Source organism: Cryptomeria japonica, chromosome 10 (genome assembly GCF_030272615.1).
Source record: "Cryptomeria japonica chromosome 10, Sugi_1.0, whole genome shotgun sequence".
Taxonomy (NCBI): Eukaryota; Viridiplantae; Streptophyta; class Pinopsida; order Cupressales; family Cupressaceae; genus Cryptomeria; species Cryptomeria japonica.
In genome coordinates, this window is record NC_081414.1 from 381,372,510 (window position 1) to 381,949,225 (window position 576,716).

Consider the following 576,716-nt stretch of genomic DNA (forward strand, 5'->3'; position numbering starts at 1 on the left):
TATTAGACATTGGATCTCCTCAAGTTGTTAAACTTCTACAAAAAGAGGACTATTCTCTGATACCAATTGTTAGGTCTGGGAGACAACTGAGAGGGGGGGTGAATCAATTGTCAAATAAATTCAAACCAAAAACAACTTAACCAACCTTAATGCTTAATACCAGTAAACCAAACTTTATGCCGGTAGACAGTTTATCAGTTAATTGCAGTACCGAAAAAGATTAATGCATGAAACAGAAAGACAATAACATCCACAACACATATCACCAATATTTGTATGTGAAAACCCTATAAGGGGAAAAACCATGGTGGGAAACCTTACCCACAATCAGATGATACTACTGCAGATAGTATGTGTATACAAACGGGGTCTGCACATGCAGAAAGGCCAAGCGCCTAGAGCTCACTACTCAAACACAAATAGGAGTCACACTAACTACAATTGGATGGTTAGATCTAATAATGATGTACTGCTCAAAATAGCATCTTCATATGCTGGATTCAGTACTGGTGTAGTTCTGATATGCCTTCACAAAAACCTTGCTTCACCTTCAAATGATGTCTATGTGTATAGCTCTGCTTATTCTCGCATATACCTTCTTACAATTCCTTTTCCCAATCACATATCGTTCTTACAAATAAGATCTTACATATATACCATAACCTAAGACCAATTTTAGTAGGTCGGCTCTAAAAGATATTACAATAAAATCAATTACAAGTAAATCAATAACTGATACAATATCCAATTCAACATGTCATCTTAATGCATTTACAATAACAACAAAATCATTTCCAAAGCATGTCATGCTGATCTGGAATAGATAAGCCTGTCGGTGCTTATTTTGGACCTATTTGCTGGTAACAACAAATATGAAAACACAAATATACCAATTAACAAATCTCCAAGACAAAGTGTCCAATCGATGTCTTCATCTTAACCAAGAGTTTTCCATGTCATTCCAAGTGCCGGTGAATAATATATCCTACCGGTGTACCAGATACCGGAGACTGTGCATAAGTCGCTTGCCAGTGAACATTGCCAATCCTCCAAAGTGCCAGAGTTGATAAGTGTTAATAGGTGTTGACATCAATGAGAAAACCATATCAACATAACCAAAATACCAACAGTCATTACATACTATCACCAACAATAAAGGATATCCTAGAACCCAGTCTCGACATTTGTGATACACATGTAGAACCATCTCAACCTTTGAGGAAATCAAGGGAGTTTGGTTTATCTGGTTACCAAATCATCCTGTACCTCATCCCAAGTATATACAAGTACTCCAAGCCATGAGAGGGGTACCACAACATTAATTATTATCTTATTAAGATGGATTACAACTACCCATCCCCCTAAGATTAATTTATTAGATTATCAATTGATTAACAATAATAAACTCCCAATGAGCTATCCAATGATCTAGACTTGACTCCTATCACAATGAATCTTATCAATCCATTCCTCATGACCTTATAAGACTCATGGAAGCCCACTCTCCCTAATCATTATCCTAGGGCTTAGGGAAACAACATGCTCAAATAAGAACAAGGGATCTGAAACATAACCTGGATAACCAAGGTTTCTAATCACATAATGAGTATCAATAAATGCATAATAGTGCCATTGACACAACCACATAGGCACCATCCATAAATAAAATAGCATCACAAATGAAAAATATATCAAAGAGCCCAAATATTGTAGCAAGGTATCAACAATCTTTCTCTACACATAATAGTGCAATATTCAAATTCCAATTAACAAAGAAGTCTTGGATCACCAAGAACACTCAAAGAACACAAACTAAGCCTCTGGACAGTCAAATACCAAAATTGGAAATCAAGAAATGACTCAAAAAGTCAAAAAATGAAACAAAAAACTCAATAAGACAGCCTAGCACATTTAATCCATAGACTAGCGCTTTTGACAAATAGAATGCCTTCACATATTAGTTTAGCACATACAATAGTCAAAATAACACATACATTAAATTCTGTAGCGCATATGCCTAACAAAATAACACATATGTTAAGAAGAATAACGCTTATGACTTCCAGTATAGTGCTTTTGAGCCATTCTGTAGCGCATGAGCCTAGTTTATCAGCGCATATGGATAATTATGTAGCGCTTTCAATAAGAACACCAATGCATCTGAACATAGTTACAACACATACATAGAATTAGTGCTTCCATAATGGAGTTCAACACTTTTGTAGATCAACTTAGAAAAGGAAAGCAAGAAACTTACAATTCAAACTAAAATATATTTGGGGCATCAATACAACATCAAACTGACTTAGGAATGGCACAAGAATTCATATAAACTTGAGGAATACACAATAGTTGAAATAATCAATCCTCGACCTGAGCTTCACATACACACACAAAATACTTCCGACAATGCACAGAGAATGCATAACAAGCTCTTCACAACAAAACCAAAAAAGATAGACAGAGTAAACCATAAATCCCAATGCGACATAAGTATCTTAAAATCTATAAATAATCTTGCAACACTATCAACTCCTAGCCCCACAAACAATTTTTACCAAGCATAGAGTAGACAATATTTTCAAAACAAAATATGAAGATGCACAAAATATCCAACCTGGAAAATAAGGAGTGATGGTAAATGAATTCGATGAAGCACAACAATTCCAACAACCAAAATCCAAGCCAAGACGAATCTCCACAATCCAAATCTTCAATCAATCACCAAAAATCATTTAGGAAGTTAACCCCGACAAATACATAGAAAATTCAATAAATAGAAAAATAATTAAAAAACTATAGAATAGGTCAGTCAATCAAATAATCTATTAAAATATATTTCATACCAAGGTAAGAATATTAAATATTACTTAATTACCTTACCCCAATATTCTCAACCAATATCAAAATAGGGTAGGTACACAATATAATATTTAATTAACCCAAATGGATAAAAAGGGAAATAATAATATAAAACCAATCAATTAATTAGACCAAGACACAATAAAATATAAAATCCCAATAATAAAATAGTCGAGGGTAATATAAATAAATACCCAAATTAAAGCCACAACTATTAATAATAAAAATAGTTAAACAATAAATAATAAATAACCCAAGTAAACATTAAATCAATAAATAAATATGAAGCACCAATAAATCAAAGCTCAATAAATATTAATCCACAACAATAAATTACTAAATAATAATTAAATATCAAACCATACATTAAATTAATTTAAACATTAATAAACTATATGAGCCAATATTAATTAATGAAATAATAAAAAACTCACAATGCCACAAGGCAACCCAACATAGAGTGAAACATCACAAGATACCAACATGGTGACTATGTGTGTGAAAAGTGGAATAAGAGTCTATAAGCTATAAGACACAACACTTAAATTAAGTCATTACATGTATGGTTAGATAGATATAAGCATGACTAATAAAACCATCAAAAATTGACCAATTGCCTTCTAAAAGATGCGAGTATAGACTTACTCTCAGAGTTGTATAAGCAATGCCAGTGACCAGACTACACCAAGACAAAATATTTAATCTATATGAGCATGATATTAAGCTAAATGGATGCAAGATGGATGAATAGTAAGCTATATGAATTCAAGAAATCATAAGTAAAATAAATATGCAAAAAGCTAAACTAAGATGCAATAATCTCAAAAAGCAAGCACAATATCTTCAATGACTCTAGACCAAAAACTGTATAATAACAATAAATCTCTAGGGTCTTTTGAATGAGAGTTGAGGGCTGAATTTATAAAAATTCAAGAGAGATCAAGAAAAAAGCACAATTTAGGATTAATTGAAATAATTGAGAAATCAAATTCAGTTAATGTTGAGATAGATTTCAATTATAACCTGATTGAGATGCATTCAGATTATAAGTTTGAGTTGCATTGGTGATAAGAATTAATTAATTCCATGGATTTCAGAGCTTGGGAAGATGTTGGCTGGGATGATCCACCACATGTGTCACAGTGGGTGTTTTCCAAGGGCCGATGGGAAGATAGGGCTCCGCTTCTGGGAAGGCAATGCAGGGATCTTCGCCTGGTATCCAAATACTTTCAGGGTTTTTTCAAGGGTCTTCCATGGCGTAGGATGGGGAGTTCTATTTGGCATGATCCGAATAATAATGTGAGTAAGAATAACAGGGGTAAGTAGTCACCCATTTTTGTTTCTGCAAATAGATCTTTTGCTGAAGTGGTAGCCAAGGGAACCAATGTTGCTCCTATAGCATCTGGGCTTGTAAAACAAATGTCGATTGTTGGTTTGACTGGTCCTAGGGCATTCGGGTCTGTTAAATAGGTGGTGATCGAGGATATTGTTGGTAAAGATGCAGGAAGCTCATGTAGTAAAGCTTAGTTTGCAAATGGTAACATGGCTCATTCTGTTCCTTCGAAGGAGCTTTGGTTTTCGTGACCCTTTTTTGATTTCTCTGCTTCTGTTGTGGTTGATATGGCTACCAAGTTACACTTTGTGGCTATTTTAGGAGAAATTTGGGGCCCTCTGACCAACTTATCTAAATTGCATTCTAAATTTCGTAAACATTGGTCTGCATTGGTTTGTTTTCAATTGTTATCTTCTTATTCTTGTGTTTTGGTCTTCGAATCCCCTCGTTGTAAGGATGATGTCCTTGCAAATTCATTTAATTGGTTTGGTAATGTTTTAGTTAGGGTTTCTACTTGGCAACCTTTTTTGGTTCCGGAATGGGTCAAACCTAAATCTCTTCCAGTTTGGTTTGGCTTGCCACAACTCCCCTTTGAATTCATGGATCTAGAGGTGCTAAAATCCATAGGGGATAATTTTGGGAACTTTTTGACTTCAAAATTTGTTCTTGAGGAAGGGAAGGTTCTAGTAAAAATATGCGTTCTGGTTTCTCCTTCATCAGTTTTCCCAATTTCATGTAATCTTAAATCAAATGATGGCATTTGCAAACAACCCATTATGAAGATGAATGATGATCTATGTCAAAATCTGATTATTGCGGATGCTCCCCTGTTTTTTAATTTTCGAACTAGAAAAACTGGTATTAACTGTAAGGAGGAATAGAATGTCCCCTTAAATCCTACCTTTGCTAAAGACTCCTCTTAGGTCTTGGTAGGGTCTGTTTGTCAATCCAAGGAGGTTCTTAATAATGTCACTCAAATTAAGCAGAATACTACTGCTAAAGAATCTTTACAGGACTTGGTTGGGTTTGTTTGTCAATCCAAGGAGGATCTTAACAATACTGCTCCTCTTAATCATAATTTTGCCACTGTTGTGCCAGATAATGACAAAAACATTTTACCTCAGGCTTTGTTGGAAGTTTCCAAGACTGGTGGCCATGGTTAAGTTGGCTTTCCTAATCTAGGTAGCTTCTCATGTCTCCCTCCATTACAAGACTCAAATGTTTGCCCTGTTCCACCTGTTCCGAAGGAGGGGCTTGGTGTTAAGTTAGGGGTTGAGGTTCCTAAATCTTTACAATGATCATCTGATCCTTATATAGAATCTGAGGTAATTGCTCCGGTTGTGTCTATTCCTTGTAACCATGATGAGGATGCTTTAATTCAACAAGTGAAAGAGTTACTCCATAATGAGCCTTTTAGGGAGTGTGCCATGCCTTAGTCTCTGCATATTGCAACTGATGAACACACGGCTCAACAAGTTGAGTTGTTGCTTAAAGCTAATAAGGATTTCATGGAAGAAGAGGTCTCTGAAAAGGTTCTGTGCTCTTTGGGAAATGACCTGGATTTAATTTATAAGAGTTTGCCAATTCCCCCTTCTTTTGGATTTAATTCATAAGAGTTTGCCAATTTCCCCTTCTTTAAATCCTTCTAAGGTCCCTATCAATTCCTCTTAGGATGTTTCAAATCGAGTGCTTCTTCAGGAAGTGGCTCTGCCTCTTCATTCATCTCCAATTAAAATTCCCATTAGATCATCCATTACTCAGGTTCAACTGAATTTCCCTAATGTTATTGTGTCCCCGGGCAGGGGTAGACCTCCAAAGAATCGTAAAACTCGGCTAGAAATTGATGCGGGTATTCAACAAGTTTTGTCATCTTCCCCTGGGTCCAAGAAGGCTGCTAAATTGTCGTTTGGGATTGGAAAAAGTAGTGGTTCCTTTAAAAAGAAAAAAATGTGTGTTATCAGTCCTCCGGTGACTAGATCTGTTGCGGTCAAGCGAAGCTTACATAAAAGCTTTGGGGAGAATTGTTCATCTCCCTTTAGTGAAAAGAGGGGAGTGTCGACCTCCCCTCAAGACCAATGAAGTTTATCTCATGGAATGTTAGGGGCTTAAATGCCCCTAACAAGAGATGCTTGATCAAGTCTTAGTTAGACTTGGTTAAGTGGGATCTAGGTTTGTTCCAGGAGACTAAACTCTCGTTAGAGAATTCGGATCTAGTTTTTTCTTATTGGAAAAAGTGGAAGTTTTTATCATGTCTGGCTACTAGGGCATCGGGAGGCCATGCTGTGTTATGGAATGATTTTGTAGTTGATGTGAAGTTGGTTGCGTCTGAGCCAAATTGGATGTTGTCTTTAGTTTCCCATAGAGCTTCTAGGTTTAAGGTATGGTTGTTTAACATTTATGCCCCCTAGGTACCTTGGCTAAATATGATCTTTGGCAAGTACTCATTAGGGTGTCATCCCCCCTTAGGGATCATTCTTTTGTCATTTTTGGGGTAGATTTTAATGCTATTTTGGATGTTAGTAAAAAATCGGGGGGGGATTTTTCCAAATAAGAAGTCTATGGATGATTTTAATGCATTCATTTTTGACATGTCTCTTTTTGACTGCAAGCCTAATAATGGTCTATTCACATGGACTAACATGAGGAAAAATTTCTCTCAGATTGCGGAAAGGTTGGATAGATTTTTGCTCTCTTCCAATTGGTTTGATTCAGACATTGAGTTTTTTTCTTCCATCCTTCCCCTGTCTGGGTCAAATCATTTCCCAGTTTCTCTGATTGTTGTCAGGGATAGATCTTCATTCAAACTTCCTTTTAAGTTTGTTCCAATGTGATTTAGGGATTCCTCTTTTCTTCCCCTCCTCTGTCAATGGTGGGGAGAGGCTCCATTTTTTAGAGGGTCTAGAATGTTTCAGTTGGTCAAGAAGTTTAGTTTTCTAAAAAAAATAATTAGCGGTTGGAACTCCCTTCATTTCAAGAATATTTTTGAAGAAAAACAAAGGATTTTAGATATGTTAGAAGTCCTGAATAGGAATGTCTTGCAACATGGTCTGGGTTGTAATGTATTAGATGAAATCAGGTCTCTTAGGAGTGAATTAGATCAAATCTTGGCTAGAGAAGAGGTTTATTGAAGACAAAAATCTCGGGAGTTATGGTTAGCTAATGGTGATAAGAATACAACTTTTTTCCATGCTAGCACTAAAATGAAAAGGGTCAAGAGTAGGATTTCCTATATCTAGGACTGTTAGGGGAATATTCTCTCAGAAGATGGGGATATCTCTAGGGAAGCAGTTAAGTTTTGTAAGAATCTTCTTTCATCTGAGAATATCGATGATTCTAACAATATTTCATCTTACATTCCCTCTCTTGTCTCTCCTGAGGATAATAAAATGTTAATGTCTCCTTTTTCAATAGAAGAGGTTAAGAGGGTTGTGTTTGCTATGAATCTAGATAAGGCTTCCAGGCCTGATGGTTTTACTCCTTTGTTTTTCCAGAAATGTTGGGATTTTGTGGGTCAGGAAGTTCTTTTGGCTTTAGAGGAAGCTAGGAGAAATAGGACTATTCTTAAAGAATTGAACACTACCTTAATAGTCATTTTACCTAAGAAGGAGGACACTAAAACCTTTGCAGATTTTTGTCCTATAGCTTTATGTAACACTATTTATAAGATATTTTCCAAAGTAATTGCTATGAGGTTGGCCATTCTTTTACCAAGAATTATCTCCCTGGAGCAAGGAGCTTTTGTTCCTCATAGGGAAACTCCTGAAGGGGCTATAGTTGCTCATGAGGTCTTACATTCGATCTTTGCTAGGAAATATCCTTCCATGATCCTTAAGTTAGATGTGATGAAAGCCTATGATAGGGTTGAATGGAAGGCATTAAAAATAGTTCTGGTTAGGCTGGGTTTCTCCTTGGCCTGGATAAAATGGATTATGGCTTGTATTTCTTCGGCAAGATTCTTGGTTCTTATTAATGGGTCCCCTTGTGGTTTCTTCCACTCTTCTAGGGGTTTAAGGCAAGGGGACTCACTCTCACCTTTTTTATTTATCTTATTAGCTGGAGCTCTGAGTCGAGCAATTGGCTCAGCCCATGAGAATGAGTTATGGAAGGGTATCAAAATTCAGAATTTTGATCAGAGGATTTCCCATTGTCTTTTTGCTGATGACACCCTCTTATTTGGTTGTGCAACCTTGAAGGAGGCTCGAGTTATAGATCAAGTGATCAGGAATTATGTAGCTTTTTCGGGCCAGAAGGTCAATAAGGAGAAATCTAAGATCTTTTTCTTAAATACTCACTCTCTGCTTCAAGATAAGCTTCAAAAATTTTGGGGTTTCCAACAGGGGGATCTCCCTTGCACCTATCTAGGAGTTCCCTTTTTTGCTAATAAGGTCAAGGTAAGTTTTTGGGATAAAGTAGTTTTAGGGGTGTCTAAGAAAATTTTGGCATGGAACCACAAATGGTTCACCGTGGCTGGGAAAATTGTGTTGATTAAGTTTGTTTTGAATGCGGTGCCAATTTACTTAATGTCAATTCTAAAAACCCCAAAGGTTGTTATTGTTAGTTTAAAGGATACTCTGAGGTCTTTTCTTTGGAATAATAATAGGGATGGGAAATCTAGGATCCCCTTGTTAGCTTGGGATAAGGTTTGTCTTCCTAAAGAACTTGGGGGGGCTGGCATTCGTAGTTTGGATAGTCAAAATTTGGCTCTTGGGGCCAAATTAGTGTGGAAATTGTATGCTAATCTGCTTTCCCTTTGGGCTAGAATCATGTTTGCTAAGTGTCTTTCTAATGGTTCTAGGGAGACTATTTTTAGGGCCTTGACTCTGCCTAAGGGGTCAGCTATTCGGAACTTCATGGGTAAATGTAGAAATGTCTTGTTGTCATATCTTTCTTGGGTTGTGCATAATGGTTCGAAAGTTAGATTTTGGGATGATGCTTGGAATGGTTATTGTCCTATGGATTCTATTAGGGATTGGTCTCCCTTGAAATCAATACTTCTCGATAAATGGGGGTTTTTCTATCGGACTACTTTAATGTAGTTCAATTTGGAAACATGGTGTTGGCTAAATGGAAATCGATTGAGTTTCTTCCTGTTAGCCCTAGCCTGAAGGTAGATTTTAATTCGACTCTTAAAGATAGAATTATCATCTTGTCTAAGAAGGATGATGAGCTGATTTGGTCTAAGAATTCTTCTGGAAAATACTCAATGAAAGATGGTTATAATTCTCTTATGCCGGCTAAGGTTCTCTCTTCTTGACCTTACAAATTATTTTGGCATCCAACATGTCTGCCAAAGGCCGAAGATTTTGCTTGGCTTGCTGTTCAAGATAGGATTCTTACTAGAATGAGATTGGATAGAATGGATTTAACTATTGTTTTCCCTTGTGTTTTGTGTAAGCAGAAATTGGAATTGTCATCTCATCTTTTTCTTCATTATGATTTTTCTCTAGGATGTTGGAATTGGTTTTTTGAGAAGCTAAGCCTATCTTTTGTTACTAGTGGGGACCTTCTCTCTCACTTTAGAGCTTGGCCTTTTTTGTTTTCCTCTTCCTTTTATGCCTGTCTTTGGAACATTTGGTTAGAGAGAAATAATAGGATCTTTAAAAAGTCATCCTCTTCGCTCTTTGATATCTTAGTCAAGATAGAGGCTTCTATCTCAAAGGTGGCCTTGTCATATATTCATAAAAATTTAGAAAATCTGACATCTTTTTCCCATTGGGAGGGCATGATCACTAGGACATGGAAATCTCTATCTTGCATCCCTTCTCATGGGTCAGTTGCAAAGGGTTTGGTTTTTAAATCGAAGAGAATTGTGGCAAACTGGGCTCCTCCTCCTCCAGGCCATTTCAAACTCCATTTTGATGGTGCTTCGAGGGGGAATCCGGGTCTGGCTAGGGTTGGTATAGCCATTTTTTATCATAATGTTGTCCTCATTGTTGCTCAATGTCATGCCCTTGGGTCTCAATCAAACAATTTTGTTGAATGTCAAGCTTTGTCACTTGGGATTGATTTGGTTATTTCCCTTAGTATCAAACACCTTTCCATCTAGGGGGATTCAATGGTAGCTATCCAAAGTGTGTTGAACTGCAAAATTAATTGTTGGCATTTGAAGTATTTAATTGATCACATTTTGGAGAAATTATCCTTTTTTGATACTTATGTATTATCTCATTGTTTTCATGAGTTAAATAAATTGGCAGATTTCCTGGCTAATTTGGCTATTGACTCGGCTGTTATTCATAAGAATATAGTAGTTGGCGACATTCCTCAAAATGTCCTCCTTGGGTATATGCCTCATCCCTAAGATTAAGTTATCTATTTTGAGTTATTTTTCTTCATTCTTGTTGAAATATATATATTATCCTCTTCTTAGTTTAGTATGTATCTGTTCATCATGTGTTAATAGGAGGTTGTTTATTCCTATCTGCATATGGAGTATTTTTAGACTTTTGCAATTGGTTAGAGGTTAATGTATGTATTTCTAGAGGATTGGAGAGGGGTTTTTTCTGGTGGCAATATATGTTAAAATCTTATGTTCTTATCTTCATTTCTTACTGAAGTATTCATATTATCTTCTTCTTAGTTCAGTATTGTATTTGTTCTTCATGTATTGATAGAAGGCTTTATTTCTATCTACATTTGGAGTATTTATACACTTCTACATATCGGTTAGATGTTAATGTGTGTATTTTTTAAGGATTAGAGAGATATTTTCAGGTGGAAGTATATTTTATCAGCTTGCTCTTAATATGGTTTACACACTTTCTAATCGGCGTACTTATATGGGCATGAAATTTATGGACATTATTTGGTTAAGATGTTTTTTCCTCAAATATGGCTTATGTCTTTTGTTCACATTTGGTGCACATTGATTCAAGCTACAGGATGGGATGTATATCCCGAGCACTTCGAGTTAAATGGTTTTATTTGGTAATTTTTGGATGTCTTCTCTAATGCTTCAAATGTTTTTCTATCTCAGATCGGAGTCAGATTTCCTTAGGTTTTGCTTTCTGATTTTGATTTGATTTTAAGTCTTGTCAGTATTATTGTCATTTATAACGAGTTCAGGCTATGGCATGTGTGTATTGTGCAATCATTATCCTTCAGTCCTTCATTCTTTTTTGCATGCTTCATCTCCTCAAGCCGCTGGTACGTTCCTAAGGTTTTATCTTCCGATGATTAATATCTATTTGCCGGCCGCCTTGTGCTTGTCCAGGTCTGACAGATTTGGCTTATAGATTATTTATTTTGGTTGTTGGTACCCTTACTTGTGGGAGAGTCACTTATGGTTTTTATTGGAAGGATTTAAATTCATACAAATTGTTGCAAGCATGATGGTATTGATTTTTTCAGTATCTTTTTGGGAAATTCAGCAGTTTTTCTCCTTCAAATACTCTTCTTTTCTGTCATTCATAAAAGCAGTTTTTTGTGTTTTTCTTTTTGGTTTTTCAGTCCCTTCATCCTACAAATGCCATCCTTTCTTCCATGTGGAGTGTATAGAGTGGGGTTAGAAGCTCGATCATTGGGGGAAGAAGATGCAATTGAGGACAATTATGTTAAACTTGGCAAGGTTTTCAATCTGTTTACTCCCGCAGTGGACTTTGAGCTTCGCAAGCTTTTGGGATGTCGGTGGTTACAGGTTGATCACCAAATTTCTTATGATGAGCTTCTCTCTCATTTTATTACTATTTTTTTTTATGTTCTTCTTGATATGGATTTGGTTTGCCTCTTGGTATCCTCGTTTGTCTTTCCGACAGTGTGCAATTGGGAGTTGGTCTCTTCTGCATTGGATAGTTATCGGTTTGATATGGGCTCTTTTTATTACGGGGATTTTCTTCCTCACCGTGAGCTTTTGGCTAATGGCTGGTCTGGTCATTTGCTTCATCAGTTAGGAATGGGATTGATATGCGATTCCTTGGAAACTACTAGAGCCTCTATGGATTTTTTGTTGTATTTGGCTCCTGACCATTTTGTGGATAAAGCATGGGTTGTTTTTCAGGCTCTACATTCATTAATCTCTTTGGATTTTTTGTTCTTTTCTCCTGCTTGTGTGGCATTCCCTCTAAGGGTGATTTCACCTCCGTTCTCTTCTCATCTACCACCAGAAGAGAGCTCTAGTTCCTGGTTCCTGGATATCTAACATATTGTCTTTGGTGTAGCTGGTGGTTTTGGTTTTTTGCAGGGTTGTAGGCAACATGGCTCCTTTTTTATTCGAAATGGTTAGCATTGGTTCTAAAAGAATATTTTCCCTCATTCATCTGTCGTGTATTTCTTCAAGTTCATCTCTTCTTCGGTTGGAGTTATTCTGGTTTGAAGTTGTCCAATAGGACTTTTTGTAGAAATTAGTAGTAGTAGGAGGGTGGGGATTTTCGTCAGCATATAATTTGTTGTAAGGGCTCTATATATCTTTGTTATAAGTTTTAAAATGGCTACAACTGAAGGTTTTCTTGCGGGTTCTTTCCTACTGGTATGCCATGTTTGAACCCGATGTAAACTTTCCTTTTAATTAATATAAGTTTAGTGGATTTTCCACTTTTATAAAAATTAAAAAAATAGGTGATTCCATGCAATTCTTTGCTTTATTCAAGAAAAGAGTCTTTTCAATGCAACTGAACTTCTTTTTCTCAAAAGCTTTGAGTTCTAATTTTGGAGAATGATTAATAATTCAATTTAATTGTTTTTCTAATTTCAAGTTATCTCAATTTAGAAGAAGAAATAATATCTCAAGTTTGATTTCTCTCAATTATTTTCTTTTATTCTATTTTCAATTTAACTCTTGCTTTGTGATTAATTCCTCTTTTGTAATAAATTAATTCCTTTTTGCATGATTAAATGGCAAATTTATTAATTAATTAAATATGCTAGGATATTTAATAAATTAAATAGGATAATTGATCAAAATGATATTCTTGGAGTGATTCAATTAATTAAATAAATATTTAATTAATATAGAGTAATTGATTTGCCATGTGACATTAATGATTGAAGAATTAATTATGTGTGCTCAAGATTGATTTAATTGCCTTTGGTTAGAACCTTGGTGATGTTTTCGAGATTAGGGACCCATGGTTTAGTGACTCACGCCACGACACTCAAACTAACAAGGGTGACAATCTAAGCCTAGAGTGTGTAGAAGGAACTCATGCCATCTCCGATAAACTTGCCATTAGGATAAAGACACGCTTAGACCTGTGAGACTAGGTGGAGTTGATGTCTAGTACCTGTGAGAACTCAGACAATTGTAAATGTAGAGGATATAGATGAAGATAGACGATGCATACAGCTAGAGGATAATACTTAAAATTATCGAGTTTCCTAGTTCTCTGTGTAAGGCCTTTTGTATATACCCAGTTTTGGAAATTGTCAACCCTTGTTTCAGTGTTATCTCTTCGAGGCAATTTCATCTATCTACATTTTGTCACTCTTGTTGGGGTTTTTCTAGGTAATCATTTATTGCAATTTCAGTTATACTCGAGGAGTTTGTAAATATAGTATGGTATGTTATTTTTAGAATTATCTTTCTCTAGTAGTTCATATTTCATATAAATAGTTCAAATTCAAGAAAAATATTTGCTCTCAGGTAGTCATGTAAGAACATTTTTTGTAAACTTTCTCTACCTTATTTAATATAATTTCAGGCAATCTTCCTTTTACCTTACAAAAAATAATAATCAAATGAAATGAATTAAAGAAAAATGAGCTCCATTGCCAATTCCATGCATGTAGCTTCCGTTGTCCTTCATCTCTTGGTGTTGTATGATGGCTCTCAGAATCATAGTACAAAAACCTACAATATTGATGCATAAGAATACAAACATAGTGGTTGTAATGATTGATAATTGATGTTGATTTCATAGGTTTTCTAAATTTGGATTGATGGTTAGGATTGAAATTTTAGCAAAAGTTCAACAAATAGGAATGATTGAGACAAGTTGGTTGGAGATAATTAAGATGTGAAATTGATTGCATGATTCAGTTAGATTGAATTGATTGAGAGTTAAAAGGATTGATTGAATTGTTAATTGATTTGATTGATTCAAAGAATAAATTGATTCATTAGTTAGAAAAAGGTGATTCATGACTCACTAGTGTGAATTGAGAGTTAGTGGTAGTTACTCATTTTCAATATGTGATATACGAAATTGAAGTGAAGTAGCATTAAGATTGGATTTGAATTTTTGAAATGTGAAATTGAAATTGAAATAAAAGGGAAATATAATTAATTTGAATTTTGGAGGGAAATGAGATCAAATAAATTAAGAAATAAATTTAATTGAAAGTAGATAATTAGCTAATTAAATAATTTAAAATAAACATTTAACTATGGGAAGATATAAATTGAATTTAATTAAATAATAAATATTATTTAATTAAAGGGATGTGGTGAAATAATTTTTTTTCCTTTTTGCTAGGTAATAGGAATATGCTGAGATATATTGGAGACCAAAAAAAGAGATGCATCTAATCTGTGCTTACGACTGAGCCATGCTCCAGGCCATAATGGAAAACTACCTGGGAGTCTGATCAACCACCCTACCTATGCATTTCCTCCACAAACCAGAAAATGGAGGAAGCTATAACATATTAAAACTAGCCTCTAATACAAATATCAACTGATTACATACATATAGCTGTATCTGCAACCAAAATGTCTAGAGAAGACTAACCCCAAGAGAGGAAAATATTGAGGAACATAAAGAAAAACTCCACCTAACTATAAGACTTATTATTCTTATCATGCTTCTCATATCTATCATACTTATCAAATGTATCATGTCTTTCATGCTTGTCATAGCTAGACATTCTCTCAAGGTGCCTAGAAGTGAAGTGTCCTATCTTATTACAAGAAAAAAATTTCAAGGGTAAGTTTCCATCATACTTACTGACTCCCTTAGGCAATCTCTGAATAATAAGGGCTTCAAGCTCGTCCAATTATCTTTCTTTCTCTTCCATCTCTCTCTTTTCTCTTTCAAATCTGGATACCCAACATGAACTTTCTCCCATATCATACTTCTGCTTCCTGAATATAGAGGCTCTAAATGTAGTCTCAGATTTACCATGTGATTCTCCAAATTTTCTCAACTCAAATGCAGTAAGATTTCCAACCAACATGTCTCTAGTCACTATAGTCACACTCTGAATCTCATCAATAGCAGCTACTTTATGTTTGTAAGTAGGAGGTAATTATCTCAGAACCTTAGCAACAATCTCATCTTCTTCAAGGGTTCCACTGGCATATCTGATATTCATGACACGATCATTCACCTTAGCCATAAAGGTTGATATATTTCCATCTTCTCCCATCTTTAATGCTTCATATTTCCCTTTCAAACTCTATAACTTAGCAACTTTAACTTGCGCATCTCCTTCATACAAGGTCTCTAGCTTCTTATAGTTCTCATGTGTAGTCTAAAAACCCATCACATTAGTCATCTCTAAATTAGTCAAGGAACTCAACAAATCTTCCTTAGCTCTTATGTTATGTTCAATGTCCTTGATCTCAACAGCAGTAACCGGTCCATTCTGAGGAACATTGTAAATACTCTTTATAATCTTCCAATATTCATCTCCAAGACATTTCAAATGAACTTCCATCCGGTCCTTCCAGACAGTGTAATTGCTTCCATCAAATCTAGGACTCTCCTTCTTGAACACATAAGTTTCCATCTTGGATCACCTCAAGTGGTCAAGCTTCTTCCAGAGGATCTAGCTCTGATACCAATTGATAGAAGCAACTAAGAGGGGCGAGGGTGAATCAGTTTTCACCAGATTAATAAAATTAAGCACAATCTCATATCTAAACAATTGCAACAAGAATAGAGATAAACACACTAGCACCAACACACATAACACCAAGATTTTGACATGGAAAACCCAGTTAAGGGAAAAACCATGGTGGGAACCTACCCACAATAAGATGATACTCTGCAGCAATATGTGAAATATTACAATGGAGAATGCACATGCATTCAGGCACATTGCCTAGATCTCAATGCTCAAAATAAGATGACCCAAAAGGCTCCAACCCTTAGGGAAGGCTCACTACCTTACAATAAGATTTGGACTACAATCCAAATTACATGAATTGCAAATATAACATCTCCTTATGCTTGATGATAGTTCCAGTTAAGCACATTTGTCTGTGCTGCAACTATCTCTACTTAATACACCACGTCAAAGGATAAATTCACTTATGAACACATAAACCACTCTCTGATAATGCAGATACCATATGACACCAAAAATACATGACTATACCACCTATTTATAAAATTCATCAACCTTGACTAAAATGTCGGCCAAACCCTCAACCCTCAATTACAAAATTATATCACACGATACATAAATAAACCATTAGACCAATACAATGATATACATGACATAACATGGACCTAAATCAAATTTCCAAACATGCATCACCACTAGAAGTTTCTCCAAGATCAACTGTAACATGCTAGACCACCAAGAACATGCACAAGGATCAATGCTGACCATCAAGGAAAATAGGACACAATAAGGAAACACCAAAAACCACATTAGAACCATCCACAATAGCTACACCAACACCACTTATCCAAATCTTCATAGATCAACACGCTGACTCTTGGGGACAGTCAACAACCGCAATTCAGACTAGAAAGATAACTTTTAGAGCACCAAATCAGGAACCATCTAAAATGAAGATACACATGAACATCCAAAACATTTTCCAAAATTTGCAACCAAAGATATAATCATACCAGAGCTCACCGAACCAAACACCAAACTCTTCCAACCACTAAATAGAAATACTGAACTACAAACCAAATCAAATAATATGATCAAGCAATCTTCCAAATTACTCAAACCAATAAGGAATGAAGTAATCCAACATCCCAAATAGATAAACTAGACATAACAACTCAATGCAATCACTAGAGCACCAAGCAGCTCTTTACAACACCAGAATACATGAATATGTTGAAATCAATGACAACAACATATCCTAGTAGCAACAATATCCAATAACTTTGACAACAATTAATGCATGGTAGTCTCCATGTGTTGGTGCTAATTTTCAAATCTATGTCTTGAAAAATAGAGTTGAGGCTCAACTGGGTTGTCAAAACCTTGTTGGAGTCAGACAAGGGTTTCAAAATCTCAATCCATTTCTACTTTATCATCTTATTCTTTCTCTTATCTCTTTATTTCTTTCTTATTTTCACTATTGCAAGCCTTTGGAGAAAATAAGGTTTTGAGTTATGTGTCGGCTATCAACATGGTTGTGGAAACCTAGTTGGTGTTCAAAAGGGTTATCAAAGCTCACAAAAATATTGGCATTGAAAACATCCTTTTCATCTCTTATTTGGCTTGAAAATTTTGAAGTTATTGGTTATATATCAGAACCCAACAAGGTTGTGAGAAACTTGTCGACTTCTAATGATGGTTTCAAAACCATGCGAGCAACTTACTCTTGAAGAAAACTTAAGTACTTTGAAGCCTTTGAAGAAAAATGTTTGGAAAGTTGCCAAGTTATGAAAACATTAGCTTCCCTTAAAGAGATTTTGAAAACCTACACTATGCTTGACACTTTGAGAAACAAATGATCTTTAGGAGCTTTGACAACTTAAGAAAGAAAAGATTTTGTTGGGCTCAAAGTGGGTTGTGAGGACATCACAAGTACTTGATAGTGATTACAAAACCTACTTAAAGGATCATATTTTAAGAATTAAACATCTTAGTCTTTTCAAAAATATGGCGAATACAAAGCTTTTTTAGGGTTAAGATAGGTTGTGCGAACCCGTCAAAACCTGATGGTTAAAAAACCTAAGAAAAAGTCCAATTTCGAGCAAAATAACTAAATCTTAAATGATTAGAAATGACTTAATAGAATTTTGACATTCTGAGATGTCTTTATAAGACCTCTAGATATAGAATTAGCCACTAAATGAACAAAATAAAGGCTTTTAAAATGGAGTGCCAAAAAACAAGGTAACACAATTTATTCCTTTATGAAATAATAGGTAATTTTTGCTTTGAGAGTGCTATCCTTGAGCCCTCAACTAGGGTTTTTACCCCTAGACCCCGACCATAGGCACCACCCCTGAGCCCCATAGGAGGGGCTCCGCCCCCTAGGCTCCCCCATTAATTGATATGGTGGAGAAAATGATTTTTAAATTCACCAAAATTTAAGCTTGACAACATGATTAATCACCACATCCCAACAATCCCCCACATGGAGATTGATCAGGATCTACACCAAACAATGTGCCCCCTTTGTGGTGACGTTTTTTCATGATCCCCCCTGAAGAGTGGTTGTAAATCCATCTATTGTAATTTTGGTGGTCTATGAATCACCCAATATAAAACAACTTTCTAGTCAATTGAACTCATATGACTCACCTTGATCACTTAGCATAACATAGCTTTCTAGTTTGTAATCTTTTTTTATTTACACCCCTTGAGGATTCGCTCATCTATGTATCACCCAACATAACATAACTTGTTGTCTAGTAGAATTAATATGACAACAATACACATTCACATAGCATAATGAAGCTTGCTGGTTTGTGATCTATTTTTATACTCCATGAAGTGTTCCTCAATGATGATAAGCTAGCATCACAACTTGCTAAACCCATGGGAGCTTTGTAATATGCACAATGCCTAGTGATAGAGAAAAGTTGTGTCAGACTCATGTGCCCTTGCATGTTTTCACTAATTGAGTTCTTGTATGTGTTTTTTTTATTTCTTTCATATGTTTATGTTCTTGTATATGTTTTTTATTAAGTTATTTGTTATATGCATTGAATAATTTCCTCTATGTATTTTTTTATTCTAAGGATGATTCTTGGTGGTGAGACATTTTTTTATATCAAGGTCTCCTTACCTTGCTGACTTGGAACCTTTCTTTTCTTACACTATCATTATAGCTTCATGATTATCCAGTGTGAGCTATGTGTTCTCATTGCATCTTGCATGCCTTATGTATTTTATCCATTCCTTGTGTGTCTTATGTGTTAGTCTTTTTTTTCCCCTTTTGTGTTTGGTGTGTGCCTTACATGTTTGTTTTGTGTCTTATGTGTTTTCTTCATTACTATTTTCAACATAATTTTTTCATGTATATTGCATGTTCACTTTGTACTTGTTCTATATTTGTTCTATACTTTTTTGTATGTGATTGATTTATTGGCATTGTACACTCAGATGAGAATGGTTGATGTTTTCATTGATGGCAACCAACTGGTAACAGGGTTCAAAGGTTCTATTGGCAACATAATTCACCCACTGACACCAACAATCACTACAGTGGTTATTCACATTGGCATCCATCTACACTGATAATAGATTATACCGGCAGTCCAAGCCGACTTGGAAATAATATTATTTATGTGAAATGTATTGTAATGTAATATTATATTTGTATGGCCAACATGATATATTGTAAAGACTCATATATGTATGAGATCTTGTAAGTCATTTGAATATATGATATGTAATGTAAGGATGTGGTAATATGTGATAGGTTATGTTAGTGAATAATTGTATATGCATTTTGATGTATTTATCTTGTGAGCGAATAAGATCAGAGTAGAGAAAAGACTACTATGTGTAATCAGAATCATTCACCAGCAAGGTTTTGGTAGAGGTATCAGACAAATCTTATACTGGTATTGAATCCAGCATTGCAGATGCTATTTTGAAGCAGTACATTGTTATTGGATTTGACAATCCAATTGTAGTTAGTGGGACTCCATTTTGTGTTGAACAGTGAGCTCTAGGCAATTGGCCTTCCTACATGTGCAGACCTCTATTGTACTAAGTAATATTTATTCGTATTGGCCAGTGAGTAAATATTGTGGGTCACAAATCCCATTGAGGTTTTTCCCTTACCGAGTTTCCTTGCCAAAAATATCTGTGTTATGGTGTGCATTGATGCTCATTCTTTTGTTTTTCTTTACTATATTATTATTTGCTTACCAGTATATTAATTTTAGTTATAAGTTGCAAATAAGTTTAAATCTTTCATCTACCGGTTAGACACTGATTCACCCCCCCCCTCTCAATGTCTTTGGGGTTAACCAAATATCTAACAATTGGTATCAGAGCCTAGTCCTCTATTTGCAGAATCCTAACAGCTTGAGGAAGATTCTGAAACCGGTACTGATGGAAAGTTTGAGACAACAGTTGGAAGGAGCTCTTGAAGATTTTGATGCAGAAAAATGAAAAAATATCAAACTGGAAGATGAACTCAGAACTGCTCAGGAATTCATCAAAGCACTTCATGAAAACTTGGTCATAACAAAGAATAAGAGAAAAGAATTACATGTGCAACTACAAAACCAAGATGATGAAGAAAAAGAAACTCTCAAAGATATTGCAAAGAAACAAAGACAAGAGAATAGTAACATGAGGAATGAGATTCAAGATATAACCATGAGACTATGTAAGGATATTGAAGATAGAAAGAGGAATGAGGAAGATTTGGCCAGAAGACTTAATGAAAGATCAGATGAATCTCTAAGGCTTAGTTATGAAAATGATATGCTTAAAATAGATTTGATTCACATGCAACATGACAAAGAGGAAGTTATGAGACAAGTTAGTACTTTGGAAAGTGAGTTGGTCACTGCAAATGAATACAGAGACAAATTCAAGAAGAGTCCAAACAAGCTTGATGATATGCTGAAAAGTCAAAAAATTGATGGAGAAACAGTTGGACTTGGATTTGAACATGGAGAAAGTTTTGGAACTGCAAACAATCATGATCACAACAAACTGGTAAGGCAACCTAATGCTTATAAATTTAATGGCAAATGTTTTAATTGCAACAAATTTGGTCATAGAGAAAATCACTACAGATTTAGGAATAGTCAGAATACAAACTTACCCACCGGTCAATGTTCCAAATACAATAAAAATGTTCATAACTCAGAAAATTGTAGAATGGATGTGAAATGATATGTTTGTGGTAGATTTGGACATCTATCTAATCAATGCAGAACTCAAACTAGTCAAGGTTATGGAAAAGCTATTCAAAGAAACAATGTAACCTGTTATGCATGTAACAAGATTGGGCATATTGCAAAATTTTATAGAAGAAAGAATGTACTGACAAACAAAAAAGGATCTAATGACAAAGGCAAAGAAAAGGTGAATGAAATCAAGCAAGAATTCACTAAAAAATGGGTCAAGAAGAGAGATCAGAGGAATGATGAATCTATCTCTGCACCAACTAAACATAGCAATCCTGCACCAATAAGAGATTATTCATCTATCTAAGGAATAATCCTTAGGGGTAAGGCAACTAATTGAAGATCATGCATTTACCCTCAGTTGGTGGTAAGAAGTCATACTTCATCTTTACTGACACATATGTTGAGTAATTCACTTCACCGATGAAGCATATATTGCAGTTGTAAGTTAACTTTTTGGTTATAAAGCACTTGAATTTCTCATTTCGACTCACCAAGCATTCAAGCATTTGAAGAGTGCAAAACTTGAGCACCGACATTCTAGAGGCAAAGCAGCAAAGGTTTTTTAGGGCATCCAAGGTTTTCACTTGCATTCGACAATCAAAGGTATTTATCTTATGAAATGACTTCTTCATCCTCCATTCCTGAATTCATTGCAAACCCTACTATTGTGGAAAATTTCAAGCATCCTAGACCTATCTTCAAGATGATCCCTAAGACAGCAAAGTTGGATGACTCCATCGGTGCATTTTTGAAAATTTCGAATGGAGTCGCATTTGTTGAAGACCCTAGGGCATACATTCACTGTAACATTGAAGATTTAGGGTCCGAGGATCTAAAGAACATATTCATGAATGTTATCACTAACAAACAAGGTATAGTCAAACCGGAACACAAGGTTGTTGAAGATTTAGGGTTCATTGACATCCTTCACATGCTTGAATTTTCAGATGAGATTGTCCATTATGTTCTTAGCAGAGTTCATGGTGAATTTTTGTGGCTAGACTCAGTTTTTAAAATCACTAAGGAAGCAATTAGGGTTGTTACTGGTTTACCTTCTACCGACACTAGGCCTGATAAGAAAAATAAAATTCCAAACAAAGAGGTTATGAACTTAACCGGTTCAACATCAAATAATAGATCAATTAGGGTTAGCGATATAACCGATAACAATGTTAAATATGCAAGTATGGTTATTGGATACAAAGTTGCTCATACTAATAGGCTTAATTTTGTTTCAAGTTTATGTATTCATAGTGCCTATGAGATAGTTATGAATAATGCTAAAATTAACATTTGTGAATGGCTGAAAGATGAACTGTTAGAAAATTTGGATAAAATTAAAGGTGATAAGAAGGGAACATTCAAGTTTGGGAATTTGATTGTATGCTTAATGCTATATTTTTCTAAGGAGATTCCTGGTATTGGACACAAGGACTTTGCCTATAATATTTCTATTGGAAAACAAATTAAGGAGGCAATTACCGACATAGGTTCAGATGGTGACAAACAGGTAAAAGAATACTTCAAGGACTTTCAAGCTAAAATGAGGCAAAGGGAAAGAATCCCTCAAAGCATTATTGATAAATATGACAAACAAATATGCTTTGTTGTTAAAAGAGATGAAGTATGGATGGAGGCAGTTAGACCTAGAACTGTCTGGATAACTGAGATGGGTTATGAAGTTGATTCAAACATTTTAGAATCTTATGCCAAGATACTCCTAGATGCTGCACTGGAACCGACAAAAAAGATCTTTGGAAATGTTGATACTATTGAAAAAGGTGTTGAAATGCAGAAGTAGAGGAAGAAAAGAGACAAAGTAATAAAAGATGCTTCGAAGTTTGTTGAAGTTGTTAAAAAGGGCTTGTTGAAACATGATCCAATGAGGGGTGTTGCTACACAAGAAAGAAAATCAGAACAACAACCAGTAGCACATATTTCTCTTGTGGCTACCTCATCCGATTCTGATAGTGATAAGGCTGCTAAATTCAAAAGGGTGGACAGATTGAAAAGAAAACCCTCACCGGCACCTACTTTATCACCGAAGAAATCAAGAACACTTAGAAAGAAACAATAGGCTGTGAGAGAGCCCAGTGGTCAGAAGAATAAAGTCACACCAAAGAAGCAACCAGAACAAAAGGAACCTGACACTCTTTCACCGGAAGAGTTGATAAATGAAATAACTCAGGAAGGAAATCTCAGTAATGTTAGTAAGTTCTATCATTCTTTTATTGATTATGATAAGGATACTATTGAGGAGAGTATAATTTTGTATCAGGATATATATAAGAAGCTTCTTATTGAGGTTATAGACGTTCTTCCTAATGAACTATACTTGAGACTCGAAGCAAAGAGAATGTCCATTATGGAGTTAGATAAGAAACTGAAGGTTGAGGCTCTATTAGCAGTTCATCCTGGTAAGTCTAAGAAAGAAATAGATGATTTAATATCTGAAGCTAACATGACTATTTTTAGGAGTGGTCACTGGCAAGTTCGTCTTATGGCTGGTAGAGTAAAAGAGATTGCAGATGAAACAGTAGATAAGTGGGATATATTCTTTGTTGAGAAGGAGAAAAGGGAAGAGAAAGATAGACAAAAACTTGATAAATAATTTACTAAAGTATATCAGAAAGAAGACAAGGGTAAGAGTAAGGTTGGTAGTGTACTTGACATCATAGTTAAGGACAACTTACCTCCACTGGCACAGGACACCCCACCGGTAGTAGCAGAGGCACCGACATAAATGCAAAATGAGCCTAAAAGATATCAGAGGAAGTGAAAGAAGATGATATTGATACCGAGTCAAACATTCTATTCACAATGAATGTTGACAGTCAGGACACCAATATTGTAATGGATAAGGAAATTGTAGAGGAAAATAAATCTGAAGCTATAAATGTTGAGATCTCTGAATCACCGATCAAGACCGTTGACACTCAGCAGAATATTGAGATACCAACAGAAGCAGAAAAAGAACCAGAATAGGTACAATCTGAATTGACAAAGAATAAGAATGGGAATAAGAGTGAAAATAAGGAAGAGAAAGTGGATAAAGAAGAGGTTACGGTAACTGAACAGGTATCTAGAGAAGAAAAGAAAATTATTGTAGAACCTAGCACTCCTCCCAGTACTTCTACTGTGGATTATAGACTGATAAATGTCATTGATGTATTATTAGATTCCATTAAGAAGATAACAAAATGCAATGCCTTAGAATTTAAGGTTATTGATGATTCTTTACCAATTTTGTAGATGATTGCACTGGCGTGCAAGGTTGATCACATTGTTGGGTCTATAGGTAAATTGGACACATTGTCCAAATTCATTTCTTCTAACAAATCAAACTATAGATAAGATAAATGAGGAAACCATTCAGGAAAGAGTTAATAAGGAGAAGGATGAATTCTTTGACAAAAAAATAATGGATTGTACAAAACATATTGATTCATTGTTACCGGCACTAAATTCCACCATTTTGGAATACAAGGAATTGTACAGGGAAGCATGCAACCTCACCATCTAATAGAAGATATTGATGAGAAAATAAGGAAAACACAGAAAGAGATTGATGACATTGTTGACAATATGATTGGTTCTTTGGAACTCGCATCAGTTTTGGATCAAGAGATGGCTATTTATGAAGAGAAGATTGAGAAATTGGAAAGAGAGAAAGCAAGGTTGAAGATGAAAACCCAGGAGTCAAAGAACAAACTTGGTCCTAGATTGGATAATTTGTTAACACACCGGATTGAGCTATCTAAGGCAACTATTCAAGGGAACATATCACCGGAGCAACAAATGCATTATCTCACCAAGATGATCCGACAGACAGAGACTGCAATTTTTGATAGTACAAAGTTTTTGCAAAGTCTTAACTTGGTTTTGGTAGATATTTTTCATATTGTACATAACCGGCTATAGGTTTCTAAGTAATTTTTGAATTTTTTATACTTTTTTACATCCTTTGTCATTGATGTCAAAGGGAGAGTGGTGTAATGAGAAAAATGTAAAAAAGGAGATCACTTACTCTGGGGGAGCACTCTTAGTTTTTGGACTTCAAATTTTGGATATCAGTTAGGATTTTTCTCATGAGTGTTGCCATCAATGCCAAAGAGAGAGATTGTTGGTATTATACACTTAGATGAGAATGGTTGATGGTGTCATTGATGGCAACCAACTGGTAATAGTGTTCAAAGGTTCTACTAGCAATAGACTTCACCTACTGGCACTTGCAGTCACTACAAGGGTTATTCACATCGGCATCTGTCTACACCAGTAGAAGATTACACCAACAGTCCAAGCCAACTTGGAAATAATATTGTTTATGCGAAATGTATTGTAATGTAATATTATATTTGTATGGCCAACATGATGTATTGTAAACACTCATATATGTATGAGATCTTTTCTAAATCATTTAAATATATGATATGTAATGTAAGGAAGTGGTAATATGTGATAGGTTTTGTTAGTGAATAATTGTAAATGCATTTTGATGTGTTTATCTTGTGAGTGAATAAGAGAAGAGCAGAGTGAAGACTATTCTGTGTAAGCAGAATCATTCACTAGCAAGGTTTTGGCAGAGGTATCAGACAAAGCTTAAACTGGTACTAAATCCAACATTGAAGATGCTATTTTGAAGCAGTACATTGTTATTGGATTTAACCATCCAATTGTAGTTAGTGGGACTCCATTTTGTATTGAGCAGTGAGCTCTAGGAAATTGGCCTTCTTGCATGTGCAGGCCCCTATTGTACTAAGTAATATTTATTCATATTGGCGAGTGAGTAAATATTGTGGGTCACAAATCTCATCGAGGTTTTTCCCTTACCGAGTTTCCTCGCCAAAAATATCTATGTTATGGTGTGCATTGATGCTCATTCTTTTGTTTCTCTTTGCTGCATTATTATTTGCTTACCAGTATATTAATTTCAGTTATAAAGTTGCAAACAAGTTTAAATCTTTCATCTACTAGTTAGACACTGATTCACCCCCCCCCCCTCTCAATGTCTTTGGGGTTAACCAAATATCTAACATGATCATGTCGAAATGTGCATATCTTGGGCTTGTCCTAGGTCCAAATTAGTAATGTTGTTCACACCCCCTAGTGCTTAGCCCTTTGTGTATCCAAAAAGGGCTAGACACTAGAACCTAGTGCTATTGTCCTTCTAATTTGGCTCCAAATTTGAAATCTCAAATGCCAGCTTTAGGGCCTTAACATTTGCAACCCTATTTTCAACCTATTTCAAATTATTGTTTGCAAAAAGGTTTTAGTTGAATAGACAAGAAATTTTCTTTCTCATTTGCAACTCTCTTCTAATAATCTCTCTCAAATCCTAGGAATTCAAGATCAATAAAGATCAGAGGTCTTAAGGCATTATAAAGTATACAGTGATCTACTATCAAGTATCATCTTTTGTTTGTTTGTTATTGTTATTAATATTTTTTACTAACATATAGTAGTACTTCTTGAAGGCAAGTCATTGTCACCTTACATGAGATTCAAGCAAGGGTTTCATATCTAATGAGGGCAGACCCCGAGACTTAGAAAAACATAGCAAAAGAGAAAACAAAAGATTTATATATTATTGATTGAAATTTATTTTCACTACTGTAATGGTGGAAAAATGGTGAATGATAGATCAAGAGGAAAACTACCCTTTCCCTCAAAGAGAGATGAGAGTTTCACTAATGACTACCCTTCAAACACTTTTCAACATTTTACATTAGGAAGAGGAGAGGATAATTCACTAGATTCAATCTCTCCACATGAAGATGGTAGATTGAATTATGAATGAATTGGGACTGATAAGTTGATCCCCTCTTGTTTGAAATGGAAAGGAATTGATTGAATTATGTAGTGCAGAAGTGACAAAGAATTGATTATAACTTGATATCAAAATATGGGATGAAGTAGTGCACCTGGAGCTGGTAGTAATATGTCAAGATGAAGTTGCCCCATGAATTTGAGGAAAAGTTGCCTGGACCATGGTGGGAATGTACACGGTCCTCTGAAAAATCTGTGAAACGAAAAGGGTTTTTCTACCTCTACAAATGGAGCCCAAATCCGAAAGTATAGTTGTGACAACCTACACATAGAAAAGAGAGAAAAATGAGTTGGGATTGGAGGTTTACCTTTAGGTCAAACCCCAGTTTTGGAATTAACCAAGTAATGAAAGAAAGTACTTGCAAGTAGATGTAAATGAAAGACTGAACTGTAAATCACCTCAAGGGAGGTTGTGATACTAATGTTGATAGAAGTGCTTGTGTGGAATTGAATGTTGAAATCAATCTCCTCTTCAATGGTTGAATCCTTGACTTGAATGCAACACCTAGCCTTGAAGGGATACTTGAGAATGGTCAACGTTGAAAAAGAATGCTTGAATGCTTGATCGATTATGCAACTTGACACACTCCAATCTTAAAAAACTTCAGCTTATGCAAATGAGAGGACAAATGCCCCTTAAATACATGTTAGTGGATTTTATTTTCATCATAGACCGACATCAGGGGAGTTTCTCGCTCAATGCACAACCAACAATGCAACCCTAGGAAGGATCCTACCCCAAAATAGGGCAAGTATAGGGGCACCATGCACCTGTCCTGGGAGGACAAGGGTGCCATGACCTTTTCCAAGGGGGGCCAATGGCACCATGCCCTTGTCCTACCCCTTTCTCCAGGGAAGAGTGTGGATGGGGTGATGTAGAGGCCAAGGAAGAAGCTATTTTTGAGGGCTAAGCAATCTCTGGTCTCCGATTAGGATAGAGGATTCAATCTCACATGCGTGAGGACCCTAATGCAGTAAAAAATTGCTAGGGTCACAATTTTATGACACTACATTTACCCCCACTTTAGTGGGAGTATAAGCATACGTCAATGTTGTCGGTAAAGTACAAGGAAACAAGATTGAAAGACTTTTACTGCATCAAGGAGGCAAGATGTGCCAAGGCCCCAATGGATTTAGGATCTTACAACTTTGATTGACAAATTAAAAAGGGAAGATCGAGAAGGGGCGAACCATGACTACAAGTAGAAAAGTTCCCTTCACTATGATTCATGAAAGAAAGGATACCAAAGATTACAAAGAAAAACAAAGTACACTAATTAACTCTAAGTATCACAAGAAGGGAAATATGAGCGGAGTGTATGCCCCCATGTTAAAGCGATCGCACGCGCCTTATTGAGAGATATTTCTTTAAGGTAGGATACACCCAAGAGAGAGAGAAGAAAGGGAGCACGTTATCGCAAGGATTTAGCCCCCAATTGAGGAATAAACCCAAGGATAATGAACACAAAACATGAGGTAGTGTCACTTTCCTCAGGGTCAGTATGTTGTATGATAACTCATGTATATCATGTATGTATATGCATATAATAATCGTCATTCCCCAAAGAAGGACACTACCTTAGAAGAAAGGGAAGAGAGGATGTCTTTTGAGTCAACATGAAAGAGACCAAGAAAAGATCTCAATGCTTTGCATCATCCCCAAGTAGACATTAAGGGAGCAATAGAAGAACAAGGATACATATAGAAGAATGGTCACAAAAGAGAAAGAAAGGATAGAGAGAAAGATTTGTAGTGCTAATATTGCTAATCTAGCACGACATCTGCCTCCTGATCTTGATTATCACTATTTTAGGAAGGCAAGCAACATGCCAAAGGAGTGACATCGAGCACAATACATTGAGCTATCACAAGATCCAAACAAGGACTATGCTCATGTTGTAAGTCACTTTGTTCGATTCTAGGAGCTAGGATTAGGGTTTGTGAAAACTCATCCAATAAATGCTTGTCCACATACTCATACTCACTATCAGAAACATTAGGAGTTGTATTGCCATTATGAATAACATTTTCACCCATTTCTTCATCAAAGTTTAGAGAAAGAGGAGAAAGAACACAAATAGGAGTAAAACCATCACATGTTTTATACAACTTATGATGTGGAGATGTTGGTTGAACATCTTGCTTAGGAGAAAAGGGAATCATGTCAACTATCAGAGTCTGAGGAGATTGGGTATTTTGAGGGATAGCTTCATGAACTCGAACACAACATCTTCATTGGCATTCTCTCACAAAATGATTCCATCGAGTCTTAGTGGAAGGCTGAGAAGAAGGAGGAACACTTTAAAAAGTAGGAATATTTCTCTCCTTGATAGTGGAAGATTTAGGTTGAGGTCTTTTTGGTTGAACAATAGGAGAAGCAGGCCTCTTCCCTCAATAAGAGGAAGGAGGTGGAACTGCACCATAGAAAGGAGGAATATTAGGTGTAGGAAGGAGATCAGGTCCATCATGAGGAGGAGGTATAGGTCTAACCTTAGGAAGAATATTGTTGTTCTCCTTAAGAGAAGCTAAAGTCACATTCATAGGTATAGGTGGACGATCTTCCTTAGGAGGGAGATTAGTTCTATTCGAGAGGGGAAGAACCTCATCTTGAAGAATAATAGGAATGTTAAGTGTTGGAGATCTAGATTGACTTAAGGATAATATCATATCGTTCTTCTCTTTTTAATAAGATTGAAAAAGAGCATCGTTCCTTAATGGAAGAGATTGAAATTGTTTAGGCCAAAGAAATCAATAGGAACACCGAGGCTTCTTTCGGATGGACAAAATAAGCTATGGTTCATAATTATGATTTCTCCATTGTGAGGAAATTTAAAACACCTGTAAATTGGAGAAGAAATAGCCTTCATGGAAGATAGCCAAGGATAGCCCAACTTCACATGGAATTTCTTAGAAGAAGGTATGATAACAAAGTCAACATCCAAGGATTTAGTATGAACTTCAACAGGACGAGTGATAGAACCAATTGTAGGACAAGAGAAGCCATCAAATAACTTCACAACCACATTAGGAGAATCATATAGTTGTTTATGCAATCGTAAAGTGAAAAGATACTCTTCAGTTATGACATTAACCATACAATAGGGATCAATCAGAGCACCACATAAAAGGATATCCTTAACCTTTGCAACTATGTATAAAGGGCCATCAAGTGTTCTAATGGTCTCACTAGGGGAAAATTTAATACAAGGATCTTTAGGAATATCATGTGTTTCTACCATATTAACCAAGTTTGGAGCCATAGAGGTGAATTCTTTAGAAGAGAGAGAATTAGGCACAATCTCAATAACGTTAGAGGTATGAGATGGTAAGGGATTAGTGAAAATATTAATATTTTGATTAGGAGGAGCTACTGATTTATTCCCTTTATCATTCACACCTGCCATAGATATAGTATTCTTATCAATCAAGTCTTGAATCTTATTCTTCAATGGAAAACATTTCTCAGTATCATGATTAGGTTGACGATGAAATTGGCAAAAGGAGTTGTTATCAAAATAAGGGGATGCAAGTTTAGAAGGATCAATTTGTTTTATAGGAGGAAGTTTGATAACATTTATGTGCAACAATTGAGGCATAATACTATGTAAAGACTCATTCAAGGAAGTAAATTGTCGTTCTCTTTGGAAAAATTTAGAAATAGACGGCACACTTGTTGTAACATACACATTGTTATTGTTGATTGGATCATTGAACTTGATGAATCTTTTTGTTTGTTTGAACTTCACAAATAGTTGTTGAACACTCTCCCCCTTATCACTTGAAGCCACAGGAGTGGATTTCTCGATTTGACTCACAACCAGTTGATAATTGTGGATTGTTGCGCACAACTGCAGAAAGGATATAAACTCAGACAAAAGAAGCTTTTCCCTGATATCTTTTTGCAAATTAGTGTTGGCATATGGACACTCCAATGAGACATTGTGTGTGATTGAAGGTTTTTTCATTGATGGAAACCTTTCAATCCTATGGCACCGGTAAGACATTCTACTGGCAAAGCATTATTCAAGCAAGACAGTGTACCGACATCACCAAGACCACTTTACACTGGCACCGGCACCGGCACAGAAGAAAAGATGTATACCAGCACAGAGGCTGATAGGATTTTTGATATGCAATGTTTATTATTATAAGCCAACTTGGAAAATTGTAAAATGACTCTTGTATATAAAAGAGATCATTGTAGACATTTGAAAATGTAAGGTAAGTGAGCATAAAGAAAATTATTAGACAGACCTAATGTGCGAATTATAGGTCAAGGGTATATGTAAAGAATAGAGCAAGAACCGGTACTGAATCTGGCATTGGAGATGCTATTATAAAGCAGTAGAGAATATTGGATTAGTATAATCCTCATTGTAAGTCAGTGTGACTTCTCACTGAGCAGTGTGCTCTAGGCAATTGGCCTTCCTGCATGTGCAGGCCCCTATTGTAAGTAATATTCTCTTATTAGCCAGTAAGAGAATATTGTGGGTCACAAATCCCACTGAGGTTTTTCCCACATCGGGTTTCCTCGTTAAACATCTTGTGTTATGGTGTTCTTTTCATGTGGATGTTTTTTATTCTATTTATTACATTAATTCTTGCATACCGGTACACTGTTACTTTATGTTTTGCATGTTTTATCTTAAGAAAATTTGAATACCAGTCAAATACTAATTCACCCCCCCCTCTCAGTATCTGTGGGAACCCTAACAATTGGTATCAGAGCCTGGTCCTCTATTTTTAGTAGCCTAACAGCTTGAGGAAGATCTTGACACTAGTAAAGATGGAAAATTTGATGAAGCAACTTGAAGGAGCTCTTACTAACTATGATGCAAAGAAGTTGAAAAATATCAAATTAGAAGATGATTTAAAAGCAGCTCAGGATATCATTCAGGCACTTCAAGAAAATCTTACTGTTACAAGAAATAAGAGAAGAGAACTTTGTGAAAAATTGCAAAATGAGAATGATGAAAAGGAATCACTTAATGATATGATAAGCAAGTTGAAACAAGAGATCATGACAACAAAAAATGAAATGTAGGATATGACTATGAGATTTTGCAAAGAGATTAAGGACAGAAAGAAGAAAGAAGAAGAATTGACTAGAAGACTAAGTGATGCAGCAAATGAGAACACAAGACTTAGCTATGAAAATGACATGTTGAAGACAGATCTGATGCATACTCAGAATGACTCGAATGAACTAATGAGACAAAAATAAATCTTGGAAAGGGAATTGGAAACTGCAAATCAACATAAAGAAAAATTCAAGAAAAGCTCAGAAGAACTTGGTACCTTATTGAAGAATCAAAAACCCAAAGGTGACATTTCTGGAATTGGATTTGAAGTTGGAGAAAGTTCTAGTACTGCAAATACTCAGGATCACAGCAAACTAGTCAGACCACCTAATACTTATAAATTCAATGGAAAATGCTTTAACTGTAATAAATATGGTCATAGGGCAAACGAATGTAGATCTAGGAATTATCAGAATATCAATCCTCCTACCAGTCAATGCTCCAAATGCAACAAAGTTGGTCATAACTCTGAAAACTACAGAATGAATGTAAGATGTTATGTTTGTGGAAGATTTGGACATTTATCAAATCAATGCAGAACACAAACCGGCATAGGTTATGGGAAAGCTATTCAAAAAAATAATGTAACTTGTTATGCATGTAACAAGATTGGGCATATTGCTTAATTTTGTAGAAGGTACACTGGTAGACAATAGAAGTACTAGCTTGAAAGGTAAAGAAAAGGTTGAAGAGGTTAAGCAAGAATTCTCAAAGCAATGGATTAGAAAAGATGATCTAAACATTGGGAATACTTCTCCACTGGTAGAACCAACAAATGTTTCACCAGCAGGACAATGTGATTCTCCACTGGCAGGACAGAGCAGTGCTCCACTGACAGGAAGTTCTTCATCTAATTGAAGAAAATTATCTTGAGGGTTTGGTAATCTAATGACACATGTGCTATTATTCCCTCGGTTAGACAAAAGAAGTTAAAAATCACTTATTACCAGCAAATAAAGTTAAGTGAATACATTACCGACATGCAATTAATGTGGTAGGTAGTGAAAAAGACTTTATAAAATAAGGTTTTGGCTCCATTTCATTTCACTGTGATTTCAAACTTTCAGAGAGCGCGAAGGTTTCCGAGCTAAGGCATTTCGAGCAAGAAGCAAGAACACTCCAAGAAATCATTCATCCAAGATAGAAAAAGGTATTTTATCATGGCCTCCACCTCTGTAATTGAATACATAGTGAACCCTACTGTTGTGGAAGTAATTAAAAGACCTAGGCCCATATTTCAGTTGGTCCCCGAAATAGCAAAGAAAGATGATACCATAGGTGCATTCTCTCAAATCCCCAAAGGTGTTGTATATGTTGAAGACCCTAGAATGTATATTCACTACAATATTGAAGAGCTAGGAGACAAGGAAATCAAAACCATGTACAAAACCAAGATATGTGATGATACCGGCAATATCAAAGCTGAACACAAAATCATTGAAACCCTAGGATTCACAAAAATCCTTAGTATTCCTGAATTTCCTAAGGATGTGATTAGGATAGTGTTAAGCAGAGTTCATGGAGAATTTTTTTGGTTAGATGCAATTCATAAGATCACCAAGCAAGCAGTAAAGGCTATCATAGGGTTACCGGCCACCGGCAAAAGACCAGATAAAAACAAGAAAGTTTCAAATGATTTAGTCATTGACCTAACAAGTGCAACATCTGATAAAAGATCTTTAAGGGTTAATGATGTAAAGGATACAAATGTGAGATTCATAAGCATGATATTAGGTTACAAAGCCACTCATGCCAATAGACTCAACTTAGTTTCAAGTTTATGCATTAAGAGTGCTTATGACATAATAACCAAAAATGCAAAAATTGACATCTGTGAATGGCTAAAGGATGAACTGATAGACAACCTTGGAAAGATAAAGAAGGATAAGAAAGGAACCTTTAGATTTGAAAATTTGTTAGTGTGTCTAATGCTTTATATAACAAAACAAGTTCCCGGTATAGGATATAAAGAATTTAGATATGACATATCGGTAGGAAAGCAACTGATAGAACTGTTCAATACCATGGGCGAGAATAAGGAAAACAACATTCATGACTTTTTCCAAGCACTAAAGATGAGAATGAAGAAAAGGACAAGGTTATCATAGAAGATTGTGGACAAATACAAAGATGATATATGCTTTGTTATCAAAAAGGATGAAATATGGATGGAAGCAGTCATCCCCAGGACATTCTGGGTAATAGAAATGGGCTATGAAACAGATGACCACATAGTTGAAACTTATGCCAAAGCACTTCTGGAAGGCCCCAATGAACCTAAAGAAGAAATATTTGGTAGTGCTGAAACCATAGAAAGCCAAATTCAATCAAAGAAAAGAGTGAAAAAGGTTGAGGCAGTTGTGAGGAAAGGATCCAGACAAGCAAAAGCCATTAAAGAAGATGTATTAAAGAAAACCGGCATAACTGAAGATGAGTTGGCAGCCCCACAACCTAAAGCTCATCTATCATTGGTAGGTACTTCTTTAGAAGGAGATATGCCAGCAACCTTTAAAAGAGTTGTTAGGAAAAGAGTTCCCTCACTGGCAACCACTCCTTCACCTAGAAGGACAAGGAAAAAGCAACAAGCTGTGAGATCTCCGGTCAGAAAGGTCACACCTAAAAGGAAGTTGACTCCTAAGAAAAAGAAAAAGGCAAAAACTGACTTGGCACCTCTAGACATTTTGTTAAATGAGATCACAGAGGAAGGAAAACTGAAGAATATAAAGAAAATTTATGACACTCTATTGGCTGATGAGAAAGGGCAAGTTGAGGAGAGTGTAATACTACACATGGACATGTTTAAAAAGGTTTTGATGGAGGTCATAAATGAAATTCCTAATGACTTATACAAAAGACTTGAGGCCCGAAGGCAAGGAGTAATTAAACTGGACAAGAAAATAAAAATAGAAAAACTACTTGCTGTATATCTGGTAAACTCCCCAAAAGAAATTGATGATCTGATAGCTCAGGCCAACTGGACAATTTTTTCCACTGCACACCAGCATATTTCACTGATGGCAGGTAGAGTTATAGAGGTTTCAGAGGAAACAAAAGATGATTGGGACATATTTTTGGTTGAAAAAGAAAAACAAGAAGAATATAGGAATCCTAAGCCTATTAAGGTATATCAGAAGGATAAGGACAAAGGGAAAGGGAAAGTTGGTGGACCTCCAAGCATAAAGGTTAAAGATAACCTACCTCCACCTATAAAAATTGCAATCCCCTAAAAAACCAACCGGCAGCCAAAAGCATGGATGTAGAGGATAGCAATACAAATCCTGAAGTCCTATTCACTGTAAATGTTGATACCCAAAAGATCAACATAAGAGTTGATAAAGACCAAAGTGAAAAATCAGATATGGCCAAAGAGCCTTCGGTAACAGGAAATACAGAGCAACCGGCAGTGGATACAGGGAAAAAGATGGAATCTGAAGCACAAACAGAGAAACCGATAGAGCTAAAGGCTCCAGAACAGATGCCACTGGTAAGCAATGAAGTAGGAAAACTAGTGCTAAAGGAAATGCAGACACAAACTGACCTGCCAGAGGTCAATACAAGCATGGTCACTTCCACCGATACTCAGTTTGCTAGGTCACCATCAAAGTCAACAAATGTGACTGAGGTATTACTTGAATCCATCAAGAAAATAACTGACTATAGTTCACAAGCTTACAAAGCAATAGATGATTCAATACCAATTTTGAAAACAATCGCTCCTAATTGTAATATAGATAATAAAGATTCTTTAGGACAATTGGATACACTATGTAAATACATTTCTGGAAATATTGAGCAAATAAAGGTAGAATCTGTAAAGGACATTGTAGAAAAGGAGAAACAAAAATTCTTTGAGGAAGAAATTAAGAAGTGTAACAGAGATTTTGACACACTTCTACCGGAACTGTGTAGTTTGTTAAAAGAGTACAAAAACCTGTACAAATACACATGCAAAACAAACTTCCTAACTATAGATATAGATAAGAAAATAAGCAAGACATAGGAAGAGATAAACAAGCTTGCAGACAATTTTGTCAACTCATCGGATTCATTATCTATTTTTGAAGATAAGTTAGCAAATTTTGAGACATAATTACTTAAACAGGAGAAAGAGAAAGAGACAAAAATAAATAAGGAAAAACACTTGAGATCTAAACTGAGTCCAAGATTGGACTATCTAGCATCTCTACAGAAGGAAATCTCAGAGGCATTAACACCGGGAAGTAAAACACTGGTAGAACAATTGCAGCATCTCACCGACACTGCGAAGAGGACTGAAACAACAATAAAAGATAGCAAAAAGTTTATGGATAGTATAAACTTAATTTTGGGTGATCTTTTTCAGATAATAACTACCCAACTACAAGGTTGAGGTTATGGACCGGTATAACTACAAACTCTACTAACATGTTGACAACCTTTGTCATTGATGCCAAAGGGGGAGTAGTAGGATGAGAAAATTCAAAACACAGGGATCATATGCTCAGGGGGAGCCCCTCATTTTTTTTGGTAATTTTTTGGTCTACACATTTTTGGACATCTTTTTGGAATTTCTCATGAGTGTTGCCATCAATGCCAAAGGGGGAGATTGTTGGCATATGGACACTCCAATGAGACATTGTGTGTGATTGAAGGTTTTGTCATTGATGGAAACCTTGCAATTCTATGGCACCAGCAAGACATTCTACCGGCAAAGCATTATTCAAGCAAGACAGTGCACCAGCATCAGCAAGACCACTTTACACCGGCACCCGCACTGGCATAGAAGAAAAGATGTATACCAGCACAGAGGCTGATAGGATTTTTGATATGCAATATTTTGTTTATTATTATAAGCTGACTTGGCAAATTGTAAAATGACTCTTGTATATAAAAGAGATCATTGTAGACATTTGAAAGTGTAAGGTAAGCGAGCATAAAGAAAATTATTAGACAGACCTAATGTGCGAATTATAGGTCAAGGGTATATGTAAAGAATAGACCAAGAACCAGTACTAAATCTGGCATTGGAGATGCTATTATAAAGTAGTATAGAATATTGGATTAGTATAATCCTCATTGTAAGTTAGTGTGACTTCTCATTGAGCAGTGTGCTCTAGGCAATTGGCCTTCCTGCATGTGCAGGCCCCTATTGTAAGTAATATTCTCTTATTGGCTAGTAAGTGAATATTGTGGGTCACAAATCCCACTGAGGTTTTTCCCACACCAGGTTTCCTTGTTAAACATCTTGTGTTATGGTGTTCTTTTCATGTGGATGTTTTTGATTCTGTTTATTACATTAATTCTTGCATACCAGTACACTGTTACTTTATGTTTTGCATGTTTTATCTTAAGAAAATTTGAATACCGGTCAGATACTAATTCACCCCCCCCTCTCAGTATCTGTGGGAACCCTAACAATTAGAAATAAAAATTCTTTGAATATCATTATCAGGTACATGAAAAGAAATTTGAGCACACAAATTCTTATATCTACCAATGAAATCAGTCACTTTTTCTTTAACACTTTATTTACAATGTATTAAATAAGTCAAAGTCATTTTAGGACCAATGTTGTTTTGAAATTGTTAGATGAAAGCATTTGCGAGTTGTTGAAAAGGAGTGATATAATAACAATGTAAATAGAAATGCCATTGTAAAGCCTTATCTCTTAGTGTTCTTGTAAATAATTTTGCAAGCAATCATTGATCATAAGAAAAATTAGTACACAAGGTTTGGAATGTTTTAACATGTGTAAGAGGATCAAATATTCTATTATAGAGTTCCAATTGAGGGATCTCAACATGTTTAGGTGGTATGAATTTAACAATATCAAGAGAAAGTGGACTCGCAACATCAAAGGTGGGCACACTAAACTTGGATTGACTCATGGAAGCAATTTGTTGTTGTAAGGAAGACACGGTTTGAGAAAGAATGTTAATTGTTATTTCGGTAGAAGAATTGATGTTAGACATAGGTGATTGGGACGGTGGTGTGATGTTATTGAAAGAAGGCATGGACTAAGAATAAGGTGGTGGTACATTATGATAAGTCGGTATTGGTGATGATTGGGTAGGAAAAGGGACACTTAAAGGAGGAATAAAGTTGTTGAAGGAATTGCCCCCTTGTGTCACATTGATTGGTTGAGGAATACTAGGAATATTCATGGAAGACATAGGTAACGATGGAGGATTAAATGAAGAAGAGGGATTTCCCCCATGACCAATTGTTGTAGGGATGACATTTTGGGTTGAAGTAGCCATGATGTTGGATGTGATTTAGGAATACTAGGCATAGAAGCAGTCAAAGGAATTGAAGGATTGACTTGTGTTGAAGGTTGTGAATAACCTAGGGTTTCGGCACAACTATTGATAGGCATGACATTAGAATCAACAATATGTGCAATGCCACACAAAATATCAATTCCATTCTTATCACTTTGAATCATGTGCTTAAGGCCTTCAATTAATGGAAGAGTTTCACTATTAGGGTATTCATGGGACATCCATTGTTGAAAGCTATCAAATTGATCGTCCAATGTGGAAAGTTGATCTAAAGAAACCCTAGTTAAAGCTTCTTCTTCATCATGAGATTCATTAATGGGGTGTGTTGGCATATGCTGAAGTGGTGACAAAGTATGTTGTCATTGATGTCAATATGTGCTCAAGTAGGTACACCAGTATGCACCGGTATGAAGAGTGGAAGCGGTTTTGGTCAGCCAGGATGGAGTGGACCAGTGTCGAGGTTCACTAAGTATAACTACTAGTTGATAGTCTCTATTCAGTTTTAGGGTTTCTGGTATGATCTGTGTAGTGCAACCGATGGTGTTTTGTGAATGTTAAGGGTAAGGATCAGGATGCCACATCAGCTATGTGCACGTGAAGGATTTCCTTGAGGATTTTGTGCGTGGAGATCGAATGCATTGAATGCCTACCTCTAGAATGTTTGATTTTCTGAGCAGTGTATGAAGAGCACGTGATGGGTTACCATTTTCCAGATGTGATGAAGATTGGACGATGCATAGTGACTTGAGATCTGTTTAGATCATTTCATTCTATGTAATGTGTTTGGACGGTCAGATTTGGATTGCTTGAAATTATAACCTAAAATACTTAGGGTTTAGGGTTTATGTTACCGACCTAATTCTTGTCTATAAGGTTGATGAGTTTTGATATTGTTGTGGTTGGAAAATGTTGTTGTTGTGTCAGCATATTGAGATACTTGCCGAACCAAAGTGTGAAACCTATAGAGGAGAGGAGTTGAAAAGGATCTCCCTTAGCAAGCAGTACTATTATTAGATCAAAGCTTTACCTGTTGACTTCTAACCATTTCAACAGAAGGAAAATCCCTTGATCGGGTAGCTTTAATAGGCTTGTTGTAAATCCTCTAACTAGGTGACTCAAGTTCATTGAGCTCTTTAAATCCTCTAGCGAGGTAACCTTTAACAAGGTTTTAACCTTTAACAGGGTATATAGCCATCCCTTAACCGGGTGATCTTTAACAAGATCAGCTCCTAACAGAATCTTATTGTAAAGTCTTTAACCGGACTAGGCTCCTAACAGAGCGGACTTCAAAAGAGTTCAAAAAAAAGCTTGTGGGTATTCATCCCCACCGTGGTTTTTTCCATTTGGGTTTCCATGTGAAAAATTTTTGTGTCATGAGTTGTGCATTTTTCACTCCTTGTTTAAGTGATTATGCATGCAGAGCTAATGGTTATGGTATTACTGATACAACACATGCATGTGTATATGGGTGAAGTAGTTATTAAGTGTTGTATGATATTTGAAGTATTCAATTTTACCAGTTTAAGTTGTCTGAAGTCTTACTGTGTTTAACCGATATTGCCATGGTTAAGTTTAGTAATGAAGACAACCGGTTAGCATTGTTTTAACTTGATAAGTTGTTGAGAAGTTTTTGTATGTGCTAATTCACCCCCCCCCCTCTAAGTACCAATTAGGGTATTTGTTGTTCATCATTATTCATCAATTGGTATCAGAGCTACTCTAGGTGCTCAGTGATATAAGCTTAACTGCTTGAGGCAAAAGATCCTTCTTTAATGATGAAGAGGGAAGGTCCTAAGTTCAATAGGGATAACTTCAAAATATGGAAGGACAAAATGAAGATTTATATCAAGAGTTTGGGTCCTCAACACTGGAGATATGTTGAGAATGTCTATGTAATCCCCACTGGTACTCTAACCGATGATCAGAAAAGAGAGATTCAAGAAAATGGTCAAGTCATGGAAGTCCTTATTAGCAGTCTATCCAATATTGAGTATTGATATACAAGATAAGGACACTCCTGAGGATGTATGGGACACACTAGAAACCATTTATGGCAGTGATGAGCATGTCAAGGAGGCTAAGGAAGAAAGCCTTAGAGGAAAATTTGAAGACATGAGGATGGTTGATGGTGAGACCATTCAGCAATATGGCATAAGGATCAAGACTGTGGTTGGAGATATCAAGAGCACTGGTGGAATAATTGAAGATGCAACCATTGTCAGTAAAGTTTTGAGATCATTTTTACCGGTCTATGCAATCAGAGTTGCTGCTATTCAGGAGCTAAGGTCTATTGACAAAACCAAGGTATCCTTAGACTCTATCATTGCAAAGTTGATTGCATATGAGTTGAATAGCTATGATGGCAGTGTTCAGAAGACTGAGTCAGCCTTTAGAGGATCTGTTGTACCAACCAGAAAAGGAAAAGAAGTAAGTACCAGTTATGAATCCAGGAAATGTAGAGATATGGATGATGAAGAGATTCTGATGGAGTTTGAATCTCTTCTTGCCAAGAAACTTCCAAAAGGCATCGGAAAGTACAGAGGTAAGATTCCTCTAAAATGTTTTTGCTGCAATATGATAGGACATATAGTTGTTAACTATCCTAACAATGACAATAAGGATAAACCAGAGAGGTTTAGAAAGTATAGAGGAAATAGAAGAAGTTGTCTTGTTGTAGTGGATGAAGGTGTTACTGATGAAGAGAATGAGGACAACTCTAATGAGTGGATTATTGATAGTGGTTGTTCTCACCACATGACTGGTGATCGGGGAAAGTTTCTATCTCTAGAATAATATGATGGAGGTGTTGTCCGGTTTGGGAACGATGCACCATGCTTGGTGAAAGGAAACGGATCCATCTCACTGAATCGAAAAATCAGTGCTGATGATGTCTACTAGGTGGAAGGTCTTAGGCACAACCTTTTGAGTGTTGCTCAGCTAAATGACAAAGGACTCATTCTAGAGTTCAAAGATGGAGTCTACTGTATAATTGGAAAAGTGGTGAGCTTATTGCCACCAGTAAGCAGACCAGAGGTAACTTGTTTCAGCTGAATGCCAAGATTAGTCAATGCCTCATGGTGAAGTTTGATGACAGTTGGATATGACATAGGAGACTTTGTCATATGAATTTTGATAATATTGTAAAAGCTAGTAAGATCAAGCCAATAAGAGGATTGCCTTTGTTGAGCAACCAAGAGAATGCTTTATGCAGAGAATGTCAACTTGGGAAGATGTCTTCCTCAACATTCAAAGGTAAGTCTTTTTCACAGAGAACTTACTTGATCGCGTGTATATTGATCTGTGTGGTCCTATGAAAACAAGAAGTATAAAGGGAGATCGATATTTCATGATTCTTACTGATGATTGCTCAAGAATGATGTGGGTCACATTCTTGAAAGACAAGTCTGAGGAATTTGGAAAGTTCAAAGCCTTTAGAGCATTAGTAGAGAAAGAAAGTGGTCAAAGGATAAAATGCCCAAGAACTGATCAAGGAGGTGAATTCACTTCTGATGAATTCAACAAGTACTATGAAGAGAACGGTATTAAGAGGTAGTTGTCTTCCCCAAGGACACCACAATAGAATGGCATAGCAAAAAGGAATAGCAGGACTGTAGTTGAAGCGACCAAAACTATGTTGATCCAAGGAAAGCTAGCTCACACTTTTTGGAGAGAAGCGGTGTGCACTGCAGTCTATACTATGAACCGGGTACTCATCAAGAAAGGTAAAGTTAAAACCCCTTATGAGTATTGGACCGGGAAGACTCCCACTATGAGTTATTTTAAAGTATTTGGTAGTAAGTGTTACATGAAGAGAGGTGAGCATCTAAGCAAGTTTGATGCTAAATGTGATGAAGGAATATTTCTGGGATATTCCACTAAAAGCAAAGCTCTCAAGTGCTACAATAATAGGACACATAAAATTGTTGAGAGTATCAATGCCAAGGTTGATGAATCCCCTAAGGAGCCTAAGGAAACCTGCAGCGAACAAGTAGAAAATGAACTGGGTGTAGCCTTCTGGGAACCGGTTAAGAAAGAATCAAGAAAAGACCTTAGTGTTCTTGTACTGGTAGAAGCTACAATAGGTGAAGAAGAAGATGGAGAAGAAGAAGAAGAGGAAAAGAAAGCAGAACTAGCTAGAGTCATTCCTAGATATGTGAAACTACATAATGATCCGAAGCAGATCATAGGAGATAAAGATGCAGGGATACTCACAAGAAGAAAGGTGAAAGAGAACTCTTGCATGATTTCTAAATTTGAGAGTAAGACTACTAGGGAGGCACTTACCGATGAAGACTAGATAAAGGTAATGGAAGAGGAGCTGGACCAGCTAGAAAAGAATGCAACATGGTCCTTGGTACCTAGACTGGAACACAAGAATGTAATAGGTACCAAATGGGTCTTCAGGAATAAGTTGAATGAAGAAGGCACAGTGGTTAGGAATAAGGCAAGACTTGTATGCAAGGGATATGCTCAGGAAGAGGGGGAAGACTATGGAGAAATCTTTTCCCGAGTGGCTAGACTGGAAGGTGTCCAAATGCTACTTGCATTTGCAGCATTCAAGGGATTTAAGGTATACCAGATGGATGTGAAGTTTGCATTCCTGAATGGAATCCTAGAAGAAGTGTATATTGAGCAACCAGATGGATTTTCTTTGTCAAAAGATAGTAACATGGTGTGTAGATTGCACAAGGCTCTGTATGGATTGAAACAAACACCAAGGGCATGGTATCAATGATTACACTCTCATCTTGTGAAAATAGGATTTCAGAGAACAAGTGAGGATAGCAACATATACCTGAAATATGAAGGTGATCAGATACTAATTTGTGAAGTATTTGTAGATGACATAATCTTTGGAGGAGATGAGTCATACATTTGCAAATGAAATGAAGAAAGAGTTTGAGATGTCTCTCATTGGAGAGATAAAGTTCTTCATTGGTCTACAGATTCAGTAGATGAAAGAAGGAATCTTCATTACCCAATCCAAGTATGTCAAAGAGGTATTGAAGACCTTTGGCATGGAGGAGAGAAAATTGGTTGGTACACTGATGGTGACTAGTTGTAAATTAACTAAGGAAGATGATTTAGCGTTGGTGAATGAGAAGGAGTACTGGTCAATGATCGGTAAGCTGCATTATGTGGTACACAGCAGACCGAACATTGCTCATGCAGTGGGCATAGTAGCTCATTTTTAGAAGAGTCCAAGAGAATCTCACTTGGTAGCAATAAAGAGGAAACTTAGATACCTGAAAGGGACTGTTGACTATGGATTGTGGTATCCATACAATGGTGACTTTGATCTCAAAGTGTTTACCGATGCAGATTGGGCAGGTAATGTGGATGACCAAAAGAGCACAACCGATGGAGCGTTCTTCCTTAGTGGAAGATTAGTCTCCTGGATGAGAAAGGAGCAGAGCTATATTTCTCAGTCTACAATTGAAGCAGAATATGTGGCAGCATTTATGAACTACACTCAGATAATCTAGATGAAGCATGTACTGAATGGCTTCAAAGTGCATATATTTGAAGTGGTGAGTATTTTATGTGATAATACTAGTGCAATCAATATTTCCAAAAATCCGGTATTGCATGCTAGGACAAAGTACATTGAACTCAAGTATCATTTCTTGAGAGAAAAGGTTCAAAATAAAGAGGCTTTATTAGAACATGTTTCCAGTAAGGAGCAACTAGTAGACATATTCACTAAGCCCTTACCAAAGACTACATTTACCTATTTGAGAGGTGAATTAGGGGTTCTGCCCCTTCATGAAGTAAACTAAAGTTGTGTGCTCCACATCAGTTAGGTACCACAATGACAAATCCTACAAGGTTGATGTGTTGAAGGATGCTACTCCATAGGGGGGAGCAGCATAGTGGAGTATGGAAGCTTGTCCCTCCACCTTGGCATTGTTTTCAAAGGGGGAGAAGATATACGATAGGGGAAAAGATATCTGGTGTATGGGGGAGAAGATATATGATAGAGTACACACTTACTAGTCCAAATGGTGGTGGTTGTGATCTTTGAACCGGTATATGAAAACTGGTATATGCTATTGAGCATAGTACAAATACTGAGCAATGATACATTGAGTATTGCCATCAATGCCAAAGAGGGAGATCGTTGGCATAGGATGAAGTGGTGACAAAGTATGTTGTCATTGATGTCAATATCTGCTCAAGCAAGTACACCAGTATGCACTGGTATGAAGAGTGGAAATGGTTTTGGTCAACTGAGATGGAGTGGACCGGTGTCGGGGTTCACTAATTATAACTACCAGTTGGTAGTCTCTGTTTAGTTTTAGGGTTTTCGATATGATCTGTGCGGTGCAACCGATGGTGTTTTGAGAACGTTAAGGATAAGGATCAAGATGCCATGTTAACTATGTGCACATGAAGGATTTCCTTGAGGATTTTGCACATGGAGATCGAATGCATTGAATGCCTACCTCAGGAATGTGTGATTTTCTAAGCGGTGTATGAAGACTGCGTGATGGGTTACTGTTTTCCAGATGCGGTGAAGATCGGATGATGCTGAGTGACTTGAGATCTGTTTAGATCATTTCATTCTATGTAATGTGTTTGGATGGTCAAATTTGGACTACTTGAAATTGAAAACCTAAAATACTTAGGGTTTAGGGTTTATGTTACTGACCTAATTCTTGTCTATAAGGTCGATGAGTTTTGATATTGTTGCGGTTGTCAAATGTTGTTGTTGTGTCAGCATATTGAGATACTTGCCAAACCAAAGTGTGAAACCTACAAAGTGTGATTGCAGAGGAGAGGTGATGAAAAGGATCTGCCTTAACAAGCAGTGTTGTTATCAGATCAAAGCTTTACCTTTGACTTCTAACCATTTCAAGAGAAGGAAAATCCCTTGGCCAGGTAGCTTTAATAGGCTTGTTGTAAATCCTCTAACCAGGTGACTCAAGTTCATTGAGATCTTTAAATCCTCTAGAGAGGTAACTATTGGGACTCATAAAATTTGAGTCAATTTGAGAGGCCCATTTTGAAATTTTGCTATTGCACTTTCAAATGACCACCTAATCTCATTCAGATGACCTAGTTTTGAAGAAGTGTAAAATGGAGCCAATTGATTATTAAGTGGTAAAGCCTTGGAATCTTACTGTACACCTTTCATTTGGCCTATGAAGTGTCTTGCAACTTTAAGATTTCAGTTTGTATTAGTTTATCAAGTACCCATTTAAGGGGGTGAGCTGAAAGTGCATCATAGGTGCAAATGCATATTTTATTAAGTGGCCTACTTTGAGTGCCTATAACTTTTTCCTAGTTGATCTTTATATTGAAATTCAAAGTGCATTGAATTATATGCATATAGGTGAGTCCACATGCCAAATTTCAAGTCCTTGTGAATCCATTTTCTCAGTTTGGTAAGTCCAATATGTTTGCAATTTGTATTATCTGCATAAATCCTTGTTTCAACAGCTAGTCAGAGCACTACTTTGCACATGTGTAAAAGTTGCCTCGGTGAATTTCATGTCAAAATGTTTACTTTGGGCTATTTCTGGTATAAAAGACAAGCTATGTTTCCAGTTTGAAGCCCCTGCCAATCCGTTTAATTAGTTTTCCACGATAATTTCTTGAGCCACTTTATTGAGTTTTCTGCACTTTTTGTTGCATCAGTTAAAGTTGCTATTTTCATGAGCTCGCTATTTCCACCCTATTGGCTTCCTAGTCGAACTAAACATTCCACAGTCTTTCTTGTACTTCAAAGTATCTATGCCCCAAATTTGGGGGTCTATAGGAGATCGTTTGATATTTTTAAGAAAGGCATTTTGAGGTCTCTGCACATTGTTTTATCAGGTTCACGGTGTTGACAAAGCCATTTGGTCATCTTTGACCATTAATATTTCTTCACTTGGGATTCATCTTGAGAAACGGTTTGGTAGAGAGAATGCTTATATATCAGACAGTACACCTGTCAGTTTGTGAAGTCTAGAAAGGTGTTTTGACTAGTTTGAAAATTGCATCTTTGGGTTTAAATGCAAAAATGTGGTGCAAGTGCCTGAAAGTTGCAAAACTCAGTTCAGTGATTAGAAAATAGTGCTGAGCAAATCCAGAGGCATGTTCAAGGTGCCTGAGGCATTTCAAAGGTTAGTTTCATGAAAACAAAATTCTTTTTAGTCGAACCCACTTTGGGGCTCAACCAAGCTCATGCCCATGCATTAATTTTATGGTGAAGTGTGTTTTCCCCCATGTTGGCGTGGTGTGAACAAGTTAAAAACTTCAACAATTTAAATTGGTAGGTGTTTGGCCAACACTATGGGTTAAAGGCCATGGAAACTTCCAAACAAATGCAATTGGCCTGTGTAATGCATTTATTTTATTTGGGCTCCAAAATGGGGTTTTGAAGGGCTAGAAGAAATTTTCATGCAAATGAAATTGGCAGGCATTTAAGCCAAATCCAACGTAGTGTGGTGTGAAGATTATTAGAAACTTCAAAAAAAGGTGTATTGCTAGCATCCTTCACGTGCGGGGTTTGTAAAGCCATATTAACTTTAGGAAATTTTCCTGGAAGGCGTAGGGCCATTCTCCTAGTGCAACATTGAAAAAGACATTTGAAACTCCAACCAAATGCAGTTGACATGTGTTGTAGGAAGGCATTGCAGACAAAGAGTTTTATAAAACATCTAGCAAATGCCATTGGTAGGTATAAAGTATTAATTCCATGACCTTTACCAAATCCCCCTACCATGAGATGGAGGGTGATGGAAGAAGCTTTCTGCAAATTCCTTTGGCTGGCGTAGAAGCTTCCAAGCAAATGGAGAAGGCATTAAAACTTAAGCAATACGATTTGCAGGTGCAAAATCAAATCAATGCCCCTTGCCTGCATCTTCTTTCTGTGCATGGTGTTGAAGGTTTTCAGAAATTTTTAGCTAATGAAATGCCAAATCCTACCTATCGTTAGAATGGCAAGTTGAAAAGGCATTAAAGGTTTTCAACAAATGCATTTGGCAGGTGTGTGCCAAATTCCATGCCCTCTGCCAACGTCCTCCTTGCACTATGGAGTGGCAACTAAAAACTCTAGCGAATACAGTGGCAAGCATTAGAGCCCAACTCCTCCCTATATGTTGACAAGAGTATATTAAATTTCAAAAAAATGCAGTTTAGCAGGTGTAAGGCGAGCTTTGTAGACATGGCCAGCAGAATCTTCCAGGCGAATGAGCAGAATAGGGGAATAGTCAAAGGCATACATCCCATATTAGTTGTGGAGACGGATGTTTTTGTATTTAAATACAAAAGCACATGTATCTATAATGTCTAAAGCATAAAGGATTTTGACAGAAGATTAGCTTAGTGACCAGGTGGACCCCATGCGTGTGCATGATTACCAAGGTAAGAAAATTTTGCAGTAACAAGGCTAATTAAAGATCGAGCAGGTTGAGGAAGATCGGACATTGGTCATTGAGTCACAAAGAGAAGGTGCACGCCAGTTAACCATCATGAACCAATGACAAAGCACGTGCAGAAAAGGCAGATTAAAGATCGAGCATCTTGAGGATGATCAGACAACTGTCGTTGATTCGATATGCAAAGGTGCATGAAAGTTACCCTTTATGAACCAGCAACCGATGAGCTGGCAGGTCTAGGTGGCAGGTGAGCTGGTGGCTTCGAGTGAGGTGGCGATGAGATGGAGATGAGTTGGCAGGTCTAGTGGCAGTCCAGTGGCGGACAGGTGGCGGTCCACTAGGCGGTGAAGTGGTACATAGGTGAGGTGTCATCCTAGGTGGTGCCACAAGCGAATCACAGGCTACCAGGTGGCAGGGCGGAAGTAAAAAATGGACAGAAAAATCAAAGTTAAATATATAGTCCCGACTATAGATAGAAATTCAAAAAATTTAAATGATGGGTCTGCATTCAAGATTAATTTGCCTAGGGGGTATTTTCTACCCAAATATAGACATATGATATACCGTCGGAAAGCTCTCGGGATGAGAAAGGACAAGGAATCCAGTTTTACAATTAGTTTTAACAAATCTTAGATATTTTGAGATAAGTTTCCATGGGAAGGATGAAGGAAATATTTTTCAGTTGGGGAAAGAGGACACATGGCAATTTCTGATGCAATCTGGTCTTTTACCCATTCTTTATATTCTCAATTCTTCTCAATTGTAAGGGTTCCAATTTTTAAAAAATTCTCTATGGGAGATTTCCAAGAGGGGTTCCAATCTTATGCATTTTAATTTTCTAGGTTGTAATGGTTGATGTTCTCATTCTTCTATCATTGAATAGATACATTTAGCTATAAATTCTTAGTTGCAGGTCATATATATGTAAGGCATATATACATTTCCATTGGATTGTCTTCAGGTATTTTTCAATTTCAATAAATTCAGTCTTCAAGGTATTTTGAATTTATCCTCTCCAAGGGAAAATGTAATTCCTGTTCTTAGGCATCTTTTACAAAAAGTATTTAAATTCTATGAGCTGAAATTATGAAACTGAATTAATGTTTGGATATGTATGATCTTTTGATTTGAAGTTTAGAATGTATTAATGTCAGGCATTAATACATGGATATTTTTTAGTGAATCTGATTTGTAGTTTGGATTTCATTTGTGGCCATTTGTGTTGACTCTATGCCTAGATGAAGGCATTGATCTGTTACAATTAGATGTTATTTGCATAAGAAATTTAAAATAAAAAATCAGAATATCTTTTTTTTTCTATTCTGTGGTAGTGTTCCACCTATCTCATGATTCAAACATTGCTGAGTTTTAAGTGTAGATCTAGCCCATCTACAGTACCCTCCTTGTTTTTTGAACCTTTTGAGATTCATCTTCTTTTGTTGATGTTGTCTTGTGTGTAATGGGTCTGATTCAATGCATCAAAGGTACACCCACCAAGGTTTTGCAGAGCCCGAAGAGTAGAAGGATTTTGATCCTTGTTATGTTTTCCAAGTCCTGAAGCTCTTCATAGATTGAAATTGGCTATTTCATAGACAAATTGCAGGTGAACTTGGGTTAGCTAGTTTTGGTGAACAACAATAACCTTTAACAGGGTATATAGCCATCCCTTAATTAGGTGATCTTTAACAAGATCAGTTCCTAGCAAAACCTTATTGTAAAGTCTTTAACCGGACTAGGCTCCTAATAGAGCGGACTTCAAAAGAGATCAAAAACAAGATTGTGGGTATTCATCCCCACCGTGGTTTTTCCCATTTGGGTTTCCACATGAAAAATATGTTTCATGAGTTGTGCATTTTTCATGTGATGATTGTGTAGTCCTTGTTTAAGTGATTATGCATGCAGAGCTAATGGTTATGGTATTACTGATCGAACACATGCATATTTATATGGGTGAAGTAGTTATCAAGTGTTGAATGATATTTGAAGTATTGAGTTTTACCGATTTAAGTTGTCTGAAGTCTTATTGTGTTTAACCGGTATTGCCATGGTTAAGTTCAGTAATGAAGACAACCGGTTAGCATTGTTTTAACTTGATAAGTTGTCGAGAAGTTTTTGTATGTACTAATTCACCCCCTCCCCCCCCTCTCAGTACCAGTTAGGGTATTTGTTGTTTATCATTATTCATCATCCTCATTAAAGAAGTCACCCAAATTAGGCTCCATCTCCTTGGTAATTAAATCTTGGGAAGCCTTAATTCTAATGCTTCGTTTAACGAGGATAGGATAGGTAGGACTAATAGTGGTAAAACTCATGCACTAGAGGGAAAATTTGAATTTCAAATTGTGGAACAAAGCTTACAGAATTGAGTAATGCAAAATTTAAGAAAATAATGATTACATAGTTTGAACTTTGTTGGAAGAAGGGAATGACACAATTTCCAAAAATGAAAGAAAATTAAAATTTTAAAATTAGGGCCAAGGGAATATCACTTAATTTTAAATTCAGAATTTTAAAAATCAAGGTAGACTATAATTAACCTCTTAATTTTTAAAAAATTCTTGAAATTTAAAATGTTTGAATTTTGGAGGTATTTCCAATTCTAGAGGGATCAAAAATCAAAAAAATTAGCCAATCCTCTAGATTTAGGCTATTAAATACAATCATAACAGTCTCTCAAAATTTCGGGAAAAAAACCAAGGACCTTGGTATGAACGCACATGGTCTAACCAACTTTTTTGAAAATTTTCAGGGATGGATATTATGATGATTTTAGAGCTAACCCCCCAAAATTGGCAAATTTTACGATCTCTAGATGGATGAAATGAAGGCTCAAATATGAAAATAGGACCCTATTAGGGTTTTGAAGAAAAAGAGGAATTGAATTGCAATTTTGAAAAGGGTCAAACCTAATGGATAGGGACACCTTGGAAGATGTTTAGAAATCTGAATTGAAATGAAATTGATTTGAAATTTGCACAAAATCCAGTTAATTTTGAAAATTAGGGTTTTATGACCTAACCACTTAATTTTAAAACTTGAATTTTGGGAAAAAGGGGGGAAATTGAAATTTTGAATTGTAGGAATGAAGACAAATCTAAGAACAATCAGAAATCTAAAAATCAAATGGAAATCCAATTTTTGCACAAGTTCAAGATGATTTTTGAAAATTAAGGTTTTAACAAGTAACCTCTTAATTTTGTAAATTTTATTTGCAAATTGAACAAGACAACAAGGAAATTGAATTTGACAAATAGAGCAATTTTCAAATCTAAGATTACCACAAGCAATTTTTACAAATTACAAGTGCAATTTTAAAATGAAAAACTAGGGTTTTTAATGGTTTAACCACTAAGTTTGCATAAATTTGAAACTTGTAAATGAAAAATATGCAATTTTGTTCAAAGGAAATCATGCAAGATGTCGGGTTCACCAAAATGTAATGATGGAAAAATGGTGAATGATAGATCAAGAGGAAAACTACCCTTTCCCTCAAAGAGAGATGAGAGTTTCACTATTGATTACCCTTCAAACACTTTTTACCATGTTACATTAGGAAGAGGAGAGGATAATTCACTAGATTCAATCTCTCCACATGAAGATGGTAGATTGAATTCTGAATGAATTGGGAATGATTTTTTTCATCCCCTCTTCCTTGTTTGAAATGGAAAGGAATTTATTGAATTATGTAGTGCAAAAGTGACAAAGAACTGATTATAACTTGAGATCAAAATATGGGATGAAGTTGTGCACCTAGATCTAGCAATAATATGTCAAGATTGTTAGGTCCTAGAGACAACTGAGAAGGGGGGGGGGTGGGGGGTGGTGAATCAGTTGTCAAATAAATTCAAACCAAAAAACAACTTAACCAACTTAATGCTTAATACCGGTAACTAGTCTAATATGTCGGTAGACAGTTTTAACAGTTAATTCCAATACCGGTAAGGATTAATGCATGAAACAAAAGGACAAAGTCATCCACAACACATAACACCAATATTTGTACATGGAAACCCTATAAGGGGAAAAACCATGCTGGGAAACCTTACCCACAATCAGATGATACTACTACAGATAGTAAGTGTATACAAATGGGGTCTGCACATGCAGAAAGGCCAAGCACCTAGAGCTCACTGCTCAATCACAAAATGGGAGTCACACTGACTACAGTTGGATGGTTAAATCCAATAAGAATGTACTACACAAAATAGCATCTTCATATGCTGGATTCAATACTTGTGTAGTTCTGATTGTCTTCTCAAAAACCCTCCTTCAATCTTCAAATGATGTCTGCGTGTATAGCTCTTCTTATTCTCACATATACCTTCACACAATCCTTTTTCGCATTCCACATTTGATCTTACAAATAAGATCTTACATTTATACCATAACCTAGGACTGATTTTAGTAGGTCGGCTCTAAAGGATAATACAATAAAATTAATTTACAAATTAATTAATACCTGATGCAATAACTGATTCAATATGTCAGCTTAATGCATTTACAACAATAATAAGTCATCTTCATAGCATGCCATGCTGATCTAGAAAAGATAAACCTGTTGGTGTAACCTAGACCTATTTGCCGATAACAACAAATATGCAAATACGAATATACCAATAAACAAAACTCCAAGACAAGGTGACCACATGATGTCTTCAACATAACCAAGTGTTTTTCATATCATTCCAAGTGCCGATGATCATTATATCCTGTTGATGTACCAGATACTGGTGACTGTGCATAAGTCACTTGCTTGCCAGTGAATGTTGCTAATTCTCCAAAGTGCCAGAGTTGATAAGTGTTTAGTAGGTGTTGACATCAATGACAAAACCATAACAAAATACCAACAATCTCCCCCTTTGGCATTGATGGCAACACAAGATGGAAAAACCATCAAAGTGCCAAAACAAAAATGCCAAATACCAAAAATCAACAATCTCCAAAAAAAGAGATCATAACCAGAAATCAAAATACAAATACAAAGATTAAAAATCTCTCCCAAATAACAATCTCTCCCCCTAGGAGCAACATGTGTTTTCCTTGTGTTTTTCCATACCAATCTCTCCCCCTTTGACATCAAATGCCAAAGTTATTACCAACCCAAGTTCATATACAAAATACCAATCAATTTAGTATACCAACTACTCCCCCTGAGAAGTAGCTTCCTCATCAAAGCCGAAGTAAAAGATTTCTCTATTAATTCAGCCGGTTGATGACAAACATCAGCTTCCTAAGTCTCTACCGGTGGGGGTATGACCCCAAGCTGATCTCTGAGACATTCAAAAGTCTCCTTAGGTAGAGGTTTAGTAAAGATATCTGCAATCTGCTCTTTAGTATTCACATAAACCAGTTTTATTTCCTTTGCTTCAACATTTTTCCTTAGAAAATTTAGTTTGATAGAAACATGTTTGGTTTTAGAATGTAATACTGGATTCTTAGATATATCAATTGCTGTAGTGTTATCACAATAGATAGTAATATGTTCCTTGCATTTTATCTTTATGTCCTTCAACATTTGCTTAAGCCATAGTACCTATGTACAGTTAGTTGCTACTGCAACATATTCTGATTCTGCTGTTTATAAAGATGTACAACTTTGTTTCTTACTCAACCAAGAAATTAGTCTGTTTCCAAGAAAGAATGCTCCACCGGTGGTGCTTTTTGTATCATCCACATCTCCTGCCCAATTTGCATCTATGTATGCACATAATTCAAAGTTTTTATCTCTAGGATATTATAATCCAAGATTTATAGTGCCTTGTAAGTACCAAAAAATCCTTTTTACTGTTGATTCATGATTTTCTCTAGGATTACTCTAAAATCTTGAAACAATACATACTGCATTCATAATATTAGGTCTGGTTTGTGTCAAATATAGTAAACCTCCTATCATATATTTGTATCTAGTTGGATTAACAGCTGTAGATTCATCCCTTAGTGATAGTTTGTCATTTGTAGTCATAGGTGTGCTTACTGGTTTAGAGTTCTCCATCTCAAATTTCTTTAGTAACTCTTTTAAGTACTTGGATTGAATCAAGAATATACCTTTATCAGTTTGTGAAATCTGCAATCCTAAAAAGAATTTTATTTCTCCAATCATAGACATTTTAAATTCTTGTTGTATTTTGATAGAAAATTCTTTACATAATCCATCTCCTCCTCCAAAGATTATATCATCAACAAAAACTTCTATAACCAAGATGTCATCATTAGTAACTTTATAATATAAATTGCTATTTGCATTACCTTTAGAAAAACCAATCTTCAAAAGATACTTATCCTATCTTGCATACCAAGCTCTTGGAGCTTGCTTCAACCCATACAAAGCTTTTCTTAACCTGCAAACCATATCTTTGTTATCTGTCAAAGAAAATCCATCAGGTTGTTGAATGTAAACTTCTTCTTCAAGATCTCCATTCAAAAATGCACATTTAATATCCATTTGATATACTTTGTAGTTCTTTATGTGCTACAAAAGCCAAAAATAATTTGACTACCTCAATTCTAGCTACCGGTGCAAAGGTTTCATTGTAATCAATTCCTTCTTTATAAGAATTTCCTTTACACATTAGTCTTGCTTTATTTCTGATAACCTTACCATCTTCATTGAGTTTGTTTCTAAATACCCATTTGGTTCCAATTAAATTTTTATCTTTAGGCCGGGGAACTAATGTCCAAGTGTTATTCTTCTCAATTTGTTCTAATTCTTGTTCCATAGCTTTAATCCAATATTTATCTTCACATGCCTCATTAACTGATGATGATTCAATTTGAGAAATAAGACATACCTCTTCATTTACCAATCTTCCTCTTGTCATAACTCCTTTGTACTTGTTTCCAATTATCTGATCTTCAGAATGATTCAGTCTTACATACCGAGGTGTCTTTGTTTGTTGTTGTTCCTCAGTTACTGTGGAATTTTCAGATGATACCAGGGTAACTGGATCTTCATTCTGTACTGATGGATTCATTGTAGGTTCATTTGTCAAGATTTCTGTTGTCGGTTTAGAGTCTGTATACCTTGAAGTTCCTCTGAATTGTTCATCAATCTTTACATTTGTAATTTCAACAATTTTCTGCAATCTTTTGTTAAAACATCTATATGCCTTGCTCTTAGATGAATAACCAAGAAATATTCCTTCATCACTTCTATGATCAAATTTTCCAATATACTCATCTCTTCTGATATAGCATTTTCTTCCAAAATTTCTAAAATATTTAAGAGTAGGAGTAATATCAAACCATAGTTCATGAGGGGTCTTACCGATTTCACCTTTGATGTGAACTTTGTGGAATGTATAGACTGTTGTACTTACTACCTCTCTCCAATATACATGTGGTAGGTTTGTTTCTGATAACATACTTCTTGCTGCATCCAAGATAGTTCTATTTTCCCTTTCAACAACTCCATTCTATTGTGGTGTCCAAGGTGCTGATAGCTGTCTTCTAATTCCATTTACTTCATAGAATGTATTAAATTCTTTAGATGTAAATTCTCCTCCTTAATCTGATCTTAGAAATTTGATTTTCTTACTGGTTTCATTTTCTACCATGGCTTTGAATAGTTTGAACTTTCCAAGTGCTTCTGATTTTTCTCTGAGAAAAGTAACCCAACACATTCTAGAATAGTCATCAATGATTACCATGAAATATCTATCACCTTGTAAGCTTTTAATTCTAGCTGGACCACATAAATCAGTATGAATTAAATCAAGAGCATTATTGGATTTTTCTAGAATACTTTTGAAACTAGCTCTAACTTGTTTTTTGAATTGACATTCCTTACACACTGTATTGTGAGGTTTGACAATTTTAGGTAAATCTCTAAATGCCTTAATAATACTGATTTTCGACATGCAATTAAAGTTTACATGACAGAGTCTTTTATGCCATAGCCAACTTTCATCAATATGTGCAATTAAGCATGTCTTTTCACTGTTATTCAAATGAAAGATATTACCTCTAGTCTGATTACCGATTGCAATTTCCAAACCAGTTCTATTCATGATTTTGCATTTTCCATTTTTCAATTGTAACTAAAATCCTTTCTCAACTAATTGACCAACACTCAAAAGATTATGCTCTAATCCTTCAACATAGTAAACATTGTCAGTGTTATGCTTACCATCAAGAGATGTTGTACCCTTACCTTTGATCAAACAAGCTTTATCATCTCCAAATCTTACTAAGCCTCCATTGTATTCTTGAAAGTTCAAGAATTTACCTTTATCTCCTGTCATATGATGTGAGCATCCTGAATCAATGATCCACTCATCCTTTACTTCAACTTTAGCTGCCAAGGCCTGTTCTATCAGTTGAGCAGTAGGTACTGGTTGATCTTCTGTAATAGCAACAAAAATCCATCAATTGTCTGCTGGCTCATCAGAATCATCAGTCACTCCTTCATGAGTAATGTAACAAGATTTGTCTTTATTCTTCTTAAATCTGTATCTTTGATATTCAGGGTTAGGCTTGTATATTCTTCTAGCTTCTTCTGTTAGTCTAGCATGTCTATCAGGGCATCTTGAAGCCATGTGTCCAATCTTATTGTAGTTAAAACATTTAAAGGGTGCTTTACCTTCATACTTACTTCCAACTGGACCTTTAGGCATTTTCCTTGCAAATAGTGCTTCAAATTCTTCATTTTCTTTCCTACTTTCTTCAAGTTCTCTTGCATAAAAGGCTTTCCAATCAGATTTGTCAAATGATGGTGCAGATGATGTTGATGCTTTAAAGGCTAAATCTGTCTTTATAGTAGCAACATGACCAAATTCTTCAATTTCAAAAGCTGAACGTTTTCCAATCAATGTGTCCCTAGTTACTAATGTATTAGGCATTGTTCTTAACTCATTTATAGCAATGACTTTCATTTTATATGCCGATGGAAATCCTCTTAAAACTTTTGAAACAATTTCATCCTCACTTAAGGTTCCTCCACAACATTTAATACCCAAAACAATCTCATTTACTCTTTCCATAAAAGTAGAAATCCTTTCATCTTCTTCCATTTTTAGATGTTCATACCTGACCCGGAAGCTTTCAAGTTTTTCAATTTTGACTATGGAATCTCCTTTATTCAGTTTTTCCAAATGATCCCAAATAGCTTTAGCAGTAGACCTATCTGATAGTCCCATGATTTGCTAATTAGATAATGTGCTCAAAAGTGCTTCTCTTGCTTTGCAATTATTTTCCTCATCTTTAGTCAAGTTGGGTGGATTGGGCCGACTCTGAGTAGGAGCAGTATAACCATTCTTTGTAACATCCCAAATGTCCTTTCCAATGCAATTTAAATGTGTCTCCATTCTGATCTTCTAAATGCCATAGTTGGTTCCATCAAGTTTAGGATTGTCCTTCCTGAAATAGTTAGTAGACATTGGATCTCCTCAAGCTATTAAACTTCTGCAAAAGAGGACTAAGCTCTGATACCAATTGTTAGGTCCCGGAGACAACTGAGAGGAGGGGGGGGGTGAATCAGTTGTCAAATAAATTCAAACCAAAAACAACTTAACCAACTTAATGCTTAATACCGGTAACTGGTCTAATATGTCGGTAGACAGTTTTAACAGTTAATTCCAATACCGGTAAGGATTAATGCATGAAACAAAAGGACAAAGTCATCCACAACACATAACACCAATATTTGTACATGGAAACCCTGTAAGAGGAAAAATCACAGTGGGAAACCTTACCCACAATCAAATGATACTACTGCAGATAGTAAGTGTATACAAATGGGGTCTGCACATGCAAAAAGGCCAAGCGCCTAGAGCTCACTGCTCAATCACAAAATGGGAGTCACACTGACTACAGTTGGATGGTTAAATCCAATAAGAATGTACTGCACAAAATAGCATCTTCGTATGCTGGATTCAGTACTAGTGTAGTTCTAATTATCTTCTCAAAAACCCTCCTTCAATCTTCAAATGATGTCTGCATGTATAGCTCTGCTTATTCTCGCATATACCTTCACACAATCCTTTTCCGCATTCCACATTTGATCTTACAAATAAGATCTTACATTTATACCATAACCTAGGACCAATTTTAGTAGGTCAACTCTAAAGGATAATACAATAAAATTAATTTACAAATTAATTAATACCCGATGTGATAACTGATTCAATATGTCGGCTTAATTCATTTACAACGATAATAAGTCATCTTCATAGTGTTCCATGCCGATCTAGAAAAGATAAACCTGCCAGTGTAACCTGGACCTATTTGCCAGTAACAACAAATATGTAAATACGAATATACCAATAAACAAAACTCCAAGACAAGGTGTCCACACAATGTCTTCAACATAACCAAGTGTTTTCCATATCATTCCAAGCACTGGTGATCATTATATCCTGTCGGTGTACCAGATACCGGTGACTGTGCATAAGTCACTTGCTTGCCAGTGAATGTTGTTGATTCTCCAAAGTGCCAGAGTTGATAAGTGTTTAGTAGGTGTTGACATCAATGACAAAACCATACCGAAATATGAACAGAGATGAAGTCACCCTATGAATTTGAGGAAAAGTTGTCCAGACCATGGCGGGAATGTACATGGTCCTCTGAAAAATCCACAAAATGAAAAGGGTTTTTCCGCCTCTACAAAGGGAGCCTGAATCTGAAAGTACAACTGCACACCTACAACCTACACACACAAAAAAGAGGAAAATGGGTTGGAATTGGGGGTTTGCCTTTAGGTCAAACCCCAGTTTTGGAATTAACCAAGTAATGAAAGAAAGTACTTGCAAGTAGATGTAAATGAAAGACTAAATTGTAAATCACCTCAAGGGAGGTTGTGATAGTAATGTTGATAGAAGTGCTTATATGGAATTGAATGTTGAAATAAATCTCCTCTTCAATGGTTGAATCCTTGACTTGAGAATGCTCAATGCTGGAAAAGAATGCTTGAATGCTCTTAAATGCTTGATTGCTTATGCAACTTGATGCACTCCAATCTTATCCAACTTCAACTTATGGAAATGAGAGGATTAATGCCCCTTAAATACATGTTAATGGATTTTATTTTTGTCCTAGGATGACATCGGGGGAGTTTCCCACCTGATGTACAACCAACAATGCAACCTTAGGAAGGGTCCTGCCCCAAAATAGGGTAGGGAAATGGGTGCCACGCCCCTTTCCTAGGAGGAAAAGGGTGAAATGCCCCTGTCCAAGGGGGGACAGTGGCACCACTCCCCTATCCTACCCCTTTCTCTAGGACAGAGTGTGGACAGGGTGATGTAGAGGCCAATGAAGAAGTTGTTTCTAAGGATTGAGCAATCTCTGGTCTCCGATCAGGCTAGAGGATTCAATCTCGCATGCGTGAGGACCCTAATGTAGTCTAAAACTTCTAGGGTCACAATTTTATAACACTACAACTACATGCATTACAAACAAGAGGAATAAATCCTCACAGGCTGCAACACATTACAACTTACAAAACTTTCTAGAAAAACCTTTCCCACAATCTAAAATTTTTCAACCCAAAACTAAATCCAAAAACTAACTTACAAGTTTCCTAAATAGCCTTATCAATTTTGGAATGAAAATTACAATTTAAAAATTAAAATTTTGTGGTCTAGCACCAAAACATGCAATTTAAATTTCGAAATTGAGCTAAATTTAAAAACTGGAAACTTTCTGAAAAATTGTCCAACTTTCGATAGCCATAATTTTTTATTCAATAATCAAATTGATGCGTCATTTGAACCGTCAAAAATCTCTCTGAGTGAAGAATATGCTAAGAATCCACTCTATTGATTCCCACCATTTTCGAGGTCCTTCGAGGCCATTTAATGCCTCAAATTTGACTCAGAAGAATTTTTTCAAATTTTTGGGAAACTAAAACTTGAATAACTTTCAAATAGTTAACGATTTTAACCTTATTATTTCACCAATGTGCTTATTTTTCCCTTCTAAAGCTTCCTACAAATTTTGGGCTCCATCTGTGCTCCACCCGCCTTCAAATTAAAACTTTTTAAAAATAGAAAATTAGATAGAAAAACAACAAAACAATTTTGAAAGTTGGAATCTCTTATTCACCCAAATGGGTATCCAAAAATACCAAAAACATTAAAGAAAACTGGCAAAAAGGAAATATTTTTGGGTGATATAGGATTGCCCTTACACCATCGGATGCTCCCGCATCAATGTCAAAGTTAACATTTATCATTTATGTCTTTTTTTTTTTTTTGCCTCTACTCACAAGGGAGCATGTGATTTGTTATCATCATCATAATTGTTGTTGTGGAGGTGGGAACACCAACATCATGTTTGACTAAGGCAAGCCCCTATACAACACAACCTTTTCCCCTCTTTCATATGTTTATGTTCAGATATGAAGATTGACAATGATCAAAATACTTTATAGAATGACAGACCAAATAGTGATGAATAGTTTTAGTCTTTGCAGAAACCAAAACCTTAGGACAACATTTTCCAACACTAGTGTCCTATCAATTTTGGTTTAATATTTGAAGACATTACTTAGATTCCTCTTAATCTGATTCTTGACATTGGCATCTATACTTTTGTACTTTTGGACTCCAATGCACCTATCCTATTTTGTCAGCTCCAAATTGCAATCACAAGTCTCTCTCTATACCTCATTTCTAGATCTACTACTTTCATTTGTGCTTCAATTATGTTTTTTTTGCATTTTATCAATCTCATTCAATTTAGCCTCTTTTAGCCTAGTTCATTGGACACACTCAACAAATCCCTATTACATGCAATCAATTAAAGTGTGTATCTAAGATAACTTGGCTATCCCTTATGGATATTAATACAAGCCTACTTACATTTCTAATGTTGTATGAGACAAGGATTGACCTAGGTTAGTGCACATGTTAGTCTAGGGTTTCTTTTCCCATATTATATTTTTTTTTAAATGGGCCACCATTACAAAATTGTGAGTGTTATTTGCATAAACCCACAGACTCTGAAAATTTCTAAAATTCTCATATGAGCTGACCTCTTTTTTTTCCCAGTTTGTCCAATTGTATAAAATATTAAATGAAGGAGTTTGACTAGATATTTAAATTGAGTCAAATGAAGATTTATTGACCCAAATTAGTATTCTATGTAGCCTAATACTTTAATTATGTGGTTGTTTGAGAGATTACATTTTCTTATTATTATTATCCCTAAAGGTTTTGAATACAATCATTCTTAGATTATGCCATTAAATCACATATGAAATCAATCATTGCTTCATTAGAGTGAAACTTGTAATGATGAAGTTGTTGGCAAGAGACACTATAGGTATGAGGAGACTTTGTCATTGATGGACACTCATATCAGGTTTGGTATACATAGTTCATGATGTGATCATTCTGGAAGGTTGTTTCAAGATTAGTGAGGTCCGCTAAACATAGTGTATCTAGTAGAGTGTTCAATTTTTGGTTGGCAAATTATTTTGGTTAAGTATTTTGCTTTGTAGATTTCGGAGAAGACTTACAAATATGTGATATGTCTTATTCATGGCTTGTGGCCTCTAGTGATGAGTTCAACGATAATTGGAAGATCCAGTAGACTAGTTATTGATAAGAATAGTGCATGTTAGTGATAACGTGTGCAAATTTAGCTTGTGGATTTTGCAGATTGATTTTGGTGATTGTTTGTATGTTTGAGGATGTTAGGCCATCATATGGGAAGTGTGTGAACATTTTGCTTTGGTCCACATATGCACTGGAGTTATTTGAGCCGAATTATTTACATGCTTCATCTTTTGTGACGTGTTCTTGAAGCCAACATGAAAGGGTTCTTAATTAGTAATGTGGATATATAAGATATTTCTATTTGATCATTTTAATATATGATGGTGATATGAGAGATGGGTATGATTGATTGTGCACAGTTTCACATGTGCAAGAGTTAGAATTGTGCTCTGTATTGAAGTGGAATATCATAGCAAAGCAGTATTGCAAAATTGAGTAAGATATAGTATTTTGAGCTTAACCAGAACTATATACTGGCATTTTCTTATGCTAATTCATAGTTCAAACTTCATTGTAATCTCTTACAAATATTTTTATACTACTAACAGATTATAATAAATTGTGGGTTTGAATCCCACTATGGTTTTTCCCTTAACTAGGTTTACACATAAAAATCTTGGTGTTATTGTTTTGATGATTATTTGCTTTATGTTTTGCATCTAGCTTTCAATCAGTTGCTGCAAACGGATTAAGAATCAGTTAATGTTTAAATTTGTAGAACAATGATTCACCCCTCCTCTTAGTGTTCATTAATTCCAACAATTGGTATTAGAGTATAGTTCCTCGAAAGAAGCCAAACAGCTTGAGAGAGATCCTAAAAGGTTTCTTAATGGATTCCAGTGGTCTTAGACAATAGCTACTTTTTGCACTTGATGATCTTGATCAGTCCAAAGCTAAAGTCTGAGAATTGAAAAGAAATCTCAAGGATGCTGAAAATTTCATTTAGACATTAAAGGAGCAACTGAGTAAGTCCAAAGAAAAAAGAAAAGAGCTTCTTGATCAGCTTCAGGAGAAAGAAAGTTAAACCATTGATGAGGAAGCCCTAAATGAAAAGACAGAAGAATGTGACAGACTTGCTAGAGTTAATGCACTTCAGAAAAATGAAATGGAAGCCATTGTGATGAAATTGATAAAGGAGATTGAAGAGAGGAAGAAGAGGGTAAAAGTACAAAACTGTGTCACACTTTTATAAAGGAAATGGTCAATGTTGATTCAAAATTTTAAAGTAAATCAATAGAAACTAAAATATATGTTTTGAATTTTGAAATGATGTAAAGTAATTAAAATTTTATTCTTTTTTCTATTTTATGTTTGTAATTTTAACAAAATTTTAAAAAATTATTTGAATGTAGTTTTTTTATAAAGTAAACACTATAATTTAGTTGCTGATAAAATGCTAAAATTGAAGTTACACAAGCCACTACACTTAAATTAGTAAATTTAACTTTTTTTTCATCAATTTTTTTGTGTATATTGATAACTTGAAACTTTAGTGCATGAATATATTTTTACTATTTTTTATAAATATATATTTTCTAATAAATTTGAAAATTTGTGTGTGCTGAAATATAACTCTTTCCAATTCCCACCAACTTTTTTCTTAATTATTTATCCAAATTAGAAAAGAATTATATCATCTTGACATAGATTCCTTTTTTTGCTGCATCATATTTTTTCCAAATTTTTTAAATAAATTTTGGTATTTTTCCTTGATAAGATAATCAACCTTATATTTTAGTGCTCATGACCTACTTTCAATAAAAATAATTAAATATAAAATATAAAAAACTAATTAAACTATTAAAAGATATATATTTTGGAAAATTCACTTATAGATCTATAAAAGGGTATTTTAACATTTCGAAAAAAAAATTATTTATAAGAGTAGGAGTTGTTGAAACATCGATTTTTTTTATTTTTTATTTATTTTTGGTAATTAGACCCAAAGTGGTATAAAATATGCATTTAGTAGACACTTCCAATTGGAAAAGTTGTGGTCCATATATAACTTAGCTATAATGAATCTATATAGACCATATGTTTGACTAAAATTAATTTTTAGTTAGAATTACTTAAATTCACTTGTGCTAATAAGTTAGCCTGAAACATGACACAATTTTGTGCTTTTATCCAAGAATGAGGAAACGATTGCTTAATCCTTGAAAGACAAATTTGAAGAATGTTGTAGATTTGAGAATGAGAATGGACAGTTGATAAGTGACCTTCAAAATGCTAGAGAACAAGAGGAAGATCTTGGAAAGCAGGCCCTCCTCAAATATGATCTTGATGTTGCAAATGAGTATAAGGAGAAGTTCTGAATCAGCTCAGCCAGACTAAATGAAATGCTTGCGAGTCAAAAGAATCCTAGTGATACATAAGGTCTTGGATTTGAGGAAGGAGAAAGTTCCAAGTCAGCACAAAAGAAGAACAACTCAAGAATGCCTCTGGTAAGGCAGCCTAATGCTTACAAATTCAATGGTAATTGTTTTGTTTGCAATAAATTTGGTCATATGGATAGTCAGTGTAGAAATAGGATGATCAATAATGGTCCATCTTTCACCGGTCAATGTTTCAAATGCAATAAGAATCATCATAAGGCAAATGTATGCAGAACTATGATGAATAACTTTCAGAACAAGAGAAATATCATATGTTTTGATTAAGTAAAAGAAAGTATTTGAAAGGTACCCGAACCTTGTACAAGCCAGGAGAATTGAGCAATGAGAAAGAAAAGTGCCTGGTCACTTCAAAAAGACAAAAAGATCCCACCAGAAGGGATCAACTTACAAAACATAACCTAAAAAACCAGTAACAGATAGCGAAAGGAAATCATAGAGACAACAAAAAGACAGGACCAAGGAACCCTGCAAAAATAGAGATGAAGTTCTAAATGCTTTTCATGATTTCCTCAGCATGAACAACCATTTGTTTCATGTTATTTGCCGAGGTCTTTAATTCCTCCAGCTCACGACCTTTGATGTCGCCCTTGTTCTTTATGTTAGCTTTGGTCCTCATTTCATGACCCTTCTTGTCCGGCTGCTCTTTATCACCATCCTTCTTAGCATTATTCTCAAACTTGTTGATTAGGATGTTCATGTTATCCACTGAAGCTTTGAGGATCTAAAAATTTTGGTTTGCAATCTTCTTAACATTGAGTTCCAGCCTGTCGATTCTACTGCCCAAGTTGTTCATTTTATTTTCCATTTCCTTTGTATCTCCCATCTTATTGACTTTTTTTTCTGTTGCTATGATTTTACCCACCATACATTCAATAGCTTCTACATTGTGTAGAACAACAACCAATTCTTTAACATGTTCTGCCAGGGGCTTATCACCAACCGTAACTCTTGCTATAGCCTTCATATCAGTCTTCAAACAATTGATATCCTTCACCATGGTAGCGATGGTCTCACAGAAAGCTTTTATGGTATCATTGTCACCAATATCACTTGTATCCCCTTTATCCTCCTTCTACAGACTTGTGGTATTCAAAACCTTAATGTTGCCCATCACCGGGTTGACCTCCCCTTCTTTATCCTTACCCTCATCCTTCTTGTTTTCTTCAGCATCCTCTTCAGAATCAACCAGAATATGGCTGATGTCTTTGTTGTTACCCTTTTTAGTGCTTTTCTTCTGAGTTTGCTTTCTAGTAGCTTTCCCTTTCTTTGTTTTAATAATTTTTTTCTCAAATGATTCAGTTTCAGACTCCGACATGTCTGAATCCACCACAATCCTTTTCCTCTTAGCCTTATTCCTCCCTTTTTTTCTAGTCTCTTCTGATTCTCCCTCATTCTCCAATTCAAATTTGAATCCGCTAGCTTCACTCTCTGTAGTCTCATATCTTGCATTTTTACCTTTGATAGGCTTTTCAATGCACTTCCCCTTAAGCATTTTATAAACCAAGACCATAAGCCCCTGGTGGAGGGCATGGTTGCCTTTAGGATCCTTCTTAACCTCCTTGATAGTGTGGTCCATAGAGCATGCAAGGTAATAAGGCAAGCTCACCTTTTCGCCATGGTGGAAATGGTTGAGCAAAACAAAGTGATGCCCGTAGGCTCTGGTAAACCTACCATCTAAATTAATGTAGGCAATAGAAGCAAATAAAACAAACCTCCATGGCCTGCAAATCCTCTTTGGAGAATGGTAGGAGTTGTCAATTTTAATCATCTTTCTCCTCTCTTCGTTAGTGACTGGAAACTTATCTGCTGCTTTATCTGATATGTTACGATCCCTGTAAAATTTCATTCCCTCAGTAGTCATCCCCGTGGCCTCAACAATGACCTCTTCATCAACATTCATCATCTGGGACCCGACCAGGATTTTACCATTTTTCCAATTCTTGATGAAATAGATGGTAATTATGGGATCTTTCCCACTTAGCCACTCCATGAAAACATTCAAACCCCCTTGTTGAAGGATATCCCAGACTTCGTTGTTCTTTTTCCAATCAGATCAAGAGGTGGGTTCGAATATTTTCTTGTTACCTCCCATTTTTTCAGCACTATCCTTGAAATTCCTTCTCTTAGCTTGATATCCTCTCCTCTGGTTTATGTGGATGCCTTGTAAGAATGCCTAGAGTCCATGCCAGATAGTTATGATAAGACACCTATATAAATGCTCATTATCTTCGAAATAACCCTACATCGAAAAAGGTGGAAGAGGCACTAGAAATAATGATTAAAAGTACCATGTTGCCTAGCCTGACTCCGGTCCAGATTAAGCAGGGATTTCATTTCACTTACAATCTCACTTTCACCATGACTAGTAATGATGTCTTCTGACTGGCAAGCTAGGTTGGCAGCCCAATCAGTGTAGGAATTGGCCTCCCTATACACGTGTAAAAACACACATTTCAAATTCTTCGCTGATTTTCCTAGTTGCTTTAATAACATTACTAATTGACCATGAAGGCGGGAATTTCTTATTTAAATAATTGATTATGTTCATTGAGTCTCCTTCACACCAAACTTTAGTGCATTTAGCTTCCTTAGCAAGGATCATCCCATGATAAGCCACCAACGCTTCAGCAACATGATTTGTCTAATTTCCTATGGGAATACTTTTTATGATTTTGAAAATTCCCCATACGTCCCTGAGTACCACTCCACATCCTGCAACACCCAGATTACCCTTTGAGGCACCATCAAAATTAATTTTCATCCATCCTTTGGGTGGACTGATCCATATCACACCCTCTCTAGGGTTGGTTTGTGAATATTCTCGACCCTTTAATCTCCACTTTTTGTAAATAATTTGATCATCCTTATCTAGGGGATTATCAATGCCTCCTATGATATTCATATTTTCCACTATATTTCTTTTTATCTTCTCAAACATAATTTTTGCTTTAGAAACCTTTTCTTTGAAAATTCTATCATTTTTCTCTTTCCATATACCCCAACACATATGAGGTAGGGCGATTTTCCATAATAAAGTTGTGGTTTTGTTCCTTGAAGGATGATGACAAGAGTTGAAAACCTCTTGAATCAACTTAGGGAAACCCCAACTGATTTTGAAGTGGTCTAGACAGCTTCCCCATACATTAGCAGAGAAAGGGCAATGAAAGAGCATATGATTAATGGTCTCCTCCTTCTGCTTACATAGAATACAAACACTAGGCATACTAATACCTCTTTTTCTAATATTCTCAATTGTTAGAATTTTATCTTGTAGGACAGTCCAGAAGAAAATCTTAATCTTAGGGGTGAGGCCTTTCACCCATGCCTTAGCCCAACATGGGCTTTCCATGTTGGAGAACTATTGATGATACAAAGAGGCCATAGTGAAAGTACCACTGGCTGTAAGTTTCCAAATTAATTGGTCTTCCTCTTCAACCCTTACCATAGAGTTCATAACTTTGTTCAATCTTCTCAAGGACTGATCCACCTGAGATAAATCCTTCCATTGTCCATCTTCCCAGTTATCATCCACCTTAGATCCAAATCTTCTCCACTCAGGGTCTTCATTCAAAGGGGAATCCAGTAGCCAAGAATCATCCCAGAATTGGATAAGATTCCCTTTCCCTATTTTCCATTTTGGACCTTTGACAATTAAGTTTCTAGTTCTAGAAACATTTTTCTAGATATTGGACCCAATTGGGATATTTTCCACTTTAAGGAAGCTTTGAAGGGTCGGACATTGACTTTTATATTTTTTGTCCCATATTAATTTCCACTCTCCTTGATTTTTATACCCTCTCCAAATTTGCTTGGCCATAAGGAACTCATTTATGTCTCTTATTCTTCTAAGACCCAGTCCTCACTTTCTTATAGGCTTGCAAACCTTCTCCCATGCAATCAAATTCATTCTCTTCTTCTCCTCAACCCTAGTCCATAAAAAATTTCTCTGAATCTTTTCAATGGCCTCTGCATACTTGGTAGGAATTCTAAACAGACTAATGGCATAGAGAGGGATACTTTGTAGAGTAGATTTCAGTAGTTGAACCTTACCTGCTTGGCTAAGAAGAGCACCCTTCTAGCCAGCCAACTTCTTGTGGAATGTGTCCACCAAGGCTCCCCAAAAAGTATCAGGTGGATCATGGCATAAGGGTAGTCCCAAGTAAGAAGTAGGAAGACTTCCAACTTGACAACCCAAGATATTACTAATTTTAATGCTCCTTCTCTCTGGGGTATTGATAAAATAAACAAATCTTTTAGACCAATTAATAAGTTGTCCAGTAGCAGCTCCATAGCTATCTAGAGCCTTCTTTAAACTTCTAGAATCCTTCACTATAGCTTTCCCCATTATTATAGAATCATCAAAAAACTGTTGATGGGAACATATTTGATCCGTAGAAGAAGGATTCAAACCATAGAACTCCCTTTTCTCAACCAGCTTCCCAATACGTCTCCCCAGACACTCTGCCATAATAATAAAGATAACTAGGGATAGAGGATCCCCCTGCCTGAGGCCTCTAGAAGCTTTAAAGAAAGGAGAAGGAGATCCATTCATTAAAACCAAGAAAGAGGCCGAAGAGACTAATTGCCTGATAAGACTAATACTTCTAGAGCTGAAGCCAAAAGCAAAGAGAACATCCATCATAAAATCCCAATCCACTCTATCATAGGCTTTAGAGAGGTCTAGCTTTAGAAAAAAACCTTCTTTTTAGAGAAAGATAAAGAGTGGATATTTTCATGGACAGAGATGATCGAATCCAAGATTTGTCTACCCGGGACAAAACCACTTTGCTGAGGCGATATGATAGAGGGAAGCAACTTTAGGATTCTAGAAGTCAAAACCTTGGAAATTATCTGTTGGTATTTTGGTATGGTTTTGTCATTGATGTCAATACCTACTAAATACACCTACTTTGGAGATCCAGTAACATTCACCGACAAACAGTAAACTATGCAACAGTTACCAGTAAATGATTAACCGACAAGATATAATGTTCACCGGTACTTGGAATGACATGGAAGACACTTGGTAATGTCGAAGATATCATGTGGACACTTTATTTTGAAATAATAATCATTGGTATATTATTATTTGCATATTTTCTTTTACCAACAAATAGGTCCAGGTTAACTAGGGTTACACCGGTAGGTTTATCTTTTCTAGATTAGCATGGCACGCTATGGAGATGATTTATTATTGTTGTAAATGCATTAAGCCGACATGTTCAATCGGTTATTGCATCGGATATTGTATTGTTTGTAAAATATTTTTATTATAATATCTTGTAGAGCTGACCTACTAAAATTGGTCTTAGGGTATGATATAAATGTAAGATCTTATTTGTAAGATCAAGTGTGGAATGCGAAAAAGATTTAAGAAAAGGTATATGCGAGATAAAGCAGTGGCATACACAAGGACATCATTTGAAGGTGAAGTTAGGTTTTTGTAGAAGCATATCAGCATTACACTGGTACTAAATCCAGCATATGAAGATGCTATTTTGTGTAGTACATTGTTATTGGATTTAACCATCCAACTGTAGTTAGTGTGACTCCCATTTGTGATTGAGCGGTGAGCTCTAGGCTGTTGGCCTTTCTGCATGTGCAAACTCCTCTTGTACACTTACTATCTGTAGTAGTATCATCTGATTGTGGGTAAGGTTTCCCACCGTGGTTTTTCGCATTACAGGGTTTCCACATACAAATATTGGTGTCATGAGTTGTGGATGACTTTGTGCTTATGTTTCATGCATTAATTCTTACCGGTATAGCAATTTACTATTAACACTGTCTACCGGCAGACTTAACTGATTTACCGGTATTAAGCATTAAGTTGGTTAATAAGTTTTTGGTTTGAATTTATTAGACAATTGATTCACCCCCTCCCTCTCAGTTGTCTCCGGGACCTACATTATCTTGTAAAGAGAGTTTCATAGACTTATAGGTCTAAAGAGATCCATGGTATCAGCCCCCATCTTTTTGGGGATAAGAGCAATAAAGGTACCATTAACTTCTTTCAAAAAATTTCTAGCACCAAAAAACTCTTTCACAGCTCTAGACACATCATCTCCAATAATATGCCAATACTTTTGAAAGAAAAACATGGGAAAACCATCTGGGCCTGCGGCCTTGTTGCCTTCAAAGGAGTTGATAGCTATCAGAATTTCATCATGTGAAGGGATAGCTGTCAGGTGAGCATTCTTGTCATCCCCTAAAATGGTAGGTATACTGTCTAGGAGATTCCTTTGGGCTTGTATATCCAAATTCTGATCCTTAGCAAGTAAGTTGGAAAAAAAGTCCATAATAGCCCTACTCATGGGTTCATCTTCTTCAACAAATATGTTATTCACTTTAATCTGAGCTATCCTATTAATGGCCTTATGTCTTAGGGTGGACATATGGAAGTATTTAGTATTCCTGGCCCCTTCCTTCAACTAGACATTTCTTGATCTTTGTTTCCAGTAAGTTTCCTCTTTAGCAATAATATCATGGTATCTCATAAGAATAGCATCCTCAGTATCTCTAGATGTATTAGTATGACCATTATTCTATATCTCATCCTAGATATCCTTAAGCTCTAAGAAAATAGTGGCTTTCGAGGCAAAGATATTCCCAAAGCATTCCTTATTCCACTTCTTAACATTATCTTTAATAATCTTCATCTTTTTAACCACTTTGTACATGGCATTTCCTTCAATACTGACCTGCCACCAATCCTTAATCTTACTCTCCAAATCTGAGTGCCTAGTCCACATTCTTTCAAATCTAAAAGGGAAATGCCTCCTTCTATTCTTTGCTTCAGCCATAAATGTTATTGGATAATGGGAAGATCTTGCCCTTATATGAGAAGATAAAGAGAAATCATGAAGGTTAAACCAATCTAAGGATAGAAGAGCTGTATCAAGTCTAAATTGAATCAAATCCTCACCACTTCTTCTATTAGTCCAAGTGAATTTAACTCCTTGCAGCTCCAGGTCATGGATGGCATTATTGTTAATAAAGTCCATCAAGTCCAATCTACTATCCAAATTAGTTTGACTCCCTCCCTTTTTCTCATTTTCCTTCAAGGGGGTGTTGAAGTCTCCCATATTAATCTTGCTGTCCTCAGCAAACCTACTTCTTAACCCAATAAGATATCTCCAAAGCTTACTTCTACCAGTCTTAGTGTTAGGAGCATATAAATTAGTTAAGACCCAAGTAGTGCAATTTTTAAGATGCTTAAATCTAATACAAGCCAAATTGTTGTCCTGAATCAGCACCTCACCTTCTACATTATTTTTGTTCTAGAAGGTAACAATTCCTCCCAAAGCACCTTCAGAACTCCCTCCACTGACTCCTCCATTTTTGAACATCTTCAAGATTTCTACTTTATCTTTTGCCATCTTAGTTTCTTAAACCAAAAAAATATTAGGGTTTTTATCTCTAATCATATTATTAACTAAATCATGTTTGTGAGGGTTATTTAGTCCTCGAATATTCCAAGAGATGATCTTCATGGATTTTTAGAAATACCTACCTCAAAGATGGTTCTTTGAGTTCCATCTGCAATATTCCTGCTTGTTTCCATTGATCTTTTTTTTGCATTTGAATATCTTCCTGGAGAAGTATGTTGCACCCCCACATCCCCAATCCCGCTTCTGGTATTTCTAGTCAGCGTACTATTGATAAAGTTATTGTTATTCTTTTTTTTGTTCTTGTTCTTTCTTTTGTCCTCTGCTACTTCTTCTTCCTCCTTCTTTGTTTCACTCTTCCCCAGTGCCTTTTTGATGTCTTCCTCATCTCCCCATTTTGGTACTTTTTCCTCCAGAAAGGTCAACTTTACTTTTGGTGGGGAAGCTAATGAGATTTCCGACAGCCCTTGATCCAGAATGTTATTAGGTTGTGCCTCCTGGAACCAATCTGTTTCTTTGTCTAGATCTTAAGAATTTGAAACAAGGTTGAAATTATCTCCTTCCTCTTTGTTATCTATGGGTGTTTTGTCTCCTTTACTCTCAAACTTATCTAAGACTAACTCTGTCTTATCCTCTTCCGATTTCGCATTCTGTTTGTTGACTTTTTCTCTATGCTCTGGATCCTTACCATTCTGCTCCATCTCCTGAGGATCTATTTTTTCACTATCTACTTTCTTTAGATCATTTCCCATTTCATTGGTAAGTTCTTCCTCTATCCTTCCAACCTGAGATTGTTTCTCCTGATCTGGGTCATTGGACTCCAAGGCTCTTAGAGAACTATCAACTTTTTTCCAAACCTTAGCTTGGGGATAAGATTTACCCTTGTTATTTGGGCATTTTTTAGTCCAGTGTTCTACTTTTTTACAATGAAAGTAGGCAAAAGGGATAGATTCATAAACAATATTCTGCCTCCACTTCCCCAGTTTAGATTCTATCTCTATTTCCTCTGGCATGCTCGTATCAGGTCCAACTCCAACACAAATCCTAGCATAAATAAGCCTTCTTTTGGATGCCATGACCTGGTCAATAGTGATAAGCTCCCCAAAGGTATTGGCTATTCCTGCTAGCACATCTTCCTCCCAGAATTCCGTTGGGATCCCAGGGAGTTTAATCGAGACTAGAACTTGAACCAAATTTTTTTTTCCTTTTCCCACATTAGGGTACCACTTTTGGATGTACATGATGTATTTACCTATTGCCCATGAACCACTACAAAGAATGTTTCTTCTATCCTCATCATAGGAAAAAGGGAAGGATAGACAACATTTGTTAATTGCAACCATATCAACTTGGCCTTTCAAGTTCCACTTTCTTTTGACAAATCCACGAACGATCTCTATATTCAGTCTAGTCCCAAAAAAGTTACCAATCAAAGTATTTTCCATTCTAGCAATGTTTTGGTCTATGATTTGGTCTGGAACAGAGATAGCAAACTTTCCTTGAGACACATTCGAGGTATTTTTAATCAGGGGCAATGAGGACTTACCTTTGGTTTTGACTCCGAACAGAGAGGACCACATATGAGTATGTCCATTCAAACTGGGACCCCCCTTAAGATTCTCTGGGGTCGACGGAAGATCCTTTTCAAGAGATACTTTACCTTCCATCGGGTTCTTTGAACCGCTAGCTACTTGCTATCCTAGAGCTCCTTCTGAGTTGTCATCTTCTGATTTTAAAGTTTGAGCCTGACCTTTCCTGCTATCACCTGCTATCCGCTCTTCTCGTGATCTTGGTCCTCCCCCTGGGTCCCTCGACTCCAAGGGAGCATCGAGATCCTTACTACCTAAGCTCCCTCCATTTGTAGAAATCTTTGAATCATCTGTACCAATCTGTCCTGACACTGAACCAGAACTCCCACTCAAATTTGAATTTTGGACCTGAGCTCCCTCTATGTTTCTCAAGTGACGATTTTTAACATGTTATGTTGAATGTTTATTGTGTTATTGATAATACCTTTCTGTGATAAACTAACTTTGTAGCTCATTCAATTAATATTTATTGATTTTTGTATTATCTCTCCCTACCCTGATCTATCCTTTGACTTTTTTAAGAAATATCATATGTTATGCATGTGGTATGTTTGGATATGTTGCTAATCAATGTAGAACAAAAAGAAATCAGATGAATTTCAGGCATATTCCAGGAAATGTTGTTTCTATGCTTGCAACAAATTTGGTCACATTGCAAAGTATTGCAGAAGCAAAAATATGAATAGAAGAGGTCTGGAAGACATGAACAAGAATGTGAAGCCAAATGAGAAGGGTAAAGCAAAAATTGAAGAGATTAGAAATTGGATGAAGAAGACATGGGTTAAAATGACTGATTCAGAGGCCTGAAGTGGGTCCACACCTGATTCCGGTGTTGGAACCTTATCTGGTAACTGAGCCAAGGCATCCAACCTTAAAGGGAGATTTTTCATGAAAAATTTACAAACCCCGTGTTGAGATCTGTACCTGGTTTTGATAGGTTGTAGATGATTATTTGATGTGTACTAATTTAGTGGAAGATTTTTCAAAAGCATTTGATGATCCACAAAAGATTTCTTGAAGGTCTATCAGTATACAGAGTATCTAGAAATGTTTGGGTTAAGAGCATTTATTATAGCTAAAAGTTAGTTATGCAATGAATAAAAATAAAATCAACCCTTCATTTCTCACTTTGCATCCAAAGCAAGAGAGTTGTAGAGCGAAGGAGTGGAGAGTTTCCAGAGATTTAGAGTGAATAGAGGATTCATCATCCTATCTTGCATCCAGTTGAGAGGTATTTATCATTTGACACTTTTTCAGTTTGAAGCGTGAATTTTTGAATATGTCATCTTCTGGAATTGTGACCCCACTAGTGGTAGCTATCACTGAACGAGCCAAACCTAACTTTAAAAAGCATACATTTAAGACCATGGAAGATGACCTAAATGATTCTTTTTCATCTATTCTATATGGATTATTGCATGTGGAAGATATTAGGGTTTACATCCATTATAACATTGAAGAGCTCGAGAGTTCCCAAATGCTGAATCTATACACAAAGCACATGTTTGATGAAATAGGTAACCTAAAAAACTAAATTCAAATTAATTGAGGAGAAGGGTTTCATGTAGTTCATTAATTTTTTGATGTTCAATGAGCCAAAATGGGTTCGGTACATTTTGAGAAGAATGCATGATGAATTCATGTTGCTTGACAAACCTTACAAGATTACTCGAAGTTTAATTAAGGTTGTAACATGTTTAAGCTCAATCGGTGAGGTTCCTACTCTAAGACCTATCAAGAATTAGACAATAACAGAGGCAACCGATTCCCAATTTGATAGTAGGTCAATGAAAATCAATGATATTATTGAATATGATTTCAGGTTTGCATCTATGGTGATTGATTACAAGTTATATCAGTCCAGCCGAGACAATTTAGTATTCGGTACAACTATCTATGCGGCTTATCACATATTGAAAGAAGATAAAAAGTATGATTTGTGTGAAGTGCTCCAGAGAGAGGTTTTGAGCAATTTGAAGAAAATCAAGCAAGATAAGAAGCATGTATTCAAATTTGGAACCTTGTTTAAATGTCTATACTTCTACTTTATGAATGAGATTCAAGGAGTTGGAAAAGTGCAATGGGCCTATGAAAAATCGATGGCAGTGCAAATCAAATAAACACTTTATGGTCTTGGAGATGCTACAATTCAGAATGACATCCTATGGGGATACTTCATAACATTTCAAATAATGATGCAGAGCAGAGAAAGAATCCCTAAGGAGATAGTGGAGAAATATGAAGACACAATATGCTTTATGGTTGATACTAACCAGTGTCTTATGGAATCTGTAGAACCAAGGACTTCATGGATCATGCTCATGGGGTAGGATGTTGAAGGACATATTCTTGATGCATATTCTCAACACCTATTAAGCAAGCTAGTGGAAACATCTGAGGAAAGGGTTGGAACGTACAAGGAGAAGAGCATGGACTTACACTTTAAGTTCAAAAGATTGAGATTTAGAGAAAAGTCAAAAAGGTATGGGAATCACCAAAGAGGTGGTCCAGAGAGCAAGGGAGAGAAAAATTCTAAAAGAAGAAGATATGGTTAAGCCAAATAAGGTTAATCTGAAAGCTCATGTTCCTAAGCCTAAGTAGCCAAAGGGTTCTGCACCCTCATCTAGTGGTCAAAAACCTCCTAGTTCACCTAAGCCTCCAATCCATATGGTGAAGGAAAAAGGAAGTAATGGAAAGAAAGAGTATTCATTCCTGATAATGAAGAAGAAACAGAGTCAGATGATGTTGTCAAGGAAATAAAGAAGAGTGCTAAGACAACTAGAGTTGTTAAAGACAAATCATCTAGTGAGAAGCAACCCAGTAAGGAGACACAATCATATGACTTCATAGTGATTATAAGGAAGGTAACCTCAAACCTATTTCTAAATATTATGAGTTGTTAGATGATGCTAGTAAGAAAGCCTTGGAAGAAGCAACTATTGAATATTTGAATAACTACAATAGAGCTCTTATTGAGATAATGTCAGAGATTCCTTGTAGTTTGTATGATATTCTAGATATGAGGAAAGAAGTAGATAGAATAGAAGAAGAAAGTATAAGATAATATGTGCTTTTTCAACTCTGTCCGATGATAGCTAAGACAAAGATTGACCGAATTGTTGAGAAAAATAAGGAGAAATTCAGAAGCAAGAAAAGAGTAAACAAAATGATGATTGGAAAGAATGATGAGGTTAGAGATGAAAATGAGAAGATTTTGAGAGCATCTCTATTGGATAATCAATATGAGGTGGTATTTGAGAAATCTCAGGAAGATGTTGAAAATTTTGTTCCAAAAAATACTAGGTATGCCATCCCTAGGAGATGAGTCTACAACTGATGAACCTTCTATTCTGGAAGGGCAATCAGCTAAATTGGTTTTGGAAATAGTTGAAGCAGTCATGGATAAGGATATAACTATTAACCCTCTAATCCATGAGAAGGATGTTGATCAGGAGAAGTCAGAAGTTAAGGTTGAAGATGAGGTAAAAGACACTAAGAAATTAGTGAAGGGGAAGTAGATCTATGAAGAGGATCCCAAATTAACTCAAGGTCCCATCAACCTAGCTTCTTTGGCCCCTATTCGAGTCCTTAAATTGGTTGCATTTTCCCAAGCTAAAGCAAGTGAAGACTTGGTAAAATCATTCTCAGAGAATAGTGAGTTTATTACTTTGGCATTTGGTGTCTTATAAAAACTCATGCCTTCATTTCAGAAGGACTTATTAGAAACCCCATCTGATCAACTGAAAAGCCTAATCAATTATGTGGATAGTCACTTTTAATCATTTGAGAAATCAGCTGAAGAGAAGGTCTGCAATGAGTTTTATGCTAGAAAGATTCAAACATTGAAGAAGATGGTTGCAAATGATAAGATCACTTTGGATATTGGTATAAAAGGTAGAACTATCTGATGGAGGAAACATTTACAAGTCATGTCTAACGCTATCTAGGTTTACTCAGGATATTGAGAAAAAGGTCAAAGATCATGAGGACCAACTTGCTTAATTATCTCAGTCATTTGATCCCTTATCAATCCCCATGAGAAGTCACGAAAACCAAGTAAAATCTCTTCTTGAGAAAGTAAGGAGTCTAAGTCAAGAGAAAGTGAAAATAATTGGGAAATTTAATGAACTTAGAAGTCTCATCACTCCCAAGATGGATATAATGCTTAGTGGTTTGGAAGATGCTCAAACTGCCATGAAATCCTCAGAGCCGTCTGATCTCAAGTCAGTAGAGACACTTGCATATCCATTCACTAGACTCATAACTATGACGGAGAGTCTCAAGAAAGGCTGGGATAGCCACCTAAATTCCCTAAGAAATTCTTATGCCGATATCTTTCAATTTTTGTGAGATACCGTGTACATATGTAAATAGTATTTTTTGTTTAAATTTCTAGTCTACGGAACTCTACCTTTGCCATTGATGTCAAAGGGGGAGAGTAGATAAGTGAAAAATATTGATCTTAGGGGGAGTTATTGATTTCTGGAGACCGATAGTCAAATTTTTGGTTGCAGTGTATACATTTTGGTTTTGGTCCGACACAGTCATTTTTTACTAAGTGTTGCCATCAATGCCAAAGGGGGAGATTGTTGGTAATCACAGTGTATCCTGTAGAGTGTTCAAGTTTTGGTTGGCAGATTATTTTGGTTAAGTATTTTTCTTTGTGGATTTTGAAGAAGACTTATAGATATGTAATATGTCTTATTCTTGGCTTGTGGCATCCAATGATGAGTTCAATGATAATTGGAAGATCTAGTAGACTAGTTATTGATAAGAATAGTGCATGTCAGTGGTAACATGTGCAAATTCTTCTTGTGGATTTGCGGATTGATTTTGGTGATTGTTTGAATGTTTAAGGATGTTGGGCCATCATATGGGAAGTGTGTGTATATTTTTTTTGGTTCACATATGCAGTGGAGATGGATTTGAGCCGACTTATTTACACGCTTCATCTTTTGTGATGTGTTCTTGAAGCCGATATGAAAGGGTTCTTAATTAGTGATGCATATATATAAGAAAAGTCTATTTGATCATTTTAATAAATGATAGTGATATGAGAGATGGGTATGACTAATTGCGCACAGTTTCACATGTGCAAGTTTTAGAATTGTGCTCCAGATTGAAGCAGAATATCAGAACAATAGTATTATAGAATTGAGTAAGTTATAGTATTTTGAGCTTAACCAAAACTATATACTGGCATTTTCTAATGCTAATTCATAGTTCAAACTTCATTGTAATCTCTTAAACATGTTTGTAAGGTAGTGAGACTTCTGATTTGTAGCCCTTATTGTAAACTTTGAGATGTGAGCTCTAAGCAATGTGCCTAAATGCATGTACATTCCCTTTTTTAATATTTTAATACTACTAATAGAGTATAATAATATTGTGGGTTTGAATACCATTGTGTTTTTTCCCTTAATTGGGTTTCCACATAAAAATCCTAGTTTTATTGTGTTGATGATTGCTTGCTTTATGTTTTGCATCTAGCTTTGATTCAGTTGCTACAAACAAATTAAGAATCAGTTAATGAATGTTTAAAATTTGAGAACACTGATGCACCCCCCTTCTCAGTGTTCATTGATTCCAACAGAAGTCAATGTATTGTGTAGGTGTACCTTCACTAGGTTTTTATATATATTAAAACTTTGAGAGTATACCCTACCACACATTTCTCTTTTGCCAAGTACTTTGATAGTGAGAATGATTCCATTATTTTTGTTGTCTTCTCACCTGTCATGCTTCACATGCTGCATTTGAGCATCTCAAGTGACTTCCTAATTTTTAATTATTGGGAATCTATACCCACATGCCTTAATATTATGTAATCTTATTTCATAGCTACTACACAATATGGATGTTCTTCTCAATCATCTGATATTTTTCTTATCATTTTTTTCCCTCTATGCAAATGGTTATCATTAAGATTTAGTAAAGGCACTAGAAATTGAGAATTGTGGTAATCATAAACATAATATGGATCAAAAAACCTAAACTAGGAGGGATAAGATCAATCATAGTAATATTTTTTCTTAGTTTTCAAATGTAAGTGGCATGGAGATTGTGGGATTGTTGATTGGTAATCGTAATCATGCACCAATATCATCTATCCTCAAAGAGCCTCACATTGTATTATGATGTATTTAAAGGGTTGTCTCACATTGCATTTCATCAAAGAGGATAGAATTTTGATTCTCTCTTAAAGTTAGTTTAAACTTAGAACCTGTGAAGAGACTGAGAATGAGAAAGATAAAACATATATTCTTTTTATTATTATTACTTGTATGAAGCTTATGTGATAATATTTGGAGGCTTTTGAGTATCATTCTTTGATATGTATTGAAGCGCTCCCTCCAACATCTAGTTAACTTACTAGATAGTGTTATATTTAGATTTAGATAGACATTATGGTGTAGGAAGAACTCAAAGTTTGAAAGAAGATAGTGTGATGAAAATAATATTGCGATGCACTGTCTTTTTACTATGAAGGATTTAGAAACCCATAGGACTTATGTTTGAACAATTGATTTTAATGAGATTTAATTATGAGGTTTCTATTAGGTTATTTTATGATTCTAATGATAAAAAATATATGAAATTTAATTAAGTATTTCATGGATTGATTACTATGATTTTTTTATGCAAGTGGAATTGTCTATAAATTAGATCTAGGTCAAGGTACTTATATATAAGTAGACTTGACATTCAAAAGTGATCCAGTTTCATTAAGGGTACTTGATTAAGTGCTAAGAAGGATGATGGTGTGTCCTTTTTAGAATTAGTTTATAGAATTTTGAAATTTGAGGATTTTTCCTAGATTCTTTAGAGAGGATGATATTGCCAAATCTAAACATCATAAATGTGCCAAGAACTTCATAATTTGTTCTTTTAAATATCTTTATAATTCCAATGGATATGATGGGTTGATGTAGGTGGATTGTTGGAAAGTTCTCAAGGGTGCATGCCTTTGTTGATCTTGATTTATGATAGGGTAAGTGTGTTGGATATTGTTGCTGCTAGGATATGTTGTTGTCATTGATGTCAACATATTCTTGAGTTTTGGTGTTGTAGAGAGTTGTTTCTATGTTCTGGTGATTGCAGAGAATTGATTTGGTTGGTTTCAGGATTTTTAGTTCAGTATGAAGTATCTCTAATGTCTATACTTCATTCTTTATCAATTCCATGATGCTATGTGGTGATTTAGTTGAGTTGTAGATTCCGATTTGAAGATTGTTCTTTTGTGTTTGGTGTTGTAGTATTCTGGTATTTGATCTGATGTGCTCTAGTATGAACATATATTTGGTTGTGGATCTCAGAGAATGTTTTGAATGTTCATATGTATCTACATTTTAGATGGTTCATGAGTTGGTTCTCTACAAGTCATCTTTCTAGTCCTAATTGCTACTGATAAGAGTTAGCGTGTTGATTGATGAAAATTTGAATAAGTGGTGTTGGTGTAGCTATTGTAGATGGTTCTAATGTTCTCATTGGTGTTTCTTGATTGTGTCCAATTTATTTTTTTGGTCTACATTTATACCTATGTGTGGTATTGGTGATTTTGTTGATTTGGTGATATTCTTCGTGTTATGTGGTAGTTCTGGTGGTGTAACGTGTTGCGGTTGATCTTGGTGAGATTTCTGGTGGTGATGCATATTTGAGGATTTAGTTTAGGTCCATGCTATGTCATCTATGTCATTTTATTGGTCTGTTGGTTGATTTATATATCATGTGATGTAATTTTATAATTAAAGGTTCAAGGTTTGGCCGACCTTGTAGTCAAGGTTGATGAATTGTATAAATAGGTGTTAGATTAATGTAATTTGGGTGTCAATGTGGTGTCTGCATTATCACAGAGTGGTGTATGTGTGCATAAGTGAATTTATCCTTCAGTATGATGTATTGAACAAAAATTATTGTAGAGCAAACAAATGAGCTTAATCGAAACTATCATCGAGCATTAGCAGATGCTATTTTTGTAGTTCATGTAATCCAGATTGTAGTGCGATCATTATTGTAAGGTAGTGAACCTTCCTTGAGGGTTGGAGCCTTCTGGCTCATTGTATTTTGAGTAGTTAGCTCTAGGTAGTGTGCCTAAATGCATGTGCATTTCCCATTGTAACATTTACACATACTACTGCAGTGTATCATCTTATTGTGGGTAAGTTCCCATTGTGGTTTATCCCTAAACCGGTGTTTCCACGTTAAAATCTTGGTGTTATGTGTGTTGTTGTTATTGTGTTTATCTTTATTCTTGTTGCAGTTGATTGAAATATGAGATTGTGCTTAACTGGTTTAATCTGGTGAAAACTGATTCACCCCCCCTCTCAGTTTTCCTTCATTGTTGTTGCCAACAATTGGTATCAGAGCTAAATCCTCCAAAAGAAGCTTGACCGCTTGAGGAGATCCGAGATGGAAAATTATGTGTTAAAGGAGTGTCCTAGATTTGATGGAAGCAATTATACTGTATCAAAGGATCAGATGAAAGTTCATTTGAAGTGTCTTGGAGATGAGTTTTGGAAGGTAACAAAGAATGTCTGCTATGTTCCTTAGAATGGAATAGTTACTATTCTTGAGATAAAGGATGTTGAACATAACATAAGAGCTAAGGAAGCATTTTTGAGTGCCTTAAAAAATTTAGATATGACTAATGTGATGGGTTTGAAGACTTCTCATGAGATTTGGAAGAAGTTAGAGACCTTGTATGAAGGAGATGTGCAAGTTAAAGTTGCTAAGTTGCAAAGTTTGAAAGGAAAGTATGAAGCATTGAAGATGGGAGAAGATGTAAACATAACATCCTTTATGGCTAAGGTGAATGAGCTTGTCGTGAACATCAAATGTATCGGTGGAACTCTTGAAGAAGATGAGATTGTTGCTAAAGTTTTGAGATCATTGCCTCCTACTTACAAACATAAAGGAGATGCTATTGATGAAATCTGAAGTGTGACTATTATGACTAGAGACATGTTGGTGTGAAAGCTTGTTGCATTTGAGTTGAGCAAACTTAGAGAATCACATGGAAAATATGAGACTGCATTCAAAGTCTTTATATCAGGGAAGAAAAAGTAAGATCCAAGAGAAAGTTCATGTTGGGTATGCAGATATGAAAGAAAGAAGAGAGAGATGGAATAGAAAGAAAGAGAATTGGATGAGATTAAATCCCTCATTGCTTGGAGATTTCTTAAGGGAGCCGGTAAGTTTGATGGAAAGTTACCTTTCAAATGTTTCTCTTGTAATAAGATAGGACATTTTACTTCTAGGTGCCCTAAAAGAATGTCTAGATATGATAAGCATGATAAACTTGAAAGGCATGATAGATCTGATAAGTATGATAGATATGAGAAGCATGATAAGACCTATCAGAAGTACAAAAATTAGAAGAGATGCTATTATGCTGCTAATGAAGGTGTGTCCGATGAAGAATCAAAGAATGAGAATTCAGAAGATGAGTTTGTATTTATTTCTATCAAGGAAGACAATCCAGTACCAATGAATCCTACAAGCTGCACTGTTGAGAAGAAAGCTTTAGCTGCTAAGATTGAAGAGAAATATGAATGGGTGATTGACACTGGTCATTCACATCATATGACAAGTGATAAAAGTAAATTTGTGAGTATAGAAAGGTATGAGGGTGAAATAGTGATATTTTGAGATGATAAATCTTGTGTGATTCATTATAGAGGTTCTATATATTTCAATTGTAAGCATAATACTGATGATGTCTTGTATGTTGAAGGTTTAAAGCATAATCTTTTGAGTGTTGGAAATATGATTGACAAGGGATATGATTTACAATTCAAGAATGGTAAATGAAAGATCCTAAATGCCTCTAGTATAAAGATTGCATTAGGAACTAAGACTAAAGGTAATATCTTTCATTTGAATGCTATTGAGAAAAGTTGTTTGATTCCTCAGATTGATGAAATTTTGTTATGGCATAGGAGAACGCATCATGTTAATTTTGATTGCATGTTAAGGATACGTTCTACTCAAGTTATTAGAGATTTTCCTAAGATTGTGAAGCTTGCTTATTCGATATGTAAGGAATTTCAGATGGGAAAGAAAACAAGAACTTCATTTAAGAGTAAGTTGTATTCGTCTAGTGGAATGTTAGAGTGGATACTAACTTATGGCTTCCAATTAGAGTGAGAAGCATGAAAGGTGACAGATGTTTCATGTTGTTGATTGATGATTATTCAAGGATGATGTGGGTTACATTTCTAAGGGATAAATCAAAAGCATTGGAGAAATTCCAAATATTCAAAGCTAGAGTGCAGATTGAGACTAGGTTGAAGCTAAAGTGCCTAAGATCTGACAGAGGAGGAGAATTTACATCAGGAGAGTTTGATACATTTTATAAGAGGAATGGAATTAGAAGATAGTTATCTACTCCTATAACCCCTAAGTAGAATGGAGTTGTTGAAAGAAAGAACAAAACTATTTTGGATGCTACCTAGACTATGCTAATTGAAGGAAATATTGCACAGACTTTTTAGAGAGAAGTTGTTAGCACTGTTGTTTACACATTCAACTAGGTGCATATAAAAGGTGATTCTTGTAAGACTCCTTATGAGTTATGGTTTGATAGTGTTCCTTTAGTTATATATTTCAGAGTTTTTGAAGTAAATGTTATAGCAAAAGAGATGAGGATATAGGAAAGTTTGATGCAAGATGTGATAAAGGCCTACCAGTGTTACAATAAGAGACTAAGAAAGATAGTAGAGAGTGAAAATGTGAAGGTGCATGAATGTCTTGGAAAGTAGATCGAAGCATGCAGATATGATTTTGATAATGAAGATGTCATTTCAAAGCCTGTGCAGACTTAGATTCTAAACCAGACTAATATAAGGTTGAATCAATCAAAAAATTAGATTATTGGTGATAAGAATAAAGGTGTGACGACTAGGAGAAGGATTGATGCTAAAGAGATGTATTTGATTTCAAAGATTGAGCCTCAAAATGTTGCAGAAGCATGTAAATATCAGAATTGGATAAAAGAAATGGAAGAAGAGCTTCATTAGATTGAGAAGAATAACACATGGGAGCTTGTTCTGAGATCTAAATATAAGAATGTAATTGGCACTAAGTGGGTGTTCTGAAATAAACCGAATGAAGCAGGTGAAGTTGTTAAAAACAAAGAAAGATTGGTATGTAAAGGGTGTTCTTAGATGGAAGGAATTGACTATGAGGAAACTTTTGCTTTGGTAGCTAGAATTGAAGCTGTTAGATTGTTGCTTGTATATGCTACTTAAAATAATTTTAAGGTATATTAGATGGATGTCAAATTAGCCTTTTTGAATGGTGATTTGGAAGATGAAGTCTACACTGAGTAACTAGATCTCTTTTCTTTATCAGATGAAGGAGATATGGTATGCGAATTAAAGAAAGCATTGTATGGACTTAAGCAAGCCCCTAGAGCTTTGTATGATATATTGGATAAGTACTTGTTAAATTTGGGATTTTGTAAAGGTACTACTGATAGTAATTTATACTTTAAAGTTGATAATGATAATATTTTGATTGTTGAAGTCTTTGTTGATGATATCATGGTTTGAGGATATGATGATTTGAGTATGAAGTTTGTTGATGATATCCAAAAGGAATTTGAGATGTCTATGATAGGTGAAATGAAATTCTTCTTAGGATTACAGATTACTCAGACTGGTAAAGGTATTTTCATTTCTCAATATAAGTATGTGAAGAAATTGTTGAAGAAGTTTGGGTTAGCTGATTCTAAACCTGTTGGAACTCCTATGGTGACTGGATGCAAGTTATCTAAGAATGATGAATCTCATAAAGTTAATCAGACTTTGTATAGATATATGGTTGGTGGATTGTTGTACTTAACTCATACTAGACCAGATATTATTCACGTTGTTTTTCTTTATGCTAGATTTCAAGTTGATCCTAAAGAGACTCATGTTACTGATGTAAAGAGGATTTTAAGATACTTGAAGGGGACTATTGACTATGGTTTTTGGTATCCAAAAAATGATGATTTCCTTCTATGTGCCCATACTGATGTTGATTGGGCAAGTGATGTTAATGACCCGAAGAGCACTACTAGTGGAGATTTCTTTCTGGGAAAGAAGTTTGTTTCATGGTCTTTGAGGAAACTAGTTCAAAGAAAAAGGATGAAGATCCTTGTATTTTGTTTTTGGAACCAGAAACTGTGAAATCTGAAATCGACAAACCAAATTCTGATGCAAATGTTCAATTGAAACAGATAAATTCAGAAGAAAATGATGATAATAAAGAAGTTGAACCTGAAGATAATGATCATGTTTTTCCTAGATATGTGAGACTGAATCACAATCCTGAACAAATTCTTGGAGATAAGGATGTTGGAGTACTAACTAGAAGAAGAATCAGAGATAACTCTTGCATGATCTCCCCCATTGAACCAAGAACTGCTAAGGAGGCATTTGGTGATCATCATTGGATTAAAGCTATGGAAGAGGAATTGGATCAAATTGAGAAGAACAACACTTGGACCCTAGTACCCTAATCGGTAAATAAGAATGTTATAGGTACTAAATGGGTATATAGGAACAAGTTGAATGAAGATGGTGTTGTAGTTCGCAACAAGGCAAGATTGGTTTGCAAGGGTTATGCGCGAGAAGAAGAAGAAGATTATGGCAAATCTTTTTCACCAGTAGCAAGACTGAAAGGTGTCAGAACTTTACTTGCATTTTTTGCCCATAAGAAGTTCAAGGTATATCAGATGGATGTTAAGTCGACATTTTTGAATGAGATATTAGAAGAAGAAATATACATAGAGTAGCCAGATGGTTATGCTTTGACTGATGAGAAAGACATGGTATGCATATTGCATAAGGCTTTATATGGATTAAAGGAGGCGCCTAAAGAATGGTATGAAAGGCTTCATACACATCTGATGAAGATATGCTTTATGAGAGCCAATGATGATAGTAGCATATATCTCAAGTCTGAAGGAGATGAAATACTGGTCAGTGAAGTATTTGTTGATGATATAATATTTGGAGGTAATGATGTCATGAGCAACAGTTTTGTAGATGTAATGTCTTTAGTAGGGGAAATAAAAAAATTCATAGGCTTGAAGATACAACAAATGAAAAATGGTATTTCCATTACACAATCTAAGTATGTGAAAGAGGTTTTGAAGACATTTGGCATGAGTGACTGTAAACCATTTGGGACACCAATGGTTACAGGTTGCAAGTTGTCTAAGGAAGATGAATCTAAGTCTATTGATGAGAATGAATACAGGTCAATGATTGGCAAATTGCACTATGTTGTTCACAGTAGACCAGACATAGCTCATGTGGTTGGCATAGTTGCTAGATTAAAGAAGAATCCTAAGGAAACACATCTGATAGCAACCAAGAGAATTTTTGGATACCTGAAAGGTACTGTTGACTATGGGTTATGGTATTCATATGGAGGAAACTTTGATTTGAAGGTATACATAGATGCTACTTGGGCAGGAAATGTTACTAACCAGAAAAGCACAACCAGTGAAGCATTTTTTCTTGGAGGAAGGCTTGTTTCATGGAGTAGTAAAAAGAAGAGTTCTACTTCACAATCTACTACTGAAGCTGAGTATGTTGCAGCTTATATGAATTGCAAACATGCTATTTGGATGAGGCAAATTTTGGAAGGTTTTAAGATGAATATTTCATAACCTATAAATATTTTATGAGATAATACAAGTGCCATAAATATTTCCAAGAATCATGTTTTGCATACACGAACCAAGCACATTGAATAGAAGTATCATTTCTTGAGGGAAAAAGTTCAGAGAAAAGATATTATCTTAGAGCATGTTTCTACCAAGGAGAAGCTTGCAGATAGTTTTACCAAACCTCTACCTAAGACTACATTTGAGTATCTTAGAAGTCAACTAGGGTTTGTACCCCTTCATGAGGTTAGTTGAGCATGATGTTGATTGCATGAGTCTCAGAACTAATTGTAGAATTTTACAAGGATTGGTGTAGTAGTGGATGTATTTCATAGGGGGAGTATCAAGTTGTAGTATGTTGTTGATGCATAGTGAAATTTCACATTACATTTTTAACTTTAAATTTGGCATTGTTGTCAAAGGGGGGGAAGAATTATGTGATTATGGGAAGGAAAACCAATAATAGGCTGAAGACAAAGAGAGCATGTGAATACTTGGTAATGTAAATCAAGATTCCTATTCACAATCATAACATCAATCAATGGTGTTGATATTTGTATTGCAATCAATGCCAAAGGGGGAGTTTGTTGGCATTTGCATGAAGACTGCATTAATGATATGTTATGTTGTCATTGATGTCAATTATATGGTAATGATATTGTTGATATTGTCTTGTAACCAGTAGGAAGAGCTTTTTGAAGGATATTATAAACCGATATGTAAGTTTGTGAGGAGAACCGATAACTAGTGTAAAAAGGTTAAACCCTATCTATGTAATGTAATCGGTAAACCCTACCAGTTGTTTTTGTTAAAACCTAACTGATTAAGGTTGTTGGATTGGTTATGTTTGTTTGTGATATGATGTTGAGCGATAATGATGGTGACACGTATGGTCATTGTATGAAGACAAGTTCAAAAAAAAATGGTGAGTTTGTTTGTCTAGGGAATGAGCAAAGTGTATTGCATCTAATGCAAAGCACGTGATGAGTTACTGAGCTCGATGAAGTGGTAATCAAGGAGCGGTTGAGATTTTCTTGATTCATGTGTAGAGATTGCTACGTAATCCAACGGTCATATTTGTACCGACTTGTTTATAATCTCGATGAGAGAATTAGGTTTTTGTTGTGTTACCGACCTAATTGATTTGTATTTAAGGTTAATGAAGTTGTCTTGTTTAGTGTTTGCAAGAGTTTGCAGAAATCAATTGAGTGTGTGGTTGCCAAACCAGATGATGAGTCTGCAGTTTGAGTAAAGGCAGACATGAGCTTAAAAGGATATGATCAAGCAAGTGTAGTGCTATTCAGATAGATCAAACAAACTCCTGTTGTTTTCTAAGAATTATAGCATAATTGAAATCCCCTAACCGGGTAAGCTCTAACAAGCTTGGTTACTTATTAAATCCTCTAATAAGGTGACCCATTAGATTGGATTTTCAAACCCTCTACTAAGGTTACTCCTTACAGGGTATTTCTTCTAACAAGGCATTTGTAGTCAATCCCTTAACTGGGTGATTCCTAACAGGATGAGTTCTTAACAAGACTTTTGTAAAAGCTTTAACAGGCTTGGCTCCTAATAGGCCAAACTTTTGAAGAGTTCAGATATTATCTTGTGAGTCCCATATCAATATGGTTTTTACCTATTCAGGTTTCCACGTCAAAAATACTTGTGTCATGTGGTGAATGTTTTTGTGGTTATGATCTTATGGTTGATTTGGTTAACTACTTAACTATTCTGATAAGGCATGATAACCGGAAGCATTGAGAAATGGAGTATGTTGACATATGATAAAGCATTTGGATGGTTACAAGTTTAATGTTGTTTACTATTCAGTTGTTGTAATAGTCAACTGGTTTTCTTATGAGCATTGATCTTGACAGTGGTATTTCATTTGATAAGTTTACTTTGTGTGATTGAGATTAAGATTGGGAAAGGTTGTATCATTTTTTCTATTTACCGATTCATGCCCGCTCTCAGTAATCTACCAGATACTTATTATTTCATCATACCATCAATTGGTATCAGAGCTTCTCAGGTCCTCTAAGATCTAAGCCTAACAACTTGAGGAAAATATCTGCTAGATCATGATGAAGAAGGAAGGTCCGAAGTTCAACAAAGAAAACTATATGATATGGAGCGACATAATGAAAATTTACATCAAGAGTCTGGGAAGTCAGTATTGGGATCATGTAGATACTAAGTATATTGCACCTACTAGGATTTTGACTGATGATTAGAAGAAAGAACAACAATAAAATCATCAAGCATTGGAGGCCATTATTAGTTCCCTATTTGATGCTCGAATATGTAGATGTTCATGGTCTTGAAACTGCATATGAGGTATGGAAAAAACTTGAAGAGATTTATAGCGGTGATGAACATGTTAAGATTGCTAAAGAGGAGAGTCTAAGAGGAAAGTTTGATGACATGATGATGACTAAAGATGAGAATATCTAGCAGTATGGTCAAGGAATAAAAGAGATAGTCGGTGAAATTAAGAGTTCAGGAGGGAAAGTGGAAGATGCCACAGTGATTAGTAAGGTACTAAGAGCCTTGCTATTGGTCTACTCTATCTGAGTTGCAACTATTCAGGAGTTGAAGTCCATTGACAAAACTAAGGTAACTCTTGACTCCATCATTGGCAAGCTTACTTCTTTTGAATTAAACGGTTATGATGGTAGTGTACAGAAATCCGAGTCTACATTTAGAGCTTCTATTTCTAACCCATCTGTGAGAAAAAGTAGAGATACTAGTCATGGTTATGAATCCAGATCCAGCAGAGATGCTGATGATGAAGACAGTTTAATGGAGCTTGAAGCATTGTTGGCAAAAGGGTTGCCTAGAGGCACTGGTAAATATAGAGGTAAATTACCTTTCAAATGTTTTGCATGCAACAAGATTGGTCACATTGTTGCTAACTATCCTAATGGTGAAAATGAACACAAGAGAGATAAATTCAAGAAGTATAAGGGTAAAGGCAAGAGAGATTGTCTTATTGCTATTGATAGTGGTATCACTGATGAAGAATTTGATGGTGATGCTAGTGAAGATATTGTGTTTGTAGCTATTAAGGAAGAGATATCAGACTAGAAGGCATTAGTATCCAGGATGGATAACTCTGATGATTGGATCATTGATACTGGTTGTTCACATCATATGACCGGTGATCGAAGCAAATTTATTTCCTTGAAGGAATTTGATGGCGGTGTTGTTAAATTTGGCAATGACTCACCCTTCATGGTTAAAGGTAAAGGAGTTATTTCTCTTAATGGGAAGAGTAGTGTAGATGATGTCTACTAGATTAAAGGAATAAAGCACAATCTTTTGAGTGTGGCACAACTCAATGACAAAGGATACCCATTGGAGTTTAAAAATGGTATGTGCAAAATCTTTGACAACAAAGGTGAATTGATTGCAACCGGGAACAAACTAAAGGTAACCCGTTTCACCTTAATTCTAAAGTTAGCAACTGTTTTATTGAAAAATTAGATGATAGCTGGCTTTGGCATAGGAGATTTTGTCATATAAACTTTGATAACATTATTAAAGTGAGTAAGTCCAAGACACTGAGAGGTTTGCCTCAGTTAGACAAACCGGTTAATGCTCTTTGAAAAGAATGTTAGCTAGGAAAGATGACTTCTTCAACTTTCAAAAGAAAATCCTTTTCAGTGGAGCACTTGTTAGATTTGGTTCATACAGATCTTTGTGGACCAATAAGAACAAAAAGCATTCAAGGTGACAGATATTTCATGATTCTCACTTATGATTCCTCAAGGATGATGTGGGTCACATTATTGAAAGATAAGACTGAAGCTTTTGGTAAGTTCAAGGCATTCGGGGCCTTAGCTGAGAAAGAGAGCGGTAAGAAGATAAAATGTCTGAGGACATATCAAGGCGATGAATTTACTTATGAGGAATTCACTAGGTATTGTGAAGAGGATGGTATCAAATGACAACTTTTTGCACCAAGGACACCACAACATAATGGTATCATAGAGAGAAACAACTGATTAGTTGTTGAAGCTGCTAGAACAATGTTGATAGAAGGAGGTGTAGCAAAAACCTTTTGGAGAGAAGTTGTCAGCACAACTATCTACACTATGAACCGGGTTCTGGTAAAAAGAGGTAAGGAAAAGACTCCTTATGAATATTGGTATGGAAGATCACTTGATGTTAGCTATTTTAAGATATTTAGAAGCAAATGTTTTATTAAGAGAGGTTATTACATTAGAAAATTTGAGGATAAAAGTAATGAAGGTATATCTCTTGGCTATTCCATCAAGAGTAAGGCCTACAAATGTTTTAACAACCAGACACAGTGAATTGTTGAGAGTGTTGATGTTTGATTGGATGAATTTCCTGAAGTCTCGGAGGAAACCAGTTCAGAGAAAAAGGATGAAGATCCTTACATTTTGTTTTTGGAACCAGAAACTATGAAATCTAAAACTGGCAAAGCAAATTCTGATGCACTTGTTCAACCGGAATAGATAAATTCAAAAGAAAATGATGATAATAAAGAAGTTGAACCTGAAGATAATGATCATGCTATTCATAGATATGTGAGACTGAATCACAATCCTGAATAGATTATTGGAGATAAGGATGTTGGAGTACTAACCAGAAGAAGAATTAGAGAGAATTATTGCATAATCTCCACCATTGAACCAAGAACTGCTAAGGAGGCATTTGGTGATGATCATTGGATTAAAACTATGTAAGAGGAATCAGATCAAATTGAGAAGAACAACACTTGGACCCTAGTACTCCAACCAGTAAATAAGAATGTTATAGGTACTAAATGGGCATACAGGAACAAGTTGAATGAAGGTGGTGTTGTAATTCGCAACAAGGGAAGATTGGTTTGCAAGGGTTATGCACAAGAAGAAGGAGAAGATTATGGTGAAACTTTTGCACCAGTAGCAAGACTGGAAGGTGTCAGAACTTTACTTGCATTTGCAGCCCATAAGAAGTTCAAGGTATATCAGATGGATGTTAAGTATGCATTTTTGAATGGGATATTGGAAGAAGAAGTATACATAGAGAAGCCAGATGGTTATTCTTTGACTAATGAGAAAGACATGGTATGTAGATTGCATAAGGATTTATATGGATTAAAGCAAGCACCCAGAGCATAATATGAAAGGCTTCATACACATCTAATGAAGATAGACTTTCTGAAAACTAGTGATGATAGTAACATATATCTCAAGTCTGAAGGAGATGAAATACTGGCTAGTGAAGTATTTGTTGATGATATCATATTTGGAGGTAATGATGTCATGAGCAATAGTTTTGTAGATGAAATGAAAAATGAGTTTGAAATGTCTTTAGTAGGGCAAATAAAAAATTTCATAGGCTTGCAGATACAACAAATGTAGAATGGTATTTTCATTACACAGTCTAAGTATGTGAAAGAGGTTTTGAAGACATTTGGCATGAGTGACTGTAAACCAGTTGAGACACCAATGGTTACAGGTTCCAAGTTGTCTAAGGAAGATGAATATGTCTGTTGATGAGAAGGAATACAGGTCAATGATTGGCAAATTGCACTATGTTGTTCAGAGCAAACTAGACATAGCTCATGCAGTTGGCATAGTTGCTAGATTCCAGAAGAATCCTAAGGAAACATATCTAATAGCAACCAAGAGAATTTTTAGATACCTAAAAGGTACTGTTGAATATGGGTTATGGTATCCATATCGAGGAAACTTTTATTTCAAGGTATACACAGATGTTGTTTGGGCAAGAAATGTTGATGACCAGAAAAGCACAACCGATGGAGAATTTTTTCTTGGAGGAAGGCTTGTTTCAAGGAGTAGTAAAAATCAGAGTTGTACTTCACAATCTACTATTGAAGCTGAGTATGTTGTAGCTTATATGAATTGTACACAGGCTATTTGGATGAGGCAAATTTTGGAAGGTTTTAAGATGAAGATTTTATGTGATAATACAAGTGCCATAAATATTTCCAAGAATCCTGTTTTGCATGCATGAACCAAGCACATTGAATTGAAGTATCATTTCTTGACAGAAAAATTTTAGAGAAAAGATGTTATCTTAGAGCATGTTTCTCTTAAGGAGTAGCTTGCAGATATTTTTACAAAACCTCTACCTAAGACTACATTTGAGTATCTTAGAAGTTAACTAGGGGTTGTACCCCTTCATGAGGTTAGTTGAGCATGATGTTGATTGCATCAGTCCCTGAACTACTTGCAGAATTTTACAAGGATTGGTGTAGTAGTGGATGTATTTCATAGGGGGAGCATCAAGTTGTAGTATGTTGTTGATGCATAGTGAAATTTGACACTACATGTTTTACTTTCAATTTGGCATTGTTGTCAAAGGGGGACAAGAATTATGTGATTATGGGAAGGAAAACAAGTGATAGGCTGAAGACATAGAGAGCATGTGAATACTTGGTAATGTAAATCAGGATTCCTATTCACAATCACAACAACAATCAATGGTTATGATATTTGTATTGCCATTAATGCCAAAGGGGGAGATTGTTGGCATTTGCATGAAGATAACATTAATGAAATGTTATGTTCTCATTGATGTCAATTATCTGGTAATGATATTGTTGATATTGTCTTGTAACCAGTAGGAAGAGCTTTGTGAAGGACATTATAAACTGGTATGTAAGTTTGTGAGGAGAACCGATAATCAGTGTAAAAAGGTTAAACCCTATCTATGTAATGTAACCAGTAAAACCTACCAGTTGTTTTTGTTAAACCCTAACCGATTAAGGTTGTTGGATTGGTTATGTTGGTTTATGATCTGATGTTGAGCGGTAATGATGGTGACACATATGGTCATTGTATGAAGACAAATTCAAAATGTTTTGGCACATTTATTTGTCTAGGGAATGAGAAAAGTGTATTGCATCTAATGCAAAGCGTGTGATGAGTTACTGAGCTTGATGAAGTGGTAATCAAGGAGCAGTTGAGGTTTTCTTGATTGATGTGTAGAGATTTCTATGTAATCCAGTGGTCATATTTGTACCGACTTGTTTGTAATCTCAATGAGAGAATTAGGTTTTTGTTGTGTTACCGACCTAATTGATTTATATTTAAGGTCGATGAAGTTGTTTTGTTTAGTGTTGGCAAGAGTTGGCAGAAATTAGCTAAGTGTGTGGTTGCCAAACTAGAAGATGAGTCTGTAGTTTGAGTAAAGGCGGATAGGAGCTTAAAAGGATTTGATCAAGAAAGTGTAGTGCTATTAAGATAGATCAAACAAACTCCTATTGTTTTCTAACAATTACAACAGAATTGATCCCCTAATCGGGTAAGCTCTAAAAAGATTGGTTACTTATTAAATCCTCTAACAAGGTGATCCATTAGATTAGATTTTCAAATCCTCTACTGTGGTTACTCCTTACATGGTATTGCTTCTAACAAGGTATTTGTAGTCAATCCCTTAACCGGGTGATTCCTAACCGATCAATTCTTAACAGAACTTTTGTAAAATCTTTAACAAGCTTGGCTCCTAATAGGGTGAACTTTTGAAGAGTTTAGATATTATCTTGTGAGTCCCATCTCACCGTGGTTTTTACCTACTTGGGTTTCCATGTAAAAAATACTTGTGTCATATGGTGAATGTTTTTGTGGATATGATCTTATGGTTGATTTGAATAACTACTTCACTATTCTGATAAGACATGATAATAGGAAGCATTGAGAAATGAAGTATGCTGACATATGATAAAGCATTTGGATGTTTACAAGTTTTATGTTGTTTACTGTTAAGCTATTGTAACAATCAACCAGTTTTCTTATGAGTATTGATCTTGATAGTGGTATTTCATTTGATAAGTTTACTTTGTGTGATTGAGATTGAGATTGGGAAAGTTTGTATTAGTTTTTCTATTTATTGATTCATCCCCCCTCTCAGTAATCTACCAAATACTTATTCTTTAATCATACCATCATACTCCTTGTGGCTGCATATATTGGGCTATTCAATGTTGAAGGGCTACTAGGCCAAAGTGTGGTCTTTATTTTGTCAAACTCTAGATTGAAGGTTGTGACCAGTCTAGTTTCTTTTGGGGTCTACAAATTATGTCATAAATATGATTCAAATGTTTCTTGATCACTTCCCAATATCCACCATGTCATGTGCAAGTTTTTCCTATGAGTATGTATTGAAGCGTTGAAGGGTTAAGGCTTGGTATTGTATGATGAGTCACCCATCATACCTAGAAATCTTTCACTGATGCTTAGGGTCTTGTGTAGGGTCTGAGACTATTGTGAGCCTATTCCCAAGTTAGACCTATTAGATTTGGAGTTGTGTCCAAAACGGTTGTCTTGTTAGCTCAAATCTCCACAAGGTTCTACATCACAAATGAGCTTACTAGAACTGTCATCTAGCATTAGCAGATGCTATTTTTATAGTTCATGTAATCCAGATTGTAGTCCGATCATTATTGTAAGGTAGTGAACCTTCCCTGATGGTTGGATCCTTTTGGGTCATTGTGTTTTGAGCAGTGAGCTCTAGGTAGTGTGCCTGAATGCATGTGCATTCCCAATTGTAACATTTACACATACTACTGCATAGTATCATCTTATTGTAGGTTGGTTCCCACTATGGTATTTCCCTTAACCGAGCTTTGCATGTCAAAATATTGATGTTATGTGTGTTGTTGTTGTTGTTGTGTTTATCTTTATTCTTGTTGCAGTTGATTGAAATATGAGATTGTGCTTAACTGGTTTAATCTAGTGAAAATTGATTCACCCCCCCTTCTCAGTTTTTTTCCATTGTTGTTGCCAACAATTGGTATCAAAAATAGATCCTCTGGAAGAAGCTTGATTGCTCGAGGAGATCCGAGATGGAAACTTATATGTTAAAGAAGGAGAGTCCTAGGTCTTATGGAAGCAATTATACTGTATGGAAGGACTAGATGGAAGTTCACTTGAAGTGTCTTGGAGATGAGTTTTGGAAGATTACAAATAATGTCTACAATGTTCTTCAGAATGGACGAGTTACTGCTGCTGAAATAAATGATGATAGACATAACATAAGAGTTAAGGAAGCATTGCTGAGTGCCTTGACTGATTCAAAGATAACTAATGTGATGGGTTTGAAGATTGCTCGTGAGATCTGGAAGAAGTTAGAGACCTTGTATGAAGGAGATGCACAAGTTAAAGTTGCTAAGTTGCAGAGTTTGAAAGGGAAGTATGAAGCATTGAAGATGGGAGAAGATGAAAAAATAACATCCTTTATGGATAAGGTGAATGAGCATGTTATCAACATCAGATGTGTCGGTGGAACTCTTGAAGAAGGTGAGATTATTTCTAAAGTGTTGAGATCACTGCCTCCTGCTTACAAAGATAAAGAAGTTGGTATTGATGAAATCCGAAGTGTGACTACTATGACTACAAACATAATGGTTGGAAAGCTTGCTGCATTTGAGTTGAGCAAATTTGGAGAATCACATGGAAATTCTAAGACTACATTCAGAGCCTCTGTATCTGGGAAGCAAAAGTATGATCTGGGAGAAAGTTCATGTTGGGTATACAGATATGAAAGAGAGAAGAGGGCGATGGAAGAGAAAGAAAGAGAATTGGATGAGCTTGAAGCCCTTATTGCTCGGAGATTGCCTAAGGGAACCCATAAGTATGATGGAAACTTACCTTTGAAATGTTTTTCTTGTAATAAGATAAGACATTTTGCTTCTAGGTTCCTTGAAAGAATGTCTAGATATGATAAATTTGAAAGGAAAGATAGATCTGATAAGTATGATAGATATGACAAGCATGATAAGCCCTATAAGCCCTACTAGAAGTATAGAAATCAAAAGAGATGATATTATGTTGTTGATGAAGGTGTCACCAATGAAGAATCAGAGAATGAGAATTTAGAAGATGAGTTTGTATTTATTTCTATCAAGTAAGATGATCAAGTACCACTGAATCCTACAAGTTGCATTGTTGAGGAGAAAGCTTTGGCTACTACGATTGAAGAGAAAGATGAATGGATGATTGACAGTGGTTGTTCACATCATATGACAGGTGATAAAAGTAAATTTGTGAGTATGAAAAGGTATGAGGGTGGAATAGTGAGATTTTGAGATGATAAATCTTGTGTAATTTTGGGTAGAGGTTCTATATATTTCAATGGTAAGCATAATACTGATGATGTCTTGTATGTTGAAGGTTTAAAGAATAATATTTTGAGTGTTGGATAGATGGTTGACAAGGGATATGATTTACAATTCAAGAATGGTAAATGCAAGATCCTAAATGCCTCTTGTATAGATATTGCATCAGGAACTAAGACTAAAGGTAATATCTTTCATTTTAACAATGGTAAGAAAAGTTGTTTGATTGCTCAGATTGATGAAAGTTGGTTATGGCATAGGAGAATGTGTCATGTTAATTTTGATTGCATGTTAAGGATAAGTTCTACTCAAGTTGTTAGAGATTTTCCTAAGATTGTGAATCCTTCTAATTTGGCATATAAGGAATATCAGATGGGAAAGAAAACAAGAACTTCATTTAAGAGTAAGTTGTATTCATCTAATGGATTGTTAGATCTAGTGCATAATGACTTATGTGGTTGAACTAAAGTGAGAAGCATGGAGGGTGAAATATATTTCATGTTGTTGATTGATGATTATTCAAGGATGATGTGGGTTACCTTTCTAAGGGAGAAATCAGAAGCATTGGAGAAATTCAAAATATTCAAAGCTAGAGTGGAGATTGAGACTGGGTTGAAGCTAAAGTGCCTAAGATCTGACAGAGGAGGAAAATTTACATCAGGAGAGTTTGATATATTTTGTGAGAGGAATGGAATTAGAATAAATTTATCTGCTCTTAGAATCCCCTAGTATAATGGAGTTGTTGTAAGAAAGAACAAAACTATTTTGGATGCTGCTAGGACTATGTTGATTGAAGGAAATTTTACACAAACTTTTTGGTGAGAAGCTATTAGCATTGTTGTTTACACATTCAACCGAGTGCATATAAAAGGTCATTCTGGTAAGACTTCTTATGATTTATGGTTTGGTCATGTTCCTATAGTTAGATATTTCAGAGTTTTTGGAAGTAAATGTGATATCGAAAAAGATGAGCATATAGGAAAGTTTGATGCAAGATGTAATGAAATAATATTCTTCAGATATTCTACTAAGAGAAAGGCCTACCAGTGTTACAATAAGAGACTAAGAAAGATAGTGGAGAGTGCAAATGTGAAGGTAGAAAAATGTCTTGGAAAGAAGAACAGATCATGCGGATATGATTTTTATGATAAAGATGTCATTTCAAAGCCTATGCAGACTGAGATCCTAAAGCAGAATGATCCGGTGGAGACAATCAGTCCTAATATTGTCTCTACTAGTGAGTAAGTGCAAGAGACTGAGAATCAAAATAATTAGAAGATTTTGAGGTATGTAAGGTTGAATCATTAAAAAAATTAGATTATTGGTGATAAGAATATTAAAGGTGTGATGACTAGGAGAAGGGTTGTTGTTGAAGAGATATGTTTGATTTCAAATGTTGAGCCTAAAGATGTTGCAAAAGCATGTAAAGGTGAGAATTGGATAAAAGCAATGGAAGAAGAGCTTAATCAGATTGAGAAGAATAAGACATGGGAGCTTGTGCCGAGACCTAAAGATAAGAATGTAATTGGCACTAAATGGGTGTTTCAAAATAAACTGAATGAACCCAGTGAAGTTGTCAGAAACAAAGAAAGATTGGTATGTAAAGGGTGTCCTTGTTGGTATTTTGGTATGGTTTTGTCATTGATGTCAACACCTATAACACTTATCAACTCTGGCACTTTGGAGGATCAACAATGTTCACTAGCAAGCGACTTATGCACAGTCACCAGTATCTGGTACACCGACAGGATATATTGTTCACTAGCACTTGGAATGACATGGAAAACACTTGGTTATGTTGAAGACATCATTTGGACACTTTGCCTTGGAGATTTGTTCATTGGCATATTCGTATTTGCATATTTGTTGTTACCGGCAAACAGGTCCAGAATAAGCACTGGTGGGCTTATCTATTCCAAATCAGCACGACATGCTTTGGAGATGATTTTGTTGTTATTGTAAATGCATTAAGCTGACATGTTAAATTGGATATTGCATCGGTTATTGATTTACTTGTAATTATTTTATTGTAATATCTTTTAGAGCTGACCTACTAAAATTGGTCTTAGGTTATGGTATATATGTAAGATCTTATTTGTAAGATCAATATGCAATTAAGATAAGGAATTGGAAGAAGGTATATGCGAGAATAAGCAAAGCTATACATGCAGACATCATTTGAAGGTGAAGCAAGATTTTTGTTAAGACAATCAAAACTACACCAGTACTGAATCCAGCATATGAAGATGCTATTTTGAGCAGTGCATCATTATTGGATTTAACCATCCAATTGTAGTCAGTGTGACTCCTATTTGTGTTTAAGCAGTGTGCTCTAGGTGCTTGGCCTTTCTGCATGTGCAGACCCCATTTGTATACACATACTATCTGCAGTAGTATCATCTGATTGTGGGTAAGGTTTCCCACCATGGTTTTTCCCCTTACAGGGTTTCCATCTACAAATATTGGTGTTATGTGTTGTGGATGTTATTGTCTTTTTGTTCCATACATTAATCTTTACCGATGCTGTAATTAACTGATAAACTATCTACCGACATAAAGTTTGGTTTAGCAATATTAAGCATTAAGGTTGGTTAATTTGTTTTTGGTTTGAATTTATTTGACAACTCATTCACCACCTCCCCCTCTCAATTGTCTCCAGGACCTAATAATTGGTATCAGAGCCTAGTCCTCTTTGTGCAAAAGTTTAACAACTTGAGGAGATGCAATGTCTACTAACTATTTCAACTTGATGGAACCAACTATGGTATATGGAAGATCAGAATGGAGACACATCTAAATTGCATTGGAAAGGACATCTGTGATGTTACAAAGAATGGCTATATTGCTCCTACTCAAAGTCAGCCTAATCCACCTACCTTAGGAAAAGATGAAGAAAATGTTTGCAAAGCAAGAGAAGCACTTTTGAGCGCATTATCAGATCAGGAAATCATGGGATTATCAGATAGGTCTACTACTAAAGCTATTTGGGATCATTTGGAAACATTGAATGAAGGAGATTCCATAGTCAAAATTGCAAAACTTGAAAGCTTCTAGGTCAGGTATGAAATCTGAAAATGGAAGAAGATGAAAGGATTTTTGCTTTTATGGAAAGAGTAAATGAAATTGTTTTGGGTATTAAATATTGTGGAGGAACCTTAAGTGAAGATGAAATTGTTTCAAAAGTTTTAAGAGGATTGCCACTGGCATATAAAATGAAAGTTACTACCATAAATGAGTTGAGAACAATTCCTAATACATCAGTAACTAGGGATACATTGATTGGAAAACTATCAGCTTTTGAAATTGAGGAATTTGGTCTTGTTGCTACTATAAAGATAGATTTATCTTTTAAGGCATCAACATCATCTGCACCATCTTTTGACAAAATCTGATTGGAAAGCCTTTTATGCAAGAGAACTTGAGGAAAGCAGGAGAGAAAATGAAGAACTTGAAGAACTTGAAGCACTATTTGCAAGGAAAATGCCTAAAGGTCCAGTTGGAAGTAAGTATGAAGGTAAAGCACACTTTAAATGTTTTAACTGTAATAAGATTGGTCATATGGCTTCAAGATGCTGTGATAGACATGCTAGACTAAGAGAAGAAGCTAGAAGAACATACAAGCCTAACCTTGAATATCAGAGATACAAATTTAAGAAGAATAAAGATAAATCTTGTTATCTTGCTAATGAAGGAGTCACTGATGATTCTAATGAAGATCCGATAGACAATGGATGGGTTTTTGTTGCTATAATGAAAGATCAACTGACACCTACTATTCAATCGGTAGAGTAGGCCCTGGCAGCTAAAGTTGAAGTTAAGGATGAATGGATCATTGATTCAGGATGTTCACATAATATGACTGGTGGTAAAGGTAAATTCTTGAACTTTCAGGAATATAATGGAGGTTTGGTAAGATTTGGAGATGATAAAGCTTGTTTGATCAAAGGAAAAGGTACTATATCTCTGGATGGTAAGCATAATACTAACAATGTTTACTATGTAGAAGGTTTAAAGCATAATCTTTTGAGTGTTGGTACATTAGTTGAGAAAGGATTTCTGTTACAATTCAAGAATGGTAAATGCAAAATTATGAATAGAACTAGTTTAGAATTTGCAATCAGTAATCAAACTAGAGGTAATATCTTTCATTTGAATAACAGTGAAAAGACATGCTTGATTGCACATATTGATGAAAGTTGGCTATAGCATAAGAGACTCTGTCATGCAAATTTTGATTGCATGGTAAAAATCAGTACTACTAAGGCAGTTAGAGACTTACCTAAGATTGTTAAGCCTCACAATCCAGTATGTAAGGAATGTCAATTTGGAAAACAAGTTAGAGCATCTTTTAAAAGTATTCCAAAAAAATCCAATAATGCTCTTGACTTAATTCACACTGATTTATGTGGTCTAGCTAGAACTAAAAGCTTACAAGGTGATAGATATTTCATGCTAATCATTGATGACTATTCTAGAATGTGTTGGGTTACTTTTCTTAGAGAAAAATCAGAAGCACTTGGGAAGTTCAAACTATTCAAGATGATGGTAGAAAATGAAACTGGTAAGAAAATCAAATGTCTGAGATCAGATCAAGGAGGTGAATTTACATCTAAGGAATTTAATACATTTTGTGAAGTGAATGGAATCAAAAGACAAATATCAACACCCCAGACACCACAACAGAATGGAGTTGTAGAAAAGAAAAATAAAACTATCTTGGATGCAGCTAGAAGTATGTTATCTAAAGAAAATCTACCACATGTATATTGGAGAGAGGCAGTAAGAACAGCGGTCTATACATTCAACAAAGTTCACATCAAAGGAGAAACTGGTAAGACCCCTCATGAACCATGGTTTGGAATTACTCCTACTCTTAAATATTTTATAATATTTGGAAGTAAATGCTATATTAGAAGAGATGAGTATATTGGCAAATTTGATCCTAGAAGTGATGAAGGAATATTTCTTGGTTATTCATCTAAGAGAAAAGCATATAGATGTTTTAATAAGAGATTGCATAAAATTGTTGAGAGTACAAATGTGAAGATTGATGAATAGTTTAGAGGAACTTCAAGGTATATAGACTCTGAGCTGGCAATAGAGATACTAACAAATGAACCTACATTGAATCCATTAGTATAGAATGAAGATACAGTTACATCGGTATCATCTGAAAATTCCACTGTAACTAAGGAACAATAGTAGATGAAGACACCCCAGTATGTAAGATTGAACCACTCTAAAAATCAGATAATTGGGAACAAGTATCAAGTAGTTATGACAAGAGGAAGACTGGAAAATGAAGAGGTATGTCTTATTTCTCAAATTGAACCATCATCAATTAATGAGGCATGTGAAGATGAGCACTGGATTAAAGCTATGGAAGAGGAACTAGAACAAATTGAGAAGAATAACACATGGACATTAGTTCCCTGGCCTAAAGACAAAAATGTAATTGGAACAAAATAGGTATTCATAAACAAACTTAATGAAGATGGGAAGGTAATTAGAAATAAAACAAGACTAGTGTGTAAGGGATATTCTCAGAAAGAAGGAATTGATTATAATGAAACCTTTGCACCAGTAGCTAGAATTGAGGCAGTCAGATTATTCTTGGCTTTTGTAGCACACAAGAACTACAAAGTATATCAAATGGATATTAAATATATATTTTTGAATGGAGATCTTGAAGAAGAAGTTTACATTAATCAACCTGATGGATTTTCTTTGACAGATAATAAAGATATGGTTTGCAGGTTAAGGAAAACTTTGTATGGGTTGAAGAAAGCTCCAAGAGCTTGGTATGCGAGATTGGATAAATATCTTTTGAAGATTGATTTTTCTAAAGGTAATGTTGACAACAAATTATACTATAAAGTGACTAATGATGAAATCTTGGTTATAGAAGTTTTTGTTGATGATATAATCTTTGGAGGAGAAGATGGATTATGTAAAGACTTTTCTATTGAAATGCAACATGAATTTGAAATGTCTATGATTGGAGAGATAAAAAAAAATTTATGATTGTAGATTTGAAAGACTGATAAAGGTATATTCTTAAGTCAATCCAAGTACTTGAAGGAGTTACTAAAGAAATTTGGGATGGAGAACTCTAAACCGATAAGCACACCTATGACTACAAATGACAAATTATCACTAAGGGATGGATCAACACCTGTTAATCAAACTAGGTACATGTCTATGTTAGGAGGCCTACTATATTTTACACAAACAAGACCTGATATTATGAATGCAGTATGTATTGTTTCAAGATTTCAGAGTAATCCAAGAGAAAATCATGAATCAGCAGTAAAAAGAATTTTTCAGTACTTACAAGGCACTACAAATCTTGGTTTATGGTATCCTAGAGATGAAAACTTTGAACTATGTGCATACACATATGCAAATTGGGCAGGAGATGTGGATGATAGAAAAAACACCACTGGCAGAGCATTTTTTCTTGGAAGCGGATTAATTTCTTAGTTGAGTAAGAAACAAAGTTGTACATCTTTATCAACAATAGAATCAGAATATGTTGCAGCAGCAACTAACTATACACAGGTATTATGGCTTAAACAAATGTTGAAGGACATAAAGGTAAAATGCAAGGAACCTATAACCATCTATTGTGATAACACTGAAGCAATTGATATATCTAAGAATCCGGTACTACATTCTAAAACTAAAAATGTTTCTATCAAATTGAATTTTCTGAAAGAGAATGTTGAAGCAAAAGAAGTAAAACTAGTTTATGTGAATACTAAAGAGCAGATTGCAGATATTTTCACTAAGCCTTTGCCCAAGGAAATGTTTGAATATCTCAGAGACCAGCTTGGGGTCATACCCCCACCGGTAGAGACTTAGATAGTTGATGTTTGTCATCAACCGACAAAACTAACAGAGAAATCTTTTATTCCGGCTTTGATGAGGAGAGCTACTTCTCAGGGGGAGTAGTTGGCATACTGAATTGGTTGGTATTTTGTATTGGCTTTAGCATTTGATGTCAAAGGGGGAGAGATTAATATGGAAAAACACAAGGAAAACACATGTTACTCTCAGGGGGAGAGATTGTTACTTTGGGGGAGATTGATTACTCTCTGTATCTGAATTTTGAATTCTGGTTATGATCTCTTTTGGTTTTTGGCATTTCTATTTTGGCACTTTGATGGTTTTTCCATCTTGTGTTGCCATTAATGCCAAAGGGGGAGATTGTTGGTATTTTGGTATGGTTTTGTCATTGATGTCAACACCTATAACACTTATCAACTTTGGCACTTTGGAGGATCAACAATATTCACCGACAAGCAAGTGACTTATGCACAGTCACCGGTATCTAGTACACCGATAGGATATATTGTTCACCAACACTTGGAATGACATGGAAAATACTTGGTTATATCAAAGACATCATTTGGACACTTTGTCTTAGAGATTTGTTCATTGGCATATTCGTATTTTCATATTTGTTATTACCGGCAAATAGGTCCAGAATAAACACCGGCAGGCTTATCTATTCCAGATCAGCACGACATGCTTTGGAGATGATTTTGTTGTTATTTTAAATGCATTAAGCCAACATGTTGAATCGGATAGTGCATCAGTTATTGATTTACTTGTAATTATTTTATTCTAATATCTTTTAGAGCTGACCTACTAAAATTGGTCTTAGGTTATGGTATATATGTAAGATCTTATTTGTAAGATCAATATGCAATTAAGATAAGGAATTGGAAGAAGGTATATGTGAGAATAAGCAGAGCTATACACACAGACATCATTTGAAGGTGAAGCAAGATTTTTGTAAAGACAATTAGAACTACACCAGTACTGAATCAAGCATATGAAGATGCTATTTTGAGTAGTACATCATTATTGGATTTAACCATCCAATTGTAGTCAGTGTGACTCCTATTTGTGTTTGAGCAGTGAGCTCTAGGCGCTTGGCCTTTCTGCATGTGTAGACCCCATTTGTATATACATACTATCTGCAGTAGTATCATCTGATTGTGGGTAAGGTTTACCACCATGGTTTTTTCCCCTTATAGGGTTTCCACGTACAAATATTAGTGTTTGTGTTGTGGATGTTATTGTCTTTCTGTTTCATACATTAATCTTTATTGGTACTGTAATTAACTGATAAACTGTCTACCGACATAAAGTTTGGTTTATTGGTATTAAGCATTAAGGTTGGTTAAGTTGCTTTTGGTTTGAATTTATTTGACAACTGATTCACCCCCCCTCCCCCCCCTCTCAGTTGTCTTTGGGACCTAACAGTCCTCAGATGGAAGGAATTGACTATGAGGAGCCTTTTGCTCCGATAGATAGAATTGATGCTTTTGGATTATTTCTTGCATATGCTACTTACAAGAATTTTAAGGTATATCATATGGATGTCAAATCGGCCTTTTTGAATGGTGATTTGGAAGAAGAAGTCTACATTATGAAACCAGATGGATTTTCTTTATCAGATGAAGGAGATATGGTATGCAAATTAAAGAAAGCATTGTATGCACTTAAGAAAGCCCCTAGAGCTCGGTATTTTAGGTTGGATAAGTACTTGTTGAAGTTGGGATTGTGTAAAGGCACTACTGATAGAAATTTATACTTAAGGTTGATAATGATAACATTTTGATTGTTGAAGTCTTTGTTGTTGATATCATTTTTGGAGGAGATGATGATTTGAGTATGAAGTTTGCTGATGATATGCAAAAGGAATTTGAGATGTCTTTGATAGGTGAAATGAAATTCTTCTTAGGATTGCAGATTACTTAGACTAGTAAAGGTATTTTTATTTCTCAATCTAAGTATGTGAAGGAACTATTGAAGAAGTTTGGGTTAGCTGATTCTAAAATTGTTGGAACTCCTATGGTGACTAGATGCAAGTTGTCTAAGAATGATGAGTCTCAAAAAGTTAATCAGACTTTGTATAGATTTATGGCTAGTGGATTGTTGTATTTAACTCAAACTAGACCAGATATTATGCACGTTGTCTATCTTTGTGCTAGATATCAAGCTCATCCTAAAGAGACTCATGTTATTGTTTTAAAGAGGATTTTCAGATACTTGAAGGGGACTGTTGACTATGGTTTGTGGCTTTCAAAAAATGATGATTTCCTACTATGTGCCTATATTGATGTTGATTGGACATGTGATGTTGATGAATGAAGAGCACTACTGGTGGATCATTTTTTGGGGGGAAGAAGTTTGTTTCATGGTCCAATAAAAAGCAAGATGTTGTATCTGTATCTACTGTTGAAGTTGAATACATTGTTGTTGCTAGCAACTCTACTTAGGTAGTTTGGATGAAGTAGATGTTGAAGGATATCCGAGTGATTTATGATGAGCCTACTATTATTTATTGTGATAATTCAATTTCCATCAATATTTCCAAGAATTGTGTATTGGATTCTAAAACAAAGCATGTGTTAATTAAGTCAGATTGGAATATGTATCTACAAAGGATCATATTGCATATATTTTCACTAAAACTTTTCTTGTAGATACATTATTCTATTTGAGAGACAAGTTAGGGGTCTCTGCCCCTCCTAATGAGAACTATATGCATGGAGTTGCATCAATCTGATGGATTTCAGAGACTTATCTCTTTATCCGAGTTGATGACTTGGTGCTGCTACTCAATTGGAGTAGTCAGTGTCTGATTCAACTAATCAATTGTGAATTTATCCTAAGGGGGATAAATTGGCCTTCTTACAAGGTGATTTTTTGGGAGAGAAGCATGATTTGTATTCTATCTTTGGCATTATTTTCAAAGAGGGAGAGAAGCATGTGAAAAACTGCCTTATCTCTAGAGCTTTGTGTGCATGATCTTAGGGGGAGTTTGTTGCAGATTGTTGGGTGTTGATCTATTCCTTTGCATTGACTATTTTTCACATCCATATGTTGCCATCAATGCCAAAGGGAGAGATTGTTGGATATTGTTGCTTCTAAGATATGTTGTTGTCATTGATGTCAACATATTCTTGTGTTCTGGTGTTGTAGAGAGTTGTTCCTATGTTCTGGTGATTGTAGAGAATTGATTTTAGGATTTGTGGTTCAGTATGAAGTATCTCTAGTGTCTATACTTCATTCTTTATTGATTCCAGTATGTTATGTGGTGATTTGGTTGAGTTGTGGATTCTGGTTTGAAAATTGTTCTTTTGTGTTCAGTGTTGCAATATTCAGGTATTTGATCAGATGTGCTCCAATATGAACATATCTTTGGTTGTGGATTTGAGAGAGTGTTTTGAATGTCATATGTATCTACATTTCAGATGGTTCATGATTTTTTCCTCCACAACTCATCTTTCTAGTCTGATTTGTTGTTGTTAAGAGTTAGCGTATTGATCGATGAAGATTTGAATAAGTGGTGTTGGTGCAGCTATTACAGATGATTCTAATGTGCTTGTAGGTGTTTCCTAATCATGTCCTATTTGTTTTTTCAGTCTACATTGTTCCCTATGTGTTGTATTGGTGGTTTTGTTGATCTAGTGATATTCTTCATCTTATGCAGTATTTTTGGTCGTGTAATGTGTTGTGGTTGATCTTGATGAGATTTTTGGTAGTGATGCGTGTTCAAGGGTTTGGTTTAGGTCCATGCTATGCCATCTATGGAATTGTATTGGCCTGGTGGTTTATTTATATATCGTGTGATATAATTTTGTAATAGAAGGTTGATGTTTTGGTCGACCTTGTAGTCAAGGTTGATGAATTGTATAAATAGGTGTTAGATAAATGTAATTTGGGTGTCGATATGGTGTCTGCATTATCAAAGAATTGTGTATGTGAGAATAAGTTAATTTATCCTTTGGTATGGTGTATTGAGCAGAGATTGTTATAGAGGAGATCAATGAGATTAACTGGAACTGTCATCGGGCATTAGCAGATGCTATTTTTTCAGTTCATGTAATATGATAACTCAATGATGAATGGATAGTACCAAACTGGTACTGAGAGGGGGGGATCAATCAGTATAGATAAAAACTCAATCCTAAACCGGTTTGTTAGCAGACACTGTGCTTTCCCAGACAAACAGTAACACCGGTTTCAAATAGAGTACAACTTGCAAAACCCAGAATAACTGAGACAAGCATAAACTGGTTGACACTTATCTTTTCATACAATCTAATACTTCATTTCCATTTCACCCTAGTGCATGAATAGGTAATGTATCATCAAAGATATATAAATAGCTAGATCAACATGATTTACCTTCACACACAAATCACTTAAATCATCAAATGAATAACACCACACATGACACATAGATTTTTCATGTGGAAACCCAACTAGGAAAAACCACGGTGGGGATGAATACCCACAAGCTATTTTTGAACTCTTTAGAAATCCACTCTATTAGGAGCCTTGTCCGGTTAAAGACTAATACAATAGGTTCTATTAGGAACCGATCATGTTAGGGATTACTCGGTTAAGGGATGGCTAGAATACCCGGTTAAGGGTTAAACCCTGTTAAAGGTTACCTTCTTAGAGGATTTCAAGAACTCAATGGTTTGAATCACCATGTTAAAGGATTTACAGTAAGTTGGTTAAAAATACCCTATTAAGGGATTTCCCAACTATTGAAGTGGTTAGAGATCAACAGGTATTACAATGATCTGGTAACAGCACTTAATGCCAATGCAGATCCGCTTTAGCTCCTCTTCACCTTCTGCACTTACACTCTGCAGGTATCACTTCTCTCCTCTGGTCTGGCAAGAATCACATATCTCTTATCTTGGATACACACGCACAACTTTTTCCAACAACCTCAAAAAGAAACACAACATTGACCTTATAGGAATAGGTCGGTAGCATAAACCCTAAACCCTAAACCTATTAGGTTAAGCAATTCAAATAGTTCAATCCTGATAATTGAGCGCATTGCACTAAATGTAATAATCTTGAACCAATCTCAAGATGTTCTCCATCATTCATTTTCTACCGATTTCATGGTAGTTGATAACCCATCATGCACTAGTACATTCGGAGCTGATTTCCGATGGCCATTTGTTGGATTTTCGATGAATTTTCGTCGGAGTGTTGACAAAATCCACTATCAAAAACTTGGCATCAGATTGGTCGATGATGCCATGCCCATCAAAAATTCAACAATCCAATGGACTCTGCCGACGGTCAAAGAAGTCGTCAGTCGAAAGCTTGGTATTCATCATAATTTTGACGATGATCATTTTTATAAAAAAAAATAATAATTATCATCAATATAAAAGAGCCATCAAAGGAAGGAAACACCGAAAGGACTCACCGAAGATAATAACTTCATTGACAAAAGATATCAAAGAAATCAGAGAGGGTCTTCATCGACAGGAAAAGTTCTCGAGGAAATAATACTATCGGTGCAACATAAAAAGGACCCATCGAAAGGAGCGTTTTCATCGAAAGAATAATATCGATCAGAAAAAAAGAAGCTACATCGATAAAAGATATCGATGAGGATATAGGTTTCGAGGAGGTTAAACTTCATCGACTAAAGATATCAAAGAAAGCAGAGAGGGTCTTCATCAATGGGAAAAGTTCTCGAGGAAATAATACTATCGATGCAACATAAAAAGGACCCATCTAAAGGAGCATTTTCATCGAAAGAATAACATCGATCAGACAAAAGGAAGCTACATCAATAAAATATATCGATGAGGATATAGGTTTTGAGGAGGTTAAAAGTCATATTCTTGATATGCGTGGTTTTGCCAATGTAACTTTATCGGTGAAGAACAATAAGGGAAAATAAAGAAAAGCTTCAGTGAGATAAGAGACTCATTCATCGATGGGGCATAGTGATATTGATGAAAGAAGTATTTTGATGGAAAAATAAAGGAGGACATCGAAGCCCAAGGTTTCTTCGGCATAAGACCCAATGGATATCAGATATGTTTTGATGAGGAGACAGCCATACTGATCAAATATAGTATTTCAATGAAGGGAAAAAATACTTGATCAAAGTAATATTTGAAACAAAAGTATTGTCGATAGAAACAAAGAGATCGATGGACTAAAGAAACAAATGATCGAAAGACATATCCTCATCGAAATGATTATTGATTGCCACAAAAATCATAAACAAATCCCAGGGAAGGTCACATCACCATTAAATTCAAATGTGTGCTTGAGTGACCGTTGTCCAAAGCGCCATTACTAACTGATTAAATACGCCATAAGTAGTGGATCAACCATCAAAGGACACAACATTAAGGAGTTCATAGGTGACAAACTGAAGGCAGGAATTGGATGAATTCACAGATAAAGCTTAGTAATTCCAAGTAAGTTGTTTGCACACAGACCTCTTTTTTCAAAATTCAAATGGAATCATCATCTAAAACTAATAAGACCAGAAAGGGAAAAGAACCTATCGCTGCAGAAGAAAAACCTAAAAGATAGAAAAGGGAAGGGCGTTATTTGGCCCAGGACCTGATTGACCTATGCCCATCATCTAGTTTGAGGTCCAAGAAGATTAGAGCTGATGAGGAAGGCCTAGAGGACAAGTTTGAGGATCTTGGAGACATATGGATAGAGTTGAGAGGGTATGAATTATTCATATATGGGTACAACAGAAGAGTTGCCCGTCAACCTATCAACATTTTATGGCGATTGAACTTAGGAAGGTTAGCTGTGGCTAATGTATTCATGAATGTGGAGCTCATGAAGGCATTGGCAGACAATTATGACCCTAAAACCAGGACCATATATAACTACATGGGTGAGCCAATTATTGCAATCACAAAGGAGGTTATTGACACCATGTTCGAGTTGGATTGGGGATTTGAAGAATTGATTGACCTCAAAAATTAACAAGTGAATATTTTAACCTAGAGCACATTTACAAAACATGGAGACTCCCTATAAATAGACCTAGGAATGCAAGGTCCTTAGTGCCACTAGGTCAGGATGACAAAGCTCCCTATGATGTCAACTCTTTCCATCCATATTTCAAGTATACCTATTACTATGTTGCCCAAGTAGTGCTAGGGATAAAAGCCCATCCTTTGATGGATATTACAGCCATGGTCATTTGTGTCGATTTGTAGTCTAAGGACCCCCGCTTCTTTGATTTTTCTACTTATTTGGTTGAGGTTTTGAATCATGGGTTAGAAAAGTTAAAGGGGGATGTCATCAATGTTCATTTCAAGCATTATTCCTTACTTATGCATATGCTATTGTATGTGGGCCAAGATTAAGGGTTATGGCCAGAAGAGTTATGTGTTAGGACATATGACAATGCTGGAATGAGAAAACCAGTGTAACTATGGGTTTCTTCATGGGACCAGAGGTATGTGAATAATCAATATTGGCGTTCTGAGGAGTTCTTTGTCAAGCCATTATATAGACTGTTGGGATGCTCGTGCGAGCATGCCCTTGCACCAGAGGTTCAAAGATTCCTAAGACCAAAAGATTTCACTGAAGATCCCTCAATTGAACACAATTGGGGAGATTGGTATTGTTTTTTAGACTGCACACAAGTCAGGGTATACGGGTTTGAAGGGAGACCATACTTACTATTGATGATTGCCTCACAATTTCTAGACAAGCCACTCTGTTAGGGAAAACAATCAATTGTACCTGGGTTGTTAGTATTTTCAGATTTTATTGTGAAAAGTTCAAAGAGTTATGGCTTGTTGTAGACAGAATTGGATTATTATGGCATGGCTATGGGGGATCCAAGGCCCAATTTTGATCCTGAAGGATACATAAGGATAGCTCGGTCATCACAAAAGATGAAGGTTGGAGAGCATAAATCTTACCTATCGGATGACCTCATTAAGAAAATTGGCAGAGAAGAGGCTAGAGTGAAGCGAATAAAGTTTGAGAAAGCAATGCAGGTTTATAAATGGAAGCTTTATAGAAGGAAAATGGATGAGAACGTGCTACAAAAGATTGAAGACCCCTTGGAGTTGGGAAACAAACTTGTGGAGCATGAATTGGAAATACTTGAGGGAGTCCCACCTCATGTTTTTAGGGATTACATTGATACTATTAGGAATATAGAGCCTTTGGCTCATATGTCTCCTACTTCCACATCTGGCATTGTTCCATTCACTCCTCGAGAGGATTACCCCCTGGTTATGCAGAGGATTACCCCCTAGTTATGTAGAGGATACACTGATAGACTTGGCAACAGGACAACTGAATGTCCGAGAAGTGGCTGACATCAAATTCCTGGAGCATGAGGATTTCATTGCTAATAGTGACTTCATTACTTCCAAGGAGTTCACCATATTCCTCTATCAACATAAAGGATCTCAAATTAGGAATAACATGAGAAATAGTGAAGAAGAGCAGTAGCTTTAAAAGTTACAAGAGGAGATGGATCTTGTGATGAGAGAAATGACACCTCAGAAGGGAAGACTATTGCTTAAGGAAGCTGGTGTCCTATTATACTCTAGATGGGACATGAACTCTGCCTTGTTGTTTGATGAATTCCTCAAGAAATAGGACCCAAGTAGGCAAATGATGCCAAAAGAGATTGATAAACTCTTTAGAGGATCAGGATATGATCCAGATCAGAAGGCTCTTCTATAGTGGGCTATCTATCCCAAAGATAAAAGACCTATATTGGTTGATACAAAAGAAGTTTTTGGACATTTGATGGTGCAGCAAGTTGGAAAGACTAACCCTAGAACAATTGCCAAACTAAATTTGGATGTCGCTAAACTGAACCAAGATTAGATAGAGTTTCTGGTCCGAGAAAATTATGCATACAAAAGCCTATATGAGAAAACCGATGAAGAAAAATAGAGGCTGCAAGCAAGATTGCTTCAGACTAATACAGGTACCAGTCAAATAGGGATGACATACAGTGTTGACAGAGATGCCATGGATTCCTTGACAGATGCTATGTATTGGAGGAATAGGGCCAAAAAGACATCTCGGAAACTAAAAAAGGAATAGAAAAAAATAGATAAGTTAGTTCTCAGGGTCGTTGACCATAGATTCAAAAGTATGATGCAGGTTGCAGAAATCTATTGGAAGACATACACTGAAACAGTCAAAACTGTGAAAGAGCATGAAAGGCTCAGGTCTCGGTTGGAAGGCTTGATGAATGACAACAGTCTGATGAATCTAGGTGAGAAAATTGAAGTCGAGGCTCACTTGAAGTCCCATGATGAATTGGCAAATCAATTAAGGAAAGAGCATCAGAGGCTAGATGATGGGAATACCCCTAGGGTGCCCTCTTTTTATAGTAATGGTGAGTTAGTATCATTGGAACAGAGGAAACAAGAGTTCAGTGATGAGAAGAATAAAGCAGTAACAGAGTTGGATTGGGACAAAGATTTGTCACTTTGTGTTAACAATATTCTATCCAATCATTTCCAGACAGAAAGCGACATGAGGACACTAAACAATGACATTCTAATGTATAAAGATGATAAGTACATTGAACACATAGGAATGTTGAACTTGTTTATCTTCCAGTTTGTTAACAAAAGTGCTAATTAATAGTTATGTGCTGAAAAGCCATGATGCTTGGTGACAATGTATACCCTCATATAAATGAGGGAATTTTTGTAACAATAAGGATCATTAGAGAAGAAGTAGAATATAGCCTTAGGCTTACTATTGTACCATTTTGTGAACATACATAATATAATCAGTCATCTTTCCTTTGTGTATATGTTGTGGATTACTACATCTTTCTGTCGGTAGTTGCTTGTGATATTATCTAAAGGAGATAAGGTTACTTGTGTTCTTCCAGTAAAACTCTGTGTTTCATATTGTGGATTTGAATAAAAGATTTACTTGCGAATATAATTTTGTATATAGTGCGCATGCATATTATCTCAACCATGGTGCGCCTGCTTATGTATATAGTTTTGTTTATAGGTGGAAAGCTTGAGGTTCAATGTCAAACTTGGTTGCTCTGATACCATATGTAATATTCCATTAATTCTATACTTAAAGAAAATAATTTGTGATCTATATTAAGATAAAAAATTGAGCATTTCAAAATAAAACATAACTACTTTAGTTGAAGGAGAAAACTAACTAAATGTTCTTCAACATAATAAGAATCTAACTAAATTATCTAAAAGGAAGGTAATCTTTTAATGATAAAAAACATTGAACAAATATTATTAAGCTAATCAATATGAGAAAGGAATTCAAATGGCAAGTTTCATTTTTGAGGGAAGAGATAAAGGTTCAGAGGTTACTGTTATCACTGTTTAAAAAATGGGTATTCTTTTCCATAATTATCTAAGTCTATGAAATTTGTGGGTCTGGTATGGCCTTGTGACTTCTATTGCTTTGGGTCCTAAAGAGGATTTAGGGTTTAGGTTTAATCACTTTCAAAATGTCTTAGAAAAAACCCTTATAATTCTATTTCCGTGTTACTTTATTCACTTAAGTAATGGGTCCTTTTGTCATGCAAAGTGTTCCCCCCGTTGTTTTTTGCCTAGGTGGTCCTTTTAAATGTTTTAATTTTTATTCACCTTTAAATTGCCTTTTCTAATGACCGTCGGGCCTTGTAATTATCATGCAACTCTTAGTCAATCAGATGGCCCGTGTGGATTCATGAACTCAACATGCCCGAAACTTATCTATCGTGAAGTAGCAAAAAGGTTTGGTGGGAGCCAGTGATGAGGACTTCTTTTTGGCTAAAGGGCAATCGGTTTGGAAAGAGATCAACGACCCGCATTGATTCGCAACCTAAAGATGCTCGTGGTCTACAAGTTGTGAAATGGCAAAAAGATGGTGGGCCCAGGTGCAGTGGTTAGTAGAAAGAGTAACAGCAGTGCAAGTCCCTGAGATCTAATGCCCTGTATTGTTTCACAAGATAAAGATAACCGAGTTTTACCCTTCTGCGAAATAGAGAAAGGGTTTGGTGGGCCCAACATCCAAGCTTCATCTGAAGATTAAAGACCAATCATGTTCTATCTGATCGGATGGCCCTCGTTATTTTGTGAGATCAAAGCACACGTGTTTTAACTACTGCAAAATAGTGAAAGGTTGTGGCGGGTCCCAGAAGCCAGCGAGTTTTCTAACGAGTAAAGAGTGAGTGGTTCAGAGAATAATCAATGGCCTGCATTGATTCGCAACCCAAAGATGCTCGAGAGTTAGTTTTCGCGAAGTGGCGAAATGACATGGCATTCCAAGTGAGCAGTCCAGGAGATAGGGATCACAAATCAAAAGGTTACACGTGTCCTCCGGATCACGTAAAACAAAGAACAAACTTGGTGACCAAGTGGTGGGCCCAACAAATAGAATGATCTAAACTGAAGACAAAGAGGTGACCTATCAGGCATAGGTGGCATTTTAGAAGTGGATCTCACTGAAGTCTTTCAGCGAGTAGGAAGTTGACACGTTAGTTCAAGAGGGATCGAATGCTAAAGTGAATGGTGCTGATTCAGAGGTCCCACATCTGTCAATTCTAACATATTGTTAAAGGAAGGGCATCTCAAGAAGGATCTAATGATGGGCATTATTTTGCAAACTTTAAATGCATGATGGTTACCGTTCATGAAATAGAGAAAACGGTTAGCGTTAACCATTTTGAATGCAGTTAGTGATATAAACTACCAGGTTAGGACAATGTAAAGATCGATCAAGTTTCAGTTGATTGGATAGCTAGCGTAGCTTCATGAGGTCAAGATGAAAGATGGTTACCCATCGCGAAATAGAAAAAGGATTTTTAGCCTGTTGCCAAGCAAGGAAGAGTCAAAAGGGTAAAAGTGGTGCAAGTTCTATCTGATCCAATGGTTGGCATCTTTTCGCTCGATGAACATGCAAGAGCTTTACACTCTGTGAAATGGCAAAAGAGCAAAATGAAAAATACTCAGAGCAGTTTTGATCCGTTGGAGCCAAATTTTTGAATTCTTTCATGAATTCAATTCTGAAGGGATGGCCGAAGTGTGCAGTGTTAATGTCACAGTTAAGGAGCCAAATTTCCATATATATCCCCTCATCAATTGAACAAGGGTATCATTTCATAGAAGAAGTTGCAGAGAGAGCTGGTGCAGAGTAGAAGTTTACAAAATGAAATCAGGTTCTCTTGCTCTTTGTTTACCCATTGCTTAAAGATTGTTGAATTGTGGTCTTGTCCTATTAGAAAATTGCTTTGATTGATGATTGGCTTAGTTGCATACTCCTAAAATGGGACCTAGAAGAGAATTAACAGGAAAGGTAAATTACCAGGACCGAAATATTTGTGATGACTTTCTTGAGTAGTTAACCATGTCGACCAATGTCGGGGCTAGGGCCAAGGAGTTAGTGCCAAAAAACCCCCGTTTGAAAATTGGGGATGGTTTATATGATAAAGGAAATTGGTTGAGGGACCCTGAAATAGGGATATCCAGTCTCAATTTGTTTAAAGTGGGTTTTGGTCAAAGACATGCCCCTTCCCCTATGAATAGTATCTGGAATTTAGATGTAGGGAAGCTTGTGGTCCCAGGTGTTTTCATGGATGTAGATCTGTTGACCCTAATTGCGTAGAATTATGACCCTGCTGCTAGATGCATTAGAAACATAAAGGGATCGACCCTTGTCAAAATCAAAGATGATGAATTTAGGAATGTCTTCAAGCTTAGTGAAGCTTCTAGCTACCTTGAGCCTATTGATTTTGAGTCATTAACCTAAGTTTACAATGCCCAAAGAGATCATCTTAGGAGTGGCCCATTGAGAGAATTTTTTGTCAAAATAGGAGGATTAACAGTTGTAGGCCCTAGCATAATGGATCCATTTTCCCTAAATTTATTTACCTTGAGAGCTAAGGGTATGTACTGGACACTATGTCAAATTTTTGGAGAAGATGCTGAGAAAAACATGCTTGTCCATTATATGTTAATGATAGCCCAAATTTTGAACCCTTCCCTGGCCATAACATTTGACTTCGCTCCTTTCCTCTTTGATGCTATCCATGCAGGCTTAGTAAGAATTAAGAATGGTAAGGTAGACAAGCCATTTGGATGGTATTCCTTGTTGATGCATATGTTTGTATTCAAAGGGGCTGATTATTTTGCAAAAGAGATGGACCTGGTTAAGGTCAAGGATAAAGAGGAGATGCCAGTGCAATTGTGGAGTATTGTTCTATCTTGGGATAGAGAAGATGCAAGTTATCTGAAGTTTGATAGATGCTTTGCATCTAAAATTAGAGTTCTCTTGTGTGCAGAAAACCCTAGGATTCCCAAGGCTCTTTTCGAATTCCTTAGGCCCAAAGAATTTGCAAAGGATATCAAGATTGTTCATAACTGGGGAGATATGTATCTATATCCTATTTCTACTATTTTTAGAGTGTTTGGATTTAGGGGTACCCCTTATCTACTGCCCTATCAGGTTCCATTAAAGATAAGGATTGCAGAAGTATTAAGACAAATTGGAGGAGTGCAGGAGGTCGAGTTAACTAACAGGGGTAATGGGACAATTTTCCCAACCATCACTATGGCTCATCATTTTGTAATTACCAAAGGTGGATGGAAGTATTTTGAAGAATTCTTTAAACCATACATGTTATCAACTACAGTGTCAAGGTGTGCCGACCCTGAAGATTTCTTCAATGACATGTTCAAGAAGAGAGCAGTTTGTAAAATCAGGCCTCACCAATTCCAATTCCCTGAAGATTTGATTAGGAATGAATTTAGTCTAGATGAGGAGGAGTTGAGGAAGGAGAAGTGGATTGCATATAGAAGAGACCTTGACTTTATCCATCAATTTGATTCTAGTTATGATCCTCTCTCTAGTTTTACCCCTTTTGAAGAAAAGGTTTAATTCTTAATTCTTTATTTTGAAGATTTAATGCAAACCCTGAAGGAAAAAAGAGAAGCCATAATGTAGAATGATCCTGACAGGGCTCAATTGGTCCTACCCAAGCCTGCCTTTGCTAAGGCTATTACACCAGGTGATTATATAATGCACAAGAGATCTAAGTATACTGTAATGATGCCAGTAATAGGTGAACCTTCTACTTCTAGAGGGAAAAAGGCCATTGAAGATACTATTGAGATTTAGGATTCGCCTAAGAGGTAGAGGACAGGTAAAGAAATTGAAAATTATGAACCTCAATACTCTCCATCTTCGTCCCCTATTCATATAGGAGATGAGCAAGCGGTGGCTGAGCAATTGATACAATTGGGGAGTCTGGGTGAAATTGCCTACACCTATAATGAGACTCAAGAAGGAATGCCAGAAGAGCCACCCTGTGCTAAAATGGATGTAACTAATGGTGAGCTATAGGGAAAAGAATTGGACATTATTGTCAAAAAAGCTAGTGAAGAATTCCTAGCTGACAGTAATTTTGTCAAATTAGGAGCTTTTATGTAGTTTCTATGGAAGCAAAATATTGATCAATTCAAGATCAGATGTGAGCAAAGGGTAAATGAACAGCCTCTCAAGGATGCAGCCCAAGTGGAGGAAGAGGTTAAATAGGAAATGATGGTTGAGTTCAAAGCTATCACTCCTGAGGCTGGAAGACAGATGGTGGATAAGGCTGGTGTGCTAATCCTCCTTGAATGGGATATAGTTGATGCATTGGTTCTTGAAGCAGTCAGAAAGGAAACTAAGCTAATGAAGGGAGTGGTATTCAACAAAGATGATGCTTCTCTGGTTATGTGGTCCCTTAAAAGAGATGAAGGTAGAAGAATGAAAGATACCTCACAGTCTAACCTTCTAGAAGCTATGATAGTCAGAAGAGTTCAGGATATAGGGGTAGTGCAAGTAGCTAGTACTATTTTAGAGACTGCTAAGTTCAATGTAGTAGTAGCAGAGAAGGAAGCAAAAGAAAAGGTTGATCTCTAAATAAGGTTGGAAACAATTTTAAAGGCTTATAATGAAGCCAAAAAGGAGGTAGCTAGCAAGGACACTATCATTGCCAAACTTCAAAGTCAGTTGATGGAACAATACCAAGGAGGTGAGTCCTCTACCTTGACAATTTCTTCTTCTCTAGCAAGGCCCCCACCTACTAGTCCCATCATAGAATTCTCTCCTTCTCCTATGCCTTCTGGTTTTCAACTAGCTAAGACTTATCAACATGAATTGGAAAAGTTGAAAGAGGCTCAGGCCTTATTTGCAAATAAGTATGAGGAGAAGATAAAGGCTACAATTTTGAGTTTTGCTGATACCATTGATGCTCCCATGATACATATCAATATGAAGAGAATTTTTGACACTCTTTGTGAGTTAAATGAGGACAAGGCCATTCTAGAGCCTATTCTAAATAAGTGGATCCCAAGGGAAGTAGATTTAGAATTCATGTGTATATCTTATGATGAAGTTGGATCTGATGCCACTATCAAATCCACATGTAAATTGACCAAAGGTTTGACAAAGCTGCATAAGGGAAAGCCAATGTGGAAAGGAATGCTAATTTATATAGAAAAGAGTATACTGAGCACAAATTTGAACTGTTTCCTGGAGGTTTTGTCAACCAAAATCAGATAAAGGACAAACAGGTATGGCTGGATGAGTTAGGAGCTAATTTGTCTCTAAGGGTAAATGAAATAATCAATAAAGATGACACCTCACTATTTGTGAAAACAATTGAGGAAATAGAAAAGATCAAATCACATTATGGTTTCTTGGAGTCAAAAGTGAGGAAAATAAGGAACTCTTGGAAAAAGATATTAAAGTTGAAGAAAAAGATTATTGGCTACTCATGGCCTATCGATGATATTTTTCAAGAGTGGTCCAAAAAATATGCGGTGCAGGAAGAAGATGCTCTGGAGCAGTTACAAGAGGTTGCAACCGAGCAAAAAGTGCAAGAGGCCGAAGATGCTGAAAAGGACTTGTAACTGTTTCTTGGGAGTATTTTCAGTTTGTAACAAACTCTTTTTGAAAAGGGGTCTGAAGCTTGTATGCATCCATGATTATATAAATGGATACCAGGACTAATGAAAAGGGGGATCGCAAGAATTTGTAAGAAAACTCTGCAGAAATATATTTGGGATTTTCTAGTCTTATGGAGAATACTCTGAGTTTTGTAATACTTTTCAAAATTAATATCAATATACAGACTATGAAGTTTTGAGCCTAGATTTTGAGTTGTCTTCTGGTTTACTTTCAATAGTTTATTGGTTTCAATTTTGAGTAATTTTAACATTGCAAGCACCAATGCGTTGTTAGTGTTCACCTCCCTTGCTTGAATTGTACATCCAATTCTTGAGCTCAACAAACTCACTAGTTACCAACCATCTAAACAAGCCATCTGATTAATGTGTACTAACAATAATGGTTATTAACAACCATCATATGATAAATAGCATACACTTGAGCCAACTAACTCACTAGTTTACTAACCAACTATCTAGCAAACTGCTTAATGTCTACTAAGAATAACGGTCATAAATGACCATCATAAGGTAATTAACATACACTTGAGTCAGTTGATTCATTAGTTACAGAACTTCTAGGTTTAGCTGATCCAATTTGTTACATAACAGTCTCATGTCTACTGACATAAACAGTTTACAAGGACCTTCAAGGGATTGTGACATAACCTAACAAGCCAGCTACTACAAATCCCCTATCTCTAACAAGCTTCAACTGTCATCATGGAATTAAACCTAATACAACATTAGTTCCCTTATTTAGCTAAATTAACACATCATATTATGACTCAACAAAAAATATGGTTCTAATATATTTTTTTGTCTTTCTATATTCCCAAAAGTATGAATCTAATTGATGATAAGAATCCTTCTTTAGGTCTTGCAACCATGGAGACTGATATAATCCGATTATAACCGATGTGCATTGATTCCAAGATGAACCATATTCGGTTGAACTATGAGTTAAGAGTGGAAAACAAATAAACATATAATAGCTACAAAATATAGCAAGGTATTGTGACTATAAGATAGAAACCATCCTAGGAGCCTCCAATATATCAAAAGTTGAGAAAGTAGCAAGCTTACTGTACAAAGAGAGTGATCACTATAAAGCTGCAGTCAAGTTCAAAGCATTGATTTGTGGGAACAAAGGGTTTCATATGGGGATAGAGCAGTCTCATGAAATATCATGACAGTCATAATCATAATCTAAAGAGTAGTCAAATCTTTAAGATAGATTGGTGATAGTGCAGTCATTCTGTTGAGCATCAAATCTGAATTAAGTAAAATATCTTGATTTGAGAAATTAAATCATAGAAGCCATCTCTCTTTGGAAGAAATCATCATTTTCATTGATACTGTAATAACCCATAAGTTATCAAACAAGTCTAAAAGCATTCTATCAAAGTATCTAAGATTCAAACAATATCGATGAGACCCAACGATGTCTCATCAATATAAAAGGGGCATTGAAGAAAGAAAATGCCGATGAACTTCAGAAAGGACTCATCGAAGACAGTAACTCCATTGATAAAAGATATCAAGGAAAGGGGAGATGGTTCTCATCGACAAGAAAAGGTCTTTGAGGATATAACACTATCGGTGCAAAAAGACTCACTAAAAAGGCTGGTCCCACCAACAAAAGCTATCGAAGAAAGCAAAGGTGGCCCCCACCAATGAGAAAAGGCTTTCGAAGAAACAATATCATTGATGCAAGATAAAGAAGATTCACCAAAAGAAGCATTCTCATCAAAAAAGTGATATCGATAAAACAAAAGAAAACTACATCGATGAATGATATCGATAAGGATATGAGTTTCGATGGGAGGACAAAAGAAGTCACCGAATTCCAAAGTCTCTTTGACATGAAACCTGACGGACAGCAAAAAGATTTTGATGAGAATGAGTTTTGAGGAGACTAAAAGGCATGTCTTCGATACACATGGTTTCATCGATAGAAGCCATCTCTCTTTGGAAGAAATCATCATTTTCATTGATATCGTAATAACCCATAGGTTATCGAACAAGTCTAAAAGAATTCTATCAAAGTATCTAAGATTCAAATAGTATCGATGAGACCCAACAATGTCTCATTGATATAAAAAGGGCATTGAAGAAAGAAACGCTGATGAACTTCAGAAAGGACTCATCGAAGATAGTAACTCCATCGATAAAAGATATTGAGGAAAGTGTTGATGGTTCTCATCGACAAGAAAAGGTCTTCGAGGATATAACACTATGGTGCAAAAAGACTCACCAAAAGGGATGGTCCCACCAACAAAAGGTATCAAAGAAAGCAGAGGTGGCCCCCACCAATGAGAAAAGGCTTTTGAAGAAACAATATCATCGATGCAAGATAAAGAAGATTCACCAAAAGAAGCACTCTCATCGAAAAAGTGATATCGATAAAACAAAAGAAAACTACATCGAAAACAACTATAGAAGAAATCAGATCAAGATACTTAATCTGCTATAAAAAGCATTAGTCATTGAAAACAACTAGTGAGTAGGTATACCCGCCTAGGTCCTGCAAAGCCTTAAGTGAGAGAGTTAGTAACCAAGTAGGTTCACTCTATAAGCTGGCCAAGTCAATTGGAGGGTTTGATCATAGGAGTTGGCATTTCCTTAGAACCTATCCAATCTGTTGATTTGAGACCCAACACATTCATTAATTGTTTTGGACATTTCAAGCTATGTTTTCCTAATAGATGGTCAAGTATAGAACAACAACACTCAGAAAATACAGTCTAGAGAGATTGTAGTCTACAGTAAAGCCAGTAGGCAGTCATACCCAGTACCAAATAAAATGACAATAATCAAGTCTACTGAGTGAAAAAGAGTAGGGTATAAGTTTCTAAAAGGTCTTTTCAAACCTTAACAACAAATAACATGTTATTGTTGTAGCATTGTCAAAACTTGACAAGAACAACATCTTATTACCTCAAGAGGCATAGCAGTCATAGGGCAACTAATGTCAAATGTGCAACTCAATACAATAAATAATCTTAGTTTGTAGCCCTATAGCATCATAATGCAGTCCTTGACGAAGTATGCATACAAGGAACATCTAGTTCTATTAAGGCACAAGCATCAAAGTCAGAGGTTATGACAACTAGTCAAAAACATCAAGTACAAAAAGTTTAGTCTCAATCACTAGAACACAATTTGCAACATGCATTAGGAGTTGTCCTCCTTACAAATAGTACAACATTAAAAAGGTATTATCAAAGCTACAACCATAATTCAAAGAGGAAGCTTACAAAGATAGGACAAAGCTAGGTACAGTCATAAGTCAAGGCAAATACATAGTTGAAACTCAGTCCAAAATAGTGAAGAAGTGCAACAAATGACATGAGAAGTCTAAAGAAGTATTATAGCAATCATGAGTCAAGGATTAATGAAGAGATTTTTTGCATCCATGATACAATCTCAAACACACTTTTTACCGTTCTCTTGGTGATTGTGCCCAATTGTGTATGTCTTGCTTATGTATGAAAATGACATTTTGCAGCTTTCCACTGACCATGTATTTGAGATGTCTTTGATTTAGATATGGCATGAGCTTAGTCATAGAGTGAGACTAGGGAGTTGGACCATCTCAACCATGGTGCCCTTGCATGTGTATATAGTTTTGTGTATTCATTAAAGATTTTAATTTAATTTTAATCAACTAAAGAGCAATATTCATGACTTACAAGTAATAAAAAAACTTACAAAGATGAGGCATACTCAATACAAACAAGTAATAAAAAAACTTACAAGGATGAGGCATATTCATAACTTTTGCAGTCCCACCTTGGATATCAACACTAGAAGCAACTTATATTGTTTGTGTACAGACAAGACAATATGGGAGTTCATTATACCCAGCAACTTGTGGTGTTGTTGTTCATGTTGGCTCTATTGGACCCTGCAATTAAGATTCAATATACATTATTCAATAAGATTAACTATGCAACATAATGAAATATTGAAAAGTGTGTTACCTTGTTGAGCTTCACTTGGTTTCGAGAATAGTTTAATATTCTCTACTTAACAGGGCCAACCACGTGAAGGTGGAAGCTCATTTGGCCCCTCCCCCCCTCCCTAACATCACTCTAAATTCCTCATTAACATCTTATAACATTCATTCATTCATTCTTTCTACCATTAATAAAATATAGCATGCATTCATTAATATTACATAACATTCATTAACACATAACATTGATTAACATTAATTAACATGCAACATTCATCAATATTAATTAACACATATCATCCATAACCATTAATTAGCACATAATTACATTCACTAACACATAAAAATCAGTCATTATCAAATAAGTTAGATTATAATCATTTCTCTTTTTTTTTCTTTGAAGCTATGAAAAGACTAAGTGGAACATCGGTTTCTTCATCATTTCCCCCCTTTGCAGATGTTCTGCCAACTACTCGTGATCTCAATGTATGCCTAGTCCTATACTGAGGACGAAGATGCTGAAGCGAAGGGGGGTCCTCTGCAATAACAAAGAAAATAAATAAATATTATTGCTACAAGTATTTCATTAATTTAGAGAACATAATTGTTGTGCTCTTTACCTGATGGGGCCACATCATTTTGTGTAGCCTCAACCTCAACATGTTGAACACCCTCTAGATCATCTGGAGTTTAAATAGTAAAGGTTACATTAATGTTGAACACCAATAGCAATTATATTTGTTTAAAGAAATAACAGTGGTCCTCTTTACCTAAGTGGGGAACATCGTGTTCTTGATGTTGTGTACCCAGATCATGCTCCACTTGCTCACCACCAACTACATGCTCTAAAATATTAACAAAAAAGGTTATGTTAATTACTACTCTAATTAAAAATTAAGATGTTTAATTGTATTAATAGATAAATAAATAGATTTGAATAGCAAATGAATACCTCCACTACTGGGATGCACATCCGGACCTTCATGTGTAGGTGGTGTTTCGCAATTAGCAGGCTGCATTCCAATGACATGCACATTGTTATCATTGCTTGCTAATTTAAAACAAATATAGTCACTTTATGTTGGAACTCAACATCAATTAGATTATTGGTTAAGTATTCAATTTGAAACAACTTCCATTTAGCATATTTACCTGTGTGACGGATGCACTCGAATGTTGTGTATGCCCACTCAATTCTCATAGCCAATCAACCACGGCTGAATAGCCTTGTTGGTAGGAAATTCTCTTGTCATCTTCTATGGGCGCTCTATTGAATTCAGAGTCCTGCATTTTTGCTTGGTACCGTGAATTTTGCTTGCATTGTTTGATAAAAAAAAAATGTTTCCAATTTATTAATATTTTGATGCAATATTTCGTTTACATGAGATACTTACAATTCGTGAAGCAAGTTTCATGTAACCACCAGAGCCGAGTTTGTGTTGCCCATGCTTTTCTTGCCTTGCCTTGGTTGCCTTTGATGTGTCACTCAGTCTATAAAAAGTTTGAAGTATGTTAGATTATATAAATATAAAGAGTAATTAATTAGTACATAATTACATTCTTAATAGTATCTCGTACCTTCTTCTAGCATCTACTGGTGTATTTCTTTTTTTCCTTTCAATTCTCTCCTTGGCATCCAAAATCAGGTCCTTCCACTCCCTCTCTGGAATCATGGGGGGACGCTCGTACTTTAGGTTCCTCTCCAAATGGGTCCTGTATTGGTCCCTCACATACTTTAGATATGTGTCAGCACTTATTTCCAAACCACTCAACCATTTGGTTTGTCAATTCATCTTTTAATCATTTTTCTTGGTCATTCCACCTTTTAAAGCAAAAACAAACCTGTTAGATTCAGAAATGAACTGAAGCTACATTTATTACACTTCAAAAAATGGATCAAAGGAAAAGAATTCTAGTAATGATATGAAATCAAAAGTGGATTAGGGTTAGTTCACATATGATGTACCACATTTTACGTATGGTGGGCCCAAATATTTGCAATGCAGTGTCACTAAGATGTTTATAGAAAATATCATTGCCTGCAAAAAATTCATGGGATCATTAGTCCAAAATGAGTGATCATAAAGTAAATTACAATTAGAGAATCTATAATAATAATTTTAAAGTACCTGGAACCTTTTGTATCTTTAAGGGAAGCATTTCTTCGTTGCTCACCACCAATGTGGCCTGCAACATTCCCGTACTAGCAATACAAGAAGATCCAGGAAATGATGGTATGTTATCAGCAGTAGTCGCCTTTGGCACATCCTCATGTGCATCTCCTCCTACAAAAAATGAATCCACTATGAAATGGCATAAGAATTCAAGAAAGAACGCTTGAAGGGAAATAAACACATGACAGAAGATAGAGCAAAAGAGGGATCTACCAATGGTGGGCGGGCCAATATGACATGCACTAGAGGATGTTTGCATGCTACATGTTGCTGACATTGCAGTCGGCAATACAGGTTAGGGTAACCTCTGATGAGGCAGCGTCAACATTTGCATAGTAACATTGACAACACCTAAAGAATAATACATTAAATATATGAAAAGTGCAAGAATTGTAAACAAGGATGAACCTTTATTTTGAAAATTGATAGTATCAAGTATGATGTGTTTTGGGTACTTAGAGTGATAAGCCAAGCAAGTGATAATACAAGAAAATCATCATCACCTGAAGATTCTGCAACACCCTGATCATGGGAACGACTTTCATGAGAGTGGATAAATTTCTATAAAAACAATACGTACATATTCTAGTTAATGACATAAAAGAGAATAAAATCTAAACCATCATTGAACTTTTTCTATAATTGAAGCTTTCATTACTGCTTAATTGCAAGTTTTCTGCTATCTGAAACAATAATTCCACCCTTTGTTGTATCTCATCAGTGGTAGGATGCTTGGTTGCCAAAGCAACAATCTCTTTTCTAAGAGGCATTTTAAAGAATTTCAAAAGGTCTATGGGATCTTCAGGGTCATCATTTATTAACCCTAATGATTCCACATCCCTAGAAAGGTGCTCAGGTACTGCAACTCCCTTTCCCTTTCCTCGAACATCCGTCTGTGTCAAGAATATCATTAACAATTACAAAATTAGTATAAATCGCTAAAAAAAAGAACATAATAATGTAACAGTTTGTTTCTACCTAATTTGTACAATTACAATGAGGTTTACCTACTCGGTAGAAGTGTCGCAAGGTACATCTTTGTCTGTGATATGTGATGGATCCATGTCGGCATGTGACAAAGAAAAAATATAAAAAACGTTAGCGAAATTACATCATACACAACATGAACAACATGAACTTTGTAGACAAAAAGAGTATTAAATAATAAAAAGATGTTGTCATCAAAATCATTGTAAATTTTTTAATTCCTTACCTTTACTTTATGTAGACTATGCAGGATCCTCAACTAAATGGTCACATAAATACTCACATAGCTAATAAACAATCCAATTTCCATAAATAAACACAGTTTAAAAATTATCACATAAATAGTCACACTCCCTATCTCCATCTCTATATTAAAAGGTGCATCATGAATTAATTATGTAATGGCATTAGAATTCAAAACAGAATGAATTAATTATGTAAAAAAAATTCTATCAAGAAGTCAATATTAAATAGATAATATACTAATCGCATACATCATACATTTCATTCTTCATCATCATGAACATCAAGGTCATCATTGCCAACATCATCATCATCATCATCATCATCATCATCATCGTCATCATCATCATCATCATCGTCAACGTCTTCACCATCATCATCACCATCATCACCATCACCATCATCATCATCATCATCATCATCATCATCATCATCATCATCATCATCATCATCATCACTTCTTCTTCTTCTTCTTCTTCTTCTTCTTCTTCATCGTCATTGTGAAATTGTCAATCGTGATCATCATCCACTTCATCTTCTACTTCTTCGGTATCTTCTTCTTCAGTATCTTCTTTTTCCATCACATTATACTTTATTGGCCTTCCTCTTGGATCATGTCTAACAACAAATGACCAACCCGATTTATGTGGAACCTCTGAGTAAAATACTTGCTCACATTGGCTTGGAAGAACATAGGGCTCATCTCCAACTAGTTCAAATGACCTTGTATTTAGCATTGTAAAACCATTATCATGTTCAATAACAGTTCTATCAGGATCATTTATATTTAATCGTAGCCTATACCATTTGATGACGAACAAAACTAATTTGAAGGAATTAAAGTCACACTCAAGTATATCATCCAAAATGCCATAGTATCAATTTTGAGACTATTGAGGATGAATGGCATTTCTCGATGAAATATTTGTCACCTCAAAGACTGCAGTGATACAAGAATCACAAGTTTTCTTCGTGTCATCCAACTTTTTAATGCAAAATTTATGACCATTGCAGCACATAGCATTGTGGTGTTTGACCTGCGATATGTCAAACATGTAAAATTTATTGCATTGTGAGTTGATAAACATATGGGTGATTAATAAATTTATACGTACATGTTTATCTCTTAAACCATATGCTAAATCAATTTCCCTTTGCGTAACATTGGAATATCCATTACAATGTGTTTCTTTAACCAATGAAGCCACACCTTCCCATGTTAACATGCGTCCAAAATGTTGACAATGTTCAACCCATACCATCATCCAATCAAGATTGTTTGCAATATACAAATGTAGTGCATCCCACTCTTGACCAACTATACAAAAAATAAATAGACATCTTACAATCAATTTATTTTGAAGATTAAGAATTAATTAACTACAATAACATCTTATAATTACCTCTTACTTTCCTCAATCTACCTTTCCTCGTCAAGTACTCCCCTTTGAATTTGTTAATGGTGTTGGGGTCCCAAATGCGATCCATGTGGATCTTTGCTGCAAACTTAGGAAGATATTCAGAAATGTACATAATAGTCTGGCATACCATATATCCCTCCACCATAGAACCCTCAGGATGTGCTCTTTGTCAAACCAAAGCCTTCAAAAATTTCAAGTACCTCTCAACCATCCACATTGACCTAGTGTGTACAGGTCCACACAATTCAATCTCCTCAACTTAGTGTATGAGGTAGTGTTCTTGTGCATTGAAAAAAGCTAGAGGTAGACACTTTTGCATTTCACACATTAAATGAGGAATTTTTCTCTTCCAATATTTTATATCATCTTTATGGATTTCTTTACATGACAACCACCTACAAGGTATTCAAGACGCAAAAAAATATATTACATAAGAAGTAAAACAAATCAAAAATCTAATATCTATACAACAAACTAAACAAATATCACTACTTACCTCATGTATTTTCCAAGATCATATATGACTTGCTTGACATTATTGTCGAAGTCGTCTGGGAGAGATAGAGGTAGAACGTACTGCAACAATTATAAAATTATCTTTTCATTTTTTTGTAACATAATGAAAAGTACACGTACGCGCAGTACTTAAATACATACTAAAAACACAAGAACATGAATTACCTTAATGAAGGCATGCCAATCATGCATTTTCATCCCTGGCCCAAATTCACTTTTCTTTGATATGAGATTGTTTATGTTCATAGCAAATCCTATGGGAAATCGAATTTTTCGTATGACTTCTTTTATAGCATTGCTTTGCTGGTCCGTTAATAACCAAGGAAGCTCACTTATATTAATTTGGTCTCCATGGCTATTTGATTGAATGACATTTATCATTGCATGATTGGAATCCTGAATGTCACTACATATTTTGACAGTTTTTTCTTTGTCACGCCTTCCATCCAATATTTTCCATAATGTCTCCGTTATATTCTTTCCAATATGCATACTTTCAAACAAATGAACAATTTGTAACTGCTCGTAGTAGGGCAACCTACTAAATTGTCAGGGATAACTTTTTATTCCCTTAGGAAGGTGGTCATTTATGCCTTCACGACCTTCATGATCATCAATCACATCATCAGTAAACAAAACAAAATAGAAAAGATGTTTTATGACAAACCAATAGATGAAATGGCATTACCTTGACTATTAATTCTATTATATTCCAACTTTCACAGGTGAGGTGTCATTCTTTGTGGCTTTGATGTATTCTCTTCTTTCCCACTGAAAGGATGTTTTTTAGTATTTCGATACTTATGATTTTTGTGGAGAAAGTGCCTATACTCATCAAACACTTGCTTTCCTAAACTTTTTGAATGATAAATTTCATCTTTGGACCACAAACAGGACATGCAAATTTTCCCTTTGTTTGAAGACCTACAAGATAATGTATAATTGGATTAAATATGATAATTTTTTGAATTATAATGTTCATGCACAACTTAAACACTATAACTACCACAAAAAATGTGTTAGCCCCGGGGCATCGTGTATTGTCCATAGAAGCATCACATGGAATTGAAATTGTCTTTGTCCTATTGGTCTAGAGACATCATACATAGTGACACCATTCCATAACTCCAGCAACTCATCGATAAGAGGCTCGATATATACATTCATATCTTTAACTTGGTACTTACCTAATCAAATGAACAAAAACATTACATAATTATTATGACCATTTTACTACAATATTTATAATTAAATATAGATGACTTTATTTAAATGATAAAATACCTGGAACAATCATTGCCAACATTATGTGCTCCCTCTTTATTGACATCCATGGAGGAATGTTATTGTTGATAACGAAAAGAGGCCACACTGAGTAAATAGATCTCATCTCTCCAGATGGATTGACACCGTCCGCTACCAATGAAAGCCTGAGATTACGAGGTTCTTCTTTAAAGTGTGGCCACTTTTCCTCTATGTCCATAAATGCTGAACCATCCACAGGCATTCAAATAATGTCATCTCAACTTCTATTGCGTGCATGGTAATCCATAAATTGTGCCAATCTAGTGCACTTGAATAATCATTGCATACGTGGAATAATGGGAATATAGCGAAGAACCTTCCGAGGAACCCTTTTTGTTATTTGATCTATTCGATATCTATTGATATGACATTCAAGGCATTCAGTTTGAAATTCATGTTGTTTGTGATATATAATATGATCATTGGGACAAGCATCTATTGCTTAATACTCCATTCCAATATCTTTCATAACGGCAGATAATTCTCAATATGAGCAAGGTAGAATATTTGATGGTGGTAACAAAAACTTACCTATCAATCTATAGCAACAAAATATAATTTGTTATAATAAAGAATATTAATGGTACAACATTATTCATAGTTTATTATGACATATATGACATGCCTTAACATACGTGACATTGTTATGTTGGATAAACCATTCATAACCTTCAAGTTCACCAGCAACAATACAACGGAGAGAAGAGTTGCCTGCGAGCCTTTGTAAAGGGCCTCAGATACCTTCTCAAGTAGAGGGACATCATGAACAACATCAAGATCATCTTCATCATCATGATCAGCTGCACAAGTACTAAATGATTCATGGATCAATGTATTTGTACCATCATCTTCAATTGTGTTTTCTGGCTCATGATCGTCATCTTCCATGGGATCATTATCTTCAAATTCGATATTCACACCTCCATGTTCATCCACTTTGAAAACCATATTCTTAGGGTTGTGTTGATCCATACCATGTGCTCCAGGGTGCTCGACCTATATAAAATTGATATACATACATAAACCGTGATTAATGAAAAACTTACCAATGGATGATTATCATGTCCACCTTCAATGTGACCATGCAGCCTACAATGTTTCTTCGATGTTTTGATTAGAAGTCTTCTAGTCTTTAACCCCTTACAAATTTTGCATGGACAATAACATTTTCCATCACCTTTTATTTTCAAGTTAGACCACAATCTAGCAATTGTCTCCTTATTTTGTTGTTTGTTGATATTGTCTTACATGGTCTTTCTTCACAGGCAAGAAAATAGAAATTATTGTTTGACATGGTCTTTCCCTTAGGAGCTGGCAGATCTTGCTTGCATACTTTAATTTTTTTTCTCAAAGGACAATCCTAAAAATCCATGCATTTCAAACAACTTTTTACACCTTTGTTGGTTGTGGTGGCATCACAGAGAGTTTACATCAATAAATGAAGAACATGCCAATGCTTTTAATGCAATAGTAGAAGTCTATCTCTTATTCAATATCTCTAGTGAAACCCCCATGATCTTTTGTTGGAGTAGAATTTTTTATATTCTAGAAAGGGTATTGTCCTTTGTTGATGGGATATTCATCTACCTCAAGAAATAATTGTTCTTTTCTCCAACAAGAAGTGGAACTAGATGAAGATCTAGCACCATGAAATGAATCCTCAAAAGGATTACTATAGTTAGTTTTGGTAGATAATGATCTGGGTAAAATACTAATGTGGCTTTATGAAATATTATGTACTATCTTAGCATACTCTAACAACTTTGGTATGACATGATACATCCAATTAAGTCTCCATCAGTATCTCTATTGTGTTTAAGGATTGGGATTCAATGTATTCTTTTTATACACAGATTTTACTGTCAGCTGAGGAGGTTTGTATGTACTTACTTGTCTTTAGATTGTATCCCTATTTCAAGAATTTATTCTATCAACAAATCATTTGTTGTAAGTTGTACAAGTGGAAGCTTGAACATGCCTTCCATGCTAGCCTTGTTGATATGTTCAACACCATCTTGTGCAACAAATCTTTAGAACTCCATTTTTCCAAATTGAAGAGTGAGTAGTAGGGACAATCTAGGACACTTACAAAGGTTTTGCAAGAGAGATAAATAGACCTAAATATTATGGCTTAATAATGATCAATAGGTAAACAGATAAGAAACTCTCAATATCAAAATGACTTTCTCAATTGTCTTTACTAGAAATGGATAGATCTGCTAATAATGGCTTTATGATTGTATGTCAACTTTAGACTGAATCCAAGAAGAGATAGAACTAATGTGTGATATCTAGATTTATGATCTCTATAATATAACAATCCCATAATTATGTTTCCACGCATCTATACCACAACACAAACATCATGCTAGTGTTCAGCCATAGCAATTGATATCCTAATTATAGAATGTGAAATATGCACATAACTATGAATAAAGATTAAGAAAAATAAAGAAAGATCCTTATTGCAAACATAAATGACTAATGGACAAGAATTGAATTCATTGTAGATAGTTGTGAATACCAAATTCATTTATTTGTGTGCATTTAGTAACGCATGTACTTGTGGCCAACCATTTATCTCTTTCATAAATTAAACACTTATTAATAACATTAAATGGCTGAGTAATTATGTTTTACTTGAAATTGAAAATAAAATATTTTATTTCAGGACAGCTCACACTATTCCCTATCATATTTTAGACTCTCGGTTTTGTTAGTAGTGGTTTGATGTCTTTGGAGCTGATCATTGCATTTCTTTAGTTACGTTTGCTAGCCTACTCCCAGCCTGTGCCAAAATGGGAGCTTTGGAACAGGGTATGGACATCCATCAAAGCATAAAAGATAAAGGAATTTTGTTAGATGTAGTTGCAACTGCACAAAATGGATTTGTTGAGAAGGCTTTAGAAACTTTCAAGGAAATGCAATCGGCAGGTGTAAAGCCAAATTCCACAACCATTGCTACTATCCTCCCTGCCTGTGCCAAAATGGGAGATTTGGAATAGGGTATGGACATTCATCGAAGCATAAAGGATAGAGAAATTTTGTCAGATGTTGTAATTGTAACTGCCCTAGTAGACATGTATGCAAAATGTGGAAGCATAGACAAGGCATGTGAACTGTTTGATAGAATGCCTGAAAGAAATGTTGTCTTGTGGACTGCAATGATTGCTGGATATGCACAAAATGGATTTGTTGAAAAGGCTCTAGACACTTTCAAGCAAATGAAATTGGAAGGCATAAAGCCAAATTCAACAACCTTTGCCAGCATCCTCCCTGCCTGTGCAAAAATGGGAGCTTTGGAACAGGGTATGGACATCCATCAAAGCATAACAGATAGAGGAATTTTGTTAGGTGTTGTAATTGCAAATGCCCTGCTTGACATGAATGCAAAATGTGGAAACATGGACAAGGCTCATGAATTGTTTGATACGATGCCGCAAAGAGATGTGATCACATGTGAACAATCAACACACGTGTATATGGGAGGAAGGGATTGCTGATACAAAATTGAACGCTCACTCCTCAATCATAGTTCTATGGTTTTACGAGTTTAAACTAGCACAATTAACCACCACATGTATATTTTTTGCAACATGAAATTAAAAACTAGGGCAATTTGAATCTACCTCCTATGTGGGATTGCCTTCGATGTGGGTTTGATGTTCTTGGGGGTTGAAGTCACCACAGATGCCTACGCGGGATTGCAATTCACAAATGAATTCCCCACCTCTTTTTTTATTTTGTAATGGCCACTGTCATCGGAATTACGATGAACTCGAGCACTTTTTTGAAAAAAAGAAAATTCTCATTGCTAATGCCTTCTTCGTTGAAACCAAATGGGTAATTTCCATTGGAATTATGATGAATGCGGGAATTTTTTCAAAAAAAATCAAATTTTGCCACAATATACCTTCTTCGTCAGAAACCTTAGTCAAAAATCTAGTCCAAATGTATTAGTGACGTGTTATCACCGTTTACAGACTTTGCACATTCCCGAGGTAGATAGGAACAATCTCCTTCATGCAAGATCCTTCACGTGCACAAGGCTGACATGCCAACATGATCTGTTCTTTGTTACAATGCTAACTCATCACACAAAGTCATTGGTTGAGTCACACAGGCTTGAAGTACTTCAACCGGAAACCCTGAAGTTGAGACTACCAACCGGTAGTCATACAAAGCTTCTATGTACCGGTTCCCATAACCACATGTTGGTTTACCTAGAACAAACATACTGCTTCACTTTGGCACATATACCAGTTCTCTCTTCTTCAGCATATTGACATCAGTGACAACATACAATGTCATCATGTCCTCATACCGGTTCACATAATGCCAACAATCTCCCCCTTTGGCATTGATGGCAATATACAAAGATATCTCTCCACTTCACATCTTCTCCCCCAATTTCTACAAATATCTTCTCCACTTCACTTCTTCTCCCCCTTTGACAACAATGCCAAAGTGGAGGCACAAGCTTCCCTATTCCATTATGTTGCTCCCCCTGAGGAGTAGCATCCTTCAACACATCAATCCTAAAGAAAAATTTCACTATGCAATACTTCACTGATGTGGAGCATATACCTTTAGTTTACCTCCTGAAGGGGCAGCACCCTAATTCACCTCTTAAGTACATAAATGTAGCCTTTGGGAGAGGCTTGGTGAATATGTTTGCTAACTGCTCCTTACTGGAAACATGTTCGAGTGCAATCTCTTTATTCTGAACCTTTTCCCTCAAGAAATGATACTTAAGCTCAAAGTGTTTGGTTTTAGAATGTAAAACTAGATTCTTAGAGATGTTAATTGCACTAGTATTATCACAAAATATACTTACTGGTTCAGATACAGGAACTTTGAAGCCATTTAATACATGCTTCATCCAAATTGTCTGAGTGCAGTTTATGAAAGCTACAACATACTTTGCTTCCACTATAGACTGAGAGATACAACTCTGCTTCTTACTTATCCATGAGACCAGTCTACCACCAAGAAAGAATGCACCACCAGTTGTGCTCTTCCGGTCATCCACATTATCTACCCAATCAGCAGCTATGAATACTTTCAGGTTGAAATCCTTGCTATATGGATACCACAATCCATAATCAATAGTTCCCTTCAGATACCTAAGAATCGGCTTGACTACAACCAAGTGGGATTCTGTTGGACTTTTTTGGAACCTTGCGGTAATGCCAACTACATGTGCAATATCTAGTCTGCTATGCACTACATAATGCAACTTACCAATCATTGATCGATATTCCTTCTCATCAACCAATGCTAAGTCATCCTCTTTGGATAGTTTACAACTGGTCACCATCGGTGTACCAACTGGTTTTCTATCTTCCATGCCAAAGGTCTTCAACACCTCTTTGACATACTTGGACTGAGCGATAAAGATTTCATCTTTCATCTACTGCATCTATAGTCCAATGAAGAACTTAATCTCCCCTATGAGTGACATCTCAAACTCTTTCTTCATCTCATCTGCAAACTCATGACTCATCTTGTCATCTCCACCAAAGATAATGTCATCAAAAAATACCTCACAAATTAGGATCTAATCTCCTTCAGACTGCAAGTAGATATTGCTATCTTCACTTGTTCTCTCAAATCCAATCTTCACAAGATTGGAGTGTAGGAATTCATACCATGCTCTAGGTGCCTGCTTTAGACCATATAAGGCTTTATGTAGCCTACACACCATGTCACTATCTTCATATAGGGCAAACCCATCAGGTTGCTCTATATACACCTCCTCTTCAAGTACACCATTTAGGAATGCAGATTTTACATCCATTTGATATACATTGATTCCTTTAAAAGCTGCATATGCAAGAAGCATACGAACTCCTTCCAATCTGGCTATAGGAGCAAAGGTTTCTCCATAGTCTTCTCCTTCTTCTTGGGCATATCCTTTACACACCAGTCTAGCTTTATTTCTAATCATTGTGCCATCCTCATTCAGCTTATTTCTAAAAACCCATTTGGTACCAATGACATTTTTATGCTCCGATCTGGGTACCAAAGACCATGTACCATTTTGTCTATCTGGTCAAGTTCCTCTTCCATTGCCTTGAACCATTCTTCATCTTTATGTGCCTCTTTGAATGATTTAGGCTCAAATTCAGAGATCATATATGAGTTTTCTCTAACCTTTCTTCTTGTAAGGATTCCTGCATCCTTATTTCCTATGATTTGCTTAGGATCATGATTCATCTTGACATACCGAGGAATTGTCTTGATAGATTCCTCTTGCTTTTCTTCTTCATCTTCATCTCCATCAGTATCAACATCTACTTCTACTGGTGTAGGAACATTGTTATTAGTACTTGGTTGACTGGCAACCGGTTCCCAGAAGGTTACAACTAGTTCATTTACCGCTTTCTCACTGTCGGTTTCCTTAGTTTTCTTAGAGGTTTCATCAACTCTTACATTGATGCTTTCCATAATTCTTTGAGTCCTATTGTTGAAACACTTGAGAGCTTTGCTCTTGGTGGAATACCTTAGGAATATTCCCTCATCACATTTTGCATCAAATTTTCTTTGGTGTTCTCTCCTCTTGATGTAATGTTTGCTACCAAACACTCTAAAGTAGCTAACCACAGGTGTCTTACTGGTCCAATACTCATAAGGAGTTTTATCCTTACCTTTCTTGATGAGTACCCGGTTCATTGTGTAGACTACAGTGCTCACTGTTTCTCTCTAAAAGGTGTGAGCAACCTTTCCTTGAATCAACATAGTTCTAGCTGCTTCAACCACAGTCTAGTTATTCCTCTTTGCTAGGCCATTTTGTTGTGGAGTCTGGGGGGTAGAAAATTGCCTCTTGATGCCATGTTCTTCACAGTACTTTGTTGAATTCATCGGAAGTGAATTCCCCTCCTTGATCAGTTCTTAGGCACTTGATCCTTTTACCACTTTCCTTCTCCACTAATGCTCTGAAAGATTTGAACTTTACAAAATATTCAGACTTATCTTTCAAGAATGTGACCCACATCATTCTTGAGCAGTCATCAATGAGAATCATGAAGTACCTATCATCCTGCACACTCCTAGTTTTCATATGACCACACAAATCAGTATGCACAAGATCAAGGAAATTGTCAGCAGTGAAAGGTTTACCTTTAAAAGTTGAGGTAGACATTTTCCCCAGTTGACACTCTTTGCACAAGGTATTTTCTAGTTTTCTTAGCACCGACAACCCTCTAACTACCTTGATCTTACTGGCCTTCACAATGTTGTCAAATTTTACATGGTAGAGTCTCCTATGCCATATCCAGCTATCATCAAATTTAGCCATAAGACATGTACTTATATTTGCATTCAGCTGAAATAGGTTACCTTTGGTCTGCATACCGGTGGCCACCAATTCACCATTCTTTCCTTTGATTCTACACACTCCATTCTTGAATTCTAGAGTGAGACCACTATCATTCAGCTAGGCAACACTCAGAATGTTGTGTTTGAGACCATCAACCCAATACACATTGTCAACACTACTCTTTCCATTCAGGGAGATGGACCCTCTGCCTTTGACCATACATGGTGCATCATTACCAAAGTGAACCACACCACCATCATACTCTTCCAAGGATAGAAACTTGCTCCGGTCACCAGTCATATGGTGAGAATAGCCATTGTCAATAATCCACTCATTAGAATTATCAAAGTAGGAGACAAGAGCCTTCTTGTCTGACACATCTTCCTTGACAGCAACAAACACAATATCTTCATTTTCTTCATCTTCTGACTCCTCATCTGTGACACCTTCATCAACTGCCACAAAACAGTTTCTTTGGTTTCCTCCTTTGAATTTCTTGAACCTTTCTGGTTTGTCCTTGTTGTCACCATTAGAATATTTTACAACAATATGTCCTATCCAGTTACAAGAAAAGCATTTAAAAGGGAGCTTACCTCTGTATTTACCAGTTCCTTTAGGAAGTTTCCTGGCAAGAAGAGCTTCAAATGCCATCAGAATCTCGTCATCATCCATTTCTTTGCTCTATCTTGGTTCACCACTAGTGCTAGCTTCTTTTCCTTTTCTGGATGGTACAACAGAAGCTTTAAAAGCTAATTTAGTCTTTTGAACACTGCCATCAAAACTATTTAGCTCGTAGGCTATCAACTTTGCAATGATGGAGTCTAGGGATACCTTAGTCTTTCTATTGATCTCAACTCCTGAATAGCAGCAACCCGTATTGCATAGATTGGTAATAAGGATCTCAGGACTTTGCTTACCACAGTGGAATCTTCCATTTTACCACCTGCACTCTTGATATCTCAAACAATAGTTCTGATTCTTATTCCATACTATTGAATGGTCTCACCTTCAACCATTTACATGTCTTCAAACTTCCCTCTAAGGCTTTCTTCCTTAGCTTGTTTTACATGCTCATCACTGCCATAGATATTTTCAAGAGTATCCCATACTTCTTTGGGATTTACTTTATCTTGGACATCAATAAACTCAATGTCAGATAAACTACTAATTAGGGCTTCCATGACTTACCCATTCTCCTGCATCTCTCTCTTTTGGTCATTAGTGAGAGTACTGGTAGGGGCAACATAAGCATTCTCAACATAGCTCCAGTGTTGAGCACCCATGCTTCTGATGTATATCTTCATTCTGTCTTTCCATATACTGAAATTATCTCTGTTGAGATTTGGACCTTCCCTCTTCATCATTAGACTGGGATCTTTTCCTCAAGCGGTTAAGCTTATAACACAGAGGACCTAGAGGATGCTTTGATACCAATTGATAACTCAATGATGAATGGATAGTACCAAACCAGTACTGAGAGGGGGGGTGAATTAGTACAGATAAAAACTCAATCCTAAACCGGTTTGTTAGCAGACACTGTGCTTTGGCAAACAAATAGTAACACTGGTTTTAAATAGAGTACAACTGGCAAAACCCAGAATAAGTGAGACAAGCATAAACTGGTTGACACTTATCTTTTCATACAATCTAATACTTCATTTCCATTTCACCCTAGTGCATGAACAGGTAATCTATCATCAAAGATATATAAACAGCTAGATCAATATGATTTACCTTCAAACACAAATCACTTAAACCATCACATGAATAACACCACACATGACACACAGATTTTTCACATGGAAACCCAACTGGGAAAAACCACGGTGGGGATGAATACCCACAAGCTGTTTTTGAACTCTTTAGAAATTTGCTCTATTAGGAGCCTTGTTCGGTTAAAGACTGATACAATAGGTTCTGTTAGGAACCGATCCTGTTAGGGATCACCCAGTTAAGGGATGGCTAGAATACCCGGTTAAGGGTTAAACCCTGTTAAAGGTTACCTTGTTAGAGGATTTCAAGCACTCAATGGTTTGAGTCACCCTATTAAAGGATTTACTCTAAGCCAGTTAAAGCTACCCTGTTAAGGGATTTCCCAACTGTTGAAGTGGTTAGAGATCAACAAGTATTACAATGATCTGGTAATAGCACTTAATGCAAATGCAGATCCACTTTAGCTTCTCTTCACCTTCTCTCCTCTTGTCTGGCAAGAATCATGTATCTCTTCTCTTGGATACACACACACAACTTTTTCCAACAACCTCAGAAAGAAACACAACATCGACCTTATAGGAATAGGTCAGTAGCATAAAACCTAAACCCTAAACCTATTAGATTAAGCAATTCAAATGGTTCAATCCTGACCATTGAGCACATTGTATTAAATGCAATAGTCTTGAACCAATCTCAAGACATTCTCCATTGTTCATTTTCCACCAATTTTATGGCGGTTGATAACCCATCACGTGTTATCACCATTTACAGACTTCACACATTCACGAGGTAGATAGGAACAATCTCCTTCATGCAAGATCCTTCACGCGCACAAGGCTGACGTGGCAACATGATCTATTCTTTGTTACAATGCTAACTCATCACACAAAGTCACCGATTGAGTCACACAGGCTTGAAGTACTTCAATTGGAAACCTTGAAGTTGAGACTACCAACCGGTAGTCATACAAAGCTTCTATGTACCGGTTCCCATAACCACATGTCAGTTTACCTAGAACAAACATACTGCTTCACTTTGGCACATATACCAGTTCTCACATATACTGGTTCTTGGTAACATACCGATTCTCTCTTCTTTAGCATATTGACATGAATGACAACATACAATGTCATCATGTCCTCATAATGGTTCACATAATGCCAACATAATACGCATTGTAGTCCGATCATTATTGCAAGGTAGTGAACCTTTCCTAAGGGTTGGAGCCTTTTGGGTCATTGTATTTTCAGTAGTGAGATATAGGCAGTGTCCCTTAATGCATGTGCATTCCCCATTGTAACATTTACACATACTACTACAGAATATCATCTTATTGTGGGTAGATTACCACTATGGTTTTTCCCTTAACTAGGTTTTCCACATCAAAATTTTGGTGTTATGTGTTTTTTTGTTATTGTGTTTATCTTTATTCTTAGTACACTTGATTGAAATCTAAGATTGTTCTTAATTTGTTTAATCTGGTTAAAATTAATGCATCCCCCCTCTCAATTTTTCTTCATTGTTGTTTCCAACAATTGGTATCAGAGATAGATCCTTCGGAAGAAGCTTGACTGCTTGAGGAGATCTAGGATGGAAACTTATGTGTTCAAGAAGGAGATTCCTATATTTGATGGAATTAATTATACTATATGGAAGGACTAGATGGAATTTTATTGAAAGTGTCTTTCGAGATGAGTTTTGGAAGATTACAAAGAATGTCTACAATGTTCCTTAGATAGATCAGTTACTGCTGCTGAGATCAAGAATGTTAGACATAACATAAGAGCTAAGGAAGCATTGTTGAGTGCCTTGACTAATTCAAAGATGACTAATGTGATGGGTTTTAATACTTCTCATGAGATCTAGAAGAAGTTAGAGACCTTGTATGAAGGAGATTCGCAAATTAAAGTTGCTAAGTTGTAGAGTTTGAAAGGGAAGTATGAAGCATTGAAGATGGGAGAAGATGAAAACATAATATCCTTTATGGCTAAGGTGAATGAGCTTGTCATAAACATCAGATGTGTTAGTGAAACTCTTGAAGAATATGACATTTTTGGTTGGAAAACTTGCTTCATTTGAGTTGAGCGAATTTGGAGAATCACCTAGAAAATTTGAGACTGCATTCAGAGCCTGTATCCTAGAAGTAAAAGTATGATATGGGAGAAATTTCATGTTGGGTATCTAGATATGAAAGAGAGAAGAGAGAGATGGAAGAACAATAAATAAAATTGGATGCGCTTGAAGCCCTTATTGCTTAGAGATTGCCTAAAAGATCCAATAAGTATGACGGAAAGTTACCTTTGAAATGCTTCTCTTTTAATAAGATAGGACATTTTTCTTCTAGGTTCCCTGAAAGAATGTCTAGATATGATAAGCATGATAAATTTGAAAGGCATGATAGATCTGATATGGTACCAATGAATCCTACAAGCTGCATTGTTCAGGAGAAATATTTGGCTGCTAAGATTGAAGAGAAAGATGAATGGGTGATCGATAGTGGTTGTTCACATCATATGATAGGTGATAGAAGCAATTTGTGAGTATGGAAAGGTATTATGGTGGAATAGTGACATTTGGAGATGATAAAGCTTGTGTAATTCATGGTAGAGGTTCTATATCTTTCAATGGTAAGCATAATATTGATGATGTCTTGTATGTTGAAGGGTTAAAGAATAGTATTTTGAGTGTTGGATAGATGGTTAACAAGGGATATGATTTGCAATTCAAGAATGGTAAATGCAAGATCCTAAATACCTCTGGTATAGAGATTGCACCAAGAACTAAGACATAAAGGTAATATCTTTCATTTGAAAGCTGGTGAGAAAAGTTGTTTGATTTCTCATATTGATGAAAGTTAGTTATGGCATATGATAATGTGTCATGTTAATATTGATTGCATGTTAAAGATAAGTTCTACTCAAGCTTTTAGATATTTTCGTAAGATTGTGAAGCCTGCTAATCTGGTATGTAAGGAATATCAAATGGGAAAGCAAACAAGAACTTTATTTAAGAGTAAGTTGTATTCATCTAGTGGATTGTTAGATCTAGTGCATACTGACTTATGTGGTCCAACTAGAGTGAGAAGCATGTAGGGTGATGGATATTTCATGTTGTTGATTGATGATTATTCAAGGATGATGTGGGTTACCTGATGTAGAGCCAGGAAACAAACTAGGTGATGACCTTCTCTCACCCACAACTACTATGTCCAAATGAATTTGTTTTGTTTGTTATAGGTTTCAAACAACACACCTACCAAGTACTCAACTCACACAACAATTTGTGTGATCGGATCCATATCGGATTAGTATCTTCTAGTAATTGTGAGATTAAAAACACTCTACCCTTGTGTGAATGGCAGACAATCTTCCGGTACCGGTGGGATGGAAACCTATTGGATTTTTTATATTGGTGGTCCAACCAACACAAAACATCCATAAGATTTGACTAACAAATGTGTTAGGGGGTAATTGTCTCACAATTGTCCTATTTGTCTAGTAGCCCTATCGGCAAACTAGTAGCCCTACTGGCTGAATTCTCCACACACAGCTTAACAAAATTCCAAAGGACGAGACAAAATAAGGGTAGATTAAGATACCCTTTATCAATTTACCCAATTCCTCAAAGGCTTAGACTCTAACCCCAAGTTTGAAAGGTCTATATCCTTACTATCCTTCCAGACCTAATTAAGCCAATTAGGCCTAATTTACAAAGAAAGTACCCCTTGTATTAGTCCCCTAACTAAACCAATACTTTTTCAAGGTCAGGTAAGGTGTCAAAACCAGAAAATCCAAGGTTTTAGGACTTGATCCCATCTTCTTTGTCTACTGCAAGTGATTTTCACTTCTTTAGTTCAGGCTGTCACATGGAGGTGCCCGCCTAGGGTTAATTCAATCTCTTCGGTCTTGGAGCCTCCATGAAAACCAACACCAAAATATTATGGTACAATGGCCCCTCTAACATTTTCCCACAGGTTGTTTGGTCCTCTAGTGAAAATGTCAGATTAAGGGCATCTTTATAGTGAAACACTGGGTGCCGGCAAGGTTTGTGACCAGTCCGATTAGATTTTGATGAATCTCTACAACCCGATTGTTACAAGAACTAAAACATGATTCAAATGAAAGATAAGACTTACCTAACTCATCCAATTAGTTTCAAGCATCCACCAATCCATACCGGTCAGAAAAGAACATCAAACACATAGAATTTCAGGAAACTCCAAATATATTGTATTGCTCCAAACTCCAAAACATTACCAATTTTAACAATTTCAACAACAAAACAAACAACAACCCTATAATCAATCCAAGTGGGAATAATATAGCCTCCCTAATGGTTTCCAACCACTTTTCAAACTTTGGAACCGTTGGCATATTAGTTACCCCATTTTACAACATTTTCAAATGACAACAAAAGTTGTCAGCTTGTACTTTTCAAATTTGTTGACTCCAAGGTGTATTCAACCTATTCCAAGGATTGGTTTGATGTTTCTAAGACCAATATTTATTTTCCTGCCTCATGCCTAGACTCCTATTGACCCACATGGTCATTTTTCCATGGTGGCTTATACAATGCAACCATGACAATGGTTTACATCAATTAGGTCTTATTGACTCACAAATCTATAAACCTACTACATATGATCATTTTCACCTCATGGGTGATATTAGACTCTTTTAGGCTTCATTTGTGTCTTTGGGTTCTCCTGCACCATACTCCCCAGGTGGTTGAATCTCAAGTCCACTTGAGATGAGTTCCTACAATGTAGTCCCATTTTTCTTCATCTGGTCTTGATTCATCTATACTACATCTACCTCAGGGAGTCCTTTCCATTTGACAAGGTATTGTTTGTAGACCTTATTCCTAGTTTTCTTCACAATCTTGGTGTCTAGTATACTTTCAAGTTTGAGTGGCCCTTGACTTGGAAAGTCCTTCAATATGTCTGCAACATCTTCCACTGGGAAAGTACCATCTTCTTGCACTGTACCTTTGAATGGTGTCAGATCTGCAACATTAAAGATAGGGAATATACCTACATCTAAATGTAATTTGATTTCATATGCAATGTTCCCAAACTTATTTGAGTATTTGACAAGGTCCAACCTTTCTCATCATGAGTTTTGTGTGTTTTCCTTTTGGCAATCTCTCCTTTTTCAGATTTGCCCATACCATGTCTACAACTTGGAACTGCACATCTCTCTTTCTTCTGTCAGCTTGCTCCTTGTACTTCTTTTTTCTTCTTTGCAATTGCATCTTAACTTGGTCATGAATCTCCTTTATCCCTTCAGCAAATTCTTCTCCACAAGCACTGATATATTTAGTTGAGGGTAGGTTTCTCAATTCCATCACACCTCTTGGATTCAATCCATAGACAATTTGGAAAGGGATTCTTCTGATACTCCTTTTGACTGAGTCATTATAGGCATATTCTTCTTGGGAGATGATGGAATACCACTTTTCACCATGATTCTTGGTGAGGAACCTTAACAAGTTTCTGAGTGACCTATTGACCACTTCTGTTTGGCCATCCATTTGGGGATGATAAGATGAACTAAAAGACAAGTTTGTGCCCAACTTCCTCCATAAAGTCCTCCAAAAATGTCCTACAAATTTCACATCTCTGTCTAACAAAATTTTCAAGGGTAAACCATGTATTCTCACAACTTCATTAAAGAAAAGGTTTACAACATATGTAGCATCACTTATGCTCTTGCATGGCAAGAAATGTGTCATCTTGCTAAACCTGACAACAACCATAAAAACATTGTCAAAACATTTTTGAGTTCTTGGCAAACCCATCACAAAGTCCATGCTCACACTTTCCCAAGGTCTTGAAGGAATGGGCAATGGTTGGTTTAGTCCTATGTTTGTTTTTGTCCCTTTGGCCTTTTGACACACCCCACATGAATCCATAAATTTTTTGACATCTGTCTACAATTTAGGTCAGTGATAAAATCTTTTCACCAACTCAAGAGTTTTGTCTAGTCCAAAGTGTCCCCCCATGCAACCACTATGCTTCTCCTTAATTATGTTATCCCTCATTGAAAATTTAGGAATGCATAACTGGCATCCTTTGAAAAGAAGACCATATTGAATCAAATAATTAAAATACTCTAAATGATACCTTCTACCAAACTCAATGCATACCTTGTAGATGTCTTTGAAATATTCATCTACAACATACATACCCTTGAAGGAATCAACTCCTACACTCTCCAACTGGACTTCTGAAATTGTTAGTGCCCTCCTGCTAAGAGAATTTGTAACTTTGTTTGAGACACCTTTCTTGTGTTTGATTGTAAAGGTGTAGGCCTGAATGGACTCAACCCACTTCATATGTTTATGACTCAATTTCTCCTGACTATTTAGGAAGCTTAGTGGCTGATTATCTGTATACACAACAAACTCTTCGAGAAGCAAATAGTGCCTCCACTTATTTATTGCTTGAACTAATGCATACATCTCCAAATCATAGGAAGAATATTTCTTTTTAGCATCATTCAACTTTTCACAAAAAATTGCAATTGGTCTACCTTCCTAGCTGAGTACTACACCTATTGCCAAATGACTTGCATCACCATTCAATCTGAAAGATTTTGTCAAAATCAGGTAAGGTAAGAACTGGTTGTTGGGATACCTTTTTCTTCAACATTTCAAATTCTTCATCTACCTCCTTGGTCCATGCAAATTTGCACTTTTGTCCACCCCTGATGGTCTCTAACATGGGAGGACAAATTTGGCTAAAATTCTTGATAAAATTCCTATACAAGGTAGATAGGCCATGAAAACTCCTTACATCACCAATTATTCTAGGATTTGGCCATGTGAGAGTGGCATTCACTTTATCAACATTCATTTTCAGATTTCCTCTAGAAATCACAAACCCAAGGTAAGTCAGTTCTTCTTGCAAAAACACACACTTTTCCATGTTTACCATTAGTTTCTCTTCATTCAAACTTCTTAAGACCATATCCAAATGTTTTAGGTGCTCCTCCTTTGTCTTGCTAAACACTAGGATGCCATCGAGGTATACTATGACAAACTTACCAATTAACTCCTTCAACATCTCATTCATGAGTCACATGAAAGTGCTAGGGGTATTTGACAACCCAAATGGCATCACCCTCCATTCATGCAATCCTTCATTTATTTTAAAAGCAGTTTTCCATTCATCACCAGCTCTAATCCTTATTTGGTGATAACCACTTTTTAAATCAATCTTGGAATAATATCTTGCACCTCCTAAACAATCAAGCAAATCTTCTATTCTAGGCATGGGGAATCTATACCTGATGGTTATCTTGTTTATGGCTCGAGAATAAGTGCATAATCTCCATGTTCCCTCCTTCTTTGGTGTTAAAACAATCAATACTGCACAAGGGCTCAATCTCTTCCCTATCAAACCTTTATCAAGCAACTCTTGGATCTACCTTTCAACTTCCTCATTTTGTTGGGGAGTCATTTTGTAGGTTGGCTTGTTTGGTAAGGTGGAACTGGGAATGAAGTCAATGCAATGTCTTATTTCCCTTATTGGTGGTAGGGTTCTTGGAAACTCTTCTACAACTATGTCCTTGTATTTTCTCAACATTTCCTTCACCTCCTCAGGGACTTCCACCCTTTTCTTTTCTACCTTGTTATCTGTAGTGGGCTCTTCTTCTTGCCTTGGTACTAACATCATTGCAAAACAAGGTGTTCCTTCTTCTTTGATTACCTTGAGGAACTCTTTTCCTTCAATGATCATGATCTTGGCCTCCTTCTCCTTCTGATCCTCACTATTATTAGGTAGGGGTATCAATTCAATCACCTTTTCATCTTTAGTGATGGAGTAGGTGTTCTTGTGTCCATCATTATGGGCCTTGAGGTCATATTTCCATGGCCTCCCAAAAAGAAGATGATAGGTATCCATCTCAACAATATCAAACAGAATTTTGTCTTTTTATGCTCCTATCGGAAATTCAACCCATGATTTCTCTTCTACCAAGGTTTGTTTTCCTTTAGTAAGCCAAGAAAATTTATATGGAAATGGATGAGGAATTCTTCTTAATTTTAGTTTCTCTAACATTTGTGAGGATACTAAATTTTTAGTTGAAACTATTATAACCTTACATACCTTGCCTCCTACTTTGCATGTGGTCTGGGAGAGTGTCTTCCTTTTTGGAGGTTCAGTATTGCTTGGTACCTACAATAATGTTCTCCTCATCATCAAGGATTCTCCTCTCTCTAGAAGTCCGTAGGAATCAAGTGAATTGACACTCTGACAATCACTGTCTTGAACCAAATGTGTTCTCCTCTCTCCTTGGGAGCTTGATCCAATCTTCTCAGGGAACTTAGCTATGATATGACCTACTTGATTGCAGTTGTATCATCTAAAAGGCTCTGAGCTTCTTCCACCAAATATACCTCTATGATTGGATCTTCTTCCTCTGAAACCCCCTCTTGTGTTACCATCTCCATGATGACTTTCTTGATTATCCTCTCCTTGTTGCCTAGGACTGTGTCCTCTACCATCGATAGGGCCTCTCCCTCTGAAGTTTCTGACCCCTCTACCTCTATTATTCTAATCGTTCTTTCTCTTTAACTTCTCCTCTACTCTTAGTGCTAGTTGAAATCACTTGTTTACTATCTCTAGTGCTAGTATGTTGATCTCATCTTGGATACTATATTTCAATCCACTATGATATCTTGCCACTTTCTCTGGTTCCTCCTCATGGTGTTTGGTCCTTAGACTCAACCTATGGAACTCCTCGGTATATGTACTCACATCAAGGTCTTTTTGCCTCAAACCTTGCAACTTCTTGTAGACTTGGACTTCAAAGTCTACTGGGATGAATTGCACCTTCACTTTTGCCAACATTCTATCCAATGAGGTTATCATACCTCTACCTTCCTTCACCCTCTTGCTGCTCCTTTCATCTCCAACTTAGCAAAGATAACCTTCTTATTCTCAGAGGTCTCTTTGCATTCAAAATGGTTGTTCAATGCCTCAATCCAATTCATCACTTATTTTGCATTCATTTTCCCACTAAACATAGGGATATCATCTTTACTTGATGAGGATTCTCTGCCAATGGACTTTAGGACCTCAACAAATGCTCTCTAACCTGTAGGTAACTTAGCTTCCTAGCTTGGGGTCTCTTCTTCTCCCCCTGTTCTTCTTCTTCATTAGAGTCACATTCACCCTCCTTTCCTTTGCCCTTGGCCTTCTCTAACTCCCTCACTCTATTTTCAAACATCTCTTCAAACAACTTCTTGATGGCATCTTGAGACATACTCTTAGGAGGCATGTTTCTAGCCTCTCCCTCACTTCCTTCCATGAGCATATGCCAAAAATCACTTTCCCCAAGTGATCCAACTCGCACTCTGATACCAATATGATGCAAAGCCAACCAAAAAACTAGGTGATGACCTTCTCTCAACCACAACTACCATGTCCAAATCAAGTCGATTTGTTTGTTCTAGGTGGCAAAAAACACACCTACCAATTATTCAACTTACACAACAATTTGTGCAACCGGGTCCATACCGGATTAGTATCTTCTGGTACCGGTGGGATTAAAAACCCTCTACCCTTGTGTTAATGATAGACAATATTCTGGTACCGGTGGGAGGGAAAATTTTTGGATTTTGTCTATTGGTGGTCCAACCAAAACAAAATATCCATAAGATCTAACTATCAAATGTGTTAGGGGGTACTTGTCTCACAATTGTCATATTTGTCTAGTAGCCCTACCAGTAGACTAGTAGCCCTACCAGTTGAGTTCTCCACACACAACTTAAAAAAATTCCAAAGGACAATATAGACTAACAACAAATTTAGATACCCTTTATCAAGTTACCCAATTCCCCAAAGTATTAGACTCTAACCCCAAGTTTGAAAGGTTTATATCCTTACTATCCTTCTAGACCTAATTGAGCCAATTAGGCCTAATTTACAAAGCAAGTATCCCTTGTATTAGTCCCCTAAAAAACCAACACTTCTGCAAGGTGGGATAAGGTTTCAAACCACCAAATCCAAGGTTTCAAGACTTGATCCCATCTTCTTTGTCTACTACGAGTGATTTTCACTTCTTCAGTTCAAGCGGTCACATAGAGATGCCCACCTAGGGTCAATTCAATCTCTTCAGGCTTGGAGTCTTCCTACAAACCAACACCAAAATATTATGGTACAATGGCCCCTCTAACAATTTCCCATAGGTTGTTTTGTCCTCTGGTGAAAATGTCAGATTAAGGACATCTTTACAGTCAAACCCTAGGTGCTGACAGGGTTTGTGACCAGTTCGGTTAGATTTTGATGGATCTCTACAACCCATTTGTTACAAGAGCTCAAAATTGATTCAAATGAAAGGTAACAGACTTCCCTAAGTCATCCAATTATTTTAAAGAATCCACCAATTTGTACCAGTTAGAAAAGATCATCGAACACGTAGAATTTCAAGAAACTCAAAAACATTACCAATTTCAACAACTTCAACAACAATACCAACACCAACAATAGCCTTGGAATCAATACAAGTGGGTATAATATAGTCTCCCTAATTTTTTCCAACCACTTTTCAAACTTTGGAACTGTTGGAGGATTAGTTACCCCTTTTTACAATATTTTGCAATGACAACAAAAGTTGTCAACTTGCACTTTTCAAATTTGGTGACTCGAAGGTGTATTCGACCTATTCCAAGGATTGGTCTAATGTTTCTAAGACCAATATTTATTTTCCATACTCATGCCTAGACTCCTACTGATCCACATGGTCATTTGTCCATGGTGGCATATAAAATGCAACCATGACAATGCCTTACATCAATTGGGTCTTATTGACTCACAAACCTATAAACCTACTACATATGATCATTTTCACCTCATAGGTGATATTAAACTCTTTTAGGTTTCATTTGTGTCTTTGGGTGCTCTTGCACCATTACATTTCTAAGGGAGAAATTAGAAGCATTGGATAAATTTAAGATATTCAAAGCTATAGTGGATACTTAAGACTAGGTTGAAGCTAAAGGTCCTGAAATCTGATAGAAGGGGAGAATTTACATTAGGAGAGTTTTATACATTTTGTGAGAGGAATGGAATTAGAAGACAATTGTCTACTCCTTGAACCCCTCAGTAGAATGGAGTGGTTGAAAGAAGGAACAAAACTATTTTGGATGCTCCCAAGTCTATGCTAATTGAAGGAAATGTTGCACAGACTTTTTGGAGAGAACTTCTTAGCATTGTTGTTTAGACATTTAACCAGATGCATAGAAAAGGTGATTCTAGTAAGACTCCTTATGAGTTATGTTTGGTCATGTTCCTACAGTTAGATATTTCAAACTTTTTGGAAGTAAATGTTATATCGAAAGAGATGAGGATATAGGAAAGTTTGATGCAAGATGTGATGAAGGAATCTTCCTTAGATATTCTACTAAGAGAAAGGCCTACCAGTATTACAATAAGAGACTAAGAAAGATAGTGGAGAGTGCAAATATGAAGGTGGATGAATATCCTAGAAAGCATATCAGAGCATGTAGATATGATATTGATGATGAAGATGTCATTTCAAATCCTATGCAGAATGAGATCCTAAAGAAGAATGATCTGGTAGAGACAGTCAATCCAGATATTGTTGTTGCCAGTGAAGAATTGCAAGAGCTTGAGAATCAGAATAATAAGAAGAATTCAAGGTATATAAGGTTGAATCATTCAAAAAATTAGATTATTGGTGATAAGAGTAAAGGCGTGATGACTAGGAGAAGGACTGCACCTGTAGAGATATGTTTGATTTCAAAGATTGAGCCTAAAGATGTTGCAGAAGCATGTAAAGATGAGAATTGGATAAAAGAAATGGAAGAAGAGTTGAATCAGATTGAGAAGAATAACACATAGGAGCTTGTTCCGAGACCTAAAGATAAGAATTCAATTGGCAATAAGTGGGTGTTTCAGAATAAACTAAATGAAGTTGGTGAAGTTTTCAAAAACAAAGCAAGATTGGTATGTAAAGGGTGTTCTCAAATGGAAGGAATTGACTATGAGGAAACTTTTTCTCTGGTAGCTAAATTTAAGTTGTTAGATTGTTGCTTGTATATGTTGCTTACAATAATTTCAAGGTATATCAAATGGATGTCAAATCATCCTTTTTGAATGGTGATTTGGAAGAGGAAGTCTACATTCAGCAACTAGATGGATTTTCTTTATCAGATGAAGGAGATATGGTATGCAAATTAAAGAAAGCACTGTATGAACTTAAGTAAGCCCCTAGAGCTTGGTATTCTAGATTGGATAAGTACTTTTTGAAGTTGGGATTCTGCAAAGGCATTGCTAATAGTAATTTATACTTTAAGGTTGATAATGATAATATTTTGATTGTTGAAGTCTTTGTTTATGATATCATGGTTTGAGGAGATGATGATTTGAGTATGAAGTTTGCTAATTATATGCAAAAGGAATTTGTGATGTCTATGATACATGAAATGAAATTCTTCTAAGGATTGCAGATTACTCAGACTCATAAAGCTATTTTCATTTCTCAATCTAAGTATGTGAAAGAATTGTTGAAGAAGTTTGGGTTAGCTGATTCTAAACCTGTTGGAACTCCTATGGTGACTTGATGCAATTTGTCTTAGAATGATGAATCTCAAAAATTTAATTAGAATTTGTATAGATCTATGGTTGGTGGATTATTGTACTTAACTCAGACTAGACCAAATATTATGCACGATGTTTGTCTTTGTGCTAGATTTCAAGTTGATCCTAAAGAGATGTTACTTTTGTAAAGAGGATTTCCAGTTACTTGAAGGGGACTATTGACTATGGTTTGTGGTTCTCAAAAAGTGATTATTTTCTACTATGTTCCTATACTGATACTTATTGGGTGGGTGATGTTGATGACTGAAGAACACTACTAGTGGAGCTTTCTTTTTGGGAAATAAGTTTATTTCATGATCTAGTAAGAAGAAAGATGTTGTATCTCTATCTATTGTTGAAGCTAAATACATTTCTTTTCATAGAAATTGTACTCTGGTAGTTTGGATGAAGTAGATGTTGAAGGATATGAGAGTAATTTATGAAGATCCTACTGTTATTTATTGTGATCATTCAAGTTCTATCAATATTTCTAGGAATCCGGTACTGCATTCTAAAACAAAACATGTGTCAATTTAGTATCATTTCTTGAGGGAGAAAGTTAGTGATGAAGAAGTCAAATTGGAATATTTTGTTGGCCATTTGGATGAATTGATTATGTGTTGCGTTAATGTTTTGTCATTGATGTCAACACTAGTTGTTTGGATGCTTTACTGGCACCCTTCTGGTCTTAGTAGGTTGAGTAGTTTCTGGTTGGTTTGGATTTGGTATGATCCAGTAGGCTTCGGTATGGTTTGGTTATGGAATTAGATTATTCATGATACTCATGTTCATATTCAGTCAGTTGGTTTTGGTATGGTGATCGAATGCTATCATGTTTGCTTGGAAGCTTGGCTTGTGCTTCCGGCGAGGGTTTCATCGGCAGAGCTTTTGATAAAGATCTTTGATGATATGCATAAGTGGTGTTGGTGCAACTTCTAGTGGAGATTCAGGATGTTGTTGGTGATCATGTTCGAGACTTGGCGGATGGAGATCATTGCTTTAGCATGTGGACCTATATTGGGTCCCGATTGATCTAGGTTATGGACTGGTTTAATGTAACATGTGGATTGGTCTTCTCCATACGTTTCTAGGATGTCTTATGTGTTGGATATTATATGTTTGGTCTAAGGCTGACATGTTTTGTAATTATGTATTTGGTTTATTTTCTGGTGGCTAACCTGATCGTTTATGGTCGAGGGTTTGTATATATAGATGTAAGATCTCATTATAGATCAGATATGGGAAAGGGAAATGGATATGCAATATGCAAATAATGTAATATCATTCAAGCAGAGGATTTGGTCGACCATTGGAGATCGAATTGAGTTTATGTAAGAGGATTTAGTCCTCTGATATTGATCTTAACCGGAATTGTACTCAGGCATAGGAGATGCTATCTTTGCAGTTCAACACTTCATCTAGATTATAGTCTGGATTTCTATGTAGTTAGTGAGACTATTTTTGTGATGATCAGTGCACTCTAGGATTTTGGCCTTCCTGGAAGTCCAGGCCCCTCAATTTTAATTCACATACTTACTCCAGAAGTATTATCTGATTGTGGGTAGGCTTCCCACCATGGTTTTTCCCTTTACCGGGTTTCCACATATAAATCTTGGTCTCATGTAGATGGTATTTATACTTTGATTATTGTTTATGCTAAATTGGTTTAACTTCTATTCCAGTATTTGGTTTAAGCATTCTGGTATTGATGTTTTGGGTTCTGGTAATATGTAACAATTGATTCACACCCCCCCCCCCTCTCAGTTGTCTTTTGGTTATTTGAACTATCTAACAATTGGTATCAGAGCTTTGGACCTCTCTACAGAAAGCTTAACCGCTTGAGGAAGATCCTATGGTGACTAACAGTTCAAGTTCATCTAGTTCATCTAGAGCTATCTTTCAGGGAGATATTCCTAGGCTTGATGTAACAAATTACATAGTATGGAATAATCAAATGGAGACTCATCTGAGATGTCTTAGCAAGGAGATTTGGGAGATCACACAGAATGGTGTCACACCTCATAATCTGGCATCTGGCAATCCTCCTCCAGAAAACTTGGACAAGGAGCTTGAGAATGATTATAGAGAAAGAGAAGCCCTCTTGTCTGCACTTTCTAATTAGCAAATAATGGGATTAACTGACAAATCATTTGGAAAGGCTATATGGGATAAGTTGGAGACACTTAATGAAGGTGACCCTATAGTGAATATTGCTAAACTTGATGGTTACCAGGTGAGATATGAAAACCTGAAGATGGAAGAAGATGAAAGGATTACTACATTCATGGAAAGGGTAAATTAGATTGTTATGGGAATTCAATGTTGTGGTGGAACTTTGAGCGAAGATAAAATTATTTCTAAAGTTTTGAGAGCCCTACCATCGGCTTACAAGATGAAGGCTATTGCTATCAATGAGTTGAGAACAATGGATAATACATCTATCAACATAGACACCTTGGTTGGGAAATTATTTGCTTTTGAGCTTGAAGAATTTGGACCTTCTAGAGCTATGAAGTTTGAACCTACTTTTCATGCATCTGCATCATCAACCGGTAAGCAAGATTGGAAAGATTTATATGCAAAGTAATTGGATGATATGAAGAGAGAAGATGAAGAGTTTGAGCAACTTGAAGCACTATTTGCTAGAAGAGTACCTAAAGGACTGGTAGGAAGTAAGTATGAAGGAAAAGCACCTTTTAAATGTTTTGCATGTAATAAGATTGGTCATTTTGCATCTAGATGTCTTGAAAAGAATTCAAGATTTGAAGAAAGAGTTAGAAGATATTTTAAGCCTAACCCTGGATATCAGAACAAGTATAAGTACAGGAAAAACATAGACAAATCATGCTACATAATGGATGAGAAAGGCATTATTGATTCTAATGATGAACCGATAGAAGACTCTACTAGTGGTTCTGACAATGGGAATGAATGGGTGTTCTTGGCTATCAAGGAAGGTGTTCCAGTAGTAAAAGAGAATGTACCTAAAGAGAAGGCATGTGCTGCTAATATTGAAGACAAGGACGAATGGGTAATTGATAGTGGTTGTTCACATCATATGAATGAAGATAAAGGGAAGTCTCTATCTTTGCAAGAATTTGATGGCGGTCTGGTTAGATTTGGAGATGATAAAGCATGTATGATCAAATGAAAAGGAACTATATCATTGGATGGTAAGAACAATAATGACAATGTTTATTATGTTGAAGGTTTAAGGCATAATCTTTTGAGTGTAGGACAATTGGTGGATAAGGGATTTCAATTACAGTTCAAGAATGGAAAATGCAAAATCATTAACAAATCCGGTTTGGAGATTGCAACTAGTGCACAAAAAAAGGGTAATATATTTCATTTGAATTCCAGTGAGAAGACATATTTGATTGCACAAATTGATGAGAGTTGGCTATAGCATAAAAGACTATGTCATGTGAATTTTGATTGCATTGTAAAGATCAGTTCAAATAAGGTAGTTAGAGATATACCTAAGATTGTGAAGCCCTATAATCCGGTATGTAAAGAATGTCAAATGGGTAAACATGTCAGAACCTCTTTTAGGAGTATACAAGATAAATCTAATGATGTTCTTGATCTTATTCATAATGATTTGTGTGGCCCTGCTAGAGTTAAAAGTTTTCAAGGTGATAGATATTTCATACTAATCATTGATTATTATTCTAGAATGGTGTGGGTTACTTTTCTAAAGGAAAAAGAGGCATTTGAAAACTTTAAAATATTTAAGGCTAAAGTGGAAATTTAGACAGGATTGAAGATTAAATGTTTGAGGTTAGATCAAGGTAGAAAATTCACATCCGGTGAGTTTAATAACTTTTGTGAGAAGCATGGTATAAGAAGACAATTTTCTGCTCCCTGGACACCTAAATAGAATGGAGTTTTGAAAAGGAAGAACATAACTATCTTGGATGCTGCTAGAACAATGATAATGGAAGCTAGTCTGCCTCATATCTACTAGAGAGAAGCAGTGAGCATAGCAGTTTATACATTCAACAAAGTACATATCAAAGGAGAAATCGGTAAGACACCTTATGAATTATAGTTTGGCAATACACCTATAGTTAAGTATTTTAGAATATTTTGGTAGTAAATGTTATATCAGAAGAGATGATATCATTGGCAAATTTGATCCTAGATGTGATGAAAGCATATTTCTTGGTTATTCTAATGAAAGCAAGGCATATAGATGTTATAAAAAGAGATTGGAAAGAATTATGGAGAGTCCTAATGTTAAGGTGGATGAGCTGAATAGAGGGCAAATCAAAGTTTATGACAGGGAACCGGTGGTGGAAATGGTTATATCTAAACCGGTAGCACCTTTTCCGGAATAGAGTATTGAACTAGTTACTCTAGCAATATCAAAAAATTCTACAGTAACTGAAGAACCCGAAAGAGGAACACAGAGTCAAAAAACTCCTAGGTATGTGAGATTGAATCATTTAGAAGATCAAATCATTGGGGATAAGAACAATGGAGTAATGACAAGAAGAAGATTGGCAACTAATGAGGTATGTTTAATTTCACAAGTTGAACTGATATCAGTAATTGAGGCATGTAAAGATGAATATTGGTTGAAAGCTATGGAAGAAAAATTAGATCAAATTGAGAAAAATAACACATGGACTTTCGTTCCCCAGTCTAAAAATAAGAATGTTATTGGAACTAAATGAGTTTTTAGAAATAAATTGAATGAGGGTGGTCAAGTTGTAAGGAATAAGGCTAGATTGGTTTGTAAAGGATATTCTTAGAAGGAAGGAATTGATTATGGTGAGACTTTTGCACCTGTAGCTAGGACTAAAGTTGTGATATTATTTCTTGCCTATGTTGCCCATAAGAATAACAAGGTTTATTAGATGGATGTTAAGTGTGCATTTTTTAATGGGGACCTTGATGAGGAAGTTTATATTAAGCAAACTGACGGTTTTTCACTATCATATGATAAAAAAATGGTTTGTAGGTTAAGGAAAGCTTTATATGGATTGAAACAGGCACCTAGAGCTTGGTATGCAAGGTTGGATAAATATCTTTTGAAGCTTGGACTCACTAAGGGTAATGCTGACAATAATTAATATTATAAGGTCATTGATGATGATATACTAATTATTGAAGTATTTGTTGATGACATTATTTTTGGAGGTGAAGATAAGTTATCCATCAAATTTTCTAAGAATGTGGAGAAAGAATTTGAAATGTCTATGATTGGGGAAATGAAATTTTTCTTAGGTTTGTAGATTACTCAAACTGATAAAGGTATTTTCATCTGTCAAACTAAGTATTCTAGGGAATTGTTGAAGAAATTTGGTATGGGAGATTCTAAACTGGTAAGTATTCCTATGGTCACAAGTAAGAAATTGACAAGAAAAGATGGTTTTGCACCAGTAAATCCTACAAGATACAAATCTATGATTGGAGGTCTTCTATATTTGACTCACACTAGGCCTGACATAATGAATGTTGTTTGTATTGTATCAAGATTTCAGAGTGATCCTAGAGAAAATCATGAGAGTGCAGTGAAAAGGATTTTTAGATACTTCAAAGGTACATCAGAATATGGTTTGTGGTATCCTAAGGATGATGACTTTACATTATGTGCATATAAAAATGTTGATTGGGCTGGAGATGTTGATAATCAGAAAAAGTACTTTCGGTGGAGATTTCTTTCTTGGAAAGAAGTAGGTTTCATGGTTCAGTAAGAAACAATCATGTACTTCTTTATCTACTATTGAAGCTAAGTATGTTGTTGCTGCTACTAACTGTACACAAGTTTTATGGATGAAGCAAATGTTGAAGGATATGAAAGTGTATTGCACTGGACCAGTAGTTATTCAATGTTGTAACTCTGCTGCTATTGACATATCAAAGAATCTAGTATTTCATTTTAAGACAAAGCACATATCTATTAAGTACAACTTTTTGAAGGAAAAGGTGGAAGAAAATGAAGTTAGACTAGTTTATGTGAACACTAAAGAGAACATTGCAGATATTTTCACTAAACCTTTACCTAAAGAATCATTTGAGTACTTCAGAGACAGATTGGGAGTTTTTGCCCCTCCGGTAGAGACTTGATTGCTGCAGTTTGGTATCAGTCTGGTATGCATTATTAGAGATATTTTTCATTCCAGCACTGATGTGGGGATGCTACTACTCAGGGAGAGTAGTCAACTTTGTGATTCAATGGTTTATGTTTTTTCTTTGATATTTGTCAGATTTCTTGCATTGATGTCAAAGGGGGAGAGATATTGATGTGAAAAAGAAAAACTTAAGGAGTTGTCTACATTAGTGAGAGAGATATATGTGTAATTCAGAGCTTTACAAAGATATCATTCACAGGGGGAGTTTGGTCCTTATTTCAGAACTTCATTGTGGGAGATTGTTGGTTGTCTTCCATTGGGGAAGACTTGTTTGGCATTCCTTGGTACTTAGATGTTTTTCATATCTAGTGTTGCCATCAATGCTAAAGGGGGAAATTGTTGGCCATTTGAATGAATTGATTATGTGTTGCATTAATGTTTTTTCATTGATGTCAACACTAGTTGTTTGGATTCTTTACTAGCACCCTTTTGGTCCTGGTAGGTTGAGTAGTTTCTGGTTGGTTTGGATTCGGCATGATCCGGTAGGCTCTGGTATGGTTTGGTTATGGAATTGGCTTATTCATGATACTCATGTTCATATTCAGTTCGTTGGTTTTGGTCTGATGATTGGATGCGATCCTGTTTGCTTGGAAGCTTGGTTTGTGGTTCCGACCAGGGTTTCACCAGCAGAACTTTTGATGAAGATCTTTGATGATATGCATAAGTGGTGTTGGTGCAGCTTATGGTGGAGATTTAGGATGTTGTTGGTGATCATGTTTGAGACTTGGCAGATGGAGATCATTTCTTTAATGTGTGGACCTATATTGGGTCTCGGTTGATCTAGATTATGGACCGGTTTAATGTAACATGTGGATTGGTCTTCTCAATACATTTTCGGCATGTCTTTTGTGTTGGATATTATATGTTTGATCTAAGGCTGACATGTTTTGTAATTATGTATTTGGTTTATTTTCTGGTGGTTGATCTGATTGTTTATGGTTGAGGGTTTGTATATATAGATGTCAGATCTCATTGTAGATTAGATATGGGAGTGGGAAATGGATATGTAATATGTGAATAATGTAATATCATTAAGGGAGAGGATTTGGTCGATCATTGGAGATCAAATTGGGTTTATGTAAGAGGATATAGTCCTCCGGTATTGAGCTCAACCTATACTGTACTCAAGCATAGGAGATGCTATCTTTGCAGTTCAACACTTCTTCCAGATTGTAGTCTAGATTTCTATGTGGTCAGTGAGACTCCTTTTGTGATGAGCAGTGTGTTAGACAGTTCAATTAACTGGAAGACAACTGAGAGGGGGGAGTGAATCAGTTGACAAAGATTATTGGAACCTTAAGCAATTAAAACTTTAATACCAAAACCCAAAACATTAATACTGGAATAGTAGTTAAACCAACTAAGAATAAACAATAATCAAAGAATAAATACCATCCACATGACACCAAGATTTGTACGTGGAAAATTCGGTAAAGGGAAAAACCATGGTGGGAAGCCTACCCACAGTTAGATAATACTTTTGCAGTAAGTATGTGAATTACAATTGAGGGGCCTGCACTTTCAGGAAGGCCAGCAGCCTAGAGCGCACTGCTCATCACAAAAGGAGTCTCACTGAATACATAGAAATCTACACTACAATCCAAAGAAGTGATTAAACAGCAAAGATAGAATCTTCTATGCCTGAGTACAGTTTTGATTAAGCTCAATATCAGAGGACTAAATCCTCTTACATAGACCCAATTTGATCTCCAATGATTGACCAAATCCTCTGCCTAAATGATATTACATTATTCGCACATTACATAACCATTTCCCATAAACACATATCCCTATCCTGATCTACAATGAGATCTTACATCTATATATACAAACCCTCAACCATAAATAATCAGGTCATCCACCAGAATTTAAACCAATTACATAATTACTTAACATGTCGGCCTTAGACCAAACAACAAATATTCAACACATAAGACATCCCAGAAACATATCGAGAAGTCCAATCCACATGCTTCATTAAATCAATCCATAACCTAGACCAACCGAGACCCAATATAGGTCCACATGCTAAAGCAATGATCTCCAACTGCCATGTCTTGAACATGGTTACCAACAGCATCCTGAAACTCCACCAAAAGCTGCACCAACACCACTTATGCATATCATCAAGGATCTTCATCAAAATCTCTATCAGTGAAACCCTCGCCAGAACCACAAGCCAAGCTTCCAAGCAAACAAGACAACATCCAATCACCAAACTAAAACCAAATGATTGAATATGAACATGAGTATTATGAATAAGCCAATCCATAGCCAAACCATAGTAGAGCCTACCGGATCATGCCGAATCCAAACCAACAAGAAACTACTCAACCTATCGGGACTAGAAGGCTACCGGTAAAGAATCCAAATAGCTAGTGTTTACATCAATGACAAAACATCAATGCAACACATAATCAATTCCTCCAAATGGCCAACAATCTCCCCCTTTGGCAATGATGGCAACACTAGAAGTGAAAAACATCTAAGTACCAAGGAATGCCAAACAAGTCTCCCCCAATGGAAGACAACCAACAATCTCTCACTCAAAGATATAACAATGAAGTTCTGAAGTAAAGACCAAACTCCCTCTTTGAATGATATCTCTGTAAAGATCTGAATTACACATATATCTCTCCCACTAATGTATACAAATCCTCACATTTTCTCTTTCACATCAATATCTCTCCCCCTTTGACATCAATGCAAGAAATCTGACAAAAATATCAAAGCAAAAACATAAACCATTGAATCACAAAGCTGACTACCCCCCTGAGCAGTAGCCTCCCCACATCAGTGTCGAGATGAAAAGTATCTTTGATAATGCATACCGGATTGATGCCAAGACACATCAATCACATCTCTATCAAAGGGGCAAAAACTCCCAATTTGTCTCTGAAGTACTCAAATGATTCCTTAGGCAAAGGTTTAATGAAAATATCTGCAATTTGCTCTTTAGTGTTCACATAATCTAGTCTAACTTCATTTGCTTCCACCTTTTCCTTGAAAAAGTTATACTTGATAGATATGTGCTTTGTCTTACAATGAAATATTGAATTCTTTGATATGTCAATAGCAACAGAGTTATCACAGTGAATAACTACCGGTCCATCACAATCCACCTTTTATATCTTTCAACATTTGTTTCATCCATAAAACATGTGTACAGTTAGTAGCAGCAACAACATACTCAGCTTCAGTAATAGATAAAGATGTACATGATTGTTTCTTGTTGATCCTTGAAACCAATTTCTTTCCAAGAAAGAAAGCTCCTCCAAAAGTACTTTTCTGATCATCAACATCTCCAGCCCAATCAACATTTGTATATGCACATAAAGTAAAGTCATCATACTTAGGGTACCACAAACCATATTTTGATGTACCTTGTAAGTATCTTAAAATCATTTTCACCACACTCATGATTTTATCTAGGATCACTCTAAAATCTTGATACCATACAAACAACATTCATTATGTCAGGCCTAGTCTGAGTCAAATAAAATAGACCTCCAATCATAGATTTGTATCTTGTAATATTTATCAGTGCACAAACATCTTTTCTTATCAATTTCTCACTTGTAAACATAGGAGTACATACTGGTTTAGAATCTCCTATACCAAATTTCTTCAACAATTCCCTAGCATACTTAGTTTGACAGATGAAAATACCTTTATTAGTCTAAGTAATCTGCAAACCTAAGAAAAATTTCATTTCCCCAATCATAGACATTTCAAATTCATTCTCCATATTCTTAGAATATTCTATGCATAACTTATCTTCACCTCCAAAAATGATGTCATCAACAAATACTTCAATAATCAATATATCATCATTAGTGACCTTATAATATAAATTACTGTTAGCATTACCCTTAGTAAAACTAAGCTTGAAAAGATATTTATCGAACCTTGCATACCAAGCTCTAGGTGCTTGTTTCAATCCATATAAAGCTTTACTTGACCAAAAAACCATATTTGTATCATCTGATAGTGAAAAACCATCAGGTTGATCAATATAAACTTCCTCATCAAGATCCCCATTCAAAAATGCACACTTAACATGCATCTGATAAACCTTGTAGTTTTTATGGGCAACATAGGTAAGAAATAATCTTATAGCTTCAATCCTAGCTACAGGTGAAAAAGTCTCACCATAATCAATTCCTTCCTTCTGAGAATATCCTTTACAAACCAATCTAGCCTTATTCCTTACAACTTGACCATCCTCATTCAATTTATTCCTAAAAACCCATTTAGTTCCAATAACATTCTTATTTTTAGGCTAGGGAACCAAAGTCCATGTGTTATTTTTCTTTCAACCAATATTCATCTTTACATGCCTCAATTACAGATACCAGTTCAACTTGTGAAATTAAACATACCTCATTAGTTTTGAGTCTTCTTCTTGTCATTACTCTATTGTTCTTATCCCCAATGATCTGATCTTCTGAATGATTTAATCTCACATACCTAGGAGTCCTCTAACTCTATGTTCCTCTTCCTAGTTCTTCAGTTACTATAGAATTTTTTGATACTGCCAGAGTAACTAGCTCAACACTCTATTCTGGTAAAGGTGCTACTGGTTCAGATATAATCATTTCCACCAATGGTTCCTTCTCATAAACTCTAATTTGACCTCTATTCAGCTCATCCACCTTGACATTAGCACTCTCCATAATTCTCTGCAATCTCTTGTTGTAACATCTATATGCTTTGCTTTCATTAGAATAACTAAGAAATATGCCTTCATCACATCTAGGAGAAAATTTTCCAATGATATCATCTCTCCTTATATAACATTTACTACCAAATATTCTGAAATACTTAACTGTAGGTGTATTGCCAAACCATAATTCATAAGTTGTCTTACCGGTTTCTCCTTTGATATGTACTTTGTTGAATGTATAAACCCTTGTGCTCACTTCTTATCTCTAGTAGATATGAGGTAGACTAGCTTCCATCATCATTGTTCTAGCAGCATCCAAGATAGTTCTATTCTTCCTTTCCACAACTCCATTCTACTGAGGTGTTTGGGGAGCATAAAATTGTCTCGTTATACCATGCTTCTCGAAAGTTATTAAACTCACCGGATGTGAATTATCCACCATGATCTGACCTCAAACATTTAATCTTCAATCCTATCTTAGTTTCCACTTTAGCCTTAAAGATTTTAAACTATTCAAACTCCTCAGGTTTCTCCTTTAGAAAAGTAATTCACATCATTCTAGAATAATCATCAATGATTAGCATGAAATATTTATCACTTTGAAAACTTTTAACTCTAGTAGGTCCACACAAATTAGTATGAATAAGATCAAGAACATCATTAGATTTATCTTGTATACTCCTAAAAGAGGTTCTGACCTATTTTCCCATTTGACATTCTATACATACTAGATTATAGGGCTTCACAACCTTAGGTATTTCTCTAACTACCATAGTTGAACTGATCTTCACAATGCAATACAAATTCACATGACATAGCCTTTAAGCCAAATCCAACTCTCATTAATATGTGCAATCAAACATGTCTTTTTACCAAAATTAAATGAAATATATTACCTTTTGTCTATGCACCGGTTGCAATCTCCAAACCAATTTTGTTAATGATTTTGCATTTTCCATCCTTGAACTGCAATTGAAATCCTTGTCCACCAATTTTCCTCTACTCAAAAGATTATGCCTTAAACCTTCAATATAATAAACATTATCAGTATTGTTCTTACCATCCAGTGATAGAGTTCCATTTCCTTTGATCATACATGCTTTGTCATCTCCAAAATTAACCAAACTGCCATCAAATTCTTACAAAGATAGAAACTTCTCTTTATCTCCAATCATATGATGTGAACAACCACTGTCAATTACCCATTCATCCTTGTCTTCAATTTTAGTAGCAATTGCCTTATCTTCAGGTACATTCTCTTCCAATGTTAGAACATCTTCCTTAATAGCCAAGAACACCCATTCCTTCCCATTGTCAGAACCACTAGCAGAGTCTTATGTTGGTTCATCACCAGAGTCAGTAATGCCTTCCTCATCCTCTATGTAGCATGATTTGTCTTTTTTTTTCATGTACTTATACTTGTTCTAATATTCAGGGTTAGGTTTAAATGATCTTCTAACTCCTTAAAATCTTGAATTCCTTTCAGGACATCTAGATGATAAATGATCAATCTTATTACTTGCAAAACATTTAAAGGTTATTTTCCTTCATACTTACTTCCTACTGGTCCTTTAGGTACTCTTCTAGCAAATAGTGCTTCAAGTTGCTCAAACTCTCCATCTTCTCTCTTCATATCATCCAATTTTTTTGCATACAAAGCTTTCCAATCCTTCTTATCGGTTGATGATGCATATGCATGAAAAGCAGGTTCGAACTTCACAGCTCCAAAAGGTCCAAATTCTTCAAGCTCAAAACTAGACAATTTCCCAACCAAAGTATCTTTGTTAATAGATGTATTAGCCTTTATTCTCAACTCATTAATACCAGTAGCCTTCATCTTGTAAGTCGGTGGTAGGACTCTCAAAACTTTAGAAACAATTTCATCTTCGCTCAGAGTTCCACCACAACATTGAATTCCCATAACAATCTCATTTACCCTTTCCATGAATGCAGTAATCCTTTCATCTTCTTCCATCTTCAGGTTTTCATATCTCACCTAGTAGCCATCAAGTTTAGCAATCTTTACTCTAGATTCACCTTCATTAAGAGTCTCCAACTTATCCCCTATAGCTTTTCCAGATGATTTTTCATTTAATCCCATTATTTGTTGATTAGAAAGTGCACACAAGAGGGTTTCTCTTTCTCTACAATCATTCTCAAACTCCTTATCCAAGTTTGCTGCAGGAGGATTTCTAGATGCTGGATTATGAGGTATGACACCATTCTATGTGATCTCCCAAATCTCCTTGTTAAGACATCTCAAATGAGTCTCCATCTGAATCTTCCATACTATGTAATTTGTTCCATCAAGCCTAGGAATATCTCTCTAAAAGATAGCTCCAAATGAACTAGATGAACTTGAACTGTTAGACTCCATAGGATCTTCCTTAAGTGCTTAAGCTTTCTATAGAGAGGACCAACACTCTAATACCAATTGTTAGACAGTTCAAATAACTAGAACACAACTGAGAGGGAGGGTGAATCAGTTGTCATAGATTACCGAAACCTTAAGAAATTAAAACTTTAATACCGGAACCCAAAACATTAATACCAGAATAGAAGTTAAACCAATTAAGCATAAACAATAATCAAAGAATAAATACCATTTACATGACACCAAGATTTGTATGTGGAAAACCCAGTAAAGGGAAAAACCATAGTGGATTGACTACATAGAAATCCAGACTACAATCCGAAGAAGTGATTGAACTACAAAGATAGCATCTTCTATGCCTGAGTAGAGTTCTGGTTAAGCTCAATACTAGAGGACTAAATCCTCTTACATAAACCCAATTTGATCTCCAATGATTGACCAAATCCTCTGCCTAAATGATATTACATTATTCGAACATTACATATCCATTTCCCATAACCACATATCCCTATCATGATCTACAATGTGATCTTACATCTATATATACAAACCCTCGACCATAAACAATCAGGTCAGCCACCAGACAATAAACCAATTTCATAATTACAAAACATGTCATCCTTAGACCAAACAAACAATATTCAACACATAAGACATCCTAGAAACGTATAGAGAAGTCCAATCCACATGCTTCATTAAACCGGTCCATAACCTAGACCAACCAGGACCGAATATAGGTCCACACACTAAAGAAATGATCTCCATCCACCAAGTCTCAGACATGATCACCAACAACATCCTAAAACTCCATTAGAAGCTGCACCAACACCACTTATACATATCATTAAGGATCTTCATCACAAGCTCTGCCAGTGAAACCCTCGTCGAAACCACAAGCCAAGCTTCCAAGCAAACAGGACAACATCCGATCACCAAACCATAACTAATTGACTGAATATTAACATGAGTATTATGAATAAGACAATTCCATAGCCAAACCATATTTAAGCCTACCGAATCATACCGGATCTAAACCAACCAGAAACTACTTAACCTACCGGGACCAGAAGGGTGCTGGTAAAGCATCCAAATAGCTAGTGTTGGCATCAATGACAAAACATCAATGTAACACATAATCAATTCCTCCAAATGGCCAACACAGTGCGCTCTAGGCTATTGGCCTTCCTACAAGTACAGGCCCCTCAATTATAATTCACATACTTACTGTAGAAGTATTATCTAACTATGGGTAGGCTTCCCACCGTTGTTTTTCCCTGTACCAAATTTTCCACGTATAAATCTTGGTGTCATGTAGATGGTATTTTTTCTCTGATTATTATTTATGTTTAATTAGTTTAACTGCTATTCTCGTATTTGGTTTAAGCATTCTGATATTAATTATTTTGGGTTTTGGTAATCTGTGACAACTGATTCACCCCCCTTCTTAGTTGTCTTCTGGTTATTTGAACTATCTAACATATTTATCTACAAAGGATCAGATTGCAAATATTTTCACTAAACCTTTTCGTATAGATACATTTGTCTATTTGAGAGACAAGTTAGGGGTCTCTGCCTCTCCTGATTTGAACTAGATGCATGGAGGTGAATCAATCTGGTGGATTTCAAAGCCTTATCTCTTCATTTAGGTTGATGAGCTGGTGCTTCTACTCAACTGGATTAGTCAGTGTGTGATTCAAATGATTAGTTGTGAGTTTATCCTAATGGGCGAGCGATTGTCCTTCTTAGAAGGTGAGTTTTTGGGAGAGAAGCATGATTTGTATTCTGTCTTTGGCAATGTTGTCAAAGGGGGAGAGAAGCATGTGAAAAACTGCCTTATCTTTGGAGCTTTATGTGCATGATCTTAGGGGGAGTCTATTGTAGATTGTTGGGTGTTGATCTATTCCTTTGCATTGACTATTTTTCAAATTCATATGTTACCATCAATGCCAAAGGGGTAGATTGTTGGATATTGTTGTTGCTAGGATATGTTGTTGTCATTGATGTCAACATATTCCTATGTTCTAGTGATTGCAGAGAATTGATTTGGTTGGTTTGAGGATTTGTGGTTTAGTATGAAGTATCTCTAGTATCCATACTTCCTTCTTTATTGATTCCATGATGCTATGTGGTGATTTGGTTTAGTTGTGGATTCTAGTTTGAAGACTATTCTTCTATGTTCAGTGTTGCAATATTCTGGTATTTGATCCGATGTGCTTTGGTATGAACATATCTTTGGTTGTGGATTTGGGAGAGTGTTTTGAATTTTCAAATGTATCTACATTTCAAATGGTTCATGATTTGGTGCTCTGCAAGTCATCTTTCTAGTCCAACTTACTATTGTTAAGAGTTAGCATGTTGATCGATGAAGATTTGAATAATTAGTGTTGGTGCAACTATTGCGGATGGTTCTGATGTGCTTGTTGGTGTTTCCTAATCGTGTCCTATTTGTTTTGTTGGTCTGCATTGATCCATGTGAACGATATTGGTGATTTTGTTGATCCATTGATATTCTTCGTGTTATGCTATATTTTTGGTGGTGTAACGTGTTGTAGTTGATCTTGGTGATATTTCTGGTGTTGATGTGTGTTCGAGGATTCAGTTTAGGTCCATGCTATGTCATCTATGGCATTGTATTGGTCTGGTGGTTGATTTATGTATCATGTCATGTAATTTTTTAATTGAAGGTTGACGGTTTGGCCGACCTTGTAGTCAAGGTTGATGAATTATATAAATATGTGTTAGATTCATGTAATTTGGGTGTCGATGTGGTGTCTGCATTATCAAAGAGTGGTGTATGTGTGCATAAGAAAATTATCCTTTGGTATGGTGTATTGAGAAGATATTGTTGTAGAGAAGACAAATGAGCTTAAGCAGAACTATCATCGGGCATTAGTAGATGTTATTTTTCTAATTCATGTAATCCGGATTGTAGTCTGATCATTATTTTAAGGTAGTGAACCTACCCTGAGGGTTGGAGCCTTCTAGGTCATCATATTTTGAGTAGTGAGCTCTAGGTAGTGTGCCTGGATTCATGTGCATTCTTCATTGTAACATTTACACATAGTACTATAGAGTAGCATCTTATTGTGGGTAGGTTCCCACCGTGGTTTTTCCCTTACCACATTTTCCATGTCAAAATCTTGGTGTTATGTCTGGTTTTGTTATTGTGTTTATCTTTATTCTTACTGTAGTTGATTGAAATCTTAGATTGTGATTAATTGGTTTAAGATGTGAAAACAAATTCACCCCCCCCCCTCTCAGTTTTCCTTTATTGTTGTTGCCAATAAAGTGGATTGTGAGCTAGCAGTTATATGGAAAGAGGTTGGAGGAATATAATGACCTAAGATGGATGGAAGTGATGAAGCCTTTAGATTTGGGATATAGGGACCCAAAATAGATTTGGAGGATAGGGAATGTGTATGTTTTGGTTTTGATAGAGGGATGGATGATTTAGTAGGGATATCAATGGCTTGAGAGTGAGATATGTAGCCAAGGCCATGATAATTGAGATTTTCTTTGATTTGAAGGATTTGATGGAGGCCTAACCCATTGCCTTGATAATGCATGATTTGACTATTTTTACCAATGGGATAGTTGTTACTTTTGAAACAACATGGGACTTCATTTTGAGGAGGAGATGGTATAGAATGAATAATAAGTTCATGAAGTAAATCAAATTGGATGAAATTCAAGGAACTCATTTGATAAGTATGGGGTTCATGAATAGCTTGGATAGGGGTGATGGGATCTCGAGGTGAATATGGAGGATTATGACATGGAGATGAAGGGATGTTGGGATCTTGAGCTGGATATGGAGGACTATCATATGGAGATGAAGGGATAATTTTATCTTGACTTGGAAGGAGATCGTTACATGGAGTGGAAAGGGTCATTTCATATTGATTTTGAATATGATCATTGGATGGGAAGGAAGGGATATCATGATCTTTCTTAGGAAGTGGATTATGAATGAGACTTGGAAGGATACTTTTCTATTGATATGGATGGGGACCATATTGGATGGATGAAAATGGATGATGAGATCATTGTGAGATTCTTGAGAGATTGGATCTTGGTCAAGAATTGGATGGAATGAGAGAGATTTAGTACATTTGTCTTGATTCATTTATGGACTTGTTTCTTCATGTTTTGAATTATTCTCTTGACATAGATCATTTCCTAATGATGGGGTATGAGTTTGGATATGTATGGGGGATTCTTGGATGGATTTGATATTTTTGCATGATAGGAATTGGTTTTGAATAGGATTCTAAAGTGGGTTTGATTAGGAATTGTTTGCATGATGGTATTGCATCTAGGTGGTTTGAATTATAGAAGGGATTTGTATCAAGAAATGGATCAGCTTGGATTTCATGATTCTCTATTATGGATATCCCTTGGGAGTAAAATTGAAAGGTTTAATTGTCAGGTAAGATATTTGATGGAGAAGGTGTGGATTATTTTTGTGAATCTTTAGGGGATGAAGAAATGGTGAAGAGATGGAGGCTACTTGTGGGCCAACTTCTTCTAGATAGCCTATTATGGAATCATATATGGTAGATATGCCATTGGTGTGACTATTGTGTAATGAGCCATTCTAGACATAGGTAGATAGTTTTGATCATGCTTGGAAAAAGTGTCTTGACATGTGCCTAATTTCTTATTAGGTGAATTATCAGGATGATCTTCAATAGTAATGTCGCCTTGATCAATAAGGTCCTGAATGATATTTTTTTAATTTTGCACAATTAGGAGTTTAATGTCCTTTAGTTCTATGGTACTTGATGAGTTGAGACATTATCTCTTTTTATTCCCAGAACTCATAAGTTTTTCTCATGTTTTGATTTATATGATGGGATAGTGATGATGTATTAAAAGTTGACTATATGCATTTCAAATGTTAGCTGAACCTATTAAATCATGTTTTGTCTTTGCCAATTGTTCCTGCAACCATGTGATTCATTCCTATTACCATACGGGTTGTCTTAGGAAATATCATTTATGAAATTAATAGATGTTTTGATTAATTAAAATAGATGTGTATGTACTTGTATATTCTTTCTTTTGAATTGCGGGAATAAATATGATGTTGCGGTGAAAGCTCTCCTGTCATGCCAATTGCAGTAAGAGATATTCAAGGAGGTGGCTGAAAGATCAAATCAACAAAGAAGATGATGAGCATAAGGAATGAAAGAGGAGAAGTAGGCACACAATACTCATTTATGTCTAACGCAAGTGGGCATTAGTTTTGTAAATACTGCCACATTATGTTATGGTTGTAGTTTGGTTTAGATCCACATTGTCAATGGCTTAACTCTGACTGTTTCCCTTCATGAATATTATCCGCCTCTTCTCATCAGCATGATCTGTGTTGTAGGAAGTAGTTGTTTTCTTTTAAATAAGGGTCTTTATCTCTTTTCAAAGGTTAGAAAGAAAAGAGAAGAAAAAGAGCAGAAGATTTAGAAATAAAGTTGCAGAGTGTTTTGAGTTTCTTTTGATTCTGAATAATGTATCAACTTTTGAGAAACAATGAATAAAGATATGTTATTCTTAGCACTTAGAGTTATTTTGGAAGCCTAGAAGCACTCATCCAAGGGGGCCCACTTGGTGAGTGTTCCTGTGTCTTTGTTAAAATTAGTTTTATTCTTTAGCTGCAGTAGACGTTCTTGCATTGACTGTTCCTACAGCTAAAGCAAACAGAGTAATTCTTGTTTGACAACTTTGGACTTAGTTAGTATTTCTTGAGTGAAATTTATGTTAATGTAGAGTTTTTCCTATAGCCATTCAATTTTTTTTATTCTTACTTTTCCTGCATAGATGTTAGTTGCTATAGTAATGCAGGGTAGCTATCACAGGAACTTAGTGCATATATAGTGCAAACCCATTTCAAGTATTACATCCCTAGGTTGATAATCAAATCAACACCAGCTATCGAGATAGTAACTTCACAGAGTGAATGTCCAAACTTTGGATTGAGACTATAACTTTAGTTATTATTATTATTGTTGGGCTGAACATTTTTGGCACCATTTCCGGGGATGGTGTCAAACTAAGAACCCATTATGGTTATTATCTCTTTAGTTTTTAGTTTAGTTGTTTTTGATAGACCTGATTGTTAAATAATTTCTATGAACCTACATGCATAGGAGAAGAAGAGATGATCAAGGTATATTCCTACCCAGTCATCCTCATCATGTAGAAATTGATCCCCCATATGTAAATCCTTTTTCTGAACTTTATCAAACCCAAGAAAATTTGAACCATCTCGAATCTGAATTTCCTGAGAACAACCTCCATTTTCTCTTTGGACCTTTAGAAGAAGAACTTCAATTAGTGAATTGTCCTAAAATCCCAATGCAAGGAAATCCACCTTCTAGTGGGAATAATCCACCCCCACCTTTGGCACCAACATTTGAGTTTCCTATCTCAAATCAACATGATAATGCTAATCTCAAGAACATTCCATCTTCTTCCCTCCCTAAATTCTTTGGATTAGTGATAGACCTCTGCCTAAGGAGACTTTTGAATATCTCAGAGACAAGATTGGGGTCATACCCCCACTGGTAGAAACTTAGACAATTGATGATAGTCATCAACTGATAGAAATAATAGAGAAATTTTTTACTCCAGCTTTGATGAGAAAGCTACTTCTTAGGGGGAGTAGTTGGTATAGTGAATTGGTTGGTATTTTGTATCTGAAAAATGGTCTTTATATTGCTTTGGCATTTGATGTCAAAGGGGGAGAGATTGGTATGGAAAAACACAAGGAAAACTCATGTCACTCCTAGGAGGAGAGATTGTTACTTTGGGGAAATTATTGGTTTTTGGTATTTGGCATTTCTGTTTTGGCACTTTGATGGTTTTTCCATCTTGTGTTGCCATCAATGCCAAAGGGGGAGATTGTTGGAAAATGCACACTCTAATGAGAAATTGTAGGTGATTGAAGGTTTTGTCATTGATGGCAACCTTGCAATCATATGATACCGGCAAGACAGGATACCGGCACTGGCAACGAAAAACTCTACACTGGCACATAGAACACCGACAGTGAAAGGAAGGATACCGACACCCTAGCCGACAAGAATTTTGTTTATAATGTATTTTGTAATTAATTGTAAAATCATTGTAAGCTGACATGGCGAGTTGTAATATGACTCATATATGTATGAGATCATTTTGTAATAGAAAATGTGTGTGATAGGATGCGAGATAAGCAAACCTAATATGTGAATTATAGGTTAAGGGTTTATGTATGTAGCAGAGCTTAAACTGGTACTGGATTTGGCATAGTAGATGCTAATCTGAAGCAGTACAAGAAATTGGATTAATATAATCCATTTTTGTAAGTCAATGTGACTTCTTTTGTAATTGAGCAGTGAGCTCTAGGCACTTGGCATTCCTGCATGTGCAAGCCCCTATTGTAAGAGTAATATTCCCTTATTGGCCAGTAAGAAAATATTGTGGGTCACAAATCCCACCGAGGTTTTTCCCACACTGGGTTTCCTCATTAAAATATTGTGTTATGGTGTGCTTCTCATGTGGTTGTTGTTATTCTTGTTTATTGCATTCTTTCTTGTTTACCGGTACACAGTTTTAATATGTTTTTCATGTTTTAAGTCAAGTAAATTTATTAACCGATTAGATACTGATTCACCCCCCCCGCCCCCCCCTCTTAGTATCTTTGGGAATCCTAATAGATACTACAAATGCTCATAGACTCAAAATATTCCCTGCCACTTTGAAAGAATCATCTTTAAGATGGTTTATGAGTCTAGGGAGTAGCACAATCACTACATGGGATGAGATGAAATGATTGTTTCTCACAAAATACAAGGATTATTGTAGAGGCACTGATCACCATGGGGATGATATTTTTAGAATGACATAGAAAGAAGATGAAAGTCTTGAAGATTATCTAGAGAGGTTTCTATTCAGTGTCAAAAAGTCCAAGCATAGCACTCTAAATGAAGATTCTCTCAAGCTGGTATTTTGAGAGGAATCAGTGATGAATGCATTGATGCTTTGGATCTTATGGGAGGAGGTGACATAACACAATCCACATGGAATGACATTGGACAAATTTTTCAGAAGTATTCCAGATCTGCTTCTAAAAAAAATGGGCGTTTCAAGCCAAGAGTTTCTTCATCAACATCTGGTAATGGAGTTTCTAGAATGGAACTTAGCCATTTGTTGAAGGACTTTAAGGAGGATATCATAAATAATATGGCTGCTCAATTGGATACACTCTCAGCTAAGAAGAAGCATGAGGAAGTTGATGCAGTTCTTGCAGAATTCTGCCCTCATTGTAGACAAAGGAAAAGAGACTATAGATGTAGAATGGTTGCAAATCTTGAAGTTCCCAACTTCAAGACAATACAAGGTGATGATGAACAAGTTTTCTATGTTGCTCAAAGAAGGCCAAATTTTCAAGACAAGGTATGCCTCCTAATCCACTTTCTTTTTCTAGTTATAGTGGAAATTCCTATGCACTAAATAATCAATGGTAATCACCATATGGTCAAAATTTTGGTAGTTATCCAAATTGGTATGGTCCTCAAGGCTAAGGGCAGCATTTTGCCAGCCAAACTCCATAGTGATAGTAGCCACAATGAAATTGGTCTCCACCTCAAGGACAATGGCATCAATTTCAAGGAAATTGGCAACCTGCTTCTCAATGGAGGGAGAGTCAACCATGGACCAATCAGTCTTCTAGATATCAATAGCCTATTCAACAGCCACAACCACCTCCAATAATGCCTCCCCCTGTAGCCAATACTATTCCACCTAAACCCACACAGTTGCCCACTCAACCAATATCGAATCCTAATAGCAAATCTCAGCAACAACAAGTATATTCAGTTAATCCTAATTAATACCCAACCTATTCTTTATCTATAAGTGATATTCACCTCAGATCTAGGACAACTTTTCCTAATCCATCCCCTCTAGTTATAAATGAATTACCCAAAGAGTAATAAATCTCTAGTCCAACAGTCCCAATACCTCAAAAATAGCAACTACCCCCATTTCCTTAGAGGTTGCAAGAAAAAGAGATTCTTCTAGAATAGGAGAAAAGTTTTGATATTATAGATCAACTGAAACACGTATGTGTTAAAATCTCATTGTTGCAAGCTATAAAGGATGTTCCTATATATAGTAAGGCACTTAGGGAAGCATGTCTAAAAAAGCCTGGCAAAAACAAGAAAGATCCACAAACAGTGCATGTAATGGGTCAATTGGCAGATATTATGTTAGGAAAGGTTTCAATTCCTAAGTATGCTGATCTTGGTAGCCCTATTGTGAATATAGTCATTAATGCCACTCAGATAAATAATTAATTGATTGATTTGGGAGCAGCCATTAATGTTATGACAAGGGATATTATGCAGCAGCTTGAAATTACTAGTCTCAGACCTACACCTACAGTCCTACAGCTTGTTGATAGTTCTACAGTTTGACCTAATTGTATGATTGAAGATATAGTTGTTGCTTTGGATTCTTGGGAATACCCTGTAGACTTTATGATATTGTCTCCTAAGGCCACATTGGGAGGATATCCATTGATCTTGGGAATAAATTGTCTTGCTACAGCTAATGCATATATTGGATGTAGGTCAGGGGATATGACTATTTCATATGGGAACTCTACCAAAACATTGGCTCTGTATTCCCCTTCTTAGCCCCAATTTGATCACAACAAGCCATTTGGCCTAATTTGGGTGAAGAATTTGAAGAAGGAGTTGACTCTATCAATCACCTTATGATGATTAATAGAGGACCATTCATCCAACTTCATGATGACGACACAATTCTTTATAAAATACTAGCAAATGAGTTCAGGCAAGATCAGTAATCACAGGAGTTAGTACCAAATATTGCAGAATTGGACTTTCCTATAGCCACTGATATATTGCATACTCTATTGCTACAAGAAGTCTGTACTTCTCATTTTTCTGATATATCTCATATTGATCTTATTATCAAAGTGGAAGTTGATTCAAACAAATATTTGAATATCAACAATAATCTTATAGAAATTGAAAGGATCGCACTTGTGGATTTGCTCAAATGTCATAAACATGCTTTCGCATGGGATTACAAGGATATGCATGGAATTGATACAATAGTTTGTACCCACTGTATCTACATAAAAGAAGACTATAGACCACTTAGACAGCCACAAAGAAGAATCAATCTTGCATTAAGAAAAATAGTTAAAGAGGAATTGCAAAAGTTATTGAATGTTGGATTTATCTATCCTATTTCTGATAGACAATGGGTATCACCTTTGGTAATAGTTTCTAAGAAAGGAGGAAAATGGAGGGTATGTGTTGATTAAAGAGCCTTGAACTTAGCAACCAGAAAAGATCAATTTCCATTGCCATTTGTGGATCAGGTATTAGACTCTTTGGCAGGGAAGTGACACTTCTCATTTCTTGATGGATTCAATGGCTACAACTAGATTCAAATTGCCCCAGAGGATCAAGAAAAGAATACATTTACTTGTCCTTGTGGAACATATGCATATTATTTTCTTCCTTTTGGACTATGTAATGCTCCAACTACTTTTCAAAGAGCAGTGATAAGCATATTTTTCAGATATTTCTCAGGACAACATGGAAATTTATATGGATGATTTTACAACCTATGGTTCAGAATTTGAAGAAGCATTGGAGAACCTGAAGAAAGTTTTGCAATGGTGGGAAGACTATAATTTATCATTGAATAGGGAAAAGTGCTTCATGATGATGCAGGTAGGTATAGTTTTGGTCATCATATCTCTATAAATGGAATACAAGTTGACCCAACAAAAATAGAAGTTATTCAAAATATCACAACACTGGTAAAACAAAAAGATGTCAGAAGTTTTCTTGGTCATGCTGGATATTATAGAAGGTTTATCAAAGATTTTAGCAAAATTGCAAGCCCTTTATATTCTCTTTTGACCAAGGATGTGGAATTTAAATGGACTTCCACATGCAACGAAGCTTTCTTGAAGCTCAAACAAGCTTTGACCCAAGCACCAGTTCATAAAAGGTCCAAACTAGTCTTAGGATAGAAGATTGATAAGTTGGAGAGTGCAATATATTATATCAACAAGAACATGCAAAGGCCTGAGTTAAATTACAGAGTCACTAAAAAAGAAATGTTAGCAGTTATATATGCACTCAACAAATTCAGGCACTATATAACAAAATATCCTATATTTGTGCACACTGATCATACTGCAATCACATATCTCATGAATAAGCCTTCAATTAGTGGAAGATTAGATCATTGGTTATTGTTGATGCAGGAATTTGATATCACAGTTATTGATAAACCAAGAAAGTCTAATGTGGTTGCAGATTATATTTCTAGGCTCCAATTGCAGGATGATCCTGCATCCGTAGATGATTCTTTTTCAGATGAACATTTATTCCTTATACAAGCCCACACTCCCTGGTATGCCAATATTGCCAATTATTTAGCTACTACTAAAATGCCAGTTCATTTCTCTCCTAAAGAAAGAAGGTTGTTAGTTGAGAAAAGCTTTAATTTCTCATGGATTGTTGATTGTTTATTTAATGCTAGACCTGACCGAGTCATGAGAATATGTGTTAGAGAGGATGAAACATATGATATCATGCATGCATGTCATGATGAACCATGTGGAGGACATTTTGTTGCTAAGAGAACAACACTTAAAAGACTAAACACATGATATTATTGGCCAACATTATATAAGGATGTAGCATAGTATACAAGGAAATGTGACAGATGCCAGCCCATGGGTAGGCCTACTAGATCTGATGAGATGTCATTATATCCACAAATATTAGTTGCACCATTTGATAAATGGGGATTAGATTTTGTTGGGCCAATTAATTCCCCTTCTAATGAAAAATCTTATATTCTGGTATGTACTGATTATGTAACCAAATGGGTGGAAGCACGAGCTATGACACATGCAAGAGATTATAAAGAGGTTGATTTCCTTTATGAAGAGATATTTACTAGGTATGGAGTTCCAAGGGAAATTGTTTCAAACCAAGGACCCCGGTTTACTTCCATGTTGATTGCAACCTTGGTCAATGAATACAATATAAGGCACAAAAAATCTACCCCATACCATCCACAAGCAAATGGACAAGTAGAGGTCACAAATAGGGAGCTAGAAGCCATTCTTACCAAAATAGTAGTTGTTCATAAAAATGATTGGTCTCACAGACTTCCAAAAGCCATTTGGGCATATAGAACAACATGAAAAACACCAATTGGTTTTACACCTTTTGAAATGGTGTATGGAAAGAAAATAATGATGCCTATTGAGTTTGAACACAAAACTCTAAGGACAGTTCTGCACTTGAATATGACACTTTCTGAAGCACAAAAAGACCGTATTCAACAATTGAATGCTTTGGATGAGTGGAGAAAAATGGTTTTCCAACAAACATAACTAATTTAAAATTAGAGAACTAAGTGGCATGATAAATACATCAAGGAGAAGAAGTTTCAAGAAGGCGACTAGGTGCTGCTATATGATTCAAGATATAAAGATACTATGGGAAAGCTGCAAACAAGATGGTTAGGCCCATATGAGATAGAATAAGTTTTAAAAAATGGAGCTTTTTGTTTGACCACTATTGATCCAGTTCAATTTAAGCTTTTAGTAAATGGTCACCGACTACATCTCTACCATAAGCCTACAACCAAAGAGCAGTTCCTGCAACAATTCGCCAATAAAGATCAAACATCAGTTCTTGCAACAATTTGCCAATAAAGATCAAACATCAGTTCTTGCAACAATTCACCAATAAAGATCAAACATCAGTTCCTATAGCAACTGGGCAAGTTCCTACTACCCTAGAAGGGAGAATTCAAGGTACGGTTCCTACAGGTTCTGCAGCGAACGTTCCTAAAACTCTATAATTCTTAAAGCATCATTTCATAAATATATTTCCATGTATTACGAAAATATTATTCTCCATAAATAAATTTTCCATCCATGTCATCCCATCTCATTTCTTTATCTATCATTTCATTCATGTCAAATCATTTCATTTCACCATTCTTTTGGCTAGCCATTTTCATGCAGTGTTTATTCGTACAACTATAGGTATGTACATAATTTATTTTTTATTTGTGCATTTATTATTTTATTGTGATTATTTCCTATGCCAAATTTGCATACACTTCCCTAAATCCTTTCCGCATGTGTGGACATGTGCCAAAATAAGTTGGGGGGGGAATGTTTTATGGTCCGATTTCTAAGATTAGTAATTATCCGTCCTTTTCACTAACTTGATTTGATTGCCAACCATCATTCTTTAAATATGAGTAAGTAATGAATTCTTCTACCAAAACTTGAAGTAAGTAAGGAAGGAAGTTTCAAGCAAATATTTTTAGTCTGCAAATTACTTCAGGTCCTCATTCTCAGTTGCAGAAGTTATTTTATGAGCTGAGATAGTCATGGGTGGAGATCCTATCCACCATGAACTAGTAATCCATGATGCATTGCTATAGGATGCCTTGTGTGAGAATTGTTTCTGGGTACATGGTTGGATTGACTACTTTCTAAAAAATAACAAATTATAATGAGGAAATTGCTTCCGAGTTCATGCATTCATTCAATCAAGGGGAAGCATATGTCAAAGGATTAAGGGTTATTGCTATAGAACATTGAATACCTGAAGTTACAGGGTTGTTGTGGGAAGGGGAACTATTTCTTGAATCAAAGGATGCAAGAAGCTCCAGAGCAAAATTTACGCACCCCACAAATGGACCTCTAATGGTGGATAAACAGGGAACCAGACGGGTGTCTCTTCTAGCAAAATGGCCCCAGGTGGCCTTGTATATAATGAAGTACATTACCTGTGATGGAAGGTATTCAAATTTACATTCATCCCATTTCAAATTGCTTAGTTATTTACGGCATGGTCGGAGGGTAAATGTTCCAAATTTTTTATACCACCTCATTTGCACAAGTTCCAAAGAAACACAGAAGAATGGAAATCATTTTGTCAGTCATCATGGTCTGATAAAATTGTTGGTAGAACGTTCTCTTAGGGATGTTCACAGATAGAATGGGGGGTATTTGAAGACATACTGTAGTTTAGGGTTGAAGATGCTCCTATTGCAGATGAGTTAGCAGTTCAAAAGAAGGATATGGGATTGCCCTTGTCTCCTATAATTTATATAGGAAATTAATCTCTTGTCACCAAAGAAGCTTTGACTATTATGGAGGAAGAGATGGCAAAAAAAAACATTGAGCATCCCTCCACTTCTTTCCAAATAGGAGAGACATCTTCTAAAAGAAAAGGGAAAGAATTAGAAGCAATTAATGTAGAAGATGAAACTATGGTTCAGCCGTAGGCAATGCAGGTTTCTCCTGTAGCCAAGAGGTGTAAGGCGAAGGGAAATACCCTTGCAGCAAAGCCTTTGGTAGAAACCGTTCCTACAGCCAATCCAAAAGTTTATACAAGAAGGACTCAAATTAGTACCCAAAAATTCCATCCAGCAAGTGATGCAACAGAGGTTATTTCAGTTGAAGCATTAGAAGAGGAATAGGAGAGTCCAGCCAAGGTTGAAACCTAGGAGGAATATGAAGTTGACAAACTCTCAAGTCTGGCATATGTGGCAGAACAACTTGAGGAGCCTATTAAAGAAATTCCATGTCCTAAGGTAATAGTTATTAGACCTCCATCATCTCTCACCAGTTTATCTATTGTATTAACATTCTATAAGTAGTGGGAGATAGAGAGGGCTAGATTACAAGGAATTATTGATAAGGAACATAGGGAAATAGAAAGAAGGGATGATAAAATTGAAGAATTATAAGCCAAGATTGATACAATTACTAGTATGGTCCCTGAGTTAATGCAATGTAGGGCTCCGCCAAGAGTTTATGCTCTGCATCTAAAGGAGTTGTATTTAAATTTTAAATTAAACCACATTATTAGGGACCTTAGCCCTTCTTTAGACACCCCTGAAGAATTTTATAATGCCTATTAGACTTCTCTAGCAGTTGTGAAAAATTTATTGTGTGAACTCTACTTGCATAACTATGTTGTGACATGATAGTGAGTGGAATCCCTTGCTATACATTGGTGATATCCACATAAAAGCCTTAATGTCATGGATTCAGAATCAGATCAGCATGGGAACTCAAGCCAAGACACATAAGAATATTGAATTTGATTGTCCATTGCCACTTAGGAAGGAAGAAAAAGACCAAAGGGTTCTTTATTATGACTGGCAGAAGCTATTGGCAAGGCTAGATGTAAGGGGCCAAGTATTGCCAATGAAGGAAGAAATATTCCAAGCATATGAACACTTAATTCAAAATGAAAGTGCAACTACAATTTACTACCTAACTCGGTGTTGGAACAATTTGCCAGAGGAATTAAAATAGGGAGAACCTCATTCACTGCCAAATTTTCATGCAGCTATACAAAGAGCCCCTAAATACATCCATCTGGGCAAGATGAAAAACCATATTTGGTTGCCTTTGATCTTTCAGCCCCCTATCCTCATTTGGCCATTGTTTGGATGCAGGATTATAGACAAACCCTATGAAGCAGTTACAGAAGAGGCCAGATGGTCGAGGCTAGAAAAGATGAAGGGGTTTTATTGGAATTTGTCTTCAGGAGGAACGGGTCAAGGAACTCTTGGTGACTTAAGAGTTAGTGCCAGAATCAAGAATTTTCCTCTTGCTGGAGGATCAACAAGACCTTAAGTTGGGGGGCATGATGAGTTGATATATTAGCTCCTTTTATTCCCAGAACTCATAAGTTTTCTCATGTTTTAATTTGTATGATGGGATAGTGATGATGTATTAAAAGTTGACTATATGCATTTCAGATGTTAGCTAAACCTATTAAATCATGTTTTGTCTTTGCCAGTTGTTCCTGCAGCCATGTGATTCATTCATGTTGCCATACGAGTTGTCTTAGGCAATATCATGTGTGAAATTAATAGATGTTTTGAATAATTAAAATAGATGTGTATGTTCTTTCTTTTGAATTGCAGGAATAAATATGATGTTGCGGTGAAATATCTCCTATCATGCCAATTGCAGTAAGAGATATTCAAGGAGGTGACTGAAAGATCAAATCAATGGAGAAGATGATGAGCATAAGGAATAGAAAAGGAGAAGTAGGCGTGCAATACTCATTGATGTCTAACTCAAGTGGGCATCAGTATTGTAAATACCGCCACACTACGTTATGGTTGTAGTTTGGTTTAGATCCACATTATCAGTGACTTAACTCCGACTGTTTCCCTTCATGAATATTATCTGCCTCTTCTCATCGGTGTAATTTGTGTTGTAGGAAGTAGTTGTTTTATTTTAAATAAGGGTCTTTGTCTCTTTTCAGAGGTTAGAAAGAAAAGAGAAGAAAAAGAGTAGAAGATTTAGAAATAAAGTTGCTAAGTGTTTTGAGTTTCTTTTGATTCTGAATAATGTATCGACTTTTGAGAAACAATGAATAAAGATATGTTATTTTGAGCACTTAGAGTTATTTTGGAATCCTGGAAGCACTCATCCAAGGGGGCCCACTTGGTGAGTGTCCCTATGCCTTTGTTAAAATTAGTTTTATTCTTTAGCTGCAGTAGACGTTCTTGCATTAACTATTCCTGCAGCCAAAGCAAACAAAATAATTCCTGTTTGAGAGCTTTGGACTTGGTTAGTATTTCTTGAGTGAAATTTATGTTAATGCAGATTTTTTCCTATAGCCATTCAGTTGTTTTGATTCTCACTTTTCCTGCATAGATGTTAGTTGTTGCAGTAATGCAGGGTAGCTATCACAGGATCTTAGTGCATATATAGTGCGGATCCATTTCAAGTATTACGTCCCTGGGTTGACAATCAAATGAGCACCAGCTATGGAGATAGTAACTTCATCGAGTGAATGTCCAAACTCTGGGTTGAGACTTTAACTATAGTTATTATTCTTATTGTTGGGTTGAACAGTACTCACAAAAAAAATTTGTTTCCACCATGTTGGTTTGATTTGAGGTTCATAGTGAACAATTTCAAGTAATGTGATGATGTTTGATTGGATCAATTTTCTTAAGCAAGATTCAATTGGTTCTCCAAGATGAGTGTATTTTTGTCTTGGTGTTTGGAGAATTTTTGCCAGGGATTTATTTAGAGGAATGTATGAGTGATTTTTAGGATTCATCATGGGGATGGATGCAATGATATGGCTAGGTAATGTGACTTGTGAGTAGAAGGGATTTGTGAATTGCAATTTTTGTGGTTGTGATACATGAATATGTGCAGGTTGAATTATTTTGAGACATGTGTAAGTTGAATTGATATGATTGATAGTTGGTTGTGATAATGTGGTATCATAAGAGAATGAAGGTTGGTATGATAGTGATGTTGGTTAGATTGGAGGTATGGTTTGATAAATGGGGTTTGACATAGATGCTCTAGCTTTCATAACGTTTTATTTAAATCAAACCATGATACTTTTTGTGGGTTTTGGGATAGGGTTGAGTATGTTTTAGACAAACATGGATGATATGATGAATTTATTTTTTATGTTGAATTATACTGGATGATACCAAAATATTCAAAGAGTGTACCTAGATTGGGATTTGATTGTTGTGTCTAACTTGTACTACACTTATGTGCTTGTACTAGACTTATGAGAACAAGCCCAACATTTGGATAGGGGTATGAAATAAATCAATCGTAGAAGTAGACAAAATCCTAAAAACACCTATTGCATTGATACGCTAACTCAACCCTTGACTTGAAGAAGACAAACATTCAAGAAAAAGGCCAAATTAGAGATATGGAAGATGTAATATCTAGATAACCAATGAATAATTTTGGTCTGATTTAGATAGTTTTGTTGATTTTTATGTTTGATTGATGTTTGGTGGATGTTATAGCTAAATTAAAATTTTAAGCTCTATGAATGTGTTGGAAAAAATGACATGCAAGATAGATGCAAATTCTAGATGGGGTGATCTGATAGTCTCAGTTTTGGTATCAATTTAGTCTATGTATGGGTTTGATTGTAAGCAATTAAAAGTTTCTATTTAAGAATAAGTGGAATATGTGTAGACACCTAAAAATGTCTTGTTAATCATGCATAGATTAATCATCCTATTAGTTAAATAATTATTTAATTAAGCTAATTAATTCTTCTAACTAATTCAAATCATCACCATCAAAAATTGTAATTATTCAATTTCTATCTTCCTCATTAATTAATCATTTAACCTTTCTTAAATATTAATTATTTAATTAATTGGAATTTATTCCTTAATTAAATAGTCCTTATTATTTAATTAATCCCATGACTAAATAATTTCATTTAAACTATTTAATTCATTCATTCATTCTTTCAATTCCCCAAATATGAATTTCAACTAATTTCATCTAATTTCAAGTTCCCAAATTTGAATTTCATCAAATTTCAACTAAATGTGCATTTTAATTTCATCATTTGAACATCAAATTAAAATAAAAATGAATTTTAATTTCAAAATTCTACAACACATGTTGAAAATCGTGACTAGTCAATCAATTTAGCTAACTAATCGGTTAACTCAGTTAAATCTCCAATCTCCCCTTTTCATTCTCAATCATCTTTTTCTGACTAATCAATCTATTAAGTCTTCTCTCAATCAATTTAGTTAACTAGCCAATTTGTCTAGTTGACTAATCAATCGAGTTATCTTTCCAGTCAATTCACTTAACAAATCAATCAAAATGAGTTAACTAATCAATCAAAATCAGTCAACTATCAATCAACACTTGAGTTCCATTTCTCACCCCATCTCACCCAATAATCTATAAAAGCAAGATTAATTCTTCATTTTGAACAATCACGATCTTTGAAATTATTATGTCTAATCTATGCATGAATTCTAGTGTAATATCTGAGAGCCACCCACTCACACAATTTTGGAGAAGGACAATGGAAGCCACGATGAAGAATAGGGAGTTCTATTTGTTTAATTAAGTTGATTTTGCATCCATTCTATTGGTTTATGTTTAGAATTGGCTTATTTAGTTAAGGAATTTCGTGATTGTTCCTTTTAGTCTAATTAGCTATCATTTCTATAATGATTTTAAGCATGAAACAGATGGTGAACCCAACGTGAAGAAATAACTTTTAACCTTTTTGGCATGATTTTTTGTGTTTTTTGCAGATTCTGTATGGACATACAGGAAGTGCTACGCATTCAAGCAAACATAAATTCATGTTCAAGCTGATAGAAATTCACATTTGCTCACATCCCAGTTTGCATTCACCTAAACAAAGATTCACATTCACTGGGTTTAATCATATGCTCAATTTCTTTTATCGTTTCAATTCACGATCTATTTGTGCTTCTAACCCATAGAGGATTTCTAAATCTGGAAGTTTTTATTTTTTTGTGTGAAATGCATCTAATCTCATGGCAAGGAAGGTAAGATTCAAGATCTCGGGTGCAAGAAGGAAAGCAGAGGACAAAAGACAACAAAGGTCTCATCAGCAAGTGCTCACGGCAGAATAAAGACTTCAAAACATAGAAGAATTAGTTGCTCTATCCAAATACTATAGCCTTGTGCATAAATACCTCGAGAAATTTGACATATTCGGCGACATCGGGGTCATGGAAAATATCATTCTGGATTGATCCTTTGTTTTGTAGATTTCTCTTCTGTCTTTTAATTCTATCTATTATCAGTCTACATTCGCTCAGACAGGAATTTGCAATCTGTGTGATAGAAATTCACATCCGATCACACAAAAATTTGCATTCGATTAGAGGATGATTTGCATTCACTAGATATTTTCAGGCACTTTCTGTTCTATACTTTCTAAGATCTTTCTGATATTCTAATCTTTTTAATATTTTGGATTTTCCAACACATCAGTTACAGACAACAAGCAGATTTTTTGTAACCCAAAGGAAATTCTAGGCTTGTCATCCCACAATATCGACTAATGTTTCAAGGGGTTTTGCAGGTGCTAATATTTGTTGCAAGTCCAATGGAGTTAGATTAGCTCACATTATCTTTTTGGTACAAATTAAAAATAACTAGACAAATTTTACTTTTTTGCTACAAAGGGATAAAAAGAACAAGCCACACTTCAATTTATAAGGGAAAAGAACATGTCACATTTTCTTTTGTTATGAGGTTTATTTTCTTGCACCACTTTTCAAACTAATCTTGAGATTTATTATTTCAATGTTTGGGCTTAAAAAGAACATTCACTATTGTTATCTTGGTTAAGAAGAACACCATGATTGTTGGAGCAATATCTCCAAATAGCAATTAGATCACATTGTGAAGATGGGATAAAAATAACTTTTTCTACCATGTTTTGAAAATGATAGGTATATGCTCTCCCCTAAATTGGGTGATCAAAAAGCCAAATTCACTCTTTATGCTTTCTTTCCTTTATTGCAATTAGGATAAAACCTTTAGTAGACATGCCCTCCCAAGAAGACCATAAGGTCAGTGAGAGGGGAATGACCTAAGTGGGGAATGGCTAAAGCCAAGTATTCCAACCCACTATAATCAAAAGTGGATTGTGATGAAAATCACATACAACGATAGTGTTCATTGATATCCTTCCTCTAGTATCTTTGAGATACATAAAGCCTTTGTTCTAAAGGTTGGGAAGCCTCTTTACAGAGTTTATCATTCACGCGTCGAATGAAAGCCTGACTACAAACCTTAAGAAATAGAGGCCAAGCTGAGTCAGTATCCAAACATTTATAATATCACAGTGCAAGGGTGGGGAAGAACCTACCCCCAACACACTCACCATACATCTCCCAAGAAAATGATCCAATTGACACGCAATTCTCTTTGGTTCAAATTCTGGCAAAAGGCAAAAAAAATGGGCGCACCTTAGGGTGTGACAGGGTTGTTTGAGCTGAAGGAGTATCAATGTGGGTTGTGTTATTAGGAACAACCTTTGACATTAGGAGAGTTTGACTTATTTATGTTTGTCTGGCTAAAATCTATCGAAAACAATCGAGGTTTGAAAAAATCCTGAAACAATGGGGATTTGAAAAGATCCTATAAATGACATACACTCTCTTGTTTGGATTATATCAAATTGTCTTCTTACTTGTTGTTGTGTTTTATTCATATTTTTCAAGGTCAACTATCAAACAATCAAACATCAGCTAAACACAATCAAGTTTTGTCAACAATAACCCAACAAGTTGAACAAGTTTATAACTTTCAGAAAAATGGAGAAAACATGATTATCTCTTTTGATTTTAGGTCTCATACATTTGCATAGTCCATGCATAGTCATAAATTGTGTCCTCATGTTGCATAATTCTTTGCACAAGTCCTCACTTCAGGCTTAGGAACTATTGGCAACAACAATAAAGGGAAACTAAGATAGGGGGGAATGCACATGCAATCTAACACATAGAGCTCACTACTCAAGATGTAATAACCTAGAAGGCTACAACCCTCAAGGAAGTCTCACTGACTTACAACAAGATTCATACTACAATCCAGAAGGAATGAATTACAATAACAACAGCTGCTAATACCTGGTGATAGTTCTGGTTAAGCACATTTGTCTGCCCTGCAACAATCTCTCCACTCTGATAATGCAAACACAACATCGGCACAAAATTTACACAACTACATCACCTATATAAACTGATCATCAACCTTGGCAACAAGGTCGGCTAAATCCTCATCTCACAATTATAAAATTACATCACACGATACAAAGATCAACCAACCACCAAACCAATATGATGATATACATGATATAACATGGACCTAAATCAAATTCTCAAACACACAAAACCACCGAAAATTATGCCAAAATCAATCGCAACATGCTACACCACCAAGAATATCGCATAACATGAAGATTATCACCAGATCAGAAAAAACAACAAGAACATGCACAATGATCAATATGGACCACTAAAACAAATAGGACACAATTAGGAAACACCAACAAGAACATTAGAACCATCTGCAATAGTTACACCAACACCGCTTATCAAATCTTCATCGATCGACATTGGAAACTCAAGAACACTCAAATAGAAACAACTCAAACTAGAAGGATAGTGTGTGGAGCACCAAATAATGAACCATATAAAATTTAGATACACATGAACATCCCAAACAATCTCCCAAAGACTCAACTCAAGATCTGATCACACCGAAATATAGTGGAGGAAATACCAAACTCTATAAAGTATTGATAAAAAAAGCTAAACTACAAACTGGATCAATTAAATCACAAGAATATGTTGACATCAACGACAACATCATATCCAAGCAGAAACAATTCCCAACAATCTGCCCCTTTGGCATTGATGGCAACATATGGATGTGAAAAACAATCAATGCAAAGAAAGAAAATATCTCCAACAAACTCCCCCTAAGACCAAGCTCGCCAACAATAGATAAGACAATTTTTTACAAAGGTTCTCAAAACATAAAACCAAATTCTCCCCTTTAGATAAAAAAAATCAGCTCAACTGAACCACAAACAAACTACTCCACCAAAGGAGTAGCATAAGCTCATCAATCTGGAAAAAGATAAGAATGTGAACTCCACTGGATTGAAGCAACTCAATGCATCTAGTTCCCATCAGGAGGGGTGGATACCCCTAACTTGTCTCTCAAATAGACAAATATGTCTGCAGGCAAAGGCTTTGTGAAAATATTAGCAATTTGTTCCTTTGTAGACACATACTCTAGCTTCACTAACTTTTTCTCTCAAGAAATTGTACTTGATTGATACATGTTTATTCTTTGAATGTTGCACCAGATTCTTTGACATATTAATAGCACTGGAATTGTCACAATATATGATAGTAGGCTCATCATACATAACTCTGATATATTTCAACATTTGCTTCATCCAAACTACCTTAGTGTAGTTACTAGTAGCAACAATGTACTCAACTCTAACAGTAGATAAGGAAACTGAATCTTGTTTCTTACTTTCCAATGAAACCCAATTTCTTACCCAAAAAGAATGCACCACTGTTGGTACTCTTTCAGTCATCAACATCACCAATCCAAACAACATCAGTGTAAGCATATAGCATGAAATCATCATTCCTAGGGTACCACAAACCATAATCCATAGTTCCTTTTAGGTATCTGAATATCCTCTTTACAACAGTGGCATGACTCTCTTTTGGATCAGCTTGATATCTAGCAGCCATGGACACAACATACATAATTTTAGGTCTAGTTTGAGTCAGGTATAGAAGTCCACCAACCATAGATCTGTACAAGGTCTAATTAGCTTTTGGAGAATCATCATTTTTAGATAATTTGCAGCCAATCACCATAGGTGTTCCAATCAGTTTAGAATCTTCTAGCCCAAACTTCTTCAGTAATTCCTTAACATATTTATCTTGAGATATAAAAATACATTTTTCCAATATATGAAATCTACAAACCTAAGAAAATTTTCATTTCTCCTATCATAGACATTTCAAATTCTTTCTGCATATCATCAGCAAACTTCATACTCAAGTTAGCATCTCCTCCAAATATAATGTCATCAACAAAAACTTCAACAATCAAGATTTTATCATTCTCAATCTTGAAATATAAATTACAGTCAGTAGTACCTTTATTAAATCCTAATGTTAATAAGTGCTTATCCAATCTAGCATACTAGGCTCTAGGGGCTTGTTTTAATCCATAAAGAGATTTCTTCAGTTTGCATACCATGTCTCCATCATATGATAATGAAAATCCATAAGGTTGATCAATGTATACTTCTTCCTCAAGATCACCATTCAAGAAGGATGACTTGACATCCATCTGATATACCTTGAAATCCTTATCAACAACATATGCAATCAATAGTCTAACAACTTCAAGTCTAACCATCAGAGAAAAAGTATCCTCATAATCAATTCCTTCTTTATGTGAATATCCTTTACATACTAGTCTTGTTTTATTTATAACAACTTCACCAACTTCATTCAATTTGTTCCTGAATTCCCATTTAGTACCAATCACATTCTTGTCTTTAGGTCTAGGCACAAGCTCCCATGTGTTATTATTTTCAATCTAATTCAATTCTTCTTCTATAACCTTCATCCAATTTTCATCTTTGTGGGCTTCAACAACATCTTTAGGTTCAATTTTCGAAAGCAAACATACCTGTTCAGCAGCTAGTATTTTCCTAGTCATCACACCTTTATTTTTATCACCAATGATCTAATTTTCAAAATGATTCAATCTTACATACCTCAGAGTCTTCTAATTATTCTAATTTTCAAGTTCCTACACCTCTCTACTAGTAACAACAGTATATGGGTTAACAACTTCTACCAGATCATTCTTCTTCAATTCTTCAATCTAATTTAGTGTTAAAACAACATCTTGATCATCATCATATCTACATGCACTGATCTCTTTTCCATAGTTCTCATCAGCCTTCACATTTTCACTTTCCACTATCTTTCTCAATCTCTTATTGTAGCACTAGTAGGATTTTCTCTTTGTTCAATATCCCAAGAAAATTCCTTCATCACTTCTCGCATCAAACTTTGTTAAATCCTCATCTCTCTTGATATAACACTTGCTTTCAAAATTTTTGAAAATCTCACAGTAGGAATATGACCAAACCATAGCTCATAAGGAGTCTTACCGGTATCACCTTTTATATGAACTTGGTTGAATGTGTAAACAACAATGCTAACAACTTCTCTCCAGTAGATCTTTAGAATATTCCCTTCAATCAACATAGTCCTTGCAACATCCAAGATAGTCATGTTCTTTCTTTCAACAAATCCATTTTGTTGTGGGGTTCTAAGAGCAGATAATTGTCTTCTAATTCCATGCTTCTCACATAATTAGTCAAACTCACCACAACAAAATTCTCCTCCTCTTTCAGATCTCAGACATTTGAGCTTCAATCCTATCTCAGTCTCAACCTTTGCTTTGAATATCTTGAATTTGTCCAATGCTTCTAATTTTTCCCTCAAAAAGGCAACCCACATCATCATGGAATAATCATTAGTAAATAACATGAAATATCTATCACCCTTCACACTTGTTATTGCAGTAGGTCCACATGGGTCAGTATGCACAAGATCTAGCAATCCATCAGATGTATACTGTTTACTCTTGAAATAAATCCTTGTTTGCTTACCCATTTGACATTCCTTACATACCAGATTAGCAGGCTTAACAATTTTAGGCAAATCTCTAATAGCTTGAGTAGAATAGATCTTAATCATTGAATCAAAATTAACATGACACATTCTCCTATACCATAACCAAATTTCATCAATCTGAGCAATCAAGAAACTTTTCTCACCAGCATTCAAATGAAAGATATTACATTTTGTCTTAGTTCCTGATGCAATCTCTATACTGGAGGCATTTAGGATCTTGCATTTTCCATTCTTGAATAACAAATCATAACCTTTGTCAACCATTTGTCCAACACTTAAAATATTATGCTTCCAACCTTCAACATACAAGACATCATCAGTGTTATGCTTACCATCAAAGGAAATAAAATCTTTACCACGGATCACACAGGCTTTGTCATCTCCAAATCTTACTATTCCCCATTATACTTTTCCATACTCACAAATTTTCTTTTATCACCGGTCATATGATGTGAACAACCACTGTAAATCACCCATTCATCTTTCTCTTCAACTTTAGCAACTAGATCTTTCTCCTCAATAGTGCAGCCTATGGAATCAACACATACCGGTCCATCTTCTTTGATAGCAATAAACACAATTTCATCTCCTTCAGATTCTTCATTTTTAACACCTTCATCAGCAGCATAATAATAGTTCTTCTGATGCTTAAATATTTAGTTAGACTTGTAAGGCTTATCATACTTCTCATGCTTTTCATATCTATCATTTATATCATTCTTATCATATTTAGACATTCTCTTCGGGAATCGAGAAGAAAAATGTCCTATCTTATTGCAAGAAAATAATTTCAAAGGCAATTTACCATCATACTTACCAGTTCTCTTAGGCAATCTTCAAGCAATAAATGCTTCAAGCTCATCCATTTCTCTTTATTTCTCTTCTAGCTCTCTTCTCTCTCTTTCATATCTGGATATTTTGCATTCATCAGGGCCATACTTTTTTTTCTAAATACAGATGCTCTAAATGTTGTCTCTGATTTTCCATATGATTCACCAAACTTGCTCAGTTCAAATGCAGCAATCTTTCCAACCAACATATCTCTTGTCATAATAGTTACAATCTGGATTTCATCAATAGCAACTACCTTATGTTTATAATTAGGAGGCAATGATCTCAGCACCTTAGCAACAATTTCATCTTCTTCTCGGGCTCCACCGACACATCTAATATCTAAGACAAGTTCATTCACCTTAGCCATGAAAGAGTTTATGTTCTCATCTTCTCCCATCTTCAGCATCTCATAATTCCCTTTCAAACTCTGCAACTTAGAAACTTTGACTTGTTTATCTCCTTCATACAAGGTCTCAAACTTTTCCCAGATCTCATGTGTAGACTAAAGCCCCATTACATTAGTCATCTTAGAATCAGTCAGGGAACTCAACAATTCTTCCTTAGCTTGAATGTTATTTTCAGCATCCTTGATCTCAACAGCAATAATTGGTCCATTTTGAGGAATATAATAGGCATCTTTTGTAATCTTTCAATAATCTTCTCCAAGACATCTCAAGTGCACCTCCATCTGATTCTTCCATAAAATCTCAGACTCTCCTTAAAAATAACACTTCCACTTCCAATTTCCATCCCGAATCACCTCAAGAGGTCAAGCTTCTTCTAGAGGATCTAGCTCTCATACCAATTGATGGCAACAAGAATGAAGGAAAACTGAGACCAAGGGGGGTGATTCAGTTTTCATCAGATTATTAAACATAATCTTAAAAGAAAATGTGATAAACTGCAGTAACAACAAAGATAAGCAAATTTATAGCACAACACACAACACCAAGATTTGACATGGAAAACTTGGTTAAGGGAAAAACCATAGTGGGAACCTACCTAAAATAAGATGATACCCTGTAGTAGTATGTGAAAATATTACAATGGGGAATGCACATGCATTCAGACACATTGTCTAGAGTTCACTGCTCAAGATGTAATAACTTAAAAGGATACAACCCTCAGGAAAGTCTTGTAGACTTACAACAAGATTCAGACTACAATCAGGAAGGAATGAACTACAATAATAGAATTTTCTAATGTTTGATGATAGTTTTGGTTAAGCATGTTTGTCTACCCTGCAACAATCTCTCCACTCTCTGATAATGTAGACACAACATTAACACACAAGTTACATGACTACATCACTTATATATATATTGATCATCAACCTTGGCAACAAGGTCGGCTAAACCCTCATCTCACAATTACAAAATTACATCACATGATACAAAGATTGACCACTGAACCAATATGATGATATACATGATATAACATGGACCTAAATCAAATTCCCAAACATGCAACACCACCGAAAATTACGCTAAGATCAATCACAACACGCTACACCACCAAGAATACCACATAACACGAAGAGTATCACCGAATCAGAAAAAACACCAAGAAAGTGCACAAGGATCAATGTGCACCACCAAAATAAATAGGACACAATTAGAAAATAGCAACAAGCACATTAGAACCATTTGCAATAGTTGTGCCAACACCACTTATCAAACCTTCATCGATCAACATCTGAAACTCAAGAACACTCAAATAGTAATAACTTGGACTAGAAGGATAGCTTGCAGAGCACCAAATCATGAACCATCTAAAATACAGATACACATGAATATCCTAGACAATCTCCTAAAGACTCAACTCAATATCTAATCACACTAGAATATACTAGAGCAAATACCAATTTCAGCAAAGTAATGATCAGAAAAAACTAAACTGCAAACCAGATCAATTAAATCACAAGAATATGTTGACATCAATGACAACATCATATCCAAGTAGCAAAAATGCTCAATAGGAATAAGGTCAATATTTTTCAATAGTTGCATGCAAGATTATCTTTGCATTACCCTCATTTACGTCCCTCTTAGGAGAGTGTTAGTCTTGCATACTCTAATAGATTGCATCAAAGTCCACGTAGATCATTTTAGTATCAAATTAATCCTTGCATAGTCTTGACTCACATCTATCATAGTCTATTATCTATAGGAAGTCTTACATATATCATTTCCATGGGTTTACCAGGTGATGGTGAATTTTGTTTTGAACAACCCAACCTTGGGCCAAATGATGATCAATTAGAAATAATTAATGGTTTCGATAACCTTGCTTGGGAGTTAAGAATTAATCTTTCTTAGTATGAAGAAGTCAAATTTGTTATAGACAACAAATCTGAAGTTATGAGCTTAATCGGAACTATACTCAAGCATAGGAGATGCTATCTTTTGTAGTTGAACACTTCTCTGGATTGTAGTCTGGATTAATATGTAGTTAGTGAGGATCCTTTTATGATGAGTAGTGTGCTCTAGGCTATTGGCCTTTCTGCAAGTGCGGGCTCCTTCATTTTAATTCACATACTTACTACAAAAGTATTATCTGACTGTGGGTAGGCTTCCCACCATGTTTTTTCCCTTTACCGGGTTTTCCACATAGAAATCTTGGTATTATGTGGATATCTTTTATTCTATGATTATTGTTTATGTTTAATTGGTTTAACTATTGTTTCGATATTAAAGTTTAAATTGATAATGGTTATGGTAATTTGTGACAACTGATTCACGCCCTGCCCCCCCCCCCTCTCAATTGTCTTCCAGTTATTTGAACTATTTAACAATTGGTATTAGAGCTTTGGTCCTCTCTGTAGAAAGCTTAACATCTTGAGGATGATCCTATGGAAACTAACAGTTCAATTTCATCTAGTTCTTCTATTGTTATCTCTCGAAGGGATGTTCTGAGGCTTGGTGGAAAAAATTACATAGTATGGAAGATTCAGATGGAGACTCATCTGAGATGTCTTGGCAAGGAGATTTGGGAGATCACACAAAATGGTGTCACACCCTATAATCTGAGATCTAGAAATCCTCCTCGGGCAAACCTAGACAAGGAGCTTGAGAATAATTGTAGAGCAAGAGAAGCGCTCTTGTGTACACTTTCTGATTAACAAATAATGGGATTAATCAACCAATCATCTGGAAAGGCTATATGGGATAAGTTGGAGACTCTTAATGAGGGTGACCCTATAATGAAGATTGCTAAACTCGATGGTTACCAAGTGAGATATTAAAACCTGAGGATGGAAGTAGATGAAAGGATTATTGCATTCATGGAAAGGCTAAATGAGATTGTTATGGGAATTCAATGTTGTCATGGAACTGTGAGCGAAGATGAAATTGTTTCTAAAGTCCTGAGAGACCTACCACCGGCTTACAAAATGAAGGCTACTGCTATTAATGAGTTGAGAGAAATGGCTAATACATCTGTCAACAAAGATACTTTGGTTGGAAAACTATCTTCCTTTGAGCTTGAATAATTTGGACCTTCTCGAGCTATGAAGTCTGAACCTGGTTTTCATGCATCTACATCTACAACCGGTAAACAAGATTGGAAAGATTTGTATGAAAAGGAATTAGAAGATATGAAAAGAGAAAATGATGAGTTTGAGCAACTTGAAGCACTATTTTCTACAAGTGTACTGAAAGGACTGTTAGGAAGGAAGTATGAAGGAAAAGCACCTTTTAAATGTTTTGCATGTAATAAGATTGGTCATTTTGCATCTAGATGTCCTGAAAGGAATTCAAGATTTGAAGAAAGAGTTAGAAGATCATTTAAGCCTAACCCTAGATATCAGAACAAGTATAAATACAAGAAAAATAGAGACAAATCATGCTACATAGTGAATGAGGAAGGCATTACTGAGTCTAATGATGAATCAGTAGAAGACTCTGCTAATAGATCCGGCAATGGGAAGGAATGGGTGTTCCTAGCTATCAAGGAAGATGATCCGAAACTAGAAGAGAATGTACCTAAAGAGAAGGCACTTGCTGCTAAAATTGAAGACAAGGATGAATGGGTAATTGACAATGGTTGTTCATATCATATGACTGGAGATAAAGGGAATTTTATGTATTTAGAAGAATTTGATGGTGGTCTAGTTAGATTTGGAGATGACAAGGCATGTATGATGAAAGGAAAAGGAACTATATCACTGGATGGTAAGAACAATACTGATAATGTTTATTATGTTGAAGGTTTGAGGCATAATCTTTTGAGTGTAGGTCAATTGGTAGATAAGGGATGTTAATTACAGTTCAAGGATGGGAAATGCAAAATCATTAACAAATCTCGCTTGTAGATTGCAACTAGTACACAGACAAAAGGTAATATATTTCATTTGAACTCCGGTGAGAAGACATGTTTTATTACACAGATTGATGAGAGTTGTCTATGGCATAAAAGGTTGTGTCATGTGAATTTTGATTCCATTGTGAAGATCATTTCAACTAAGGTAGTTAGGGATATACCTAAGATTATGAAGCCCTATAATCCGATATGTAAAGAATGTAAAATAGGTAAATAGGTCAAAACCTCTTTTAGGAGTATACAAGATAAATCAAATGATGTTCTTGATCTTATTCATACTGATTTGTGTGGCCCTGCTAGAGTTAAGAGTTTTCAAGGTGATAGATATTTCATGCTAATCATTGATGATTATTCTAGAATGATGTGGGTTAGTATTCTGAAAGAAAAATCTGAAGCATTTGATAAGTTTAAAGTGGAAATTCATACAGGATTGAAGATTAAATGTTTGAGATCAGATCGTGGTGGAGAATTCACATCCGGTGAGTTTAATAACTTTTGTGACAAGCATGCTATAAGGAGACAATTTTTTGCTCCCCAGACACCCCAACAGAATGGAGTTGTGCAAAGGAAGAATAGAACTATCTTGGATGCTGCTAGAACAATGATGATGGAAGCTAGTCTACCTCATATCTACTGGAGAGAAGCAGTGAGTAAAATAGTTTATACAATCAATAGAGTACATATCAAAGGAGAAACTAGTAAGACACCTTATGAATTATGGTTTGGAAATACATCGATAGTTAAGTGTTTCAGAATTTTTGGTAGTAAATGTTATATCAGGAGAGATGATATTATTGGGAAATTTGATCCTAGATGTTATGAAGGCATATTTCTTGGTTATTCTAATGAAATAAAATCATATAGATGTTATAACAAGAGATTGGAGAGAATTGTGGAGAGTGCTATTGTCAAAGTAGATGAGTTGAACAAAAGTCAAATCAAAGTTTATGAGAAGGAACTAGCAGTGGAAATGATTATATCTAAACCGGTAGCACCCTTACCAGAACAGAGAGTTGAACTAGTTACACCGGCAACATCACATAATTCTACAGTAAGAAAAGAACAAGGAAGAGGAAAAAAAGTCAGAAGACTCCTAGGTATGTGAGATTGAATCATTCAGAAGATCAAATCATTGGGGATAAGAGCAATGGAATGATGAAAAGAAGAAGACTAGAAACTAATGAGGTATGTTTAATTTCACAAGTTGAACTAGTATTAATAATTGAGGCATGTAAAGATGAATATTGGTTGAAAGCTATGGAAGAAAAATTAGATCAGAATGAGAAAAATAAAACATGGACCTTGGTTCCCGGGCCTAAAATTAAAAATGTTATTGGAACTAAATGGTTTTTTAGGAATAAATTGAATGAGGATGGTCAATTTATAAGGAATAAGGCTAAATTGGTTTGTAAAGGATATTCTCAAAAGGAAGGAATTGATTATGGAGAAACTTTTGTACCTATAGCTAGGATTGAAGCTGTAAGATTATTTCTTGTCTATGCTACTTATAAAAACTACAAGGTTTATCAGAAGGATGTTAAATGTGCATTTTTGAATGGGGATCTTGATGAGGAAGTTTATATTGAGAAACTTGATGGTTTTTAACTATCAGATGATACAAATATGGTTTGCAGCTTAAGGAAAGATTTATATGGATTGAAACAAGTGTTAGGTCCCAGAGACAACTGAGAGGGGGGGTGAATCAGTTGTCAAATAAATTCAAACCAAAAACAACTTAACCAACCTTAATGATTAATACCGGTAAACAAAAATTTATGTTGGTAGACATTTTATCAGTTAATTATAGTACCGGTAAAGATTAATGCATGCAACAGAAAGACAATAACATCCGCAACACATAACACCAATATTTGTACGTGGAAACCCTGTAAGGGGAACACTGGGAAACCTTACCCATAATCAAATGATACTACTGCAGATAGTATGTTTATACAAATGGGGTCTGCACATGCAGAAAGGCCAAGCACCTAGAGCTCACTGCTCAAACACAAATAGGAGTCACACTGACTACAATTGGATGGTTAAATCCAATAAGAATGTACTGCTCAAAATAGCATCTTCATATGGTGGATTCAGTACTGGTGTAGTTTTGATTGTCTTTACAAATACCTTGCTTCACCTTCAAATGATGTATGTGTGTATAGCTCTGCTTATTCTTGCATATACCTTCTTACAATTCCTTATACCTATCGCATATTGATCTTACAAATAAAATCTTACATATATACCATAACCTAAGACCAATTTTAGTAGGTCAGCTCTAAAAGATATTATAATAAAACAATTACAAGTAAATCAATAACCGATGCAATATCTGATTCAACATGTCGGCTTAATGCATTTATAATAACAACAAAATCATCTCCAAAGTGTGTCGTGTTGATCTGGAATAGATAAGCTTGTCGGTGCATAACCTGGACCTAATTGTCAGTAACGGCAAATATGCAAATACAAATATGCCAATGAACAAATCTCCAAGACAAAGTGTCCAAATGATGTCTTCAACATAATCAGATGTTTTCCATGTCATTACAAGTGCTGGTGAATAATATATCCTACCGGTGTACCAGATACTGGTGACTGTGCATAAGTCACTTGCTTGTTGGTTAACATTGTTGATCCTCCAAAGTGCCAGAGTTGATAAGTGTTGATAGGTGTTGACATCAATGACAAAACCATATCAAAATACCAACAATCTCCCCCTTTGGTATTGATGGCAACACAAGATGGAAAAAACATCAAAGTGCCAAAACAGAAATGCCAAATACCAAAAAACAATAATCTCCCAAAAGAGATCATAACCAGAAATCAAAAATCATAATCAATCTCTCCAAAGTAACAATCTCTCCCCCTGAGAGTAACATGTGTTTTCCTTGTGTTTTTCCATATCAATCTCTCCCCCTTTGACATCAAATTCCAAAGCCAATACAAAATCCAGGTTCAAATACAAAATACCAACCAATTCAGTATGCCAACTACTCCCCCTGAGAAGTAGCTCTCCTCATCAAAGCCGGAGTAAAAGATTTCTCTGTTAGTTCTGTCGATTGATGACAATCATCAACTGTCTAAGTCTCTACCGGTGGGGGTATGACCCCCAGCTGATCTTTGAGATATTCAAAGGTCTCCTTAGGTAGAGGTTTAATGAAAATATCTGCAATTTGCTCTTTAGTATTCACATAAACCAGTTTTACTTCTTTTGCTTCATCATTCTCTTTCAGAAAATTCAATTTGATAGAAACGTGTTTAGTTTTAGAATGTAGTACCGGATTCTTAGATATATCAATTGTTGCAGTGTTGTCACAATAGATGGTTATAGGTTCCTTGCATTTTACCTTTATGTCCTTCAACATTTGCTTAAGCCATAATACCTGTGTACAGTTAGTTGCTACTGCAACATATTTTGATTTTGTTGTTGATAAAGATGTACAACTTTTTTTCTTACTCAACCAAGAAATTAATCTGGTTTTAAGAAAAAATGCTCCACCGGTGGTGCTTTTTCTGTCATCCACATCCCCTGCCCAATTTGCATCTGTGAATGCACATAATTCAAAGTTTTCATCTCTAGGATACCATAAGACAAGATTTGTAGTACCTTGTAAGTACCAGAAAATACTTTTTACTGTTGATTCATGATTTTCTCTAGGATTACTCTGAAATCTTGAAACAATACATACTGCATTCATAATATCAAGTCTTGTTTGAGTCAAATACAGTAGGCCTCCTATCATAGATTTGTACCTAGTCAGATTGACAGGTGTAGATTCATCCCTTAGTGATAATTTGTCATTTGTAGTCATAGGTGTGCTTACCGATTTAGAGTTATCCATCCCAAATTTCTTTAGTAACTCCTTCAAGTACTTGGATTGACTTAAGAATATACCTTTATTAGTCTATGAAATTTGTAATCCTAAAAAGAATTGTATTTCTCCAATCATAGACATTTCAAATTCATGCTGCAGTTCAATAGAAAAGTCTTTACATAATTCATCTTCTCCTCCAAAGATTATATCATCAACAAAAACTTTTATAACCAAAATGTCATCATTAGTCACTTTATAGTATAAGTTGTTGTCAACATTACCTTTAGCAAGTCCATTGTTCAAAAGATATTTATCCAATCCAACATACCAAGCTCTTGGAGCTTGCTTCAACCCATACAAAGCTTTCCTTAACCTGCAAACCATATCTTTATTATCTGTCAAAGAAAATCCATCAAGTTGCTCAATGTAAACTTCTTCTTCAAGATCTCCATTCAAAAATACACATTTAATATCCATTTGATATACTTTATAGTTCTTGTGTGCTACAAAAGCCAAGAATAATCTGACTGCCTCAATTCTAGCTACCGGTGCAAAGGTTTCATTATAATCAATTCCTTCTTTCTGAGAATATCCCTTACACACTAGTCTTGCTTTATTTTTTATTACCTTACCATCTTCATTAAGTTTGTTTCTGAATACCCATTTTGTTCCAATCACATTTTTGTCTTTAGGTCAAGGAACTAATGTCCATGTCTCAATTTGTTCTAGTTCCTCTTCCATAGCTTTAATCCAGTGTTTATCTTCACATGCCTCATTAATTGATGATGGTTCAATTTGAGAAATAAGACATACCTAGTCATTTTCCAATCTTCCTCTTGTCATAACTCCTTGATACTTATTCCCAATTATCTAATTTTCAGAGTGATTTAGTCTTACATACTAGGGTTTCTTTGTTTGATGTTGTTCCTCAGTTACAGTGGAATTTTCAGATGATACCGATGTAACTGGATCTTCATTCTATACCAGTGGATTCAATGTAGGTTCATTTTTCAGTATCTCTGTTGTCGGTTCAGAGTCTATATACCTTGAAGTTCCTCTAAACTGTTTGTCAATCTTCACATTTGTACTCTCAACAATTTTCTACAATCTCTTGTTAAAACATCTATATGCCTTACTCTTAGATGAATAACCAAGAAATATTCCTTCATCACTTCTAGGATCAAATTTTCCAATATACTCGTCTCTTCTAATATAGCATTTACTACCAAATATTATGAAATATTTAAGAGTAGGAGTAATACCAAACCATAGTTCATGAAGGGTCTTACCGGTTTCTCCTTTGATGTGAACTTTGTTGAATATATAGACCATTGTGCTTACTTCCTCTCTCCAATATACATGTGGTAGATTTTCTTCAGATAACATACTTCTAGTTGCATCCAAGATAGTTCTTTTTTCCTTTCTACAACTCCATTCTGTTGTGGTGTCTGGGGTGCTGATAACTGTCTTCTGATTCCATTCACTTCACAAAATGTATTAAATTCCTTAGATGTAAATTCACCTCCTTGATCTGATCTCAGACATTTGATTTTCTTACCAGTTTCATTTTTTACCATTTCTTTGAATAGTTTGAACTTCCCAAGTGCTTCTGATTTTTCTCTGAGAAAAATAACCCAATAGATTCTAGAATAGTCATCAATGATTAGCATGAAATATCTATCACCTTGTAATCTTTTAGTTCTAGTTGGACCATATAAATTAGTGTGAATTAGGTCAAGAGCATTATTTGATTTTTCTGGAATACTTTTAAAAGATGCTCTAACTTGTTTTCCAAATTGACATTCCTTACATACCTGATTGTGAGGATTCGCAATCTTAGGTAAATCTCTAATTGCCTTAGTAGTACTGATTTTTACCATGCAATCAAAATTTACATGACAGACTCTCTTATGCCATAGCCAACTTTTATCAATATGTACAATCAAGCATGTCTTTTCACTATTATTCAAATGAAACATATTACCTCTAGTTTGATTACTGGTTGCAATTTCCAAACCAGTTATGTTCATAATTTTGCATCTACCATTCCTGAATTGTAACTGAAATCCTTTTTCAACTAATTGAACAACACTCAAAAAATTATGCTTTAAACCTTCTACATAGTAAACATTGTTAGTATTATGCTTACCATCAAGAGATATAGTACCTTTTCCTTTGATCAAACAAGCTTTATTATCTCCAAATCTTACCAAACCTCCATTATATTCCTGAAAGTTCAAGAATTTACCTTTATCACCAGTCATATGATGTGAACATCCTGAATCAATGATCCATTCATCCTTAACTTCAATTTTAGCTGCCAGGCCCTATTCTACTAGTTGAATAGTAGGTGTCTGTTGATCTTCTATTATAGCAACAAAACCCCATCCATTGTCTACCGTATCTTCATCAGAATCATCAGTGACTCCTTCATCAGGAAGATAACAAGATTTATCTTTATTCTTCTTAAATCTATATCTCTGATATTCAGGGTTAGGCTTGTATATTCTTCTAGCTTCTTCTCTTAGTCTAGCATGTCTATCAGGGCATCTTGAAGCCATATGACCAATCTTCTTACAGTTAAAACATTTAAAGGGTGCTTTATTTTCATACTTACTTCCAACTGGACCTTTAGGCATTTTCCTTGCAAATAGTGCTTCAAGTTCTTCAAGTTCTTCATTTTCTCTCCTGCTTTCCTCAAGTTCTCTTGCATAAAAGGCTTTCCAATAAGATTTGTCAAAAGATGGCGCAGATGATGTTGATGCCTTAAAAGCTAAATTTGTCTTTATAGTAGCAACAAGACCAAATTCCTCAATTTGAAAAGCTGATAGTTTTCCAATCAATGTATCCCTAGTTACTGATGTATTAGGCATTGTTCTCAACTCATTTATGGCAATAACTTTCATTTTATATGTCGATGGAAATCCTCTTAAAACTTTTGAAACAATTTCATCTTCACTTAAGGTTCCTCCACAACATTTAATACACAAAACAATTTCATTAACTCTTTCCATAAAAGTAGAAATCCTTTCATCTTCTTCCATTTTCATATTTTCATACCTGACCCGGAAGCTTCCACGTTTTGCAATTTTAACTATGGAATCTCCTTCATTCAATGTTTCCAAATTATCCCAAATAACTTTAGCAGTAGACCTATCTGATAATCCCATGACTTGTTGATCTGTTAATGCACTCAAAAGTGCTTCTCTTGCTTTGCAATCATTTTCTTCATCTTTTCCCAAGGTAGGTGGATTAGGCTAAATTTGAGTAGCAGCAATGTAGCCATTATTTGTAACATCCTAGATGTCTTTTCCAATGCAATTTAGATGTGTCTCCATTCTTATCTTCCATATACCATAGCTAGTTCCATCAAGTTTAGGACTGTCCTTCTTGAAATAGTTAGTAGGCATTGGATCTCCTCAAGTTGTTAAACTTCTACAAAAAGAGGACTAGGCTTTGATACCAATTGTTAGGTCCTGGAGAAAACTTAGAGGGGGGGCTGAATCAGTTGTCAAATAAATTCAAACCAAAAACAACTAAACCAACCTTAATTCTTAATACTGGTAAACAAAACTTTATGTCGGTAGACAATTTATCAGTTAATTAGAGTACCGGTAAAGATTAATGCATGCAACAGTAAGACAATAACATCCACAACACATAACACCAATATTTGTACGTGGAAACCCTGTAAGGGGAAAACCCAGGGTGGGAAACCTAACCCACAATCAGATGATACTACTGTAGATAGTATGTGTATACAAATGGGGTCTGCATATGCAAAAAGGCCAAGCACCTAGAGCTCACTGCTCAAACACAAATAGGAGTCACACTGACTACAATTGGATGGTTAGATCCAATAAGAATGTACTGCTCAAAATAGCATCTTCATTTGTTGGATTCAGTACTAGTGTAGTTCTGATTGTCTTTACAAATATCTTGCTTCACCTTCAAATAATGTCTGCATGTATAGCTCTGCTTATTCTCGCATATACCTTCTTAGAATTCCTTATCCCTATCGCATATTGATCTTACAAATAAGATCTTACATATATACCATAACCTAAGACCAGTTTTAGTAGGTTGGCTCTAAAAGATATTATAATAAAAAATTACAAGTAAATCAATAACCGATGCAATATCCGATTCAACATATCGGCTTAATGCATTTATAATAACAACAAAATCATCTCCAAAGCGTGTCGTGTTGATCTGGAATAGATAAGCCTGTCAATGTATAACTTGGACCTATTTGTCGGTAATAGCAAATATGCAAATATGAATATGTCAATGAACAAATCTCCAAGGCAAAGTGTCCAAATGATGTCTTCAACATAACTAGATGTTTTCCATGTCATTACAAGTGTCGGTGAATAATATATCCTGCTGGTGTACCAAATATCAGTGACTGTGCATAAGTCACTTGCTTGCCGGTGAACATTGTTGATCCTCCAAAGTGCCAGAGTTGATAAGTGTTGATAGGTGTTGACATCAATGACAAAACCATATCAAAATACCAACAACAAGCACCTAGAGATTTGTATGCAAGGTTGGATAAATATCTTTTGAAGCTTGGTTTTAGTATGGGCAATACTTACAATAATTTATATTATAAGATCATTGATGATGATATACTGATTAGAAGTATTTGTTGATGACATTATTTTTGGAGGTGACGATAAGTTATGCATAGAATTTTCTAAGAATATGAAAAAAGAATTTGAGATGTCTATGATTGGTGAGATGATTTTTTTCTTAGGTTTGTAGATTACTCAGACTAACAAAGGTATTTTCATCTAACGTACTAAATATGCTAAGGAATTGTTGAAGAAATTTGGTATGGGAGATTCTAAACCGATAAGTACTCCTATGGTTACAAGTGAGAAATTGACAAGAAAAAATGTTTCTGCACCGATAAATCCTACAAGATACAAATCTATGATTGAAGGTCTGACTTATTTGACTCTGACTAGGCCTGACATTATGAATGATGTTTGTATTGTTTCAAGATTTCAAAGTGATCCTAGAGAAAATCATGAGATTGCGGTGAAAAGGATTTTTAGATACTTGCAAGGTACACCAGAATATGGCTTATGGTACCCTAAGGATGATAACTTTACTTTATGTGCATATACAGATGGTGATTGGACTGGAGATGTTGATGACCAGAAAAGTACTTCTGGTGGAGATTTCTTTCTTGGAAAGAAGTTGGTTTCATGGATCAGCAAGAAACAGTCATGTACTTCTTTATCTACTGTTGAAGCTGAGTATGTTGTTGTTGCTACTAACTATACACAAATTTTATGGATGAAGCAAATGTTGAAGGATATAAAGGTGGATTGTGATGCACCAATAGTTATTCACTATGATAACTCTACTGCTATTGATATATCAAATAAACTGGTATTTCATTCTAAAATAAAGCACATATCTATCAAGTATAACTTTTTGAAGGAGAAGGTGGAAGCAAATGAATTTAGATTGGTTTATGTAAACATTAAAGAGTAGATTGCAGACATTTTTACTAAACCTTTGTCTAAGGAATCATTTGAGTACCTGAGAGATGGATTGGGAGTTTCTGCCCCTTCGATAGAGACTTGATTGATGCGGTTTGTCATCAGTCTGACATGCATTATCAAAGATACTATTCATTTCAGCACTGATGTGGGGATGCTACTGCTTAGGGGGAGTAGTCAGCTTTGTGATTCAGTGGTTTATGTCTTTGCTTTGTTATTTTTGTTAGATTTGTAGCATTAATGTCAAAGGGGGAGTGATATTGATGTGAAAAAGGAAAAGAAAGAAAAAATCAAAGCTTATAGAGATATTATTTACAATGGGAGATATTGATATTTAGAGCTATCTATGGGAGACGTGTTTGGCATTTCTTGGTACTTAGATGTTTTTCACATCTAGTGTTGCCATGAATTCCAAAGGGGGATATTATTGGCCATTTGGTGGAATTGATTATGTGTTACATTGATGTTTTGTCATTGATGCCAACACTAGTTGTTTGGATGCTTTATCAACACCCTTCTCGTCCTGATAGGTTGAGTGGTTTTTTGGTTAACTTGGATCCGACATGATCCTGTATGCTCGGGTATAGTCTGATGATGGAATTGACTTGTTAATGATACTAATACTCATATTTGGTCAGTTGGTTTTGGTCTGGAGATTGGATGTTGTCCTGCTTGCTTAGAAGATTGGTTTCTAGTTCCGGCGAGGGTTTCACCAATAGAACTTTTGGTGGAGATCTTTGATGAATTGCATAAGTGGTGTTGTTGCAGCTTTTGGTGGAGTTTTAGGATGTTGTTGGTGATCATGTTTGAGATTTGGCGGATGGAGATCATTGTTGAAACATGTGGACCTATACTGGGTCCCAAATGATCTAGTTTATGGACCAGCTTTAATGTAAAATGTGGATAGGACCTTTTGATGTATTTCCAAGATGTCTTATGTGTTGATGTTATTTCTAGGATGTCTTATGGTTTGTAATTATGTAATTGGTTATTATCTGGTGGCCAACCTGATTGTTTATGGTCAAGGGTTTTGTATATATAGATGTAAGATCTCATTGTAGATCATCATGGTTAATGTTAGAGGTCATGGTCAAGGAATGTAATGTGCGAATAATGTAATATCATTTAGGCAGAGAATTTGGTTGATAATTGGATATTGAATTGGGCTTATGTAAGAGAATTTAGTCCTTCAGTATTGAGCTTAACTGGAACTGTATTCAATCATAGGAGATGCTATCTTTTGCAGTTCAACACTTCTCAGGATTGTAGTCTGGATTTATATGTAGTCAGTGGGGCTCCTTTTGTGATGAGCAGTGGACTCTAGGTTGTTGGCCTTCCTGCAAGTGCACACCGCTTCATTGTAATTCACATACTTACTGCAGAAGTATTATCTAACTGTGGATAGGCTTCCCATTTGTGGTTTTTCCCTTTATCGGGTTTTCCACGTACAAATCTTGGTGTTATGTGGATGGCTTTTATTCTGTGATTATTTTTTATGTTTAATTGGTTTAACTGTGATTATGGTATTAAAGTTTAAATTGCTAATGGTTTTGGTAATTTGTGACAACTGATTCACCCCCCCCCCCCCTTAGTTGTCTTCTAGTTATTTGAACTGTCTAACAATTCATGCCAGTTACCAGATCTCAAAGAGCTAAAATAAATCCAAATAATGACCTTTTGTTCAACCCCACATGGAACATAGATTTGTCAACTTACCAACAACCATAGGCTAGATGACCTGCAACATTGCCATTAAATACAAACAAATTGCCATCAATAAATGAAATACAACAAAATTTGACACAAGAAGAATTAGAGGTAGTTCAACAAGATCCACAACTCCTCATGGTCTTAAACGCATTTATCAACAATAACAGAGATTGATACCTTTTACTTTTGATTCAAAATGGGGCCAAGTTGTCCCCAAATGTTGATATTTCAATGATATTACCACTAGGAGTAACCTTGACTCAAAGTATGAATCAAACACCCAATGCTACACAAACACAAGCAGCATCTTCAAGCTCAACTCATGGTTCATCTCAAAGCACACAAGCTATGGTAACTCAATATACAATGATGTCAACTTAGAATTCTCAATCAAGAGTTACATCCCAAACTACTCCCAATGTTACTTCACAAAAAATGGTAGTAACAATGGCTTATAAAATTGCAACCACAAGTGCTACCAAACACCCCAGTATCAGTTTCAGTTGGCTCTACCTACAATAGTCAATGTATGGATCAAGCCAGCCTAATGTTAGTACTTAATTTGCATACTTCTCAGCACCTGGTGGATATCAAGGTACACAATTGCATACTCAGTCAATGTTCCAGCAAGGTCCAACATACTCAAACACCAATCCTTTTATGGGAAATACCTTTATGGCCAGTACACCTTTGACCCAAACATAAATCTTAGCTTAGCAAGTGCAGAATCTTCAAAGACAAATGACTCATATGCAAACAGGAAATGAAACAAAGAGCTACACCATGGAAGATCTTTGTCCCTATCCTTTTGATAGGAATTTGTATATTCCTCAGTTTCCATAATATTTTGAGACCCCAAAGTTTGATAAATACAAAGGAAAAGGTAACCCCTTGGATCATGTCAGAGAGTTTTATACCGTATGCATTGAAGTAGCCCATGAAGACACATATTGAATATGCCTATTTCCCAAAAGTCCAGGAGGAATGACATTAGAGTGGTTCTCACATTTACCACCAAGAATTACCTCATGGGGTGAATTGGCAGAATAGTTTATAACAAATTTTTCACATAATATAGATAATATGGTTGCTTTAATGGATTTGTGTGCTACCAAGCAAATGGAAGGTGATACATTCACTTCATTCTTACAGTGATGGAGAGTTTTGTACTGCAGATGTCTCAATCATATTCTAGAAGTTGAACAAGCAGATATATTCATTGAGAACCTCATTCCTTAAGTTAAATATCCATTACAAATGCAATGTCTTCATACATTCAAGGAAATACAGAAAAGGGTATAAAGTTTGAAAAGGGACTAGTAGAGAAAGGGATATTAAAATGTCACAAAGACAATGAACTAACCAATAATTTAAACAATGAAAAACCAAAGTTATAGTCCAAGAATAAGAATGTAACAAGTTATGGGGTTGTAGACACCTGTGTTGTCCAAAAAGCTCAACCAGTGGTATCACTTCAAGGACCAATTGATTCTTTTGTCTCCAATAGAATTCATTCTCAAGGAAGTAATACAACATCAACAAATGCCAATGTAGTCCAAACTGGTAATCAAATGCCTCCAAGGACCAATACACCTAGAAGGAATTATACACCCCTTGAGGAACCAATTGATTTGATTCTTAAAAAGATGATTCAAACCAATGTCATCACTCTACCCAAAGTTAGACCATATGAGTCAGGTTGTTTCAAACCTGCTTGGTGGAATGACAATGATTTTTGTGAATATCATCATGCTAAAGGATATAAGACAATAAGTTGTTATAAGCTCAAAATTTTGATACAAGATCTCATTGATCAGGGTGAGATTACAATGGATTGTAACAAAGGATCTGCTAACACATATCATACCATATTCAAGGATCCTTTTGTCAAACATGACAAAGGAAAGGATTCCAGATCAAGGACACATAACAACACTGCAAATTATACCAATCTAGCATATGATTATGAAGTCAATACAATCAATGCAGGAGATGAAATAGTGGCTACTATTATAGTCAATCCAAGGAACTGAGATTGTATTGTTATCACTCGTCGATCTATAATGCACTTGCCAACAACCCCAGGGAACTCACACTAACAACCTAGAAATGGAGTAATTTTTTGTTTTTTTTAACTAATAAGTTTCCATCTAACCTTATCTAGGCAGTGTGAGCACAAATTAATACACTTAAATCATCTTAGTTGAATCTTATATTAAATGTCTAACTAGGTTTTGACTCAAGCGGAAACATGTTTACAAAGTCTCAAATAGTTCCCTAGGGTATATTGACGCCACCACTTACTTGCTAACTTTATGATTCTTAATCCATACATTAGATTCACAATCAACAATTCTACAATCTACATGCTTACATGTTGCAGGAAACCTACTCCTTACATGCTAAGGATGAAATAATACTATCATAAATATAATGTTCCTATTTCTACCCATACACATAATGCATACTAAATTCATTTATACTCTTTAATAATTATAGTACCAACCATGCATCAATTGTTTGTTACAACCATAATACTAATGTGCTCCTATTCAAGTGGGGTCTATACATTTCAGAATTCTACAACTAACTACATTGCATTCACATATACATGAAAGTACACCACATAAATATTTAACTTTCTACCCAAATCTATTTCCATAATGAATTTGTATATACAACTTATTGAATACAATACAACATATGACAGTTTACAGTATAAGTGTTGGGTCTTTACACATACATAATATGATGATCTAATAATGAAACATCCAAAATTCTATACTCTTTCACATAATTACAATGCTGCTCAAAAGATGGCATGACGATTTCTAGATAATGATAAATATGAGCCTACATGCTACTATCACATAATTATATATATACATGAGGCTTACTCATCCTTACAAATTATTCCTAGACTATTAAAATTATTACAGCTCATGTGACAAGAAATTTAGTACATAAATCTGCTCCAAAGAATCCATAGCCATCACGAAGAATATCCAAATCAACGCACAAAAAGAACAACTACAGAAAGTGAAAAACCCCAATGGAAAAAAAATCCAACCACCCGACCAATGTGGAACCTATAAGGAACCAGCCCCCAAGCTAGGATATGTCACTAGGTCCCAACACACACTAAGCCTAGGTTGACGCTTCTACCAAAGGGACCAACACCAAGAAAGACCTCCAAACACATGGACCAACATCGATGCAATAACAACAAGAAAATTCCTAGAAGCTGACCAAACATCAAGGCATAAGTGCAAATGTAAAAACACAAGGGAACTCATGTACAAGGGAGTGTCATCACATTTTGTACCAAAAACAAGGCTCTAGCCTAAGGGCATGCAGAGACATCTCAACCTATGAGAGACCAAGGGAAATTGGCATATTGTCTCCATGGTATTCTCATGCTCAACCTAAAACATCCTCCCTGGGACTAAGTCATGAGGCACCATCATTTATTAACTTTTTACTTATCTAACTACCCAAGCCCATTCATTAATTAGTTGCCACTTAATTAATCAACGTAAACTCCCTTACACCCAAGAGGTCTAGACTTCATGCATCCTTATAAGAAACCTCATGATAGTCCATCTCTCGTGACCCCAGGTGTCGCAAAGGAGACCACTCCCTTACATGGACCCAAAATCAGCATCACAAGAGGATCTAAGTTACACAATTAAATCTGAAATGCAATATCATATAACACCAAATATGTATAAACACTTACTCATTAAAATGGACATCAATATACAAAAGAGTTGAGCCTCTTGTCCAAAAGATACATAAACCAAGTCATAAAACCACTCCAACCAAATCAACAAAAATCTAGCAAGGTCTTCACACTTGCTGTCCTTAAAATCAGCAGCACAATAAATTAACTCCCATGGCAAAATATCATGAGACAAATTCAAATAAATAATCAAATATTACATCCAATCAATGGCATCAAATCTAAACATAAAAATCAATCTGAAATGCCACATACTCAAGACAACCTCTGGTATTCAAAATACAACATGACACATTACGCAATATGACCCTCACAAAGAAAGCAATACATTAAATGGGGCAGCATTTGCAATATGCTTAGCTTGCGCTATAACTTGCAGGCTTCATTCGAAATCACCATTGGACTTAACATTGATCATCAAGAACTCATGAATAGTAAATGAACAGCAAAATATGTAAATTCGCACAACAAAATAAACCACCAAAAAGCTACAGAACTCAAATCACAACACCTTTTATTGCCCAAGACAAATCTAAAAATAAACTAAACCAATAAAACACTGAACTGACAACATAAACTAAATGTATAGACTCATTTCTAGACCCATCAAATGATATTCGGTTCAAAAGTTCTATAATCAAATATGATAAATAGCAGTACAATAACCAACATGTTGAATGGGCAAACCCATCTTTCATGTTTTCCCTTCAACTGACAAAAACATGTATAGTAGAACATCAATAAATAAAATAAAATAATGCTCATTATTTTATGGGCATGTATTTCACCCAACAGTAGGCATTCCATGGCATCACACAACATGTGATGCTTGGTGCAGAGCACCCACCACATTGTGGTGGTGTTGTTGTACCCACCATGACATGGTGGTGTAATTTCACTCACCATGTCGTGGAGTGGTGCTTGCACCCTCCACGACATGGGAGGTGCCACAACACCAACCCTATCGTGAGTGGTGCTAAGCACCACCACGACATGGTTGGTGTTGCTACACCTTCCATGTCATGAGGGGGTACAAAGAAACTACCACGACATGGTGGTGGTGCAACAACACACTACCACGTTGTGGGTGGTGCTAAGCACCAACTCATGGGTGGGTTCAACCCAAAACACAACAACAAAATAAATAAAAAGAAGGGTGACAGGGCAAAGGCTACAGAAAAAACAAATAAGAAACGGGGGGTAGCACACAGCCAACAACCTAACCAAATAAGAGTGTCGTAAATAATTTTGCCTTTAAAATAAAAAGAGAATATTGTGATAAGCAAAACACCCAATCTATAGATTTCGTAATACATAAGAGGGTTTTAACAGAGAAAGACTGAGAATATAACATGGATATTAAACAACAAACATTTTTTTTATGACATTGAAATTTCACAATAATACAGTCTTCATTCCCTCATTTAACAATCACAATCACAATGAAGACACTTAACAACAAGATCAGAAACAATACAAGGAAATAAAAAGAAAACAAGAGGCCAACCTCTGTACTATGTTATGGAAGAGCCTCTGATGAAGAATCATGACCAATGCTCCTAGCTACAACACAAACCCTTCAATCCACGAATTCCAAATCCTCCAGAAATGCTTCCAGAAAATAGTTGCAGAAGGGGAGAAAAAGGAAGGAAAAAAAAAAACCAGAAGAAGAAGAAGAAGAACACCCAAAAAGAAATTCATGACAACATATAAAATCCAGAAGAGAAATTGAAAAACCCTAGCCTTCTATTCGGCCAATAGAAATATTTCATTTTGAAATATTCTTCCCTCTTACAACTATATAATATAATAACTATACTTCCCATTTCTTATTATGGGATTTCAAAAATCCATTTAAATTTAAAATCAAAAATAGAAACATATTGCTCTCCTCTTATTCAAATCAAAATATTATTTAAACATTGAATAATCAACTCATAATAGATAAATAAAAAAAAAAAATCAACATTTAAATAAATAAAGTAATTAAAGAGAAAGGAATAAATAAATGCAATAATTTAAATCAACTCAAAACATTAAATATTAAATAAGATCTCAATAAAACATTAGTTTAAATTCAATAGAGAAAATAATTAAATAAATCGCTAAATATAATAAATTAAGATAATACTGCCACTAGTAAAAGTCATAATTTATTATTAAGTAATCACTGAATTACGATAAATCATTTATCGTCGATAATTAAATAAATTAAATAATCAATCCATCACTAAATAAAAACTGTGATTAAATAGATTAAATAATTAATCTATTACTATAGTCAATAAATCACAAATTTAAATAAATTAAATAAACTAAACTATCAAACTCACCATGCCACATACTCACAACTTACGACAACTAACTCGACATGGCAAAATTTTCCAAAACTGACGACAACCTGGACCTAGAGTGTGGGTAGGGAGCCAACAACATCTGTGAACCACATATTTGCCATTGGGAAAGACACTCTCGCACCTGGTTGCCCAAGAGGAATGAATGTCTAGGTACCTGCAACCCTGCAACCACAACAAAGGTACATGTGTATATACATATATATATAAATACATACAAGTCAGGCAAGTGGAGGGATATCACAACGACACATCCCGCTTGCAATGAGTGATGTGACATCGATACCCCATGAAGACAGTCAAACAGTATCCATACAGTGAGCATACAAATCATGAAACAGTAGACACCTAAAATTAATTATATTAATATTTAATTAATTTAAGCCCACAACATAATTAATTAATTTAATTGTGTTATCCTTATCCCTCTCAGAATTAATTAAATCTAATTTAATTAACCCTGTCACTATTGTCCAATAGTTAATTTATCAAATAAATTAATTATTCCCCTATTCCTCTAAAGTCCCCTCCAATAATTATTTCCTCTAAACCCACTCAGTTGATTAATTCTAATTAATTAACCTAGTCATGTGATTCCTACAAATCACTTTTCCTAATCTCATTAGCCTAATTAATCCTTCTAGAATCTCTCATAATCATGCTTATCATTATCCATCAATTTTTAATTCCCACTCATGTCACATCAATATTGAGTCTCTCAAAGAAATTCAAATTTCTTTGAATCCCTCAATGCATTCTTATTTTGGAATTTTTAATTCGTCATATTTGAAATTCAAATTTCTCCCCCCCTTTTTCAAGGAATTTTATATTAATGTTTATTTCCCCAAGGCACCCTTGATCCATGCCTTCTATCTAAAATCAATCTCAACCCTTCATGATCAAATCAATCTTGGCCCTCCATTGGCCTTCTCCGATCTATAAATTGGAGCCTATTCTCCTCACAAACGATCCACTTCTCATGCATTGTCATGCTACTCTTTTCTCCTCTTCTTTCTTCAATCTTTCAATTCAAATCCATCCAAAATCCATCCAATAATCCTATCAAATCCAATCTATCTTGTTGAGAACTTGGAGAGCATTCCACACCCAAATCAAGCAAGCAACACATCAAGTGGAACATCAAGGACGCATCCTCATCATCCACTTCATCAAGCTCAATCTGAGGGAGAGGTAAAAATAGCAAGGAATAAGCTTTTGTTGGTATTATGTGAACTAGTATGAGGACATAATGATATTGTATGTTGTCATTGATGTCAATATGTGATATGAAGAGAGAACCGGCATATGTGAGAACTAGTATATGTGCCAAAGTAAAGTGGTATATTTGTTCAAGGTGAACCGGCATGTCAAGGTGAACCGGCATGTAGTCATGGGAACCGGCACATGGAAGCATTGGATGACTATCGGTAGGTAGGTAGTTTCCACTTCAAGATTTTTGGTTGGAGTATCTTAAGCCTATGTGACTCAATCGATGATCTTTATGTGATGAAGTTAGCATGATAACAAAGAACAGATAGTGTTGCCACGTAAGCCTTGTGTGCGTGAAGGATCTTGCATAAAGAAGAGTGTTCCTATCTAGCTCGGGAATGTGTGAAGTCTATAAATGGTGATAACGTGTGATGGGTTATCAGCCGCCATGAAATCAGTGGAAAACGAACGATGGAGAATGTCTTGAGATTGGATCAAGACTATTGCATTCAATACAGTATGATCAACGGTCGAGATTGAACCGTTTGAATTTCTTAACCTATTAGGTTTAGGGTTTAGGGTTTATGCTTCTGACCTAACTATTTTCTATAAGGTTGATGTTGTGATTCTTTTAGAGTTCTGTGGGCAAAAGTTGTGTGTGTGTATCTAAGAGAAGAGATACGTGATTCTTGCCAGACCAGAGGAGAGAAGTCATATCTGTAGAGTGTAAGTGCAGAAGGTGAAGAGGAGCTTAAGCGGATCTACATTAGCATTGAGTGCTATTATCAGGTCATTGATATACCTGTTGATCTTTAACTACTTCAACAGTTGTGAAATCCCCTAACAGGGTAGCCTTAACCGGCTTGTTGAAAATCCTCTAACAAGGTAACTCAAAGCTACTAAGTCATTGATATCCTTTAGCTATTGAGTTCTTGAAATCCTTTAGCTATTGAGTTCTTGAAATCCTCTAACAAGGTACCCTTAACAGGGTTTAACCCTTAATCAAGTGATCCCTAACAGGATCGGTTCCTGACAGAACCTATTATATTTTTCTTTAACCGGACAAGGCTCCTAACAAAGCGGACTCCCAAAGAGTTCAAAAACAAGCTTGTGGGTATTCATCCCCATCGTGGTTTTTCCCAGTTGGGTTTCCATGTGAAAAATATGTGTGTCATGTGTGATGTTATGATTGTTTTCTGATTAAGTGGTGATGCATGTTGATCTTGTTGTAATATGTACATCTTTGATGGTAGATTGCATGTTCATGCATTAGAGTGAAATGGGAATGAAGAGTTAGATTATATGAGAAGATAAGTGTCAACCAGTCTTTGCTCATCTTATTTACACTGGGTTCTGCTGGTTGAACTCTGTTGAAGGACTGGTACTGCTGTTTGTCTGTCAGTGCATAAGTGTTAGTTGAAAAATTGGTTTAAGGTTGAGATTTTGCCTGTACTGATTCACCCCCCCCCCTCTCAGTACCAATTTGGTACTATTCGTTCATCATTAAGTTATCAATTGGTATCAGAGCGTCCTCGAGGTCCTGTGTGTTATCAGCTTAACTTCTTGAGGGAAAGATCATGTTGTAATGATGAAGAGGGAAGGTCCAATGTTTAACAAGGAAAATTTTGGTATATGGAAAGATAGGATGAAGATATTCATCAGAAGCATGGGTGCTCAACACTGGAGCTATGTTGAGAATGTCTATGTTGCCCCTACCAATACTCTCACCGATGACCAAAAGAGATAGATACAAGAAAATGGGCAAGTCATGGAAGCCCTTATTAGTAGTCTATCTGACATTGAGTTTATTGATGTTCAGGACAAGGTAAATCCCAAAGAGGTATGGGATGCTCTTGAAAATATCTATGGCGGTGATGAACATGTAAAATAGGCTAAGGAAGAAAGCCTGAGAGGGAAGTTTGAAGATATGCGAATGGTTGAAGGTGAGAGCATTCAATAGTATGGAATAAGATTCAAAGCCATTGTTGGAGATATCAAGAGTATAGGTGGTAAAATAGAAGACTCCACTATGGTAAGCAAAGTCCTGAGATCCCTATTGTCGGTCTATGCAATAAGGGTTGCCGCTATTCAGGAGCTGAGATCAATAGACAAGACTAAGGTATCCTTGGACTCCATCATAGAAAAGTTGATAGCCTATGAGCTAAATAGTTTTGATGGTAGTGTTCAAAAGATTGAATCGACTTTTAAAGCTTCTGTTATTCCATCCAGAAAAGGAAAAGAAGCTAGCACCAGTGGTGAACCAAGACAGAGTAGAGAAATGGATGATGAGGAGATTCTAATGGCATTTGAAGTTCTCCTTGCTAGGAAGCTTCCTAAAGGAACCGGTAAGTACAAAGGTAAGCTACCTTTGAAATGCTTTTCTTGTAACCAGATAGGACATATTGCTATAAACTGTCCTAATGGCGATAACAAGGACAAACCGGAAAGGTTTAGGAAATTCAAAGGAGGAAACTAGAGAAACTATTTTGTGGCAGTTGATGAAGGTGTCACAGATGAAGAATCGGAGGATGAAGAAAATGAAGATATTGTGTTTGTGGCTGTCAAGGAAGAAGTGTCAGACAAGAAGGCTCTTGTCTCCCAGTTTGATAATTCCAATGAGTGGATCATTGACAGTCGCTCTTCTCACCATATGACTGGTGACCAGAGAAAGTTCCTATCCTTGGAGGAGTATGATGGTGGTGTGGTTCATTTTGGCAATGATGCACCATGCATGGTCAAAGGCAGAGGGTCCATCTCTCTGAATGGAAAGGGTAGTGCTGAAAATGTGTACTGGGTTGATGGTCTCAGACACAACCTTCTGAGTGTTGCCCAGCTGAATGATAGTGACCTCACTCTAGAATTCAAGAATGGAGTTTGCAGAATCAAAGGAAAAGATGGTGAATTGGTGGCCACCAGCATGCAGACCAAAGGTAACCTTTATCATCTGAATGCAAATATAAGTACATGTATTATGGCTAAGTTTGATGATAGTTGGATATGGCATAGGAGACTCTGCCATGTAAACTTTGATAATATTGTAAAGGCCAGTAAGATCAAGGCAGTTAGAGGGTTGTCAGTGCTAAGAAAACCAGATAATACCTTGTGCAGAGAGTGTCAATTAGGGAAAATGTCTTCCTCAACCTTTAAAGGTAAATCTTTCACTGCTGACAACTTGCTTGATCTTGTGCATACTGATTTGTGTGGTCCTATGAAAACTAGGAGTGTGCAGGGTGATAGGTACTTCATGATTCTCACTGATGACTACTCAAGAATGATGTGGGTCACATTCTTGAAAGACAATTCTGAAGCCTTTGTAAAGTTTAAAGATTTCAGAGCATTAGTGGAGAAGGAAAGCGGTGAAAGGATCAAGTGCCTAAGAACTGATCAAGGAGGGGAATTCACTTTCGGTGAATTCAACAACTACTGTGAAGAACATGGCATCAAGAGGCAATTATCTACCCCCCGGACTCCACAGCAAAATGGCCTAATAGAGAGGAATAACCGAACTGTGGTTGAAGTAGCTAGAACCATGTTGATTCAAGGAAAGGTAGCTCACACCTTTTGGAGAGAAGCGGTGAGCACTGCAGTCTACACAATGAACTGGGTACTCATCAAGAAAGGTAAGGATAAAACTCCTTATGAGTATTGGACCGGTAAGACACCTGTGGCTACCTACTTTAGGGTATTTGGTAGCAAATGTTACATCAAGAGGAGTGAACATCAAGGCAAGTTTGAAGCTAAATGTGATGAGGGAATATTCCTAGGATATTCCACCAAGAGTAAAGCTCTCAAGTGTTTCAACAATAGGACTCGGAAAATTATGGAAAGTATCAATGTGAGAATTGATGAAACCTCTAAGAAACCGGAAGAAACAGGTAGTGAGCAAGCTGTAAATGAACTAGTTGCAACCTTCTGGGAACCAGTTGTCAGTCAACCAAGTACCAGTAATAGTGTTCCTAAACCAGTGAATGTTGATACTGATGAAGATGAGGATGAAGAGGAAAAGAAAGAAGGACTAGTCAAGACTATTCCTCGGTATGTCAAGCTGAATCATGATCCTAAGTAGATCATAGGAGATAAGGATGCAGGAATCCTTACAAGAAGAAAGATCAGAGAAAACTCATGTTTGATCTCTGAATTTGAGCCTAAGTCATTCCAAGAGGCTCATAAAGATGAAGACTGGATCAAGGCAATGGAAGAGGAACTTGACCAGATAGAGAAAAATGGCACATGGTCCTTGGTACCCAGACTAGAACATAAAAATGTCATTAGCACCAAATGGGTGTTCAGAAACAAGCTGAATGAGGATGGCACAGTGATTAGAAACTAAGCTAGATTGGTGTGCAAAGGATATGCCCAAGAAGAAGGAGAAGACTATGGTGATACCTTTGCTCCTGTAGCCAGATTGGAAGGAGTTCGTATGCTTCTAGCATATGCAGCCTTTAAAGGCTTCAAAGTATATCAAATGGATGTAAAATCTGCATTTCTAAATGGTGTACTTGAAGAGGAGGTGTATATAGAGCAACCAGATGGGTTTTCCCTATCTAAAGACAGTGACATGGTGTGTAGGCTACATAAAGCCTTATATGGTCTAAAGCAGGCACCTAGAGCATGGTATGAACACCTGCATTCCCATCTTGTGAATATTGGATTTGAGAGAACAAATGAAGATAGCAATATCTGCTTGAAGTCTAAAGGAGATCAAATCCTGATCTGTGAGGTATTTGTTGATGACATTATCTTTGGTGGAGATGACAAGATGAGTCATGAGTTTGCAGATGAGATGAAGAAAGTGTTTGAGATGTCACTCATAGGGGAGATTAAGTTCTTCATTGGACTGCAGATCCAACAGATGAGAGATGGAATCTTTATCACTCAGTCCAAGTATGTCAAAGAGGTGTTGAAGAGCTTTGGCATGGAAGATAGCAAACCGGTTGGTACACCGATGGTGACCGGTTGTAAACTATCCAAAGAGGATGACTTGGCATTGGTTGATGAGAAGGAGTACTGATCAATGATTGGTAAATTGCATTATGTAGTGCATAGAAAACCGGATAATGCACATGCAGTTGGCATTACTGCAAGGTTCCAAAAAATTCCAAGGGAATCCCACTTGGTTGTAGTCAAGCGGATTCTTAGGTATCTGAAAGGAACTGTTGACTATGGATTGTGGTATCCATATAGCAAGGATTTCAACTTGAAAGAGTTCACAGATGCTGATTAGGCTAGTAATGTAGATGACTGGAAGAGCACAACCGATGGTGCATTCTTCCTTGGTGGTAGACTGGTTTCCTGGATGAGTAAGAAGCAGATTTGTATCTCTCAGTCTACAGCGGAAGCGGAGTATGTTGCATCTTTCATGAACTGCACTCAGACAATTTGGATGAAGCATGTATTGAATGGCTTCAAAATTCCTGTATTTGAATAGGTAAGCATATTTTGTGACAATACTAGTGCAATTAATATCTCCAAGAATCCGGTTTTACATTCTAGAACCAAGCACTTTGAGCTTAAGTATCATTTCTTAAGGGAAAAGGTTCAGAACAAAGAGATTGCACCGGAGCATGTTTCCAATAAGGAGCAGTTAGCAGACATATTTACCAAGTCTCTCCCAAATTCTACATTTACATACTTAAGAGGTGAATTAGGGGTACTACCCTTCAGGAGGTGAACTAAAAGCATATGCTCCACATCAATCAGGTACTGTACAGTCATTTTTTTTTATTGATGTGTTGAAGGATGCTACTCCTCAAGGGGAGTAGCATAATGGAAAAGGGATGTTTGTGCCTCCACTTTGGCATTGTTGTCAAAGGGGGAGAAGAAGTGTAGCGGAGAAGATGGAGAAGATATCTACAGAAATTGGGGAGAAGATGAGTTTGCAGAAAGACATCTTTGTATATTGCCATCAATGCCAAAGGGGGAGATTGTTGGCATTATGTGAACCGGTATGAGGACATAATGATATTGTATGTTGTCATTGATGTCAATATGTGATATGAAGAGAGAACGGGCATATGTGAGAACCGGTATATATGCCAAAGTAAAGCGGTATATTTGTTCAAGGTGAACCAGCATGTCAAGGTGAACTAGCATGTAGTCATGGGAACCAGCACATGGAAACATTGGATGACTACCGGTTGGTAGGTAGTTTCCACTTCAGGATTTTCGGTTGGAGTATCTTAAGCCTGTGTGACTCAATCAGTGATCTTTATGTGATGAAGTTAGCATGATAACAAAGAATAGATAGTGTTGTCACGTAAGCCTTGTGCGCATGAAGGATCTTGCATAAAGAAGAGTGTTCCTATCTAGCTTGGGAATGTACGAAGTCTGTAAATGGTGATAACGTGTGATGGGTTATCAGCCACCATGAAATCGGTGGAAAACGAACGATGGAGAATGTTTTGAGATTGGATCAAGACTATTGCATTCAATACAGTATGATCAACAGTCAAGATTGAACTATTTGAATTCCTTAACCTATTAGGTTTAGGGTTTAGGGTTTATGCTTCCGACCTAACTATTTTCTATAAGGTTGATGTTGTGATTCTTTTAGAGTTTTGTTGGCAAAAGTTGTGTGTGTGTATCTAAGAGAAGAGATATGTGATTCTTGCCAGGCCAGAGGAGAGAAGTCATATCTACAGAGTGTAAGTGCAGAAGGTGAAGAGGAGCTTAAGCAGATCTACATTGGCGTTGAGTGCTATTATCAGGTCATTGATATACCTGTTGATCTTTAACTACTTCAACAATTGTGAAATCCCCTAACAGGGTAGCCTTAACCGGCTTGTTGAAAATCCTCTAACAAGGTAACTTGAAGCTACTGAGTCATTGATATCCTTTAGCTATTGAGTTCTTGAAATCCTCTAACAAGGTACCCTTAACAGGGTTTAACCCTTAACTGGGTATTGTAGCCATCCCTTAATCGGGTGATCCCTAACAAGATCGATTCCTAACAGAACCTATTGTATCTATCTTTAACCGGACAAGGCTCCTAATAGAGCAGACTTCCAAAGAGTTCAAAAACAAGCTTGTGGGTATTCATCCCCACCGTGGTTTTTCCCAGTTGGGTTTCCACGTGAAAAATATGTGTGTCATGTGTGATGTTATGATTGTTTTCTGATTAAGTGGTGATGCATGTTGATCTTGTTGTAATATGTACATCTTTGATGGTAGATTGCCTATTCATGCATTAGAGTGAAATGGGAATGAAGAGTTAGATTAAATGAGAAGATAAGCGTCAATCGGTCTTTGCTCGTCTTATTTACACTGGGTTCTGTCGGTTGAACTCTGTTGAAGGACCGGTGTTGCTATTTGTCTATCAGTGCATAAGTGTTAGTTGACAAACCGGTTTAAGGTTGAGATTTTGCCTGTACTGATTCACCCCCCCTCTCAATACCGGTTTGGTACTATTCGTTCATCATTAAGTTATCAGCTTTGTCTTCATGTTTTTATGTGGTTTTATGCATGTTTCATGTTTTAATATCTTTTAGTGTTTTGTTTTTGCACTAACCACCTAAATCCACCTTGTTGGCTTTTCCCCTCTTCATTTTGGCATGCTCGGTGGGACCCACGTCCCAAATTTAACAAAAAAATAATTTTTTTGTGAAGGTTTCTCACAGGATTCACGCTTCAGTGCGAGTGCATGTGCATTGGCGCGACCATTTCTAGATCAACGCAATCGCCTATTAATCAACGTAACCATCTCGACTTCGATGCGACCGTAGGAAATTTTAAGATTTTTATAGTGCCTCATTGTGCTTCAGTGTGACCGCCGTGAAAATTCATCTATCCCCTCCTCATTCTTCCTCTTCTTCATTCTTCTATCTTCTCACTTCTATCTCTTCTCAGTTGTCACTTCAGTGCGACCGCTTTGCGATTAGCACGAGCGTTTTTGTTAAAAAATTTAATTTTAATTTTCGGGCACGAACTCTAGTTGTTTTGACGTGTGCGCCCGCACATCAGTGTGACCGCCTTCTAATCAGCGCGTCTACATTTTTTTTTTTGTTGTTTGCTTAAATATTAATATTATATCTATTAGTGCGACCGCTCACACATTAGCGCGACTTTCTGCAAAGCCGTAGGGATAAATCAAAAGTAAAATTTATTCTATTTTTTCACCATATCTTCTTTATATTCACTCTGTTTTCCTCCAAACTTCACTAGATCCCCCGCAATTTCATTTTTGTGCATTTCCTACCTAGAGGGCCTTATCCCAAATTCCACTTTTTGATTCCCGAAATCCCACATTTCTCTGCTTTTAGGGTTTGCCATAACTTCTTCCAGTTTTATCCAATCACCTCCAAATTTTGCCATATTGTCTATCTCCAATTTTTTCTTCTTTGTCCCTCTTGGACAAATTTTTCCATTCCTTCACCTCTCCTCTAAAATCATCATTTTATGCTTGCCTATCCCTTAGAAAGTGGCAAAAACATAGTCAAACCCCATATACCCATCAAAGTTTCCTCCAAATCCACATTTGTCATTAGTAGGAAAGTTTTTATTCTTGTTTTTCTACTCATTCCCAAAAAATAAAAATAAAATATGTTTGTCATTATTTTGTCTTTTGCAGGATGCTTATTGAGGACTTCATTTTCAAACTACTAATCAAGTTGTTTTGCAGGTTGCCTAAGGAGATACAAGAAAACATTATGTCCTTTTAATCATTTTCTTAGGCACCTAGATCTAATTAGATGGTAAATAAACCATTATCTTTTGTGTTTGTGAAAAGCATAAAGGTAGGAGAGTATGCTCTCGTCTAGCTAGATGATCAAAAATCCAGACCCTCCAAGTTTTTCATGTTTGTTGCATGCTTACCCTTAGCAGGCCTGCCCTCCCAACTTTCTCTTTGAGAAGGTAAGAGGGGAATGACCCAAGTGAATACACCTGGACCTGGGGTTCCCAACTCACTATAATAAATAGGCCATTGATGATGAAAGGGTCAATGGTTAGGGCTATATGAGAGTTCACTCTCACATTGGGTGCTTAGTAGGATCCTATAGATCTCAATCATGCTTGCATGACTACTAAGTTCTTAGTGCTTCGTTGGGCTATAGGCCTTAATTGCACTTGCACAACTGCGAAGGGTAGCTCCTAACGGGAAGACATATTAAACACCTTGTGCATAGTGGCCAAAAACCTTCTAGTCATTGGTGCAGGAGGTCGGACCTCCGAAGTCGCCCATATTTTTAAGGCCCTTAGTAGAGACACAAAGTATGCCATGAGGATTTTTCATGGGAATTGATGCTTGGCTACCCCGGAGAAGTGAGTGTCGTGGAGGGGAGTTAGTGGGGTCAAGCATCTAAGTGTCCGCTTTGGGTAAGCGTAGCTGGGAAACCAATTGGGATCCATTGACTATTGTCTTTCCTCGCCATAGGTTATGTTGTGAAGGAGCATGAGTGTCTTTTGAGTCTAATGTCTTTTTACCATTGTGTTTTCTTTACTTGATATCTCTTGCCAAGTCCATCTCCCACAACTAATCAATCATCCCTCTTTCCAAATTTCATCTTGCCATCATCAAATCTTTAATCCATTTCTATCTATCCAAGAAATTCTCCAATCCCCAATCCACTTTCATCCATTCAAACAATCATCCTTCCTCAACCAATATTTTTGTCCAAATCATTCATTTGACTTTGGGTAGCCTCCCCCTTTATTCTTCCTATTATCTATCTATTCTTCTATAACCATTCTCCCTCTAATCCAATCAAATCTCCAAAATTCCAATCAATAAAATCCATCCATCTTCCCAATCCGATTATCCAATCCTCAATTAAGCCATCATCCAATCCTTTAATCCAAATCCAATCCAATCCAATCCAAATCTAAATCAAATCCAATCCAAGTCCTAATCCAAGGACCAATCCAATCCAAATCCAAATCAAATCCAATCCAAGTCCTAATCCAAGGACCAATCCAATCCAAATCCAAATCCAATCCAATCAAGTCCTAATCCAAGGACCAATCCAATCCAAATACAAATCAAATCCAAATCAAATCCAATCAAGTCCTAATCCAAGGATCAATCCAATCAAATAAATTCCAATCCAAATCAAATCCACTCAAACCAATTCCAATCCAATCCAAATTCAATCAAACCAAGTCCTAATCCAAGGACTAATCCAATCCAATTCAATCCAATCTAATCCAATTCAATCCAATCCAAACAATCAATCATCCAATCAAATCAAGTCCTAGTCTAAGAACTAATCCAATCAAATCAAATCCAATCAAAATTCAATCAAATCTAATCCATCATAAGTCCTAATCTTCGTCTTCATTTAACATCATCTTCATAATCTTTCTCCTCCAAAACATATTCATCCAATTCCAATCTAATCCTTCACTCTAAGCATGACTACCCAGAATTTCAAAGCTTGGTATGAGAAGATGCTCATGTAAATTCATGAACCTACCTACCAAGTTAATCCCATAATCTCCCACTCGCCTATCATACCTTCATCCATCCCTTCTCAACACATTACACCCAATCCCAATCTATACTATATCTCTTATCCTTCCTCTACCTTCGACAAGGGAAATCCATCTTATTCCCCATCCATATCTCCATATTATCCCTCATCCACATACTCCTATAATCCAATATGTATACCTCCATCTCCCCCCCCCACCTACATCTCAATCCCTGTCTACAATGCATTCATTACCTCTACTCCCCATCCAAATCCTTTACTCCATAGTCCTCCAATAATTAATCCTAATTCCCCAATCCATTATCCTAATCCTCCATCTAATCCTAATCCTCCAAAATCCATATTGTCCACGTCCTCCAAATCCATCATCCATAATCTTATCCAAGACATGCTAGCAAAGGAGACAAAATCCTCACCTCAAAGCAAAGTTGCCAAGTCTCCTCAAGTCCTCCATCCACCCCAATCACCTCCACCTCAAAACAAATCACAATCCCCCACACTTCATGATACCCCTATTTCCCCATCTACTCACATCAAAGCTTCTATACCTTCCTCCATCACACAATCCCCACAACTCCAAACATGCCAAAAGCTTGTTCCAAAGCATGCTAGCATATAAACCTCTCCATCTCACGATGCATCTCCTTCCACTCCATCTAATGATAACATCCCCTCCACTTCCTCTCATGATCATATGATTCCTCTATCATCGCATGATCCTCTTCCATCTCATGATACAATCACCCCTCCCACTCCATCTCATAATACCCTACCTAGTCAAGATCAAAGTATCCCTTCATCTCCATGTCATGATCCCAATCCATCTAAAGATCCTAATCTTCCTTCCACATCTCATCCCCCTCAAAATGGACTCACATCTTGTTTCCAAAATAATAAGGGTCCTCAAGATAATTCTCAAGATGTTGGTACATCCTCTATTCCTCCTAAATCCAAATTTACCTCATACAAATCAAAATCCCATTATCCCTCATCTTCCACATCCATTTTGGGACCCTATGTTCCAAAGTTAAACCCTTCATTCCTTCCATCCATTTTAGACCCCTATGTTCTGATGCTCAATCCTCCATCCCTTCCATCCATATTGGGTCCTTACATCCCTCCATCCACCACCCCATCACCTCAAATAATCCCTAAGCAAGATCAACAAAGGTACACATCCTTGAATTCCTCCCAACGGTCTTTTTCTACCATCCCATCCATAAAATCCATCAATCCTTCATCCTCATGCACCCATCCCACTACTATTGGAAGCAATTTGGATGCCCAATCTAAAAATCATAAAGCTCAAAATCCATAAAAATCAAAGGATCAACATGTCCCCTCCAAACGACATGCTCAAAACAAAAATATGATCTGAAAGAAATAAAAATAAAAAAGGCCACAAAGGCCCCAAAAGAAAAAATCAAAAACTATGTGGATTCCCAAAGAAGCAATGCATCCTAAAGAAAAATCAAAATTGGCATCCAAACTTGCTAATCCAAAAGCTCCATCCATTCATAAGTCCTCCAATCCTCCATCTAACACTCCTTCATCTTCAAAATCCATTTTGGGTCCTTATGTCCAAAAATCCACCATCCCAACTCTATCATCCCCTTCTTCTATTTTGGGTCCTCATTTCCCAAAATCCACACTTTATCCCCCATCCAATTCAAAAAACTCTCCTCCACTACTCCAACACCCTTCAAGGTGTGTGCCAATTTTGATCTTCCACAAATTCTTCAAAACCCCATCCATTATCCACCATACATTTTTCACAATCCCATTCCGTTAGTCCTATCCTTTCAAAATCCTTATCTTCCATCCCCTATCCATTTCATCTCCCCAATTATTGTTACCAACATCTATGAGCATACCTCTACTTCAAAGAAATACTAAGGGATACCATCTATGGAACTAGATGCTTGAGTCCTCCCTTCCTCCTTCACACATCCACTATCTTCCATATCTACTCATCCTCATCCTTATCCATCCAAACTATTCCGAAAATTCAAAAATAATAAAAATTCAAAAAAATAAAATCAAGAAAAATACAAAAAAAAAATCAGAAAAAAATAAAGAAAAATCATTTCATCCAATGGTGAAAACCACTTCTTGTGGCGCCTTGGGTAAGTACCATGATGAAAACTTGGCAAACAAGCATCATGTGTAATCCCCTCATCCCCTTGCACTCTATACTTGGAGGCAAGCTTCATCCATGTAATCCTCCCATCCATCTACATCATATCTAAGTCCATTCACCTTTCCTATCTTTGATCTTGACTATCCTATCCATATCCTCCATCTCATATCCCTCATTCTATCAAAATAAATCCTCCATTACTATCTTTCATCTTGATCAGATAGATGCAAAATAATGAATCATGCATGCATGCTTTGGATCATTCAAGCCTTAATCACCTTAACCCTCTACCATCCATATCCATTACATATTATCCTCCCACCTCATACATCTTTATCCACCATTCATTGCATCCTTAATTACACTATCTCTAGTGTGGGGAATTGCACTCCTTTGCAGCATAGTCCTTGGGTCTCCATCACCCTACCCTCCATCCTTTATTCCTCCATTTCCTATCCATATCCATCCACTTATTCCCTCCATCTCCTATCCAAACAAATCCCTCATTCATCTATCCTTTTACCAATCCTTGGTTCTCCCTTGTCATTGGTCCCAGTCAATCAAATCCTATCCACCAATCCACCCCATCCTATCCAATCCTATCTCATACAATCATATTCTCCACCTCTTCTAATTCAATCATTAATACCATCCCCAATCCAATCCTACTCAATCATCCATCCCCCTTTTCATCCTATCTAATCATTTATCCTTCTTCCAGTCCTATCCAATCCATCAAACTGAGCTTTCCCCATCTACCTGAGCTTGCATTGACTTGTGCCTAATCCAAGCACCCATCCATCCTTTTCTAATAAAATCCAAGTGGCAATCCTCTCATCTGTAGACCTCATGCATCCAACTTGTCTTTTGTCATCCATCAATCAATCCATTACCTGCCCATCGGGATGCCTCCTTCCCTAGTCCGACAATTTATCCAAATCCATGTCCTACTCTTGACAAGAGATGTAAGTTGGTCATGTGCATGTTGTTTGCATGCTTGATCTTTTCTCTTTGTTTTCATCTTGTGTCCCAGGACTATACTTGTTCAAGACTACCTTGATCATCCTATATCTTGGTATGTCTTGGCTGGTGTATAATGGGGCATATTTTTCATGGCATGGTGTGTTTGAAGGTCTTCCTTGTATGAACTGACAACCCTGCATTAGTGTTTATCAACACTTTCATGATTATGTGCAAGGCATTCCTATTCGACTGAGCATCAATCCATGCCTCGGATCTTCATATCATCCCGATTCTTATAATCAGTGGTGTAGACTATCCATGGAAATATCAAATCTAGGTTTGCTCTCTATACTTGCTCAACAAGAAATCCAATCCATTTATCCTTTTTTTGTCTCATTTCATTCACAACACTCCAACTCATCCTACTTCCCTCTTTCATTATCTTCATCACTTATTCTTCTAATTCCTTTCGAGAGCACACCCGTGTTCTTCAAACTCGCATGTCCTCTCGAGGGGGCATACCACTACTTCCTCATCATCCTTCCTCCTCATCATTTTTCCTCATCTCATAACCAGGGCATCATGCTACTAGTCCTTATCCTTCTCTTCATCTCATGACTGGGGCATCATGCTACTACTCCTTATCCTTTTCTTCCACTATGTTTTATTCTTCTTTGATATAACATCATTTCACGATGCTATATCAAAGAGGGGCAAAATGTAGACACCCAAAATTAATTAAATTAATATTTAATTAATTTAAGCCCATCAACATAATTAATTAATTTAATTGTGTTATCCTTATCCCTCTCGGAATTAATTAAATCTAATTTAATTAACCCTGTCACTATTGTCCAATAATTAATTTATCAAATAAATTAATTATTCCCCTATTCCTCTAAAGTCCCCTCCAATAATTATTTCCTCTAAACCCACTCAATTGATTAATTCTAATTAATTAACCTATTCATGTGATTCCTACAAATGACTTTTCCTAATCTCATTAGCCTAATTAATCCTTCTATAATCTCTCATAAACATGCTTATCATTATCCATCAATTTTTAATTCCCACTCATGTCACATCAACATTGTGTCTCTCAAAGAAATTCAAATTTCTTTGAATCCCTCAATGCATCCTTATTTTGGAATTTTTAATTCCTCATATTTGAAATTCAAATTTCTCCCCCCTTTTTCCAAGGAATTTTATATTCCTTTTTATTTTCCCAAGGCACCCTTGATCCATGCCTTCTATCTAAAATCAATCTCAACCCTTCATGATCAAATCAATCTTGGCCCTCCATTGGTCGTCTCCAATCTATAAATTGGAGCCTATTCTCCTCACAAACGATCCACTTCTCATGCATTGTCATGATGCTCTTTTCTCCTCTTCTCCAACATTTGAATTCAAATCCATCCAAAATCCAACCAATAATCCTATCAAATCCAATATATCTTGTTGAGCACTTGGAGAGCATTCCACATCCAAATCAAGCAAGCAACACATCAAGTGGAGCATCAAGGGTGCATCCTCATCATCCACTTCATCAAGCTCAATTCGAGGGAGAGGTAAAAATAGCAAGGTATAAGCTTTGTCTTCCTGTTTTTATGTGGTTTTATGCATGTTTCATGTTTTAATATCTTTTAGTGTTTTGTTTGTGCACTAACCTCCTGAATCCACCTTGCTGGCTTTTCCCCTCTTACAAAACATTGCATCATAAGTAACTCAAAATAGGGTTAGTATATCCATTTCAAAATGAGGTATGATCCTTGAAATCTATCAAAGCACATGATAACCAAGATACCATTACCAACCATCTAGAAACCATAACTAGTCTTGAGCACGGTAAATAATATCAACAGTATAAGGTCATGTAATGTCTATCATTAATATCATCAACTAAAAATGTAAGTAGTCATAATCAATGTCTATGCATCATATAAGTCAAATTATATCCATCACACAAAATAAAGGTCTGATCAAGTCAAACCAAAATGAAACAAGGGTCTGCTCAAAAGTGGGCATTACACAATCCAAAGTCACATTGTAAGGGGTGCCATCTAATCCACCTCCACCAACTAGTAACTACAATGTAGTGGATCAACTAAGAAAGACCCTGACACAAATTTCATTGCTTGAGTTACATCGTATCTCCCCGGCTCACAAGGCGGTCCTAGATAAGTTTCTCCAAGAATCTCTTGTCAGTCGAGATATAGATGAAAACACCCTTCAATCCATGGTTGGAAATCAAGTTGCTTCCAAGATAACATTCATAGAGAAAGATGTACCAACAAACAAACCTATGCACAATTATCTTCTTCACCTAGAAGTACTTGTTCACAGAAAAAAAAAGTTAGAAGAGTCTTAATAGATGGTGGGGTTGGACTCAACATATGCACTCTTAACTTGATCAAATCTTTGGGTTACTCACATTATCATATTTATATTACTAAGAGAATAAATATTAAAGCTTATAATGATGAAGAATGCCCATCCAAGGGTGTGGTGACCTTATCTGTATAAGTAGGACCTCTCACCACTGATATCACCTTTCAAGTTTTGGACTAAGAATTGGGATTAATATGCTACTACGACACCCATGGATACATGTCATGCATGAAGTACCTTCCACTTTCCACCAATGTGTTAAGCTCCCTTATAATGGCATTGAGATCACAATACAGCGTGATCTGAACCCCTTTCAATATTATAACTACCTCAGAGCAAGAACAGAGAATCAAGTCCCAATCAATCAAGTGGCTTCGCACACCTTGCAGATGGGATATTTGAATATTTGAGATACACCAGCATTATCATCTTATACACCTACTACACCACCTCTCCAGATCAATGATGAAGGATATGACAAATATTCACATTCTGGAATAGTATTAGTAGGCCAGTTGTCTCCTAGATCTTTTGGGAGAGCCTTACCAAACCCCACAAGTAAAGATAAAGGGAAAGAAATAGTCCAATTTTTAAATTATTGTTCCTTCATAAGATGGGGAGAGATAAATGAATAATCCTTAGAGGAAGATGAACATCCAAATATCAGACTTCCTTTAGATCAATATGGAAATGGATTTAAAAAGCTACAAAGACATGGTTATGATGGCACAATAGGATTGGGGGCACATGCTCAAGGAATTATGGAACCTATATTACCATCAAAAAATCTAAAGAATTGGGGCTTGGGATATACTGGCCTGACAAGAAGAAGAAAGACTTCTAAACCAGCTACTCTGATTATTCAAAATTTGCTAGTAAAAGCACAAACCAATTGAGGAGGAAGATCCTAAGTCACCAAGCCAGAACAACATGTCAACAATTGCCTTCACACTAGCATCTCATGTGAATGTAGTGACAGAAACAAGACTTGCACCATCAGACGAATCGAATACTCACTTGGCACCATCACCCTCAACCAAGTCATCAATAGAAACAAGCATAGTACCAACTAGAGAAGGTAATTTTATATTGCCTCTATATCTCATACAAGATTTAAATGATGCTTCTATCATAGAAGAAGGCTCTACAAATCATGAAACTCTCCCATTCATCATCAACTCTGTTGAGACTCCTCTTTCTCAAATTGAGGAAATTGATGAAGATGGATCAGACAAAGAGACATATATTGAGAGTATAACTGATTCACATGACTATGAATTCTTATCTACCCAAAGTTGTTGCACATATTCAACATTTAGAGCCTATGACAATCAATCACATGTGGATGATGGCATTGAATATGAGGACATATAGGTGGATCCAAAGTCAGTCAAGTATGTATTTGACAACAAGATCTACATAATATTAGTAGCATCTCCTCCTAGTGAAGACAAAGACCTTTGTCTTATGTATCCTCACCTAATAGACTAGGGGAAAGAAGAAGAACTACATTTGGATCAGTTCCAAAATGATGAGGCTATAGCTGAGTTTTTAGGTGCTAGGGATGGATTTCCCTATGATGATCATAAAGATGGTTTCACCATAGATCTAGATAGAACTGCATACTTTGGAGAAGCGGTCTCTTCTGATAATCTAGAAGATGTAGAGGACATAGAAAATGCAACTACAAATAGATTGCAAAAACTTCCTATAAATCAAGAACAATCAGCATTGCTAGTAGAAGAAAAAAAAGAAATCAACATTGGAGATGCCAAGAATGTACATAAAATACATCTGGCTAAATCTTTAAACCCCATGGAAAAGGAAAAATTCATTCAATTCTTCATGCAACGACCAATAAAATTTGCATGGTTGTATGTTGACATGCTAGGGTTGGATCCAAAATTGGTCTTACATCATCTACCATTGCTACTAGGTGTGAAACCTTACAAGAAGAAACTCAAGAAGATGCACCCTCAAATAGCCCTGTTAGTCAAAGTGGAGCTATATAAATTGTTAGATGTGGGCTTCATTAGACCCATAGACTATGCATAATGGATTTTAAACTTAGTACTGGTGACTAAACCCACTGGGGGCATACGAATCCGTACTAGCTTTAGGGACCTAAACAAAGCTTGTACCAAGGACGATTTTGCACTTCCTAATATATATATGATTGTGGCACTGATAGCAAGAAATGAAATGTTATCACTCATAGATAGTTTCTCTGGTTATAATCAAATTAGGATTGTGCCAGAGGACCAACATAAAACAACTTTTACTTGTCCATGGGGAACATAGTGCTAGAATGTGATGTCGTTCAGTCTCAAGAACATCAGTGCCACTTATCAGAGAGCAATGACCACCCTGTTTCATGACATGATACATAAAATCATAGAAGATTGCGTAGATAAATTGTTGGCTAAATAAAAAACTAGGGATGACCATCTTTATGTTTTAGACAAAATCTTTAACAGACTTGAGAAGTACAATGTCTGACTTTACCCAAAAAAGTGTATGTTCGGAGTAACATCTGGTAAACTCTTGGGGTTTATTGTATCTAATAGAGGCATTGAGATAGATCCTATAAAGGTGAAAGCAATCTTGGAAATTCTAGCACCCACTACACTCAATCAATTGAGAAGTTTGCAAGGGAGACTACAGTCCATAAGGCACTTCATTGCACAATTGGCAGATAAGTGCCAACCTTTTCAATACCTTCTCAAGAAAGGTATTACTTTCAAATGGATAGAATAATGCCAGGAGGCATTTCAAGCATTAAAAGATTATCTTTTGTCAACAGCAATTTTGATCCCACCAGTACATGGAAAACCTTTTCTATTGTACATATCAACAACAAACTCTTCTTTGGGAGCTTTGTTGGAACAACATGATGAGCAAGGAAAAGAGAGAGTTATCTACTACATCAGTAGGATGCTCATAGGATATGAACTCAACTATACCCCTATTGAACAAGAATGTTTAGTAGTGATCTTCACATCCTAGAATCTTATACACTATATATTGAGTCATAAGGTCTAGCTAATTGCACATTTTGATCCCCTCAAGTACCTATTGAATAGAACAGCATTAATGGGAAGATTGGCCAAGTGGGTCATGATCCTAAATGAATTTGACATAGACTATGTTGATAGAAAGGCAATAAAAGGTTAAATTATAGGCAATCAATTGGAAGAAGCACCTATACAAGACAACCATCCAATGTTGATAGACTTTCCTTATGAGTCTATGTTTACACTCACAACATCCACAAGTTGGAAATTGTACTTTGATGGATCATACACAAATCATGGAGTAGAAGAAGGAATTCTATTTATCACCCCTCAAGGTGAATCCATTCCAGAGTCATTCAAAATCAACTTCCCATGTACCAATAATATAGTTGAGTATGAAGCACTAGTCATAGGACTTCAAACTATCATACAATGGAAGATAATGAAATTACAAGTCTATGGAGATTCCCAGCTCATTGTCAATCAAGCAAATGACAATTATAATACCAAATATGACAAGCTAACACCATATAAGCAGTTAGTGGAGGAACTAAAGCAACATTTCTCCAATGTGACTTTTGAGCAGATTCCCAAAGTATAGAATAGAGCAGTTGACGCAATGGCCACTATGGGATCTCTCCTTGATATGCCCAATAATGGAACTCAGTTTGAGTTCATAATAGAGCAATTGATGGTGCCATCCTATGAAATACCTTCTTTTGAATATGTTTGTGTTATAGTAGGACCAGAATCCCAATGGTATCAAGAAGTGTATGCATATATACACAACTAGTACATGCCTCTGAACCTTTCCTCAAATAAAAGAAAGACTTTAATATGAGAGGCATCTAGATACACAATTATTGCAGATGATTTGTACATAAGAAGCTTCAATACTACTCTTCTTAGATGTCTCAATTCTGAACAGGCGCAAATGGCACTTAAAGAAGTTCATGTTAGTGGCCCATCACTAGCCAAGAAACTATTGAGAACAAGATATTATTGGCCATCAATGGAGAAGGATGCCTATAAATATGTACAAAAATGCAGATAGTTCCAGATACATGGAGATTTGATTCACACACCTACACAAGACCTCCAACCTATTACATCACCATGCTCATTCTCACAATGGGGACTTGATCTAGTAGAGAAAATAAACCTTACCTCCTCTAATGGACATAAGTTCATTCTTACTGCCATTGAATACTTTACTAAATGGGTCGAGGCAATCCCTATGACTTACACTATGGGAAAATGGATAGCAAAATTCATTCTGAATTACATTATCTATAGATATCGAGTCCCAATGTGCATCATGATAAATAATGGGCGCCCATTCATAAACCAAGAAGTGAGTGAACTTTTTGAATAGTTCCACATCCAACAGCACTTTGCAACTCCTTATTACCCCCAAAGCAACGGGCAAGCAGAGGAAACTAATAAAATGATCCTGAAAATCCTGAAGAAAGTTGTCAATGAAGCAAGATGAGATTGACACATCCAGCTCAATACTGTTCTCTGGGCTTACAGAAAAGGTGTACGCATAGCTATAGATGCTACACCTTATTCTTTAGTATATCATACATAAGCTATTAAACCTATTGACATCACTAAGAGTCTCTTTGAGAAACAACATATCGGAAGAAGACTATAGAGTTTCAAGATTGCAAGAGTTGGAACTACTGGATGAAAAGAGACAAACTACTCTAAATCACTTGCATGGTTATCAAATAAAAGAGAAGAAGCTATAACATAAGAGTGATACCACACTGCTTTGAGGTGGGAGATCTTGTTCTTAAATAAAATTAGAGAAACCTAGTAGAACGGGAATGACTAGGTAAATTTGAACCCAAGTAGTTGGGTTATTTCGTGGTAACAAGAGTTATTGGCAACAGTGCCTATAACTTAACAACAATGGAGGGAGATCCACTCTCCGATCCTATAAACAACATGCACCTTAAGCGATATTACATCTAAGGGCTAGGTTAAGTTAGACTTTAGTTTCTACATCTGCATATCATTTTCTGTCAGCTTCTTTTCTAAACACATCACATACATAATCTTAATAGCATATAGTTTCTGCATTCGCATATAGTTGCATAAATAAAGCAAGGAGATTGTTTTAGTTATCCACATGTTTGCACTGAAAGAAATGAAGGTCATATCATTTCTTAGGTACTTGGGCATGAAGTTTTTGAAAGTTCTAGGTAATTCATCGTCAACATCACCTTGTGATTGGGCTTTATCTATGGGTGAGTATAATTTTCACTATGGAGCCTTGCTACCTGAAATATATCAATTTCTATATCTCACATATTAAGTGTTTACTCTGTCATTATAGATACCTAGTTGATCATGTGGCTAGCAAAAAATCCAAAATTCTACTTTAGCACTATTGTAATTGTCATACCCAAGTAGGTTTCATTACTTACAAGTCAAGGCAAGAATATAAAAAAGAAAATGAGCTATGCCAAATTACATTTCAAGGAAAAAGAAGAAAAGATATATAACTAAAATATCATGCACAAAAGTGCAATAAATCTTGGCTATGGGAACATGCGAGTAACTCCATCAAGGCTATGGACACTTGTTGTCAATGGAGCAATATTCAAGATATTACAGTGTATAACCTCATTGGGGCTATAAACGTCTGACTCCAATAGCAAGGCTCTATCCAGGATGCTTTTGAAGTTAAAATAAACTACGTAGCTAGTCACTTAAAATGCTAAGGGTCTCTAATGGTTATAAGTTGGAATAAATTTAGTTGCACACACATGGGCAAAAGAAGATTAAAGTTTCAAATCAGTGGGGAATTTTTCCACCTCTCCATTTATAAATCTTAGTTACATAGTGTGTTAATTTGGATGGTCCTAGGTCTTTTTGAGAATGGAGTGTACTCCTATCACTGAAAAGTTTTGTACCTTTACTTCAATTAGTATAATACAAAGTGAAAAGTGTAGACAATCATCCTTATTCAAATAGGACTTGCATTCTCATCTTGTATCTTGCATCTAGCATAACTGCATTTCAAAATTTCATTTGTCCCCACATGCATTTTGTAGATCATCATATTGTAACAGGTCTGCATACTGGGGGTATAGCTGAAAAATCCTAAAAAATCAGATAAAGTCTTGAAAAAATCCTAAAAATTAGATAAAGTCCTGAAAAATCCTAAAAATTAGATAAAGTTACGAAAAAATCCTAAAAATCAGATAAAGTCCTGGAAAAATCCCTAAAAAGTGTAAAAGGAAAAAACCAAAAATATTCATATATGATCCTGAACAAAATCCAAAAACATTGAGAAAACAACAAAACCAAAAAAATAGTCAAAAATGTCTTGACCAAAATCCAAAAACATCAAAAAGTCAACCAATTGAAAAACTTGCAATTAAATATCTCACAAGAAACAAATACCCTAGCAGATATCTGCCAAACACTTCACACGAAGTCATCAAAGGATATCACTACCTTATCAAACATTTGTAATCAAACTGACCAAGTTGTCTTATCACTCGTATCAATATCCATATCAAGTGATCATTATAATGTCTTAAACAAACATGGATACACTCAAAACTAGATAGGTCATTCTTAAATGGGGTTCACACTTTCTGAGATCAGACATTATCAACAATCACATCAAACAATCATAGCAAAGGCATAGATTATTATGGCTATTGAATTTTGTCCTAGTTAGTCTTTATCTTTTATCAATTGATGATAGGTCGTGTTCTTATGCTACTCAAGGATGTCCAAAAGTGACTAGAGGAGTTGTGACGGCCATGATCCTTTTCTTTGTTTGTTGTTTGTGGTGTGAACCAATGAAGTTCTAGGGAAATGGTGTTATGGGTGTATGTGATAAGTGCATTCACTTTTTGAATGCCACATATACCTGACTCCTAGCATAATTACCAAAATGGAGGGTTCACTCCTTGTCTACTGTGTGTTTGTTTCTTTCAACGAGATATCTTTACATCTTGGTTCCTTATACCCTCGTGTATAACACTACATTGTTACATAATAAGGCTCAGTGATGAATATATATTGCACTATGAATAGACATAAAAGATCATCAATCTTCATCAATCATATCTTTTCATTTGTTTCATCTCATCAAGCTGGTTCTATCTCAAAGATCAATTTCTCATCTAACATATTCTTTCATCAATTCTCTCTCTCTAATTATTCATTCCTACTAATATTTCTTCCTAATTGAGTCAGGAAGCAAAATACAAATATGTTGGCATATTCCAACAAAAAAATTCATTGCATTTTCATATAGGGGCATGATAAAGTACTTGCATTCATTCATAGTTGCCTTACAATGTAGTTCATAATTAAGGTAATTCATATAGTTCATGTTAATTGCATATTTTAATTAAAGTTTCATTATCATGTAAATCATTATAGTTGCATCATCATGTAATATCATTAAACCATTGCATTCAATTAGATTCATTATGTATAAAATAGAATTTAAGTACTTTACTTAGTTACATGCATACATCAAATCATCATCATTACATCAACATAAAACACAACAAAATCATATAGAATGCATCATAAAAGCATATAGAATCATGCATCATATATATAACACAAGGCATATAAATCGTCACCAAAACTGCATATCATATATATAACTCAAAAATGATAAATGTGTTAGAATACAATCACATGAAATTCCTGAAGTCTCAAGTCTCATAATAACAAAGTGTCAACTGACAATGCCTCTATTAGTTGGTGGATCCTTCCTACTATATCCAGCCCAAGGATGTACTAAAGGTGCCCTAGGTGGACCCATAACACCCCCACTACTCGCCCTCTATGATGTAGACCTACTAGAGCTTGGTCGAACCCTATACTCATGGTAACTAGGAACTCTATGTCCCTCAAGAACCAAGCCCTCATAAAGTTTTCTATAATATAACGCCTCCTGAGCAACATCAAAAATCCTGTCAGTCTATGTTTGTATATCTGTACTAGGGGAAAATGTTGATTATATACATCTCAAACTAGCTGTACTCACCAACATGCATCATCTTTCTCAAAAATAGTCTAATCCCTCTCAGTAACAACAACAACATACTCCCTCTAAAATAGAGCCCTATCATCTCATCTTTGTTGTCTCTCTCTAGCTAGTGTAGCCTCTAGGTTCTGTATCTTGGCTCTGAGAACTTGTGGGTCATCATCGCCGTCATCTCAAAGAGTAGCTTGGGGTAATATCCCTGCTGGAAGAGACTTAGATGTTGAAGATTGGCATAAAACTGGCAAGGACTAATAGAAAAATCTAGTTCCGACTTTGATGAAGGAGAGCTACTTCTCAAGGGGAGTAGTTGGTTAAATGTTAAGTTTTGAATTCTTAACTACTTTGGCATTTGATGTCAAAGGGGGAGAGATATCTATGGAAAAAACTTTGTATCTGGGGAGAGATGATCATTCTACTTGGGAGATATACTCTTTTGGATATATGTATTTTTAGTTTTGGTTTATGTTTTTGTTACAGAACTTTGTATTGATCTACCTTTGGGAGATTGTTGGTCTATTGGTTTTTGGCATTCTATTTTTGGCACTTAGATGTTTTTCCATCTAGTGTTGCCATCAATGACAAAGGGGGAGATTTATGGTATTATGGATGAATTCATCATGTGTTGCATTGGTTTTCTCATTGATGTCAACACTTGTCTTCTTGGAGGTTTACATTCTGTTCACTGGTATGGTTACTGGCTTATGTATAGTCATCGGTATGTGTTCACCAGCAGGTTATATTGTTCACCAACAGTGATGATAACTTGGAAATCATTTGGTTATGTTGAAGACATGGACTAGAAGTTTGGATTTGGTGTTTTTCTTATTGGTCTAATCAGGTTGATAGATTTGTCTTTACCGACAAATAGGTCTAGGTTATGGACCGGTACTCCAAATCAACACAACATGTTATGGAGATTGTTTATTGATTGGATATTGTGGTAAATGTATTGAGCCGACATGTCGTATCGCATCAATACTTATTTGTAATTTATTTAATTGTAATATCTTTAGTGAGCCGACCTATACATTTGGTCTTAGGTTTTTATATATAATTGTAAGATCTTATTGAAGATCGGGATATGGTTATGGTATGAGTGTGTTTGAATATTGAAGAGAAAAAATAAGCAGATCCTTGTGCAAATCACGCAGACATTATTTGAAGGTTGAAGGAAGGTTATGAAGGTGTTTTGACACTCATGTTCAGAGCTTAATCGGTACTAAATCCAGCATTGGAGATGCTATTTTGAGCAATACATTATCATTGGATTTAACCATCCAATTGTGTAGTCAGTGTGACTCCTATTTTGTGATTGAGTAGTGAGCTCTAGGAGGTTGGTCTTTCTACATGTGCAGACCCCATTTGTCTATACATACTATCTGCAGTAGTATCATCTGATTGTGGGTAAGGTTTCCCACTGTGGTTTTTCTCTTACCGGGTTTCCACATCAAAATATTTGTGTCATGTGTTGTGGATTTTGTTTCTCTTTATGTTTTATGCATTAAGTTAAACTGGTACTACTATAACTATTAATCTATTTTAACGAAACTTAAGTTTTGTTTACTGAGATTAAGTTTAAGTTGGAATGATTTGCATTTGGATTACAATTTATTGACAATTGGTTCACAACTGATTCACACCCTCCCCATCTCAATTGTCCTTCCCGAGACCTAACAATAGGTATCAAAGCTAAGTCCTCTTTTTTCCAGAAGCCTAACAACTTGAGGAGATCCTATGGCAACAAACATTTTCAGGAAGGATAGTCTAAAGCTTGATGGAACTAACTATGGTATATGGAAGATTAGAATGGAAACACATTTGAACTACATTGGAAGAGACATATGGGATGTTACTAAGAATGGCTATGTTGCTCCTATTCTGAATAAACCTCATCCACCAACATTGGCTAAGGACATGGACAATGATTGCAAAGCAAGAGAAGCACTTCAGAGTGCATTATCAGATTAGCAAATCATGGGATTATCAAACCGATCTATTGCTAAAGCTATTTGGAATAAACTGGAAACATTGAATGAAGGAGATACCACTGTCAAGATTGCAAAATTGGAATGTTACCGGGTTAGGTATGAAAATTTGAAAATGGAAGAAGATGAAAGAATTTCTGCATTTATGGAAAGAGTTAATGAAATTATTTTAGGAACACAATGTTGTGGAGGATCCTTAAGTGAAGATAAAATTGTGTCTAAAGTTTTAAGAGCTTTGCCACCGGCTTACAAAATGAAAGTGACTGCTATTAATGAAATGAGAATAATGCCTAATACTTCAGTTTCTAGAGATACTTTGGTTGGAAAACTTTCAGCATTTGAGCTTGAGGAATTTGGTCATGTTGCTACTATAAAGATTGATTTAGCTTTCAAAGCATCATCATCATCAGCAACATCATCATCATCATACAAAATTGATTGGAAAGCACTTTATGCAAAAGAACTTGAAGATATGAGGAGAGAAAATGAAGAACTTGAAGCACTATTTGCAAGGAAGATGCCGAAAGGTCTAGTAGGAAGTAAGTATGAAGGTAAAGCACCTTTCAAATATTTTAATTACAATAAAGTTGGTCATATGGCTTCTAGATGTCCTGATAGACATGCAAGACTAAGGGAGGAAGAAAAAAGATCATATAACCCTAACCCTGAATATCAAAGATACAGATTTAAGAAAAATAGAGATAAGTCATGTTACTATGCAGATGAAGGTGTTACAGATGATTCAGATGAAGATCCAACAAATAACGGATGGGCTTTTGTTGCAATAAAATAAGATCAACCGGCACCTATTGTCAAACCAGTAGAGCAGGCACTGGCATCAAAAATTGAAGAAAAAGATGAATGGATTATAGATTATGGATGCTCGCATCATATGACTGGTGATAAAAACAAATTCTTATCTTTTCAGGAAATTCATGGAGGTCTAGTAAGGTTTAGAGATGATAAAACTTGTTTAATCAAAGGAAGAGGCACTATATCTTTGGATGGTAAGAACAATACTGACAATGTTTATTATGTAGAAGGTTTAAAGCATAATCTTTTGGGTGTTGGTCAGTTAGTTGAAAAAGGATTTAAATTACAATTCAAGAATGGAAAATGAAAAATCATAAACAGAACTGGATTGGAGATTGCAACCAGTAATTAAACTAAAGGTAATATCTTTCACTTGAATACCAGTGATAAAACATGTTTAATTGCACACATTGATGAAAGTTGGTTATGGTATAAAAGACTTTGTCATGTGAATTTTGATTGCATTGTAAAGAACAGTTCAACTAAGGTAGTAAGGGATTTACCTAACATTGTGAAACCTCATAATCCGGTATGTAAGGAATGTCAAATTGGAAAGCAAGTTAGAACATTTAAGAGCATTACTAAGAAATCCAATAATATTCTTGATTTAATTCATATTGATTTATGTGGTCCAGCAAGAACAAGAAGTCTACAAGGAGATAGATACTTTATGCTAATAATTGATGATTATTCTAGAATGTGTTGGGTTACTTTTATCAAGGAGAAATCAGAAGCTTTTGAAAGATTCAATATATACAAGGTAATGGTAGAGAATGATGTTGGAATTTTACACTCTTATGAGAATAGTTGATGTTGTCATTGATGGCAACCATCTGGCAACCAACTGGCAAGTCTCCATCAATTGGTTTCTACATGCCCGACATCACAAACTTCATACACTGGCAAACACCGGCACTAGCAGACACTTCACCGACATTCAGATTACATCGGCAACAAAGCATACCGACATTCCAACCGACATGGGATAAAGTTTTGTTTATATGAACTATTTTGTAATGTAATTATCTTTTGTAAGCCGACATGGTATATTGTAAAAGACTCATATATGAGATCTTATAGGTCATTTTGATATGAGAGAGATATAGGAGTTGTATGGTATAGGTGTGATGAGACAATTTTGTATAAGGTGATATAGTTGACATTGAAGGTTTTTGTTATAGACTGAGCTTAAACCGGTACTGAACCTGGCATAGGAGATGCTATTTCGAGTAGTACATTGTATTGGATTTGATAATCCATTTTATAGTCAGTGTGACTCTTTATTGAGCAGTGAGCTCTAGGTTGTTGGCCTCCCTGCATGTGCAGGGCCCTCATTGTAAGTAGTATTTATTCATTGGCTAGTGAGTAAATATTGTTGGTCACAAATCCCACCGAGGTTTTTCCCACACCAGGTTTCCTCGTTAAATATCTTGTGTTATGGTGTGTTTCTATGTTGTCTCTATTATTTGTATTTATTGCATTAATTCTCATTTACCGGTACATTGATTTGGGATGCAAAGTTATAAATAAGTTTAAATATTTTGCTAACCAGTTAGACATTGATTCACCCCCCCTCTCAGTGTCTTTGGGATTGTCATTGAATCTAACAAATGAAACCAGCAAGAAAATCAAATGTTTAAGATCAGATCAAGGAGGAGAATTTACATCTAGAGAATTTAATGTATTCTGTGAAGTGAATGGAATCAAAAGACAACTATCAGCACCCCGGACACCCCAGCAGAATGGAGTTGTGGAAAGGAAGAACATAACTATTCTGGATGCAGCAAGAACCATGATAATGGAAGCAAATCTACCTCATGTGTACTGGAGAGAAGCAGTGAATACAACGGTTTATACTTTTAACAAAGTTCAAATCAAAAATGAAACCAGTAAGACCCCTTATGAACTATGGTTTGGTCATATTCCTACTCTTAAGTATTTCAGAATATTTGGAAGCAAATGTTATATTAGAAGAGATGGGTATATTGGCAAGTTTGATCCTAGAAGTGATGAGGAATATTTCCTGGTTATTCATCTAAAAGCAAAGCATATAGATGTTATAATAAAAGGTTACAGAAAATTATTGAGAGTACTAATGTAAAGATAGATGAACACTTTAGAGGAAATTCAAGATCTGTAGAACCGACAGTTGAAATGATTATAAATGAATTGACATAGATTGCACTTGTACAGAATGTAGACCCAGTCACACCAATATCATCAGAAAACTCAACAGTGACTAAAGAACAACAGCCTATGAATGTTAATCAGAACAAACCCAGGTATGTAAGATTGAATCATTCAAAGAATCAGATAATTGGAAACAAGAATCAAGGTTTTATGACTAGAGGAAGACTGGAAAATGAAGAGGTATGTTTAATTTCTCAAATTGAACCAGCATCTGTTATTGAAGCAATGTCAGGATGAACATTGGATAAAAGAAATGGAAGATGAATTAGAACAAATTGAAAAGAACAACACTTGGACATTAGTTCCCCAGCCTAAAGACAAAAATGTAATTGGAACTAAATGGGTATATAGAAATAAACTTAATGAAGATGGAGAATTAATCAAGAAACAAAGCAAGATTAGTTTGTAAAGGTTATTCACAGAAAGAAGGAATAGATTATAATGAAACCTTTGCACTGGTAGCCAAAATTGAGGCAGTTAGACTATTTCTTGCATTTGCAGCTCATAAGAACTATAAAGTTTATCAAATGGATGTAAAATGTGCGTTTTTGAATGGAGATCTTGAGGAGGAAGTTTACATTGAACAACCTGATGGATTTTATTTGACAGATAAGAAGGATATGGTTTGCAGGTTAAGGAAAGCTTTATATGGTTTGAATCAAGCTCCCAGAGCTTGGTATGCTAGATTGGATAAATATCTTTTGAAGCTTGGTTACATAAAAGGTAATGTTGATAGCAATTTGTATTACAAATTTACCAATGATGATATTTTGGTTATTGAAGTATTTGTGGATGATATCATTTTTGGAGGTGAAGATGGATTATGTAAGGACTTTGCTAACAAGATGCAAAAAAAATTTGAAATGTCTATGATTGGAGAGATAAAAAAAATTCTAGGTTTGCAGATTTCACAAACAGATAAAGGTATATTCATATGTCAAACAAAGTACTTGAAGGAACTTTTGAAGAAATTTGGTATGGAAAATTCCAAACCGGTAAGTACTCCTATGACTACAACTAATAAATTAACATTGAAGGATGATTTAGCTCCTATTAATCCGACAAGATACAAATCTATGATTGGAGGTTTACTGTATTTGACACAAACAAGACTTGATATAATGAATGGAGTGTGTATTATTTCAAGATTTCAAAGCAATCCTAAAGAAAATCATGAATCAACAGTTAAAAGGATTTTCTGATACCTACAAGGCACAACAAATCTTGGTTTATGGTATCCTAAAGATGAAAATTTTGATTTATGTGCATACACCGATGCAAATTGGGCAGGAGATATAGATGATAGAAAGAGTACCACTGGCGGTGCATTCTTTCTTGGCAGAAGGTTGATTTCATGGATAAGAAAGAAGTAGACTTGTACATCATTATCAACAGTAGAATCAGAACATGTTGTAGCAGCAACTAATTGTACTAAGATATTATGGATTAAGCAAATGTTGAAGGATATAAAGGTAAAATGCAAAGAACCAATAATCATTTATTGTGATAATTCAGCAGCAATTGATATATCAAATAATTTGGTATTTCACTCTAAGACAAAGCATGTTTCTATTAAGTATAATTTTCTGAAAGAGAATGTTGAAGCAAATGAAATGAAAATTGTTTATGTGAAACTAAAGAGAAAATTGCAGATATCTTTACAAAGCCTTTACCTAAGGAAACATTTGAATATCTCAGAGAGAAGCTTGGGATAATATCCCACCGGCACAAACTTAGATGTTGAAGATTGGCATCGAACCGGCAGGGACTAATAGGAAAAATCTTGTTCTGGTTTTGATGAAGGAGAGCTACTTCTCAGGGGGAGTAGTTGGCAAAATGTTAAGTTTTGAATTCTTAACTGCTTTGGCATTTGATGTCAAAGGGGGAGAGATATCTATGGAAAAACTTTGTATTTGGGGAGAGATGATCATTCTACTTGGAGAGATATACTCTTTGGATATATGTATTTTTGGTTTTGGTTTATGTTTCTCTTATAGAACTTTGTATCGATCTACCTTTGGGAGATTATTGGTCTATTGGTTGTTGGCATTCTGTTTTTGGCACTTTGATGTTTTTCCATCTAGTGTTGCCATCAATGCTAAAGGAGGAGATTGTTGGTATTATGGATGACTTCATCATGTGTTGCATTGGTTTTGTCATTGATGTCAACACTTGTCTTCTTGGAGGTTTACATTATGTTCACCGATATGTGTTCACCAACAGGTTATATTGTTCACCGACAACAATGATAACTTGGAAATCATTTGGTTATGTCAAAGATATGGACTGGAAGTTTGGATTCGGTGTTTTTCTTATTGGTCTAATCGAGTTGATAGATTTGCCTTTACCGGCCGATAGGTCTAGGTTATGGACCGGTACTCCAAATCAGCACGACACATTATGGAGATTGTTTATTGATTGGATATTGTGGTAAATGTATTGAGCTGACATGTTTTATCGCATCAAGACTTATTTGTAATTGATTTAATTGTAATATCTTTAGTGAGCCGACCTATACATTTGGTCTTAGGTTTTGTATGTATGATTGTAAGATCTTATTGAAGATCGGGATATGGTTATGGTATGAGTGTGTTTGAATATTGAAGAGCAAAAATAAGAAGATCCTTGTGCGAATCACGCAGACATTATTTGAAGGTTGAAGGAAGGTTATGAAGGTGTTTTGGCATTCATATGCAGAGCTTAACCGGTACTGAATCTAACATTAGAGATGCTATTTTGAGCAGTACATTATCATTGGATTTAACCATCCAATTGTGTAGTTAGTGTGACTCCTATTTTGTGATTGAGTAGTGAGCTCTAGGTGGTTGGCCTTTTTGCATGTGCAGACCCCATTTGTATACACATATTATCTACATTAGTATCATCTGATTGTGGGTAAGGTTTCCCACCATGGTTTTTCCCTTACCAAGTTTCCACGTCAAAATCTTTGTGTCATGTTTTGTGGATGTTGTTTCTCTTTATGTTTTATGCATTAAGTTAAACTGGTACTACTATAACTATTAATTTGTTTTACCGGCACTTAAGTTTGGTTTATTTGGCATTAAGTTTAAGTTGGAATAATTTTCATTTGGATTACAATTTATTGACAACTGGTTCACAACTGATTCACCCCCCCCCCTCTTAGTTGTCCTTCCCAGAACCTAACAAAATATACTATAAAGTGATGGATGCCTCATCGGTAGGAAGATGGAATGAGCAAGTCTCAGAATGCTAGCGCTCGACCAAGGTAGTGATCATGGCCCTGTTGGCCATAACCTCAGGCAAATGCAACACATGATATAACCCAACATGTCTGACCAGGGGAACATCCTCAACACTCAACTTAGCTTGAAGATTGAGATCATCAGGCCTCGTCTTTATGCAAATGAACACACTGAGATTCTCCTGCAATCACAAATGAGATAAAAGTTAGATAAAATATTCACATGAAAAATTTCAAAACATACATGTTAAAAAATTAACAAATTTAATGAATACGTATCATTTAAATCGATTGTGAATTAAAGGCTAATGTGAATTATCAAATCAATTGCACATCACTTATATCAAATGTGAATCACTTATGCGAATGTGCATTAGTAAGATCAATTGTGAAATAATAATAATGATTGTGGTACACTTAATTGAATGTGCACTATTTAAATAGATTGTGAACTAATAAAGGCGAATGCGCATAAATTGAACATTGAATGCGAATTTAATAAAAAAAATTGGCACAAATAAAATTTAAAAATTTGGACAAAAAAAAGAAAAAGCAAGAAAAAATTTCAAAGGACGTACCATGCCTCCAGTGTCGGGTGGTCTTTAGTATGAATGCGCTTGATCTGATAGGTGTTTTCGTGCTTTGTAGCTAGCCATGATGCTCGAAAGGACACAAGAAAGCAAGAAAATCAAAGGAAACTTAATGAGCTCAAAAGAATGCAAATGAGAAAATGAAAATAAAAAAATCTTATTTATAGCTCAAAATTAGGGTTTTTACCACTCCGATAGTTGTGGTCCCCCTGAACTCCAACGCACTTGTAGGGAAGACAAACGAACTTGAAATTGCACGAAACTTGTCATGATTGCTCACTAGCATGGTATCATTCTTTATTAAGGCAAAAACAGGTTTTGAAGGGACCCAAAACCCTTTACAAAGAAGTTACATATGATATATCATTTAAGCCCCTCAAAATAGATAAAACCAAAAAGACAATAGGACTAATAGGAAAATAAGACAAACAGACACTAGCATGGTATCATTAAATTGGTCTCAGTTCCATAATTTTTTCGACCAATTTTTCGAGGGGGCATATTTACACCCTAAGCGTCACCCGGTACTGGGGTAGAAATTTTTCATTTTCTTTGAAACAACTTCATTTTGACATTGTATCAAAGAGGGGCAAATGTAGACACCTAAAAATATCTCGTTAATCATGCACTAATTAATCATCCTATTAATTAAATAATTCTTTAGTTATTTAATCAAGCTAATTAATTCTTCTAACTAATTCAAATCATCACCTTCAAACATTTCTAACTATTCAATTTCTATCTTCTTCATAAATTAATCATTTAACCTTTCTTAAATATTAATTAAATATTAATTATTTAATTAATTGTGATTTATTCCTTAATTAAATAATCCTTATTATTTAATTAATCCCATGATTAAATAATTTAAATGAAATTATTTATTTAATTAATTTATTCTTCCAATTCCCCAAATATGAATTTTAACCAATTTCATCTAATTTCAAGTTCCCAAATTTGAATTTCATCAAATTTCAACTAAATGTGCATTTTAATTTCATCATTCAAAAATCAAAATTTGAATTCAAATTAAAATGAAAATGAATTTCAATTTCAAAATGCTATAGCACATGTTGAAAATAATGACTGATCAATCAAATCAGTTAACTCTCCAATCTCCCCTTTTCACTCTCAATAACCTTTTTCTGACTAATCAATCTATTCAGTCTTCTCTCAATCAATTTAGATAACTAGCCAATTTGTCTAGTTGACTAATCAATCAATTGAGTTATCTTTCCAATCAATTCACTTAACAAATCAATCAAAATGAGTTAACAAATCAATCAAAATCAGTCAACTATCAATCAACACTTGAGTTCCATTTCTCACCTCATCTCACCCAAAAATCTATAAAAGCAAGATCAATTCTTCATTTTGAACAATCACGATCTTTGAAATTATTGTGTCTAATCTATGCAAGAATTCCAGTGTAATATCTAAGAGCCACCCACACACACAATTTTGGAGAAGGACAATGAAAGCTATGATGTTGAATAGGGAGTTCTATTTATTTAATTAAGCTGATTTTGCATCCATTCTATTGGTTTATGTTTAGAATTGTCTTAATTAGTTAAGGAATTTCATGATTGTTCCTTTTAGTCTAATTATCTATGTTTTCTATAATAATTTTAAGCATGAAACAATAGGATATGACAATTATGTAGGAACTCAAAAGAGTTGCACAAATCCTTGTGATAGATGTGCAGTGACCTATAATAATTATGCGGGAAGATGGATCAATTACACATATAAATGAATTAGTTGTGAAGAAAGAAATCTCAATTACACATGAACAATGCTTAATTTCTCAAGAATAGAGTTCAATTGTGTAGAAACAAAACATAATTTTACAAAATGGTGTGACACAAGTGCATATTTTGTAGGTAAACTTGTTTTGGACAAATTTTTCAAGGTAAATTATCATTTTTTTTTGGAAAGACTGATTGTTTTGACTTTTTGTGGAAAGAAGACACTATCAAACATTAGACACAATGGCTTATGATAATTTCTTAGGGTACAAAGGCCAAGTAGTTTCACTAGTATTGCACAAGAAAGACATGTCAAACAAACCAACAACCTAAATTATTCAAGTAGGGGACTTTTTGATAGTGGGTACCCATGTAGTAAAATATTGTAGGATTGTGCATGCATGGTCCACTCTCAAGAATCAGTAGGTAGGGATCCAATGGCACAATGGTTCACAATTCCCCTTTCTTTAGAGGTTAAAAACCTTTAGGTTGAAGGATTTCCACCTTACTCAAGACAGTACATGTTGGGTAACTTCAGGCATGGTATCATACCTTAGACCACATTAAAGGTCTTATGTCTTATAAAAACAAGGTTCATATTGGATTCTATGAACAAAGAGCCCATCTATAGGAACCTAAGATTGGGGGGTCTCCCCTAGTCTCCTCACTAGCTAGTCTTAGAGATCATATAGCTTGACTTTGAACAATGCTAGCCACTCTTTGAGGTAGAACTTTCATTCTTCCCCCTTTATCTAGGTCTCTAGAAAACATGTTTGAGGTTAAACCCTAGGGAAATAAAATCCTTATGAAAACCTCCTATTGAAAATAAAAAGAAATGTTGGTATTTCTAGTGCACCCAAGTTCATACAAAGGTTTTAGGGAAATCATACATACACAAAAGCTATTGCGATAACAAAAAGAGTGCAAGTGCACAAGACATAGTAAAGAAGATTCTTTCCTTTATGAAATTGAAGTGTGAGCTATTCTAGAAATCAAAAGATACATAAACCATGCAATAAATTTGTTAGTAGTTTCAAACTTATGATCTTCACCCAATGAATGCCAATTTGCACAAATAAGGTTAGTTGAGAAAGCCATAACAAGATTAACCCCAAAAAAAAAATCAAAATCATATAAAACATACTACAAGTCAATTCCTCATGATTTTCTCATAGATTTGAAAAAAAAACTCACTAAAAGAGGATTTTGTATGAAAAGGCTATGAGAAATCGAATTTTAAAACAAAGGGGTAATTTTGAATGAATTTACCATATTTTTAATAAAATATATAGAAAAATTAATTATACCATAGTGTAAAACATTGAATCAACTTTCCAACACATTTTGAATTTTTAAAATCCTATATGTTATGCAAAATTTATGGCTGATTTTGTAAAATTATGTTCAATGCAACAATTGCGACCCTGAATTCAATAGATACACAGTTTTATGCAACAAATATGTAGTCCATGTAACAAATGCATAGTTTCATAATAAATGCAAAATTTCATGAAATAAATACACAATTTAATGAAATAAATGTGTAGTTCCACCCTGATTGCAACAAATGTATCATTTTGTAAATAAAAAGTGTAGTTTGGTGGCAAAAGCATCATTTTATGAAGCAAAAGAACATATTCATGACAAAAGTGTCATTTTATGGAGCAAAAGTGCAAATTTACATAGAAATTATGCAACAAAAAGTGACAAAACATAGAACTGAGAAATAATTGCGTAGAAGAAGAATAGGAATGCATATAAATAGAGGCCAATTGCACTAAAACTATGAGTGGATGCATCGATCCATACCTAGAACTGTTAAAATGCTAATTTGTCATAGAAACATTAGTAGTTAGGGACATGGGTCCCACGAGGCATGCCAAAATCTAAGATCATAAATAAAAATAATGTGAACTATCAATGGATTTAGCCACAAAACCCTCAAATACACAAACTTCAATTCTAATATACCAATAGAGCATGTAAAGAAAATGCATGAATTGATGAATTAAACAAAAACGTTACCTTCATATAATTAATTACCTTTCTTATCTCCATAGTCCTTTGAAACTTTCTTTGAATGAATGATATGTTGCTCTTAGATTTTAGCACAAGCACAACTCATAAGTTTTTATTTTTTTTAAGGATAAGTGCTATCATTTTATGGGGATAGTGCCCTCTATTTATATGAAAATTCTTACATATACTATGCCATTGGCATTTCCGATTAGGTAATACAAAATAGTGCCACACAAACAACCTTAAGCATACATTAGAGGACAGGTAATACAAAATGCCCCATTTATACCAACTTCGCCTAAGATATCTAAACCATTACATTTTTTTAAATAAGCTGAACCTATATGAGTTCATACACCATGGTAGTCCATGTGCCAATGTTGATGACTTTATCTATCTTGCTCTCAGAGAGCCAGCCTAAGTCACCCGACATCATTCGACGGAATGGGTCGAAATCATTGTTGATCACTGCCACACGAAAGACTTCCCAGGCTTCTAGCATAAAATTCTCATGCCTATTCCTCATCTCTAAAGTAGCATTCTGCTCTTCATCCTCAGAATCAGTAACCTCAACATCTGACAAAATTACATTCGGGTTAAAATAAGGTCCAAGTATACTTGTCCACTCCTCATCCATTTCTAGCACAGCATTGTCGATAGCCTCCGCAGTGCACTCCCATATGAAATCCAGGATTTTTGAGATGATTGTTTCCTTCGAAGGTAGAACATCGATCAGTAGCCCAAACACCATCTCATAGATGTATCTATCGCACCAATGTTGTTTCATAGTCCATACGGTATTGATTAAATAAAAAATCGCATTAATCCTGTTTGCATCCAAGATGAATAGTCTATCACATTGCTCTTTGATTTTCTCCTCCCAACACATGCAGCTTAGCCCAAACTTATGCACCTTTTTGTCACAGATTCTCCCCGAGCAGGCACTCCAATTCTTTCTTTAGTCACTATGATGTTGGGACTTCTGGAGGTCAGTGTTTAAATAGCCGAGTTGTGTCCACCGCCTTCGAGTTTCTTCCACACCAATCAAAGCCTTATCGCTTCATAATTTTTGAGCCTGCCATCTTTGCCATCACTGTATGCAATGATCAAGAGTATCCAGCATTGTCGACTCTCCGTATTGCATCTTTAGTTGTGTCGGGTCGCCACCTACCCGACACCCGTATACTTGATATCTTTTCTTAGCCGATTCCTTCACGCGCACTCTCATCCATATCTTTCCTTAAGATTTCTGAGAGTTTAGTTTCTGTGCTATCTGTAGTGATGGTAATTTCCATCTTGTCTTCACATGCGCCAAGATTTGCTAGACGGTCTGCGGCTTTATTGCCTTCCCTATAGGTATGTGCAATGTCGTATGAACCGATCCCGAGGATAAGGACCTAGATTCTAGGAAGCCACTTGACCAATTTCCAATTTGAGAATTTGTTCGATTCCACCCCTTTTCTAATGATAGCAGAGTCGCCTTTGATTTGGATGTTTGACAATTGACGTGTTTTACCCAGGTTGAGTCCCAATTCTAGTGCACAGATCTCTACTTCATTGTTGGTTACGTTGCCTATGTGACCATATGCTCCGCATACCATTCTACCCATGTCATCTCTAATAATTGCTCCAATTCCCACCATCCCAGGGTTCCCTCTACTAGCTCCATCAAAATTTAGTTTCACGCAACCATTGGGTGGGCGTCTCCAATGAATGGTTTTCCTGTCCACTATTTTTTTTATTTGACAGTCTGCTTGTTTTTTAAGCACCCATTTTCCTTCCATTTCCCTATCCCAGTCAGAGAATCTTTCATATTTGGCCAATGATGCTTTTCCGTTTACCACTTCTTCAATTGCAAATTTGATGTCATCTTTTACAATTTCTAGTGATCTTTCTAATCCTTGAAAATTCTCCTATTTCGTTCCTTCCATAAGTGCCATGTGATCAATGTAGGTCCTATTATCTGTATTGAACTCCATTTTCATGATTTAGCAGAGGGCCATCCAATCAAGAAATCATACAGTGTTTCACTCCTTGCCATATTCAGCCCAATCATATTCAAGTACCAACTTTAGCACGCCTCAGAGAATGAACAATTGTATAGTAGGTGATTAATGGTTTCCTCAATGGATTTACAAAGTACACACCAGTTCGGTCCCTGGATCCCGACGATTTTGAGTCTATCACTTGTTAATATTTTCCCATGTAGTGGTGTCCAAAGGAATGATCCCACTTTTGGCAATATCATTTTGTTCCAGCATACCTTCCCAGGCCAATCCAGCCTGTGGAATCTTGGTCTTTGTACCTCATACCCTAATCTTGCAGAGTATTCTCCAGTTTTGGCTACACACCAAAAAATAGCGTCTTCATCTTTGCATGTGAGTACCACCCTGCTAGCCAGTATGCAATTGAGTTTCCTACAATTCTCCGGCTCGCCCATGTCAATCACCTCCCATGTCCTTCTATGATGCTTGTCTGAATGTGTGAAGTAGTCACAAACATGCACCTCCGATTAGGTTGATCCAATTTTGGTCTTCAAACATGTTAGCAATCGGAAGTTCTCCCTCCCAAGAATCGTGCTAGAACTTGGCCTTAGAACCATTTCCAATTTTCCACGAAACATGGTCAGTGATGACGTGCCTACTATTCCATAGGAAATTCCATGTGGCAAACCCCCTGCATGCATCACACAAAGTTCAAATATTGTGGTTAGAAAACAATGATGGGTGAAAGTTGAATTTATAGATTGTTTTTCTTTTGACCAATGGTGGAGATTGGTTGAGAAAGATTTGAAAATCAATGGTCAATAATTAACGAGAGGATTTGAAGGCTGAAAATAGGAGTTAATTGAGTGCTTTTTTTAGTGAATTGATTGCATGATGAGAGAAGTGAGAGAAAGTGTTAGATGAACTAAAGAAATAGAGGTGCATTAGAGATCAAAATAGAAATAAATAAATAAAATATTTAATTTCATATGCATGCTGGAAAAATAGATGAAATGATAATTTCATTCATTTTCAAAAGAACTATATTTAAGAAATGAATAATTAAATAAATTAAAACAGTTTATTTAATTAAAGACAAGTAGTTGGCCGATTAAATAATAGAAAAAAATTATTTAATTATAGTGAACTAGAAGAATAAATGAAATAAATTAATTAAATAATAAAAAATTGTTTAATTAATATGCAAGGATGGAAATCAATAAATTAATTAAATAATCAAAATTATTTAATCAAATTGGGCGAAATGAATAATTACGAAAATAATTAAATATTATTTTAGTAAAATGAGAAATGGAAGGAAAATTTGAATTTGAATAATGATAAATGGAAATGAAGTTAGCTTAATTAAATAATAAAATCATTTAATTAATTTAAGAAGAATAAATGATGTGAAATGACAGGAAACGGATTAGTCAATTTTCAATGTCTACATCTCCAATCCTCCATTTTGAATTTATCTAAAATAGAAACACTTCTTCACCTTTGTCATATTCTTCCCAATTTGTTTCTTCAACCAAGCACACATTTTGATCTAGTTTGTCATCTAGTAGACCTTTTGCCCTCTTCTTACAAATTCAAAATTACATGTCCTACTTTTTTATGATAGTAACATTTGATTTTTCCTTTTGGAGGAACATTCTTTGATTTTTATTGCCCCTTTTTTTACATATAATACTTCTTCTAGTTCTAAGCAATCATTTTACTAAGTAGAGATTACTCCTTAAAGAATAATTTTCATCTTGCTTAATTTAAACATAATACTAGACATACTCTTAGGTAGACTATTCAAAATTATTACTTTTGCATCAACACCCTTTACTTTTTTATTGATTCCAGCTAACTGATTTAGTACAAAGTGAAACTTACTTATATGATCTACCATTTGTGCATCTTTATCCATCTTCAATTCATATAATTTTTTTTTCAATGTTGTCTTGGCACTTTCTACTTCATATCCAAAAATATTGTCTAATGATTCCTAAATTTCTTTTGTTTTTTATATTCCGCTTAGCAATTTCAATTGCATCAGTTGGTAAGGTTGAGTTCGGTTTGAGAACATCTCAAATATATTTCTCCATCAAAAGTAACTACATCCATATCTCCCATGTATGAAAATCTCTACCTTTGAATTCCTTGATGACACTTAATTTATCCATGACTAGCTCTTAGTCAAAAGAAAATCAAGGGTGTCTAGCTTCACTAATAATGGGTCTTTAAATGATTGAAACTTTTACAAATAATAATATTAATCTGTTAGACAGTTCAAATAAGCTGAAGACAACTGAGAGGGGGGGGGGGGGGGGGGGGGGGGGGGGGTTGAATCAATTATCATAGATTATTGGAACCTTAAGAAAATAAAACTTTAATACTAGAACCCAAAACATTAATACCGGAATGCTTAAACCAAATACTAGAATATCAATTAAACCAATTAAGCATAAACGATAATCATAGAATAAATACCATCCATATGACACCAAGATTTATATGTGGAAAACCCGGTAAAGGGAAAAACCACGGTGGGAAGCCTACCCACAATCAGATATTACTTTTGTAATAAGTATGTGAATTACAATTGAGGGGCCTACACTTGCAGGAAGGCCAACAACCTAGAGCACACCGCTCATCACAAAAGGAGTCTCATTGACTACATAGAAATCCAAACTACAATCCAGAGAAGTGTTGAACTGCAAAAGATAACATCTCCTATGCCTGAGTATAGTTCTGGTGAGGCTCAATATCGGAGGACTAAATCCTCTTACATAAACCCAATGCGATCTCCAATGATTAACCAAATCCTCTGCTTGAATGATATTACATTATTCGTATATTACATCCCCTGACCATAACCATAACCATGACCATGATGATCTACAATGAGATCTTATATCATATATACAAACCCTCGAACATAAACAATCAGTTCGGCCACTAGACAATAAACCAATTACATAATTACAAAACATGTTGACCTTAGACAAAAAAACAATATTCAACACATAAGACATCTCAGAAATGTATCAAGAAGTCCAATCCACACGTTTCATTAAATCGGTCTGTAACCTAGACCAATCAGGACCCAATATAGGTCCATACGCTACAACAATGATCTCCATCCACCAAGTCTTGAACATGATCACAAACAACATCTTGAAACTCCACTAGAAGATGCACCAACACCACTTATGCATATCATCAAAGATCTTCATAAAAAGCTATGCCGATGAAGCCCTCGCCAGAACCAGAAGCCAAGCTTCCAAGCAAGCAGGATAGTATCCAATCACTAGACCAAAACCAACTGACTGAATACGAACATGAGTATCATGAATAAGACAATTCCATAACCAAACCATACCAGAGCCTACCGGATCATGCCGGATCCAAACCAACCAGAAACCACTCATCCTACTATGACCAGAAGGGTGTTGATAAAGCATCCAAATAGCTAGTGTTGGCATCAATGACAAAACATCAATGCAACACATAATCAATTCCACCAAATGGCCAACAATCTCCCCCTTTGGCATTGATGGCAACACTAGATGTGAAAAACATCTAAGTACCAAGAAATGCCAAACAAGTCTCCCCCAATGGAAGGCAGCCAACAATCTCCCATAGAAATGAAGTTTTGAAACAAAGACCAAACTCCCCCCATGAATAATATATGTGTAAAGCTCTGAATTATACATATATCTCTCCCTCTGATGTATACAACTCTTTAAGTTTTTCTATTTCACATCAATATCTCTCCCCCTTTGACATCGATGCCAGAAATCTGACATAAATATCAAAGCAGAAAAATATAAACCAATGAATCACAAATCTGACTACTCCCCCTGATCAGTAGCATCCCCACATCAGTGTCAAAATTAAAAGTATCTCTGATAATGTATACCGGACTGATGCCAAACTGCATCAATCAAGTCTCTACTGGAGGGGCAGAAACTCCTAATCTATCTCTCAGGTACTCAAATGATTCTTTAGGCAAAGGTTTAGTAAAGATATCTAAAAATTGCTCTTAGTGTTCACATAAACCACTTTAACTTAATTTGCTTCCACCTTTTCCTTCAAAAATTTGTACATGATAGATATGTGCTTTGTCTTAGAATGAAATACCGAATTCTTTGATATGTCAATAGCAGAGTTATCACATTGAATAACTACCAGTGCATCACAATCCACCTTTATATCCTTCAACATTTGCTTCATCCATAGAACTTGTGTACAGTTAGTAGTAGCAACAACATACTCAGCTTCAGTAGTATATAAAGAAATACATGATTGTTTCTTGCTGATCCATGAAACCAACTTCTTTCCAAGAAAGAAAACTTCACCCGATGTACTTTTCTAGCCATCAACATCTCCAACCCAATCAGCATCTATATATGCACATAAAGTAAAGTTATCATCCTTAGGGTACCACAAACCATATTCTGATGTACCTTGCAAGTATCTAAAAATCCTTTTTACCACACTCATGATTTTCTCTAGGATCACTTTGAAATATTGATACCATACAAACAACATTCATTACGTCAAGCCTAGTCTAAGTCAAATTAAGCAAGCCTCCAATCATAGATTTGTATCTTGTAGGATTTACCAGTGCAGAAACATCTTTTCTTATCAATTTCTCACTTGTAACCATAGGAGTACTTACTTGTTTAGAATCTCCTATACCAAATTTCTTCAACAATTCCCTAGCATACTTAGTTTGATAGATGAAAATACCTTTGTCAGTCTGAGTAATCTGCAAACCTGAGAAAAATTTCATTTTCCCAATCATAGACATTTCAAATTCATTCTCCATATTTTTAGAAAATTCCATGCATAACTTATCTTGACCTCCAAAAATAATGTCATCAACAAATACTTCAATAATCAGTATATCATCATCAATGATCTTATAATATAAATTATTGTTAGCAATACCCTTAGTTAAACCAAGCTTCAAATTATGTTTATCCAACCTTGCATACCAAGCTCTAGGTGCATGTTTCAATCCATATAAAGCTTTCCTTAACCTGCAAATCATGTTTGTATCATCTAATAGTGAAAAACCATCAGGTTGCTCAATATAAACTTCCTCATCAAGATCCGCATTCAAAAATTCACACTTAACATCCATCTGATAAACCTTGTAGTTCTTATGAGCAACATAGGCAAGAAATAATATTACAGCTTCAATCCTAGCTACCAGTGCAAAATTCTCTCCATAATCAATTCCTTCCTTCTGATAATATCCTTTACAAACCAATCTAGCCTTATTCCTTATAACTTGACTATCCTCATTCAATTTATTCCTAAAAACCCATTTAGTTCCAATAACATTCTTATTTTTAGGCCGGGGAACCAAAGTCCATGTTTTATTTTTCTCAATCTGATCTAATTCTTCTTCCATAGCTTTCAACCAATATTTATCTTTATATGCCTCAATTACTGATACTAGTTCAACTTGTGAAATTAAACATATCTCAATAGTTGCCATCTTCTTCTTGTCATTACTCCATTATTCTTGTCCCTAGTGATTTGATCTTCTGAATGATTCAATCTCACATACCTAGGAGTCCTCTGACTCTCTATTCCTCTTCCCAGTTCTTCAATTCCTATAGAATTTTCTGATATTATCGGAGTAACTGGTTCAACACTCTATTCTTCTAAAGGTTCTACCGGTTCAAATATAATCATTTCCATTGTCGGTTTCTTATCATAAACTTTGATTTGACATCTATTCAACTCATCCACTTTGACATTAGCGCTCTCCACAATTCTCTGCAATCTCTTGTTATAACATCTATATGCCTTGCTTTCATGATAATAACCAAGAAATATGCCTTCGTCGCATCTAGGATCAAATTTTCCAATGATATCATCTCTCCTGATATAACATTTACTACCAAAGATTCTGAAATACTTAACTGTAGGTGTATTTCCAAACTATAATTCATAAGGTATCTTACCGGTTTCTCATTTGATATGTACTCTGTTGAATGTATAAACTATTGTGGACACTGCTTCTCTCCAATAGATATGAGGTAGACTAACTTCCATCATCATTGTTCTAGTAGCATCCAAGATAGTTTTGTTCTTCCTTTCCACAACTCCATTCTACTGAGGTGTCTGGGGAGCAGAAAATTCTCTTCTTATACCATGCTTCTCACAAAAGTTATTAAAATCACCGGATGCAAATTCTCCACCATGATCTGACCTCAAACATTTAATCTTCAATCCTATCTCAGTTTCCACTTTAGCCTTAAAGATCTAAAACTTTTCAAATGCCTCAGATTTTTCTTTTAAAAAAGTAACCTACATCATTCTAGAATAATCATCAATGATTAGCATGAACTATCTATCACCTTGAAAACTTTTAACTCCAGCAGGGCCACACAAATCAATATGAATAAGATCAAGAACATCATTAGATTTATCTTGTATACTCCTAAAAGAGGTTCTGACCTGCTTACACATTTGACATTCTTTACATACCAGATTATAGGGCTTCATAATCTTAGGTACATCTCTAACTGCCATAGTTGAACTGATCTTCACAATGCAATCAAAATTCACATGACACAACCTTGTATGCCATAGCCAACTCTCATCAATTTGTGTAATCAAACATGTCTTCTCACCGAAATTGAAATGAAATATATTACCTTTTGTCTGTGTACTGGTTGCAATCTCCGAACTAGATCTATTAATGATTTGCATTTTCCATCCTTGAACTGTAATTGAAATCCCTTATTCACCAATTGTCCTACACTCAAAAGATTATTCCTTAAACCTTCAACATAATAAACATTGTCAGTATTGTTCTTACCATCCAATGATATAGTTCCTTTTCCTTTGATCATACATGCTTTGTCATCTCCAAATCTAACCAGACCACCATCAAATTCTTTCAAAGATAGAAACTTCCCTTTATCTCTAGTCATATGATGCGAACAACCACTGTCAATTACCCATTCATCCTTGTCTTCAATTTTAGCAGCAAGTGCCTTCTCTTCAAGTACATTCTCTTCTAGTGCCAGAACATATTCCTTGATAGCCAAGAACACCCATTCCTTCCCATTGTCGGAACCACTAGCAGATTCTTCTGTGGTTCATCATCAGAATCGGTAATGTCTTCCTCATCCGCTATGTAGCATGATTTGTCACGTTTTTCCTGTACTTATACTTGTTCTGATATCCAGGGTTAGGCTTAAAAGATCTTCTAACTCTTTCTTCAAATCTTGAATTCCTTTAAGGACATCTAGATAAAAAATGACCAATCTTATAAATTTAAAATGTACTTTTCCTTCATACTTACTTCCTACCGGTCCTTTAGGTACTCTTCTAGCAAATAGTGCTTCAAGTTTCTCAAATTCTTCATCTTCTTTGTTCATATCATCCAATTCCTCTGTATATAAAGCTTTGCAATCTTGCTTCCCGGTTGATGATGCAGATGCATGAAAAGCAGGTTCAGACTTCACAACTCCAGAAGGTCCAAATTCTTCAAGCTCGAAAGAAGATAATTTCCCAACCAAGGTATCTCTGTTGATAGATGTATTAGCTATTGTTCTCAATTTATTGATAGCAGTAACCTTCATTTTGTAAGCCGGTGGTAGGGCTCTCAAAACTTTAGAAACAATTTTATATTCACTCAAAGTTCCACCACAACATTGAATTCCCATAACAATCTCATTTACCCTTTCCATGAATGTGGTAATCCTTTCATCTTTTTCCATCTTCAGGTTTTCATATCTCACCTGGTAACCATCAAGTTTATCAATTTTCACCGTAGGGTCACCTTCATTAAGAGTATCTGACTTATCCCATATATCCTTTCTAGATGATTTGTCAGTTAATCCCATTATTTGTTGAACAAAAAGTGCACACAAGAGGGCTTCTCTTGCTCTACAATCATTCTCAAGCTCCTTATCCAGGTTTGTCGGAGGAGGATTTCCAAATGCCAAATTATGAGTTGTGACACCATTCTGTGTGATCTCCCAAATCTCCTTACCAAGACATCTCAGATGAGTCTCCATTTGAATCTTCCATACTATGTAATTTGTTCCATCAAGCCTGGGAATATCTCTCTGAAAGATAGCTCCAGAAGAACTCGATGAACTTGAATTGTTAGACGCCATAGGGTCTTCCTCAAGAGGTTAATCTTTCTACAGAGAGGACCAAATCTTTGATACTAATTGTTAGATAGTTCAAATAACCAGAAGACAACTGAGAGAGGGGGGGGTGAATTAGTTGTCACATTTACCGAAACCTTAAGCAAATTAAACTTTAATACTCGAATGCTTAAACCAAATACCAGAATAGTAGTTAAACCAATTAAGCATAAATGATAATCACAAAATAAATACCATCCACATGACACCAAGATTTAAACATGGAAAACCCGGTAAAGGGAAAAACCATGGTGGGAAGCCTACCCACAAATAGATAATACTTTTGTTGTAAGTATGCAAATTACAATTGAGGGGCCTGCACTTGCAGGAAGGCCAACAGCCTAGAGCGCACTGCTCATCACAAAATGAGTCTCACTGGCTACATATAAATCTAGACTACAGCCTAGAGAAGTGTTGAACTGCAAAAGATAGCATCTCCTATGTCTGAGTACAGTTCCAGTTAAGCTCAATACCAGAGGACTAAATACTCTTACATAAACTCAATTCGATCTCCAATGATCGACCAAATCCTATGCCTGAATGATATTACATTATTCGCACATTACATCCCCTGGCCATTACCATAACCATGACCATGATGATCTACAATGATATCTTACATCATATATACAAACCCTCGACCATAAACAATCAGGCCGGCCACCAAACAATAAACCAAATATTTAATTACAAAACGTGTTGGCCTTAGACCAAACAAACAATATTCAACACATAAGACATCCCGGAAATGTATTGAGAAGTCCAATCCACATGATTCATTAAACCAATCCATAACCTAGACCAACCAGGACCCAATATAGGTCCATACGCTACAACAATGATCTCCATCTGCCAAGTCTTGAACATGATCACCAACAACATCCTGAAACTCCACCAGAAGCTGCACCAATGCCACTTATGCATATCATCAAATATCTTCATAAAAATCTTTGTCAGGGAAACCCTCATCGAAATCAGAAGCCAAGATTCCAAGCAAGCAGGATAGCATCTGATCACCAGACTGAAACCAACTGACTAAATATGAACATGAGTATCATGAATAAGCCAATTCCATAACCAAACCATACCGAAGCCTACCGGATCATGCCGGATCCAAACCAACCAGAAACCACTCATCCTACCGGGACTAGAAGGGTGTCAATAAAGCATCCAAATAGCTAGTGTTGGCATCAATGACAAAATACCAATGCAACACATAATCAATTCCACCAAATGGCCCACATAATCTCCCTTTCACTTTTAAAAAAAAAAATTCAACTACATAAAAATATTAAAAGAACTCTAATTCAACAATATTATACAAATATTTTTCACTCTATTGAATTAAACTTTTGATGATGATCTCTTTATTGTTGTTGAAGAATTTTGATAGAAAATTTTACATGGTGTTGCCTCCCTTATGGATACCTATTGAATGATACACCAACTCACATTAAATGTGCATAACAAAGCAAATATTCATGGATTTTTATTTTTTTTACTTGCACATTCAAATCATATTCATGTCCCTCATTTTCCATGCAAAATAGCTCTTACATTATGCAATATATATTTATAACATATTTATAGTTTTGTTCTCCTCTATCTAAGATTTCTAGAACATTTTAAATTTTAATTTTTTGTTAATAATTGAGAGAGAAATTATTAGATGCACAACTCCAATACCATATAAGAAAATTTTGAGTAAATATTATAAAAGCTAAATAAAAAAAATTGCACATATATAGTACTATGTGTCTATTCTCTTCTCTTATAACTCCAACAACTCCACCAAACTCTCACACTAAATCTAGGTGGGTTGTTTATCCACCTTAATTCTCTCCCTCCTATTTTCACTCCTAAACCTCTATGAAAATTGTGTTAACAACTCAATTACTTTTATTATGCTCACTCATTGTATATAATATTAATTTATTCTAAAAACAATTGCTTCCCATTCTTCTCACACCTAGAATAGCTATGTGAGTTTTACTATAACTCCCTTTTATTTTATCATAACACAAATCATGATTCTAACTTATGTGGACAATAATATTATTTTCCAACAAAAAATAGGTTTTACAAAAATCAAAATCAATAAATTTCAATGAATGTTATTTAAAGTCGTGATAGGTCATGTCATAGAATTTGAAAAAATAGAAATTAACTGTAATGGAAACACAAGTAGGAGATATTAATAGTTTATAGATAAATGTCCATTATTTTATCATCTTTTAAATACTCAAAATTGCTCATCAATATTGGCATAATATGCTGGTTTAAATTTGTTATTGTTGTTCTTTCCACCAAGGTTCAAACTCCATTGGGGTGTTATTGTTGATTGTTATCTTGGGGATGAGGTCCCCCATTTGTGACCTCACTCATTCATAAATTTGAGTCAAAAGTGTTTAAACCTTAAAAAAAAAAAATTGCTCACTCTTGTATTCCTTTGAAGTATAGTGACAAGATCTAAATTGGGCCACTCTTATAATTTTTTAGGGTTAGTTTTGTGCCACAAAATCGACCTAGATTGAGCATGCACTTTATAATTTCCCTCTATTTGTGAAATTAATCTAGAGTATGCAAAAATAATTTTGTATATTATAAAATTTACTTCTCCTTGTTGTTTGGATGAGAAAAACATAGAGTGACAATGTTGATAAACACTAAGTCTCTAGAGATTTCTAATCAAGGGGGATGTTCTCCATATTCAAACTTGTACGTAAACCAATTTAAGGACTTTTGAATAATGATCATTATGTGTGTGTGTGTGCGTGCATGCATATGTGTATGTGTATGTGTATGTGTATGTGTATGTGTATGTGTATGTGTATGTGTATGTGTATGTGTATGTGTGTGTGTTTGTATGTGTATGTGTATGTGTATGTGTATGTGTATGTGTATGTGTATGTGTATGTGTATGTGTATGTGTATGTGTATGTGTATGTGTATGTGTATGTGTATGTGTTTGTGTCTGTGTGTGTGTATGTGTGTGTCTGTGTATGTGTATGTGTATGTGTATGTGTATGTGTATGTGTATGTGTATGTGTATGTGTATGTGTATGTGTATGTGTATGTGTATATGTGTATGTGTATGTGTATGTGTATGTATGTATGTATGTATGTATGTATGTATGTGTATGTATGTATGTATGTATGTATGTATGTATGTCACTAAGTATGTATATGTAGATGTAAGATGAATATCAATTGGACAATAAGACCTTTCCACATGTTAAAATGTATTAGGGTTTGTTCGTATATACAACTCTCTCGAGTATAATTTGAAATGTTTCATGTTTCAAGTAAGCACAAAACTATTTAGAGGGGGAATGGCATGGGGTCAATTTGAACTTTGAATTCTAGAAAGGTAAGAGTCAAGTTTGAGTCACAAAATCAAACTAGATACAACTTTATGTCATGATTTTGAACCAAGTAGATGAAAGAATAAGCTAAAGATTGAGATCAATCCCAAGACCTATGTCGAGGTAGAACCATAATAAGATCTAATAATATGCCAATTTTTTGTATAAAAACACACCACTTAATTAAAATTATTTAATTAATATTGTAGGAAAAGAATAACAAGTGGAATAATTAAATCATTAAAAAGTATTTAATTAAAGTGAATTTGGAATGAAAATTTGAATTTGAATTCAAAATGATGAGATGATGTTAGCTTAATTAAATAATAAAATTATTTAATTAGTTTAAAAAAGAAATATTGAGAAGTGACAATGAAATGATTTTTAAATGTGTGAGTCATTTTTTAATGTCTACAATCTAATTTGAACTTTGAATTCTAAAAAGGTAAGAGTCAAGTTTGAGTCACAAAATCAAACTAGGTAGAGGTAGAACCACAACATTTTGTACAAAAGCACACACCACTTATGCAATGTTAGATATAGTAGAAACAACTCAATCAAAATAAATCTAAAAGTTAATAAGAAAAGTGGTGACTACCACAAATACAATAATAAAATTATAAAATCAATATGTTTTCTCTTCACCTTTTACCCATCTTTTAGGTACTTCAAAAGTTATAATGTACATAAAGTTATTCCTTCATTTTTGAGTACTTCAAAAATTAGAATGTACATAAAAGTTATTCCTTCATCTTTAATCTATTTTTTAGAGTTTTCAACCATTTTTTTGGATTAGGAAGTTCTATAACAATGGAAGACCATTTTAGCAACCCATTGGTATTAGAAGCACAAGTCTAGATTGCATGAATAGTTGACTTCTTTTTGCTTAGAGCCAAAGATTGTGGGGTCTTATTCCATCAAATTTGCCCAAGGTACAATTCTGACCTCATCCCTTGTTGCACTTTTAAAAGATTTCAAACTTAGTGGATTGTACAATCAAGAAACATATCATCATCCTCACTAATTAATTATACTCAACTAATTAAAATACAATCTTTTAATTTTCCAATCATTTTAACAAAAATAAAATAATTGAAATACAATTAAAAATCACTCATACAATGACCTCATTTTTCAATATTAAATACCCATAAATCTCAAGTGTGAAGGAAATGACATTTCCATTATCATATAACTAAAAAGAAAACTACTAATATTATGACCTCCTTTTTTAATATTAAATACCCGAAATCTCAAGTATGAAAGAAATGGCATTTTCATTATTATATAACTAAAAATAAAACAACTAATATTATCACCTCCTTTTCAAATATTAAATACCAAAAAATCTCAAGTATGAAAGAAATGAAATTTCCATTATTTTTTAACTAAAAAGAAAAAAATTAGGGGAAGAGCATTAATAGGCATTATACTTCTAGTGAACATTCACTTCTTGTACACCCAACCTTCCAATTACTAATTCTAAAGAAACCAAAAAAATGATAACTAAAAGCCCATTAATAAATTTCACATGTGTCAATAGCCGCCCACTTTTTAGCACTTTTGGACCATAATTGGCACATTCATGCACGACTACTAGGGCATTTGTGCATAAGTATTGGCAATTTTAAGTGCACGGTTATTGGGACATCTTAAAGTATGTATCGAGTGACACTTTGAAATATATACATTTTGACCCTTGCACAATAACAAAATCCATAACGTGCATGTTACTACCCAGAAGTCAAAACAATAGCTATAAGCAATTAACTTGCATGTAGAGACAACTAAAATAAATCATCGAATTCTGATGTACCATTTAGAATCTATGAATGCACCATGTTAGCTATATCGACTATTGCTACTGATACACTTCCTTAATATCAACCCACAATTACTCATTACTAATAAAAAAAAATTGTTGAATGTTTTGAAGATATGCAATCAACCACTTGCTACCTACCTATAATATATTAATGGAATCCGAGGACAAATTATTGTGTAGCAGGTGGCATGACCCTTCATTGGGTAGTTGTGAAAGTGAAGGTTGAAGTGTAAAAGAAAATGAGTTACACCTCATTTGGCTTGTTCCCTCCTTACTCAACCTCAACAAAGAATTGGTGTCAATCATGGCTTCTCAAACACAAACACGGGGAGCAGAAAAAAGAAGGCCTGCGTGCTTTATGCTTCACCACATACATGTCACTTGCATGAAAATGATGGGGGCTGACGTGGAGGCTTAGATGGCAGCATTTGTTAAACATATCATGTGAAAGATAAGAGGGTGGTCACATCACAAAGAGAAATGGCCGACACATTTAACTCCATGCCCATCTGCCCCCGCCGCCCTCCCTTCTCTCTCTTATAAAGAATGCTTTCCTGGTCTGTAGGAGTGTATGGGTAAACAAGCAATTGGGAGACAACGAATTGAAGTCAAGAACAAGAATGTAATATGTTTCTAGGATGGTATCATACATGGGTAATGTAAAATTGTTTTAAGTTATTAAGCTCTTTTGAGTGAAGTGTTTTTTACATTCATTAATATGAGATAATTTAGATTTATGGTGGTGTATAATAATTAGTGGAAATTAAGAGAATGGGTTTCGATATAGAAAATTAAATTTTAAAGCTTAGGGTTTAGATACGTGGGCACAAAGATGATCTGGATCAAGTTTGCTCTTGCAGGTTTCAATCAAGACAATGAACATTAAGTCTACGAATGTCGATCAATTTTTAAGGATGAGTGATTATGGGGTTGGCATAGATTAATGTCATTTGTTAACTTCTATATGAAATATGTCATCTTACAGACCAACTGATGCAAAAAGATCAACCTCATGAAACTAAAACAAAGGAAAAGGGAATATGGGTATATAATTTTGATCATTGCAAAGAGTTACTTTTCATTATTTATATGCTTATTTATCTAAGATTTAATGTAAATCATATTTACTTTATTTTTATTTTTCAATTTAAATAAGCAAGTAATGAGTTTAGGTTGAACAAGTCCACTTTAACCTAAGAAAATTGCAAAGAGAGTATGAACTAATTAATCATGTCTTATTCTAAGATTGCAAAGTGGTAGAAGAATGGAAAAATGATAGGAAGAGATTTTGAATGACTAAGATTAAGTTATGGGAAGTATTTATTGTATGTCATAGTCAACAGTATCCCTCTCTCAATCAAATGATAGTGTCACACAATATAAAAATATATTGTTAGTCTATGTAAACATTAATGTGCTCTTGTAGTCATGGAAGTCATTTTATATCTCTTATTAGGAGCACTCATACTTTGCATTGTATTATATTATTGTTATTGAGATTAAAACATTGATTGTGCTTTGGAGAGTCATTTGTTTTTTTTCCAAAAGGGATTCCCCAAGGCATATATTGTATTATCTCTTAGTTTTTAATCTAATAAGATTTGTATAGATTTTTTCTCTACTTTTAATTTCATGCGACTGGTGTTGATCTTTAATTTCCTTTCATAATTTAAATTTAAATTTAGTTATGTTTCCTTCTTCCTATTTTACACAATGCACCTCTCTTTTCTCTTCTACCTTCTACAACCTTCTCTTATCCTAATCTCTTGTATAATTGCATACCCCATATGGTAATTAATGGCATTGTATAAGTACTAGTCATTTGTTAGAAAAAAAAAGGACTTACTATAATGAGGAATGTAATCATATGGGTACATCAAAATATGGATCAAAGATGGGTTCTAGGTATCATCAAACCAAAACCACTACATCACTTGTCAAGGATTGGATGCCAAGACATGGTGTCACATTTGCAAGGACTTGCATCAATCTTATTATTTAGTTTATTCTCATGTTTCGAGTATAAAACATTTCAAGGATGGATAACGTGTCATGTACCTAGCAATACGATATTATAATATATGTATATTGATGCAGCTCCTAACATTTGACACCCATCCCTTAAGTTAGTTATAATGTTTCTTGCATTTAGCCTATATTAACCATATTGGGTAGTGAGTACGCCTACATAAGTTGAGAGGTTACCAAAAATATAAATAAGAAAATAATGTTGAAAGGTTGTAAAAAATAGAAAAGAAAAAGGATTACAACAAGGAGGAGGAGGAGGAGGAGGAGGAGGGAAAGTAGAATCACACTGTGTAAAATGGGAAGGAGGAAAGAAAGTTAAAATTAAAAGTAAAATTATGAAAGGAAACTAAACTAGATTTACACTAATCCTATGGAAGAAAAAATGCAAGAACAAATCTATATTAATTTTAATAGAGTAACAACTACAAGCTAATAGAGTATATGCCCTAGGGCAACCCTATTGGGGGAAAATCCAACATACTTAATTTTTTAATATCAATAACATGATTACAATGTGATTCAAAGTACAAGAGGTCAGAACAAGAGATGCATTGTGTTATCTCCCCCACTAGATTAGTGTTAGGAAGCATTTTACACACCTTGGCATCCTTTCAGTTGGTATTAGAGCTTGGCTAGTTTTGGTCTCAATTTTGGGTAGCGGGTTTTTTATACTGATCTCAATTCGAGTGGGAGATTTTGCAGAGTATTTTCAAAATCTTGCTGCAAGAAGAAGATGATAAGTACATTTGAAAAGGTTGGTATAGAGAATTTTAATGACCTAGCAACTTCAAACTTTGGAAGTTGAAATGGAGGATATGCTCATGGATAGAGATCTATGGGTAGCAATATCTAGAAGAAAACCTCGGACTATGAGTAAAAAATATTTTGATACGATGGATCAGAAAGCTAAGAGCCTCATAAGGATCTGTTTAGTAGACTCCATTCTGTTAAATGTCCATGAAGAGAAGACTATGAAAGATCTTTTGAAGAAGTTTGTAGATGTTTATCAAGCTAAATCCATGGTAAACAAGATTTTCCTGAGAAGGAAGATGTATTCTCTAAAGATGAAAGATGGAGGATCCATTGTTGTTCATCTTAATGCATTCAACATGATATATGCTTTGTCGGGTTTTGTTGGTGACAATATCAAGGAGGAGGATCACTACAAGCTTTTGTTGTTTTATTTGCTTGACTCATGGGACCACCTTGTTATGGTTATTAGGAGTACAACTAAGGAGCTTGGCTATTCAAGATGGATGAGGTTGTAACATCATTACTTTCTGAAGAGATGCATAGGAAAACTTCTAAGTCAACTAAGGAGGATCTTATGGATCATGGAAGATTGAAAGAGAAAGGCAAGAAGGAAGGCAAATAAATATAAAGAAGTAGACCCAAATCTCATGGGAGATCTAAGTCTCCTAGAAAGTCCAAGGGAAAATGTTGAAAATGCAAAAAAAATGATGGTGGCTGACATGGAGTCTTAGATGGCAACATTTGTTAAACATGTCATGTGAAAGATAAGAGGGTGGTCACATCACAGAGAGAAATGACCGACACATTTAACTCCATGCCAATCTGCGCCCCACCTCCCCACCCCCGCTCCCTCCCTCCTCTCTCTTATAAAGAATGCTTTCCTAGTCTTTAGGAGTGTATGGGTAAACAAGCAATTGGGAGACAATTAATTGAAGTCAAGAACAAGAATGTAATATGTTTCTAGGATGGTATCATACATGGGTAATGTAAAATTGTTTTAAGTTCTCAAGCTCTTTTGAGTGAAGTGTTTTTTATATTCATTTTGAATAAGGGTTAGTTCTTAAATATATATCATTGTAATGTGTAATATGAGATAATTCATATTTATGTCGGTGTATAATAATTAGTGGAAATTAAAAGAATGGATTTCAATTTAGAAAATTACACATAAGACCTAATTACAAAATTACATCACACGATACATAAAAACCATATGCGGACCAATACAATGTTTACAAGGACATAGCATGGACCCAATCAAATTCTTGAACACGCAACACCATGAAATATTTCACCCAGATCATCCACAACACACAAGAACCATTGAGTCATCCAGATAGTCATATAACATAAAGTATACCACTGAACCAATAAAATCTTCAATAACGCCCACCACAATCAACGCGGACCACCAAAAGACATAGAACTCAATTAGAGAACACCAACAAGCAACGTGAATTCCTTCACGACAATTCAGATAACTAGAATCATCATTATTTCACCACCGGAGCTCAAGAACACCAACAACAAACTGAAAGATATGCTTGTGAAGTTCCAAATCATGAACCATCTGCACTGAGGACACACATGAACTTCCCAAACACTCTCCAAAATCTGCACAACATAATGAATCAATTCTAGAGCAACACAAACCTGAAATCACAACTCTGCAATACAGAACCAACAAAAAAACCAATCACCACACCAGATCATATAACTCAATCAAATCACCTTCTAGAACACTGAAACTCATATTGAATCAACTAAAGATAAGTATCTTAAGACCCATTAATTCGCATCAGCATATCTACAATAAATCAACTCAAACCAACTTTTTGCAACACCAAAACACAAGAAACACAGGAATATGTTGACATCAATGACAACAACGCATCCCAACAACTCTAATATCCAACAATCTCCCCCTTTGGCATTAATGGCAACATATGAATGTGAAAAATAATCAATGCAAAAAATGAAATCAACTCTAGCAATCTCCCCCTGAGATCATGTACACATAGCTCTCAACCTTATATAGATAGGATAGTTTTTCACATGCTTCTCTCCCTCTTACTAGATAATCTCTCCTTCTTAGACACACACTCAAACAATTCTAAACAACTAAACCACACATTGACTGCTCCCCCTGAGTAGAAGCACCCACTCATCAATCCAGATATCAGGATAAGACTATGAAGTCCACCGAATTGATGCAACTCAATGCATCTAGTTCACACCAGGAGGGGTAATCACCCCTAACTTCTCTCTCAAATATACAAATGTATCTATAGGAAAAGGCTTCGTAAATATATCTGCAATTTGTTCCTTTGTAGATACATACTCTAATCTGACTTCTTTCTCATTCACCTTCTCTCTCAAGAAATGAAACTTGATTGATATATATGTTTTGTCTTAAAATGTAATACCGGATTCTTAGAAATATTGATAGCACTAGAATTGTCACAATATATAGCAGTAGGATCATTATAAACAACTCTAATATCCTTCAGCATCTGCTTCATCCAAAGTACCTGAGTACAATTGCTAGCAGCAACAATGTATTCAGCTTTTGCAGTAGATAAAGAGATAACATTTTTCTTCTTACTTGCCCAATCAACCAACTACTTTCCCAAAAAGAATGCTCCAACAGAAGTGCTCTTCCAGACATCAATATCACCTGCCCAATCAACATCTGTATAAGCATTCAAAATGAAATCATCATTCTTTGGATACTACAAGCCATAATCAATTGTTCCCTTCAAATATCTGAATATCCTCTTCACAACAGTAACATGACTTTCCTTAGGATCAACCTAAAATCTTGCAACAAGACATACATCATTCATAATGTCAGGTCTAGTCTGAGTCAAATATAGAAATCCACCAATCATAGATCTATACAAGGTTTGGTTAGCCTTCGGAGATTCATCATCTTTTGTCATCTTGCATCCAGTTACCATAGGAGTTCCAACAAGTTTGGAATCATCTAACCCAAACATCTTCAGCAATTCCTTCACATACTTTGATTGAGATATGAAAATGCCTTTGTCAATTTGTGTAATTTGCAATCCCAAAAAGAATTTCATCTCTCCTATCATAGACATCTCAAACTCTTTTTGCATATCATCAACAAACTTCTTATTCAAATCATCGTCTCCTCCAAAAATAATGTCATCAACAAAAGACTTCAACAAATATTATCATTATCAATAAAGTAAAAATTACTATCAATAATACATTTATAGAATCCCAACTTCATCAAATACCTGTCCAATCTGGCATACCAATCTATAGGGGCTTGTTTAAGTCCATACAATGTTTTCTTCAATTTGTATACCATGTCTCTTTCATCTATCAATGAAAATCCATCTGGTTTCTCAATGTATACTTCCTGTTCTAATTCACCATTCAAAAGGGGTGACTTCACATCCATCTGATATATCTTAAATTTATTATGAGAAGCATATGCAAGAAATAATCTAATAGCTTCAATTCTAGCTACCGGAGCAAAATTCTCCTCAAAATCAATACCTTCCATTTGTGAATATCCTTTGCATACCAGTCTTGCTTTGTTTCTAACAACTTCTCCATCTTCATTTAGTTTATTTCGGAAAACCCATTTAGTACCAATTACATTCTTGTCTTTAGGTCTTGGAACAAGTTCCCATTTATTGTTCTTCTCAATCTGATTTAACTCTTCTTCCATAGCTTTTACCCAATTTTCATCTTTACAAGCTTCAACAACATCTTTAGGCTCAATTTTGGAAATCAAACATGTTTCTTCAGTAGCAATTCTTCTCCTAGTCATCACACCTTTATTTTTATCACCAATAATCTGATTCTCTGAATGATTTAATCTTACATACCAGGGGGTCTTCTAATTATTCTGATTTTCAGTTTCTTGAACTTCTTCACTACCAACTGCACTTGGATCTACTATCTCTTCCGGATCACTCTGTTTCATGCTCAAATTTTGCACTTTCTTTGAAGTAACATCCTAATCATCAGATTCATATTTGCATGCTCTGGTTTTCTTCTCATGATTCTCATCAACCTTCACATTCACACTTTCCACTATATTTCTCAATCTCTTGTTGTAACACCGGTGGCTTTGCTCTTAGTAGAATATCCCAAAAATATTCCTTCATCACTTCTTGCATCAAATTTTCCTATATCCTCGTCTCTTTTGATATAACATTTGCTTCCAAAGATTTTAAAATATCTAGCTATAGGAACATGACCAAACCATAACTCATAAGGGGTCTTACCGAAATCACCTTTTATATGCACCTAGTTGAATGTGTACACAACAGTGCTAAAAACTTCTCTCCAATAGATATGCAAAACATTTCCTTCAATCATCATAGTTCTAGAAGCATCCAAAATAGTTATGTTCTTCCTTTCAATGACTCTATTCTGCTGAGGGGTTCACATAGTAGATAATTGTCTTCTAATTCCATGCTCTTCACAAAAGGAATTAAACTCACTGGAGGTAAATTATCCTCCTCTACCAGATCTTAGACACTTTATCTTCAATCATGTCTCTGTCTCCACTCTTGCTTTGAATAATTTGAATTTCTCTAGAGCTTTAGATTTCTCCCTTAGAAAAGTGACCCACATCATTCTAGAATAGTCATCAATTGGTAGCATAAATTATCTATCACCCTACAAGCTTCTTACCCTAGAAGGACCACACAAATCAGTATGCACAAGATCTAATAACTCATTAGATGTATATAGTTTTATCTTGAATGAAATTCTTGTTTGCTTTCCAAATTGATATTCTTTACACATCGGATTAGTAGGCTTAACTATCTTAGGCAGATCTCTAACAACTTGAGTAGAACCTATCTTAATCATGCAGTCAAAGTTAATATGACACATTCTTCTATGCCACAACCAACTCTCACCAATTTGAGCAATCAAGCAACTTTTCTCACCAACATTCAGATGAAAGATATTACCTTTAGTTTTAGTTCCTGATGCAATTTCTATACTGGAACTATTTAAGATCTTAAATTTCCCATTCTTGAATCGTAAATCATATCCGTTATCAACCATCTGTCCAACACTCAAAAGATTATGCTTCAAACCTTCAACATATAAACAGAAGTGCCTATATACTTCACAGACATGCTTGTATACTAAACACAGACGCGCCTGTATACTTCACAGACGTGGTTACCCAACACAGACATGATTAGATGTTGCATAGACACGTTTTTGAGAATCTTGTGAATGTTGTTTGCTATGATAAAACATATGTGTTTCTGTCATACACAAACATGGTTATAGGACACAGACATGTTTTTATGAGACACAGACGTGTTTAGAAAACCTGAGTGCAATTTTTCCAATTTGTGAAGTTGTTGTTGTGACCAAATCTGAATGTGTGACCATTTTTCGTGACAAGAGGACACAATGTTGATGAGGACTCTATGTTTGCAGGTGTTTAGACTCAAAATAAAGTGTGTTGTTTGATGTAAAAATGTTTTGCATACACTTGAAGACACAAAAGACACAATGTTTTGATATTTGGTCTTGAATGTTTGAATGTTTAAAAGAAGACAAGCACAATTCCTATGGTTGGCCAGGACAATAGTTGTTGATTCCATATGGGGTTTCCCCCGAGGCTATGCTATTCAAAGCAGATACTTAGATGCTTGACCCCATTGGCTCCACCCTTGGCACTCACTTCTCTGGGGCAGTCAAGTACCAGTCCCCACAAAAACTCCCCATGATGAACTTTGTACCTCTACTAAGAATCGTATGTGTGTGGGCCCCTCCAGAGGTCCGACCTCCTACCCCAACAACTAGAAGGATTTTATCTTTCTAAAATAAAAAGGTGCTAGTAAGGGCATCCACACGTGTGTCCATACATGTGGCACTTTTAGCTCTATAAATACATAAGGCTCCTAGCCGGTAGGAGTTACACCCTACTATTGATCAAATAAATTTGATCAAATAGGTTAATGGGGAGACATAATGTCGGTATGAACTAATCAACACATGTTAACCATGGCTTTCACTATGGATACAATTATTTATAGTGATTCGAAAGAGGGGGGTATTGCCTTGCTACCACTTAGGTCATTCCCTCCTCACTAGTAGTCCTCATGACCACACGGGGAGGCAGGCCCTCTAAAGATTAAAAACAAAGAGCCTAATGCTCAAGACACAAAAGACACTAGTTCAATTTTAGTGTACCAATTGAAGTGTTTGCTAATATATGAAAACAAGACACACAATGAAAAACAAAAGAAAACCCTTGCCAAAATCCCGCAACAAATATTTGTTAGTAGTTTGGGTTGTTTCAAATGATTACCCCTTCCTGCAAGAAAACAAGTTAGGTTTATTTTAACGAAGTCCCAAAACACTTTGTGAAAATTAGGGGCCTTTGACACATGATTTGTTTTCAAAGACAAGTTGCACCACTTTGTTAGCTAGATCACAAGATATTAGCTCAAATAAACTAGATCTGAAACCCTAAATGTAAGCAAAAAATGACGAAACAAAACCCTAAGTGACAAAACAAAAATTGATAAATGCAAACCAAACACAAACACAATTCTACCCACCACAGACGCGATTATGTAACACATACGCGTTTCAATTCCTCACAGATGTGTTTCCGCAAAAAAGCAAAACTAAAAAATCCTGCAGAACACAGACGCCATTAAAATGACCATAGACGCAATTAGATGTCATAGACACGACTATAATGAAAGCCTGCAATTTGGAAAATGAGAATACTGTCGGAAACACATATGCATTTCAAAGGTTCACAAACGCGACAGAAAAGCAAAAACGCGGTTCTAGAAAGTGCAGACATGAAAAGTCAAAATATTGTCAAAAAATGTCAGATCTGCAACAAAAAAAAACACAAAATCTGCAACAAAAGATGTTAAATACAAAAGGGACAAGAGTCCCACTGGACGTGCCAAAATGTGTATGGTGAAAAGTGGATAATGGAAACAACAATAGTGAAAGACTAAATGAATTCAACCACAAAACCCTAGCCTAACAACAACAAAGATCCACCATAACATATGAAGATTACCTAAGACAATGCAAATCAACAAAATAAAAAAGATTATACCATCACATGTCCACTAGGGTTTGAATCTTCATTCTTCCTATCTCCATTGATCTTGCTTGATATGTTTGCTCTCAGATTTTATGTGTGCACAAGAGCTCAACAAAGAACAAAAATGTGGTTGATAACTTGATTGCAAAAAGGCTTGATTGCATAAGATTGATTAGAATGCTAGGGAGGATTGATAATGAAAGAAGCATCCTCTTATATAGAAGACACTGTAGGAAATGGAGGGATAAGATTAAGAGGTGTAAAAGATAAATGGTCAGCTAGGATTAGAGGGTAGGTAGATAAAATAAGAAAATAATGAGAGGGTAGGTAGTGTAAGAATTAAGAGATGAATAACATGTGTCATATGTAGAAAAGGCTAATGAATTAATTGAATAAATAAAGATTTATTTAATTAATAACAGAAGTGGGATCAATTAAATAAATAAAAGTATTTATTTAATTTAGGGGAAGGACAATTCAAATAAATAAATGTATTTATTTAAATAAGAAAAAAGGCTAGAAGAGGATTAATGCATTAATTAAATAAATAAAGATTTATTTAATTAATAGAAGAATTAGGATAAAATAATTAAATAAATAAAAATATTTATTTAATTAGACATGACAATTTTAAGTGTCTACAGTTTTTATATACAACTCCCTAGAATACAATTTAAAATATTTCATGTTTTAAGTAAGCACACAAGAAGTTGGAGGGGATTGATGTGGGTCCAATTTGATCTTTAATTCAAAAAGGGTAAGAGTCAAATTTGATTCATAAAATCAAGCTAGGTTCAATTGCATGTCATGATTTTGAATTAGGTTGGCAAATGCATAAACTAAAGATTGATATCAATCCCAAGGATTATGTAGAGGTAGAATCGCAATAGGATTAAAGAATATGACAAAGTTTGTCAAAAAAAATATCACTTGTAAATTTACCATTATATAAGGAATAACTATCTCAAAATGAAGCTAAAAGCTTGTAAGAAAAGTAGTGATTAATAAACATATTGCTATAAAAATAATATTATTAATCATTTTTTTCTTTATCATTAACCCATTTTTAACTACTAGTTTGAATGCACATAAAGTTTATTCCTATATCTTTAACCTATTTTTAGGTTTTTCAACCATTTTTAAGTTGAGAAGTTATAAAACAATCAAGCTCATTTCAGCAACCTATTGGTATCAAAAGGATAAGCCTAAGCTTCATGAATAATCATTTATTTTTGCTTAAAGCCAAGCACTAGGGAGTAGACATTCCACCAGATTTGCTCGAGACACAATCCTGACTTCATTCCTTACTAGTTGCACATTTGAATGATTTGAACTCTAGTGGATGACATAGTCAAGAAACATACCATCATCCTCATCAATTAAACTACAATTCTTTAATTTTTGAACCATTTTATACAAAGATATTTAAAAAAAAATTGAAATACAACTAAAAAGTTAATCACCATCAGTAAAATACAAATAATATGAACACAACGTTTTTTTTACTATTAAATACTTAAAGAACCCGCATTTAAAGGAAATAACATTTTTTATTATTATAGAACTAAAAAGAAACAACTATTAACAACCCATGGCATCTCAAAATTACTATGTATTTTACATGCAAAAAAGAATGCTTGAAATGTTAGTTGTAGACACTTAAGTGTCCATTTACTATTTCTAAAAAAACAAAGATCTTATGATAAGTCATGTGATGGCTACATGTTGACAAAGTTAATCCGTGCTACTACTCGTCTCTCTCCCCTATCTTATCATTTTAAATCAACTAATTTATTTCAATGTACTTATGTAACAATTGTTGAATATTTTAAAAATGTGTACTCAACCTCTTGCTACCTACATATATAACATATTATTTCCGGGGGGCTACCTACATATATAACATATTATTTCCGAGGACAACTTACTGTCTATTGGCATGACCCGTTATTTGGGGGTTGTGAAAGATAAGGTTGAAATCTAAAAACAAAACAAGTTAAAATCTCATTCGGTTTGTCTCCTCCTTACTCAACCTCATCAAACAAATGTTTGCTCTGCACAAACACGGAGAACAGAAGTAAGCACGCCTACAATGAATACCAATGAATGCCTACGTGTCTTCTACTACACCTTGGAATATATACGTAGTAAGGCAACATGTCACTTGCATGAAAATGATGGGGGCTGACGTGGAGGCTTAGATGGCAGCATTTGTTAAACATTTCATGTGAAAGATGAGAGGGTGGTCACATCACAGAGAGAAATGGCCGACACATCTGCACCCGAGTCTTTAGGAGTGTAAGGGTAAGGTAGTCCCCATAAATGTATTAAATATCTTAAAAAGATAAAAGGAAGAAGACGACGATCTTAATGTCAACGAGGTTAAGGATAGTCTATAAGACAGATAAATGAAGGTAAAGTAGGGATTCATCACTAGATTGAGGAGGGTTATAGGCCATTTTTTTTAGAGTGGGTAAAATTCTTTTTTTTGGGTCATATAAATCGACGAGGGTATTCCTAGAGGCAGCCTTAAACAAGGTTTTTTTATTACAACTAAAGATATAAACATATGATAAACCAATTGTAGTAGTACCCAAATGGAATTTTTTATCCCAAATTTTGTGTAGAAACTTATGTATCAAATTATAAGGTGCATAGAAACCTATTTCCATTCCTAAGCTATAAGTTAAAGATTTGTTCATTTAAAGAAGTATGATTGGATCATTTTTTTCCCAAGACCAATACCTATCTAGTGGTAATAGAGTCGTAGTTTATCAATAGACAAAACAAGTTGAAGTTAGCAAGGAGTAATGAGCCATGCATTTAAATACACCAAACACGTTCTATCACATAACCAAACATAATTAGTAATCCATCATCAAATGACTTAAATTAATGTACATAATATGGAAGAGACCATTACAAGGCTTGCAATGCATTAGAAAATTGTTGCATTGATGAATCTAGTATTACACTTGTACCAACATATGTGGCAAAAAATAACCCTAACTATGACTAAGAGATTCCTCTAAAAGTATACAAACTATCATGGAGACATTTTATCATTAACACTTACAAATTTAACATCCTTATGATTTCTTAAACATGTGGCTCCACAAATGGGCTAGACTATTAGAATTTCAAACCATAGATAGAGTGTAACATTTGAAGGAGTTTGTGGGAAAAAATTTGGCCAACTTATGCAATGAGGAAGGAAGATATATTTAAAGCAACTAAAAGTTGTTCCCTCATCTGCATGTAGGAACTGGAAGGAGATTTGAAGATTATTATTTTTTAATTGAATATCGACTACAAATGTCTTGCTCATATGAGAATCAACATTACACCAATACAAGCTCCCTATGAGTAAACGCATTGGACATTACTATGAAAGACCAAGAGTCACTATATTGAAATCTACTTCTATTTAGAAACCACCTCAATATTAGAAGCCAACTATGAAAAACCAAGAGTCACAACTTAGAATTCCACTTTAGATGTTCTTATGGGGAATTTAACTTGGATCTCAACAATGAAAATCCATAGTTTTAACCAACTAAGCTCAACCCCTTGGACACACTGGAGTTTCAAAACCACCCACCACATTTATGAAGGTCCATGTGATTTATGGCCAGGATTTGGCATGAGAATCATCAAGAGCTAAAATTTTAACCATTGCATTGATGGTTGCATGGGTCATCTTTCTTTTTCATCACTAGAAGTGCATGTGAATCCACACTTTTGGGACTCATTCTCTTATACATGTATTAACAATATTTTGTAGGAGAGAAAATCTAATTGGGCAATTGTAGGCTCAAATTGGGTCAATAGTGGTGTGTTGGGCCATGCACGGAGCTAGGTGTGAATGAATAATGCAAAATGTTAGAGTTTCATAGTTTTATGGATCAAGGGTCGAGGATGCCTCATGAGCCATGGAATTTTCAAGGAATCAGGGATTGTGAGTAAGGCATACTTCATGTTCAAAGAAAACATGTAAAGACCCAACTTGGTTCTTAAAGAAAATTAATAAATATTAACTATATTAGAGGAATAATATCATATTATTATTAAGTTTTTTGCAACCTATTTATAATGTTAAAGTTGATATGAGTACTTAGGATTTTTCAATAGCCAATATGGGATATTTTGTACAATTTGGAACAAACAAAATAGACAACCAATCTAGCATAATCAATACAACATGGTTAATTCAAACCATGTACCTATCCAGTATGGCATAAGCAACTAAAATAGTCATATGAGACTATAAGGGCAATAACATAATCAAAATTCTCTAGATAGAGTCTTATACTCATTAGGACTCATAGTATGACCATGCTATTGTATTAATGTTTTTTGCAAGTTTACATATAAACATATTTTTAAGTTCTTGTACCCTTCCTTAGGTTTTGACTATCAACCAAGTGCAAGAACAATCCACCTTAAGGATTATTCTAAGTATTAATGACTAAAATTTTATCTTATCTTTAAATTATATTTTTTTGGTTCATTATCTTGTTTATAATTTATGTTTAAAATAAAAGACATAGAACCTAACAATATCCTCTGTACCTAAGTATTGGGAACATCCTTAATTTTATAGAGTACCTACATACTCTCTATCCATATAAAAGTGTAGACTCCTAAGTTAACTTATACTCAACCACAATTTATTTTATCTTATTTGGTGCAGTCACCGGTTAGGAAGGACCTCAAAGAGATCAATCTAGACCAAGCAGCGAGAGTAAAGACAACGGAAACAAGAGGATATGATGGAGGTATTGCAGAACTGAATGAATGAGATCATGAAAACTGATTATAGATAACCGATAACATCCGGATTACAAGATTTGGTTCACTGGCCTGCTACATACATGCTCAATTACAAAATTGGTCAACTTCGGACCTCTAATTCTGAGGATCTATCTCTATTAGAGTAATTGGGTATTTACTTGATTAATTAAATAATAATTGTTTAATTCTTTAAGTTCCTTATTATCTTCTTACACTTAAGCTAACATTAGGTGCATAATAATTAATTCTTTTATTAATTATTATGTGCAAGCCTAGGTTTTCCCTTTTAGGGTTTCTTGACCTATTAGAGGTTATTTTTCTTTTTTTTGTATCATTATGACATTACACATTTTGGTGAATATTGAGCTCTTATCTTTTGAGCATATTTTTATGTGTTTTTATCTTTCAGATTATTTGCTTCCTTGCTTCTCCTTGTAACAGATTATTCAGCTTGCAAAAGATCTTCAAGCTCATGTTGTGTTGTATTTTCTCAACTCCAACATGGTATGAGAGCTCAGATCTACAACTATCTGTTCTTGTTTTTGAGAAATTTTGCATTGGAAGCAGATCTGGGGTTTCAGGCTTTTTTGTGTGTGTTTAGGGACAGGCCTCCTTTTCTGAGCACTTTGGGCCTAAACAGACCTCACCATCGTGCTCAGAAGGCCCAAAAACCCTTATAGTCATATAAAATTTGTCTATTTTTCACTCCTGAGCATCTGGGTGAATTTTTTCTCCAAAACCAGGTTGTACGGCTTTGACACACAAATCGAGAAAAAAAATTTCAAAAAAAAAAATATTTTGCCTTTTTATGACATGCAGGCCGGATTTTTTATTTAAAAAAAAAAAAAACATAAAAAAATCAAAAGTTCACAAAAAAGGAGGAAAAGCAAAGTTTTTTACAAAAACAAAAAACTTTTTTTGGGGTGTGAGTTTATGCAGGGTACCGAACCTGACAGTCCGGACGCCGTACGGCCTGTCGGGCTTGTCAGTCCAGCCCCTGCTGCCGCCCACTGCTCCTCCCACCTCCCGGTTGCAGCGCCGCTCCTAGCTCCGCTCAACTGGCCCAGCTCCTCCACACTACCCGCACCGCTGCCAACGCTCCTCCCGCCGCCCGCCGCTCTACCGCTCCTCCTCGGAGCGCTGCTAGAGCACCACCTCCTCCTAGCTCCTCCACCAGACCACCACCCTCTAGCCTTTTTGAGGGGGGGTTCATTTTTTGGTCATATCTTGGGCATCCGGAGTCATTTTTTGGAAAACGAATAGGCGTCGGAAAGATGATTTTGAGCCGGACCTCGTGGCAGTGGATTTTTTTTCCGAAACTATTGTTTGACTATACTTTTTTCCAGTCAAAGTCAGGCCTCATTTCTGCACTTCCGGGGCCGTAGATTGTGCAAACGGACTCCGTTTTTTGAAAATGAATAGGCATTGGAAAGCTCTCAGAATTCTCTATTCAGATTTGTGATCCTTTTTCTCATAATTTTCATCAGGTACATGAGATATCATTTTGAAGTTTTTTTGCTTATGCACTACTTCCTTCTCATCAGTATGTACTAGGGTTTGGGTTTATCTATTGTGGGGGGGGTATTTTTTTCTCGCTTTCTGTCATTTATATCAGAAATCAAGAACACCAAAATTATCAAAACAAACAAACCCTTCTGCATCTTCTATCTATTCTGAAAGATCACATAATAAAAAAAACCAACAAGTAGGTGCAGGTACAAAGTTTTGTTCTCATGGCAGATCCTTCAGTTGAGTTGTTGACTTCCCATAACTATCACACTTGGAAGCCCTGCATCATGAGGCTTCTTAGGGCACGGGGTTTGTGTTCTTGTTTGGATGAGGTTCAACTTGTATTGCAGCGTCCTTATGAGCTTCTTCATCACAGGAACAAGATGGATGAGGCCATGGGTTTGCTCTCTTTGCATGTCTCCGATAGTCTTTTGTTTCACCTTGATGAGTTGCTCACTCCTCAGGCTATGTGGTTGAAGTTTGATTATCTCTTTGGAAGGGTTAATGAGATTCAGGCATTACAGATTGAGGCAGAGTTGGTTTCGTTGTGACCTGATTCCTTTCTCACCATTGAGGATATTTTGAACAAGTTCAAGACTACCCGATCCGTTCTTCAGGGATGTGGCAAGATCAAGACAGACACAAAGTGCATTCATTTGATTCTATCAAAGCTTCGGGGTCATTTTCAGTTTTTTGCCTCTGCTTTCTACTCCACCATGGATGGCTTGGGTGCTCGTTTCAACATGTCTACCCATTTCAACATGCCTACCTTTGATGTCTTTTGTGAGTGTTTGTCTTGTGAGCAGTCTCATCTTTCTTAGCTGGATATGCTTTCAGGATCCAAGAACAAAGCCTTGGTTGCTCAGTCCTCTAAAGAGAAACAAAAGCAGAAACTGAAGCCGAAGAAGCCTTCTGCAGGTAGTGAGCATTCCTCCAAGCCTGCTTCTAAGTCTAAATCTAAACCACCATTTCCTCCCAAGCATGGGAAATCTTTACAGTCTGGTGAGTCTTCCTCCAAGACTAAGAAGAAATCAGGAGATACTTGCAGTTTTTGTGGCAAGGAAGGACATCCCATTTCCAGGTGTTGGAAACGTTTAGAGGCTTTAGAGGAAGCCATGCAGTAGCATCACATCTCCTCACCGCAGGCATCTTCTCCTTCCATAGGGAAAGGTCATGCTCTCATTGCTCGAGCTTTGACATATGGGTCCACATGGATACTAGATTTTGGTGCTTCTCACCATATGACTCACACTCAGCAGTTGGTTACTTCTCTTGCCTCTTGTGGTACTTCACAGATTGCAGTGGGTGAATCAGTTCATCTTTCAGTCTTGGGTTCAAGTTACGTCTCATTGGATGGGGGTACTCTACAGGATGTTCTGGTTGTTCCTGACATCTCGACGAACCTCCTATCCATTTATCAAATTTGCCACTCTGCTTTGGTAAGACAATTGAGTTCTCACCACATGATGTGGTTATTTGGGACCTCCATGATTCTGATTTAGTTGTTGCTACTAGGAGTGTTGATATTGCTTCTCATCTGTACAAATTTGATGGATTTGAGCCCTCTGCAGGTGCTGGTTCGTCTCTTATAGCACATGCAGATTCAGTGAGTAAGCTTTGGCATGAGTGCTTGGGCCATGTCAATTATAGATATCTTTAGCAAATGAGTACACATGCACTTGTTCTTGGGCTCCCACAGATTCCCTGCACATATGGTGTTTGTCATGGTTGTGTGCTTGGCAAGCATCACAAAGATCTCTTTCCGAAGGGAAGAGCCCCTCATGCTTTGGCACCCTTGGAGTTGATTCACAGTGATCTCATGTCATCTCCCACTCCTTTTTCTGGGGCCAAGTATGTGCTCACTTTTATTGATGACTTCTCCAGATGCACATGGGTGTACTTTCTTAAGTACAAGTCTGATGTCTTTGATTCATTTCGAATCTTCAAGACATTTGTTGAGAAGCAGTCAGGTTGTTCTATTCGGCAGAAACCTACAGATAATGGGGGGAGTATGTGAATCAGGCTTTTAGAGATTTTTGCACTGAGCATGGTTTGTAGCATTGGTTTACTGTTCCCTACACCCCTTAGCAGAATGGTGTCACTGAGCGCAAGAATAGAACTTTACAGGAGATGGCGAATTGTATGATTCAGTCTAGGTTCATGGATTCATCTTTTTGGGCTGAGGCAGTTAATTGTGCAAACTATATTCAAAATCGGATGCCTCACAAGGCTATTCGACATATGACTCTTGAGGAGGCTTGGTCTCATGACAAGCCTGATGTTTCTTTTTTTCGAGTGTTTGGCAGTGAGGCATGGGCTTTTATTCCTGATGCTCAAAGGAAAGCCATGGAGCGAAAGAGCCGACCACTCATTTTTGTTGGCTACTATGAGGATGTTAAGGTGTACAAGTTGTTTGATCCTGATTCTAGAGAGGTCCTGTTTTGATGGGATGTTCAGTTTGATGAGCGCCTTCCCACAGTGGATACTCGACTCTAGTGTTTACTCCTCTGCCTACTCCTTCCACTGCATCTCTTCAGGATCTTTTTTAGGATGATTCCGATGATGGTGCTGATGATCCACCATCCCCACCTCCACCTACTCCACCTTAGATGCCCAAGTGGGCTCGCCTTACTGTTGAGACGGTAAGTCCTCTAGTCGGTGATCCTTCAGATACTCGTCGGACCCGTTCTCATACTGTGGGTTCTAGTATTTTGAGTCATGCTATTTTAGACGATCCTCAAAAGTTTTCAAAGGCTACCGGTCACCCTGAGTGGGATTGTGCTATGGAGGAGGAGTATTCTTCTTTGATGAGGAATCATACTTGGGATCTCTATCCTCTTCCTAAGGGCAGAAAGATGGTTAGGTGTCGCTGGTTGTATCGCACTAAGTATGTTGCTGATGGTTCCATTGATAAGTACAAAGCACGTCTTGTTGTGAAGGGTTTCTCATAGATTGAGGGTATTTATTACTCTGAGACCTTTGCCCCTGTCGCCAAGATGAACTCCATTCGCTTTGTACTATCTCTTGCAGCTTCTTGGGGTTGGCCTATTTTTCAGATGGATGTGAAGAGTGTCTTCTTGCATGGGGATCTACAGGAGGAAATCTACATGGAGCAACCTCAGGGATTTGTTCATGACAGTTCTTTGGTTTGCAAACTTCAGCGTTCATTGTATGGTCTCAAACAGGCCCCTTGGGCTTGGTATGAGAAGATGGATTCTTTCTTGCTCTCCACTGGATTCACCTAGAGTCATTCTGATCACACAGTGTACATTCAGCTTCTTGAGGGTGAGATCCCGATTCTTGTGCTATATGTTGATGATCTCCTCATCACAGGTAGCTCATCCTCTATGATTCAACATACTCAGCAAGCCATGATGAATCAATTTGAGATGATAGATCTTGGTATTCTGCACTATTTCCTTGGTCTTCAGGTGATTCAGTCTTCTGATGGGATCTACATTGATCAACAGAAGTATGCTCTTGACATGCTTCGGCATTTCGGCATGCTTGATTGCAAGCCTGCTCCCACTCCATTTCAGTCAGGGGTTGTTTTGATCCCCACTTGCCCCACTCCTTCAGTAGATTCTACACTTTACAGGCAGTTGGTTGGCAGTTTGTTGTACCTGACTCACACCCGTCCTGATATTTCCTTTGCGGTTGGCCTTGTCTCTTGATTCTCCCATGATCCTCATGAGAGTCATTAGCAAGCAGCCAAATGTATTTTGCGGAACATTCAGGGCTCTAGTTCTCATGACATTCACTATACTTCAGGAGACCCTCACATTGTTGGCTACACTGACTCAGATTGGGCTGCTGATGTCACTGATCAGAAGTCTACTTCTGGCTTTGTTTTCTATCTTGGCTCTGGTCCTATCACATGGTCTTGCAAGAAGCAAACTACTCATGTATTATAATCTACAGAGGCTGAGTACTGAGCTACTGTGCTCGCCAGATAGGAGATCTTATGGCTTCGACAGTTGATGACTGAGTTTGGTTTTCCTCCTGATAGTCCCACTATTCTTTGGTGTGACAATCAGAGTGCTATTCATATTTCCCACAACCCGGTAGACCATCAGCGGATGAAGCACATTGAGCTTCACATGCATTTCATCCGCCAGTTGATTCAGGATGGTGTTCTCATTTTGGAGTACATTCCCACTGCCAAGCAGGTTGCAGACATCTTCATGAAACCTTTTGCATTGCCTCGCTATCTTCAGTTGCGCTCTATGCTTGGGGTGACGAAAGTTGTCCTTGGGGGGTCTTTATGAGGCCTTCCTTCCTTCTTCTTCTTTCAGCATGTTCTTTTATCTCTTTTTGGAGAGGAGTTTTTTCCCACTGGGTTTTCTCCTTTTTCTTCGTTTCATAGAGATTTCATTGTATTTGGGTACCTGATCAGGCCTTGTTGTCGTGACCCATCTTTCCTTCTTTTAGTAGCTGTTCTAGGTTTTAGCTTCTCCCTAAGTCTAGCTTAAGGGGGGTGTTAGAGTAATTGGGTATTTACTTGATTAATTAAACAATATTTGTTTAATTCTTTAAGTTCCCTATTATCTTTTTACACTTAAGCTAACATTAGGTGCATAATAATTAATTCTTTTATTAATTATTATGTGCAAGCCTAGGTTTTCCCTTTTAGAGTTTCTTGACCTATTAGAGGTTATTTTTCTTTTCTTTATATTATTATGACATTACACATTTTGGTGAATATTGAGCTCTCATCTTTTGAGCATATTTTTCTGTGTTTTGTCTTTCAGATTATTTGCTTCCTTGCTTCTCCTTGTAACAAATTATTCAGCTTGTAGAAGATCTTCAGGCTCATGTGGTGTTGTATTTTCTCAACTCCAACAATCTCTATCTTCTATCTCCTTGATTTCTAACAATGATTTATATGATCCAAGGGGATCTGATCAACCAAAAGGGGATCAAATGCCAAAGAATAAGATCAAACGTGTAAAACCAACAGGTCGGCCTCCACCAAAGAGATTTCTTCAGAAAATCCAAAGGATGAAGTGCATATCACAGGGAAGGTCGACCACATGCCAAGGAACATTGAAATCAATGAACTAGGCTCCGCAAGCTATGGAAAGGATCTGGTAGATTCACCAATGCAAATAGGTCCAAGCGGTTCTGGTGCCAGAAAACTCTCTCGAAATTGAGAATCGATAAATTGCTAGAAAATGATCCAAATGCTTTATGGTTTAGGAATAAGGAAGATGATCATTCCCTCAAGCAAAATCTAGCTCCACAAGATTTGGTGAGCCAATGCAAGAAAATACAGAAAGAAATATTGAAACTAGAAAACAAATAGAAAAGAAATATTTTTGGTTGATGCAAGATTGCCAAGAACTGGGGATGCTCCTGCATCAGACATCTGGGGTTGTTGAAAAAAAAAGTGAGTCCCTCACTTTGTTGGGGTCAGAGGAAAACCAAGGTGGTCCACCTTTGCCTAAGAAATACAAGATGAGTCTTCAACTGGTCTATCCTTCCATTTCACAAGATACTCCATGTACTGATTGCTCCATGTACTACGCCCAATCCTTGTGTCCAAAATGTCTTCAATCTGGTCTGGTTCCTTCCGTTGCAACTTTTTCTCTAGCTCTGCAATACTGTTCTCACTGAATTCTGATTCATGATACTGGTGTAGATCTGAAATGTTGAATATTGGTAAAATACTCAAGCTATCTGGTAACTCCACTTCATATGCATTTCCAAAACTGAACTTCCTCAAGATCTTACAAGGTCCAAACTTCTTCATCTACAACTTGTTATAGGTTCCAACTAGAAATCTTTCTTTTCTCAAATATACCATCACTTCATCACCAACTTCAAATTCCTTATGTCTCCTTTTCTCATCTGCTTACTCCATATACTTGTTGTTCATATCCTCCAAATGTTGTTTAACCTGAATATGTAAGGCTTCCATGTGTTCTACAAACTCTTCTGCTTCTGCACTCCTCTTATCTTCATTACTAATATCTCTCAATTTTGATATACCTCTAGGGTGTGCTCCAGTAACAATCTCAAAAGGTGTTCTTCCAATACTCCTATTTACTAAATTATTGTAAGCAAACTCTTCTTGTGCAAGAATCAAATCCCAACTTCTAGTTTTCTCTCCAACTAAGCATCTCAACAAATTTCCCAAGATCCTGTTTACAACCTCTGTCTATCCATCAATCTGTGGGTGAAAATTAGAAACTAAATTTTAAATCTATCTTCATCTTATTCCAAAGTGTTTTCCAAAAATAACCAACAAACTTACTATCTTTGTCTGAAACTATGCTTCTAGTCAATCCATGCAATCTCACCACCTCCTTGAAGAATAATTCAGCTACATGTACTGCATTTGATGTCTTCTTACAAGGTATGAAATGAACCATCTTTGAGAATCTATCCACCACCACAAATATAGAATCATTTCCTCTCCATGTCTTAGGCAATCCAAGTATGAAATCCATGCTTATGTCCTGCCAAGTGTTGAACACATAGTACCACTGAGAGGGGGGTGAATCAATGGTTCCTAAACTCTTTGTCTTTTAAGGAAACTTCAGAATACCAGTTGTTATCATTAACCACTAAACAATCAAACCAGTAAAGCTAATGAGGAGACCAAATAAGACAATCACACAAATGCAACCCACAAAATCAGATGTACGAGGAAAACCCAATATGAAAAAAACCTCGGTGAGAAATGTTGTTGGAGACTACTGCTCCAATCCAGCCTCACAAGTGAAGACTGAATTACAAAGATTTAGGGCACCAACCAAAGGAGCACCAAACCCTATTGATTTAGGGCACCAACCTAAGGAGTACCAACCCCTAAACCAAGCTCAAACTTGGTGATGTATGATGAAATACAATTTTGATACAATTATAGCTTCTAGTTGCAAATGAGTTCTGTAACTCTTGATCAAATATGTTATTGCTAGTTGACAGTCTTCTCTTCTTTACTGGATATCACATTGCCGGTTATGAGATCACCCTCTTTGATTCTTGGCCTCACTTCTCTTTCTCTCTCACAGTCTCACAACTCACTATGTCACACTTGGATGTCGCCTTGGTCAACTACACCTCACCAGTTTGCTCAATTGTTGGACCTGCTACAGTTATACCAGTACCCAATCACTGTCGGGTATGTTGGTATTTTGGTATGGTTTTGTCATTGATGTCAACACCTACTATCACTTATCAACTCTGGCACTGACAATGTTCACCGGCAAGCAAGTGACTTATGCACAGTCACCGGTATCTGGTACACCGACAGGATATGATGTTCACCGGCACTTGGAATGACATGAAAAACACTTGGTTATGTTGAAGACATCGTTTGGACACTTTGTCTTGGAGATTTGTTCATTGGCATATTTGTATTTGTATATTTGCTGTTACTGGAAAATAGGTCAAGGTTATACACCAACAGGCTTATCTATTCCAGATCAGCACGACATGCTATGGAGATGTTTTATTATTGTTGTAAATGCATCAAGCCGACATATTGAATCGGTTATTGCATCAGATATTGTTTTATTTGTAAATTGATTTTATTGTAATATCCTTTAGAGCCGACCTACTAAAATTGGTCTTAGGTTATGATATAAATGTAAGATCTTATTTGTAAGATCAAGTGTGAAATGCGAAGGAAGAAATAATTCGGTATATGTGAGAATAAGCAGAACTTTACATGTAGACATCATTTGAAGGTGAAGCAAGGTATTTGTAAAGACAATCAGAACTACACCGGTACTGAATCCAACATATGAAGTTGCTATTTTCAGTAGTACATCCTTATTGGATTTAACCATCCAATTGTAGTCAGTGTGACTCCTATTTGTGTTTGAGCAGTGAGCTCTAGGCGCTTGGCCTTTCTGCATGTGTAGACCCCATTTTGTATACACATACTATCTGTAGTAGTATCATCTGATTGTGGGTAAGGTTTCTCATCATGGTTTTTCCCCTTACAGGGTTTCCACGTACAAATATTGGTGTTATGTGTTGTGGATGTTATTGTCTTTCTATTTCATGCATTAATCTTTACCCGTACTGTAATTAACTGATAAAATTGTCTACCGACATAAAAGTTTGGTTTACCGGTATTAAGCTTTAAAGTTGGTTAAGTTGTTTTGGTTTGAATTTATTTGACAATTGATTCACCCCCCCCTCTCAGTTGTCTCTAGGACCTAACAATTGGTATCAGAGCCTATTCCTCTTTTTGTAGAAGTTTAACAGCTTGAGGAGATCCAATGTCTACTAACTATTTTAGGAAGGATATTCCTAAACTTGATGGAACCAAGTATGGCATATGGAAGATCAGGTTGGAGACACATTTGAATTGCATTGGAAAGAACATCTGGGAAATTACAAAGAATGGCTATATTTCTCCTACTCTCAGTTAGCCTAATCCACCTACCTTAGGAAAAGATGAGGAAAATGATTGCAAAGCTAGAGAAGCACTTTTGAGCGCATTATCAGATCAACAAATCATGAGATTATCAGATAGATCAACTGCTAAAGCTATTCGGGATCACTTGGAAACATTGAATAAAGTAGATTTCACAGTCAAAATTGCACAAATTGAAAGCTTTTGGATCAGGTAGGAAAATCTGAAAAATGGAAGAAGATGAAAGGATTTTTGCTTTTATGGAAAGGGTTAATGAAATTGTTTTGGGTATTAAATGTTGTGGAGGAACCTTAAGTGAAGATGAAATTGTTTCAAAAGTTTTAAGAGGAGTTCTACCAGCATATAAAATGAAGGTTACTACTATAAATGAGTTAAGAACAATGCCTAATACATCAGTAACTAGGGATACATTGATTGGTAAACTTTCAGCTTTTGAAATTGAGGAATTCGGTCTTGTTGCTACTATAAAGATAGATTTAGATTTTAGGGAATCAACATCATCTACACCATCATTTGAAAAGTCTGATTGGAAAGACTTTTATGCACGAGAACTTGAAGAAAGCAGGAGAGAAAATGAAGAACTTGAAGAACTTGAAGCACTATTTGCAAGGAAAATGCCTAAAGGTCTAGTTGGAAGTAAGTATGAAGGTAAAACACCCTTTAAATTCTTTAATTGTAATAAGATTGGTCATATGGCTTCTAGATGCCCTGATAGACATGCTAGACTAAGAGAAGAAGCTAGGAGAACATACAAGCCTAACCCTGAATATCAGAGATACGAATTTAAGAAGAATAAAGATAATCTTGTTATCTTGCTAATGAAGGAGTCACTGATGATTTTGATGAAGATCTGACAGACAGTGGATGAGTTTTTGTTGCTATAACAGAAGATCAACTGACACCTACTATTCAACCAGTAGAGCAGGCCCTGGAAGCTAAAATTGAAGTTAAGGATGAATGGATCATTGATTTAGGATGTTCACATCACATGACTGGTGATAAAGATAAATTCTTGAACTTTCAGGTATATAATGGAGGCCTAGTAAGATTTGGAGATGATAAAGCTTGCTTGATCAAAGGTAAAGGTACAATATCTCTTGATGGTAAGCATAATACTAACAATGTTTACTATGTGGAAGGTTTAAAGCATAATCTTTTGAGTGTTGGTCAATTAGTTGAGAAAGGATTTCAGTTACAATTCAAAAATGGTAAATGCAAAATTATGAACATAACTGGTTTGGAAATTGCAACCGGTAATCAAACTAGAGGTAATATCTTTCATTTGAATAATAGTGAAAAGACATGCTTGATTACACATATTGATGAAAGTTGGCTTTGGCATAAGAGACTCTGTCATGTAAATTTTGATTGCATGGTAAAAATCAATACTACTAAGGCAGTTAGAGATTTACCTAAGATTGTCAAACCTCACAATCTGGTATGTAAGGAATGTCAATTTGGAAAACAAGTTAGAGCATCTTTTAAAAGTATTCCAGAAAAATCAAATAATGCTCTTGACTTAATTCACACTGATTTATGTGGTCCAGCTAGAACTAAAAGTTTACAAGGTGATAGATATTTCATGCTAATCATTGATGACTATTCTAAAATGTGTTGGGTTACTTTTCTCAGAGAAAAATCAGAAGCACTTGGGAAATTCAAACTATTCAAAGAAATGGTAGAGAATGAAACCGGTAAGAAAATCAAATGTCTAAGATCAGATCAAGGAGGAGAATTTACATCTAAGGAATTTAATGCATTCTGTGAAGTGAATGGAATCAAAAGACAGTTATCAACACCCCGAACACCACAACAGAATGGAGTTGTAGAAAGGAAAAACAGAACTATCTTGGATGCAGCTAGAAGTATGTTATTAGAAGCAAATCTACCACATGTATATTGGAGAGAGGTAGTTAGCACAATGGTCTATACATTCAACAAAGTTCATATCAAAGGAGAAACCAGTAAGACCCCTCATGAACTATGGTTTGGTATTACTCCTGCTCTTAAATATTTCAGAATATTTGGAAGTAAATGCTATATTAGAAGAGATGTATACTGGCAAATTTGATCCTAGAAGTGATGAAGGAATATTTCTTGGTTACTCATCTAAGAGCAAGGCATATAGATGTTTTAACAAAAGATTGCAGAAGATTGTTGAGATTACAAATGTGAAGATTGATGAACAATTCAGAGGAACTTCAAGGTATATAGACTCTGAACCGGAAACAGAGATATTGACAAATGAACCTACATTGAATCCATAGGAACAAAATGAAGATCCAGTTACACCGACATCATCTAAAAATTCCACTGTAACTGAGGAACAACAACAAATAAAGACACCTCGGTATGTAAGACTGAATCACTCTGAAGATCAGATAATTGGAAACAAGTATAAAGGAGTTATGACAAGAAGAAGACTGGCAAATGAAGAGGTATGTCTTATTTCTCAAATTGAACCATCATCAGTTAATGAGGCATGTGAAGATAAACACTAGATTAAAGCTATGGAAGAGGAACTAGAACAAATTGAGAAAAATAACACATGGACATTAGTTCCCCGGCCTAAAGACAAAAATGTGATTGGAACAAAATGGGTATTCAGAAACAAACTTAATGAAGATGGTAAGGTAATCAGAAATAAAGCAAGACTAGTGTGCAAGGGATATTCTGAGAAAGAAGGAATTAATTATAATGAAACCTTTGCACCGATAGCTAGAATTGAGGCAGTCATATTATTCTTGGCTTTTGCAGCACACAAGAACTACAAAGTATATCAAATGGATATTAAATGCACATTTCTGAATGGAGATCTTGAAGAAGAAGTTTACATTGAACAACCTGATGGATTTTCTTTGACAGATAACAAAGATATGGTTTGCAGGTTAAGAAAATCTTTGTATGGGTTGAAGCAAGCTCCAAGAGCTTGGTATGCTAGATTGGATAAGTATCTTTTAAAGATCGGATTTTCTAAAGGTAATGCTGACAACAACTTATACTATAAAGTGACTAATGATGACATCTTGGTTATAGAAGTTTTTGTTGATGATATAATCTTTGGAAGAAAAGATGGATTATGTAAAGACTTTTCTATTGAAATGCAACAAGAATTTGAAATGTCTATGATTGGAGAGAAAAATTCTTTTTAGGATTGTAGATTTCACATACTGATAAAGCTATATTCTTGAGTCAATCCAAATACTTGAAAGAGTTACTAAAGAAATTTGGGATGGAGAACTCTAAACTGTTAAGCACACCTATGACTACAAATGACAAATTATCACTAAGGGATGAATCTACACTTGTTAATCCGACTAGGTACAAGTCTATGATAGGAGGTTTACTGTATTTGACACAAACAAGACCTGATATTATGAATGCAGTATGTATTTTTTCAAGATTTTAAAGTAATCCTAAAGAAAATCATGAATCAATAGTAAAAAGGATTTTTCGGTACTTACAAGGCACTACAAATCTATTGTGACAACACTGCAGCAATTGATATATCTAAGAATCCGGTATTACATTCTAAAACCAAACATGTTTCTATCAAACTAAATTTTCTGAAAGAGAATTTTGAAGCAAAAGAAGTAAAACTGGTTTATGTAAATACTAAAGAGCAGATTGCAGATATTTTCACTAAACCTCTGCCTAAGGAGACCTTTGAATATCTTAGAGATCATCTTGGGTTCATACCCCCACCGGTAGAGACTTAGACAGTTGATGTTTGTCATCAACTGATAGAATTAACAGAGAAATCTTTTACTCTGGCTTTGATGAGGAAGCTACTTCTTAAAGGGAGTAGTTGGTATACTAAATTGGTTGGTATTTTGTATTTGAATCTGTTTTTTTTTTGCTTTGGCATTTGATGTCAAAGGGGGAGAGATTAATATGGAAAAACAATTTATCTCTTGCAGAGAGATTATTCATTTGGGGAGAGATTGTTATTTTGAGAGAATCTGATTACTCTCTGTATCTATATTTTGATTTTTAGTTATGATCTCTTTTTGGGAGATTGTTGGTTTTTGGTATTTGGCATTTCTATTTTGGCACTTTGATGGTTTTTCCATATTCTGTTGCCATCAATGCCAAAGGGGGATATTGTTGGTATTTTAGTATGGTTTTGTCATTGATGTCAACACCTACTATCACTTATCAACTCTGACACCAACAATGTTCACCGGCAAGCAAGTGACTTATGCACAGTCACCGGTATCTGGTACACCGACACTTGGAATGACATGAAAAACACCTGGTTATGTCGACTACATCATTTGGACACTTTGTCTTGGAGATTTGTTCATTGGCATATTCGTATCTGCATATTTGTTGTTACCGATAAATAGGTCCAGGTTATACACCGACAAGCTTATCTATTCCAGATCAGTATGACACGCTATGGAGATGTTTTATTATTGTTGTAAATGTATCAAACCAACATATTGAATCGGTTATTGCATCAAATATTGTTTTATTTGTAAATTGATTTTATTGTAATATCCTTTAGATTCAACCTACTAAAATTGGTCTTAGGTTATGATATAAATGTAAGATCTTATTTGTAAGATCAAGTGTGAAATGTGAAGGAAGAAATAATTTGGTATATGCGAGAATAAGAAGAGCTTTACACACAGACATCATTTGAAGGTGAAGCAAGGTATTTGTAAAGACAATAAGAACTACACTGGTACTGAATCCAGCATATGAAGATGCTATTTTGAGCAGTACATCCTTATTGGATTTAACCATCCAATTGTAGTCAGTGTGACTCCTATTTGTGTTTGAGCAGTGAGGTCTAGGCACTTGGCCTTTTTGCATGTGCATACCCCATTTTTTATACACATACTATCTGCAGTAGTATCATCTGATTGTGGGTAAGGTTTCCCACTGTGGGTTTTCCCCTTACAGGGTTTCCACATACAAATATTGGTGTTATGTGTTGTGGATGTTATTGTCTTTCTATTTCTTGCATTAATCTTTACCGGTACTATAATTAACTAATAAAACTGTCTACCGGCATAAAAGTTTGGTTTACCGATATTAATCTTTAAATTTGGTTAAGTTGTTTTGGTTTGAATTTATTTGACAATTGATTCACCCCCCCTGCCCCTCTCAGTTGTCTCCGGGACCTAATAGGGTAAAGCCTCTCATCGATTTTCTTGTTGACTCACTCTACACTTATTTAGAATAAATTATAAAGGATATGTTTTTTCTCTACACTCCAACTCTCTTCAATCTTGTTTTCCTCCTTAAGCATCAAATTTTTTTTTGTTTCTAGCTTGTACATTTATAATCATGGATTCCCGCCAAGAATGCATTCAAACACTTCCATGTTAGGTTTTCCTTTTCCACCTCAATCCAAATCCCCTTTGATTCAATCTTCTTTTTAGGGATATGATCTTTATGACAATGATCAATCACCAACCGATCTTCGCATTCCCATTTGCGTTTTTCTAAATCTGGAGGTCTGCACCACGATTTTCCGCTTTTCTTTCTCTCACTCGCCATTAATGGCTTTGCCGTTTCCTTCACCTAAAAGGTACGAACATAAAATCTTCTTGCAAGATTAGTGTGGTTGCGTTTCTAGCTTGCCTTCCTCTAGCTCCAATCTTCTGGCATCCTTCGTGACTTGTGGGTTCCTCATAAAAGTTGACCTACATGTAGATTTGTTACATCGATGCACACTCCACCGACCTATGCAATACCTCCACCTGGCATCCAGCTATCATGCTTGTCGACATCCACCTTTTGTTCGATTCCTATGTCAGTTTGAAATACTTTGTTGACCCAAGTTGACTACCGGTTTAGTCTATGCTACTGGTATGACCATCAAACATCCTTTCTGTCCTGTTCACCAGTTATTGTGCCTTCATAACACACAAACAACCTTCATTCCAATTTATGCCTTACCGATAAGATTTATTTACCGGTAGATGACCCAAGTCATGTGTATCGGTAGCCTTCCTTCTGTCTGCTCACTCTCATGTGTATTTCCATCATATCGGTCACCCCTTCTTACTTACTAATGACCTTGCCAAACCGGTTGACATCAATGACAACTTAATACCAAATTGCCAACAATCTCCCCCTTTGGCATTGATGTCAACTTATCACAAGACACTTCATACCGGTACATTTATCCCCCTTTGATAGAATGAAAAAGGGTACTGTACACTCCCCCTTTGATTGCTATGAACTCCCCCTGAATCATATAAATCCTTTCGTGCTCAAATGCATAAGGCAAATGACACAACTCCCAACTTGTGTCAGAGGTACTCAAAGGTGCTTACCGGTAATGGTTTGGTGAAAATGTCTACTACTTGTTCTTCGGTAGGGACATAATCCATCCTTACCTCTTGTCCTTTAACCTTTTCTCTGAGAAAATGATACTTGATAGCAATGTGCTTTGTTATGGAATGCATCAATGGATTCCTTTCTATGTTGATTGCACTCGAATGATCACACTGGATGAAAATATGATCAGTGATGTCTACTTGTATATCTTTGAGGGCCTGCTTCATCCAAAGCACTTGAGAGTAGCATGTAGCAACAACAATGTATTATGCTTCAATAGTTGATAGAGAGACCGAGTCCTTCTTCTTGCTATGCCATGAGACCAACCGGTCACCTAGGAAGAATGCACCACCACTTGTGCTCTTCCGATCATCAATGCAACCTACCCAATCAACATTAGTGTATGCTTCCAAGATGAATTCCCCTTGTTTAGGGTACCACAATCCATAATTGAGTGTCTCTTGTAGGTACCTGTAGATTCTTCTTACAACATTCATATGTGACTGCTTAGGTGTAGCTTGGAATCTGGCCACCATGTATACTGTCTATACTATATCCGGTCTAGAAGAAGTTAGATACAATAGATTTCCTATCATGGATCTATACAAAGTCTAATCCACCACTAGTGAATCATCATTCTTGCTCAATTTACTTCCGATCACCATGGGGGTACTTACCGGTTTACAATCCTCTAGTTGGAATTTCTTCAACATTTCCTTTGCATACTTGATTTGCAAGATAAAGATTCCCTTATCTTGTCGTGATATCTGCAAACTAAGGAAGTATGCCAATTCACCAAGCATTGACATCTCAAATTCTGACTGCATCTGATCAGCAAATTCTTTGCAGAGGGTGTCCTTATTGCCTCCAAATATAATGTCATCTACATACACAACCACAATGATCATGTGGTTTCTATCTTTCTTTATGTACAAATTATTGTCAAGACTCCCCTTTTTGAATCACCACTCCTTCAGGTACTGATCTAGTCTTGAATACCATGCTCTACGAGCTTGCTTTAGACCATACAAGGCCTTCTTCAACCGACACACAAATGTTTCATCATCATGTAGCAGAAACCCTTCTGGTTGCTCCATGCATACTTATTCTTCTAAATTTCCATGTAGGAAGGTAGCTTTTACATCCATTTGATATACTTTATAACTCTTGTAGGCAGAGAAGGCTACAAATATTCTAATTGCTTCTAATCTAGCTATCGGTGCAAATATTTATTCAAAGTCAATTCCCTCTACCTGAGAGTATCCTTTGCACACTAGTCTAGCTTTATGCCTAACAATTTTACCTTCTTCATTCATTTTATTCCGGTAGACCCATTTAGTGCCAATGATTTTTGTTGGCATTTTTGATGATTATGTTGTGATTGTCATTGATGGACACACACTTGCATTGAGATCATTTTTGCATGTATAAGTTAAAGCTCAACTAGTACATGTTCCAACCAGTATGATGCATTATAGTCCTTAGACTATTGATGTTTTGCAGAAAGTGATTACCGATCTAAAGCGGTATGTTGACCCCAAGCAGCTCGAGGATATCAAGTAGTACGAAGGATCAAAGCAGGAAAACACATATTTCCCAGTCTTCATTTTGTCAAACCGACAACCGGTGTTTTGCTTGAACTGGTATTTTGTATGAACTGATAATACTCTATGATGAGTTACCAACCGACATTTTGTGATGAGTTACCATCCACCGATTGTTTGACGGTGTCGACACTTTAACGTTGTTTTTTGTGTCATGTTACTAAATATGTCTAGATGCATTGAACCTAGGAAATTGTATTGTAATCCTATTGGATTGACATGAAATCAGATTCCTTTATAAGGACATCATGTCTAGGGTTTTAGGTTGTTGATGATGTTGCGAGGGTTTAAGGTGGTTGATGAGTTAGAGAGAGTATGAATGTGTAAAAGACTGAAGTAATGTTGGAATGCATTAGGAACGAGCTATCAAGGATCTAACCAAGTAATCTGTGCTATTTGCTAGATCACCCACTTGTTGATTACTCACATCTTCGACAAGTCTATAGCCCTTAACTGGGTAGGCCCAAAAGCCTTTTGTAAATCCTCTAACAAGGTGGTTCCCGTCTGTGGATCTAAAATCCTCTAGCAAGGTAGTCTTTAATCGGACTTATCTCCTAACAGAGATTGAGATTCCTAACAGGATTTGTTCTGATAAAGAACATTGTATGACCTTAACCGGTCTGGTTCCTATTTTGCAGATAGTTACTTGTGAGTTCCATCTCACCGTGGTTTTTCCCATTTGGGTTTCCATGTCAAAATCTCTTGTGTTATGGTGTTTGTGCTTCTGTGGGTGAATGTATTATTTGCTATTTGGTTTGCATGTGTGCTAACTAGTTTGTCTGCTAAACTATTTTATCGGTTTACTGTTAGACTAGAAAAGTGTTTAAGTACTAAGATTTTTGGCATACTAATTCACCCCCCTCTTAGTATTCATCAATTGGTATCAGAGCCAACCTTTCTATAAGTTTAACCACTTGGAAAGAGATATGGGGGAATACACATTGAGGGAACTTACTCATCAGCTCACTCAGTTTGAGCAAGCCTATGATGATCTTATGGTCAAACATAAGGCATCTCAAGCAAAGAGGAGAGAACATGCTGAAAAGTTGATGGAGCTATTTGAAAATAGTTCTTCTGATGAAGCGGACATGGAAGCCCTAATCCAAGAAGTAGAAAAGTTGAATGAATCCAATTCCAATCTAAGAAAGGAGTTGGAAGGACTGACTATCCGAATGTGCCAAGAGCTTGAGAACCAGAGGAAACCTGAAGATCTGATAAAAGATAAAGATCATGAAATCTCCAAGCTGAAGCAAGAGATCAGTGCCCTAACTTCTCAACTCCATGTGAGAAAAGTGGAAAAGGAAGACATGCAAGGAGAACTAAACATTACCATCTTTGAGAATGAAAACCTGATGGAAACAAATGCTGCTATTTCTAAAGAACTCTCTGAGTCAAAGGAAATACTTGCTAAGTTCAACAAGAGTACTGTCAAGCTAGAGAAAAAGCTTGAATCTACCAAACTTGTCAAGAATAATGATGGACTTGGTTATTCCGTTCATGAGGAAGGTGAGACCTCTGGTACAAATGCTGGAGCATCAAAGAAACAACCAACATCAAAGGATAAAGGTAAGCAAAAGTTTAAACCTATTTGCTTTAACTATCTTAAAGAAGGACATACTGCAAATGTGTGTAGGAGTAAGGCTTACAATAATTTTCCTTATTTTCTAAATGATAAGCCTAGATCCTATAGATTCAATGGTAACTATTATGCATGCAACAATTTTGGGCATAGAGCATCTGAATGCAGGTCTGTTATGAACAACACTGGAAGATATCCTCAGAGGACTCAAGGAGTTGGTCCTGAACCTTTTGTGAACCAGAATCACAACCGGTTTAATGCCTTCAATCATTAGTCAAGAAGCGGTGGCTATCAAGTGGCAACTAGATGGAGAACAAACTGTATGGTCTATCATGGTCATGGTCACACAGCTACAACATGTAGGAGGAAGAACGACAACATGAATAATGGACCTTGGAGAGCACTTGGAATGGTCTGCTATCATTGCAATAAACTAGGTCACATTGCCAGATTCTGCAGATCAAGAAAGAAAATATCAGATGATATACCGGTCACTCTATAAGGAAAGATTGATATTGACACTGTTCAAGCAGATATGAACAAAACCTAGAAGAAGAATCCAGCGGTGTTACAAGAAGAACCGGTTTCTGCACCTAGTGTGGACATATTGGAATTGGCAAACTAAGCATCAGAAAAGCTTAGGGGGAGCAAACGGCGAAATGTTTCGAACCCCCGGTTTACACCGGTAAAAGACCTTAACCGGTATGTGATACCTGTCATTTGGAGGAAGACCGGAAATGGTAAAAGGCAAATTAGGGTTTACGCCCTAATGGTGGAGCATTAATTACGGTAGGTGAGGAATATGTTTAAAAAGAATTTTCAAATCATTTCTCATTATCATTTTTTTTTTGAGTGAAGAAGGTTTTCAAGTGCAGGGCGACGAAAAAGTGACTTGTGCTGCGATTCAGAGAAATTTAGAAACCTTGAAGGAGATTCAAAAGCAAATTACAAATGGTCAAGAGAAGAACGCAAAGCGGTGATTCGGCAACTGACGAAGTGGAAGGCAAAGTGGAATTTGTAAAGCCCTAAATTATCAATTTTTGAAAGGTATTTCTCGAGTTTTTTGTTTTGTCATGGCTTCCGCATCTCATGATAGTTCTAGTGCAATTGTCGATTCCATGGATTTTATTCAAAGAAAATCGAAATATATTGCTTTGTCACAAGTACCGACTGGGTTTATAGTAGAGGAAGGGATTTCAGATTATATAGACTGCAAAATCAAAGACCTAGGGTCTCTTGTGATCCATTCACAGCTAGGTCTATTCTGTCAGAAGGATAAAAAGATCAAACCAGAGTATAGCGTTTTGGAGAAGAAGAAACTTCACAATGTGGTTTACTTCTTTGAGGATTTCACAGATGATCATATTAGAATCATTCTGAGCAGAGTTCATGGTGACAAGATGTACCTGAAGAGAACGCATGATATCACTCCACAAGCTATTCATGCCATCACGGGTTTTTGCAATACAAGGGAAGTGCCAGCCCTTAGGAAGGTCAGCAAGATGGAAATATCCAAGCTCACCAATTCAGTGAGCGACTCATGAGGAATGAATATTAATTCCATCAAGGATGACCTCGTGAAATATTCATGCATGGTGATTGGATACCGGACGTTCTCTGCTAGCAAAATTAACTCTGTATCTGCTGCAGCGATAAATGCTACTTACCGGATGATCAAGGAAGATGCATCATTTGACCTCTGCACTGGTATGCAAAGGCAAATCATGTTGAATCTTAAGTCAATCAAACAAGATAATGTATTAAAATTCAAGTTTGGACAACTTCTAGTAGGACTATTTTTCTACTTCCAAGGTTACTTTCCTAGAGTGGGAGATATTCAGTGGTCTGCGGACCAACCGGTTACCAAGTAGATCAAAGAAAGCCTACAAGTAGTTGGAACCGGTTACCCTGATGTTCTAAACAGGTACTTTGATGAGTTCATAAGCAAGATGAGCCTAAGGATGAGGATATCTAGTGACATTGTCAAGAAGTATGAAGACAATATTTGCTTTATCATCAATGTGGATCAATGCATAATGGAGGCCGTTGAGCCCAAACTGGAAGAAGTGGAGCCTATGGGCTATGAGGTGATGTATGATATGTTGGACAGGTATGCCTCTACCCTAATTACCTCACCCCTAGATCCCAAGGCAAAGAGAACCGGCACCTATCTGGAAAGGGTTGCATCGGTTGAAGAATCCCCTGACAAGAAAGGAAAGGCAGTGCCTTCGGCATTGGCACCGGCACCGGTTACTGCAGCCAATCCCAAAGTGACCAAGCGGTTACCTACAAAGAAGAAACCGATAGCGGCACTTGCCAAAGTCTTCAAGAGAAATAGGAAGACAAGGAATGCCTCACCAGACTTAGAAGAAACTGTATCTGAGGAAAAACCTAAGAAGACAAGACAAGCAAAGAAAAAGACAAAGAATGAACCGGCATCATTAGCACCAGTAAATATTGACATTTCTTCCTACAAACCTTTGACACATTGTCAAAGAACCATCAAAAATATTAGGAGAAAACTGTTGAATGATTTGATTAATTGTTTTGATGATTTCAATGATGATGAAAAAGAAGCAGTTGAAAAAGAAATCATTAAGTATTTATGTGTTAATGACCGGTCGCCTTCAAAAATTAGATCTAAGACACCAGATTCTTTGTATAATTCCTTAGATAATAAATGGCGCATTGCCATAGAGAAGGAACAGGAAATGAGAGAGAAAGTTTTTGCTGAACATTTTCCTGATGTATCAAATTTAGAACTATTCAAAGTAATGAATAAATACAAAGGCCTCTTCTTCATGAGGAGAAGAAGACTCCTATTACTGGAAGGAAAGAGTCAAGAAGTGCTCAAGAATACACACACTCTTGCTCTAGAAGCTCTTAAGATGCATTAGGTGGCTGAAGCCAACAGGAAGGCTGAGCAAGAAACATAAATAACTAAACCGGATGAAGTGTTTGACAATGAAGGAAACCTAGTTACTGAACCCATAGACACTATTGATGTCGATGCTCTAGATGGAGAGGATGTTTCTCAAGGTACACCATCAGAAGCAACACGATAGGAGAAGTAGGCAAAACATGAAGTAAAGCAAAAGGAAACTGAGGACAAAAAGGAGGAAGCAAAGAGGCAAGTGGAGAAGAAGAAAGCAAAAGAGGAGAAGAAGAAGAAGGATGAAGAGGAGAAGAAGAAGAAGGATGAAGAGAAGAAGAAGAAAAAGGAAGAGGACAAGAAGAAGAAGGAAGAAGATGAGGAGAAATGGAAACAGGAAGAAAAGAGAAAAGAAGAAGAAAAGAAAAGAAAAGAAGAGGATGAAGAGAAAAAGAAACAAGAATATGCAAGGAAGAAGAAAGAAGAAGAGGATGAGAAGAAGAGAAAGGAAGAGGAGAAGAGAAAGGAAGCAGAAAAGAAGAAGGAAGGGGAGGATAAGGAAGAGGAAAAGAGAAAAGAAGTGGAGAAGAAGAAGGCAGAGGAGGACAAGGAAGAAAAAGCGGCAAAGAGCACACAGATGGAGACTCCAAAGGCAATCGGTAGTCAAGCCAAACTGGCTAACCTCACCAGTCCGATTGACCTCCAGTCTGCAAGCAAAATGGAGCTACTACAGAGCATCAAGGTTTCTCAAGAACGCCTTGAAGTGATATAGAGGAAGAAGGAGGAAGATGTGATCCAAGATATGGTGGACACTCTTACCAGTTTGTTACCTGGCACAAACCTCCCTAGTACTGACTCATCATTGGCCCAATTGAAGCTCCTATGCACAGTAGTGGATGATCCTGTGCAGAGCTTAGAGGAGGTAGCAGAAGCAAATGCCAAGAAAGAGCATCAAAAGGCTCTCAACATTTCCTTGGTGAAGAAGCTTAATGAGCTCCGGTCTGAACTACAAAAAGCATAAAAAGACATAAGGAATGCTTTGGATGAGGGGAATCTACTCCTAAGTAAGATTTTCCAACCCCATCTCTTCTATGATGATGTGCTTGTATAGAAGCAAAAGCTTCAAACTGACTTGCAGTTGTATATGAGTACCTTCAAGTTGCCATATGACTCTTTTACAACTTATGGGCAAACCGTTCACCGGTTTCACATTCAGTCTACCAAAGTAGAGTTGGAAATAAGCAACCGAACTTGAGATTTGTAGGAACTCCAACTGGTTCTACTCCCACGCCTGCAGATACTTCAGAAATGTTATTTAAATCTGGATGCCTTAACGGTGACTCAAGAGATGAGCACACTAGATGCCATGGAAGAACAGGTCTCCCAGATTTAGACAGAGAAAGAAGTAGCCACCTCCCTACTTGAGTCCTGGTCCTTATCTATGAAACAATTTTTGTAGGACTTTAAATCAGTTTTTGACAAGTTTTATTCCTTATTGTCATAAACTCTTATTCTTTTAATACTAATGACATAGGTGTTAGTCTGTAATATTATTTTTGTCATTATTGGCAAAGGGGGAGAAGTATAAATTTTGAATGTTTTGATGTATACTTTCATGTTATTTCTATTAAGAAGTAGTATACATTGTATTTTCTGCAAAAGGGATAGTGTATATGCTTAGGGGGACTAATTTTGATTCAAGCATAGTTTTGTTGTAAAACACTTAGATGTCAAAATTTCCTAAGTGTTGCCATCAATGCCAAAGGGGGAGATTGTTGGCATTTTTGATGATTATGTTGTGATTGTTATTGATGGACACACACTTGCATTGAGATCAATTTTGTATGTATAAGTTAAAGCTCAACCGGTACATGTTCCAATCGGTATGATGCATTATAGTCCTTAGACTATTGATGTTTTGCAGAAAGTGATTACTGATCTAAAGCGGTATGTTGACCCCAAGCATCTTGAGGATCTCAAGCGGTACGAAGGATCAAAGCAGCAGAACACATATTTCCCAGTCTTCATTTTATCAAACCGGCAACCGGTATTTTGCTTGAACCGGTATTTTGTATGAACCGATAATACTCTATGATGAGTTACCAACCAACATTTTGTGATGAGTTACCATCCACCAATTGCTTGATGGTGCCGACACTTTAACGGTGCTTTTTGTGTCGTTTTACTGAATATGTCTAGATGCATTGAACCTAGGAGATTGTATTGTAATCGTATTGGACTGACATGAAATCAGATTCCTTTATAAGGACATCATGTCTAGGGTTTTAGGTTGTTGATGTTGTTGCAAGGGTTTAAGGTGGTTGATGAGTTAGAGAGAGTATGAATGTGTAAAAGACTTAAGTAATTCTATAATGCATTAGGAATGAGCTATCAAGGATATAACCAAGCAATCTGTGCTATTTGCTAGATCACTCACTTGTTGATTACTCAGATCTTCGACAAGTCTGTAGCCCTTAACTAGGTAGGCCCAAAAGCCTTTTGTAAATCCTCTAATAAGGTGGTTCACATTTGTGGATCTAAAATCCTCTAGCAAGGTAGTCTTTAATTGGACTTATCTCCTAACAGAGATTGAGATTCCTAACAGGATCTGTTCTGGTAAAGAACATTATATGACCTTAACCGGTCTGGTTCCTATTTTGCAGATAGTTACTTGTGAGTTCCATCTCACCATGGTTTTTCCCATTTGGGTTTCCACGTCAAAATCTCTTGTGTTATGGTGTTTGTGCTTCTATGGGTGAATGCATTATTTGCTATTTGGTTTGCATGTGTGCTAACCAGTTTGTTTGCTAAACTGTTTTACCGGTTTACTGTTAGACTAGCAAAGTGTTTAAGTACTAAGATTTTTGGCATACTAATTCACCCCCCCTCTTAGTATTCATCAATTTTCTTGTCTTTTGGTCTAGGGACTAATTCCCAAGTCTTTTTCTTCTCAATCTGTTGCAGTTCTTCTTCCATGGCATCCATCCATTCTTGTCTTTTGTTGGCCTCATTGAATGTTTTAGGTTCTACTTCAGTCATGAGGCAAAAGTTGATTTGTTCATCATTTCGAGTAAGTCTTCTTCTAGTCTGCACACCATCACCACTTATTTCCCAAAATTTGCTCTTCTAGGTGATTCAACTGCACATACCGGTTGGGAGCCTTCTTGGATGCTTCTTCTAGTTCATTGTCTGATTGAGCTTCCTCGCCTTCATCACCAAAATCATCATACCGGTTAACCTGTAGTTGACTTTCTTTGTACATGTCCTCATCAACTTTTACATGCACACTCTTAGTGACTCTTCTTCATCTTTTTTTGTAGCATTTGTAGGCCTTGCTATTAGATGAGTAACCAAGGAAGATTCCTTCATCACTCTTGGAGTCAAAACTACCTAGACCATCCATATCTCTTTTGATAACACACTTCCAAATACTTTGAAGTATTTGTGTGTTGGATGTTGGTCATACCACAACTCATAAGGTGTCATTCTGTTGTTTGTTCTTAATTGAACCCAGTTCAAAGTCTAAGCATCAATATGAACAACTTCCTTCCAATATGTCTCTGGCAGACTGGCCTCATTTAACATGGTTATGGCCATCTCCTTAATTGTCCCGTTCTTTCTTTCTACCACACCATTTTTCTATGGTGTCCTAGGGGCTGAGTATTGCCTTCTAATTCCATGTTTTTCACAATAATCTTCAAATTCATTTGATGTGAACTCTCTACCCCGGTTTGATCTTAGACATTTTAGCTTTCACCCACTTTGTTTCTCCACCATCTTCCTAAATATCTTGAATCTATCAAATTCTTGTGACTTATCTTGTAGGAAGGTGACCCATGTCATTCTTGAGTATTCATCAATAAAAAGTATAAAATATCTTTCACTTGCAAGTGCTCTTGTCCTAGTTGGACCACACAGATCTGTATGCACAATTTCAAGTGGTCTTGAGGTGTTGTTCTATTTTGTCCTGAAGCTCACCTTAGTTTGCTTTCCTTTCACACATTCATCACAAAATATGCTTACCGGTTTGATGATGGGTGGAATATTCCTCACACACCCCTTTCTGCTTACTGCAACTAGGCTATCAAAGTTTATGTGGTCTAATATTCGGTCCCATGACCAAATTTCATCAACCTGTCCTAACATGCATTGGGACTCATAGAATTATTTCAGATTATAAACATTACCATCTGTTCTCTTTCCTTCTGCCACAACCTAACTGGTATTATCTTTCTTTATCTAGAAACCGGTTGAGTCAAAGGTGAATTTGTAACCTTCGTCACACATTTGACTCACACTCAATAGATTATGCTTTAGGCCTTCCACATAATATACATCACGTGCCTTCAATTTTCCATCAATACTTAGAATACCTTTTCCCTTTATTTTGATGGATGAGTTGTCTCCAAATCTTACTGAACCACTATTCCAGTCTTCAAGTTTGATGAATTTCTTTTTGTCACCAGTCATGTGGTTGGAGCAACCACTATCTACAACCCATAGATTTTTCTTTTCAGCATGTAAGGCAGTCTGCACTATTAGACTTGATTTTGCCTTTTCTTTTTCTTTCTCAACCCATACCGATTTGGTTTCCTTTTTTCTTGTCAGCTGCTATATTGTCCTCAGGTTCAGCTACCGGATCTTGATCAAGATTTGTCTTCTTCTACTTTATCTTCTTGTTTTTACACAACCTTGCTATGTGTCCAAACTCTTGACAGTTATAGCATTTCACATTTTCATTTAAGGGTAAATCCTTAAAATTATTATAGGGCACCAGTTTATTTTTTCTACATTATAAACTCCTATGACCATATCCATTGCACTAATAACAGACAACATTTATATCCCAGAGTGCATTAAAAGGATTTCTAATTTCATAACTCATAGAGGGCCGATTGGTTAATCTACAATTAGCTATTCTATGCTCAAATTTGTTACACCGGTAATAGTAACCAGGAAAGTTAGAAACATACCAGTTAGGTTGCCTTGGTCCTGCAAAGGACTAACTCATCAGAGGTCTTCCCTTCATGTCGTTGAATCTGGTGAATCCTTCATGGTAAACTCTTGCATTTCTCCTTGGATTTGCATGTCAGTACAATGAGTGTGCCCTCTGATTCATTGCTTGTGTATACCGATTTGTGTGGCGATTTCCAACAACATCTGCATATGTCTTTTTACCGCTATCCTTGCCTACAGTGAATGTATTCTTTTCTTCACCTTCATTTGAAGAGGTGAACTTTATTTCTTTGTCGGATGTATCTTTTCTATTTGAACTTTGACCTTCTTCAAAGCCTAAGCCATCGGTATCCTTGGATTGCTTCTGTTTGCTCACCATCTTGTCTAAGGCTTTAGTGTTGCCTTCATATTTGCTCCTTACTTTTATTTCCTCCTTACTTTCTTCAATCTCCTTTCTGAGCTTCACTATTTTTGCTTCCAAATCTTGATGTTCCTTTTCCTTCTTCTTCAGATTATAGGATGTAACTTCACATATTCTCTTGGTTTCTTCCAGCTGTAATTTCAAGTCAGATATGACTTGATTGGACTCATCCAAGGATTGCTTCAAGAGACCTTGTTCATCTACTGCAGCATGCTTGACCTTCTTGAGTTCTCTTCTTGTTTTACTCAGTTCCTCAAGAGAACTTATAAGCTCTCCTTCTAAATCCACCTCAACCTCAATATCCTCTTCTTCCTCATCTTCACCAACTGGTTCATCAAGTGCCATAAAGAGATTAACTTTTCTATCATTCTCATGGTAGTCATCTTCTGATGCACTTTCTTCATCTATGTCATCATCTTCAATAGTATAGATCCTATTCTTCTTCTGGTAGCCTCTTCTCCCTTGTTGGTTTTTTTTTATTTCTCTATCTTTGTCAGCAGATTTGCTAAACTCTCTTGACTCATCTCCACCAGTTTCATTGTAAGGACATTTTGCAGCAAAGTGTCCAACCTTACCACAGTTGAAACATTTGAGTGGTAGATTTCCTTTATACTCATCGGATCCTCTTTTAAGCTTTCTAAAAAAGTTTGCTACCTCTGCATCAGAGTCTTCATTGGATCCTTCATGAGCAGCTATTTATTTGCCCTTTTGGGTGGTGTTGAACGCTGCTTCTTTTCTTAAGGAAGTATCACCAACCGTTCTCATCTCATAGGCTATTAATGAGCCAAATAGTTCATCCATTGAAAATCTCTTCATATCTTTGGCTTCTTCTATGACAAACACCTTTGTATCATACTTAGGTGTAAGAGACCTAAGTACCTTCTTGACAAGGATCTCATCTGCAATATCTTCTCCAAGTCCTTTGATGGTATTCACAGTTTCATCAAATCTGTGAAGGTAGTCTACAATCTTTTCATCATCCTTCATCTTGATGCCCTCAGGTTGGCCCCTTAGTTCTTGTAGCTTGACCTCTTTGACTTTTGCATCTCCTTCAAATAACCTCTACATTTTATCCCAAGTTTCCTTGGCAGATGCATAGTGCATGACCTTGACAAACTCATTATCAAACATTCCACTCAAAATAGCATGTTTGGCCTTTGCATTATTCTCATACTCCTTCTTGGCATCCACATCAGTGGGAGGAACACTAGGGACACAATACCCACTCTTGACAAACATCCACACATCAAAACCAAGGGAGGAGATATAGGTCTCCATTCTTCTTATCCAAAAGGCATAGTTGGATCCATCAAACATGGGGGCTTTTGAGGAAGCAGACTCATTTCTTGCCATTGTGTTCTAAGTCCAGAATCTACCCAAGGTTTATAAATAACTGGGAATGTATGCTCTGATACCAATTGTTAAGCATAGAGTGCCACTGAGAGGGGGATGAATCAGTGGCTCCTAAACTCTTTGTCTTTTAAGGAAACGTCAGAATACCGGTTGTTATCTTAAGCACTAAATAATCAAACCAGTAAAGATAATGAGGATACCAAAGAAGACAATCACACAAATGCAACCCACAACATTAGATATATGAGGAAACCTAATATGGGAAAAACCTCGGTGAGAAATGCTATTGGAGACTACTACTCCAATCCAACCTCACAAATGAAACACTAAATTACAAAGATTTAGGGTACCAACCCAAGGAGCACAAATCCCTACTAATTTAGGGAACCAACCCAAGGAGCACCAACCCCTGCACCAAGCTCCAACTTGGTGATGTATGTTGAAATACAATTTTGATACAATTATAGCTTCTTGTTGCAAATGAGTTCTGCAATTCTTGATCAAATATGTTATTGCTGGTTGATAGTCTTCTCTTCTTTATTGGATCTCACACTGCCAGTTATGAGATCACCCTCTCTGATTCTTGGCCTCTCTTCTCTCTCTCTCTCTCTCATAGTCTCATAACTCACTGTGTCACACTTGGATGTCATCTTGGTCAACTACACCTCACTAGTTTGCTCAACTATTGGACCTGCTTTAGTTATACCGATACTCAATCACTGCCAGGTAAACCCTCTCACTGATTTTCTTGTTCACTCACTCTGAAACTTACTTAGAATAAATTCTAAAGGAGATGTTTCTTCTTTGCACTCCATCTCTCTTCAATCTTCTTTTCCTCCTTAACCATCAAATTTTTTTATGTTTTGAGCTTGTATATTTATAATCATGGATTCCCACCAAGAATGCATTCAAACATTGTCGTGTTAGGTTTTCCTTTTTCAAATCAATTTGAATCTCCTTTGATTCGATCTTCTTTTCAGGGATATTATCTTTATGGCAATGATCAATCACTAGCCGAACTTCGCATTCTAATGTGAGTTTTTCTAAATCTGGAGGTCGGCACCATGTTTTCTACTTTTCTCTGTCACTCGCCTTTAATGGCTTTGATGTTTCCTTCACCTTACAGGTATGAAGATCAAATCTTCTTGCAAGATTAGTGCGATTTATTTTCTAGCTTGCCTTCCTCGAGATGCAATCTTCTAGCATCCTCCATGACTTGTGGGTTCCTCATAAAAGCCGACTTGCATGCAGATTTGTTACATCGATGCACACTCCACTGACCTGTGCAATACCTCCACCTGGAATCTAGTTGTCATGCTTGTCGACATCCACCTTTTCTTGGATTCCTATGTCGGTTTGACATACTTTGTCGATCCAGATTTACTATTGATTTAGTCTATGTTACTGATATGACCATCAAACATCCTGTATGTTCTATTCACCAGTTATTGTGCCTTGATAATACACAAACAACCTTCATCCTGGTTTATGCCTTACTGGTAAGCCTTCTTTACTAGTAGATGACCCAAGTCATGTGTACCAGTATCCTTCCTTCTATCTGCTCACTCTCATGTGTATTGCCATCATATCGGTCACCCCTTCTTACTTACCGATGACCTTGCCAAACTGGTTGACATCAAAGACAGCTTAATGCCAAATTGCCAACAAGGTCTCTTTGGTATTGTCAAAGGTTTATACAATCGCACATTCTGACTGTTACCTTTTGCAACTTGAAAAACTCTACAACTTTGCTCAAATTTCCTAACATCCTTATGAATCTGAGGCCAAAAGTAATGTTCACTATGTTTTGTCAACACCAAAGTGTTCGGCTAATCCTCCATTATGTTTCTCCTTTATCAGATTATCCCTCATAGAACTCTTAGGTATACACAACTAAACCCCTCTGAATAACTTCCCATCCTGAATGAAATAATCTAACCACTTGCTTCTATCTACAATAACCAATTCTTTACATTCTCTCCAAGGTTATGTGAAATCTGGGTTATTATCATACAAGGCCTTCAAATCCTCAAATCCTAATTTTATCACTCTCATCTTTGTCAATAAGTTTATCCTTCTACTCAATGCATCATCAACTTTGTTTGACTTACCACTTCTATGCTTCAACACAAAGGTGTAACTCTATAAAAAATCTTCCCATCTCATATGTCTCTGATTCAACTTACTCTGACTATTCAAATACTATAAGGCTTGATGATCAATATACAACAAAAATTCCTTAGGCAATAGGTAATGTCTCCACTTCTTCAAGGCTTGAACTATGGCATAAAATTTTTGATCATGCACTGAACATCTCCTCCTGGCATCATTCAACTTCTCACTAAAATAAACTATTGCTCTCCCTTCTTGACTCAAGACGACTCTAATTACATTCCCACTTGCATCACAGTCCACTTGGAATACTTTGTTGAAATCTGGTAAAGTTAATACAGGCTGCTTAGTGACCTTCTTCTTCAACAATTCAAAACTTGTATTTTCTCTAGTGGTCCACTTGAATTCATTCCTTTCTCCCCTCATTGTCTTAGTCATAGGATTGCAAACTGAACTAAATTTTTTGATGAACTTCCTGTAGAAACTAGCCAATCCATAAAATGATTTTACCTCTCTAATGTGTTCCAGTGTAGGACATTCAACAATTGCTTTTACTTTCTCAGGGTCCATCTTTAATCCATTCATAGATATTAAAAAATCCCAAATAGACTAACTCTTCCTTCACGAAAACACACTTCTTAAGATTTATCAAAAACTTCTCTTCTCTCAACCACTGCAAGACTTGTCTTAAATGCAACAAATGATCCTCTTTCATCTTACTAAAAATTAGAATGCCATCCAAATATACAATAACAAACTTACCCAAGAATTTCTTCACTACCTCATTCATCAACCTCATGAAAGTACTAGGTGTATTAGTCAACCCAAAAGGCATCACCAACCATTCATACAATCCTTCATTTGTCTTGAATGTTGTCTTCCACTCATCTCCTTCTCTGATTTTGATCTGATGATATCCACTCTTCAGGTCTATCTTTGTGTAGTATGTCTCCAATTAAATAGTCCATTATGTCATCCATCCTACATAAAAGAAACCGATACTTCATTGTGATCTTGTTTATTGCTCTGGAATCAAAAACCATCCTCCATTCTCCATTCTTCTTAGGTTCTAACACTAATGGGACCACACAAGGACTCAAACTTTCTCTGGTCAAACCTCTCTTCAGCAATTCCTGCACTTGTTTGTTCAACTCTTCATTCTCTGTTGGTGTCATCCAGTGTGCACCTTTGTTAGGCAAACTAGCGCTGGGAATCAGGTCCATGTAGTGACTGATACTTCTTACAAGTGGCAATCTATGAGGCACGTTATCCGAAATGATGTCTTCATACTCTGTTAGAAATTCCTTTATCTCCTCTGGTTCTTCTTCTTCATGCTTTGGATTCTCAGACTTCTTAGGAACTAAGGCAAAGCACACATTCTCATGTCTCATCCCATTTAGAAATTTCCTTCCATCCACCAAATAGATTCTAGCATTCATACAAACTTCACTCTTCAAAGGCTCCTCTAAGGGTAACACAGTTTGTTTCATCCCAATCGCTACAATAGTGTATATGTTCTTTCTCCCATCATGTATTATATGTTTATCAAACTACCAAGGTCTACCCAAAAAAATGTGACAAATATCTATAGGCATAATATCACACAAGACTTCATCATGATAGTTCCCAATTTTCAATTTTACTAAACACTACTTACTTACTAACAACTTATGATCATCCTAAATCCATGCTATCTGATACCTTTACAATGCTTACCAGATACCTTACATTTGGTCTTGAACAAATTTTGCCTCTGCAAGGGCTCTTCATCTCCTCCAACATGACACAATGCTATCCTCATCATCAACAGTTCTTCATCTTCTAGTTTGTTAATTGATCCGGTTGGGCTTTCTTCCACCAATGTTGTTCTCCTAGTGTTCTTCATCCTCTTACATTTGAAACCACGATGTCCTTCTCCTCCACACTTATATCAATTCCCCCTAAACACTCTCTTATCTTGTCTTTTGTCATCTTTTCCAAAACCCTTATTTCGATAACCATCAAGTTCTCTCCTTTGGTAGAAATTCCTATCATCCTTCCAATATGAATTACCTTCTTTGCTTACTTCTTTAACCTTGTTCTGATCTGTATAGGTTCCTCTTCCTTTGGAAAACCTTCCACCTCTATCTCTCTATCTATGCTCATGTCTTTTGTTCAACTTCTCTTTAACTTTCATGACATATTGGTAAGCTTCTTCAACACTTTGCAACTTGATCAAACTAAGTTCATCCTATATAGACATCAACAATCCATTCAAATATCTTTCAACTTGTTCAACCTCATCATTGACATGTTTGGATATGATATTCAGCTTGTAGAATGCTTCGGTATACTCCTTCATACTAGATTCCTTTTTCTTCAAGTTGTAATGCCCTCCAAAATACCCTAGAAAAACAATAATTGATATATATGCTATCTCGATAATTGGTTTATGCATTTTGGTATTAATTTTTTGGGTTTCGGTATTAAAGTTTTAATTGTTTAAGGTTCTAATAATCTGAGACAACTGATTCATTCCCCCCCCTCTCAGTTTTTTTCCGGTTATTTGAACTATCTAATAGTAAGATCTCATTTTAGATCATATAGGTATGAGATATGGATATGTAAGGAGAGAATAATGTAATAATCACTCAGACAGAGGATTTGGTTGATCATTGGTAATCAAGTTCGGTTTATGTAAGAGGATTTAGTCCTTTGGTATTGAGCTTAACTGGAACTGTGCTTAGGCATAGAAGATGCTATCATTGTAGTTCATTCTCTCTTCTAGATTGTAGTCTAGATTTTTGTGTAGTCAGTGAGACTCTTTTTGTAATGAGTGGTGTTCTCTAGGCTATTGGCCTTCTTGCAAGTGCATGCCCCACAATTTTCACATACTTACTGCAGAAGTATTATCTGACTGTAGGTAGGCTTCCCACTATGGTTTTTCCCTTTACTGGAACAAAATGTTGAATCACTTACTCCGGCAATATCAGAAAATTCAATAGTAACTAGAGAGCTAGGAAGAGGAATAGAGAGTCATAAGACTCCTAGGTATGTAAGGTTGAGTCATTCAGAAGATCAAATCATAGGGATAAGAATAATGGAGTGATGACAAGAAGGAGATTGGCAACTAATGAGGTATGTTTAATTTCTCAAGTTGAACTGGTATCAATAATTGAAGCATGTAAAGATGAATGTTGGATGAAACCTATGGAAAAAGAATTATATTAGATAGAGAAGAATAACACATGGACTTTAGTTCCCCAGCCTAAAAATAAGAATGTTATTGGAACTAAATGGGTTTTTAGGAATAAATTAAATGAAGATGGACAAGTTGTGAGGAATAAAGCTAGATTGGTTTGTAAAGGATATTCTCAGAAGGAAAGAATTGATTATGGTGAAACTTTTACACTTGTAGCTAGGATTGAAGCTGTAAGATTATTTCTTGCCTATGCTGCACATAAAAACTACAAGGTTTATCAGATGGATTTTAAGCATGCCTTTCTGAATGGGGATCTTGATGAAGAAGTTGATATTGAGCAACCTAGTGGTTTTTCACTTTCAGTAGATAAAAGCATGGTTTGCAGGTTAAGGAAAGATTTATATGGATTGAAATAGGCACCTAGAGCTTGATATGAAAGGTTAGATAAATATCTTTTGAGGCTTGGTTTCACTAAAGGTAATGCTAGCAGTAATCTATATTATAAAGTCATTGATGATGATATGCTGATTATTGAGGTGTTTGTTGATGACATTATATTTGGAGGTGAAGATAAGTTGTGCATGAAATTTTCTAACAATATGGAGAAAGAATTTGAAATATCTATAAATTTTTCTTAGGTTTGCAGATTACTCAGACTGATAAAGGTATTTTCATCTATCAAACTAAGTATGCTAGGGAATTGTTGAAGAAATTTGGTATGAAAGACTCTAAACCAATAAGTACTCCTATGGTTACCAGTGAGAAATTGACAAGCAAAGATGAATCTGCACTGGTAAATCCTGCAAGATACAAGTCTATGATTGGAGGTCTGCTATATTTGACTCAGACTAGGCTTGATATAATGAACAATGTTTGCATTGCATCAAGATATCAAAGTGATCCTAAATAAAATCATGAGAGTGCGGTGAAAAGGATTTTTAGATACTTGCAAGGTACATCTGAATATGGTTTATGGTACCCTAAGGATGATGACTTTACTTTATGTGCATATACAGATGCAGATTGGGTAGGTGATATTGACGACCGAAAAAGTACTTCCAGTGGAGCTTTCTTTCTTGGGAAGAAACTTGTTTCATGGATCAACAAGAAACAGTCATGTACTTCTTTATCTATTGTTGAAGCTGAGTATGTTGTTGTGGGTACTAACTGTTTTATGTGAACACTAAAGAGAAGATTGCAGATATCTTCACTAAACCTTTTCCTAAAGAATCATTTGAGTACCTCAGAGATAAATTAGGGGTTTTTGCCCCTCTAGAAGAGAACTGATTGATGCTATTTGGCATCAGTCTACTATGCATTATCAGAGATATTATTCATTCTGGATTGATGTGGGGATGCTACTACTTAGGGGGAGTAGTTAGTTTTATGATTCAATGGTTTTTGTTTTTGCTTTGATATTTTTGTAAGATTTCTGGCATTGATGTCAAAAGGGGAGAGATATTCATGTGAAAAAACTTAAGGGATATATACATTAGGGGAGAAATTTCAGAACTTCATTGCTATATTCTTTTGTGGGAGATTTGTTTGGTATTTCTTAGGACTTGGATGTTTTTCATATCTAGTATTGCCATCAATGCCAAAGGGGGATATTGTTGGCCATTTGGAGGAATTAATTATGTGTTGCATTCATGTTTTGTCATTGATGTCAACACTAGCTGTTTTGGCTTCTTTACCAGTATCCTTTTGGTCTTGGTAAGATGTTTGGTTTTTGCTTGGATTATATCATGATGATCCGGTAGGCTCCGGTATGTTTTGGCTTAGATATGCTACTCAGATGGTTTTGATCTGGTGATCAGATGCTATCGTATATGCTAGAAAGCTTGGTTTGTTGTTCCGGTGAGGGTTTCACCGACAAAGCTTTGATGAAGATATTTGATGTTATGCATAACTGGTGTTGGTGTAGCTTCTAGTAGAGATTCAGGATGTTGATGGTGATCATGTTCAAGACTTGGTTGATTGGGATCATTGCTTTAACGTGTGCGGACCTAAATTGGGTCCTGGTTTATCTAGGTTATGGACCGACTTAATGTATCATGTTGATTGGACCTCTCGATGTGTTTCTGGGATGTCTTATGGGTTGGATATTATTTGTTTGGTCTCAGGCCGACATGTTCTGTAATTATGTAATTTTTTTATTGTTTGGTGACCAATCTTATTGTTTGTGGTCGAGGGTTTGTATATATATGATGTAAGATCTCATTATAGATGATGGTAATGGATATGGATATGTAAGGAGCGAATAATGTAATAATCATTCAAACAAAGGATTTGGTCGATCATTGGTGATCGAGTTGGGTTTATGTAAGAGGATTTAGTCCTCCAGTATTGAGCTTAACCAAAACTATACTTAGACATAGGAGATGCTATCATTGCAGTTCATTTCTCTCTTCCAGACTGAAGTTTGGATTTTTATGTAGTCAATGAGACTCTTTTTGTAATGAGCAGTGTGCTCTAGGCTGTTGGCCTTCCTGCAAGTGCAGACCCCTCAATTTGTAATAACATACTTACTGCAGAAGTATTATCTAACTATCAGTAGGCTTCCCACCTTGGTTTTTCCCTTTACTGGGTTTTCCATGTACAAATCTTGGTGTCATGTGGATGGTATTTAATCTCTAATTGTTGCTTGTACTTAATTGATATATCTTCTATTTTGGTAATTGGTTTATGCATCCTGGTATTGATCTTCTGAGTTCTGCTATTAAAAGTTTTGATTTCTCAAGGTTTCGGTAATTTGGTGACAACAGATTCACCCCCCCTCTCAATTGTCTTCCGGTTATTTGAACTGTCTAACAAAATAAACAAAAATAATATTAATCTTTCCTTAGGGTACTTCAACGTCATTACTTAATTAACTATCATAATGACATCCTACTCACATGATAATCACATTCCATTCTAACTTAATGCATTATATTCATTTCCTAACCATGATATATGCAATCTACTATGATATATCGAATATGATATGTGTACTATTCTAACATTTTTCTAGCATGATACATTTAACCAATTCAATGCAAGACTAACCCCCTTAGATCTACATTCATTTTATGCACCAAAGCCAAATGTGTCTTAACCCAACAATTCCTATCTACATGCTCTTTATCCTTTTCCTTGATAATGTGATCCTAATGCATAGGTATATTCCATCTTTACTAATCCATTTAAACATACTTCAATTGCATCTAGTTCCCTAACATGGCCATTTATTTTAGCATTAATTCCAAATTCATAATGCAATAATCTAAATGAAATCTTCTTACTTAACAATCCCTTACATGCAATGAATAATTTCCTTTCTACCAATTCATCTACATGAATCATTCATCCAAATCATATTATCTAACATTCTCATTAATAGTAATCCATTCATTAAGGTTCCTTCTCATTTCAATCACATCCTAATCATTTCATAGAATTCAATTTCAACCAATACATTTAAGCCATAATATAAATCTATTCCATTTCATTTACCAATACATTTAAGGACATTTCTTCCATTCTATAAGTACAGTGTGATACATCGTATAGTCTTATTTCAATCCATGACATAAACCTAAATTCCAATTACTACCTTCTTACAATTACAATTACATAAAATACATCATGAGCATAGCTCTTCCTATTACAAGATCCCAATTACTACATACAAGAATATTATATTACATGAATTTCATCATATTCATTACATAAATCTACTACAAGGTACATCCATAATCATCATGAAGAAGAATCCAAGAGAACGCCCCAACGGCTAAAAAGCACCAACCACCTGACCATGTGAAACCAAAGGAACCACCCCCCTGTTGGCATATGGACACTCCAATGAGACATTGTATGTGATTGAAGGTTTTGTCATTGATGGCAACCTTGCAATCCTATGGCACCGGCAAGACATCATACCGACAAGTATTACACAAGAAAGATAGTGCACCGGCATCAACAAGGACACCGACACCGGCATAGAAGAAAAGATGTATACCGACACAGAGGCCAACATGATTTTTGTTATGTAATATTTTGTTTATTATTGTAAGCCTACTTGGCAAATTGTAAAATGACTCTTGTATATAAAGGAGATCATTGTAGACATTTAAAAAAAAGGAATGTAAGAAGCATAAAAGAAATTATTAGGCAGACCTAATGTGCGAATTATAGGTCAAGGTATATGTAAAGAACAAAGCAAGAATCAGTACTAAATCTAGCATTGAAGATGCTATTATAAAGTAGTACAAGTCATTGGATTAATATAATCCTTATTGTAAGTCAGCGTGACTTCCCATTGAGCAGTGAGCTCTAGGTAGTTGGCCTTCCTACATGTGCAGGCCCCTATTGTAAGTAATATTCTCTTATTGGCCAGTGAGTGAATATTGTGGGTTACAAATCCCACCGAGGTTTTTCCCACACTGGGTTTCTTCAATAAACATCTTGTGTTATGGTGTAGTTTTCATGTGGATATACTTGATTCTATTTATTGCATTATTTCCTACATACCAGTACACTGTTATATTATGTTCTGCATGTTTCAACTTAAGAAATTCTTATTACCGGTTAGATATTGATTCACCCCCCCCTCTTAGTATCTGTGGGAACCCTAACAATTGGTATCAAAGCTTGGTCCTCTACTTTCAAAAGACTAACATCTTGAGGAAGATCTTGACACCGGTAAAGATGGAAAATCTGATGAAGCAACTTGAAGGAGCTCTTACAGACTATGATGCAGAGAAATTGAAAAATATCAAATTAGAAGATGATTTGAAAGCTTCTCAGGATATCATTCAGGCACTTCAAGAAAATTTTACTGTTGCAAGAAATAAGAGAAGAGAACTTTGTGAAAAATTGCAAAATGAGAATGATGAAAAGGAATCACTCAATGACATGATAAGCAAGTTGAAACAAGAGATCATGACAACAAAAAATGAAATGCAGGATATGACTATGAGATTTTGCGAAGAGATTGAGGACATGAAGAAGAATGAAGAAGAACTAACCAGAAGACTAAGTGATGCAGCAAATAAGAACACAAGACTTAGCTATGAAAATGCCATGTTGAAGACAGATCTAATGCATACTCAAAATGACTCAAATGAACTAATGAGACAAAAAGAAATCTTGGAAAGGGAACTGGAAACTGCAAATCAACACAAAGAAAAATTCAAGAAAAGCTTAGAGGAACTTGGTACCTTGCTAAAGAATCAAAAACCTAAAGGTGACACTTCTGGAATTGGCTTTGAAGTTGGTGAAAGCTTTGGTACTGCAAATACTCAGGATCACAGCAAATCGGTAAGACAACCTAATGCTTATAAATTCAATGGAAGATGCTTTAACCGTAATAAGTATGGTCATAAAGAAAATGAATGTAGATCTAGGAATTATCAGAATATCAATACACCCACCGGTCAATGTTCAAAATGCAACAAAGTTGGTCATAACTCTGAAAACTGCAAAATGAATGTGAGATGTTATGTTTGTGGAAGATTTGGACACTTATCAAATCAATGTAGAACACAAACCAGCATAGGTTATGGGAAATCTATTCAGAAGAATAATGTAACTTGTTATGCATGTAACAAAATTGGGCATATTGCTAAATTTTGTAGAAATAAAGGAACACCGGTAGACAACAAAAGTGCTAGCTTGAAAGGTAAAGAAAAGGTTGAAGAGGTTAAGAAAGAATTCTCAAAGCAATGGATTAGAAAAACTAATCTAAATATTGGGAATACTTCTCCACCGGTAGAACCAACAAATGCTACACCTATAGGATAGAGTGATGCTTCACCGGTAGGACAGAGCAATACTCCACCAGCAGGAAGTTCTTCATCTAATTGAAGAAAATTTCCTTGAGGGTTTGGCAATCAAATGACACATATGCTAATTATTCCCTTAGTTAGAGATAAGAAGTTGAAAATTACTTATTACTGGCAGACAATGTTAAGTGAATACTTAACCGGCATGCAATTAATGTGGTAGATGGCAAAAAGACATTATAAAAATAATGTTTTGGCTCTATTTCATTTCACCATGATTTCAAATTTTCAGAGAGCGCAAAGATTCTGAGCTAAGGCATTTCGAGCAAGAAGCAAGCACACTCCAAGAAATCATCCATCCAAGGCAGTAAAAGGTATTTAATCATGGCATCCACCTCTGCAATTGAATACATAGCAAACCCTACTATTGTTGAAGTAATCAAAAGACCTAGGCCCGTATTTCAGTTAGTCCCCAAGATAGCAAAGAAGGATGATACCTTAGGTGCATTTTCTCAAATCCCTAAAGGAGTTGTATATTCTGAAGACCCTAGAATGTACATCCACTGCAATATTGAAGAGTTAGGAGATGAGGAAATCAAAACCATGTATAAAACCATAATATGTGATGATACTGGCAATGTTAAAGATGAACACAAGGTTATTGAAACCCTAGGATTCACAAAAATCCTTAGCATTCCTGAATTCCCTAAGGATGTGATTAGGATAGTGTTAAGCAAAGTTCATGGAGAATTTTTTTGGCTAGATGCAATCCATAAGATCACCAAGGAAGCTGTGAAAGCTGTCACAGGGTTACCGACCACTGGTAAGAGACCAGATAAAACCAAGAAGGTTCCAAATGACTTAGTTACAGAACTAACTGGTGCAACATTTGATAAGAGATCTCTAAGGGTTAATGATGTAAAAGATATCAATGTGAGATTCATAAGTAGGATATTAGGTTACAAAGCCACTCATGCCAACAGACTTAACTCAGTTTCAAGTTTATGCATTAAGAGTGCTTATGATATGGTAACAGACAATGCAAAAATTGACATCTGTGAATGGTTAAAGGATGAATTAATAGACAACCTTGGAAAGATAAAGAAGGACAAGAAAGGAACTTTCAGATTTGGAAATCTATTAGTATGTCTAATGCTACACATAACAAAATAGGTTCCCAGTATAGGTTATAAAGAACTTGGATATGACATACCGGTAGAAAAACAATTAACCGAACTGTTCAATACCATGGATGAGAACAAGGAGAACAATATTCATGACTTTTTCCAAGCATTGAAGACTAAAATGAAGCAAAGAATAAGGTTATCTCAAAAAATAGTAGACAAATACAAAGATGATATATGCTTTGTTATTAAGAAAGATGAAATCTGGATGGAAGCGGTCATCCCAAGGACAATTTTGGTAACCGAGATGGGCAATGAGACAGATGATCACATAGTTGAAACTTATGCTAAAGCACTTCTGGAAGCCCCCAATGAACCCAAGGAAGAAGTATTTGGTAGTGTTGAGACTATAGAAAGCCAAATACAATCAAAGAAAAGAGTAAAGAAGGTTGAGGCATTTGTAAGGAAAGGATCCAGGCAAACAAAGGCCATTAAGGAAGATGTACTAAAGAAAACTGGCATAACAGAAGATGAGTTGGCAGCTCCACAACTTGAAGCTCATCTATCACCGGTAGGTACTTCTTCAGAAGGTGACATGCCAGCAAATTTTAAAAGAGTTGTTAGTAAAAGAGATCCCTCACCAGCAACCACTCCTTCACCTAGAAGGACAAGGCAAAAGCAACAAGCAGTGAGATCTCCGGTTAGAAAGGTCACACCCAAGAAGAAGCTGACACCAAAGAAAAAGAAAAGGACAAACAGTGACTTGGCACCTCTAGATATATTGTTAAATGAAATCATAGAGGAAGGAAAACTGAAAAACATAGGAAAAATTTATGACACTCTATCTACTGATGAGAAAGAGCAAGTTGAGGAAAGTGTGATACTGCATATGGACATGTATAAGAAATTTTTGATGGAAGTAGCAAATGAAATTCCTAATGATTTGTTCAAAAGACTTGAGGCCAGAAGACAAGTAGTGATAGAATTAGATAAGAAAATAAAAATAGAGAAACTACTTGCTGTATATCCAGTAAACTCTCCCAAGGAAATTGATGATTTGATTGCTTAGGCAAACTGGTCAATATTCTCTACTGCACACCGACATATTTCACTGATGGCAGGAAGAGTTACTGAAGTAACAGAGGAAACAGAAGATGGTTGGGATATATTCCTGGTTGACAAGGAAAAACAAGAAGAATACAGGAAACCTAAGCTTATAAAGGTATATCAGAAGGATAGGGACAAGGGGAAAGGCAAAGTTGCTGGACCACCAAGCATAAAAGTTAAAGACAACCTACCTCCACCTGTGAAAATTACAACTACTGAAGATCAACTAGTAGCAGAAAGTATGGATGTAGAGGATATCAATCCTAATTTTGAAGTCCTATATACTATAAATGTTGATACCCAAAAGATCAACATAATAGTTGATAAAGATACAACTGACAAGTCAGATATGGCTAAAGAGCCTTCGGTAGTAGGGGAAATAGAGAAACCGGCAGAGGACACAGAGAAAAAGGTAGAGACTGAGGCACAGACAGAGACAACACAACATACAGAGAAACCAACAGAGCTAAAGGCTCTAGAACAGGTTCATAAGGAAACAGTGCCACCGGTAAGTAGTGAAGTGGGAAAACCAGTGCTAAAAGAAATGCAGACACAAACTGACCTGCCAGAGGTCAATACAAGCATGGTTACTTCCACTGGTACTCAGATTATTGGATCATTATCAACATTTAAGTCAACAAATGTGACTAAGGTACTACTTGACTCCATTAAGAAAATAATTGACTGTAGTTCACAGGCTTATAAAGCAATAGATGATTCTATACCAATTTTGAAGGTAGAGCCCCAAACTGTAACATAGATAATAAAGATTCTTTAGGACAATTGGATACATTGTGTAAATATATTTCTGAAAACATTGAGAAAATAAAGGAAGAATCAGTAAAGGATAAGGTAGAGAAAGAGAAACATAAATTCTTTGATGAGGAAATAAAAAAGTGTAACAGAGATTTTGACACACTTCTACCGGAACTATGTAGTTTGTTGAAAGAATACAAAAATCTGTATAAAGATACATGTAAAACAAACTTTTTAACTATAGATATTGACAAGAAAATAAGCAAGGCAAAGGATGAGATAAATAAACTTGCAGACAATTTTGTCAACTCACCGGATTCATTATCATTTTTTGAAGAGAAGATAGCAAATTTTGAGGAAGAATTACTCAAACTGGAAAGAGAGAAATAGAGAATAATAAACAAGGCAAAGCATTTGAGATCTAAACTAAGTCCAAGATTGGAATATTTAGCATCTCTGCGGAAGGAAATCTCAGAGGCATTAACACAAGGCATCAAAACATTGGCAGAGCATTTGCAACATCTCACTGGTATAGTAAAAAGAATTGAGATAGCAATAAAAGATAGTAAGAAATTTATGGATAGTTTAAACTTAATTTTGGGAGATCTTTTTCAGATAATAACTACCCAGCTACAGTGTTGAGGATATGGATAGATGAAACTACAAACTCTACTGACATCTTGACAACCTTTGTCATTGATGCCAAAGGGGGAGTAGTGGGATGAGAAAGTTCAAAACACAGGAATCATATGCTCAGGGGGAGCTCTCACATTTTTGGTAAACATTTTTGGACGACACATTTTTTGGATACTTTTTTGAAATTTCTCATGAGTGTTGCCATCAATGCCAAAGGGGGAGATTGTTGGCATATGGACACTCCAATGAGACATTGTATGTAATTGAAGGTTTTGTCATTGATGGCAACCTTGCAATCCTATGGCACCGGCAATACATCATACCGACAAGTATTACACAGGCAAGATAGTGCACCGACATCAACAAGGACACCGACACCGACACAGAAGAAAAGATGTATACCAGCACAAAGGCCGATAGGATTTTTGTTATGTAATATTTTGTTTATTATTGTAAGCCGACTTGGAAAATTATAAAATGACTCTTGTATATAAAGGAGATCATTGTAGACATTAAAAAAAAAGGAATGTAAGAAGCATAAATGAAACTATTAGGCAGACCTAATGTGTGAATTATAGGTCAAGGTATATGTAAAGAACAGAGCAAGAACCAGTACTGAATTTGGCATTGAAGATGCTATTATAAAGTAGTACAAGTCATTGGATTAATATAATCCTTATTGTAAGTCAGTGTGACTTCCCATTGAGCAGTGAGCTCTAGGCAGTTGGCCTTCCTGCATGTGTAGGCCCCTATTGTAAGTAATATTCTCTTATTGGCCAGTGAGTGAATATTGTGGGTCACAAATCCCACTGAGGTTTTTCCCACACTAGGTTTCCTCGTTAAACATCTGCATGTTTCAACTTAAGAAATTCTTATTACCGGTTAGATACTGATTCACCCCACCCTCTCAGTATTTGTGGGAACCCTAACACCCTCGTGCTAGGAGATGACACAAGGTCCCAACACACACTCTAAACCTAATCTGGCACCTATAACCAATGAAACTAATCAAACAAGGACTATCATGCAAGAACCAACACAAAACAACAAGAATAAACTCCCAGAGGCATACAACTCAACATGACATAAATGCAACCAATAAGACATAATCATAAATCATCAAGGGAACACATGTCAAGGTGGAGTGTCATCGCATGCCATCCTCAAAACATAACAACATAAGGAACTATCCTGATGAACATGTGGAGCCATCTCAACCTATGAGAGATCAAGAGAGAATGACTTGCCATAGCAATGGCTTTCTCATGCTTATCCTAAAACATCCTCCCTAGGATCAAGTCATGAGGCTCACATCAAGTTTTATCTTTATTAATGAATCTAACTACCCAACCCATTAATTTTTAGGTTATCACTTATTTACAAATCATGGTAAACTCCCAATGTGCCCTTACGATCTAGACTTCATACATCCTTACAAGGAACCTCATGCAATCCTATCTCTCATGACCTCGGTCATCACAAGGAAGCCCACTCCCCTTATCATGGCCCAACAATAAATCACAAGGAGCTCTAAACCATAATGAAATATGAAAATATAACATTCATATGTAGCCAAGAACATCCACCATAATTTTAAAACATACACAAGGCTACAACAACATCAAGTATAACAATGAGCCTCTTGGCCAATATAAGGGCATAATAAAGTCATCAAATCTGTTTTCAATCATGAAAATAAATCCACAGCAAGGCCAACTCACCTACTCATCCAAAACAACAACACATTGAATTCATCAACCATGGCATATCAACATGGAGAGAGAGTGCAAATACAACCATAATAACGCAGGAAGACAAATAAGCATAAAACCATGTAAAAGAATCAAATCTAATCAAGACCAATTTTGGAAGTCATCAATAGACCTTAATCAAGCCTCTAGTATGAAAATTCAATTGGAAAAATTAATCAAAACAAGCAAACCTATTAAAAACACATAAATCAGACAGGGTTGCACATTCACACAATAGGTTAGTGCAGTTACACAATATGTTAGCGCATATACATAATAGGTCACCGCATTTACACAATAGGTTAGCGCATTTACACAATAGGTTAGTGCATATACACAATAGGTTAGCACATTTACACTAACAACACAAATACAAAACTTTCCACAGAAAATTCTCGACAAAAATATAAAATCAAGTCTTTAACAAAAGGGCTCAAAAATCATATGGAAAGAGTCACCCAGAAACAAGGAATAAGAGGGCACAAACAAAATAAAATATAACCAAGTATAAACCAAGATATATTAAAGTTTTCCTCATGGCAAAAATCACAGAGAAAACTAGAAAATTCTACAGAACCTCCAAACAATCCAGCAAAACACACACACAAGATAATCACACTCGGGAAGGGGATTTTTAAACACCCCAACAAACCAAATAGATTCACAGAGAGAAAATACAATCTGAAAAAAACATACAAAGTTGTGAACAACATTTAGAGGAAAACCAAAATATATTATCCCAACAGACTGAATAAAGCTCACAGAATATAAAGTTCTCTCACTAATATGATTTTGGAAACTATATTAAAACTAGAATATGCAAATATTATTTCAACCCATCTCTCGCAAACAATTTGCAGACACAAAGCATATAGGGAAGCCATTAAAATAAAAAATAAAAAGGAACAAAGCTCCAACCTGAAACTCATGTAATGTAATGTAGTTATTGAAGAGCTCCTCACAAAGCCAAGCCAAAATCCCAATGCAAAATCGAAAGTTCAAGGGAAATACTTGCAGAGAAAATTTTTCAGAGAATAACAACCCGAAAAACATCACAGAAATGAAAATAAAAGGAAAACAATAACCAAAAAAACCTAGCCTCATTCTCGCCCAATCAAAATATTTGGTTTTGAATATATTTTACCAGCCCCACTAGATAACATAATTTATTCTCCCATTTTGAATTTAGCCAATGAGAGTAGAGGGTAGGTATCGTAAATATTAAATGTGTTTATACACCAAGTGGGGAATATTTTATTATTTTATTTTAAAGTGTTTATACACCCCACTTAAGAAATAAAATTCAAACTATTAAATAAACATAAGCTATAAATATAATTAATCAAATGGGGATTAAATAAACCGAAGGCTCCTAAATAAATAAGTGAACCAAATGAATATTAAATATCAAATAAACAATTAAACCATAGGCAATTAAATAAATAAATACCAATTAAATAATCAAACCCAAATAAAGATTAAACCATAATTATAAAATAAATATTAAACAACCATAAAATCAATAAACATTAATTATCAAATAAATATAAATACCAAATAATTAAATACTCAAAATTAATAAGTTAAATACATTAAAATAAACATTATTAAATATAAAACCACACATCAAGAGTCACATGATTAATCTAAACATACTCCAATAAATCAACCATGTCTAACATACTCACAACACTAAGAAGACCAAGCTTACTAACTGACATGGCGAATTAAGCCAAGACGCTGAAAACTCACAGTGAACAACTAAGACCTAAAGTATGTGAAGGGAATTCATGTCATCTCCGAACAACATAAGCCATTGGAATTAAAGACATGCTAAAGCCTGTGAAGCTAGGTGGAGTCGATGTCTGGTACCTGCAAGATCCTGCAACCACAAAATGACAATACGACATATACATATACATATACATATATAGAACAAGAAAGTGATAGAGAATCATGACGACACATCCCACTCACAATGAGTGATGTAATGCCTGCCAAAATACCCTAGAAAACTAAACATATAACATGCATATGGAGATAAAATTTTTTTATTAACATCTAACAATAACTAATGCAACACATAATATCTCCATCTAATTACATTCATTAACCAATTAACCAATATGGACATACATCATTTCTCATTTCATTAAATAATGCAAGTGGAAATAACATAACATCATTAACCTTTCCCTAGGGTACTTCAACATCCTTACTTAATTCATCACCATAACGACATACTATAGACATGATAGGTATATTTCATTTTTCTTTAATGCATCCTATTTTAATTCTCTAACCATGAGATATGCAACCTACAACATTATTTATCCCTCATGATATGCATAATTTCATCTACACCAATGCATCTATATGAATCATTTATCTTCAATAGATCTAATTAACACCTTCTAACATATTCATTTATTAATCTATGAATATTCATCTTTCAAGATTAATTTACATCCTAACTTGCTTCTAAACATTCCATGAAATAATACAATTGAACCATAATGCAAATCCATTCTATTCCAACCATAATCCACTTATATCCATGATTCATAAGATCACATCTCTACAATAGTACAATTACATCCCTAATGTTTCATTACAGATATAACTTAATTCTAATTCCAACTATAATTCATCTTATAAATACAAGTACATTAAATACAACATGAGCATAGCCCTTTCTACTACAAGAATCCATCTACTATATACAAGAATATTACATTACATGCATTCCATCTTATTCATTACAAAAATCTGCTACAAGGTACATCCATAGTCCATCATGAATAATAATCCACATCCACACAAGAAGAAACCAACAGAACATCCCAATGGCTAAAAAGAACCAACCTCCTGACCACGTGGAACCAAAGGAACCACCCCCTGTGCTAGGAGATGACACAAGGTCCCAACACACACTCTAAACCTAAGCTGGCACTTTAACCAAAGAGACTAACCACACAAGGACTCTCAAGCAAGAACTCACACAATACAAAAAGAATGAACTCCCAGAGGCATATAACTCATCAAGACATAAATACATCCAATAAGCATAATCATAAATCATAAAGGGGAACACATGTAGGAGTGGAGTGTCATCAGATGCCATCCTTAAAGCATAATAACATAAGGCATTAGCCTAATGAACATATGGAGCCATCTCAACCTATGAGAGACTAAGTGAGATTAGCTTACCATCTTCACAGACTTCTCATGCTTATCCTAAAACATCCTCCCTAGGACTAAGTCATGAGGCTCAAATCAATTTATCATCTTATTAATTAATCTAGCTACCCAACCCATCAATTATTAGGTTATCGCTTATTTACAAATCATGAAAAACTCCAATGTTCCCCGGTGGTCTAAATTTCATGCATCCTTACAAGGAACCTCATGCAAGCCTATCTCTCGTGACCCCAGTCATCACAAGGAAGCCCACTCCCCCTAACATGGACCAACAATAAATCACAAGAGGCTCTATCCAAAATAAAACATGAAAATAACACTCATATGAAACCAATAACTTCCACACATACTCTCACAACATTTGTAAGGCTACAGGAACATCAAAGATAACAAAATGAACCTCTTGGCAAATAAATACAATGCATATCAAAGCCATGAAAATTTGCCATCAAGTAAAAGATAAAATCACAACAAGGCCAACTCACTTGCTGGTCCAAAACAATATTATAATCATCTCAAATAACCATGGCTTATCAACATGGAGAGAGTCTAAAATATCCACAAAGACATAGAAGGGTAAAAATACATTAAATCATCAAAATACATCAAAACTAATCAAACCCAAAACTAGAAAATATTAGCAGACCGCAATAAAGCCTCTGGTACAAAAATCAACTCAGGACAATACCTAAAAAATGACCAAAACTAAGAAAATATAGAACACAAACATTTTAGTAGTTTTATCCCATAGAACAACGCTTCTGTCAAATATAACAATGCTTTCATCTCTTAGCACAACACAAACATTTCTAGATTCGCACATACATCATCTAAGACAACGCAAGCATTTATATATTAACGCTTATGCCTTCTGAGAAAGTGCTCATGCTATGCAGAATAGCGTAAACACAAAACATAACAACACATTTACATATTTAAACAACACATTCACATAAACAACGTATGTACACAAATCATACAAAAAACTCAAAAATCTTGTGGGTAAAATAATAAAATCTAGACTTAACCAAAAGGCTCAAAAAACACATGAATAGAGATGCCCAGAAACAAGAAATACATAGGTAAAAACAAAATAAAACAACTCAAACTATAGACCAAAATCCAAATTGATTTGCTTCGAAACATAATGCATACAAAACACTTTCAAACTCACAGAAAAATGAATGAAAATAAATCCAAACACTCTCAGACTAAAAGACTCACAAAGGGGAAAAATCCATTCAACTCCCATACAAATAAAAGATTCAGAACCAAGGATTTTTACAGGAATTTCACAGAGCCATGAGACAACATGTACAGGAAAAACCAAAAATATTTCTCCAACAACTATATGAAAACTCATATAACATAAAGTTTCTTCCCCAAATATTAATCTCCAAACAATATTAAAACTATAGAATAACATAATATTTCAACCCATCTCCTGAAAACACTGTACAGAAATGAAGTATACAAAATACACATTAAAAATCAAAATGCAAAAGTAAAATAACTCCAACTTGCAACTTGAATTGATGGAGTGAAGCTGAAGAAGGGCTCCCACAAAGCCAAGCCAAAATCCAACCAAGCTCCAACCAAAACCAAGAGTAAAAATCCAAAACCAAGGAAGAATGCTTGGAGGAAAAATTTTCAGAGAATAGCCAACCCGAAAACCATCATGAGAAAGAAAATAAAAAGCAACAATAATCCAAAAACCCTAGCCTCAATCACGACCAATCAAAATATTCCATTTTAGAATATATTTTACCAACCCACCATATATTAGAATTTATTCTCCCATTTTAAATTTAACCAATGAGAGTAAAGGGTAGGTATAGTAAATATAAAATATACTTTATCCAACAAAGTGGGAATGTACTATTATTATTTTAATTTAATGTGTTCATACACCCCACTTAGGAAATAAAGTCAAACTATTAAATAAACATAAGCTATAAATAAATAATCCAAATGAGAATTAAAATTAAATAAACCAAAAGCTAATCAAATATATTAAAGAACCAAATAAATATTAGATATCAAATAGATACTAAACCATAGAAATTCAAATAAATAATTAAATAATCAAATACCATAAAAGATTAAATCAGAAATATAAAATAAATATAAAACAACAATAAAGCTTACCAAATATTAAATAATCATAAAATCAATAAACATTAATTATAAAAAAAATAGAAATGCCAAATAATTAAATATTCAAAACTAATAAATTAAATACATTAAAATAAACATTACTAAATATAAAACCACACATCAAGAGCCACATAATTACTCTAACATAATCAAGTAAATCAACCGTCATAAACCGAACTCACAATACCAAGAAGACCAAGCTAACTAACTGACATGGTGAATTATGCTAAGACGCAGACGACTGATGGTGAACAACTTAGATGTAGAGTATGTGAAGGGAACTCATGCCATCTCTGAACCACATAAGCCATTGGAACTAAAGATACGCTTAGACTTGTGAAGTCAGGTGGAGTCAATGTCTGGTACCTGCAAAATCCTGTAACCACAAAATGACAATACAACATATACATATACATATATTGAACAAGCAAGTGATAGAGAATCATGATGGCACATCCCGCTCGCAATGAGTGATGTGGAATCATCTCTATCACGAAGACATTCAAAAAATAGTCAAAAATATCTCATAAACATCTCATCAAATGTAATCATGAAGTAGGGTTAGCATAATTATAATCATCATCAAAACCATGATACATCTAATCTATCAATAACCCATCACATAGTGAGCATATAAAATCCATCGAGTACATATATCATCAAATCACGTGATCAATAATGATAGTACCAACATCCATATAGATCATCAAAATAGCATATGTCCAATAGTGTCTAACATCAATAATAAGTAACTAAAGCACATGAGTAATCATCATCCAAATCATCAATATAGTCTAGATAATTCTATCAAGCATAAAATAAAAGTCAACTCTAGTCAAAATAGGTCAGATCAAGGGTGGACACTACATCCTCCCCCCCTTTAGGCTTACTCTTGGAAGCCTGAGAAAAAATAAGGGTATAACTCTCTCATCTACATTGCATCATCCCAAGTAGCCGAAGAATCATCAATCGGATCCCACTGGAACCTTACCTGCTCTATGCACTCTTTCCTCTGATCCAATACGCACTCTATCCTCTAACCGGTCCCAACTCAGAGGCGTGCGACATTGTCTACCATATAAGGTTTGATAAGGAGACATACCAATAGAGCTATGGTAACCATTATTGTACGCAAACTCAACCAAATAGAGGTAATCCTCCCAACGAGACTATTGATCCATCATGTACATCCTCAACATGTCCTCCAAAACCCGATTCACCCTCTCTATTTGTCCATCTGTCTTGAGGTGATAAGTTGAACTGAAGTTCAACTGCATGCCCAAATCATGCTGAAGAGTTGTCTAGAATGCTAATGTGAACACTGGATCATGATATGATATGATCCACCGAGGAATACCATGCAACCTCACAACTCCCTCCAAGAAAACTTGAGTTACTGTTGCTGTTGTATATGAAGATCTGATTGGAGAAAAGTGCTCTACTTTGGTCAATCTTTCTATAGTGACCATAATAGAATCATGACAGCGTGAAGACATGGGCAATCCAACTATAAAATCCATAGATATAATATACCATTTCCATCCTGGAACCAAATGTGACTGTAATAAACTTGCGGGATGCTGATGCTCTGCCTTCACTCGCTGACACTCTAGGCAACATGACACAAAGTCTATAATCTCTCTCCTCATACCAGACCAATGATATATCTGTCTCAAATCTGGTTGCATCTTCTTGACACCTGGATGTGCCAAGTAAGGTGCATGATGTGCCTTCAACATGATCAAATCTCGAAGACCATCTAATGGTGGAACATAAATGCATCCCAAATGCCTAAGAAGTCCATCTGAATCCTATGAGTAACCCACATATCTTCCCTCAAGAGCTCTACCTGTGACAAACTCTACAATAATATCCTGATACCATACATCTAAAGGAAGGGCACTATGAATACGGCTCCTCAAATCCACACTAAGAGACATTGTTGAAATCTCATGCCTCTTGCGACTCAATGCATCTGCTACCACATTCTCCTTACCCTGAATATATCTCACCTAAAATTCATATTTGCATAAAAATCCCATCCAATGCCTCTACCTAGCATTTAGATTTGGCTGCGTGAAGATATACTACAAAGTGTGATGATCACTGTGCAACTCAAATCTATGTCCAAGGAGAAAGTGCCTCCATCTAACAAAAGCATGAACCACCACTGCTAACTCAAGATCATGGGTGGGATAATTTTGCTCATGATTCTTAAGTTTCCACGATATATGCAATCACATGACCATCTTGCATCAACACTTCTCCTAGACCCTCCAAATAAGCATCTGTATAGACCACAAAAATTCCAAAGGATCTGGCACTGCAAAAATAGGTACAATGGTGAAACGCTCCTTAAAGATCTGAAATGCTATCTCACATTTCTCTATCCAAACAAACTTCTCTTTTCTCTAAAGAGAAGTGATAGGATGAGCTATCCTAGAGAAATCTTGAACATATCTGTGATAATATCCTGCTAAACCCATGAAACTATGCACCTCTCCCACATTAGTGGGTGTTGGCCAATCAACAATCACCTGAATCTTTGAGGGATCAACTATAGTACCCTCTCTAAAAATCACATGACCATGATATCTTACCTCTATCTAGAAGAACTCACACTTCGCCAAATTGGCATATAGTTGATTCTCCCTAAGACACTATAAAACCTACCTCACATGATCCTCATGCTCCTCAATTGATCTTGAATAAATCAAAATATCATCCAAAAATACCAATACAAATCTGTCCAAATACAACCTGAATACACCATTCATCAAGCTCATGAAAATTGAACATGGATTCATGAGACCAAAAGGTACCATTGTGAACTCATAGTGACCATATCTAGTGTGAAAAGTTGTGTGACAAATGTCCACCTCTTGAATCCTCAACTCATGATACCCTGACTTAAGGTCAATCTTAGAGAAGACCTTGGCATCCTTAATCTGATCAAACAAATAATCTATCTGGGGCAAGGGATATCGGTTCTTCATTGTCACCTTATTAAGATTCATGTAATCAATGCATAATTGAAGAAATTTGTCCTTCTTCTTCACAAATAACATAGGTGCACCCCAAGGGGAAACACTAGGACTAATAAACCCCTTCTCCAATAAATCCTCCAACTGAACCCTCAAATCATTCAACTCATGTGTGGTCATCCGATAGGGAGCCTTAGAGATAGGCTTAGCTACTGGCACCAAATCAATCCTTAAATCTATATCTTGCCTAGGGGGCATACCTAGAATCTCACTAGGAAAAACATCTACAAACTCCCAAAGAATGGGATGTTGTTGTATTAAATCCCCAAGCTAACTCCCTCGTCCACATCCTTCACTCTAACCATAAACAAATGGAAACCTTACGTGCACACCTCTTCATCTGTATAGTGGAAATTATGCGTAGTGAGATAGGTCTCTGAATATCTACAATCTCCACACTCTTCCCACTATCATCCATCCACTGCACTCTCTTACCTCTACAATCTATCTACGCTTGGTGAGATTGAAACAATCCATACCAAGAACTACATCATAAGATCCCAATGACATAACACGAATATCCACAAAAGTATGGTAAACTCCTAAAACTAAAGGACAACTGAGCACAAGGGAATCCACTACCACTTTGGACCCCATAGCTAACTCTACCTGCCACCTATCATCTTGCTTTTCAGTAGCAAGCTTACACTTCTCTACTAGAAAAGGAGAAATAAAAGAGTTTGGCGCTCCAGAATCAAATAACACTAAACAAGAGATACCACCTATCACACCTAATGTCTCCATAATGGTGGTCTGATGCTCAGCCCAACAGTTATCAACCATCACAAAAATGTGATGAGACCTGTCTACATCTCCAACTATAGGCTCAGAAGTAGCTAGCTTCTGCTACCTTGACATTTGAGAAGTATGCTGAGGGCAATGAACGACAATGTGACCTAGCTGTCCACATGCAAAGCAATCTCTCCTAACAAACACTCTGCTACCTGGTGTTGTACTCGTCTACTGAAAAATGCCTTCACTAGAAGTTGGCTAAGAACTCCACGCTGGCTGAGAAGGAGTAGGTCTCTTGTCATGTTGACAACTGTGACTCCTATCACCCTGAAATATGGCACCTTGTACAAAGCTCTGGCTCTGAGAAAACTTCTTCTTAAACCATTGACCACCACAGAATGAAGAAGGATGGCTCCTAGCATATCCTAAAGACTGTTGTTGTGGTCCTCTCATAATAGATCCTATAACAGGTGCACTAACTGTCTGTCCTCCAATTGCTCCTCCTAATGCTAAGGAAAGATTCTCCTCTGCTAGACTCGCCTTCTCCAAAGCTGCCTCCAAGGTCTTAGGGTCATGCATCTAAACCTCTCCACTAATATGATCACTGAGACCTCTCACAAAGTGTTGAATTAGCATTGGCTCATCATCTACATACCCAACATACTTTCTAAGCTTGAGGAACCTGCACTCATACTACTCCACATTCATCCTTTGTTGTCTCAAATTGTGGAACTCATCGACCTTCCTCTGTCTCCAATGATTTGAAATAAATCTAGCACGAAACTGCTCCAAGAATAACTTCCAAGATATCATCGCTATGTCCAAATGCAGCTTCTGTTCCTCCATGTGCCACCATGTCATCGCAAAATCATGAAGATTCATAATCGCACATCTCGCCTTGGTGTTGCTACTACACTGATGCATAGAAAAATACCTACCCAAGTCCAATAAACACATCTCTACCTCTATGCCACTGCCTAAACCATCAAAGGTAGGAGGATGGTCCTATTCAGATCTCTTATGTGACTAGCTACAAGCACATCCTAATCCACCTCAATTCTCCTCCTAGGAGATCACAAACATTCTCTCTCCCGATGCTTTGAATGACGAGATCCCTCCTACTAGTTCTCCTCTTGTCTTGATCCTAGGCGACCAAGACGCTCCTGAAGAACGTTTACCAACTATGGAATCACATCATCTCTAGGCTTCTCCTACTCTTGCTCCTCATGGTGTGACTCTTCAGAAACCTCAGGATGAGGGTTCCTACAAGTACCCATGCGACCAACATGATGACGATCTCTACCCCTAATAGGTTGTTAGGAACTGGGAAGGACAACTGAGAGGGGGGGTGAATCAGTTGTCAATAAATTACAACCCAAAACCAATTAATCCAATTTAAAACTTAGTGCCGGTAAAACAAAATTAATGCTGGTAAAACATATTAACAGTTATAGCAGTACCAGTATAACTTAATGCATGAAACAGAAAGAGAAACAACATCCACAACACATGACATAGATATTTTCACATGGAAACCCTGTAAGGGAAAAAACCACAGTGATAAACCTTACCCACAATAAGATGATACTACTATAGATAGTAAGTGAATACAATAATGGGGTTTGCACATGCAGAAAGGCCAACTGCCTAGAGCTCACTGCTCAATTACAAAATAGGAGTCACACTGACTACAATTGGATGGTTAAATCCAATAATGATGTACTGCTTCAGAATAGTATATGCAATGTTGGATTCAATACCAGTTTAAGCTCTGACCATGAGTGCCAAACACCTTCATAACCTTTCCTTCAACCTTCAGATAATGTTTGCGTGATTCGCACAAGGATCTTCTCTTCACAATGATCTTGAATATTCACACACACTCGTTCACTATATGATCTTCAATAAGATCTTACAATTATTTATAAAAAAACCCTAAGACCTTATCATGAGGTCGGCTCACTAAAGATATTACAATTAAATCAATTATAAATAAGTCTTGATGCGATACAATATGTCGGCTCAATACATTTACACATTTTCCAATCAATAAACCATTTTTAAAACATGTCGTGCTGATCTGGAACATGATATCTTGTACCGGTCCATAACCTAGACCTATCTGTTGGTAAAGGCAAATATGTGAACCCAATTAGTCCAATAAGAAAAACACCAAATGTAAACATCCAATCCATGTCTTCAACATAAGCAAATGATCTCCAAATGATAACAAGTCATCATCAACTTCCTGAGCTATCGGTGAAACATATACCGGTGACTGTACATAAGCCAATATCCATGTCGGGACCACAATGTGTCGGTTCAACAATAAACCAATATAACCAGAGTGCCAAATCAACAATGTAGACCTCTAGAAAGATAAGTGTTGACATCAATGACAAAACCAATGCAACACATGATGAAGTCATCCATAATACCAACAATCTCCCCCTTTGGAATTGATGGCAACACTAGATGGAAAAATATCTAAGTGCCAAAAATAGAATGCCAAAAACCAACAATCTCCCAAAATAGATCAATCAAAGTTTTGTACCAAAAACAGAAACAATACAACCAAAACCAAAAATACATCTCTCCTCAAGTACAATGTTTTTCCATAGATATATCTCCCCCTTTGACATCAAATGCCAAAGTAGTCAAGAATCAAAACATAGCATACATCTAACTACTCCCCCCGAGAAGTATCTCTCCTTCACCAAAGCCAGAAAAAAGATTTTTTTGTTAGTCCCTACTGGTTTGATGCCAATGTTCATCATTCAAGTCTTTTTCGGTGGGGAAATTACCCCAAGTTTCTCTCTGAGATATTCAAATGTTTCCTTAGGAAAAGGTTTTGTAAAGATATCTACAATTTTCTCTTTAGTATTCACATAAACTAATCTCACTTCATTTGCTTCAACATTCTCTTTCAAAAAATTGTACTTAATAGAAACATGCTTTGTTTTAGAGTGAAATACTGGATTCTTTGATATATCAATTGTTGCTGAATTACCACAATGAATAATTACCGGTTCTTTTCATTTTACCTTGATATCCTTCAACATTTGCTTGATCCATAATACCCAAGTGCAATTAGTTGCTGCTGCAACATATTCTGCTTCTACTATAGATAATGATGTACAAGTCTGCTTCTTGCCGATCCATGAAATTAATCTTCTACCAAGAAAGAATACACCTACAATGGTACTCTTTCTGTCATCTACATCTCCTACCCAATTTGCATCTGTATATGCACATAACTCAAAATTGTCATTCTTAGGATACCATAAACCAAGATTTGATGTGCCTTATAGGTACCGGAAAATCCTTTTTACTGCACTTTCATGATTTTCTTTAGGATTGCTTTGAAATATAGAAATAATACACATTGCATTCATTATATCAGGTCTGGATTGTGTCAAATATAGTAATCCTCCAATCATAGATTTGTACCTTGTCAAATTTATAGGAGCTGAATCATCCTTTAATGTCAATTTATTAGTCATAGTCATAGGAGTGCTTACCGGTTTGGAGTTTTCCATTCCAAATTTCTTCAAGAGTTCCTTCAAGTATTTTGTTTGACATATGAATATACCTTTATCTCTTTGAGAAATATGCAAACCTAGAAATTTTTTTATCTCTCCAATCATAGACTTTTCAAATTCTTACTACATCTTATTAGCAAAGTCTTTACATCTCTTCTTCACCTCCAAAAATGATATCATCCACAAATACTTCAATAACCAAAATATCATCATTTGTGATTTTATAATACAAATTACTGTCAGCATTACCTTTTGTGTATCCAAGATTTAAAATATATTTATCCAGTCTAGCATACCAAGCTTTGGGAGCTTGCTTCAATCCATATAAAGCTTTCCTTAACCTACAAACCATATCCTTATTACCTGTTAATGAAAATCCATCAAGTTGTTCAATGTAAACTTCTTCTTCAAGATCTCCATTTAAAAATGCACATTTTACATCCATCTAATAAACTTTATAGTTCTCGTGAGCTGCAAATGCAAGAAATAGTCTCACTGCTTCAATTCTAGTTATCGGTGCAAAGGTTTCATTATAATCAATTCCTTCTTTCTGAGAATAACCTTTACAAACTAATCTTGCTTTGTTCCTGATTACTTCACCATCTTCATTAAGTTTATTTATAAATACCCATTTACTTCCAATTACATTTTTGTCTTTAGGCCGAGGAACTAATGTCCAAGTATTATTCTTTTCAATCTGTTCTAATTCATCTTCCATTGCTTTTATCCAATGTTTATCTTCACATGCTTCAACAACTGATACTGGTTCAACTTGAGAAATTAAACATACCTCTACATTTGCCAATCTTCCTCTTGTCATAACACCTTGATTTTTATTTCCAATTATTTGATTTTTTGAATGATTCAATCTTACATACCTGGGTTTATTCTGATTTCCACTTACAGGTTGTTTCTCTTCAGTCACAGTTGAGTTTTTTGATGATGCTGGTGTGACTAATTCTTCATTTTTTGCCGGTGCAGTCTGTGCTAGTTCATTTATAATCATTTCTACTGTCGGTTCAGAACCTACAGATCTTGAATATCCTCTAAAATGTTCATCTATCTTCACATTAGTACTTTAAATGATTTTCTGCAATCTTTTATTATAACATCTATATTTCTTGCTTCTAGTTGAATAACCAAGAAATATTCGTTCATCACTTCTAGGATGAAATTTGCCAATAAACTCATCTCTCCTAATATAGCATTTTCTTCCAAATATTTTGAAGTATTTGAGAGTAGGAGTATGACCAAACCATAGTTCATAAGAAGTCTTACTGGTTTCACCTTTGATGTGAACTGTGTTGAAAGTATAAACTGTTGTATTCACTGCTTCTCTCCAGTATACTGGTGTGTCTGGGGTGCTGATAGTTGTCTTTTGATTCCACTCACTTCATAGAATGCATTGAATTCCCTAGATGTAAATTCTCCTCCTTGATCAGATCTCAAGCATTTAATTTTCTTGTCGGTTTCATTCTCTACCATTGCCTTGTATATCTTGAATCTTTCAAAAGCTTTTGATTTCTCCCTGAGAAAAGTAACCCAACACATCTAGAATAATCATCAATTATTAGCATAAAGTATCTATCACCTTGAAGGCTCCATGTTCTTGCTAGACCACATAAATCAGTATGAATTAAATCAATAATATTATTGGATTTCTCAAAAATGCTCTTAAATGATGTTCTAACTTGCTTTCCCATTTGACATTCCTTACATTCCGGATTATGAGGTTTCACAATCTTAGGTAAATCCCTTACCTCCTTAGTTGAACTGATCTTTACAATGCAATCAAAATTCACATGATAGATTCTTTTGTTCCATAACCAACTTTCATCAATGTGAGCAATCAAACATGTCTTATCACTAGTATTCAAATGAAAGATATTACCTTTAGTCTAATTACTGGTTGCAATATCCAATCCAGTTATGTTCATGATTTTGCATTTTCCATTCTTGAATTGTAATTGAAATCCTTTTTCGACTAACTAACCAACAGTCAAAAGATTATGCTTTAAACCTTTAACATAATAAACATTGTCAGTATTGTGCTTACCATCCAAAGATATAGTGCATCTTCCTTTGATTAAACAAGCTTTGTCATCTCCAAATCTTACTAGACCTCCATTAATTTCCTGTAATGATAATAATTTGCCTTTATCACCAGTCATATAATGCGAGCATCCACTATCAATGATCCATTCATCCTTTTCCTCAATTTTTGCTGCTAATTCCCACTCTACCAGTTTGACAATAGGTGTTGGTTGATCTTCTTTTATTGCAACAAATGCCCATCCACTATTTGTTGGATCTTCATCAGAGTCATTTGTAACACCTTCATCTACATAATAACATGACTTATCTCTATTTTTCTTAAATCTGTATCTCTGATATTCAGGGTTAGGTTTATATGTTCTTTTTGCTTCCTCTCTTAGTCTTGCATGTCTATCAGGACACCTAGACACCATATGACAAACTTTATTGCAATTAAAATATTTGAAAGGTGCTTTACCTTCATACCTACTTCCTGCTGGACCTTTAGGCATCTTCCTTGCAAATAGTGCTTCAAGTTCTTCAAGTTGTTCATTTTCTCTTCTGATATCTTCAAGTTCTTTTGCATAAATTGCTTTCCAATCAGATTTGTCAGATGATGATGATGATGATGATGCTGGTGATGATGATGATGCTGATGATGATACTTTGAAAGCTATATCAGTTTTGACTGTAGCAACAAGACCAAATTCTTCAAGCTCAGATGCTGAAAGTTTTCCAACCAAAGTATCTCTAGAAACTGATGAATTAGGCATTGTTCTCAACTCATTAATAGCATTCACTTTCATTTGTAAGCCGATGGAAATGCTCTTAAAACTTTAGAAAAAAATTCTTCTTCACTTAAAGATCCTCCACAACATTGTATTCATAAAAAAAATTCATTAACTCTTTCCATAAATGCAGAAATTCTTTCATCTTCTTCCATTTTTAAATTTTCATACTTGACCCGGTAACATTCTAGTTTTGCAATTTTGATAGTGGTATCTCCTTCATTCAATGTTTCCAGTTTATCCCAAATAGCTTTTGCAGTAGATCTGTCTGATAATCCCACGATTTACTGATCTGATAATGCGCTTAGAAGTGCTTCTCTTGCTTTGCAATCATTCTCCAAGTCTTTAGCCAATGTTGGTGGATGAGGGTTATTCAGAGTAGGACCAACATATCCATTCTGTGAGGCCCCACCCCGACTCATTCTAGCATTTCAGTGATCTTATATGTTGAGACTATTTTGGATACTTTATTTTATGCATTTTGATTTAGAACTTATATGATTCCATGATTTGGGATAACATTGATGTATGTTGATGCTTCATTTATATGCATTATGATATAGATCTCTATATGAATTCTAGAATAGGATAGATTTGCGATGATGTATATCATTATTGGAATTGCAGGACTTTATTATGATGATAGAATTAGGATGTATGTTTTATGTATGGATCAAAATTAGGAGAATTATGATAATTGCATATGTGGAGTTATTGGGATGTAAGATGTATTGATTTGTTTTATATGTATATACCGTATGCAGAGTGTTTGATGTGTACTATTATTCATGTGTTTTATATTATATGAGGTTATTTGAAGTTACTAATGTGTAATTGAGATGCGCAGGAATTTATCCATGTGACCATGGAAATATTACAGAGAACCAAACCTAGACCTATGTGCGTTTGTAAAACCAAGGTTTGTCTATTTGGAGAGACAACACCCCATTTGTATCGTATTTTGTTCGTGAAAGTGATTGTTGCATGAATGTTAAATTGAATTTTGATTATTTGTGTAAATCCAACGAGAGACAAGATTTCATGTAAAATTTTGTAAAATTATTTTCTTTGTGTCACTTGACACATGTTTTGATTTATGTTTGAGTTTTTAAATTTGTCTCTTGGAGGGAGTTGTTTAACTATAGCTTTTTCAATTAATTTAATATGATTCCATAAATGCCTTGGGTAAAGAATCTTTGGGATGGTCAACATAGGTTTGACCCGAAAATAAACTTCAGAGGGGTTAAAAGGACACCTAGGGGTAGTTTAATAGGGTTTCCTAAAGCCCATAAGGTATACCTAAGGGTTAGGGGTAATTTTAGGCAAGTTTCTACTCCCATGTGACCTTTTAGACACCCTAAAAAGTGACTTTTCTAAGTTGTGCGAAAATTGAAATTAGAAGGCTTGAACTAAGATGTGAACCTTCCTTTTCGAATGAGAGTTCCCTTTTCCATTTTACCTTACCTTCCTTTTCAGTTTTTAGAAACTTGTGAGAACTCTCACAAGGGGCTTCTTAAGCAAGAATTAGAAAATTAGTGGGTAATCACCCACTCTCCATTTTTTTGAGACAAAGAATTTTGAAAGGAAAAAGATAGATTTGGGAATTAAGAATTTGGCTAAGTGTAGAAAGGAAAGACTTGTGGAATTGGGCTGCTCATCCTCAACAAAACTAGCATACCTTTGGGCAGTTTAAGGTTGGTTCTACCTTTCTTATAATGTTTTCTCATTGCATGTTATATTGAAAGAATTGCTTATGTTAAAGGCTAGTTTTCCTTGCATGTATTCCTTGGAAATTTTTTTGGTGTTTTGTGCTTATGCAATTTATGTGTTTTGGGAGTAATCGAGACCTCCTACTCTTGGGAGAGAGGATGGCCTTGTGGGTGGTAGAAGTGACAGCCATCGAGTGAGAGACTCTCGTTATGAGAGTGATCACAAGGGATTTTATGTGACCCTTGTTGCATGGCTTGTTTATGCATTGGGGGTCATAAGGAGGGAAATAAGGTACAAATGCCTTGGGGGGCATAAGGAATGTGGGGTTGTTATACTTGATGTATTTGGTTTGCCATGAGGTGGCTATATGTTTTACCATACTTGCAGTCTCCTTAGGGTACTTGGTCCACAACCACTCTTGAAAAGACATCACAATGTGTGGTGCAGTGTAGCCTGGGTTGGGATTGTGTTTGAGATTGTGTTTTCCCTTGTCTTTTGTGTTTGCATGTGTGTTACCTATCTAAGGCTTGGTTCTCCAAGCTCGGGGGTGGCTACTGGTTAGCCTAGGCTGGGAGGTGAGCTCTCCATGGTCATAGCTTTTGATTTAATGCAGGTTGTTGGAAGGAAGGAATAGGACATGTAGATATGGCTGGAGTTATTTGTTGCAGAAAAATGTTATAAATGTAATTAATATACTTTAAAATTCTTCACTTATTTGAAAGGAGAGACCTATTTGTAAAGTGACAATAAAGACTTGGGAATATGTTTTAAAGATATGTAATATTTATTTAAGCAATACTACAGAAAAGAAAGGAGTAACTTTGGTTTTAGTTTTCTAAATTTCTGAAAGATAACATTGTTGTGTTTTAGGATATTTTGATAAGAAAGTGATTTATTTATTCCATTTTATGCATTTAAAACAAAATATTAGAAGAGAAATAAATTTGATTTGCATGCATGCAGGAGGCTGAAAATAAAAGCAATTAGATCAATTCATGAAAATGTAAAAGTCATTTTATTTAATTCTGTGATTTTATTTTATCTGTGATATTATTTTTATTTGTAGAAAATAAATCCTAAAGTTAAAATAACCATCTCTATAGTTTTATTTTAATAAATTCTAGATAAATAAAGTGGTTGCTAGAGTTTATTTAAATACTGTCATTTGTTTATATGTAGAATATAAAATCTAAGGTTAAATAGTTTAATTAAAAAAATAATAATTTCTAGATCTAAATGGTAGCGTTTTAAGTTTAAATATTACTGTCAATTTTTAATTACTTGTGGAAAGCAAATCTAAGAAAACAACAAACTATCTTATTTAAATTTTAGCTGCTTCACATTTATATTTAAGAGATGTTTATACCATTAATTAAATCTGAAGCCTTTGATTTATTTGTTAAAATGGGTTTTAAATATACAAAATAACAGCATAGGTTTTCAAGAATGCTCTAAATTTAACACGTAGTTAAAATAAAGGTATTTCATCTTTTATTTGCAAAGAAAATACCCTAGATTTAAAACTAAAATTTAAAAAGGATTTATACCTATAGAAATAAATTTAGTTACATTTAATAATGATAAAATGAGCCCTTTTCAAAAGAAAAACATTCAGATATATATATATATATATATATATATATATATATATATATAAAATTCTTAAATTTTCAACAAAATAAATAAATAAAATCGTCGCCACTCCACCCAGTGCTCGATTTGGCCCCTGCATAATTCCTTAAACAAAAAAAATAAATTAAACCCTAGCCCGGGTAGGGCTAGGGTAGTAATAAGAAATGGTAAATTATAAAATAGGGGGTATTTTATAATGCAAATTCCTAGTTAGGGTTTGCATGGTTTTGTTTTTATAAATTTGGGTAAATTGTTATATTAATTAAATATATAGCTAAATATATATATATATATATATATATATATATATATATATATATATATATATATATATATATATATATATATATATATATATATATATATATATATATATATATATATATATAGAAAGTTGTGAATATTAAAGAATAAGGCAAATCTTTAGATTTTAACATTTTATTTAGTGTTTGTAGAATTCTTATGAGTATATAAAATCAAGTGGACAAACACTGATTTTTTAATCAACCTAAGGGTATTTCTTTTTTTTTTAAAAGAACGAAGTTGAGATTTAATTAACATACTTGGATATAGGTTTTTGGAATTAAACCTTATAGGACATTTTTCGTCATGGACTTAATTGTACCTTAGTTAATTTAATTTAAGCACATTTTAATTATGAATTAAAATGAATGCTAGAATAATAATTATAACTATACGCCAGGACTATTTTAATTAGTTTCTAAAATCAATTAATGGCGCTATCAGAGATTAATTTTGCCTGTGCCATTTAATTATCTAAATTAGTTGATTGATTAATTTCGAGTAGACAATAAAACTATTCATTTAGAATTCCGCTTTTAATTTTTAAATTTTAAATTAATTCTTTTTTAAAACTTGAGTTAGTAGATAAAGTTAACTCTAAACATAGTTAAGACAAAACATGTTGGAGCTTTTCATGTTAGCAAATTTAATGTCTTAAGATATAATTTTTAAAAAAAAAAATTTCCCGTTCTTGCCCTAAATTTTGGGCATGACACATTCTTTGTAACATCCCATATATCTCTTCCATTGCAGTTCAGATGTGTTTCCATTCTGATCTTCCATATACCATAGTTAGTTCCATCAAGTTTGGGACTGTCCTTCCTAAAAATATTTGCTGCCATAGGATCTCCTCAAGCGGTTAGGCTTCTGCAAAAGGAGGAATAGGATCTAGTACCAATTGTTAGGAACCGAGAAGGACAACTGAGAGGGGGGGGGGTGAATTAGTTGTCAATAAATTACAACCCAAAACCAATTAATCCAACTTAAAACTTAGTGCCGATAAAACAAACTTAATGCCAACAAAATAGATTAACAGTTATAGCAGTACCGATATAACTTAATGCATGAAACAAAAAGAGAAACAACATCCACAACATATGACACAAATATTTTGACATGGAAACCCTGTAAGGGGAAAATCCACGGTGGGAAACCTTACCCACAATCAAATGATACTACTGTTGATAGTAAGTGAACACAATAATGGAGTCTGCACATGCAGAAAGGCCAACCGCCTAGAGCTCACTACTCAATCACAAAATAGGAGTCACATTGAATACAATTGGATGGTTAAATCCAATAACGATGTACTGCTTCAGAATAGCATCTACAATGTTGGATTCAGTTCCGATTTAAGCTTTGACCATGAGTGCCAAACACCTTCATAACCTTTCCTTCAACCTTCAAATAATGTTTGCATGATTCACACAAGGATCTGCTCTTCACAATGATCTTCAATAAGATCTTACAATTATTTATACAAAACCCTAAGACCTTATCATGAGGTAGTCTCACTAAAGATATTAAAATTTAAATCAATTATACATAAGTCTTGATGCGATACAATATGTTGGCTCAATACATTTACACATTATCCAATCAATAAACCATTTCCAAAATGTGTCGTGTTGATCTGGAACATGACATCTTGTACCAGTCCATAACATAGACCTTTATGTCGGTAAAGGCAAATATGTGAACGTGATTAGTCCAATAAGAAAAATACCAAATGTAAACATCCAATCCATGTCTTCGACATAACAAAGTGATCTCCATATAATAACAAGTCGTCATCAACTTCCTGAGCTGCCGGTGAAAAATATATCGGTGACTATGCATAAGACAATATCCATGCCGGGACCACAATGTGCCGGTTCAACAATAAATCAGTATAACCAGAGTGCCAAATCAACAATGTAGACCTCCAGAAAGATAAGTGTTGACATCAATGACAAAACCAATGCAACACATGACGAAGTCATCCATAATTACCAACATAGGCATCTTGTCTAAGAAAAACACAAGGGAAACTATAAGTTAATCATTTAAGGAGGCTATAAAATGAAAATAAATAGTAGGGATAAAATCATTGGGCTACCCCATGCCAAATGCTAAAATGCACAATGGGCTTAATTGAAACCAGAGTACCCAATGTTTGAACATGGGCTCTGATACCAAGTTGTAATGCATGCCAAATACCCTATAGAAACTAAACATATAACATGCATATGGAGATATAAAAAAAATTATATTAACATCTAACAACAACTAATGCAACAAATAACATCTCCATCTAATTGCATTCATTAACCAATTAACCAATATGAACATACATCATTGCTCATTTCATCAAATAATGCAAGTGGAAATAACATAACATCATTAACCTTTCCCTAGGGTACTTCAACATCCTTACTTAATTCATCATCATAACAACATACTATACACATGATAGGTATATTTCATCTTGCTTTAATGCATCCTATTTTAATTCTCTAACCATGAGATATGCAACCTACAACATTATTTTTCCCTCATGATATGCATAATTTCCTCTCCACCAATGTATCTATATGAATCATTCATCTTCACTAGATCTAATTAACACCTTCTAACATATTCATTTATTAATCTATGAATATTTCTCTTTCAAGATTATCTTACATCCTAACTTGCTTCTAAACATTCCATCAAATAATACAACTGAACCATAATGCAAATCCATTATATTCCAACCATAATCCACTTATATACATGATTCATAAGATCACATGTCTACAATAATACAATTGCATCCCTAATGTTTCATTACAAATATGACTTAATTCTAATTCCAACTACAATTCATCTTATAAATACAAGTACACTAAATGCATCATGAGCATGTCTCTTTCTACTACAAGAATCCATCTACTATATACAAGAATATTACATTACATACATTCCATCTTATTCATTACATAAATCTGCTACAAGGTACATCCATAGTCCATCATGAAGAAGAATCCACATCCACGCAAGAAGAAAACAAGACAACATCCGAATGGCTAAAAATCACCAACCTCCTAACCATGTAGAATAAAAGGAACCACCCCCCATGCTAGGAGATGACATAAGGTCCCAACACACTCTTTAAACCCAAGCTCGCACCTTAACCAAAGAGACTAACCACACAAGGACTCTCAAGAAAGAACTCACACAATACAAAAAGAATGAATTCCCATAGGTGTATAACTCATCAAGACATAAATGCATCCAATAAGCATAGTCATAAATAATAAATGGGAACAGATGTAGGAGTGGAGTGTCATCACATGCTATCCTCAAAACATAATAACATAAGGCACTAGCTTGATGGACATGTGGAGCCATCTCAACCTATGAGAGACTAAGGGAGATTAGCTTACTGTCTTCACGGCCTCATTATTATCCTAAAATACCATCCCTAGGACTAAGTCATGAAGCTCAAATCAATTTATTATCTTATTAATTAATCTAGCTACCCAACCCATCAATTATTAGGTTATCACTTATTTACAAATCATGGAAAACTCCAATGTGCCCTAGTGGTCTAAACTTCATTCATCCTTACAAGGAACCTCATGCAAGCCTATCTCTCATGACCCCGATCATCACAAGGAAGCCCACTCCCCCTAACGTGGCCCAACAATAAATCAGAAGAGGTTCTATCTAAAATAAAATATGAAAATAACACTCATATGCAGCCAATAACTTCCACACATACTCTTAAAGTATTTTAAAGGCTACAACAACATCAAAGATAACAAAATGAGCCTCTTGGCCAATAAATACAAGGCATATCAAAGCCATCAAAATCTACCATCAAGCAAAAGATAACATCATATCAAGGCCAACTCACTTGTTGGTCCAAAACTATATTATAATCATCTCAAATAACCATGGCTTATCAACATGGAGAGAGTCTAAAATATGCACAAAGACATAAAGAGGTAAAAATACATTCAACCATCAAAATACATCAAAACTGATCAAACTCAAAACTGGAAAATATTAGCAGACCTCAATAAAGCATCTAGTACAAAAACCAACTTGGGACAATACCTAAAAAATGACCAAAACTGAGAAAATACAGAACATAGACAACTTAGCACTTTTATCCCATAGAACAACGCTTCTTTCAAATATAACAACACTTTCATCTCTTAGGATATCGCAAACATTTCCAGATTCGTGCATACATCTTGTAAGACAATACATGCATTTCCAGATTCATGCTTACGCCTTCTAAGACATCACTTATGTTGTGCATAATAGAAAAAACACACAATATAACAATGCATTTACATATTTAAACAACGCATTCACGGAAACAACACATTTACACAAATCATAGGGAAAACTCAAAAATCTTGCAGGTAAAATAATAAAATCCAGACTTAACCAAAGGGCTCAAAAAATACATGAATAGAGAGGCCTCAAACAAGGAATACATAGGTAAAAACAATATAAACCAACTCAAACTATAAACCAAAATCCAAATCGATTTGCTTCATGGCAGAATGCATACAAAACCATTTCAAACTCACATAAAAACAAGGAAAACAAATCCAAACACTCTCAAACTAAAAGAATCACAAAGGGGGAAAATCCATTCAACTCCCATACAAACAAAAGATTCACAACCAAGGATTTTAATAGGAATTTCCCAGAGTCGAGAGATGGCATGTACAGAAACAACCAAAAACATTTCTCCAGCAACTATATGAAAACTCATATTACGTAAAGTTTCTTCCCCAAATATTAATCTCCAAACAATATTAAAATTATAGAATAACATAATATTTCAACCCATCTCCCTAAAACACTGTACAGTCACGAAGCATATAGAAAACCCATTAAAAATCAAAATGCAAAAGTAAAAGAACTCCAACCTACTACCTGAAGTGATGGAATGAAGCTGAAGAAGAGCTCCCACAAAACCAATCCAAAATCCAACCAAGCTCCAACCAAAAACCAAGAGTAGAAATCCAAAACCAAGGAAGAATGCTTTCAGGAAAAATTTCCATAGAATAGCCAACCCGAAAAACCATCACGAGAATGAAATTAAAAAGAAACTATAATCCAAAAACTCTAGCCTCAATCACGACCAATCAAAATATTCCATTTTAGAATATATTTTACCAACCCATCATATATTATAATTTATTCTCCCATTTTGAATTTAACCAATGAGAGTAAATGTTAGGTATAGTAAATATAAAATATACTTTATCCAGTAAAGTGGGAATGTTCTATTATCATTTTAATTTAATGTGTTCATACACCCAAGTTAGGAAATAAAGTCAAACTATTAAATAAACATAAGATATGAATAAATAATCCGGATTAAAATTAAATAAACCAAAAACTGATAAAATAAAATAAAGAACCAAATAAATATTAGATATCAAATATGCTAAACCATAGAAATTTAAATAAATAATTAAATAATCAAATACCATTAAATATTAAATCAGAAATATAAAATAAATATAAAACAACAATAAAGCTTACCAAATAATAAATAATCATAAAATCAATAAACGTTAATTATCAAAAATATATAAATGCCAGATAATTAAATATTCAAAACTAATAAATTAAATACATTAAAATAAACATTACTAAATATAAAACCACACATCAAGAGCCACATAATTACTCTAACATAATCAAGTAAATCAACCGTCATAAACCGAACTCACAACACCAAGAAGACCAAGCTAACTAACTGACATGGCAAATTATGCTAACATGCAGACGACTCATGGCGAACAACTTAGACGTAGAGTATGTGAAGGGAACTCATGCCATCTCCGAACCACATAAGCCATTGGAACTAAAGACATTCTTAGACCTGTGAAGCCAGGTGGAGTCGATGTCTGGTACCTTCAAAATCCTACAACCACAAAACAACAATACAACATATACATATACATATATAAAAAAAGCAAGTGATAGAGAATTGTGATGACACATCCCACTCGCAATGAGTGATGTGGAATCATCTCTATCATGAAGACAATCAAACACATCTCATAAACATCTCATCAAATGTAATCATGAAGTAGGGCTAGCGTAATCATAATCATCATCAAAACCATGATACATTTAATCTATCAATAACCCATCACATAGTGAGCATATAAAATCCATCGAGTACATATATCATCAAATCACGTGATCAATAATGACAGTACCAACATCCATATAGATCATCAAAATATCATATGTCCAATCGCGTCTAACATTAATAATAACTAGCTGAAGCACATGAGTAATCATCAATATAGTCTAGATAAGTCTATCAAGCATAATATAAAAGTCAACTCTAGTCAAAATAGATCACATCAAGGGTGGACACTACAAGTGATATGGAATCTTCTCTTTCATGAAGACAATCAAACAATAGTCAAACACATCTCATCAATTGTGATCATGAAATAGGGTTAGTGATATTATAATCATCATGAAAACCATGATAAATCTAATCTATCAATAACCCATCACATAGTAAGCATATAGAATCCATCGAGCACATATATCCATCAAATCACACGATCAATAATGATAGTATCAAAATCTGTATAGATCATTAAAATAACATGTCCAATAGTGTCTAACATCAATAATAAGTAACTGAAACACATGAGTAATCAATATCCAAATCAGCAAATATAGTCTACATAAGTCTATCAAGCATGAAATAAAAGTCAACTCTAATCAAAACAAGTCAAGTTAAGGGTGGACACTACATCCTCCCCCACTTTGTCTAGGCTTAATCCTAGAAGCCTGAGAACAAATAGGGGTACAACTCTCTCATTTGCGCTGCATCCTCTCATGTAGTTGTAGAATCATCATTCAGATCCCACTGGACCCTTACCTTCTCAATGCCCTGACCTCTAAGGGATATCTCTCTATGTTGAAGAATGCACATGGACTCCAAAGAAAGTTACATGTCCTCGACTTGTAAAGCATTCCAATCCAAAACATGCAAAATATCAAGATGATATAGCCTCAAACTGGATGCGGGACAAGCTAGGCGGCAAGGCAAGGTGATAAACCACATGACCAATCCTCTCCATAATCTCAAAAGTTCTTACAAATTATGGCGCCAACTTAGAGCCTTTTCTATAATGGATCAGACTCTTTCATGGGCAAACTCTCAAAAACACCTTGTCACCAATTGAAAACTGCCTGTCTACTCAGTGTGCATCCACATACTTCTTCTCTCTATCCTGTGTAGCCATCAAATACTATCTAATGCAAGCCACCTACTCCTCTAGATACTGTAATATCTCTGATCCAATACGCACCCGGTCCCCCAAACGGTCCCAACTCAAAGGTGTATGACGTGGCCTACCATATAATGCCTGATAAGGAGACATACAAATAGAGATATGGTAACCATTGTTCTACGCAAAATCAACCAAATAGAGATAATCCTCCCAACAAGATTTCTGATCCATCATGTATATCCTCAACATGTCCTCCAAAATCTGGTTCACCCTCTCTGTCTATCCATCTGTCTCGAGGTGACAAGTTGAACTAAAGTTCAACTGCTTCCCTAAATCATGTTGAAGAGCTATCCAGAATGTTGATGTGAAAACTTGATTGTGATTTGATATGATCCACCAAGGAATACCATGCAACCTCACAACTCCCTCCAATAAAATCTGAGCTACTATCATTGTTGTATATGGTGATCTGATCGATGAAAAGTGCGCTACTTTGGTCAACCTATCCATGATGACCATAATAGCATCATGACAATGTGAAGACATGGGCAAACCAACTATAAAATCCATGGAAATAATATCCCATTTCCATCCTAGAACCAAATGTGACTGTAATATCCTGTGGGACGTTGATGCTCTACCTTCACTTGCTAACACTCTAGGAAACATGACACAAAATTTGCAATATCTCTCCTCATACCAGACCAATGATATATCTGTCTCAAATCTACATGCATCTTCTTGACACCTGGATGTGTCGAGTAAGGTGCACGATGTGCCTTTGACATGATCAAATCTCAAGGACAGTCTAATGGTGGAACATAAATGCATCCCAAATGTCTAATAAGTTCATCTAACTCAACTAAATAACCTGCATATCTACCCTCAACAACTCTGCATGCAACAAGCTCTACAATAATCTCCTGGTACCACACATTTGAAGGAAGGGCATTGAGAATACGGCTCCTCAAATCCACACTAAGAGGCACTATTGAAATCTCATGCCTCCTTCAGCTCAATGCATCCATTACCACATTCTCCTTACCCTGGATGTATCTCACCTCAAAGTCGTACTCACATAAAAACTCCATCCAATGCCTCTTCCTAGCATTCAAATTCGGTTGCATGAAGATATACTACAAACTACGGTGATCACCGTGCAACTCAAATTGATGCCTAAGAAGAAAATGCCTCCATCTAACTAAAGCATGAACCACTACCGCTAACTCTAGATCATGGGTGGGATAATTCTGCTCATGGTCTTTAATTTTTTGTGACTCATATGCAATCACACGACCATCCTACATAAACACTACTCCTAGACCCTCCAAATAAGTATCTGTACACACCACAAAACTCCCCAAAGGGTCTAGCACTGCTAGAATAGGTGCACTAGTCAAATGCTCCTTAAGGATCTAAAAAGCTATCTCACATTGTATTGTCCAAACAAAATTCTTCCCTTTCCTTTGAAGAGAAGTGATGGGATGGGCTATCCTAGAGAAATCCTAAATATATTTGCGATAATATCCTACAAGACCCATGAAACTGTGCACCTCACCCACATTGGTGGGTGTTGGCCAATCAACAATCATCTGAATCTTCAAGGGATCAACTGTGATACCCTCTCTTGAAATCACATGACCAAGATATCTCACCTCTATTTGCAAGAACTCACACTTCACCAAATTGGCGTATAGCTAATTCTCCTTAAGACACTGCAAAACCTGTCTCACATGATCCTCATACTCCTCAATTGATCTCAAATAAATCAAAATATCATCCAGAAATACCAATACAAATTTGTCCAAATACAACCTAAATACACCATTCATCAAGCTCATGAAAACTAATGATGCATTCGTGAGACCAAAAGATACCACTTTGAACTCATAGTGACCATATCCAGTGTGAAAAGTTGTGCGATGAATGTCTGCCTCATGAACCCTCAACTAGTGATACTCAAACTTAAGGTCAATCTTGGAGAAGACGTTTGCATCCTTACTCTGATAAAAAAAGTCATCTATTCGAGGCAAAGGATATCGATTCTTCACCGTTACCTTATTAAGCTTCCTATAATCAATGTATAATCGAAGAGATTCATCCTTCTTCTTCACAAATAACACAGGTGTACCCCAAGGGGACACACTAGGATGAATAAACCCCTTCACCAACAAGTCCTCCAACTGAACCCTCAGCTCACTCAACTCCTGTGTGGTCATCTGATAAGGAGCTTTAGAGATAGGTTCAACTCCTGGCACCAAATCAATCCTAAAATCAATATCTCACCGAGGGGGCATACCTAGAATCTCACTATGGAAAACATCTACAATTTTTTGAAGAATGGGATGCTACTACAATAAATCCTTTGAACTAACTCCCTCATCCACATCCTTCACTCTAACTGCAAATAGCTGGCAACCCTTACGCACACACCTCTTCATCTATATAGTGGAAATCATGCAAAGAGAGATAGGTCTTTGAATACCTACAATCTCCACACTCTTCCCACTATCATCCACACATTGCATTCTCTTACCTCTACAATCTATCTGTGCTTGGTGAGATCCAATCCAATCCATACCAAGAACCACGTCATAAGATCCCAAAGACATAACTCAAAGATCCACACAAGTATGGAAATCTCCCAAAACTAAAGGACAACTAAGCACAAGGGAATCCGTTGTGACCTTGGACCCCGTAGCTAACTCTACCGACCATGATCATCTTGGTCTGTTGTAGAAATCCCACATCACTCTACTAGAAAAGGAGAAATAAAAGAATTCGATGCTCCCAAATCAAATAACATTGAACAAGAGATACCACCTATCACACCTAATGTCTCCACAATGGTGGCCTAAAGCTTAGCCTGACGGATATCAACCACCTCAAATACATGATGAGATCTACCTGCATCTCCAACTATAGGCTCAGAAGTAGCTAGCTTCTGCTACCCGACATTTGAGAAGTACACTGAGGATAATGAATGGTAATGTGTCCTGGCTATCCACATGCAAAACAATCTCTTCTGCCAAACACTCTACTACCTATGGTTGTACTTGATTGCTGAACACTACCTCTACTAGAAGCTGGGTGAGAACTCTACGCTGGCTAAGAAGGAGTAGGTGTCTTGTCACGCTGATGACTACGACTCCTATTAACCTAAAATATGGCACCTCGTGCAAATTTCTTCCCCTGAGAATGCTTCTTCTTAAATTTCTAATCACTGCGAAAAGAAGAAGGATGGCTCCTAGAAAAACTTGAAGACTATTGCTGAGAACCTCTCACAACAGATCCTATAATGGGTGCACTAACTGTCTTCCCTCTTGATGCAGGAGCATCCCCGGTCGATGAGAAATCTTGCATCAACCAAAAACATTTCCTTTCAATTTTGTTCTTCTTTAGTTCTTTCAGCAGTTTTAGTATTCTTATCGGTATGTACAGGTAGTTTCTTGTTCTTTGTGGAAGATCTTGTTTGTAATTTCCTAGCAGTTTCATGTGGTTGATTCCATATTTATAGCTCATTTGGGTTATTGCTTCCGGTTGGTTGTTTTTGGGTTCCCGAGATAGTTCTTGTGCTTACGGTTGGTTGTTTTTGGGTTCCCGAGATAGTTCTTGTGCTTACGGCTGGTTTTCATTACTGGCATGATTCTTAGCATGTGGATCCATCTTGGGTCTTGTCTAATGTTCCTTGGCATGTGGTCGACCTTCCTACTGATCCACATCACTTGGTTGTTATTTTCTGGAAATATTTCTTAAATCTTAGGGTTGACCTAATTACATGTTTCATTTTCCTGTATTGGTGAATGTAATCTTTTGAGGCCGACCTAGATATGTTCTGGTGGGTATAAATATGATGTTATGTAATCATTTTTAGGGGTAGAGGAAGTAGAACTAAGAATAAGGATTGAGATTCCCATGTTGTGATCCAGTTGATTCTTAGAGCCCCGGTTGGATTGTATCTACCTTGAAGCCTACATGTAACTGGTTAACTACTGGATATTCTTTGATGATAATCTGATGATTATCAGATGATTGTCGGAAGTTCTATGGATTGAATATGATATGTTTATATGAATTTTTTATGTTTTCTTTTTGTTTGCATTGTGTCTCTCTCGTTGCATAGGCGGTTGACTCTTCTGAGATTTTTTACCGATTATGGCTACATCAATTGGTATCAGAGCTGGTTATGGACCGGCTTGTGGAAGAGTCGTTTGTGAACATTGAGGCATTCCTTGAGGTGGACATATCGTAGATTGGAGGTAGGCTGCGTGGGTGTTCAATAGATTGCGAAGGGGAGGCAATTAAAACCAGTAGTCAGATCACCAAGTAGAACAAACCCCCGGAGGGTAGAGTAGATGATTGAATACTTCAAGAATGAAGTGAGGAATGAAGTGAGGAATGAAATCCATAATGCTTTGGCTGGTTTGTGAAGAAACCCTGACTCTGAGGATGAGTATGAGGAATCCGGTGAAGAGCTTAAGGAAGATGAAGGACTAGAAGATGAGAGAGAGGAAATTCTACAAGGTGGTAATCAGATCTGGACATAGAGAGATGGACAGAGAGAAGGTGGCAAGGTACATAAATGGGCATGTTTTTAACATTCAAGATGAGATGAGTATGTTGAAGGTTTCAACAATTGAAGAAGCTTACCAGTATGTTTTGAAGGCTAAGGAGAAGATGAGAAGAAGACAATCGAATAAGGGAATGGAGAAATTCAAAATGAATGATAGTATGAAGAAACCAGTTGAAGAAGATGATGCAAAACCTAAGTGGAGTAAAGAACCGAAATAGAAGACGTATCAGTAGAGAATTCCCTGGCAAATGCTTCAAGTGTGGAGAAAGCGGACATTGTGTGGAAAGTGAAGAACCAAATGATATCGAATCTAACTATGCACTAGAGCAAGGAGAATCCCTTATGTTTAGAAGAAAGGATACCTGATCTACTTAGAGGAGGAGTCTTTTCTGGACTGTATGTAAATCAAGTGGTAAGTGTTGCAAGGTCATTGTAGATAGTGGAAGTACTAATAATTTAGTATCTGAGGAGATGGTTGAGAAGCTTGGGTTGAAGAGGGTTGAGAATCCTTGTCATTATGAGGTAAGTTGGTTGCAAGATGATCAAAAGATAGAGATAAAGGAGCAGTGTTGGGTGAGTTTCAATATTGGGCCTTTTAGAGATGAAGTTTTATGTGATATTGTGTCAATGAATGTTTGTCATATGTTGTTGGGAAAACCTTGGCAGTATGATAGAGGAGCCATTTATGACTATTGAAGAAACCTATTTACCATTGAAAAGGATTGGCAAAAGTTCACATTGATTTATTTCAAGGTGAAAGGGATGGAGGTGAAGAATCTGAGTCCTGAGAAAAGTTGCAGGAAACTGGTGGCAAAGGTTATACTGGAAGGTTTGATAGAATCAGTTGCAAAGATTATACCAGAGGTTTTGAAGAAAGATATGATACAACCAGTTGCCAAGATTATACCAGAGGGTGACATGAGTTGGCAGAAGGATCTGATAGATGAGTCTGATGGACAGATGGAACCGGATGACAGAGAGCTGATGATAACAAACCAGATAAGGTCTTGTGGTAGAACCAAATCAGAATTGCATAAACAAAGGCAATATGCAGACTTGAAGCAAAGAAAGAGAAACAAAGAGAGTTATAGGTTAGAGAAGTCGGTTGAAGCACTGAGAGAGATAGAGCAGAGATTGGCAGATAAAGAAGATGTTTGGATCAGAAATGAGCATGGGATATTCATTCTGAATCCTTTTAGATGTTCATGAGTTTCCTCTCATGGAACATATTTTTCTACCTGGGTTGTCTAATGCAGGAGCATCCCCGGTCAATGAGAAATATTGCATCAACCAAAAATATTTCCTTTCAATTTTGTTCTTGTTTAGCTCTTTGTGCAGTTTCAGCATTCTTACCGGTATGTATCGATAGTTGCTTGTTCTTCATGGTAGATCTTGTTTGTAGTTTCCTAGCAGTTTCATATGGTTGATTCTAGATTTCTAGCTCATTTGGGTTCTTCTCTGGTCAGTTATCACTTTTGGTTGGTTGTTTCTAGGTTCTTGGGACAATTCTTATGCTTACCGGTTGGTTTTCCTTTACCAATGTGATTCTTGGCGTGTGGATCCATCTTGGGTCTTGTCCAATGTTCCTTGGTATGTGGCTGACCTTCCTGCTGATCCGCATCACTTGGTTGTTATTTTCCAGAAAGATTTCTTAAATCTTAGGGTCGACCTAATTACACATTTCATTTTCCTACATTAGTGAATGTAATCTTTTGAGGCTGACCCAGATATGTTCCGGTGGGTATAAATATGATGTTATGTAATCATTTACAGGGGTAGAGGAAGTAGAATTGAGAATAAGGATTGAGATTTTCATTTTGTGATCTGGTTTATTCTTAAAGTCCCGATTGGATTGTATCTGGCTTGAAGCCTACATGTAACAGGTTAACTACCAGATGTTCTTTGATGATAATTTGATGATTACCGGATGATTTCTAGAAGTTCTATGGCTTGAATATGATTTGTTTATATGAATTTGTTATTTTTTCTTGTTGTTTGCATTGTGTCTCTCTTGCTGCATAAGCCGATTGACTCTTCTGAGGGTTTTTACCGGTTATGGTTGCATCACCTACTGTCGTACCTCTTAATGCTAAGGCAATATTCTCCTCTTCTATCCTCGCCTTCTCCACAGCTGCCTCCAAGGTCTTAGTTTCGTGCATCCGAACCTCTCCACTGATATGATCACTGAGACCTCTCACAAAGTGTTGAATCAACATCAGCTCATCATCTACAATCCCAGCATATTGTCTAAGCTTGAAGAACCTGCACTCATACTGCTCCACAGTCATCCTCTGCTATCTCAAATCATCGAACTCATCGAACTTCCTCTACCTCCAATGCTCTGAAAGAAATCTAGCATGAAACCTCTTCAAGAACAACTCCCAAGAAATTATCGCTATGTCCAAATACAACTTTTGTTCCTCCATGTTCCACCATGTCATCACAAAATCATGAAGGTGCATAATCGTGCATCTCGCCTTGGTGTTACTGCTACACAAGTGCATAAGAAAACACCTATCCAAGTCCAAAAGCCAAGTCTCTGCCTCCATGCCATGACCTAAGCCATCAAAGGTAGGAGGATGAGTCCTCATCAAATGTCTCATGTGACTAGCTACAAGTGCTTCTTGATCCACCTCAACTCTCCTCCTAGGATAACGCAAACACTCTCTCTCCTGATGCTCTGAATGACAAGATCCTCCTATTGGTTCTCCTCATGTCTTTGTCCTAGGTGAACAAGAAGCTCCTGAAGCACGTTCATCAACTATATAATCACATCATCTCTAGGTTGATCATGCTACTGCTTCTCATGGTGTGACTCCTTAGAAACCTTAAGATTATGATTCCTACAAGTACCCATGCGACCAACATTATGATGATCTCTACCCTTATCAGGAATCTTGTCTAATCAAGATGAAAAGAAAACTATAAGCTAACCATCTAGGGCAACTATAACAAAAAAATAAATACCAGGGATAAAACCGCTAGGCTACCCCATGCTAAATGCTAACATGCACAATAGGCTCAAATGAAACCAGAGTACCTAGTGTTGGAACATGGCCTCTAATAGCAGATGTAATGCCCACCAAAATACCTTAGATAAACTAAGCATCTAACATACTAATGGAGATTAAAAAATATATATTTAACATCCTTTAACAACTAATGCAACTCATAGCATGGCCATCTAATTACATTCATTAACCAATTAACCATTATCAACATGCATCATTACACATTTCATTAATTTTTTTAAGCAGAAATAAACAAAAATAACATTAATCTTTTCCCAGGGTACTTCAACGTCATTACTTAATTAACTATCATAATGACATCCTACTCACATGATAAACATATTTCATTCTAACTTAATGCATTATATCCATTTCCTAACCAAGAGATATGCAATCTAGTATGATATTTATCCAATATGAAATGCGTACTATTCTAACATCTTTCTAGCATGATACATTTAACCATTTCAATGCAAGACTAACCCCCTTAGATCTACATTCATTTTATGCACCAAATCCAAATGTGTCTTAACCCAACAATTCCTATCTACATGCTCTTTATCCTTTTCCTTGATAATGTGATCCTAATGCATAGGTATATTCCATCTTTACTAATCCATTTAAACATACTTCAATTGCATCTAATTCCCTAACATGACCATTTATTTTAGCGTTAATTCCAAATGCATAATGAAATAATCTTAATGAAATCTTCTTACTTAACAATCCCTTACATGCAATGCATAATTTCCTTTCTACCAATGCATCTACATGAATCATTCATCCAAATCATATTATCTAACATTCTCATTAATAGTAATCCATTCATTAAGGTTCCTTCTCATTTCATTCACATCCTAATCATTTCATAGAATTCAATTTCAACCAATACATTTAAGCCATAATATAAATCCATTCCATTTCATTTACCAATATATTTAAGGACATTTCTTCCATTCTATAAGTACAACGTGATACATCATATAGTGTTATTACAATCCTTGACATAATCCTAAATTAAAACTACTGCCTTCTTACAATTACAATTACATAAAATACATCATGAGCATAGCTCTTCCTATTACAAGATCCCAATTACTACATACAAGAATATTATATTACATGAATTCCATCATATTCATTACATAAATCTACTACAAGGTACATCTATAATCATCATGAAGAAGAATCTGCATCCACACAAGAAGAATCCAAGAGAACATCCTAATGGCTAAAAAGCACCAACTACCCAGCCATGTGGAACTAAAGGAACCACTCGTCGTGCTAGGAGATGACACAAGGTCTCAACACACACTCTAAACCTAAGCTAGCACCTATAACCAAAGAGACTAATCACACAAGGACTCTCATGCAAGAACCAACACAAAACAATAAGAATAAACTCCCAGACACACACAACTCAATAAGACATAAATGCAACCAATAAGGCATAATCATAAATCATCAAGGGAACACATGTAGGGGTGGAGTGTCATCACATGGCATCCTCAAAACATAACAACATAAGGAACTAGCCTGATGGACATGTGGAGCCATCTCAACCTATGAGAGATCAAGGGAGAATGACTTGCCATAAAACTGGCCTTCTCATGCTTATCCTAAAACATCCTCCCTAGGATCAAGTCATGAGGCTCACATCAAATTTTTATCTTTTTTAATGAATCTAACTACCCAACCGATTAATTATTAGTTTACCACTTATTTACAAATCATGGTAAACTTCTAATGTGCCCTGATGATCTAGACTTCATGCATCCTTACAAGGAACCTCATGCAAGCCTATCTCTAGTGACCCAGATCATCACAAGGAAGCCCACTCCCCCTAACATGTCCCAACAATAAATCACAAGAGGCTCTAAACCATAATGAAATATGAAAATATAACATTCATATGCAGCCAAGAATGTCCACCATACTTTTACAACATACACAAGGCTACAACAACATCAAGTATAACAATGAGCCCTTTGGCCAACAAAAGGGCATAATAAAGTCATCAAATTTGTTGTCAATCATGAAAATAAATCCACAACAAGTCCAACTCACTTGTTGTTTCAAAACAACAACATATCGAACTCATCATCCATAGCATATCAACATGGAGAGAGTGCAAATACGACAACAATAATGTAGGAAGACAAATAAGCATAAAACCATGTAAAAGCATCAAATCTAATCAAGACCAATTCTGGAAGTCATCAACAGAACTTAATCAAGCCTCTAGTACAAAAATCCAATCAGAAAAATTTATTCAAAATAAGCAAAATTATGAAAAACACATAAATCAGATAGGGTCACACATTCACACAGTTGGTTAGCACATTTACACAATAGGTTAGCGCATATACCTAATAGGTCAATGCATTTACACAATAGTTTAGTGCATATACAAAATAGGTTAGCACATTTACACTAACAAAGAAAATACAAAAATTTCCACAAAAAATTCTCAGCAAAATTATAAAATCAAATCTTTAACAAAAGGGCTCGAAAATCATATGGAAAGAATCGCCCAGAAACAAGGAATAAGAGGGCACAAATAAAATAAATATAACTAAGTATAAACCAAGATATATTAAATTTTTTCTCATGACAAAACTCACAAAGAGAACTAGAAAACTCTACAGAAGGGGATTTTTAAACACCCCAACAAACCAAATAGACTCACAAAGAGAAAATATGATCTGAGAAAAACATACAGAGCCATGAACGACATTCACATGAAAGTCAATATATATATTTCCAACAAACTAAATAAAGCTCATATAATATAAAGTTCTCTGCCAAATATTTAGCTTGGAAACTATATTAAAACTATAGAATATGTATATATTATTTCAACCCATCTCCTACAAACAATGTGTTGGCCATATGATGGAATTGATTATGTGTTGCATTGATGTCAACGCCTACTATTATGGTTGTTTACTAGGTTCCGGTAGATGGATTAGATTGGAAGATAATTAGTTGATTATCACCGGTATGATTTGGATGATGGAATATGTTTGTATGGATGGTTCATATGCTTCTGAAGTATGTTTTAGTCATTTGGTATTGACTTGATGATAGGATGTTATCTTATGTTCTAGTAAGCTTGCTTTATTGATCTGGTAAGGGTTTCGCCGACAGAGCTTTATTGAAGATATTTGATGTTATGCATAAGTGGTGTTGGTGCAACTTCTAGAAGGGATTCAGGATGTTGATGGTGATTGTGTTCATGCCTCGACTGATTGATATCATTTCTTTAGCGTGTGTGGATTTAATATAGGTCTGATGTTGTCTAGGTTATGGACCGGTTTGCATGAAACGTGTTGGTGGATCCTCGGATGCGCTTCCAGGATGTTTCATTGATTGGATGTTGTTTGTTTGGCCTTAGACCGACATGTGTTATGATTTTATTTCAGGATTATGTAATGGATCTATTGTATTATCATTTGTGTGGCCGACCTAATTGGTTAGGTCTCGTGTTGGTATAAATGTATGTAAGATCTCATTGTAGATAAGATATGTGGATATATGGATATGGGAAAGAGAATAATATAATAATCATTTGTGAATAGGATTTGATCAATCATAGGTGATCGTGTTGGGTTTATGTAAGATATTTTAGACCTTCGGTATTGAGCTTAACCGGAACTGTAATCTGGCATGTTTGATGCTATCACTGATAGTTCTTCTCTCTGGATTGTAGTCCAAACATCTTGAGGTGGTTGGCATCTCTGTAGTCAATGAGACTCCATTGTGATGAGCAGTGTGCCTTTCTACATGTGCAAGCCCCTGTTGTAATCATATACTTGCTGCGAAAGTATCATCTGACTGTGGGTAGGGTTTCCCACCATGGTTTTTCCTCATTAAGATTTTCCACGTACAAATCATGGTGTTATGTGTTATGGTTGCATGGTATTCATTCTCTAGTTTTCATTTATGCTTTAATGCTTAATCAGTTATACTAGTATAAGGTTTTAAGTGCTTTAATTCACATAATATGTTAACAACTGATTCACCCCCCCCCCCCCCCCACTTTCAGTTGTTCACCGCTTATCCTAACACAATGTGCAAACACAAAGCAGACAGGGAAACCATTAAAATAAAAAATACAAAGGAACAAAGGTCTAACCTGCAACCCATGTAATGGAATGTGGTTGTTGAAGAGCTCCCCACAAAGCCAAGCCAAAATAAAACCAAGCTCTAAACAAAATCCTAGTGCAAAATCAAAAGTTCAAGGGAAATACTTGCAGAGAAATTTTTTTAGAGAATAGCCAACTCAAAAAATATCACAGAAATGAAAATAAAAAGCAAACAATAACCAAAAAACCCTAGCCTCATTCTCGACCAATCAAAATATTTGGTTTTGAATATATTTTACCAACCCCATAATATAATATAATTTATTCTCCCATTTCGAATTTAGCCAATGAGAGTAGAGGGTAGGTATAGTAAATATAAAATGTGTTTATACACCAAGTGGGTGATATTTTATTATTTAATTTTAAAGTGTTTATTCACCCCACTTAAGAAATAAAAGTCAAACTACTAAATAAACATAAGCTATAAATATAATTAATCAAATGGGGATTAAATAAACCAAAGGCTCATAAATAAATAAAATAACCAAATAAATATTAAATATCAAATAAACAATTAAACCATAGGCAAATAAATAAATAAATACCAATTAAATAATCAAACCCCAATAAAGATTAAACCATAAATATAAAATAAATATTAAACAATCATAAAATCAATAAACATTAATTATCAAATAAATATAAATACCACATAATTAAATACTCAAAACTAAAAAAATAAATACATTAAAAAAAACATTATTAAATATAAAACCAAACATCAAGAGACATAATTAATCTAACCATACTCAAATAAATCAACCATCTTTAACATACTCACAACACCAAGAAGACCAAGCTTACTAACTGACATGGCAAATTATGCCAAGATGCTGATGACTCACAATGAACAACTTAAACCTAAAGTATGTGAAGGGTGTTGGTATTGAGTTGTCATTGATGTCAATCAGTATTGCAGGCTATTGGTAGGGTATGTCAACTTGGTATGAAGAAGATTGAACCGGCATAAGGAAGATTAACATGAAGTCTTCGCAACTGGTATGGTGGAAGACAAGTAGGTATTGAGACTCTTAGTGACATCACCGATAAGAGGTGATATGAAGCTGTGTGTTGGCATGATCAGTTGTAACTGGTATAAAGGTTGGCTATTTTCTTGTGATAATTTTTGTGATAAAGAGGCAGAGTGACAAAGAGATTACAAACCACTAGAGGCGAAGTTTTGCTAATGGTGTAGTGAACACTACCGGTTAGCAACAGGAGAGGATCTCACCGGTAAGGGCTTGTGCCAGTATGATTTTGATGAATGATCAAGTTTAAACCGACCTTGTGTTGGTAAGCTGAGTGTATGCTGATGTGATGCCACATGGAGCTGAGGTGGCAAGAATGCAGTTGTCGGTGAAGTTTCTATCGACATGGTTGTTGGATTAGTTAGTCGACATTAAATGAAATGACCACAAATCACAGGTCGATAACAGATCAATGAGGCTCAAGGAAGAATGAACGACAGAGAAAGATTAAGGAGTTGTTGGTGCCTGGATCGAAGCAAGGAAATTAGATTGCAAGAGTGTAGAGCCCCTCCCTGATCAAGCTCTGGTTAACTCAGTTGACCATGGTTGACCTTACTAATAAATGCTATAATTCAATAGGATGGGCTATGTTAGATGGATAGATTGTTGAGAAAAGTAATTGAACTAGGTTACGAAATCATTTCACCTTGAGGTGTACATTTTGATGTGTTATGGATACATAACTTTATATGATTCTAGAATAGGATAACTTTGAGACGATGTATGTCATTATTGGATTTGCAGGACTTTACTATGATGATAGAAATAGGATGCATGTCTTATGTATGGATCAAAATTATGAGGATTATGATAATTACTTATGCGGATTTATTTGGATATATGAGATATTGATTTGTTTAAATGTCAATTGTATGCAGAGTGTTTGATGTGTATTCTTATTCATGTGTTTAATATTTTATGAGGTTATTTGGGAGTACTAATGTGTAATTGAGATGCGTAGGAAAATTATCCATGTGACCATGGAAATATTATGGAGAACCAAACCTAGACCTATATACGTTCGTAAAGCTAGGGGTTGTCTATTTGGAGAGACAACACTCCTTATGTATCGTATTTTATTTGTGAAAGTAAATGTTGCGTGTGTGTTAAATTGAATTTATTAATTTATGTAAATCCAACAAGAGACAAATTTCATGTGTAATTTGGTAATGTATTTTATTGTGTCACTTGACACATGTGTTGATTTATGTCTTGATTTTTGACTTGTCTCTTGGAGGGAGTTGTTTCAACCATAGATTTTTCAAATAGTGGTTCTAAATTTTCTTTGGGTAGAGAGTCTTTGGAGTGGTCAACTCAGGTTTGACCCGAAAGTTAACTTCAGATGGGTTTATAAGGGGTCAAATGGACTCCTAGGGGCAGTTTAAAGGTGTTTCCTAAAGTCCATAAGGTATACCTATGGGTTAGGAGTATTTTTAGGCATGTGTCTACTCCCATGTGACTGTTTAGTCACTTCAAAATATGGGTTTCCTAAGGTGAGCGAAAATTCAAATTAGAAGGTGCCATCTAGGTTAGATAACCTTCCTTTTTGGTGTGAGATCCTTTTTCCCACTTTCTCTTACTTTTTCCTTTTTCAGTTTTAGAAACCTATGAGAACTCTCACTGAGGTCTTTTTAGGCAAGAAGGAGAGACTTTGTGGGTAATCACCCACTCTCCATTTTTGGAGAACATGGAATTTTGAAAAAAGATAGTTTTTGGGGTAGAATTTTGGCTAAGTGTAGAAGGTAGGATTGTGGAAATTGGGCGGCTCATCCTCAAACTAGTTCTAGCAAACCTTTGGGCAGATTGAAGGTTGGTTCATCTTTTCTTTTTTGTTTCTTTTTACGTTGCATGTTTATGTTGGAAGGATTGCTTGTATGTAAAAGTTGGTTCTTGTATTTTCCTTTGTGAAAATTATTATGTACCTATCTGTCACTTCTTTTATGCATTTTTTTGTGATTTGGGAGTAACCAAGGCCTTCTACTCTTGGGAGAGTAGGATGGTCTTGTGGGTGGTAGAAGTTTGACAACCCTCAAGTGAGAGGCTCTTATTTTGAGAGTGAATGCAAGGGGTGTATATGTGACCCTTGTTGCATGGCTTGGTTTATGCATTTGGGGGTCATAAGGGGAGAAAGTATGGCATGAATGCCTTGGGGAGCATAAGGATGTGGGGTTAATGAACTTATGATGTATCTTTGTTTTCCATGAGGTGGTTTTGTGTTCTACTATTCTTGCAGTCTCCTCAAGGTATTTGGTCCACTACCACCCATGTAAAAACATCACATTTTGTGGTGAAGTGTAGCCTTGGTTGGGAAAGTGTTTGCTGAATATTTTTCCCTTGCTTGTTGTGTTTGCATGTGTGTAACCTGTCTAGGGCTTGGTTCTCCAAGCTCAAGGGTGGCTTCTAGTAAGCCTAGGCTAGGAGGTGAGCACTCTATGGTCAAAACCTTATGATTTATTTGTAGGCTGCTTGGAAAGAAAAGAAAAAAAAGACAAACTAGGAGTTGCTGGTTTTTACTTGATTTGTAGAAAAAGATTAAGGGATGGAATACCATATTTTTAGTTGCAACTATGTAAAGGGAAAGCTATATGTTGTATTTATTTGAAAAAAAATAATGTATTCATTTTGTTTAAAGTCCTCATTTAATAGAAATGAAAGACTAGTTGGGTATCTCACCCATTTGAAATGTTGACTAGATTGTATTCTTAATATGTCTTAAAGAAAAGCATTATTCTATTAAGTGATTATTGCAACAAATAAAAATAAAATGAAATGTGTATTTCTGGACTAAGTCCCTATAGTTTTGTAAATAATATTTGATGTGTATATGTTATTTTGAAAATCGGGAATTTCATTTTATCCCCATATGCATTTGAAATATTGGAAAAGAAGGAAATAGAAAAGCATGTATGTTAGTAAGCTAGAAATAAAACATTTAGTCCTATTTATGGAAGTTCTAAATGCAAATATAGTTAATTAGCCATTTAGTAAGAGCACCAATGTTGCATGCGGTAATTTAATTAATTCTGTAATTTTTCCTTGATTTATTGCAGAAAGTAAATCTAAAATTAATAATCTATTTCTAAAATTAGCAACTAGATTTTCCCAAAGAAAAGGAAAGCATTATTTTAACCTGTTAAATATTGTTAAACTGCTTTATGTGATTTCTTTTGGAAAAATAAAAATAAACAGTTTGTTTAAAGTAAATAAAAATAATATACCTCTATTTCTATGCTGCCAATATGTTATTATTTTTGCATAGCTTAGGAGGTTAAGAAAATAAATCCATTTTAAGGTAAGTCTGAATTAAATCTACCCCTAAGCTATCATGATTATGTATATATATATATATATATATATATATATATATATATATATATATATATATATATATATATATATATATATATATATATCAAATATATATACAAATAAAAAAAAAGGTGAATGACTATATATATATATACAAAAAAAGAGGTTTCATTTATATTTAAAAAAAATAAAATAAAATAATGAGCAAAATGGGGGAGCCTCGGCCCCCAAACGCTGTGGGCGGCGGTCGCAGCCGCCACTGTGGGCCGCAACTCACAATCGGGGAGGCTTCGACCCCCCTATGGGCGGCAACCCACAACGACGATGCAACTGGGCTGTGGATCGCGCCTCACAGCGGCGGCCAAGGCCACCTCTGTGGGCCGCGACCCGCAAGCACGGCTGCGGCCGTCCCTGTGGGGAGCCTCTCCCCCACTAACCCCCACTGTGAAAGGCCTCCGCCGCCACGCCGTTTCCTACATAATAAAACCTGTGGCTCCTCCTCTGCCATGGCCCCTCCAAACCTGCAAAACACACATGCCCTAACCCAAATTTTGGGTTAGGGCAAACTTAGAATAGACTTAAATAAAATATGTGTGGTAAATGTAATTTTAAATCTAGGGTTACGAATATTAAATGGATTAAGTAAAAAAAAAGTTGGGGGGGGGGGGGAACCCTATTCAAATTTTGAATAGGGTTTCCCATATATACTTTTGAATACTAATAGTTTATATTTAAATTTCTTAAGTTAATAAATTCATATAGGTGTTAATTTATATATATGTTAATTATATATATATAAAAAAATACATATAATAGTGAACTTAGATAAGGCATTTTCTAGATAGGGTATATGGGAATATATTACATTTAGGCTATATAAAAGCTTATAAGTATGTAAATATATATATATATATATATATATATATATATGTTACTAGCTTTCAATTGAAAACTAATGGGTTTTATTTTATTAGCTTGTATTAATAGGTGCTTTACTAGTATTTTGACCTTAGGGAATCATTTATTTGGTCAACATTAACTAGATTTATGAAGCAAATGCTATTAAAGGCCACTTTAACCTCTAGATGAATTTTTTAAACGCATTATATTTATCGCTCCTTAAATACTAAGTTGTTAATAGTCTAAATATTAGATTTGATATAATTAATGCTTCGTGTAATTAAAAGATTATTTGAGATTGATAGTATCTCTTGTCAATTAATTTAGAGATTTTTGCGTAAATGAATTTATTTAATTATTAAATGGTGAGATAATAATAATTTCTTTGGAAGAGGATATCATGGTGGATTTATATATATATATTCAAAATTAAGTCCAAGACCTTGGTCTTGCGAACTCATTTAGCCTAGATGGAATCTTATACTAGATAAAGCAATTAACATTTTAACATTTGACACTTCAATTTTCAATTGCTCGATTAATTAATATTATTACGTTAAAATCATATTAATAATTAATTTATAGACACAAGATTTAATCAAGTTATAAAGGAAGGATGTATTATCACGGATGGAGGAAACTTGTTAGGAGATAAATAATTATTATTGAATCAAGTAATTATATTAATGCCTAATTAGTAGAAGTCGATCTAATTAAGAATTATAATTTGCAACTATAATAAAAGGGGCATTCGATGTGAATTTATTATTGTCCTTATAAAATCATTTTGTTCCATTTGATTATAGAAGATATCGTAATCTGTTATGTTAGGAATATCCTAACTTTGTCGTCTAGTAGTTTTATAGAAACCTAAGGCTTTTAGATAAATTTGTTCTATCCATCATTCACGTTAGAAAAAATGTTTTATTATATTTTAAGATTCCTCTTGGAACAACCTGTTAAGTTGTCACATATAATTAAGTATAGGTTGCATATAATTAAGTGTTTCAAAAAAAATTTTGTTGTTTGGGTTTTTGCCCAAAAGTTTGGGCATGACAAAGAGGACCTCGAGAAGGAAATAGCTGGGTCATAAATGAGTCGATAGATTTCAAGGCTGCAAATCATGGTCAGGTTTGCTATTTTTGGTAAACATATTATGGAAATATGGAAAACGCGTGATGGCTTATTCCTCCAATGCAAGTGTGCAATCCAAGGCAGATCATATTAGATTGGATGCAGATTTGGTCGGAAGAAGGAAACCATAGCCACCCTCTGTTTGAATCATTTTTTTGGCGGGAAAGATTCAGATTAAATATGGAGACCTAAGACATATAGAATAGATGCTGCTAAAGGGAAAAGAAGAGACTGAAATTGTTGTTTAGGAGCAAAAAAAAGAAGACACTTCAAGGGTTTGTGAGTGAAGACTGTACTGGTAATGAGAAGTAGGGTAAACCGGTGTAAGGAACAAACTGATAGAGTGAGCATAGAATGCAAAGGTGACAAATTGGAAGAACAAGTACCTGATAGAGAGTGACCAAGTGCGATTTGAAATCAGTAGAACAAAGAAAGAGAAGATTAAGGAGAGTTAGAACCAATAGGAAGGCTAAGTTGCAGTGTGTGTTGAGTTGATATAAACTGGTAAGATAGAAACTGACAGTGCAAAGCTTTGAAAGGTTGCAAAACTTCATTTGTAGCAAGAATCTCAATTGTTTATCTAATTTTTTTATATTGTTTACACTGAGTAGGTGCTTAGTGCAGGGGTTGTAGCTTCTTTAGGTTGTAGCCTATAAATTGTGTAGGGGTTGGTGCTCGTTGGGTTGGTGCCCTAAAATTGGTAATCAGATCTTTTCATTGTGAGGCTGGATTGGAGCAAAATATCTTCAGAAGCTATTCTCACCGAGGTTTTTCCCACATTAGGTTTTCCTTATACATCTAGTGTTATGTGTTGCATCTTCATATGTGTGAATTATTAATCCTTTAGTTATTTCTCCTACACACATTATTTGCATTGCTTTGGTAACTGGTCTGCATCTTGTGTATTTCATATTGAGCTGGTATAGCTCTGATTAAAGAAAAAGTGTTTAAATCATTGATTCTCCCCCAAATTAATGATCCATTGTGTCAAACAATTGATATCAGAGCATAGGTACCATATATTGTCAAAGTGTTCTCTAGCTTGCGTAGATCCTGTCAAGTGTTCACAATGGCAAGAAATGAATCAACCTCCTCAAAAGCCCCTATGTTTGATGGTGTCAACTATTCCTTTTGGAGTAGAAGAATAAAAACATTTGTCCTCTCTAGGTTGTGATGTATGGATGTCGGTTGTGAATGGGTATACTATCCCTTATAATTCTCCTACTGATCTAGATCCTAAGAAGGAATATGAGAATAATGCTAAGGAAAAGAATGTTATTCTTAGTGGGCTATCTGATAGTGATTTTGTTAAGGTCACGCACTGCTCATCTACCAAAGCAACTTGGGATAAGTTGCAGAAAATATTTTAAGGCGATGCTAAAGTCAAGGAAGCCAAGTGACAGACATTGAGATCACAACTTAAGGGCTTGAAGATGAGAGATGAAGAGAAGATTGCTGATTGTCTCCAAAGGATTGATGAAACAAACACTATTAGAGGGCTTGGAGAAGAAATAAAAGCTAAGGTAGTAGTGAAGAAAGTACTTAGATCCCTTACACCTAAGTATGATACAAAGGTTTCTGCAATAGAAGAAGCAAAAGATCTGAAAGTCTTTACAATGGATGAGTTGTATGGTTCCCTAACTGCTTATGAAATGAGGACTGCTAGTACTGAGGCTGTGAAGAAGGAAGTTGCATTCAAAACATCAATAAAAGGAAAAGAAGAGTCTACTCATGATGGAACTGGTAAAGACTCTGATGATAACATGGTGAACTTTGTCAGAAGACTCAAGATGAGTTTGGGCAAATATAAAGCCAAGTTGCCCTGAAATGTTTCAACTGTGGAAAGATTGGACATTTTACTGCAAAATGTCCCTATGGTGATAAGAATGAAGATGATAAATCAAGTGGTAGTAGACCATACGGTAAAGACAAGAAGAAGAATGTCTACCGGTATGGTAGAAGAGGCAACCAAAAGCAAAACAGTCTCTACACACATGAAAATGACACCACCGATGAGGAAAGTGTCTTAGATGACTGTTCCAGTGAAGATGATGTCAGTGCAACCTTTTTCATGGCCCAAGAGGTCCCGATACCTGAAAAAGGAGAAGAGGAAGAGCAAGAAGGAGAAGTAGATCTTGAAGCAGAGCTCATCAGTGCTTTGGAAGAGCTGAAGAAAACAAGAAGAGAACTAAAGAAGGAGAAAAATACTATAGATGAAGAACAAGAGATGTTGGAGAAATCTCTTGAAGAGTCCAAGAAAACAATTATAGATCTAAAACTTCAATTGGAAGTAGCCAAGAGGATCTATGAAGTTACTAGCACCGGTTTGAGTAAAAAGGAGAAGGAGCATCGAAACCTAGAAGAAGAAGTTGTCAAGCCCTGGAAGGAATTAGAGAAAAGAAAGGAAGAAATGAAAGTGAAGCAAATTTGAAGGCAACATTGAATCTTTAGACAAGATGTTGAGCAAATAGAAGTAATCTAAGGAGACCAGTGGCTTAGGATTTGAAGAGGGTCAAAGTTCAAATAGAAAAGACACACCCAGTAAGGAGATATTGTTTACTTCCTCAAATGAAAGTGAAGAGAAGAAGACATTCATGGTAAGCAAAGATATCAGTAAGAAGACATATACAGATGCTATCAATAATCATCACACAAACTGGTATACACAATCAATGAACCAAAGACCATACTCGATGCACCAATATGTAGATCCAAGGAGAAATGCAAGAGCTAATCATGAAGGATTCACCAGAGTTAGCAGTAGGAAAGGAAGACCCCCAGTGAGGTAGTCATTTGCAGGACTGAGAGAATCTAACCCATATGTTCCAAACTTTCATGGTTATTGTCATCGGTGTAATAAGTATGATCATAGAATGGTAGACTGTAGGAAAATGAATGTAAATCCCAGTTTTGAGAGTAGAAACTCATTTTCTACATTACAAGGTACAAATGTCACTTGCTGCAATTGCAATGAGTTTGGTCATAAGAGTTATGAGTGTAGGAGAAGTGTGCAGATGTCCTACAAGAATACTTTGGATACATCTTTCAATACTAATGTGAAATGTTATAAGTGTCAAAATTTTGGTCACATAGCAAGGCATTGTAAGATGAGAACTGGTGAGCAAAGGAAAACTGTACCGGATTAGAACATAGAGACTAAACAAGAACATAAGATGATAGAAGAGGAGAAGAAATAAGAGAAATAGGTCTGGATAGAGAAGGAGAAGAACAAGATAGTGTCAAGCTTGATTATGCAGTCTGCTCTACATGTTAAAAGGAATAATTTATGGGTAGTTGATAGTGACTGCTCAAATCACATGATCGAAGACAGGAAATTTTTTATCAAGCTTGATGATTGGAATGGTGGTTATGTCCATTTTGGTGACAACTCCATCAATATTAAAGACTGTGTTACATTGAATAGTGATGGCAAGCTTAAGGCTCATGATGTGTACTACTTGGAAGGCCTGAAGCATAATCTAATGAGTCTGAGTCAGATTTGTGACAAAGGGTACAAGTTCACATTTGATGCCACTAGTTGTCAGATAAGAAAGAAGAGTATCGGTCAGGTTGTTGCAGAAGGAAAGAGAATAGATGGTAATGTCTGCAATTTGAAGGAATGCTATGAGTCCCAATGCATGTTGGGATAGGTTGATGAAAGTTAGTTGTGGCACCAGAGATTAGGTCGTGTGAACTTTGACAATTTGATGAAGATAAGCAAGAACCGGTATGTAAGAAACATTCCACAAATAACTAAACCAACAAGTACCTTCTATGATGAATGCATCAGAGGCGAGAAAATTAGAGTGAGATGCAAAACAAAAGAGTATAATACCTCAAGACCTTTGGAGTTAGTACATACATATTTGTGTGGACCATTAAGGACAAGGGCTCTGACCAGTGAGAGATATTTCATGCTATTCATCGATGACTACTCAAGGATAACTTGGGTGACATTTCTACATGAAAAATCACAGGCATTTGAAAGATTCAAGATTTTTAGAAGGATGGTTGAAAATGACAGTGGACACTGGTTAAAGTGTTTAAGATCAGACCGAGGGGGAATATTCTTCAAGTGAGTTTATTGACTACTGTGAGAAACATGGAATCCGGAGACAATATTCAACAATAAGAACACCACAACAAAATGGTGTGGCAGAAAGGAATAATAGGATAGTAAAGGAAATGGCTATAACAATGTTAAATGAGGCTAGCATACCAGATACATACTGGAAGGAAGTAATTCATACTATTGTCTATACATTAAACTAGGTACAACTAAGAGTAAATGGTAGAATGACTCCCTATGAGTTATGGTATAACCAGAAACCATTACTCAATCATTTTAGGGTGTTTGGAAGTAAGTGCTTCATCAAGAGAGATGTAGATGGATTAGGAAGTTCTAATTCCTGAAGTGATGAAAGAATCTTCTTAGGTTACTCAACCAAGAGAAAATCCTAAAAATGCTACAACAAGAACTTGAGAAAAATGGTTGATAGCATATATGTGAGAATAGATGAAGATCTACATAAGAAAGAATTTGCACCGACGCCCTATATTGATGTTTCAGATGATGAAAATGAAGACCAATCTGAAAAATGGACCAGTAGAGGAAGCACCAAACAAGAAATACAACTGGTATGTGCAGAAGAATCATCTAGAAGAACACATCATAGGAGATAAAAATGAAGGGGTGCAAACTAGAAGAAGACTAGCCCGAAATGATGAGTAGGTAAATTTCTGCCACATGACAGAACTTGAACCCAAAACTTGTGATGATGCTGGCAAAAGTGAGAAATGGGTAGATGCCATGGATGAAGAGTTGACACAAATTGAGAAGAATCAAACATGGGAACTTGTTCCTAGACTGGTAGACAAGAATGTCATAGGTACCAAGTGGGTCTACTGGAATAAGATGAATGAAGAAGGAAAGATAATCTGGCATAAAGAAAGGTTGGTTTGCAAAGGATATGCTCAAGTGGATGGTATTGACTTTGAAGAAACCTTTGCACCGGTTGCTAGGTTAGAATCAATAAGAATGTTTTTAACTTTCTCTCCCTATAAAGGTTACAAGGTCTATCAAATGGATGTCAGATCTTCCTTTTTGAATGGTAATCTTGAAGAAGAGGTATATATGGAACAACCAAAGGGTTATCTTTTACATGATGATGAGAGTATTATATGTCGGTTGAAGAAAGCCTTGTATGGCTTGAAGCAGGCTCCCAGAGCATGGTATTCCCAGTTGGATAAATACTTGAAGGAGCAAGGATTCCACAAAGGGAATGCAGACAGTAACTTTTATGTCAAGGTAAATGGAGATCACATAATCATAGTGATTATCTATTTGGATGATATTATCTTTGGTGGAGACAAGGACATCATGTGCAAAGAATTTGTAGATTAGATGCAGAAAAATTTTGAGATGCCCATGTTGGCTAAGTTGTCTTATTTTCTTGGTCTGCAAATCTCATAGAAGGAGAAAGGAATTTTCATCTCCCAAACCAAGTATGTGAAAGACATGCTGAAATTTTTTCAAATGGAGGACAACAAACCGGTAAGTACTCCCATGATCATGTTGAGAAACCTAAATAAGTCGCCTAAAGTTGAGAAAACACTATATAGATCTATGATTGGTAGTATGTTATTATTTAACAACATCTAGACCAGATATTGTATAAGTAGTTTTCATGGTAGAAAGATTCCAAGTTGCTCCTAAGAAGTCTCACCTAAATGCAGTCAAAAGAATCTGCAGGTATCTGCAAGGAACTATCAGCTATGGCCTGTGGTATCTAAAGAAAGGAGACTTCTCTTTGTAGGCCTATACTAATGTAGATTGGGCAAGAAGTATTTATGACCGAAAAAGTACAAGTGGAGGTGATTTCCACTTAGGAGACTGGTTAGTATCATGGCACAACAAGAAGCAAGACTCAGTGTCACTATCCCTTGCTGAGGCCGAATATATAGCTGCTGCTACATGTTGCTCACAAGTGTTATGGATGAAGCAGACATTGAAGGATATATATGTCGAGATACCGGATCCTATTCCAATCCGGTGTGATAACTCAAGTGCAATCAACATCTCTAAGAATCCAGTAATGCACTCAAGAACAAAACGCATTGCAATTAAGTATCATTTCTTGAGGGAGAAGGTAGCAGAAAAGGAGTCATAGTTGAATATGTTCCAACTGGTGAGTAGATTGCTGACATATTTACCAAGCCACTTACTTTAGGTCCATTTGAGTACTTAAGAGAAAAGATGGGAGTTGTCTCACCATCCGACAACACTTAAATGCATAGGAGAATGTATGATTCAGGGGGAGTCAATCTTTGTTACTCTCTTATGACTCTTGAACCATAAATATATTGGACACAGGGGGAGATTGTGTCCTAACTGGGTGTAGCCAAGGAAGATATTATTAGGTGTCAGACTAAGGTTCGCTTTGCCGTTGTTGTCAAAGGGGGAGAGAAACCAGGAAACCAAAAAAGATAATGTTGACATCAATGCCAAAGGGGGAGATTGTTGGCATTGAGTTGTCATTGATGTCAATCGGTATTGTAGGCTACCAGTAGGGTATGTCAACTCGGTATGAAGAAGATTGAACATGCATAAGGAAGATTAACATGAAGGCTTGGCAACCAGTATGGTGGAAGACAAGTAGGTATTGAGACTGTCAGTGACATCATCGATAAGAGGTGATATGAAGCTGTGTGTTGGCATGATCAGTTGTAACTAGTATAAAGGCTAGTTGTTTGCTTGTGATAATGTTTGTGATAAAGAGGCAAAGTGACAAAGAGATCACAAACCACCGGAGGTGAAGTTGTGCTACCGGTGTAGTGAACAGTATCGGTTAGCAACAAGAGAAGATCTCACTGGTAAACTTGTGCTGGTATGAGTTTGATGAATGATCAAATTTAAACTGACCTTGTGTCAGTGAGCTGAGTGTATGCTGATGTGATGCCACATGGAGCTGAGGTGGCAAGCATGATGTTGTCGGTGAAGTTTCAATCAACATGGTTGTTGGAGTAGCTAGTCAACATTAAATGAAACAACCACAAATCATGGGTTGATAACAGATCAATGCGGCTCGAGGAAGAATGAACAATAGAGAAAGATCAGGGAGTTGTTGGCACCTGGATCAAAGCAAGGAAATTAGATTGCAAGAGGACCTCAAGAAGGAAATAGTTGGGTCATAAATGAGTCGATAGATTTGAAAGCCACAAATCATGGTCGGGTTTGCTATTTTTGGTAAACATATTATGGACAGATGGAAAACACGTGATGCCTTATTCCTCCAATGTAGGTGTGCGATCCAAGGCAAATTGGATCAGATTGGATGCATATTTGGTCGGAAGAAGGAAACCCTAGCCACCCTTTGTTTGAATCGGTTTTTGGTGGGAAAGCTTCAGATTAAATATGGTGACCTAAGATAGATAGAATAGTTGTTAAAGGGAAAAGAAGGGAGTGAAATTGTTGTCTGGGAGCAAAAAAGAGAAAAACACTTGAAGCATTTGTGAGTGAAGACTGTACCTGTAAGGAGAAGCGGGATAAACCGGTGTAAGGAACAAATTGACAGAGTGAGCATAGATATAGAGGTGACAAACTGGAAGAAGAAGTACCTGATAGAGAGTGACCAAGTGTGATTTGAAATTAATAGAACAAAGGGAGGGAAGATTAAGGAGAGTTAGAACCAGTAGGAAGGCTAAGTTGCAGTGTGTGTTGAGTTGATATAAACCAGTAAGATAGAAACTGACAGTGCAAAGCTTTGAAAGGTTGCAAAACTTCATTTGCAACAAGAATCTCAATTGTTTATCTGAGTTTTTCATATTGTTTACACTGAGTAGGTTCTTAGTGTAGGAGTTGTAGCTCCTTTAGGTTGTAGCCTATAAATTGTGTAGGGGTTGGTGCTCCTTGGGTTGGTGCCCTAAAATTTGTAATCAGATCTTTTCATTGTGAGGTTGGCCTGGAGCAGAATACCTTCATAAGCTATTCTCACCAAGGTTTTTCCCACATTGGATTTTCCTCATACATATGGTGTTATGTTTTGCATCTTCATGTGTGTGAAGTATTAATCCTTTAGTTATTTCTCCTACACAAATTGTTTGCATTGATTTGGTAGTTGGTCTACATCTTGTGTATTTCATATTGAACCGATATAGCTCCGATTAAAGAAAAAGTGTTTAAATCACTGATTCACCCCCCTCTCAGTGATCCATTGTGTCCAAAAAAGGGAACTCATGTCATCTTCGAATGACATAAGCCATTGGAATTAAAGACATGCGCAGACTTATGAAGCCAAGTGGATTCGATGTCTGGTACCTTCAAGATCCTGCAACCACAAAACGACAATACGACATATATATACATATACATATACATATGCAGAACAAGCAAGTGATAGAGAATCGTGACTATTAGGATTGATGATAGTCCCAAAGATACTAAGAAGGGGGGTGAATCAGTATCTAACCAGTTTACAGATTCTTTAACCTTATTGAGTATTTTGCATTCCAAAACAGTGTATTGGTAAACAAGAATTATTGTAGTAAATAAGAACAGTAAAGACAACATAGAAAACACACCATAACACAAGATGTTTAATGAGGAAACCCGGTGTGGGAAAACCCTCAGTGGGATTTGTGACCCACAATATTCACTCACTGGCCAATGAATGGATATTACTTCCAAGAGGGGCATGCACATGCAAGAAGGCCAACTACCTAGAGCTCACTGCTCAATCACAAAAATGAAGTCTCACTGACTTACAAAATGGATTATGAAAATCCAATATAATGTACTGCTACAACTCAACATCTACTATGCCAGGTTCAATACCGGTTTAAGCTCATACAATAACCATAAACCCTTATACAAAAGCTACCTTAATATTCGCTTATCACTTCACATCCATGCTATGTCCATCCATCACTATTACAAATGATTTACAAGACCTCATACATATATGAGTCTTATTACAATATGCCTTGTCGACTTTACAAAAGATATTTACAATTAAATACAATAAACAAAACTTTATTCTTGTCAGCTGGGATGTCAGTATACATTGTTGTCGTTGTCGGTGAAGTGTCTGCCGGTGTTGATGCCTATCGATGCCAATGCCTAAAGATGTCCACAAGGTTGCCAGTAAGTTGCCATAAATGACAACACCATCATTTCTCACTATAGTGTAGAATGCCACTAATCTCCCCCTTTGGCATTGATGGTAACACTCATGAGAAAAATCCAAAAATCTATTCCAAAATTGAAGTCCAAAATTTTACCAAAAATGTGTGCTCCCCCTGAGCAAATGATCTCCTCTGATAATCATTTTTCTCTTTCCTACTACTCCCCCTTTGACATCAATGACAAAGGTTGTCAAAATTGTCAAATGAGTGCAGTTTTCAGCTTGAACTTTGTGACCGGTTGGTTACAATCTGGAATAAGTCTGCTAAGACCAAATTCAAGCTTTGAATAAACCTGTTACTGTCCTTCATAGCTACCTTAGTTCTCTAAATTGTACCGGTGAGATGATGCATTTGTTCTTCCGGTGTCTTTTGACCTTGAATTAATGCCTCAAAGATTTCTTTCCTTAGAGAGATAAGATTATCTAACTTAGGATTGAGTTTGCACTTAAGCTCTCTGGCTTTTCCCTTTAACCTTTCCTTCTCTTTCTCTAACTTCTCCAAAAAAAATTTAAATCCAGCAATTTCCTACTCAATAACTGATATAGGTTCAGATGAACCAATGATATTATTAGCTATGTCATTAATCTCCTTTTGTATTGTGCTTATTTTCTTATCAATGTCAATTGTTAGCAGATATGTCTTGCAAGTATCTTTGTTTAGTTCCTTAAACTCCAAAGTTGTCTTATTTAGTGCTGGTAAAAGAGTATCAATATGTTCTATACACTTCTTTATTGTTTCCTCAAAGAATTTCTCTTTTTCTTTTTCCATTTTCTCCTTGAATGTTTCCTTATTAATTTGATCAACTGTCAGTATATTACTAGTAATATATTTAGACAATGTGTCTAACTAACCTAAAGAATCCTTCTTACCTACATTACATTTGGGTGCAATCATCTTAGAATAGGAATGGTGTCATTAATTGCCTTATAGGCTAATGCATTACAGTCTGTTATTTTCTTTATTGAACCCAAAAGTACTTTAGTCACATTGGTGGGTCTAAATTATGTCAGTGAAGTACTGGATATCTGACCAAATACCTTTACAATCTCAGTGCTTTCGGTGGGAGTAACCACTTTGCTTGTCTCGAACTCTGGTGGGTCAGTCTATGTTTGCATTTCCACTAGCAAAGGTTTTGGTTTCTCTGTGGTTACCGGTTTCACTATCTCAATGTGTCCCTATGACTCTGTCGATTTCTCAGTTGGTTTCTCAGTGTTATCTACTATCGGTGTCTCCATTGGTTTTTCTTTATTCTCTGTTGTCGGTATCTTAGTTACTGTCTCTGCAGGTTTCTCTATGCTTACATTGGTATTGTCAGTAACCATTTCACTAACCAAGGGTTTCTCTAAATGCTCAGTTTGCTCTGCCTATACCCCAATCTCAATGTGTTTTTCCTGTGTTCCAACCTCAATATTATCTGTTGGTTGCTCAATAGCAACATCTTTATTTTCCTTTGTGCTTTCCTTATCAACTACAATGTTTACTTCCTGAGTGTCTATGTTCATAGTGTACAAAATTTCAGACTCAGGGTTTGTATCCTCATGTGGTCTATCCACATTCTCATTAGTCGGTGTACTATCAGTCTATACTGGTGGAGTAATCAAAGGTGGTGGTAGGTTATCAGTTACTTTAATGTTGGGTAATCCACCTACTTTACCTTTCCCCTTGTCTTTATCCTTCTGATAAGCTTTGAAAGTTTTAGGTCTTTTCAGTTCTTCTTGTTTTTCTTTCTCAACAAAGAAAATATCCCATTTGTTTGTTGTTTCTTCTGCAATTTCATTAACCCTGCTCACATACCGGTGTCCACTTGCAAAAAATGATCTATTAGCTTCACTAATAAGTTCATCAATATCCTCTACAAAGTTGACTGGATGTACAACTAGAAGTTTCTCAATTTTTAGTTTCTTGTCAAGCTCCATAACTGCAATCCTTTTTGCATCTAACTGCCTATACAATTCACTAGGCAAATCATCTACAACTTCTATTAACACTTTCTTATATATGTAGGATGATGCTATTCTCTATACTTTCTTTCTCTTCATTAGTGAATGTATTATACAATTTGCTAACATTAGATAGATTGTCATCATCAATTATTTCACTCAATAAGTTATCCAGAGGTGGTATAACATGTTTTTGCTTTTTCTTCCTTGGTGTCAACTTCTTTTCTGGTGGTCTCACTGCCTATTGCTTCTATACTGATGAGGGTTTTCTCTTCCTATCAACTCTTCTAAACTCAGCTGGAATTTCACTATCAGAGGATGTAACAACCGGTGAGAGATGTGCCTTTGGTTGTAATCCTTCCAAGTCACTTTCCTTTATTCCAGTTATGTTCATGATGTTTTCTTTTATTTCCTTAACTTGTTTCAATGTCTGTACACCACTTTCTATTGTTTCTAGACTACCCAAAACTTTTTCTTCTGGTTCTCTAGGGGCTTCTAATAGGGCTTTAGCATAAGTTTCAATGATATTTACATATGCTTCATATCCCATTTCTGTTACCCATACAGTTCTAGGAAGAAATTCCTCCATCCATATCTCATCCTTCTTGATTACAAAACATATTTCCTTTTCATACTTGTCTACAATACTTTGTGGTAATCTCTCTCTTGTTTTCATTTTTGCTTTGAATGTTTTGAAATACTCTATTATGTTGTTATCCTTATCTGTCCCCATACCAGTGAAGATATCTAGCAATTGTTTGCCTACCGGTATATCATAACCAAAGTCTTTCTTACCAATGCCGGGAACCTCTTTTGTGAGATACAACATCAGACACACAAGAAGATTGCCAAAATGAAAAGTACCTTTCTTGTGTCCTTTTATCTTTTGTAGATTATCTATCAACTCATCCATTAACCACTCACATATATCTATCTTTACATCATTGTTGACCATATCATATGCACTTTTAATACAAAGACTGGAAACAGAGTTGAGTCAGTTTGCATGTGTGGCCTTATAACCTAAAATCATACTTACAAATCTGACATTCTCATCTTTTACATCATTCACTCTCAGGGATCTATTGTCATAGGTTGCTCCTGTTAAAGTCATCATTGTGTTATTAGGAACCTTTTTAGTTTTATTTATCTTGCTACGGGTGGAGGGTAAGCCAGTCACTGCCCTAAATGCTTCTCTGGTGATTTTACAAACAAAATCTAGCCAAAAGAATTAACCAGGAACTCTGCTAAGCACAATCCTTACTACCTCCTTAGGAAATTCTGGGATGTCAAGGATTTCCACAAAACCTAAAGTTTCAATAACCTTATGTTCGGGTTTCACAATTCCACTTTCATCACAAATAACATTTTTATACATTTTCAATATTTCTTCTAAACCTAATTCCTCAATATGGCAATGAATATAGATTCTAGGATCTTCAGCATATGCAACACCTTTTGGAATTTTAGAAAAAGCACCTATGGAATCATCCTATGTTGCTATCTTGGGGATAATCTTAAAAACGGGTCGAGGGCATTTAACTACTTCCACAACAGTAGGGTTTGCAATAAATTCCAGAGTAGAGGAGGAAGCCATTGATAAATACCTTAATTTGCCTGATACATTTGAATTCTTGAAAGAACTTGCTTCACTTCTTGCTTTGGATGCCTTCACTCGGATTTCACGCTCTCTAAAAGTTTGAATGCTCGATGAATTGAAAAAGAGGGAAAATCACTGATTTATAATGTCTTTTGCTCCAACAATCACAATAAATTCTCGTCGGTTAAGTGAAACTTAACACATCTGCCGGTAGAGAAGAATTCCATCTTCTCACCATCAATCGAGGGTAAACTTGCATGATTTTCAATTTGCTGCAATACCCCCAAGGGTTACTTTTTAGTTGGATGAAGGGTCTCCTGCCAGTGGAGTAATACTCCGTTCTACCGGTGAAGGAATAGTCTCATCACATTCTAATCTATCTTTCTAATCCATTGTCTTGAAAATTTTTGCTTTACCTCATCAACCTTCTCTTTGCCTTTCAAACTGGGTCCTTTATTATTTGTCGATGAAGTCTTGCTTCTACAAAATTTTGAAATTTGTCCAATCTTGTTACAAGCATAACAAGTCACATTGTTTTTTTGAATAGACTTTCCATATCCTATGCCGGTTTATGTTCTGCATTGATTAGATAAGTGCCCAAATCTTCCACAAACATAACATCTTACATTCATTCTACAATTTTTTGAATTGTGACCAGTTTTGTTGCATTTGGAACATTGACCGATGGGTGCATTAATGTTCTGATTGTTTCTAGATCTACATTGATTTTCTTTATGACCATACTTGTTATAGTTAAATCATTTCCCATTAAATTTGTAGGCATTAGGTTGTCTTACCGGTTTACTGTGATCATGATTGTTTGCAGTACCAGAACTTTCACCAACTTCAAATCTAAGTCCATTAATGTCTCCATTAGGTTTTTGACTTTTTAGCATTCCATCAAGTTCTTCTGAACTTTTCTTGAATTTCTCTTTATGTTGATTTGAAATAGCCAACACATTTTCCAGAAATCCCTTTTGTCTCATAAGTTCAGTTTTATCATGTTCCATGTGAATCAGATTTGTCTTTAACATATCATTTTCATGACCGAGTCTTAGATTTTCATTTCCAGCATCATTAAGTCTCCTAGTCAAGTCATCTTCATTCTTCTTTCTATCTTCAATGTCTTTGCAAAATCTCATAGTCATGTCTTGCATTTCATTCCTCAAAGTCATGTTTTCTTGCCTCATCTTGCTTACAAGATCATTAAGAGTTTCCTTTTCATCATCATTACTCTGCATCTTCTCATGAAGTTCTTTTCTCTTATTTCTAGCAATAGTGAGATTCTCCTGAAGTCCTTGAATGAATTCCTGTGCAGTCCTCAGATCATCTTCAAGTTTAATATTCTTCAACTTCTCTGCATCATAGTCCACAAGAGCTCCTTCTAATTGCTTTCTTCAATTCTTCATCTGTACCGGTGTCACAATCTTCCTCAAGTTACTAGACTTTTGAAAAGAGAGGACCAGGCTTTGATACCAACTGTTAAGATTGATGATAGTCCCAAAGATACTGAGAGGGGGGGGGGGTGAATCAGTATCTAACCAGTTTATAGATTCTTTAACCTTATTGATTATTTTTCATTCCAAAATAGTGTACCGATAAACAAGAATTAATGTAGTAAATAAGAACAGTAAAGACAACATAGAAAACACACCATAACACAAGATGTTTAACGAGGAAACCCGTTGTGGGAAAAACTTTGGTGGGATTTGTGACCCACAATATTCACTCACTGGCCAATGAATGAATGTTACTTACAAGAGGGGTCTGCACATGCAGGAAGGCCAACTGCCTAGAGCTCACTGGTCAATCACAAAAAGGAAGTCTCACTGACTTACAAAATGGATTATGAAAATCCAATATAATGTACTGCTACAATTCAGCATCTCCTATGCCAGGTTCAGTACCGGTTTAAGCTCATACAATAACCATAAACCCTTATACAAAATCTGCCTTAATATTCGCTTATCACTTCACATCCATGCTATGTCCATCCATCACTATTACAAATGATTTACAAGACCTCATACATATATGAGTCTTATTACAATATGCCTTGTTGTCTTTACAAAAGATATTTACAATTAAATACAATAAACAAAACTTTACTCTTATCGGCGGGGATGTCGATATACATTGTTGTCGCTGCTGGTGAAGTGCCTGCCAGTGTTGATGTCGGATGGTGCCTATGCCTGAAGATGTCCACAAGGTTTCTGGTAAGTTTCCATCAATGACAACACCATCATTTCTCACTAGAGTGTAGAATGCCAATAGTGATGACATCCCACTCACAACGAGTGATGTGGAATTGTCTCTATCATGAAGACAATCAAACAATAGTCAAACACATTTCATAAACATCTCATAAAATGTGATCATGAAATAGGGTTAGTGAAATAATAATCATCATCAAAACCATGATAAATCTAATCTATCAATAATCCATCACATTGTAAGCATATGGAATCCATCGAGAACATATATCCATAAAATCACATGATCAATAATGATAGTATCAACATCCATATAGATCATCAAAATAACATATGTCCAATAGTGTCTAACATTAATAATAAGTAACTGAAACACATGAGTAATCATCATCCAAATCATCAAATATAGTCTAGATAAGTCTATCAAGCATGAAATAAAAGTCAAATCTAATCAAAACAAGTCAAGTCAAGGGTGGACACTACAAAAGTTCTGCAACTTCCGGAACAGATCTACTTGATAATCAACTGGCATAAACTTCAATTTTAACTTAGGAACCATCCACTCCTATGATTTGATCTTCTCTTTGCCTCTTCTTTGTCTATCAACTTGCAAATGTTCCCACCAAAGAGATGGATGACTTTTCAATCGGGTACAAGCATATTTTACCTTCCTTTCTTCTGTGGTGTTCTCGAAATCAAAATACTTCTCCATCTTCAAGATCCAATCCATTAATTCATTCTAATCCAACTTTCCATCATACTCCGGTGGGGTAAACTGTAGTTTAGTAGCCACCCTTCTTAAAACCCTCAATAACCTCTCTTCATCTGGATCAATCACTGGTGGATTTGCTACTTGTTTTGTTGGTGCTTCTTCTTCATCTTCATTCACATCTTCAATAGGTCAGCCTCTTCTCTGGGCTATCTCAACGGCTTCCAATCAGGTTGCAATCCCTCAAAACATTTCCATTACAGCAGGGTCTGCATTCCCACATGCTCCACCATTCCTATTTCCTCTTTGTGCCATCTTTGTTAGTGTAGGTTTTTTATTTTCCTTATGTTAGGGGGTATTTATTTTTCCTACACATATATTATTTAAGCTTGCTTAGGTTAATAGGAGTGGTTTATATGAGGACACGTGGCGAAATACTTCAGCTATATGTGTAACTCTCCACCTCACATGGGTAGTTAAGTTACACACCCTCTTTTGGCTTGTTGTGCCACCTCTCATAACCACTATTTTGTCATTTCCTAAGTGGGTTATGGGGTAGTTGGGTTTCACACCCTCTTTTGGCCTTCTGTGCCAACTTTCTCAACTTCTTTTTTGTCTTCACGTAAGGAGGTTATGCCACATGTTTTGGCATTTACCAAGAAGGTAAAACCTCCCACTTTTTATGGGGAACAGGAGTTAATGCACCTCTTGGATGTATATGCTTATATTTTTCTATATAATAAGCACTATACTCTCACCTTCACTAGTCAAGTAAGTGGAGTGATAGCTCGGTGAGAGTCTTCTCCAAATTCTCCTCTTTGTCTCTATTTCTCTCTCATATTGAAATTATCTTCATTCAGCTATTTTGATCTTCGATCATCTGTTGTGTGAGGAGTTCCATGTGATCTACGACCAACATCAGATCTTGGCTCGGTTCTCGCTTCTCGCAGAATCTCACATGGTATCAGAGCTTATTGTCTGGTATAGCTCATTGTTTTTATTTATTTATTTGAAGGATTTGAGACCTTTATATAGCTAATATTTTCCTTAAAAACTAAGTATGCTCTTCTCCTGCATTCTCGTGTGATCTGGAGAATCAGAACAGTTTAAAGGAAAATAGCTTCTAGTTAAATCTGGTTTACATGTATGTGTTCTTGTAAGATCTGGGTGATTGCAGCTTTGTGGTAATATTGGAAGCTTAATAAGAATTTCCAGAGTGTCCATAAGGCTTGACAAAGTCAAAAGTGACTTTTACTTCACCAAAATCAGAGTTTGGAGGACACAGTAAAAAATCAGAGTAAATTTTTTTAATTGGAGCTATTTTCATTTCGGCTTTATTGTTTCAACTTCTATTCACTTTCACAAAAAACGATTTTTAGGTTTTCTTCCCAGCATTGAAAAACTTCTGGGTTTCAGATGGTATTTCCAGAAAATGAATAAATTTTGCAAAAATTGAGCTTGAATAGGGCCTAAGCCGTTTTTCTATCAGGGAAATTTAGCAACCTTTCTTAAAAGTTGCACAACTTTTCCCTTGAGTGTCAGATTTTTGCAAAAAAATACTTGACAGAAAGCTGGAAATGAGAACTCTCCATTATTGCAGGTCTATTTGAAATTTTTTGCCTTTGTCTATTAGATATTAAAGGTTTTATCAGGTACTTTATTTTCTCTTCAACTGGTCATATCTTTCTCCTCACAACTCTGTTTTTCAAAAACTAATAGTTGTTGGAAAGGTATTGAGATAAATTAAGCAGTTATAAGGCTAATTTGTTTCAGATCTTGTCTAAAATTATTTGTATTTAAAATCTCTATTGGTTTTTTAAAAGAATTATAATTTGATAAAAAGCCTTGTAAATGCACTAATTATAAAGTGCCAACCTTGTAATATTTGGGGGGGGTGATTTCTGAGACTAGTGAAAAGGGGGGGTGTCTCTTGTGCCTTCTTTCTTGCACTTTTCCTGATTCTTTGCAATCTTCTTTTCTGCTATCATGGATGCATCTATAGTTCCACTTTCAACACCATATAATTATTTTGAATGGAAATCTAAGATGATAATATATCTGAAAAGACATGGATATCATCGAGTTACTATGAGACTTGAAATTGAACCTCAAGATGCTGCAGAAAAGATTAAATGGTTTAATAAATGTGATGAAGCTTTTGGTACTCTATGTATGTCAGTCTCTCCAGACCTTCTTTTTCACATTGAATCTGCCACTACACCAAATGCAGTGTGGACCACTTTTGAAAACCTCTTTGGTAAGCAGGATGAGCTAAGAGGTCATCAGTTAGAGAATGAACTCATAGGGTTGAATCCAACCAATTTTGATACTATACAAGACTTCTTCACTAAACTTAAGTCTATAAGATTGCAATTGGAATGGTGTGGAACTAAGAAAAATGATAAGCAATTGATCTTGAGTATTCTTTCTAAGCTTGGTCCTAACTATTCAGTGTTTGTTTCTACATTCTATGCTACAAAATGTGCCGTAGGTACCACATTCAAAATGCCTTCTCTGGATGACTTTGCTGTAGAACTCACTAGGGAGCAAAACAAATTGGTTCAAATAGGTACAATAAAACCCTCCAAGTCACAAGCCTTAGTTGTAAATCAAGGCACAAAAGAACAAAAAGGGTCTAGTAAGCAAGATAAGAAACAAAAGAACCAAGGAGAGAAGAAAAAAGATCAAAAATCTGCTACTTCAAAAGCAGATAATCAAACCTCTTCATCAATAGGTGAACAACCTAAGAAGGAGAAGGTCAAGTGTTCTTATTGTAAGAGGCCTGGTCATGATGAACATAAGTGTTTAAAGAAACAAATTGATCACCTTTCAAATCTCCTTGAAAAGAATAATATCAAGGTGCCTGATTTAGTCAAACAAAGTTCATTAGAAGGATCTTCTAAGGATACAGATAAGAGTAAAGGGAAAGGAAAGGGTAAGGCCCTAGTTGTTGTTGCTTCACAACCCAATTCTTGGATAATTGACTTGGGTGCTTCGCACCACATGGCTTCTTCAAAAGATGATTTCACCTCTTTAGAGCCATGTTTTATGCCTTCCATACTAATGGGTGATGACACTCCTGTTGAAGTGCATGGGAGAGGGTCTGTTGATGTGGGTGAAGGAACATTTAAGGATGTCCTTTGTGTTCCATCTTTATCAACTAATCTCCTATCTATTTATCAGATCACTCACACTGGTTCTAGCAAGCGAGTTGAGTTCACACTAGATACAGTGGTAATCAGTGAAATGCATAATGGGTCTACTATTGATGTGGGAAAAGTAGATCATCAACCTAGATTATATTAGTTTTCTCACTTTGTTCCCGACTCTCCTTCAACAGTTTTACTCACTCATGTAGATGAGATTAGTTGTTTGTGGCATCAACGATTTGGCCACTTGAACTATCGTTACTTGCAACAACTTAGTAAACAGGACATGGTTTTAGGGTTGCCTTCTGTTCAATTTTCTAATGGAGTTTGCCAGGGATGTATTCTTGATAAGCATCCTAAGGAGAAGTATGATAAAGGCAAAGCATGGAGAGCTCCACAGCTATTGGAGTTGGTACATAGTGACTTGGCAGGACCATTTCCACAACCATCTTTCAGTAGGGCTAGATATGTCTTAACATTTATTGATGACTTTTCCAGATTTACATGGGTTTACTTTCTCAAACAAAAGTCTGAGGTATTTGAGAATTTTCTAGATTTCAAAGCTTTTGCAGAGAAACAAATTTGGGAAGTTCATCAAGATTTTGCGTACAGATAATGGTGGTGAATAAGTTTGAACAATTTTGTGCTTCAGAAGGTATCAACATGCAACACATAGTTCCATACAGCCCTCAGTAGAATGGTGTCGCAGAACGAAAGAATAGGTCCTTGAAGGAGATGGCAAATTGTATGATTCACTCCAAGTCTTTGGCACCTCAGTATTGGGCAGAGGCCATCAATTGTGCATGTTACATCCAGAACCGAGTTCCTCATAAAGCTGTGAAGGAGGTAACTCCTTTTCAAGCTTGGACCGGTCGGAAACCTACAGTTAAGCATTTCAGAGTGTTTGGTTCTCTTGCATGGGCCCACATTCCAGCAGAGAAATGCAAGGCTATGGATCCACAGAGCAAGCCTTGCATATTTGTTGGGTATCCAGATGATGTCAAAGGGTATAGACTTCTCCATCCCTGTGTTTGTTTTGAGGAGAGTTCTTCTATTTCTTCTCATACCACTTCTCCATCCACTATCACATTGGAGACATTGCATGATGATGACAGCTCTTCTGAGGATCTTAATCCTCCCAATCTTGTTGAGGAGTCTTCTTCCTCCACTTCAGATGGTGACAGTGATGGTGAGGATTCACATTCTTCTCATTGTCATCCTTTAGAGGTTGATGATTCTCCCCCAGACTCTCCAGCTTCAGTGCCTCTTTGGGCTCGAAAAACTTTCGAGTCAGCAGGAGATTGGCTTGGTGATCCATTAGATTCTAGAAGAACTAGGTCACAATTTTAGAAAGCTCCACATCTCTTCATTGCTTCAGCTTCTGATCCATAGTCTTTTCAAGAAGCTATAGGTGTTCCCAAATGGGATGCTGCAATGCAAGAAGAGTTTAATTCCTTGGAAAGGAATCACACATGGGATTTAGTTCCTCTTCCTAAGGGAAGGAAACTTGTTCGATGCAAGTGGATCTATCAAACAAAATTTGCAGCAGATGGGTCGGTTGATAAGTATAAGGCTCGCTTGGTAGCAAAAGGCTTTTCCCAAGTTCCAGGGGTTGATTACTCTGGGACTTTTGCTCCAGTTGCTAAGATGAATTCCATCCAGCTTGTCCTTACTATTGCTGCAACCCATCATAGGGAATTTCATTAGATGGATGTCAAGAGTGCATTTCTTCATGGTGACCTTCAGAAGGAAATCTACATGGAGTAGCCACAAGGGTTTGTTCAAGATCCTTCACTTGTGTGTCGACTTCGAAAGTCTCTCTATGGCCTCAAACAAGCTCCTCAAGCTTGGTATGCCAAGATGGACTCCTTCCTTTTGACAGTTGGTTTTACTCGATGCCATTCTGATCCGAACGTCTACATTCTGCACTAGGATGATACTCTCACATTTCTAGTTCTCTATGTTGATGACTTGTTGATCACAGGGAGTCACTCATCCACCATCAAGGTAGTGAAAACTGCTCTACATGATAGATTTCTGATGTCAGACTTGGGTCTTCTACATTACTTCTTGGGAATTGAGATTACTCAATCTTCTTCAGGCATCTTCCTTGGACATCCCAAGTATGCACTCGATATGCTCTCTAGATTTTGCATGGCTGATTGTAAGCCTGCACCTACTCCTTTTTTGTCTGGGGTCAAACTTGAGGCTAAGTGCTCTTCACCCTTGGTTGATAGCACTTTATATCGACAAATTGTTGGGAGCCTCATCTACTTGACTCATACGAGACCTGACATTTCATATGTGGTGGGCATGGTCTCTAGATTCATGCAGGAGCCACATGAGTTGCATTGGAAAGCAGCTAAGCAGATTCTCCACTACATTTAGGGTACTCACAATTATGGAATTCAGTATGCAGCAGGCATGGATATTGACTTGGTGGGATATACGGATTCAGAATGGGCGGGTGATTCTCAGGATCGCAAATCCACTTCAGGGTATTGCTTCTCACTTGGTTCTGGTCTAGTTTGTTGGTCGAGTAAGAAGCAGTCTGCAATTTCTTTTTCATCAACAGAGGCTGAGTATCGAGGGGCAGTTAATGCCACCATTGAGGCTATTTGGCTTCAGAATATTCTCACTGAGTTTGGTATTCTGGTTAGGAAGCCTACTATCATCTTTTGTGATAATCAAAGTGCTATACAGATCTCAAGAAATCCAGTTCATCACCAGAGGACGAAACACATTGAGATACATATGCACTATATTCGAGAGCTCATTCAGGAAGGCATCATTAATCTTAAGTATTGTTCTACAACAGAGCAAACTACGGACATCTTCACCAAACCCTTCATTGAAAGCAAGTTCCTTCATTTGCAATCTCTGCTTGGGATACGACAGGTGTCTACTTTAGGAGGGACTTCTTAGTCCTTCTTTCTTTCTATCCTTATTTAGGGGGGGGGGGGGGGGGTATTCCTCTTATGGGGGGCTTCTTCTTTTGGGGGGGCTATCTATGTACATGGGTACCTAACATGGTTGCATTTGTCGGGACCAATATTTTCACCCACCTAAGCTACTCTTAAGGGGGGGTGTTAGTGTAGGTTTTTTATTTTCCTTATGTTAGGGGGTATTTATTTTTCCTACACATATATTATTTAAGCTTGCTTAGGTTAATAGGAGTGGTTTATATGAGGACACATGGCGAAATACTTTAGCTACATGTGTAACTCTCCACCTCACATGGGTAGTTGAGTTACACACCCTCTTTTGGCTTGTTGTGCCACCTCTCATAACCACTATTTTGTCATTTCCTAAGTGGGTTATGGGGTAGTTGGGTTTCACACCCTCTTTTGGCCTTCTGTGCCAACTTTCTCAACTCCTTTTTTGTCTTCATGTAAGGAGGTTATGCCACATGTTTTGGCATTTACCAAGAAGGTAAAACCTCCCACTTTTTATGGGGAACAGGAGTTAATGCACCCCTTGGATGTATATGCTTATATTTTTCTATATAATAAGCACTATACTCTCACCTTCACTAGTCAAGTAAGTGGAGTGATAGCTCGGTGAGAGTCTTTTCCAAATTCTCCTCTTTGTCTCTATTTCTCTCTCATATTGAAATTATCTTCATTCAACTATTTTGATCTTCGATCATCTGTTGCATGAGGAGTTGCATGTGATCTACGACCTACATCAGATCTTGGCTAAGTTCTCGCTTCTCGCAAAATCTCACAATCTTCATGCCAGTCCTCTGCAGCTACAGGTCAGATCCACAATCTGTCACCCCACAACAAAATTCTTAGGACAACGCAATCTCTAGAGAAAAATCTCACTCTGATACCACTTGGTGCAGTCACCGGTTAGGAGGGACCTCAAAGAGATCAATTTGGATTGGGCAACAAGAGTAAACATAACAGAAACAAGAGGATATGATGGAGGCAATGTAGAACTGAATGAATTAGATAATGAAAATTGATTACAAATAACCAGTAACATCTGGATTAAAAGATTCGGCTCACTGACCTACTACATACATGGTCAATTACAGAATTGGTCAACTCTGGACCTCTAATTCTGAGGATATATCTCTATCTTCTATCTCCTTGATTTCTAATGCTCAATTACAATGATTTATACGATCCAAGGGGATCTAGTCAGCCAAAAGGGGATCAAATGTCGAACAACAATATCAAATGTGTAAAACCAACAAATCAGCCTCCACCAAAGAGATTCCTCCAAAAAATGCAAAGGATGAAGTGCAGATCAAAGGGAAGGTTGGCCACACGCCAAGGAACATCAGAATCAATGAACTAGGCTCCGCAAGCTACGGAAAGGATCCAGTAGATTCACCAATGCAAATAGGTCCAAGCGGTTCCGGTGCCAAAAAATTGTCTCGGAATCTAGAATCGATAACTTGCCAAAAAATGATCCAAATGCTCCGTGGTTTAGGAGTAAGGAAGATGATCATGTCCTCAAGCAAAATCCAGCTCCACAAGATCTGGTGAGCCAATGCAAGAAAATAAAGAAAGAAATGTTGAAACTACAAAACAAACAGAAAATAAATATTTTTGGTTGATGCAAGATTGCCAAGAATCGGGGATGCTCCCGCATCATTATTCTAGCCATTAATTAAATAAATTAATTAATTAATTTAAGTTGTACCTTTATCCCCCACCTCAAATAAATAAATTTATATTTATTTAATTGTGTCAACCTCCGTATCCCAAAAATACTCCAACTAAATCAAATAATTGATATCTAATTAATTAATTGATTTCTAAATATGGACTTTCCTTTCAAGATATCAAATTTTATAGATCTCCTATTTCCTATGTCCAATCCTCATTATTGATCCCCTAGCCATATTTTTTGATTCCTCGGTTACACTTTTCCAATTCCACTTTGCTTGAGAGCTCTTATCAATTGTGAGCCCATCATTACTCAAACATCTCTTATACCTTATGTGACACTTTTCACATGATGATAACTTCAATCCAAACCCTAATTGTTAATCACTCCTACTCATTCATTAATCAATGCATCTTGGCCCTTGATTTCCCTCTCATTCCATTTGAGCATCCACTTATATCATAGCCTTATGCTACCAATTTATCAATATTATCATCATGATGTTGGATTTATGAACAACCACATTCAATCTATCAACATAACATAGATTATATATCTAATGTTTGAATGTATTTTGTTTGAATAAATCTTGATTTGATGTTATTTCATTTATGTCATTTGTATATAATACAAAATGAAATTTTCATGCAAAAATATGTAGTTCTATGATTGGGTACACAACCCTTTCTAGGGTCCAATTTATCCAAACAACTATTTATCGATTATCACCAACTCAAGTGAAATGAGGATGAAATTCTTATAAAAAATCTACATGAACACCTAAAGGATTGTTTGACATGAAGCTGAAGTTTGATGTTACATGTTTACTTATGACAGATACTTTGTGTGATAAATATTTCTCATTTCTTGAGACTTGAATTAAAGTGATGATCCTATAGATGTCATTGTTGTATTTCAAGCATAATAGAATGACCTATAAACATGAACTAGAGGCATCATTTTTTTTTCTATCAAACACTATAATAGATTTAATTTTCTATTATTATTTAGAAACTATTTTCTAGTCACTGAGATCCCTATTAGGCAAGGTGAGAGAATATGATTGGTAAGCATTCTAGTTTACTTATAAAAGATAAGTTTGCATATTCATCATAAACACCAAACATAAATATAACCATTTAATTATAAAGCTTCTACAAATGAATTCTTAACCAAGTTACACTAGAACTAAGACATTGGCATTGTTTTTTGATCACCAAAATCTATAAAGGTGAAATGAGAGCATACGATGGGATATTTATGTTGGCAATTGTTGTTGTTATTGATGTCAATTCTATAGAGTTGCAAGGAAGTTGTTGGTTGTCATCATTATGATGTTCATCGTAGGGGGAGATTGTTTGCAGAACCATTTCAATGTCGCAAAATTTGTCATGCAAAGTTGCAAAAGTTGTCATTATCTATTCAAATCATTACAAAGGGTTGCTCTTGTATCACACTTGGAAGATAATGGTATAGAGATATTAGGCATGGTATTGCATAAATCATGATGAGTTTAGATAAATTGGATCCAATAATTTTGGGCTTGGAATCAATTTTTCAAGCATTCTAGTTAGATTAGGGTTTCCACATTGCCATAGCTCTTAAACCCTAATTCTCTATTTTAGGTGCATGCACTTTTCTCATATCTTCGTTGACTTGATATTGCCTATAGCCAATTTATTTCGTTATCAATTAATCCTTTATGATCATGTTGTTCATCGACTTGTTTACCTAGCAATTACCAATTCAATTGGAAGAACGAAGACTTTAATATTTCCTAAGTCAGAGGGTTAATATTTAAACAAGCTGGATCAATGGTTGAGATTAAATCTCAAAGATTAGATGGTGTTGACATGTTTATGAGATGTTTGTGGGACCCATCTCTTATAGTTACAAAGCTGCAGAATGAAGACATGTCAGCTTTGTGTCAATGAATCAGACAATGCCTGCAAGCATGCAAGGCATCTGTGGGACCACATCTTTTAGACTATAGAACTAGGGAATGGTGACAAGTCAACCCAGTGTCAAAAGATCTACGGCTAGCATAAAGACAAATTTGAGTCATAAAGCCAAGCTAGGTTCAATTTTGTGTCATATATGTTGAAAATAGTTTACCAAAATAGAAGTACATTACATGGAGTTGCTACTCCAGCAAGGGGAGAGCACCTAGTAGTTGGGCACCCTAATTTCATGTTTCTCAAAATCCTGCGTAATTTCAAATCACTCCCAATTTTCTTACAGCAGCTTACTTGGCAAGTCCCCTACTTATAACTAAGCTTTTAGGGTCATGTCATCAAATATGATGCCGCATCAGCATTCTTTTTGTTGAGGTGTCCAAAACAACCCCCAAAAAAGGTGAGACCAATAGTCGTGCAAAAAGGAGACCCATAGTTGTGTAGTTGATGTGGCATCACATGATTGGTTGCTTTTAACAACTATGGGTAGTCATCATCAGCAATAACAACTTTAAAGTCACAATTATTGATGCAATGTCAAAAAAATTGGACATTAGATCAACAAATGTGAATATTAAATCAACAACTACTATCACAACTATTGGAACGCACTAAGTACTGAATCCTCTCCCCTAATACCAATAATGATCACCAATTACGAAATCAAAAAATAATAAACACGTTTCCCATTCCTAAGATAACCATAACATCATAATAAGATGAGCATCTAAACTCAAGAACCAAATTTTACATTGCTATTACAATGAGCATTAACACTGTCCTCAGTGCCTAATAGAAGTCCAACCAGCCTTGAATCAATCTCCTTAAACTCAGAGTGGATTTGATCTTCTTTTTCTCCCTGATATTTTCCTTCAGAACTAGTTGAATATTTTAAAAATGTGTAATCAACCACTTGCTACCTACCTATAACATATTTCCGAGGAAAAAGTACTGTCTAAGTTAAGGTTGAAATCAGCTGGCACGACCCATTATTTGGGGGTTGTGAAAGTCAAGGTTGAAATTAAAAAACCAAACAAGTTAAATCTCATTTGGCTTGTCTCCTCCTTAACTCACCCTCAACAAAGAAAAATGTTTGCTCTACACAAACACGGAGAGCAGAAGTAAGCACGCCTACAATGAATATGCGGAATTTCACTTTCAAGGCAACATGCCACGAGGCATGAAAAGGATGGGGGCTGACGTGGAGGCTTTGTTCTACATATCATGTCAAAGAGAAGAGGGTGGTCACATCATAGGGAGAGATGGCCGACACATATGCACCTCCACAGATTTAACCACACTTTTTAGGAGTGTAAGGGCAAGGCAGTCCCCACAATTGTATGGAACAACTTAAAAGACAAACTATTTTCTCAGTTGAATAGGTCTATGTATTGGGTTAAGGCAGTCCTCACAAATGTGTAAATGAAATTTCAACATACATGTTAGAGTTGGGTTTTTGGAAGAATTTAACTTGATCATTGTGTGTATTATAAACAAGTAAATGATGGTATTTTAATTATTGTGTCATACGATGATATGTTTAGCTTAGAGATAATAAAGCATTAATCGAGGAGCTTAAAGTTTAGTTGTCTAGTAAGTTTGACGATAAAGATTTAGAAGTTGCCATATGCACATTCTCAATATGAAGATATGTAAAGATAGAACAAATAGGAAATTATGGCTAAACCAAAGGAAGTATAATGAGATAGTTTTGTAAAGGTTTAGAATGCAAGATGGTAAACCAATAAGCTCACCCCTACTAGTTGACACAAAGTTGAGTATGGAGCAATTTTCTTAACTATGAGGGATTTGGAAGACGTGAAGAAGGTTCTTTATGCAACTGTGGTAAGTGTTAGCTCCAAAAAATGTTGCTCTAAACAATCATAGATCTCTTCTCACTTTCAAGGCTATGGATTTGTCATCAAGTAGGTAAAGTAAGGGTTCATCAGAGCGAGAACAGTTGAAGGCCTATCTTTCAGAGCGAGAACAGTTGAAGGCCTATCTTTTAAAGTAAGGGTAAAATGAGGGTATTCCTAGAGGTAACCTAAAACAAGGTTTTCTTGACAACTAAAGATATACACATATGGTAAACTAATTATAGTAGTACCCAAATGAAAGTTGGGTCCCAAATCTTGTCTAAACTTACGTAAATTATGAGGTGCATAAAAACCTACTTCTATTCCTAAGCTATTGGTTAAAATAATGTTCATTTAAAGAAGTATTACTTAATCATTTTTTCCAAAACCAATACCTATCCAATAGGTAATAAAGTCATAGTTTATCAATAGAGAGTTCAAGTTGAAGTTGCCAAGGAATAGTGAGCCATGCATTTAAATACAATAAAAATGTGCTATTACATAGCAAAACATACTTAATAGTCCATGACCAATTGATATAAATTCATGTATGTAATACAAAAGAAACTATTGCAATGCATTAGAACATTGTTACATTCATCAAATCCAATATACCAACAAATGTGGTAAGGAAGATCCTTGACTATGACTAAGAGATTCCTATAAAAGTATACAAACTATCATGAAGACATTATATTATTAACACTTACAGATTTTACATCCTTATTATTTCATATATGTATGGCTCGACAAATGGGATAGACCAGTAGCATTTGAAACCCTTGATAAAAAGTAGCATTTGTAGGAGATTGTGGGAAAAAATTGGCCAACTTTCTCAATGAGGAAGGAAGATGCATTTATAGTATCTAAAAGTTGTTCCCTCATCCACATGTAGGAATTGGAAGGAGATATGGAGTTTCAAAACCACCCACCACATTTTATGAAAATTCATGGATTAATGACTAGGAGTTGGCATGAGTGTCATCAAGAGCTAAAATTTTAACCATTGTATTAATGGTTACATGAGCCAACTTCCTTTTCCATCGCTAGAAGGACATGTGAATCCACATTTTTTAGATGAATAGCTATTTTTGGGTGAGAAAATCTAATAAGGTAGTTTTAGAGTCAAATTGGGTCAATAATAGTGTGTTGGGTCATGCATAGAGGTAGGTGGGAGTGAACAATGCGAAATGTTGGAGTTTAAGAGCCTTAGGGATCAAGGGTTGGGGATACCTCATGACCCATACAATATTAAAGGTCAAGGATTTGGAATAAGGAAAACTTCATGTTCAAAGAAAACATGTAAATACCCAACTTAGTCCTTAAAGAAAATTTACAAATCTTAATTATATTAGAGGAATAATATCACATTATATTTAAGCTTTTAGCAAATTATTTATAATTTTTAAGTTAATCCAAGTACTTAGAATTTATCAATAGCCAATATGATATATTTAATATAATTTGGGACAAACAAAATATACAGACAATTTGGTATCTTCTAGCCATTGCACACACTTGTCCATATAGAATGATCAATACAACATATTTAATTCAAACCATATACCTATCCAATATGGGACATGCCACTAAAATAGTTATATGAGCCTACAGGGGCAAGAAAAAAATCAAAATTCTCTAGTTGGTGCCTTAGACTCATTGGGATTAACTAGGTCTTGATTCACGAAAAAAAAACACAGTATTCCCTAGCCATGCCTATACTATGCTCCAAGTCTCTCAATCAGGTGCATGATGGAAGGATCCTAGCAAAGTTCGCATGCTCTTATTTTTAATTTACAAATTGCATTAACTTAATATCTCCAAAACCCTTCCATCAAACCCATTTTTATGTATACTTCAATCATCGCATTCCATGAGGTAGCATCAAGTTAAGGTATTTATTCATAAATGTGTTTGGTTTGAATTAGTCTTAATTTAATGTTATGCATGTAATACAAAATGAATTTGGCATGCAAATATATGTAGTTCTACAATTGGTTATACAACCCTTTATAGGTTCTAGTTTCTCCAAACAATTATTTATTAATTGCCACCCACTCAAAACATGAAGTTTTTGTTTAATGTTACATGATACAAACTTTGTTTGATGAATATTTCAAAATTCTTCGGGCTTAATTTTTTTTCCTTTTAATTTTTCTATTGATTTAAAGGGATGATGTCATAAATGTCATTGTTGTAGTTATGTTAGGCCACAAATATTGTATTTCAAGCATAATAAAATGACTTAATAAATGTGAACTATAAGCACCATTTTTATCAAACACTACAATAGATTTAGTTTTTTAATTTAGAACACTCACTATTTTCTAACCACCAAGATTCCCATTGGGTGAGGTGAGAGCATATGATAGGTATGTGTATTGGTTTACTTATAAAAGATAAAAAATAATTTTGCATGTTCATAATAAAAATCAAACATAAATATAATTATTTAATTATAAAACTTCTACAAAAGGATTATTAACCATGTTAGACTAGAACCAAGAGATTAGAAACTATTTTTTCATCACCAAGATCCATAAAGGTGAGGTGAGAGCATACAATGAGACACTTAATTCTATTTGGAAGTCCGATTAATAAGTTCCAATATAATTAAGTTTTCCTACCAAATCAAAATATTAACACATTACATTAATTGATCTGCTAGTTACAATGATCAATGTTTAAAGTTCAAAAGATATTCATTAAGGCTAAATACATAACAATTACTAAACTATCAAATTAAAGATTTTATAATATATTTAAATATGGTAGTTGTAGTCACATAAATCTGTCCATTTAATTAAATGAATATTTCGTATTTATTTGATTAAAAATCCACTAACCATCAATTAATTAAATTAATATTTAATTAATTCATCCCCAAACATTCTTCTATTAATTAAATAAATTATTCAATTTATTTTAATTAATTCATTAAAATCAAATTCCCATTAATTAAATAAATAAAATCTATTTATTTAATTAAATCCCCCTATTCCTCTTTTAAATAAATTAAATAAAATATTTATTTAAATCATTATCCCCACCCCACTTGCATTTTCCTACAAATGCAACTTGCACACATTTATTGAAATAAATGAATTTTTATTTTAATAAAATCTTATTTTCCCTCACCCACCAAATCCACTTGCAAAATCTAATCCCCTTCTAGATTCTTCTAACCCCTTCCTAATTAGCCTAATCCATCCCCTAAATATTGTCACATTCCTAAGCAAAATGGAGTCACTTCTCAAAGACCCCAAAGTCTTGGATAACCATTGAAGGTTTTCAACCTTCAACCACCAAAAACCCCAAAGTCTTTGAAAACCATTAAAGGCTTCCAACTTTCAACCACTTAATCCACAAAGTCTCCAATAACCATTAATGGTTAATTCAACTCTCCCACATGGTTAAAACATTTGTTTTGACTCAACCTCTACCCAACCCAAGGGTCTCATCAAGCCTTCAATGCTTTGACCATGATTATCTCTTAATCATTTGCACAAAGGTTTATCCTTGGATTAACTCCTAATCCAGTGGGTAATCCTAATTTAGGCTTGACTCTTAGCCTTTAGATAACCATGAGGTCTTCTCAGGCCTTTAATGCCTCCAACCTCTTCTCTCAACCCAATCCTGTGTTGACACTTGTCACTATTTTATTGGTGCCAATTGTGCACATGGATCCCCAACTTTCAAGCTTGACCCTTGATTAAACCTTTCAATCCTGGCCGTCCATTGCTCCATTTTTCCTATAAATAGAGCCCATTCCTTCATAATCCAGATCCGGAAAACTTGTATGCATTTAGACTATAGACATTTTAGAGAGCATTTTAGCATAAAACAATCTAAATCTTGTCTTTTTGGTAAAATACTTCATTTTAGCATTAAAATAGCTTTTTATTTCACATTTAGAGCTATTCTATAAATCTCAATCCTCCATAAACATCCATAGTGCAAAAAGCTGCTGAGAGCTACACTATTTTGGAACTTGGAGAGGAGAGGAACAAGGGAGAAGAAGCTAGGAGTATGTTAGGAGGTATTTGGAGATGCCTCATCATGTTTGCTTTGATAGTTAAATATGCTTGCATGCTTTTAGTCTCTCTCTTGGTATGCCTTTTTAGATTAGTTTTCGATTGACTAACGCTAACTTTTTGTGTGTTTTGTGTTGATTGATCTTGGACTAATCTTGTGCCATTTAGGAGGGCATCATTTGGTGAACCCGACGTGAATCGAAACACCTAAAAAACAATTTTTTTTAACCCAACTAACATGTTTGAATGTTGAACTTGACACACAGGTCGCGCTTTGGCGCTTTTGTCGCGTTTTAGCGCTATTGTTTTTGTCTTTTAGCGCTTTTGTTTCGTTTTAGCGCTATTGTTTTTTTGTCTTTTAGCGCTTTTGTTATTACAATAGCGCTACTGTCAAAGAATTAGCGCTTTTGCCAGTATTTTGGCGCCTTTGTTCATTAATTAGCGCTTTTGTATTTATATTAGCGCTTTTGTATTGTTGTAAAAATCTTTTCTTTTAGCGCTTTTGTAATATTCTAGCGCGTTTGTGTTAAAGTAGCGCTTCTGTTTTCACACAGACTAGCGCTATTGCAACAGAACGTTGTAAAAAAAGGCTTTGTAATTGATAAAATTATTTTTTCTTAGGTTTGTGAGAGGCAGGATATATATGGAATATAACATTTAAGTATAAGTGACATTTCCTCTTCTCTTTTCTCTTTCTTATACTTTAAGTTATATTCCATATATACTTTCAGGATGTTTGAGAGGGGTTTCAGACCTCTAGGAGTTGTAATGCAAAATCTAGTTTTTGGAAGATCCTCCAAATTTCAGACTTAGTCAAATTTCAGGGCATTTCAGAATCAGGATTTGTAAACTTTGTAACCAAAATCAGAATTTAGGCTTGTGTAAGCCCACACTAACATTTGATCACTGATTGTGTGCAGGTTCTAATCTGTTTTGTACAGGGGAAGGAGTTAGTTTAGAGGCTTTAAGTTTCTTTTTTTTTAACTTTCTTTCAACAAAAGTTGGTTAAAAAGAATCCATTCTCCCTTCTTGTACAAGTTAAAATAAACCTCACATTTTATTTTGGAGTGCATAAAATGAACCTCAAACTTGTTTTTGGTGCTTAAAAGAAAATTCATCTTTCTTTATTGCAAGGTAAAAAGAACAACAACTTCAAATTTGCTTTCATTACAAGTTAAGACTCATTTTCTTTTGGTGCTTAAAATCAACAACACAAATTTGATTTCCTTGCATCAATTCGGACCTAAAATTTACAAACCACACTTCAAATTTTGGTGCAAATAAAATTCACAATCAACTTGTCTCAATTTTGCAAAAGTGAATTATTTCAAGCAAACGTGTTTTCCATTAAGTTGACCAGGATTTCAAATTCTAGAATACAAAAACACATTGCTTTTTGAAGTTAAAAAGAACACCATGGCTGTTGGAGCAACATCTCCAAATAGTTAGATCATCTTTGCAAATGACAGATTAAAAAGAACAAGTGTTTTTCGTGCTTGGCACACTTGTGCAAAGAGTTGGTCGAGTGGTCCTACTTCTAACACACACTATCCTCTCCCTTGGCTTTCGTGGTCCTAGGTGTAAGAGAAAAGTGTTAGTAACACTCAAAATTTTATCTTTTTAAGAGAGGCCTGCCAAGAGACACATCATTCTTGGGAACGACCTTGAGCGGTAAATCCTTCGAGCCGCTATAGAAATCAGGTGTGAGCGAAAGCTGTAGCCTTGGGTATAGCTGTTCCTACAGTGTAACTGGCCGAAAGGACAAATGGGCCCCACCACCAGTTACAAGGCTCTTAAGTGAGTCACTGCAGAATGAACTTATGTCCAAAAACATCGAACATGACTAAACACCTTTAAGTAGTAGCCCACCCGTTCTATTGATTGAGGATATTTGAGGTATAATTTAGTGCAAGAGCATAGATGGTTTTGCTCCCAAGATACTCACCATACATATTTCCTTGAGTAGAAACATAGCTTTTTGAAAGGTCACTTGTGGCTTGATAAAAGTGGTGACTCCCCCATCATAGGGATCATCTATTTGTTATGCTCGTGCAAGACTTAGTATATCACATCCTTACCTGCCACGGCGGGATTGATAAGGTATGTAGTACCAAAGTCGAAGAAATATCAAGATGTGGGCTAAATTTATCACAACTGGCCATTTGACCTTAGGGATAAAAAGTGTTTGAAGTGTGTTCGTTTTAAAGACCAAGTGCAAATTGAGCCGACTTCAGGCTTTGGAAATACATCTTAAAATACATCTAAAGGAAGGGTCAAAAACAAGTCCAAGGATTGGGTTGATCTAGACCCATACTCATTTGTGCCTTTGAGGCTACAATTTTGTGTTTGTGTGCTTGCTTTGTTTTCTTGTCAAAGAAAAAATCAGAAAATCAATCCCAAAAACAAAGTACTCATCCAACATCTGTCAACACAACCAAAAATACCAAAAACAAAGTGCAAACAAACAAAGAGTCAAAAATTTATGACTGTTCTTCACATCTTGCGAAAGAAGAAGAGTCATCAGAATATCAACCTGAAAAGGAGACCATTAAGCTCAAAGGCTTTAATCAAAAGGAGGAAATTCTTCTACCTCAATAGACAAATCTTTGTCTCACATAGAGTCTTTCTACATCGCATGCGTCTATACCTTCAAAGTAAAACAAATGAGTTTGATTCAGAATCATTGAACCGCAAAGCTTTTATGCAATATAGAGCTCTGAGTTATCACAAAAATCAAGGAGGAAAGATTGATCCCAACTTCTTCCCAAACATCTGTATCACCTACAACACAGCTCGAGAAGTGCCACCAACGCCTGAAAGGGAAGAAACAGAGTTTGTCCCATTTGTGACACAGAGTTTTTATTGAAATTTGACAACATTTTCATCCATCATCCCACTCATACATCATCACTTCATCATCAATCCATCCCAACTCTCAAAACATTAAGAGGTTCTTGTCCCAAGTTCTCTTTTAGATATTGCTTGAAATCAAAACACATCACATCACTTTTAGATTGTTTCTACATCTAGGATAAGCTCATCCTAAGAGACACATCTACGCAGGTTAAAACTAGTTCATGAGTGAATCCTCTCATTGCTAGGTAGTCAAAATCTGTAACACATCTCAGATTTCTCTACACCTTATCACATCCAAAATCTTATCAAAACAAACAAGCAATTCAAAGAAGGAATTTCGGTTACATCTACCTTAAAGTGCTAGAGATCCCCATACAATACAAATCACCAATCATCAATCTTTCATCAATAACTCATCATCATCTTCAATCAACTTCAAAACAAACTTGCAAACAAAATGGCTCAAACCCGATCACGATCAAGGCAACGAGAAATAGAAATTGAGGAAGAAGAGGACAACCTCAATGAATTTCAAGAAGCACTTGGAGGGAATGGGAATGATGAAAACCCAGGTACACCCACTCCTTCAACAATCGAAAGGGTTCAGCATAATCCTCATTTTAACAGATTATTTGATGAAATACTAAGGAGCAACGCAGATGCTCACTTCTTAAAACTCGCTCAAGAAGGAGCCAAACTCCCCTCAGACTTTGATCTTGCCCAATTAAGACAAGCATCAGAAAGACAAAGTCGCCATGAGGAAGAAAGGCGTAGAGATCCCATCAGATATAACATCCCTCGAGGTAACCCACCACCTCCTCCTCCTAATGAAATGGAGATGTTGCGGCAACAAGTTGAGAACCTCGCCCAACAACTTCATAGTGGTGTTAAAACCAATCAATTCTCACTTAACGACATCTGTCCCTATCCGTTTGATAGAAATCTTTATATGCCACCCTTTCCACGCGGATTTGAAACACCCAAATTCGAAAAATATAGAGGAAAGGGAGATCCCCGCGATCATGTCCGAGAATTTCATTCCGCTTGTCTCGAAGTCGCATATGAAGACACATACTTAATGCGCCTTTTTCCCCAAAGCTTGGGAGGAACAACCACATCATGGTTTTCCCGACTACCAGGTGGCATAAGAACATTTGAGGAACTCATCCAGAAGTTCCTATCTCATTACTCTTATAATATTGAACGTGACATCACCATGGCTGATCTATGCAACACCAAACAAAAACCAGGTGAATTATTCTCAGTATTCCTGCAACGATGGCGCCAAATGTCTAGCAGACGTTCTCTTCAGTTACCTGAACGAGAACTAGTGGAAATTTTCATTTCCAACTTAAACGAAGAAATGGAATTTCACCTGGATGTCAAAGATACAGATTCTTTTAACGATATGATCACCAAGGGTATAAAATGTGAACGGGCACTCATCAAAAAAGGACTCATCAAAATCTTTAATGAACCCAAAGATGGTCCTCGCCCGCGCTTCAATAGCGATAAACCGAACTTCTGGAACAAGAATAAGAATATCGTCAACGATGGAGTTGTGGATGCTTGGACTGTCCAAAATGCACAACCTGTGGTTCGATTTGCAGGACAAAATCCTCCACCTCAAAATAACACAAATGTTCCTCTTAATCAAGGTCGCATCACATCTCATGATGAACCAAGACCTCGTCCACAAAAACAAAAACGCACATACACTCCCTTAGGGGAACCCATTGAAACAGTGATGCGACAACTCATTTCTCAGAATTTGATCACTCTACCTAAGTTATCAAATTATGAGCCTCAGGTCAAACCGGCATGGTGGAGAGATACTGAACATTGTGAATTCCATCAAGGAAGAGGACACAAGACAAGTAATTGTCACCGATTGAAAGATCTGATTCAAGATCTTATTGATCGAGAAGAAATTGAAATTGAAGGACATGACCCAAAAACAACAAATAATGATCATTTGATGTTCAAAAATCCACTTCCATCACAAGATCAAAGGGGTCCTTCCACGTCCAGACGAGGTCCTGATACCACTGATTATACGCAGGCTGCGTATAATTACACTGTCAATCACCTGTATGATGCCAGTGAACAAATTGCAACTATCACCTTCAAAAATCCCACCTCAAATTGCAATGTTGTTACACGTCGTGGCAAGGTCACCATCAAGGCAGCTCCACAAGGCACCACCTCCAATCCAAAGCATTACAATCTTGTGGAACAATTAGACAAAACGCCTGCGCTCATATCCATTTTAGAGCTATTGCGCCTGTCACCCTCTCATAAAACTATCTTGGATCAAGCACTCCAAGAGGCGTCAGTCCCTGCAAACCTGAACACGGACCAATTTCAAGCCATGGTTGGAAATCTAAAGTCATCACCTTGTCTCACTTTTTCTGAAAGTGACAACTCTTCTTTCCAACAACCTCATAATGCCTCACTCCACATTGAAGGCTTTGTCAACCAACACAGGATCAAGCGAGTCTTGATAGATAATGGAGCAGGCCTAAACATTTGTACACTACAGTTGGTCACATCATTGGGATATGCAATAGAATCAGTGGATCCTCGCAAGAAGATCACCATCAAGGCCTATGATGATGCAGAGCGTTCATCCAAAGGAGCTGTGGTACTACCAATCCGAGTAGGCCCCGTGGTAAAGCACATCATTTGTCAGGTTCTGGACCTTCCTCTGCCATATAATCTATTATTAGGGAGACCTTGGATACATGCCATGCAAGCTGTTCCATCTACCTATCATCAATGTATCAAGTTCCCACATAATGGTGCAGAGATCACAATCCTGGGCGATGCAAATCCCTTTGCATTTTGCCATAATATCAGCCATCAACCAGAGATTACTGTTCCTAATAATAGGGAAGCCATTTCCTCCACATCATATGTAAATCCCGCCTCTCTTGCCAGTTCAAACACTCCTATACCCAAGCAAGAAAAGCTTAAAATGAAAGTCACAGAGGAAGGTCCCGGGGAATATAACTTGAGTCAGCTCTTTTGTGTGGGACAAATGCCCACTTCTCCTAGAACGCATGGTAAACCCCAGCAGTTGCTCCAACAATCCATAATCACGCCCGCATGTGCTTTAATGCCTTTCGTCCTTGGAAAGAGTCAAGAGGAAGAAACACAAGATGAGGACCTAGCAGACTGGATCTATAAAGATCCCATCACCCCTGACAAACCACGAGTTACGCTTCCTACAGAACAGTATGGCAAAGGCCTCCTCATTATGCAAAGAATGGGGTATGATGGTCAAAGCGCTTTGGGATCCTGCAAACAAGGACGACAAGAACCGCTGTTGCCAGAGTTCAAGCCCAAAGGTAATACAGGCCTAGGTTTTGAAAAAGAGATCCTTCCTAAACTCAGATTTAAAGGAAAACCTAGCAAACCATTTTGCCCACCTACTGTAAAGAGGACACCTTTCATAATCAAAGCACCATCAAGCAATATTGCCATTGCCCCATCGAGGCTCACAACCCCACCGCAACCATCACCAGTGCCAAACATACCACCAATCGAACCAGTAATCCCGTCAATAACACCAATAGCAGCAGCAACTGTATCAGAACCCGCAGCAACATCTATGGCGCCAGTAGTTCTAGCAGAAGCCACTGAGTCACCATTACCAATACTTCCAGTAACAAATCCTTTAAACCCCATCACGGTTCCTGCAGCATTGATCACCACAAAAGTACATAAACCAATCACGCCTGCAGTATTTAACTCCAAAGACATCCCAGTATGGTATAGCAATCGGATGCTGGAAAGTGATTCAGAGACCGACTCACATGAGTGGGAATTCGATTCAGTGCAACTTAACACTTCAGATGAGGAAGACACATCACCACCTCCACCACGCAAAGACATCCCTGTTTACGGAGAAGCACAGATAAAGACCACTTGGGTACCTGAGCTGGAAACATCTTCCACAGACCCTACGTCTCATCCTACGCCTGATTCTGACAGGGAGAGTACCATCAACTACCTTCACCACACTGTCTTAACCCTCACTGATACATCTCCCGCACTTAACCTAATCGATGACGTAATGCCCATTGTCCACCCTGAACTCATTGAATGGAACCAACCAAATCCCCCATGTCTTGACCTCTTCCAAAACGATGAGGCTATCATTGACTTTTTGGAATTAAGGGATAATCTACCAAGCGGGGATCACAAAGCTGGATGCACCATTGAACTTAATAGCACAGCATACTTCGGAGCGGATGCCAAACCCTTCAGCTGCAAAAATATAACATTAAAACATGGATCTTCCAGTGAAAACCACACTGTGGCACTGTTTTATCCAACAAAAGTAAAAAGAAAGAGCGTATCCAACGGTGAAAACCTCTCTGAGGCGCCTGAGGATGAAGGGTTTGACATTCTCCCTGCTAGTACACAACAGGAACGATCGACGATTCTCATCGAGGAAACCAAAGAATACAATGTGGGGACTCCTGAAAACCCTCATATCATACATCTAGCATCTCTTCTCACTACAGAGGAACAGCCTCAATTCATAGAATTCTTCCAACAGCGTCAGATCAACTTTGCATGGTCATATGCAGACATGCCTGGGCTTGATCCTGATTTAGTCATGCATCATCTCACAGTAGCAAAAGGAGCCAAACCTGTCAAGCAGAAGCTTCGTAAGATGCATCCTCAGATTGCCGTGCTAGTTAAAACAGAACTCAAGAAACTCCTGGATGTTGGTTTCATTAGACCAATTGATTATGCAGAATGGATCTCCAACATTGTACCAGTTGGCAAACCAAAAGGGGGCATCCGCATTTGTACAGACTTCAGAGATCTGAATAAGGCATGTCCTAAGGATGACTTCCCTCTACCAAATATCGACATCATAGTAGATTTGACAGCAGGACATGCCATGCTTTCACTCATGGATGGCTTTTCGGGATACAATCAAATAAAGATCGCACCAGAGGACCAACATAAGACAGCCTTCACATGTCCATGGGGCACATACTGCTGGAATGTAATGCCTTTTGGTCTAAAGAATGCAGGAGCGACCTATCAAAGAGCAATGACCACCATCTTCCATGACATGATGCATACTATAATGGAAGATTATGTGGATGATTTACTAGCAAAATCACTTACTAGAGAAGGACATCTTCACATCTTAGATAAAATCTTTGATAGACTGGAACAATACCATGTTCGACTCAACCCAAAGAAATGTGTCTTCGGAGTGACCTCCGGGAAGCTTCTAGGATACATTGTCTCAAGCAAAGGTATTGAGGTCGACCCAGCAAAGGTAAAAGCAATAATGGACATGCCACCTCCAAAGAATATCAGTCAGCTAAGGACACTACAAGGGCGGCTTCAATCCATCCGCAGATTCATTGCACAATTAGCCGATAAGTGTCACCCCTTCACACACCTGCTACACAAGAACATACGCTTCCAATGGGATGACAGATGCCAGCAAGCATTTCAGGCACTTAAAAAATATATCATGAATCCACCCTTGTTGATGCCACCAGATCCAAGTAGACCGTTGTTACTCTATATCTCAGCAACAAGTACAGCATTGGGTGTACTACTGGCACAACATAATGCAGAAGGTAAAGAGTGTGCTATTTACTATATCTCTCGCACACTGGTGGGCTATGAACTCAATTACACGCCTATTGAGCGAGCTTGCCTAGCAGTAATCTTAGCAGCCACTAAACTGAGGCACTATCTGTTAACACACAAGGTACAACTCATCGCAAAAATTGATCCACTCAAGTATTTACTCAGCAAAGCAGCATTGACAGGTTGTTTGGCCAAATGGGTAATGATTCTAAGTGAATTCGACATCGAGTATGTGGACCGTAAAGCTATCAAAGGGCAGGTCATTGCAGATCAGTTGGCCGATGCACCTCTCATAGGCGATCATCCCCTCATTTCCAATTTTCCAGATGAAGAGATATTCATGATCACAGAAGTACAACCATGGAAACTATATTTTGATGGTTCATACACTAGGCACGGCTCAGGGGCAGGTATTCTGTTTATCACACCTCAAGGTGATAGCATCCCGAAGTCCTACAGGCTCACATTTCCATGTACAAACAACATAGCAGAGTATGAGGCTTTGATCACAGGACTCAGATTAGCCATACAATGGAAATTACAAGAACTACAAGTATATGGCGACTCACAACTGGTCATTCGACAAGCAACCGATGAATATCAGACCAAGGATGATAAACTCATGCCATATAAGCAAATGGTGGACACTCTAAAGACATCATTTACTACTATCACTTTTGAGCAGATACCAAGAGATCAGAATCGAGCTGCTGATGCTATGGCTACCATCGCATCTCTCCTAGATCTTCCACAGAATTCAACACGCTACGAGTTCTTGGTAGAACAGCTTTGGATTCCCGCTTATGATATCCCCGAATCTGAAATGATATGTCGCCTTGTTGGTTCCGAATCCCCATGGTACGGTGAGTTCTACACCTATCTTCGTGATCACACCCTTCCTCCCAACCAATCGAATAACCAACGAAAAACCTTCATTCGCCAAACTGCTCAATATACCATTATTGCCGAAACCCTATACCGACGTAGTCTTGATGGTACTCTCCTTCGATGTCTGGAACAGGATGAGATAACAAAGGCTTTGGAAGAGGTACATGAAGGAATTTGCGGGACTCACTCAAGTGGTCCATCACTAGCCAAGAAGATCATGCGAGCTGGATACTATTGGCCATCTATGGAAAAGGATTCCTACTATTTTGTCAGGAAATGCAAGAAATGTCAAGTTCATGGCGACCTGATACATGCACCGGCCCAGGAACTGCAACCAATCACGACACCATGGCCTTTTTGTCAATGGGGCCTTGACCTTGTGGGTAAGATTCATCCATCTTCATCCAATGGCCATAAATTCATTATTACCGCCACTGAATATTTCACCAAGTGGATTGAAGCTGTTCCACTTACCCAAGTTACCGGCAAGCAGATCACCTCATTCATCCTCAATTACATCATCTGCCGGTATGGTGTACCCATGTCTATTGTCACAGATAACGGTCTCCCTTTCAAAAATCAGGATGTCCGTGAGCTTTGTGAGAAATTTCATATCCAACACCGCTTTTCCACTCCCTATTACCCACAAGGCAATGGCCAGGCCGAAGCATCCAATAAAAACATATTGAGAATCCTAAAGAAGACAGTCAATGATGCCGGTCGTGATTGGCATGTTCAACTAAATCCAGCGCTATGGGCATATCGAACTAGCATTCGGACCCCTACAGGTGCAACTCCTTATTCATTGGTCTATGGTGCTGAAGCTATCCTACCTATTGAGGTCGAGATACCATCCTTACGGGTTTCATTGCACAATCTCATCGATGATGAAGCATACAGAGTATCCCGTCTTCAAGACTTAGAGTTACTAGATGAGAAGCGACAAGCTGCATACAATCACCTCAAAGCCTATCAGCAGCGCATGAGTAGAAGCTACAATCACCGAGTTAGATCTCGTACATTTGAGGTAGGTGATCTTGTTCTACGAGAGAATCCTCGCAACCAACCAAACAGAGAACATCAAGGCAAGTTTGAATCAAACTGGCTGGGCCCATATGTTGTCACTGCTGTGTTCGGGTCCGGGGCATATCAGTTGGCTACATCAGAAGGAGAACCACTCGCAGATCCAATCAATAGCATGCACCTCAAACGGTTTTATACCTAAGCTATACAGAGCATCAGGCTCCCCTACATATCAGAAAAATACCAAAAACATTCAGAAAATGTCCTGAAGAAAATACAAAAACATTCAAAAAAGTAAAGAAAAATCATGCATCCAAACAGTGAACAACCACTCCGGTGGCACCTTGGGTAAGTGCGATGGTAAAAACCTGGCAAACAGGTGCTACTCGTAAAGGCAATAGCTCCATTATCTTTCAAAGCTTGTTGCGATCACATTCATGCACACACACATCCATCCATCCCAACCATGGCTTGTTATTTGATCTGCAATTAAGAAAGTACTCCATGCGTCTAGCATCCCACCTTTTCATAGTCAGGTCTACAAACTGGGGGCAATACCCTTACCCTCGTAATGGAAGTGGATTCTACATTGTCTTATATATCATTACGCTCTTCATTCAAGCAATCATCAGAAAAATACCAAAAACATTCAGAAAATGTCCTGAAGAAAATACAAAAACATTCAGAAAATGTCCTGAAGAAAATACAAAAACATTCAAAAATGTCTCAACACAAAATCTAAAAAAATTCAAAAATGTCTCGCAAAATACAAAAACATTCAAAAATGACTCACAAAATCCAAAAACATCGAAAAACCCATCGAAAATCACACAAAAACATGACAACACCTTGTACATATTCATCCAATCAGATGCAAAATAAACATTGACAACTACTCACACAATGACCATTTACCAATCAAACCAAAACAATCGACATCAACAATCCAAACCTGTCTTTAACCAAGGATGTATCCTTCCTTACCAAAACAAAGACAAGATGACATTTTCTTTGACAAGAAAATTATGTTAAGCTATCAAATACTTGGTTGATTTGTGAGTACAATCGTTTGTTTATCTGTATCGGGATCTTTTCAGCATTGTTTTGTTTTGTTTGCGCATCATTTCCGATGAAGTTCTGGGGCATGTACTAATGGTGTCTACGTGGGAAGTTCACTAAGCTACGTGATCTTATGCAAAATGCAGTCATAGATCACTATGGCTTGCTGACTACAGCGTATACCTCGACCATATGAGCATGAGCCATTACCAAGGATCCATATTCTTTATTCTTTATGTATATATATGCTGTTTGTTTGCAGGTACAATACTCATTCTTTGGTTCCTCTTCCTCCAAATTGGATAAAGGTTTTATTTCTTAGTACGATATGAACTTGTCTCAGGATCTGATCAGCCTAAGATCAAGGAGGACGATCCAGGTCATACATGAAAGGAGATAATCCTTGTCTGTTCTGCAAGCAATACTCTGGTCGACTTGACCCTTATATCAAGTCGTTTGTATTAACTTGCTATATTAAAATCCATGAAAGAAATACTCAGGTCATCTTGAATCATTGTGTCAAGATGCTTGTATTCTCTTCCAACATTTTAAAGCTCAATGATGAAAATAGAGCACTATGGATCGTCATCTCATCTCATCTGTATATATTGCATTCCGTTGCATTCCACCCATCCATACACTCATAATAGCTACATATCATGCATACATAGTCATAATAATGCATACTCTATTTTCCTCTTCTTCCATAGGAATGAGTCATAGGTTTTCCCTTTCTTCTATCTAACATCGAACCCACCCCCCCTCACCCTTCCCATCTCAATAATCAGCATCACATACCCTACATCATTTCTCAATCAACCCAATCAAGCTACGTTCATCACCATCCATCTCTAAATAGGAGGGATTGTGTTTCCTATCCTAAGTCATCCAATAAGCCAAGCAAGTTACTCTGTCTGCACAGGTACATTGACTCACACACACCTAGACTATCAACAGATACTCTGATCATGTATCTTCGGGTCTCAATAGGTAATCGATTATGGTAATCCTAGACTACATCAGGCATTTATCATAATGACCTAGTCTCAACGGGGTTGCCATGATTCCCCACAACCATCCATCACATGCACACACCATCAATTGATCAACCAATCAAACACAATCACATCGGACAATTACATCAATTGGCTCAGTCTCAACGAGTATTTTTGTTTCATATACCTTGACTTCATCGGGCAATTGCATCAATTGCCTAAGTCTCATCAGGTCACTTTGCTTCACTTACTCAGACTTTATCTTGTCCAAGCAAACAACTGGCATCAACTGTCATGCTTTGACTTGACCGGGGCAATTAAACCGATTGCACCAGATTGTTCAACCAATTTTGATCACTTGTATAGCATCACTCGAAAGAACAACCACCACATTTTCACTGTATCTCCTGTATGACCTAAGGGTACTCACTGGCTTGATGTTTCTCCATTTTATCCCCGTTTTCTTCCATTCTTTCACTGTTGTTGCTAATTTCTTCTATTCTACCTCCCCTCCACTTCTCATTCTTTTTCGAGAGATCGCCCGATTTTTCGAAATTTTTTCGGCCCATCTCTCGAGGGGGCATACCACCCATTAAATTTACATTTTATGGGGCATTTCTTCACACCAGTTTTTCTTTCTTTGAAACGACACGATAAACCGCACCGTCTCAAAGAGGGGCAAATGTAGTCACATAAATCTGTCCATTTAATTAAATGAATATTTCGTATTTATTTGATTAAAAATCCACTAACCATCAATTAATTAAATTAATATTTAATTAATTCATCCCCAAACATTCTTCTATTAATTAAATAAATTATTCAATTTATTTTAATTAATTCATTAAAATCAAATTCCCATTAATTAAATAAATAAAATCTATTTATTTAATTAAATCCCCCTATTCCTCTTTTAAATAAATTAAATAAAATATTTATTTAAATCATTATCCCCACCCCACTTGCATTTTCCTACAAATGCAACTTGCACACATTTATTGAAATAAATGAATTTTTATTTTAATAAAATCTTATTTTCCCTCACCCACCAAATCCACTTGCAAAATCTAATCCCCTTCTAGATTCTTCTAACCCCTTCCTAATTAGCCTAATCCATCCCCTAAATATTGTCACATTCCTAAGCAAAATGGAGTCACTTCTCAAAGACCCCAAAGTCTTGGATAACCATTGAAGGTTTTCAACCTTCAACCACCAAAAACCCCAAAGTCTTTGAAAACCATTAAAGGCTTCCAACTTTCAACCACTTAATCCACAAAGTCTCCAATAACCATTAATGGTTAATTCAACTCTCCCACATGGTTAAAACATTTGTTTTGACTCAACCTCTACCCAACCCAAGGGTCTCATCAAGCCTTCAATGCTTTGACCATGATTATCTCTTAATCATTTGCACAAAGGTTTATCCTTGGATTAACTCCTAATCCAGTGGGTAATCCTAATTTAGGCTTGACTCTTAGCCTTTAGATAACCATGAGGTCTTCTCAGGCCTTTAATGCCTCCAACCTCTTCTCTCAACCCAATCCTGTGTTGACACTTGTCACTATTTTATTGGTGCCAATTGTGCACATGGATCCCCAACTTTCAAGCTTGACCCTTGATTAAACCTTTCAATCCTGGCCGTCCATTGCTCCATTTTTCCTATAAATAGAGCCCATTCCTTCATAATCCAGATCCGGAAAACTTGTATGCATTTAGACTATAGACATTTTAGAGAGCATTTTAGCATAAAACAATCTAAATCTTGTCTTTTTGGTAAAATACTTCATTTTAGCATTAAAATAGCTTTTTATTTCACATTTAGAGCTATTCTATAAATCTCAATCCTCCATAAACATCCATAGTGCAAAAAGCTGCTGAGAGCTACACTATTTTGGAACTTGGAGAGGAGAGGAACAAGGGAGAAGAAGCTAGGAGTATGTTAGGAGGTATTTGGAGATGCCTCATCATGTTTGCTTTGATAGTTAAATATGCTTGCATGCTTTTAGTCTCTCTCTTGGTATGCCTTTTTAGATTAGTTTTCGATTGACTAATGCTAACTTTTTGTGTGTTTTGTGTTGATTGATCTTGGACTAATCTTGTGCCATTTAGGAGGGCATCAGTAGTATTTTAAACTACTGTTATTCAACATTAATAAATGATATAAGTCATATTAATAAAAATAAAAAACTATCAAATGACAACAAACAAATAGAATAATAAGCTACTAACTCTAAATGGTAATCTAGATTATTTAGATGATTACATTCAAGATCAACAACTTCACTAAGGTTTTCCAAAGTAAAAACAATAGAAACTGTGGTGAATAATGAAAACAACTTAAAACTAAGACCAATTTTCACTAGAAAGATTAATAATTAAGTGAAAAATGATAATTTTATGTAACAAATTCATAGCATCTTGATAATAACAATTTTACAAAGATTGATAACTAAGATCAACTAAAGTAATATTGTAAACTTGATAAATGTAACTAATAACAATGTTTATTAGAACAAAAATAACTAAGCGAAAACATTAATCTTAACAAACCTCATAAACAACTACAACCATTTAATTTTTATAAATAGGATGCAAATACAATGTAAGGGATATAATGGATCCAATCTATGGAAGTGATACAAGAGGTGCTCAAGTGTGAGCAATAGGGTAGCATTTATATGAAATACTACCAAGTGAAGAGTCCTAGCAAATAATTACTTTCTAAATACATAAACTAGATGAGGAGTCCTAACAAACAACAACTTATTGACTATAACAAGTTACCTCCTTAATAATATGTCTTGAAGAGCATGCCTATCTAAATGAGAAATAACACTTACCTAAGTACAAACATACCTAAACATGCATAACATTGATAGGATAGCAAACTAAATACATAATTAAAATAACACTAATAAGTGAATCAAAACAATGTTCTTGATAATTTATAGATTTGAAAAAACTATTGATCATAGAGTAAGTAGTATATCAACCATTAATTATACTAAATATTTAATGGATTAGGATAGCAAGGAAACAAGTTTATGAGGTGTGCAAGTCATGGCATGTTATGAATTATAATATGATGATAGATCAAACTACTTAATACTTTGATAGTCTACCACAATAGTTTATCATGGTGGGGAATAGAGGTGTTAGTCCTAACAAATGGAAACCTATTAAGATTAGAATTAAGAGGTCATAATAGAATGTAATGAATGCATTGGATACATCAAAATTTATACAACAAAAGAAAAAATATGCATTTATTGGATAGATCTTAGAAAAAAAAAAAATATTTACAAAAAGGGAAATCACACAAATTATTCATGTAATCTACTAGACAAAATCAAGAGCACAGACAAGACATACAAAATTGTTTGATTAATTCCCATAAGGAAACATGAAATGTATAGACTCATAGATCAACTCATGCATTCAAAATAAACATTTGGTTCTTATAACATATTTATGTATATATAAATCTTTTATATGAGCCAAATGTTTATTTCGAATGCATGAGTTGAACTATAAGTCTCATATGGAGATCCATCAAAGCACAATGAAAAAATATTTTTTGTCATTTGAATGTTATTGCTACATATCTAGTACATGCATGTATGCAAAAATGTGCAAGCATAAACAAGACAACGACTAGACAACGACTATTTGAAAAAATGTCTCAAAGAAATATGGTCACCTAGAATACAATGATTATAGGGTACACAAAATGGTGTTCTTAATGAGGTATTGAGACCTCTTATTTCTTACATAAATACCTCAACTAGATGTTACCTAATGGAATATGATGATTGTAGTATATACAAAATGGTTTTGATAAAAGGCTTTCAGAGATATTAAACTAATGAAATTTGTAAGTTAAAAATCTTAGCTTGGATCCTTTTAGCATGTACCAAATTGAGAGAAATGGAACATAGTATAGACATCCAACAAGTATAATGGAATTGAGATTTTTGACATATACTATATTTGGAAAAGCTCCAATAGACATGCATGAAAAATGTGAAAGTATAGACAAAGAGCATGATACATATTTGGTTTTTCTAGAGTTATGAAGGATTTCAAGCAATACACAACCATAGAGGAATATTGAATTGATGCAAAGGATTTAAGATATAATTAAAAAGCATTAAACCAGTCATAAATATTTAATATACAACTACAAGTAAATAAATGCATATCCACAAAAATTCAATGCACAACCATGAACCTGAAAGAATATGATAAGCTTCACTATACCCAAATTGAATGATGTGGTGGGGTGTCTACAATTATATTTTGATATTAGTATTCCCTTCTACAATTCTAAAAATAAGTTGAAATCCATAAAACAAAAGAACCACCACTAACTCAAATCATCAAACCTTCATTTCATTAAATCGATTACTTTTAGTTAAGATGTGTAGTGGTTATAATGGATAATTAATAATTATTATGTGAGTGTGTAGGAGTTATTTGGCTTTAGTATGGCGAGTAGAAAAGGAAACCATATTTAACAACTCACATTATTTAATAATTTTTAATATGTTTAATATTTCTTTAGAGGGAATTATTCTAAGGCTATGAAAAAATAAATAAGGGTATCCTTACATCCCTAACTTTGAAATGACATATTAAGAAAGTTATCAAGAGTGAAGGATTAGTGGTACTAAGGAATTTATCTTTTAATATATACAAATAAGAATAGGTTTGAACTTGTGATTGTGATGAGATAGTATAGTAAAAATCATAGAAATTAGAAGGGGCTACTTAGTGTTGAACATAGTAGAGGCCATGTGAAAGCCATGAATTGTAATTTGTGTTGCATATGAATTTGTCTTGAAGAATTGAATAAAGTGATAATTTTTTGGTTGCAACCTTCTAGAAAATTGTGTTTGAGTTTGAGTTTTGTGGAAGTGGGAGGAATATTATCTCGCATCAATCGATATCAGAGTGAGGTGTCTTGAGAGTAGAGATGATCCACTAGGACTTGCAAGTGAACTTGAAGCGATGGAGTTGTCTCAAAGGCTTGGAAATTTTTTGTCAGTGTAAGAAGTCCTGAACAATTGAGAGCTGAGAGGGAAAAGCCATAGAAGGAAAATTGGAAGTGCGAAGCAATTGCGGAGAGCTCAAAAGGATCGTTGTAGGTATGCAAAGTCATCATCGATTAAGAGATAGGAAGCCACGAAGGTGAAAGTTATGTAGATTGAAGACTATGAGAAGTGAAGGTGAAAGATTGCAACAAATGAGAGGATGAGTATGAAGAAGAGGACAAGGTGGCTCATGAGGAGGCCCGTGTTGATTTCATTTTTGAAGTGATATTGGGAAGAGAGCTATGGTATGTGGAGATTCCCATTGAAAAGGAAGGTTGCAACCAAAAGGGGAAAGAAGTGAAAGAAGCACACACAAATGAAAAGGCAAAAAAGAGATGAGAGCACAATTATTGTGGATCATCAATTGGTGAGTGAACACAGAGAATGTGATGGAGAAGAAAATGCCTCGCAGGTTGAGGTAGTAGACGATAAAGTTTAGAAGTTGGATTTGGAAGTTGGTCGAGGACTTGATGAGGATGACATGTTGCTTGGAGAAGAGAACGTTTCAAGTGGAAAAAATGAGAAAGAAGATGAGCTACTTGAAGAAGTTGCAGTCGTAATGAGTAGAGATGAAAAAAATGTTGCAACAGTAGAGGTCGAAGAGGATGAAGCGATAGTTGAAATTATGAAGGTAATGGATTTTTCTCTGTTTTGTGAAGGAGAGATGGATAAGAATGAGTTAGTCTATGTAGTTGCAGTTGCAAATTGGTGTCAGAAGATTACTTGTTTGCATGTCGAAGTAGTAGAGGATGCTGCAAGTGAGACTTGGTGGAGGTGGTCAAGTTGTGGTGGGATGGATCCCACGAAGGAGAAGAGTGAAGAGGTTATTTGGCAAAGGAGGACGGTACATGGTGGATACAAATCCATGAGAGGAGGGAAAGATAGTGAGCAGAGTTGCAAGAAATGGAAGACATATGTTCCAATGAGATGCTGGAAGAGGAGGTAAAAGTGGTAATTCCATGTACCTAACACAGTGATGGAGTTTGTTGTAAGTTGTTTACAACCTAAAAGGGTAATCCTATTACCTAACTCGTGTTTGGTGCAAGAGGACGGAGGCATATCCACAATCAGCAGCACCAAAAACAATTTGTTTGCTTCAATTTGATTTGTCCCGATTTGATTGACATATCTCCTTCAGTTACAAAAGTTCAAGAAACATCTATTGATGATCTTGCAGATCTTGTCACGCCAATGAAAAAAAGGTGATTGCCACCATCCTCCTTGCCTATGTAAAATATGCGGCTTGGTATAAGGTATGGACATCCATCAAAGCATGATGAAAGGGAAATTTTCTGAGATATTATAGTTGGAAATGATTTGGTACACATGTATGCAAACTGAATGCCATGACAAGCAAAGGCAATTGGCAAGCGTAAAGCCAAATTCCATTGTTTTTGCCAGTATCCTGCATGCCTATGCCCAATGGAATCTTTACCATAGGGTATGCACACCTATCGAAGCACAAAGGATTCGGGAGTCTTGTCTAATGTTGTAGTTGCACCTTTCCTTGAGAATTAACCTTATGCAAAAAGTGGAAGCATAGATAGGGCGTGCGCACAAGATGAACCTTGAGAATTAATGGGCCTTTCAATTTTTATGGAAACAACCTTACTTTGGATGAGCAGTGTACTTACTTGAACACAAAAAAGAGCTCGAGATTGGTCCTATTCCTGCATCTTTTACGGTACAACTTACAGTGAGCATTATTCAAGATCCTCTTGGGATTAATGTCATCTCAAAATTACTATGTACTTCAAGAATTGTTGAATGTTTTTGAAGATGTGCAATCAAGAACTTGCTATCTATCAACCTATAATATATTAATAGGACTCCCTGGACAAATTATCGTCTAGCAGCTGGCATGACCCTTCATTCATTGGGTGGTTGTCAAAGTGAAGTGTAAGAGCAAATGAGTTACAGCTCACTTGGCTTGTCCCCTCAACAAAGAATTGGTGTCAATCATGGCTTGTCAAACACAAACACAAACATGGGGAGTAGCAAAAAGCACGGCATGATAAGAAGGCCAGCGTGCTATACGCTTCACCACATACACCTTGTAGTAAGGCAACATTTCACTTGGCCTGAAAAGGATTGGGGCTGAGAGGAGGCTTAGATGGCAGCATTTGTTAAACATTTCATGTGAAAGAGAAGAGGGTGGTCACATCACAGGGAGAAATGGCCGACACATCTGCACCTCATAAATGTAAGGGTAAGGCAGTCCCCACAAACGTATGGAACAACAAGGATAAAAGGTCAAACTTGAATAGTTCTATGTATGGGTTAAGGAAGTCTTCATAAATGTGTAAACAAAATTTCGAACACATATGAGTTGGGTTCTGGAAGAATGTGATTTGATCATTGTTTGTATTAGAAACAAGTAAATGATCATATTTTAATTATTGTTTCTTACAATGAAATGTTTAGTTTAAAGATAATTAAGTATTAATCGAGGGAGTCATCTATCTAGCCATCTAAAATGCAAACGATACAAGAAGCTCAAAATTTAGTTGTCTAGTAAGTTTGACGATAAAGACTTAGAAGTTGCCATGTACATTTTTAGTATGAAGATATGCAAAGATAGAACAAATAGGGAATTATGGCTAAACCAAAAGAAGTATCATGAGATAGTTTTGTAAAGATTTAGAATGCAAGATAGCAAGTAAACTAGTAAGGTCACCCCTATTAGTTGACTCAAAGTTGAGTATGGAGCAATTTCCTAAATTGTGGAGGATTTGGAAGACATGAAGAAGGTTCCTTATACAAGTGTGGTAAGCATTAAAGGTCAATTTTTGAGAGGGTAAAATCTCCTTTGCTTTGGGTCATCTAAATCAATGAGGGTATTCCTAGAGGTAACCTTAAACAATGTTCTCTTTACAACTAAAGATATACACGTATGATAAACTAGTTATAGTAGTACCCAAAAGAAAGATTTGATCCCAAATTTTGTCTAAACCTGTGTAAATTATGAGGTGCATAGAAACCTACTTCTATTCCTAAGCTATTGGATATAGATTTTTTTATTTAAAGAAGTATAATTGAATCATTTTATCCAATGGGTAATGGAGTCGTAGTTTATCAATAGAGAAAGCAAGCTGAAGTTTCCAAGGAATAATGAGCCATGCATTTAAATATGTAGTATTCCTACCCTAATTAGATTCTAATCTCGGTTTGACCTTGGTTAGTTTATCATGTTATAATGTTATAGTTAGATGTTTTAATTAATGTGCGTACTTGTTATTGTGGTTGTCACATCAATTCGTATGTAAGTTTATTTTTCTCCTGAATTGTGCTATTAATCTCGGGCTAACACTCTTATTAAATATATATATATACATATATGCATGTGTGATTCATGATTTCAGGAGATTGTAGGTACAGTACCGCATGGGTGCGAGGTTCGGCTCCATCTAGGTTCATAGGTTTGAGTGCTCCTCATTAACCCTTAGAAATTGGATTAGGTGGTCGGGAGACCCTCATTTGACCCTAGTCGTGCTCATGTGAGCATTGTCAGTCGTATGTCAGTATTCCTTTGGTTGGGTATGGTGGTCGTTTGTTTGCTTGGCCTTCGTGGATTGCGTGTTTTGTGTGTGGTTAAATTGAGTAATTAGTCCTTAGTATTTAAATTGATTAAATATGTGTTTGCGCATTAAACATTAAGGGATTAAATTAAATAGGGTTCCTTTATGCGATTAATTGTTAATTCGAATTGCTCAATTTAAATTAGGAGCAAGTTCAATTAAATGATTAATTTCAAATGATTAATTTACTTAGATATGCTTTTGGAAAGGAAATATTTAAATTAATTTGAAAAAGAATTAATTTAATCTCTTTGCCTTTTAAAAATAGAAAGGTTGATTTTAATTATTTAAAGAAAATCAATTTTAAGTAGAAAAGCAAGTTAATATATATTTTGATAAAGTGTGAAAGATTAATTTGGGGATTTTATTTTAAATATATATATATATTGCCCTCATAATATTGTTGAAATTTAAATGTTAAGTTGTGTTAATTTGGAAAATTAGAAATTAATGAGGAAGAGACATTTTGATTTTTTGAAATTATAAATAAATTATGTAAAAGTATTTTTATTTTAGAAAGGAGATTTTTGGTCAAAAACTTGGCATTAAACCTAGGGTTTGAAAATATTTTTGGGAGGATATTTTTGGGAGAGGATTTTGAAAAATATTTTTTGGGGAAGAATGAAAATTTGGGGATTTTGCAAAAGAAAGGATTTTTGGAGCTTGCAGGTTGGGCTCTCCTTCAATCTTGCCAGGATTGTTGAACGAGGTAGGCCTCTGGTTTATTTCATTGGTTTCTTTGTTTTAAAAAGATTGTTTTTGGTGTTTTTGTAGAAACCTATTTGTGTTTGTAGATAATCCTTATTTGTGTGGAAAATGGAAGAGTTGCCTTGAAATCACAGACTCAAACTCTCCTTGCTCTCTTATCAAACCTCCAGATGTCATTTTTGTTTGTATAAATTGGTTCTCAAAAATTAAAACCAAATTTTGGGGTTTGGTTGTTCTTGAGGAAATTTTGTTTAAAACTCCAATGAATCTTCTCTTAAATAAGTTTTAAATTGAATTTAGTTTGGGGGTTTGGCAGATTTGATGTTAAATATGTGTAAATCAATCTCATTTTGCCAATATGGTGTTTGATTGAAAGAAATTTTTCTTGTTCTGGGTTATTGTGTAAAATGCAAAATGTTATAAAAAATAACTCATTGTTTTCTAGAAAGAATTTTTTTTTTTTTTTTTTTAAGTCTCTGTTGAGACTGGGTTTTTTGTTAGTTTGTTGTTTTTTTTATAGTAAATAAAATATTTTTTTTAAAAAAGAAGAGCATATTACCCACATGGCGGGGAATAAACCCCCACCACGTGGGAGGTAGCTTGCTACCAAAGGTAGCGGCTGCTACCCATTGGGTAGCGGGTTGCTACCTTTTGGTAGCAGCGCTACCATAAGTAGCGTGTGCTACCAAGGGGGCCCACATGGAGGGCCATGTGGGTTACCCCCCCCCCCCCCTTTTTCATTTTTTTGAAATTGTTTTTTTTTAATATTTTTTTTATCAAAAAAAAATATAATATGTTAGATTAAATGTGGGTTTTAAAATGTTTAAATTTTATTAAGTTTTAATTAATATATTTTATTATTATATATTAATTATTAATTAATGTATATTTTAAATATATGTTAATCGTGATTTTATATATATATATATATATATATATATATATATACACTTAATTTTTAAATTTTGTTATTAATTATTAATTGTTTATATTTTATTAATCGCGGATTAATAAATATATAGTAATTAATATTTAATTTTAGTATTTTTCTATATATGCGTAAGGAAATAATTGTTAAGTTGGGAATGGACTATCTTTATTGGGGTTCCTTATATGTATATGTTTCCTTGATTTGTATAGTGTAACTGGGCTCTGGAAAAGATGAATTTAGAGAGATTGTTTTCGAGCCAGTATGAGAATGATGTTTTATTTGAAGAATAAATATCATATTTAGTTGGTTAATGTTTATTTAATTATATTCATGTGAACTTGGTTTAAAAACTCGTAATGATGTAATTATGTTATGTTTAGATGCAACGAGCTTAGAGAGTTAGAAAACCAAGAACAACCTGTACCTAGATGAGGTAGATAACTGCAATCTAACTTAGATCATTTAGAAAACTTGATCGACTTTTATGTTTAAATCAATATGGGAAAAGATTGTTTCTACCGGTTATTGCCTATGCAAGTTTTTATTTCTATATTTGCTTTTGCTTAAGTAATGGCAAGCCTTGCTTTGTTTGATTGGACCCTGTCGTATGGATTGATTTGGGGTACCTGTTTCTGTCCTCGGTCTCGAGCTTGACTGTTGTTTAGTGGTAGTGTTGTAATTGGTCATATCCTTTATGCGGGTGTCGAATGATGTTTGGTGGTTGACCATAGCTGGTCAGGTCTCTAGTTAGAGTACTGTCTGTCAGTGCACCTCATCTGAAGTCGTGTTTGACCAAATGGTTGTTTACTCCATTTTGAACTCCGTTTGCTTGACCATGTGTATTCCTTGGTTTCTGAGTTCATTTGAGTATACTCTAGTGTCGTATGGGAAAGTGGCTTTTGATTGGGGGTCGCGCCCAAAGTGGCTATTGGGTAACCCATCGGAAGTGTGTCTAATAAGTGATAACCTAATAGCAATTTAGAGTGTTAGTTAATGAATCACTAAGTAAGATAATTGTGCCTCACACATGGGATGAGTGTTAACACAGACTCGACATGCTGTGAGAAGGCCTGAAATGGCAAACCATCATCCTTGTCTTCACGAAAGGATGTGTGGATCCACATGAAGCTTGGATGGGTCGAAGGTTCAGAATAGGTAGCTAGGGTAACCCAGTGGATGGGGCCGGAACCTTTGAAGACTTGCCTTGGTAACCATACTAGGTTGTGTGATGACACTTGTCCCCTATGATCACTAGTGTGTTGTTGTGTTGTCTTGATATGAGCACTTTTGTGGATTCGTCTTGTTGCTTATGCCCTTGTGAGAACCTGATATCATGCTATACCTTGGGTTGCAATGACTTAGTTTTACGGATGCTCCAGTGGACCTTTGTATTTGCTTCTATTATGTTCAAATGGATCCTTTCCTATTCAAGGATCATTTATGCATTTATTTGACCGATGTGGTCGTTGTATATTGGTTATGTTCCCCTTGATGGCAGGATTGTAAATGATGTGAACCTTATGTATTCTTAACTTATTTAATGATCAGAGGGGTCTTGCAGTTGAGCAGACCTAGAGATGTAGTCCTCTAGGGGTGAACTCTAATATCAATTTGGTGTTATGTGGTGCTTATGTTCTTATGTTCCTTTTAGTTTTTTAAAATGTATGGATGGCATTATGTTAGAATGTATCAAGTGGATTAGATCAAATTAATTTTAAATGCATGTGTCTAGTCATCATGTTAAATGCAAAATGTGCTATGCTCAAAGATACCATTGTTAAATAGGAAATAAGGACAATCATGAAATCTTTAACTATCTAAGCAATTCAAACATAAAACCAATGAAATAATGCAATTAAGAAATAGGAATTAAAATCATTCAATAAAACTCCCTATCCCAAGATGGCATATCGCTTCCATTGCTCTTCTCCTCTTTGTGGTATGATGGCTCTCAAATATTGCGCTGGTAACTTGCAAGCGACACAAAGATTCGAAGTTCGTGATCCAGAGTAAAGATTGAGGAGATTGGATGCTCAATTTATAGAAAATTGGAGAAGATTGATTGAAAGGTGGAACAAAATGATCAAGAGGTGTGAACTGAGGTGAGCTCAAATGCAAGTTGATAGTTGAAATGTTGATTGTAGGAGTGAAACTCAATAGATTGAATAGATTAATTGAGTCAACTGATTGATGAAAGAGTTAATTGAAGGAAGAAAAAAAATGATTGGAGGAAATAAAGAGGATGACACAGAGAGCTAAATTTAGAAAAAGCTAACTGAAAGATGAAAATAGAAATTGGAGAGATAAATGATTTAATTAATTAATTGATTGAATTAATTAATTTAGCATGTGCTTGCATTTAGATTTAGATTTTCAATTTAATCTTTGCATGAGATATTATTCAAATAATTTAGCATTTGAATATATTTAGAACTTGACTTTGATTTTCAATTTGGTTTTTGAAATCATGCACATGTATTTGAATTTGGAAGAAATTAGAAGAATATGAAATTAGAATTTGGGGAGCTAGAAGAATTAATTAGGTAATTAAATAATTTAAAGAAACTATTTAATTATGTAGAAAAGGAATTTAATTAAATAATAAAGATTATTTAAATTAAAGGAATTAAATCACAATTAATAAAATAATAAATATTTAATTAATATTTAGAAGAGAGTTGAATGATTAGATGATTGGAGATAGAAATTGAGAATTAATTTATTTATTTAAATAATAAAGATTATTTAAATTGGGGAATTAATCATAATTAATTAAATAATAAATATTTAATTAATATTAGAAAATGATTAAAATGATTAAATGATGATAGAAATAGAAATAGAATAATTAGTGAGATTATGAGAAAATATAAAATAGAAGAATAAGATTAATTAAATTAATTAAATAATAAAGATTATTCAATCAATTAGAGGAATAATTAGTACATGATCAATGAGACATTTTTAGGTGTCTACATTTGCCCCTCTTTGAGACAATGTCGGAACAACGTTGTTTCAAAGAAAATGAAAAAAATTATGCCCCAGTATGCCCCGGTGATACTTAGGTTGTAATACCCCCTCGAGAGATTGTTTGTGCATTAAAGACATGAATGATCTCTAGAAAAAAGAAGAATGTGAGATGAAAGAGCGAAGAATAGTTAGTTGATTAGAGATAGAGATAGAGTTAGGTGATGTGAAGATGATATTGAAATAGAATGATGTTAGATGAGAGAAAATAATCTAGAAAGAGATGATGAGAAAATAATGTTTAGAAAGAATATACGATTTAGAGAGAAGATGGAAAATCAATATACTATCAAGAAACAGATGGGATGAGAATGAAATTGAATGAATCACGAACCTGTGTCACATATTTTATTGTGTCAATATATATTCATCACTGAGCCTTATTATTGAACAATGAAGCTTTAGCACATCAGGGTATAAGGAACTAAGATGCAAGATATCTCATTGAAGAAACAAACACGTAGCAGACAAGCAACAAACAAAGAAAAAGATAATGCCCATCATGGCTCCTCTAGTCACTTGTGGACATCCTTGAGTAGCATAGGAACATAATTTGTTGCCAAATGATAAAAGATAAAGACTGAACCAGACAAAATTCAGCAGCTATACTGACCTTGTGCCTTCGTTCTCAGTTGTTTGATGTGATGGTTGATAATGTCTGATCTCAGAAAGTTGCGGACCCCGTTTAAGACTGACCTGTCTGATTTCGAGTGTATCCTTTTCTGTTTAAGACAAGATAATGATCACGTTGATATGGATATGATACGACTGATAAGACAGTTTGATCAGTTGATTGCAAATGTTTGATTGGATAGTCGTATCCTTTGTTAACTTTGTGCGAAGTGTTTTTAGGATATCTGCTAGGGTATTTGTTTCTCACAAGACATGTTATTGCAAGTTTTTCTGATTGATTGATTTTCGATTTTTAGTTCTTTTCCAAGAGCTTTTTCGATGTTTTTGGATTATGTAGATTGATATTTGAATGTTTTTGGTTGATTTTTTTCAAGATCGTATTTGACTATTTTTGGATGATTTTTTCAGAACTTTATATGGATGTTTTTGGGTTTTCCAATGTTTTTGGATTTTTGAGTTTTTCAATTGTTTTTGAATTTTGAGTTTTTCAATTGTTTTTGAATTTTAAGTTTTTCAATTGTTTTTGAATTTTTTCAGGACTTTATACGATTTTTTGGATTTTTTCAGGACTTTAACTGATTTTTAGGATTTTTTCAGGACTTTAACTAGTTTTAAGGATTTTTTCAGTTATGCCCCCAGTGTGTAGACCTGTATGACATAATGATCTGCAGAATGCGTGTGGAGACAAAGAATTTTTGACATGACCTATATGAATGCAATGTAGGATGAAGATGCATTTCCTATTCGAACAAGGTTAACTATGTTTATTTTTGCATTTGAATACACCAATTGAAATGGAGGTGCAAAACATTTCATAGATAAGCGGTCAATCAATCTCTAAGGCCCTTCAGAACATTCATCTCAACACACTTAGTGACTAGGATTTACAAATGGAGATGCGGAAAACTTCCCCATTGGTTCTTGAAACTTTGATCTTCGTTTGCCCATGTGTGTACAGATGCATTAATTCCCGCTCTTGTGTTCACTAAAGATCCTTAGCATCCTATATGACTAGCTACATGATTTTTCTAACTTCAAAAGCATTCCGAATAGAGCCTTGCTGCCAGCAAGCCTTGAGAGCTCCAACAAGGTTATAGACTGTAATTTCTCAAATATTGCTCCATTGCCAGTAGGCGTTCATAGCCCTGATGGAGTTACTTGCATGTTCCCATAGTCAAGCTTTTTATCGCATTTGTATACATGATATTTCAATTATATATCATTGCTCTTTTTGCCTTTAGATGGATATTTGGCATAGCTCTTTTTTTTTTTTCTTGCCTTGACTTGTAAGTAATGAAACCTACTTGGGTGTGACAATTATAGCGGCGCTAAAGTAGAATTTTAGATTTTTCATTAGTCATATGATCAACTAGGTGTCTAGAATGAATGAGAGATTTATTGTGTTTGAGATATAGCAATTGATAGATTTTGGGTTAACAAGTCTCAAATAATGAAATCACTACCCAACCATAAGTAAAGTATCATCATAGGGCAGTGTTGAAAATGAATGACTTTAGAACCTCAAAGACTTCATGTCCGAATATCTAATAAAGGAGATGACCCTTGCTTCTCTTGAATGCAAACGAATGATAAACTTGGATAGTTGCCTTGTTTTATTTGATGCTTCTATACAAGAATGCAAAATTTTAAGAATGAAATGCATCTAAAAAGAAAACTACATGTTATGCAGTGTTTTAAATGATATGAAATGCAATGCAGAAAGAAAAACCTAAACTATATAGCCCTTAGGTATAATATGGCTTAAGGTGCATGATGTTCATAGGGTCAGAGATTGGATCTCCTTCCATGGTAGCCAAATGATAGGCACCATTGCCTATGACCCTTGTTATAATGAAAGGACCTAGCCAATTAGGTTCGAATTTCCCTAGCCTTTCTCATTCTGCTAAGTTCCTTTGATTCTCTTTAAGTACTAGATCTCCCACTTGAAAGGTTCATGGGCAGACCCTTTTATTGTAACTTCGTCTCAATCTGTTTTGATATCCTTGTAAATGATTGAATGTTGTTTGTCATTTTTCATCAAGGGTCTCTAGTTCTTGCAACCTTGCTACCCTGTAGTCTTCTTCTGATATAATGTTCTGTAAGGATTCTCTTAGAGATGGTATTTCTACTTCAATGGGGAGTATCGCTTATTTACCATAGACCAAGGAATATGGTGTTGCTCCTGTAGGTGTACGTACTCTTGTTCTGTAGGCCCAAAGAGCGGGATTCAACTGGAGATGCCAGTCCCATCCTGTGTCAGTAACTACTTTCTTAATAATTTTCAATATTGTTTTATTTGTAGCCTTTGCTTGCCCATTACTTTGTGGATAATATGGTGTGGCAAATCTCTGTTGTATGTGGAATTTGTCACACAACTCTTTCACTTCCTAGTTTTTAAATGGATGTCCGTTATCTATAACAAAGCACATTGGAATTCCATATCTACATATAATGTAGTTGAGCATGAATTTTGCTATCTGCTTTCCAGTGGTGTATGTTAAAGGAATCGCCTCAACCCATTTTGTAAAGTATTCAGTGGCTGTCAAGATAAACTTGTGCCCGTTGGATGAAGTAGGGTTGATTTTACCTACTAGATCTAATCCCCATTGTGAAAATGGCCATGGTGATGTGATGGGTTGAAGATCTTGCTCTGGTGCATGAATAAGATCTCCATGCATTTGGCATTGTTTACACTTCTGTACATACCTATAAGCATCTTTTTCCATGGTTGGCCAGTAATACCCTATTCTCAGCAGTTTCTTTGATAATGGCGGACCGCTTTGGTGAGCCCCACAAATTCCATCATGGACTTCTTTTAAAGCAAGGTGTGCTTCATTCTCATCCAGACATTGGAGAAGAGTACCATCGAAACCCTTTCTATATAGAGTATTAGCTATAATGGTGTATCTAGATGCCTGACGAATAAAGGTCTTCTTTTGATTTCTAGACAGATCTAGTGACATGTATTGGGTATGCAAATAAGTATATATTTCATTGTACCAAGGTGATTCTAGACCCACAATTGCACATACATAGTCTGATAAGGGAGTCTCATATGCAGGTAGCATTAACTGTTCTATGATAAACTCAAACTAAGTTTCATTAGCAAGCATATTCAGAAGAGATCCTATGGTCACCATTGCATCTGCTGCCTTGTTTTGTATTCTGGGGATTTGTTCGAAGGTAATTTTGCTAAAATGCTCCTTGTAATCTTTGACCAACTTTTTATAAGGCATGAGTTTGTCGTCCTTCGTATTGTAATCATCATTGACCTGGTTTACAATTAACTGTGAATCACCATAGACCTGTAACTCTTGTATTTTCCATTGCATCGTTGTACGAAGCCCTATGAGGAGAGCTTCATATTCTGCCATATTGTTGGTGCATGGGAAATTGATCCTGAATGACTTGGGTATAACATCCCCTTGAGGATTAATGAAGAGAATACCTGCTCTAGATCCGTGATTTGTATATGACCCATCAAAGTATAACTTCCACATTACTGAGGTAGTTAGTGTAAACACGGATTCATCTGGAAAGTCTATCGGCAATGGGTGATTGTCTTGTATAGGAGCCTCTGCTAATTGATCTGCTATGATTTTTCCTTTGATAGCTTTTCTATCTATGTATTCTATATCAAACTCGCTCAAGATCATAACCCACTTAGCCTATCGGCCGGTCAATGTCGCTTTGCTTAATAGGTATTTGAGTGGGTCAAACCGTGCAATGAGTTGTACCTTATGACTCAACATGTAGTGTCTGAGCTTTTGGGATGCAAAGATTACTGCTAAGCATGCTCTCTCTATGGGGGTATAATTAAGCTCATAGCCGATCAGAGTCCTACTTATATAATAAATGGCTCTTTCTTTTCCATTTTTGTCATGTTGTGCCAATAGAGCTCCCAGAGTTGAGTTCGTTGCTGATATGTATAACAATAGAGGTTGTCCCGGAGTAGGAGATATTAACATGGGTGTGTTCAAAAGATAATCTTTTAGAGCTTGGAAAGCTTCCTGGCATTGTTCTGTCCATTTAAAAGTAACTCCTCTCCTAAGTAAATGCTGGAATGGGTGACACTTATCTGCTAACTATGCTATGAATCTCCTTATGGATTGCAATCTTCCTTGTAACCCTCCGAGCTATTTAAGTGTTGATGGAGGTTGCATATCAATGATTGCCTTGACCTTGGCAGGGTCTATTTCAATTCCTTTGTTTGATACTATAAACCCTAATAGTTTACCTGCTATTACGCCAAACACACATTTTTTTGGATTTAATCTGACATTATACTATTCCAACCAATCAAATATCTATGTAAGAACTGCAAGGTGACTTTCTTTGGTTTGTGATTTAGCCAATATGTCATCCACGTAATCTTCCATTATGTTATGGATCATGTCATGAAATAATGTTGTCATGGCTCTTTGGTATGTTGCCCCGGCATTTTTAAGACCAAATGGCATCACATTCCAGTAGTATGTTCCCCATGGGCATGTAAAGGCCATTTTATGTTGATCTTCTGGTGCAATTTTAATCTGGTTGTATCCTGAAAAACCATCCATTAAGGATAGCATCTCATTTCCAGCTGTGAGGTCAACTATCATGTCGATATTAGGTAGCGGGAAGCCATCCTTAGGGCAAGCTTTATTTAGATCTCGAAAATCCATATAGATTCTGATGCCTCCCGTGGGCTTAGTCACAGGTACCAGGTTGGATATCCATTCTGTGTAGTCAATAGGTTTGATAAAACCTACATCCAGCAACTTTTGTAATTCTATTTTAACTAGCAATGCAATACTTGGATGCATCTTTCTTAATTTTTGCTTGTAAGGTTTAACTCCTGGTATCAATGGTAAGTGATGCAACACTAATTCAGAATCTAGGCCCGACATGTCTGAATAGGACCAAGCAAAGTTGATAGGTCATTGTTTGAAAAAATGAATGAATCTATCTTTTTCTTCTTTGCTTAGTGATTTTGCCAAATGGATGTTATGTACAACTTCCCCTTCTGCTATATTAACTTCTTTTGTTTCCTCTGTAAGTAATGCTGAACTTTCTCTTTCCATAGGAAGATTTCCAAGTCATTAGGGGTAGTTTGATCCTTATCTTTTGTTTGAGAAGTACTTTCTTCTCCGAAGTATGCCATTCTATTTAGGTCTATAGAAAACCCTGCTTTATGATCACCTTGCGGAAATCCCTTTCTGACTCCTAAAAATTCTGAAATCGCTCCGTCATTTTCAAACCAATCCAGCGTTGGTTTTCCTTCTTTCCCCCAATCAATCAAGTGTGAATGTACTAGGGGTAAATTATTACTCCCTTCTTTAGTAGACTTGGATAACATGAAGACTTGTTTGTTTGACTGGCTTTGTGTATCTTCATCTTGTATAAGCCTTATTTGATTCTGTAATATTACACTTTCTGGTGGACTAGAATCATGGAGTGATAAGAATTCGTAGTCATAAGAATCTGTCTCACTATCAATATATGTTTCATCATATGGGCTATCATCACTTATTTCTTCTTGTTCCTGTCCATGATTCCTTTGTAGATTGACTGGTCTTCTTTGTGCATTAGTGACCCTTCTTAAGCCAGGTATAAGCCTTTGCAATCTTTCTTCATTTGTTTCATCTGGTTGAGCCTGAGTTTCTTCTCATGGTAAAAGTAGTGACAATAACCATGGGTGGGAATCAGGTGGTGGGGGTAATCCTGCATCTATTACCACATTAGCCTGTACTGTTGTGTCAATAACTGCATCATTTTGTAACTTCGCGGTGGGTTCTTGCAAGAGTTGTCTCATGTCTTCCCCATCTGATTCTGCGCTTGGTGATGTAGGTACCTGATTGCTTGTTTGAGTTGAAGATGGAAGAGCCTATGTGGACCAATTCCTTTGTGATATGTAATCTGATGGTTTACTTGGTCGATTTAGTATATCAAGGGTACGCTGTCTGGCTTGTGTGATATGTTGTACATGCTTGTATCCCAATCCTTGATTTCCTGGATTATCATTAGGAACAACAGGTTCCAGTCTTCCTTGCTTTTGTAACACTAGGCCTGTGGTACCATCATATCCATGTCTTTGGAGTATTTTGAATCCATTGCCATACTAATCTGTGTGTATTCTGGGTGTTGTCATATGATCTTCTTCTCTATATATCCAATGGTTAACATCTTCGTTCAAGGATTCTTCCTCTAAGTCTCCCCATCTAATGAAAGAGCATGAGTCTGAGTATCTAACAATTTCTTTTCCTTTGTCTTTCTTTTGTACTGTAGTGTGAGGTTTCCCAAAGGACTTAGGAGAAAGAGATAATTGTTTCCCATTTAAAGTATTTGCAATAGAGTACTCTCCACAACCCATATCCTTTATTTGGAAGGAGGATGTCGTAGGCATATCTTGTTGTATTTCTGTGTAGTGAGAGTTGCAGCCTGATTGATAGGTACCTGATTATCGACACTGTCTTTTAGATAATTACAATGTTGAAACAGATTTGGATCGCCCTTTATGGTGATTTCAATACCATTGTATGGGAATTTGACACACTGATGAAATGTAGATGGTATTGCTTGCATAGTGTGGATCCATGGGCGGCCCAATAACATGTTATATCCCAGCTCTCTGTCCAAGACTTGAAAAGCTATCTCTGTCATTATTGGTCCTACTTGTACAGGTAATGTTACAATGCCTTTAGATGGACGTTCTTCATCATCGTAAGCCTTGATGTTTATCCTTTTGGAAGAATCAATGTGAAGTTCAGAATATCCCAGTGCTTTGACCAGTTTTAAGGTACAAATGTTCATACCGGCTCCCCCATCTATAAGTACTCTTCTGATTCTTGTGAATGTAAGATTCCAGATGTAGTGGGTCATTATGAAGCAATTTATCACTAGGAATATCTTGTTCTATAAATGCAATATGTGTACCATGTGTCAGATTTCCTACCATAGACTGGAAGGCACGTTCATCTATATCTCTGTCCACTAGTGAATCTTGAAGTGCTTTGTCCAGTATAACTCTATGATTGGGTGAAATACGCAGTAGTTCGAATAAGGAAATCTATGCTAGAGTTTTCTTAAGTTGCTCAACTACATTGTAAGTCCGTACTGCTGGTGGTTGATTTTGTGGTATCCCTTGCAAGATTACCTTTGACCTGCGAGTAACCACTGCACAGTCTCTGTCTCTGGGAGTAATTGTGGTTGTAGAAATTGTATCATTTGTATCATAGGCTGTCTTATCTAGATCTATATTAAATCCTTCTTCATAGTCCCAATGTCTATGTTTGACACTCATAATATGTTCAATGAGTTCATCTTCAAACCAATCTGAGTGAGATGGTTGATCCTGCCCCCAGTCTTGGAGAGAAAGATTCGTATCATCGTCATACTTTGGTCCTTCAGATATCATGCAAATTTGGTTGTTATCTTTACAAGTGTCTTGATATTGGTCCTCCTGATCAGGTGTTTCTTGTGAATCATCATTTGTTGTCTCTCCTGAGCTAATGGCATGAATAGTGTAGTTGTATGAGACTTTCATGTAATTAGCCGTGTTGTCTTGGGTACCTGATGTGGTAGCTTTTCCCTTGTCATGCTTGACAAACTGATCTTTAAAAATCATATGATTCATGTTTGTTGAGGTCTTATCCGTATCAATTGTGATATCCCCTTGGTCTATCATATCTTGGACCAAGTTTTTCAACTTGTAGGAACTTGCCGTTTTGTGACCTTTAGTCCTATGATAATCGCAAAAATCATTGTCATTCCACCATGTGGGTTTGAAAGGACCTAGTTCATATACTCTTACTTCAGGTAGAGTGATCATATTTGTCTGTATTAACTTTTTGAGCACTGGCTCAATAGGTTCTCCTAAAGGTGTGTAATTTCTTCTTGGAGTGTTTACCCTGGGGTATCTTGTGTTTGTATTTTGCATAGCATTTACATTGGTTGAGGTTGTGTTATTCCCGGTATGTGGATTTGTTGACTGACTCATTCCAAGTGATAAAACAAGTTGAGTTCTGTTTATTGTTCTGGCGTCTACAATACCATCATTGGTCACATTTTTGTTTTTTGACCAAAACTTAGATTTGTCATTGTCGTTGGTATTGCCATACTTAATAAGACCTTGTTTTATCAAGCCCTTCTCACATTTGAGAGCCTTTTCTGTGATTTGTTTGAATGTGGTAAGACACTGTATTTGTATGGGATATTTTATCTTAGGAATCAAATTTTCTGTAAACATGTCCACTTGCTCTGTTTTTGGGATAAATGTCTTGCATCTCCTGTAGAGAGCCCTCCATCGCTGTATGAAGAATGCAAATGTTTCATTCTCGTATTGCTTAGTGGCACATAAATCCATCAAAGTAACCAGGGTGTCAATGTTTTGCGAGAAGTTTGCAATAAATTGTTCCGCTAATTCTCCCCATGACGTGATGGTTGGTGGTAGATGTGAAAACCACTCTAAAGCCGGACCTCCCAGACTTTTAGGGAATAGTCTCATTAGGTAAGTATCTTCCGAGGCAACTTCTATACATGCCGTAAAAATTTCTCTGATATGATCTCTAGGATCACCCTTCCCTCGATATCTATCAAATTTGGGTGTTTCAAAATATTGTGGGAGGCATGGCATGTATAATGTGTGATCAAATGGATAAGGACGTAAGCCCTGCATTGTGTAGCTCTTTTTATCGTTATCAGTCTGCATGGTCGTTATCTGTTGTTGCAAACTCTGTACTTGCTATGTCAGAATATCTGTTGATGTCAAAGGTACACCTTGTGTGTGTGTGTGTCCCACAAAAGGATTTGTAGTTGCATAACTAGGAGGTTGTTGAAAGGTACCAAGATTATAACCTTGTGTGTTGTGTGTTCCCGTAGGTACTGTAAAATAGGCGACATGTGAACCTATGTTTGGTTGACTTGTACCCATTGTATTGGTAATACCTAGATTTGGATTTTGATAACCATATGTGGATCCCATAAAATAGGAAACTAGAGGTTGGTTTACCCTTGTTGCTTGCGTTTGAATAGGTGCTGAGATACTTGACATTATCGGTATGCTCTGTGATGGTATACTAGCATTGATCACTGAAGATGACATGCTTGTTTGAAAGTTTGCACTTGTGTTGACATTTGTTGGAAGAGGTATGTTTTGAGGAAGACTAGAGGTCATTGCTTGTATTTGCATCAAGGGTAGTGTTTGATTATTATCTTGACCTAAATTTTTTCTTGGTGGTAAAATCTTTGTGACATCAAAATCCTCAAGTAATTTTGCCCCATTTTGTAATTCATTTATGGTGGACATTGTCTATGTACCTGAGTGTTGACCTGTTGACATGTCCATGTTCCAAGTAGGGTTTATAGACTGTGTGTTGTTTGGGTCCATTATTCCTTTTGCTTTCTAGGACCTTGTGGCGGGCATCTAAAATTTCCTATATGATGATGGTTCTATGCTAGACGATGACCTAACACTAGACAGTAGACGTTAATATGAGGTATGCAATACTATACTAGACTCTCTATTGAGGATTTTGATGTGAGACCTTTTTAGCCTTTCTAGCTTTCTCTAATGCAAGTCTTTCCATTTGTTGATGAAGTTGTTCGGCCTCAATCTCTTTATCAATCTTACGGGCAATCCTAGACTCAATATCTATTTCGTATATAACTCCCATATACTGGGGTGCACTTCTTCTTAAATCCCAAGCTAAGTTAGCTAGACCATCAATGATTTCTCATTGACTGCCGTTTGGAACTAGATTGGGTTGCTCAAAGGGGAGCAAGCCATCACCTAGGAGACCCATGAAGGCACATGCTATGGACCTATAACTGATGATGGACTTAGACATATATGAGGTCTAGGTGAAGACGTATATGAGGTCTAGGTGAAGACGTATATGATAAATGGTGGACTATGCAACTAATATGGATGATAATGCAAAAGACTTAGGGTGATAATGAGGACGTAAGATAGGACTATGCAAAGGACTATGGACGATAATGAGGATGTAAGTAGGACTATGCAAAAGACTAAGGATGATAATGAGGACATAAGTGGGACTATGCAAAAGACTAAGGATGATAATGAGGATGTAAGCGGGACTATGCCTATGGTCACAAGTATGTAAGGACGTTTTGAGAATCAGTTTCAAAATGGACTTTGTTTTCGGTAACCTCATGTGTAGGACAATGTTTTGTAGTTTTCCAAATCTGAGAACAATGTTTGGTAGGTATGTATAGATGACTGACTCAAATTTAATACAATCTTAGAAAATTTGGAGATACGTAGGATAGGGCTTGAAATAGCCCAAAGGACTGACTCAATACTGGTCTATCACAATGATACATAAAAAAGCATGGAATACAATCTTAGGCTGGATAGTGGACACCATTCAGTGAGGCCCCCGTAGCAAAATACCAAAACAAGATGGATAGATAGAGAGTCTGGTAGCACTAGCTCCACTCCACAACACACACTTCTTAGGCATGCCAGTCTCTCTTACCCCGAAGATCCGAAGATCTTATCACCGAGGGATTTCTATCTCATAATGTAAGGTACATGAGGGGTATCTATGGGGTACGATCCGCACTCCCGGAACCACTGAATGTAGGATTTTTGGCAACTAAATTGGTTCTTAGTATCAGGTTTCGAGGGATCCCGATCCAACGACGGATTCTCAGAGAAAGCCACTTAAGGATTTAGTTGAGCTTATCGGTGCAGGGAAGGCCCCCACATACATCGAATTCACTCAACACTCTAGCCACCTGACCAGTATATTTATATAGCAGCTCGAAAAACCCGCTCAATAGTACGCTAGGAGAGATGATATCCCCAACGCATCCCAATTCGAAGTACCTCTGTGGGGTGATGAAATCCCCAGTCAAAGATACCCCTCACTACGTAGAATAAAAGAAAATTTGGATGTCGTTGTCACCTCCCTTCTTTCTCCCTTAGGCCCGATGGCGGGTAGAAAGTCAGTTAGTGAAACAGTAGGTCCACCCCAGACACAATGAAAAGTTCTTTTCCCTTAAGAAAATGAAAATGATTTAATCTAATGCAGCCTGATTCATGTTCTTTTTATAGCCCAAATTTAGGTGTTAGATCTGCATGTGCATGTCAATTTTAAACTCTAAATCCAAGAATGAAGGCATACATGTCAATTTTAACCATTTGTTTGATTTTTAAGCACCAAAGACTAAGTGTGAGATACACGCATGTCAATTTTAGCCCATGTTCATTTTAAGCACCAACAACAAAGTGTGAGATTATCCATGCATGTCAATTTTAATTGTTGTTGATTTTAAGCACTAAAGATTGAAGTGTGAGATTATCCATGCATGTCCTTTTTAACTGTTGTTGTTTTTAAGCACTAAAAATTGAAGTGTGAGATTATCCATGCATGTCAATTTTAATTGTTGTGAGATGTGCATGCAAAATTACTAATCTAATCCTCTCCGCGAATCTGCCACAGGCTCCAAACAGAAGATTAGTAGCAAAATAAACCAACAGAAAATGGAAACTGAGAACTTGACAGAGGCGATTACGTAATACTACCTGAGCGATTGCGTGATACTTACTGAGCGAATGCATGAATTTGACAGAGTGAATGCATAAATCTGACACAGCGAATGTGTGACTTTATCTGCTCAATTGTGTGACAGAATACAAACAACAACAAAAATTAGAAAAAAAACAAGAAAACTAAACCCGATCAGGAACCCGCGAAACCAATTGTGAAGCCCTAGCCAAATCCTTCATCATCCATTCAATATTGATTAGATCATAATTAACTGTATAAGAAAGAATTAGGCTATTATATCTATCTAAGACCAGTTGTTCTTCTGAATCCTATATCAATTTTTCTGCTTGGAGAAATTTCTGATATTGTTTAGCTTCCCTCCTTTGTTGTTTCGTCCTTCTCTCACCTGAAATTTTGAATTGAACTTTTCTTGCTATAAACTTTGTTAATCAAATCCTGAAATAAAAAAGTAATTTTGATCCCTGATTAACCAAATTTAAGACAAAATTATACAGAATTAATAACAGACAGAAGAAAAATAAAACAACAATTAACCCTACGGATGCGTGACCCAGAAAGGGCGATTGCATGATTCGGACAGGGTGATTGCGTGACCCCGAAGGGTCGAATGCATGATTTTGTCTATGCAATTGCGTGATGATGTAAGATCGATTACATGATGGCAAATCTTTTCTCGAAATTCATGCAACCTGCAAAAAAATAAAAAATCCGCACAATCTGCAAAAATCACAAAGAACACAGAAAAAGGTTAAATTGTTGTTAGTTCACGTTGGGTTCACCAAAATCTGCTATGCTCAAAGATACCATTGCTAAATAGGAAATAAGGACAATCATGAAATCCTTAACTATCTAAGCAATTCAAACATAAAACCAATGAAATAATGCAATTAAGAAATAGGAATTAAAATCATTCAATAAAACTTCCTATCCCAAGATGGCATATCGCTTCCAATGCTCTTCTCCTTTTCGTGGTATGATAGCTCTCAGATATTGTGTTGGTAACCTACAAGTGACACAAAGATTTGAAGTTCGTGATCTAGAGTAAAGATTGAGGAGATTGGATGCTCAATTTATAGAAAATTAGAGAAGACTGATTGAAAGGTGGAACAGAATGATCAAGAGGTGTGAACTGAGGTGAGCTCAAATGCAAGTTGATAGTTGAATTGTTGATTGTAGGAGTGAAACTCAATAGATTGAATAGATTAATTGAGTCAACTGATTGATGAAAGAGTTAACTGAAGGAAGAAAAAGAATGATTGGAGGAAATAAAGAGGATGACACAAAGAGCTAAATTTAGAAAAAGCTAACTGAAAGATGAAAATAGAAATTGGAGAGATAAATGATTTAATTAATTAATTGATTGAATTAATTAATTTAGCATGTGCTTGCATTTAGATTTAGATTTTCAATTTAATCTTTGCATGAGATATTATTCAAATAATTTAGCATTTGAATATATTTAGAACTTGACTTTGATTTTCAATTTGGTTTTTGAAATCATGCACATGTATTTGAATTTGGAAGAAATTAGAAGAATATGAAATTAGAATTTGGGGAACTAGAAGAATTAATTAGGTAATTAAATAATTTAAAGAAACTATTTAATTATGTAGAAATGGAATTTAATTAAATAATAAAGATTATTTAAATTAAAGGAATTAAATCACAATTAATCTAATTATTATTTAGAAGAGAGTTGAATGATTAGATTATTGGAGATAGAAATTGAGAATTAATTAATTTATTTAAATAATAAAGATTATTTAAATTGGGGAATTAATCATAATTAATTAAATATTAAATATTAGAAAATGATTAAAATGATTAAATGATGATAGAAATAGAAATAGAATAATTAGTGAGATTATGAGAAAATATGAAATAGAAGAATAAGATTAATTAAATTAATTAAATAATAAAGATTATTTAATCAATTAGAGGAATAATTAGTACATGATCAATGAGACATTTTTAGGTGTCTACACAGAAAATGGATCATGAAAGAATGTAGATTAGAATAATGAAATATATTTAGTTATTGATAGTGAAATTAAGTATGCATGGAAAGAACTCATTCGTTTATAATGAAATTAAAGTGTGTTATAAAACTAGATGCATGACATGTGTTTAAGGTAAAATGGAACATAATGAATGGTTAAAATTTATTGGATGAACCTAATCATGTTATCCATAGTTTTAACTCTAAGGGATAAACCTCATCGTGTCATCTAAAATCTAACATTAATGGATAAACTCATTAAGTTATCTATCTTTTAACTTTAATGAATGTGCGTCCACATGTTATCTATGTTTTAACTTTAATGGGTGAATTCCCTCATGTTAGCTACATCTTCAACCATAATGGATGAATGCGTCCTATTATCTATAATTTTAATTTACTGAACAAATTATATCCTTGTTTAAAGTAATAACATGAAATTAAGTTAACCTACTTTATTGGATCAAATGTCGTGAGTTGAGTTAGATGTTAAATTAAGTAATCACATTGGGAAACCCTTTAGGTGTTAGTTGAAGTCTTCCGTTGTGTAATCTAAACTTTGATACCTCATTGTATCATTATGTTGTGTCTCATTTTAGAAAAAAAATATTTGCAGTCCATTCATGTGTTTTAGCTTTATCCCTTCGAGGTTTCCTAGCAGGGCATTACATTTGGTATCAAAACCCATGTTGCAAACACTAGGATCTCTGGTTTCACTTGTGCCCTTAGTTGGTGTGAGGTGCATCAACCTTATGTTGTATGCTTGTCCTCCTTGTTGTAAGAATGTGATTGAGAAGACCTTAACTTGTGTGTCACGTGTGTGTTCACACCTTGTTTTCACCCTCTTGATGTGGGTGCTTTGGAGTGATTATATGTGCTTTGTCTTCTTATTGAGGTCTTGGTCTATGATTTCTCTTATTCTGAAAGAGAGTCATATGTACCTTCCTTATTGATTGTTGTACTCTTTTGACTAATCCATTGGGTTGGTCAGTGAGTGTCTTGAATCTAAAAGTACGAAATGTGCTTGTTTAAGGTTATGATCTAGCTTAGTGTTGTTCGCTTGAAGGACTAGTATGGTAAATATTGAATGCTTATTATGTAGCAAATTGAATGATTATCACCCTTCCTCCTCTCTCTCCCTAGAAATTAAAATATTTCCGATATGTATAATTATCTCTTATGTGAGGTTTCTTTTGCAAGAGAAAGGTTGTGACTTCTTGAGCCCTTGTGTGAGCCTTATAACGCTTATGTGTTTTTAGATTATAAAAGGGATTTGGTTTGAAAGTTCATATTGGTTATTGAGAAAAATTGTATGTTTACATTAAAGAATTCTCCACGTGTTTTGTAGGAGTAACATAATTAAATTCTATTTTAAGTAAGGTGCATTAATATGCAAATAGTTGATTGTGTGAAACTGCTTTGTTTGTAAAAGAAGTATCAAAAGGGAACATGTTATAGTAGCTTCGAGAATGTATTAATGTTCCACGAAAGATTGTTTTATGTGTTTCATTAAACCAGTTAATTGAGGATCTATTTTAGCAATGCTCCATTGAACTTACCTTTGGATATATGTAATTGCCTTATTATGTTTAGAAAGTGGGAATGAAAAGGCTTGTTTGATATGTATGCATTAACATGGATTATTTGGCTGATAGCTCCTCATTTACCTTCTTATCATATTTTAATTATCAATGATAGGTTGCAGATTATGATATGTTTTGTATTGAATTAAGAGTCATGAGTGTTCGCCTGAGGTCTTGCATTATCGAAAAGATTGCCTGTTTTGATCTCTCTTGTTTGGAAAAACTAGAACATTCTGTTGCAATTATAATAATTGGAAATGTCATGTTAGGTCAATTGATACTCTTCTAAAACGGTAGTGAAATGAGAACCGTATAATTGAAATGATAGACATAGTGAGAAATTTTAGCTTGTAGTGTGATCTTGTTGATCTTGTGTCTTTCTAGGAAATAGTTTGATTATCAAACTCTCTTTCCCTTCTCTTTGCCTAAATCATAAGATTTTTAGAAATGCTACTAAGAATGCATTTATTTGAAAATAATTTTTATAACGCATATGAAATTGAATGTTTGCTTTTGGGCTTCTTATGGAAATATGAAAGTCTTATGCTTCAGAAAGAAATTTGCATAGTTAGTAACGTAGTTATGAATGCTTAGTGGAATTAGAGAAAGATGAAGGAATGATGTTATTTCCTTATGTAATTTAGAATTGTTAAGAATTTCAGTACTTGTATCTAGAGTAAACTTGATTCAATTATTCATGTCAGAAGCATAATTTAAATCTTCCTTGAGTAGATGATAGCGTACTAAAAAGTACTCCTCGTAAATGTGACTAAACCAGTACTAGTGCTTTCTTTGTGTATTGTTAGAAGCCTGTGCTTGCTTTATGTGCCCATGGGATGGTGAAGTAATCAACCATGGAGGATATGTTTACTTATGAGTATGGGAAACCATACTGTTTATGTGATGTTGCTTAATGGTTACCCTACTGAGTACTAAACCTTGGGTTGTTGGTAATTCAGTATGTTAAGGGGTAGTATTAGAAGTCACCATTCCTTGAATAGTATGGATCAGCGTACGAGTAATGTTGGCGCGAAGCGCATTTAGCTTCTCTATTTTGAGGAAAAATATAGTTAAATAATGAAACTATATTATAGGTGTACTCAATACTTTCCCTTTTGATGAACCGATTTATAAGGTTTATGTGTGCTAGCCTATTACTATCCTTTATTTGAGCATGTTGATGACAATTCTTGAGCATAATGATGATTTTTGTTGGAGGATCTTTTGCCTTGTCTTCATGAAAGGTATGTTATTTTTCACATGAGCTGCCAATTGGCCAGCATTGGTAGACATGTGGGTGGACCTTAGCCATGTATACCTCTGGCTTACGGTGAGTATCCTGAGAGGTACATCGCTATATGGGGTGTGACCTGTGCGTGCCTTTTCCACAAGGTACACTGCCATGCGAGATATGTCCATTGCGTGCCTTTTCCACTTGAAATATTGTCATGTCGTGCTGAGACATGATGCGGGATGTAGTAGACATTGCCATGCGGCCTACCGACTAGTTTAGGGTAGGCCATGCCGTGTGACGACGTGATGCAGGGTGATGTCGAGGTGCACACTGCCATGCCATGCAGATGTGTGACTAGGCCACACCACATGATGAGCTACTGCAATAGGTAGATGATTGTTCCTTCCTTCCTCGTTGGTGGCTAGATGCTAGTCTTCTAGTGATGTTATGTGTAATTGTGATATTATTATTTATTTCTTTGGGGACCAGCAATTTATTTTATTTTTAATTTGAAGGTTTGGCCATGATCTTTTGATCTTTTGCATACTTGATTTGGTGTTGCAAATTCTGGATTATTTTCTTGCCTTACTGTTGGAATTGATGATTTATTATCTTTATTCATCTGTACTTTGGTGGCTAAACTAGTTTATCCTTATTGTTTTCGTATGCTGGTTTTGTCTTGTAATGTGAATTCCTCTCCAAGAATGTAGGTGGCAGTCTTGGATGAGTGTATACGAGGAAGTAGATGTAGGGAACCTTGAGGATGGGGGTATGTGAGGCTATGGTGCAGCTAGGATCCACTACCTACCTATGTGTGGTGACTATCTCCTAGAGGCTAACCACCTTACTCAACAAGGGATGTTCACGAAGGTCTTGTATGGAAGGTACCACCGCTATGGTGTACCCTAGCACCATCAAGCCTTTGAGTGAGATATTGGATATTTATGATCATATTATTGCTCTGAGATCACACATAGAGATGTTGACCATGCATGTTATCTTTGACTGAACATTAGACATGCTCACATGTGGCCTTTTGAGTTGTGCATTCCAGTTATGTGGATGGTTATTATGTGTAATCATGGAGTAAATTGTGTTAACTTGTCACTATGTTATGGGACATAGTCATTAGAAAGGTTTTTATATGCCTGGCAAGTGTAAACAATTGATTTATCTATGTTGCTCTTATTTCATGAAAGTAAACTTGGTTGTAGAAATTGACATTTGAAGCTAGTTATATGCAATAAAGTTTTATGAAAAAGATGTATTGGTAAAGGAAATTGATCATGATGGCTTGTTTTCTTGTCATATTTGTTAGATGAGTATGGTAATTGTTGCTTACCTCTTTGTAGTGCGTTAATTTGGTGTAATGAAAGGAAGAAAATTCTTGTTTCTCTGCTATGATTGTAGATAGTTCCTAGAATATTTTAAGAAATGAATGGATCTAGATGTATCTTGCCAATGGATAATGGCATTCATAAAGGATTTAGCAATAATGTTTCATTTATTTATGGAAAGATTCCTATGTGCAATTTGATATTTGTTGAATGAGTTTCAGGGCTCATGCGTGTGACATGTTCTCCGTCTAGCCTTACGACTTCCAGGAGTAAGTCGGAACCTAGGGAGGGAGAATGTAGTATCCCTGCCCTAATCAGATTCTAATCTCGGTTTGACCTTGGTTAGTTTATCATGTTATAATGTTATAGTTAGATGTTTTAATTAATGTGCATACCTGTTATTGTGGTTGTCACATCAATTCGTATGTAAATTTATTTTTCTCCTGAATTGTGCTATTAATCTCGGGCTAACACTCTTATTAAATATATATATATATATACATAGATATATATATATATATATATACATACATATATATATATATATACACACATATATATATATATACACACACACACATATATATATATACATATATATATATATATATATATATACATACATACATATATGCATGTGTGATTCATGGTTTTAGGAGATTGTAGGTACAGTACCGCATGGGTGCGAGGTTCGACTCCATCTGGGTTCACAGGTTTGAGTGCTCCTCATGAACCCTTAGAAATTGGATTAGGTGGTTGGGAGACCCTCATTTGACCCTAGTCGTTCTCATGTGAGCATTGTCAGTCGTCTATCAGTATTCCTTTGGTTGGGTATGTAGGTCATTTGTTTGCTTGGCCTTCATGGATTTCATGTTTTGTGTGTGGTTAAATTGAGTAATTAGTCCTTAGTATTTAAATTAATTAAATCTGTGTTTGCGCATTGAATATTAAGGGACAAAATTAAATAGAGTTCATTTATGCGATTAATCATTAATTTGAATTGCTCAATTTAAATTAGGATCAAGTTCAATTAAATGATTAATTTCAATTGATTAATTTACTTAGATATGCTCTTGGAAAGGAAAGATTTAAATTAATTTGAAATAGAATTAATTTAATCTCTTTGCCTTTTAAAAATAGAAAGGTTGATTTTAATTATTTAAAGAAAATCAATTTTAATTAGAAAAGCAAGTTAATATATATTTTGATAAAGTGTGAAAGATTAATTTGGGGATTTTATTTTAAATAAGAATATATATATAGCCCTCATAATATTGTTGAAATTTAAATGTCAAGTTGTGTTAATTTGGAAAATTAGAAATTAATGAGGAAGAGGTATTTTTCTTTTTCGAAATTAGAAATAAATTGTGTAAAAGTATTTTTATTTTAGAAAGGAGATTTTTAGTCAAAAACTTGGCATTAAACCTAGGGTTTGAAAATATGTGTAAATCAATCTCATTTTGCCAATATAGTGTTTGATTGAAAGAACATTTTCTTGTTTTGGGTTATTCTGTAAAATGCAAAATTTTAAAAAAAAACTCATTGTTTTCTGGAAAGAAAATTAATTTTTTTTAAGTCTCTATCGAGACTGGGTTTTTTGTGTGTTTGCTGTTTTTTTTTATAGTAAATAAAATATTTTTTTTTAAAAAGAAAAGCATATTACCCACGTGGCGAGCAATAAACCCCCACCACGCGAGAGGTAGCTCACTACCAAAGGTAGCGGCTGCTACCTATTGGCAGCAGCACTACCAATGGTAGTGGATTGCTACAAAAAGGTAGCAGCGCTACCAATGGTAGCGGACTGCTACCTTTTGGTAGCAGCGCTACCATAGGTAGCATGTGCTACCAAGGGGGCCCATGTGGAGGGCCATGTGGGTACCCCACCCCCCACCCCCCTTTTTCATTTTTTTGAAATTGTTTTTTTTATCAAAAAAAATATAATGTTAAATTAAATGTTGGTTTTAAAATGTTTAATTTTTATTAAGTTTTAATTAATATATTTTATTATTATATATTAATTATTAATTATTAATTAATGTATATTTTAAATATATGTTAATCGGGATAATTTATATATATATATATATATTAATACTTAATTTTTTAATTTTGTTATTAATTATTAATTGTTTATATTTTATTAATCGCGGATTAATAAATATATAGTAATTAATATTTAATTTTGGTATTTTTCTATATATGCGTAAGGAAATAATTGTTAAGTTGGGAATGGACTATCTTTATTGGGGTTCCTTATATGTATATGTTTCCTTGATCTGCATAGTGTAACTGGGCTTTGGAAAAGACAAATTTGGAGAGATTGTTTTCGAGCCAGTATGAGAATGATATTTTATTTGAAGAATACATATCATATTTAGTTGGTTAATGTTTATTTAATTATATTCATGTGAACTTTGTTTAAAAACTTGTAATGATGCAATTATGTTATGTTTAGATGCAACGAGCTTAGTGAGTTAGAAAACCAAGAACAACCTGTACTTAGATGAGGTAGATAACTGCAATCTAACTTAGATCATTTAGAAAACTTGATCGACTTTTATGTTTAAATCAATATGGGAAAAGATTTTCTCTACCAGTTATTGCCTATGCAAGTTTTTATTTCTATATTCGCTTTTGCTTAAGTAATGGCAAGCCTTGCTTTGTTTGATTGGACCCTATCATATGGATTGATTTGGGGTACCTATTTCTATCCTGGGTCTCCAGCTTGACTGTTGTTTAGTGGTAGTGTTGTAATTGGTCATATCCTTTATGTGGGTGTCGAATGATGTTTGGTGGTTGACCATAGCTGGTCAGGTCTCTAGTTAGAGTATCGTCTGTCAGTGCACCTCATCTAAAATTGCGTTTTACCAAATAGTTGTTTACTCCATTTTGAACTCCGTTTGCTTGACCATGTGTATTCCTTGGTTTTTGAGTTCGTTTGAGTATAGCCTAGTGTCATATGGGAAAGTGGCTTTCAATTGGGGGTCATGCCCAAAGTAGCTATTGGGTAACCCATCAGAAGTGTGTCTAATAAGTGATAACCTAATAGAAATTTAGAGTGTTAGTTAATGAATCACTAAGTAAGATAAGTGTGCCTCACACATGGGATGAGTGCTAACACAGACTCGACATGCTGGGAGAAGGCCTGAAATGGAAAACCATCATCTTTGTCTTCACAAAAGGATGTGTGGGTCCACATGAGGCTTGGATGGGCCGGAGGTTCAGAATAGGTAGCTAGGGTAACCCAGTGGATGGGGCCGGAACCTATGAAGACCTGCCTTGGTAACCATACCAGGTTGTGTGATGACACTTGTCCCCTATGTTCGTTAGTGTGTTGCTGTGTTGTCTTGATATGAGCACTTTTGTGAAGTCGTCTTGTTGCTTATGCCCTTGTGAGAACCTGATATCATGCTATACCTTGGGTTGTGATGACTTAGTTTTACGGATGCTCCAGTGGACCTTTGTATTTGCTTCTATTATGTTCAGATGGATCCTTTCCTATTCAGGGATCATTTATGTATTTATTTGACCGATGTGGTCGTTGTATATTGGTTATGTTCACTTTAATGGAAGGATTGTAAATGATGTGAACCTTATGTATTCTAAATTTATTTAGTGATCAGAGGGGTCTTACAGTTGAGCAGACAAAGAGATGCAGCCCTCTAGGGGTGAACTCTGATATCAATTTGGTGTTATGTGGTGCTTATGTTCTTATGTTCCTTTTAGTTTTTTAACATGTATGGATGACATTATGTTAGAATGTATCAAGTGGATTAGATGAAATTAATTTTAAGTGCATGTGTCTAGTCATCATGTTAAATGCATAAATTGGATCATGAAAGAATGTAGATTAGAATAATGAAATATATTCAGTTATTGATAATGAAATTAAGTATGCATGGAAAGAACTCATTCGTTCATAATGAAATTAAGGTGTGTTATAAAACTAGATGCATGGCATGTGTTTAAGGTAAAATGGAACGTAATGAATGGTTAAAATTTATTGGATGAACCTAATCATGTTATCCATAGTTTTAACTCTAAGGGATAAACCTCATCATGTCATCTAAAATCTAACATTAATGGATAAAGTCATTAAGTTATCTATCTTTTAGCTTTAATGAATGTGCGTCCACATGTTATCTATGTTTTAACTTTAATGGGTGAATTCCCTCATGTTGGCTACATCTTCAACCATAATGGATGAACGCGTCCTATTATCTATAATTTTAATTTACTGAACAAATTATATCGTTGTTTAAAGTAATAACATGAAATTAAGTTAACCTACTTTATTGGATCAAATGTCGTGAGTTGAGTTAGATGTTAAATTAAGTAATCACGTTGGGAAACCCTTTGGGTGTTAGTTGAAGTCTTTCGTTGTGTAATTTGAACTATGATACCTCATTGTATCATTATGTTGTGTCTCATTTAAAAAAAAAATATTTGCACTCCATTCGTGTGTTTTAGCTTTATCCCTTCGAGGTTTCCTGGCAGGGCATTACAAAATACAACAAAAATGTGCTATCATGTAACAAACATACTTAATAATCCATGACCAAATGACATAAATTAATGTACATAATACGAAAAACACTATTGCAAGGCTTGCAATGCATTAGAACATTGTTGCATTCATCAAACTAGGTATTACACTTATACCAACAAATGTGGAAAATAACCCTAGCTATGACTAAGAGATTCCTCTAAAATTATACAAACTATCGATGGAGTTATTTTCTTATCAACAAATACAAATTTAACATCCTTATGATTTCATATATGTGTGGCTCCACAAATGAGCTAGATTGGTAGCATTTGAAACCCTAGATAAAGTGTAACATTTGTAGGAGATTGTGGGGAAAAACATGGTCAACTTATGCAATGAGGAAGGAAGATACATTCATAGCAACTGAAAGTTGTTCCCTCATCTATGTGTAGGAATTGGAAAGAGATCTAGAGTTTCAAAACCACCCACTAAATTTATGGAAATCCATGTATTAATGACTAGGAGTTGGCATGAGAGTCATCAAGAGCTAAAATTTCAACCACTGCATTGATGGTTGCATGACCCATCTTCCTTTTCCATCACTAGAAGGGCATATGAATCCACTTTTTTGAGATGGATAGTTATTTTTGGGTGAGAAAAGTTGATTAGGTAGTTGTAGGGTCAAATGGGGTTGATAATGACTTGTGTTGGATCATGCACAAAGGTAGGTGCGATCAAATGATTCAAAACGTTGGAGTTTAAGAGTTTTAGAGATCAAGGGTTGGCTATACCTCATGACATACAATTTTCAAGGAATCAAGGATTGTAAATAAGGAAAACTTCATGTTCAAAGAAAACATGTAAAGACCCAACTTGGTCCTTGAAGAAAATTTAAAAATCAACTATATTAGAGGAATAATATCATATAATTCTTAAGTTTTTAGCAACTTATTTATAATTTTTAAGTTAATTTGAGTACTTAAAATATAGCAATAGCCTATATGGGATATTTTGTGTAATTTGGGACAAACAAAATATATAACTACTTTGGGCTCTTCTACCCATTGAGCTTACTTGTCTATATAGGATGATCAATACAACATGATTAATTCAAACCATGTCCCTATCCAATATGAGATAGGAAAATAAATTGTCGTATGAGACTATACAAGCAGGAAAATAATCAAAATGTTATACTTAGTCCTATTTGGAAGTCAAACTAAGTTTTAATATAATTTTCTTTACCAAAAAAATATAGTAAGAAAATACATTAATTAATATGTTAGTTACAATGACCAATGTCTAAATTTCAAAAGAGTATTCATTAAGGCTAAATACCTAACACATACTAATAATAGGTGAAAATATTAGGGTTTCCACCATTGAAGGTAGTAAAAACCACAAATATTTTACTTAGGGACCAATTACATTAAAGAGGGGTGAATCTAATAGATCTAGCCTCAATCTAACAAGGATAGGGTTGAGAATTCCCTCTTTTTAAGTTGAATCATGAAAATGCTAAAATTAGGGTAAATGGGATGATATTGAAGAGATTTTGCATAAACAATGAGCTACATTTGTCAAACAGAGCCACAAACCTGGATTTGTGAAATATGTGAATATTTGGATCTATTCCCAAAAGGTCGACCTGAATTGTCAGGACCAGAATGCCCATCACTCTGGTCCTTCACAACTTTTTATCATACAAAGGGGAACCTGTTCGTCTATGTGAATTAGGTTGATCCTGAAAGTTATAGCTTTGCACCTGCTCCTATACACAATTGAGAAGGGAAAATGGTTGGGAATAAGGGTTTTCCTCAGTCAAACCTCGGTTTAGGAATTAACCTTGAATGAATAATGCAAATACTAAAATAAATGATGAAAAGATATACCTCAAATCTACAATTGTTGATGATGATGTTTTGCTTCTTGAATGTAATCACACATGTTTAATGAAATGTAATGAGAATGACAAAACCCTAATCAAACACACATGCTTGCATATGAATGATTTAATTTTGCTCCACAATAGTTGAATGAAGAAAATGCAGCCTTGAAGATATCTGAAAATGCTTGATGAACACTTCACAGATGCTTTAGGTTGAATGTAGATGAATACTTATGATGCTTAGATGAAATTAGGTTGATCAAATATCTTTATATAGGGGTATCTAGGTCACTTAGCGATTAGGCTGACCTCCAATAGTCATGCAGAGCCACAAAATTGAATTCTTGTTAGAGAGATAGGACCCTTGCCCCATTTCAAAATAGGGCCCAACTAAGAGGGACCAAGGCGAAGGTGCTCTGGTCCTAGGACCAGCACACCCTGGTCCTTCTTAGTAAAGGACCTCAATTTAGCCCCATGGAGAATGACACCCCTCTAGGAAATCAATTAGTGGGTGTACATGGCATCCAAACTGGAGATTGGGCACAAAATGGACCTAAATAGGAGATGAGGATGGGACATGCTAAAGTAGGGGCACAAATATGATGTGTAAATTGGCCTAATGACAATTTATGATGCTATAATATTATACTATCAATTATTTCCAACTGTCTAACCAACCGCCAACTTCCCATAACCAAAAATGCAACTTTTACAATTTTTTGTCATGACAGCATTGCCAATTTTTGACAATTGTTACAAATTTTGACAACTTGACATATAATCATTTCAAAATGGATCAAAATGATCCCAAATGGTCTTAAATAACCTTATTTGACCCAAACACAACCAAAACAACAAAAAATGATAAAAATGCATTTTATGATGCTCTTGATGCCCCTGCATCATACTCCACAAAAGAGAAAAGATTCAAGTCCACTTGAATAGAGGTCTACAATGTAGGCCATCTTGGACTCCGATAATCTATAAAGTTGACATCAGATGTGTTTTTTTAAATCCTCCATTCTACCTTGCAATTATTTCAAACTTCCTAATACCTGTTTCATTTTTACCTTTGGTCTCCCTAATGCTTTGCAGTGACCCTTACTTCTCTTCCACATGACATACAAATTAGAATTCATTTCCAAAAGATTCTCTACCTTTGACCTCATTTCATTGTCTGCATCTCTAACCTTTTCTAGAAACATGGCTATAACAACTAAGATATTTTCACGAAATTGTGCAATTGAAGTGTCATAATCATATTTCTTTTGTGCTTTGTCTTTAAAACAAGTTTGTGCTACCTCAAATAAACCCTCCAGATAGTAGATTTTATCTTGGTCATTCAAATCTGAATATATATTGGTTAGGGGAATGCATGCATCTTGTAATGACAATTTTTGTTTTTCCTTCCTATCAACCTATATATCTACTTTCTCTTTTTCATATACATGATCAAAACCCATATTTGTACTTCCATTTACATGTTCAATGGTTTGTTGCATGGATTGATTTTCCTTTTTAACTTCATGGCTTACAAACTCCTCCTTTGTGTACATTGCATGCCCTTCTTTTGTAGCATTCTCCAAGGCTTCATGAAAATTTAGTCCATCTTCAACTTTCAAATTAGTCATCTTTTGGCTTCTTCTTTTCTAAATAATCATCTTTATGGGCCACTTCACCTTCTTTCTCATGGGCCAATGGAAAATATTTTCTAGGTATGCTTCCTCAAGATACTGGTATGCATCCTCAAGATACTATTTCATTTTTCTTTTGAACTCTGCCATTTTCCTATCAAACTCTTCGTCTGATCTTGTCTTATTGACTTTCATCTTTTGTTGTATCTTGTTATCTCTTCTCTTTTCTTGGATGCTTCTTGTGATACCTCACCTAGGTCTTCTTTCCTTTTCCTTACTACCTAGTCTTTTGGCATCCAGGTTCTTCACTTCAACCTATTGATAACAATACAAAAACTTCCAAAGCTTCCCTTGCCTAGATCTTTTGACTCTGATACTAAAAATGATGCAAAGAAAAGACTTCAAATAAAAAATGTACAAAAAGAATCACAATGATATCATCTATGCAACCCAAATGCATCCTAGGTGCTCTTTCCTAGTCATTTTACCACTAGGTGTATTAGGGCATACTCTTGTTACCATTGTCCAACTCTTTCAAACTTGACTAAACAAACATCCTTATTTGCATTTGACACTTCCCAGGACACTTATTACAATTCAACAACCCATATATTGCATTAATATGTCAAACCCTCATTGACAAGGACTGAAAGTTGGTTTTCCAAAGGCATAACAATAGTACATTTTTAAATTAATTTATTACCATACAAAACCAGGTCTATCCAAGCCTTACACAATTTATTTAGATTCTATAGAACCAATTCTTCCATTCAGAAAACTGGAACAAAGCATTATACGATCAAAAACCCTTGTGCACTTAGTGTTCATGGTAGTCACACTATAACAACAAGAGGACAACAAATAATGATTTATGAAAACCAAAAAGTTAAGCCAAATCCTTTCATGACATTGAATTAAATATGTGTGTAGACCTTCCTACCATTTTTCATGATTTTCCATTGGTGGGAAAGCAAGATATTGAAAAAAATAAGCTTGCTGGAAACCCTAGGTAGGGTTTCAGATTGCAGTCACCAAAATGACCATAACTTATTCAAATAGTAATGAAATTACACCAAAATAAAAACATATTAAACCAGACTCATTTATTCATCTTTTCTTATTGGTTTTAGGGTTGTACTATGTTGTACAAGGCCTTACCAAAGGTTTTTGCAGATTGTAACACAAAAAATGTAAGTTAAAATATGCTTAAAAGAAGTTTTTATCATCCAATCCATCTCCAACCTTCAAATTAGAGTTGGTAGTACATATTTATGCATTTACAATCATTTCCAACTATCTAACTGACCACCAACTACCCATAACTAAAAATGCAACTTTTACAAGCTTTTCTCATGACAACATTAACAACTTTTGACATTTTTTGACAACTTGATATATAATAATTTCAAAATGGATAAAAATGATCCCAAATGGTCTTAAATAACCTTATTTGACCCAAAATCAACCAAAACAACCTAAAAACCAAAAATGACAAAATGCATTTTATGATGCTTCTAATGCACCTACATCATAATACAATGCAATGGATACATTGGAGAAGGATTGAGAGTTTTTTCTTGAATAGATTACTAATGTGCATACCATGATGCCCCTACATAATAATAAAATGCAATAGATACATTGGATATATTTAAAAATATATAAAACAAAAGAAAAAATGTGTGTTTATTAGCTAGATCTTAAAGAAGTTGTAGTGTCCCTCCTAGACTTGCATTTTGATTTGCGTTTAGCTAGAGTTATTTAGACTTATGATGGTTATTTGGATGGTTATTTATGACTCTTCTACTATCTTAGATGGTATCATCGATGTTAGGACTTATGTGGATTATATGACTTGTGATGATACTAACCTTATTTCATGATGATGATTCTATGCGATATTTTGATATTATATTGCGTGAGTAGAGAGGATACCATACCACTCATTGCGAGCAATATATGTCATCACGATTATCTATCACTTGTCTATTTATTATGAGGTATATGTATCATATATGTTGTGTTGGTCTTTGGTGCAGGTTTGCAGGTACCAGACATCGACTCCACGTGGTTTCACAGGTCTGAGCGTGTCTTTATCCCAATGGCATGTTGTCGGAGATGACATAGTTTCCCTCACACAGTCTAGGTCTAAGATGTGTACCTTGTCGATTGTGCCGCAATGCAAGTTGGGGTTAGAGTCTTGCATTATGTTTGCCCCCTTGGTGTAAGTGGGTTTGAGTCTATGTTTATGTGAATATTGTGTAATTTTTCAATTATTTGATTATGGATATTTATTTCATTATTTTAGGATGATGATTTCTTTGTATGATTTAATTTAACCAATTAGTATTTATTTAATTGGTTTAATGAATTAATAATTGATTTGACCATTTTGTATATTCACAGCAATCATATATTTATTGGTGATTTATTTATTTAATTGTTATTTGATGATTTATCCCTTATTGATTTATTGTTTATTTGTGTTGTTTTAATGTTGAATATTTAGTTATTTATCTAAGGATTATCGATTATTTGATAATATTTATTATTTTGATTTATTGTTGAGAAATCTATTTTTATTTATTTATTTATTGTTGTTGAGCCTTAATTAATTGTTAATTATTATTGAATTTTGAATTTTTTGACTCTATCAATTTATTTATTATCATTTGAAATCTGATTTTATATTTTAAGTGGGTTCCTATTTCTAAGGCTTTAACCTTTTAATTTATTAATTGATTATTATGAGTGATGAATTATTATTATTTAATGTTTTATTATAAATTGTGTTTATCGATAATTGCAAAATGAATATATATTACCTACCCTTGCATATGAATGGTCGAATATTAATAGGTAGGTAAATTATATCGAGGAAATAATATTTACCTCGAAACCATATAGGTTAGGTGAATAATATAGTTTTTTTGGAATATTTTCATTGGTCGGCTTCCAATATAGTTTTTGAATTAATTTTTATATTTATTCAGCTTCCTATGCATTCATGGGGGTTGGAAAAATTCGGGAGCTTGAAGATTTTGATTCTTGGGAGATCTTGCATTGTCTTTGGATTCATTTTGTTGAAGGTTTTTGCTGGATTTGGATTGCGCTTTCAAATTTCAATTTGTTTCATCTTTCTCCAAGTTGGTTCCATTTGCCATCACTTTGCATTTTTTATTCTAGAAATATTGTTTGTAGTGTCTTGAAAAGATTTCTTGGGGAAAATGGTTTGTGATTTTTAGAAATTTAATTGCTCTTTGATAGTATGTTGATTTGGGGAGAAATTGCATTCCAATGATTCTAGAAATTGCATTGCTGAAAGTCCTTTTGTGTCTGAACATGTCTTTAGCTTGTATGAATGTTGGATCTTAATTAGAGATTGCAATTGTGTATTCCCTTGTGTTGATTTCAAATCTTCCCTTGTTTGAGCTTGTTTTGGAAGCCTAGTTCCTATTTGATGGTTGAAAGTTCCATGTGACTGCACTGTGAATGTGAAGACACTTCCAACCACTTGCACAGGTTACAATTTATCCCTATTGGTCTTGTTTGAGTCCCTATATGGTGTTTTCAACTTGTTATTTCTCTCCCTTATTGATTTATCTCCCTAAACCTCAGATTTGGCTTTGTAGGAGAAAGGATTTCCTAAGTAAATTTTACTAGTGAGTATGCAATGTATGCTTGTTTTTGTTCTTGATGAAAATTGGACATCTCAAACCCTCTGTGTGTAGTAGATGGGCCATTTTTTACCCCTGTGCAACTCTGAGTCAGTGCCTTAGCCTTATGCGCCTGTTTTGCTCATTTTCTGCATTCTTACCAAAAACGCTACAAGAACTACCAAAAACGCTACCATATGGACCAAAAAAACCATAATACCTACCAAAAAATCCATGGTACATTTCAAGGGCTCTAATCTGCATTCTAGGGGCACTGAGCTGTGTTTTGGGAGCTCTAGACTACTCCGGACGTCCTGATTTGTAGATGCAAGCCAATTGACCAAAAATGCCATTCTAGAGACCAAAAATGATATGGTATCAACCCAAAATGATATGGTAAGTACCAAAAAATCTAGGGTACCTACCAAGGGTGCTATCCTAGAAACCAGGGGCATTGAACTATCCCGCGGGTCTCCGAAAGTCAGTTTTAAGCCTGTTTTTGTGCATTTTTGGATTGTGGGTTTACTCCAAAGGCTTGTGTTTTTTGTCTTGAAATTATAAAAGTTGATTATGATGTATTTTTATCTCTTATGATGTTTCATGTTCTCTGGTAAGATGGTTCATGCCTTACCGTTGAGGTGTTTCCTATGCAATTTGATGTTCCGACGAGAGGAAGAATGCCTTGCTGTTGAGGGATTGATTATATGACTCCAGTGGGATATGTTATTACTCACTATAGATGATTTCATTTTATTTGGATCTCTTTTATTCTTTTCATCCATGAATGGATTATCTTTGATGTTGCGTTGGTGAAGGCCTCCTTTGAGTTTGATTCATGAGTCCATTTTGCTTAGTTTGTGCTCTGTTGTTGTGACTGTTATTGTATCTTCTTTGGGCCTTCATGAGGTTGTTATGTGTTCATTTGATATGCATTTTTCACCCTATGGCATTGGTTCATGGTTGGGGGAGTGGGCTCTTTCATGTGTTGGACCTAGGTTGTGAGTACTAGACCTCTAAGAAGGGGGTTTAAACCTATGGAACCGCATGAAGAGTTTATGGTATAATTGCAAGTGATAAAATAATAATTGATTAGTGGGTTGGTTATTTAGGAATACACCTAATCAAGATAAATAATATGATATTGTATGCCCCAATTGGACAGACCCAAGGAGGTGTTTTTGGGATCCTAGATGGGGAAGACTGTTGGAGTGGTATACCCGATCTCCCTCGAGTAACTCCAAGGTGGAGATAGATGCCACATGAGGTTAGCATGTGATTAAACTCTACCCCACATATATCCATTATCCATATTCATTTCTTTGTTGATTTTTTCTCTCGAGGTTGGTTGCATTGATTTTAGCCATGTGTTGTGCTTGATGGTCTATTCTCATGTTTGAGTCTTGTGAAGTCATGTTGTACCCTTTGGAGGATAGGTGTAAACTTAGGTCATGAGTGTGAGTTGGAACCTTTTTTATCTCCTAGCATGGGGGGGTGGTTCCTTGATTGGTTCCACATGGTTAGGTGGTTGAATGCCTTCTTCCATTTGGATACTTACCTTGGTGTAGCGTGTGTGGATTGGATTCTTCATGCGACTATACTTCAAAGTTGATTCCTATGTTCTTGGAAGAGAAGACATTGTATCATAATTGAATTACATATGTAAAATAAATGATGTGTCCTTGTATAAGCTTTACCATTTAATTAAAAATAAATTGTAATAGGAATTGATGTTGAGACTAGAGAAAGTATTTGGATTATTCCTTGATGCATGAATTGTACATTATGTAATGTAAGGTAGGAAATCTATGTAAGATAAAATGGTTTATATGTATTTGAGTTGCATTGAATTTATGAAATGGTTTAGTATTATATTATGTGGTGGAATGAATGATAGAAAGAATGGAATAGGTAGCATTGATCTTTACTTGAGTAACTAGGGGATCATTGATATTAATTGGATAAATGTTTAGTGAGATGTTTCTATTAGAGTTTATTATGTGATATAGATGTATGAGTTCTATGTGTAAATAAAATGACATAGCTTATATACATTTGTGTTGTATTTGCATTGAGAGTTGGTATCATGTTATGTTGTCCTATGGAGTGAATGATAGAAAGGATAGTGGTGGTTGCTTGAATCCTAGATGAAATGGTTAAGTAAATCTATGATGCATTGTGATAAAAGAAAGTAAGATCATGTACTTATGTAACTTGTAATATTAAGCATTTAGGATGTGATGTAGTAATAGGGACTATGTGCTTGTTCATTGTACCCTATGTATTAGGATGATGAAATAGAAACAATGACCTTGTGTCAAGATGATGTATTGTTATTTGGTTCATGTTGAAGAAATGTTTATTGTTAGGATTGAGATACTATGTTGATTTAGGAGATTAAATGATCAAATTATGTTTATATTATTAAATATGATTCTCGAAATTGTTTAGTAGCATGGAATCCAATTTGGAAGATGATAAGAGCTTGCTTTGTAATCTTGCATACAAATATGGATAGTATTCTTGATGGGATGTGTAATGGTTGTTCTTAAGGAAATAATCTAGTTATATACGTAGGAGAAAGATAAATGCAATTAGATTCATGATGTGTTTAAGTGATTAATAAATTAAGATAGTACTTAGATATTGTAGACACTTAAATTAATTATTTTAATTTGTGAGACATGGACCAGCTCTGATACCATGTGATATTTTTCCAAGATCAAGAGGCAATGGAAAGCACAAATAAGAGAAAACAAAATAGATGATAGAAATAAACTGTATTCTATCAAGATGAAAATACTGATCAATTGGATCATCAATCATTACATACAATGAATATGAGCCTGCTTATATAGGCAAGGCTATATGGATATGTGAGCACACAAACATGACATGTGGCTCAATAAGAAACAAGGGTCGGTAGGAAATAGGTGTGGGTAGGTAGGAGAAATAATATAATAGTCCACATGAGGTGGATTACCCACTGAATGTGGAGTGTAACAACAAGATCACACCATAAAAGGTGGAAATTCTCCTACACACACTATCCCAATGTGGCACAAACACCCAAGTGTCTCATACTCAAACTACTATGAAATGCATTTCCTAAGTAAACTTAAGTAAGGTGTAATAATATCCATGATGAATAATTATTTACACCAACACCCCCCCTTAAGTGCAAATTAGGGGAATGCACTTAAGTCTACAATGCAACTAAGCAATGCAAGATGGGTCTTGGCTACTAGGCCATGTTAGGTACCCATGTACAAATGCAAATGCATGAAAACCAATGCAAGGAAATCTCTCACAAAGCGGGGAAAGAGAGAAAAACCCAATGGGAAAAAACCCTCCCCCAAAAGAGAGATAAAAACTAGATACAAAGAACTCTCATAGAAGTATGTGAACGACAAAACCCCATGTGAGGAAAAATTCCACCCCATATGAGAGAAGAAGAGAGACTAGGAAGCCCCCCCTCAATGTGGAATCTGCACCAATGATAGAAGCTCGAAGATGAATGAAGAAACTGCTCCATGAATGTCGAACAACATTCCTCCCCTTAGGAAGAAACAAAACCAAAGGTGTATCCAAAAAGTCTCCCCAACCATGAAGGGAAGATGAAGAAAAAATACTCATGATGAAAGGAATCTCTGAAAACTACTCAAGTGTCCCCATGTCGATGCTGAAAGATACCCCCTCCAAAGGTGGTAAACTATGCCACACTGTTGAAAAAGGCACTCCAATATCTAGTGGAGATGAATGTAGAACAATATCCAAAGACTCATATGTCTCCTCAAAAGATAAAGAGACCTCCTCCAAGTGCTGTACAAAAGTATCCACAATCATGTCAACCTCTAAAGATTGATCATGTAGAGAATGCACAAGAGGGTCAGAGTGATCCCTTGCAACAATCAAAGAAGGATCATCTTCATCAAAGAGAATATTAATGTCATCAATGGTGTCTCCCAAATCTGCAATGTAGGAGTCCACAAACAAACCTGCAATGTCTGTCAAGTAGGCATCCCAATCAACTGAAGCTGGAAGACATGAAATATCCTACTGCACTGAATTATAAGAAGGAAAAACTGTTGCACTAGCTACATCATCAGGTGCAATAGGTGGTGTGATATCAATAGAAGGAGATGAAATGCAAGGCTCAAGAATGGGGTCACATGTGAGAATCCCCAAGTTAAAATGCCCAAAGTTCTCCTCAAAATATGAATCATCAACATAGGAAGAACCAACCTTATCAATAGGACCAAAATCTGAAAAAGAGTACAACCGAGATGCATGATCAACTACTCTAGTCACAATGATAGCTCCACTCTCGAAGTCTCTAATGATAACTGAATCAGGTGTGAACTCCACAGTTTTCCTAGTTGCCCCATGTGTGATTTGATAGATGGAAAGAAGATTATTTGTCAAGTGGGGTACACACAACACATCATTGAAGGAGTTATCCCCAATGGCAATAGATCCTTTCCCAATCACATCCATGTATGTATAATTGCCCATCAAAATCTGTGGCATGTGGCAAGGCTCAAATGTAGAAAACATAGACTGCGAAGATGCCATATGATGAGAAGCCCCTGAATCTAGAAGCCATCTCCCTAAATCATGACTTGTAGTAGCACAAAGAGCTTGTCCCTTTCCTCTATCTGTCCCAAAAGAGTGATCCTTTCCTTTATCCTTGGAAGAAGAAGCCGATGTAGACATTCTAGAAGGTAGGTTGATTCTATTCTTCTCAAGAAGATTCTTCAACTCATCAATATCCTTCTTATAACAATGATGTTAATCATGTCTCGACTTCTTGCAATATCCACAAAAAAGATTGTCCTTATATGATTTCCTCTTAGGTGAGAATGGTGAATCACCTTGTTGTGGAGAGGAAGATTGTGCTCCATCTTGTTGTGGTTTAGACTTAGGTTGCTTTTGATTCTTTCTTTTTCCTTGATTACTTTGATTCCCTTTGTTAGCCACCAATGCTTGTGACTTTGAAGATTTGAGAATCCCCATCGTGGTCAACTTAGATTGCCCAAGTATCAACATCTCCGTGAATGAATCAAATAAGGGAGAAGTGTATGAGGAACCTTGAGCTAACCTATGGGTGTGAAAGCTAGATACAAAGGCTGTATACTCTAAAGGAAGCTTGTCCAACAAGTTATTAACCAATTGAGCATCCTTTTTGTCAATTCCACAATCCTTTAGCTTTGCTCTTAACTTAGTTGCTTTTGTGACATAATCTTGGATTGTATCAAAATCCTTGGGATCCAAAGTTGTGAGTTCACTATCAAGCTTGTAGCCCTTAATCTCATCAACTTGACCATACAATTTCTTAAAAATATCCCAAGCCTCTTTAATTGTTGTACACTTATCAATGTGAAAAATGAGGTCATCTGATACATACTTTCTAAGAGTTCCAAGTGCCATAGCATTCTTAGTAAGCCATTCAATTTGAGCATTAGGATCAACCTTAGGATCAGGTGGTGCTATAATAGTTTCATTTACATAATGAATGAGTCATTTTTCCATTAGTTTACTACATGCCTTAATTTTCCATGATGCATAATTATGAGGAGTTAAAAGTGGAAATTTAGGAGAACCCATAGCACCAAAATGAAAAAACACAAGGCAGAGAGATGCACAATCACACAAGACACCCCCCCAAAATACTCAATCAAGAAATCCCCCCAAAATGGTGATTTTGGCACTTTACACTTAGTGTGTATACAATGGGGCACTTGCAAAACAAGGCAAAGTGGACTTCTGATTTCAATTTACAACTTCTAAAAATGAGATCTAAGAGACTTCAACAAATACTGCTAGTGATCTAAACTGAGATCCAAGCAAAATGCAAGTACCAAATATGCCAAAAATGGCCAAATACTGAAAGTGCAATTTCTACTTAAAATCACTACAAACAGATGGAAGATTATGAAAGTAGATGAAAAAATATGCACTTTCAAAAAAAATGGCACCTGAAAAGGAGTCCATATGGGCCCAAACGAAGCCTCCAAAGTTGTAAAAATCGGGATTTCATGATTTCTGAAAAACTTGTATCCGAAAATCAGAAAACTCCTGCACCACTATATAGATCACAAAATTCTACCCCAAAACAAAAAAAAATGCTCAAAAAAATGAGTCCGGATGAGTGAGATATCGCTATTTAACAAATGCCTGCAAAATTATAATTTTTGGAAAATTTCCGCCGCAATGTCAAACTTCAAATGCCTCTAGATTTGGCCTCCGAAGTCCGATTTTGATGAAACAAAAGGAAAAACTAACTTTCTTGGACCTCCTAAATCCAATGGTAACCTCAAATTTGACCCATCAAGCTTCAATAATAACCTGCAATAGAAAACTCCAAAATACACAACCCCAAATAGCATCAAATTTCTCTCAATTGACAAACCAATGGCACTCTAATGGCTCTGATACCATGTGAGACATGGACCAGCTCTGATACCATGTGATATTTTTCCAAGATCAAGAGGCAATAGAAAGCACAAATAAGAGAAAACAAAATAGATGATAGAAATAAACTGTATTCTATCAAGATGAAAATACTGATCAACTGGATCATCAATCGTTACATACAATGAATATGAGCCTGCTTATATAGGCAAGGCTATATGGATATGTGAGCACACAAACATGACATGTGGCTCAATAAGAAACAAGGGTAGGTAGGAAATAGGTGTGGGTAGGTAGGAGAAATAATATAATAGTCCACGTGAGGTGGATTACCCACTGAATGTGGAGTGTAACAACAAGATCACACCATAAAAGGTGGAAATTCTCCTACACACACTATCCCAATGTGGCACAAACACCCAAGTGTCTCATACCCAAACTAATATGAAATGCATTTCCTAAGTAAACTTAAGTAAGGTGTAATAATATCCATGATGAATAATTATTTACACCAACATAATTGATTTAACTCTCCCACATAGTAAAAAATTGTTTTAAATCTAAGTGAAATTTTTTTAATTGGGAGCGAATTTTTGATGGGCGATAGATGATAGCTTGGTGCATGGGCAGATGTGGAGTGGGAGGATCTACCACATGTACCCCAATGGGTTTTTTCAAAGGGAAGATGGGAGGATATGGCTCCATAGGCGATACAAGGCAGGCAAAACGATTTTTTTCGCCCGATTTCAAGATACTTTCAAGGGTTTTTTAGTAATCATCTCAGGCGGAAGTGTCACATTGGAAGATTTAATTCACGAGGTCAAGGTGGTAATGGTCTGGGAAAATATAATCATCATTTGAAATCCAGGAATCAGTGGGCCAATTACAGAGGTGATAAGAGATCATTTGCTCAAGTGGTGGGTTCTGGAAGCATGGAAACAACTAGGGCATTTGTTTCTTTGAAACCGGAGGGCACATTGGAGATTCTAAACTTGAAGGCTTCTAGCTTTGGCAAGGACAAGATGAATGATGGTAATTTGATGCACTCTGTTTCAGGTTTAGCAAAAGGTAAGGGGGATGATGGAGCCTCGATGAAAGAGGTATGGGTTCCTATTCTGTGTTTTGATTTTAGCGGATGTTTTGTGGCAGAGAGGGCTTCTAGGTTACATTCTGTTGCACTCTTAGGTGAATTCTGGGGTCCTCAAACTAATTTTTATAAGTTGCATTCTAAATTGAGGAAACTAATTTTTATAAGTTGCATTGGTTTATTTTCAGTTATTATCTGCAAATACCTTTGTATTTGTTTTTGATTCCCCTCATTTTAGGGATGAAGTTATTACCAATTTGTTTCATTGGTTTGGCAATAATTTACTTATGTTATCTGCTTGGAAGTCTTTTTTTGTCCCAGAATGGTCCAAAATCTAAAAATATTCCGGTCTGGTTTGGGTTGCCTAAATTTCCCTTCGAATTCATGGATCCAAAAGTTTTAAAATCGATAGGAGATAATTTTGGGACATTTTTGACATCTAAATTTGATTTTATGGAAGGGAAGGTTCTGGTAAAAATCTGTGTGTTGGTTAACCCTACTTTTGTGTGCCCGAATTCATGTAATATTAAGTCAAATGAGGGTATTTGGAAACAATCTATTGACAAGTTGGATAATGACCTTCTTCAAAATTCGATTGTTGTGGATGCCCCTTTGTTTTTGGATTTTCGTAGTAATTCCAAAACTATTACATATGATAAGGGTGGTATTTATGTTCCTTTGAATCTTGTTCCTGCTAAAACTCCTTCTCTCCTTGTCTCTTTTGACTCTGATTATCAGCCAAGGGAGGGTCTTGAAGGGAACAATGCAGGTTAGTTTATCCATAACGCTTCCTCTGATAAGGTGGAGGTTGTTTTGAACAATTTAAATTAGGCAGGTCCAGAGGGGGTTAATATTTTTAAGCCTGTTAGTTAGGGACATGGTGTTAATCCTTGGCATTCTAGTCATAAAAGACCTTCCTCCCCCCAAGTTCCCATTACTTTTAATTTTATACAGGGGAGTGGGCTAGATGGTAAAATGGGTGATAAGGCTTCTGTTTCTTTAGAAGGGCAAGGTGTTCAGGTGAACATTATAGAGCATAATGGGGTTGAAGGGGATAATTTTCCTGTTAAGACTATTTCTTTAAGTCAAGATGATGCTCTCTTAATTCAGAAGGTAAAATAATTAGCATATAGTAAGCCTAATCTGGGTTCTGGCAAGTCTAAGGAGCTTCCAGTTATTTCTCCAGATGAACATATTGTTCAACAAGTTGAGAATCTGCTCAATAGTAATAAGGATCACTCAGATGAGGAAGTTTCGGATAGGGTTGTTTGTTCTATCGAGAATGATTTGAATTCAATTCATAAGAGTTTGCCTATTTCCCCTTCCTTTAACCCTTTCGAGGTTCTCAATAATGATGTTTCTCAAGATGTTTTAAATAAGGTGGAACCTCGGGGAATGGTGTCTTCTCCTCTGTTAACTTCAATAAAAATGTCATCCTCTCCTATAGGTCCCCCTATTGCTCAAGAAGAGATGAAATTCCCTATCCCATTTGTGTCACCAGGTAGGGGTAGACCTCCAAAAAAGCGTAAAACTCAATTAGAAATTGATGCAGGTATTCAGTAAGTGTTCTTTGCTTCTCTTGGTGTTAAGAAGGGTTCAACCTTGTCTTTGGATATGGGGAAAAACATTGGGCATCTCTCGAGTTCCATTAAGAAGAGAAAGAAATGCTTAAATAGTCCTCTGGTTACTAGATCCATGGCTATTAAGAGGAATTTACATAAAAGTTTTGGGGAGAATACTTCTTCCCCTAAGGATGGAAAAAGGGGAGTGTCGACCTCCCTCGAGGGCAATGAGGATTATTTCTTGGAATGTTAGGGGCTTAAATGCCCCTAACAAGAGATGCTTGATCAGGTCTCAATTGGACTTGGTTAAGTGGGATATAGGTATGCTTCAAGAGACTAATCTCTCTTTGGAGAATTCTGATTTTGTTTTTTCCTCTTGGAAGAGGTGGGAATTTTTTTCCTGTCCGGCTTCTAGGGTGTTGGGGGGTTTAGCCTTGTTATGGAATGATTTTGTGGTAGATGTAGAACTAGTTGCTTCTACTCCTAATTGGATGCTATCATTAGTGTCTAATAAAACTTCTATGTTCAAATTCTGGCTTTTCAATATTTATGCCCCCTCGGGTGTTTTGGCTAAATGCAGTCTATAGAAAGAACTTATAAGGGTGTCATCCCCCCTAAGGGATCATTCTTTTATTATTTTTTGGGGGGATTTTAATGCAATTTTGGATTCGGGAGAAAAGATAGGGGGTATTTTCCCTAATAAGAAATCTATGGATGACTTTAATGCTTTTATCTCTAATGTGACTCTTTTTTACAATAAGCCAAATAATGGTCTTTTTACTTGGACAAATATGAGGAAGGATTTCTCTCAAATTGTGGAGAGATTGGACAGGTTTTTACTTTCTAACAATTGGTTTGACTCAGATATTGAATTTTTTTCTTCTATCCTTCCAATCTCAGGGTCAGATCACTTTCTTGTCTCCCTCTCTATTATAGAAGATAGATCTACTCAGAAGTTTCCTTTTAAGTTTGTACCCATGTGGTTTAGAGACCCTTCTTTCCTTCCCCTTCTTCGAAAATGATGGGGTGAGGCTCCATTCATAAGAGGTTCTAGAATGTTTCAAATTGTTAAGAAGCTCAGATTTTTAAAGAAAAAAATTAGGGAGTGGAATTCTCTGCATTTTAAGAATATCTTTGAGGAAAAGTAAAGGATTTTGGATATGATTGAAGCCTTGAACAATCATGTGATCTAGCATGGAATGGGTCCTAGGGTGTTTGATGAAATTAAGTCTCTTAGGAGTGAGTTAGAAGAAATTTTAGCGAGAGAGGAGGTATATTGGAGATAAAAATCTAGGGAGTTATGGTTATCTGATGGGGATAAAAATACAAAAAATTTCCATTCTTCCACTAAAATGAAAAGGGCTAGGAGTAGGATTACTTGTATTGACGACTGTCATGGGAATATTCTTTTTGATTCGGATGATATTGCTAGTGAAGCAGTTAAGTTCTTTAAGAACTCACTTTCATTAGAAAATAATGATGTTACTAATAATATTACATCTCATATTCCCTCTTTAATCTCTTTAGATGACAACAAAATGTTAATGTTTCCTTTTTCATTAGAGGAGGTTAAGGGGGCTATTTTTGCTATGAATCCAGACAAGGCACCTGGGCCTGATGGATTCACTCCATTATTCTTCCAGAAATGTTGGGAATTTGTGGGACCGGATGTTCTTTTGGCCCTTGAGGAAGCAAGATGAAATAGGTCGGTTCTTAAGGAAATGAATACTACCTTGATAGTCATTATACCTAAGAAGTAGGACCCTAAAAATTTTGCAGATTTTTGTCCTATAGCTTTATGTAATACCCTCTACAAGATCTTTGCAAAAGTGATTTCTATGAGATTGGCTAAACTTTTACCGAAAATTATTTCTTTAGAGCGAGGAGGTTTTGTCCTCAAAAGGGAAATAGTGGAGGGGGTAATAGTTGCACACGAGGTTCTTCATTCAATATCAGTTCAAAAATGCCCTGCCATGATTCTAAAGTTAGATATGATGAAGGCATATGACAGGGTCGAATGGAATTCATTAAAAGTTGTGTTGTCTAGGCTGGGTTTCTCGATGGCTTGGATAAAATGGATCATGTCATGCATCTCTTTGGCTAGATTCTCGATTCTTGTTAATGGGTCTCCTTGTGGGTTTTTTCAATCTTCTAGGGGTTTGAGGCAAGGGGATCCCCTACACCCTTTTTTGTTTATATTACTAGCTAAAACCTCAAGTTGGGAAATTAGAGCAGTTAGATTGAGTGCTTTATGGAGTGGTATTAAAATTCATAATGTTGATCAGAGGATTTCTCATTGCCTTTTTGCTGATGACACCCTATTGTTTTGCAATGCATCTTTGAATGAGGCTAGAATTATTAATAAAGTGATTAAGAATTATGCGTCATTTTATGGTCAGAAGGTCAATAAGGAGAAGTCTAAGATTTTCTTCTTAAATACTCACCCCTTGATTTAGGGAGGCTTCAGAATTTTTGGGGTTTCCAACTTGGGGATCTTCCTTGTAGCTACCTTGGGATCCCCTTTTTTGTTAAAAAGGACAAGGTGGGTTTTTGGGATAAAGTAATTTCAGGGATATCAAAGAAAATCCTATCCTGGAACCACAAATGGCTTACTATGGCAGGGAAAATTGTTCTAATTAAGTCTGTGTTGAATGCAATGCCAATTTACTTAATGTCAATTCTCAAAGCTCCAAAGTTTGTTCTTGTTAGTTTGAAGGATGCTCTGAGATCATTTGTTTGGAATAATAGTAAGGATGGGAAATGTAGGATACCCTTACTAGCTTGGGATAAAGTTTGTCTTCCAAAAGAGCTTGGTGGGTCAGGGATTAGAAGCTTGGAGAATCAAAATATGGCCTTGGGGGCTAAGCTAGTTTGGAAATTGTATGATAAGCTAGATTTCCTCTGGGCTAAGATTATGTTTGCTAAGTATTTCAACAATGGGGCAAGAGAGAGTGTTTTTCATGCTTCGAGTTTGCCCCATGGGTCAACTATTTGGATTTTTTTGGTTAAATGTAGAAGTGTCTTGTTGCCTCACCTTTCTTGGGTTGTACATAATGGTATCAAAGTTAGATTTTGGGATGATGCTTGGAATGGTCATTATCCTTTGGACTCCATTAGGGATTGGTCCCCATTTAAGTCAATCCTTTTTGTCAGATGGGGAGTTTTTGTGGCTGACTATTTTGATATTGAACAATGTGGTCATGTGAAGTTGGCTAAATGGAAATCAGTTGACTATTTGAATGTTGACTTAAGTTTGAAAGTAGAATTTTGTAATGTCCTTAAGAATAGAGTTGTCATCTTGTCTAAGAGGGAAGATGATCTTATTTGGACTAAGAGCATTTTAGGAAAATACTCTATGAAAGATGGGTATAATTCCCTTACGCCTGCTAAGGATTTATCTTCCTGGCCCTATACATTGTTCTGGCATTCGGCTTGCCTTCCTAAGGCAGGTGTATTTTCTTGGCTTGCTGTACAAGACAAAGTTCTTACAGGAATGAGATTGGACAGGATGGGGTTGACTGTTGTTTTCCCTTGTGTTTTGTGCAATAAGAATTTGGAATCTTCCTCTCACCTGTTCCTTCATTGTGATTTTGCTTTTGGGTGTTGGCAATGGTTGTTTGAGAAACTAGGCCTGTACTTTTTTATTGGATATGATCTTCTCTCTCACTTTAGAGATTGGCCTATCTTGTTTTCCTCATCCTTTTATGCTTGTCTCTGGCTCATCTCTCCTTTGATTATCATTTGGAACATATTGTTAGAGAGAAATAATAGGATTTTTAGAAAGCAATCATCTTCGTTCTCTGACATTTTAACCAAGATTGAGGCTTCTATCTTGGAGGTGGCTCTGTCATACATACATAAAAATTTGGAGAATTTGACATCCTTCTCTCATTGGGATGGTAGGATTACAAGGACCTGGAAATCTCTCTACCATCCCTTCTCATGGGTCTGTCACAAAAGGTCTTTTAACTATTAATAAGAGACTTGCTGCTAGATGGGATCCTCCTCCTCTGGGACATTTCAAGCTTCATTTTGATGGAGCTTCTAGGGGTAATCTAGGGTTGACTAGGGCTGGTATGGCTATTTTTGACCATAAGACAGTCTTGATAGCAGCTCAGTGTCATGCCCTTGGTTCCTAGTCAAACAATTTTGCTGAGTGCCAAGCTTTGTCTCTAGGGATTGATTTGGCTATCTCTTTAGGGATTAAAAACATATTAATTTAGGGGGATTCGATGGTCATTATTCAGAGTGTTTTTTTTAGTAAGAGCAATTGTTGGCATTTGAAGTACATATTGGATCATATTTTGGAGAAGTTGTCATTCTTTGATACATTCTCGATATTGCATTATTATAGAGATTTTAATAAGCTTACAGATTTTTTGGCTAATATTGCAATTGACTTTGGTGCTCAATTTAAGAATGTGGAGGTAAGTGACATTCCTCAAGATATTCTCCTAGGGTATTTGATCTAATCTAAGGGTATTACATGGTCACTAGTCGCTCATCGCACTCCTGGCATCTAAAGTATTGGTTGGACAAGAATACTTGCTCTGCTTGAATTGTTCAATTTCTTCTCTATGGTCCATTGTTACATGGAAGATAATAAGGTGGCAGAAGCATGATTATACCTTGTTTGGCGATTATATTCAGGCATGCAGTGTATTGTAGTGTTGATGGCATTTTTGGCCTTCATCACTTCATCATGTCTACATTTTTGTGTGTAATCTCAGTCTGGGTATGGGTTTTTGCCTTTGTTGTTATCTATTGGGACTTGCGGTGTATGGGAGCATCTTATAATTATGCTCTGCACCATTTACACACTTCAAATCTGCTTTGTGCTTATCTTTATTGCCATGTGGTTTTTTGTTTGTCTTAATCATGATGGTTGTACAAGGTTTTTTGTTGTGCTGATTTCTTTATGATTGTACTTCGGTTTGGGGGGTGTGCTTACAATTCTAATGATTCATTTATCCTCATCTCTTGTGGTGACAGTTTATTGAGTTATTTTCTTTCATGTGGGGGATTTCATTCATGTGGCTATCTTGCATTTATGGTTTGGCATGCTTATGTTGATTTATGGCTATGAGTTTCGTGCAAAAGTGGTCATCATTTAGTATGATGTCGGTGGCCTCTAGTTTCTTTTTTGCACGAATGTCGTGGGTTTGTTTGAGATGATATTTACTATTGTATCCTTTGGTGGCCGAGCTTGTTCTCTCATAATGGCATTTGATCTCCTTATATTCCTGTGCTCTCTTTTGGTTTTGCATTATCCTTTTATGGAGTCTGTGGGCTATCGCATTTTGATGCCTCACAAGCAGTATCACTTCCAAGATTCTCATGTTTTTGATGAGGAAAAGCTTGGGCATCTGTTTCAAGTATATTCTCTCAATTTCTCTCTGGCTTTTCGCAAGGTTTTGGGAAAGTGATGGCTGGTGGAGAATGCAGGTTGTTTTCTTGTTGAAATTGCATCTCGTTTTCTCACTATTTGTATGGATGTGCTTCTGGATTCTACTATGGTCAGGACACTTTTTGATGCATACTTCCTCTCCAATTTCTACACTGTTGATGATTTGTATAGTGCATTATCTTTTTATCATTTTGAATTTGGTAATTTTGAGTATGCTGGTTTCCTATCTCGTTCTTAGTTATTATCTTCTGGCTGGTATGGGGATCTTCTTTCAATTATGAGAAATGGTTTGATCTCTAACCTATATGATGATACTTTTTTTGCTATGGTAGCTCTATTAGATCATGTATCACCAGATTGTTTGGTAGTAGCTATAAATATATTTTCAGGTATTCACTTCCTCCTAGACTCGATGCACGTTGTACTATCTTCACCAGCATCAATTCTGCCTATTCAGATGGTGCCTCTTGTAGTTCTCATTGATGTTGATACCCCCCCTTCTTCTCCTCCGTTGGAAAGCACTAGTTCGTGGTATATGATTTCTTCATTGTAACTTTCTCAGACAGAGAAATTTTTGTACTCATTACAAGGGGTTGGGTTTTTGTTAGCCAACATGGCAATTTTGTAATCTCGGGTGGGCTTCTATCTAGTTTTATGTATGAGCTAGACCAGAGGTTTGCTTTGCCTGGTTCTTTCCTACTGGTGCTCTTTGAACCAAGTTGTAAAAAATTTATAATATTAATAAAATTTAGTGGTTTACCACTTTTATTTTAAAAAAAAACTCTCCCACATAGTTAATTTATTTAATTATGTTAATCCTTATTCTTCTCAATATTAATTGAATTTAATTAATTTTGTCTCTATAGTCCAATGATTGATTTATTTAATAAATCAATTCTCCCCCATTCTTCTAAGGTATCCAAAATTAATTCTTCCTAAATCTCCCCTTTAATTAATTAATCTCAATTAATTAATTAACCCAGGTTATTCCTACAAATCACCTTTTTATAATCCATAATTAGCCTAATTAATTCTTCTAGAAGTCCTCCTAATCCCACTTACAATTATTCCTCTAATTTTTAATTGTCTCTACTCATTCTCTCTCCTAGTCAAATCCTCCTACAAATCCCACTTTCTCTAATCTCACCTAATCCCTTTTCTAATCTTTCTTCTAATGGGTTGCTAGTGGCTAATCCTCATGATTAGACACAAAGTCAACTCCTTGTCCTCTCACTCAACCACTTTCCTTAAATGATCTCCTCACATCTCTCTATGCATCCCTATCCAACTACGTTCCTTAAATGCTCTTTTCCTAGGTGAATGTGAGATTTTCAAAAATCTCACATTCCTCTAGGTATCCCTTCACCCAAGGAATTTTTAATTCCTCCAATCCCCATGCTTCCTTTTTTGGAGAATTTTTAATTCCTCCTTCTCATCATCCAAGGAATATTTTTATTCCTTTTGTCTTCCCTAGGTGCATTGGGAAGCCTTCCCAATAAACCTTGAGGAGTGTGGAGACAAGAAATGCCTTCATGGCATATCTCTTGGACTCCATACTTGTCTTGTCAACTCCTCTTGATCCATGTGTGGGATTACATGCAATCTTGACCCTCCATCTTGGATCAATCCTATCCCTCCATTTCCTCTCCTCTTCTTCTATAATTGGAGACTCCACTCCTTCATTTTCCATCTCCAAAATTAAGTAAGTCCATGCTACCCTTTTGAGTCCAAGAAATCATCCAAGCACCCAAACTATGGTCAAATTTCCCCTCATCCATCACTTAGCCATTCATTTTGCACACCCATTCCATCCTTAATCCATCCATCTCATCATCCCTTTAGCTATCTTGTGTACATTTGGAGAGCCAGTCACATCTAAATAAGGAGCAAATCCAATCAGGTTGGAGAAGGGTGCTATTCCAACCTCATCAAGTTCAATCCGAAGAACAAGTAAAGTCTTATGAAGGTAAAATGGTATTGGTTAAGTTTATTTGAGTGTTTTATGTGTATTTGTGTTTTAACCAACCATTTACCCTCACACTAGCTTTCCCTTGGTTCATATTGGCATGCTCGGAGGGACCCACGTCCCTAATTTAACAATTTTCTTCAAGTTTTTATGAGTTTTTAGTTGTAGGTATCGGAATAGTGCGAGCAACTGCATTTTGGCATGAGCAATACGGGTTCAACATGAGCGATACGAGATTTGGCACGTGCGCACACACTTTAGCGCGTTCTATTTGAATTTTGCCTAACCCGCCTTTTTGCAAGTCTATCGATTAGCACGAGCACTGCGGGAACAACGTGACCGCCTGCAGCATTACTTCATCTACTTTCCTATTTCTTTTTGCACATTCTATTTCTATTCTGTAATCAGTCATTTAAAAAACACATAAAAGGATAAAAGCTAAAAAATCAATTTTTTTTTTAGTTAATCCTTTTAATCTAGCCTTTTTTATTTTAGAAACGTTGCTTTAGTGCGGGCGCTCTGCGAATAGCACGAGCATTTTGAAAACATCCCGCTTATTTTTAAAATTTAAATTTTCAAGTTTGCTACTAACCACTAACCTATTTTTTCTATTTTTGGCGCGAGCACACACGCTTCGACGCGACAGATAGCAAAGCAGCGCGGCTGCTCGAGGTATAATCTGCGTTTTTCTGCAATTTTTCATATTTTCTGTGTTTTTTGTCTTCTATTTTTAGACCCCACTGCAGCGCGTACGTAGGCATTTTAGTGGCTGCACAGGCGCTTCAACGTGACTGTCTGCAGAACAATGCGAGAGTTGTTTCTGCAGAATTTTATGTATTGATTGGATTTTTTGAGTTTTGTAGGTTCTACTTGATTGGTCCAAGGCATGATCTGAGACTACTAACCTATGTTTTTGCAGTATGTTAGTCCAAGATTCCGCTTGTCGAACAATTTATTGCTCAAACCATAGGACTACTAATTCATTGTTTTTGTAGGTTGCCTAAGGAGATACAAACAAACATTGTGTCTTTTTAATTGTTTTTCTTAGGCACTTAAATATAATTGGGTAAAAGAACTATTTGTTTTATGTGTTTGAGGAAAGTGTAGAGATAGAAGAGTATGCTCCTTTCTATATAGACAATCAGAAATCCAGACCCTTGAAACTTTTCTAGTTTGCTTGCATTCTTTTTACCCTTAGCGGGCCTGCCCTCCCGATCTGTTCGGCACACTCACACATGCATTGGTGAGAGGGGAATGACCCAAGTGAGTATGGATAAAACCCAAGAATTCTAACTCACTATAATAAATAGGCCTCTTGGGACATAAATATCGGGGGACGGAGCTATCTGAGAATTTACTCTCATATTGGGCATTTTGTAGGGCCTTTAGGTCTCAATCACACTTGTGTGACTACATCTTGCTTGGTACTTGTTTGGGATATAGGCCTCAATCACGCTTGCACGATTGCAAAGGGTATTCTTCAAATGGAAACCCTTACTAAGAACCCTAGAAATAGAAACTACTTGATTCACCTCTGAAAGGTGGATAATCTTTGTGCAAGGGAGATAGTAACTCCCCCAAGAGACTTTCCATATTGTGCCCCCATTAGCGTTTGGAGTTAGTTAATATGGTGTTGAGAATCCATTGCATGAGACTCAACGACCATATTTTGATTAGCTATTGGGTGTGTACCTAAGTTGGCAAGCAAAGGTTTTCCTCCTCAACCAACTTCCTAGGGTAGCATGTTGTGCTTGATGTCTCTATTTGAGTCAATGGCTAATGTGTTTTCTATGTCTTTTTGCCAAGAGTAGAATTGGTATATCCAAGTCAAAATCCTAGTCATCATAGTCCAAGTCTAAGTCACCTTTTATCACATTATAATCCAAGTGAAGCATAGTCTAAGTCATAGTCCCTAGTCATCCTTAGGTCATGTCCTAGTCATAACCAAGTCATAGTCATATCCTAGTCCAAATTTTGAATCAACCTTAGTCAAGTCCAAGTCATACTCAAGTCCAAATTTTCCAACAAGTCAAACTACATTGGAACTCCGCCCACCTCATGTTTCATAAGCCTAAGTTGTACAAGCATCCTAAGAAGTCAATCCATCGTCAAATCAAGAAGAAGAAGGTCACAAAAGTGCAACTCATTAGACACCAAAAGTTTTGGTCTACCAACTACAAAATCTTTCTCAAACATAGGACCTTTTTGCACCGATATCACGATTATACTCATGGTCATAAAAATGAGTCTGATGTTAGTGATGAACTAAGAGTCTGAGCTTTACACCAAGGATCCATCTTGTCTTTCAATACCAACTATTGTCAAAATAGGGGTGGTCGCATACCTTCATACAATTTTCCATCTGAGCCTAATACTTATTGAGTCACTTCCATATCAAGGATAATCTAGTCATCAAGTTCTTCTAGTCATCACTATCACCCTTATTTGATCTTTCATCATCAAATTTTTCTAAGGACTTAGCACATCAATCAATCTTTAATTAATCATCTTTAATCAAATGATAAAATCAATCCTTAATCAATCATCCTTCAATCAAATCAACCTCACACTAAGGTTTTATGCCTTGTGATGTTCTACTTAGACCTCATCCTTAGTCAATTAATCATTTGGCCTTTGTGCTTAGGAAAGAATCTCCCCCAAGTACCTTTGCCTTATCTTTTGAGTCAATCAAGAATCTTATCCTACCTCTTTATTGTACTTAGGATCACTAGTCAATCCTTAGTAGAAAAAATACTTTGATCATCGTGATAAGGTCTAAATTTTACCCAACTTGGTTGTTACCTTTCTTATGGTTTCATCAACATCTCCCACCTAAAATCCTCATCCAAGGACTAAGGCACAACCTTAATCAAATCTCATCCTAATCCAAGGAACCCATTAATCAATCTATCCAATTTCATCAAATCCAAAATCCTAGCTAAGTCCTTTCATCAAAACCTTTTCTTCCAAATAAATTTTCCTACTGTTATTCTTGCATGATCACAACTCGATCCCAAAAGAAGAAGAAGGTCGAACAAAAATATGGAATGTTGGAAATTAGTGTCCTATATCAAGACCCTACATAAGATCCCACACAAAGTGTGCAACCTAACATCCAAGATCGCCAACCCCAAGGGGACCCTAACATGGTTGATCAATATGACCTCTCTTTGGAAGTGTGAACATTCCTAAAAGATTCATACAATCAAGAAATTATGGAGAAATTCATCCAACATAATCCTATTGGTCTTCTAAAGACTCTTATTGAAAATGGAGCTCTCCATCCTCCTGATTTTGATGGATCTATTCTTGATCAACAACCACAAGGATACTTTGCTCCTGCTCACATCATCACACCTATCCTTCAGCCTTAATCAATCATGCCCCTGCCTATCATTCAACCTCAATCAATAGCATATGTGGTATCTATCCCTAGGGTTTCCATCCTACCTTCTTCCTTCTTAACATCCATGCCAATATCCAATCCGATCACATCTATCCTCCAACATACCAATTGATACCAAGTCAAAGGAGATACTTGCCAAATTCAATAAGAGTATTGCTAAGCTAGAGCAAAAGCTGGAATCGGCAAAGCCAGTAAAGAATACCACTGGACTTGGTTTCTCTGGATATGAGTAAGGTGAGACCTCTAGAACAAAAGTTGAAGCATCAAAGAAGCAACCAACATCCAAGCATAAAGGTAAGAAAAAATTAAAACCTGTTTGCTTTAATTGTCTCAAAGAAGGACATACTACCAATGTGTGTACAAGCAAGGCCTACAACAATTTTCCTTATTTTCAAAACAATATGCCTAGATCCAATAGATTCAATGGAAACTGTTACGCATGCAACAAGTTTGGGCATAGAGCATTTGAATGCAGGTCGGTTTTGCACAACACTGGGAGACATCCTTCGAGGACTCAAGGAGTTATCCCGGAACCTTCTGTGAACCAAAATCCCAATCGGTACAATACCTATGACCATCGGTTAGGTGGTTATCAAGTAGCAACTAGCTCGAGAGAAACTTGTTTGATCTGTCATGGTAGCGGTCACACTGCTGCAACATGTAGAAGGAAGAATGGAAGTATGAATAATGGACCATGGAGAACACCTAGAATGGTATGCTATCATTGCAACAAACTGGGACACACTGCCAAAACCTGCAAACTAAGAAAGAACCTATCAGATGATATATCGACCACTCCAAAAGGGAATATTGATGTTGAAACCATTCAAGTGGAAATGAATAAAACTTGGAAAAAGAAATTAGAAGAAGAGTCACAGAATGACTATTTCTGCACCTAGTGTAGAAGTCTCTGAACCAACAAACTGAGCTATAGAAAAGCTTAGGGGGAACACATCGGTGAAATATTTCAAACCCCTAATTTATATTAGTAAAGACCTTAACTAGTATATGTTACTTGTCAGTCAGCAGAAGACTTGAAGTGGTAAAAGGCAAAATTAGGGTTTGTGCCCTAGCGGTGATGCATTTATTATGGTTGGTGAGAGTTTGTTTAAACAGGTTTTAGTCATCATTTTCACTTATCTATTTTTGAAAGAAGAATTTTCAAGAGTAGAGCAACCAGAGAGATTTGTCTAGCAGTTGATGAAATCTTGCAACCATCTTCAAGCAATCAATGAAGAACTCGAAGTGGTGAACTTGCAACTGAAGTGGTGTTTTGTGCGCGACATTGGAAAACCTAAATTCTTGTTTGTGAAGGTATTTTCTGAAATTCTTACTTATTATTTGATCATGGCTTCTGCATCACACTCTAGTTCTAGTGCACCTGTAGATTCACCTAATTTTCTTCAAAAGAAAATGAAATACAATGTCGTATCTCAAATTCCTGTTGGAGTTATTATCAAGGAAGACATTTCAGGGTATATAGACTGTAAGTTGGAAGACCTAGGATACCTAGTGATTCATTCCCAGCTAAGTCTGTTCTATGGGGATGACAAGAAGATCAAACTTGAGTATAGTATCCTTGAAAAGATGAAACTACATAATGCGGTATATTTTCTAGAAGAGTTCACAGAAGAACATATTCACATCATCCTTAGCAGAGTGCATGGTGACAAGATGTATCTAGAGCGGACCCATGATATCACACCGGAAGCAATTTATGCCGTCACTGGTTTCTACAAAATTGGAGAGGTACCAGCTCTACGGAAGGTCACCAAAATTGAAATGACAAAACTCACCAGTTTTGTGAGTGACCAACGGGCGATGACCGTCAACACCATTAAAGATGATCTGGTGAAATATGCTTGCATGGTGATTGGTTACCGGATATTTTATGCCAGTAGAATGAATTTTGTCCCTGCTACTACAGTGAATGCTTCTTACAGAATGATGAAGGAAGACACTACATTTGACCTATGTACCTGTCTACAGAAGCAATTGCTATTGAATTTGAAGTCCATCAAAGAGGACAATTCTCTGAGATTCAAGTTTGGACAACTTTTGGTCGGTTTATTCTTCTACTTTCAAGGTTATTTCCCTGGAGTAGGTGATGTACAATGGTCTGCTGACCTACCAGTTTCCAGACAAATTAAGGAAAGTCTACAAGTAGTGGGAACTACATATCCTGAGGTTCTAAATAAATATTTTGATGAATTCAAGAGGAAGAAGAGCCAGAGAATAAGGATATCTGATGATATTGTGAAGAAGTATGAAGATGACATCTGCTTCACAATAAGGATAGATGGCTGCATAATGGAAGTGGTGGAACCGAGAAAGGAAGTAGTTGGCCCTATAAGGTATGAAGTGATGTATGACATGTTGATTGGGTATGCCTCTACCATACTTGCCTCACCACTAGATGCAAAGAAAAAGAGAACCGGTACCTACTTGGAAAGGGTCACACCAGTTGAAGAACCAAAACAAAAAAAGGGCAAAGCAGTGCCATTGGTATCTACACCGGTTACCTCTGCCAGTCCGAAAGTGACCAAGCGGTCACCAGCTAAGAAGAAACCTGAGATCATTCCTGCAAAAGTCTTCGAGAGGAAGCGAAAATCCAAAACCCACTCACTGGAGTTAGAGGACACTGAACCAGAGATTCAAACAGAGAAGACAAGGCAATCAAGCAAAAAGGTGAAGTCTACCGATAATGTTCCTACAACCTCAGCACCGGTAAATATAGATATTTCCTCTTATAAGCCAATGACACATTGTCAGAGGACACTAAGAATATTAAGAGGAAAGTGCTTGATGATTTAAAGGAATATTTTGATGATTTTAATGATAGTGAGAAAGAAGAGGTAGAACAGGAAGTCATCAAATATTTATGTGTTAATGATCGGTCGCCTTCTGAGATTAGATCAGTTATAGAAGATTCTTTGTATAATTCCTTAGATAATAAATGGTGCATTGCCATTGAAAGAGAACAGGAGATCAGGGAGAAAATTTTGCACAATACTTTCCCGATGCTTCAAATTCTAAATTATTTGAAATAATGGATAAGAACAAAGGCATCTTCTTCATGAGAAGGAGAAGACTTATGGTACTAGAAGGTAAAGCTTTTGAAGTGGAAAAGGACACACACATACATGTGAAAGCTGTTTTCAATATGCATCGAGTATCTAAAGCTGCTAAGCAGGATGACCAAGCACTGGACCTATCCTCAGACAAACTGGATGAGGTGTTTGACAGTCAAGGTGAAAGAGTGATAGAACAACCTATTGATGTTGATGCATTAGATAATGAGGATGTCACTCCTGACAAAGAGAAAGAGAAATGGGATAAAGAAAAAGAAGAGAAAGAGAAACAGGACAAAGCAAAGAAAGAGAAACAGGACAAGGAAAAAACTGAAAAAGAGAAATAGGACAAAGAGAAAGTGGAGAAAGAGCAAGAGGAAAAAGCAAGGCAAGAAGAAATCAAGAGGAAAGAGTCAGAGAAAAAGAAAGAGGAAGGCAAGAGAAAAGAGGAAGAGAAAAAGAAAGAGGAAGACAAGAGAAAAGAGGAAGACAAGAAGAAAGAGGAAGAAAAGAAGAAAGAGGAAGAGAAGAAGAGAGAAGAAGATAAGAGAAAAGAAGAAGAGAAGAGGAAGGAAGAAGAAAGGAAGAAGGAGGAAGAGAAGAAAAAGGAGGAGGACAAAAAGAAGGAAGAACTGAAGAAGCAACAAGAAGAGGAGAAAAAGAAAGAGGAAGAGAAGAAAAAACAAGAAGAGGAGCAAAAGAAGAAAGAAGAAGAAAATAAAATAGCAGAAGAGGAGAAGGAAGTAGAGAAGAGAAAACACGTAGAGATCCAAACCAAAGAAGGAGGGCAGACTCCTAAGGTAACTGGTGATCAAACCAAGCAAGTTGATACCACTAGTCCTATTGATCTAACTCTTGCAAGTCTAACTCAATCTTAAGATGAGTCTAAGCTACTACGAAGCATCAAACTTGCACATGAGAGAATGGAAGAGTTGTAGAGGAAGAAAGAATATGATGTCATACAAACTATGGTTGACACCCTTACCAGTTTGATTCCTGGTACCAACCTCCCCAGTACTGATTCTTCTCTATCCAAGCTCAAACTTCTTTGTACCGTAGTGGAGGACTAGGTACAATGTTTGGAAGATGTTGCTGAAGCCACTGCAAAGAAGAACCATGAAAAGGAAGTCAATGTTGCCTTAGTCAAGAAAATGAATGAACTGAGGACACAACTACTGAAACAACAAAATGATATTAGTGTTGCTATGGGTGAAGGTAAATTATTGTTGAGTAAAATCTGCCAACCCCATCTATTTTATGACAATGTGCTTAAATAGAAAGCTAAACTCCAATCGGAGTTACAAGCATATATTAACAATTTCAAGATGTCGTATGATTCATTCACTACCTATGGACAAACCGTTCATCATTATCAGCATCAGACTGCCAAGATGGACTTAGAGATCAGCAACCGGTCTAAAGATTTGTAGGAGCTTCAATTGTTCCTATTGCAAAGACTCCAGATTCTTCAGAAATGTTTTCTCAACCTGGAAGCTATCATGGTAACTCAAGAGATGAGTACCATTGATGCAATGGAAGAATTGGCATTCCAGATGAAGATTGAAAGTGAGGTTGCTACCTCATTACTTGAGTCATGGACATTGGCCATGAAAATTTTTATGCAGGACTTTAAATCTATTTTTAAGAAATTTCATTCCTTATTGTCATGAACATCTACTCTATTTTATTATATATGCAAAAAGGGGTTACTTTGCATTACTTTGTAATTGTTGGCAAAGGGGGAGTAGTGTACATTAAAATTTTGGTGAAAGTTACCATTTCATGTACTTTCATGTTTCTAGTTTGGGGAGTACTATATATGCTTAGGTGGAGTAATTTTGATTAAAGCATTTTTGTTGTAAAAACACTTAGATGTCAAAATTTTCCTAAGTGTTGCCATCAATGCCAAAGAGGGAGATTGTTGGCATTTTTATGATGTTTTGATTGTCATTGATGGACATACACTTTCTTGATGTATGAGTTATGCTCAACCAGTAATTGCTCCAACCGATATTGTGTATTATTGAATGTATAGTCTTTGGACTATCGGTGTTTTGTAGAAAATGATTTACTGGTCACAGATTGTATGAAGACCACAAGCGGTATGAAGACCCCAATTGGTACGAGGATCCCAAGCGGTTTGAGGAGCTAAAGTGGTATGAAGGAACCAAGCGGTAGTTAACTTTTGATCGGAACACTAAGATCTACCAGTCTTCTTTTTTGACAACTGGTAATCGGTATATTGTATCATATTGTATCAACCAGTATTACTCTGTGATGAGTTACCAGCCGGTATTACTGTAATGTGTGATGAGTTATCATCCACCAACAATTTGGCGGTGATTTTTTGTCATGTTACCAAATGTGTCTAGATGCACTGGACCTAGGAACTTGTAGTCTAATCCTATTGGACCAACATGAAATCAGTTTCCTTTATAAGGACATCATGTCTAGGGTTTTCATGTGAGATGTGTGATGTATGAGAGATAGAATAGAAAAGGTTATGTGCGATCATCGAAGAGAAGATTAGGTCTGTGTGAAGAGACAAAGCGTGGATATATTGAAGACTGAAGTAATGCTAAAATGCATTAATAATGAGCTGTCAAGGATCTAACTAAGCATATTGTGCTATTATCTAGATCATTCACTTGTTAATTATAATATCTTCGACAAGTCTAAAACCCTTAACCGGGTAGGCCCAGCAAAGCCTTTGTAAATCCTCTAACAAGGTGGTTCACAACTGTGGATCTGAAATCCTTTAACAAGGTAGTCTTTAACAGGACTTTTCTCCTAAAAGAGATATAGATTCCTAATAGGATTTGTTCTGGTGAAGAAAATTGTATGACCTTAACCGGTCTATTTTCTATTCTGCAGATAGTTATTTGTGAGTTTCTGCTCACCGGGGTTTTTCCCATTTGGGTTTCCACGTCAAATATATAGTGTTATGGTGATTGTGCTCTTATGGGTGAATGCTTTGTTTTCTATTTGGTTTGCATTTATCTTAACTAATTTATTAGTGAATCTGTTGTACCGGTTATCTGCTAAATTGTTTAAAAGTTTGTTTACAATATTTTTTGGTATACTAATTCACCCCCCCTCTTAGTATTCATCAACTTTTCTCCTGCTCACATCATCACACCTATCCTTCAACCTTAATCAATCACGCCCCCGCCTATCATTCAACCTCAATCAATAGCATATGTGGTATCTATCCCCATGGTTTCCATCCCACCTTCTTCCTTCTTAACATCCTTGCCAATATCCAATCCGATCACATCTATCCTCCAACATGATTCTATGCCATCTTCTTCTATCCGACCACATGTCTCTATTCCACAATCTTCTATTATAATCAACAATTCTGCTAACTTCATCGATACTTCTCTTCCTCCCATCACAACAATTCATAGGTCACAACCAATTGTCACTCAAGTCCCCGTTACATTAGTCATCACGTCTCACATTCTTGCTTCTTCATCATATCAATATATTAGTAGTGTTGGTACACCTTCCATGACTCATTTGATACTAGGGGAAAATAGAATCCATCATGTCCAAAATCCACAACAAGATATCATCAAGGAAATCTAGGACATGAAAAACATCATCAAAAACATGAAGGAAGGGACTAACAAAAGAAAACCGTATTTGTTTGAGGAATTTTGTCCTTGTCCTATGACCCGTCGATATCAGTTGCACCTTATTCACCAGGTTTTGAGATGCCTAAGTTCATGAAGTAGGAGGACCAAGGGGACCCCCGAGACCATGTCCATGAGTTTCATATCCTATGCCAAGAAGTCTCCTATAGTGATTTATATCTTTGAAGGCTCTTCCCTAAGAGTCTCATGGGAGATTCTCTTGCATGTCCTTGCCCTGAGGTTCTATCACCTCCTTCCCAAACTTAGTAGAAAAGTTTGTGGCCCACTATGCTTATAACATTGCCAATGATGTTTCTATGATGGACCTTTGTAACACAAAGAAAAGGTTGAGAGAAAATTTCGCTAAATTTTTGCAAAGGTGGCGACACCTTATCAACAAATTCCAGTGGGATATGCCAAAAGAGCATCAAAATGAATTATTTCAAAAAAAATTTGGTGCCTGAACTATCAAAACTCTTGACATCTCAATGCATAAAGTCTTTCCAAAATTTGACTGACAAGGGCTTAGCCCTTGAACGTGTCTTGTTAGAGGAAGGTACCCTAAAGCATTATCAAAAATCAAGTTAGAATTCCTCCTCTTATCACAATGATAAACCAAAATTTTGGTCTAAGAACAAGAATGTAGTCAATGATGGTGTTATTGATGCAAAGCGGGTTCAGACCATGGTCGCTCCTCCAAAGTCCACCACCACTAATCGTCAATTCAATACTCATCAAAACAATCAAAATCAATCTCAAAGGCCTCCCAGAATTGTTTCAGTTTAGGGGTGACCACCCCGATCTAACAATCAGGCTCCAAGAGAGTATATTCCCCTTGCTGAGCCCATTGAGGTTGTGTTCCAAAAGCTTGTCCAAGCAGGTGTGGTCATCTTTCTGATAACTCACCCGTTTGATCCAAATCAACCTAAACCTTGGTGGTACAATGAGAATGAGTATTGTGATTATCATCATCTCAAGGGGCATGATACACAAAAGTGTATGAAACTGAAGAACTACATACAAGAGCTCATTGATAAGGGTGATATTGAGGTACCAACAATAGAACCTGGTAACAATAATGACAAACTCAAGATATACTATGAACCTTTCCCCAAGCATGAAAAAGTCAAGGGATCATCATCTAATGCCATGAATTATGATTATACCAATCATATAATGGGATTTGACTTTCTAGTGGGCTGCATTGAGCCTATAGATAACCACATCAATATCATCACTGTCCAAGGATCTAACCCTCCCCTTTGCAAAGTAGACCTAGGATCACTATCCAAGGTGATCCCACCTTGTCTCAACCAGCAAGAAGACCTAACCCTGCCAAGATAGTCATTCAAGGTGCAACACCTTCTATTTCCCACTCTCAGTATGACGGTAATATAACTATCCATCGAGGGAGAGTAACTGTCCAAGGAGCCCCTCCTCCGCCAAACCCACCCCCCAAGTCATCCACCCACTGATATTATCTCCTTGACCATCTTGGGAAGACTCCTACACAAATCTCCATCCTAGAGCTCCTCAAGACCTCCCCTGTCCACAAGGAGATTTTGGAACAAGCCCTCCTTGAGTTGCGTGTCCCCAACAACATCAATGCTACCCAATTCCAAGCCCTCATTGGAAATATCACTGCCCAACAACACCTTTTTTTTACCTCCAATGTCGCTCTTGTAGATGAGGACCATAAAAAACCATTGCATATTGAAGCCCTTATCCAGAACACAAAGTTAAACGCGTCTTGATAGACGATGGATCTAGACTCAATCTTTGTAAATATAAGTTAATAAAGCAATTGGGGCTTTCTAAGGACTTAGTTGATACATCATGATGAATCAAAATCAAAGCCTATGATGATGTAGAAAGGGTTTCTAAAGGAATGATTACCTTGCCTCTTCAATTGGGCCCTATTACGATTGAGACCCCTTGCCAAGTTTTGGATCTTGATCTCCCCTATTAAATCCTCCTCGAACACCTATGGATTCATTCCCTTCAAGTCATTCCTTCAACTTACTATTAATGCATCAAATTTCCCTTCAATGGTAGAGAGATCACTATCAAAGGTGATCCATAGCCCTTTCACTATTCCAAGCTCTTAGAAGGTAAACATCCATATCATTTCCTATTAAATAGACCTTCTCTGACTCCCCCATCTAACGCATCTAAAGTCACCTCCACCTCATCTCAAACAGAGCCCAAAGTCAATATCCTAGATAATGGCTGTGAAGAATACAAACTCGAGGATGTCTTATTAATAGGCAATCTCCCCTTATCTCCTAAATCATTTGGTAAGCCCAAAGAAATAAAAAAAATCAGAAACCCATTATACAATGTAAGGATACTAACTTCAAACAATGGGGTCCACTTGATGAGTAAATTATTGAGATAGATGTTTCTTCGTGATTGTACCAGGAAGAAGATGAAGATCTAGCAAAAATACCCAAGAAGATGTATCCAAAAGCATCAACCATAGTGGATAAGATGGGTTATAAAGGACACGACCTGTGGTTGGGAGAGAAAGGAATCAAAGCACCAATAAATCCCATCTCATACAAATATAACAGGGGCTTGGGTGATACTCCAGTACCTAAGATCACTTTCACTGGTGCCCCTTCAAGTCCTTCTTTGGATGTCAAAGACTCTCATGAAGAGGAGTTCCATGAAATATTTTTTGAATATGAAGATGACATCTTCTTTGACACCCATTTCAACACCATCACCCCCATAACCCCTTCCACCCCGCATGAGCTACAACTTGTTCACCCTGATATTATAGACTGGGACCAATGAGACAAGCCTGCTTTAGACATCTGTACTGATGATAATGCTCTCATGACTCTTTTGACTATGCGGAATTTAGAAGATTGCAACAGAGTTCATGGGATTCAATTACATGAAAAAGGATACTTTGGTAGTCAGGTCAATTCCCTTAGTCACAAAAAGGATAATAAAAAGAAAAATCATGATTCCCTAGGTGAAAACCTCTCTGAGGCACCTTTGGATGAGGAAAAAGTAAAAATAAAGGGTGTATCCAAAAGTGAAAATATGGATCAGGCACTTGAGGATGAGGGACTTGACCTCCCTACCATTGTTCCTCCTCAATAGGATAGGTCAACTTTACTGATAGAGGAAACATACACTATCAATATGGGCACTGAAGACATCCCAAAGAACTTGCTCATTGCCAAGTCCTTGACGGATCAAGAGAGACAAGACTTTGTCAATTTTCTCATAGAAACAAAGATCAATTTTTCCTCATCCTATGCTAACATGTCGGCCCTAGATCTCGACTTGGTAGTTCATAACCTTGTTGTTCCTCTAGATGCAAAACTAGTAAAGAAGAAGTTATGCAGGATACATCCACACATTGCACTCCTAGTCAAAGCAGAACTTCAAAAGATGTTGGATGCTAGATTCATAAAACCAATAGATTATCCCGAATGGGTGTCCAACATTGTCCCTATCGGAAAACTTGCTGGGGGCATCTGCTTTTGCATTGATTTTTGGGATTTGAATAAAGCTTTCCCTAAGGATGATTTCTCAGTCCCAACATAGACATGATTATAGACCTCACATCGAGACATGATCACTTATGGATGGATTTTCTGGATACAATCAGATCAAGATCAAATAGGAAGACCAACACAAAATGACATTCACAACACCATGGGGCACCTTTTGTTATCAAGTTATGCCTTTTGGTCTCAAGAACACTAGAGCTACATACCAACGAGAAACGACAATAATTTTCCATGACCTTTTGCACAAAATAATGGAGGATTACATGGATGATCTTCTAGGAAAATCCAAGACAAGACATGAGCACATCCCTATCCAAAGGCAAATTTTTAAGAGATTGGAAAAATACAAATTGTGACTCAATCCAAAGAAATGCGTCTTTGGTGTTGTGTGTGTGAAAAGTGGATAAAATCTACAAGTTGTAAGACACAACACTTCAATTAAGTCATTGCATGCATGGTTAGATAGATGTAATCATGAATATAAAAACCATAACGAATCAACCTATTGCCTTCTAAAATATGCGAGTATAGAATTTCTCTCAGATTTGTCTAAGAAATACCAGTGACTAGACTACACCAAGACGAAGGATTTAATCTATATGAGCACAAGAATAAGATAAATGTATGCAAGATTAAGCTAGATGAATGAATATTAAGCTAGATGAATGAATGTTAAGCTAAATGAATGAATATTAAGGTAGATGAATTCAAGCAATCATGATTAAACTAAATATGCAAAAAGCTAAGCTAAGATGCATTAATCTCAAAGCACAATATCTTCAATGACTCAAGAGAAAAAACTACACAATAACAATAAACCTCTAAGGTGTCTTGAAGGAGAGATGAAGGCTGAATTTATAGAGACTCAAAAGAGAGACCAACGGTCAAGATTGATTAACAATGAGCGGTTGAGATTCCTCCTGAAAAAACATAATCCAGGTTAATTGAAATAATTGAGAGATCGGATTAAGTTAATCTTAAGATAGATTCCAATTATAGATTGATTGAATGCATTCAAATTATAAGTCCGAGTTTGCATTGGAGATAAAATTAGTTGATTCCATGCACTTCAGATAAAAATAGGTGATTCCATGCACTTTTCTTTAATTTTCTCAAGATTTTTATTTAGAAAAGGCCTTTTCAATGCAACTGAACCTCTTTCCTCAAGAATATCTTTGAGTTTTAATTTTAGAGAAAATGATTAATTCAATTTAATTGCTTTTAATTTTAGAAAAAATTATTAATTCAATTTAATTGCTTTTCTGAAATTTCTCAAGTTATCTCAATTTTAGAAAAAGAAATATCTTAAGTTTAATTTCTTCTCTCAATTTAATTCTTTTCTTTTGTTTTCAATTTAACTCTTTCTTTTGCAAAATTAATTCCTCTTTTTGTGATTAATCTCTTTTTGTAAATTAATTCCTCTTTTTCTTTAAATTAATTCTTTTTTTGGTGATTTAAATGACAAATTGATTTATTAATTAAATATGCTAGGATATATTAATTAAATAAATAGAATAATTTATCAAAATGATTTAATTAATTAAATAAATATTTAATTAATATAGAGTGATAAATTTGCCATGTAACATTAATGATTGAAGAATTAATTAATTAGGTGCTCAAGGTTGATTTAATTGCCTTTGGTTAGGACCTTGGTGATGTTGTCGAGATTAGAGGCCCATGGTTTAGGTGACCATTTTTAGGGTATTACATTTGCCCCTCTTTGAATTAATGTGCGAGCAGCACGTTGGTTCAAAGAATAGTTGATGTCAAACAGATATCAGTTCTGAACTTCATAGATCACAAACCGATGAAGAGCGAGATGTTCAACTCGATTTGAAGTGATGAAACTGAACATATTTGATTAAAGCGATATTGATCCTGAACTTGATTGAACTAGGACCCATGCAGAGCGAGATATCGTTCTTGAACTTGATGGATCAAGAAACGAGCATTGATCTAGAACTTGATTGAACTAGATTGAGCAAAGAAACAAAACTGATTCTAAACTTGATTGAACAAGAATCGACTGAGCGAGAGATAAAACCGATTTTGAACTTGATTGTACAAGAACTGACTGAGCGAGAGATAAAACCAATTCCGAACTTGATTGAACAATAATCGACTAAACGAGAGGTAAAACCGATTCCAAACTTGATTGAACAAGAATCGACTGAGTGAGAATGTCCAAGTTGATTTCATGTGATGAAACTAAACATCGATTTGAAGATTGATTCAAATAAGGACAAAAATTGTTGTGCCCCTAGAGATTGCTTTATTTGACATTGAAGAATCTCAACTTAATATGACATGATTTAGTTAAGGTGCCTCTAGTAACAAGGTTTAATTGATTTTCTTTGACTGAAAATATTTCTGCTCGACTTTAGACGAAGATTTGAAAAATTTCTCGACTTTTGAATAATAATAATCATTGAAAATATGTAATGAGTATGTCCCCTCGGGAGAGAAATCGAAAGATGGCAAGGGTACAACGATTTTAGGCAATTTTAAAAAGATAAAAAGACTTAGCGATGATAATTTTGAGCACGAAGATTGATGTAAGAATTAATTTGAGATCAAAGTTGAATTGAGTGCAAAATGATTCAAAAATTGACTTGAGGGTGAAAGTGCTAAGTGGTCAACATTGTGAGATTTTGACTAGAAAATTGACGTCAAATTTCGATTTCAATCCTAAAAATGGACTCAGGACAGTCGATTTAGGCAATGGTACAAGTTTTATGTCCATCGGAGCAAGTTTCAAAATTAGGGTTTGGGCTAAATAAGGGGTTCAATGTGTCATTGTCAATTCATTTTTACCTCTCAAAGTTAAAAATTTGATAAACCTCCCGTGAAGAAAAAATGGCAATTCCAATTCAAGAGAATCGATTTGAGCGCCAGAGACAATATAATCGACCCTGAAACTATCCCCTAGCAGTAAGTGATTGAACACAAACCTTGTGTATTTCTCATTTTTTGAATTTTTGTCAAATTTTGTATTATGAATTTTGTGTGAAGTCGTGTTGTGTCGTTTTATCATTTGGTGTCATACCCTTTCTCGTGTACGAGTATCTTGCATTTTTGGTTTTATCATATGGTAATGTAGGGTTTCTCGTATGTTATTTACCCATGTATCATACGAAAATGTTCTTAAGAGACAATTTAATCATTCGACATGTTAGAATTTGTTGTTTGGGTCTGTTTACTCATGCAAATCATTGTGTTTGCTCATACGAGTTGCTACTTGACTGTGGTAACTTGTATGGAAAACAACAAGTATTTTTTAAGGTCTAAACAACAAATTTTGATTTTCAATTTTGTAAATTTGGATTCTTTAGCATGTTTAATACATTCTTAGTGCAAAGTTGATCACGTACTGACGATTTGTGTGTTTGATTTTGCAAATTCAAGTTTCTGTTATTCAGTTTCAGTGTACATTTTCGCTGACAATGAGATTAGTGCATGATTTATCAGACGCATAGAGAGGTCACATAGGCTTGTGTGGATTTGGATATTTGTTATAGATGCCCAATATCCATGTGAATCACGGTAGGTTGACCGCATTAGTTGAGTGTTTCTATTCTAAACATAACACTTTTCTTTTGTTGGTTGGAGAGATGACGATCACTCCGAAGGATATTTACAGGATATTGAGGATTCTGTTTGATGGAGATAAGGTAGGTTGTGATTCTACTCCATGATCATGTATTGAGGCTCTTAGATGTATTTTCCATGATGAGACTATCCTTGATCATGATATCACTTGGGATGATTTGATGAGTAGGTATGGTGCAGAGTACCCTCTGGCTTGCATTTTGGCTGGCATGATTGGTTTTTTAGTTATGCCTGATAGAGGACAATAGGGATTTTTATGTGGATGGGGTAGAATGCTAGAGAGATTGTTGACGCATCCAGTTAGATTAGGGTGGGGTTCATGTTTACTCACTCATATATATCATGAGATGCAAGAGATTGTCTATCATGAGGGGAAGAGCATGGCACAAGTGTCCTAGTCTTGCAGATATGGGTATGGGAGCATATCCCAGTTTGCAAACCTATTGTAGATGATTCGAGGGAGGCACATCAGCCTATCGTATACTGGTATTTAGGTTATATCACATAGTCCCACCTAGGAAAGACTGATTATTGGAGGAGGCAGTTGGATGACTTAATAGCAGTAGTATTGAGACCATATAGGGGTCTAGAGCTGTGGGATGATTGGAGGGTTCAGTGGAGAGATATGTTTATGACTAGACCTCTGATTGGTAGATTGACTTCTATTATTGAGCGATTTGTAGTATATAGGGTTTTGAGACATTATGGGAGACCGCAGAGTATATCCCAAGAGTTCACAACGTATGCTAGATATGGGGAGGAGGAGAGATGAGGATGGGCACTGAGACTATCATATGCATTGAGCATGCAAGAGTTTTCAGGTTTACAGTCACAGAGATGGGAGTACCTAGAGGATGTGGCAGACGCGGGGGTATTGCCCCAGTATAGAGATTGGTTTCAGAGAGACCCTTTTCCTCAGTTTACGGATCCTGGAGAGCATGCGCCTCTTATAGATGAGGTTGAGGAGGATGCACTAGCACATGCACAAGTACCAGGTCAGGTATAGTGACGAGTGCAGGTATAGGGACAAGTGCATGTACAGGGATGAAGAGCAGATGTACCTAGACAGACAGGAGGTGATCCTGGTGCTAGTAGCAGGAGGGCACCAGTGGGAGGTCGACAGCGACAAAGAGGGGAGGGTGGATCCTTAGGAGCTATTAGGGTTGAGGCTGGCAGTTCTAGGGAAACAGAGGTTGGAGGTGAGGAGGAGAGAGTGACTCCTAGGTGGGTTAGGTAGCGAAGGGTTGAGTAGGGAGGTGGAGAGGGGGAGATGCGGAGAGAGTAGGCAGTGCTAGACATAGTACGGTCTTTGAGGGTGAGGGTGACAGGTTTGCAATCACAGTTGATAGTGGTGCAGACGCAACTGGAAGACCGAGAGGTTTTGCATCAGATGAGCCGTATAGCTTATTATGTTGCAGCTTATAGCATAGTGGTACCAGTAGTGCAACAGGTTGTGTCATATTCTTAGTATATGGCTCGATCTGAGGGAGTTAGGGAACCTAGATAGGATGTCGATCCACAGGCACCACCTCCTCCACCCGACAATGAGGGAGAGACAGAGAGCTAGATTAATATATCTCCTAGATTTTGTTATATACCCCATTTTTGTAGCTTATCTAATTCTTGCTCCGATGAGACATTGTGTATGATAGTTGATATCATTTATACTCTTAGACACTGAGATTATGATGAGATATACAAGCTCTTGATTTGATTTCACCGTACTTGTGTTGATTGATTATGAGATATCTTTTTATATGCTTTATTCTATATGTATGCATATCTTTTCAGTATGGATGTATGTAATGAAAATGAATATGGATGTTTTTTTTTCCTTTTTCATATGCAAATAAATGATGAAAATGAGTAATGAGTAATGCAAATGTTTATTTTTCATGCAATAATATGAATGCAAATAAGTATATAATGAAATGTATGGATCTATATAAGATGCTCATGTATGCAGCTAACCATCTCAATACACAAGTACTTGATCGGAGAAACAATGATGAAAAAGGGTACCACTTAGCTGAGAAATGACGATTACTTCAGAGTCTCATTCAAAAGATAAAGAGATCATTGTTATCATGTCAAAATCACCTGAAATACATAAAATTTAGAATGAATGTAACTTAAACTTAGCCACTGGATTTGGTATGCTTAATTATCATCATCGAGCCTTTTAAAGACACAATAGGCAAAACAAATGTCCTTCCGTTTCATATGCAATATTAATTATCTTCTCTGCAACGACCCTTTTATCATTCATATCCTTGGATAGATTATGCATGCATCCGGATTACACATTAAAGAAATTTCCCTACAAATAGACAAAGAAATGACTCCAACCTGTTAGGTCCCAAAGACAACTGAGAGGAGGGTGGGGAGGTGAATCAGTTGTCAAATAAATTTAAACCAAAAACAACTTAACCAAACTTAATGCTTAATACCGGTAAACCAAACTTTATGCTGGTAGATAGTTTATCAGTTAATTATAGTACCGGTAAAGATTAATGTATGAAATAGAAAGACAATATCATCCACAACACATAACACCATTATTTGTATGTGGAAACCCTGTAAGGGGAAAAACCACAGTGGGAAACCTTACCCACAATCAGATGATACTACTGCAGATAGTATGTGTATACAATAGGGGGTCTGCACATGCAGAAAGGCCAAGCGCCTAGAGCTCACTGCTCAAACACAAATAGGAGTCACACTGACTACAATTGGATGGTTAAATCCAATAATGATGTACTTCTCAAAATAGCATCTTCATATGCTAGATTCAGTACTAGTTCAGTTCTGATATGTCTTCACAAAAACCTTCCTTCAACCTTCAAATGATGTCTGCATGTATATCGCTGCTTATTCTCACATATACCTTATTACAATCCTTTTCCAATCACATATCGATCTTACATATATATCGAAGCCTAGGACCAAAATGTATAGGTCGGCTTTACAAAAGATATTACAATAAAAACAATTTACAAGTAAAACAATAACCGATGCAATATTTGATTCAACATGTCGGTTTAATGCATTTACAACATTAATAAATCATCTCCATAGCATGTCGTGCTGATCTAGAATAGATAAGCCTTCCGGTGCTTATCCTAGACCTATTTGCTGGTAACAACAAATATGCAAACATGAATATACCAATGAACAAATCTCCAAGATAAAGTGTCCAAATGATGTCTTCGACATAACCAAGTGTTTTCCATGTCATTCCAAGTGCTCATGAACAATATATCCTGCCAGTGTACTAGATACTGGTGACTGCGCATAAGTCACTAGCTTGCCGGTGAACATTGTCAATTCTCCAAGTGCCAAAGTTGATAAGTGTTAATAGGTGTTGACATCAATGACAAAACCATATCAACATATCCAAAATACCAACAATCTCTCCCTTTGGCATTGATGGCAACACAAGATGGAAAAACCATCAAATTGCCAGAACAAAAATTCCAAATACCAAAAACCAACAATCTCCCAAAAGAGATCAAAACCAGAAATCAAAATTCAGGTACAGAGAGTAATCAATCTCTCCCAAAATAACAATCTTTCCCTCTAGGAGTAACATGTGTTTTTCCATATCAATCTCTCCCCCTTTGACATCAAATGCCAAAGCAATACAAAAACTACATTCAAATACAAAATACCAACTTATTCAGTATACCAACCACTCCCCTTGAGAATTAACTCTCCTCATCAAAGCCTGAGTAAAAGATTTCTCTGTTAGTTCTATTGGTTGATGGAAAACATCAACTGTCTAAGTTTCTACCAGTGGGGGTATGACCCCCAGCTAATCTCTGATATATTCAAAAGTCTCCTTAGGCAGAGGTTTAATAAAAATATCTGCAATCTGTTCTTTAGTATTCACATAAACCAGTTTTACTTCTTTTGCTTCAACATTCTCTTTCAGAAAATTCAGTTTGATAGAGACATGTTTAGTTTTAGAATGTAGTACCAGATTCTTAGATATATCAATTGCTATTGTATTATCATAATAGATAATTGTAGGTTCCTTGCATTTTACCTTTATGTCCTTCAACATTTGCTTAAGACATAATACCTGTGTACAGTTGCTTGATCCTACAACATATTCTGATTCAGCTATTGATAAAGATGTGCAACTTTGTTTCTTACTCAACCAAGAAATTAATCTGCTTCCAAGAAAAAATGCTCTACCGGTGGTGCTTTTTCTGTCATCTACATCTCCTGCCCAATTTGTATCTATGTATGCACATAATTCAAAGTTTTCATCTCTAGGATACCATAGGCCAAGATTTGTAGTGCCTTGTAAGTACCATAAAATCCTTTTTACTGCTGATTCATGATTTTCTTTAGGATTACTCTAAAATCTTGAAACAATACATACTGCATTCATAATATCAGGTCTTGTTTGTGTCAAATACAGTAGGCCTCCTATCATAGATTTGTACCTAGTCAAATTAACAGGTGTAGATTCATCCCTTAGTGATAATTTGTCATTTGTAGTCATAGGCATGCTTATTGATTTAGAGTTTTCCATCCCAAATTTCTTTAGTAACTCATTCAATTACTTAGATTGACTCAAGAATATACCTTTATCAGTCTGAAAAATCTGCAATCCTAAAATTTTTTTTATCTCTCCAATCATAGACATTTTAAATTCTTGCTGCATTTCGATAGAAAAGTCTTTACATAATCCATCTTCTCCTCCAAAGATTATATCATCAACAAAAACTTCTATAACCAAGATGTCATCATTAGTCACTTTATAGTATAAGTTGTTGTCAACATTACCTTTAGAAAAACCAATCTTCAAAAGATATTTATCTAATCTAGCATACCAAGCTCTTGGAGCTTATTTCAACCCATACAAAGTTTTCCTTATCCTACAAACCATATCTTTGTTATATGTCAAAGAAAATCCATCAGGTTGCTCAATTTAAACTTCTTCTTCAAGATCTCCATTCAGAAATGCACATTTAATATCCATTTGATATACTTTGTAGTTCTTGTGTGCTGCAAAAGCCAAGAATAATCTGACTACATCAATTCTAGCTACCGGTGCAAAGGTTTCATTGTAATCAATTCCTTCTTTATGTGAATATCCTTTACACACTAGTCTTGCTTTATTTCTGATTACCTTACCATCTTCATTAAGTTTATTTTTGAATACCCATTTTGTTCCAATAACATTTTTGTCTTTAAGCCGAGGAACTAATGTCCATGTGTTATTCTTTTTAATTTGTTCTAATTCTTCTTCCATAGCTTTAATCTAGTGTATATCTTCACATGCCTCATTAATTGATGATGGTTCAATTTGAGAAATAAGACATACCTCTTCATTTTCCATTCATCCTCTTGTCATAACTCTGTGATACTTGTTCCCAATATCTCATTTTCAGAGTGGTTCAATCTTACATATCGGGGTGTCTTTGTTTGTTGTTGTTCCTCAGTTACAGTGGAATTTTCAGATGATACCGGTGTAACTGGATCTTCATTCTGTACCGGTGTGTTCAATGTAGGTTCATTTGTCAGTATCTCTATTGCCAGTTTAGAGTCTATATACCTTGAAGTTCTTCTAAACTTTTCATCAATTTTCACATTTGTATTCTCAACAATTTTCTGCAATCTCTTGTTAAAACATCTATATGCCTTTCTCTTAGATGAATAACCAAGAAATATTCCTTCATCACTTCTAGGATCAAATTTGCCAATATACTCATCTCTTCTAATATAGCATTTACTTCCAAATATTCTGAAATATTTAAGAGTAGGAGTAATACCAAACCATAGTTCATGAGGGGTCTTACCAATTTCACCTTTGATGTGAACTTTGTTGAATGTGTAGGCTGTTGTGCTTAATGCCTCTCTCCAATATACATGTTGTAGATTTGCTTCTGATAACATACTTCTAGTTGCATCCAAGATAGTTCTATTTTTCCTTTCTACAACTCCATTTTGTTGTGGTGTCCGGGGTGTTGATATCTGTCTTCTGATTCCATTTACTTCACAGAATGTATTAAATTCCTTAGATGTAAATTCACCTCATTGATTTAATCTCAGACATTTGATTTTCTTGTTGGTTTCATTTCCTACCATCACTTTGAATAGCTTGAATTTCCCAAGTGCTTCTAATTTTTCTTTGAGCAAAGTAACCCAACACATTATAGAATAGTCATCAATGATTAGCATGAAATATCTATCACCTTGTAATCTTTTAGTTCTAGCTGGACCACATAAATCAGTATGAATTAAGTCAAGAGAATTATTGGATTTTTTTGGAATACTTTTAAAAGATTCTCTAACTTGTTTTCCAAATTGACATTCCTTACATACCAGATTGTGAGGTTTAACAATCTTAGGTGAATCTCTAACTGCTTTAGTTGTACTGATTTTCATAATGCAATCAAAATTTACATGACAAAGTCTCTTATGCCATAGCCAACTTTCATAAATATATGCAATCAAGCATGTCTTTTCATTGTTATTCAAATGAAAGATACTACCTCTAGTTTGATTACCGGTTGCAATTTCCAAACCAGTTCTATTCATAATTTTGCATTTTCCATTTTTGAATTGTAACTGAAATCATTTTTCAACTAATTGACCAACACTCAAAAGATTATGCTTTAAACCTTCAACATAGTAAACATTGTCAGTATTATGCTTACCATCAAGAGATATAGTACCTTTTCCTTTGATTAAACAAGATTTATCATCTCCAAATCTTACTAGACCTCCATTATATTCCTGAATAGTCAAGAATATAATTTTATCACCAGTCATATGATGTGAACATCCTGAATTAATGATCCATTCATCCTTAACTTCAATTTTAGTTGCCAAGGCCTACTCTACCGATTGAACAATAGGTGTCGATTGATCTTCTATTATAGAAACAAAGACCCATCCATTGTCTGTCAGATCCTCATCAGAATCATCAGTGACTCCTTCATTAGCAAGATAACAAGACTTGTCTTTATTCTTCTTAAATCTGTATCTCTGATATTCAGGTTTAGGCTTGTATGTTCTTCTAGCTTCTTCTTTCAATCTTGCATGTCTATCAGGGCATCTTGAAGCCATATGACCAATCTTATTACAGATAAAACATTTCAAGGGTGCTTTGCCTTCATACTTACTTCCTTAGGCATTTTCCTTGCAAATAGTGCTTCAAGCTCTTTGAGTTCTTCATTTTCTCTCATGCTTTCTTCAAGTTCTCTTGCATAAAAGGCTTTCCAATCAGACTTGTTAAATGATGGTGTAGATGATGTTGATTCCTTAAAAGCTAAATATGTCTTTATAGTAGCAACAAGACCAAATTCCTCAATTTCAAAAGCTGAAAGTTTTCCAATCAATGTGTCCCTAGTTACTGGTGTTTTAGGCATTGTTCTTAACTCATTTATAGCAGTAACTTTAATTTTGTATGCTGATGAAAATCCTCTTAAAACTTTTGAAATAATTTCATCTTCACTTAAGGTTCCTCCACAACATTTAATACCCAAAATAATTTCATTTACTCTTTCCATAAAAGCAGAAATTCTTTCATCTTCTTCCATTTTCATATTTTCGTACCTGACCCGGAAGCTTTCAAGTTTTGCAATTTTACTGTGGAATCTCCTTCATTCAATGTTTCCAAATGGTCCCAAATAGATTTAGTAGTAGATCTATCTGATAATCCCATGATTTGTTGATCTGATAATGCGCTCAAAAGTGCTTCCCTTGCTTTGCAATCATTTTCTTCATCTTTTCCTAAAGTTGGTGGATTAGGCTGACCGGGAGTAGGAGCAGTATAGCCATTCTTCATAACTTCCCAGATGTCCTTTCCAATGCAATTCAGATGTGTCTCCATCCTGATCTTCCATATGCCATAGTTGGTTCCATCAAGTTTAGGACTGTCATTCCTCAAATAGTTAGAAGATATTGGATATCCTCAAGCTGTTTAACTTCTGCAAAAAGAGGACTAGGCTCTAATACCAATTTTTAGGTCTCAGAGACAACTGAGAGGGGGGGTGAATCAGTTGTCAAATAAATTTAAACCAAAAACAACTTAACCAAACTTAATGCTTAATACCGGTAAACCAGACTTTATTCTGATAGAATGTTTATTAGTTAATTGCAATACTGGTAAAGATTAATGCATGAAACAGAAAGACAATATCATCCACAACACATAACACCAATATTTGTACATGGAAACCCTATAAGTGGAAAAACCACGGTGGGAAACCTTACCCACAATCAGACAATACTACTGCAGATAGTATGTGTATAGAATAGGGGGTCTGCACATGCAGAAAGGCCAAGCACCTAGAGCTCACTACTCAAACACAAATAGGAGTCACACTGACTACAATTGGATGGTTAAATCCAATAATGATGTACTACTCAAAATAGCATCTTCATATGTTGGATTCAGTACCAGTTCAATTATGATATGTCTTCACAAAAACCTTCCTTCAACCTTCAAATGATGTCTGCATGTATTGCTCTACTTATTCTCGCATATACCTTATTTCAATCCTTTTCCAATCGCATATCGATCTTACAAATAAGATCTTACATATATACCGAAGCCTAGGACCAAAATGTATAGGTTGGCTTTACAAAAGATATTCCAATAAAAACAATTTATAATTAAAATAATAACCGATGCAATATCCAATTCAACATGTCAGCTTAATGCATTTACAATATTAATAAATCATCTCCATAGTGTGTCATGCTAATCTGGAATAGATAAGCCTGCTGGTGCTTATCCTGGACCTATTTGCCAGTAACAACAAATATGCAAACACAAATATACCAATGAACAAATCTCCAAGACAAAGTGTCCAAATGATGTCTTTGACATAACCGAGTGTTTTCCATGTCATTCCAAGTGTCGGTGAACAATATATCTTGTCAGTGTACTAGATACCGGTGACTGTGCATAAGTCACTAGCTTGCCGGTAAACATTATCAATTCTCCAAGTGTCAGAGTTGATAAGTGTTAATAGGTGTTGACATCAATGACAAAACCATATCAACATATCCAAAAGACCAACACAACCTCCCTGCAACATACAAATAAGCGGAGTTGAGGTATGTGTGGCAATTTCACCTTGATTTGAAGGCACTTATCACAGACACCTAGCTGATTAGATGTTTCCAGATCATTAGAATCATTCCTACAAGTAGAAAATAAAGAAAAGTATTATTCCCTTAATCCTTGCTCCTCTTGGTTAGGATAGACTTCCTTGAGTTATTCAGAGGGAATAATAATCAAAAACCAATTTAAAAGACAACACAAAGAAAATTTCAATCATATCTCAAGCAATTTAATGATTGTTCTCAGTAGTCTTGTTTTGTTTGTTTACTCAGAAATAAAACTTTGTAGTGGATAGGAGACAAGTGACTAACTTGGATTGGTGACCTAGTACTACCAACAAAAAGATGACTTGGTTAAACTACTTAGGATATTTAGATTGATCAGTAGATTACCCTAAGACTAGGACATTGATCGGTTTCAAGCCATGAGAGTTCCAAAAGAACCAGGATGTCACAAAAGAGACTAAAAGATATGTACAAGCTAAAGCAAATATGTAGCACTTTAGTACATGAGAGAAGACTAACCTGGATGAAATCCAATAGCCATACTAATCTATGTCATTGTTTTGATTTGTGTGATCATTGATAGGAATGTCTGGTTTCAAAGAGTAAGTAACCCATATAAGATCGATCTGTCTGGTTTTGAGCGTATGCTTCCTTGTATAAGACATGCTGATGTTTAATAGAGTTTGATAGATTGATTAACAAGACATATGATAAGTTTGATTGTAGACGTTGAGAGTTTTTCTGTGGTTGATTTGGTTTGAATGATGGTCTATGCTTTCTTGCTTTGATACTGTCACTTTTTTATTTTTAGGATTTTTTTCAAGACTTTTTAGGATTCTTTTTAGTTTTTTCAAGACTTTTTATGATTTTTTTTTTCCAGCTATGCCCTAGTATGTAGACCTATATGACATGATGATCTGTAGAATGCATGTAGAGACAATGAATTTTTGACATGGCTTATGTGAATGCAATATGCATGATGAAGATGCATTTCTTTTTCAAACATGGATGACCATGTTTGTTCAGCATTTTGTAATACACCAATTGAATTGGAGGTACAAAACATTTCATAGGTAAGCGGTCAATCAATCCATAAGGTCCCTTGGAACATCCAAATTAACACACTTAATGACTAGGATTTACAAATGGAGATGCATAAAACTTCCCCATTGATTCTTGAAACTTTGATCTTCTTTTGCCCATGTGAGTGCAAATGAGTTAATTCATGTTCTTGTGTTCACTAAAGATCCTTAGCATCCTATATGACTAGCTATGTGGATTATCCTAACTTCAAAAGCATCTCGAATGGAGCCTCGCTACTAGCAAGCTTTTAGAGCTTTGACGAGGTTATAGACTGTAATTTCTCAAATATTGCTCCATTGCCAGTAGGCGTCCATAGCCCTGATGGAGTGACTCACATGTTCTCATAGTTAAGATTTTTGTCGCACTTGTATGCGTGATATTTCAGTTATATATCATTGCTCTTTTTCCTTGAGATGAATATTTGGCATAGCACTTTTTCATTTTTATTGTCTTGCCTTGACTTGTAAGTAATGAAACCTACTTGGGTGTGACAATTACAATGACGCTGTAGTAGAATGTTAGATTTTTAATTACTCATATGATCAAATAGGTGTCGCAAATGAATTAGATATTTTATTAATGTGTTTAAGATATAGCAATTGATAGATTTTGGGTTAACAAGTCTCAAATAGTGAGATCACTACCCAACCATAAATAAAGTGCCGTCATAGGGTGATGTTGAAAATGAATGACCTTATGACTTCAAAGACTTCATGTCTAGATATCTAAGAAAGGAGACAACCCTTATTTGCCTTGAATGAAAACAAATGATAAATTTGGACAGTTGCCTTGTTTGATTAATGTTGCTATATGCAAATGCATAAATTTTGCTAATGTGATGCATAAAAAAAAGAGACTATATGTGATGGAGTGCTTTTAAGAAAATGAGATGCAATGCGGAAAGTAAAATCTAAACTAACCCAGCCCTTAGATGTAATATCATTTAAGGTGCATGTTGTTCATAGGGTCGGGGATTTTTGTGTAGGTAGTTCATTGGTCTTTGTTTGAAGAGTCAGATAAAGATTTCTTTCCAAGAAAGACTCAGCTAAGTGTACATGTTCAACATCTCCAATGTTCTGATTAATTAAGAAAAATAGGTTTTCAGGACCCGAAACCTTTAACATAGGAAATTAAGATAAGTCATCAAAGAGTTTAGAGCATAAAATTCGCTTACCATAAAAAGCCAGCATACCAAAAAGACAACAAAGGAAAGAAACAACAAATAAACTAGGAAGTCACTACACAGTTATAGTCTTCAGAAGGTCCTCCGCCTTTTTCACCAACTGGTCATAGGTGGCCGCAACAACTTTGAGATCATCTAGATCCTTATTAGGCTTCTTTTCTTTCTTTTTACCTCTGGTTCTAGTTCTAGGTACTTGAGCATCTCTTGTGCCTTCAGTGTCAGGGTCAATATCCTGGGTATCCTTCTCCTCATCCAATTTGTTGATGAGAGTTTTAGTATTGCCAGCAGAAACCTTCAAGATGTCTAAACTTTGCTCTGCAATACTCTTGAGGCAATCCTCAATTTTGCTGACTTTACTGATAGTGCCCCATATAGTTTCATCCATAGCGTTAGCAAGAGTTTTCCTCTCCAGCAGGTCTTTTTCTATTTTCTCAAATCTGGGGTTGAAGGAGTCTCTTATATTTTCAGTTTTTGCAATAGTATTTTTCAAGTCCTCAATATAATCAGCCATAGTCTTCCCTTCCCCAGTGTTGATAGTTTCCAGAATCTGAATTTTGTGGCTAAGCTTCTTGTTGTCATCCATAACTTTCTTGCAACTAGTTATTAACAACTCCATGGTGTCCATAATGTAGGTATTATAATAGACAAGGAGAGATTGTTGGCATTTCAATAAGGATATTGAGAAGGTTGTTGATGATTATGGATATAACTGAATAAGGATGTTTACTGTCTTAATATTATTATTTTGTCATTGATGTCAAGAAATTGATTTTCTAATTCAGTATGATGTTGCCATATCTTAAGAAGTATGATTTGATGAGTACAAAGATGTCGATAAAAGACACAAAAAGATTGTGATGAATAAGGAGAGAAATAAGTTATTCAATGGGAAACTATTACCGAGTTAGATAATGATGAGATCATGATGTTTAGATTGTTTTGATATCCTACATATGTTGTTGATTGTAAGGTTTATACTATACTATGTTACCGAGCAAGGAACCTAGTCAGTAAACCCTAAGGAACCTAGTCAGTAAACCCTAAGATTGTCGCTATTGGTTAATGAAGGCGGAATGTCTACCGAGTGAAGTTTAGTATTTATCGAGTTGCAATCGAGCTGTAATAGAATGCATTAAATGATTAAAAGCATTATTTAATGAAGGAAGCTGATGAGTTGGAATTGATTAAATGATTGGTATGTCATGCATGAAGTTTGTTAAAGAATCTATGGCAATGGAAGATCGACAAAAAGATCTACAGCTCAAATTGAACCACAATACCTTAGCACAAGTTCCAAGAAATGTATGCAAGTTCCAAGGAGAGGTAAAATGTTTTCAAATCAAAGGGTACATTGAACTTGGTCAAGTTTGAAGATCTGATGGCTATAATTGATCATGGGATATGTGATCAAGGAGATTCTATGGTTAGCAAATTGTTTATAAATAAGGAATTGTTGATAAACAATGTATGCGGGCAAGTGTAAGCACAGGGATGTTACATAGTGATTACCGAGCATAGAAGCTTGAAGACCTATTTGATTAACAGAGTATAGAGCCCAGCAGAGGGACAAAGATAAGTCCTATGACTAGATTGTATTGAGCAAATAAGAATCTGCTTTAGAATTTTAGATGCAAAGTTGCAGATATATTTTTATTACTATTATTTTGTGAAATGACAGAAAATCTCTTAACCAAGTGGACTTAACAGTCTTATTTGTAAAACCCTCTAGCAAGGTGACATTCTGATTGAGTGTTTGAAACCCTTTAACAATGTCACCTCTAACAAGGTGAAGATCCTAACAGATTTGAGGGAAATTCCTTAACCAGGTCACATCTAGCAATGTGTTTGTAATATTTAACAAGATTTGCTTTTAACCGAGCATACTCTAGAAGAGTATATTTCTTAGTCGGTCCGAAATCCCATAGTGGTTTTTCCCTATTTGGGTTTCCATGTTAAATCTGGTGTTATGAGTATTGTTATGTTTATGTGTTCTTAAGGTTTCATGTTTTATGGTTTTGATTACATATATCTATTTAAGCTACCGAGGTTGAATCTGTTGAATATACTAAAGATTAAGTTTGTATGATTCACCCCCCTATCATCTTGTTAGCTTGGCATCTATACTTAACAATTAGTATCAGAATTATCAATTGGTATCAGAGATTTGGACACCGGAAGAAAAAATTTAAAAGTACTTGAGGAAAAGATCCAAAGATGTATAAGAGGGATGCACCGAAGCTGAACAAGTCAAGCTTCTCTACATGGTAGAAAAGGATGAAGCTGCACCTATCAGGAGTTGGAGAATATGTTGTATATTATCTGGAGAATGATTTCACTACACCGAGCACCTATCCACTGACAATGGAAGAGATAAAGGCAAAGAAAGAACATATTCAAGCAATGATTGAAATAACATCTGCATTGATCGACTCAGAGTTTAATGATCTAGAAGGCTGCAATGATGCCAAGACCATGTCGGACAAGCTCATATCTATGTATGGCGGTGATGAACATGTTCAAAGAGCAAAAGTGGACAGTCTAAGAGGACAACTTGAATCCATGAGAATAAATGAAGGTGAGAACATAACCTAGTACAGTAAAAGGTTAAAGGAGATTGTCAATCAAATCAAAGGAGCAGGAGGAACCATTGAAGAGAAGGATGTCACAAGTAAGTTATTAAGAACCCTTCTACCAGCTTATGCAATCCAAGTCTCTGCAATCAATGAATTGAGGTCTGTACCCAGTATGCCAGTTTCTTTGGATGCTACTATTGGTAAGCTACATGCATTTGAGTTAAGTAACTCTGATAACAGTGGGTCTTCGGTAAGTAAAGTTGAGTTTGCATTTAGTTCTTTTCATCTTGATGAATCTGATAATTACAATGATGGAAAGTATAAGTACTCTGAAGGGAATCACAGTGGAGCAAGTGGAAGATTTCGCAAAAAAATGGTGGAGGTACACAAACTTTATGAAGAAATCAGAAAGCAAGAAGAGTTTGAAGCACTATTAGCCAGAAGGATACCGAGAGGAAAAGGTAAGTACAAAGGAAAGTTGCCTTTAAAATGTTTCAATTGTCATAAGATAGGACATATGGCTTCTAACTATCCTAACAAAGATTCTACTGAAAAGAGAGATTACTGAGATGATAGATAGAAAAATAATCATTACAGAGGATACCGAGACTTCAGAAGAAGAGATAGAAAGTCATGCCTAATAGCTGATGAGGAATCTAATGATGATAAATTAGATGAAACTGATATAGAGGAAGTTATTTATGTGGCTATCAAAGATGGATCAAATGAAGAAAGGTATGAAGAAAAAGCCCTAATATCTCACATAAATAAAAATGATTCTTGGATCATAGATAGTGGATGCTCACATCACATGACAGGTGATAAACACAAGTTTGTTATGCTAGAAGATTATGATGGAGGTTATGTAAGATTTGGTAATGATGCACCATGTCCAGTAAAAAGTAAAGGATCCATAACACTTCTTGACAATGCTAAATGTAATGATGTTTATTGGGTTGAAGATTTGAAATATAATTTGTTGAGTGTAGCACAGCTAAACAACACAAGTTACCAAATAGAATTTCAGAAAGGAATTGTCAAAGTTCATGACAAGCATGGGAAGTTAGCTACTACCGGGACTCAAACAAAAGGTAACACATTTCACCTTGACTCAACTCGGAATAATTGTCTTTATGCAAAGATAGATGATACCTGGTTATGGCATAAAAGGTTTTGTCATGTAAATTTTGATAATCTAATCAAAATAAGTAAGAAGCACCGAGTAAGAGGTCTATCGAGTTTGGAAAAACTTGAGAATGCTATGTGCCGAGGATGCCAAATGGGTAAGATGACACAATCAAGCTTTACAAGTAAGTCCTACACTTCTAAGGGAATTTTAGATCTTGTGCACACTGATCTTTGTGGTCCTATGAAAGGTCAAAGTTATTATGGTGATAAGTACTTCATATTATTTGTGGATGATTACTCAAGGATGATGTCAGTAATGTTTTTAAAAGAAAAATCAGAAGCTTTTCAAATGTTTAAATGGTACAAGGCAAGAGTTGAAAATGAAACAGGAAGACAGCTGAAATGTCTTAGATCAGATAGAGGAGGATAGTTTACCTCTAATGAGTTTAACTTATTCTGCAATGATCATGGTATAAAAAGACAAGTCTCTACACCGAGAAATCCATATCAAAATGGGATCGCTGAGAGAAGAAACAAATCAATTGTGGATTGTGTAAGAACCTTGATGATAGAAAAGAAGGTACCTCAAACATTTTGGAGAGAAGTAATCAGCACTGCAGTTGACACCTTGAACTGAGTACAACTGAAGAAAGGAACCTTGAAGACACCATATGAAATCTTGTATGACAAAATACCTAATGTAAGTTATTTTAAAATCTTTGGAAGTAGATGCTATGTACACAAAGATGATAGAAATGGAAAATTTGCTTAGAAAAGTGAAGAAGGAACATTTCTTGGTTATTCTTCTAGAAGTAAAGCATTTAAATGTCTAATCAAATCATCTAACAAAATAGTAGAAAGTGCAAATGTGAAAATTGATGAATTTGCAAAAAGAAATGATGAAGGAAATTCTAAGGAACCAGAAGATTATGAAGAATTTGTCTATGTTCAATCGACAAGTCCTAAGTTACTGAAGAAAATAAAGAGGATATTCTTTTACCGAGTGATGAAGAAGATCATACAGAGCCTACCGAGCCTGTGTTAGCCAAGTATGTCAGAAGGAATCATGCATCAAGTTAGATTATAGGAGATAAGGATGATCCAGTGATGACAAGAAACAAACTGAGACAAAACACATGTCTGATATCTGAATTTGAACCAAGAATAGTGAAAGAGGCATTTAACAGTGAAGATTGGGTAAATGCTATGACAGAAGAGATTGATCAAATCAAGAAGAATGACACATGGACACTGGTCCCAAGACCAAAGGACAAAAATGTAATCGGTACAAAGTGGATTTTCAGAAACAAGTTGAATGAAAAAGGTGAGGTCATTCGAAATAAAGCAAGACTAGTTTGCAAAGGTTATGCTCAAGAAGAGGGAATTGATTATGGTGAGACTTTTGTACCTGTGGCAAGACTTGAAGGAGTAAGAACATTGTTGGCATACGCTGCTTTCAAAAATTTCAAAGTATATCAATTGGATGTCAAATCTGCATTTCTGAATGGTATATTAGAAGAAGAAGTTTATATTGAACAACCTGAAGGATTTGTTGAAGACAAGAAGAAAGATCAGGTATGTAAATTGAACAAAGCATTATATGGTTTGAAACAAGCACCTAGAGCATGGTATGAGAGATTGCACTCTTATTTGATCAAGTTTGGTTTTATAAGAATAAGTGAAAACAACAATATGTACATGAAGAATGATGAAAATGGAATACTGATCTCAGCCATATTTGTTGATGATATTATCTTTTGTGGAAATGACACTTTATGCAAGAACTTTGGAAATGAAATGAGCAAAGAATTTGAGATGTCATTAATCAGTGAGATAAAGTATTTTATAGGTTTACAGATACTGCAAATGAAAGATGAGATTTTCATTACTCAATCCAAGTACATAAAGGAAATTTTGAAGAAATTTGGAATGGAGGACTCAAAACCAGTAAGTACTCCTATTATTACCAACTGTAAATTATCAAAGAATGATGAATCTGCATCTGTTGATGAGACACTTTACTAATCCATGATTGGAAAGCTGCAATATGTTGTTCACAATAGACCAGACATAGCACATGTAGTAGGTATAGTTGCAAGATTTTCTGCAGATCCCAAGGAAACACACATGACAACAATCAAGAGATTTTTTAGATACTTGAAAGGCACTGAAGATTATGGCTTAGTATATAACAATAGAAATGATTTTGATTTAAAAGTGTATACTGATGCTGATTGGGCAGGCAACATTGATGATAGAAAAAGCACAAGTGGAGGAGCTTTCTTTTTAGGAGAAAGACTAGTGAGTTGGCTTAGCAAGAAACAAGGATGTGTTTCACAGTCAACAACAGAAGCTGAATATGTTGCTGCAACATTGAATTGTACTAATATAGAATGGATCAAACAACTGTTGGAAGGTATAAATGAGAAAGTTACCGAGCCAGTAACTATATTCTGTGACAATACTAGTGCCATTAACATTTCAAAGAATCCTGTTATGCACTCTAAGACAAAGCACATCTCTATCAAATATCATTATCTTAGAGAAGAAGTTCAAGAGAAGAAAGTGGCGTTGGAGTATGTTAGCACAAAGGAACAAATAGCAGATATCTTCACCAAGCCACTGCCAAGGGACACTTTTGAGTATCTTAGAAGTAAGCTAGGGGTCCTACCGCTATCTTCTACCCACTGACCGAGTTCGGTGAAAGCATCAATTCGATGAATCTATAGAATATTATGTGTGGATTGATGCTTATTTACACATTTTATGATGTTTTCTAAAGGTGTGCAGGAAACAAATACAGGGAACGGAAATTGTAGACATAATGCTCTGACCGAGACTGAGTTGACACATAACAACAAGGAATTCAATTCTCAGCGGAAGAAATCATGTTTTAGTTCTTTACTTTCTGGTATTGTTGTCAGAGGGGGAGAAGACTAATGTATGGGGGAGAAGTCTGATGATAGGGGGAGAGCATTTCAAAATCTCACAGCAATCTAAATCCGAATCAATTAGTTTAAATCAATTGGTTTTGCCATCAATGCCAAAGGGGGTGATTGTTGGCATTATAATAGACAAGGAGATATTGTTGGCATTTCAATAAGGATATTGAGAAGGTTGTTGATGATTATGGATATAACTGATTAAGGATGTTTACTGTCTTAATATTATTATTTTGTCATTGATGTCAAGAAATTTTTTTTCTAATTCAGTATGATGTTGCCATATCTTAAGAAGTATGATTTGATGAGTATAAAGATATCGGTAAAAGACACAGAAAGATTGTGATGAATAAGGGGAGAAAGAAGTTATTCAATGGCCAACTATTATCGAGTTAGACAATGATGAGATCATGATGTTTAGATTGTTTTGGTATCCTACATATGTTGTTGATTGTAAGGTTAATACTATACTATGTTACCGAGCAAAGAACCTAGTCGGTAAACCCTAAGGAACCTAGTCAGTAAACCCTAAGGAACCTAGTCGGTAAACCCTAAGGTTATCGCTATCGGTTAATGAAGGCGGAATGTCTACCGAGTGAAGTTTAGTATTTACCGAGTTGCAACCAAGCTGTAACAGAATGCATTAAATGATTAAAAGTGTTATTTAATGAAGGAAGCTGATGAGATGGAATTGATTAAATGATTGGTATGTCATGCATGAAGTTTGTTAAAGAATCTATGGCAATGAAAGATCTGCAGAAATATCTATAGCTTAGATTGAACCGCAATACCTTAGCACAAGTTCCAAGGCGAGGTAAAACATTTTCAGATCGAAGGATACATTGAACCTGGTCAAGTTTGAAGATCCGATGGCTATGATTGATCATGGGATATGTGATCAAGGAGATTTTGTGGTTAGCAAATTGTTTATAAATAAGGAATTGTTGATAAACAATGTATGCGGGCAAGTGTAAGCACAGTGATGTTACATAGTGATTATCGAGCATAGAAGCTTGAAGACCTGTTTGATTAATAGAGTATAGAGCCCTACAGAGGGACAAGATAAGTCCTATGACTAGATTGTATTGAGCAAATAAGAATCTGCTTTAGCATTTTAGATGCAAAGTTGCAGATATATTTTTATTACTATTATTTTGTGAAATGACAGAAAATCTCTTAACTGAGTGAACTTAACAGTCTTATTTGTAAAACCCTCTAGCAAGGTGACATTCTGATTGAGTGTTTGAAACCCTTTAACAATGTCACCTCTAACAAGGTGAAGATCCTAATAGATTTGAGGGAAATTCCTTAACCAGGTCACATCTAGCAATGTGTTTGTAATCTTTAACAGGATTTGCTTTTAACCGAGCATACTCTAGAAGAGTATAATTCTTAGTGGGTCTGAAATCCCACAGTGGTTTTTCCCTATTTGGGTTTCCATGTTAAATCTGCTATTAAATGTGTTGTGATGTTTTATGTTTATGAGTTTGCATGTTTTACAGTTTTGGTTACTTATATTTGTTAAAGCTACTGAGGTTGAATCTATTGATTTTATGGAAGATTATGTTTGTATGATTCACACCCCCCCCCTCTCATCTTGTCAGCTTGTCATCTATACTTAACAAGTAGTATCAGAACTATCACATAAAGTCTTTCATACCCTCAAGAGGAGGGTTCGGGGGAAGATCAATCTTACCGGAGTTGTCCTGTTCCTTTTTTGGAGTGTCACCAACAGTAGCTATGTTGTCAACCCTATGAACCTCTCCAGTGATCACCTTCTCTAGGTTCTATTCAGCTTTCAAAATATTTTCCTTCTTATGAGCCTCCAGCTCCTTCACATTCTCCACCTTTCTCTTATGCTTGTTTCTAGTCTGAATATGGACTTTAGTTTTCTTTTTCAGAAAACCTTGGGGTTTCTCCTTCTCTGAGTCTTCAGACACCTCCGAGGAGGAGGATGAGCTAATCTGGAGGATGTTTCCTTTAGGATTTTTGCCCTTTTAAGAAGAAGGTCTGGTTTTCATATATTTCCTCTTCTTACCAATTTCAAATTCTGAGTCATCCAAACTCTCCTCAGAGTCACTCGTTGGGTCACTGTCGGAACCCTCATCCACAGAAAAAATAGAGTCTGACCCATCCTCCTCAGACTCAATAGAGGGTTGCGAGCGGGCAATCTGATTAGCCTTGAGATGGTTGTAAATAAGAACCATTAAGCCTTGATGCATGGCAGTGTCCCCCATTGGGTTCTCTTTATAGGCCTTAATGGTGGCATTCATCGAGCATAACAGAAAATAAGGAAAGTTAACCTTCTCATCATGCCTAAAATGATTCAACAAAACAAAATGGTAGTCGTATACTTTAGTAAATCTACCATCCAATGCAATATAGTACATTATAACAAAGATGACCTCCCGCCAAGGTTTAACAAAAGCCCTAGGGGGATAGGAAGTTTTATTTAGCTTCACCAGGCCTTTTTTCTCGTTGTCAGTTTCAGGATACCTATCAATGGCCTCCTTACTCACTTTTTTGTCTCTATAGAAGTTGCTTCCTTCCCTTCGGAGAGCTGTGGCTTGGGCGATAAGATCTTCATCTATGACAACAAACTGGTCTGCCATTTTCAAAGTGCCCTTTTTCTAGTTTTTGCAGAAGAAACTGGTGACCATGTCATCCCGTCCATGGAGTCTCTCCATAAATTTAGAAAACTCACCCTTCTGCAAAATATTCTAGACCTCCTCCTTTTTCTTCCATTCCTTGCAGCTACTAGGTTTGTATCGACGTTTGTTTCTGCCCATGTTTTCGCTGTTTAGAGTAGCAAAATGACACTTGCAGAGAATTTTAGACAGAAAGTTTCTCAGAGCTACCAAATTTATCCAGAAAGCGTGGGAAATGATAGAATGAGATATAATAAATGGTGCTGACAATATTATAATAGCTTGGAGTACTCCATTTAGTACATTTCACTATTGTTTTGTCCATCAAAGATCTTTGGAGTGCCACTATATCTATCATTAAAAATGATTAGTCTAACATCCTCAAGGAGTCCTTGTTCTCCAGTCCACGTAATCATTTCATCTTTATTGACCATTGCGTTGGCTGCCCAGTTAGCAGACCCATTGGCTTCACGGTAGATATGAGATATATAACTTTTTTCAAAAGTGCTAATAAGGTCTCTAGCAACTTTTATAATATTATTGATAGATCATGAGGGCTTAGAGGTCCCCTTGAGACATTTAATGATGTTATTTGAATCCCCTTCAATCCATATGAAGGGGCAATTCCATCTTTTAGCAAGGAGAATTCCTTGGAGAGCTACCATTGCTTCTGCTTTGTTGTTTGTTTGACTCCCTATTGGGACAACAATCATTTCCTTGCATATTCCTTTATCATCTTTAAGAATAGCTCCACAACCCGCAGGGCCCGGATTACCTTTTGCAGCACCATCAAAATTGACTTTGAACCAAGCATGAGGGGGAGTTTGCCATCTTGCTTCAAGTCTTTTGTTTTGCTTGGGGTCAGAGCTTCCAACATTCTTCAAATTCCAGGAACTTAAAATGTTAGATTACAGGGGGTTGGTCAAAAAATAGAGACCCCCAATGATCCCAATATTCTCCACAATCGCCCATTGTATTTTCTGGATCACAATATCCTGATTGAGTGAAGTGTCCCTAAAGATATGATTGTTTCTTTGTTTCCATAATCCCCACAAAATGTGAGGAAGTGATATCTACCACAGAGATCTCAAAAAGGAGTTAGACCAATGGATATTCCAGGAGTAGAACAACTCACTAATAGTTTTAGGAAACACCCAATCAATGCTAAAACTTTTAAGAAATCTATCCCATACCGAGGCAGAAAAGGAACAGTGGATGGCTAGGTGATCCACTAACTCTTCCTCCTCAAGACATAGAGCACATCTATTAGGAAAGGCAAAACCTCTACCCTTGAGGTTATCTAGGGTCAAGATTTTATTTTGAAGAATAGTCCAATAGAAAAAGTTGATTTTGGGGGTCAGGCCCTTAATCCAAGCTTTAGACTAGAAAGGATTATCAGGAGGGGTGGGGGAGAGAACACCATACATTGAAGAAACAATAATGATACCTTTGGGTTCATATTTCTAAATGAGGGAGTCTTCCTCTTTGCTCAACCAGACCAAAGACAGGTGGATCTTGAGCTTTATGAGGCTTGGGTGGATACTTTCAATGTTTTGCCATTTATTGCCAGACCAATACCCTTAAACTAAGGTGCCAAAAATTCTAATACAGGAGGGAGAATGAGGGGCCCATTCAAGGAAATCAGTCAAGGGTTTATCAAAAAGATAGGGGTCTTCCCAGAATTGAACTCTCCTACCATTTCCAACTTTCCATCTAACTCCTTTAGAAATGCTTTCTCTACACTTAGAGACATGATTCCATATATGGGACCCATTAATACTATTTTCTGAATTGATAAAAGAAGAAAGAGAAGAGGACAGAAGAGAGTACTTACTTCACCAAATTTTACACCATTCAGTATTTGAATGGAACATTCTCTAGACTTGCTTGGACAAGAGAGATTCATTTAAGGTTTGGATTCTTCTCAGGCCCGAACCTCCTTTACTTTTCAGTCTGCATACCTGATCCCAAGCCACAAGAGACCTTATTTTCTTGTCCTGAACCCCTGACCATAGAAATTTTCTTTGAATTTTCTCAATTGCATTAGCATACTTAACTGGAATTCTGAAAAGGCTTAGGGCATAGATCGGTATGCTTTGAAGAGAAGCTTTCTAGCTTGACTCAAAAGGGCTCCTTTCCAACCAGCTAATTTTTTATGAAATTTATCCACTAGTGAGCTCAAAAAAGGATCAGGAGTTGCAATGCCCATGGGGAGGCCAAGATAGGTCGTAGGAAGATTAGCAATCCTACATTCCAAGATTTTGTTGATTCTTTGTTGTCTTCTCTCTGGAGTATTGATGAAAAAATCTTCACTTTTGACCCAATTAATGAGCTGACCAGAAGCTGAGGCAAACTTGCAAAGAGTATTCTTCAGGGCTCTAGCTTCAGAGATACTTGATTCCCCCATAATAATAGTATCATCCAAAAACTATTTATGGGAGAAAATAAGGTCAGCAGAAGAAGGTTGGAGTCCCTTAAAAGATCCTTGCATAACCATATTTTCCATGGATCTACCAAAACATTTTGCCATAATGATGAAGAGGATATGGGAAATGGGAGCCCCTTGCCTTAGACTTCTAGAAGCTTGGAAGAAGGGGGAAGGGGAACCATTAACAAGAACAAAAAAAGAGGCCGAAGTAATAAGCTGGCTGAAAAGGTCAACACATTTAGAGGAAAAACCATAAGCCATAAGAACCTTCACAAGAAAAGGCCAGTCAACGCGGTCGTAGGCCTTGGAGAGATCAAGCTTAAGGATGAGACCCTGCTTCTTGGCCCTAAAAAGAGAATGAATATTCTCATGGACAATTATAATGGAGTCGAGAATTAGTCTACCAGGGACAAAGCCATTTTGTTGATGATTAATCAAAGAAGGAAGGACAGTCACAATTCTGGTGGTAAGGACCTTGGAAATAATCTTAAAAAAAGAGTTGCATAAACTAATTGGTCTAAACTTGTTAATAGAGTCTGCACCTTGGATTTTGGGAATGAGAACAATGAAAGTACCATTGATTTCTTTCAAAAGTCTTCTAGCCCCGAAAAATTCCTTGACCCCATTGGAGACATCTTTCCTGACTATGTCCCAGAAATCTTGGAAAAAGAACATGGGGAAACCGTCTGGACCGGGAGCTTTGTTACCGTCAAAGGAAAAAATAGTATTTTGATTTCCAAGATCAAAGGAATGGAAGAAAGGGAAACATTCATCTGTTCATCAATGAGACAAGGAATATTTTGAAGGAAAGAAGATTGAGCATCAGCATCCAAACTGTGATCCCTCCTAAGAAGATCCGAAAAGTACCTTTTAGCTTCATTCCTTATTTCTTCCTCCTTGACCATCTCCCCATTATCCACAACAAGTTTGGTTATCCTATTAGCCGCTTTGTGCTTGATAGTCGACATATGAAAAAATTTGTATTCCTATCTCCTTCCTTTAGCCATATACATCTTGATCTTTGCTTCCAGAAAGTTTCCTCTTTAGCAATGATTTCATGGTATTTTTTTAGAGTCTCATTTTCATCAGCAATGGACACAGTACTGAAACCATCCTTCTGAATTTGGGCCTATATTTTTTTAAGGTCATCTTGAACTTTACCTTTAGCCTCAAAGATATTCCCAAATTTGGATTTATTCCTGAGTCTTATGTTGCCCTTTACACTTTTAAGTTTCTTTACAACTCTGTACATAGCAGTTCCCTCAACTTGGATACTCCACCATTTCTGAATATTACAGGTGATATCTGGGTGATGAGTCCACATTTTTTCAAATCTAAAAGGAAAGTGTCTCCTTCTTTTAATAGGGTCAGCAATGAAGGTGATAGGAAAATGATCTGACCCAACCTGGATGTGGGCAAACATAGAACATAAATAATGTCTGTACCAGTCATCTGAGATGAGAGTCCTGTCAAGGCGAACTTGGATAAGATCATTGCCAGTTCTCCTATTAGTCCACGTGTAATTACAACCCTGTATCTCCACATCATTGAGGGCCTGAGTGTTAATAAAGTCTATTACGGCTAGTCTACTTTCCAACTGAGAGGGGCTTCCTCCAAATTTTTCCTCCTCTCTCAAAGGAGTATTAAAATCTCCCATGACCAACCAGCTAAGATTTTTGAAGCTATCCCTAACTTCTGTAAGTTTTTTCTAGAAGGAATTTCTATCTTTCAAGGTATTGGGAGCATAAATGTTAGTGAGGACCCATGAAGTTCCATCTTTTAAATGATCAAATCTAACACAAGAGAAATTTTTTCCTAAATAAGAACATGGCCTTTGACACTATTAAGGTTCCAAATGGTAGCTATGCCTCCTGAAGCACCTTTCGAACTACCACCACTGATATTACCATTTTTGAAAAACTTCAAAGATTCAACTTTTTCTCTACTCATTTTGGTCTCTTGAATAAGAAAAACATAAGATTTACTATCCCTTATCATATTCCTAATGATATCATGTTTATGAGGATTATTAAGTCCCCTAATATTCCAAGAGATAATCTACATAGTTACTTACCAATTCCTAACTCCTTAAGAGTCTTCTGGATCAAATCTGCAATGTTCTTACTGGCCTCCTTGTCTCTAACTTTATGGTTAGAGGGTTGACCTAGGGAAGAGGAGATATACCAAACATCAACTTGAGCTATTCTACTGGATTTCCTTAGTTGAGAAGCCGAGGGAGTGGTTCCTTTCTTATTCCAGTATTTTGGTATTTTCCAGTTAGCTTCTTTCTCTAGAGCCGCTTTTGGGTTATTGAGGATTCTGGAAATTTCCTCTTCATTACCCTAGTTAGGGATTCTGAACCATTTAGATCATTGTTTATAGTTTTTGAATTTTGGTCTAAATCTGAAAGGTTCATACCTAGTATTGCACATTTTTGGGCTTCTTGCATTTCAAAAATTGTCATGAGCGGTGAAGAGTCAGTCTTTTCTTCTTGGGAGCCAGGGATCTCTCCTTCCTCAGGTTGATCCTCTATCTTTTGTGTTTCCTTACTTGCATAAGTGTCAGCTACCACTTCAGCTGTATCATTTGAAGATTCAGTCTGTTCTTTCAGTTCCTCTGTTCGGATCTGCTCTATAGCAGAGATATTTACTTTGGTAGCCTCATCTCTCAATACTTCTTGGGTTGGAGGATTTGAGATAGAGGTTGAGGACACTTCCTTATTTCCCCCCAAATTTTTTAAACAACTATAGTATGCTTCCTTATTCTCTGATTTTTTAACTTGCCATACCCTTTTTTCAGGAGCCTTTTTACTTTCAACCTGGGGTTTAGTCTATTTGGGCTCTACCTTCAGCTTGATTGGACAAGATTTTTTTGAGTGACCTACTTTTTTGCAATGGAAGCAGGCAAAAGGGATAGATTCATATTCAATTTGTTGTTTCCATGTTCCTACCTTTGACACTAGATCTATCTGTTTTGGCATATCTGCATCATGGGCTATCCCTACACAAAACCTAGCATGAGTGAGTCCCCTTTTTGAAGCTGTGACTGGGTCTATAAAGAGGATTTCACCAAAGGAGCTTGCAATTCCTAAGAAGATGCTGTCTGCCCAATATTCAAGAGGCAAACTTGGTAACTTCACCCATACTAGGACTTGTACCACAAGAGAGTCATTCATGTTCAGATTCAAGTGCCATTTTCGAAGAACCAAAGCTATCTTTCCTACCATCCAGGGAATTCCATAAAGTATCCTTAATTTCTCTTCTTCACATGAAAAAGTAAAAGACAAGAGCCCTTTAGGCAAAGCCAAGATTTCAACATTACCCTTCAGAGCCCATTTTCATTTGACATAAACCCTAACAACTTCGATGTTAGGATGCAAACCTATAAATTTTCCTACCAGGGAGTTTGATATATTGTTTATATTATGATCCAAAACTAGATCAAGAATAGAGATAGCGAACTTTCCACCGGAAGGATCAGAAATATTGTTGACAGAAGGTAAAGAGGATTTACTAGATAGTTTTGTTCCAAAAAAGGATGACCATTTCCTAGTTTCTTTTCCGATCTCCAAGGTCTCTTCACGTGGGTTGGGCCCCCCGCTGGACCCCTCCTCCAAAAACCCAGAACCCTCTTTCATCTCTGGCAGAGTACCGCTAGTCTACGGAATGTCAACATCCTTCGGAATGTTTGAAGGCTTGTCCTTCTCTCCCATGGGGCCAACTCCTTCATTTTGGCCGCTCCCACCATTGGAACTAGAGTTCCCACCTTACAAAGAATTTGAATTTTGAATTATCCCATTGCCGCTTCCGACTCCTCCAACATTTCCTTAGTTTTTGGATTTTATGATGAAAGTAGGGTAAATTCTTATGCAAAGGATTGGATAAGGGGGATGGAAGGATGAAAAAGATGTGTTGGATAATGAATGAAATATTGAAAGTTTGATGCATGAGCGAATGGAAATGTTTGTGGGATCACCATTGGAACACATCTTGAGGGATTGTGGATTGATGGAGGAAAAGTGGATCTTAGATTTTAAGATTTGGATGGAGGAACAACTAGGGATTTTGGGACATAAGGATCCAAAATGGATGAAAGAGGTGATGGAGAAATAATTTGGAAGGTTTGGATGGAGGAACAACAATTTTGGCTATTGATTTGGATTTTTCTTTAGATTGTTGTGCTTCAAGGAGACGATTAAGGATCCACATGGTTTTTTATTTTACATGCTTTTGCAGTTTCTTGGAATGAATTTCTTCTACAATTGCCTTAGGAACCCATATAACTTTTGAATTATCTTTCTTTTTCTCAGTGAGCCTTTGTGTCCTTCTAGATAGATAGAAGGTACACGAAGATGTATGCCTTTTTTGATCCTGCACAAGGGATGGAGGAATATAGGGTCCTAAAATGGATGGAAGAGATGAAGGGGAAGGCGTGTACTTGGATTTTGATTTAGTAAGGGTACAAACATCTTGAGGAAAGTCATTGAGGCCATAACCCTTAATATTGTCTTTAATATGGAGGGGTTCTTTCTTGTGAAGGTCTACCCCTTTGCATTTATAAATATTTTGACTTTTAGGATCATGAGAGGGCTTTGTAGGCATGAAGGATCCTTAAGGTGACCATAGAAGATTATGACAAGGAGATGAAGGTATACTTTGATCTTGACATGGAAGAGGACCATTGGAGAGAGTAGGAAGGGTGTTTGACTCTTCGTTTTGAATAGGATCATTTGAAAAGGTGGAAGAAGCATTATGATCTTTCTTAGGAAGAATAATTTACTCTTGAGATGGAAGGGAATAATCTTGGAAGAAATGGAAAGGTATAATGGGATCCTCATGGGATTCTAGGGAGGTAGGATCTTTTTCAACCATTGGATGGGATGGCCTTTGAGATAGCCCTTAAGGGTCAACATGAGAAGTTTCATCATTAGGTTCATTATTCAAGGGATATGGTATGGATTGTTGTTGAGAAGCCTTAGGATATGGAGGCATCATGGAAGAGATGGAGACTACATATGGGCCATTTCTAGACACAAGTTCATAATTTTGATCATGCTTGGTAATGAGATCTGGTTTCTCCTTAGGTGAATTATTAGGATCTTCAATTTCAATAACACCATCATCAAGGAGGTCTTGAATTTTATGTTTTAATTCCATACACATTGAAGTCTTATGTTGGTTATGCCTATGGTATGCATAGTAATTACTCAAAATTTCACATCCCCATGTGGTCTTTTTAGGCAATATGATAAGATTGTGCTTAAGAAGCTCTTCCAAAGCCAACTCAATAGATTACCCCCAAGGTGTAAACTGTCTATCTAGGGGATATATGTCTTTTTATCTTGGTGAAAGTGTCTTGTGATCTTGTATGAGATTTGGCTTTTGATTGTCAATTACTTTCTGTTCCACCTTATGTAATTGTTTTAGCATTTCTTGAAGTCTGGTGTTTTTAATATCATGAAATTTTATCTCAAGAGGTATCATTGAATCTTGTTGTTAGGCTTGAATGTCATATATTTCTCTCTTGAGATCTTGAATTTGTTGAGCCAAGGTAGCCATGGGCTTCTTACGTTTGTTAGAATTTTTAGATGAGCTTTTGGTTTGAACATGCATTTACAACCAACGTGACTGATGGCAAGATGTGATGCAGATGTCAAGATTAAATCAAAGCTAGTTATGCATTTTAACATAGTGATTTGAGAGAAGTGACTAAGACTCAGTCTAGTTTCAGGAATGATCTATCCTATATAAGATGTGATCTAAGTAACTTAGGTTGATTAAGTTTGATAAGTATCTGATTGAACTAGTTGAAAGCTGATCGACAAAATGGTGCAACACAAAGACAAGGGTACACTATCAAGATTGTTTATGATTAGGATGAAAAAGGCCAGATATATGCTCATTGTAGACCGATTAGGAAAGTATGATAGTTCTAGAAAAGTATGCAAACAAACAACTTCTAGAGTGACAAAATCAAAAATTTGTATGACAGGATATTCTGACCCAGACGACAATTTAACAAGTTCCAGATGATACAAGATGTTTCTCGTACAAGTTGCTGCCTATACTCATATGAAAGTTTAAGGTTCTCTAGATGAAAATCTAATGAGGATAATGATTACTCGTACGATAGTGTTTCAAGGTCAGACGACAATCCTCTATGACAAGGATGACAATTGTGACAAGACCAAATGACAAACTAACAAGATGAATTCAGACTCATACTACAATAGGTCTATAACCAAACAACAAAAAAGAAGACTCATATGACAATAGATGTATATGCAGATGAAAAAACAGTAGATTCATACAACAGAGGACTAGACAAAGACTAGTTTCTGACACAAATTTTTTTGATGTTTTGATTATTTTCTCTAGTTTCAATATTTCAGTTTCAATTTCAAGGATGAAAACATAGTAAACAATCAAGATGTATAATGACTTCAAGCACAACACGCTAACCCTATGGAAGTTGGCTGAGAGAAGAAAACCTTTGCTTGTAGACTCAGGTACACACCCAATAGCTAATGAGAATACGACCACTGAGTCTGACACAATGGATTCTCTATACCATATTAGCCGACTACAAATGCTAATGGGAGAACGAAATGGCAAGTATCTTGGGAGAGTTACTATCTCTATTGCAAAAAGATTATCTCCCTTTCAGAGGTGAATCAAGTAGCCTCTATCTTATAGTTCTTAGTAAGGAATTTTGTTCCAAATTACCCCTTGAAGTCACACAAGAATGAATGAGGCCTATAGCCTGACATGGTATTGAAACAAGTTGTAGTCGCGTAAACATGATTGAGACCGTGAAGCCCTACCAAATGTCTAATATGAGAGATCTCAAAGAGAAATCAAATAATCCCATCCTCTGAGACTTTAATCACCAATGACCTATTTATTATAGTGATTTGGAATGCTCAGGTCCATTTGTACTCACTTGGGTCATTCTCATAGGGTGATTACTTTTTCCCACTGTGACAGGACCGCTAAAGGTACACAAATATCAAAACTTAGAAAAATCTTTGAGGGTCTAGATTTCTGATTGTCTGTGCAGACAAGAGCATACTCTCCCACCTCTTAGATCTTTCTTAAAACATAAAAGACAAATTTATTTATTAACTACATAGAAATTTAAGTGCCTAAAATGAATTTAAAGAATACACGATTCACTTGAATCTCCTCAAGCAACCTACAAAAACAACGAATCAGTAGTCATATTGTTTTTTTTCGATGGGTGTGTTCTTTGACAAACGTTCTGCAAAAACTGGTTAAGTTGTAAAAAAATCTCTCAGGCAGATAGAAAACAAGCCAAGGTTAGCATTAGTACCATCAAAATTTAATAAGAACAACCCTAAAAATGCAATCTGTTATTATACCAAAAACCAGAAAATCGTATGATAATTCTCACCCAGACATACAATAATTCACCATGGATCATACAAGACCTTTAGATTGTCGTTCGAGCCTCTGTGAAAAATTGTATGATTTTTAGCAGTAAGTGTATGGAAAAAATCCGAAAAATAAAAATAAGTTGATCTATGAAGCCAAAAATTGTAGTCTTCTGCCCCATAGTGGGCACCAAAAATGTGTGTGGAAAGTGGATAAAATCTGCAAGCTGTAAGACACAACACTTCAATTAAGTCATTGCATGCATGGTTAGACAAATATAACCATGAATATAAAAACCATAACAAATCAACCTATTGCCTTCTAAAAGATGCAAGTATAGACTTGCTCTCAGATTTGTCTAAGCAATACCAATGACTAGACTACACCAAGACAAAAGATTTAATCTATGTGAGCACAAGAATAAGCTAAATGTATGCAAGATAAAGCTAGATGAATGAATATTAAGGTAGATGAATGAATATTAAGCTAAATGAATGAATATTAAGCTATATGAATTCAAGCAATCATGATTAAACTGTAGACATCTAAAAATGGTCAACGCTTGCGGAGTCATACTTCAACATTGGCGCATTGCCTTATTTTAGGGTTCTTGTGTCCCATTAACATTTCTTCTATATTGCACACTTGGTCTTTATCATTTGTGAGCATTGAGTCCTTCTTCTGCATTCTTCATTTTTCTTGCTTTCGAATTTGGTCTTGTCGATAACAATCTTCAGTCATGATTTTGGTTGATCTTATCTTGTCGCATCAATGTGCGTGCTCATTTATCATCATTTTGGACATCGTCAATCCTAATCGATGATAGAATTAGAGTTTTGTCCTCTTTTCAATTTTGTCATTTTGCGATTGATTCGTCATCGATCCTTGTCCTTGCCAATTTTGTCATTTTGCGATTGATTCGTCATCGATCCTTGTCCTTGCCAATTTTCTCATTTTGTGATCAATTTGTCATTGATCCTTGTCCTCTTGTCAATTTTGTCATTTTGCGATCAATTTGTCATCGATCCTTGTCCTCTTGTCAATTTTTTCATTTGGCGATCGATTCATCATCGATCCTTGTCCTCTTGTCAATCTCATCATTTTGTGATCGATTCGTCATCGATCCTTGTCCTTGCCAATTTTGTCATTTTGTGATCGATTCGTCATTGATCCTTGTCCTCTTTAATCATGTCAATTAGTGCTTTTCAATTTGATCTCCTTGTCAATCTTGGTCAATTTGTCATTGATTTTTGTCACCCAATCTCAATCATTTATCAACACTGGTCCTTTGTCAGTCAGAATCATGATCAAATCGACCCTACATCAATTATCTTTTGTCAAGACCTAATTGTCATCCTTGCATTTCTAATTCATCTTCTAGGGTTTTATGATTTATTCATTTAATCTTGTTTGTCATTTTCCCTCTAGGTTAAATAATTTATTTATTTATCCTAAGTCTTCTTGTCACAATTAAATATTTATTTAATTGGCTAATTAATTCCCCCTCTTTTTGTGAATTAATTAATGAATGAAAAATTATTAATTAATTCACCTAATTTTCTATTTCATCATTTCTAATTTTCCTAATTCCTAATTTCCACCTCATTTTCTAATTTGCTCAATTCAATTTCCACCTAATCAATTCCTCTCTAGTCTCTCCCTATTTTTGTGTTTCAGTGGAAGCATGAATTTATCATGCGTCATACTATTGGCATAGCAAGATGTCATAAAGCTTTTAGTCCTCTAACCTTTGCATTGGCAATATGTCACAATTCATGACATAGAAGGTGTCATAACCTTCTTCCTTCAACTCAATTTTGCCATTTTTGAAATCAATTTCCTAAAATATCAATTTCATGCTAATCTTGTCCTCTCTCCAATTTGTCTATAAATTGGATGAGTTCCTTTGTCAATCGATCAATCACATTTTTGAGTAACCTTATGCTACAAATTTCATCAACAACTTGCTTTCCACTTGCAAATGCACTTTGTAGGTGAGAACAACATCAAATTGGAAGGTAAAAGAAGAACAATGGAGCCACATGAAGGAGATATCTGCATTTGGTTTGCTTTGATTTCATTTTGAATGTCTTGTCTTCATGTTTTCATTGATTAGATTTGGATTGTTTTCATTGGATTTTTAGGTTTTGTGGTTGTCCTAATTGTTATTTGTTTTGATGAATCCTCAATTTCCTAGTCTACATTTTGGTGAACCCAACATGAACTAACCATTTAACCATGTTTTGAGTGCCTTTTGAGCTATTTGCATGTGAAAACCCAAGAAAAAGGGCAACTCAGGGCTTTCTGGACACTTCTGCGCCTGTGTAGAAGGGATTTGCGCCTGTGTAGGAGGGATCTGCCCCTGTGTTAAGGAGATCTGTGCCTGTGTTAAGGAGATCTATGCTTGTGTAAGGGCAGAAATGGGGGTAAAAATTAGTTGTTTTTCTTGCAAGTTTGTTTGTTTGCAATCTGTTTCTTGCATTAGGGTTTTTCCTTGGTACTAATTCTTTGTGCAACATCTTGGCGTTACGTATGATGAAGACAAAAATGCAACTACTAATGAATCTTATGTAGGACGCGGTCAAAGACTCACATTAAAACATCTTGCTTGCAAATTTTTAAAGTAGTTGCACATTTCGTTTCTTAAAGGATAATGAACACCATGCATGCTTTGTTTGTTTTCAATTTGATTGCATGTTTTAACCCTTAGAATTTGGCTTGCTTCCCGATCTGCCTGACACTTCGCACAGGAATTGGTGAGAGGGAACGACCCTAAATGGTGACGAGCTAAAGCCAAGGTCTTCCGAACCACTCTAAATAATTGTGGATGCAACAAAAGTTGCAGACAACGGGTGCTGGAATGGTATTGCGACGATTTACTCACCAGGTCAATACCCACCCGAACAGATGCCCTTACTAGAATCTTTTGTTTAGAGGCCAAAATCCTTCTATTTGTTGGCTCAGGCGTTGTGATACGCGCATGTCGAGGACACCTCTCATGTACTCCTTAGTTAAAGATAGCAAGTTCTTGGGAAGTGATGCCCCTTGAAATCGAAGCTTGGTATGCCTGAGAAGTGAGTGCATTGTAAGGGGGAGCCAGTGCTACCAAGCGTCTAGCTATCCAGCTGAGTGTTGTATTTTATGGTTAGAGGATTCAACAGATATTGCCCTTGCCAGCCATAATATTTGTTGTGAATGAGCATGATTATCTTGGGTCTAAGTCCAAACATCTTGTCTTTTGTGATTGTCAAAAGTTGAATTATACAATTGTCACAAAACATCATTTGTCGAACAAGTCCAAACATTGTCTAAACAAGGTTTTAAAAAGAGAACATTCATCCAACAAAGTTCAAAACATTTTCAAAACATGGCTTTCAAACACATTGAAATAAAAAACTTTGTCTCAACATTCATGTCACTTTAGGCTAGGTTTTGCATAGTCTAACTTAGGTCCTAGGGCATATTGTCATCTCTCTTCATTTTAGTCCGTTTTCATTGCAAGCGTCCTCATTTTACACTTAGGTTTAAAATCATTTCCCTAAGTTTGCATTTCATTGTCATATCATAAGTCATTGTCATAATCATTGCCTTCTTGCATTTAGTCTCAAAAATTTGGTTTGTCAAACTTAAAATCAAAACTTTGGATGATACCCTAAGTTGTTGTTAAGAAGTCTTGACCTTGTCTAAAACTTGTCCTTTTATTAATATCATTTTTTGTCAAACCTAGCTTAGTATCGAAGCATATAGGTGAGACATTGTCAATTTGTCCTATTGTCATTTGGTCCTTTGTCCTTTAAGGTCTTGTCTTCATTTCAACTTCCCAAGGTTGAGTCTTTAGGTTTGCATTCCAGAAAGTTTGTCCAAATCTTGAAAAACAACAAAAACATAGGTTGCATTCTTGCCATAGATTGCATTTTCATTTATTTAGGTTGCATTTAGTTGCATATCATACATCATCCTTTTAAAATAAAAAAAATCCCAAAAAATATTGCATTTGCATAGTGACATGCCTATTGAAACAAGGTCAAAATCTAAGAAGATGGGCGAACCAACATATCAACCCATTGACAACGTATCAAACTCACAGTTTCAACCTCGTCAATCATTACAAATTGAAAGTTCGTCAAACACATCATTACCACCATATGGAATGGTTCAACTTGGACCACCTCCATTATATGAGCCAGTGTTTGTACCCATGAAATCGGGATATGGGAGTGTTCCACCAACACCCAGGGAAAACACACCTTTTGACTGGAATCAACTGAACCTGCAACATGAAATTCAAACATTACATGAGGAACAAACTCTTTCACAAGGGTTTGGTTCAGATCAAGGCATTCAACAAGAAATAAATCCAAATGTTTTACCAGATTCTTCATCAGATTCTGATGCTTCTGATGATGTTGATATGTTCCTTAAAGATCCGAAGTTGACAAAAAAGATGGATAAATTCTTGAACAAGGTCTTTAAGATGTTCCCACAAAAATATCTTGACATGATGAGTAATGTCACCTCCTCAAGTGAGCAACTTAAGGTGCAAAAACAACAAGGTGATAGTTTGTTAAGTTTCTCTCCACATCCAAATGAAGAAAATGTGCAGCAAGAAACCCAACACACCTTGATGAGTAAACGTGCTTCAAAAATGTTGACAGTGACTATTCCTCAAAAGTCACCATTTGAAACAATAAACAATCCATTATTTAATACAACACCTTTAACACAAGATCAAATGAGGGCCACACAAATAGTGACATCTATCCCTCAACAAGAAATGATTCCTCGGATAATTACAAGTGGATCAAAATCTAAGATGCAAGAAAGATTTACAACTGGAATGCTTGATCTTACTAATGTCCAAAACAATTCCACAATGCAACAAAGTTCCTATGTCCCATTAAGTTCAATATATTTGCCAAATACTCAAGTACCTGTTATGCAAAATATTGTGACAGATCCTTCGATAATGGCAACACAAAGAGCCACAAGTAGTGGTTTGCACCAACAACAAATGTTGCAACAATTGAGTAATACACAAAAGGCACAATCGAATGTGCAAACAAGCAATGCACAACAACAACAATATCGCATTCAACAACATGTTGCAGTGTCTTCTGCACCATTACTAGTTAATTCAAACTTGCAACCACCACAGTGGATTTGACAAACAACACAGCAAGTCAATGCAAGTGCCATACCCCATCTAAAAGAGAAACAAAAGAAACCTCACAAACAAAGTTTTTTGCAAATGATGGGATTTACATCAGGACAACAACAATTGGCACAAAGTCAGCAAATTCTGATTCATTAGCATCAACAACAACATGTGCCTCAATATGTGCCAAGACAAACAAGTTATCATACTTCACAACCACAATTGATGTCCGTACAATATCAACAACACCCTCAATTGCAATATCAACCAAGGCTACCAATAATGATCCCACCACAAGAAGAACAGCAACAGGGTCAATGTCAAGGCATGACACAACCACAGCAACAAGAGCTGTATCAAGACCTTTATATGCCAGAAACACCAAAGACAACAATTTTAGAGCATCAATAGCCAATGGAGAACACGATGTATCGACAAAGAGTATACCCAAGAATGAATGATGAACTTCCAAAATCTTCGATATCTGACATAGTGGTGCAATAGCTTGAGAAGTTGCAACGACAAATCAAAGCATTGCAAACCAAAGAGGCAAAGAAATTATACCCTAATCAAGATTTATGTCCTAATCCATTTGACAAGAGCTTGTGCATACCTCCCTTTCCTAAGCTCTTTGAGGCACCTCATTTTGAGAAATATAAAGGGACAGGCAACCCAAAAGACCATATACGAGCATTTTTCACAGCATGTACTAAAGTGAGCTATGAGGAAACATATTTGATGCACTTATTCACGCGAAGTCTCACAGGACAAGCCATGGATTGGTATTCACATTTTCCATGGAACATAAAGACATGGCCGGAATTGGCTCAAAAGTTTATATCCCACTTCGCATTCAACATTGACATCGAAGTGACCATGTCAGATTTATGCAACACAAAGCAAAAACAAGGTGAACCATTAGTGACTTTCTTACAAAGATGGCGAACTTGTATAGTCGTTCTTCCCTAGATATACCTGAAGAATAACAAGTGAACTTATTTATTCAAAATTTGGTCCCAGAAATGATGTATGAACTCAAATTGAAAAGTCCCAGTACCATTGAGAAGCTCATTAAGAAAGGGATGAACATTGAAAATGCTCTTGTAGCTAAGGGGCTCATTAAGCTCAACAAAGATAGTGACAACACAAATAATTCAGGGGACAGAAATAGATTTTGGTACAAAAACAAGAATGTCACTAATGATGGAGTTGTCGACGCAAGAGCGGTGAATGCAAATCAACCTACGTTCACAATAAAGAAATTGAGTGCTCCTAATATGTCAGCTATGGAATAAAATCAAACACCAGCAAGCCATGTAGCTGCAATAGCAACAATATACTCAACAATATAATCAACAACAAGGTCAGCAACAAAACCAGCAACGAAAACCTTTCAGATCAATTGATGGGCCTCCTCGATTGTTTACGACATTGGGAGAGCCTATTGAGTTAGTAATGAAACAATTAATACAAGCAAATTTTATCAAGTTACTAGATATCAAGGAAGAACCATTAGTAAAGCCGCATTGGTGGAATGATAATGCATATTGTGAATACCATCGGTCAAAAGGACATAAAACCGCATCGTGTTTTCAATTGAAACATATGATTCAAGACTTGTTAGATCAAGGAGTAATTGAGGTAGACCCGCCCAACGCGACCACTAACACTGATCATACAATTTTCAAAACTCCTTTGCTTGATCATGACAAGGGTAAAGCATCTTCTTCAAACTCTACCCAAACAACGAATCTTAATTATGCAAAAATTGGTTATAAGAATGTCATCAATTATTTTCGAGCATCAAATGAGTATGTTTCTACCATAAAAATGAAGGGACAAGATCCTTCTTGCGCAGTCACCACTCGTCGATCCAAAATAGTCCTGAAAGGAGTTCCTACAATCCCTCCCAAATCAACTCCTACGAGTCAGTATAATCTCCTAGATCATCTGGGGAAGACACCTGCACAAATATCAATTCTTGAGCTGTTGAAAATGTCCCCTATGCATCGCGCAATCCTAGATAAAGCTTTAACTAAGTCCACTGTCCTGACAGACATTGATGTTGACCAGTTTCAAGCCCGAATTGGACATCTAGTTGTTTTCCAACACGTCACCTTTTCTGATAACGATATTTCTCCTGATAAGCTCCATCATAATGATCCTTTACATCTCGAAGTCTTTGTCCATAATTGCAAAATCTGACGAGTCTTGATAGATGGCGGAGCTGGTCTTAACATCTGTACCTTGAGGGTAGTCATTGGTCTTGGTTATACAAAAAATGACATTGATTCTTCCAAAAGAATTACAATCAAAGCATATGATGATGATGAGCATCCATCTAAAGGGGTAATTTCATTGCCTATCAGAGTCAGTCCAGTGATAGAAAACACTTTCCTGCAAGTCCTAGACCTCGATCTCCCTTACAATATGATTCTTGGCCGTCCATGGATCCACTCAATGAAAGCAGTTCCATCTACTTATCATCAGTGTTTAAAATATCCTTACAATGGGACTGAGATAACAATTCCAGGAGATCGTAATCCATTTCAATTTTGTGCCAATCTAAAGGATTCCCCGCAGCAGCAAGTCCCAGTTAATAGAGAGGCCCACTCACATAATTATGTGGATCCTAATGAGTTGTTAGATGATGTCAAAGGAAAATTGAAGATAGAGGACCAAGGATGCGGAGAGTATTCAATGGCTCAAACATTCCTAATTGGGAATTTACCAATATCTCCAAAATCACATGGCAAACCACATTTGTTGCAAAAGGAACCTAAGATAGTCATTCAATATCAGCCCCCCACTACATTTACAAGATGGGGTGAACTTGACAAGGAAACTTTGGATGATGATGTCATAGATTGGCTTTATAAGGATCCAAATGAGACACCACCTATCAGGTTGCTAGTGGAGTGATACGGAAAAGGGTTTACTATGTTGCAGAAAAAGGGATATGATGGCTGCAGTGGCTTGGGTCCCGACAAGAAAGGAAGACTAGAACCTATTATACCCAAGATGCGACCTCCAACTTTAGGGTTAGGTTTTGTACCATTGTGAATTAGACCCGCATCTACCAAAGTGACCATGTGTAGAAAGGGGCATGACTCTGATGATGAAAGGACACCTAAGGATACTCGACCTGAAACTAATTCCAATGAATGGGAGTGGAGTTCCTTTTCTTCTAGCTCCTATGCCCTTGACAATGTTTTCCTTGACCCTGATGATTTACCCATGGAAGATAAACATGAAATAATTTGCCCACCTAAGACATGTCCTAATGCTTAGATAGAGTCATTCTGGGACCCAAGCTCTGAATCAAATACGAGTAGTTCAGACAGTGACAACATGGACGTTTACATCTTTACCATCTCGACCCTCTCTCTCCTTAAAACCTATGATGACATGCCCCTTGTCTATCCTCAGCTTATCCAACATGACCAACAAGAACCACTCACATTAGATTGTTTTCAAAATGACAAAGCAATTGCTGAATTTATTGGACTACGAGAAGGCATAACACAAGGTGATCATAAGGCAGGATTTACTATTGATCTAGATTCCACAGCATATTTTGGGGAGTCAACTCCATCTTCTAGTCATAAAAATGAAAAAGAAAAAGAAAAAGTAAAAAATCAAAAGAATGGGTCTTTGAGTGAAAACCACAAGGCACTCTCTGACCATGAAAAAGTAAAAATACAAGACGTACCTGCGGGTGAAAACCTCTCTGGGGTGCCCAAAGGTGGAAGATTGGACATATCCCTATCAAGTCAGGATAAGTCAACATTGCTTGTGGAAATGACCAAAGAGATAAATTTGGGTACACTTGACAACCCTAAGGTCATTCATTTTGCTACTTCTTTATCAAAATAGGAAAAGATAGATTTTGCCAATTTCTTTCTTGAGAAGAAGATCAGTTTTGCATGGTCTTATGCAGATATGCCCGACCTTGATCCAGAATTAGTCCTTCATCACTTGCCATTAAAATCAGATGCCAAGCCCATCAAACAAAAACTCAGAAAGATGCATCCCCAAGTGGCTCTCTTGGTCAAGGTAGAACTAAAAAAATTATTAGATGTGGGCTTTATCAGACCCATTGATTATGCAGACTGGATTTCAAATTTGGTACCAGTTAGAAAAGTAACTGGGGGCATCAGAATCTATAAGGATTTTAGGGATCTTAATAAAGCATGCCCTAAATATGACTTTCCATTGCCGAATATCGACATCATAGTTGACATGATTGCTGGATATGAGATGCTATCATTGATGGATGGTTTTTCTGGATATAATCAAATTTGCATTGCTTTTGAAGATCAACATAAGACTGCATTCACATGTGCTTGGGGTACCTACTGCTGGAATGTGATGCCCTTTTGGTCTTAAAAATGCTGGCGCAACATATCAAAGAGCTATGATGACAATTTTCCATGATTTTATGCATACTTTGATGGAAGAATATGTTGATGACCTATTATGCAAATCTGTCACAAGAGATAGTCATCTAGCCATCCTTGGCCCAATATTTGATCGAATGGAAACCTACAAGCTCAGACTCAACCCAAAGAAATGTGTCTTTGGTGTCACAGCCAACAAATTATTAGGGTACATTGTTTCTCACAGAGGCATCAAAGTAGACCCCCAAAAAGTTAAAGCAATAATGGATATGCCTCCTCCTTCCAATCTCCGTCAACTAAGAAGTCTACAAGGAAAGTTACAGTCAATCCGTTGGTTTATAGCTCAATTGGCAGACAAATGTCATCCCTTCCAGCATTTATTGCATAAAGGTGTCACTTTTAAATGGACTGAGCAATGTCAATCAGCATTTCAAACTCTCAAGGATTATCTGTTGTCGCCACCTATTCTAATGCCTCCTATAGAAGGGAAGCCATTCATATTGTATATCTCTACAACTGAAATGGCACTGGGAGTTCTCTTAGCCAAACAAGATGAGAAAGGAAAAGAAAGGGCTATTTATTATATCAGTCAGACACTAGTAGGCTATGAGTTGAATTATTCAACTATTGAACAGGCATGTTTAGCAGTGGTATTTGCAACACAGAAGCTTCGACACTATATGTTAAATCATCAGACATTGCTAGTTGCAAAAATTGACCCCTTGAAATACTTGCTTAGCAGGGTAGCTTTGATAGGTCACCTAGCAAAGTGGGTTATGATCCTGAGTGAGTTTGATATTGAGTACATTGAGAGAAAGGCAATAAAAGGACAAATCATAGTGGATCAACTTGCAGAGGCACCTATTCATGATGATCATCCAATGTTGACGGATTTTCCAGATGAATCAGCCTTTGCTCTCACATCTTCTAATGAATGGAAATTATATTTTGATGGATCCCATACCAAATTTGGGTCCAGAGCAGGTATATTGTTTGTCACCCCTCAAGGTGATGCTATTCCCAAATCCTACAGAATAACTTTCCATTGCACCAATAATATTGCAGAATACGAAGCTTTGGTCACAGGACTCCGAGTAGCAATCCACTGGAACATTACACATTTGCAAGTCTATGGAGATTCCCAGTTAGTCATCCATCAAGTGAATGATGACTATGAAATGAAGGATGAAAAGCTTCTTCCCTACAAGCATATGGTGGATTTCTTCAAGACAAAATTTACTAATATCCATTTTAGTCAAGTTCCAAGAATACAAAACAAGTCAGCATATGCTATGGCAACTATTGCTTCCATGTTAAATATGCCCCACAATATGGACAAATGTGAATTTTTGGTTGAACAGTTGCTTGTCCCTTCTTTTGAAATTTCAACAGCAAATGTGATGTGTGTTCTTGTTGGTCCTAATTCCCCATGGTACGACATCTATCAATATTTGAAATCCCAAACTTTACCACCTAACCTTTCCTCTAACCAACGCTGAGCCTTCATACGCCAAACTATCAAATATGTCATCATCATTGACACTCTTTACCATCATTCCTTTGACCATACCCTCCTCAGGTGTTTGGATTCTGACGAAGCACAAATGGCTTTACATGAAGTTCATGATGGTATATGTGGGGGCGATTTCAATGGTCTGAGTCTGGCTAAAATGTTGATTCGTGTTGGGTATTATTGGCCCACCATGGAAAAGGATGCTCATGATTTTGTCAAAAAATGCTACAAATGTCAAATACACAGAAATTACATTCATGCGCCAGCCCAAGAACTTCATTCTGTCATATCTCCATGGCCCTTTCCTCAATGGGGATTGGATTTTATTGGTAAGATTCACCCGATATCTACAAATGGACACAAGTTCATCATTATAGCCACAGAGTACTTTACAAAATGGATTGAGACTATCCCTATGACCTATATCACTGGTGTGCAAATTTCAAAATTCCTATTGAATTATATCATATGCAGATATGGGGTTCCTCTTGCAATAGTCACAGATAATGGCCATCCATTCAAGAACAAAGATGTCAAGGAACTCTGTGAAAAGTTTCACATCCAACACCATTTCTCTAGTCCTTACTATCCACAGGGTAATGGTCAAGCCGAAGCATCAAATAAAACCATTATTAAGATCCTGAAAAAGGTGGTCAATGATGTCGGTCGAGATTGGCATGTACAGTTGAATCCAGTACTATGGGCTTATCGCACTTCCATCCGCACACCTACTGGCGCAACACCTTATTCCTTGGTGTATGGTGCGGAAGCCATTTTACCCTTGGAAGTGGAAATTCCCTCTTTGCGTGTTTCCCTGCAACATTTGATTGATGATGAGATGCAAAAAGTCTCTAGGTTGCATTAGCTTGAGATGTTAGATGAGAAACGTTAGACAACACTGACACATTTGCAAGCATATCAAAACCATCTCCGTCACTCTTATAATAAGAAGGTCAAAGGGTGACACTTCGAAGTGGGAGATCTAGTTTTAAAGGCAAACCCCAAGAATACACAATCTAATGACATCATCAAAGGAAAATTTGAGCCTAATTGGGTTGGACCTTTCATAGTTACTGCAGCCTATGGCTCAAGGGCATATCAGTTTGCAACCCCAGATGGTGAACCTTTGTCAGATCCTACAAATAGCATGCACCTTCGCAAGTACTGGGCATAGTTTTTCTATCAGCAGTTCTTCAAATATGATCCTGAAAAAAATACAAAAAAATAAAAAAAGCTGAAAAAAATACAAAAAAAAATCAATCAAATAAAAGAAAAAAGGTGAAAAAAATTACAAAAGTAAAGAAAAATAATTCGCCCTCTAGTGAAAACCTGGCAAACAGGCATTTTGGGCAAGTACCATGGTGAAAACCTGGCAAACAGGCACCATGTGTAAAAGATTATTGCTCCGTCATCTATCATGAACCCTAGCTATACTTTCCCCCCGCAGGTTTATCGTGCTTATCCTTGCCCTGACCCAATGTTCTATTCCAAGCTTGTGATTGGTCAACATCGTTGTCTTGTATACTCAGGTTTCCAGTCCTTGTACATATGTTTCGGTCCTGATCGCTGTATATATCTTTCAAATGTTCATTGGGTGCGCACCCCTTGTCATGATCAATTACTAGAGCTTTGAAATCGCATAATGTCTTGAAAAAATCCCTAAAAAATCAAATAATGTCTTGAAAAAATCCCTAAAAAGTCAAATAAAGTCCTGAAAAACAAAAACGAACAAAAAAATTGTAAAAACTTGAAAAAACAAAAACAATTTTTTTTTCAAAACATTCAAATCCAAAAACAAGCATTTTGCATTTTGTCCATAAATATCCCCTCTATGCATAGACAGATCGCTGAGCATACATCCAACGACAATCGATCAAACATTTGTGTAGACAACAAACAGATAACATGTTACAACACTGCGCTTTACTGAAATCATGCATTAACAGATGAACTTTTCAATCAAACCAGACATTCAAACTGATCAAAATGGTCATATCAATTAATCAACATCAATATCATTTGTCCTTGTTACTATTATCATGGGTCTTATATAGGGTGTGGTATACTCGAAACCAGACTATGTCCTGTCTTAGACGGGGTACCGCATTCCCTAAAACCAGACACCATGATCATTCTTGTTTTCCACTTTTGACAATGACGATCAGACTGTTTGTTTGACTTGGTTGAATTTGTGAGTCTTATCTTTTTACTGATTTATCTTTGGCTTCGATCATGTTTCTATGTTGCTCGATGATGTCACTGAGTGATTTAGAGTGACCGAGATGGTTCATGGTCCCTTTCCTTTTTTTTCTTGTGTTTGTTGTTTGTGGAATGTTTGTCGCAAACTGGGGCAACTATATCATTGGGTATCTGTGATAAGTATGTTCTCTTTGTGAACGCCGCACATACCTTGACCCTTGATGTATGCACCCTAGGATGCTTCACTCATTCCTTGTGTGCGATGTGTCTGTCTTTTGCAAAAGGGGTTGTGTTCCAGCTCTGGCCTTCAATGCCATGATGCTCTACATCTGCTTTGCTACAATAAATAAAGGTTCTCACCTACTTATGTGCATTTGTGAAAGCAAGTTTTCCTTCATCTCTAACTGTCCTCTATCTAATTTCTTCTTACTAACATTTCTTCTGTCAATCTTGGCAGTCCGTTCGAACCTATCCTCTTCTGTCATTCTTATCAATCACTTGGCCTCTTTTCTAGATTTTTCCGGCCAATTCCTCGAGGGGGCATGCATATGTCATTGTTATTGTCTGGGGCATTTTCATTATTGTTCTTTGAAACAACGCTTAGAATCACATTGTCTCAAAGAGGGGTAAAATGTAGACATCTAAAAATGGTCAACGCTTGTGGAGTCATACTTTAACATTGGCGCATTGCCTTATTTTAGGGTTCTTGCATCGCATTAACATTTCTTCTATGTTGCGCACTTGTTCTTTATCATTTGCGAGCATTGAGTCCTTCTTCTGCATTCTTCATTTTTCTCGCTTTCAAATTTGGTCTCATCGATAACAATCTTCAGTCATGATTTTGGTCGATCTTATCCTATCGCATCAATGTGCGTGCTCATTTATCATCATTTTGGACATCTTCAATCCTAATCGATGATAGGATTAGGGTTTTGTCCTCTTGTCAATTTTGTCATTTTGTGATCGATTCATCATTGATCCTTGTCCTTCAACTCAATTTTGCCATTTTTGAAATCAATTGCCTAAAATATCAATTTCATACTAATCTTGTCTCCTCTCCAATTTGTCTATAAATTGGATGAATTCCTTTGTCAATTGATCAATCACATTTTTGAGTAACCTTATGCTACAAATTTCATCAACAACTTGCTTTCCACTTGCAAATGCACTTTGTAGGTGAGAACAACATCAAATTGGAAGGTGAAAGAAGAACAATGGAGCCACATGAAGGAGATATCTGCATTTGGTTTGCTTTGATTTCATTTTGAATGTCTTGTCTTCATGTTTTCATTGATTAGATTAGGATTGTTTTCATTGCATTTTTAGGTTTTGTGGTTGTCCTAATTGTTATTTGTTTTGATGAATCCTCAATTTCCTAGTCTACATAAACTAAATATGCAAAAAGCTAAGCTAAGATGCAATAATCTCAAAGCACAATATCTTCAATGACTCTAGAGCAAAAAATGCACAATAACAATAAATCTCCAGGGTGTCTTGAATGAGAGATGAAGGCTGAATTTATAGAGACTCTAAAGAGAGACCAATGGTCAAGATCGATTAACAATGAGTGCTTGAGATTCCTCCAGAAAAAAGCATAATCCAAGTTAATTGAAATAATTGAGAGATTAGATTAAGTTAATCTTGAGATAGATTCCAATTATAGCTTGATTGAATGCATCCAAATTATAAGTCCGAGTTTGCATTGGAGATAAAATTAGTTGATTCCATGCACTTGAGATAAAAATAGGTGATTCCATGCACTTTTCTTTAATTTGCTCAAGATTTTTATTTAGAAAAATCCCTTTCAACGCAACTGAACCTCTTTCCTCAAGAAAAAAATTGAGTTTTAATTTTAGAGAAAATGATTAATTCAATTTAATTGCTTTTAATTTTAGTGAAAATGTTTAATTCAATTTAATTCCTTTTCTGAAATTTCTCAAGTTATCTCAATTTTAGAAAAAGAAATATCTTAAGTTTGATTTCTTCTTCCAATTTAATTCTTTTCTTTTCTTTTCAATTTAACTCTTTCTTTTGCAGATTAATTACCCTTTTGTGCTTAATCTCTTTTTGTAAATTAATTCCTCTTTTTCTTTAAATTAATTCCTTTTTTTTGTGATTTAAATGGCAAATTGATTTATTAATTAAATATGCTAGGATATTTAATTAAATAAATAGAATAATTGATCAAAATTATTTAATTAATTAAATAAATATTTAATTAATATAGAGTGATTAATTCGCCATGTAACATTAATGATTTAAGAATTAATTAATTAGGTGCTCAAGGTTGATTTAATTGCCTTTGGCTAGGACCTTGGTGATGTAGTCAAGATTAGGGGCCCATGGTTTAGGTGACCATTTTTAGGGTGTTACATCGGGGAAACTGCCAGGCTTCATTGTTTTGCATAGAGGCATAGAGGTTGATCCTGCAAAGGTGAAAGGTATCATGGAAATGTTGGCATTTCAATAAGGATATTGAGAAGGTTGTTGATGATTATGGATATAACTGATTAAGGATGTTTACTGTCTTAGTATTATTATGTTTTCATTGATGTCAAGAAATTGATTTTCTAATTCAGTATGATGTTGCCATATCTTAAGAAGTATGATTTGATGAGTATAAAGATGTTGGTAAAAGACACAGAAAGATTGTGATGAATAAGGGGAGAAATAAGTTATTCAATGGGCAACTATTACCGAGTTAGACAATGATGAGATCATGATGTTTAGATTGTTTTGATATCCTACATATGTTGTTGATTGTAAGGTTAATACTATACTATGTTACCAAGCAAAGAACCTAGTCGGTAAACCCTAAGGTTATCGCTATTGGTTAATGAAGGCGGAATGTCTACCGAGTGAAGTTTAGTATTTACCGAGTTACAACAGAGTTGTAACAGAATGCATTAAATGATTAAAAGTGTTATTTAATGAAGGAAGTTGATGAGCTGGAATTGATTAAATGATTGGTATGTCATGCATGAAGTTTGTTAAAGAATCTATGGCAATGGAAGATCGATAGAAAGATCTACAACTCAGATTGAACCGCAATACCTTAGCACAAGTTCCAAGAAATGTATGCAAGTTACAAGGCGAGGTAAAACTTTTTCAGATCGAAGGATACATTGAACTTGGTCAAGTTTGAAGATCTGATGGCTATGATTGATCATGGGATATGTGATCAAGGAGATTAAGCGGTTAGCAAATTGTTTATAAATAAGGAACTATTGATAAACAATGCACGCGGGCAAGTGTAAGCACAGGGATGCTACATAGTGATTACCGAGCACAGAAGCTTGAAGACCTGTTTGATTAATAGAGTATAGAGCCCAGTAGATGGACAAGATAAGTCCTATGACTAGATTGTATTGAGCAAATAAGAATCTGCTTTAGCATTTTTAGATGCAAAGTTGCAGATATATTTTTATTACTGTTATTTTGTGAAGTGACAAAAAATCTCTTAACTGAGTGGACTTAACAGTCTTATTTGTAAAACCCTCTAGCAAGGTGATATTCTGATTGAGTGTTTGAAACCCTTTAACAAGGTCACCTCTAACAAGGTGAAGATCCTAACAGATCTGAGGGTAATCCCTTAACCAGGTCACATCTAGCAATGTGTTTGTAATCTTTAATAGGATTTGCTTTTAACTGAGCATACTCTAGAAGAGTATATTTCCTAGTGGGTCCGAAATCCCATAGTGGTTTTTCCCTATTTGGGTTTCCGCATTAAATCTGGTGTTATGAGTGTTGTTATGTTTATGTGTTCTTAAGGTTGCATGTTTTACAGTTTTGATTACATATATCTGTTTAAGCTACCGAGGTTGAATTTGTTGAATATACTGAAGATTAAGATTGTATGATTCACCCCCCATGTCATCTTGTTAGCTTGGCATCTGTACTTAACAATTAGTATCAGAACTATCAATTGGTATCAGATCTTTGGACTCCAGAAGAAAAAGTTTAAAGGTACTTGAGGAAAAGATCCAAAGATGTATAAGAGGGATGCACCGAAGCTGAACAAGTGAAGCTTCTCTACATGGCAGAAAAGGATGAAGCTGCACCTATCAGGAGTTGGAGAATATGTTGTATATTATCTAGAGAATGATTTCATTGCATCGAGCACCTATCCATTGACAATGGAAGAGATAAAGGCAAAGCAAGAACATATTCAAGCGATGATTGAAATAACATCTGCATTGACCGACTTAGAGTTTAATGATCTAGAAGGTTACAATGATGCCAAGGCAATGTGGGACAAGCTCATATCTGTGTATGGCAGTGATGAACATGTTCAAAGAGCAAAAGTGGATAGTCTAAGAGGACAACTTGAATCCATGAGAATAAATCAAGGTGAAAACATAACCCAGTACAGTACAAGGTTAAAGGAGATTGTCAATCAAATCAAAGGAGCAGGAGGAACCATTGAAGATAAGGATGTCACAAGTAAGTTATTAAGAGCCCTTCTACTAGCTTATGCAATCCGAGTCTCTACAATCAATGAATTGAGATCTGTACCCAATATGCTAGTTTCTTTGGATGCTACTATTGGTAAGCTACATGCATTTGAGTTAAGTAACTTTGATAACAATGGGTCTTCGATAAATAAAATTGAGTCTGCATTTAGTTCTTTTCATCTTGATGAATCTGATAATTACAATGATAGAAAGTATAAGTACTCTGAAGGGAATCACAGTGGAGCAAGTGAAAGATTTCACAAAAACATGGTGGAGGTACACAAAATTTATGAAGAAATCAGAAAGCAAGAAGAGTTTGAAGCACTATTAGCCAGAAGGCTATCAAGAGGAAAAGGTAAGTACAAAGGAAAGTTGCCTTTAAAATGTTTCAATTGTGATAAGATAGAACATATGGCTTCTAAATGTCCTTACAAATATTCTACTGAAAAGAGAGATTACCGAGATGACAAAAAGAAAAATAATCATTACAGAGGATACCAATACTTCAGAAGAAGAGATAAAAAGTCATGCCTAATAGCTGATGAGGAATCTAATGATGATAAATCAGATGAAACTGATACAGAGGAAGTTGTTTATGTGGCTATCAAAGGTGGATCGGATGAAGAAAGGTATGAAGAAAAAGCCCTAATATCTCACATAAACAAAAATGATTCTTGGATCATAGATAGTGGATGCTCACATCACATGACAGGTGATAAACACAAGTTTGTTATGCTAGAAGATTATGATGGAGGTTATGTAAGATTTGGTAATGATGCACCATGTCTGGTAAAAGGTAAAAGATCCATAACACTTCTTGACAATGCTAAATGTAATGATGTTTATTGGGTTGAAGGGTTGAAATATAATTTGTTGAGTGTAGCACAGCTAAACAACACAAGTTACCGAATAGAATTTTAGAAAGGAATTGTCAAAGTTCAAGACAAGCACGGAAAGTTAGCTACTACCGGGACTCAAACAAAAGGTAACACATTTCACCTTGACTCAACTTGGAATAATTGTCTTTATGCAAAGATAGATGATACTTGGTTATGGCATAAAAGGTTTTGTCATCTAAATTTTGATAATCTGATCAAAATAAGTAAGAAGCACCGAGTAAGAGGTCTACCGAGTTTGGAAAAACCTAAGAATGCTATGTTGTCGAGGATGTCAAATGGGTAAGATGACACGATCAAGCAGTACAAGTCCTACACTTGTAAGGGAATTTTAGATCGTGTGCACACTGATCTTTGTGGTGCTATGAAAGTTCAAAGTTATTATGGTGATAAGTACTTCATATTATTTGTGGATGATTACTCAAGGATGATGTCAGTAATGTTTTTAAAAGAAAAATCAGAAGCTTTTCAAATGTTTAAATGGTACAAGGAAAGAGTTGAAAATGAAACAGGAAGACAACTGAAATGTCTTAGATCAGATAGAGGAGGATAGTTTACCTCTGATGAGTTTAACTTATTCTGCAATGATCATGGTATAAAAAGACAAGTCTCTACACCGAGAACTCCACAACAAAATGGGATAGCTAAGAGAAGAAACAGATCAATTATGGATTGTGCAAGAACCTTGATGATAGAAAAGAAGGTACCTCAAATATTTTGGAGAGAAGCAATCAGCACTGCAATTTACACCCTAAACCAAGTACAAAGATGCTATGTACACAAAGATGATAGAAATGGAAAGTTTGATCAGAAAAGTGAAGAAGGAAAATTTCTTGGTTATTCTTCTAAAAGTAAAGCATTTAAATATCTGATCAAATCCTCTAACAAAATAGTAGAAAGTGCAAATGTGAAAATTGATGAATTTGCAGAAAGAAATGATGAAGGAAATTCTAAAGAACCAGAAGATTATGAAGGATTTGTATATGTTCAACCGAGAAGTCCTACCAAGAAAACTGCTGAAGGAAATGAAGAGAATGTCTAGTTACCGAGTGATGAAGAAGATCATACAGAGCCTACCGAGCCTGTGTTAGCCAAGTATGTCAGAAGGAATCATGCATCAAGTTAGATTATAGGAGATAAGGATGATCCAGTGATGACAAGAAACAAACTGAGACAAAACACATGTCTGATATCTGAATTTGAACCAAGGATAGTGAAAGAGGTATTTAATAGTGAAGATTGGATAAATGCCATGACAGAAGAGATTGATCAAATCAAGAAGAATGACACATGGACACTGGTCCCAAGACGGAAGGACAAAAATGTGATCGGTACAAAGTGGATTTTTAGAAACAAGCTGAATGAAAAAGGAGAGGTCATTCGAAATAAAGCAAGACTAGTTTGCAAAGGATATGCTCAAGAAGAGGGAATTGATTATGGTGAGACTTTTGCACCTGTGGAAAGACTTGAAGGAGTAAGAACATTGTTGGCATATGTTGCTCTCAAAAATTTCAAAGTATATCAAATGGATGTCAAATCTATATTTTTGAATGGTATATTAGAAGAAGAAGTTTATATTGAACAACCAGAAGGATTTGTTGAAGACAAGAATAAAGATCAGGTATGTAAATTGAACAAAGCATTATATGGTTTGAAACAAGCACCTAGAGCATGGTATGAGAGATTGCACTCTTATTTGATCAAGATTGGGTTTATAAGATCAAGTGAAAACAATAATATGTACATGAAGAATGATGAAAATGGAATACTGATCTCAGCCATATTTGTTGATGATATTATCTTTTGTGGAAATGACACTTTATGGAAGAACTTTGGAAATGAAATGAGAAAAGAATTTGAGATGTCATTAGTCAGTGAGATAAAGTATTTAATAGGTTTACAGATACTACAAATGAAAGATGAGATTTTCATTACTCAATCCAAGTACATAAAGGAAATCTTGAAGAAATTTGGAATGGAGGACTCAAAACCAGTAAGTACTCCTATGACTACCAACTGTAAATTATCAAAGAATGATGAATCTGCATCTATTGATGAGACACTTTACCGATCCATGATTGGAAAGCTACAATATGTTGTTCACAACAGATTAGACATAGCACATGCAGTAGGTATAGTTGCAAGATTTTCTGCAGATCTCAAGGAAACACACATGATAGCAATCAAGAGAATTTTCAGATACTAGAAAGGTACTGAGGATTATGGCTTAGTATATCAAAAAGCAAATGACTTTGATTTAAAAGTTTATACTGATGCTGATTGGGCAGGCAACATAGATGACAGGAAAAGCACAAGTGGTGGAGCTTTCTTTTTAGGAGAAAGACTAGTGAGTTGGCTTAGCAAGAAACAAGGATGTGTTTCATAGTCAACAGTAGAAGCTGAATATGTTGCTGTAGCATTGAATTGTACTAATATAGAATGGATCAAACAACTGTTGGAAGGTATAAATGAGAAATTTACCGAGTGAGTAACTATATTCTATGACAATACTAGTGCCATTAACATTTCAAAGAATCCTGTTATGCACTCTAAGACAAAGCACATCTCTATCAAATATCATTATCTTAGAGAAGAAGTTCAAGAGAAGAAAGTGGTGTTGGAGTATGTTAGCACAAAGGAACAAATAGCAGATATCTTCACCAAGACACTACCAAGGGACACTTTTGAGTATCTTAGAAGTAAGTTAGGGGTCCTATCCCTATCTTCTACTCACTGATCGAGTTCGGTGAAAGCATTAATTCGATGAATCTAAAAAATATTATGTGTGGATTGATGCTTATTTACACACTTTAGGAGATTTTCTAACGGTGTGCAGAAAAAAAATACAAGGAATAGGAATTGAAGACATAATGCTCTGACCGAGACTAAGTTGACACATAACAGCAAGGAATTCGCTTCTCAGTGGAAGAAATCATGTTTTAGTTCTTTTACTTTTTGGCATTTTTGTCAAAGGGGGAGAAGACTATTGTATGGGGAAGAAGTCTGATGACAGGGGGGAGCATTTTAGAATCTCATAGCAATCCGAATCAATTACGTCAAATAAATTGGTTTTGCCATCAATGCCAAAGGGGGAAATTGTTGGCATTTCAATAAGGATATTGAGAAGGTTGTTGATGATTATGGATATAACTAATTAAGGATGTTTACTGTCTTAATACTATTATTTTGTCATTGATGTCAAGAAATTAATTTTCTAATTCAGTATGATGTTGCCATATCTTAAGAAGTATGATTTGATGAGTATAAAGATGTCGGTAAAAGACACAAAAAAATTATGATGAATAAGGGGAGAAATAAGTTATTCAATGGGCAACTATTACCGAGTTAGACAATGATGAGATCATGATGTTTAGATTGTTTTGATATCCTACATATGTTGTTGATTGTAAGGTTAATACTATACTATGTTACCGAGCAAAGAACCAATTCGGTAAACCCTAAGGTTATCACTATCGGTTAATGAAGGCGGAATGTCTACCGATTGAAGTTTAGTATTTGCTGAGTTGCAACTGAGCTATAACAGAATGCATTAAATGATTAAAAGTGTTATTTAATGAAGGAAGCTGATGAGCTAGAATTGATTAAATGATTGGTATGTTGTGCATGAAGTTTGTTAAAGAATCTATGGCAATGGAAGATCGGCAAAAAGATCTACAACTCAGATTGAACCGCAATACCTTAGCACAAGTTCCAAGGTGAGGTAAAACATTTTTAGATCAAAGGATACATTGAACCTGGTCAAGTTTGAAGATTTGATAGCTGTGATTGATCATGGGATATGTGATCAAGGAGATTAAGCAGTTAGCAAATTGTTTATAAATAAGGAACTGTTGATAAACAATGCATACGGGTAAGTGTAAGCACAAGGATGCTACATAGTGATTACTAAGCATAGAAGCTTGAAGACCCATTTGATTAATAGAGTATAGAGCCCAACAGAGGGACAAGATAAGTCCTATGACTAGATTGTATTGAGCAAATAAGAATCTTCTTTAGCATTTTTAGATACAAAGTTGCAGATATATTTTTATTACTATTATTTTGTGAAGTGATAGAAAATCTCTTAACCGAGTGGACTTAACAGTCTTATTTGTAGAACCCTCTAGTAAGGTGACATTCTAATTGAGTGTTTGAAACCCTTTAACAAGGTCACCTCTAACAAGGTAAAGATCTTAACATATCTGAGGGAAATCCCTTAACTAGGTCACATCTAGCAATGTGTTTGTAATCTTTAATAGGATTTTATTTTAATCGAGCATACTCTAGAAGAGTATAATTCTTAGTGGGTCCAAAATCTCATAGTGGTTTTTCCCTATTTGGGTTTCCACGTTAAATCTGGTGTTATGAGTGTTGTTATGTTTATGTGTTCTTAAGGTTGCATGTTTTACAATTTTGATTACATATATCTGTTTAAGCTACCGAGGTTGAATCTGTTGAATATACTGAAGATTAAGTTTGTATGATTCACCCCCCCCCCCCCTCTCATCTTGTTAGCTTGGCATCTATACTTAACAATTAGTATCAGAACTATTAGGAAATGCCTCCCCCAAAGACCCTTAGATAGTTGCGCAGTCTCCAAGGAAAGATCCAATCTATTATACACTTCATCTCACAACTTGCAGACAAATGACACCCATTTTCTCATCTATTATGCCAAGATACCAAATTCAAATGGGACTGCCTGTGTTACAAGGCTTTTGAGAAACTTAAGGAATATCTTGCATCACCTCCGGTTCTTATGGCTCCTATTTCAAGAAAGCCATAACTATTGTACATATTTGCTACTGCAGTGGAATTGGGGGCATTATTGGCATAGACAGATGATTAGGGAAACAAGCATTCTATATACTATATCAGTTGCACATTAGTAGGGTAGGAGCTCTGTTAGTCCCAATCGGTGCTGAGAGGAGAGGGGTGAATCCACACTTTACCGGTTATACCAGATTTAACCTTGATCAAGTTTTGTATTCAAACTTAATACTTATCAAAATAAGCAGCATTAATAAACTACATGTACACACATGACCATTCATACAAGAACACCAAGATTTATCTCATGGAAACCCAAATGGGAGAAAACCACGGTGTGAGTAGAAACTCATAAAATATGCACTCTTCTAGAGTATGCTCGATGAGGAGCCATCCCTATTAGGTGCCACCTAGTTAAAGGGTTTTCTTTAAGGCCTGTTAGTGCCTTTACCCTGTTAGAGGTAGCCTTGTTAAAGGACTCAGGATCATCAATTAAGATGTCACCCGATTAAGTGATTTTACAAAGGGACCTGTTAAAGTCCAGCCGGTTAAGGGATTTTGAGTTGCAATGGTTAGAAAGAAACAAGAAGTTGATCTACTGAAATAGCTACTGATAGCTTGATCAGATCAAAATGAATCTCATACTCTATCTGCACCGGTTGTGTCTTCTCTACACTACACCAATTCTCTGCTTAGACCCTCAGCTCTACACTCTGTCGGTCTACTTGACACACACACTCTATATTTCTAAATCACTTAGAACTTCCTCACTCTTCACTCTACACCTTGGATTGCCTCTCATAGGATTTGCACTTTGCAAATTTTTTCGATCAAAATGTTTTGCATGAACTCAAAACACTTTATACTCCTTCTATCATCACCTTCAGGTGTTTCCTTAATCAATGCAATCACAGATCTCGGTAGATTTTAAATTTAAATCTTCTCGCTCTTTCTTTTTGCTCCCTACAACAATTCCACCAACTACTCATCCAAATTTGTCACTGCATCCCCCCAAAATAGAGACTTCTGGGTCAAGTTCAGTCTTTTAAATGCTAACCAGAAAATCTGCAAGAAATCATGGCTTAACTGTATGATGACTGAGGTTGACTTCACAAACCTTTAGTTTGGCGTTATCACAAACAACCAATTCACCTTTTTCCATCACAAATTTGTAATTGATCACCGCTCCTAAATTTACGGTGACCACCTTTCTTCCTTCTGCTTCATCGGCCTACCGATATACCACTGTGCTCTTCACTACCAGTCCATCCTTTGTTACCAGTTTACAATATTTCCATCAAGCCTCTTTTCTTGTTTGCTAATGAGATTTCGGTTTGCATAGGACCTCAAGCTTTCTTGCCTAAGTCATCTTTTGTGACTACATCATCATCAAAATAGCCAACTTGAAGATTTGACCTTAACACCGATCTTCTTGAATGACAAACCAGTTGGTTTATTTTGTTTTCCCTTGAACTGATTGAACCTTGATCATCTATCTAAGATATTTCTTTCATGTTGTTTGCAAGCCATCACATCTGCTACTGAGATACACCACTCCAGTGGTACCACTACACCGATTCACTGGATTAACTAGTTTTGTCAATATCAATAATGCCAAAAATCTCCCCCTTTGGTATTGATGGCAACACTTTAGAATCTATCTTATCAGTTGCTCCTGCATGTACTTTCTTCATTTCTTTCTTTATTTATGTACCGGTCATTACTTCTACTTTGAGTAATGAGAATCTCCCCGTAGCACAAGCAATACTCTATTTTCATCAGACTAGTCTAACCACTTCTAGCAACCCTCTGCTTCAAGAATACTAAAACACTATAATAATATCCCCCTTTGACAACAATACCAAAGATGTATTTCAATACATTGACAAGACTGTTCCCCCTAACCGGAGTAGTCCACACTTATCAATCTAGTCTTAGAAATTCTTCATAAAGAAAGCATACTAGATTGATGAAGAGTGCTTCTTCACTTACTTTAATGCAAGTAGGGGTATCACCCCTAGCTTACCTCTAAGATATTCAAAGGTGTCCTTTGGTAGTGGCTTGGTAAAGATATCAGGCACCTATTCTTTTGTTGGTATATACTCCAATCTTACTTCCTTGTCTTGAACCTATTCTCTAAGGTAGTGGTCTTTGATAGCTATATGCTATGTCTTGGAATGCATCACCATATTCTTGGATATGTGGATAGCACTGGTGTTGTCATAGTGAATCACCATAGGTTCAGTCACCTCTTCTTGGATACCTTCCAATATCTACTTGATCCATACTACATGTGTATAGTTGATTGCACCAGCCACATACTTTGCCTCAGCTATGGTTTGAGAGATACAATTTTGTCTCTTGCTTGTCCATGACACAATCCTATCTCCAAGAAAGAATGCACCTCCACTAGTGCTTTTTTGTCATCAATGTTCCCTGCCCAATCTGCATTAGTGAAGACACTTAAGTTGAAATATCCCTTATGTGGATACCAGAGACCATACTCATCAGTCCCCTTAAGGTATCCAAATATTCTCTAACTGCCACCATATGAGTCTCTTTTGGATTTTTAGCAGATCTATCAACCAAGCCAACTTCTTGTGCTATATCCGGTCTACTATGTACTACATACTGCAACTTACTGATCATGGATCGGTAAAGTGTCTCATTCACTTCATCAGCCTCATCATTTTTGGAGAGCTTGCACCCTGTAACCATTGCAGTTCCAATAGGTTTGGAATCTTCCATTCCAAAAGTCTTCAATATTTCATTTATGTACTTGGTCTAGCTAATGAATATACCATTATTTAGCTGAGATACTTGTAGACCAATGTAGAATTTTATTTCACCGATCATGGACATTTCAAATTCTCACTTCATTTCACCTGCAAAACCTTTACTCATCTCATCATCTCCCCCAAAGATGATGTCATCTATAAAAATTTCTGCAATCAAATGTTTTCCTTCTTCTCTAATTTTCAGGTACAAGTTACTATTGTCACTGGTTCTTATGAACCCTATGCTTAATAGATATGAGTGCACCCTCTCATACTAAGCTCTTGGTGCTTGTTTTAGCCCATACAGAGCCTTCTTCAGCTTGCATACCATGTCTCTTCCATCTTCTGATACAAACCCTTTCAGTTTCTCTATGTACACTTCTTCCTCTAAAACACCATTCAAGAATGTCGATTTGACATCCATTTGGTAAACTTTGAACTTCTTGTAAGCAACATAAGCAAGCAAGATTCTGACCCCTTCCATCCTGGCCACTGGTGCAAAGGTTTCTCCATAATCCAAACCTTCTTCTTGAGCATACCCTTTGCAGACTAATCTTGTTTTGTTTCTTACTACTTGACCGTTTTCATCCATTTTGTTTCTAAACACCCATTTGGTGCCTATCACATTTTTGTTCTCTGGTCTGGGCACAAGAGTCCAAGTTTCTTTTTTCTCAATCTGCTCTAGTTCCTCCTCCATGGATTTGATCTAGTCTTTATCTTTTAGATCCTCCTTTGTTGTTTTGGGCTCAATTTTGGAGAGCAGAAAAGAATTCTCTCTTTCTCTTCTTCTAGTCAATACTCCTACATCTTTATCACCATTGATATTGTCAGTAGAGTGATTATTTCTAACATACCTTGCTAGTACCAGTTTGTTTCTTAGAGATTCTTCTACCAGTTGTGCAGGTTCTACTTCACATGCCTCCTCATTTGCCACCACAACATGATTCTCTTCAGCAGGTTCAACCGGTATAGTGTACTCGAATATTTGATAATCCTCTGGTTCACTCTTGTTATCCTGTTCATTTTTCTCAAAGAACTCATCTACTCTGACATTGGCACTCTCCATAATCTTATTAGTTCTTTGTTCAAACACCAATATGTTTTACTCTTTGTAGAGTAACCTAATAAGGTTCCTTCATCACTCTTGGGATCTAACTTTCTAGAGTACTCATCCCTCTCTATATAGCACCTTCTTGCAAATACTTTGAAATATCTCACATTGGGTGAGTATCCACACCATAATTCTTAGGGAGTTTTATTTGTCCCTTTCTTCACTTGTATTTGGTTTAAGGTATACACAACAATGTTTACTACTTCTCTCCAGAAAATATGTGGAATATCCTTCTGTATCATCAGATTCCTCACACAATCAATCAGAGTTCTCTTCCTTCTTTCAAGAACCCCATTTTTCTGAGGTGTTCTGGGTGCAAACATCTGTCTCATAATCCCCTGTTCTTCACTGTAATTTATGAACTCTTGAGAGGTGAACTCTCCTCCTCTATCTATTCTCAGACATTTCAGACTCTTATTAGTTCTTCTCTCCACTTGAGCCTTGAAGACTTTGAACATGTGAAAGGCTTCAGACTTCTCTTTCAAGAATACAACCCACATCATTCTTGAGAAGTTATCTACAAACAACATGAAATATTGGTCCCCATAGAAACTCTTGGTCCTCATAGGACCACACAAGTCTGTATGAACTAAGTCCAACATATTCTCAGATGAATAAGATTTTTTGTTGAAACTAGACTCGGTCAACTTTCCTAGTTGGCATTCTTTACACATAGCATTTTTTAGGTTTCATAATATCAGGCATACCTCTGACAGACTTCATTTTACTGACTTTTGCTATGCTATCAAAGTTAACATGACATAGTCTTTTGTGCCACAACCAACTATCTACCTTTTCCATTAGACAACTACCTATAGTGGTGTCTAGGTGAAACAAATTACCTCTAGATTGTGTATCGATAACAATTAGACTTCCTGATTTATCATTTATTTTGCATATTCCTTCAGTGAATTCTACCAGTAACCCTTATTGTTAAGTTGTGCAACAATTAACAAACTATACTTTAGCCCTTCTACCCAGTAAACATCATCGCAATTGGTTTTATCATTTAGGGCTATAGATTCCTTACCTTTTACTACACAAGGAGCATTGTTGCCAAATCTTACCAATCCTCCATCATAGTCTTCCATGCTGAGGAATTTATTTCTATCACCAGTCATGTGGTGAGTGCAACCACTATCAATTACCTAGTCTCCACATTGATATGAACTAGAGATCAGTGCCATATCACTTTCCTCAGTGTTATCTTCCTTTAAAACTACAAATGCAATTCCATCTCCATCAAATCCTTCTGATTTTTCATCGATAACTCCTTCTTCTGCAAGATAGCACTCCTTCTTGCTCTTGTTTTTGTAGATTCTAAAGTTATCCTTCTATCATTGTCAGGACATATAGATGCAATATGACCTATTCTATTGCAATGGAAACACTTCAAGTGAAGTTTACCTTTATACTTTCATTTTCCTCTTGGCAACCTTCTTTCTAATAGAGAGTCAATCTCATCTTGTTCCTATTCTTTAGATAATAGGTTGTCACATTCATGAGAATGATCGGTTCTTGTAGTAGAACTATTTCTAGTTTCTTTTCTTCTCCTTGTTGGTGTAGGTATCATGGAATCTTTGAAGGCCACATCAATCTTTGGCATACTATTATCATAGCTACTTAGTTCAAAGACAGTTAACTTACTGATCAGTGAGTCAAGTGAAACACTAACTGTTCCCAAGGATCCAAGTTCCTGAATTGTAGAAACCCTTATGACATATTGTGGTAGCAAGGTTCTCAATATTTTGTTGACCACATCATCTTCTTCAAGCTTTCCTCCAACACTTTTGATGGAATTTACAACATCCTTTATTCTTTTTCTATATTTTTCTATATTTTCTCCTTCTTGCATCCTCATCTCATCAAATTTTCCTCTTAAGCTATCCACCTTAGCCTTTTGTACATGAGGAGCTCCTCCATAAATAATCTTCAGCTTATTCCACATCTCATAGGCTATTTTTCAGATCTTGAACCTCAATGTACTCATTATCAGATAGAGTGCTAGCAATCACATCCATAGTTGCAATGTTGTCTTGCATTTCTTTGATCTGATCTACAATGAGAACCCCTTTAGGTTTATTGTACTCTATGCTTACATGATTCCAGTATTGATCTCCTAGGGTTCTTAGGTAGAGCTTCATTCTACCACACCATAAAGTGTAATTCTCCTTAGAGAACTTAGGACCCTCCCTTCGCATCATCTTGGATCTTTCCTTAAGTTGTTAAGATCTTTTGAATCTAAGGACCAAAGCTTTGATACCAATTGTTAGTCCCAATCGGTGCTAAGAGGGGAGAACTATCAACACTTTACTGATTATACCAAATTTAACCTTAATCAAGTTTTTTATTCAAACTTAATACTTATCAGAATAAGCAGCAATAATAAACTACATGTACACACATTACCATTCACACAAGAACACCAAGATTTATTTCATTGAAACCCAAATGGGAGAAAACCATGGTGTGAGTAGAAAGTCACAAAATCTGCACTCTTCTAGAGTACGCCTAATGAGGAGCCATCCCTGTTAGGAGATTACAAAGACATTGTTAGGTGCCACCCAATTAAGGGATTTTCTTTAAGGCCTATTAGTGCCTTTACCCTATTAGAGGTAGCCTTGTTAAAGGACTTAGGATCATCAATTAAGATGTCACCCGGTTAAGGGATTTTACAAAGGGACCTGTTAAAGTCCACCTGGTTAAGGGATTTTGAGTTGCAATGGTTAGAAAGCAACAAGAAGTTGATTTGTTGGAATAGCTATTGATAGCTTGATCATATCACAATGAATCTCATACTTTGTTTGCACCGATTGTGTCTGCTCTACACTACACTAATTCTTTGCTCAGACCGTTGGTTGTGCACTCTATTGGTCTACTTCACAAACACACTCTGCTTTGCTAAATCACTTAGAACTTCCTCACTCTTCACTCTGCACCTTGAATTGCCTCTCACGGGATTTGCACTTTGCAAATTTTTTGATCAAAATGTTTTGCATGAACTCAAAACACTTTATCCTCCTTTTCTCGTCACCTTCAGGTGTTTCCTTAATCAATGCAATCACACATCTCGGCAGATTTCAAATTCAAATCTTCCCACTCTTTCTCTACACATCTTGCAACAATTCCACCAACTACTCATCTAAATCTGCCATTGCATCCCACAAAAATAGTGACTTTTGGGTTGAGTTCAGTCTTTTAAATGTGAACTAGAAAATCCACAAGAAATCATGGCTTAACTGCATGATGATTGAGGTTGACTTCTCTAACCTTTAGTTTGGCATTATCACAAACTAACCAACTCACCTTTTTCCATCGTAACTTTGTAAACAATCACCACTCCTATATTTATGATGACCACCTATCTTCCTTCTGCTTCACTGGCGTACTGGTATACCATTGTGCTCTTCACTACCAGTCCATCCTTTTCTACCGGTTTGTAGTATTTCCATCAAGCCTCTTTTCTTGTTTTCCAATGAGGCTCTGGTTTGCATAGGACCTCAAGTCTTCTTTCCTTAGTTACCTTCTATGACTACATTATCATCATAATAGCCAACTTGAAGATCTGACCTTAACATTGATCTTCTTGAATGACAAACCAGTTGGTTTATTCTATCTTCCCTTGAACCAATTGAACCTTGATCATTTGTCTCAGATGCTTCTTCTATGTTGTTTGCAAGCCATCACCTTTGCTACTAAGATACACCACTCCATCATTCAGTGTTAGTCATCAATGATAAATCTCAACTAATATATCGGTTCACTGGATTGACCGGTTTTGTCAATATCAGTAATGCCAACAAGCTCAATTATACCCCTATTTAAAGAGCATGCTTAGCACTTTTCTTCAACATACAAAAGCTCTGGCACTACATGCTTAACAATAAAATGAAATTGATTGCTAAGATCGACCCTCTCAAGTACCTCCTATCAAAGGGTGCTCTCACTAGCAAAACTGCTAAATGGGTCATGTTGTTAAGTGAATTTGACATCAAATATATGGATAGAAAAGCAATCAAAGCACAAGTAATAGCAGACCAACTGGCAGATGCTTTGCTTCTAGGTGATCACCTGATACTCATAGAATTTTTTATGAATTCATAATGATTGTTACTTCATCTTCTACATGGCAGTTATACTTTGATGGTTCTTGCACCCAAAATGGATCGGGGGTAGGTATACTGTTAATCACACCCCAAGGAGATTGCATACCTAAATCATACAAGATAGCCTTTGCATGCACCAACAACATTGTAGAATATGAAGCACTAATCACTGGACTTCATCTGGCTATCCAATGGAAGATATTGGAATTACATGTCTATGGTGATTCAAAGCTTGTAATTAAACAAGTCAATGATGAGTATCAAACAAAAGATGACAAGCTTCTTCCTTATCGTAGTATGGTTGAAGATTTCAAGCAACACTTTACATCAATAAATTTTGATAAGATTCCATGTACCAACAATAGAGCTGTAGATGCAATGGCCACTATTGGTTCCCTCCTTCAGATGTTGGCACATAGTAAAAAATGTGAGTTTTTGGTCGAGAAAAACTTCATACTAGCATATGACCTACTAGAGTCTGAAATGGTGTGCATACTCGTTAGTTCCAAATCCCCTTGGTATCAAGAGACCTTCACTTACCTAAGATATAACACAATTCCCCAACACCTCACCAAAACCCAACAACAAACCTTTATCCACTGATGTGCCCGTTATACTATCCTTGGTGACACCCTATTAAGAAGGCATTTTGATGGTTCCCTCCTAAGGTGTCTAGACAAACAAGAGGTTGAATGGGCACTACATGAAGTGCACGAAGAAATCTATGGTGCACACTCAAGTGGTCTCACTTTGGCTAAGAAACTCTTGTGAATGGGGTAATACTGGCCTACAATGGAAGTAGATGCATATAATTATGTGATGAAATGTATCCCCTACCAGAAGCATGGTGACAAGATTCACACTCTATCACAAGATCTGTATCCTTTTATCACATCCTGGCCCTTCTCACAATGGGGGCTCGATCTCATTGGGAAAATCCACCCTGTATCCTCCAATGGTCACAAATTCATCATCACCGCCACTGAATACCTCACCAAGTGGGTGGAGGCTATACCTCTTACCTTCACCATTGGTAAATAGATTGCTAAATTCATTATAAATTATTTAATCTGCCAATATGGAATCCCCAAAGTTATCATCACAAATAATGGCAGACCTTTCAAAAATCAAGATGTTAAAGAGCTCTGTCAAAAGTTTGAGATCCAACATCACTTCTCCACCCACTATTACCCACAAGGAAATGATCAAGATGAGGCTTCTAATAAAACCTTAATTAAAATTCTTAAAAAAGATAGTCAATGAAGGTGGTCATGACTAACACCTCCAACTCCATCCTACTTTGTGGGCTTATCGCAGCTCCATCCACACACCCATAGGCCCCACTCCATATTCCCTCATCTTTGGCTTTGAAGTTGTCCTCCCTCTTGAGATCAAGATCGCCTCCCTAAGGGCGTCACTGCAGAACATCCTCCTAGATGAGGAATACAGATTTTCCAGGTTGCAAGAGCTAGAATTGTTGGATGAAAGGTGCCTCAAGGCCTTAAACCATCTCCGGGTATATCAGAACCTCTTACACTTGAGCTACAACAAGAAATGTAGATCTCAGGAGTTTGAAGTGGGTGATATTTTTTCCTTATGGAAAATCAAAGAAACCTTCAAGAACAAGAGAAGAAAGGAAAGTTTGAGCCCAATTGACTTGAATCCTATGTGATCATAGCAAAGTATGGGTCAAGGGTATATTAGTTGGCTACTCCTGATGGAGATCCCTTGGATGAGTCGATGACCATAATTCACCTAAAGAGATTCTATGCCTAGTCCTCACAAGGTCACCAATTGTTTTAAAATCTCAAAAAATTCAAAAAATCAAAAAATCAAGAAAAATACAAAAAATCAAGAAAAATACAAAAAAAATGAAAAAATGAAAAAAGGAAAAAGTAAAGAAAAAATAATCATCCATTAGTGAAAACCACTTTGTGGCACTATGGGCAAGTACCTTGGCGAAAACTTGTGCACAAGCATCAAGGTAAATAATCTGGATCCATCGTCTATCTGGATAGACTTGTTCTCCACCACTCACCCATCAAATATCTAGGTTTGCTACCATCCAACCCTTCTACCATAGAATTCATCATCTACCTACTTAGCCACACCTAACAGAATGATCACTCACATGGTAATGAGTCTTTTCTTGAATCATGAATAAGGATCACCCCATCAAACTGAGCTTTTCTCACATTCTGAGCTTGTGCCTCTATGTGAGCTTCATCAAGTCTTGATGTTAGTCCCACATCCATAGGTTGGTCCTCATGGCCATCTGGTAAATTTCCTAGTCAATCTTATCCACCTTATCCTTTTCCCTTGGGATGAATCCTTCCCTCACCTGGAAGTTTAATCTTTTATCCTAATCCTACTCTTGGCAAGAGATGAAAGTTGGTCATGTATGGATGACTTGTTTGATTTCTCGGATTGTCATTTTTTGATTTGCATCTTTTTCCCTAAGAGTACTCCTATCTACAATTGTCTGTATCCATTATATCTAGGTATGTTTACAATGGGTGTATACCAAGGCATGTTTTCATGGTATGCCATGTTTTGGATCTTTCTTGTACGAACCGATGACCTCATACTAGTGTTTATCAACACTTACCTTGTCATGTACAAGGGATATCTATGTGCTTGAGGGTTTCCTTCTTGTCTGTGAGTCAGTCCATGCCTTGGGTTTCTCTTGGCATCTCGGTTCCTATAATCAGTGGTGCAGGTTACCTAGGGCAATATCAAACTAGGTTGGCTCTCCACATCTCTTGTGCACAATTCTCCCCCCATCATTCCTATTTTGCATTATCATCAAGTCCTCAATTCTCCCCATCTAACATCCCCATGGAGTCTTCAATTTTCCTCCTCCTATTCTTCTATCCTATCTAAGGTCATTGTATTATGATTGGCATATTCACAAATAGATGTTGCATTATTCATATAGTTTCATTTTTATCTATTGCATTAATCATTTAGGTTGCATCTCAAATTTTGTTATTCATTTAGGTTGCATCCCAAATTTTTAACCATCAATTAGGTTACAAATTTTGTTGCATTTTTCATTTTTACGTTGTGCCTATCACCTAGTTTGCAATCAAATTGTGTTGTACTTCTCATTTTATAGGTGTAAATGTTCAGTTAATTATAGATTTCATTGCATATTCATTTTAGATAAATCCATTAAATCACATTATACATTCTCAAATCATTAGAAAAAAATCTCAAAACAACACATCATATAAATATACATATATATGCATCCTAAAATCTCAAAAACATATGCATCCACATAGACAACCATATTGCATCTATCAAAGTGTCAGTAACATATCATAAACACATGCATAAGAATCCATCCTGCATCACAAATAGGTCAACACAATACATCCATAATCATCATCAATGCATCACATCATAAAATAATAAATTATGTCCATAATAAAATACACACATGCATAACCGCCATCAAAATCATATATATATATATATGAATATATATATATATATATATATATATATATATATATATATATATATATATATATATATATATATATATATATATATATATATAAACTGAATATGTTTATCATAGTACAATGATTTCCCCGAACGGTCAAACATAACACATAAGTCAAAATGGAGCTAGCTCTCTTCGCCTGTCTCTCTGGCCCCCTCCTCTGCACCTCCTCCTCCTCTGGATCCCCCTAATCCCCTTGTCCTAGGTGGTCTGAAACCCACCAATCCACTTATCTGTTAGCTCTAAGTGGGATGCTGGCTATGGGTCCTATGGGAGCATACACTCTCATTGTATGATACTACTCTCTGATCTGCTAGTACCACCTTGTGGTATAACCCTCTGTAATAGGAAACCTCCTGACTTGCTCTCTCTGCCCTCTCCCACTGCTGCATCATGTTAGAATACATCTTTCCAATCCCTGTGGGGACCAACATCTATCATGTTGTGTCCCTCTCCCCCCACAGGCAAGTAACATATGCCTTTTCCCTATGTACCCCTACTCGTAGCCCCTCTAGCTCCTCCTACGGTTATCATAAAGAACTCTGCAGATCCCCAATGGTGTTCCCTATCCTCACCTCATCCAGCATCCTCTTCACCTCCTCTCTATCCCTCCACAAGTCATCCACCACTTTCCTGGCTGTCTATAGACTCTCGATCAAATCACTGACCTTCCATTGTAGGCTCTTCACCTCTACCTATAGACTCTCCCTCCTCACCCTCTCAATCTATACCTTATCCTCAAGCAAGTGTAGTTTCGCTCAGGTGGCATCCCTCTACTACAGGATCCTATCCAAATCTACCTGAGACACTCCTCCTCCACCCTCCCCCCCAACACCCTGTGCTTGTATATCTGGAATCTCCATAGACACTGCCTCATCCTGTCCAACCTCTCCCCCCTAGCTGCTTGCCATATCACTCCTGCCACCTGTACCTGTGCTGGCATGGCCACCTCCGACCCTCTCCCTCTCCCCCCCTCCATTTCCTCACAACACCCCTGCCCCCTCCTGCCAAAACCCTATCTCCAAGCGCATCGTCCTCCCCTCAAACTATCTCATCTACAGTCGGCTGCAACTCATCATCCTCTAGGACCCCTGGAATGGTCAGATGTACTGGAAAGTGCGCCTCCCACCAACTCTGGTATCCTCCTATCATCCCTAGATCCTCCCTTTCTCCCCTCTTCTCATCCCAAATAAGATAGGCTATTATCTGGAAGCTGGTCCTCCCCTCCAGTGGACTCACCATCTACCCCCATCTCCCAACCTCCCGAGTAGTCCAAGGGTATAGTGGTATGTCTCCCATTATATCCTGTATCTATCCAAACTATCGAGCTAGCCTATAGGGTGCGTAGTACTCCATCACGTATATGGACCATCCAAAAAGCCACATCTCTATGCTAGCCCAATGTAGCTGCTAATCTCCCCTTCATCGCTCACAATCCAAAAATGGCCGCCATGTGAACTCCAAAAATGTGGTGCCAAAACCAGATGGCTCCTATCCATGTATAGTGTAGAAGGCCCCTGTATCTATCAATATAAGGATGTTGGGCTCACCTATCTTGTACCCCGAGTGGTCGTGTCACTGCGATGTGCTCCCATGCCCATATATGTGGAAGGGTGATCCCTACATATAGACTAGCATAGTCCCTATATACAATGAGGTGCATATCATGATATAGTTGGGAAAGCATCGCTACTCCCCAGTCATACTCCATGGAGTCCTGTAACATGTAATAAAAGCATCTACTCCATCCGATAGGAGATTCATGCCCTCCTAGATCATACATCACTTGTCCTCTCAAAAACCCACAGATCACAAGACTAGGTGAGGAATGTGTGGGATCTCCATTGCCCTCCCTAGACACATCTAACTCATATCCATCATGGGTTATGCCTCATACTCACAAATCTCTCGAGGGTATAAGTCTTCCACATCTAGTCGGTACTCAGGAACGACACTATGAATGAGGATCTTCAAAATCCTCCATACATCTATTAATGTCACTATCACCTCTCTTGTAGGTAGATCGAAAGTACAAGTCCTTCTATTCCATCTCTCCACTAGTGCAGTCATCATGGCAGTATGTGCTTTGATCCTCGGTCATCGACCGACAAAATGTAATCCTACTATGCCCAGTATCTTAAACTCGTTCACCCTTAGCTACCTATAAAGTCTCATGGTTATCGGCTAGTGCTCCCTCGATGCCAATGACCCTAAATCTGCCTACATCCACGCAAACCACTTCTTTATCTCATAACATTCTAAGCCCTATTCTATTCCCAAGACATTCATGATTCCCCCTAAGCCATTTTCCTTACCTTTACTTATCCAAATTCTTCATTTTCTCCCCTCCCTAGCACTCACATTGATTCATCCAGTGTTCATGCCAAAACTGTGGCACTCGTGCTATACTATAGTCGCACGCTCTAAACCCCCTTGACCTGGGACTTGGCCCCAATCAACGTGGGTTCTCACGTCGCACACTTTTTTTTCCCCCCTCCAAACCAAACCCTAACCTACACTAGTGCAGGCGCTCATGCCAAGCATGTTTACCTGCCCCAAAACCCCCTAGGAACCCTATTCCCTTGCCAACGTCGGTGCTATTTGTCAATGCTCACACTACCCTAGGTGTGTGCACGCCGAAATGACCATCAAAATGTCTGCCCCGTTATATTTATAAGCCTATTTCTAGCCCTAAATCTACCCTAAACCTATCAAATCACAAAGGAGGTTAGCAGTACATACCGGTGGACCGTAGTGGGCGGGCCTCTCATAAGGGCGAACCCTCTCGGTGCAGTGCTCATGTGTTGGAACGCGGTCCATCTCTTCTTCTACTCTATAAGATCCTATATGCTCCAATGCTTATGTGTGACAATGACCCTTCATTGGGCCCTGTGTGGCTTATATGGGCCCCCTTGTAGGCCCACTCTCATTGTCTCCTTCCTTCTTCTATCCCTTTTTTGTATTTCCTCAATCATTTCCCTCTCACTTTCTCATTCGCTCATCATTTTTCATCCTTTTTCTTTTTGATAATTTTTCACTAACTTTTCTTCAAAATTACGAAAAAATTCTTAAGGGGGCATACACCACCCACATTTTATGCTGGGGCATCCTCTTTCTTCTATCTATTGTCTTCAAAATCTGACTCACTTCAACATCCTTATAATAAGATAATTAAACTCTATGCAGGAGGGATGTTAAGGGGAAGGAAACTCTTAGGACAACATATGACAAGGTTTGATTTAACCTTCTACACTTCGGACTTATTTAGAGTCCAGGTGGGTATACCTTTGTGAACTAAATTCACACTTTCAAAAGATAAATCCACAGCAAACCAGTCCAGAAAACTAGTGGATCTATTCACCTTGAAACTAACTGAAGCAAAGGAATGAAAATTATACTCATATTTAGTATTTTGATCTACAAAACATGCAATAGACAACTTTGATCAATACCAGTGCCTTATCCAAGGTCACAGAGTCATCAAAATTCAAACAATACTCCCAAAATAGAATATCTCTACACATCCCATTGGCTCAGCTTCTTTTAATCCCTATATATGCCTAACATACATGAGAATTTATGCATACCAAATCAAACTATGCTCATCAAGATTCAAGATGTCTCACAAGTAATTTACCAGTAGAAGTGATCCCCGCATATTTAATTTCCCTCCTAAAGAGAAAAGCTAGCCGACATATCTACTAAAAGTTGCATTACAACCCCTATTCAAACAAAATAACCCTGGATTATTCAGTATGAAACAGTAAATAAATGCAAACACATTCGAAGATGACACAAAGCTTTACTCAAAACCGATGGTCTGTATATTGATATTGTCTTCAAAAAAGTATTACAAAAACTTTTGAATATTCCCCATTAAACTCAGAAAAGCTTAGATAAATTTCTGCAGCGTTTTCTTACAATTCTTTGCAATGCCTTTTTACCTAGTCCTCGTATCCATTTATAACAATATGGATGCATAATAGCTTCATACTTTCCTAGGAGAATTTGTTACAATCATTTCTTTTCCAAAAGAGGTTACAAAGCCTTTTAAAAAAATAGTTACAAGTCCTTTTCAACATCTACAACTTCTTCAACTTGCTGTTCTGTTGCAACCTCTTCCAACTGTTACGGAGAGCCCTCTAACTACTCTACGCCTTGGATGGCATATTTAATTGTCCATTCATTGTACACATCATCAGTTGGCCACGTGAAATCAATCACTTTTGTTTTAGCCTTGGTCAACCTTTTCCAGGAATTCCTCATCTTGTTAACCTCTGAATTGAGGAAACCATAATGAGATTTAATTCTCTCTATCTTTTGAATTGTTACAACAAAAAAGGAAGCATCATCTAAATCAACAATTCCTTTTATTCTGGCTGACAATTTGGCCTCTAATTCTTTAAGCCATACTTGTTTGTCCTTTAACTGATTTGGGCTAGCAAAAACTCCTAGAATCAATTCAAAAACTTGATCAGTGTAATCCTTTTTATACAGGTTGATTTTCCTGTCAGCATTGTCTACCTCTCCTGCCAATTTTACTAGATCCTTGGTGGTGTCACAAGTGGATTTAATGATAGGGATAGCCCCTGCTTCATCATAAGATGCACAAATAGATTCCAAGTCTTGCTCTCCGGGCTTCCACTTGTCAAGAATAGGTATCAAAATGGCCTTATCCCCATTGAGTTCATTCTTCATATCCAAAATCTTGCCTATGTTATTATATAGTAATGAGGCACTCATTGTATCTGCAAAATTGGAAATAGTAGCCCTTACTCTCTCCTCATATTTCTTTGTATACAAGGCCTGAGCCTGTTTTAAATTTTCTAGCTCTTGAGGAGTAATCTCAACCATTTGAGAGCTGGAGGGTCCGAGAGATGGTGGGAACTCAATGATAGGGCTGGTAGGTGGAGGTCTTGCAGGGGAAGAGGAGATCATTAGTGTTGAAGACTCACCTTGATGGTGATGTCCAGTCAACTGGCTTTGCAGCTTAGCAATGATGCTATCCTTACCTCTTACTTCCTCCTTAGCACTATTGTAGGCCTTCAAAATTGTCTCCAACTTGACTTGGAGGATCTCTTTTTCATTGGCCTCCTTTTCTGCTACTGCAACACTAAATTTTGTAGTCTCTAGCACAGTGCTAGCAGCTTCCACCACCCCTGTATTATGCACTCTCTTCACCATCATTCCACCAAGGTAACTTCACCCTAGGGTATCTTTGCTTTTCTTACTCTCATTTCTCTTGAGAGACCACTTGATGAGTGTAGCATTGTCCTTAATAAAAGTAATTCCCTCCATGGGCTTCGTCTCCTTTCTCACTGCCTCTAGTACTAGGGCATCTGCTATATCCCACTCAGGTAGAATAAGCACTCCAGCTTGTGCCACCATATCTCTCCCTTGCTCAGGGGTGATGGTCTTAAATTCTTCCGTCATCTCTTGTTTTATTTCCTCCTCTACCAGGGCTGGATCTTTATTAGGCTGCTCACCTTTTCTCTTCTCACATCTTGCATTTTACTTATCTAAATTTTGTTTCCATATAAATTGCATAAATGCTCCTAATGTGATGAAATTGTTTTCAGCCAAGAAGTCATCACTTGCCTGCCTTATCTCAGGATCCCACTCTCAGCCTTTGAGTTTAGTGGTGGTAATATTCATTTCAGCAACAAGGGGTTCTTCTGGCATTCCTTCTTCTACTTCATCATAAGTATAGGCAATTTCCCCTAGACTTCCTAACTTTAAAAGTTACTCAGCTGTTGCTTGCTCATCTCCTATGTGGATAGGGGATTGGGATGGAGAGTACAAAGGTGTATTTGATTGTACTTCTTTCCCTACTCTCTGATTCTTTAGGCTCTCTTGGATGTCAATGACATCTTGTATCTTCCTCTTTCCTTTGGAGGTAGAGGGTTCCCCTGTTGTAGGCATCAGCACACTATAACTAGATTTCTTGTGTAGTGTATAGTCACCAGGAGGGTTTGCTTTGCTGGAGGTAGACCTACTTAGAACCATTCTTGCCTTTTTAGGTTTGCCTTTAAGTACAACTTCCCTCCTCTCCTTCAGGGTCTGCATCACATCCTCAAAGCAAACAATTAAAAACTTTATTTTCTCCTCCAGAGGGAAAAAGCTAGACAATGGGACATAGCTGGCATCAAACTGATGCACAAAGTCTAAGGCTTTCTTATAAGCCACCCATTTCTCCTTCCTTAGCTCCTGCTCATCTAGATCAAACTCATTTCTGATTAGGTCTTCAGGAAACTGAAATTGATGGGGTCTACCTCTGCATGCTGCTCTCTTTCTAAACATGCCATTAAAGAAGTCTTCTGGATCAAAAAACCTGGATACTGCAGTTGACAAATGATAAGGCTTGAGAAAATCCTCAAAGAAATTCCAACCTCCTTTAGTTATTACAAATTGGTGGGCTATGGTAACTGTAGGGAAAATAGTCCCTTTACCCCTGCCTGTCAGTTCTAACTCTTGTACACTACCAATTTCTCTAAGGACCTCTGCAATTCCCACTTTGAGAGGGACTTGATAGGGTATCAAGAATGGGGTGCCTCTAAAATCAAAAACTCTGAAAACTGTTGAGACTGGGTACAGATAAATGTCACCTCAATTGTGAACAATCTTTATGCTCTCTGTAAATTCTTTTGGTCTAACGAATTCCAAAAGAACCTTGGGGATTCTTGAGTTCTCTGAGTAGAGGAGAGTCCTGATCTTGGATGCAAAGTATTTATCAAACTTCAAGAAACCAGCATCCTCTCTATCCCATGACAACACAGTACTCCATAGTTGTACTGGCATCTTTTCTCCTTCTTTCTCTTTGACGAGGTCCAATCCACTGGCAAAGTAATCACCACCTTTGAAAAGAAATAGATGCATCAGGATTGAGTACCATCCGAAAGGCCTATCCACCTTTCCATTCTTTATTCCAATTAACCCTCCATGGATACCATCAGCAATGAAAGAAGCATAACCAAATGTTACTGCAAGGTAATGATTCAAAATCTGAGCAATCATTAACAAGTAGTGATTGGGCATATTCGCTTCAGCATCTTCTCCCAAAACTTGGCAAAGTGCCCCAATACATTCCCTTAGCCTTAAGGGTGAACAAACTCAATGAAAAGGGCTCTTCTGTGTTGGGTCCTACAACTGTCAACCCACCTATCTTCACAAAAAATTCCTTGAGAGGCCCATTCCTAAGATGATTCGTCTGTGCACCTTATATTTGAGCTAATTATTTGAAATTTATGGGTTCCAGAAAATTTGTAAACTCATTGAGCCCAAAAGAACTTCTAAATTCTTCAGTATTAATCTCAATAAGGGCTTTTCCATTTATATCCCAAATGCTTCTTGTGATTGGATCATAATTAAGTGCAATTTGGGTCAACAGATCCATATCCATAAATATCCCTGGGACTACCAACTTCCCAACATCTAATTCCCAAATATTATTTTGTGGGGCCAGAGAATTTCTCATTCCAAATCCAACCTTAAATAACCCCAACCTAGAAAATTTGACCTGTGGGTCTCTCAACCAGTTACCCTTGTCATATAGTCCTTCTCCTATTTTCAAACAAGGAGCTCTAGGCACTAATTCTTTTGCTTTCGATGCCTTATTAGTTGACAACGTCAACTGTTCAAGAAAATCATCACAAATGTCTCTTTCTGGATAATTGACTTTCCCAGAAAATTCTCTCTTAGGTGCCATTTTGAAAATGTAAGAAATTGGAATACTGCCCCCAAATAGTTCCGTGACAAATCAATATCTTATTTAAAACACACCACAAGGAATTTCTACACGAGAGTACAAGAAAACCTGTTCTTAGCTCAAAGAAATTTGCTCTGCAACTGAATTGACTTGCTCTATATTTGAAGAAAATAGCTCTATATCTGCTCCTTTGCAATAATTCTTTAGAAAGATACCTTCATCTGGTTGATAGGAAATCATATATTGTACCCAAGGTCTTAACTGCAACATTGATTCTGCATGCTTTGGTCATCCTTTCAAAATTGAATTCATGAGAGAATTCGTATTTTTCATTCCAATGGGCCACAATGTTCCTACAATTCTTTCTTCTTGCTCTTTCGCAACTTCGCGAAGCATAACTATCAGGCGGTTTGGTCTTGTGAAATAGCGACAACCATCCGATCAAAAGAATATTGATCGACCATTACACTAACTTAACAATCTTGGCTCCGCGCTGGGTCCCGCCTCTTTATTGGCTACTGGCTACCATGTGGCACTCAACCATTGGCTTTGAAAAACCTTTCGCATTCAATTCAACGTCAGCCACGTGTCTCTCCTTTATACCGCTGGCTCCACCTTGGCGGGCCCACAGCTTCTTTCAAAAACCACGTGTCCATGGACACGTCACCATCTATCATGACACATGGACGAATCTCTTTTACTTTCGCTATTTCGTAGGGTATAAAGCACGAGCATCTTACCATTGCAAAATCATGCAGGCCATTAGATCATTTTCTAGTTGCTCGGCACTTAACCATCTGTATAGACTCCGGGTGGCATGGGCCCTCCAACCTGACTTTGAAAACCTGGCATCTAGTCACCTTAAGGGCTGACATGTTAGTTTTTCATTTGCCGAGAGAAAGCACTGGGTTCCAATTAATTCTTACCACCTGTATCTGTCGAGTCATCTCCTATCCCATGATCTGACTCACCTCTGGGACCCACCTTTTAACCCTTAATCCTGGCTTGCTGACTATTGTAGCCTATGCCAGGTGCCACCATCTTACTTGCCCTCTCACTCAGCTAGACCATCTACTTGGCATGCCATGTCATTTTTGCAACTTTGCTAGTTTTAAACTACGCACAACTTCACCTAGCGAAATAGCGAAACTCATAGATCCACTTAATGGGCCTGACAACTTTAGGAGGAAGATACATAAGGCATAAATTTTATGATTAATTCACACGATTGCCTAGGCAAAAGATAAGGGGGGACACTTCCTACGACCTCAAGACCCATTACTTAAGTGGATAAAGTAATGAAAGAATAGAAACTAGAGGGTTTATATCAGACATTAAGAAATTTAAAATCATAACCCTAAACCCTTAAGACCTAACACAGAGCTGAAGCAATTGAAAAAGTGTCTTACTCAAGATTTCAAAATCATAGCCAATTATGGGAAAGGAAAAACCCATTTTTAATCAATGATAACAGCAGCTCTGACTGGGGATGGTTGATCGCAAGGTCAACACAAGAAAACTCGGAAACTCTGGAGAAATAGACCAAAACACAGAGCCAAACAAAAAAACAGGAAGGAAACAAAATATGTACAAACAAAGGACCTACTGTGCATGGACATCAAGAGAAGTAATTCTTCAGGAATTGTCCATGCACTGGAAATTTTTGTACTTCATCGTTCATATTCTTCACAAAATATGAATCCTTAACATTTATGTCATAGACCACAAAAGGACCAATCCATAATGATTCAAATTTTTTATGCTTTGCCTTGTCCTGTCCTTTTGCATTCCACTGAAGAACAATGTCATCAATTTGAAACTTCCTTAATGATGTTCTTTTATCAAAAAGGTATTTGGATTGCAATTGGATCTTCTGATTTCTTTTGTGAGCTAAAGCTTTGAGCTCTTCCACCTCCACAATTTGGATCATTCTATTTACCATAGGTTCAGATAGCTCCATATCCTCATCTTGCAAGAAATTGTAAACTAGAAGAAGATTATTTACTGGCAATTTGGCCTGAGCACCATAAACCAGTTCAAAAGGGGACATTCCAATGGCCTTCTTGACTATTATTCTATCTGCCCACAAAGCTAACTTCAATTTTTTATCCCAACGTCTCTTATTTTCTTCAAGGATTTTCTTGATGATAGTCAAAAGGCTTTTATTGCTGGATTCTGCTTGTCCATTCCCCTGAGGGTGATAAGGTGAAGAGTAAGACATGAGTATTCTGTGACTGGTACAAAAGCCTACAAACTCTTCTGATTTGAAACACATGGCATTATCCATCACCAATTTTGCAGGTATTCCAAATTTGGTCACAACATTATCCATTAGGAAATCAATGACAACCTTACTAGTAGCTCTTCTTGTGGGAATAGCTTCTATCCATTTTGTGAAATAATCAGTGGCTACTATGATCCATCTGTGATCTCTCCCTGACCTCTCAACAATCTCTCCAACAAAATCAATGCCCCACTGGGCAAAAGGAGCTTCTATAGAGACTGGATTTAGGGGTAAGGCTCCTTCATACTTCAGCTTGGATGAGAATTTCTGACATGGGTCACATTTTCGAACATATGCATGAGTATCTTTGAATAAAGTGGGCCAATAGTATCCAGCCCGGATTATCTTACCAGCAGTAGTCTTAGCAGAGTAGTGGCCTCCACATACTCCATCATGCATTTCAGTCAACACTCGCTTGGCTTGGAATTCATCTAGACACATTAGTAACTCTCCATCTCTTTTCCTCCAGAATAGATCACCTTGAATGAGCACATATTTTTGGGACTTGAGTTTCAGAGTTCTTTTCTAATTATGTGTCATTCCTTCTGAGAATGTAGTATCTCTAAAAAATCTGATTATCTCTAAGTACCATGGCTGCCTTTTAATGCTAGTGACTGAGGTATCTCTGACTTCAACATTATGTATTTCAACATTCATAAGATTGGACTTAGTCATGAGTTTAGCCAAACCTAAACATTTTACCAATTTGGTAATCTTTATCTCCAAGTCAAATTCTTGGATCCTATTAATCCATCTACATCTTTTCCCTGTAACTTCAGACTGGGACAAAATATCCTTAACTGCGGCATGTGGGACATAGGCAATGATATTTGCATTCACTAAGTATGGCCTAAAAGCCTTAACAACTTTAACTAGAGCATAAGCTTGTTTCTCCATGGTCTCATATTTTAGTTCTACCGCCTGCAAAGACTTACTATAGAAGGCTATGGGATGTTCATATCCCTCATTGTCCTTTTGTAGCAATACTATAGCTACTGTATGATATGAAGCAAAAGAAAATAGGGAAAAGGGCTTACTGTAATCAGGAGATTTTAGCACTGGTGCATCCTGAATGACTTTCTTAATTTCAGCAAAAGCCTTGGAGGCTTCTTGATCCCAAAAAAATTTGGTATCCCTTTTGAGCAACTTGGCAATAGGCTTCACTATCTCTACAAAGTTTGCAATGAACCTCCTAACAAAATTCACTTTGCCTAGAAAATATTGAATGCCTTTCACATTCTTAGGTACAAACACCTTATTTATTGCCTCAATTCTTTCAGGGTCTATCCTTACCCCTTCCTTGGAAACAATGTGTCCCAGTAGTTTTCTATCTGTAACTCCAAAATGACATTTCTTAGGATTTAGTGACACACCAAATTCCAAAGCTTTATTGAACACCTTTTCCAAATGTCCACAATGATCATCAACCCTTTTAGAGTAACAAGTTAGATCATCTTGATAAACCACCATGATGATATTGATGAATTCTTTAAAGGCTACATCCATGGCTCTCTGAAATGTAGCTCTAGCATTTTTCAATCCAAATGGAATTCTCACATAGACATATGTTCCCCATGGAGGAGTGAAGGTAGTTTTAAACTATTTAGTTTCCTTCACTAACACTTGATTGTACCCTGAAAAACCATTAATCATAGATAAAAGGTCACATCCTGTCACTCTCTGTAGCATGGCTTCCATATTCGGGGAAGAGTAGTTATCTTTCAAAGAGGCAACATTTAAATTTATGAAATCTACACACAATCTAATGTCCCCATTCTTCTTTCTTACTGGGACTAGATTAGAGACCCATGAAGAATGTCTTTTTGGTTTGATAATCCCCCCTTCTCTCAATTTAGTCAACTCTTGCTGCATTTTAGTTTCTAACAAGGGATTGATGGGCCTCTGTTTCTATCTGAAAGGCTTAGCGTATGGAAGTAAAGGAACTTCATGCTGAAAAAGATCTTGTGTATATGCCTTTAGGTCTTCATAAGACCAAGCAAAAACATGTTTATATTTCTTCAATAAATTAATAAGGTTAGTCCTGACATGAGGGGGTAACTTCTTTCAAATATATACTAACTTAAGGGATGATTCAGTCCCCAGGTTTACCTCCTCTAACTCTTCCAGCTTGGTGGTAGACTGCTGATGTAAGTGGCTGTCATTATAACTGAACATGCTTTCCAACTCTACCAACCCTTTAGGTATCTGATTAGTTTCCAACTGGACTAAATCATTTCCGAACACTATTTCCCTATTGTCAACCACCTCCACCAGTGCATTGCAATCAATCTTTTGTCCATCATAATCATCAACACATTGGATGAACCTAAGAATATCTCCATCATCAGCAAAAACTTGCCAATTGTACACATTGTCAGGGATGGCAGGCCTAAACTTTATCTCCACAGTAGAAATACTAGTTAATGTTGCATCATCATTCTTCAAGGCAACATTGGCTAGGAAATCTGCCATAATGTTCTTTGATCGCTATATCCAATTGATAGAAAATGCACTAAAATGCTCAATAAAATCACAAACTGCATGTTTATATCTCTTTAATCTATCATTCTTGGATGCATATTTGGATCTTACTTGAGATACAACCAATTTCGAATCCCCTGACACTATCAACAGCTGAATTCCATGCTTCTTTGCAATTTCAAGCCCCAGCAATACAGCTTCATACTCTACAGTATTATTTGTGCATTGGAAGGCCAATAAGAATGAATACTTAAAGGTCATACCTGATGGGGATACAAAAAGAACACCTACTCCAGATCCTTCTTTGGAGTAAGCTCCATCAAAATACATTTGCCATAGTCGATACTGTTGTGCTTCTAATTCGACCACAATAGGGTCAGTATTCTTTAGTTGAGGTAAAATTGGTTGAAGTCTAAAGTTATCAAGATCTACATCAATCATACAATTGAGCATATTAGGGTCTACATTTTCAATTACCCTAGGAGCACGTGGCTCTTTGTACAGTTTGACCTGATTTCCATTGATTGGAATGGTGGTATAGGATAGGTCTAGTTGAACATTTCCTCCTACTGTTGCTGCCCACTGCCTGGAAAGTAACATACCATAATGGGGCTTAGTATCAGTAACAATAACATCCATTTTATAAGTTGCCTCAGGGAATGCTGCTATTTTTACTTCTACATCTTTCAATGTACCTATCACAAGTACTTCTTTGTTATCCATGGCATAGCATTTCCCTTACACAGTGGTTACTGATAGTACTAATTCTTTCATAACACCATAGGGCATTACATTAGCAACAACTCATGAATCTATCATGCAGTTTTTAATCAACCAATTATTGAATAACAAGGTACATAGAAGGGATCTACCTGTGAAGGCTCTTGAGTGATAGTGGTTCCAACATAAACCTCTGGGGTTTGGAACTCTTGATCCTTTCCAATTCTAGCTGAACCGATGGGTAAGACTATGTCACTATCAGATATACTAGAGAATAAAGACAAAGTTGCATCCCTATGTTCTTTAATCTTTAGTAATTCTACTAGTGGAACAGTGACCTTCATTTGAGTAAGAGCTTGAGCCATGTCAAATGTATAACTATTGCTTGTTTCAGTACTAGCTCTAACTCTTTCTATCTTGAGCTGACTTGTCTTTTTTGCTATGGCAGCTCCTTGTATATCACCGATATCTGTACTCTTGGGTACATCTTTGACTTGTTCCTTCTTTTCTTGACTAATCTTAGGAACAGTAGTAGCACTACCTGCTGCCCCCTTTTGGGTGATCTCTTTTATGAACATGGAACCAGGTTCACCCTGATCAGTGTCCCTCTTAGTGCTTCTCAAGTTATAGTTGTGTTTTGCTTTGGCAATGGCAGCTTTAGTGAGATTTTTGACCTCTTCCTCAATAGGCCTTCTAAGATGAACTTCTTCATCCTCAATTGCTACCACATTCAATGTAGGATGCCAATCTAAGGTTAATTGTCTTTGAACAAACCTTTCATTATCTAATACATCACTATATTCACTTTGTATAGACTCCTCATCACTTTCTATGATGGTTTCAAACATATTGATATTAGGCTCAGCTTCTTGTCTCATAGATTCTTCAAGAGCTTGAGCCACCGCACACTAATGAGGAGAGTGTGGTCCATCACAAGCAATACACCAGGGAGTGTTTTCCATATTATGGATAGTTTTCCCTTTCAAGGGATCTGGAGTGTCCTAATTTTGGGCAATTTTGGGCTTCTCATTTTGGGGTTTGCCATCTTTCTAGTTAGTATTATATGGCATGTCATGCAATCTAGGGGGTCTATCTTGCCAGTTATAATGAGGTTTGTCATTTTTGTTTACCTTGGCAGTTAGATCCTTCATTGCAATGACCAACTTCTCTATCTTGTCTTCCTCCTTTGGTGCTTTATGGGGCTGCTGTTTTGTCTCTTGCCATAATCTACCATCTGTTCTTCTTCCCAATTTCCTGGATGCTTTTCTATTACTTTCTACATTAATGGCAATTCTAAAAGAATCTCTCAGATTATGTGGATTCTTATCTCTCAAGATATAGGCCATCTTAGAATCAAATGCATTGTAGTAAGTATTTAAACACATGTTATCATCTAATCTCATCACTTGATACAATCTGTGCATGGCCTTTTCAAATCTGGCATTGAAATCAGTGACCATTTCATTATCAGACTTTCTGATATTATTGAACTCATCAAGCATAAAGCTCACATTAGTCTTATCACCATACTATTCTTGAAAACAATTTTTAAAATCCTCCCATGACCCTATGCTGTTTACTGGAAGACCTCTGAGCCAATCTCTTGCATCATCAACCAGGGACTGAACAAACAGTTTCATAATAACATCTTCATCCACTACCTCATAATTATTTATTAGGTCCCCAAAAGATTTTAGATGTTCCTCAGCACTAATGGCATTGTTCCCAACAAATTTATGGAGTCTATCTCTTAGCTCAGTAGGAACATGATTGGGATATCCTGGGATCCTATCAAAAAAGAATTGTCTGTATTGTACCAAATTGATTGGTCTCCTTTGAAAAGGGGCAAGGGCATTATTATTTCCCATGTTCATTCTAATTGTTGGAATTGGAGGCTGAGATATTTGGGTGTGATGACTATTCACAAGGGTTTGACTCACTGCTGCTACATTAGCAGGCACTGTAGGTTGAATTTTAACTGGGGGAAGGGAAATTTGCTGAGGATCAGGCTTATTCAGATCTTCTAATGGAAACGTGATAAGGGGAGCCTTTAAGTAACTAATTTTTCTTTTTACCTCCTGATTTGCTACTTCCAATTCAGCTTTCTCTAATTCCATTCGGAGATCCTCCTTTTCTTTCCTCATTCTTTCCATTTCTTTCTCATGTGCTGATAACCTACGAGAAATCTCCTCTGTAGTTTTAGATTCAATTCCATCATCTACCCATTTCTGTTTTCCTTTATCCACCTTTGTCCTAGTAAAATGTGAATCACTAAGCATTTCCTTACTTGGCTGGACTACTAACCTATATGCTGGCTTAACCTTGGGGATCAGAATTTCTCTAATCATAGGGCCTTCTTCATCACTCTTTTCTTTCTCCTTAGCCAGTACCTCAAGATCAGCTATCTGTCTAAGAAGCCTATCTCTTTCCATTAATTTAGCTTTTACTTCCTTCTCCTTATTTGCTTCTTTTTGGGCTCTTAGGGAGATTAAATGGTGAACTCTTCTATTCAAGTCTTCAATCTCTTGGGACACTTTATCTTCATCAGGGAAATTTTCCTCAAAATCAGATATATTGACTTGGTCTATGTCAATCAAACTAATGTTTCCATCTATTGTTCTAGGCATAGAGTGTCTAATTACATTTGAACCGGTCCTATCTCTTGCATAAACACTAACATGAGATAAATCTTGATTTAAAATAGGTGCACCATCAATATTTCCAAACAATCCTGAATGGAAACCTAATATATCATGTTCTGAATCTCTGGAAGATGAATTAGACTTTGCATAAACAGGTCGATCAGGCATCTTACCAGTATTATTGTTCTTCTATACCCAAGCAGCATTTGATGGCTCATGCAGCACAGATCTCTTCTGGCCCCTTCGTGACTGCTCTGGAAAACCTTCCTGCAAAGTTTCACGAGGATGTTTCTTCATGAATGACCTAGTATTTTTTCCTCCTTGCATTATGCTTGTTTTCTTTTGAAATGATTTACAATTCACAAGGACTGGTTCCAATAAAATAGAGTCGCCACCCACAAGAATATGGGAATTATGAGAAAAAACTTTTAGAATAATATGCAAGGATTCCACAAACATAATGTTTTTCTTTACAAACTTAAGCATAAATCTACGTCTGGATCCTTAATGTGACTCTCCCCAGCAGAGTCGCCAGTTTTGTTGTCTTCAAAATCTGACTCACTTCAACATCCTTATAATAAGATAATTAAACTCTATGCAGGAGGGATGTTAAGGGGAAGGAAACTCTTAGGACAACATATGACAAGGTTTGATTTAACCTTCTACACTTCAGACTTATTCAGAGTCTAGGCAGGTATACCTTTGTGAACTAAATTCACACTTTCAAAAGATAAATCCACAGCAAACCAGTCCAGAAAACTAGTGGATCTATTCACCTTGAAACTAACTGAAGTAAAGGAATGAAAATTATACTCATATTCAATATTTTGATCTACAAAACATGCAATAGACAACCTTGATCGATACCAGTGCCTTATCCAACGTCACAGAGTCATCAAAATTCAAACAATACTCCCCAAACAGAATATCTCTACACATCCCATTGGCTCAGCTTCTTTTAATCCCTATATATGCCTAACATACATGAGAATTTATGCATACCAAATCAAACTATGCTCATCAACATTCAAGATGTCTCATAAGTAATTTACCGGTAGAAGTGATCCCCGCATATTTAACTTCCCTCCTAAAGAGAAAAGCTAGTCGACACATCTACTGAAAGTTGCCTTACAACCCCTATTCAAACAAAATAACCCTGGATCATTCAGTATGAAACAGTAAATAAATGCAAACACATTCGAAGATGACACAAAGCTTTACTCAAAACCGATGGTCTATATATTGGTATTGTCTTCAAAAAAGTATTACAAAAACTTTTGAATATTCCCCTTTAAACGTAGAAAAGCTCAGATAAATTTCTGCAGCGTTTTCTTACAATTCTTTGCAATGCCTTTTTACCTAGTCCTGGTATCCATTTATAACAATATGGATGGATAATATCTTCGGACTTTCCTAGGAGAATTTGTTACAATCATTTCATTTCCAAAAGAGGTTACAAAACCTTTTACAAAAATAGTTACAAGTCCTTTTCGACATCTGTGGCTTCTTCAACTTGTTGTTCTGTTGCAACCTCTTACAACTGTTCTGGAGTGCCCTCTAACTACTCTATGTCCTGGATGGCATATTTCATTGTCCATTCATTGTACATATCATCAGTTGGCCATGTGAAATCAATCAATTTTGTTTTAGCCTTGGTCAACCTTTTCCAGGAATTCCTCATCTTGTTAACCTCTAAATTGAGGAAACCATAATGAGATTTAATTCTCTCTATCTCCTGAATTGTTACAACAAAAAAGGAAGCATCATCTAAATAAACAATTCATTTTGTTCTGGCTGACAATTTGGCCTCTAATTCTTTAAGCCATACCTGTTTGTCCTTTAACTAATTTGGGCTAGCAAAAACTCCTGGAATCAATTCAAAAACCTGATCAGTGTATTCCTTTTTATAAAGGGTTGATTTTCCTGTCAGCATTGTCTACCTCTCTTGCCAATTTTACTAGATCCTTGGCGGTGTCACAAGTGGATTTAATGATAGGATTAGCCCCTGCTTCATCATAAGATGCATAAATAGATTCCACTTCCTGCTCTCTGGGCTTCCACTTGTCAAGAATAGGTGTCAAAATGGCCTTATCCCCATTGAGTTCATTCCTCATATCCAAAATCTTGCCTATGTTATTATATAGTAATGAGGCACTCATTGTATCTGCAAAACTGGAAATAGTAGCCCTTACTCTCTCCTCATATTTCTTTGCATACAAGGCCTAAGCCTATTTTAAATTTTATAGCTCTTGAGGAGTAATCTCAACCCTTTGAGAGCTGGAGGGTGTGGGAGATGGTGGGAACTCAATGATAGGGCTGGTAGGTGGAGGTCTTGCAGGGGAAGAGGAGATCATCAATGTTGAAGACTCACCTTAATGGTACTATCTAGTCAACTGGCTTTGCAGCTTAGCAATAATGCTATCCTTACCTCTTACTTCCTCCTTAGCACTGTTGTAGGCCTTCAAAATTGTCTCCAACTTGACTTGGAGGATCTCTTTTTCATTGGCCTCCTTTTCTGCTACTACAACACTAAATTTTGTAGTCTCTAGCACAGTGCTAGTAGCTTCCACCACCCCTGTATTCTGCACTCTCTTCACCATCATTCCACCAAGGCAACTTCACCCTGGGGTATCTTTGCTTTTCTTACTCTCATTTCTCTTGAGAGACCACATGATGAGTGCAGCATTATCCTTACTAAAAGTAATTCCCTCCATGGGCTTTGTCTCCTTTCTCACTACCTCTAGTACTAGGGCATCTGCTATATCCCACTCAGGTAGAATAAGCACTCCAGCTTGTGCCACCATATCTCTCCCTTGCTCAGGGGTGATGGTCTTAAATTCTTCCATCATCTCTTGTTTTATTTCCTCCTGTACCAAGGCTGGATCTTTATTAGGTTGCTCACCTTTTCTCTTCTCACATCTTGCATTATACTTATCTATATTTTGTTTCCATATAAATTGCATAAATGCTCATAATGTGACGTAATTGTTGTCAGCCAAGAAGTCATCACTTGCCTGCCTTATCTCAGGATCCCACTCCCGGCCTTTGAGTTCAGTGGTGGTAATATTCATTTCAGCAGCAAGGGGTTCTTCTGGCATTCCTTCTTCTACTTCATCATAAGTATAGGCAATTTCCCCTAGACTGCCTAACTGTAGAAGTTGCTTAGCTGTTGCTTGCTCATCTCCTATGTGGATAGGGGATTAGGATGGAGAGTACAAAGGTGTATAATATTGTACTTCTTTCCCTACTCTCTACTTCTTTGGGCTCTCTTGGATGTCAATGACATCTTGTATCTTCCTCTTTCCTTTGGAGGTAGAGGGCTCCCCTATTGTAGGCATCAACACATTATAACTAGATTTCTTATGCAATGTATAGTCACCAGGAGGGATTGCTTTGCTGGAGGAAGACCTACTTAGAACCATTCTTTCCTTTTCAGGGTTGCCTTTAATTACAGCTTCCCTCTTCTCCTTCAGGGTCTGCATCACATCCTCAAAGCAAACAATTAAAAACTTTATTTTCTCCTCCAGAGGGAAAAAGCTAGACAATGGGTCATAGCTGGCATCAAACTGATGCACAAAGTCTAAGGCTTTCTTATAAACCACCCATTTCTCCTTCCTCAGCTCCAGCTCATCTAGATCAAACTCATTTTTTGATGAGGTCTTCAGGAAACTAAAATTGATGGGGTTTACCTCTGCATGCTACTCTCTTTCTAAACATGCCATTAAAGAAGTCTTTTGGATCAACACACTTGGATACTGTAGTTGACAAATGATAAGGCTTGAGAAAATCCTCAATGTAATTCCAACCTCCCTTAGTTATTAATAATTGGTGGGCTATGGTAACTGTAGGGAAAATAGTCCCTTTTACCCCTGCCTGTCAGTTTTGCCACTTGTACACTACCAATTTGTCTAAGGAACTCTGCAATTCCCACTTTGAGAGGGACCTGATAGGATAACAAGAATGGGGTGCCTGTAAAACCAAAAACTCTGAAAACTATTGAGACTGGGTACAGATAAATGTCGCCCCAATTGTGAACAATCTTTATGCTCTTTGCAAATTCTTTTGGTCTAATGAATTCCAAGAGAACCTTGGGGAATCTTGGGTTCTCTGAGCAGAGGAGAGTCTTGATCTTGGATGCAAATTATTTATCAAACTTCAAGAAACTGGCATCCTCTCTATCCCATGACAACACAGTACTCCATAGTTGTACTGGCATCTTTTCTCCTTCTTTCTCTTTGACAAGGTCCAATCCACTGGCAAAGTAATCACCACCTTTGAAAAGAAATAGATACATCAGGAGTGAGTACCATCTGAAAGGCCTACCCACCTTTCCATTCTTTATTCCTATTATCCCTCCATGGATAGCATCAGAAATGAAAGAAGCACAATCAAATGTTACTACAAGGGAAGGATTCAAAATCTGAGCAATCATTAACAAGTAGTGATTGGGCATATTCGCTTCAGCATCTTCTCCCAAAACTTAGCAAAGTGCCCAATACATTCCCTTAGCCCTAAGGGTGAACAAACTCAATGAAAAGGGCTCTTCTATGTTGGGTCCTACAACTGTCAACCCACCTATCTTCACAAAAAAATTCTTGAGAGGCCCATTCCTAAGATGATTCCTCTGTGCACTGTATATTTGAGCTAATGATTTGAAATTTATGGGTTTCAGAAAATTTGTAAACTCATTGAGCCCAAAAGCACTTCTGAATTCTTCAGTATTAATCTCATTAAGGTCTTTTCCATTTATATCCCGAATGCTTCTTGTGATTGGATCATAATTAAGTACAATTTGGGTCAACAGATCCATATCCATAAATACCCCTAGGACTACCAACTTCCCAACATCTAATTCCCAAATACTGTTTTGTGGGGCTGAAGAATTTTTCATTCCAAATCCAACCTTAAATAACCCCAACCCAGACAATCCGACCTGCAGGTCTCTCAACCAGTTACCCTTGTCATATAGTCCTTCTCCTATTTTCAAATGAAGAGCTCTAGGCACTAATTCTTTTGCTTTCGATGCCTGATTAGTTGACAACATCAACTATTCAAGAAAATCATCAAAAATGGCTCTTTCCGGATAATTGACTTTCCCAGAAAATTCTCTCTTAGGTGCCATTTTGAAAATGTAAGAAATCGAAATATTGCCCCCAAATAGTTCTGTGACAAATCAATATCT